At 39.3% G+C, this 576716-nt stretch overlaps 2 protein-coding genes and 2 pseudogenes across 8 annotated transcripts; 1 reads left to right on the top strand and 3 right to left on the bottom strand.

The window, feature by feature from the left end:
- Window positions 1–298206: 298206 nt before the first annotated feature.
- LOC133772339 (farnesyl pyrophosphate synthase-like) lies at window positions 298207–365199 on the bottom strand (annotated as a pseudogene).
- Window positions 365162–436289, top strand: FANCL (FA complementation group L). Of its 5 annotated transcripts, none has more exons than XM_062209479.1 (15): window positions 365162–365293; window positions 375363–375421; window positions 377314–377374; window positions 379971–380027; window positions 383002–383142; window positions 388546–388646; window positions 401949–402045; window positions 407583–407651; window positions 426883–427033; window positions 430513–430596; window positions 431207–431252; window positions 431343–431424; window positions 432138–432254; window positions 434801–434872; window positions 435650–436289. In XM_062209479.1, the coding sequence occupies exons 1-15, from the start codon at window positions 365198–365200 to the stop codon at window positions 435683–435685; spliced, it is 1269 nt and encodes a 422-aa protein (XP_062065463.1). In that variant the 5' UTR covers window positions 365162–365197; the 3' UTR covers window positions 435686–436289. The 5 variants fall into 5 exon arrangements, with proteins under 5 accessions (XP_062065463.1, XP_062065467.1, XP_062065464.1 ...); XM_062209484.1 differs by lacking the exon at window positions 365162–365293 and adding an exon at window positions 369964–370090; XM_062209483.1 differs by lacking the exon at window positions 383002–383142.
- VRK2 (VRK serine/threonine kinase 2) lies at window positions 435753–534760 on the bottom strand. Of its 3 annotated transcripts, XM_062209478.1 has the most exons (14): window positions 534672–534753; window positions 531501–531641; window positions 502289–502338; window positions 501531–501600; window positions 499550–499637; window positions 497563–497668; window positions 495958–496050; window positions 477848–477980; window positions 466244–466364; window positions 463712–463770; window positions 458434–458600; window positions 452340–452501; window positions 439038–439131; window positions 436002–436094 (listed from the first exon to the last, which is right to left on the bottom strand). In XM_062209478.1, the coding sequence occupies exons 2-13, from the start codon at window positions 531634–531636 to the stop codon at window positions 439114–439116; spliced, it is 1203 nt and encodes a 400-aa protein (XP_062065462.1). In that variant the 5' UTR covers window positions 531637–531641; window positions 534672–534753; the 3' UTR covers window positions 436002–436094; window positions 439038–439113. The 3 variants fall into 3 exon arrangements, with proteins under 3 accessions (XP_062065461.1, XP_062065460.1, XP_062065462.1); XM_062209477.1 differs by lacking the exon at window positions 439038–439131 and having other exon boundaries at window positions 435753–436094; window positions 534677–534760; XM_062209476.1 differs by lacking the exon at window positions 439038–439131 and having other exon boundaries at window positions 435753–436094.
- On the bottom strand, window positions 448360–449571 carry LOC133772685 (heterogeneous nuclear ribonucleoproteins C1/C2-like; annotated as a pseudogene).
- Window positions 534761–576716: the final 41956 nt, after the last annotated feature.

The raw sequence follows: 576716 nt of genomic DNA, 5'->3' as shown, positions 1-576716 counted from the left end.
GCCAATAGAATGCAACAACACATCAGAAAGATCATCCACCCAGACCAAGTGGGATTTATCCCTGGTATGCAGGGATGGTTCAACGTTCGCAAAACAATCAACGTAATACACTACATTAACAGACTGCAGAAGAAAAACCATATGATTCTCGCAATAGACACAGAGAAAGCATTTGATAAAATACAACACCCTTTCATGATGAAAACTCTAAGCAAACTGGGTATGGAAGGAACATTTCTCAATACAATCAAAGCAATATATGAAAAGTCCACGGCCAACATCCTATTGAATGGGGAAAAGTTGGAAGCATTTCCACTGAGATCTGGTACCAGACAGGGATGCCCACTCTCACCACTGCTATTCAATATAGTTCTGGAAGTTTTAGCCAGAGCTATTAGGCAAGAAAAAGAAATTAAAGGGATATAAATAAGAAGGAAAAACTCAAACTATCCCTCTTTGCAGATGATATGATTCTTTATTTAGGGGACCCAAAGAATTCAACTAAGAGACTACTGGAACTCATCGAAGAGTTTGGCAAAGTAGCAGGATATAAAATCAATGCACAAAAATCAACAGCCTTTGTATACACAGGCAATGCCATGGCTGAGGAAGAACTTCTAAGATCAATCCCATTCACAATAGCTACAAAAATAATCAAATGCCTTGGAATAAACTTAACCAAGGACGTTAAAGATCTCTACGATGAAAACTACAAAACCTTACAGAAAGAAATAGAAGAGGATACCAAAAAATGGAAAAATCTTCCATGCTCATGGATTGGAAGAATCAATATCATCAAAATGTCTATTCTCCCAAAAGCAATTTATACATTCAATGCAATACCAATCAAGATACCGAAGACCTTCTTCTCAGATCTGGAAAAAATGATGCTGAAATTCATATGGAGACACAGAAGACCTCGAATAGCCAAAGCAATCTTGTACAACAAAAACAACGCCGGAGGCATCACAATACCAGATTTCAGGTCATACTACAGGGCAGTTGCTATCAAAACAGCATGGTACTGGTACAGAAACAGATGGATAGACCAATGGAACAGAATAGAAACACCAGAAATCAATCCAAACATCTACAGCCAACTCATATTTGATCAAGGATCCAAAACTAATCCCTGGAATAAGGACAGCCTGTTCAATAAATGGTGCTGGGAAAATTGGATTTCCACGTGCAGAAGCTTGAAGCAAGACCCATACCTTTCACCTTACACAAAAACTCACTCAACATGGATTAAAGATTTAAATCTATGACCCGAAACCATCAAATTATTAGAGAGCATTGGAGAAACCCTGCAAGATATAGGTACAGGCAAAGACTTCTTGGAAAAGACCCCAGGAGCACAGGCAGTCAAAGCCAAAATTAACATTTGGGATTGCATCAAATTGAGAAGTTTCTGTACTTCAAAAGAAACAGTCAGGAAAGTGAAGAGGCAACCGACAGAATGGGAAAAAATATTTGCAAACTATACTACAGATAAAGGGTTGATAACCAGAATCTACAAAGAAATCAAGAAAATCCACAACAACAAAACAAACAACCCACTGAAGAGATGGGCCAAGGACCTCAATAGACATTTTTCGAAAGAAGAAATCCAAATGGCCAACAGACACATGAAAAAATGCTCAAGATCACTAGCAATCAGAGAAATGCAAATCAAAACCACAATGAGGTTTCACCTCACCCCGGTGAGAATGGCTCACATTCAGAAATCTACCAACAATAAATGCTAGAGAAGATGTGGGGAAAAAGGGACACTAACCCACTGTTGGTGGGAATGCAAACTGGTTAAGCCACTATGGAAGTCTGTCTGGAGATTCCTCAGAAACCTGAACATAACCCTACCATACAACCCAGCCATCCCACTCCTTGGAATCTACCCAAAGGAAATTAATTTGGCTAATAAAAAATCCATCTGCACATTAATGTTTATTGCAGCTCAATTCACAATAGCTAAGACCTGGAACCAACCCAAATGCCCATCAACAGTAGACTGGATAAAGAAATTATGGGATATGTACTCCATAGAATACTATACAGCAGTAAGGAACAATGAAACCCAGTCATTTGCAACAAGATGGAGAAATCTGGAAAACATCATGCTGAGTGAATTAAGCCAGTCCCAAAGAGACAAATATCATTTGTTTTCCCTGATCAGCGACAACTGAGCACCAAAGGGGAAACCTGTTGAAGTGAAATGGACACTATAAGAAACAATGAACTGATCAGCTCTTGTCCTGAATCTAGATGTACAATGTAATACTTTATCCTTTTTAGTATTTGTTGTTGTTTTTGTTGTTGTTCTAGTACTAGTGGTTGAACTCTGTAATTAACACACAATTATTCTTAGGTGTTTAAATTTTAACTGAAAGGTGATCCCTGTTAAATTTAAGAGTGGAAAAAGAGAGGGAGGAGATGTACAATTTGGGACATGCACAATCAGACTTGCCCCAAATGGTGGAGTTAGAAATGTGCCAGGGGATTCCAATACAATCCCATCATGGTGGCATGTACCAATGCCATCTCACTAGTCCAAGTGATCAATTTCAGTTCACATTCGATGGCTCTGATAGGTCTAAGAATCAAAGGGATCACACAAACAAGACAAGTGTCTGCTAATACTAACTGATAGAATCAAAAAGGGAGAGAAAGATCCAACATGGGAAGTGGGATACACAGCAGACTCATAGAATGGCAGACGTCCTAAACAACACTCTGGCCTCAGAATCAGCCCTTAAGGCATTTGGATCTGGCTGAAGAGCCCATGAGAGTATTGTAGGCATGGAAAGCCAAGATACCATGGAAAAGAAAAAAAGAAGAAGACCTAAATGAAAGATCTCTGTGAGTGAGATCCCAGTGGAAAGAACAGGGCCATCAAAGAAGGAGGTACCTTTCTCTGAAGGGAGGAGAGAACTTCCACTTTGACTATGACCCTATCGGAATAAGATCAATGTCAGCGAACTCTAAAGGCTTCCATAGCCCTGACAACTCATGACTAGAGCCTAGGGAGATTACTGACGCCATGAACAGGAGTGTCAAATTGTTAAGTCAGCAACAGGAGTCACTGTGTACTTACATTCCATGTGGGATCTGTCCTTAATGTGTTGTCTAATGTGCAGTGATGCTATAACTAGTACTGAAACAGTATTTTTATACTTTGTGTTTCTGCGTGGGTACAAACTGATGAGATCTTTACTAATTATATACTGAATCGATCTTCTGTATATAAAGAGAATTGGAAATGAAAAAAAAAAACCTGGTGTTAAATTGGAAATGGCATAGAAAATTAATTCATTTTTTTAAAAAAATATTATGTAGGATCTCTGTCTTTATTGTGCTGTACACTCTTATTTAATGCTATAACTAGTACTCCAACAGTATTTTTTTTCACTTTGTGTTGCTATATGGGGGCAAACTGTTGAAATCGTTACCTAATATATACTAAACTGATCTTCTGTATATAAAGAGAATAGAAAATGAATCATGATGTGATTGGAAGGGGAGAGGGAGCGGGAAAGGGGAGGGTTGTGGGTGGGAGGGAAGTTTTGGGAGGGGGAAGCCATTGTAACCCATAAGCTGTACTTTGGAAATTTATATTCATTAAATAAAAGTTTAATTAAAAAAATAAATAAATAAAAAAGAAGACAATGGTGTCATGGACATCCAGGCATCCAAGGACAGAACACAGCAGGAGCTGTACTGGTACCTGAGACCACACCCTATAGGCTGTCATCTATCCTTCTCTCTGCACATTTGATCCACACCCTCCACGCATCTGCTTCTTCCATCTTCACCGCACAGTCCTCATGACTTCAGTGCACAGGAGGTATTAGGAAGACAGACCTAGCACTAATTCCATACAACCTTGACCTTTCAACTCAAGCGTCCATCACAGATTCCAAATTTCCTGTTACTACTTCCAATTCTTTTGGGGAACAAATCTGATGAACCTAGCCATGCTGGGTCACAGGCACTGGGCTGCAAGTTCAGGAAGCCACCTGTGTCCCAATCAGCTATGGCAGAGAGTGAACCCTTCGAAGTGGTGTGTGGCGTGAGGTAGTCAAGGAATCCTGCCCAGTTCTAACCAGAACAGGATCATGGCTCTCACAGTGTGTCAAAAGATCCACTGGGCCAACCAGGTATCTCTTTAAAAGGTAGGAAGTAGGAAGTTTATGCTGTCAATCACCTGTTATAGTCTAAAGAGGTACAGATTTCCTGAAAGGGATTTTGAGGGACAGATTTTTGGGCTCTGAAGGACTTCTACAGAGAAGTTAAAAAAAAAATCTCAGAACTAAAAAGTTCTCTTCCCAGAGTTTAAACCAAATTTCTTCTATCCAGATGGTTTCCAAGGCCAAGAGGGAGGGAAGTCCTGCTGCCTTTTTATGTTGGTCTTGATTGTTGTTAATGATCCCCAGCTGTAAGACTCCCACATGTCTTTAACCTCTCTCTGGTTGGCCTCACATCCCCGCATCTCTTGCAGGGAAAATGGAACACTAAACCCAGCACCCATTCCCAGCAGAGCATGTATTGCACTACACAAAGAGGTCAGCCTCCTAATGGACCCCAAGGCTTGCTCAGTTAGCACTGCCAGGGCCCTTCTTTCATTCAGGAAGAAGCATCCTCAGCATTCTCATTCCTGGAGACAACCGGGAGCTATGCCAGCTCCCAGCAGGAGAACCAGGTCATGCGGTCACCTGCAGCCAGTGCTAAGAGGAGTTTCCTCTTCTGGGTATGTAGGAATCACTGCTGGGCAAGGACGTAATTTTCAGGGATGAGATATGCAATAGGGAATCTTATTCTGAAATGGAACTCCTTGCCACACAAATTTTCTTCCCAGAATGTATGTAGCTATCAGCAATGAGATACAACAGTTTTCTGGTATTCTCTTATTCCCTCATTTGAGAAACTTTTCTTGAGTATGCTATGACTGCCAGCCCTGGAGATGCAGCAGGCACAGAGCTAAATGGAGTCACTCTGCTGCAGGAACTCAGAGTCTGGTCAGGCACACAGCGTTTGCCCTCATTATACTATGTGTAAGGTATGCATAGGGGCTAAGGTGACATGGAGAAAAAGCACCCTGCTCAGTCTAAGGGCAGTTCGAGGGAAAGGGGCTCAGCTCTCTGGGAAGCTTTATTCTGGAGGAGGAGGAGGAGGAAGAGACACTTAAAATGAGTTTTGAAAAATAAGTAGGATTCACCCAAGTTACGTCTGCATGAATAATCAATGGAACCAGTAAGAATATCGAGGAGTCTTCCAGGCAGGGGTAGTACATATGCAATGAGTCAGAGGCATGAGCTGACCACAGCACATGAGTTGTTATTCTTCCTTCAAGCATATTGGGTATATGAGGATGAGTCAAGAAGTGGAGACAGGCCGTTCACTTTTCATGACCTCCTAGGGTGTCTCTTCAGAAACCTACTTTCAAAAATCTCTCTCTGCCTGCTCTAATCAGCACTGGTCATTGACTTCCTGACTACCCATATACCACAGAGTATTTACTGAAATTTAGGCCAGTTAATGATGGCCAATTGAGTGCTATGTTTCTGTTGCTTTAATCGTTACCTGAGTAAGTTGGCTCTGCGAAACATAACACCAGACCCAGGATAACAAGGCAAGGAACACTTTGCTCTGGTCCAACAAAGAGTAGACAAATGGCAAACTCTTGTTGAAATGGATTGAAAATGTCTCTTAGTAGATATTTTTGCCTCACTACCGATGACTAGCAGTCGTTTTAACCCTCCTGATTGAAAGTACTTCCTTAATTCTCCCAGCCCACACACACTCTTTATGAAACATCCAGCTGGTCCATACAGCAGCATTCCAGTTGCCTTCCCCAGGGTCTTAAGCCAAGTCCAAATGAAATGCCCCCAAGTCCAGGTGAATCTCCTACTCCAGGACTTTAAAAATGGACCCAATAAAGAAAATTCAATTTCCAGGCATAGAATTAAGTTTCCGTTGTTCTTTCATCTTATTCTGGGCCAGAGGGAGCAAGACCTACCTGGGGCCTTTATTATAGTTCTAAAAAGAAAAAGAGAGACTTGACTCTTAACCCTGAAAATCCCAGCCAAGACAGCAGCCACAGTGACATGGAGACCATGGAGAAGGCCAGTGTGTGAGCAGGCAGTGGCATTTCTTTCCACCCAGTATAACAAACATGGCACACTACTGGCCAGACCTACAGCCCTCTGACTGCCTTACTCTTCTCTTTCCTGCTCAGCTCAATGGTCCTTCTTCCCTCTCTCCCAGTGCCTCCCCAAAATCCTATTGAACACGGCTCTTATGTTCATCTTTCGTTAAGAGTCACAAATTAGCTGTAAGAACACAACAGAAAACGATTGCAGATACAGAGATGGTTATGGTTAACGACCATATCTTAGAGCAGTGCTTATGTAAAGGCCCTCCACATAGCAGAGTGCCCAATAAAAAAAAAAGGGTTTTATTTCTGTCAGATTCCAATGCCCTTATTTTTCCTTCTTTATTGCAGAGAAAATTCAAAAGAAAGATTGTAAGATTCTCCTAAAAGTTGTTTTGAGTTAGCATTATATTTCTTGCACAATTATTTATACCAAAAAGAAGAAGCAAACAAGAGAGGAAAGGAAATTAACTTATATCAAGAGTTTTACTAGGTGCATTTTGCACATACGCTGATTTTTAACTGTTTTCTAACATCTCTTGGAAGAAGGTTTCCTTATACAGTACAGATGAGGACACTGAGATTACTCATTTAAGTGACATTTGCAGATTGAGATGCGGACTCCCCAGCCCTGCTCCTTGTCTTCTGTCACACTGAAAATAAAAGGCAGCTCCCACTCCCATAGAGACACTTTTAGGAGGGCATTTATTACACACCTATTGTGCCAGCCATGGTGCTAGAGGCCACAGATGCAAAGGGAATAAAACATGGGAGAAGGGAGGAAGAGCCCACATTGCCAGAGCTCAAGGAAACAAGACCATTTGCACAGAAAAGCCAGAGCCTATAAAATACAGTATTATTCCAAGACACATCAGTCCTGCCAAGTGGACAGTTATGAAAATTCTGTCCAGAGAGTTGTTGAGATTTTCCTCAAATGCCAAAAGTCAGTCTGTTAAAAAATCACCCCCCTGGGATGGATCTACAATCTCTGCCTGACTCCATGTCATGTTCCCTCAGTTTACTTCCAGTCAAAAATGCATATTTCTCCCACTGCTCCCAGGGCTGGGGTCAGCCTTGCTAATGAAAATCAAGCTGTCTTTTTTTCCCCTGCCATCAACAATGGTCAGATAACAAAATGTAGGTTCTGATCCTGGCATGTTTATTGTTGGTGATGATGTATAAACTGATGGCCGACAGCTTCATTTTCTCTAAGCTGAGAAGGCCCTGCTGGGAGAATTGGGGAGGAAAAAAACTTTTGATTTTGACTAGTAGTAGAACAGTTGGATAAACATGACATGACATAGATGTCAGAGTGCATAATACAACTGCATGAACCCAGATGGGACTAGAAAAATATACAGACAGGGATAGAATATCTGTAACTGAGATGCAGGCCTGGATTTATATGCCCACAATATTGCAAAATACCAGAATGCAGTTCTGACTACAAGGCAAAAGTGGGAAAGGCCTTGAAAATGGAGAATAATCTTTTTAACTTTACTATTGTAAAATGATACAAGAAAAAAAAAACACCTTAAAAATCACTAAGTCATTTTGGGCCTAAGAGTATATGGCAAGGACACGTATGGTCATTTGTGGAAGATGGGGAGTTGAGAGAGAAACAGGGGCTGGTGCACATTTTAGATAGAATGACTGCTGAATTAGAACATTAGGTGATGTGCAAAGGGGCACTAGATTAAGAGTAAGGTGACCCAGCTTTTCATTCCAACTCTGCAGGGCACAATGGGTGAGTTAGTTCAACTGTTTCCCTGAGATGTAACTGCTCCCTCCTCACCTTCAACTTGTGAATTCTCCTTCACACAGATGGTGCATTCCATGCCAGCAAACCAGTGTCAGCCCGAGTTTTTGCTACTGGAAAAATTGGGTGCCATCCTCTCTTTAATTGTTACAAAGCATTTTCAGATCAATTTTGGAGTACAGAATAATGCAGTAGACATGACAGGGTATAAACACCATTTTTTATGGCTCTTTAGAACACTGTTGCTGTTTAACTTTTACATGTTGCAAACAACTTTGATATTCTGATATAAGAAAGAGGACTTATCCCTCCTACAACCAAAATGGCAATGCTCATATATGTAAAATGCCAGACATAGTTTCAGGAGGTTCAAGGATTCCATGTACCTAGGAGACATCTTGAATCCCAGACCTGGAAGCAGAAACACAGGGTCAAGTATCTAAACTGTTCACTGGGCTCATGGGTATGACCATCAAATCATTTCTTTTGAGCCACGCATTCCAGTTACCGAATCCATTCTCATGTTCACATAACCCCTTCTTCAAAACAGGATTCCAAGGCTTCAGTTGCTGTTTTATAACCTCTAATAATCATGGAGAAAGAGAAAGGCTCCTTTCCCCCTCCAGCTTTGAAGCACTTGTGTTCCTGTTGTCTACAGCCTTTCTACTCTCTAGGAAAAGTGTACACACCTTATGTGAGATCTCCAATATTCTCAAACCCAGAGCAAGCTATTTTCCTGTGTGCTGTCACTCTGTGCTTTCTACCAGTCCTCAGTCTTCATTCTCTGGCCCACATTTTGGTCCCTGCTGCCTTAATCTAAGATCCATCTGCTTTCACCAATGCCATTCTTATCCACCCCCTCTCTTGTGCAGTGGTCCAGGGAAGATGGAGAGGGGAGAAGTGGAAAGGGGGCTGTACCAGCCCAGTGTGGCAGGCAGTATCCCTCAGGAGCCTGTGAAATTGGGGCCAGTAGGACTGTCTGAGACCCATTAAATCAATGTTGCCTTGACTCTCTGACAGCATTAATTGCTGGGAGGAACTGTTGGCTTAATTTGTGGATGAGATCAGCTGGCTCAGAGCCAGAATTACTAGCTTCCCCTAGTGGAGGGTCAATATGGAAAGGGATGAAATGAATCCCCTAGCTGGGTTGTTTTCTTGCTTTTGCGGCTCAGAGTTCAGGATGTTCATTGGGAGATGAAGCCTGATCCTTCAAGGCTGCTCAGATCAATAATGAGGTTCAGTGTTTGTTAATGGAAATACACAGGACACATGCTACAGCAGACAGGTTTCTAACTGGAACCTGAATAGCCTTACTCTCGTCACCATCTGCAACCCAAAGCCAGTGTAGGCTTTCTTCAGGCATATGCTTCAAGGGTTCTTTGTAGGACCTTTTTCTTTAGAGTGAGGCCAGGGATGTGCAGCTTATTAGAAATGCAGAACCCTGGGCTCCACCCCTAGCTACTGAATCTGAATCTGCATTTTGAAAAAGGTAGCAGGTAATTTGTCTGTACACTGACAGTTAAGAAGCATTGGCTAGAACCCTAAGGAGATGAGACTGTGTTTTCTAAGAACTCTTGAACAACTCAGACTAAGCCATCGTGTCTCCTGATGGATGAAAGCAAATGTAACTGGCTTGCTCCCATGGTTTTCAGAACACATGGGGCACCTTGATGCTTCTTCTAAGCACGAGAGAAGGACTTGTGGGAAATAAACTTGGATGCACTCACACAGGAAGGTACAGAATGAAGTCTGTCTCAGCCACACAGGGAAGGAGACTAAAGCTACAACAGACCCCTCTGCCACCAAGCAGTTTTTGGACTAAAGCTTGTTGGGAGATTGCAGTTCAGTTACTTGTGATTTTCATTGCACTTTAGGCCTTCAGAAAACTCTCCTCTAATTAGCGTCTCTGCAGTGTTCCCAGGTGATAGACAGTGATGGAGCTTTGTGATAGCGCACCCTCTCTCCATTCATCACAAGGCCCATAGATTACAGCAGATCTAATAGAGAGTCAAACATGATATGTTGTCCATGGAACTGTCACCTGTGATAGATGAATTACATAAGTCGCAGTGTTTTAGGGACTCCTGTGAAGTGTCAGATCAAACAAAGCCATCAAAAACTTAGAGAAAGGGGCAAAAAGAAATACATTAAGCACTGGCCAGTCACTGATACAATGCCAATAAAATAAAGGGAAAAATATCCCAATTGTTGAGTTACCACATTTATATTAGGATAACAATGTAAAAAATTGAATTCCAATTATAAAAATTCTTCAAAAATGTCCTTGGAGTCTTTAACCTACCACATAATACCAGCTGTAAGAACTGGTGGAATTTCAAGTCAAAACTATGGCACAGCACATTAAGCTACTACCTGCAAAGCCATCATCCCATATGAGCACCAAGTTTGAATTTCAGCTGCTCCACTTCCAATCCAGCTCTCTGCTAATGTGCCTGGGAAAGCAGGGGAGGATGACTTAAGTGCTTAGGTCCCTGCCACCCATGTGGGAGACCCAGATGGAGTTCCTGGCTCCTGGCTTCAGCAAGGACCAGCCCTGGCCCTTGCACCCATTTGGGGAGTTAACCAGTGGATGGAAGAGTTTTCTTTCTGTGTCTCTCTCTCTTTCCCCCTCCTCCCCATGTGTGTTTAATTCTGCTTTTCAAATAAATATTTTTTAAAGTACACTTAGAATAGTCAAAGTAAAAAAAAATCAATAAAATTGTCTATTAAAAAAATTGATGATTGATGAAATCTTGGTCTTCTAAGTGGTCCTGTATACTGTTCCAAATTCTCATACTGTTTCTAGCCTAGTACTTACAGGAGCATCTCTGAACTAATTCCTATTCAGTCATTCAGGTTAGACCTATCTTCATTTATAGCTATAGGCCAAAGATAGGTCGGCAAAAATAAACAAAGAGCAAAAAAATTATTCATCACACACTTGTTTTCTTTAAAAAATTTTTTTTAATTCTATTTATTTGAAAGACAGCATTAGAGAGAGTGGCAAAGGGGGGGGAATCTTCCATCCACCAGTTTACTCCCCAAATGGCCACAATGGCCAGGGCTGGGCCAGGCTGAAGCCAGGAGCCAGGAACTTCTTCGTTTCCCACGTGGGTGCAGGGGTCCAAGCACTTGAGCCATCTTCCGTTGACTTCTGAGGTGCATTAGTAGGGAGCTGGACAGAAGTGGAGCAGCTGGGATTCAAACTGGAACCAATATGGGGTGCCATCGCTGCAGAAGGCGGCTTAACCCACTAGGCCACAGCACTGGCCCCTAGTTTTCAAAGTCACTGATGTTCTTAAGGAGAGTAACTTCAGACATAGAATAGATTTATGGTATAACAAGTATGAACCTCAAATAAGAGAAAGGCACTGGGATAAATACAGCTCCAGATTCATTACTGGACACCACAGAAAAGAGTGCAGTTGGTCAAATATTAACTTCTCAAACCACTCATGGTTCCTTTACATCACACCTTTTTGAAGGGCCAGTGGTCTCTCCTGCAGACCTGTTCAGAGAATTGTAATCATGAACAGAAATAAAATGTAAAGTTTCTTCTGTGGTGCTTTTTACTTCAGGCATTCTGGAGTCTAAACCTAATTCTTTTCTAAATGAATAATGCACCAGAATGCTAAGATTGATTTAAATGTATCAGGGGCCAGCAGTCTAATATGAGACTAAAACTAGGGCTCTTCCTTAATTTTCATGCATATCAGTGGGGAATTTTCCCTTCACTCTCTTTATTCTGCTTACATTGCATTATACTAGTCAATGTATGAGGTTCATTCATAAGAGCCTTTGTCTTAATAAAAGTCCATTTGATGCCACTCGGGATGTCTACATCCCACATCAGAGTGCCTGTGTTCAAGTACACCTGATTTCAGCTTCTAGCTAATGTGCATTCAAGGTGGCAGTAGTTGGGTCCCTGCCACCCATGTGGGAGATCCAAATGAATTCTCAAGTCCTGGCTTTGGCCTGGTCCAGTCTCACCTGTTGCAGGGGAGACTGCTCTCCCTCTCTTCTTCTCTGCCTCTTAAATAATTTTTTAAAGATCTATTTTGAAGATTTATTCATCTCTTATCTGCTTGGTAATAAACTTCCATAAGAGACAATATTAGGATACAGTTTTTAAAACAAGTTGGTAACCGACACTTGTATAGCCACTTAACACAGCTCTTAACCAGAAAATTGTCTTTAAAATGGATATAATGAAATATTGCCAGTCTTCCAGATTTCTTAGGTTTGCATTGCTTCTCTTCAAGCAAACGGAGTGGAATTCTAAAGAAAAGCAAAATATTCTCCTGATGCTTGACTGAATGAAAGACGTGATGTGATAAGGCATCACCAGCATGTTTCCAACCAGTCCTTCACCCAATAGTATTAAGATACTTGGGAAGCTTGAAGAATTATTAAAGAAGTATTTAAGCACCCCTTATTCTATGGAGTATCCAAGGAATGGCTACAGGAATTCAATACACTACACCACTGCTAATACAGATGTCCAGTGGTAAGAAAAGCCACTGTGCAGACCACTGGAATTCTAGAAACAAAGGATTTTATGAAACACTCAGATCCAATATTTGAATTTGCTTGCTCTCTTGCTATTCTTGCCAGGAAGGTAACAGCAAAATCTGGCCTTTTCCTGGATATTCAAATGCTCTTGACTGGTGGTAGACACTAACACATACTTGGTCAACACTCATTGAGAGACATACTGAATTAATCCCTTCAGGTTAGGATTTCAGGTGTCTGTTCTCAATGAATGAGACATGGAACTTGTGCTACCCTGGAATGTCTGGGTGGTATTCTATCATGACATTGTCTTAAATATGATACCTATGGACTATTGGAAAAACCTTTAAAAATTTTGTGTCATGATAAGTATAAAAAGTAAAAGACAAACATGCACTTTAGGCCCTGTAACTACCACACCAGAGTTGTTAGTAAAGGCCCAATTCAGGATAAGATGGAAATTCATCAGTCAATGTCCTTCAAATCCACAGCAAGGAATTCCAGGATAATTTACTGCACTGTTCTTCCACAAAGCCACCAATCCTAAAAATATTTCACTGGCTTCTAGAAAAAAGTGTGTTTGGAAAATCTGGAATCATTAGAATCCTCCTGGATTCTTAGTTATTTATTAAACTTTTACTAATCATCTATAATGTGTTGCACTGTTCTAAGAAGTGGAGTAGTTATAAAATAGTAGCTTCAAAAAAACATAAAATTTAGCAAGGGAATGAGTAAGTGATGAGCATCATTTAAAAGTAATCAATTTAGAAGTACATGAGTTTTACCAGTGACAAAGAAAAAGGAAGACCATTCTTAAAAGACCACTTCTTAAAAGAAGGAGCACAGCATAAAAGAGCCAAAATATAGGAAATACTCAGTCAATGCCAAACTTTTCAGCTGGTTCAGAGATCATAGTGTGTTGGAGAGGCAAGCAGAGGGAAGCCAAGGTTTTAGGTGAAGGTAGGGACCAGTTTGATGAGAGGAGTAGAAGAGCAACATGATACAATTGATGTGAAATATACAGAATATGTGTGTTCCATTTTTCTCTCCTTTTGAATTCCAATCAGTGACTTGTTTTGGTTGTTACATGCTGCCTCAATTTAAAGTAGTGGAGTACAAAGGAAGTTTTATTTAACAAGATCTATTACTTTTAAAGGAAAATAAACAGCAAAAAAAAACAACCCTCCATTAAAATTTTGAACAGTGTATGACTAGCTAAAAACAAATGATGAAATGATGATCATTTCAGATGACATCTCTGTATTTTCCCAAATGAACACACTGAAGACTAAAGAGGCTAGGTAACTTGCAGAAAGGAGATGACAACCTGGGTCTTCAAATGACAGCCAGCCCTATAACATTTCTACTGTGCCAAGTAGGCTTCACCTCTTCAATATTTCCCCTGTGTAACTCTTGTTCTTTACAAAGCTAACCCCTCAATGACCTATCTAAAGTTGACGGGCTTGAAAGAATTATTTTTAAAAGGTGAAAATTATTTAAGGCATATTCATTTATATTTTAAAAACCCACAGATGGAAATTTGTTATTCAGGGGTTCTATTTATCCATGCCATGAAATCAACTATAGGTGATAAAACTTAGACAAAAGCACAGATGCATCAAACAAGTGCAAAACCTTTACATTAAGAAAAAGAAGGGAAGATGTGATAAGTTATTTCCTATATTCCCAGAACAGAGAGTAGGCACTGCTCATATTTCTAACTCCTTACTCCAGCACACTAATAGAGCAATATTGCCTCCACTTTCCATCAAAACTTTCACAAATCTTTGGTTTGCATTATATCTTGCCTTTAAAGATCACTGGTAGATAGATATTTTTGGTTGGAGTCAGCATTGTGGTACAGTAGGTGAAGCTGCTCCTGTTTTGTCCTGGACCAGCCCTGGCTATTGTGGTCATTTGGGGACTGAACCAGTAGATGGAAGATCTCGCTCAGCTGTCACTCTCCATCTCTCTATGTAACTCTGCCTTTCAAATAAACATTTTTTTTAAAGAAAAAGATTTTTGGTAATGTTCACCAGGACTGTGTGCATAAATATCTTCCTTGGATTATTCTGTAAGAACTACCCAGTGAACTCTACCTGGAAAAACTACCTGGTTGTACTCTAATGAACAGTTTTTTTGAGAAAACCAGAAGTGGAATATACATACTGGTTACACAGTGGTCGGTCTAGTCAGCCTGGCATCCTGCTTCTGGAACCAGGTTGGCAAGGTTCAAAAAAGCATTTTAAGCTCCATACACTCTCTTGTTTTCACCCTCATGACCACATGCTCCATCCCACAGAATATCCTTCCATTTAAAATGACCTCAACCTTGGCCGGTGCTGTGGCTCACTAGGCTAATCCTCCACCTGCGGCACCAGCACCCTGGGTTCTAGTCCCAGTTGAGGCACCGAATTCTGTCCCAGTTGCTCCTCTTCCATTCCAGCTCTCTACTGTGGCCTGGGAAGGCAGTGGAGGAGGTCCAAGTCCTTGGGCCCTGCACCTGCATGGGAGACCAGGAGGAAGCACCTGGCTCCTGGCTTCGTATGGGCGGAGCTCCGGCTGTAGCGGCCATTTAGGGGGTAAACCAATGGAAGGAAAACCTTTCTCTCTCTCTCTCTCCCTCTCTCTCTCTCTCTCTCTCTCTCTCTCACTGTCTATAACTCTCTCTCTCTGGCTCTCTCTGTCTAACTCTGCCTGGCCAAAAAATAAATAAATAAATAAAAATGACCCCAACCTACTGAGAGTCACTTGCTAACTTCATTTGTATCTAAAAATCATTCAAAATATCAAATGCACTGTCTTTTAGCATAACATAACTCAATTTCAGTAGGTTCTTACAATGTATACCTTAAATACTCTTCCTCTAAATTTCTGTTTTCAAGCTTTAAGAACTCTCTGCATGTTAAATTCAGGAGTTAGTGGAAAACTTCACATTCTTTTATCTCATTATGAAGCCCCTTTACTCCTTTTGTCATTCTACCTGCTTCCACTATACCTGCCCTGCTGCAGAATTTCATGATATGTAATATGAACAGAAACCAACAATGCAGCAAAGATTTTTTGCCTTCCCTGATTTCATAGTTAACAATCATGGTAGTTTCAAACCTGAGATTTGACTTTCTCAAAGTAAGTTAACTGTTTCTTTTTAAACATCAATAATATAAAAACAAGAGAAAATGCATCAACTAAATAATGCAAATTGGTAGGTTCTAAAATGTACACAGGGTAATGAGGACCCAACCACTTCTTGATCTTAGCCAAAAGGCCAAGAAGGGATCTCACCACTTCCTGAATATTTACAATGTCCCAGGCAATATGCTAAACACCTACTATCTGTTATTCTACAAGAAGTTTACAGTAGCCCTTTGAGCAAGCTCTTCCTCATTTCTCAGAGAAGGAACCAAAGCTCAGTACTGTTAAGTCAATGACTCAAATCACACAGCAGGTAAGTAGCAAGTGAAGCACAGGACTGTCTGATTTCAGTCTGTGCTTATCTTCACGCCACACCAAGACCAGGCACTTTCTCAACCTTGGCTTCTGACACCCTAACATCTCTCCTCCACTGTGAGAGCAGAAGCCAGGACTCCAGACGCCGTAAATTCTGCAGGTGCTATTGTTTCTGACAAAGAATGTTCATCATCATCTAGCCTTGCAGGTACACTCTGGGATCCTAGAAAGACCAGTTAATAACCATTTATAACAAAACATGACAACAGCAGTGCGGCAGATCAGTAGCTCAGGGAAAAAGTACTTCGCACCTATACCCCTCTACTCTTTTCAAAGTAGAAAAAGTTTTGATACTAAGCGAGAGAGCTCTGTGGAGCGAAAGCTAACCTCTCCAGTTGGGAAACAACTTCATTGCACCTAGATTCTTTGTTGTAATGCGCATTAACCCTTTTGGTTAAGAATAAATCATTAAAAAAATGTTGTCTTCTTAGAGGTTTCTACCATGGATCATCCAAAAGAATCACAGATTCTTCTGAGACAGATCCTGAATGCTAAGAATCAAACCTAAGCTTGTAAACCTCAACAAAGATGCCAAGGGTTCACACCTAGGTGAGACGTGGGGAGTCTGTACCAAACAGTCCCTTTGAACATTGAGGAGCTCACATGATCTTTCTCCATAGCTGTAGTACACTGCATTGCAGTCTAGCTGTTCTGTCTGTAGGCTTAATATATCAGGTATTAGTTATCATCCCTGCCCTAACATATCTCCCCCCTGCCCAGAACAACATTATCTACCTATTCATCTGTTCTAGTACAGCACTATCTGTCTGCCTCAATCATCCCATCCATAAAATGGGGTTAATATTGGCCTTCGTTTACCTTGAACAAATACTACTGGGGAAAATGAGAATATAAATTAAATTGCTTGCTGCTCTTTGGAAGAAAGTTGCCTTAGAAACATGGGCTTATTATTTCTCCATAGAAAAGGCTAAATATATTAGGGTTTCTACAATGTTGCTAGCTGTGATTTTGCTCTCTTTTAACCCTAGGCAGAAGGACTACATTAATTCCAGTCCCTAGGTGAACCTTTTATTCCATTTTCCACTGGAGAAAAAAAAAGTTACTCTGCAAAGAAAAAGAAAGAAAAAAATGTAGTATTCCCAAACCTCATTTACGGAACATTCTGTTCTCCAAATTACAGCACAGCAAGCAGGCAAGTGGGAACTTTTAGAATCCTGCATCCAAGCCGGTTCCACACAGCACCCACTAATACAAAATGGCTTTAATTACTTTAATATAAATCCTGGAAATGTGCAGATGGATTGTAATAATTATGCAAAACTGCGATGGTCCTTTATAGAAACACAGATCTTGCTAGCTTAAAAGAGAATGAAAGGAACACAAGTTCAACACAATATGTCAGGAAGCATATCTCCTAAGAAGTCCTGTATTTCAAATGCCAAGCTGTATGTTTCATCTGATGTGGCAGTTGTTATGGAAACTATGCTTTTTGATTGAATAGCAGAATAAATACCTACCTAAAATCAGCATGATGGGCTAGTGCATAAATTAAGATCTCCCCAAGACAACAATTACTCAGAGTTCTTCCTTGAGATAAATTTGAAAAAAATACATATATATGCAACTTAATATGACTTTAAATTTTTCTTCCTTACCTAGAACAGTCAAATTGCTATCACACTGTAGGGGTGTGACAGGGTTTTCATCTCCCAATCACACTTATTCACACTCTTACACACTTAAGTCTTAGTGAAAAAACAGATCTGATGCTTTGCCAAAAAAGACTATTTTTTACATAAAAATAACATATCTTCACTTTTCTTCTAAACTAATACAGAAACAGGCTTTGGAAATGAATAGTGTGGTATGATCATTGTGATTTTTAAATCAAGTGGGTCATATATAAAAGTGGAAAATCCCCAGGCATGAGAGAAAGGCCAGTGAAACATGGTTTTCATATTTTCATGAGTCTGATATTACACTGTTGCTGATTCCCATTGATATTAACAACCTTTCATAAATCATAATGCAAATAGTTCTATCTTTCCATGTAGATATAATTCACCCATTGCTGACTTAATTAAAGACTCACTGTATAAAATAGGAAATAAAACATACTGAGGTTTGTTTACTTCATTCAGATTTTACATGGAATGATATGCCAAGGAAAAAGTGTGAGTGCAACAGGCACCCGTATCACAAACTTCTCCATAATGGGCATGCATTCGCCCATTGGATCAACATCTTTCAATTTATTAGCATGACAAAGGACACAATTATTTTGGATATGCCTGAATGCAATTTTCATTAACTTTGCAATGATTTATTAACAAAAGTGTCAGGAATGTAATAAAAGCAGCAGGACTCCTCAAAATGCCAAAATAAAAAAAAATGAAGAATACAGCAGAATTTCCCAACACGCCTTACGGCATCAGGTCAATAAGGTTGCCTGATTCCATCAAAAGCATCACCATGGTGAGTGAACTCTGCAATTAACAAAGAGTAAGCACAAAAAATGCTAATATCTCATTTGAATGTAATTATGCACAGATTACTGTTCACTGGAACAAGAAAAGGGATTTTAATTGTCATCCAAAGTTACACGCAAACCCTGAATTCTAGTTAACTTTTTTTTTTTTTGGTTGGGGTGTTCATATGAGAATAAAGCATGCAGTTCACAAATTCCTGTGTTCAGGGACATTGTAAATGGCATTGCCTTTGTTTAAGGGATATAACTTGCAAAGTTTTAAAATATCACTCCATGTATGTTGGCAAGGTTAGTTTGTAATAAGTTTCACCATCGTTTGCATTTTAATACTGTTTGATCTCATTTACATGTTTAAATTTGTTCCTGTAATAAAATTCATTAGTATGTTTATCATAACCACATAATGAATATAGCCCTTATGTAAAATAAAAAATTGAAAGTACATTAGAGACATTACAAGCTGTTTGAAATTACTGTGCTTTGCATATTATACCTTATTAATTAAATTATAAATTATTTATTTATGTATTTCTTTAATCAGGGGCAAGCACTAGAACAATATTATATTAGTATAAGAAACACAATACAACTCAAAGCTAAATCACACGTGGACCAATTTTACATACAGAGGCACACAGATCCATTTTGCCATGGGGTGGCAAATGCCACTCCCCCTGCTGTGCATCAAGGGAAGGGAAATTGCTGTTTAAAGGAGAGTGGAGGGCACAGGGAATAAATGTTTCTTCTGCAAGTTAAAAACTTCACTTGTGAGTATAATATCTCCCTTTGCCTTCTCCTTTCATTACTATAATGAGATCAGATATGCAGATGGAAGCAAAGAGCAAATCATTATAGGAGGTAATACATGTCCATTTTATTTGGAGTCCATGGGAAAGGAAAAAAGTAATCTTTTCTATTCTTTTCTCTTTTGTTTCCTTTGTCAGCAGTGATAGAGAATATGAATTAGAGAGACAGAAAAGGGGAAGAGGAAAAATGCTGGAAAAAGAACCTAATATTAGAAGAAAACAGCACTAAATCATTTTTCTTATTCCTCTTCTTAAATAATTATTTTTAAACACACAGAATATCTGTGATCTCTCTCTATGTTTATATGATTTCCAGATCTCTTTTTAAGTTATTCTTCTAATCCCTGAGTTGTGGACACTGGTTTAACTACAGGCCCTGCCACTATCTAAAATCATAATAGATTCAATTAATTTGATTAGCAATGACTTCAGAATACAAAATCAAATGCACAGAGCTTTGGATAGGGCCTTCAGCCAGGGAAGAAATTTGGGCATGGAGGGTGTGGAAGCAAGGATCATTGACCTACCTGCTGTGGGGAGTGTGTGGGTTTTGAATGAAAGAGGCCTGGATTTAATCAAAGCAATCTCATCGCCTTCCAAATAGAGATAATCTCAACTCACAAAGTTGTAGAGTTGTTTTGAAAGCTAGATGAAATTAATATTTGTGAGGTTATAGCAGGCTATCTACCTAGTAGCTGTTCAGTAAGTGTTCATTCTAGAAAAATTTTTGCTCCAGAACACAGTAGAACATTACAGCAGACTCTTCTTGTCAGGACTGCACGAACCTGCTAGCCACACTGGAACGCACTTTTATCAGATGTCAGCTTCAGATGCAGAAAAACACAAGCTGAAGACGAAAGAAGTTCCTTTTCAAAGAAATAACAAGACACTAATACACATTCATTATGTAAACATTTGCCTAAATAATAAAAGTAAGTTTGTCAACTTTAGGTTAGTATGTAATTCTCTCACATCTCACAGTTTACACAAGTTGGTGAACCTCAGAAGAGAAAAGAAAGGGAGAGAAGTAGTATCTCTATGAGGACTAGAAGAGGACCTGGCACTGGGGCACAATGAGTAAAGCCACTGCCTGCAGTGCCGGCATCCCATGTGGGTGCCAGTTTGAGTCCTGACTAATTCCACATCTGATCCAGCTCTCTGCTGTGGCCTAGGAAAGCAATGGAGGATGGCCCAAGTCCTTGGGCCCCTGCACCCTCATGGGAGACCTGGAGGAAGCTCTTGGCTCCTGGCTTCGGATCGGCCCAGCTGCAGCCATTTTGGAAGAGAACCAGCAGATAGAAAACTGACTCACTCTCTCTCTCTCTCCCCCCTCCACTCTGTAATTCTACCTTTCAAATAAATAAGTAAATCTTTCAAAGAAAACAAAAGAGAACAGTAAGGTGAGGAGACGTCTACTATTATGAATGTTTGGAGTTTTTAATTTCCCAAGATTTAAGGCACACTGCTAAATTCAAAACTGTACTCACCTACTCCTGCCACCCAAATAAACTACTTTTCTGAGCTATGCCTATAGTCAAGTAGAGCCGTGTAACCGCATTCGTGCCAGCAAGCTTGATATCTGAAGAGATGGAATGGCAGACATTCTGCTGCAGAAAGTTGAGCTGCTGCTTTCAATGCCAGCATCCCATATCAGAATGCCCATTAGTGTCCCAGCTGCTCCACTTCCAATCCAGCTCCCTGCTAGGCACCTGGGAAAGCAGTGGAACATGGCCCAAACACTTGAGTCCTTGCTACCCACACAGGAGACCTGGATGGAGTTCCAGTCTCCTGGCCTGGGCCTGGTGCAGCCCTGGCCATTGTGACCATTTGGGAAGTGATCCTGTGAATGGAAGCTCTCGCTCTCCTTCTCTGCTTTTCTCTCCATTGCTCTGTCTTTCAAATAAATAATCTTTCTTTAAAAGTGATAGATATTGGCCGGCGCCGTGGCTTAACAGGCTAATCCTCCGTCTTGCGGTGCCAGCACATCGGGTTCTAGTCCCGGTCGGGGCGCCAGATTCTATCCCGGTTGCCCCTCTTCCAGGCCAGCTCTCTGCTATGGCCCGGGAAGGCAGTGGAGGATGGCCCAAGTGCTTGGGCCCTGCACCCGCCTGGGAGACCAGGAGAAGCACCTGGCTCCTGGCTTCAGATCAGCGAGATGCACCAGCCGCAGCGCCCATTGGAGGGTGAACCAATGGCACAAAGGAAGACCTTTCTCTCTGTCTCTCTCTCTCACTATCCACTCTGCCTGTCAAAAAAGAAAAAGTGATAGATACTATTTCTATATATGGTCTAAAAATGTTTACCAACACTCGACACGATTTCCTAGCTCTCGTTCTCCCTGTTTTTTAGATAGGGAAGATCCCACCAAGCATGTGGAATCCCTAGGAGATGGGGGAGAGGCCACCGGATGGAAAGAAGCTGCATCCTTTAAAGACTGTGTCAAGTGAAGCATGCCCCCACTAGTAGTTAGACCATGTCAACAAAGAGAAAACTTTGCTGAGTTGTGTAACGCCCCTGAAATTTTACTTTTTGTTATAATCATTGGCCTATTTTGACTAGAACAAGGTCATAATGAAAGGTAGGCAGTCTATGATTTTCTGAGAAACTTCCTTTCATTAGAAATAAAACTCTAGATAGCATTAACTTGATTTGTGCAAGAAAACACACCTTAATATTACTACCTAACTTTTAAATGAAATATGATGAAGATAATACAATCCTGCAAGATTCTTTCAACAAGGGAGTCTCCTCTGGCATGAGGGTTGTTTTCTAAAATAATAAATGATAACTAAAGACATATGCCATATATTGTGCTTTCAAGCAGTTCTCTGTATATAACTGCATGGCAGGAAAATCAACACTTGTGGAAGAAATAAACCAATACATATAGATGTTCATTATGGCAAAATTGGATTCACTCAACAAACGATTTCATCAAAAACACGTTTCCAATCAGTGTGCTCTGTTTTCCTGAGGGCAAATTTCCAGGCAAAAGGCTTCATTAGCAAACAATCAGAAGCCCCCCAAGTGGGAGCGGTGAATGGGCCACATGTAAAGGATGGATAAGGGGCCATGCTGAACATGAAAGCTCTGAGATCCATAAATAAGACAGACACATCAGTGCATTATGGACCCATTCTGTCATGGAGCAACATGGGTGCCAAATGGGAAAATGCTGTCAATAGAGAAGAGAAACAAAACTGAATTTTACTACATTTCTAATAATTCAATAGGTAAAGAGTCTCCAGATGGCCTAATATTCTATCAGTTGCTATTTTGATCAGTAGTTTAAAACAATCTTAAAATATCAGTTTCACCTGTCAATATTGAACACAATATAAAGCATCTTCAGTAATCTGTGTGTATTTTCTCAGTGTTGATTTCATCATCGAAATAAGCTTCACTGGTCACTAGCCTATTGGCCTGAGGTTTAATGTTCTTCAGGGCTAAAGGCCTGAAAATGCACTCAAAAGTTTGTTCAACTTATATGATGATCTATTAATAAATACCTGTGAATGTAAGTCAAGAGTATAATCACTAGAAGGAGGGAAAGTACAAAGGTATGACTTAGTTCAAGTGAAGGTATGATTTTAAACTATTTTTTAACCAAGAAGCAAAACCTATAGTAATTTCTCTGGGAGAAATGAACACACATATGCATTTAACCAATATACCACCCAGGCCATATTTACATCATACACACACACACACACACACACACATATATATATATATATATATATAAAGTAGCATAGAAGATAGTGAAAGAAAAATAAAAAGAAGACAATGGTAAGTTATGTCTATTGACACCTGCTTTGTCACAAGTGCTCTCATTCCCCTAGCCCCATGAAACATATCCTTTCAAGGGTGCTAGTGACTTCTCATGATTGTCCACACCCCAGCTGGGACCTCTGCCCTGAGCCCCAGACCAATGCATGTGCTAAACTCCCAATTTAGGGTCTTCACTGATTCAGGTATCCCAAATTTCCCCGACACCTACTCCTGCCACAGTTTGCCCCATTTTAGCAAAAAACAACTCCCGCTTTCTAGGAAGGAAAATGTCAAAAATTATGAGTGCTTCTCAACTCACTTCTTTCCTCACATTTCAGGCCCAATCCAACAGCAAATCCTTTCAGCGTCACCTACAAGTATGCACAGAATCCAACTACTTCTCCTGGCTCCACTGACACTAAACTATAGAAGAGTTCTTTTAAACACAGGTATTAGGAATGGATGATTGGCCCAGTGGTTGAGATGCCTGCATCCCACATGGGAGTGGGAGTTCGAGAGCCTATGTTCAAGTCCCGGCTCTGCTCCCAATTCCAGCTCCTTGCTACTGCACACCCTGGAAAGCAGCAGGTGATGGCGCAAGTAATTTGGGTACCGGCCTCCAAGTAGAGGACTGGATTGAGTTCTCAGCTTTGGCTCCTGGCTTGATCTGCCTTGATCATTCTCCTTTTTCCTCCTCCTTCTCCCTGTCTCCCTGTCTCCTTAACTCCCTCTCTCCATCTTAGTAAAATATAAATAAAACAAATGTGCTCCAAAGCTCTAGCAGGTTCCCATCAGCTGTCACAGTAACCCATACGGCACTGTGTGATCTGGCCTCACAGTTATGTCTGTGACTTAATCTTCCTCCATTTCTCTCCTCACTTCTCTCCAGCCTCACTGGCCTATTTGCAATGTCCTCCTGTATGCCAGACACAGTCTTCTCTCAGGGCGCTTGCCCCAGCATTTCCTCTCCTCTTCTTTTTTTGCCTTACTTTTCCATCATAGCACATATTGCATTTGATTGTTTGTTGCCTTTCTCCCACTAGAATGTAAGCTAACTTCTGTTAACTTCTAAATAGTAAGTTTATATGTTTAAGTCAGAAGGGTGAGTTTGAAGCCACACACATATTCCTCCTATAAGAATTTTTTCTCACTTTTTTTCTGCTATAATTTAAAAGCCCAGAAACCCAAAAATATCTAATATGCATGCTTAGAAGGACTATACAAGGAGTTTCCAAAAACTTCATAGAGATGCATATTATGATAAAACTATGCATTCATTTCCAAATTTTTGTACCAAATTTTGAAATTTCATTTTTCCATAAACTTTTAGAAGTACCTTATTATTTTATTTGATTCAAATGGACACTCTGAGCTACATATTACCAGCATTCTTACTGAATAGTTAAAAGAAAAAAACCTGAGTGGTAGGTATTGTGATACAGTTGGTTAATCTGCCTCTTAGGACACCCACATCTCATATGGGAGTGCTGGTTGACTCCCAGCTACTCTGCTTCCAATCCAGCTTCCTGCTAATACACTTGGGAAGCAGTGGATGATGGTACAAGTACTTGAGTTCCTGCCACCCATATGGGAGACCCAGATGGAGTTCCTGGCTCTTGGCTTTATTCTGGTCCAGCCTGAGCTACTGTGGCCATCTAGGGAATGAACCAGCAGTTATAACAGTAGGAAGACTTTTGTCTCTTTCTTTCTCTGCCTTTCAAATAAGTAAATAAAAGAAAGGAAGAAAGAAAAGAAAAGAAAAGAGAAAAGAAAAGAAAAGAAAGAAAGGAAGGAAGGGAGGAGAAAGGAAGAGAGAGAGAAAGAAAGAGAGAGGAAAGGAAAGGAAAGGAAAGGAAAGGAAAGGAAAGGAAAGGAAAGGAAAGGAAAGGAAAGGAAAGGAAAGGAAAGGAGGGAGGAAGGAAGGAAGGAAGACTGAGACCCAGAAAGGATAACAAAGGTAACAAAGGTAGGAAATGACGAATGGATGGATGAAATCTCAGTCTATCTTCTGGGACACTTTGATGCTTCCATCACATCACTTGCCTTTGAATGAAAGATACCACATTTTATTAACTTAAAGTCTTCTCGGGCTCTAAAATCTGAGATGATTTAATTATTTTGCTATATTTCTGCTTCTTTCCTCTTTCCCTAAGCTGTTTTATTGAATTTCTTGATCTTATCTGAGTTTTAAAAACCAGTGATCCTAAAAAATGACATTACTCACATTAAATTAAAATATTTCCTTCAAGGTTTATACATTATCTACTTAGGAATAGAACTACTACTGATATAAACCAACTTTCTAGGCTGCATCTGAAATTTACAAAGCATTTCCTTTAGTTTCACAGTATAAGGGAGAAAAAGTTTAAAAATAAGTTTCATGGACTTAGCACAATTTGGATTTTGTCTTATCTCCCTGTACTAACATAATTCATTATTCATTCAACAGACACATAAAAAGAGTGAATAAGAAGGGAAAGGAAAGGAGGAGACAGGAAGAAAGGAGTGGAGGGGGTAGAAGGAAGAACTGAAAGGAGGCACAGAAGAGGGGCAGGGGAAGAGAAGGTGAAGGTCAAGACTGTGCTGCTTCACAATCGGGAAATAATTATTATTCAAATCTGCCTCCCAAAATTTAGAAGAAATTTAAAGAGTTCTTCAAATAGATCTGGAAACCTTTACAGACTATAAATCAATTCAGAGAGAGATGTGCAGTTGAGACTACACATAGAAGAGATACCCAAAGCCAAGAATCTCAGACTCTATGCCCACAGAAATGAAATAAACCATGTTCCATTGGTCTAATTTAGTTTCCAAATAACACACACGTTCTGTGGGTATTTATATTAAGCCACCTTGAATATCTGGGGATTTCCACAGTTTCTTATGATCCCAAAATCAGCACTCCCTGTCATTAACTGACTGGATAGCATTCTATGGAAAAATTCACCCTAATAAATTTAGTTTTTGTTGTTGTTGACAGAGTTGACAGAGAGAGAGGGAGAAGCAGAGAGAGATCTTCCATCCACTGGTTCACTCTCCAGTTGGCCGCAATGTCCAGCACTGGGCCAGGCCAAAGCCAGTAGCCAGGAGCTTCTTCCAGGTCTCCCACATCAATTCAGGGGCCCAAACACTCGGACCATTTTCCACACTTTCCCAGGTGCATTAGCAGGGAGCTGGATTGCAAGTGGAATAGCCAGAACAGGAACAGGTGCCCATCTGGGATGCTGATGTCTCAGGTGGCCACCATGCCACAATGCCAATTCCCTTACCCTAAATTTAAAGAAAAATTGATTCCTTAAGCTTACATGTTTAAAAAAAAAGTAATTTTAATATAAAAAAGATGAGGAAGTAATATGTCTCTGGCAAACTTCCAAATATTGATACATGGAAAAGTATGCTGCAATGGCCATGTTTAAGTCAAGAGTGTAAGGTTGAAACCACACATATTCCCCTTACAAAAGACAGTTGATGGGGTGGGCGCTATGGCCCACCAGATTAGCTGTTGCTTCAGATTCCCTCATCCATGCATATCCTGGGAGGCAGCAGGTGATGGCTCAGGTGCTTGAGTCTCTGCCAACTGCAAGGTGCAGATGGAGTTCCTGGCTCCTCACTTTGTTGTGGCCTGGCCCCAACTTTGCAGACATTTGAGGAGTGAATCAGTGAATGGAAGATATCTTTCTCATTCTCTCTCAATTCCTTCCTCCCCCAACCCCCAACTCTGTCATTCTTTCAAACAAATCCTTTTTATTTTTTTAAGACAATTGTTTTTAAAGGAATCAAAACTAGATGTTAAAGCCTTAAAAATAATAAACTCAGAACAGGAATTTAGCCTAGTAATTAAGATGCTGACATCCTATATTGGAGCACCTGGGTTCGATTCTCAGTTTTGGCTCCTGCCAATGAAGACCTGAGAGGTAATGGTTGATAACTCAAGTAATTGAGTTCTTACCCTCACATAAGATACCTGGATTGAATTTCCAGCTCCCAGCTTCAGTTTGGCCCAGTCCTGGCATTGCAGGAAGTTAGGGAAATAACCAGGGTATGAAGGCACTCTCTCTCTCTCTCACAAATAAATAAATGTTTAAATAACATTAAGAGCATATTAGCAAAGTTTCAAATAAAATAACAACTGAGATTATTCTAAAATCTGCTAATGCTTTTTTCAATTCTCAAAAAGGGGTAGATGAAAAGATTTCAATTCTGATTCATCCAATTTGTGTCCTAATCAATTAGCGCTCTTGCTACACAACGTGTGAAGGCTGGAGCAGCCACAGCAGCTCCATCTGGGAGCTTGTGAGGAATGTAGACTCTTGAGGCCACCCAGCCCTATCCAGCTCCCCAAGAGCTTCATTTGCACTTTAAAGTCTGAGGAGCATGGATGTACACTATTGTGCAAAATATATTTTGGACAAGTTAAAAGAATTAAAGTACCTTTGGACCAGCCAAACAAACAAGGTATAGAAATAGGCTCCTGCCTATTTTGTTCAGAAAGGTTTGTTCAGGCTCCTGGGCTTGGGACCCCTACTTCTCTTCTCATTTCAAATAGAGAGGAATTGAAATTCGGGTCTATACCAAACAACTCTGGTTCCTGGAACACAGACTCCCCTACTAGTCTGAAAGCAGTGTTTGAGCTCTGCCAAGAGGATTGTCATTATCACCTGAATAAAAATAATTTCATTCTCAAGTCTAACATTTAAATGATATAAGATTCCAATTTAATTAGGACAACAATGTGAAGCCAGCTCAAGTAAAAAGCAGGAACAATTTTCTAATGGATTTAAATTACGAGCTTGTGACAGACTATGACAGATGACATATTTACTTTTATAGGAGCTAAACGAATACTTTGATGAAATGTGAGCTAAAAACACAGCAAATTTGGGATTAATTAATCCACTGACAATATATTTTTTTTCAAAATACTTTCTCTCATAAAGGAAAATAGATCTGTAAAGCTAAACAGTTAGTTAAAGACGGCAAAATTCAATACATCACTGGAGCTTAGTAACAAGTTGAGAATGTGACCTTTCTTCAGAAATTGAAGATGCTCTAATCAGAATTAGGCAGGTGCGCACAGGGGTCAAGCACCATCCTGAAGTTTCACTAAATAGCTTCTCTCTTGCTTCTGATCACAAATGCTTCCGATCCCAGCTTTGACATCTCAGTGACTTCAGCGCTGTGCTTAGGTAGCTGCCATTTATTTAATTTTCAATGCATCAAGTTTTTTGCATGCCTTGAGTGGGAGCCTTTTGGCAAAATGCTTAATCTAATAAATTCATGATCTAGTATTTTGTCTCCCTTATCGTTGCCTTTAAGAAATAGAAAATTCAAATATGACTGCAGAAACTGAGTGGAAAATGAGAATCTAAGTGTACACATGCTTGAAGACATCACGGTGAACTAATGACTAATTACTGTGCAATTGAATACTAATGGAGAGACTCATGAAATCAACATGAACAGGAAATGAACTCAATATGACCAATGGTTCTACAATTAAAATCAAATAAATGCCTCATAATAGAAAGACTTAAAGATATTATTATAACCAACCAATTATTCTTCAGGTTATACTTTAATAAAAAAATAAGCACAATGCTAAGGTAGAAGTGTCTAGCTTGATATCTTTTGAAAAGTTAATGTGCATCTGAAATATGAATGATAGTGCTGTAATTATCTTCAAATTAAAGGATGTAAAACTAGTTCAATAAGAAGTCACTTATTAAAGAAAATCAGATAAACATGAATTTCAGGAAGGAAACTTGAGAGGTTAACTTTCTAGGACTGCTTAATTAATTAATTGTCATTATGAATATTTAACTCTTTAAGTCTTGGTAGTCCAGTCAGAAAACTGTCAATAGAAGGCCAGCTTAGGGGTTGGGGAAAAATAATCAACAGCAAAATAAAGAAACAGATTTTAAAATACCTTAACCTTTAACGCCTAAAGAGTTAACAATATTATAAGATTAATAAATTTTACTATTTTTAAATTGCATGCACATGCATATTTCCTTTAGTTCAGTTTCATTTACTTCCCTTTACACAATCCAATGGCTGAGTGAAGCAGATTGAAATAAACTGCAATATTTTCTCTTGAAAAAGTCTACTCACTTATCAGCTGTGGATCTAATCAAGGATCTAATAAGTCCATAATGGTACATTTGCTTCCCAGGAGAAACCACTGTTTCTCATCATTCCAGAAAATATCCCCTTACAAGGTGCAACCAAGAGCCACAGACTCACTGCAACAGTCTAATAATTTGATTGGGTGCCCTTAGGCAGGGATAACTTAAATTACAATTAGAGAGCCCTCACACTGGTGCTAACATCTGTGTACTGAACCACTGTATACTGATTAAAGGTTTTTAAAAGAGAACTAAGTACTTCCCAGATTAGAGACGAGTCTAATTCTAATGGCTCTCATCCTTGGTATGTAATACTTCAACATTTCCCTGCTGAGCTTCCTGACTGTGAGTCCAAAGAACGTACACCCTGGATAATCACTGTCTTAGAAACGTCCGATAAATTGCTCAGGTGTAAATAGGCAGGAGGGCAGAGCCCGGGGAAGGGAAAGCAAGCACTGTTCATCATTCTTCCTGTATCTATTTCCACCCCCTGTCTCTAGTTTGTAGGTAGCTATATAGTTGAGGTTTTTGGGGTTTTGTTTTCCTGTTAAAAGAGTGATTCTAAGGAGAGGGTCAGAACCCAAAGAAATTACCATGGAGCCACCAATTGATGAAAGGTGAAATGAGTGAGGATACACACACCCTCCCTCAGTGTCCTTGCCTGTTATTAAACCAACTGTGCTTGCAAGGAGAACAGAGTCAGGAGCAAGCAAAACCCTGGAGCTCTCCCCCTACACCGATCCACTCCTCTCCTCCCCCTCCATTCATTAGGGCCCTTTTCAATCGCGTGGCAGCAGCAGATGTACCCGAGAGAACATTTTGTTTCCCCCCTGTATCCTGGCTCAAACACCTGGGCTCAGACATGACGTCCAGTGGAGGCCATTTTCTTTTTCCTTTTTTAAACTTTCCTTTTATTTGGTTTGCATACAAGGCTAATAATGAGGTTTTAAAAACTATACACAATCAGTATACAATTACACTCATCGGGAGCCTGACATGTAATTTCTGATAAACCCATATAACTGTGAACAGCCACAGGAACCACGGAGTGCACACAATGTGTGGGGTCATCAGAACACAATAGCAGCCCAATCTCTGCGTCCTGTCTTGTTGCATAGTATTAATCAGTGCAAACATTGTTTGAGAAATGAGAGGGGAGAGAAAGCAGTTTCCCAGCTGCTAGTGCTTTGCCATCAAATCTGATAGTTCCATCATAATACAACAAACTTCGGTATTAAAGCGCAGGACCGACTAATGACTCGTGAGGAGTCTGCTTAAACTTCAAAAGGAAATCAACTAAGAGATCTTATATAATCCCAACTCTCCTGATCATTTCACATCAGACGCTTCTGCAGCAATTTGTATGTTTTCATAAATTTAGGAAACGTATTTGCATCTGTAACAGCTGCAATAGGTGGGTATTGAGTATCTGTGTTATGTAAATGATCAGTGTTATTAGCTTGTTAATCACCACAATTTTGATTTATTTCAAATTTTCGATTCCTGCATGCTAAAACATAATTATTTTTGCGTGTATTATTATAGGTAAAGAAGACAATAAGGTTTCATTAAGAAAGAATTATCCAGGCCCACAAGACGACAGCCCTGGTCACTGGGGAACACAATACAATACTATGGTCAATAGTATTGATACGTCTTAGGAAAAGTGAGTCTAGGAAATGCAGAAATGTCACAAGCTTTGTTTTACCTTCATTTTAATAGAGCACAGCATGACCTGTATGGGAGGGGTTGACTACTTCAATTAGGTTTATGCTATTTTCAGTAGAACTTCCAATCAGTGCATTTAGCTGGAAAGCAATTCCTGGCTTTATTATTACTGTTGTCATCCTTAAAATGCATTCTATTTATTTTTTTAATTCACCAGGAGGGGCGAAGGGAAGACAGGAGCAATAAAGAAAAAGAGCCAGCAACATGCCCTTAGGGACCAATAGCAAAGGGAGAAGAATCACAGGGGAAGAGAAATAGGAGATGAAAATGAAAGACATATCTTATTAAACCGTCATAATTAAGAAGTAATAAGTATTCATAAAGAGGCCCAGGCCCAAAGACCTGGAGAAGTCTCCAAGAGCAAGGGAAAATGTTTGCTAATAAGTAACAATCAACAAATAATGAGTGTACCTTAAAGAAACAAACCGGACCTCCCGAAGAACCACAAGGCAGAGATCTGCCTTCTCACAACTTCCCCTTCTCTCAGAGTTCGTGTGGCTGCACTAGACCTAAACTGAAACACACTAAAGGAAAGAAAAGGCAATGACATCCCTGTAATGATAGGTAAATGTGGGCAAACAGGTAGAAAGCCTTTGGTAACAGTACACACTGCCTCCCATCACCTGTGGCTTCTGTTGGGGGACAGTCCTGGCGCTGAAGCCACCAATCACAATTCCTGCAGACATCTAAGAGAATCTGGGCAAGATGATGAAACTGTCCCCCACATTATTCATTTCAGCACAGGGCAGGAATTAATCGGATGGATTTTACCTTCGCTCCTGCACTTGAAGTCAGCTGGACCTGCAAGTACTAAGACCAGTCTGAAGGGAAGGAGGAACACATTTGGTCCTTGGACACCCCCTAGTGTCTGTGTGAGCATGAAAACACCTCGCAGGTATCTCCCTCCCTTTCCAGTTTTGCTGAACAGAGAGGGTCAAGATTGGCTGCTCCAGGAGCCAGTCCCAGGACTCAGCCAGGTGGGAGATTCACTCTCCTCTCTGGGCAGGAATCCAGGAGTCAGATCCACAATCCCTTTTGCGTACTTCCTGGAATTCCTGTTTGCCAGCAACTTTGTCTCAACATCTCCGTTTTTCTAAAGAAAATGTGGAAAATCACAGGTAGAGCCAGGAGTGGACTATCATTTGTTTTAAAATTAAAAACATGAATTTCACAGTTAACATACTGGATGCAAAATGAAAAAGGGAAATGGAGGGAAAAATCTATTTCAGAGAATATACGGTAGTTTGTCTTGATATAGATAACTTGTGAGTGTTTGAATAAGCGCTGTGATGTATTTATGTTTACCCGTGTGATTGGATGTGAATACTGAATAAAGTCTGGGAAGACTGCTTGCCACTTCTCTCAGTCAGCGGTTCTCTGAGCAATATTTCATTTGTGTGATGAAGATATAATTTAAAAGTGGCTTGGGAAAGCTTTAGTGTAAGCGTCTTTGAAAGTTCCCATACAAATTGTGTGTGACTCTCTTCCCATCTAGGTAAATTCATTTGTGTGTGTGTCCCAGGATTATCGACAGATTGGGCTCTCTCTGTTAAAACACTGTTAAAATTATGAGGCATTACCATGAGTTCCAGCCACAGTCAAAAGTGTAAATGTGCCGTGCCAGGGTGTCATTGTGTTTGGCTGTTGTACACACCCAGATCCGCCCCCAGAACTCTGCACAGTTCTAAGGAAAGCATCCCTAATATAGAACTTCACAGAACCGCAAGAAACATTCTAGATTTTCCTGGTGTCTCTAGCATCACTCGTTGCCCCAACTGCTTTGGAGATGCAGTTCATCACTCTGTTAAACTTGGAAGCATATATCATTACACCACAGACCACCTTTCTTGCTGTGTTTGAAGGGACTGCATTTGCAAACAATGCAATATCTGGTTGTTTACAGAGTCGTGCAATTTTAGAAGGCAGAGGTACTCAGAGCCCACCTGATTCCCACCTTTAGTTATGGAATGTGGAGTTCAGGCTGATTTCATGACTTGTTCAGAAACACCAGGCAAGGATGTCCAGAGGCTTCAGCAGGAACCCCCAGGAGTCCCGTACTCAGCCCATTTTCTGCTCACTGACATTTCTAAGTGTAAAACAGCATAGAAGGAGCTCAGATGTCTGCGGCCCTTAGCGCCAGTGTTTGTACCCTCCACGTTAGGGACACATTTTAGGAAAGGGCGAGGTACCCACGAGGCAAGAGTGTGGCAAGGGCGCTTCTGCCTTTGATTTTTCATTCATGATGCACACGTGTGGCTTACAGCATTGACCGAGAGGAAAGAATTCGGAGGAGGAAGCTCAGAAACATCTCGGCTCCCCCCACCACCACCCGCACCCCAAGTGTGTGAATGAAACTGTTGTGTGCCTTCGCCACAGGAAATGCTTCTGTCTTAAATACCAAACAAAGACAGTGCTTGCTTCTGGCTACAGCTCACACAAAATAAACTTACTTTTAAAAAAGAATCTTGGCATATGGTAACAAAACCTATATAATTCTCTTGATCTTTAATCTCTATGCCAATGTCTGCTTTACAGATTAGGGCCTCAGCCCCTGACAAATCTGCTTAGTGAATTTTTGGCTGACAAATCTGGCAACACTCACGCTGCCTGAAATACATTCAAAAGGCTAAACATTTTCATAATAGCTACTTTACATAGCCTAGTAGGTTTCCCTTTAGGACACCAATTAGATTTTTTTTTTAAAGTGACAGTGTTAATTTTTATGATTACACACAGAACTGAGATTTTTATTTAATACACTGGGCTTCTTTATAATGCTTTTCAAGGGGATCAAGCACTTTGCCAACAGACGGGTGTTACAGCAGGGGTGATTATAGTCATTTTTTGTGTAATTGGTTGGGAGTCACCATTTGGTTGCTATCTTTCACATGCTTGTTGACTCATCATATAATCCTTTATAATGGGGGTTTGTTGTGTGTCACAGGAGCGTGCCAAGCAGCCGGGAAATAAACAGAGGAAGCCCCCTGGATAGTGGGGACCAAGAGGGTTTGTAACATCTGCACAGTTCTTTAGACTGCAATAAATTTTTATTTCATACCAGTGACCACAAACTGAGAGGATCTGGGGCAGAAACTGTGTTTTCTCTTAGGAGATGTCTCAAAAGACAGACTATTACAGAGAAGTTTTTAAAAGATAAAAAGGTGTTACGTTCTCATTAGAAATAGCAAAGCCTTTTTGTCCGTGTACACTGAGTCAAGAAGTTAAGCCCAAAGCAAATGCAGCATGTTGTGCCTCAGTCCACTTATATTACTTTTCATCAACTATTTTGAATTCTCATAGTTAGCAAACTTCTTTCACAGAACAAACACAGAGCAGAGTTACATGTGATTTCACATGTGCATAGAGTAATGGCTAGGGGCCAGGGCTGAGATACCTGAGTTCTTGGCTCAGATCTGTCATCTTTTGAGTGGTGTGAACACAGCTAGACTTCAGATTCCCTTCGCATTATAGGGGGACAGAGAGGAGCACCACTAGGATTCCTGAGCTTCCCTAAGAAGGAATTAAAAATCAATAACCAAGCAAGGCTGAAAATATTTCATGAGTTAAATACTAAATACTAGGCCTTACAGTTTGACTTGAAATGTTGGTTTTTGCTAACACTTTGCCATCTGTGAACCAGTAAGGTTGGCACAGCCATCTACAATGTACATTCTATCTGATTCTGTGCATATATTTCCTCAGAAATTTTCCAAGAGTATAAGAACTAGGCTGCTCATTTTATGAAAAGTATCTGATGAAAAAGTCTCCCATTATTCGCTTAGGACAAGTTCAAAGCAACAACTTGTTTTAACTTATCAGTAACTGCTTTTTTTTCCATCAGTAGCCATGTTGTCCAAAGATAACAGCTGGGGTTGGGTCAGCTGTTAATTCGATGAAGAACCTGGATTGGCTTTTAAATTAAATTGTCTGAATACAATTTTATATTTAATATGCCCAATTTTACTTAGCTCCAAGATCTAAGATGAAGGTAGTTTGCTCTACTAGCCATAACACAGGTTAGTCCTGGGTTAGGTATCTTAAAAAAAATCCTATGTAAATCTATATTATACTTCTAAATAAGTAAACTCTGAATACAATTATACACAAAAGCCTCAAATACACATAAACAGACTACCACTAAGTTTAACTCTTATGACACCAAAAATAAAGCAAGATTATCCTGTCATATACTTAAAATGAGTATGTGTCACATATGCACTGCAGTTTAAGCATAATTATTTCCAGCACTTAATTTTGCATTCTTACCACTTTCAAAAGGCCACCACTGATACACATTCCCAATGAAAGCTAGTCAAACAGACCATCAGAGAAGATGATAAAATTCAAACTTATTTTTACCTAGTAATTATTTCAGATAACTAAAAAGGCAGAATCCATGAGACAATTTCCTCTATGGTAACCAAAAACTGTAAATAATCAAACAATAACTTTATACTTTCTAGGGACCTGTAACCATTGAGACCTATAACCATTTCAATTGCTGAGTAATTGTATCCGTCTAGTGACACAGGAATTAATAAGTAAATTACTGATCCATAAATAAACTTTCAGAATCAGAATTAGAAGTTCACTTCATAAATTATAATCTGCTCTTCAGTTCTACAAAAGGGACATCCCTTTATTAAGTTTAATTCTACCATTTCAGGCATGAGGATGTCCCATTGATAATAATAATAATAAAAAAACTTTTATCCATCTTCTAACGTTGATGGCTACATGACCTAAAATATATATGAAACTACCTTACAGTTATTATGTCACTCTTTTCCCCAACAGAGGAAAATAGTTTCTGAACTGAATCTTATTTGAAATATTAAATATGCAAGAATCCTTTTCCTTTCACAGCTTCGCCCTGTTGGGTTCACACATTTCCTTATGATAAACTACTTGTACACAGCCAAATGACACTGATCAAATTATGGAGCAAAAAAATACAATGCACTCTTTGTCATATTCTTTTATTAAAGTGCTAACAACTTATTTAATTCCATTAATAAATTTGGTTTGGCAATGGTTTCATCATTTTCCTCTATGTTTTTTAAACTCAGAAAAAGAGGGAGGAACAATGAGACAAGGATGAATTAGGATTGATGTTTCCTCTAGTTTTCTTCTTGAGTTTAAAATCATAAACTATTCACTAATATGAATTCTTGGGAGCAGCCTGTCAGATCCATTGTGATAATTAATATAATGGCATACTGTAAATGTCACTGTTGTTAAGGCTCTTATCTTGGTGATAGCTGTTGTTTCTGACAATGCTATTAATAACATTACTATGTTGATAATGATACTAACAATGTTAAACACAAACAAAACCATGTGCTTCATACTATCCATACTGGACAAAGTACATTTCCTGGCCAGAAACAGATAATTGAAAGCATAAGCAACACCCAGAGTACGTGTCTTCAGAGTATCACAAATTGAACTTGAGTGGATGTGACTGCAAAAATGTTGGAAGATCAGTTTTACAGGTACAAATCAGAAGTTGAAAAATTGTGTGACAATATAAAGAATAATAATTTAGATGAGACGGAACCATGTGTGTTAGAAATTAGTGCAGAGCAAAGATGAGGACTGTTGGAATATGAAAGAGTTACATATCATAACATCAATGAACCAATAACCAGGAAGTAACTTTATTTCTTTAATCTTGTTTTGATTACAAATATAAGAAACTTAATTTTAAAAATAAAAGTAGACAATACAGAATAGTACAAATAAGAAAATAAAAAACATGGATAATGCTATCAACAGGTTAAGAATTTAAATTTTGAATATTTTATTTTGTAACAGAGAATAATCCTAATTAGATCAACAGTGTATCTAAGTGCCTTTCAAATATTCCATCACAACCTGTTAATAGAAGATACAATCAATATAGAATGCTTATGATTGACATCCTTTTTTACAACAGAATTGGAGTTTTTACCATACAATTAAAGTTTTTTGTGAAACTTCTTTTTTTTTTTTTTGACAGGCAGAGTAGACAGTGAGAGAGAGAGAGAGACAGAGATAAAGGTCTTCCTTTGCCGTTGGTTTACCCTCCAATGGCTGCCGCGGACGGCGCACCGCGCTGATCCAATGGCAGGAGCCAGGTGATTCTCCTGGTCTCCCATGGGGTGCAGGGCCCAAGCACTTGGACCATCCTCCACTGCACTCCTGGGCCACAGCAGAGAGCTGGCCTGGAAGAGGGGCAACCGGGACAGAATCCGGTGCCCCAACCGGGACTAGAACCCAGTATGCCAGCGCCACAGGCGGAAGATTAGCCTATTAAGCCGCGGCGCCAGCCAACATGATCTTTCATGTATACTTTCTTTTCTGTTATTTATTTACTTTTAATTATGTTGATATTCACTTGTGGGTGAAGAAGCTAAAAAGGCCTAAGATGTCAATGGATATTTCTTATCTTTGTATGCAAATATCCATACATACACCCCAGGTGGTAATTTCTTCATAAAGCACTAATATGTCCTTCATCATAACAATAACTCATTAATGTCTCTGTTTAAGAAGACTAGAATACTTTAAAAAGCATCTTTTATGTACTGGCAGACATACAAATGCAGATCCATCAAATGTAACTCTGAATTCTAAAAACTGTGGAGTACAGCCACATTTGAGCTCTTGGTTTCTTCTACTTTAAAATCAGTGGTCAAACTGTTAAATACTTAGTATTAGAAACTGCTAATTTAAAGAAAGTCATGGTATCAAAATAAGAAAGAAACTTAATTTGAGCAGATATGAGTATTTCTGAAGTGTTCAACTGCTTGGAATATTAATGTGCAATAAAGGCAGAATAAAAGAATAAATAGAAAAACTTATCTAATGCTCTTGTTTGTTTTAAATTCTTAATTTTGTTAATTTATGTATTTGTGAAGCAGAGAGACAGAGAGGGCTCCATCCACTGATTCATTCCTCAAATGCCTACAACATTTGAGGCTGATCCAGGCCAAACCCAAAAACTAGGAACTCAATCCAGGTCTTCCAGGTGGGTGTCAGAGACTTACCTGCTGCCTCCTAGGGTCTGCATTTGCAGGAAGTTTGAGTGGCAAAACCAGAGCTAGTAACCAAAACTAGAAACTCCAGCATGGTACATGGGCATCGTAACCACTAGGCTAAATGCTTGCCCTGGCTAGGTAAGTTTTATTTTGTCTTTAGAACCATATTGTAAAACCTTCTCAGAGCCATTTTTGTAGATTCTCCTTCTCATGTTGGCTACCAAAAATTACCACATTCCATCTAAAAATTCACTTATCCATTCATTCATTTAGCTAACACTAATTAGGTACACATAACTGTGATTAACAGTAGTTATTTAACAATCTAAATATAAAAGAAACACTTCCAGTCTATTCCCTACAGAGCAACAGGTATGATTTTGTTCATCTTAAATCTATTTATGACATTGTCCTGCTTCAAAGATATACCTCTGTGTTTTGGATAAAAATATAAGTTCAAATGATATCTTACAAAGCTCTACAAAAATCCTCTCCTTGCCAGATCTCACCAGCCCATACTTTTTATGCTCTGATCACCCTAGCCAGGTTCTAGCCCCCTCTTGGAGCTTTAACATAGGTCATTTTCTCCTAGAGAACACAATTTCTACCATTTTTTGCCCATAATTTCCTTATTCTTCAGGTACCTACTTACATGTTTCCACACTCCAAAGGAATTACATACCACTATTAGAACACCCAAAAAGGATGGGCATTCGGCCTAGCAGTTAAGATGCAGGCTGGTGCATCTCACGTGTAGGTTAGGCACACAAGGTAGTGCTTGAGTTTAATTCATGGGTCTTATTCCTGACTCCAGCTTCCAGTCAATACAGACCCTAGGAGGCAGCAGTGATGGCACAAGTAGTTTGGTTCCTGCCATGCATGTGAGAGTCCTGGATGGTGTACCTGCTTCAGGCTGGCCTGTCTGGCATTTTCTAAGTGAACCAGTGGATGAGAGCTCTCTCTTCCTCTTTCCAACTCACTATCTCTCTCTATCTCTCTCTAAGCCTCTCAAAATAATAAGTAATATTCTTTCAAAAAAAGAAAAAGAAAAACAGGGACCAATGCTGTGGCATTGCAGGTCAAGCTGCCGCTGTCAATGCCAGCGCCCTATATGGGCACTGGCTGTGTCCCAGCTTTTCAATTTCCCATCCAGCTCCCTGCTAATGGCCTCGGAAAAGCAGCAAAAGATGGCCCTGCCACCCACATGGGAGACCCAGATGAAGCTTGTGGCTTAGGCCTGGCCCAACCATGGCTGTTGTGGCCATTTGGGCAATAAACCATAAATGAAAAATTTCTCTCTCTCTCTCTCCTTCTCTCTCTCTATAAACTCTTTCAAATAAATAAATAAATCTTTTAAAAAGGAATAAAAATTGAATAGAAATCATCCTGTACTTTTTCTTCAAAAAGCTTCATAATTTATAGTAATGCATATTTTATATGAATATTTTTTAATATTGGTATCTTCCACTAGGCTGTAAATCACAGAAGGGCAAAGATGATGTCTGGTTCCTTTACTATACATATCCAGAACTTAATAAATATCTGTAGAATGCTTTAGTTTCAATCCTAGAGCAATAATTGATTTTTTTTTTTTTTTTTTTGACAGGCAGAGTGGACAATGAGAGAGAGAGACAGAGAGAAAGGTCTTCCTTTTCCGTTGGTTCACCCTCCAACAGCCGCTGCGGCCAGCGCATCTCGCTGATCTGAAGCCAGGAGCCAGGTGCTTCTCCTGGTCTCCCATGGGGGTGCAGGGGCCCAAGGATTGGGCCATCCTCCACTGCACTCCCGGGCCATAGCAGAGAGCTGGCCTGGAAGAGGGGCAACCGGGATAGAATCCAGCACCCCGACTGGGACTAGAACCCGGTGTGCCAGCGCTGTAGGCGGAGGATTAGCCAAGTGAGCCGCGGCGCTGGCCAGTAATTGATTATTTAGGCTGGCACAATCACTTAAATTTTCTGAAATCAATTTTATCATCCAAAACAACCATAATACTATCTCCCTTATGTATTATACTTGGGTTTTTAAAATATTACATATGTATATTGCCCAGAAGAGAATAAGGCTTAATAAATGAATACATTTCATTCCCCACCCCACTCTCCTTCACCTCCATGAACATCTAAAAATGTTTCAATCCCCTGTCCACAATAAAGAAATCATTCACAAATCTGGCATTTGCCAGCCACTAGTTTACTTTCTGTTTCTACTCCCCAATTAAGTGAAAGCTCATTTTGAGGTTTAATGGAGAGTGTCGCAGGTTCATCAGAGTTCAATTCAGCAGTCTGGAGTGAATCTGTAATAATCCATGACCACAGACCAGTTTGTATTTTTCCACTAATAAAACTCAAGAATGGCTATGTTTAAATGGAATTTTGCAGGTCATTAATCCATTCTAAAGACTGACTCTTTTGGCTATTTAATTGGGAAATAGTAGTGGTAGCAGCAGATTAAGAATCGACTTATCTAAGAGGTAAGGTGATAGACTATATTTTATTAACTTATGCTTCAAAAGGATTTCTGAATGACTTAAGCCAGAAAATTCTAAAATCCACTGTCACCTTTTTGCACTAAACAAGATTTAGACGTAAAATTTGCAATGACTCTACACATGCCAATCTCTGGTAGACTTGAAAATTTTCTTATATTTGTAAGTGAGGGGAAAAGCTTTGGAAGACTGTCCTATCTTGTTCCTAAGTGCCCACTCTTCTCTATTTTGCTGTCTCAGAAAACGACATATCCCTCTTGCAAGTGACTGGTTAAAACACAGGCAGTTGCCACAGTTCTGACCCATGAAACACAAGGGGACATCTACAAGAGAGAGCTTTTCACCTCTGGAGGTTGCAAACTGGCAACTACTTATTTGGGAATATCAGTTTGGAATATGGAGATAAGAAACATTTGCATTTAACAGAAAAAAATCTGAAGTATACAAATGTGTAACTCTGTTCATGATACAGATTGGCTCAGTTGCTGTGAATTATCTGGTAATTCTCTATTCTCTCCTCAACCTGCCTCACCTATTCCCATATTCCTAACAGTGTTGGAAGTTTTAATCCTGGTAAATACCCACACCAATGCCTCATCACTCTCAAAAACTATCATTTTGGGGGCTGCACTCTGGTACACTAGGTTAAGCCACCATATGCAGCACTGGTATCCCAACTGGATACCTAATTCAAGTCCTATCTGCCCCACTTCTGATCCAGCTCCCTGCTAATCTGCCTGGAAAGGCAGGAGAGGATGGCTTGGGTCCTTGGGCTCTGCGCCCAAATGGGAGACCTGGATAAGTATCTTGGCTCCTAGCTTCAGTCTGGCCCAACCCTGGCCATTGCAACCATTTGGGGAGTGAACTAGCAGGTGGAAGACTTTCTCTGCCTCTGCCTCTCCCTTTCTGTAATTCAGCCTTTCAAATAAATAAATAAATCTTTTTAAAAACTCCTTTTTTTTTTAGTTCCAATACACCAGCTCAAAGAAAAATAGCCATTTTTTAATCTCATACTGCAAGGAGACTTACAGATAGATGGAAGGATGGTCAGACAGATGACAGATGGCTGAGTATAAGATATAGATAGATAGACAGATAGATAAACACATTTAATATGTATATGTTAAATAATGTACAACAGTACCCTTTTATTTGGGGAGGGGCTACATAATAAGACCTCTAGTGAATGCCTGAAACTGGATAGTACTGAACATTTTATATAATGTTTTACATTATATAACTCTCATTATATAAACTCTCAATATGTGATATTCTTTTCCATAAGTAATCCAGTATTACAGTTTATAAACAAGACTGACAATAGGAGGGCCTCCTTTCCTGACCTGGTCTTGCAAGAAGATAAGCAGTAGGATACAGAAGACAAAGAATTCTACATGGAAGTAGAATTTTAAAAAAATATGGGGGGAGGGGCCCGGAGCTGTGGCTCACGGGGTTAATCCTCCGCCTGCAGTGCCGGCATCCCATATGGGTGACAGGTTCTAGTCCCAGTTGCTCCTCTTCCAGTCCAGCTCTCTGCTGTGGCCCAGGAAGGCAGTGGAGAATGGCCCAAGTGCCTGGGCCCTGCACCTGCATGCTCTGGCCATAGCGGCCATTTGGGGGGTGAACCAACGGAAGGAAGACCTTTCTCTCTGTCTCTCTCTCTCTCACTGACTAACTCTGTTAAATAAATTAAAAATAATAATTTTAAAAAATGAGTACAGGCACTTCATTTATTCATAAAAAATGCACGCATCCTCCCGTCTTTAAACCACTAAACCACAACCAACAAACCATCTAATCACTAAAAATAAAGTAACTTTTCTTCTTTTTCTGCTAATGTATTCCTTCAAGACTTTTTCTTCACTTTTTGTTTTTTCCCTACACTGACCAATGAGCCAAGAAGTGTATGATAAGTTCTAGTGTTCAACAAACATCATGGCACATTGCAAATTATAAATGACAGCAGTAGCATTTCAGAATTAACAGCAAGAATACAGATAATTTGTTTTCCAATAATATCATATTTTTAATTCAGCATAACTGATTTAAATAGACAGCCTTTTATGGATTTGAACAAATGAGCAATAAGAAATATGTATTGCCTATTTATAGGAAATACATTAAAATACAATGCTCTGACATGTAAGGTTATAATATTACCAAAATATGTCACTAAAACCAAGATCATATACATGTAATATGCTGCTTCTAGAAAAATATGGATTTTAAAATTATACCTTATGACATTCCATTTTAAAATGACATAGTAGAGGAAATATTAGTCAATGTTTCTTATAAATGAATCAGCCCATTGCACAATTACAATCATATTTAATCATTATAGCAAAGCACATGTAGTAACATAATCTCTTTCTATTTTGGACAATTCATTCCAGACTAAAATTAGCTTGAAAGTAAATTTATTGAGGGTTGGTTGTTTGGTTATATTTGACTATTAAATCTAAGTTAAAATTTTGTAAAATTCTGAGTAGAAACATGCCTTTCTAAAACAAATGTTTCTTTTTAATGCAATTACCCAGTGTTTGTTTAATGTTTGATTCACTCAATAGCAATTCCCCCCTTAAACATTTGTGAAGTAGTTTGTGGACATGCTTGCAGTAGTATACTTGTGTGCAAAAATCAAACATAAAAACTGATCACATGCTCACAGCTGGAAACCGTGTCAGGCTTTATTCAGTAAGGTATCAGGCATTATCATTTAGCGCTCCCACAGCAGGAGGAAAAATGGTGGCACAGAGGAGAACGATCACATCAGACACACTCCAGGGGTTTCCTTTCCCTACATTGTTCCTCTCCCAAATGTAACTCTTTAAATTTTAAATAGGAAAAGAACACACAGAATCATTGCTCAGAACAAAAAAAAAAAATGGCAGGGAGAAGGAGTGGATATGTAAGGAGAAGCTGACAGGAAAACATTTCTCATTAAATAAAGTGAATATTAGAAAGTTCAACATATACTTTAATGTGTCCTTAAGACCAAAGAAGCACACACATCAAAGGGGTTTTAAGATCTACTTTAGTTCAGATGGAGCAGTGTTTTACTGGACTCTCTTCACAATTGTTGATCATGAATAAGTTCCTCCTTAGTAACCAAATGCAAATTCACTCAAGAATAGTTAATAGATGGGATTTTGTCTTATAAACCTGTACTTATCAGATACTCTACATATTAACACACATTAGGATAATTGAAAGAGTTGAACTAGAGCACATTTTATTTTTCCTTTTCCAGAGAAGAAATTGCCTTCAAATCCTGCTATCTCATTCTATGTCTTCAAAGAAAATTATAATATGGGAATTAATTTTAACCTCCAGAAATCTCAATTGTCATGGTAGTTCCTATTTAATACTATAAAACCATCATTATTTGGGAGAGAAGGAGCCATTATATTGCTAGATTTATTTTACCAGAAAAGCAAAATTCATAGCAAAAATGTAGTTTCAGAAAGTAGAGAAATTTGTAAAGAAATAATAATTTTTATTTTATGTCAATGGTAGTCCATCCAATACTTTCAATAGCTGTATAACCAACTCAGGATGAGCTGCAGATGGATGGTGTTGTCTCTGTCTTCTTCAATGTATTTGCAGCAACTACTGCTCACCTTGCTGACACTGAAGACATTATTTGTATCCTTTACAATATAAACTCAAGAGTGACCCTCGCTTGCTATCGTGCATTTGGAATGGGTTGAGAAAAAAATACCTATCAGCATGCAACAGCTAAGTAAAGATGGGAAGTAGATTTCAGGCACCTAGCTAGCCTGTTGGAAACTTCCAGGATTAGAGCTGTATCATCCCCATCCCTAATTTTCACTCTGAAATATTATGGTACAATTCTAATATGTTTCTCTTATGACTTTGTTACAAGTACAGAAATTAAGCCATAAGCAGAGGAATTAGATGCTTAAAGTAAATGTTAAATAAAATGTGGATGTGACCTCTAGCCTCTTGAATCCAGAGCTGTGCAGCTCCTATCCTGAGTCATGTGTTTGTGTGTATGAAGACCTATGAATATACAAGATCTCTATGCATGTGAAAGTATGTACACCCATTTATACACATACCTGCATTCAACTACAGAAATCCTTTTTAAATTTTTCATTTTTTTCCTAAAAGCAAATATATATATATATATTTGTGTGTATATATATATATATATATATAAATAGATAAATCTCTAGTTCAAAATAGGAAGGAACAAACTGAGTATGTGCATTTTCTTTTTAAACAGGGAATCAGATCAGCCTAACAAGATGTTTCCCTGAAATATTGGCCTCAAATGAGTCCATTCAGCCATGGCAAGAAGAGGTTTCCAGCCAAAACATTTAATTAGTGCCCAATTAAGACAGCCAGAATGATGTGAAGTCCGGGCTCTGGCCGTGTGCTTGCCTCAGGATGGGTAAGCAGCTTAAGTGAGTCTAGTCTGACTAAAAGCTGTCAACTGTCAAACTGTCAGTGGGCCATATGGGTCAGGCAGCATCTCTCTGAAGAATTCAGCTTGTCCACTCATCAGGGGAAAAACATCCCCAACACCATTGGGTTGACAAATACTCAGCAGTTCCTCAAAGTGGGAAGGAATTGAAATTATGGTCCGATGAAAGAATAATCGTGGCATGTCCCCTTTTAAACTTTACTGGCACCCCATCAGCTATGGGAAAAAGTCCAAACGCCTTACCATGGAAGATAACACCCTTGCCTAATTATCTGGCCTCATTTTCCTCCTCTCCCTTTCTCTGCTTTATCCTTAAGCAACGTTAAACTGCTTGATGTTCCCTCCATATCCGTGTTGCTCTTTCTAGACTCCAAAGCCTTGCTAATACTGTGCCCTCTGTCAATAACACCATTCTCTCTTCTCCCTCCACCCCAACTCATTCACGTATTTCCCCTAAACGCATCCTTGGATAAACACACATGTTAGCTGCTACAGAAGTCCTCCCCTGACCCATCCTCTCCACCATCAACCTCAGGCAGAGCTGGAGGCCTCTGTCCCATTCTCTTAAAACTCCTGAGTGTCTAGGATTGCTCTTAATGCATATGATTACCATCAGCTCTTATGAGATCATTTTTCTCTCAACCACATATGACCTGATGGCAAGGGGTTGCCTTTTTTATCTTCATAATTCCAGCACCAGGCACAAAGAACCTTCCTAATACTTGTTACAAAGAATCACCAAATTAATCATGAAGTAATCAAGTTAAAAGCACTCTCATCCTATGTTTATTTTCTTTTGGTTTTAAAATGTTCCTTTGGGGCAGACATTTGATCTTATGTTAAGAGTGATGTTGGGATACCCACTTCCCACATGGGGTGCCTGGGTTTAGTTCCTGGCTCTAGCTCCTTATTCCAGCTTCCTGCTGATGCCAACACTGGGAAAGAGCAGTGATGATTAAAGTACTTATGTCCTTGCCTTTCATGAGGGAGAATGGGATCAAGAGTTCCCAATTCCTCCTAATTTTGCTGAGAACATAAGCCAAGTCTAAAAAATTTAATTTTAAAATAATTTAGTTAACTTTGGTATTTTATCAGAACCCAGAATTAAACAGGATGTGAGAAAAGCTGGAGCAGTGGGAAAAATCTTGATCTAGGGAAACAACCTTGTCTTACTCTAGCATCTTCCTAGCTAGAAATGTTTTTATGTGAAATATTAAAAAGAAGAAACCATCAGGACATGGGTTGTGGCACAGTATTGGTTAAGTTACTTCTTGAGATGCCCAAATCCCACACCAGAGTACCTGGGATAAAGTCCTGCCTCCATTTCCACCCAGCTTCTTTTTTTTTTTTTTTTTTTTGACAGGCAGAGTGGATAGTGAGAGATGAGAGAGAGAGAGAGACAAAGGTCTTCCTTTTTGCCGTTGGTTCACCCTCCAATGGCCGCTGCGGCCGGTGCATCTCGCTGATTCGAAGCCAGGAGCCAGATGCTTCTCCTGGTCTCCCATGCGTCCACCCAGCTTCTTGCTAATGTACCTTGGAGGCAGCAGCTGATGGCCCAAGTACATGGGTTCCTACCACCCATGTGCAAGACTTGAATAAAATGCCTGGATCTTTACAGTGGCCTGGCCCAGCCTCAGATGTTGTAGGTATTTGGGGAATGAAACAGTGGATGGAAGATCGATCTCTCTCTCTGTGTGTCACTCTGCCTTTCAAATGAATACATCCAAAAAAAGAAGAAACTCTCAAAGACAATCTTGAAAAGGAGAGAAGGTGAGAGGAGATGCTACCAGAATTCAGCTAAACCTTGACCTGTGTGTGTGTGCATGTGTTTGTGTGTATTGCTCATCAAGGTATGAATTCCTCAGAACCTAGGCAAAAAATGTTGTTGACAAGGGCCTTTTCATGCATCTGTCCACTACTTTCTTGAGTAAATGTGCAGCATAAACTCTCTCCAATGCAAGCCCAGCTCTACCCCCCAACAACTTCTGAAACAAAAGGGTTAACTAGCAGTCCTATAAGAAAATGTAAATATTGTCTTTTTTGTTTGAGACAGAGAACTAGCCGTACCTTAAGAATAACTATCTTAAAATGAGACCAAAGGTTAGAAATACTAATTAGCTCCAAATGTTACATCATAGTTAAATTTAATCAAAAATGATTTTTTCAAGTTTTCAATAATGAATATGCATTAAAGGGCCAACATTGTAGCATACTGGGTAAAGTCACCACCTGCAATGCCAGCATCCGATATGGGTTCTGGTTTGTATCTCAGCTGCTACACTTCAAATCCAGCTCCTGATAATGGTCTGAGAAAAGCAGCAGAAGATGCTACCCATGTGGAAGACCTGGATGAAGATCCTGACTCCTGCTTGGCACAGCTCTGGCCATTGTAGCCATCTGGGAGTGATCCAACAGATAGAAGACCTATTTCTCTGTCTATTTCTCTCTGTAAATCTTTCAAGTAAATAAGTAAATGTTTTAAAAAACAGACTATGCATTAGAAAACAGTAAGCATTGTCAAATTTAATACTTCCTAAGCTCAAACAAAAGTAGAACCTATGAACTAAAAATTTGAAAAAGTATCTTGAAAAAATTTATTTCAGAAGTATCTTGGAAAAAAAAATGTAACTGACATCATCCTGCAAATACCAACTCTTGGTCATACTTAGTACAACTATATCAAGCTGTCCCGATTACAATAGTTAAAACATGAATTCTGTTGATACATTGTTGAACCACCTATGCACAAACCTGGAAAATTGCTTTTGCTGGCTCTAAGGAGAAGGTCCCAAAGCACAGAGCTATGGTGACAGTCACATGCTTCTCCTATGGGTGAGGTCTGTTACTTGGATAAGAAATCGGTGGGAAGCTTCCCATTCTAGGGTAGTACTGTGGATAATAAAGAGAAGAAGGGGCCTGCACTGGGGATAGTGGGCTAAGCCTCCACCTGCAGCACTGGCATCCCAAATAGGCACTGGTTCTAGTCCTGGCTGCTCCACTTCCGATCCAGCTCTCTGCTATGGCTTGGGAAAGCAGTAAAAGATGGCTCAAATGCTTGGGCCCCTTTACCTGTGTGGGAAACCCGGAAGAAGCTCCCAGCTCCTGGCTTTGGATTGGCACAGCTCTGACTGTTGCAGCCATTTGGGGAGTGAACCAACGGAAGGAAGACCTTTCTCTGTCTCTTCCTCTCTCTGTAATTCTACCCCTCAAATAAATAAATAAGTAATCTTTTAAAAAAAAGAAAGAGAGAGAGGAAAACAAGTCAGAATATGACTTTCTACATAAAGCAGCAAATGTCTTACCCCCAAAAATGTCATCTTTCCTCCATTCCCAAAGGATCATGGAGAGAAAAGCCTGTTCCTTTGATCTTCACAAACACAAATGTCCATCAAGAGGACAGAAAATCATCAAGTGTGTGAAAGTCTCTCCAGGGTATGCGCAGTTCTGTAGGAGGGAACTCTGCCCAAGACACAGTGCAGCCACAGCCAGCACCTGCTTTTCCTCTACACTACAGCCAAAACCCATCAGCTGACAGCATCCACTCCACTTGCCCTGAAAGAGCAGAAACAACTAGAAGTACTAATGTCTTCTCCTGTCCTCTCTATCACCTACAGAAGTTCCTGAGCCTTTTCAAAGAGCTAATATAGAAGGTGGGAGCTTTTTTATCCCTTGTCACCTGCCTCTTCTCTCCTCCCTTTGCAATGTCCCCTTCTTGGGAGAAGGGTATTTGGTAACATCTAAAAGAACTAGCTAGAGAATCTGTTACTATGATATAATATAGTAGGTCAGACAACAGTTAGTAAGAATTTGAGAGAAAGAGAGAGAGAGAATGATAGAGTGCACACAGGTGCAGGATGGAGCTATTTGCTGGCTTACCTGCAAGGATGCAGATAACATGCAAAACCTAAAGACCCAGGGGCCTGCTAGTGCCACTCAGCTGTATCTTGAAGGAAAACCAAATGGAACATATTGACTAAGAAACAGAACTCTGGAGAAAAACAGAAATATAAACAAAAGCAAGACAGTAGGAAATAAAGGGGAAGGGAGACAGACCCTTGATGCCGATATTATGTGTATAATGTGGAGACTGATTCTTCAGAAAAACACAGTGTGATTCAATGAACTCTGGATTTGCCTATACTCATATTCTTAAACATCAGATGGTAACACTTTTTCCCTCATAATGGACTATATACACTTGGTAAGTGAAACTTGAGTATGTCACACAGAAATCCCTTGCTTCCCTCGGGAAAAATGTGGATGAGAGTGCAGAAAGGAGCTTCCTCCCTCCCTTTTCAGGGAACATTCCTTCCTTAACTCAGAAAGGAAAGGTAGATAATGTTGCAAGGGGGACTTACTTTGAGTAGATATATCTTGCAAGGCACAACACAGGTCCGAAAGGAATCACGGTAGGGCTGCTGGCATAGGTAAAATAAAGTTCTAGAAAGGGATATCATAGCAAGAAATTACCAGATCCCAAAACATGACAGTAGTAAATCACAAGAAGATGCTAATGTTCATAGGTGGCGAAGCCACCTCATATTCAAAGGAAACATAGTGGTCATGGCCTGGCAAAGAATCTGGAGGGAAATACACACAGCAGAAAGGAAATTATGTCAGACACCTAAAACAGGTTGGTACTGGCATAAACACCAATATACAGATCAATGGAACAGAAAAGAGAACCCAGAATAATCCATGAACATATAGTCAACAGTTGTTCAACAAAAGTGCTCAGACCACACAGTATAGTTAGGATAATCTCTTCAATAAATGGTACTGGAAAAACTGGATCTACTGAAAAAATGTTCAGAATCACTAGCTTTCGGAAAAATGCACATCAAAATCACAATGAGGAGGCCATTGTGGTGTAGCAGGTTAAGCCACCATCTGCAATGCTGGCATCCCATATGAGGCCAGTTCAAGTCCTGGCTGCTCCACATTATCTCCCTGCTAATGCACCTGGGAAAGCAGAGGAGGATGGCCCAAGTGCTTGGGTCCCTGTGCCCACGTGGGAGACCCAGATGAAACTCAGGGCTCCTGGCTTTGGCCTGGCCCAGCCCTAGAGGTTGCAGCCATTGGGGGAATGAACCAGTAGATGGAAGATCTCTCTCTCTCTCTCTCTCTCTCTCTCTCTTTCTTTCATTCTCTGCCTTTCAAATAAATAAAATAAATCTTAAAAAAAATAAAACCACCATGAGGTTTCACTTCACCTCAATTAGAATGGCTTTCATACAGAAATCAATAAACAACAAATGCTGGCAAGGATATAAAGAAAAAGGTATCCTAATCCACCATTGGTGGGAATGTAAACTAGTATAGCCAATGTGGAAGACAGTATGAAGATACCTCAGAAAGCTGAAAATAGATCACATGACCCAGCAATCCCATTCCTGGGAATTTACCAAAAATGAAATGAAGTCAGCATATGAAAGAATTATCTGTACCCCCGTGTTTATTGCAGCTCAATTAACAATAACTAAGACATAGAATCAACCCAGATGTCCATCAAGTGATGCCTGGATAAAAAAAAATTATGGTATAGATATAGTATGAATACTACTCAGCCATAAAAAAGAATGAAATCCTGTCTTGTGCAACAAAATGGATGCAACTGGAAAACATTATACCTAGTGAAATAATCCAGTCCCAAATAGACAGATACCATATATTTTCCTTGATCTGTGGTAACTAACAGAGTGCCAGAAAAATATAATATGTATGGTTGAAACTGACATTTGGAGATTCCATGATTGGAAAGGGTTAGGGTTAGGGCTAGCATTAGGGTTAGAACTAGAGTTAGTATTAGGGTTAGGGTTAGGGTTAGGGCTAGGGTTAGGTTTAGTGTTAGAGTTAGGGCTAGGGCTAGAACTAGGGCTAGTGTTAGGATTAGGGATGTGGCTAGGGTTAGGTTTAGGGTTAGGATTAAAGCTAGGGCTAGGGTTAGGGTTACGGTTATGGTTAGGGTTTGGGCTCAGGCTACAGCTAATGTTAGAGTTAGGGCTAAGGTTAGAGTTAGGGTTAGGATTAAAGCTAGGATAGAGTTAGGGTTATGGTTAGGTTTAGGGTTAGGGATCAGGCTAGGGTTAGGACTAGGGCTAACATTAGGGCTAAGTCTAGGGTTAAGGGTAGGGTTAGGGCTAGTACTGAGGCTAGGATGATGGCTAGGGCTACATCTATATTAGTTCTATGGTTAGCATTAACATTAGGTTTAGGGCTAGGGTTAGTTTTAAGGCTAAGGTGTAGGTCTAGGTCTAGGGACTTAATCCCAAATCAGTGAATAGAAGATCTCTCTCTCCCTCTCTATCACTCTGCCTGCCAAATAAACAAATAAATCTTTTTAAAAAAAAAGTAATAAAAAGCTCTTAGGTAGTAGTAATAAGGGATTATAATTAAAAATTAATTTAAACATACTAAATAAGGGAAATCAAATATTGAGCTTGCTATTGACATATAAGTGTTAAATATAATTACATTCTTAGAATCGTTTCTAGGAACTACATCGAATCTGTTAAAAACTAATCAAAATTAAAAAAACTTTTTTTTTTTTTGACAGGCAGAGTGGATAGTGAGAGAGAGAGACAGAGAGAAAGGCCTACCTTTTTGCCATTGGTTCACCCTCCAATGGCCGCTGTGGCCAGCGCATCTCGCTGATCCGAAGCCAGGAGCCAGATGCTTCTCCTGGTCTCCCATGTGGGTGCAGGGCCCAAGGACTTGAGCCATCCTCCACTGCCTTCCTGGGCCATAGCAGAGAGCTGGCCTGGAAGAGGGGCAACCGGGATAGAATCCGGCGCCCCAACTGGGACTAGAACCCGGTGTGCCAGCGCCGCAAGGCGGAGGATTAGCCTGTTAAGCCACGGTGCCGGCTAAAAACATTTTTAAAAGATGTAGAAATGTTAAATTTGGGGGGAGGGGAATATATAGCCAATTCCCCTGACTTAGATTAACACAGATGACAAGTCTAGTAAAGCAAACTGAAAGAGAATCACTAGATAATTAACTATCATAAAACCTATAGACTGTATCTAGAATGAAAAGAAAAAAATGCCAAAAATGTCTAAGATGATGAAATTCTGAAAATCATACCGTAGTTGTTAAAGTATTAAAACAATGGAAAATTGAAATTTAGCTGTCTCAAAATTGTTCCAGGATACCTAAGAATGACAGTTTTCGTTATATTAAAATGGAGGCTTTAGGCCGGCGCCACAGCTCACTAGGCTAATCCTCTGCCTTGTGGTGCCAGCACACCAGGTTCTAGTCCCGGTCGGGGTGCCGGATTCTGTCCCGGTTGCTCCTCTTCCAGGCCAGCTCTCTGCTGTGGCCCGGGAGTGCAGTGGAGGATGGCCCAAGTGCTTGGGCCCTGCACCCCATGGGAGACCAGGAGAAGCACCTGGCTCCTGCCATCGGATCAGTGCGGTGCGCCGGCCATTGGAGGGTGAACCAATAGCAAAGGAAGACCTTTCTCTCTGTCTCTCTCTCACTATCCACTCTGCCTGTCAAAAAAAAAAAAAAAAAAAAATTGGAGGCTTTAGTCATTAAGTATATATATATAATACATATATATATATATATGGCTAATATAGGGGCAGCAAGCTCTAATACTAAAGAGAATTAAAGATTTTTACTCTTTTTTTTTTTTTTTTTTTTTTTTTTTTTTTATTAAACTTTTATTTAATGAATATAAATTTCCAAAGTATAGTTTATGGGTTACAATAGCTTCCCCCCTCGCATAACTTCCCTCCCGCCCGCAACCCTCCCCCCTCCCGCTCCCCCTCTCCCTCCATTCGTGTAAGGATTCATTTTCAATTCTCTTTATATACAGAAGATCAGTTTAGTATACATTAGGTAAAGATTTCAACATTTTGCCCACATAGCAACATCAAGTGAAAAAACTACCATTGGATTACTAATTATAGCATTAAATCGCAATGTACAGCACATTAAAGACAGAGATCCTACAGAAATTTTTTTCAAATTAATTAATTTTCTATGCCATTTCCATTTTAACACCAGGTTGGTTTTTTTTTTTTTTTTTTTTTTTTTTTCCTTCCTTTTTTTTTTTTTTTTTCGTTTCCAATTCTCTTTATATGCAGCAGTAAGAAACAACGAAACCCAGTCATTTGCAACAAGATGGAGCAATCTGGAAAACATCATGCTGAGTGAATTAAGCCAGTCCCAAAGAGAAAAATATCATTTGTTTTCCCTGATCGGTGACAACTGAGCGCCAAAGGGGAAACCTATTAAATGAACACTATAAGCAACAATGAACTGATCAGCTCCTGTCCTGACTTTAGATGTACAATGTAATATTTTATCCTTTTTGGTATTTGCTGTTATTGTTGTTGTTCTAGTACTGTTGGTTGAACTCAGTAATTAACACACAATTATTCTTAGGTGTTTAAATTTAACTGAAAAGAGATCCCTGTTAAATCTAAGAGTGGAAAAAGAGAGGGAGGAGAGGAACAATTTGGAACATGCTCAATCGGACTGGCCGCAAATGGTGGAGTTGGAAATGTGCCAGGGGATTCCAACACAATCCCATCAGGATGGCATGTACCAATGCCATCGCACTAGTCCAAGTGATCAATTTCAGCTCACAATTGATAGCTCTGATAGCCCTAAGAGTCAAAGAGATCACACAAACAAGACAAGTATCTGCTAATACTAACTGATAGAATCAAAAAGGGAGAGAAAGATCCAACATGGGAAGTGGGATACACAGCAGACTCATAGGATGGCAGATGTCCTAAACAACACTCTGGCCTCAGAATCAGCCCTCAAGGCATTCAGATCTGGCTGAAGAGCCCATGAGAGTATAGCAGGCATGGAAAGCCAAGATACCATGGAAAAAAAAAAAAAAGACCTAAATGAATGATCTCTGTGAGTGAGATCCCAGTGGAAAGAACGGGGCCATCAAAGAAGGAGGTACCCTTCTCCGAAGGGAGGAGAGAACCTCCACTTTGACTATAACCCTATCGGAATAAGATCAAAGTCAGCGAACTCTAAAGGCTTCCATAGCCCTGGCAACTCATGACTAGAGCCTAGGGAGATTACTGATGCCATGAACAGGAGTGTCAAATTGTTAAGTCAGCAACAGGAGTCACTGTGTACTTACACCCCATGTGGGATCTGTCCCTAATGTGTCGTTTAAAGCCAAGTGATGCTATGACTGGTACTGAAACAGTATTTTTATACTTTGCGTTTCTGTGTGGGCGCAGACTGATGAGGTCTTTGCTAATTATAGACTGAAGTGATCTTCTGTATATAAAGAGAATTGGAAACGAAAAAAAAAAAAAAAAAAAGATTTTTACTCTTTACAAAGTATTAAGATAGTTATACAAAATATGAAAATAGTAGAATTTTTTTAAATTAATTTTTATTTATTTGTATGTATCTTATAAATACAACATTTGGAACATAGTAATTCTTCCTACCATACCTGCCCTCTCACCCACTCTCCCACCCCTCTAAATGGTTTTTAATGTGTGTTCCATTCCTATATAGGTGAAAGTATATAGATCTACTATATAAATGAAGAAAAAAATCTTTGTAAGTTGTTGGGTCACCTGGGAAGAGGGTATCTAGGATACCCCTTATGTTGAGTTTCTCAATCCGAGCATATTCAACTTGTGAAAACCCACTGACTTGTGCATTATTGTGAATGAATGTTAAGCTTCAATAAAAAGTTTCCAAAAGAAAAAATTTATCAGTGACAGTCAATGTTTTTAAAATTTTGAGTTTTTTCTTTGCTAAGGTACTTACTAATGAGGCTCAGCTTAAAAACCAGTAACACCCTAGGTTGTAAAGAATGTAGTTCTCTTAAAGAACTGAAAAAACTCACACTTGGTCAATATGCTTAACATAAGGTCTTTTTAAAAGATCTGCTTGAATACTATGCTATGAGCAGGGAACCATACTCTCAGATGTGTGTGGCTAGGTCTGCTTAACCAGACTTAACTTATTTCAGTAGTAAAATGTACATGTTTAAGTTCCTTGAGATCAATTTAATGACCTAAGTAGTGTTTCTTCTAATCCATAGCAACAGTGCAAGCTCCAGTTATGCAGTCTTCTGTCTGTAGACTCAAATTTTTGGCAATCAGGTCTCCATCTTGCCAGTCATTCTTATCACTTACAATCTCCCCTTTAGACTTCAGTGCTATTGGCTTCTAAACCATATTGTGGGGCCAGCGCTGTGGCCGTAGCAGGTAAAGCCGCCACCTACAGTGCTGGCATACTAAATGGGCACTGGTCCCAGTCCTGGCTGCTCCACTTTTTTTTTTTTTTTTTTAAATTATTTGACAGAGAATGAGAGAGAGAGAAAGAGAGAAAAGTCTTCCTATTGTTGGTTCACCCCCCAAATGGCCACTGTGGCTAGAGCTATGCCAATCCAAAGCCAGGAGCCAGGTGCTTCTCCTGGTCTCCCATGTGGGTACAGATGCCCAAGCACTTGGGCCATCCTCCATTGCCTTCCCAGGTCACAGCAGAGATCTGGACTGGAAAAGGAGCAACCGGGGCTAGAACCCGGCACCCATATGGGATGCTGGCACTGCAGGTGGAGGATTAACCAAGTGAGCCATGGCACCAGCCCCATTTGTGTTTTTTTTATAAATATTTATTTTATTTATTTGAAAGACAGAGTTACAGAGAGGCAGAGAGAGAGAGAGAGAGAGAGAGAGAGAGAGAGAGCTCTTCCTTCCACTGGTTCACTCCCCAATTGGCCACAATGGCCAGAGATGCACCAATCCAAAGCCAGGAGCCAGGAGCTTCTTCCAGGTCACCCACATGGGTGCTGGGACCCAAAGACTTTGGGCCATCTTGTACTACTTTCCCAGGCCATGGTAGAGAGCTGGATTGAAGAGGTACAGCCAGGACTCGAACTGGTGCCTATGTGGGATGCAGGCGCTTCAGGCCAGAGCTTCAACCCACTGCGCCACAGTGCCAGCACCTGCTCCACTTCTGATCCAGCTCTCTGCTATGGCCTGGGAAAGCAGTACATGATGGCCCAAGTCCTTGCGCCCCTGTACCCTCGTGGGAGACCCAGAAGAAGCTCCTGGCTCCTGACTTCAGATCGGCCCAGCTCCAGCTGTTGCAGCCAATTAGGAAGTGAACCAGCAGACAGAAGACCTCTCTCTCTCTCTCTCTTTCTCTCTCTCTCTCTCTCCCTCTCGCCTCTCCTTCTCTCTGTGTACCTCTGACTTTCAAATAAATAATCTTTAAAAATAAAATAAACCATATCATATCCCTATCTACCTCTATAAATTTGCTCCTGCTGTATCTTTCCCTTGCTGTGCCCTTTCTACTCATGTTCTTTTCTAATTCAAGCCATACTTTAAGTTTCTATTCATGTCCTTCGTTTTCAATGAAGCTCTCTCCATTAAATCTACTAAATTGTGCTTGGCTTAAGGAAAGGGATATGTTCTGAGGACTACATTAGCAATTTTGTCACCGTGGAAACATCAAAGACTGTTCTTACACAAACCTAAATGGTACAGCCGCCTATGCACATAGAGCCTCTTACTCCAAGGGTCATGATACACCCAAAAACATGAGATTAAATTCAGCACAAGAAAAAATGATGTAATCAAGAGATGTGATATAAATGCCATGTATGAGGCAGCTTCTGGCTTAACCAGTACACAGTCTCATATGTAAACATTTTCTAAGTCAAAGAAGTACACTCTAAAATAACAAGGGACAACCATTTGGCTTAGTGCTAAAAGCTCATTAAGAAATTCGTGGAGGAGGCATTTGGCCTAGTGCTTAAGATGCCACCTGAGATGGCCACATTCCATATCAGAGTTATCTGGGTTCAAGCCTTGGCTCAACTCCAAATTCCAGCTTCCTGTCAATGCATACCCTAGGAGGTGGCAGCTGATAACTTACAAGCCTTACATACCATCTTACATACCATCTGCATGTGAGACCCAGATTAAGTTCCAATCACCTGGCTTCAGCCTTTCCCAGCCCCAGCTGTTGCTGACATTTGAGAGTGAACCAGCAGAGAGGAGATCTTTGTCTGTCTAACTTTCAAATAGATAAATAAATAAATGTGTTCATAAAAGAAGTTAATGAACCACATTAGAGCACCTGAGTTCCATACCCAGCTCCAGCCAATGCAGATCCTGTGAAGCAGTGGCGATGACTCAAGGAATTGGGTTCCTGCCAACCATGTGGAAGACCTGGATTGAGTTCCTGGCTCCCAGCTTCAGCCCAACCCATTCTGGCTGCTGCAGGCATTGGGGGGTGGGGGGTAGTGAACAAGCAGTTAGAAGTTCCATGTACGTGTGTGTATCCCTGTCTTTCTTTCTCTGTTTCTCTGGCTCTCAAATACATAAATAAAAATATCAGAAATTATAGTTGAGTAAATACGTAAACAAGTAACATAGTCACTCATCATATATTATGATATATAATATACAATTATACTCACTATATTTTTATATGAATGGTAGAACAGTAGCTTTGTTTACATCAGTATCATTACAAATATATGAGTAATTATCATAGGGAATTATGCCAGCTATGACACAACTAAATGATATAAATTTTTCAGCTCTATTTTATTCCTATGGGATCATGGTCATACATGTGGTCTGCCATTGACAAAAATGAAGTTGTGCAATATGTGACTTAACACTGACCTATTTATTATCCCTGAATTTATGTGGAAATTATCTTCTCCCTCTGAATTTACAACTTGGCTATATATTTCTTTAAATATCTATGTATTAAGACTCTTCAACAAACTGTAAAATCCCTTTCAAAGAGGGATCATCTCCTTTTCTTTCCCTTTTTCCTAGTAACTGGCTCAGTACTGGGAAAATGGTAACAATATAAGTTCATTAATATTGGGGTTCTCAATAAATATTATATTAGTTAACTTTAGCTTTAGTTATAGTGAAATATCTAAGACAATCTACTTGTGAAGGAGAGGGATTTATTATGTTAGCTCATGGTTTTAGAGGTTCACAATCCAAGACTGGACATTGCTATTGGTTCTGGCAACCGCACTGGTTCAGACACCTGTGAGGATGGCAGATGGCAATGGTGTAATGCCTGTGTGGAAGCAAGACCACATGGTGGGTGAGAAAGCAGAGAGCAAGGCTAGGCCCAACCTGACCTTTACAACCAACCCTCTTCTGAGAAAACTACCTCCTGAAGGCACGCCACTAGGAATCTAAGGATCGCTTGCTAGGCCTACCTCATAGACACAATAAATTAATTAAGTTTCTACTCTCTTAATATCATTAACTTATGACTTTAGGGATAAAATACATGAATTTGGGAGCCATATCCCAGTCAAATGATAGCACTGAATGGAAGTGAATTAGTTAATAACTCCTAAAGGAGCATCTGACAGTTTCATTGATATCTGTCTATATTTTTCTGCTCTACATTTCAAAAATTAGGAGACTTCAAAAAGTTCATGGAAAATGTGTATTATAAGAAAACTATATGTAAATTTCAAAATGTTTTTGCTCCAAAATAAACATATTTTAATTCCATTTTTTCCACAATTTTTTTAAGATTTATTTATTTGAAAGGCAGAAATACAGAGAGGGAAAAATAAAGGGGGAAAGGGAGAGAGAGATGTCCCATCTGCTGATTCATTTCCTAAATGCCCACAAAGGCCAGGTCTGGGCCACGCTGAAGCCAGGAGCCAGAAGCTTCCTCCAGGTCTCCCACATGGGTGCTAGGGCCCAAGGACTTAAGCCATCTTCTGCTGCTTTCCCAGGTACATTATCAGAAAGCTGAATCAGAAGTGGGGCATCCGGGACTCAAAAAAACTGGCACCCATATGGGATGCTGGCACTACAGGCAGATGCTTAACCTTCTACACCACAGCACCGGCCCCTCCACAATGTTTTGAAGCACGCTTGCATGCCTTCTGAGAAGAGCTTTGAGAAGAAACAGATAAATGCTACCTGCCATGAGAAGGAGCAGAGAACAAAACCATGTCACTGTCCCTGATCTACTCAGGGACTCAGACTAACACAGAAAATTAATCCACACACAGGATTCAGACAAATGTTAAATCAACCCAAAAACAAAATATACAAATGATTAATAAACTAAGACATAACTTGCATAATAAATGCTGAAGGAGTGGTTGTATTTTCTATGAAGACTACATTAAAAAACCATGTTACTAAGGTTTGGGGAGGAAAATGGATAAGAAAAATACAGCAGCCTTTTAGATTTAGTTATGAAATACATCCAATTAGACTCCTGAAAGAGGTCTACAGCAGGTAAGTGATGACACTGAGATAAGCAGGCTACACAGTATGGAAAGGGATGAAAGTTGGGAGAGGAAGATAGTAGGAGATAGAGGGAAAGAGCTAAATTTTGTGGTTCCACTTTCGGACTTCCTTTGTTTCTTTTATACATGTTTTCCTCAATTTTGTAAACATGCCCAGATTCAAAGCGATGGCTTCATAATAATAAATAAATAATTAAGGAACCCAAGAAAAGATCCAAAAGATATGCCAAGAAGGGTTATAAGCTTGGCTCCAAATCTCTTTTTAGTGAGAGATAGAAAATCCGTTTGAATTTGCCTGCCTGGATGGCTGGAAGGCAGTGACACACATCCAATTACAAGGCTCAGGGGGCATTTTCTCTTGCCGCCGAGAAGCCAAGCTGCCTGGCATTCATATTTTAAAACTTCTTTTTTTTTTTTCCTAATTTCCAGACTTTAAGAGACAGTCACGTTGTTTTCCAGCTTCCCATACACCTTTCTTTAGCCTCAGGAATGAGCTGGGACTGGGGAAACATCCAGATTCCTTTAGCTCCAACTCCCTGGAGAAGCAGGGCTCTGACTTCCCAGCTGCAAAGATTACCCATGCCTTGCAGCCCTTGTCTCTGATCTTCCAGAGATGGTCAGTGAACCACAAAGCAGAGGGAAGAGAAGGTGCTACAGAGAGACCATGGGTTACAGGGACCAGGTAACGTAAATTCATGACCTATGTTTACAGCTTAGAGAACGTTTTCACAACTAGGAGCTCATTTGATCTTCACATAGCCCTGTAAAGCCAGCAAAGCAAAAATTGTCACCTTCTTTGTATTAACAAGACAGAAGCTCAGACGTATGATCTGCCTCATCCTTGCTCATATATCTGGTGTACTGCATCACTGGGACAGGGACCCAGGCACCTCAAGTGCACCCAGGCATTTAGAGGCTTCAGAAACAGGAAGCAGCTCCATAAACAGTAAGGAGCTCAAGGACTTTAGAAGACAGATGAGAAAGGAGGTATAAATCGCTAAACAAAGGAGGGGCTTAGAAAATACCAAAGTCCATCTCCTTGATCTAGTTTCACTGAATAATGGTCTAAATTTGTCCATCCATCTCAGCTCTCCTAGTCCCATTCCACTGGTCTTTTTTCTTTCTCTTTCTTTCTTTCTTTCTTTCTTTCTTTTGTTTTTGTTTTTGTTTTCTTTTCCAAAATATATTTGCAATTGGAGAAAGCAGGTGTGGAGGAAGGACACCCTCCCCCAACCGCAGCAATCCCCTCCTCCACACAACTCACACTGCCCCCTGGGTCCTTATTTCACCTTTAAAACAAACAAACAAAAAAAAAAAAAAACAAGAAAAGCATTCTGTACAATGATCGGATCTGGACGCTGGTGCCGGCCCCCTTCTCCTAGGGGCAGCACCCTGTTTAAGGCACAGTCTGAATGGGTGGCTCTTATTCTGCCCCGTACTCCACTGGTCTTTTTTCACCAACCATGATGGCATCCTTCCATTTAGTCCAGTCTGAACAAAACTCAAAGGCATTCTGGACAGGAAGACACTGAGACAGCTAAGGAACCATTTATCTTAACCAAGTAAATTGAAGGTTTGATCAAATACCCTATGAAACTAGGATCTGAAAATGGATTAATTAGAGTTAAAAGACATCCCTCTACAAAACACGAAAGGCTGAGAAGAAGGCTGGGCTGTAAGTAAAAGCACTGGATCCAGAATGGGTAGGTCCACATCGGCCTGGAAGTACATCCTCTTCCTCAGAATGATTCTGGAAGCTTGGCAGGGGGTCAGTTTCTTTGTCTGTGACATTTCATGTGAACAATGCCTACTTTAGCAGGTTCTTAAGAGAAGGTACTGAGTGGGTGGCAATGAGTGTGAAAGTTCATTGTAAACGATGATCCAGTATTTTCCTTCCTATAGTGCTGTGGCTTGCTTCCCAGAATTACCTGGCTAATTGTCATTCCTTTCACTTAATTTTTTTGTTTACGTGGCCCACACTCGCTGTCTAGTGTGAAGATGAAAGGCTATTTTGATCATGCTCTCCTTACACTGTAAAAGGATCCAGACTGTCCTTTCCACACAGACAGTGGAAACAGATAGCAAGGGTATATGGGTACTCCAGAACTGCGAACTAAGATTACCTCTGAAAGGTTAAGATAAAATACATAGTGAACAACCTTCACTGTCTAGGAATAAAAGTCAAATAACTGATTGTTTAGTCATGTGTAACTAAGACAATTTGGGAATACCCAAGTTTTAAAGGAATGTGGATATTGCTAATTGAGATGAAACCAAAGAGGCAAGAAGAATAAATGAACTCCCAAATGAAGAGTTCATCAAAGTGTCTTCAGCCCTATCCATGGTAGAAGATACTTAAACATCTGGGCTACAAGAATGGGCACAAGGCCGGCGCCGTGGCTCAACAGGCTAATCCTCCGCCTTGCGGCGCCGGCACACCGGGTTCTAGTCCCGGTCGGGGCACCGATCCTGTCCCGGTTGCCCCTCTTCCAGGCCAGCTCTCTGCTGTGGCCAGGGAGTGCAGTGGAGGATGGCCCAGGTGCTTGGGTGCTGCACCCCATGGGAGACCAGGAGAAGCACCTGGCTCCTGCCATCGGATCAGCGCGGTGCGCCGGCCGCAGCGCGCTACCGCGGCGGCCATTAAGGAAGACCTTTCTCTCTGTCTCTCTCTCTCTCTCACTGTCCACTCTGCCTGTCAAAAATAAAAATAAAAAAAAAAAAAAAAAAAAAAAAAAAAAAAGAATGGGCACAAATCCATATGGCCGTCAGAACTTGAGGACACCAACAAAAACCTGGTCTTAAATTTGAGCTTTGCAACAAGACTTACCTGCAGGGAACACACTGACCAGCTGACACAATGCCCAATATCACCTAGCATTGCTTATTGCACAAATGTCCTGTGAGCTGGGGTCACAAATGAACAGAAAGGAAAGGATAGCAGATCTCAAACATCATGTTCACTTCACTCCAGCTTCTCTCAAATCTACACCTTTGATCTTTAGCATTGGCACCACAAACACCTGTCGACAGGCCAGGCTACCAATGAGAACATCAACTGAGAATAAATAAACTGTGTCTGATGGGGTACAGGACACTTTAGCCCCCAAATTGCTATGCTACCCTGACATGCTAAAGCAGAGCAGAAGCAGGAAGGGCTCTCATTCCCACTCCCCTCTTTATCTTCTCTGGCAGGTCATAAGACCAAGGAAGGACTGTCTGATGTTACTTGAAGCAGTTCATAAAATCCTCATATGATGTCCATCCTATGCTCCAAAGAAAGGAACATTCTTACCTCTAAAAATGAAGCATCGCAGTGAGGAATCTGCACGTCACTCAGGTTTTTTTTTTTTCTCAGTTTTTAAAATATTACCCTTTGTCCTATTACACGAACCCACAAGTATCCAATTTTCATCAAATCTAGCATAAAAACATACATGTTTAATTGTTACTTTGGGTCTTCATTTCCTTAGGAAGTCTCCCATGTCATGTAAAACTTACACTAAATAAATGTACATGTTTTTCTGTTACTCTCTCACTGTAGAAGCCTCAGCCATGAACCTACATGACTCAAGTGGGCTCCACCTTTTCTGTGCTACGATCAACATCAACTCAATCCAAACCTAAACTAACTTGATTTTCCTTTCAAAAAATATCTTTGGAAAAAGAAAAAAAGGTAAGTTGACACTTCTAACCATTTTAAAAAATTATGTTGGGGAGGCTGGCGCTGTGGAATAGTGGGTAAAGCTGCCGCCTGCTGTGCCAGCATCCCATATGGGTGCTGGTTCGAGTCTTGGCTGCTCCACTTCCAATCCAGCTCTCTGCTATGGCCTGGGAAAACAATAGAAGATGGCCCAAGTCCTTGGGCCCCTGTACCCCCATGGGAGACCCGGAAGAAGCTCCTGGCTCCTGACATCGGATCAGCACAGTTCTGGCTGTTGCGGCTAACTGGGGAGTGATCCAGCGGATGGAAGACAGCCAGAGCTGTGCCTCTCCTTCTCTCTGTGTAACTCTTTCAAGTAAATAAATAAATCTTTAAAAAAAAATTATGTTGGGGTGGTTACTGTGAGGCAGCTGGTTAAGCCACTGCTTGGGACAGTCCCTTCCAACAATGTGGGAGAGTTAAATGGAATTCTGGGCTCCTGGCTTCAGCCAGGCCTAGGACTGGCTATTTGTGGGCTTTTGGAGAGTGAACCAGCAGATGAAAGATCCATCTCTCTCTCTCTCTCTGTGTGTGCGTGTGTGTGTACACGTGCGCGCATGAGCACACACGTGTCTCTGTCACTCTGCCTTTCAAGTAGATAAAAATATATAACAACAATTTTAAGAAAATAAAAATTTTAGATTATGCTGTGCTCTATTTTAGGCACAAGTTTAGCCCAACTTTTCGTATATTCTAAGGCCTTGCTGAAAATGCATGAGATAAAAGCACATTTTTAACAATTATCTATATGTTCCCTTGCTGAAGTTAAGAGGTGAATGAATATATTCAAGAAAAAAAAATTTCCGTTAAAGTGGTTGGAATTAAAGGAATTATATTACCTTTTGATTAACCAGAAAACTGAATTAACCAAGATCACTATTCACTATATTTTCCAGTTAATGAAGAGATTGGAAAATTTGATAGTAAGTATATACCCAAGTTCGTCATGAAGATAATATCCAATTGTTGTAGTACACATTGTGCACGGAATTTCTCTCAGATGTTATTGTACTGAATGTTGTTTATTTCTGAAATAGATGTCTAAAGAGAGGTGACATTCTAGTGATATTAAACCCTTTCAGGATGGAAACAGAGCCGTGGGCTAGGAGAATGGAAAAGATGCACTTGTACTGAAATAAAACATCAGCAATTCCTTCCTCAACTTCCTAATCCAAATGGCCAATTGCTAGTTGTCATTGCATTAATCTAATTATAACCCTTTCCTATTGAATTTTAAAATACATGAAATGACTGGGAAAAAAATAGCAACTTGTAAAAATCAAAGGGTTCCACAGTTAATGTTACATTCAAAGGTAATTACTTAACACAGGCAAAGCTGAATTGCACAACCTACAATTCTGCAACTTTCTATAGGCCCTTTTGCTTCTACTTTAAATAAAAGAAATTCCTTTCATTTTGTCAAGAAAACTTTTCTCTACCTCACTACTGCCTGACAAGGGAACAGATGGCAATTTAAGGGGAGAATTTATGAGAGCCACAATCTTAATGTTGCATAAAGGAAAGAAAAAGACTCGCATCAAAACCACTGACAAATGTACTTGCTAATATTAATGCACTCCCCATTCATCCAATATGCTTCCTAATTGCTTTTCTGTACATAATAATGTGGCACCTGCTGCTCAACATTGCAAACGCATCAGGATTTCTCCAAAGTCAAACAGCTCTGCAACTGGCCCTCTCCCAGTGATAAATGCAGAGCACTGTATCACGCACAGTTCCTGTCAGTGGCATAATTAAAATTTTATACTTACAGAAAAAGATAGTAAACAATCAGTTCTTAAATGGATTCACAAGAGGAACTCTTGTTACAGCCAACTTTATAATTAGTATGCATCATGTACTGCTAATATATCCATGACAAGAAAATAGGAAAAAATTAGAAACTTGAGTTGTTCCCTTTGATGCAATGTTAAACTGCTGAAAAGAAGATGAAGAGAAGAAAAAATAATCTACTGTTACTGTACTATTGCATTAAGAGCCTTCTCTCACGGTAGCATAACTGCTTCTCACACACAACTTGTTTGTGCTTCCTCAAGTGACAATGAGAATGAGACTGCAGTAGGATGGAGAAAACTTGTGTATGCACACACACCCACTCATATTACGTAGTGCAGGGGTCAGATCCAAGCTGTCTGCCCACAGACAGTTTCCATTATGCCTGGCAATTGAGGATGGGTTTACAGTTACATTTTAAATAATGAAAGTCTAAAGAATTTTGTGGCATGTGAAAATTATATGAAAATCAAATTTCAGTGTCCACAAATAAAGTGTTTTTGGAAGGTAGCCAGACTCATTCATGTATCACCAATAGCTGCTTTCTTGCTACAAGGGCAGAACTGAGTAGTGGACCAGAAACCAACTGCAAGGTCTGCTAAGCCTAAAATATGTCCTATCTGATTCTGCACAGCAAGAGTTTGCTGACCCTTGATCCAAGGCATTTGTACTCCACAAACCCATGCAATCTCTGTGTGTGATTATTTATATGTGTGTGCACATAAGCGATTAGTGATCAATGAGATAAAAGTAGGGTTGGAGCAAGCTTCTATCTGTGTGTGCGCACATGTGTGTGTGAAAGGTTAAAAATTATAATTCTAAGTGTAATTAAAAATTAATGTCTGAGTTGTGATAAAAATCTAATTACATTAATTAGCTATCTGGGCTTTTACCTTGGTTATAATTATATCCAGCAAATTTAGTGCTTCACTTTTGCATCTAAACATTTTATGTTCCTTCTGTCTGTGAAGAGTCCATTCTATTAAACAACCAGATCAACAACAACAAAACAAAGAAATAAAGATTTACTTTTAGCTATCATTCAATGCTGAAATAATGAGACATTTAGTGAGATATCACCACTGTCTGGGCTGCTTGTTTTTTTCTACAAAACTATGACTAAAAATATTATCTCATAAAATTGCTTAGAATTATACACACAGGGTAGACACTGTGGCATGAGGGTTAAGCCACCATTTGGACCACCTGCATCCCATATATTAGTCCTGGTAGCTCGGCTTCTGATCCAGTTTCCTGATGATACAGTCTGGGAGGCAGCAGATAATGGCTCAAGTGCTTGGGTCCCTGCTACCCATGTGGGACACCTGGACAGAGTTCTTAGTTTCTGGGTTTAACCTGGCCCAGACTCAGCTCTTGCCAGCATTTGAGGGGTGAACCAATGGATGGAAGATTCTCTCTGTCTCTCTTTCTCTCTCTCTTTCTCTCTCTGTCTCTCTTATTCCTCCTTTCAAGTAGATGAAAATAAATTTTAAAAGGGAAGGTTAGAAAAAAAACAACTATGTGCACTAATATGCAAGTGAATCCAAGTCAAACTAATCGAATCTGAATAGGTTCCATGGATAGTGTCATAGTGTCAATCTCAGTTTCCTGGGTGATGTTTCCAAGGACTGTGTCAGATGTCACCAATGGGCAAACCAGGTGAAGCGTACATGAGACCTCTTTGGACTGTTTCTTGCAACTTCCCATGTATCAATAATGATTTCAAAGCAGGTTTTTTTAAGTGACTGGAGAAGAGGAGCTTTCTTTGGACAATGTGGTGAGTGCCTCTATCTGAAAGTAGATGGTACAGGAATTTTGTAAAAGTCAACAAGGAGAAAGAAAAGAAACACACAGATCTCAAGATTTCCACACTCTGCTTATATGAAATGAGGCTGAAATAAATCAGTCAGCTGTATTTTTCCCTAATCAATATAACGAGGAGCGAGAGAGGAAAACCAGACGAACGACTATTTGGTTTGGTGGACCAAATGTCCCGTGGGGCTGGCTGACCACCCTGCTTCAGTGAGTCCAGCTGGAGGGGCCTGATGACTGTTTCCTGGCCCCTGGTGCCCCCTCCTCCTGGCCTCCAAACACATTCGTATTGTCCAGAACTTCTCCTTTAGGGTACAATGCCCATCTTTTACATCTAGATCAAATCCTTCTCTTCACAGCTGAAAGCAGAAAGACAAGGGAATTTGAATCTTGAAGATTCTAACTTGCTTTGCTTCACTAGGAGAGCATGTCCCCACATGATATAGTGCCTTTAAAACTCACTGTTCCTTTGAGCAAATAGTATTAATTCCAACACTTTTTAAAAGAGGAGGAGAACTACCTGTGAATATAAATACAGTGACAAATTCCACAACTAAAGATTAAGGTCTAAATCAGAGGCACAGAGGCAGATAAAATAATTTGTATCATGAATGAAAATGTTACACATTAAACTCCTAAGAAAAACAAAAACCTTTTTGAAGATAAAACTGCATAAAACTGCTGATGTGAATGAGGAAATAAAGTATGCTTTTCCTTGTAATGCCAGGAAAGAGATGAGATTCATTTTTATACCAGCTCCACAAAGGCTTGCTAGCAACCTGCTTAGAATACAATGGACAGGATTTAAATTTTCTTTTCTTACGCGGTTTGCTCATTTACATGCTAGGCCCCAGTATGGTCTCTCTTTCTCCTTCTGTGTGTGTGTGCGTGTGTGTGTGTCTTTCTCTCTCTCTCTCTCTCTCTCTCTCTCTCTCTCTCTGCCATTTCACAGAAACACTGGGATCTGAGCGCTGGGAGCAAGCGGAAAGGTTCAAGGGTGCCTGTGAGTTCAGCCGAGAGCTCTTTTATCAGTGTATTTGCAAGGGAAAAATGTAGTCCTTTCCCCACTCCATTGGACAACTTTTCCCTTTGAGGGACGGCTTCAAAAATCTCCCCAGAAACACCTTTCAGCCCAGAAACTGCTCGCTCTGGATTCCTCCAAAAACACAGAAGCAAACTTGCCATGGGGACTGCTAATGAACACAGACAAAATTAGGGCTGGTTTAGAAGGATTTTAGAAAAAGAATCACTCTACCCATCTGCACCCTGTGTCAATTTCTCGAATTTCTTCATTTAAAATATTAGACATGGCTTTTATTCAAGCTCACCAAAAAGTCCAAGGGAGCCGCGACAGGGAAGGAAAAGGATATTATGACTTTCGTTTCAAATCCATTTTAGGATGATTAAAGCATACACAAATGCCCCAGCCATCCAACCCAGTGACTAATAATTTAAAAGAAGAGATGAGAATAAACACAAGACATTTGGTCGCTCAAATAGGAAATATCAATCCAATCCAATGATGGTAGTGTTGTTAAAAGCTAGACAGCACATTCGCATCATAAAAAGACACGCGGTATATAAAGATCTCAGATGTGACTCCCGACAAAATAACAAAAGAACTATATCCATCAACAGACTTAAAACTGCACGTTCTTCTGTCACTGACAGACTACTGTTCATAGGAACGGGAAGAGGTTGGGCAGGCATTCCTATGTAAATAAGAGGGAGTGGTGCTGGAGTGTTGCTTTTTTCCAGCATTGCAAGAACCCTCACAGCAGGAAATGTTTTATTGTAATGCAAATGCATTTGATTTCCTCCAAAATCCCCTTTCACTGTCTTTCCTGTCTGAATGTATCATCACACTATTTGCAATTCTATTAAGCACCATTTTATATTAGCCTAATTTACGTAACCTGTCTAATAGGAATCGGAAATGTTACAGTTATTTTACTGGATCCAATTAGTATTTCATTGTTTTAGCCTGAGCACAATATTGTAGAATAGTCCTCAATACTCAACTAAATGGGATAGGATGTACTCCACGTAATACGATAAATGGAAGCATATGTTTTAAGCTAATTAAAACGCAGTTAAAACCTGCCTGAACTGAAACCAATTGCATCCTTTAATATCTGGTGAATGACTATTTAAAAAAAATCTAATAATGAAATGTCATATCTTGGTGAACTTAAGAAAAAAATACAAAAGTTAAGTACTGAAAATAGCTGGACTCAATTACTAGCAAATTATTTCCTGGAAACGTATTTTTCCTTTTTTACCTGTCACACAGTGAAGGTACAGTGAATTTCTCCTAAGTTAAACACACACAAATGCACAAACTGTATAAATATTATCAATCCAAATCCATCAGTTAAGGAGAGGATGGAGAATAGTTGAAGTATTCCAATAATTAAATATAAAGTTTCTGGTTTACCTTCTGATTTTAACATCTGTTCAATAGTAAGAAACAATATCAAGTGTTGCATTTTGTGTATATCAAAAATAATATATGTATTTAGATAACAGAAGTCACATAGATAAACCAAGAAAATTTTGCATTTTTGATCAATTTTACAAATGTACCAAAGGCAACACAAATGTATCAGTGGATTTACACTGAGACTACACAGAGTATTAAGAAAGCTGATATATTACATCAAAATTTTGAAAATAATAATGACTATTGTAGCTATTAACATATAAAAACTGTATATGTAAAATGTATTTAAATATACTTTTTTTATAATGCAGGCAAATTATTTTTCTTTCAGAATTTTGTTATTGAATTCATTTTAGGTTGCTATGCTGTTTTTATCTTGGTATTGTTCCCCTAAGAACCACACACTCTATTAGAACATAAGTAGGAGAAATTCAGTTAGATCCAGGAGGGGAAAATACTGAGCGACACATAACCCAATTAAAAGAGTATTAACTTCTTATTTTTAATACAGACACCTCTCAAACCCCATTTCAATGAAAAGAAAACAGGTTTAGAAATTGTAGCTTTGCCAAAAATAACTTTGAGAAAGGAAAATACATGTGAGAGGTTTTTAATCATTAAGGGAGACACAAAAGTTTAACATTTAGCAAAATAGAAAAGAAGTGTTATTTTCTCACTTCTGACAATGGAAAGAAGCAATACTAAAGCGAACTCCCTGGCCAACTGGAGATCTTTAGCAGTAATATTATGATGGCTGCACTAAACATAAGAGTGTGCTTTATGTCATTTCTTTCGACTTTGCCATTAACTCCATAACAGCTGGCATCAAATACACTAAATTGTGATATAATGAGCTTGTATATTGCTAGCAATTACAGTGTTAAGTTGAATAAATCCTTAGAGTACAAAATAAGTGTGCTTTCCACCTGACAATAAATTAAAGATGACACCTGCCTTAATTTAAAATTGCCTAAGATCATGTATTAAAACCAACAAAAAATACTGTGATTGAAACCACATCTCAAAATTTGCTAGGTCTGACTATATCCATTTCATATATGTTTATGACATCTGTCATCCAAATTTATTATTTAAACACCTTTTATGTATTGTTGAGTTATGAAGTATGTTTGTGATAACTTCTGAATTTGAAAGCTCAAACTATGAATGCTATATATCTTGGATTCCTTGTCAGTATATATACTTGAACAGAAACTAGGTAACCAGACCATAATATTCTTTTCATATAGATGTATGACACTAGAGGGGCTGTGCATTTAGAAAAACGATACAGGGAGCTGCATTTGCCTAGTAGTTAAGATGCCAGTTAACATGTCCAAGTCCCTCATGGGAATGCCTGAGTTTGGTGCCCGGCTCCAGCTCCTGAGTCCAGCTTCCTGCTAATGCAGACCCTGGGAGACATGACAGGTCGCTCAGCTAGTTGGGTTTCTGCCACAGAAGACCTGGATTGAGTTTCAGACTAGGCTGTGGCTGTTCCAGTAGCAGCCTTTGCAGGCATCTGGGGAGCAAACCAAAGGACATGAGCTCTGCATGTCTGTCTCTGTCTCTCTGCCTTTAAAAACAAAACAAAAATATAGGGGTCAGGGTTGTGGTATAGTGAGTTAAGCTGGGTTAGGCTGCCTATGAGGCAGGCATCCCATATGAGTACTGGTTGCTCCACTTTGATCCAGCTCCCTGAAAATGCACCCAGGAATGCAGTGGATGATGTCCAAGTGTTGGGAATCCCTGCAGCCACGTGGAAGACCCAGATGGAGTTCTGGAGTCCTGTCTTCGGCTTGGCCTAGCTCTGGTCTTTGCAGCCATTTGGGAGTGAACCGGTGGATCAAAGATCTCTCTTTTCTGTCTCTCTCTCCCTCCTCTCCTCCCTCCCTCTCTCTCTTTCTCTCTTTTTCTCTCTGTAAGTCTGCCTTTCAAATAAACAAATAATCTTAAAAAAAAAATACAGGTAAATGTCTGAGAACCAAATTTTGTTTATATACCCTTGTAACCACATAAACATCATTTCTTCAGTGAAACACACACATATCATCAAATGACTATTCCTTTAATTTTTGAAAAATATCTTCTTTATAAAATAATTTGAACCATCCATTAATGGGCCCAGTCAAAAGGGAGTGTGGATGCAGCTGCAGTTAGACTCCAACAGCCAGAGGCATGGGTTTGATCTGTCTGCATAAAAATATGCATCACACACTAGATAGACAGGATGGTATCAGTTCAGGACCTTTCTCTCTCCACACACACAAAGCAAATATTAAAAGATAATAAGAGCCACAGAGCCTTATGGCTCACCATGGTGATCAGAAGCAGCCTTTTGGCTTCCAGGAGGTGAATGACACTGTCCTAGTTGATAGTTATGTTTTCCTTTTTGAATATTTTTGTGACTAAAACAACATATTTTAAAGAGGTAGCTCCTTGTTTTCTGAAAAAGTGGCATCTCCTTCTCTTGAACACTCCAAATCTCAAATGAATCTGTTAAATGTACCCTAAAATCTTATAGTGATCTGGAAAATAAACACTTATAAAGACAATACAAGTCTTAATATTTCCATGCCAACAAAGCAGGCTACATGTTTTGGGACACTGACCAATCTTATCATTGCATTTGCATCATTACCTATAGAAGTAATTTATGTTATTGGACTTAAAGATATAAATTGACATAGATTCAAAGTATAAAATCAGACCAGCTCTTCAAAAAATATTGGTAGAGTAGAATTGTCAACTAAAGCCAAATGATAAAATATAGCAATTATCCATTACTCTCTTAATTATTTATGGAGTTCAGGCCATGTTAATCCAAAATATAAAACTGTGAATACTGAATATTTTAAACTGAAGAAATTTGAGAAACAGCATATGCATGAAGGTCTCCCGGCTTTCCCCTGCCCTCCTCCCTGAAGCATGATATGAAACCTTGTAGGATTTTCTGATTTCCCCCCCAAAGCCAGTCAAAAGGACTTCATGTAAGAGGTACGCATCCTCACATATGCAGAGGAAATGAACATCTTTGCTCTAAAGATGCAAGGTCACAGACAGGAATCTGAACAAACAGGTGTTGCTAAATTCTCCCTAGTTTATTACTTCTGAATCATATTCCCTTTTTCTAAGTATATTCTTTCCAAGACTACAACTCTTTATCAAATCTATAAGTTATATTTAAATTTGTATTCATTTACCTATTTGAAAGGCAGAGTAACAAAGAGAGTCACGGTGGCGACAGAGGAACAGAGAGAGAGGGGGGAAAGAGGGATACAGAGAGATTGATCCCATCTACTGGTTCACTCCCCAAATGTCTGTCATAGCAGGGACTACCAGGTTGAAGCCTGAAACCCAAAACTCCATCCAGGTCTCTCATGAAGGTGCCAGAGGCCCGATACTTGGACCATCATTTGTTTCCTCCTGTTCATTACCAGGATGCTGGCCCAGAAGTGAAGTAGCCTGGAGTTAAACCAGCACTGTGATAGGGAATGCACAACACCACCTGCCCTGAGTCTTCCCTTTCTTGTGAAGGACCATTTGTCATGTAAAGCCTATCTAAAATAAATTTGAAAGTTTTTCTCATGTTAAACTGTCTTCTTTTATCAGGGACCCAGCCAATGAATCTAAGATGGGAAGATGGAAAAGATACCTCTACCCCTCAAATTGTCTAACTCTCAAAACTTGAGTGGGTGGAAGGCAAGGTGAAAAACTGAGATCTAAAATAATTTTTTCTTGTCAGAAAAGTTTTATTCCTTTTAAAGTCACATCCAAGGCCTTAACCAACAGACACAAGCCAAAGTGGTCATTTAAAGAATAAGGTAATAAGGTCTAAAATATTCACCTACAATAGAGGGACTACCTCACCATCTGTAGTTTACACCGAAGGCTGCTGCATGGACAGCTGAGCTCTGTTGGAGCTTGAGTGTAGTTTAGGGTAAGATTATGTTTGCAGAACTAAAATAAATTTTCTCGGCTATTTCTACATGCAGGGACAAAATTAAATTCAAGACACTCCATTCCAAATTCTTAACCCTTTTTCAATTAGCTGTGCATTGATCCAAAGGATTAGGTGATGTGGGAACCTAAATTGATGGCTCTGACAGATCTGGGGTTATTTATCTGCAAAGTTTTTCCTTATGCACATGTACGTGGATAGACACGTTTTGTATCACCCAATGATCGAGTTTGGATCTATGGACAAAAGAGGAGGGAGAGGGTGATGAAAATTGCTTCTTTATTGAATGCTCTTCACTTCTTCAAGTGAATTCTGCTTGCCTAGAACAGAATTACTCAAATTACTTCTCAGAACATCCTCTTTTTATTATTATGCAACATTGTAATGCTATCTTATTAGTAATCATCATCATCATTACCATCAAAGACAAGAATCTAGAACAAAAAGAAAAGATTGCCTCCAATTGATCTGGAAGCAAGAGGTGAGTTTTGGAATCTGAATTGATAGAACTTACATCAGAACTTAAACCATGCTGTCTTACCTGATTAAATGACTTGTGGACCAACATGTCTATTAATCTCTTAAGTCTAAATAATATATGAATTGCTCTTTTACTCCTAACTCATAAAAATCAGGAACCCCTTGGGCTGACATTCCTTCTTTCAATGGTCAGAGTTTCAAAGGGGACAGGCCACTTTACTTTTGTTCTGGGATGCGGATTTGTGGGCAGATGACAAGGTGCTAATGAGGAGCTAATGTCCCTACGGCTGGCAACCTGCCAACCTCTGGATGGGAGGATTAGAGCATTTGTCTGCATTAGGCCTGTACAAAGGAGGGAGGGGCTGAGGGAAAGCCAACTCCAGGTTTAATAACTTGACTCACATTGGGTTTTGCGTCCCATTCCTAAGGGAAGAGGCCCTTTCAGAACAATTATGCACTTTTTCTAGGTGGCATGGCTAGTTCTCCTGTGGATACACTTGACTTGGTTCTCATGGTGGAATAAATCAGTGAGAACAGGCAAGTTCAGAACCTGTCCCATCTCATCACCAACTCAGGATATAATCATATTAATGAGGAACCAGGTGAAACTTCTTATCTATGTTATACTCATTCATCATGAATGTAGAGTTGGTATATACAAGTGCCTAGCCAGATCACTTCCTGAATTCAAGATTTATTTTTAAAGAGAATAGCACTTTGTTTTCTAATTTGGCCATCAAAAATCCACATCATGAGTTTCTAAGCCAGTCAGTTGATTGGAAATAAACCCCAGAGAGACCTGAAATTTCAACAAACTCAGACTGCCTGAGCAGAACATGGCTGAGGTGTTCCCATCAGGCCATTCCAACCAGGTCTCTCCAACACTCATTTCAAAAACAATTATCCCCATCACATTTTGAAATCTCACAGATATGCTTATTAACATAGATTTTTCCTTTTCATAAACAAAACAAGAAATGGTTACTCCAATATCAGATACAGGTATCTTAACAGCTGTGCTACAAGCCTGCTCCTTTCCAGGAGTTTTTCCAAGTACTCTCCTAAGTCACTTATAGTGGCAATTTGGACTCCCTGTATAATTTGATCACAAAAAATCATAAGAAATATATTCTAAGCACCCCCCCCCAACACACACACAATGGACTTCCAACTGTAATTCTTGCACTATCATTCTTCATGCAGCAACCCCTCAAACTATCCTATAAAATTACCCAGAACCAGATTTATCCCAGTCTTACAAGATCTGTCCCTGGCCTTCTTTCCACCATCATCTTCTTTCCCAGCCTCTGTCTTCTTCAAAACAAGACAAACGGTTTCCCCCTCAGGATTTTCAGGAGCTCTGTTCAGTGCACTTGGAATGCTCTCCTTTCCAAAGGAAACCTATGTGGATTTTTTACATCCCTCAGGTCTGAACTTGACTATTCTCATCAAGTTCCCCTGCCTGCTCCTATCACTCTGTTAAAATCAGACATCTTGTAGTTATCTTGTTCAGTACTGTGAGTTGTCCACTCACAACAGTGCACCACAATATCTACTTCTTTCACAGCTATTTTAGTTGGTTTTCTTGGCCTGTTTTCATTCCTAAAAGAACCACATGGGCCTTCCTCTCTGATGTCATTCCCAGGACCTACAGAGTACCTAGATTCAGTAGCTGTTCAGTAACCATTTGTTCAATGAATGAATGAATGTAAGATGTCGAGTAAGACTTGAGAAGATTTTTTTTAAGATATTGAAGAGTAATTGAGTTTTAGGCAAATAAATGTTATGTGGAGTTACCTTATATACTATTGATTCCATTTTATTTCTCTACTGACATCCAGTACTCTCTTGGAAACATTTCCACTTCTGAGAGATAATGGTAAAACACTTATTTTTAATGGAACACCTTTCAAAGCACATGTTTGGACTCATTTAATCCCCACCTTGTAGATAAAGAAATGGAAACACTGAGATGATGCCTAGCTTGCCCCAGCCAGAAAGTAGCAGTGCTGGATTTGAATGTGGGTTCTCCAACTGCTAAGACCATACTAGTAACCCCACAACACACCATAGCCCATGTAGCTGAGTGCACCATGGCCACCTCTGACAAACTGCCCAAAGGCCACAGGCTCTCATTCCGTATTCATATTGGAACAAATGAGGAAAAACATAAAAGAAGGACTTACAGAATCACGGCATAGTTCCAATCTGGGATGGCTGATTCATCCATTCCTCTCCTTCAGACGATGTGAATTGTAAGTTCCTTCTCAAGCTATTACCACAATGCAGTAAAGAACTGCTTTGATCATAGCTCTGAATAGTGCAGATTCTAGCACCTCATAGTCGATGTCCTTCTCTGACTACACTTGAGCACTCTTTCCTTACTTTTCAAAGATTCTCATTTGCAAAATGACAACTGATATTGGTTAGGTCCCTACAATTGATCATGTCCAGGAAGCTGTATGTGTGACCAGATCAAGGAGACATAATATGGAAAGTTGCCAACAGAGTTACATGGAGGTTTCAGAGTGTGTAAGGGGTGACTTTCAGATGTGGCTGATACCAGTTGAGGAAATGGCCTTAATAAGCACAGATAATTAACTGAAAAACTTGGAACAGATACTTGAAGGTCAAAGTCAACACTTCACCACTTGAAGACAAAGGCAAGTGTGATCCCACATGTAGACCACAAAACATTATCCAGAGTTCCAGCTAGCAACCTAAGGGCAGGAACTGAGTCAGTAGGAATTCTGTGATGGTGGAAATGGATTGGCTCCAAAATGATGCTGAAAACTGGTGGATGAAAAAATGAGGGAAAGTGAGCAATACCCCAAAGAAAATATTTTTTCAATGTAGTGCTAGCTCTAGTGCTTTTGCTTTCATTAATCACATATAGGATATGATGAACAATGAATGCATGCTCCAAAAATAAATACCCAGGCGAGTGTGGGTAACACTTGAGTTAGCTAATATCATTGGGTGCCTAGTTTCATATATCATTTAAATTGTAAGAATATTAACCTACCCGAGGCCCTAAGGTTGACCCTCTTACCAGGAATCAGTAAATGTTTTCTTAAAAGACCAAGTAGTAAATATTTCAGGCCTGCCACTGTGGTATAAAAGCAGTCGTAATGCAGAAAAGCAGAATTTCCATCCCAGCCCCACCCACAAAAGTAGACAATACAGAAATGAATGGATGTAGCTATATTCCAGTAAAACTTTATTTTTTGACACTGAAAGTTGAATACCATATCATTTTCATGTATCATGAAATGCTACTTTCTCTGATTTTCTTTCAGCTATTTAAAAATATGAAAACCACTCTTAACTCACAGGCTACCCAAAAATAGACAAAGGAAAGGATTTGGCCCAGAGTACATAGTCTTGCTAAACTTTTGCCTTTTACTATGAGAGAAAAAACAAAAACAAAACAAAATGAAAACAAACCCCCAGAAGTACTTTTAAAAGGAATAAATATCTTAGAGTCTCAGATTGTTTTAAATGAAGAAACCATATTCCTTATATTTGCATGTCACTTTTCTGTCATTAAATTTTATATTCAAGTATAATACGCATGCAGGAAAATGTACAACTCAATAAATTTTCACAAAACAAACAAAATCATGAAGCCAGTGCCCAGATCAAGAAACAGAACATAATCAGCACCCAGAATCATCCCTCACTCTCCTCACCACTTAGCTAGCACCATCCCTACTCCAGGAATAGCCAAAAGTAGTCACCACCCTGAACTGTAAGTACACTGGCTACTATGGTGGTGTTGCTGGTGTTATTTTTTTTTGTATTATCATACAGCAGTTTACTTTAAAAAAATAAAGGTGTTGTAGGTGTTGTTATATAATAAAAAGAAATATACTGTAACTGAAATGACATATGTAAAATGACATGAATGGGGCTGGCATTTGTAACAGTTAAGACACCACTGGTGACATTTGCATCCCATACCAGAACACTCAGCTTTGAATTCCAGCTTTGATCCAGATTCCAGCTTCCTGATAATGTGCACTCTTGGAGCTAGTAGGTGATGGCTCAAGTAATTGGGTCCCTGCCATCCAGGACTGAGTTCCTGGCTGTGGGCTTCAGCCTTATCCAGTCCCAGCTGTTGGGCATTTGAGGAGTGAACCAGCCAGTAGCTGAGAGACCTCTCTGCTTCTCTCTCTCTCTCTCTCTCTCTCTCTCTCTCTCTCTCTCTCTCCATTTCAAATAAATTAAATTTTAAAAATTTATTTTAGGGGGCCGGCGAGGTGGCTCAACAGGCAAATCCTCCGCCTAGCGGCGCTGGCACACCAGGTTCTAGTCCCGGTTGGGGTGCCGGATTCTGTCCCGGTTGCCCCTCTTCCAGGTCAGCTCTCTGCTATGGCCCGGGAGTGCAGTGGAGGATGGCCCAAGTGCTTGGGCCCTGCACCCCATGGGAGACCAGGAGAAGCACCTGGCTCCTGCCTTTGGATCAGCGTGGTGCGCCGGCCGCAGTGCGCCGGCCGCAGTGCGCCGGCCGCAGTGCGCCGGCCACGGCGGCCATTGGAGGGTGAACCAATGGCAAGGGAAGACCTTTCTCTGTCTCTCTCTCTCTCACTCACTGTCCACTCTGCCTGTCAAAAATAATAAAAAAAAATTTTTTTAAAAATTTATTTTAGGGGTAGACTTTGTGGCATAGTAGGTTAAGCTGCCATTTGCAGTGCTGGCATCCCATATGAACACCAGCTCCAGTCCTGGCTACTCTACTTCCAATCCAGTTCCTACTAATGTGCCTGGGAGAGCAGCAGAAGATGAGTCAAGTGCTTGGTCCCCTGCACCTACATGGGAGACCTGGAGGAAGCTCTTGGTTCCTGGCTTTGACCTGGCCCAACCCTGACCGTTTCAGCCATTTGGAGACAGAATCAGCAGCTAGAAGACATCTCTCTCTATCTTTCCCTCTCTCTGTAACTGAGTCTTTCAAATAAACAAAAATAAATCTTTAAAAATAAAATTTCAAAACCTACATAATCATAGACTCTAGAAACTGAAGAGATTTTAGAGAACATTCATATTTACACCCTCATGTTACACCAGATTCCCCCAGAGTAATATAACTAATACATTTATAATTCAATTACCTATCCAAATATTAGTTAGATATGCATTCTGCACATGTGGATGTAGTCGAATTCTATATAACAGTAATATTTGCATTAATAATATTGACAAAGAATACAATGATAAATTAAATTTCTTTTTATGCTATTATTGTAAAAGCTAACATGTCCCTCATTTTCACTACATAATTGACAAATCTCTGAACTGTTTCACACTGAACATCTAGGACTGGCCAATATTTTCCACTATGACACTGCTAATAAAGATGAAGGTCTTTACTTCAACTCACAAGTGATCAGACTTCATGACAAGGTGCAAACTGAACTTTACTTGATTTTATTAACTACTTTCTTTTTCTCTACATACCCAAGTTTTAGCTACAATATCAACCAAATATAAAATTACACTTGGCTAATTTCATTGAACTTTACACCAAGATTGGACATTTTAACTGTCTAATAACAGAGCAGATATTTCAAAAACTCTGTTATTCTTCTAAATTCTCACACAAATAAAATATAGGAGTAAAGCTATATCAAAGGTTGGTGGCAGATCTGCTAAGGTGGCAGATCTAGAATTTTCTCACACATTCTGAACAGCCTCCTAGGCAATATCTTCTTTCTTCCTGCCCCATGAATGTTTTACATACACACACACACTGATTTCAGACATATGATTTATATATCTACTTCTTTATTTATTCACTCACACATTCATTTTTACTTGAAACACAGAAAAATAGAGACAGACAGAGATCTTCCATCCACTGGTTCGCTCTCCAAACAGCCACAACAACAGCCAGGGCTGGGCCAAGCCAAATTCAGGCGTCTGGAATTCAATCACATATGTGGCCGGGACAGATTACTTCCATCACCACCTGCTGCTCCCAAGGTAAACTAGCTGGAAGCTGAAATCAGATATGGAGCCGGAACCTGAACCCAGACACTCTGACATGGGACGGGGGCGTCCCAAGTGGTGGCTTAACCACTGCACCAAATACCTGTCCCTGCTGCTATGCCAGTGAATGTTTTGACCAGAAAAGCATTTTATACTAGCAGGATCTTAAATTGTTTGTTTTATGAGAAGAATCCAAATGTGTTATTATATAAGTGTAAATAGCAATGTGTAATTTACCCTGAAATAACTCATTAGTATTTCTAAGTGTAAAAATAGACTAATTCTAAAGATTAAAGTGCAACTGGAAAATTCTGCACTGTGCTGTTCTGGTCTCTGCTTTACAATTAGCCTTCTCTGTGACCTTGACCATGTCAAATTTACTTAAACCTCAGCTTCCTCATCTAAACTGTGGTACTGTGAAGTTTCTTTCCAGCTATATAAATAGTCATTATTCTAAGAACATGAAAATAATTAATGTCCAAGCAAAAGAATTTGCCTTCCTGAAATGCCTGAATATAGAATAGTTAAGAAGAGGATTCATGTTTAAAAAACAATTTGCCTGAAATATTGTGAATTTCTCTAGTACTTTAGAGGCTAAATATGAAAACATTTCAACATTATGAAATAGATGTTTTAAATGGTTAGAATACACTTTTGGGCCATGCATTTGGCACGGTGGTGAAGGTATCTCGTGGGACACCAGCATCCTATATTGGAGTGCCTGGGTTTTAGTCCTGTTTCTACTCCTATTTCCACCCTCCTGCATACCATGAGAAGCAGCAGATGATGGCTCAAGTGGTTAGGTCCCTGCCACCTACATGGGAGACCTATATTGAGTTGATACTTTCTGCTTTTACCTGGGGCCCAGTCCCAGGCACTTGGGGAGTCAACTAGCAGATGGGGGATTTCTCTGTCTCTAAGTCTCTCTGTCTCTCTGCCTTTCAAATAATAATAAAAAAAAAAAACTTTAATTAATTTAAAGAAAATTTTAATTGTTTAAAATTTAATGTGCTTTAAGTATTTTTTTTAAAAAATACATTCTTCAAGTAGGCACATAAACTTTTCGACTGCTGGCCAAAAGAACTTTATCAGCTTCACATTTTTAAAAATGAGACTTTTGCAGCTGGCTCATACCGATCAGTATAAATTCAATCCAATTGAAGGCACCGTAACAATGTGGGCAGTCTCAGACTATTACTTTCAATGGGATTGAGTCCCCAAGGATGGCAAAGACTGAGTCCCATTGAAAGTAATGGAGTAAGCAATCACATGCCATTACTCTCAAGGAGACAGTCTCTACCACCCATAATAACACAGTGATATAAATCTGCTCTGACTCATTAGCATGAAGAAGGAAAATGTACATGAATTTCAAAGCTGCAAATGTGCGCCGGAGACCAAAAACAAAAAGAAAAAAAAATGAAAACACAACACCCTCTTGCTCTCTTGCACCCATAACTGATCACAGTTGAAACATATTTTAGGGGAGGTGGAAGGGTCCAAGAACCCAGGTTTGGGCAATGTGAGGCCTAGAAACAGGTTCCTGTCTTTCTCCCATTTCTTTCCAGCAGTTCTTGACATACTGTGAATTCTTATCTGCAATCACAGGCCTGTCTATGTGCCTTTTTTATTCCCACTTCTGTTTTCAAGAATTGGTTACTTAAAGAAGAACAGTTATTTGCCCTAAGAGTTGCAGTTGGTCAAATTCATTACAAATGAACTTTTTCCTGTTTCATACGTGTATGTGGGTCTCCCTAACTGGTGGAAAAATCCAGTCTTGATTTCTTTCCATAGACACATGGGTAAAAATCCAAGAAACCCGTGTGCTAGACATGAGAGTCTGCCAAATTGTCTTCATTTCCTCTCACTGGAAACTAGTTTTGAATAAGATGATGTTTGCTTACTTGAATTTTGAAACTTGCCCTCAATCCTAATAGTTTTAACTACTGGGAACAGTATGAACATGAGATTGGAGCTGCTGTGGATGAAAGCTAGCTGAGGTTCCCTAAAGGAACAATCAAGAGAATCACAAATACTTGTAATGGTGTATTTAGATGTGCACTAGCAAAGATTTAACAGCTAGCTCTCCGAAGTAGCAGAAAAAGTCTTCACTGTAACATCTGTGGGTTTTTGGTATAAATACTGCCACAGTGCCTGATTTAAGTTACCAACATAATGAGAAACATAGAGAAAATGATGAGCAATAGCATAAAGACAAATAGATGAAAATGACCTCAAGACTACAGATAATGGTAAAAGTTCATAAATTAAAACATTATGAATTTTTATTACCAATTATACATATTTACTTAAGATTTATTTAATTATTTGAAATGCAAAGAGAGAAAGGGAGAGACAGTAATGAAAACAGAGAGACAGAGATCTTCCATCTACTGCATCACTGCACAATAGCACAAAAAACTATGTCTGGGCCTGGCTGATGCCTGAGGGCCAGGACAGAGAACTAAGCACCTGGGCAATCATCAACTGCCTTCCCAGGCACATTAGCAGGGAGCTGGATTGAAAGGAGAGTAGCCAGGACTTAAGCAGGTGTTCAGATACAATGTGCCAGCATCACAGGCAGTAGCTTAAAACACCTACCATACCTGTACCACAACTTTTTTTTTTTTTTTAATTTTTGACAGGCAGAGTGGATAGTGAGAGAGAGAGAGACAGAGAGAAAGGTCTTCCTTTGCCGTTGGTTCACCCTCCAATGGCCACTGCGGCCGGTGCATCATGCTGATCCGAAGCCAGGAGCCAGGTGCTTCTCCTGGTCTCCCATGCGGGTGCAGGGCCCAAGCACTTGGGCCATCCTCCACTGCCTTCCCGGGCCATAGCAGAAAGCTGGCCTGGAAGAGGAGCAACCGGGACAGAATCCGGCACCCCAACTGGGACTAGAACCCGGTGTGCCGGCGCAGCAAGGTGGAGGATTAGCCTGTTAAGCCACGGCGCCAGCCAATACCACAACTTTTTTTAATTACTTTATTTGAAAGGCAGAGAGAGACAGAAAGACAGAAAGATCTTCCATCTTCTGGTTCACTCCTCAAATACCTGCAACAACCAAGGCTGGGCCAGGCAGAAGCCAGGGGCTCAAAACTCAATCCAGGACTCCCGTGGTGGGCAGGGACCAAAGTAATTGAGCCATCACTTGCAGCCTCTGAGGGTATGCATCAGCAGAGAGACAGGATTCAAATCCAGGCACTCTGATATGGAAAGCAGGTATCTCAGTGCCAAGGCTGTGGTGTAGCAGGTAAAGCCGCAACCTGCAATGCCAGCATCCTATATGGGTGCCGGTTCAAGTCCCAGCTGCTCCACTTCCAATCCAGTTCTCTGTGATAGCCTGGGAAAGCTGTACAAGATAGCCCAAGTCCTTGGGCTCTGCACCTGCATGGGAGACCCGGAGGAAGCTCCTGGCTCCTGGCTCCTGGCTTCAGATGGGCACAGCTCTGGCCGCTGCGGCCAATTGGGGAGTGAACCAAAAGATGGAAGACCTCTCTCTCTCTCTCTCTGCCTCTCCTTCTCTCTCTGTGTAACTCTGACTTTCAAATAAATAAATAAATCTTTAAAAGAATAAAAGGAAGTGTCTCAAGCAACATCAAAACGACTGCATAAAAAAAAAAAGACTTAAATGAAAGATCTCTGTGAGTGAGATCCCAGCGGAAAGAACGGGCCATCAAAGAAGGAGGTACCTTTCTCTGAAGGGAGGAGAGAACTTCCTCTCTGACTATAGCCTTGTTTAAATAAGGTCGGAGTTTGTGAACTCAAAAGGCTTCCATAGCCTTGGCAGCTCAAGACAAGAGCCTCTGGTGATTACTGATGTCATAAATAAGAGGGCCAATTGTTAAATCAACGAGAGTCACTGTGCACTTACTCCCCACGTAGGATCTCTGTCCTTAATGTGTTGTACTGTGGTGTAATGAGAAGGTGAGAAGGTCATGCCAAGATAGCCACTGACAACAGAAACTGCCTGGCAACAGGCCGTGATTGGATGGCTTCGGAAACCACATGACAACAGAGCCTGACTGACAACAGGCTGTGATTGGATGGCTTTGGAAACTTCCTGGCAACAGGCTGTGATTGGTTAGGGCAAAGACCGCCCCTACGGATTGGCTGCCTTGGCTATATAAGCAGCTGTAGCAACTGAAATAAATGAATCTGTGGGCTACTCGCCTCAGGCCTGCTTTCACCCGACTCCTGGCGTCTGTGTGGTGACTCCATGCCTCTTGCCCCCACCACGCTCCTCCTCTCAGAAATGAATCCACTGCAACATTGTACTATGCGAATTAACGGTAAAACTAGTATTCAAACAGTACTTTACACTTTGTGTATCTGTGTGGGTGCAAACTGTTGAAATCTTTACTTTGTATATACTAAGTTGATCTTCTATATATAAAGATAATTGAAAATGAATCTTAATGAAGAATGGGATGGGAGAGGGAGCGGGAGATGGGATGGTTTGTTAGTGGGAGGGTGGTTATGGGAGGAAAATCACTATAATCCAAAAGTTTTACTTTCTTTCTTTCTTTCTTTTTTTTTTTTTTTTTTTTTTTTTTTTTTTTTTTTTTTGACAGGCAGAGTAGACAGTGAGAGAGAGAGAGAAAGGTCTTCCTTTACCATTGGTTCACCCTGCAATGGCTGCTGCGGCTGGCGCGCTGTGGCCAGCGCACCACGCTGATCCGAAGCCAGGAGCCAGGTGCTTCTCCTGGTCTCCTATGCAGGTGCAGGGCCCAAGCACTTGGGCCATCCTCCACTGCACTCCCATGCCACAGCAGAAAGCTGGACTGGAAGAGGGGCAACCGGGACAGAATCTGGCACCCCAACCAGGACTAGAACCTGGGGTGCTGGCGCTGCAGGGGGAGGATTAGTCAAGTGAGCCACGGCATCGGCCCAAGTTGTACTTTCAAAATTTATATTTGTTAAATAAAAGTTTTAAAAAAGCGACTACACCAAATGCATGCCCCTATTATATTTTTTAAAAACATAATTAATTTAATAGTATGTAAGTTTTATTTTTTAAATAATGGCTATGTTTAACAATGGTTTACAAAAGTCACAAGAATATAACAATTGATTCTAATAGGCCAATACTATTTGGCTCCAGTTTTTACTAAGTTTTTATGGGGGTGGGGTGTAATTTTTGTTATTGAAGAGGCAGAAAGAGACAGCTTGAGTGCTTCCATCTGCTGGTTCAGTTGCCAAAACAGTCAAGTCTGTTCCAGGGCTAGAGCCAGTGGTCAGGAAAATCCAGATCTCCCAAATGAATGGCAGGGACCCAACTACTCGAGCCATCCTGTGTTGCTGCTCAAGTATTAGCAGGAAGCTAGACCTGGGAGCAGAGCTAGGAAATGAATTCATTTACTTTGGTATGGGATACAGGCATCTTCACTGCTAGGTCAGAAGCCTACCCTACCACTGGCTCTTTTTAACTTAGAGCAGTCAAGTTCATAATATGTCAAGGATAAGAAGGCACTTGCAAAGAAATGAAGAGTTTCCCAGACTGTCATTAAGATGTTTGGAATCTGTTCAAAACCAATGATACAAGTAGACTTGAAATTCTGAAAACGCAGATGCCATCTACTTATAAGATTCAACCTCGCTGATGCAAATGAAGTAAGATTATACTTTTAAAGATTTTTTTCCTAAAAATTTTAAAGCAGCAGAGGCAGGTTTAGTCCAGTTCCCCTTGGCTACCTGGGTGCTCCTGATTTACTGTTTTAACTTTTCGTGCCTTTGTTACCTCATTTATAAAATGAGGGCAATAATAGCATACACCATTGTCAATACAAGGGCTATAACTCATACCCTCAAATTCTTAAATTTCCAAATACCACTATAATATATAATATCCCTCATGAAATGCAATAATGTAAGTTTTAAAAAAAAACTAAGCAACTTCCTCAGACCCCTGAAGGTCTGATAAATATAGGTCTATGTAATTTATGATGTCTATTAAATAAATTTCATTATCTGTAATTTTCACTGAAGTTTCCTCTTTTATTTGAAGACTAACTTTTGACTCCTCAAAATAGCTTCATGACTCACATTTTCTTTCACTTGACTTCTTTCAGAGAATGCTGTTTTTTACACTCAAAAAGGGAAACCAATTAAAAAAATTAAAATTTAAGGACAAAAAGATATTTAAGACACAAAAAATCTCTATTGAGAAGAGACACTGAAGTCATGTGAAGGTGTGGATGTTTCTAGATTAGCCTGGTGCACTCACTAAGTTCCTGCTCCCACACAGTAGCTGCATGGAACAGTCCAGCATCATTTTCCAGCATAATTAAAACTCCTACATGCCATGATACATTAGAGAGTGACTCCTGAGGAGTCTTAACTGTGGATGACAAATGCCAGGAGTCCACTGACTGGACTACCTGGACTGATTCTGAGAGTATTAAATAAGGTGGATTATGCAAAGCACTGAAATAATGCTTGGGACTTAAATTCATCAAGTCCCTCTACATTAGTTCCTCCTCTGACAGAGTACTGATTAAAACAACCCCAGCCAGCGCCGCGGCTCAACAGGCTAATCCTCCACCTTGCGGCGTCGGCACACCAGGTTCTAGTCCCGATCGGGGTGCCGGATTCTATCCCGGTTGCCCCTCTTCCAGGCCAGCTCTCTGCTGTGGCCCGGGAGTGCAGTGGAGGATGGCCCAAGTGCTTGGGCCCTGCACCCGCATAGGAGACCAGGAGAAGCACCTGGCTCCTGCCTTCGGATCAGCGCGGTGCGCCGGCCGCGGTGGCCATTGGAGGGTGAACCAACGGCAAAGGAAGACCTTTCTCTCTGTCTCTCTCTCTCACTGTCCATTCTGCCTGTCAATAAAAAATAAATAAATAAATAAATAAAAAACAACCCCAGAGGGGCCAGTGCAGTGGCGTAGCAGCAGGTAAAGCTGCCACCTACAATGCCAGCATCCCATATGGGTGCCAGTTCGCATCCTGGCTGCGCCACTTCTGATCCAACTCTCTGCTATGGCCTGGGAAAGCAGTAGAAGATGCCCCCATGTGGGAGACTTGGAAGAACCTCCTGGCTCCTGGCTTTGGATCAGCCCAGGTCTGGCTGTTGGAACTATCGGGAGTGAACCGATGGATAGAAGATCTCTCTCTCTGCCTCTGCCTCTCTGTAATTCTATCTTTATAAATAAATAAATTTTTATAATTTTTTAATTTTTTAAATTTTTTGACAGGCAGAGTGGATAGTGAGAGAGAGAGAAAGAGAGAAAGGTCTTCCTTTGCCGTTGGTTCACCCTCCAATGGCCGCCATGCTGCCGCCAGCGCACTGTGCTGATCCGAAGGCAGGAGCCAGGTGCTTCTCCTGGTCTCCTATGCAGGTGCAGGGCCCAAGCACTTGGGCCATCCTCCACTGCAATCCCGGGCCATAGCAGAGAGCTGGCCTGGAAGAGGGGTAACTGGGACAGAATCCGGCGCCCCGACCGGGACTAGAACCTGGTGTGCTGGCGCCACAGGTGGAGGGTTAGCCTAGTGAACCGTGGCGCTGGCCATTTTGTCATTTTCTTTCCCTTTAATGAATTAGGAAGATCATATAGTTTTCTTTTTTGTTCTATTAATATACATTTCATTGATTTATTTTCAGTATGACTAGCCATAGCAGAGGGCTGGCCTGGAAGAGGAGCAACCAGGACAGAATCTGGCGCCCCGACCGGGACTAGAACCCAGTGTGCCAGTGCCGCAAGGCGGAGGATTAGACTGTTAAGCCACGATGGGGTGCAGGGCCCAAGCACTTGGGCCATCCTCCACTGCACTCCCGGGCCATAGCAGAGGGCTGGCCTGGAAGAGGAGCAACCAGGACAGAATCCGGTGCCCCGACCGGGACTAGAACCTGGTGTGCCGGCGTCACTAGGCGGAGGATTAGCCTAGTGAGCCACGGCACCGGCCAAATAAATAAATTTTTTAAAAATCTTAAAAAAAAAAAAAACCCATAGGCCACTGCTGTGGCACAGCAGGTTAAGCCACAACCTGCAGTGCTGGCATACCATATGGGTACCAGTTCAAGACCCAGCTGCTCCACTTCTGATCCAGCTTCCTGCCAATGAGCCTGGGAAAGCAGGGGAGGATGGCCCAAGTCTTTAGGTCCCTGCACCCATGGGAGAGACCTGGAAAAAGCTCCTGGCCCCTGCCTTTGGCCTGGCGCAGGCCAGGTCATTGTGGTCATTTGGGGAAATAACCAGTGGACAGAACACCTTTCTATCTCTCCTTCTCTCTGTGTAACTTTCAAAAAAAAATAAATCTTAAAAAACAAAACCAAAAATGAAGAAAACAAAAGCAAGAAGAAAAGCTCTAGATTGCTTTTTATGCTTATTTGAGGCTCTTCACATTCCAGGACGCCAGCAAATCTGTCACTCTTTAACATTAAGTGACAGCTCTAAGAAAGGAGAAGCAACATTCCCTCCTCAAGTACTGCCTGTACTCACCTCCATTCACATATTTCTGTCTCTTTGGAACTTTTTCTTTGCCTTTGCTAAATGGTCCCTATTCGCCCATTCCCCAAATTGGCTGGGGGATGGGAGTGGGGTACTTCCCTATTAGCAACAATTATTGACACATCTCTTGCTTCTACCTCTCCCCCTCCTTCATGGTGTCCTTCGGTGGCTCAGCTAAAAACGCCAATCTGTGTTTTAGTCCCCATCTTCTAACTCCATTCCTCGGATCCTTTGAGATCTGCAGTCCTGGGATGGGTATTTGGCACAGACCTTAAGATGCCACATCCCATGTCGGAACTTTGGGTTTGTGTCCTGGCTCCTCTGATTCCCATCAGCTTCCTGCTAATGCACACTCTGTGAGACAGCAAGGGATGGGTCAAGTACTAGGGTTCCTGCCACCCAGGCTCCAGGCTTCAACTTGAGCCAGCCCAGGCTGTTACAGGTATTTGGAGAGTGAACCAGTGGATGGAACATCTCTGTGTCTGTCTGTCTGTGTCTCTCCCTGCCTTTCAAATAATTATTTTTATTTTTTTTTATTTGACAGGTAGAGTTACAGACAGTGAGAGGGAGAGACAGAGAGAAAGGTCTCCCATCCACTGGTTCACTCCCTAAACAGTGGCAACGGCCAGAGCTGGGCTGATCTGAAGCCAGAAGCCAGGAGCCAGGAGCCAGGAGCCTCCTCCAGGTATCCCACATGGGTGCAATGGCCCAATGAGTTGGGCCATCTTCCACTGCTTTCCCAGGCCATCAGCAGAGAGCTGGATAGAAAAAGAGCTGCCAGGACTAGAACTGGCACCCATATGGGATGCCGGCACTTCAGGGTTTTAAGATTTTTTTTTTAACTTTTATTTAATGAATATAAATTTCCAGTATACAGCTTATGGATTACAATGGCTTCCCCTTCCCATAATTTCCCTCCCACCCACAACCCTCCCCTCTCCCGCTCCCTCTCCCTTTCCATTCACATCAAGATTCATTTTCAATTCTATTTATATACAGAAGATCAATTTAGTATAAATACTTCAACAGTTTGCACCCACATAGAAACACAAAGTGAAACATACTGTTTGAGTACTAGTTATAGCATTAAATCAAAATGTACAGTACATTAAGGACAGAGATCCCACATCAGGAGCAAGCGCACAGTGGCTCCTGTTGTTGACCCAACAAATTGACACTCTAGTTTATGGCGCCAGTAACCACCCTAGGCTGTCGTCATGAGTTGCCAAGGCTATGGAAGCCTTCCAAGTTCCCCGACTCTGATCATATTTAGACAAGGTCATAAAAGACAGGTTGAGGATAGTAACCAATGATCCTAAGAGTGGCCTTAACCAGGTCTGAACAATTATACAGCATTAAGTGAAGATTTTAATTTTTTTTTTTTTTACCATTTCAATCACTTTAATCAAGAAATGGATTAAGTACAAAAGTATTTAATAACTTGAGGAATCAACTCTAAGAACTCAGCTGTGTGTTTTTATATGTAAAGAATGAATATATAAATCTTTATTCTTTCCTAAATTCACTAATTTTATGACAATTTTATGGTGTGTTTTTATATGTAAAGAATGAATATATAAATCTTTATTCTTTCCTAAATTCACTAATTTTATGACAATTTTATGGTTTTATAAAAAAAAATATGTAGAGGCACCGGCGCTGTGGCACAGGGGGTTAATCCTCTGCCTGCGGCGCTGGCATCCCATATAGGTGCCAATTCTAGTCCCGCTGTTCCTCTTCCAATCCAGCTCTCTGCTGTGGCCTGGGAAAGCAGTGGAAGATGGCCCAAATCCTTGGGCCCCTGCATCTGCAGGGGAGACCGGGAAGAAGCACCTGGCTCCTGGCTTCGGATCAGCACAGCTCCAGCTGTTGTAGCCATTTTGGGAGTGAACCAATGGAACCAATGGAAGGAAGACCTTTCTTTCTATCTCTCCTTCTCACTGTCTGTAACTCTGCCTCTGAAATAAATAAATAAATCTTTAAATATATATATTTATATATATTAGAGAGAGAGAGAGAGAGAGAGAGAGAAACTTCCAATCTTTAGAGAACAAAATACCTTACGTTTCCCTTAAGTGTGCCTTGCACTGACCTTGGGGGCAATCGAATTCTGGCTCTCTCTGGCAAGATCAAATAGCTCAACCCCTAAAAAGAAACTAAAAGTGAGCACCCTATGCAAAAAAAAAAATTAAAAAGAAATATTTTATTAGGGAATTAATTTAAAGTCTGTGAAGTGGGAAGAGTATCAGTTTTCCACTTTAGCACAGAAATGCTTTGTTGTTTTCCATGGGCGAATGCTGTTCTACAAAATAGATAATTTAATGTCAAAAGCAGCCTGCAAGGCTCTCAAGGCCAGCATCTCCAGGACACAATCTCTACAAATGAAAAGTATGAAATCAAAGTACAATATTCAAAGTATTCCTTGGAATATGTCTAGAGTTGCTTAATAAGTGCTTATTGATTTATGTAGTTAAAATTACTTTGCAACATATAGAATGTTCTGAAACAGAGGGCTTTATCTGAATACAGACAGTGAAAGGTAAAAGTTAAAAAGTTCACAGAAATGTGAAAGTTAAAAATCTCACTTATATCAGTCAACAAGGCATAAAAATAAAAATAAAATCTTTTAGAAGTTAACACAATCTTGTCAATAGAGGCAATTCGGTTACTAGTTTAGAAAAAAGATCCCCTCTTTTTCCACTTAACTGTTTCTCAATCTTTTCTCTAACTACCACAAATAATTCTCATTTGGTCATGTTATTCTTGCCAATAGTATTTTGGACATGTTCCCTGTCATTAATCTGTCCTTAATATTTATGTGTTTCAAAGAAGCCCAAAGAATACAGTGGAATAATGGGGAATAATTTAAACTGTACGTCCAAGTTGTCATGAAGAAATGAAGAGGAAATTGTGTCAAAACACAATGTTCGCATTATCATAAGAAAAGGGACTTCACTACACACTGACTTCTCCAAAAATATTTCAATCCCACTATACTGAACTTTGAATATGCCAACATGGCTTGTGAAAACTCTGAAGATAGAGAAACTATTCCACCCAGGACCTGAAAACAGATAAATATATTGTTTTAAATATTTCTTAGGAATTGTTTTGGCTATGTCCACTATAAGCAAAGGCACTGTCATGAGGAATGTGGTGTTGACTTCTGTATCATAGTGAAACCCTAGAATCTCATTCAGTTGTCGTCTTTATTTGAAACACTCGATACTATAAAAAAATCTTCAAAATGAAAATAATAACTAAATGATAATATCAAGTAAGCATTGACTGGTTTAAGCAATTACATTTCTAGACAGACAAGTCTTCCTTTTTTTTTTATTCATTATTTACTTCCATACTCAACCACCTCAATTTTTTTCTATTCCATATAAGAATTGATCAGTGAGATTTAGTCATTTCCTACAATGTTGTGAGCAGCTAAAACCCAATAATAATAAATTTAAATAGTTGAAATTCTTACACATCCTTTTAAAAGTTGCTTCATCTGATTAATACCAGTCATAAAATGAAGACCTGTTTGGTTTAGTAAGCACTCATGGTTTTAAGGGTTTTTTTCTTATTGTTACATCCATTTAACATCAATGAATTTGAGTAAGGACAGCAAAGGAATTAGGATGAAACAAGACAGAGAGTAAGAGAGAGATTGCAAGTTTGGTTACAATGACATTTTAATTGAGTTCTTCCTAACTATAAGGAAAACAAAAAGGAAGGAAATTGACATAGAATTTTTTGTTAGTATGGTTAATAGATTGCGTTGTGACTCATGGGCCAATTTAGTGCATCTAAAACATAATACTCACATATTGCAGTTTAGTTTCTCTCTCGGATTAATGGTAATCTTATACCAAACCACAATCGTATTTAGTAGAGAAGCAACAGAGTTTTGTGAAATGATGTGAGGAAGCTGATTTAAATATGGAAAGCTAGCACACTGAACTCAAACTCTATTTGACTTTTCAGAAAACTTAAGAGCTTAAAATAGCGATTTAGCTGTAGGTGAGATTTTCTATTCTTTTCTTTTTGTAAGATTTATTTATTTATTTGAAAGTCAGAGACAAAAGGAAAGAGGAAGAGACAGAGATCTTGCATCCGCTGGTTCACTCCCCAGAGAGCCACAATGGCCAGGGCTGTGCCAGGCCAAAGTCAGGAGCCAGAAGCTTCTTCCAAGTCTCCCACATGGGAGCAGAGGCCCAAGGACTTGGGCTATCTTCCTCCGCTTTCCCAGGCACATTAGCAGGGAGCTGGCTTGAAGTGGAGCAGCTGGGTCTCAAACCAGTGCCCATATGGGATGCTGGTGTCATAGGTGGTGGCTTTACCCAATATGCCATAGTACCAGTCCCAGTAGGTAAGATTTTCAAGGTAGGGATAAGCAGGGAGAAAATTATTTAAATTCTGTGTTCTTTTCTGATGAACTTTTGTTTTGCTTTGTTTTATGGTACACTTTGGTTGTATCTCATTTTTCATCTTCTCTGACGGGCACCAAGTTTTCCTCCAGAAGTTCACAGTGAGTTTTCAGTGTGTGAAACTTTATTCTACTTTATTAGTGCTCACCTATGTAAAGTCCCACTTTCTCTTAAAGGATTCTGGAATGACAGAGCTTCAAGAAGTCATAAGGTAGATTGCCACAAGACATCCTAGAGCACTTCAAAAAGTTGTGGGAAAATGGAATAAACGGTAAATTTATTTTGGTGCCAAAAATGTGAAATCCATGTATTATGAGAAGTCTTCAAAAAATGCACTATGAAAAAAATAATGCATGGACGTAACCCAGCCAACATTGCTGTTGTTACAACAGGCTGAACACTCTGTTCTACTGAAGTGGAAACTACGTTCTTTGAGAAATGATATAATTCTATTATGAGCTCAGTTCCACAAATTACACAGACATATTTAACATTCCCCAAATGCACACAAGGTGCTGAAGTTACAAAATGGTTTTCCACATGATACATGTAAAGAACCCAACTCTAACATGTCCTTGAGTCTTCTTTCTACACACTATCTTTCCCTGGAAAATTCAAAATTCTTTCACTGGGTACTTCTGAAAACCAAAATAGTCATAAAGTTTTTTTATGGTTTGCATATTTTAAGACAAAAAATGGTAAGTAAATCATTCACACACTAAGAATGATTACCAGCGTGTAAAGAGGAATGCAGAATTACGTTAGATATATTACCCACAATGCTTTTCAGGGTGGCAGCTAATTACCAGCAGAAAGGTCATGCAAAAAATAATGTGATTAGAAGAGGTTGAAGAAAAAAAATAGCCACATATTTGGACATAGACCAAATTTCCTTTTTGCCACTGTAACTGAAAACCATTGCTTCAATATTTAATGAAACGCTTATGCTGCAGCACCTGGTCACATTGTCAGCACTGCCTAACCACTACCTCCCCCGTGGGTCATTACTGCAGCCATCTGAAAGGGGGCAAACTGTTCATCGATGACAATAATGCCAGTCTTTAAGAATCTACAGCTACAAAACAGCAGGAGACAGAGTTACTTTGGCTTTGATCTTGGGAAAAATGGCTGGGGGCAAAATGCAGTTTCCTACCATCAGAGACTATACTGTTAGCAATAATTCTGTAAGTCAAAGCCATTCACAGGACTCAACTTGGCTGCCCTGCTTTGCTTTCTCTCTCCCCTTGCAGAAAGCTAGCAGCTCCTGGTGAGAGATCCTTGTCAACAGGAAAACACTAGTTCACGCTACCCTGCTAATGATCCAATGCATCAATACCTCAAACAATCACAACAAGCAGATGTCCTAAGTTAATATAGACTTCCCTGGGATTTTCCTGGTGAAACATGGCTTTAAAAGGCATTAGTCTTTTGTCCTCGCTAGAGAACGACTAAATCCTGGCACCAATTCCTTGGGTATGTGAACCTCAGCCTAATGGAATTTAATTACTTTAGTGGTATTAATCATCTGTACAGTAGAGCAAAGAGTATTTTATTACCACTTTTAAGGGTTATCGGCACATTTATTTCAAATGAACTGTCAAACTGCATTACGTGGAAGGCATGCCAGGTTTGAATTCTGCAGCTCAGGTGAAAATAAATTTACAGTTTAAAACTCTTCCCCCATCATCAACATCCTACCCATTAAGAATGCAGCACATATGTAAGACTTTCAAAATTAAAAGAAATTAAGTGTTGAATTAGCTGTTCATTTTTTACTCTCTGGTTTTATTCCTTATTCCAACCATTTTGACTACTCATTTGCAAAGGTTGCTTTATACACGGACCCCAGGAACACCAATTGGCATCAAATAGGCTGTGACACCATTACAGGCTTAGTTACAGAAAAGTGAGGCTAATCTTGTCCATTATCAGGCAACAAGCACCAGCTCCATAATGTAAGATTCCTCCAATTCACACCATGCAGCAAATGCTTTTGTTTTTGTTCATATTCAGAAAAAATGAACGTGTGCCTCTCTCTCTCCTCTTGGTTGTTTTTAGCCCTATCTGAATTGTTCTATAAAGAACTACAAGAAACTCTTGCATCTTTTATAAAGCTCTCCTCCTGTGCCAAGTAGATGTAACAGTGGATTGCAAGATGCCAACCTCAGGTTAATTTTCTAGACTTCAGTAAACTTTCTGTTTGTCATAAAGCATGCTACAGCACTCAGGGATAGCAAACCGGAGGAGCAGGAGGAAAACAAATGTAGGACAAGGATTCTGATACCAGTGTGGTAGCAGAGTTCTCGCTAGGGCTCTGAAATCCAACTGCCTGCACTATAATTCCCCAAGTACTAGTCATTTTCAGTTTCCTCATCTATAAAATGGGAATATAATCACAATTTTATTTTAAAATTCAGACAGTAATCCATGTGCAAGTAAAATAATCTTGGCATAAAACATGGTATATAGTGGGTTCTGCTATGCTGTTGCTGTGATTATAAGGAGGATCTGTGATATTTGAAAAGCAATATATATCACTTTTGTCACAGGGTTCAATGTCAGTGTTGAATAGAGTCTTTATGAATTCCAGTGACTTCAAGATACCTTCCATTTTTTGCTTTCCTCCACCCACTCCTCCTCCACCAAAGGACTTACAGACTCTGACCTGTTCCACATCCACCTGTTTAAGGCATTTTCCACTTCTCTCATTTCAGAGACATTCTGCAGTGAGACGCAAATGAGAGCCATTTGTGACATGAGATACCGCATGTGCAAAAGACACATAATTAGTGTCAAAATAGATGCATTTGCTTTTTAAAGTCTATTTGTCCTGTGATTTCAAATGAATCAAGCTGCTGCTATCTCTCTCTCAACAGCTTCATACTACTCCATAATGAATTAAATGGCTCCTTTAGAAAAAAAAGTGTAAGCTTTATGAATAAAATGCTTTTTCAGATGTTGGGATAAGAAGAACTTTAAAAGACTCTTATGTCTAGTACCCCTCAGTTTAAAGATCTTCTCAAAACTCACAATCTTTGAAAGAAAAGCATTCTTGAAAGCAAAAAGAAAGCAACTTTTTTTTTCATCTCTCCAAATGTAATAATTATCAGCAGGGTTATAGAAAAGTGTTACAGTATTCAGCAAAGGCAGAATAGGACCATGAATTTCTCTACCCCTTCTTAGTACTCTGATATCCTAAATATGCAATCAGGGCCCCAAATCCTTTGCAGAGACATTTCTTAAGAGACGAAAGAACATTTCACGTACAGCTCTAAAATGTTTGGATTCTACTATTCAATTCCTCTATTGCTACTCTGTTTCTAACTTTTTTCCTTCTCTGAGTATCTCTATTTGGTGCCTTTCAAATAAACTTGTTAACATCCATTACTCCAAAACCATGGTCTTTACTCATCAACTTTTGGAAAAAGAAACCAAAAATCTTTGAACCTGAAGAGTTTAATGGACTAGGAACAAAATCATGTGAACTTTTATAAGGCCAGAGAAACAGATGATTAAAAGGCAGAATGAGTAACTTAATTAAAAGCAGTTAGACAAGCCAGTATTGTGGTGAAATGGGCTAAGCCTCCACCTGCAATGCTGGTATTTTATATGGGAGCCAATTAGAGCCCTGGCTGCTCCACTTCTGATCCAGCTCTCTGCTAAAGTACCTGGGAAAGCAGCAGAAGATGGCCCCTGCACCCATGTGGTAGACCCTGATGAAACTTTTGGCTTCTGGCTTCAGCCTTGGCCCAGCCCCAGCAGTTGTGGCTATTTGGCAAGTGAACCAGCAGATGGAAGATTCTCTTCCTCTCTCCCTCTCTCTCCCTCTCTCTCCCTCTCTCTCTCTCTCTCTCCCTCTCTCCCTCTCTCTTCCTCTCTCCTTCTCCCTCTCTCTCTCTAACTGCCTTTCAAATGCATAAAAATAAATCTTAGAAGAAATACAAGTAGCTAGAAATTCAAGAAAAAAATCTAGATGTACACAAATTGAGGTTATATATAAAGTCCAATTTCTAGTAATGGTGCATGCTTCCTATTTCAGAAGGAAGTTAAAATTGAGGCTAGTCTTATAAGGTAAGACTCTTCATATTTGAACAAGCAGAAAATAAGAAAAGGGAAAGAAGTCTCAGATTCCAAGCAACGGTCCATCAAGTTGATCTTATCATTCTCACCTATATGAAATAGGTAACATCATTGTGTAGACTATAAACTAGGCTCATAGTGAAAGGTCTAGGATTGAATCCTACTTCCCTTTAAGTCTTCCATCCATAAACTCTATTTCTTCATTTGTGAAAAGAAGATAATGTTAATCATTTTAAGAAGTGCATGAAGATAAATGAGATAAAATTGATAGGCCAAATTAATCTATATAAATCCAACAGATTATAAAATGACACCTATATTAAAGAAAAAATAAAACAATTTCATTTTTTAGAGGAAGTCCCAGACTTCACAATAGTAATCAACTAGTCATTATTTCTAGGTAATAGGCACAAAGTATGCTTGGTAGTGAAAACGTCTTTCATATAATCTACATTCTTCAAAACTAAAATTCCTTTGGAAGAATAAGTATGTTCTTTTCCACTAAGAAAATATAATGCAATCTGTTTCGTTGATTAGGAAAACAAGGTATTTTATCTTTATGCTCTGTGCCACCAAGGAAGGGCACAGACTTCAATAAATGTTCTATGCTGACTGGGGACAAGAAGCCAAGGCTAAGCACAAAACTTGGTAAAGAATGAGGCCATTAGCCTGGAAGTTGTGCTTCCCTCACTGTTGCTCTTATTCTCTTCCTTTTAACCTGCAACCTTTTTCTGACTACTTCAGGTTATTGTTTTTAATTGTTTTGTTCCATTTCTCAGCTAATTCATTAGGTTACTATTTTAAATTAACAGTATCTACCACTCAATTACCAAAGTGTCCTTTGTTGTGATTTTTTTTTAAGTGGGGGTGTGGAGAAAAGTGACTTGTCAATTGTCCAAATTTATTTTGGGGGAATAAATTATCTTTCTATGAATTCTTGCCGAATTTACTCATTTTTCCTCTTTTCCCTGATATTTCATTCTCTGTTTGACATGTCTTAAGGTGTATCAACTGAAATTAGATTTGGTACTCTAGGCGAAAGTGTATCATTATTTGATATAACATCAACTTAATGTTTCCACATTATTCTCTCCCTTTTTTAATGCACCCTGAGTCTTATTTGCCTTCCTAACAGCCTCTGTACAATGGGGAGACTTTCTTGAGCTCTCCGTGATGACTCCTAATTCATGTGAACAGCACCCACTGTTTTAATCATATCTGTTTTCAGAGACATCACATCTTTTTATGAACTGTACTTTTGCTAACTTAGCTTTTCTTTTAGGTGAAATGTTTTAGGTCAGATAAGTAATACAATATTTAAAGAAACAATGATAAAATGTAATGTTAGCTCACTGGAAAAAATTGTTTCAAACATAATGTTAATAATTTCTATAAATGTATGAGAATTACATTAAAAGAGTTTCATATGAGTGAATATTGAAATATTTAATAATTATGAAAGAGATTTATGTGCCTATCTTGTTTTTCATAAATGTCTTTGCCATTTTACTAATTAACCAAAGATATCTGTGTTATATCACAGTCTATGTTCTTTCTACATTACTTTTTCCTGCAGTAAAATTAAAGTACTCAGTTCTACACACTAATCATTCTCTAGGTAACAGGACTGTAATATTCTGAATACAAACATAGAAAACAGGACTTGGAGGATCCCTTCCCAGGTGTTCTGCTTGATGTGTGCTATGTTCTTGAATACATACTGCTTTCTCTCTTTGCCTCAGTGAACTTGTTCAGAGAAAAGAAGCAGAAATTTTAAAGATCTTGTACAATATTGCAATTTTTATAGTCTAAAAAATTTGATTTCTGATCTTTTCCATTGATCATATTTGAGTGTTTCTAATCACATCTTGCACAGTTACCTAAAATTATGAAGAGTGAGAATGTACCCCCATACCAAAGACCCAGACTTAAGTCTTGTGGTTGAACTTTAACGCTAAAGCATTTCAGATTCTTTCTGACCAGTCTCAGTTCTCAAAGCATATTCTTTTTTTTTTTTTTTTTTTTTTTTGGACAGGCAGAGTGGATAGTGAGAGAGAGAGACAGAGAGAAAGGTCTTCCTTTTGCCATTGGTTCACCCTCCAATGGCCGCTGCGGCCGGCGCATCACGCTGATCTGAAGCTAGGAGCCAGGTGCTTCTCCTGGTCTCCCATGCGGGTGCAGGGCCCAAGCACTTGGGCCATCCTCCACTGCACTCCTGGGCCACAGCAGAGAGCTGGACTGGAAGAGGGGCAACCAGGACAGAATCCGGCGCCCTGACCGGGACTAGAACCTGGTGTGCCGGCGCCGCAAGGTGGAGGATTAGCCTATTAAGCCACAGCACCGGCCTCAAAGCATATTCTTAACTGCAAAACTAAAAGAAGATATTTTGTTTCCAATACTAAAACATATTATGGCTCTAAATTTGTCCTTCAAAATTTAGTTGACGGGCTGGCATGATGGCACAAGTTAAGTGGCCACCTGAGATGCTGGCATCCCACAAGCACTAGCTTGAATCCCAGCTACTCAGTTTCAATCCAGCTCTCTGCTAATGTATCTGGAAAAGCAGCAGGAGATGGTCCAATTGCTTAGTCCTCTGCCATCCCCGTGGGAGACCCCCATGGAGTCCCAGGGTCCTAGCTTCTGCATGGACCAGCTCCAGCTGTTGTGGCCATTCAAGGAGTAAATCAGCAGACAGACGATGTCTCTGTCTCTGTCTCTGTCTCTCCCTCTCTCTCTCGGTAAGTCTGCCTTTCAAATAAATAAATCTTAAAAAAAAAGAAAAGCCACACCATCAACAAATCTGCTAGCTGGAAACTGTCTCCAGTTTTCACTGCTTTAAACAAAAAATTAGTTGATTTATTTGAAAATGCCACCTTATCAATTATTTAAGGCAAAAAGTTAATGCCATCCTAGTTTTGCCCTGCCAGCATGTCTACGACCTACTTTGAGATGAAAGGTGCTAAGGATATATAAAAACAAAATTTATTATTAGTAAAATAAACATTATAGTGCAAATGTTTACATACAAGTATACTTCAAAAGGCTCATGACAAAATGGATTTAAAAGATAAGCATATTTTGGGGCTGGTGTTGTGGTGTAGCAGGTAAATCTGCCACATGTGGCGCCAGCATCCCATCAAGTCCCTGCTACTTATCTTCAGATTCAGCTCTCTACTATGGCCTGGGAAAGCAGTGGAAGATGGCTCAAGTGCTCGGGCCCCTGCATCCACGTGGGAGACCCGGAAGAAGCTCCTGGCTCCTGGCGTTGGACATTGTAACCATGTAGAGAGTGAACCAGCAGATTAAAGACCTTTCTCTGTCTCTCCCTTTCTCTCTAACTCTACCTCTGAAATAAATAAACTTTTTTAAAAAAGATAAGCATATTTTGGAGCCAAAGAATTTTGAAATCCACACAGAATTATTTCATAACACTCATTTTTCATGAACTTTTTGAAGATCTCTTGCTTGCATGGATTTCAAAAATATTTTGCACCAAAATAAATTTATCTTTTAATTCCATTTTTCATGAGCTTAGATATGATTTTATATTTATCTTCTATCTAGTGCTCCCCTTGAATCACCCCATGGTTCTGAATTTAAAAAGATAAGAGTCTCGTTTTTGCATACAGAGAAAAAAGCATAAAAGAGATCAGAAAAATGTTTTGAAACATGAGTAACATTCTGTTAGATGGTTATTAAACATCACTGATTCATTTAAATCATGCTGTAGATATCTATTGGATATTATGTACCAAGCACTGTTCTCTGAACTGGGGCTATAGAGTGAATAAAATGAGTAAGCCTCTCTCACAGAGCTTACAAATAAACAAGAAATATGAATTAAATTGAACTCTATACACTGGCAATTTTTGTGGGACAAAAATGGTCATTATCTATAATTTCATGTGTTTCAGCCAAAATAATATGTCAGATGGTGATAAGTGACATCAGGAACAATAAAGCTGGGGTAACAGAAAAAAAATACATGTAGGATATTAGGGCCATTAAATGAGTGAGAGAGCAAGACGATGTGGAAATCTCCAGGACGTGCATTCAAAATCCCAAAGCTGTAATGGATGTGCTTACTGAGAATCCACCTAGGCCCTAGGGTAGCTGCAGCAGAGTGGGCAAGAGGGGAGAGTGGAAGACAGCAGGGTCAGTGGTCCAGGTGCAGCAAGATGATGGAGGACCAGCAAGCCACAGTAAGAATGTGATTTTACTCCAATACTTGGAGGTTTTAGAGGACTTTGAAGAGAAAGGTAACGTGATGCGCTTTACTTTCTAAAGGGAACGTCCTGATTGCTGAATTAAGTATAGCATGAAGTAGGCAGACAAAGAATGTGGCAGGGAGACAAATTGGGAAAGTCGTAAAACAGTCCAGGCAAGAGAGAAGAATGCCACAGAACAGTGGGTAGAAGTAAGTTGGTGAAAAGTAGCAATATTCAAGAATGTAAACTGGAGGGAGAGAACAGGGCTTGCTATAGTCTGGGGTACAGGCTGAGAGAGAACAAGTGGTATAAGTCAAGATGACTCCATTGTTTGGCCTAAGTAAATGGAAGAATAGAACTACTCATTACTAAAGTGTTAAAGATTGCAGGTTGAGGCCGGCGCCGTGGCTCAACAGGCTAATCCTCCGCCTTGCGGCGCCGGCACACCGGGTTCTAGTCCCGGTTGGGGCACCGATCCTGTCCCGGTTGCCCCTCTTCCAGGCCAGCTCTCTGCTGTGGCTAGGGAGTGCAGTGGAGGATGGCCCAAGTCCTTGGGTCCTGCACCCCATGGGAGACCAGGAGAAGCACCTGGCTCCTGCCATCGGAACAGCGCGGTGCGCCGGCCGCAGTGCGCTACCGCGGCGGCCATTGGAGGGTGAACCAACGGCAAAAGGAAGACCTTTCTCTCTGTCTTTCTCTCTCACTGTCCACTCTGCCTGTCAAAAAAAAAAAAAAAAAAAAAAAAAAAAAAGATTGCAGGTTGAGTAGGCAAGGTAGAAAAATCTGAATTTAAGTTTGGAACATGATCAATTAATGAGACTTACCAGGTGTTCAAGTAGAGGCATGATGTAAGCAGATATACAAATCTGGAGTTCGGAGGTGGAGACACAGGTTTTAGAGTTAGCAGCTTTAAGTAGTATACAAGCCCATGAATGACACCGCATGGGATCACTTAGGGAGTGACTGCAGATAAAGAAGTGATGAAGGCTAAGGACTGAACCTGGAATGGTCCTGTATGTAGAGGGCAGGAAGAAGAATAGGAACTGGTAAATGCCCTGTGAGACTTGTCCCGGAAGCCCAGTGCAGGAAGTATTTCAAGAAGGAGGGAGCTAATTAACTGCATCAGATATTGTAGACAGGCCAGATCAGAAGCCTGAGAATTAGCCACCAGGCTGAGAACATGAAGTTCACTAGTGTCATTGACAAAAATTGTTTTGGTGAAAAATTGGAAATGAGCATCTGCTTGGAGCAGGTCAGAAAGAAAATACCTAGAGATAACCCCACCCCACCTCCAGGAGGATTTCTGGCACAACAGGTGGCAGGGCATCTGCAGGTGAATGTTTTTAATGATACATGATATGACATCTTGCATATTGTGCTGATGGACTGATTCCACATGGTCAGAACAAATGACGGTGCAGAGAAAAGAGAATTGCTGGGGGTTGGGGGGGTGGAATCTCCTTGAATTGGAGAGAAGAGAGGGAACCCAATGCAGAAGATAGGGGTTGACCTGAAGGGCAGAGACAGCTCACCCACAGGACCAGGAGGAAAGGCAGAACGTGAAGGTCTTCGTGTTGACAGCAGAACTGCCTTATTGAGTCCCCTGCCCCACCCGCACTTTGTGCTCTTCCTTTCTCAGAAAGCACACTGACTGCCTGCCAACCTAACTGGCCACTCTAGCCATGAAGTTTACGTGTATCACAAGCCTTTCTGACAAGGTGGACAGCTCAGTTGGCCACCTGAGGGGTTTAGGCCTACAGAACAGGAAAGGAATACTGAAACACATTTCAACCTCCAGTCCCCCATTAATTTATAAAAAAACTTTGCCTCTTCTATCTTCGTGCATGGAAAAGGTCTTGCTGCAGCTATGCCCAAACCAATTGCAGCCCCAGTTTGGAATCCTGTCTATATGTTGCTCTAATAAACCTTTTTGTTCTTTTTTCTTAAAGATTTATTTATTTATTTGAAAGTCAGAGTTACAGAGAGGCAGAGGCAGAGGCAGAGAGAGAGAGAGAGAGAGAGAGAGATATCTTCCATCTGCTGATTCATATATATTGAAAAATCCAAATTTCTAAAAGTACAGATTGGGTGATAGTGTTCACTTTATGAAATTATTATTTTTATTTATGAACTACTACACATTTAACATACTTACTGTATGTATCACTTTTCAGAAATGCATGCCCTTTTCTTTGGACAAAATACAAAATATAACAATATTTTGCCATGGAATAATCTAGCCTATAAATATGATGTATCTATCTATCTATCTATCTAAGGACAAGCATGATGTTTTTTTTCTTTTTGAAAGGGAGAGGGAGATGGAGTAAGAGAGGGAGAGGGAGAGGCTCATTATCAGGGAGCTGGATTGCAGATGGCTGCAACGGCCGGAGCTGCGCCAATCCGAAGCCAGGAAACAGGAGCTTCCTCTGGGTCTCCCACATGGGTGTGGGGGCCCAAGGGACTTGGTACATCTTCTACTGCTTTCCCAGGCCACAGCAGAGAGTGGGATTGAGGTGGAGCAGCGGGACTCGTACTGGCACCTATATAGTATGCCAGCACTGCAGGCAGCGACTTTACCAGCTATGCCACAGTGCCAGCACCCCCCACCCCCTTTTGTTCTTACACGGACGGGTCTTCTTTTTCATGTTTTGGTTCCAGTATTCCTGCACAGTTCCAGGGGCAGTACACGTTCAGACAACTCCTCTAAATGAATATAAGTGACTGAAACAGGGAAATGAACCAAGCTTTCTAAGTAGCACTAAGGGTCCATTGGAGTTAATGTTAAAAGTGGGATTACTAGCATGGTTGTGAGTTTTTCTGTAGATACACTCAGCTATGAGGATACAGGAGTGGATGGTTGATTTACCCAAGGTGGGAGGGGGTAGACATGTGGCACAGCAAAGTGGAAATTAGTCCAGGTTAGATGAAGAGAGAAGCAGTAAGCTTGAAATTGAGATGATAGAATGGGTCAAATTAGTGTTATTAGCAGGGTCTAGGATAGCAGCTTCCAGAATCACCTGGAAAGCTTACTGAACGGACTGCTGGGCTTCAGATTTGGACATGAGCCCCAGTTTGCATTTCTAATTTCCTGGTGATGCTGTGATTGTTGCTCTGCAGACAGCACTTTGAAGAGGCACTGGTCTAGATAAGATCTGGGTACAGTAAGGTGGAAAACGAGATTTCTGTAGGAGAGAAAAGTCAAGGATCCTGGCAGATGACTCTTCCACACAATAAATACATGAAGAGAACTATTTACATAGGAGTTTTATTCAGCCACCCAGTGTGAATCCAGAGCTGAGTCGGATATGAAGACTCATACAGAATTAAAGCCCAAAATCAAGAAACACCTTCACTTCTGGGAGGGTCACAGTTTAAGATCATATCTGGGGCTAGTGTTGTGGCATAGCAAGGTTAAACCTCTGCTTGCAAGGCCAGCATCCCATATGGCATCCCAGTTCGAGTCCCAGCTGCTCCACTTGCAATCCAGCTCCCTGATAATGAGCCTCTCCCTCTCCCTCTCTTACTCCATCTCCCTCTCCCTTTCAAAAAGAAAAAAAACATCATGCTTGTCCTTAGATAGATAGATAGATACATCATATTTATAGGCTAGATTATTCCATGGCAAAATATTGTTATATTTTGTATTTTGTCCAAAGAAAAGGGCATGCATTTCTGAAAAGTGATACATACAGTAAGTATGTTAAATGTGTAGTAGTTCATAAATAAAAACAATAATTTCATAAAGTGAAGACTATCACCCAATCTGTACTTTTAGAAATTTGGATTTTTCAATATATATGAAAGTTCTAGGATGAAGTAGGGTGGAAAGGAATACACAGAACACATCCTTGCAGTAGAGCTATCAGCATCCAGACAGGGGCCAGCATTGCAGCATGGGCTAAGCTGCCCCTTGAGATGCTGGCATCCCATCTAGAGTGCCAGTTTGAGTCTCAGCTGCTTGGCTTCCAATCCAGCTCCTACTAATGGTCCTGGGAAGACAGCAGATGATAGCCCCTGTCACCCAGGATGGAGTTCTCCTGGCTCCCGGCTTCGGGCCAGCCCAGACATGGCTATTGTGACCATTGGAGAAGTGAGCTAGCAGATGAACTGTCTCTTCCACTCTGTCCATCCCTCATTTTGTTACTTACCTTTCAAATAACTAACTAACTAAATCTTACCTTGGATCTCAGCTTTGCTAATGAGTATTTTACTCCACACATCATTAGTACTAAACCCAGCTGTAGCAGTGCCATCTAGCCCAATAGGGCCCAATGATCTTTGACTCTCTTAAAACTTTTGAGGATCTGACAAAAACATTCTGGGCTTTTTCCCTGTAGAGCTGCTATGCTTTCAGTCCCCCAAAAGGTCATGGATTGGAAATGCAGTCCTCAGATGTCTATGTTGTTACTTGCAGGTGGGGCCTTTGGGAGCTAACCAGGGTTAGGCGAGGCCATGGGAGCAGGGCCCCAGGATGGCATCAGCAGCTCTATGAGAAGAAGACCTGAGCTTCATGCCCCTGCCCTCTCTCATGTGATGCCTCCCGCATTTATGATGCAGTCAGAAAGCAACTTCTTGATCTTGGACTTTCTAGCCTCCAGAGGTATGAGAAATACATTTCATTTCTTTATAAATTACCCTATGATACAAGAAAAATTCTGGAAGTCCTCAATTTTATTTTATTTTATTTTTAAACATTTATTTTATTTATTTGAATGAGTTCAGAAAGAGAGGGAGAGAGAGAGAGAGAGAGAGAGAGAGAGAGAGAGGTCATTCATCCAGTAGTTCACTCCCCAAATGGCCAAAACAGCCAGAGCCGGGCCAGTCCAAAGCCAGGAGCCAGAAGCTTCATCTGGGTCTCCTACATAGGTGCAGGGGCCCTAGCACCTGGGCTGTCCTCTACTGCATTCCCAGGTGCATTAACAGGGAGCTGGATCAGAAGTGGAGCAGCCGGTACTTGAACAGTTACCCATATTTGATGCTGGCACTGCAGGAAACAGCTTAACCCACTATGCCACAATGCCGGCACCCTAAATTTTATTACAAGGGTCAGAGGATTGGGTGGAGGGTAATAGGTGAGGGAAGTTGATCAGTTAAAAGCTTCCAAAGAAAGCAACGAAACACTGCTTCACATTCCCGAACTTAAACCCCACCACAGCTGACCACCATGCCCTGTTTATAGGAAAACGTTCTGAACTGTTAACCCCAACCAACTCAGAAACAATCATTAATCTCAGTATGAACTTCCCTTCTATCCCAAAGCTTTCCCTACTTACTGGAATCCCACCTCTTTTATCTGTGGCCAACGTAGGTTCAGTGTAAGCAACTTAGGCTTTCCCTCCCCAAATTTTCATTATAAAAATAATCTTAGCTCTAAGTCTAATAGACACTTTTCTAACTGTTCTCTAGCCTTGCTGCTGGTAGTTGCAAAAACATGTCCCAGGACCTGGTCCTTCATCCGGACAGCATGCATAACAAGATCAATAAACACTTTTATTTCAGAGATTCCTTGGTCTCAGGAGTTTTGGTTTAACACGTCTCAGATACTTTGTATAGCAACACAAAACAAAGACAAATGGGGGAAAAATCTTCAAACAAAATATTTCTTATAACTTTAGGGACTATATGAAGCACAGGCATGGTAAGCATCCTTGATCTAATGGGGAAATGACTATATATAGATTTTCAGAAAACATCTTCAGTATCTTGTCTCTGCACATAGCACATACCATTCCTTTTATTAACAGTAAACTTCCTGGGGTTGGCATTGTGGTGCAGCAGGTTAAGCCACTGCCTGGGATACTGATATCCCATATGAGTACCAGTCTGAGTCCTGGCTGCTCCACTTCTCATCCAGCGCCCTGCTATGGATGAGAAGGCAGTGGAAAATGGACCAAGTACTTGCACCCTATACCCACATGGGAGATGGGAATGAAGCTCCTGGCTCCTGGCTTTGGCCCTACCCAGCTCTGGCTGTTGAGGCCATTTGGGGAATGAAACAGCAAATGGAAGATCTTCCTGTCTCTCCCTGTCTCTCCCTTTCTGCAATGCTTTCAAATAAATAAATAAATCTTTTTTTAAAAAGTAAACTTTGGTTTAAAAAATCCCAAGAACAAAAAAAATTGCATGAATATTTTTTGATGATGAAAATTAAATCAACCAAAAAAAATGAACTGAGCATATATTTTCACGGATCCACGGTTATGTGAAACCTCCAACAAGATCTGAGGTAATGGTTTGAGACATCAAATGTTTTATATGAAAGGAAATATAAGGCAATACATATGGAACTTACCTGAAAACATAGAAGAGATTGATAATAAATCTATTGTGAAAATAAGAGCTCAAGTATTAAGAACAACCAAAGCAATAGCCCTTCATGTCAGAATATTGAAAAAGAGGCTTTCTGAAACAAGTCTCGCAGAAGTTGAACCGAGAAATCAACTTGTAGAAAGGCTATCTCAGAGACAAGGCTGGCAGGCTACCTGTTGGTCTGAAATTTGACATGTCTGGCAAGTTCTCCATCAGAAAGCACCAGAGCTGTCATTAGAGAGGGAAATGGGCCATTCAACATGGAAGATCTCAGCAGAGCAGGAGAGCAGATTCAAACTAATGCACAGGCTAGAGAAAGTCTCCAGGAAAGTTGCTTCCCCAGTTCTCTGTCAGTACTCGGGAAATACTCAGCCAACAGCCTTGTTCAAAACACCCACTGTTGGCCGGCGCCGCGGCTCACTAGGCTAATCCTCTGCCTTGCGGCGCCGGCACACCAGGTTAGCCCCGATCGGGGCACCAATCCTGTCCCGGTTGCCCCTCTTCCAGGCCAGCTCTCTGCTGTGGCCAGGGAGTGCAGTGGAGGATGGCCCAAGTCCTTGGGCCCTGCACCCCATCGTGGCTTAACAGGCTAATCCTCCGCCTTGCGGCACCGGCACACCGGGTTCTAGTCCCGGTTGGGGCGCCGGACTCTATCCCAGTTGCCCCTCTTCCAGGCCAGCTCTCTGCTATGGCCCGGGAGTGCAGTGGAGGATGGCCCAAGTGCTTGGGCCCTGCACCCGCATGGGAGACCAGGAGAAGCACCTGGCTCCTGGCTTCGGATCAGCGAGATGCGCCGGCCACGGCGGCCATTGGAGGGTGAACCAACGGCAAAAGGAAGACCTTTTGCTCTGTCTCTCTCTCACTGTCCACTCTGCCTGTCAAAAATTAAAAAAAAAAAAAAAAAAAAAGACTTCTCTCTTTAAAAAAAAAAATTAAAAAAACCACTGTTATCATTCTCTCATTATTGTGCACCCAAAAGGCCCTTTACAACCTCCAAAGATGTTTTACACACGTGGCCATGTTTCCTGCTGTTACGCAACTTTTGGGAGAGAAATAGAATAAAGAAAATAGATCCAACTATTTGACCTATGTAAAATCTTGCACTAAGAAAATCATTATGAAGTCACACAGATTGACAGTTTACAACCAAAGAATAATAGAGTAAGCACCTTTTCTATGTCCTTTGCAATACCTCTGATAGGTCCAGTTTTATAAGTCAAAGAGAAAAGGAATATAATTTGCCTCTGAATAATTAAAAAGGAAAAAGTATCATAACCTTATGAATTTCCTAAGTTGCTGACACAAATGCATATTGCTCTTGGCTTTCTTTGGTAAAATTTTCCAAATTAAGTAATGCTATCACAGTTAGAAATAACTAAGGTATTTAATTAGTAAGCTTTCTAGTTAATAAAGGTATAGTTCATAGAACAATTTAAGCATTTTCATAACTTCAATTTGAAGGTTTTCTTATCGTCAGTGATCAGAGCAGCATGAAGGCTGAGCTGAGGATACAAAAATACTGTCAGAAGGTATAAACTCTAGTGCTCTAAGCACAATGGAGGGACTACTGTTCTCAATGACCTACGATACACTCAGTGACGGACAGGAAGGGAGGAGCTCAAAGGTTCTGACCAGGGCAGTGATGGGAGTTGGAAATGTTGACTGCCCAAATTGAGCGATACACGTGGTTGTGTGGTTGTGTGTTATACCATGTACTGTGGTATCACTGTACCCCAGAGGCATGTGCCACTATGGTGTGCTAATCAAAAATGTAAAAGTAAATGACTAAATAAAATAAATGTCAAAGAAGCAAAAAAGACCAAATTGAACCTAAACATTGAACCCAGCACTAAGGTGGGAAATGTCACTGCTAAAGAACAAGTTCACTGATCAATGGTCTGGCTAGGTAGAATCCAAATTATTGAACTTCTAAGAAAAATAAACTTTTTTTTTTTTTTTGACAGGCAGAGTGGACAGTGAGAGAGAGAGACAAAGAGAGAGAGAAAGGTCTTCCTTTGCCGTTGGTTCACTCCACAATGGCTGCTGCGGTCGGCGCACCGTGCTGATCCGAAGCCAGGAGCCAGGTGCCTCCTCCTGGTCTCCCATGTGGGTGCAGGGCCCAAGCACTTGGGCCATCCTCCACTGCCCTCCTGGGCCACAGCAGAGAGCTGGACTGGAAGAAGAGCAACCGGGACAGAATCCGGCGCCCCAACCGGGACTAGAACCTGGGGTACCGGTGCTGCAGGCGGAGGATTAGCCTATTGAGCCGCGGCACCAGCAAAAATAAGTTTTTAAACATAGCATTTGAATTATTTTAACTGCCAATTTCACCTCCTAGACCTGGCCTTGCAAGACTTAAAGCTTTATTTTACACATTCAGAATGTGCTTTTATTGAAACACCTGAGAAGTTCACCTTGTATTGGACATACATAATGGAGATGTGACATATGGAACAAAAACTTTTTTCCAAATACTCAAAGTGTTCTATCGCTCAGAACATTTGCAACTTTACCAAGGGGGCATATGGAGCCTGGAATGACTGCCTGCTCCCCACAAAATGCCCCAAATCAGGTCTTGGAAGATCCTCAGGCACTTTCTGACTCCTCAAAAGACAGAGCACAATTAAATTTAGTTTCAAGGAAAGTTAATTTGGCCTGGATTATTAGAAAGCTAGTCATTTGGGGCCGGCGCCCTGGCTCACTTGGTTAATCCTCCGCCTGCAGCACTGGCATCCCATATGGACGCTGGGTTCTAGTCCCAGTTGCTCCTCTTCCAGTTCAGCTCTCTGCTGTGGCCCAGGAGTGTAGTGGAGGATGGCCCAAGTGCTTGGGCCCTGCACCCGCATGGGAGACCAGGAGGAAGCACCTGACTCCTGGCTTCGGATCGGCACAGTGCTGGCCGTGGCAGCCATTTGGGGGGTGAACCAACGGAAGGAAGACCTTTCTCTCTCTCACTCTCTCTCTCTCACTGTCTACAACTCTACCTGTCAAATAAAAAAAAAATTTTAATTTAAAAAAAGAAAGCTAGTCATTTATAAGTTATATATGGAATAAACACACATAGGTGAACATTTAGGTTTTTAAAAAGCTCATTTTAAAAATCATTCCACATAACAGTTTGTTGTAATTCTATTAAAAATGTTAGCCATTAACACAGAACTCACCTTTCTGCAACTAACTAGTTGAAACAAAAGTAACTGGGGGTGAGCAGGCATTGAGGCAATGGTTAACATGCCACTTGGGATGTTTGCATCTTATATCAGGGTGCCTGAATTCAAGTCCTGGTCCTTACTATTCCAGCCTCCTGCTAATGCACACTCTGGGAGGAGGGGACAGTATTTGGGTCAAGTATTTGGGTCCCTGTCACCCACAAGGGAAACCTAGATTGAATTCTAAGCACTGGCTTCAATCTGGCCCAGCTCCACCTATTCCAGGAATTTGGGGAGTGAGCCAGCAGATCAAAGATCTTTGTCTATTTATCTTTGTCTATATCCCTAACTTTCAAATAAATGAATATAAATAATAAAATTAAAATTGTCCGAGCTGCTAATGTACTCTGCATTTTTTTAGAAAGGAAAAAATAAGTGAATTATTCAGAAAAATGGACAAATTTCCCCTTTCCCATGGAAAACTGTATGCTCTAGCCTGGAAGTAAAAGATCTAGGAAGAGAAACCCAAATAAATCCAGGAGCAGGAAAAAAGCACTAAGTACCCAGTTTCACCAAATAGCAGTTATAGTATCCAAACTATATGTAAACTCTTGCTGATTAGATTGAGTCAGAAGAGAAATAAAGCAAGCAAAAGTTTTTTTTAGACATTGAAAAAAAATATGGATAATCATAAGCTCTGCTCTACCAGAAAAAAATAACAAGATTTAAAATTGTTGTAATAAGGCAGTGGTTAAGAATACAACTACATTATGCTAATTATCATAGTTATACCATTATCCAATGTAAATTACTACATTTATTAAAGGGACAAAAATGATTCTGGCATAGCAGATATAGATAAGTTATAGTAAGGTTTATGGGCTGGGACCAAAATTATGTCTATTTTGTAATAAAAATAATGGTTTAAATAGAAAACAATAAATAACATAAGTGAATATGCAAGTGTATAATAATTAGTTTAACTTTTATGGAGGGCAGGACCTCAGTTTTATTATCAATAGTGTATCATATTCACTTTAGCTCTGTACAACTGCTGGCTTCTTTAGTTAAAGTAAATGACTGGTGTGTCATTATGGCTTTAATTCCTGCAAGAGTGCATTCCCCCTTTTTTTTTCCCTTGCCTTTTGCACATGGAAGAAAGAACCAGCATAATTTTCAGGACCCTTAGACCCAACTGTTATTTTAAAAAATTTTTCTCCCACAGAGCCTAGATCAAAAGCTTGGGAGGCACCCTTGACATTTCCTAAATGTTTCTCAAACCTGCTCATTTGTCTCCAACCCTACCAATGATAGTCTAGTCCAAGTCATCCTCACTCCTCACCTCAATTCTATCCCTAGGCTTCTAACTGATCTCTCTGCTTATGTCCTGCTTTGAGCCAGTCACAACACTCAGATGCAATCATGGCTCTCCTAAACTTCTCATCGCTCCAAGGATAGCTCCCAATACCCTCCCCTGGGCCTAAAAGACCTGCATAATTAGGCCAGGACTCTCTATGGCTTTATTTCAGCACAACTTTGCTATTCAAATTCTTGCCTTTCTCACTGTGCACCAGGGTGCCCCATCTTTAATCCTTCAATTTTTATTCTCCTTCCTGGCTTAAATATTTTCCTGTTCCTTTCCTGTGACCTTCCCTCAAGTGAGAGCACATTCAGTTTAACAAACACCTGTTAGAAAAGTATAATATTGACCCAGGTCAGGTCAATAATTATGTGAATTATGTGTACCTGGGGTGTGCGTTGTGGCACAGCAGGATAATCACCCACCACTTGGGATGCTAAATCACATATGGGGGTACCTGGTACAAGTCCCAGCTACTCTGTGTGTGCTGATCCAGCTCCCTGCTAATGTGCCTGGGAGGCAGCAGATGATGGCCCAAGTGCTTAGGTTTCTGTCACTTGTGTAGGATACCAGTATGGAGTTCCTGGCTCCTGGATTCAGCCTAACTTAACCCTAGCTGTTGTGGACTCTTGGGAAGTGAACCAGGGAATGAAAGATCTTTCTCTCTCCCCCTGTCAATCTACCTTTAAAATACATAAATTTTTTTAAATCATGCATCCTTTATATCAGCCTGCTGTACAATGATCACAATTATAAGAGTTGCTTTATATGTCTATTATCCCTGCCTCCCCTATCTGCATGCTGCTTCCACAGAAACTCACACTTAAATTAAGTAGGGACCACATCCACCTTGTTCTCTTCTGGATCTCTAGCCTGAAGAATAAGTCAGACAACAAAGTATAAATGCTCACCAAACTGTTGGACGGCCCCTCTTCTGGGGGAAAAGGATGCTCAACAGACAGACCATGAAGGCTGCACAGAAAAATAAAGTTGATGGTTTAGCAGGCTTAGCATCTTCTTTGAAAGCATCTTGACCTTGTTTACCCTAAATATCTTAAGAGTCGGTAGATTTAGGGTACAAATAGTTGCTAGACATTTTTACTGAGTTGTAGGGACACTTAATAATACAGTTGTGCTGAAAATACTTTGTAATCTATAAGAGCTATGAGCTTTGTAGAGCAATGCTTTACAAATTATTACTGCAATATGTATGTATAAGTGTGTACAAATATTGATTTGAAGATGCATTTAGATAAAATTATAAATATTTCTGTTTTTCAAGTATGCTGTCATTTTTTTCAAAGGTACATATTCTGTCTTCTTTCTGGGAAGTCAAAATTATCTTTGTTTTTAAAAGTTAGAAAGCTCTTTCTGAACCTATCCAATAATGAGTATATAATGGTTCCCTAAAAAAATGCTTCAAGAATTAACAATTCAATGGTCTTTAGTAACCAATGAACAAAAAGCCATACATAATGACAAGCTCTGCAAGAAGCATCTAATAAGCAGATGACACTTGCGTTTACCCAGGAAAGTTTGTGCCTCACCTGTGCTCAACATTCAAACACACACACAGATTAATGAAGTGATGCTGGGTATAAATAGGAAACCCTCATCACTTACATAAGACTTGAGAGGAAGGAGCTTATCTCTGTATTTTTCCTATGAAGGAGCTCACTCAAGTAGCAATCAGCGATCTTTTCTTGCTAATGAGGATTACAATTTACAGATTTAGAGGCCTGCACTGTGGCATAGCCGGTAAAGCCCCCACCTGCAGTGCCAGCACCCCATATGGGTGCTGGTTCTGGTTCCGGCTGCTCCACTTTCCATCCAGCTCCCTGCTAATGTGCCTGGGAAAGCAGTAGAATATGCCCAAGTCCTTGGGCCCCTGCACCCGCACAGGAGACCTGGAAGAAGCTCCTGGCTCCTAGCTTTGGATCGGCGCAGCTCCGTCCATTGTGGCCAATTGGAGAGTGAACCATCGGATAGAAGACTTTCTCTCTCTCTCTCTCTCTCTCTCTCTCTCTCTCTGCCTCCCCTTCTCTCTCTGTGAAACCTTTAAATAATAAATCTTTTTTTAAAAAATTGCAGATTTAGTAACAGATACCTGAGAAAATTATCTAACTACTTAATTCAGAATGAGTTCTTAAATTAATTATTTTTGGGCCAGGCACTGTGGCTTTATAGGCTAAGCTTCTGCCTGCAGCTCCACATTCCCATATGGGTTCCAGTTTGAGTCCCGGCTGCTCCTCTTCCTATCCAGCCCTCTACTTACAGTCTGGGAAAGCAATGGAAGATGGCCCAAATATCTAGGTCCCCACAACAAAGTGCAAGACCCAGATGAAGCTCCTGACTCCTGGCTTTGCAATGGCTCAGCTCTGGCCATTGCAGCTGTTTAGGGAGTGAACCAGTGGATGGAAGACCTTTCTTTCTGCCTCTCCCTCTCTCTGTCTGTAACTCTACCTGTCAAATATATAAATCTAAAAAAAATATTTTCAAGTGCCAAAACATCTTAAGGAATTTTTCTTGCCTATAATTAAAAAAAAAAAAAAAAACAAACTAAACTCAGAAAAAAATGTAATAGGGAAAAAATTAGAAACAATGCAAATCTATTGTAATCAAAACAGCATAACACTGGCATAAGAATAATCAGAGAGATCACAGGAACACACTAGAGAAACCAGAGGAAATAGCAGGAATTGAACATGGAGAAAGGTGTAATTACAACTGAGTGAAGAAGAGGTTCATTTATTTAAAAATAGCCATGATGGTAGCAGAGATCCTTCTGAGAGAAAAGAAATATCATACACAAAACTTCCAATTTGCTTAAAAATTAAATGTAAGCCTAAATCATTAAAATAGTAAAAGAAACTTTAAAAGAATGAGTGTCGAGTCCAGTTGTTAAAAAAAAATATAGCTGAACATGTAAATAGTATAATTTTTATATGACAAACAATTCTATGAACAAAATTCACTGGAGGAAAATATATTAGGAAAAACTTTATAATACAGATGTACCAAAGTATTAAAATAAAGAATTCACAAGTGATTTTTCAAATTAATAACAAAATGGTAAACAACCCGTATCAAAGAACTCTGGAAATATTATTCCAAGTGAAAGAAGTTAGACACCATAGGTCACTTATTGTATGATTCTATCTATATGAAATACTCAGAACAGAAAAATCCACAGTGGTGGCACTAGGGGAAGAAGGAATGGGGAGTTTAATATATTTAAGTTTTCTTTTTGGGGTGAAGAAAATATATTGGAACCAGATATAGATTTGGTTGTATGACATTTTGAATTTACTCATGGCCACTGAATTGTTCAATTTAAGATGATTTGACCACATCCGAACCCTGAGTACTGATTTGAGTCCACACTGCTCTGTTCCTATCCAGCTTCCTGCCAATGTGCTCCCTGAGAGGCAACAGATGACATCTCAATTATCTGGGTCCCTGCCACCCATGTGGAAGGCCCAGATGGAGTTCTGGCCTCCTGGCTTTTGCTATGTCCAACCACAGCTGTTGGGAGCAACTGGGAAATGAATCAGCAGATGGAAGATCTCTCTCTTTCTCATCCTCTTCCTATCTCTCTATCTGCCTTTTAAGTAGATGAAAATAATAAAATAAAATTTAAAAAATAAAAAGGAGATATACTACCTAATAAATGCATAAAAAGTTTGCATAGACATCTTTTTTTTAAAAGATTTATTTATTTTACTTGAAAGTCAGAGTTACACAGAGAGAGGAGAGGCAGAGAGAGAGACGCCTTCCATTTGATGGTTCACTCCCCAATGGCCAGAGCTGCCCCGATCCGAAGCCAGGAGCTTCTTCTGGGTCTCCCATGAGGGTGCAGGGGCCCAAGGACTTGGGCCATCTTCTACTGCTTTCCCAGGCCATAGCAGAGAACTGGACAGGAAGTAGAGTAGCCGGGTCTCGAACCAGTGCCCATATGGGATGCCGGCGCTTCAAGCCAGGGCATTAACCTGCTGCGCCACAGTGCCGGCCCCAACATAGATATCTTATAAACTAACCCTGATGACGAATAAACTTATAAAAAGATGTTAAATCTCCTTAGCAGATAGGAAAATTCAAAATTAGCATACCAGGAGATACTATGTCCATCAGATCAGAAAAAATTTCAGAGAAGTAACACTTTAGTAAGGATTCAGGTAAATGATTAAATTCAACAACCACCACTGCAAACATAAATAGTTACAGAACTTTCTGAAAGTAATAGAGAGAAAGTTATAAAATTAAAAAATGCATATACCCAGTTCTAGCAATCCTTTTCCTGCAATCAATATAAAAAATAATGCACCAATAGGTAAGATTATAAATTCAAGTATATTTACTGAAACATATGAAATCACAGGAAGGAAAGAAAATGCCTTTAATAGGAAGATGACTGTAGTTATGGATTTAATAGAGTCTGGATTTCCAAACTCATACAGACGTTTAAACTCCACAGCCAGTAACTGATGGAGCTAAGAGTTGAAACTTGATCTAATTATTGCACCAAGAGTGGGCATGGTAGGAGGTCTGTATGCCATTGGGGGTGCAGCCTCAGTAGGTAGCTCTTGCAAGAGAAGTGTGCTTCCTGTGTCTCTCTGTGCTTACTAATTCAACATGTGATAGTTCCTGCACACAGACCCTAGACTAATGGGGCTGCCCAATCTTGAACTCAGAATCTCCACACTACAAGCCATAATAAGCCTCTTCCTTTCCAAGAAGCTCCTCTTAGGTATTTTAGTTAAGTTCATGAAAAGCTGACAAATACAGTCTATCAGCTGGGTTGCAGAGGTTTTTCCTAATGTCAAATGACAACATTCAGAGAAGTCTACATAATGGTATTTTTGTAAGCAAAGTAAATATGTGTGTTTATATGTGAATATGGGAAAGTCATGGAAGAATACTTAAAGGCTACTGCCATTACTGGCAGAAAAGGCAAGGGAAAGAGGCAGATGGCCTGAGAAGGAGCTGGCTTTTAATATTTGTATTGTCCCACTTCAAGCTCATACAAAGTAAAAATCTAAGCACTTAGCAATAAAGCCCCTAAAGCCATAACATCCTCCAGCTCCATCTGGGTAAGAGAAATCCAGTAGGGACAAATGGACAGGCTCCTGAATTCTATCAGAACTTCTGCTATAGCCACAGTGACTATGGGATTAGGTGCTTTTTTTTTAAGATTTATTTTATTTATTTGAAAGAGTTACAGAGAGAGGTAAAGAGAGAGAGAGGTCTTCCATCTGCAGGTTCACTCTCCAAATGGCTACAAAGGCCAGAGCATAGCCAACTTGAAGCCAGGAACTTCTTCTAGATCTCCCACATGGGTACAGGGGTCCAAGGACCTGAGCCATCCACTTCTGCTTTCCCAGGCACATTATCAGGGAACTAGATAGGAAGTGGAGTAGCTGGAACTCAAATCTGCATCCATACGAGATGCTGGCGCTGCAGGCCGGGGCTTTAACCTACTGCACCACAGCACCAGCCCTGGGATTAGGCTTTTAACCTTTTAGATGGAAGAAGGTGAGATTGATATAAGTAGCTAATGCATCTCTTGGTTGCTTAAATAAAGTTTCCTCCACCTTGCTAACAGGACTTCTGGAAAAGTTTTTAAGTACTTAACCTGCAGTTTTTTTTCAATACACCCATATCTTTGGAATGATCATACCTATTGGGATGTTATGAGAATTAATTTCCTATAATTAAAAGGCAATCCACATAAAGTTCTTATTAAATGTGTGATACTTTATGAGATATTGGTAAACAGGAGCCAGTAGAAGAGGAGCTAGAACCCAAAACTACAGAAAATTCCAAATTCAGTACTTTCTTCAATACCTATGCTATTTTTAAAGATTTTTTTCTATTTATTATTTATTTATCTATTTATTTGAAAGGCAGTGGCAGAGAGAGAGAGAGAGAGAGAGAGAGAGAGAGGTCTTCCCTCCACTGGTTCACTCTCCAGATGGCTGCAATGGCCAGAGCTGCGCTGGATTGGATGTGGAGCACCTGGGACTTGAACTGGCATGCATATGGGATGCTGGCACTGCAGGTGGTGGCTTTTACCCACTATGCTACAGCGCCAGCCCCTATGCTGGTCTTTTATTATTGGAATTTGAATTTTTTCCTAATCAAAAATTCACCAAATTAACTGGTATCCCAATGATCTTCTAATGGATTATAAAGTAACTCCTTTTATATTATGCATCAATAAGTATTAAATCATATCTCCCATAAAAATACAATAGGATTGTATTAAACTTCAATATGAGAATGATCAAGGCACTTTGATTTTTCTTTTTTCAAATAAGATTTCCCTACAGTCTCCCCATCTGCAAAATGGGTATAATACTAATTGTCACTTAATACTGATATTAACCTGATAGTGGCTTCCCTCTCACTCAAGTCCTGATGGCAGCCTTCAAGACTGGATCCCTACAGGATCAAGCTCCCACTGCTTCTCTAATTTTACCTGTGAATAGGCTGTCCTCCCATCACATCTCTCTAGCTGAGCCACCATCTTAAGCTTCCTAAACTTATCTGGTTCAGGACCTTTGCACTTGCCACTCCCTATGCCTGAAATGCTCTTCCCGAGAAATTCATGTAGTTCTTTCTGCCACTTCTTTTATGACTTTATAGAAACTTCATCCTCTGATTCTCTCACCTCTCTATCTAAAATTTCTCCCAAACTAAAACAAAAACTATATTTCATATCTTTAACTTTCCTTATTTCTCTTCCCTTATTAAATGTAAGTTATTTTCTGTGTCCCCTACTACAGCATAAGGTATGATCATATTCTCTTCTGCATTTCTAGTACCTAGCTAAACAACATATTGTAGGTACATTAAAAATCCTTGTTTAATGAGCAAGAAGCATTCTTTAAAAATCTTATTGTAAAAGAAATATGACATGCATACATCTAGATACAAACATTGCACTTGTACCCAAACAGACACATATAACATGACCATGAGTAAAAACTAATGTAAAATGTGGAGAATGACAAGTGAGAAAGCCTGTCTCCTTGACCCAATTTTATTATTTTTTGGCAGAATGCAAGGGAGAAAGAGAGAGACAGAGAGATCTTCCACGTGCTGCTTCACTCCCCAAATAGCTGCAAATGCCAGGGCTCGGCCCAGCTGCAGCCAAGAGCCCAGAACTCCTTTGGGTCTCCCAGATGGGTGGCGGGAAACTTACCACTTGGACCATCATCCACTGTCATTAAGGCACATCAGCAGGAAGCTGTATTGGAAGCACTGAGCAGCCAGGACTCCAATGAGATATACAATATGGGATGTCGACATTACAATCTTAACTCTTTGTGCCACAACACCCACTCCCAAACGTACCATTTTTAAAATCACAATAATCTACGTTGCGATATTGTCCAATGACATATGTTGTACCTGGTCATTTGATAGAATCCATCCCATTCTTCCCCTTGTACCCAAGAAGGTGCTCACAGATGTGAAGAGGAACCAGGCTCTCTAAGGTACCCTTTTATTCTCCATAACCTATTCTTCTCTAAAAGCCGAATTATTTCCAGTGCTGTGTAAAATTTTTTTAATCTCACCTTGACATTAATCAGACATGTTCTTCAATAAAGCTAGAGAGAGAAACGCTGCATTTACTTTTACCAGATGACCATTTCCTGTCCTGGTCTTCTACAGGGAGCACTCAAACACAACCACTTTTGTGACCACCATCTCCACCTACTCTGACCCCCATTCACCTTGCCTCAGCACAAAACTTCCTAATTTTTATTGAAGGAGGAGGGAACTTGCATATTAATCAATCATCAATATTGGGTTTTATAAATCTGGTGATTCTTACTTCCTTTAAGGCAGAACAGGTTCACCCAATTACTCAGCAACCAGAGGCAGTGTTAGTTGCTCTACATATTAAGTATTCTCCCTGCTTTCTACGGTCCTTAATGTTCTTTAAAGGGGAGAAGGTAGATTAAAGCAAAAGGATAGTTTACAGTGATACCATAGCCAACCTCATTCATCATTTGATAAATATTTCACAAGCCATCTACTCGGTGCCAGGAACTCTCTATTTGTTATTACTCTACTTAACTATTATATTGCAGTGGAGAGAAAACTGGATTCAACCTCAGTCCTGAAAGACACTGATCTATTAATTAAATCAAACTATGATTCAAACTATAGTGCAAAGTATTGTATGAAACCATAAAAGAGCATGATGGCGGAGGAACAAAGAGGACTCTCCAGGGGACGTGAGGATGACCTGCTGATTAAGGTTAAGTAACAGGTGACCAGGTTAAAGGCAGAAGGATTACGGAAGTAGAGGCTTCACAGCACAGGGGGAAAAAAGACATTTTTCAATGGTTATGTAGTAGAAAGGAGAAAGGAAGTGAGTAGGGGAACCACGAAGTGCTATATAAGGGACAGGTTACACAAAACCCCATGGGGCTGGGAAAGGCTTCTGGTGTTTATTCTTAGAGAATTGGCAACAGTATATTGACAGGTAAGTGAGAGTTTAAGAAATAAAAAAGGCCTATCCAATTTATAAGAGTAATTAGAAATAGTTTTAAGATATCTAAAAACAAATGCAGGTTAACCATTGTTGGAAAACTTTTCCTTATTACCTAACTTATCATCATGCTTCACAGCTCAGTGTCAACAGCCATGATCTCCTGAAGGTAAAGAGATGATAGAAAAACAACAGAAAAAAGTCTGAATGTAAGTATGTAAGTTGCATTAAATAAACTGAGGAGTATATACATGCAATAAATTATGAATGTGTGTTTTATATTACCATGATTGAAAGCCTTTCATTTAACAAGAAATCTTTACTCCACTTAAAAACACAACAGAAGCATAAGAAACCAAAAACTTCATATACATTTATAAACTAATGTCTGCTACACAGAACAGGATAGCATCTCAAGGTTTAAATTTATGACGTTTAAGTTTTTGATGTGATCACATATCCTTATCTAGATCAGAACTATTTATAGTAACATAGACTTATTTGTTGAGCGAGTTAATGAATTTTCTCAAATATTTAATATGCAATAAAGCAACCTTTGTAACTTAAAGATATTGTGCTTGTCTATAATAGCTGCCATTAATAACAAGCTGGACAAGAAAGGCAGATACACACATGTTTGCCTTTTCTGTGCCTCTAAGCATTTCGGGAATCCACATTTGAGGAGGGAAGGAGGGAAGCTCAGTTTCATTCCACTATTGATCTATCAGACAAGAACTTAATCAATCTTCTTTATAAGCTATTAAAGCTGAGCTCGAGAAATGAACTCACCTGATGCATTCAACATTGATTGTCTCTTTCTAAGAACCGAATATGTCGGTCTTATCTACTACTACAGCTGTGATTCAATTTTTAGGGACAAGATTTTCCCCCCATTAGTTTCTTCAAAATGCTCCAATTAAGAAAAAGCATTTTTGATAGTGGCCCACAGTAAATGACTAAAACAAAACGAAGACCATAACCCTCAATTTTAGTCACAGACTCCAGAGAAAAGGAAAGACCAAAAGCATATGTTCATCAAAGAAAATTCAGTACTAGTCCCAAGATCCTGCTCTTGCATGAATTCTGAAAAATGCTCTGGCAGCATGAAACTAATGTTGAGACCTTAAGCACAGATAAATCTTGGAAATTCAAAGGGAAACACAAGGCAGCAGTAAATCTGTCTTTACTGCATATACATTTCAGCCAGGGGCTTCTATACATAGTATTAGGTTATATGACATCCCATTCAACATCCAACTGCCTCATAAATATAGGCAGCGAGGTCATTTTATATTTACAGGGCAACCCCAGAAGTGCTAGATGCTATACACCAGGGGTGGGAAGAACGGGAAGGCTTTACATTCTCAGTTTATTAGGAAAGGTTAATAGCACAAATCCTCAATGACCAAAGAGAGTTCCCTTTGGCTCAGTTCTTTGGTTTCCATTTCCTCCTTCTAGGTCCCTTAACAGGCAAAAATTAAATACTGGGAGAGGCAGCAAAGAAGCATTCTCTCTATAGTGTTCCAAGGCTCTCCAAGGTAATTGCCAGCTTCAATATGGAAATATTCCCAGCCCCCTGACATAATACAAAGCACAGTACCCCAGGATGTGTTGTTAGGTTATTTTCCTATGGTAAATAAAAGGGGAGAAATACCTATTTCCCACTCACACCACTGTCTTCTCCTTTACTTCTCTGTACTCTCAACAAATACAATATAGCTCTATGATAGGCTGAGTTTTTTTTTTTTTTCACAAGGTCTGATTTTCATAGGCTCCTGAGACATACTCATCCTGAATCCTGTCACATCATTCCTAATGGATTCATCCACAGAAGATACTACAGCAAAGTACAGTCCTTTCTCCACATGGTTCAAGGACCACCCGTGGATACCAAACTTTTTAGAGGCTCAGGTGCTCATAGTATTTGCATATAACCTTCACACATCCTCTGGTCTGGCTTTAAAGCATCCATCTCTAGATTAGTTATAATAGCTAACACAGTGTAAGTACTATGTCAACTGTTACATTGTGTTGTTTAGGGGATAATGAGCAGAAAAAAGGCCTACATGATTGTTCTTTTTTTCAAATATTTTGAATTTGTGGTTGGTTGACTCTGTGGAAGCCAAACTCCAGAATAGGGAGGGCCAACTTTATGGAGAGAAGCAAAGGGCCTAGGGCAGCATCCGGTATCAGAACTGTCTTCTTTTCTTTGCAGCCCAATTATCTCTGGAAGCTTCTCAACAGCAGATTAGGAAGCCACATGAGGAACCAACAGCACTGGCTTTAGTCTTCACTCAGCCCACAGCCCTTCAGCCTCACATTCCAAGAGAAGCAATCTCTCTGCTATAAAAGGTGTTATTATGTGTGTGGATTTTCCTAGAAATTCAGGGACTTCAAGGCCTCCATATTTCTAGAATTCATAACATATTCAGGAAGATGGGCTGCAGTATGGGGTCTGCTGTTTATTTACTGCAAAAGTCAAGAATAGCTGGAAGTCCATTAAGAGGATGTTTCAGCAGATTATATTAATTTGTAATTAATTTTCAGTGGTATTTATGAGAGAACCCTTTAATCAGCATAATTCAGACTTGGAAAATTATAATATTAACTAATATTAATTAAATAATAATTTATAAATTTCAATAGTTTTAATTATCTTTTGATTAAATTACCTGTTAGTCAATTCCATGCTGCTTTTGATATTAATTAGCTAACTTAAACATGATCTACTGAAACTACTCCCCTGTGGATTAAGGCATATTGTCTAAACAGGTCAACACTGAGACACTTAAGTGTGACAATTTAGATTGCATGATTAGCAAAATTAATTGTTTAAGGCACTAGGTTTTTCATTCTCAATTTGCCAGTGGGTAAGGTCTTTAAGATATGCCCCGGGTTTCCCTAGGCCCAAATTCTGAGACATCCCACATACTGTTATTCCCTGTCTCCTCCTCCCCCCCTGCCTTCTCTATTCTGTTATGGAACATTCTAGTCTTCTGAGACCTAAATTAGTGTCAGCCTATTAATCAGCCAACAAAATATGTCAGAGGAAAATGAAGTTGCAACCCACCTCCCTCTATAAGCAGATCGCCTCACCCCCTCTTTCTGCCAGTGGATCTGGGGGCCTCAGTGCTACAGCCCAATTTAGGTCTCCTCTGTGCAGTGACAACCAGCCCAGACCTCATTTTTTTATGTTAATATTTAATCTAAAGCCACTTCCTCTCAAGTTCTCAAAGACAAGTGTGTCACTGGCACCATGTCCCTCTTCCATATCTGCTGGAGCCGCACTGCTCCCTGTCCCCTCCTCGCCCACAGTGTCCCACCTCAGAAATTAACATCTACTTAAGTGGGTCTTTTAAAATCAGTCATCAAAGTGACAGCTTGTATTAATCATTCCCATCATCAAGGAAAGCACAGGGATATACTCTACACAAATAGACTAAGAGAGGGACTTTCCTTTTGCAGTTATGAAAGCATACGGTTTCCAGAAGCTCCAACTGTCTGTCTTCTAAAAACGTCACAGGACTACAGACTCCACACCTGCTGCCTGGACCTAACTTCATCCAGTCATCCTGATGTAGGGGCAGAATCCTGTCCTGGAAGGTATCCCGGGCAGTTGTTGCAAGTGGTCTTCTTGAGTTATTCAGATTACAAGGCATTCTACTTGCAATAGCCTAATTTCATCTTTGAACTCCCCATTTACAGGGATTAATGAAGGTAAGTTACATTTCAGAGTCCTTGACCTTCTCCAGGATAGTAAGTGTAGTAAGATAGGAGTAAGATACTAAGATAGGAGTGTCTTGCTCTGAAGCTGGGAAGAGTACAAGTACTTGAACATGAAAAGCAACAGCTGTTCATGAAGTAAAACGAACATTTGTTACATCAAGAAATTTCACAAACAAATAGGAAAAAAAGGAACTTGTAATGCTCAAGTGTTGGTTGTTATTTTTGTCTTACTTTACATAATTTTGCCATTTATGTAAACTGAGCCTTTGAAGTTAGGTATGACACAGGAAAGGGGAATATTACATAGTTCTGAATTACTTTTATCTCCATTATGCTTTCCTTGAACTCAAGGTTTACTGATTTTTTTTTTTAGTTTTACTTTTCACCCCTTAGAATATTCTTAAAAAAAAAAAAAAAGAAGTGAGGGGCAGATATTTTGCCTACTGATTAAGATGCCTACACACTATGTTGAAGTACTTGGGTTCAATTCCCAGTTCTGCCTCCTAATTCCAGTTTTCTGCTAACACAGACCCTGAGAGATAGCAGCAAAGGTTCATGTAACTGGAGTCTTGACACCCACATGGAAGATCACATTGCATTCCCAGGCCCTGGATCCAGTCCCGGCTGTTGCAGGCATGTGGGGAATGTGGATGGGAACTGTGTGTGTGTTTGTATCTGTCTATCTCTGTGTCTCTGTGTCTCTCTGCTTCTCAAATAAATAAACAATGAAGTAAACAATGAATAAGCTGTATCCTTGCCAAACACAATCTGGAAAATTGTTTTCTATTTATATTCTCGGAAAAGAAATGAATCCTTCTCTTTTTTCAAAAGTTGATTTTAAGTGACTTGTAATTATTGAACAGTGATAGACTTGCTTTCATGGTATTTTTCTGAGTGGATGGTTGATAAAATATTCAACTGACAAGCAATGTTTATATAAACACAAATGACAAATTCTCTGTTATTTTGACAGAGAGGCTAGAGAGTAACAAGGATAGGGAAAAATGACCATAATGTCAAAATTTTAGAGGTATATAATTTTGTATTTATTAAATCCAAAAATAGCAGAATCATGAAAAAAGGAAATGGTTTGAAAATAATTTACTGAAAATGAATTCAAATCTTCAGTTGCACGGCTCAGAGAGAACTCAGGTGAGACTCATTGGAAAAATAGCTCTTAAAATAAAACCAAATGGATATCACTTATATTAAATCAAGAAATGTATAGTTGCTGAGAATAATCCTAATAAGTGTAAAAAAATTAAGACAATAACAAAGCTTTAAGTCACAAAAAATTGAAAAAGAGACATATTTCTCGAGTTGAAAGACACAGCATTACTGTACAAAAAATGAAAAATATTCCCAAACTAATTTATAATTGTACACAATTCTAGTTAAAATCTTTTAAAATTTGTTCATTTCTATAGTCATTTTGCAAAGCTAAATAGAATGGGAAAGACTAGATAAGAACTTGGAAAGAGTGTTGGGGAGCAAACTACACTGCCAGTTATCAAACGCATCACAAAATTACAACGGATAAAGCAATGTGATGCTGCTTCTAAAATACCAATTGAGATAAAGGAATTGAATAGAAATTCCCAATGTCAGATGCAAATGCATGTGGGTACTATTATAATGGTGGCATTTCCATCATTGTAATAGAAAGGAGCAAGGTAATGGGATCACTGGGAAAAAAAAAGCTGGTGACAGTTGTATTACATTCTATTAAAGAGAAATTATTATTACTCAAATAATCTTTCATTTTTATCAAGTGCCTCTATAGTCTAAGCACTAGTTCTATTCCCAGATATAGAATGGTCTAAAAAAGGAAGAAGCAGAAACAAAAGTCCTTGATTTAAATGAGCTTACTTCCTGGAACAGCCAGACAACTAACCAATCAGTCAATTAACACTGTCATTTTAGAAAGCAATGAGTGCTGTGAAGAAAACCTGGACTCAGAGGGGAGAGTAGCAGGGAGAGTTGGACCTCCTTGAGATAAGATGGTCAGAGAGGGCTTTACCAAGCTGTTGCTTGAAAAGAAACTTAGATAAAGTGAAGGCGCAAACCATGTTTATTTGGAGCCTGAGACTTTCTGGTGCAGGTGAGCACAGAGCATAGGCCCAAAGAGAACTTGTTTGTGTGTTCAACAGCTGTAAGGGAACAAGTATAGGTGAAACCCAGGGAGTGGTGGGCAACCAGGGTAGGCCGGAAGCCTGGAGACAGATCATGCACAGCCTCTTGGGCCATGGTGGGTACTTAGCATTTTGTTTTAAGTGTGATGAGGAAGCCATCAGACATAATCTAATATAAATCTGGGGGAAAAAAATCAATCTTTCATGAAAAGTAGAGTATTGGGGGCCAGAAGAAAGCAAGGAGGGGTTGTTAGGAACTCCTGCTGTTGACCAGATGAGAGGAATAATGACTTGGAACATACTGGTAGAGATAAATATGTATTGATAAATGACTGGAATTAGGATGCACTTGGAAGGGGAAACCGACAGGAATTACTTCTATATTAAATGTGGGATATAAAATAAACTAAATGACACACAAAAAATAACCAAAACACTATCATCGATATATTGATATGGTAAAAATTTAGCTAACATAAAAATGCTTAGAATACAACATTTAAAAAAAAGCTTTTAATTTATTTATTTATCTGAAAGGCAGACAGGGACAGATCTACCATCCACTCACTGGAACTCAATCCAGGTCTTCCAAGCTGGTGGCAAGGACTCAAGTACATTTTTGTAAAAAAGATTTCATTTATTTATTTGAGAAGTAGATTTACAGTCAGAGAGAGGGACAGTGAGGAAGGTTTTCCATCCACTGGTTCACTCTACAAATGGCCACAATGGCTGGAGTAGGTGCCAGAAGCTTCTTCCAGGTTTCCCACAAGGGTGCAGGGGTCCAAGCACTTGGACCATTCTACTGCTTTCCCAGGCCATAGCAGAGAGCTGGATCAGAAGAGGAGCAGCCAGGACACGAACCAGCATACATATGGGATGCCGGTACTGCAACTGGAAGCTTAGTCTACTAGGCCACATCACCAGCACCAATCCAACCTGCTACCTCCCAGCGTACAAGAAGCCTGAACAGGGAGCAGAGCCAGAATTCAAACCCAGGCATTTCCATATGGGATGCTGGCATTCCAAGCAGCATCTTAATCTGTGCACCAAACACTCACTCCAAAGAAAGTCTTTTAGATAAACAGAAGTAATTCTTGGTGAAAGAATGGTGGATAATTCTGTAAATCCTGTATTTGTGAGCTGAATACCACAGACAACCACTTTAAAGTTCTGTGGGAGGCACCATTATCTATTTAACTTCAGTTTCCTTTTCTGATCTCTGTTCCACCAGATGCTACTTGATATATATGAATGGAATGCATAGTAGGAAAAAAATGAAATCTCAGCCCCAACCTTCACTCCAACAAGTCTTTCAATCTCAACAACCAACAGCTGCTTTGCTGGTGCTGCTGACTAGGTGACACCAGGTGACTTGAATGCCACTGTTTTCTCTGCTTTTCTGTTTTCTGAAAGACTTATTTATTTGAAATTCAGAATTATATCTATATAGAGAGAGACAGACAGACAGAGAGGATCTCCACTGGTTTACTCTCCAAACGGCTGCAATGGCCAGGGCTAAGCCAGGCCAAAGCCAGGAGCCAGGAGCCAGGAGCCAGGAGTTTATCCAAGTCTCCCACATAGGTGGCAGAAGCCTAAGCACTTGGGCCATCTTCTGGTACTTTTCTCGGGCCATTAGTAGGGAGCTAGATCAGAAGTAGAGCAGCCAGGGCACAAACCAGGGCCCATATGGTATGTGTGTGAGAGACAGACAAATCTTTGGTCTGCTGGTTTACTTCCCAAATGCTCACAATAGTGGGCTGAGGCTGGGCCAGGCCAAACCCAGGAGCCTGGAACTCAATCTGGGTCTCTCACATGGGATACAGTGATCTCAGTACTTCAGCCATCACCTCTGCCAGCAGAAAGCTGGAACAGAAGCACAGCTGAGACTCAAACCCAGGACACTGGTATGGGATGGGGATGCTTCAAACAGTGTCTTATCCACTGTGTCAAATACCCTGACCTGCTGTCTTCTAGAGAGGGGCTCTATGCTGTCACCAGGCCCAAAATTAAGCATTCAAAAACATAAAGATGAGATGCTCATACATATTTATGTAATAAAATATTATTCTTAGTTATCTCATATCAAACTTTTAAATATAATATTAAAAGTTTTGTCACATGATTCCTAGAAATTCTTCAAGAAATTATAATATATAACTAATGACAAGAGTATGGACACTGGTCCTTTAAGTTTATGGACATTATTAGTTTTACTTGATTGAATTAAATTATATATATATATATATGTGTGTGTGTGTATAAATCACAGTCTGACTTAACAAATGTTCAGAAGATAAAAAATAAAAATTGTTTTGAAAACCAAACTCAAAATATTGAATTTCAAATACTGTTCTTTACTTTCACATATATGCTGCTATATTTTTTTTACATACTGCAACTTTTCCCACAATATCTAATTATTACATGTGAGGTATATAGATTGATTTCATTTTATCTTTTATCTAAGGTTTTACATAGCTCATAATATTGTCAACACAACTGGTGATTGTACCTTAACTTGTAAAATAAAACTCATTTTAAGAGTATCATAAATCTAACAGAGAATGTATTGTGCTCTGATTGGTAGAAAATTGGATGTTAAACACTAGGGACAAACCTATCTTTTAATTCTAGTACTTGAGTAAGTACCAAAAGAAAAAAGAACAAGTAAGAAAAAAATCGTTACCTAGAGTTGATAGTTTAACTGATCATGATCAATTTGAAGTGCTTATTGCTTAAGTAAATGACCTTTGGGGTGATTTCATTAGCTCTACATACTGCAAAAGGTTATATCTGAATTCAATTTTATGATTGAGTCTAGGCATATAAAATCTCAAAATAGTTTGAATGGGTGTAAAAAAAAAAAGGCACAGGTTCTCTCTGAGACAAAGACTGAGTTGAAAATTCTACATGGCTTTGCTGCTCTAATTGTTGGCTTTGTGTGACAGTAAATATTTGAGAGGGATAGCAGTACACTGATATCATCATCACTTTGATGTTTGTGGTTAGAATATGACTTGAAAATTTTCCACCAGCTCTAACTTTTTATTACTTAAAACTATCATAAGTAAAATTTGGTCCCCCTGAATCCATTTTGTTTCTTTGATGAAATCTCCTTGCCTTGATAAAACTGCACTAACCTATAATGGTTTGGTCTTGATTCTACCTTCCTTTCTAAAAGTGCTACAAGGTATGTGTTGACAATTTTATTAAATTAAGATATGCCTTAAATGTTTGTAAAAATCTCACATGCCTCCTTGTGACATACCAGGCAGAAAAGCAAGAAACAGTGTTTGAAACCAGATTAGACACACATACTTCCAGTCTTCCCATGTACTGATAGATGAAATAGAGCCAAGAGTTATCATTATAGACCCCAAAATTAGAAATAATGGGGTTACAGAAAAGAAATGATTGAAATAAATGAAACTATATTTTTATCCAGCTGATCTTCAAATCAACATAAGAATTTAATTTCTTGATGTTTCCTTTTTTGTTCACCACTCATATTCTGGATACTTCAAAAATTAAAGCAGCCATTGAATTAATATTAGCTTGTTTAATACATTAGTCTCTTACTTAAAAATTCATGATCACCAGTTCTATTCGTTTCCATCCTCTTCCATCTGCCCAACATAGGCCTTTTCACTGTGGGACCGCTTCCCCAGATCTCAGTCTCTACCTCTTCCAGAGTCAGCACTGGTGCTCAAGGACAGGAGCTGTGCAGCAGTGAGCCACGGGGAGGAAGGGAGAAGTGATGGAGATTGCAGTGCTCCATCTTTCTTGTCTTCCACAATCCCACTCTGAAATGCATGCAAAAGGACTTCACACACGACTCGAGGTGTGTGACTTAATATAATCACGCTGCCTATTTGAATCCCAGTTGTGTTTTGCTTTGCTTTGCTTTTTGCTAAATGAGGCTAAAAATGCCTGCTCTACCTGCCTGACAGAACTGCTAAGAAGTTTTTTGAATGGAAAGCATCTATTTGTGACTTTAAGAAGTTAAATGATGGCCATGAAGCATTTTATTTTGAAGAAAACAGGATGCTCAAGTGCGAAGCATAGAGAGTGGACTCTCAACAGTGCAACTTCAAGGCCGTGTGCTCCTTGGGCACTTCACCTGTCTTCTTTGCACCCCAACTTCCTCATCTGTAAAAAGGATACATTAGCTCAACTAGTCCCTGTAAAGGATGGTAATAATACTTACCTAGATTCTCATACAAAGATTGAGAAAATTATTTCAAAAGTCCTTTGTGAAACAGAAAGGTTGGAATATATTTCACAGAATATGTATAATAAATAATAGTGGTAACAATGGGAATTCTTTTGAGACCCCATAGAAACTCTGTAATAGGTGTTATCCTAGCTCTTGTTATGCTGAGCATTGGATATTCTTCCTCAGTGAAGAGCCATGTTCCTGAGATGAAAAAAGCATCAACTTTCCTGAAAATCAGTAACTTCTTTCATGAATTTCATTTGTGAACTTAGTACCACTCAGTATGATTTTGTGATTATTAAATCAGCAATTCTGTGTATTGCTAGTAGAGAGTAAGACAATGTTTAGGCTTGACCAAGATTCTCTCCTCCATCAAACTCTACTCAGGCTCTTTTGAACTCCCTTCTCATCTAAGACTTCGGACTTTTGCACTATCTCTGCACTGTCTAATTTTAGCAAAAATCCTGCCACGTCAGCTTAGCCATCATTCTTTGTATCTGATCACCCCTGCCTGATAGCTGTCCTTATCCTCCACCATCATGATGTTCACTCACCCTTGCCTGCCTTCAGGAAGAATCTTGTCAGGTCAGGTTGCCCACAATCCAACCTAATTTAATCTTGATGTTTCTTCTTAGTAATTTTCTATCTACTCATACTGCCTCCTCACCCCTGCTTCTTGGCTATAAATTCCCACTTTTCCTTGTATTTGGAGTTGGGCTCAATCTTCCCTCCCACTCTGCAAAGTGCCATTGCAGTGGTCCCTGCCCCGTCTTGATGGCCCTGAATAGCTTGCCTTGCATAAAGCCTGCCTTACTGATCTTTGCTATGAGTCAAGTATAGTGATTTCTTCAACAGGCTTCTGTGATTTGATGGATACTTGATGACTGCAAAATGAATTAAAAATACAACTGACATGAAGATTGCAGTCCTTAAGGGGAAAGGAATGGGTTGTGACTGGGGTGCTAACAGGATGAAAGGGAGCTTCTGGCTTGTTGGTAATGCCCTTTTTCTTGACCAGAATGAAAGCTGCATGTATGTTCACCAGAAATTATTCGTTAAAGCTGCATCATATGTTTTATATGCTCTTTCTGATTGTATGACCTAGTTTAAAATATAAAAGCCTTAAACACTGAAAAATAAAAATGTAGCTGACAATTTTGATAACTTTCTAAGTTGACAATGCTCCATGAAAAATGTGGGTTATATTCTTTCATACTCTTTCAATTCTTCAGTTGTAAAAAAGTTCACACACAATTCTCTCATGTATTGAAGGCTATAGGAATGTGAAGAAACATGGACCATGAATGTCAATGATGCTATGATGCACAAGAGGTTATTTGTATTTGCACATAGTATCTATGCCAAACCATTCCTCTGAGCTGATGTTTCAATATGACTGAACCTAGGGGGAATAGGATAATTAATTTCCATACATCTTGAAAATTTCGGAAGATAAATAGCTCTTTTGGCTATGCTCAAGAACTATAGAAATTCTACCCCCAACATCACCACTTTTCTAAAAACATGTCCTCTGTAGCTTCACCTCCTCCCCAGGAAAGCCCTCCAACTAAAATGTTAAAATTATATGGAGGGGGCTGGCACTACGGCGCAGTGGGTTAAAGCCCTGGCCTGAAGTGCTGGCATCCCATATGGGCACCGATTCTAGTACTGGCTGCTCCACTTCCGATCCAGCTCTCTGCTATGGTCTGTGAAAGCGGTTGTGGATGGCCCAGATCCTTGGGCCCCTGCATCCATGTGGGAGACAGGAAAGGAGCTCCTGGCTCCTGGCTTCGGATTGGTGCACCTCCTACTGTTGTGGCCATTTTGGGGGAGTGAACCAGTGGATGGGAGACCTCTCTCTCTGTCTCTACCTCTCTCTGTAACTCTGTCTTTCAAATAAATAAATAAATCTCCTAAAAAATATATGGAAAAAATCTCATCATAAAGCAAGATTCAGATTCTGTTAGACCTGCTGAACTCAAATCTCACATGCTCTTTTTATTAGGTAAGTGACTTGGTACAGTTATACCTCAATTCCTCAACCTGATAAATGGGTATAATAACTACCTATTTCTCATGTTGTTGTGATTTAATACACACAAAATTCTTATTACAACATTTCACACATAGTAAATGTTTAATCAGTAATTGAAAAATAACAGCATCCTTTTAGGGCTAAACTTGCTGTTCTGAAACCCAGGAATTCTTTCATTTATTTTTTTATTTTTTTATTTTTTGACAGGTAGAGTAATAGACAGGGAGAGAAAGAGACAGAGAAAGGTATTCCTTCCTTTGGTTCACCCCCCAAATGGCTGCTACGGCCGGCGCTGTGCCGATCTGAAGCCAGGAGCCAGGTGCTTCTTCCTGGTCTCCCACGCGGGTGCAGGGGCCCAAGCACTTGGGCCATCCTCCGCTGCCCTCCCAGGCCACAGCAGAGAGCTAGACTGGAAGAGGAGCAACCAAGACTAGAACCCAGTGCCCATATGGGATGCCGGCACCGCAGGCGGAGGATTAACCAAGTGAGCCACAGCGCCAGCCAATTCCTTCATATTTAATCGTGTTTCTCGTGTCCTTCTTTGAGTCGTTACTCTGCTAAATACTATTTATTTTGTTTGGTCACCTGGCATATTTTTCCTACTTTATAATGTGTACTCTTTTCATGATAATAAACCCTAAAACATTTTGGGGTAGATGACTCCATTAAAATATCACTTTTCTGGCTTTGAAAGACCAATGGCTTCTCATTCATCACCATTCCTGTTCCATCCCACCTCGCCCACTCCTTGGGAGAACCTAAGTTCTCCAATTCTCTGTCACCAGTCAGCCTCATGGCTGACAAAGAGTGAGTGTTAAACCACCTAGGAAATATTCCAAACTGTGTCAAATAAATCACTTTGTAGCCAGATTGTTTGTTCTTTTGATAGAAATGGGGACAAGGAAACACGGGCTGATTGTACTTAAGATATCTAAGGATTTATTTTTTTATTAAGCTAGGAGCTTCTCACAGGTATTCCACACGGGTAGCAGGGGCCTAAGCTGTTGAGTCATCTTCTACTGCTTTCCCAGGCCATTAGCAGGGAGCTGGATGGGAAGTGGAGCAAGCAGAGCATGAACTGGAGACTGTATGGGATGCCAGCATTACAGGTGGAGGCTTTACCTGCTATGCCACAATGCCAGCTCCGGGTACATAAGGGTTTAATCATCAATACAGAATTCATTCAGATAATACAAGTCATAGATGAGGATTGCTGAAAGGAACCTAAAAAATTATAACAGTCCTAGGTTACAAACAAGGACTGGGTTTGCAGTGGGTTAAACCACTGTCTGCAATGCAGCCATCCCATGTAAGCACCAATTGCAGTCCTGGCTGTTGTACTTCTGTTCTAGCACTCTGCTAATGTGCCTGGGAAAGAGTAGAAGATGGCGCAAGTACTTGGGCCCCTGCCACCCACGTGGCAGACATGGTCTGGAATTCCACACTCCTGGTTTTGTGGCCATTTGGGGAATGAACCAGCGAATGGAAGATCTCTCTCTCTCTCTCTCTCTCTCTCTCTCTGCGTGTGTGTGTTTGTGTGTCCCTCTCGCTAACTCTGCCCTCAAAATAAATGAAACGTTTACCCAAAGCAGTCAGGAATAATGCAGTCTAGAACCTGGTTTTAGGCCTTCTGGTGCAGCTTTCTTTCTCTCCTCTATCTAATGGTCCTCTGAGCTGAAGTGTCTACGCTGTGATATCTCAGAGGAAAAGTAATTAAGAATCACTTCTTGGAGGATGGCCCAAGTACTTGGGGCCCTGCACCCGCACAGGAGACCAGGAAGAGGCACTTGGCTCTTGGCTTTGGATCGGCGCAGTGCCAGCTGTAGCGGCCATTTGGGGAGTGAACCGACGGAGGGAAGACCTTAAAAATAAAATAAAATTTATAAAAACAAAAAGGAATCACTGCTACAGCTGAACAACAAAGTGAAATGGCTCCTATATGGTAAGGTAAAATCTGGTGGAAGTGCTACTGCCATGATCAGGTGCTCAGATAATTAAATTTTTAAAGTGCTTAAACCACAACCACATACATTTATTACTTCCAACCACCCTATGAGAAAACTCACTTTCCCTCATCCAAGGTCACAAAGCAAGCAAGTAGTTAATTCCCAAGTCTGAGCTCAAGTATTTTCTTTAAACACCGACTTACATTCTTAAACAAACCACTTAATAATTACTGACAGTATCAGGGACTTGGTACCAGGGCAGACAGGCATAAAAGAGCTCAAACCAGGCACACAGCACAAAATACAGCTGAGCACAATGTTTAGAGGGACGAGTGGGATGTAGTGGGAGCCCGGAGAGTGAGTGCGGGAACATTTTTGGAATACAGGAGGCAAGGTGAGTTTTAAAGTGTAGATGTTTGACTGCAGGGCCATGGAAAGGGTAAGGACAGGTAAAAGCAAGAACAGCTGCTTGATCCTGAGCATCTGAGTTCCCTGTGTTTCACTCATTTCAACTCTCCTATATAGTAGAGTAAGATTCTCATTTTACAGTGCAGACACATGTGTTACAGAGAGGGGAGGTCCTGGGTTTTGACTTAGGATGCCTGGCATTAAGAGTCCACACACTTAGTAACTGTCCTGAATTCTATCACTGATGACCACACCAGGGAACAAGAACAGTGTACATTTAAGTGAAACGTGATTCCTTAGAAAAAAGCATAGTACAGGGTACATCTAAAGGAAACATTATTCCTTGGAAAGAAGTATAGTATAAAAAGACTATGGCATGGGCAGGAATGAGTTTTCCATCTGCATTCTCTGCCATGCCACAGCATGTGGTGCTTGGCTCTGTCCTGGCAGTGATGGGATGCGGGCCACTGGAGAACACTGACCAAAGGAGGGGCTTCCTCACACCTAAACTCTCCAGAAAGGTCCATCCTGGACAGCACACAGGATGAATCACAGGGAGTGAGAGACAGAGACAAGGAGAGCATGTAGGGGTCTATTACAGCAAAGTAAGCAAGAAATGCTAAGAAACAAAGCCAAATAATGGTACTGGGCATGGAAAAGAGAATGTGAACTAAATGGATATTTAGGATGTGATATTTACACGATGTGTTGCTTGACTAAGAGAAAAATCTTGACTTATAACCACTTTTGTTTTTAAAAGTTTTAAAGATTTTATATATTTATTTGAGAGGTGGAGCCACAGAGAGAGACAGAGAGACAGACAGAAAGGTCTTCTATCTGCTGGTTCACTCCCTGAATGGCCACAAAGGCTGGAGTTGGGCCAATCAGGAGCCAGGCGCTTCTCCCAGGTCTCCCATGTGGGTGCAGGGGTCCAAGCACTTGGGCCATCTTCTACTGATTTCCTAGGTCATAGCAGAGAGCTGGATTGGAAATGAAGCAGCCAGGATTGGAACCAGCGCCATACGGGATGCTGGCGCTGCAGGCAGAGGGTTAGCCCACTAAACCACGACCCAGACCCATATATTCACTTTATAAATTCACTTTAGCAAAGGTGAATGGTAGCATCATTCACTGAGATATTCTCATACATAATGGGGAGCTAATTTGGGGCATGGTGTCAAAATTAGTTCAGCTTCGGATGTGAGGATTGTGCGGGCTGATGAGAGACACAGGAGAATGACTTGGCAGTCAGTTGAGTACATAGCTTTGGTGTTCAAAAGGGCACAGGTTTGAAGTTCAAGGAACAATATACAGGATATTGTAGAGAGGGTCAAAGACATGAATGACAGTGGCCAGGCAACAGCTCCGAAGGAGAAACAGACCAAAGAGGGAGCCCTGGAAAATGGCAACTTAACAGCTAGTGGAAAGAGAAAGCCCCCAAAGCTGCTTGAGAGTGAGGAGGAAACCCCAGAGACTAAGGTGTCACTGAAGGGAAAGTAGTAGCTGCAAGGAAAAGCAGCAGCCAACAGTATCAGTTGCTGCAAACAGGATAAATAAGACCAAGGCAACCGTCAGGAAACCATGGGCCTTCCACCTGCTACATTTCTGTAAACCATCAGAGAGCCAAACTCTACCAAGTACAAATGCAAATGGCTCTTTTGATTTTCCAATTTTGTTCATATGATTTTCTCTGTTGTGCACATCATTGTTTACTGTTCCTTGAAGTGGGGAGAAAGAAAGGAGGAATGTGAAAAAAATCCAACTTAAAAATTATTTGGCCATGCTATATACAATTAGAAAGCAATCTCTGGGGCCAGCACTGTGGCATACTAAGCTAAGCTTCTGCCTGCAGCCCTGGCATCCCATATGGGCTCCAGTTCATGTCCCTGCTCCTCTTCCAATCCAGTTCTCTGCTTGTGGCCTGGGAAAGCAATAGAGATGGCCCAAATGATTGGGCCCCTGACCCATGTAGGAGACCCAAAAGAAGCTCCTGGCTTTGGATTGGCCCAGCTCTGGCCATTGTGGCCATTTGGGGAGTGAACCAGCAGATGGAAGACTTTCTCCCTGTCTCTCCCTCTCTTTGTCTATAACTCTACCTCTTAACTAAATAAGTAAAGTCTTAAAAAGAAACAATCTCCAAAAATAAGTTGAATATAATAGGGTTAATAAAAATTATGCTAAGGAGAAAGGAAAAACAGATATGCTAAAGACAGCTTCTGAAAGACAAACATTCTATAACATTCCAATTGTCAGATGGAAGTTTAAGAACCATTCAGTTATATTACAAAATGGGATGAACTAACAAATTAATCCATCAATGCACCTTCATTATGCATACCCTAAGCTCCACATAGCCAGATTCATTTCAGACACTGTAGATAGTATCCCAAGGTATAAGGTGGGGTCTTGAATAGGGAAACAGGCAATATCGATACACTGGCAACAGCAGAGATAAACAAACACGTGGGTAAGAACAAAACCTTTTGTGTCAGACAGAACAGGCATAGCGTTCCCTGAGCCCCCCTTACTAGGCTTCCAACATATTGAGTAAGCTTTTAAATTTCAATTTGTAATTGGTTCTATATAATGTAGTTTACTGTTTCCTGATAGTATCATAAGGAAAGAATAATTAACACATATTATATAATTAACGCAATATAATATGTACTTATCTATCTCATTTAACCTTAATATCTATCCTAATTGACATGATACTATCATTATCCCCTTTCAATTTTTTTTTTTTTTTGTGTGTGTGTGATAGAGGGAGAGAGCTCCCATCCACTGATTCATTCCCCAAAAGCCAAAATAACCCTGGCTGACAGATGAAGCTGGAACCCCCAGGAACTCAACTCAGACCTCCAATATAGGTGGCAGAAATCCATTACTTGAGCCATTACCCTGCCTCCAGGGTTCTGCATTTGCAAGAAGATAGAGTCAGAAGCCAGGGCAGAATATTGAACCCAAGAACTCCAACATGGGATGTGGGCTTTTTTTTTAAGATTTATTTATTTATTTGAAATTCAGATGTGTGTGTGTGTGTGTATACAGAGAGCGAGAGAGAGAAATATCTTCCATTTGCTGGTTCATTCCCCAAATGGCTGCAACCACCAGGGATGGACCAGGTCAAAGCCAGGAGCTTCTTTCAGGTTTCCCAAGTGGGTGCAGGGGCCCAAGTACTTGGGCCATCTTCTACTGCTTTCCAAGACGCATTAGCAGGGAGTTGGATCAGAAGTGGAACATCAGGGATTTGAACTAGCACCCATATGGGATGCTGGCATTGCAAACGGAGGCTTACCCTTCTACACCACAGTGCTGGCCCCAGATGTAGGCTTCTTAACCATTATACTAAACTGCTACCTCCCTCCATACTCCTTTGATAGATGAAGAAACTGAACCACAGAAGGGTTTAGACACTTGTTCAGGAACATGCAGACAGTAACAGGCAGCAATGGGATTTTGTCCTTGACCATCTCAGCCTGAGAGACATGCTTCTATTGACCAATAAGCATCGAGGTTCTTCCATTGAACACAGATGTCTGTTTCACAGACGCAGAGAGACGAGACTGTGGAACAATAGGATTTGGATAGGCAGAGCGTGTTCCTAACAAGGCTCCTATCCACCAAATCCTTCCCAAACTCAGGCATATTAAAATTCCTACATATGTGTGTGTCCATACATATGTGTGTGTGCATACATACCACATAAGTAGTCTATTTTTACATATGCATGTGTGTGTGTAAAACAGAGAGAGCAGGTTTTTCAGAGCACATACACCCAAGTGAATACAATGATGATTTTTTTACTTGCTAAAGAGAAAGCTGTGTTGGTGGTATCGAAGTTTAAACTCAGCCTGTTCCCCTTCTCAGAGGCGGACAACCTGTCAATCAGCAGGGAGGTACCTTACCCAGGAGTGGCAAGGCAGCCACCTAACTGCTGCCTACCAATTTAGTTAGGGATTCATTCTAACTATTATTTGAAGTGCCTAGAAATTAATGTAATATTTCCTGTACTCATTTGCATTGCCTGCGGGCTGGAAGCACCCCCTGTGAGGGCCAGGGAGTTAGGTTGGGAGCTGTATCCAGGGCAACTCAGTGCCATGCTAAAGCAGGAGCAGCCCTTGTAGAGTGGTGCTGACACTGGGATTAGGATCTGTTCTATGAGACCGTGCCTGGCTGATAAATTGAAGTGGTAATTTGGGATTTAACCAGATAGAGTAGTAAATGTATTAGAATGAGAAAAATCCAAGGGGAGAAAAGACTGGAAGAACCAGACAAGTTGGTGAGTGAGGTTTGGTTTGGTTTGGTTTGGTTTGCTTTGGTTTTGATTTTAAATTCAAGTCTCTCCTTTTGCCTTTACATTCCTGAATTTGAGCATCTCTTCTGCCACTGCAAATACATTAGTAAAGTGGATTGCCTTTGTTAGTCTAAATTGCTGTCTGTTTGCAAATACATTTCAAGAGAATGCCACTCAAGAGAAAGCTTCTCTGGGACCCAAATCACAGTGTCTATAAGTAACTCTTGACCTTGATGCATCTGTGCCCTGCGTGTAATGAAAGTAGGTGCAGAAGCAGTTGAAATCTTCCCAAACTATTCATCTCTTATTGATTCACTTGTTCTATTGTGAGCAGAGACACCTACACACTATTTTAAAATTAGGAGCTCCCAAGACTGTGATGAATGAAAGAGACATGATTTTCCCTATGGGATTTAAAAGTACAGAATTTTCTCAGCCAGGAATTGCTGGAAACCTTATTGTCCTAGCACATCCTAAATGCATTTATTAATTTATTTCTTTAGTCCATATATTTCTCAACACTTCTCAGATTGCTATTTTTTTTAAAGCTCAATTGCTTGGCAATGCTTCAAAGGGCTATGTAATTTTTAAATGAACAAAAATAATCTTTGAGCAATTAATTGGGGAATATTGTGAAGTGTTGCAGCAGGAAGGGAAAAGGTTTAGAATTCCTTTCATTAAATTTGAATCTAGTAGCCCACAAATGATGTTGCTGCATACACACCAGGGAAAAACCAACCCATTCAAATGAACAGTTTATGAAAGAAACACGGACTGAATTAAATGCATAGATTATTCTCTATTTCCACTAAAAATATTTCTAGCACTTTTATTTTAAAAATTTGGTAAAATAAACACAGTCATTACCATGTTCACAGGAAATCTGTCACCTCACTTTCAGAGCCAGGATTTATTTTTAAACTGTTCTCCTCCACCTGGAAGCTAGTAACATTTGGAAAAAGCCAAAGCATTCAGCAGTTCCTAAACCCTAGGAATGACCCCTATGACAGGGAAAAGGTTGTTGGGACAGGATGAAGCATGTGGCCCTGCATTCTGATGTTCATCGCAGTGGTGATGGGAAGCCTGATTTTCTGGGTTCCATACCTTGCTTACCTATAGATAATTCCTCTGCCTGGAACAGGGACAGCGCGTTAGACAAAATTGTTTTTGGTCTTCTGTATGGATAGTGCTGTATCCACCAATTCATTTTGATTCTTACACTTTGTAAGCACCATGCCATCCATTCAGAATACCTTCAGGAAGCATTTCCATGAGCCTCTTATAAGACTCGGTATCTAATTTTAAAAATTAACGAATTAATTGATTAGAGAGGAAAGGGGAGAGTTCATGGCCATCTGCTAATGTATTCCCCAAATGCTTATAACAGCCAGGGCTGAGACAGGCTAAAGCCTAGAGCCAGGAACTCAATCTGGGTCTCCCACAAGGGTGGCAGGAACCCAGTTACTTCAGCTATCTTCTGTTGCTTCCTAGAGTCAGGAACTGAAGCTGGTATTGAACTCAGGTACATTATATGGGTTATAGGCATCCTACCTGGCTCCTTAACTGCTAGGCCAAATCTATGGCCCTCCTAGCACAATGTTTGCCTTAAAGAAAACTAAACAGTGTATATACTTCAAGATCCACAAAACCAGTATCTTCCCCATGTCTGATGTACCTTTTCTCCACTTAATCAAATCCAATTCATCTGCCAAGACAATAGCCAAGTCCTGCTTCCCTCACCTCATGACGTGTAGCAAGTCTTGTTACAAATCAAGGAAATAATAAAATCTGGACCACAGAAATATCAGAATGCCATCCCATTATCTTAGACTCCTCTGAATAAAGCAAAACATACCCATATAACAAAGAACTACATTATTGACTTCATGTTGCTTTCATTTATTTCTAAAATTTTAGATAAAAACTGATTCTCACCCTATAATCTCAAAATCTGAGATTGAACCAAAGAGAGTAAGCTTCCAATAAATATAAACAAAAAAGTGAAAATCCCCACATTCTATTCAAAAGAGGATCCTTGGCATCATGAAAAATGAATCTGTAATATATCTGTCATCGGGGCCAGTGCTGTGGTGTAGCAGGTTAAGCCACTGCCTGCAGCTCTGGTATTCCATATTGGTGCCTGTTCGAGTCCCGGCTGCTTCGCTTCCCATCCAGCTCCCTGCTAAAGTGCCTGGCAAAGCAGTGGAAGATGGCCCAAGTCCTTGGGGCCCTGCACCCATGTGAGAGACCCAGAAGAAGCTCCTGGCTCCTGGCTTCGGATCGGTCCAGCTCCAGGCATCATGGCCATTTGGGAAGTGAACCAGCGGATGGAAGATCTCTCTCTTACTCTTTGCCTCTACTTCTCGCTCTGTAACTCCATCTTTCAAGTAAATAAATAAATCGTTAATATATATATATATATCAGTCATATATCAAAAATATATATTTTAAATAAACATACTGTACACAGTCCATTTAAGAAGATAATGTAAAGGACTGTAAAGTTTCATAGTATAATTTGTACAAGCTAGGCACCCACTTGCACTTTTCCAGAAAGCCCAATCAAGACAACTTGTTAAATAAAGATATCTTTGTATTAGAGAAAAGAACTGATGGAAGATGAGTAAATTTTAAAAATTCACTCTCCTTATTCTCAACTTTAATGTGCACACAAATCGCATAGGCATCTTGCAGATTCTCACTGGCCTGGGCTGCTACAGCTAGAAATCCTGCCTTTCTCACAAGCTGCTGGTGATGTGTCTACTGCTAGATTCTGCATTTTATGTAGCAAGGGCCTAGACTGCATTTCCACTTCTTTCACACACTCTACACCATCTACTTTTTTTTTTTGAAACACAAATCAGAATTCCTATAGCCATTCCCACAGCTTGATAGAGCTAGAAATTTCTTTGCGAAGAGCTACAATTTTTCAATCATTTGGGAAATTATTAATGTGTGAATGGGAACAATTGACTCCTAAGCTGGAAGGAAGCCTGAATTGTTATTAATAAACCTAAGGCTAGTAACAGCACGATTCTGGACTAGTCATTGGACCTTTCCAAGCAGTCATCTCTTCATGTTTAGAAATCAGGCTGCTGGGGGTGAACATTGGACATAACAGTTAAGATGCTGTTTGGGATGTTCAGTGTCTGGGTTCCAATCCTGGCTCCTCTGCTTCTGATCCAGTTTCCTACTGATGTGCACTCTTGGGGGACAGAGTAATTGGGTCCCTGCTACCCATGTGGGAGACCTGAATGGAATTCCTGGCTCTTGACTTTACCGTGGCTCAGCCCACAGCTGTTGCAGGCACTTGGGGAATGAATCAAAGGATCGTAGTTGCCTCTGTCTCTCCATCTGTCTCCACCACCTTTCATATAAACTAATTAAATAAAAATAAAACAGGTAGCCAGGCAAGATCTTCTGAGGCTCCCTCTGACTTCTGTATTCTATAATGTTGACCATATATTTTCATGTGTCATGAAAGATAACACACAATTAATCTGTTTATTTAGGCCATTTTAATAATCTGTGCAGACTGCCAATCAACATATCTGTGCAAATGCTATTGGGACTTGATATCAATTAGGAAGACTGTTGAAAGGATCACTTTATTTCTTTGTTCAATTATCACCAGTTATCAACTCTGCTTTTGTGTTATACTCACAGTAGAGGAAAATTCCCATGAAGAAGATTAGGAGATGTGACCAGGACTTGCCTGTACCACAATCAGTTATGCTGTTTTATATATATATATATATATATATATATATATATATATATATATAAAATTTATATTTATATATAATGGACTGGGCCCTGTGCTAACACCCTGACTTGTGCTATCTCATTTAATCCCCACACCAGCCCTGAAAGGATGGTTTTATTTTATTTATTTAGTATTTGTTTTATTTGAAAGGCAGAGAGAGAGAGAGATATCTCCCGTTCAGTGGTTCACTCCCTAAACATGCAACAGCCAGGGCTGGGTCATGCTGAAGCCAGAAATCGGGAACTCCATATAGTTTTCTCACATGAGTTGCAGGCACCCAACTCCTTGAGCCATCATCTGCTGTCTCCCAAGGCAAAGCCAGGGACTTGAACCCATATGGTATGTTAGCATCCCAGGAGGCATCTTTTTAATGTGTATTTATTTATTTTCATCTTACTTGAAAGGCAGTCTGACAGAGAGAGAGAGATCATCCATCTGCTGATTCACTCCCAAATGTCTACAACAGCCAGGGCTAGGCCAGGCCAAAATCAGGAACCAATATCTCCATCCAGATTGCACATGTGAGTGGCAGGGATCCAACCACTGGAGCAGTACTATGCTGCCTTCCAGGATGCATTAGCCAGAAGCTGTGTCAGAAGTGGAGGTGCCAGGAATAGAACCATCACTTGGATATGGCATGTGGCCATCCCAAGCAGTGGCTTAACCCACTGTGCCAAAAGGCTGGTCTCTAAGCAGCATCTTACCTGCTGTGCCAAATACCTGTCTCAGCAATGGGGTTTTCAATGATTCACTTATACTCTCAGCAAAAGCCATGCCAATCCCTTCCTAAAGTACTACCTGGATCACAGGATCATTCAGAAGCCAGAACGGGACCCTGGATACATGTGCTGCTTTAGAAAGTTTTTTAAAGTGCCTTACAAATGCAGGTTATATTTTTTATCATTCCCCACTTCTTTCCTAAATAATTTATCAACTAGCAAACAAAAATACACTTTGCATTTTGTTATGCAGGCATTTTCTTTTCATCTATTTATTGACTGAAATAAACACAAAGAGGCAGGGAAAAAACAAAGATGAGCAAAAGAAAGAAAACATTCCCCCAACAACACACAGAAATCTATGGAAATAGATTTTCTCTGAACAAAAAAATATAAATTAGAACATTCTTAATTATCTAATAAAAGAAAGGAAAAATACTCAAAAGTTTCATACATCATTTTGCACTTGTTATTAGAAGAAAAGGGAACTGTATGGCAATACACAAATTATGAACAGAAAATTTTATAAAGTCCACATCTGCAAAGGGGAAATAAATGCATAACTCCAGCAGGAGTATAGTTAATAACTATACCCACACCATTTTACATTGTGATAGAATAACTACAGAACTATTATGGAAACCAAAAAATCTCCTTGACAAAGTTCCATTTTTAATAGACCCATATGTAGGATTAGTCTATTTTTCCTCCTGCTGGATGAGTACAATAATAATCATACTAAATGTGATCTGGCTCCATTTCTCCTCGCTGTTTTTCTATTGTTCACAATCTATGTAACAGAATAAAACATGAAGAATCTGCTAACACCATCAAGGAAATAGGAAATTGTTTTAAGCATAATACAAACAAAAACGCAAACCACTACTGAAAATACTAACCAAGTTCACCTAATCTAACTTTGCTTGCTCTACCTTAAACACAATTCTTAATTCTCTTAAATATAAGACTTAGTCACATAACTGATAAAAGGTAGAATGGTCATCAATCTTGTTTCCTGACTTAAAACAAACAAAATAGATGTCAGTACCCTGGATTCTTACAGTCTAGTTAGTTCAAGTTTCTGTGCAACTAGAAAACAGCATTGTTTTAAAACCTTATTCTTTAGCTTAGTTTAAAAACAGTCTTTATTTATATTTTAGAAAATGCAGCCTGAAGCGCTGGCATTATGGCATAGTGGGTTAAACAGATGCCTGCTATATCAGCATCTCATATGAGCTACGGTTCAACTCTGGGTTGCTCCACTTTTGATCCAGCTCCCTGCTAATGTGCCTGGGAAAGCAACAGAAGATGATCAAAGTGTCTGGGCCCTGCCACTCAGGAGGGAGACCTTGATGGAGCTCCTGGTTCCTGGCTTTGGCTTGGCCCAACCCTAGCTATTGCAAGTATTTAGGGAATGAACCAATGGATGGAAGATCTCTTTCTCTTTGTCTCTCCCTCTCTCTCTCTCTCTCTCTCAGCCTTTCAAATAAATAAAGTAAATCTCTAAAAAGAAAATACAGTCTGTCTTGCATAACGAATTCATATTTTGATAATTAAGGATTTTGCACCACATCATGATCATGACTTTAAACATCATCTCTCATCGTACAGGATGGTACACATAAAGGTTTGTTGCCTCCTTGTCTGCCTGTTGTGGGAGTCCTGAGTGTGTTCCTGTTCCATAGCCACACCTCCATCAGAAGAACCTGACCAACATGGCACCCTGGTACCTTACATGCTACATCCATCTGCAGGGGAGAACACAGTTGCAGAGGAAACATACATCCAAGATCACTACCGGGGATATCACCACATGAGCAAAAAGGACCAAGAAGAACCTGCAGAACTTATAAGATAATGAAAAAAAGATATTGTTCAGCAAGTAAAAAAAAAAAAAACTTTGAAAATGTTAACTAACATCTTCAAAGAGACTTGAAAGAATATGATATCCATTAACAAGAGCAGGCTGTTTATGAAAAAAAAAAAAGAAGACAAAATTCCTTGAAATTAAGAAAAAGACTACTGGAATTTAAGTATAGATACTCATTAGTACTTAAGGCTTGGGATCCTCTTTTTCCAAAGGTGGAACTTTAGTGAAATAGGAGGAGGAGAGGAAGAAGACTTAATTATGGCTATAGAATAGAATGTATATGTTATACAATTTGACAAAAATGAGAATGCAGAGAAGTTGAAAGATGTGGAAGGCAATGATGGTGTGAAATGTGCCTTTCACTGTAGACCATCATGTGAGTACACTAAGACTGGTGACTTAGAAAATGAGAAAATAACTTTATCACTTGACAATAAAATCAAATGCAAGAACAAAAAGGAAGAAGGAAAAGGAGAGAGATGACAAAATAGAAACAGGGAGGGAAGGAAGAAAAGAACTAAAGAACTAAAGGGATTCCCAGTGGAGTGGAGATGTATCGGTCAACAGAAACTCCCACTTTTCATTTTTGTCCTTTCTGTACAGTTTACATTTTTAAAATTAAGAATAGATATGATTGTTATTTGTGCAAATGAATTAAGAGTGCCAATTGTCAGTAACTTGAAATTTCAGTGCCTACAATTTCCCCTGGCAAAATGTCACAAAGACATAAGATGTTTTCCCTCACTAGCTGTAGAAACATTTTTCTTGTGGAGTTTACTGCATGACAAGCCTAAAAGGCACTACAAAAATATGAATTCCACATAACATTGTAATCTTTTATTCTTAAATTTCAAAAGGGTACATTTTAGAGATTTTCCCTTTAAAATGTTTGTATTACTTAGATATTAGAAAGAAAAACTTAAGGGAAAGGAATAACAAAAATCACACATATTCAATGTAAATATTTTTAAAGTACGCATTACTCTAAAATCCATAGCCTTTGTGTTTGTGTTGGTTTTGTTCTTAATTCATGACATATACCCATTTAGAACACCTTCTGAACTATACTGATCACTCAGAAGACTTTGAATGGACTCTTCAGCCAGTTGTGCAGTTTGTCACATACACAGAACTCTGTTTCATGTTTTATGCTACTCTATTGATAGATACATGTATGTGTAAATGTAGTGTGTTCACATTCACATGTCTATGAAAAAACCATACTCAAACCCTGGCTTCCTTGTATGAAATTAAATATGGTTTACACCTCTATTATTTATGTAAGTTATAACCTTTAAGGAGTCTATCGTTAAGACATGTATTTCCCCAAAACATACCGCTATGATCTACAAAGTTGTTACAAATAACTGCCCAAGACGATATCCTATAGTCCTGGAAGGTCCTGAGCCCTGAGAGGAAGTGCTGCCATCAGATCTTGGGAAAGGACTGCTTTGAAAACATCTTCATTCCAAGACCCCAAAATTCTGAGAGGTTTCTGAGGACCTTCACCTCTACCCCCCAATCAGACAGACAACACTGAGGCTAGGTCCCAGGTAGCGCAGTAGGTAATCTACTTTGAAATTCAGCATACTTACTCCAGGACTTGAAATCAAATCACATTTCATTATGAGAAAAGCAGAGTGGAGGATACTGCCTGACTTGAACTGAAAGATATCATTTAAGTCTTCAGAGTCTCAGAGCATTTTTCTCTCTCACCTGCAATGCACACATCTCAAACTAGCTGTCATTCTTCTAGGCTATGAGAACCTCTGAGTCCCCAGTAAGTATCTCCTCCTTTTTTCTTTTAAGAAAAAAAAGGCTAATTAAAAGAAACCTCTAAAACCAATAATTCAACAAATGCCTCCTGATACAGTCAAATGGTAATGTATAAAACCAGGCACTCCAGTAATAGGATGCTGGTGTCCCAAGCATCGTGTTAACAGCTGCACCAAACACCTACTCCCAATGAAGACTTTTGTGCAGAGGGGAAGTTCCAAACGGAGGCAATGATATAAGATGCTTCTGAGAAGAATGCAGAATGTATTGGGGTGGAAAAGCAATGAGTGAAGAAGTGCTATGAAGAGGTCTGGGGTACGCTGTAGAACTGCAAGTGTCACAGGGACTGAGAACCTCAAGAATTACTGACACCAGATCCAATTTGTCACATACACACTCTATCTATTGAAATCTGGTTCCATTTTCGTTTACCTTTCTGCTTTTACTGAAAGAAAAACAAAAATTCAAAACAGAGCCCCAGTTCTAACCAGCACACTTCAGATCACTGATGTTAATGGGTCAAGTCCCCAGAGGGCTCCACATTTACAACCGGCTGCTTGCACCTGTGAACAGGGCTCATACATTTTGCCCATGCCCCTGAAACAATTGATATACTCCAGTATATGGTGTATGTTTTTTATAATTACACCAGAAGAAAGCATTCTTTATGGAAATAAATGTGCTTTTTAAAAACACATTTCTGAAAAGCAGCAGGCAAGGCATTAATAACAAAGTGAAATGATAAACTGAATGGGAGTCTGAGAAAAATTCTATATTTGTATTATACAGGCATTGTTTTCATTCCTGGCACCTTATTTTTCATGTACATAAAGAGAACGCAAGCTACAGCAGGGTGAGACAAAGATCAATGCTGAATGTATTACTTGGCACTGGTCAGATGCAGTTTAATAAGAAAAAAATTGATCCATTAAGCTAAACCTAATTTTTGGCCGAAAAATGGTTGCAATCTCTTCTTTATATTGCTAGTTTCATAAAGACCTATAATATTTGGAAGAAACAACTCAAGGCTGAGTTTAATAAGATTAAATGTATTGCAAATATACTTAACAAGAATCTATCAAGTTGTTAATGATTGCTATTAATATCAAACAATTTTTGTATAGAATTTTTTATTAGAACAATTGTAAAATACAGCCATAAGAAATACAATATAAAAAGGTTTTCAGGTAATTTGTAACAGCTACAATTGCAGAACTCAAATCTTAACTTATAAGATATAGTAATTTATTTTATCAATCCAGTTTCTAACACAAGTGCAATTCAATTTGTAAGTATTTAGGTGCTGGACTTAGGCCTGGGTAGCTAAGTTTGGCAAGACAACATCTACAGTAGGAAAATCCACTGGCACTATCAGGAAGTAATGATATAAAGGATTTGGTGTGATAATACTTCAGAATTATTTTCTGAATTCTGTCTTCATTCAAAGAAACCATTTTAATTCACCTTCATTCTCAGATCATTAAAAGGCAGAAAGGGTTTTAGTTTCAAATTTTTTAGAATCATGGAACTTTAAACACAAGGAAATTCAGTGACTGGTTCAATTTGCCCATCTATAGAATCAGAAACTATAACTACACACTGAGTCTGCCAAGTGTGCACACGCCATAAGAATACAGAATTTCTTAATTTATTCACAAGATGAAAAAAACACAACTAAGGAAATCTCAGACTGCAGAAAAGTGAATTAAAAACTTGTAGCCCTAACTACCATGTATCAACTTGAAAAACATATTGACAACAAATAGCTTTCTGCCAAACAATAAAGACTCGGCTTGAATGCTCTAATTCTTTATTCCCTTTATTTATATGAATGTTTCTTAACTATTATATTGTAATGCATGCAAAATTACACATTCACACATCTTTTGCTAAGAACTTAATATTTAAAATGGATCCATGAAAATTAGAATATTTAAAGTTTGTGGTTTTTACTAGTAATTATACTAATGAAATGTTTTTTACATGACTGTATTCCCAAAAATTGAAAAATAAAAATCACATTCTTGTACTATTTAAAAGAAATAAAAACTTCCTGTAGCCTGGGCACTGGGTGATGAGCTATGCCCTTCTTACCTCCAGGGTACCAATTTAAGTCTCTACATCAGGAGGGAAAACATATTGTTTCCATTTTAATGGCTGTCCAGTGTTCTATGCAAAATGGATAGGAGGTCTCAGTTCACTTCATAGTAGATAGATGCTTACATTATAGACTTGTCTCCCAGGAGAAAGGACAAGAACTGAGAGATTACAGGGTTGGGAGTACACACTCTCACCCTAAATAGAGTGCATCCCGTGTGTAGGAAGAACACTCAGTGCCTTTCAGCTTACAGGAGGCTAACTAAGTATGCCTCATAATTACTGGATTTATTATTGTTCGCAAAATCTGAGCATTTTACTTGCAGAATGCCACCTTGTAGGACCAATACTGAGTGGTCAAATACCATGATCTTCAGGGAACAGGAAGCTTAAAGTATCTTTCTTTCTGAATTATAACTCCTGAATATTTTAACTGCATAAAATTATATAAGAACTCCACTGGTGATTAATTTGTATTTAAAAAAATATAAATCACTACTTGGTTGTCATGCTAATACTGATTTAGAAAAATACACACTTCAGCTGATATTGATCTGTTTTTCTAATTCTTCATCAGAAAAGTCTAATAAGGCCATTTTAGCAATTTACTTTCAAAGTTATCCTTTTAGGAGATGAAGTAACCAAAAGATATTGGAAATCCAAAGTAAATTACATTGTATCAGTTAGTCTTCCCTGAAGAAATGGATACACCCCTGTAATCCACTCAGCTCTCAACTAATAGGCAGGGGATTCCGCTCTGTCTTAATCTTTGCTAAACTGTGACTCTCTTTTTAGCACACAACATTTGTCTTCAGGACATCTATCAAATATTTAGTATATCTTCTACCGAAATTAAATTTCCTTTTAAATTACAATCTACATTATGAATCAGAGCTTTAAAATGTATATACAATCCAGTATTAGATTGTGGTACTTATCAAGGCACAGAAAAAAAGGGATAGCTTGGAAATTATTATGCTTTGTTTTTTAAGCTTTAAATACATAATTTTTAAAAAAATTAAATTCCTTCAGTTTCTTGGAACTTGTTTGTTTACAGACCTGAGTTTCTCTATAATTCATCAGTAGGGAAGGTGCCTAAACATTCACCACAGAGAGCAACGACAAAGGATCTAACTCTCTAAATGAAACTAGAACTTGACTACTGACACCAGAGACCACAACTCCACAACCAGAGACCGAAACAAAGAGAGTGAAACTGAATCATGTCTATTGATCCATACATCTATGCAGACTATACACATGTATATATAAACGTATGCATTTACACTCACGTGAGGACAGATGAATAAGATGTACATATGTTTAACATCTTTAACATTGTGATAAATATTTTCTAAAGAAAGCCAAAGAACATAGATGATAGACTATTACAAATGATGAAATTAACTATAAATGTGATAGTAATTTCTAAAGCAACTATAATGCAAGAATATGAAAAACTTACAGGATCATTTGTCCCTCAATGTCATCTAGAGACAGACAGAAAAAAAAAGCAGCCTGCAAAATTGTAGAGCAGTGGACAAACCAAAAGTATCAGTGTTTCAGAATTAAAAGAACTGTGGAAAGGAAATTAGTATACAAAAGCTCAGCACTAACATAAATATGACCACAGGAGAAGAGATCTCAAGGAATCACAAATGATGAAGGAATTTTAAGGAAAGTAAGGCTGGGAAATTGCTGTAGAGTTACAAAATAAACCAGCATTTAATGACATGTAGTTTAGTACATTGCCCAGCAAGAGAGAAAAAGTAAAGGCAAAAAACAAAAATGAAAATTACTATCCTTCTCATAAGAAAACTTCATTCCCTTCCATGAAAAATGTTTTCCTGGTTTAAATTGATGATCACTCTAGTTGGGGGTTTGATACTATTTCCTAGAAATGTTTGGTTGGAATTGTTGCCAACCAACATGTCTCTGTATTCCTTTAAACATTTATAATAGGGCCGGCACTGTGGCAAAGCAGGGAAAACTGCCGCCTGCAGTGCCAGCATCCCATATGGGTGTCTGTTCGAGTCCCGGCTGCTCCACTTCTGATCCAGCTCTCTGCTATGGCCTGGGAAAGCAGTGGAAGATGGCCCCAGTCCTTGGGTCCCTGCACCCACGTGGGAAGATCCAGAGGAGGCTCCTGGCTTCTGGCTCCTGGCTCCTGGTTCTTAGCTCCTGGCTTCAGATCAGCGCAGCTCTGGACGTTGCAGTCATCTAGGGAGTGAACCAGCGGATGGAAGACTCTCTCTCTCTCTTTGTCTCTCTCTCTTCCTCTCTCTCTCTCTCTGCCTCTCTTCTGTGTAAATCTGATTTTCAAATAAATAAATAAATAAATCTTTAAAAAAAATTTATAATAAACTTACAGAACAAATCCATCACCACCTATCATCTGCCATATGTTTACCCACCCTTAGTATAAATTTCTCTTTTTATTAATTAATTCACACAGTATCTAAATCCTGAAGTGAGAAAATAGAATTTAGGTCTTTTGATTTTTAGTTCACCTTAAAAGTTATATTAATCATATTAATACATTAATATGTTATATTAATTATATTAATTAAAAGCATATTAAGGGCCAGCACTGAGGCATGGGTTAAAGCACTGGCCTGCAGGGCCAACATCCCATATTGGTGCCAGTTCAAGTCCTGGCTGCTCCACTCCAATCCAGCTCTCTGCTATGGCCTGGGAAAGTAGTAGAAAATAACCTAAGCCCTTAGGCCCCTGCACCTGCATTGGAGACCTAGAAGAAGCTCCTGACTTCTGGCTTTGGATTAGCATAGCTTTAGCCATTGTGGTCATTTGAGGAGTGAACCAGTAGATGGAAAACCCTTCTCTCTCTCTCTGGCTCTCCTCTCTCTATAACTCTTTCAAATGAGTAAAATAAATCTTTAAAAAAATAAGTTAATATTAAATTCTGCTTTCTATGAAATTTCCTAATATACACTCAGTTTTTCATTAATCAGGGTAATAGAGAGATGAAGGTCATAGATTACCAAAATCATGATTTTAAAAAAGCTAATAAAAACAAATTTTTAATGGAGTCAATGTAAATTTACTTAGTTAAAATTACATTCAGTTGGCTAATTTAATTATGATACATCTAGACAATGGAATACATACAGCTATTTTTTAAAAGATTCAGCTAAGTTATATGGACACATATTTCAAAAAGTTCATGAAAAATGTAATTAAAAGATGATGCACATTTCCATGAACTTTTTGAATCCTCTCATCCATATTATTATACATACACCAAATTCTCAAAATATTGTAAAGAGCTACACACCCTTCCTTCTTTTCTCTACCTGCAATCAGGATTACAGAATTTTCCAGACTTGGAAATAGGGAATACTATATTCTCACAGGCATCAAACATATCAAAGCCATGCCTCAAGTATTCAATCTGTAGAGAAATCATTTGTCAGAATATTTTGTTTTAAAGATGCTTAAAAACACAAATATGAATAACTTCTTACCAAGACCATTACCTATTGTTCTTTATAGGAAGGTAAGAGAATGAATCAGTCAACTCTATTTGACAATCAAAGACTGTAAGAAAAAGGGTACTTTAGAAAAACAGTCTCAATCCATTTTTTTTTTTTTTTTTTGACAGGCAGAGTTAGAGAGTGAGAGCGCACGCAGAGAGCTGGACTGGAAGAGGAGCAACCTGGACAAAATCCAGCGCCCCAACCAGGACTAGAATCTGGGGTACCGGCGCCACAGGTGGAGGATTTACCAAGTGAGCCGTGGTGCCAGCCTGTCCCAATCCATTTTAAAAGCTCATCAGTGGGGCCAGTGCTGTGGCATAGCAGGTAAAACTGCTGCCTGTGACACCAGCATTCCACATGGGTACTGGTTGAAGACCGGGCTACTCCCTGCCAAGGTACCTGGGGAAACAGCATAAGGTGGTGCAAGTACTTGGGTGCCTGCACCCACATGGGAGACCCAGAAGAAGCTCCTGTCTCCTGGCTTCAGATCAGTTCAGCTCCAGCTGTTGCAGCCATTTGGGGAGTGAATCAGCAGTTGGAAGCTCTGTCTTTCTCTCTCTATATATATAACTCTTCCTTTCAAATAAATTAATATTTTTAAAAAAATATTCAGATCAAAAAGTATGAATTGCAAAATGTTCTGAGTTCATGAAAACATTACAATTTAAAAATTTATAAATAAATTGATATTTTCTTTTTTTATCCCATTAAGCGGGGTGGTAAAAATGCCATCTTAAGTGAAGTGATCACATTAAGTGTTATAGTGAACATATAGATAGGATTAAGTATCTGGTAGTAATAATAGATGGAATTAAAAAGGAGCGAATGCTCCAACATGGGAAGCAGTTCACACAGCAGACTCATAATGACAATCACTTTATGCAGCTCAGTATCAGGCCTTAAGGTTTCCTGGTCTGGCAGAAAAGCCCATGAGAGCATTTCAGGCATGGAAAGCCAAGACAGTGTGGCAAAAATGTTCTAAATGACGGCTCTCTGTGAATGAGACCCCAGTGGAAAGAAGTGGCCATGAGGAAGGATGTACTTTTCTCTGAGTGGAGGAGAGAACTTCCACTTTGCTTATGGCCTTGTCTAGATACTGACAGAGTTTGTGGACTCAAAAGGCTTCCATAGCCTAGGCAGCTCATGAACAAGAGCCTCGGGTGGTCATTGGCATCATACATAAGAGTGTTAATTGTTAAATCAACAACAGAAGTCACTGTGCACTAACTCCCCATGCAGAACCTCTGTCCTCAATGAGTAGTACTATGAGAGTTAACTAAAACTTGTTCTCAAACAGTTTTGTGTGTGTATGTGTGTGCATGTGCAAATTGTTGAAATCTTTACTTAGTATAGAGTTGGTCTTCTGTGTACAAAATTAACTGAAAATGAATCTTAATGGAGAATGGGACTGGGAAGGGGAGAGGGTGGAGAAGGAGGAGTGGGAATATAGGTGGGAGGGGCAGGTATAGTGGGAAGAACAACTATATTTCTAAAGTTGTACTTATAAAATTTGTATTCCATAAATAATAGGTTTCTTTTGGAAAATGGAAATTTTTTTAAAAAAAATTAGTTATTTGCATTACTGCAGAAAGCACAGTATTTCAGAGTGACACTTCCCTTACCAACAGGCACCACTGGTTTGCAAAAGCCTGTTGAAAGAATTTTTTAATTCATGCAAAAAGAATATAATTATATATCATTAAGAGGCAAAAACATTTAGAAGAGAGTGGAATCCAGTACAATGTATGTGTGGGACTTTGAATCTCACCTGTGCCATTTGTTAGCTACATGACTGAGGGCAAGTCACATAACTCCTCTGAAACACAACTCAGTAAAATGGGATTATTATAAGAAAAAAATGCAGTCACCTAGAGTCTCCATCTCAGATCTGTTCATTCAGGGGAGAAAGTAAGTCCTTGGGATTCAAGTTATTTCTTATCCTTGCCATAAATATTCTTAAAGTAGAAATATATGCAGGGAATTTCAAAGAACAAACATCAAGTGCTTTTCATGCATAAGATAAGACCATGTCTATGTGTGTATGAATATGTTAAATATACATTAAAAATTTCCCAAAGTCTACATAAGAAATCGTTGGTAGTATTTCTGTCTGCAAAGTGAGACTAGGAGTTTTAAGGGGGAAGAGCTCACAGAGGAAGATTTTAACTTTCATTTTATTCTCTCCTGGAATGTACATATATTATTGCATGATTCAAAAAATAATTTGGAAGACAAATGAATTATTGCGAATAACAGCATGAGGTAATACAATACACTTACAATATGAAAGTAATCCATGACCCTTTTCTCAAAGACTAATCTATGAAACTAAGTATAAAAATTATCAAAAATATTAAAGTAGTAATAAATGATTTTTAACAATGCCTTATAGACACATGATACCTTTGAGCTAATGACTCTGACATTTGTACAGAAAAGAGTACAGAGGCTGGCATTGTGACACAATGGGTGAAACTGCCACCTCTATGTCAGCATCCCACATTGAAGTTTCAGTTTGAGTCCCAGCTGTTCCACTGCCGACCTAGCTCCCTCTAATGTGCTTGGGAAAGCAGCATAAGATGGCAAAAGGACTTGGGCTCCTGCTACCAATGTGGGAGACCCAAGCAGAGTCATGGGCTCCTGGCTTCAGCCTGTCCCATCCCGGGTCCTGTGCTAATTTAGGGAGTAAATCAGCAGATGAATGATTCTCTCTCTCTCTTTCTCTTCCTCTCTCCCTCTTTAACTCTGCCTTTCAAACAAATCTTTAAATAAAAAATAAAAACCCAGACAATGGTCTACTGCCCGCTCACGAGTCCATCTTCTATCCTGATTTCATCTCCTAGCACTTTCCCTCTCCCTCATGACTTCGAGTGTCTGCATCTCAAATACGGTGGATTTGTTCCTACCTTTGGGCCTATGCTCTGGCTGTTCACCTTGCCTGAAATCTACCCAGGAACCTGGCTGACTCCCTGATTGCTTTTCAGCCTCTACGCAATCATCTCTCTAGGAACACCTGCCTTTCCTCACCGATTTCCCTATTTTCATAGATCCCAGCTTACTCACCAACTTCCTGATCTCCTGACACCACTTACCCAGTTCTTTCTTTCTTTATTTTTTTGTTCTCATTGCACCTAAAATCTCCTAACCTTCTCTGTAGTCTACTTATTTGTTATGCTTACTCTCTGTCTAAGCCTCACTAGAATGTAAGCTTCTGCAGGGCAAGGATTAGTGTCTGGTTTGCTTATGACTCAAGTATCCAAGGCTGTCTGGCATCTAGTAAATTCTCCATGAATACTGGTTGAAAAGACTTAATAAATAGCCAAAAATGACCAATAAATGTCAAAGACTGTTCAGAACTTACAGCATAGAAAAAAATTGGTTATGCAATAAACTAGAAGTTTTTGCATTGTTTTTCTTAATGAAATTTCAGCTTCCACAGCTTTCTGGTTGAAATTTAAAATTTACAGAAGAAATGCAGCCGTATTCCCACAACTGTACCTAAACCTCTTTCATATCTAGGATTCAAATCCTGGGCTCTTCTAAGAGCTCACAGCTCCTGGAGGAGTTGTGCATTTATCAGTGCTGACACAAATGGGCCCACATAGTATTTTGTACATATGGTGTTAACTTTTATGCTTTAATATATATGTGCAATATGGCTGAGTTATACTTACTCCAGGAACCATCACTTTCATTTTACTGACTTTTGTGTATTTAAAAACCTCAGGCATAATACAGTGTTGAATTAACAAAGTTTTTTGATGTTTAATTTCCAAAGAAGTATGAAAAAGAAAAGAATCATTGTTTTAACACAACTTTCTTCATGGCTTCTATAAGGTAAAATTCTCCCAACTTTAGGAAGAGCATGAAAATTATAAAATGGACATGAAGTCCCCAAATTACTTTCCATCAACTTCAAGTATGTTTCTAACATATACATTTTTGTGACTATTTTGTTTAAAATATGTGACATGAAAAACGTGTGGCACTTATAAAAAACTATTGACAAAATATATTCAAACATTAATTAAAAATTTACTGTGGCCATAGATGGCAGTCATTTCAAACTGAATCTTAGTTTTGCTTTTCAATTTAATCTTATAGTTATCACAACACAACAAAATGACAGAAGAGGAGCATTTAATTAATTTTAAGTAGCATAGGCTCATTTGAAAAACAAAGATGAAAAAGAATGAACACAAATATAATGGGGGATAAAGCTGAGTTTGAAACATAAAAATAACCAATAAAAAATAAAAATTAAGGCAATATAAATGAATTAGATTGGCATTAACTGAATTAATTAAGTAGATAGTATATATTCAAAAACTTATATAACTGCTATGTAAGTGTTGCATAAATCCAGAGATATAAATAAGGACAACAAAGAAGTTTGTAAATGTATCATAGTGAAATATAATTCTAAAAAATAGGAAAATCAGTTGAATACAAAATCTTCTAACATGGTTTTGAATGGACTGTAGTCAAGCTTACTTTCATCTATATATATATATATATATATTAGAAATTTTTATTCTAATTGAACTATATTATGTTCTTGAACTTGATTTCTATGCCTGATAGATAACAGAATTGGGCCTTGGCTAAACCAATGATTTACCTTATATTTGGGGCAGTTATATGGCTCAGATTTCCTAAAATACCTTCAATTTCAAATATTTTCCTGTCCTTATCAGTTTTTGTTTCCCAATGCTTTGTTCCAACAGGTAGTTAAAAACAGTCTTTGGGGGTACGGACATTTGATACAGTGGTTAAGATATCACCTGAGATGCCCATATCCCATGTCATGATGGTTCAGTTCAAGTATGATTCCACTTCTGATTCAGCTTCCTACTAATGCACACCCTGGAAGACAGCAGATGATGGCTCAAGTACTTGGGTCCCTGCCACCATATCTAAGACCTGCATTGAATTATGGGCCCCTGGCTTCAGCCTGGCCCAACGCTTGCTTTTATGGGCATTTGCAGAGGGACCCAGAGGATAGAATTATCAGTCTTGGTCTCTGTCTCTCTTTCAAATAGAAATAAATATTTTTAAATTGAATTTAAAAATTCTTTTTATAGCAGACATTTCGTGTAGTAGTTGGGATGACATTTGGAATGCTTGTATCCAACATTAGAGTGCCTAGGTTTGAGTCCTGGCTCCACCCCTAATTCTAGCTTCAAGATGGAGTGCACAGGCTGGCGCCGTGGCTCACTAGGCTAATCCTCCGCCTCTGGCGCTGGCACCCCAGGTTCTAGTCCCAGTCAGGGTGCCGGATTCTGTCCCGGTTGCTCCTCTTCCAGGCCAGCTCTCTGCTGTGGCCCGGGAAGGCAGTGGAGGATGGCTCAAGCACTTGGGCCCTGCACCAGCATGGGAGACCAGGAGAAGCACCTGGCTCCTGGCTTCGGATCGGTGCAGTGCCGGCAGTAGCAGCCATTTGGGGAGTGAATCAACGGAAGGAAGACCTTTCTCTCTGTCTCTCTCTCACTGACTCTGCCCTGTCAAAACAAAAACAAACAAACAAAAAAAGATGGAGTGCACCTTGAGCAGATAATGGCTCAAGTAAATAGGTCCTTGCATCCCACACTGGGGAACTGGACTGGTTCCTGGCTTCAAACTGACCAAGTCCTGGATGTTGTAAGCATTTAGTGAGTAAACCAGCAGATGGGAGATCTCTCCCTATCTTTCTTTCTTGTTGTCTCTAACTCTCCATCTCTCTGCCTTTTAAACAGCAAAATAAATAAAGAAAAACAAACATTATCTTTCTCTATTATAATTCTAAATTTCTAAAATTTTAGAAATATGTGGGATTGATTTAACTCAATTCAAAAAATAATATTTCAGGAGAACCTATGTGTTAATCTCCTTAATGCAATGCATTGTTTAGTCCCTTGGCATAACATTTGTATATAAACAATGTACTATAATAAAAAAATTTTATCTTTTTGATCTGGCAGGATCTCTCCTGACAAAATGTTATTAGCTGCTAGTTTTTGAAAGCTAAAATATATGGTATTTAAAAAAATTTCACAATTCATTATGTATACTAACTCAGACTGGTTTCTCCACCAGCCCATCAGGTTAGTTTAAATTAAATAAATTTAGCATTAAAAATCTAGACAGCTACTTAATCAAATAACAAATACCTGAGCAGACTACATGAATCATGTACACTGATGTACTCACACTCAGGCCCAATGACCACAGAAATACCTGTCCTTTACCTTTGTCACAGGTAAAGGACTCCCCAAGGGAAAAGCAATATTTCTGAGGGAACTTTCTACATAAGTACACAACCATCTTACTTACAACTCTCCTTTGAGGATTTCCTATTAGCAAATATACACATTGAACAACCAAAAAATCAGAGAAATACTGACTTTAAACAAATGACTGGTTATTCAGGCTTATTTGATCCTCAGGAGGTAAGAAAAAACAGTGAGCTATGAGTATTTGTCCATCAATGCAGACCCCATCAGGACGAAGGGGAGCAGACCCAAGGAATGATGAATGGGGAGCTGATGAACCAAACAGATCCTGCTCTCATCTTATGGTTCTTCATGCAATGATACCTGGGCACCGCACCCCTGATCTGCCACTTTGCTTTCATGACTCACTTGACTTTTTGCTGTCATGAATTTCTGTTAATTGCCCACTAACTTCCATTAGAAAACTTCATACCATTTCTGACCACACTAGGCTCTATGGGTTGAACTGCATCATGGCAAATAGGAAATAACTGATCTCCTCTCCACAAAGTTTTCATGGACTGAATAGATACTATATGGAAAGTACTCAATATGCATATCCTGGGGCCAGCACTGTGATGTAGCTACTGCCTGTGATGTTGGCATCCCATATGGGTGCCAATTCATGCCTCAGCTCCTCCACTTCCAATCCAGCTCCCTGCTAATGGCCTGGAAAAGCAGAAAAAGATAGCCCAAGTGTTTGGGTCCCTGATACCCAAGTGGGAGAATTTGGTGAAGCTCCTGGTGCCTGGCTCATCCTTGGCCATTATAGCCACTTTGGGAGTGAATCAGCGCATTTATCTCTCTCTCTTGCTCTCTCCCTCTCTCTCTCTTGCTCCGCCTTTCAAATATATAAAAAATCTTTAAAAAATAATGAAAATATTCATATTTTCTTTCCATCTGTATCTCTCTCTCTCCCCTTCATATTCTTTTATAACATATTCTTACAACATATTCTTCGTATTTGGTATTGATGGGAACCAGTATCTCTTCTTTTTCTTCTTCTTCTTTTTTTTTTTTTTTTTTTTGACAGGCAGAGTGGACAGTGAGATAGAGAGAGACAGAGAGAAAGGTCTGCCATTTTCTGTTGGTTCACTCCCCAGTGGTCACTGTGGCCAGCACGCTGCGGCCGGCACACTGCACTGATCCAAAGCCAGGAGCCAGGAGCTTCTCCTGGTCTCCCATGTGGGTGCAGGGCCCAAGCACTTGGGCCATCCTCCACTGCACTCCCGGGCCACAGCAGAGAACTGGACTGGAAGAGGGGCAAGCAGGACTGAATCCAGCGCCCCGACCAGGACTAGAACCCGGGGTGCCGGCGCCGCAGGTGGAGGATTAGCCTATTGAGCCGCAGCACCGGCCAAGGGAAACAGTATCTCTAAGGAAACTTTTTTTTTTTTAACTGTAGCCAGTACCTGAATTATCCCAAGCTAATATAATATGCTGGACAGATAGCATGAATGGATTGAGATTTATAATTTCCAATGAGTATTTTCAAAGTTCTCATGAACATTTATACTGCTCTCTGTTTAACATATATATTTTTAATTATCCTCAGTAGGACATATATAACATGTTTCTGGTGAAGAAAGCAGAAACAGGGAAAGTAAGAGAGACAAAAATAAACAAATAAAATTAGACTTAATGAATAATTCATATTTATTCAGCAGCTATTCATTTGCTCAAAAAATTATTGAGTATGCCAGGGAGTAGGTAAACAGATCAGTCCCTGCCTTCAGATTCCAGTGGTGAGACAGACGCCATACTACAAAATCAATTAATAGCAGTAACTGCTGGAGAAAAACAAAGCTGGCAAAAACTCACAGGGAGATGCTGGTTTGGATAGGGTGGGAGAGGACATTGTCTCTGAGGTGGTGATTTAAGGATACAGCAGGGAATGATGGCAAGAAGTAAGTCATGAGCCTGACTGGGACAAATGCATTGCAGGAAGACAGCGTAGCAAGTGCGGATGCTGGAAGGAGCGTGAGGGGAGCCAGTGGGATGGAGCACTGGGACCTGGGGGTAGAGTCATGGCCTATGGGATCGGAGAAGTAATCAGGGGCCAGATCACATGGAGCCTTGTTAGGTCTTGGATTTTATTCTGAATATGGTAGAAATTCATTGGATGGCATGCCATTATTTAATTTAGCCTTTTAAATTTTCACTGATTTGTTGGGTTGAGAATGCACTGTGAGTAGAAAAGAGTGGAAAAGCAGGTAAACCCATAGTGGGGGCTGGAAGGGGCATGGGGGAGTAAGGGAATCTAATGCCGTAGAGCTTAAAAATGATGGTTCTGGGACTGGGGCTGGTGCTGTGGCGCAGTGGGTTAATGCCCTGGCTTGAAGCGTTGGCATCCCATATGGGCGCCAGTTCTAGTCCCAGCTGCTCCTCTTCCCATCCAGCTCTCTGCTATGGCCTGGGATAGCAGTAGAAGATGGCTCAAGTCCTTGGGCCCCTGCACCCATATGGGAGACCTAAAGAAGCTCCTGGCTCCTGGCTTCAGATTGGCACAACTCCTGCCATTGGGGCCATCTGGGGAGTGAACAAGCAGATGGAAGACCTCTCTCTCTGTCTCTACCTCTCTCTGTAACTCTGTCTTTCCAATAAATAAAATAAATCTTTAAAAAAAAAAGAAATAATGGTGCCTTGATGAGGTGGGTGCAGAAACTAGGAAAAAGGGTCAACATTTGGATCTACTTTGAAGATAAAGTTGGGGGAAAAATCTAATGGGTTGCATGTGTGTCAAAGAGAAGACTCAAGGGTTTTTGCCATCAGCAATTGGACAAGTGGTGTTGGGGTTGCTAGCATTTACTGAGATACAGAAGCCTTGGGGGAGAGGTTGGCAGTGAGCAGTTAAGTGGAAACCAAGTGTTCTGTGTTAAACACATTAATCTCAGAGGCCTACTAGATGATGGTAATCACCTGGAGTTTAGGAGACAGGCAGGTGCTACAGATAAACACTTGGGGTGCTCAGCACATAAGTGAAATCTAAGCTACGGGAGTCAGTGCCGTCAGCTCAAGAGTGAGTACAGATCCAAAGAATGAGGCCTGTGACGACCTGACCCTGGAACACACCAACTACAGTGAGGTGGCAATGGAAAGAAGGATCCAATAGAGAGATCTCAGATGGGACCAGTGAGGTAGGTGGGCAACTGTGGGCCTGATGCCCAGGAACACGAGCCAGGACAGTGTTTTAAGTGCATCAAATGCTGTTGAGAAGTCAAAGATGAGTAGTGGAAATTTCCACAGATTGACAAGTATAAAAGCCTGTCTGGAGTGTGGTCAAGGAGGAATAAGAGGTGAGCATGCAGAGAAAACCAGTGCCTTAGCAACAGCCTCTTGCCAAATTAGCAAAGCATCACCTGGAATCGCATTTCATGTTGTTCCTTAGTTCTTTCCTGCTTAATTTTCAGCGTGGCCTCCAGCCATTTTAGTATTGAACTTCTGCATTTAGTGCATGGTGTTTACGTAAAGCTTCACTTTGAGAAGTTTAAGTACAAAATAAAAGAAGACAGAGCCGGCGCCGTGGCTCAACAGGCTACTCCACCTTGCGGCGCCGACACACCGGGTTCTAGTCCCGGTCGGGGCGCCGGATTCTGACCTGGTTGCTCCTCTTCCAGGCCAGCCCTCTGCTATGGCCCGGGAGTGCAGTGGAGGATGGCCCAAGTGCTTGGGCCCTGCACCCCATGGGAGACCAGGAGAAGCACCTGGCTCCTGCCTTCAGATCAGCGCAGTGCACTGGCCACAGCACGCCGGCCATGGCAGCCATTGGAGGGTGAACCAACGGCAAAAAGGAAGACCTTTCTCTCTGTCTCTCTCTCACTGTCCACTCTGCCTGTCAAAAATAAAAAAAAAAAAAAATTAAAAAAAAAAGACAAATCAGGTAGACACTGCAATTCGGGATTCTCCTTTAAAAAAAACTATTTATTTGAAAAGAAGAGTTACAAAGAGAGAATCAGAGATCTTCCAGCCACAGGTTCACTGCCCAGATGGCCATGACAGCCAGGGCTGAGCCAGATCAAAACAAGAAGCTTCTTCCAGGTCTCCCATGTGGGTGCAGGCACCCAAGTAATTGGGCCATTCTCCACTTCTTTCCAGGCACATTAGCAGGGAGCTGGATTGGATGTGGAATAGCAGGGACTACAACCAGTTCCCATGTGGGATGCCAGAGCTACAGGTGGCAGTTTAACCTCCTATCCCGGCTGGCTGCCGGGATCCTTCTGTAAGCTTAACTATGTTGTTAGCATTTCCCTATATTACTTCATTATCTGATGCTAATACTTATGTAGGGCTTTTTCTCTCTGAATATGTCAAAGAGAAGACATAAAGAGCTGCAAAACATCAAATGACAGAATTTTTTAAAGCCTGTTCTGGATTTAAAGAATATTTGGTTAAACGGAAGTGGGCTTTGAGGACATCTGGTCTTTGAGATTATTTTGAAAGGGCAGGAGAAGGTGACAGACTTTATGTGATTGGTCCATTGACTTCTCTTTATTTAGTTTTCCTTTGCTTTTGATCTGGGAAGAGTAGATTACAAAACAAAATGAACCACTGCACAGACTTGGGTGCAGTGTTAACTACAGTAAGGGTTAGCATTATAGAGTGTCATTCTGCTGGCTCTTACCAAAAAATTTCACAGCTGTTTTTCTATTTCCTTATGCACTTAATCCTTTGTTCAATGTGTCTCTGACTGACTTAAAGTATTATGAATAAGGATTACAAGACAATATTAAAGGAAAAAAATCCTAAAATGATGAATAAAAGTCTCTCTGAAATGTATTTGCATGAGTCCACTCCTTACTCATCTACTAAGATCCAACTCAGATGAACCTCTATAGAGACCTCCCCAGTCCCTTTGTCTTAGAATGCATGTCTTTCACCTGCAAATTCGAGTAATCTTCTAACTGGAACTCTCATCTTTTCATTCAACCAACATTCACTAAAAATGTACTATGGGCTGGCCCTTTTCTAAAGGCTTTACACAAAAATCCCTGCTCTGTGAATCAGAGTCTAACAGAGAAACAGGCCACAGACAACTGAAATAACAGAAAAAATCATGCAGTATTTAAGAGACAATAAATTATTTTGAATATGAATTGGGAAGGGAGTGGGGAGTATTAAATCTTTAACATAGTGATCAAGGTAGACTGTACTAAGAAGGCGAAATCTGCACAGACTTGAGGAAGGGTGTTAGCAGTGTGGATCTGTGGGGAAGATCCAATGTAAAGAGCTCGAAATATGCCTGATATTTGAAGGAATGGCAGATAGACCAGAATCACTTGTAGGCATGAGAGAGGGGAAAGTGAGTAGGAAATAGGGTCTTAACGAGAGGATTAGAAGGGACAGGTTATGATGGTGAAACGGAGGCCTTGTACCTTTGAGCTGAGGAGTGACATGATCTGACTGAGTTTGGAAGGCACATCCTGCTTCTGTGTTAACAGTTGAGGCACGTGAGAAGACCAGACCAGTTAGGAGGTCCCTGCAACTCTATAAACAACAGATGAGAGTCACCCAACATAGGGGATAGCAGCAGAGCCCCAGAGTGGTTAATCTTATACCACTTTTGTCACGTACATATCTTCCCACCATTTCTAGACTCTATACTCCTTGAAGTGAGAGTCTGTGTCCCTTTTTACATTTCCGATTAGGGGTACTCAGTGATATTTTAGTGAATAACTGAATGAATAAATGAAGGAATGGTTAGTAGACAAAGAATCTAGTTTGTCAATATCTCTAGCACACACCCTGTATTTCAAGGCATATTTATAAATGGACAATAGCACCACCAAGAGTATCAACTTTGAATACGAAGGGCAAAAAGAAAAGAAAAGAAATAAGATCTACATATTGCATAACTGGTGACAGAACAATATAAAAGGAAAGATGTTCTTTATATACATGAGTTTTATTTAATTTCTGACAAGTTTTTAAAAGTAATCTACTATATTTTCTCTGCTTTCTCCTTGAGGTAAAACAGCAGCCCAGGGAAAAAGAAATTTCCAGAGCATGCAGACAGGTTCACAGTAGGTTTTGTCATGGAAATATTTATCATTATAAGAGCCAGCAGAATGACACTCTATAATGCTAACCCTTACTGTAGTTAACACTGCAGGGAAGAAATCTATCTCTGTCTTTAAATTCCATTACAATAATAAAACAACAAATGAATATAAAATAAATAACTTCTCCAACATGAACACACTTGGCAGTACAACAAGCATGTGACATAATCATTGACAATTAAATCACAAACTTCCAAAACTTCAATATTGCAATAGGGAAATTCCATCAGAATAAACTCCCCATAGTGATGTCCATCCATGGTTACAGAATGTAAATAAAGAAGTTTTATTTTAAAATAAGTGGTCCACATTTTACAGCATCAATAGCCAATTTGGATACAGAGTTTGACAAAAGACAGCTACTTTCCTCTTTGTGCAGAGGGAAAAAACAGGAATAAGGCAGATTTCAATCTGTCTTAAATATATGTCTTTGAAAAAAAATTCTTAAAGTATCAATGAATCTTTGTGATGAAAGTGGTAATTTAGATCTGGATTCTTAACTCATATAATTCCTGATTGCAGTTTGGAAAGAAATTTTCAACTCTCTCCAAGAAGTATCTCCTATTTCTATGTCCCATATTTCTACTTTCTTTTGGAACCATTGAGAAGATTAAGTTCAAATTATGACACATCTAAAAAATATCAGCCTTAATCTGAAGTTAATATTTTGAGATAGTGGTTCCTCCAGCTAGTCAAGCCACAAATATTTATTGAGCACTTATTATTTCCTGCTAAAAAGATACAATCACTACCTTTGCAAAATGTTGTTAAAATTTTATGAGGAAGTGAGACCAACGTGTAGTAAAACAGTTTGACAGTTCTCTGATAGAGCTATGTTCAAGGTGCCATGGTCACTCAGAGTGCCACAGAGGAAGCTTACTGGAGCAGGTGCAGCTGCCTCCTCCACATCTTGATGGATGAGCAAAGCTGGTCAGAGAAAGCAAACCACAAGGAAATCATCAGCAGAAGGCATGCGAGATTATGATCTGACTTTTAGAAATCCTGCCACAACTGCAGAGTGGAAGATGCAGTCATAGACCACAGGCAGGAAGGTCACTGCAGAAGCTTAAAGGAGCTCAAGCAAGAAATCATGGCAGCCTGAACACAGCAAATGACAGTGGGGATGAAAGATGGGACAAATTCAAGATATATTTAAGAAATAGACTATAATAAATATGTCTTGAGGCTAGCATTGTGGTATGGTGGGGTAAGCCGAGTCTCAAGATACCTATATCCCATATTGGATACTGGTTAGAATCCCAGCTCCTCTACTTCCAATCCAGCTTCCTGCTAATTCACACCCCAGGAGGTAGAAGATGATAGCTCAACTACTTGGAATCCTAGCACTCACTGTGAGAGACTTGGCTGGACTTCTGAGCTCCTGGCCCAGCCCCAATTTTTTTGTTGTGGGCATTTGGGGCACAAACCAGCAGATGGAAGATCTCTCTCTATCTCAGTCTCTCTCTGTGGGTGAATATTTGTGTGTGTATATGTGTTGCTCTGCCCTTCAAATAAATAAACTAAATTTTAAAAAAGTCATTACTAATGGAGGACAAGAAAGGTGAGGAAGGGACTTAAGGGCTTTAGAGCCTGAGTGGATGGAGGGCTGTACATTTTTTTTTTTTATTACGTATTTGAAAGGCAGAGCAAGAGAGAGAGAGAGAGAGAGAGAGAGAGAGAGATCTTCCATCCACTGGTTCACTCCCCAAATGGCTGCAACAGTGAGGCCTGAGTCAGGCCAAAGCCAGGAGCTGAACTCCATGCTGGTCTCCCACATGGATGGGAAAGGCCCAAGCACCTGAGCCATCTTCTGCTGCTTTCCCGGGTACATTTGCAAAAAGCTGGATCTGAAGCAGTACAGCCAGGACTCAAACCAGCACCCCAATAAGGGATGCTTGCGTTGCAAGCAGTGGCTTAACCTGCTGTGCCGCAACACTAGCCCCAGCTATATGCTTACAGAGAGCAATATAGAAGAAAAAGTGAAAAGAAACAAGGACAAAGACAATGTTCTTAGAAAATCAAAATGAAAACTTTGCCAAAACATGTATTTGAGATTATGACTCAGCTGACAAATAAAAATTGGATGTGGGCCGAAGGCATTCTACTCAATGAGCTTATCCAAAGTCACAAACGTTGCAGAGATCACTGGGGGATATTTACACATGTTTCACTTATTCTCTCTGGTCACCAAATGTAAAATATTGTCAAGACAAACTAGCAGCCAGTCTAGACTTTAGATATTCATATCTACTAAATATTTACCAACTTTGACCTTCCATTATAAAATCAGAAGCCTGGTTTCCTCAACACTTGTTTCTACTCCATATCTCACAAGGGATATTAGCATATATTATCTTAATATCTTAGAAAAGATTAACATTTTTAGTGGAAAATAAAGCAATTTTCTAAACATTTGATTTTACTTACAAATTAATATGGTGACTTTTTCATTTGTTACAGTACTAGCAAATGCATTAACTCATTCAATTTCATATAAATTTCAATACTCTGTGCAATTTCATTATTCAAGGACTTTCTTACCATAAAAGGAAGATGAAATAATCTTACTGGGAGTAAGGATTTTGCCTAACAGTTAACATGACAACTAAGATGCTCCTATCCCATATTGGAGCACCTGGGATCAAGACCCAGCTACAGCTCCCAAATCTAGCATGCGGATCCTAAGAAGCAGCAGGTAATGACTCAAGTAGTTGGTTCCCTGCCATTCCCATGGGAGACCTGGATTGGGTTCCCAGCTCCCAGCTTTGGCCTGGCTTAGTTTCAGTCATTAAGGGACATCTGGTGAGCAAATTAGCAGATGTGAGTGTTCTCTATTTCCTTCTCTTCTCTCATTCTCCCTCTCCCACTCTTTTCTCTCTACCCCCTGAATAATAACAAAATAATCTTTCTTATCAGTTATCATTTTTGGGTATTTCCCCATTTTTTTCTCTTCCTGCATCCAAGAACATTAAGAACATCAACAATTCCCATAAAATTCCCTTTGCAAGCAGGACATTCTGAGTCTCTCAAGTATTAACCTGCACAGGTCTCATTAAATAATTTCTAGTTTCAATAATAACCACAACTCTTGAGTAATATACACTAGGTTGTTCTAAGATCTTTAATACTAGAAATGTAGATGAGAAAACATTAAATCTTTATATTTCAGGACTCACAACCAATGAATCAACCATTGACAGACTACACAAATGTGATCTACCAATAGTAGACTTCCATTTCAAATCCAATGAGATTTTATCTATTTATCATAAAGTAAGGAAACCTTGTGATCCCTTGAAATAAAAAGCATTGTCTAAATTCATGTTTTTTAAATTGCAGGTTGTGACCCATTTGTGAATCATGAATTCAATCTGGTGAGTTACAATCAACAATTTTCATTTTGCAAAATGAAATAGAATAGTTATCCAAGTACATGGTACTTTGTAATAGTCTATGTATGGTTTTGTGAAAGTTTTGTGTTATATGTAAATACTGGGTCACAACAGAAAACATTTCTTATCAAGAGCTGCATTCAAAGATATTCAAAAGTCACTGACTGGCTTAAATAACCTCATCCATGGATATTGCTGACCAGTGCCAAAGAGTAAATAGCTCAAATATGAAGTAAAAATAAATTTATGAAATGTGAAGTTTTATTGTGGTTTAATAGCTCTCTGAAAACCAAGCAGTCACTTATTTCAAACTGTCAGTTACGTTACAAAAACAATACCCAACAAACAGTGTCAAAGGCTTCTCCCAAACTATCTTTCATTACTAAGAATATACAGTCCAACATCATTAAATGACATATTCTCACCTGCTTAATTTAGCCTTGCAATGTAGTAGAAATGATGAACAGAAGTCTCACTTAGTTGCATTGATCTTATATTTAACACTACAATAAATGTAGATGCTGTTTGAGTCCTTAAACCATAAGGACTCTTAAAAGGTCATGAAAACAACCACAATCCTCATGAAAAACATACAAATGTATATTTTGTCATTACAGACAATCTATGCCCAAATGCCCAAACATATTATCATTTATGTACAAATTATGATATTCTACTGTGCTTAAAAAATGAAGAAAACAAATAGAATTACAATGTTTGTGCCATACTGCAATTTCATGGAAAGCCAAAGAAATACAAGAGTTATACATAATGATTCCTCTCACCAAAAATAAGTTTCATATAGAAATTGTGAAAAATTTAGCCTAATAATACCACCCAGTTATTCTTCACCCTGTGATGACTTATAGTTTTGTAAGTAGATCGGACATGAGAAATTAGCAGGAAAATATCAGTCATGAGTTTTGCCTGAACTCAAAATAGTTCTCTTTTGAGACAGCTATTGTAAGTATGAAGTTTATATTTTATTTCATTTCTATCACTCCATTCCTTAGGTTCTTTATGGTGTTTTTAAAAATCCATAATATAATTCTATGAGAGTTAACATAATAGACTGTAACAGCTGTTATGGTCTATTGTGTAAATAAGTAATTACAGAATTTACAGACTATCATGTAAATATGTAATTATGGACTTTTTAAAATGTGCATTATTTACTCGATAGTCTATCGTTTACATATGTAATTATGGACTTTAAAACATGTATTATTTACTCAGTCTGTAACAGCTCCTTGGGACAGAGTCGTTCTGGCCTATCGGGTAAACATGTAATTACAGAAAATTTTTAAATATGTATTATTTATCTGATAGTGCTGTTACAGATTATCACATCCATATGTAATCACAGATTTTTTAAAAAATGGATACCATTACTTTGTGCAATGCTTCTGCAAGTCAACTCAGAGACTTTCAGTTCATGGATCAGTTATCCAAAACTATGCAGTAATGCCACCGTATAGAATATTTGCAAACAATAATGGTTTTCTGCAAATCCCCTAAGTATATTTTCAAGTTTCCCAAAGAAATTAAAGGACTTACCCCTCAAATAACAAGTCATGTCAAGAGGAAGAATGGTTTTTGAAATGGTCTGAAGTATAAGGTTCTATATTTCGTGTTCTATATTTTCAGTGTTATCCACCTCATCGTGATTTTAAAAAGCCAGAGCCACTTATCGTACTGGGTTTCTTTAAGAAAGAATATCTGGAATGCATTCCACCTGTTAACTCCTATAATATCCAATTATGCACATTTCCCTCTGCAGTGGTGTGCTGGTAAATGTTTAGTAATTGGCTGAAAAAAACACAGGATTTAAATCACTTGCCAATTTCTGCAGTGAAAATACTCTGACCATGGCACTTGTCAAGCTACAGAAGGGTCATCACTTCACCCAGAAGGCCACCTTACAGGTGAGCCATTAAGAGCAGGGAGAGCTCCTTTGAGTAATACAACACTGCCTATTCCACCATTGCAAAACTTAATTATTGACTTGAGTAATCCTCACTTGAAATAGACACAGATCAGTAAGAGATCCTGTAGTCACCTCTTTCCTGGTAAAAGATGTCTACACTGCCTCCTAATCAAGTGTGTAGGCAGTACCCTGTGAGTTGTGGGGAGGGTACTATTTGCCTGTTGAATAGGAGACAATCTAAGGTGACTTAGTACTATTGAGATACACCTACAAACAAAGGTTTGGTAATGGTGTTATAGAGAGATGTTCAGATGCATGGCACGCTGGAAAAGTTTAATTTCTATTCTAATCCTATGATACTGGTTTTTTTTTGTGATTTGCTAAATGAAATGACTCACATTTCAAGAAGATATCTATCATCATTTAGCTGTGCATTAACAGAGTTAATTACCGTTTTAAAAAATAAATGTATTATGGCTATTTGAGACTTAACTGCCATTTTTAAACAAATTATACATTGTAAGCTCAACTAGAAGACAAACCTTCACAAGAAGGACCATTAAAATGGACTTCAGATAATGTTATCCAAACTATGAACATTAAAATTCTATCTTTCATTTCAGTAACAACTTAAATATGGTTCTGAAGAAAAAAAACCTTTGCCCTGCTTGTTTATTCTAGTGTTTTGAAATCTGTGATTGACTATTCATTGGTCATAAACAATAGATTATACAATGGTTGTTATCAATTTCAAATTTAAAGGAAATACAGTGATTCTCCAGCAGAGTACAAACAAGGGATCAGTGTATGTAAATATGATTAATTCTGTATACACTAGATAGTATTATATACATCATAGTGTGAGGTCAGTACAATAGACTGCCAGGGCAGTCTAAGGTAATTTCTAACCAAAGGCAATTAGAATTTATGTACTTTTGTCCAAGATGCTTGTAAGGTTTTATTTCATTCCACCACTAAAAATGCTGTGTGGAACTCAGAACATTCCATACACATTAAATTTTAGTCATGTGAAAACTTTCTCAAGACCTGACATCACGGATTGCATACCTTCAGGGAGAGACTGTATTCCCCAATGTTTAAGTCCCCATGTAGAGCAAAACACAAAATATACATTGCATTAGTATCACATGGCCAACAACTGACTAGAGCATGCCAGGAAGAGGGCAGGTGCCGCCTGCCAGAGGCTGAAATTTAATATCCTGCTATAAAAGCAACAGGAGGCTCCTGTTCATCTGAAACCTAGAACCTATAATAAAAACACTGAACAATTCAGAATTGGCACATTACTCCTACTAGCTGTTTATGTGCCAGGATTTCTTACCATGCCAGAGTCACAAACTGTGTACAGTCCCCTGAAACAATTGAGCCCTTCTTATTTGTAAGGTGGAATTGTGGGTAATGAGGGATTTCCTACATAGGAAATTCTGTTTTCTTTGTTTTAAGGAAATGAGTATATTATACATCCCAGTGGTTATTTTGGGAACTCATTTATTCTGAGTTTATTAAATGGCTGAAGTATACGGTTTTAGATAAAATAAGACTTTGACAGTTAACAACCTGAAGCACAGAAATGAGAAAGGTAAGCCAAAATTTAGAAACATTCATTTCATCCAGGTGCACCTCACTTTAAACAATACATGCATCCTAGGAGTGAAGTGAGAATAAAATCCTTATAAACTGAAGCATGTTTTAAATTAACTAGGGATATGGTTACTTAAAGGAAGCTCATTCTTTGGTAATGCAGATGAGTGATTTGTAATTTATTTATAGAATATGAATTTTCAGATGTCAACTTTTAAAGCAGAGTATATACACATATTTATATTAGAGTATATGCTTACAAGTATATGTACTTATAATATTCTGAAAGTCATTCTGTTAAGATCAAAATTCAGTAATGGCATTAATGTTTAGCTAGATCCCCATGGAATTTCTGCATTTAAAAGAACATATGAAATATTTGCTTGAATAAGGATGTGTTAGAAAATGGAAAACAAAGGTTTCCATGATTGCAGTTAGTTATCTGTGAAGCAGAAGCGCTAAGCAGTAAAACTCCGTGTCCACTTGGCTGCCACAATTAATATGGAGCTATTTTCAAGGTGGGATTATGGGCACTGGAACCTCTAGGGATGGAATGTTTTGCCCATGCGTTAAATCCTCATTTTGTGTGAACTTAATGAAAAGATTGCAATATGTTCTGTCAATGGTTCCCAGAGCATGGAGATGTCTTTTTTTCCCCCCGAGTAAATGTAGTGAGATTTGGGATGTATTTTATGGACAGAAATGTAAGGAAAATACATGCTTTTCACTTTGTTTAGAAGTCCTGATGCTGGAGAGACTTAAAATTATTTAAGGAAATGCAGTTGGTCTAAGGTTATAGTACTGGCTGGATACACAATCAGTGTATTTGCAAACTCTGTTGTGCATGGAGGAAACCTCTAACATTATAAAATACCACAAAGAAAGAGCTGAGTTTTTCTATAGCATTTTAAATTAGGCAGTAGCTATTTTCAACAGAAACTTTTTGGTCTGCTATAAAAATGTTTTTTAAAATTTATTATTCTAACTAATTTGAATTCACAAGTGTGCTCCAGACAGAATAAAAATTTGCTTTGCACAGAAATGTTTGGGGGTTGTAATATAGATAAAGTATATGCCTACCTCTTTTTGAGAGAGACAGAGACACAGAGAGAGAGGCTATTTGAGGATAGCAAATAAATGTGCAAAACTGTTAAGTAACAAAAAAGCTCCAGGTAGAATAGATAGGGGCAGAAACCAATCCAACAGGTCACTCATAGTAAACATTCCAGTAGGTGCTCCATCAGTCTTGGGTAGCTCTAGCCTACTGCTGAAGAGGTTCTCCTTGGAGATGAAGGGACGCTTAGACATCTTCTTACAGCCAAACGCCACCCAGAGATAACAACATAATCAGGTGCTTCCCTCCTCCACTTGTCCTCAAACCAGTTTAGTTGGGGTCAGGATTGTTGAAGAGCTCATCACCTTGGGATTCCTGGGAGCACAAAATATTCAAGGGCCCAAGTAATCAACTCAGAAAGGCCCCTCATAATTAGCAAAAGTAATCTAATTACCTTAATTCCTAACTTCTATACTAAGTTATGTATAAGGTGCTATACATAGGTTACCTCACTGAAATCTTGATAAATTCCCTAAGAGGTGTTCATCTTTATCATCCCAATGCATTAAACGAATGATTATAAACTCACAACTCAGAGACTTTTAGGTCAATTTGCTGAAAATCCATTCATCGAATGGCAATTCACCAAATGTTGCCTTTGAAGAATGATCAACTTGCTAAATTCACCAAGAATTTATTTCTTTAAACTATCTGTAGAGGCTGGCACTGTGGCAAGGCTGGTTGGGCCACTACCTGAGTGCCAGCATCCCGTGAGGGCACTGATTTGAGTTCTGGCTACTCCATTTCCCATCAAGCTCCCTGCTAATGCACCTGGGAAGACACCAGAGGATGGCCCAGGTGCTTGGGACCATGCATCCACGTGGGAGACCAGGAAGAAATTCCTGGCTCCTGGCTCCGGCCTAGCTCAGCCCTGGCCTTGGCAGCCATTTGGGAAGTGAACCAGCAAATGGAAGACCTCTCTCTCTCTTTCAAATAAATAAAATAAATCTTAAAAAAAAAAAAAAAAAAAAAAAAAAACTATGTAACATTGACAACAATTAATATTATCTGTAGTCATTAAAGTTTTGAAGATTATTTTTAGTTTTAGTTAATTGGTTTTCATTTTATCTCCATGGCAATGATCTTTTGGAATTCAAATTCACTTGTATTGGTAATTAGTATATATCAAAGTTGAGGTCCCAATTATATGTAAAAGTCCTTTCTGGCATTCTAAGTTCTTTTCTACCACATAATAATGCTATTGCCTTTCATCTGAAATCTTGCTGCAAAGTAGGACCAAGTCAATATAAACAAAGAGCAATAAGCCATAAACTGTTTGTATCTTATAAAATATCTAGCAAATTGAGTTGCATTGAATGGCTAAATATGTCTTAATAACATTTTGAATATTTCATTTAATTTTGCCTTAGTTTTGAATTATTTTTTTTTTATTTTGCTGTAGCCATTTCAGCCCAGAAAGTCTGCAGCACATTTGTCAGTCCCAATCAGCCTAAATGTCATTTCCTATGTTTCACATTTCAGGCAGTTTTAAAATGTTTAAAATATATTGCAAGCAATCCATTTGATTCATCCAGTTAGCAAATCTATGAATCAAAAATGTACAAAAGGCAACAGGCCAGATTAAAAATGAGTTAATGACAGAAACTCATCTTATCCTTATGATTTAAGAAGTCCTAGATTTTAAGACAAGCAAAACACTGTGATTTGAAATACATAACTTATAACCCCCAGAAGTCAAAGACCAACACTCTGAGAAAACCTGCAGTGCAATGAATTTTAGCCATAGCCTATCAACTAGTTAATGTAAAATTACTGCAGCAAAAATAAAAACTAAGAGGAATTAAAAGTTTAAAACATTCTCCAAAATTGCTATTATTAATGTATACAACAGAACTTACTACAAATATTAGGAAACCTAAAAAAAAAGGAAAGTGTTGGTGAATCAGTGATTTGGCAAGTTGATTATTCCATGACTTTATTGATAGGAGATTAAAAGTAGGTGAATTGACTAAGAAGTAATTTTATCTTTTAGAAATGGCAATCTCAGGAACTGGTCCTTCAGGAAGCTGTTTTTTTGTGAACTGACCTCCTTCTGACCACCAGGTTTTAAGGCATAAAAATGTTTCTGCTGATTTCAAAACCCACAATCTAGCCTTCATCATCTTTCCAATCAACCAGTCACCACTGCCTGTGAAGTGTAGAAAAAGTTTTGAAGTCCCCCAGAAATGTACACTGAAAGTTTCAGGCCACTGAATAAGTTCCCTTTAAATATCATAAAATAATTGATTGAATAAAATCTCCTAGGTGAGTTCAATGCATATCCTGCATTCTATGTCCCGGTGGAAGAATGAGATACAGTGGTTTTGACTTGCATGGCAAGAGAGCACTTTCCCTGATACCAAGAACCTTAATTTGAACAAGACTCAAACATTTATATTCATATCATGTGGATCTGTCTGGCCACAGTTAATTTGAGCATGTCACTTTATTCCCTGTACAGAATATCTAAAGCTTTAAGGCAGATTCAGGGAGCCTTTTCTTCCCGAAACACAAACACTTACACAACGCTCTCATTAACTGGAACTTTCACATCTGCACTGAAGTGAAAATAGAACCTAAAGCTCTGTCCTACCTAGTGTATGTCAAATAACACATGTTAGAGAGGGGATATTTGACAGTGGCTTTTTTTTTTTTTCAGGCTTTAGATGGAAAGAGTTGGATAAGTCATAAATCTGCATTACCATGAAATAAAAATAACTGTAAGGAAGTTTAAGGGATATACTAAAATGAAAAAAAAAAAAAACTGTACCTACTTGACTGAGGCAAATTTTTACTTGTTACTCATTTGACTTCACCCCAGTTTAACACAACTGTTAAAAAAGTCATCCCTCTGTAATTTAAAAGCTAAAACTACTTTCAAGTCATTTGGAACCACAGATGAAACTGGGAGGGCTTCCAGGGGAGGAGAGAAAGGTAATTATTTGGTAGAATTTTCATATTTAAATAGTCCCGTTTTGCCAGCAGAAGTATAATTTAAGTCTTATATAGCATCTTAAATTTTCTAGTAGCTACAGTAAATAAGTGAAAAGAAATAGGTGAAACTAATTTTAATATACATTTTATGTAATCCTCCATGTATCTAAAATATTACTATTTTGATAAGTAATCAACATAAAATGAGATATTTCACTTTTTGTCATAATAAGTCTTTGAAATCTGGCATGCATTTTACACTTAGAGTACAACTCAATTTGGACTAACCACATTTCAAGCACTCAACACCTACATGTAGCTAGTAGTTACCATATTAAACAACACATTTCTACATGCACAGTCCATGCGTCATTCCACATGGATTATACTAGACTGTTGTGAGGATACAGACCAAAACAGCACAACTACAAGATCTCCAAATTCTGGACTATAATGCATATCCTAGTTTACAAGCAACTAATATTTCCAAGTTGTAAAATGGGTTGTCCCCTGGTTTTTCAAATGTTTTTTTACCTCTAATGCCAGCGACCTTTTATTCTCTGTGTCCCACCATCAGCCATCCTTCCATTAGATTATCAAGAGTAGCCACTCTTAGATGCAGTTTTCCTTTTATTTTGACACACAAGGTGCAGTAACTCTATGATGAGCCTTTGCATAGGCTGCTCTCTGTTTCTACAATGCCCTTTGAAAAGTGCTGCCTGTATCTCCCACTCTATCACCCAGCTGACTCCTGATTATTTCCAGGGTCAACTTTGCTTTCATTTGCCCTTAAAACTCCAAGACCACTCTAAGCACTCCGGTCCAGTGTTCTTTCTCCATATGCCCATAGCTAACATTGTAGGTTTTCCTCTACAATATTATTGAATCTGTTGATCATTTTGTTTTTTCCCACTAGATAAGGAGCTTCTAAAAAGTATAAAATAAGTATTTAATTAAGGCTCATAAAGGTGAAATGATGAAATGTTTATCAAGGAATGAATGCTTAAGAGAGTATGTCTAACACTTTATAGCAAAGATGCACTTAAAATGCAACAAAGAGTTAGCTAACATGTCACAGACATTGTGCTGGATACTGGAAATACACAAGCTTCAAAATTCCAGAGATGGCATTTCAGCAAAGTCAAGAGGAGTACTTCTCAAAATAATGTGAATACAAATTATCTGGGGAAACTGTTGCAAACAGATTCTGATTCAGGTGTTCAGGGGTACGGCCTTAGATTCTGCATTTCTAATAAGTACCCAGGTAAGTCATGTGATCCAAGGACCCTACTTTAAGTAGGAAAGGACAACAGCCTACCAGTTGGCAGATTTAAAATTTAGCTTAGACTCTGGTTGTATGGGTGTGAGTCATTTCTCTTAATACTACCATCTCTGTTTGCTCAGTTCTTAAATTGCCGGAGAGAGGAGATGATTTCTGTATTGTGTATGATCTCGGCAATCCATGATATCTATTTTCTATAAGCCTGCAAAGGACAATGGGGACCACAGCAAAGGGTTTTAGTTTTGGCTGCTGCCCATTAGAATCACCTGGAGCTAATTTCAAACTCCTAATACTCCAAAACACAAGCCAGACCTATTCACTTGAATCTCTGCAGGTGCGGCCCAGGCATCAGTATTTTTAAATTCCCAAGGTTGAGAACTAAGACAAAGTATTAGCAGCAGCATGTGTAGATTATTACCTCAATTGATTAGCGTTAATGAGGCCAGAGATAAACAAATGATGTTGCCCCTGCCAGATAAATTTTTTCTATTCTGTGGGTAGCACCACGAGAGCTATTGGTCCTAAGAGCCAGACTAAAACCACTGTGAAGTACTGTTCCCAACACTAAGAAAGTATCCCAAAGTACAGGCTCTGCTATGTGTTGCTATGCATGGGAGCAAAGCTATGTTTGTGCCATAACAAATCAGTAGCGAGGCTTCCCAACCTTTTGCAGGCCACCCCCTTGACTCATGAGATCACGATGAAAACTTTTCCTTTCCAATGGAGAACAGAAAAACCAGCACTCAAAAAGCCACCAGATATTTCTGCCTTTCAAGTGAAGTCATAGCCTAGGTTCTTTTTAAATTAGTTTTGGAAATTTGAAGATTGTAAAGGAGAAAGCCCCAAACACTGTTCAACTACATCAGTTTTCAAAAAGGAAAAGGCCTTTGTAATTATCGTCACATCTCTTTGGGCTAGGTTAAGAACAGAGAGAAACATCCAAACTTAAGTCTACACTTTTAAGATATCTTAGTTATAAACATGTTGGTGTCTTTAATTTTTTTAAATTTTCTTGATTGAAATAAGGAAAAAAGAATCAGATTCTTTTATCCTTCAACTCAAGTAATGCCTTGTAGCACAGTAGTAGCACATGTCATTAAAATACTAATTTGTTTTACTTTGGCTAAAATATATTGTGCATACTTTTCCCAAGCAGATTATGTAAGTTTTTTAAAACATATCAACAAATAACTACAGTATAAATACTATAACAAAAATATTCTGGGATTTGAAAGGTAAAAGTATACGATATTGTGTTATCTTCAAAGGCTTTAGAACCTGTCTGAAAATATTAAACTTATGTCCAAAAAAAGATAGCTAAAATAATGAACAAAAATAAGATCTTAAATAGTAGTTTTAAAGAGTTCAGAGGAGATGCTTCACTTCCAGCTGGGATGGGTTAATGGAAGGCTAAATAAAGAAGGGAAAGCTCTCACCTGAACCTTCAAGAACGGTAGCAATTAGATCACCAGTACAGAAAAAGAAACTCTAATCAGAATTATGAAGAAAGAAAAGCATAAGATGGGTTCAAAAATAGTAGTAAGATAAGTAATGAGTAATGACAAAAGGGTGCATGACCTGGGCCAGGCGAAAAGTTCCTCTCATCCAGGCTCAGATCCAAAGGTTTAAGAATTCTGAGCAAAGCAAAAACATAGTTAGGCAGATCTGGTTAGTGTGGTTGCTCTCAAGGTCCATGTTAAAGTTGATATACATAGGAGAGTATAAGCACAAGAGTTGACAAAGATAAGGTATTATGAGGCCAGAATCCAAGTACCTAAGGGCTAGTCTGAGTACTTTTCTTTAAATTTTAGTACAGCTAATGGGAAATCAATGAAGACTTTTGTTTGCTTGCTTGTCTGTTTTCAGTAACACTAAAAAACCTATATTTTTCATGAAGACAAATTTCAAAGCCATACATTGCACAAATTAAAGTGGAATAGAATAGATCAGTAGAGGCACACCTGGATTGTAGCACTACAAAGACAGGAGTGCCAGAGAAATAAAGGAAGAAGAAAAAGGGATGTGGTGAAGAATGGAAATTGGGAGGTGGGATAGCGTAATCTCTCGGTGCCCCACACAGAAGCCTCTGGCACTCTCCTCTTCACAGTAAGGCTTCTTGCTATGAACACCCATCATCTTTGCTTGAGGTCTTCAGTTTTGCTATGGGAACATGGCTGGCTCCTGTGCAGGACAAGTCAGAAGTGACAGAGGGATAATCCCTCAGAGGCAGCATGAATCAATAAGAACAAGATTGGAAGAATAAATACCACAGACTCCTCACCCCTCCATAGAATAACTCTTGATCCTATAAGATTTCTCTGAACACCTGATTGGAATCAAGCCTCAGTTTTCCAGTGGCAACCTGCTTTCTAATACACACTTTCTTATTTTTTATTCTCTATATTCTTTCCTCACTCTTTTCTCAGTATTTCTTGATGTCACTTCTAATAGACTTACGGTACTAGGATCCTTACCTTAACCTCTGCTTCAAAGGATACCTAAACTAACATAGGAAAAGAGCAAAACAAACATTAGGCAGAATAATGGTGCCCCAAAGGTGTCCACATCCTAATCCTTGGAACCTGTGAATATAATACCTTCTATGGCAAAAGAGACCTTGAAAAGATGATTAAAATTAAGGACTATGGGATGGAGAGACTACACTGGATTACCTAAATGTGTCCAATCACATCACAAGAACCCTCAGTAACAGAGAACCTTTCTCCGCTTTGGACAGAGGGAAGTGAGTATAGAAAATGTTTATAAAGATGCCACATTGTGGGTGATTTCTAGAAGATGGAAAAAACATGGAAATCGAATTTTTTCCCTAGAATCCCCAAAAAGAATGCAACCCTATTGACATCTTGATTGATTTTAACCAAATGAGATGTATAGCAAAGTTCTGACCTACAGAATTGCAAGGTAATAAATTTGTGTTGTCTTTAGCCACAAAGTCTATGGTAGTTTTTTACAACAGCAATAGAAACATAATATATTACCTTTAAGTTGACTACTGAAAATTTGAGGCAGTCATAAGAGTAAAATAAAACAGAAATGAGATTAGTTTTTCAGATATTGGTCAGAATGTTAAATAAGTTCAGTTCTGTGTTTTTTTTTAACTTTTATTTAATAAATATAAATTTCCAAAGTACAGCTTTTGGATTACAGTGGCTCCCCCCCCCCATAATTTCCCTCCCACCCACAATCCTCCCATCTCCCGCTCCCTCTCCCAATCCATTCACATCAAGATTCATTTTCAATTATCTTTAAACACAGCAGTTCTGTGTTCTTGATTGTATGATATTCTGAAGCTTCTTAAATATATATAATATCATTCTTCAATTAATTATGAAGATGTTTGATATTTGCTGGTTCTGTTTTATCCTGGAAGTTAGTGTCATTTACAATTCTACTAAAACATGCATGATGCCCTTAAGAAGATATAAGTAAAGAAATGTGTTGGTCTAAGAAAACAATGCCAGTTAACACAACATCATCATCAAACTCTCTTTCCAGCGCTCAGTTTCACTCAGGTTATATTTAGAAGCTTGCATTTCAAGAGGATGGCTCTGTGACAAATGTGTTGTATGAATATATTCTTGATTTTTAACTTTCATTGATTTATGACAACATACATCAGGACTTGATAGAGGAATTCTGACATGTTAATTCAGAGCAAGTTAAATTCAGTGCAGTGTTAGAACTATATCTTGGATACATGATTTTATTTGCACATACGGCAGTTGCTTTCAAACGTTGTATTTCTAAAATATTATATTGTGAATCTTTTACTATGTTTTAATTGTGGCTTAGGTATGGGTCAAATGTGTCCCACAAGAATTCACGTGTTGGAAGGGTGGTCCTCACTGTGGCAATGGAGGAGGTTAGGGAATTTTTAAGAGGTGGGGTGTGATTTGGTCACCTGGGGCACTGCCCTCAGAGGGAATTCCTGCAGTTCCTGTGGGACCCTGGTTAGTTGTTAAGAGAGCAAGACTGGCCTTTGCCCAGTCTCTGGATTCCTGTCTTGCCATGTGATCCCTCCCTCTGGTCCTGCCATATAGCGATCTGCCATGATGTGCTGCAGCCAAGAGGGCCTCACCAGAAGCCAAATAAGGCTGCCCAATCTTGGACTTTAAGCCTCTCAAACTGTGAGCTACATAAACCTCTTTTCTTATAAGTGACCTACCTTCAGGTATTCTATTATAGCAATGAAAACTGGATCAATATATGTAGTCTCACTCGATTACTCCATTTTTATCAACTATATTTTCCTACTCTCTCCTTCCAATTTTTGTACCCACCCTCCATCTTTGCCTCTCTCCACAAAACTTGCACAACAGGAACACAATAGAATATGAAAGTTCTAATTGGTGGTGCTGAATTGGGCAAGAGGGTTGGGTCTGCTGCCTCTATACAAAGGGTTTTGGAATAAGAACAAAGCCTATATATTCATACCTACACCCAACTCCCTCCCCATGAAATCCACTTATCTTTGGGATTCATCTTCTGTCTCACCCCCAGCAGTAATGGAGCCCAGTTGTGACCAATGCTAGGGGCTTGGCCTCTCTGCAAAGTTTTCCCAGGTTCTTACCCCACTAATAGATACAGAACTCCCTGATGCATGCATCTGGAAACCCAGTGATGATCAGAGTTGCTACTCCCTTGAAAGTTTTGTCTTCCCTTGATGCAGACTCCACTGATTTGTTTTGGCTTTGCTTTGTGGCCCAGATTGTTTCTGCTTGCTGCTTCTCCTGAGGTAGGCAGAAGTGAGGATGGGTAGAGAGAGGGCTTTTGCTGCCCTTCTTTGTTTTACATAGCCTCTGACTGATAACAGTGCTTGCTGGTTCCCCAGTCCAGCTTCAAGTACCACAAAGCAACCCTAATTAAACTAAATTCTTGGTTTTTTAACTATCTTCAGAATGCCATCTAATAAGGCCAAATATTTTGCTTTTACTTTTCCCTTTCTCCCAATTTATGCATACAAAATAGAATAAACTCTTGCCAAACTTAAGTAACTCACTTTATATTTACACGTGGCAAGTTTAAAACCTACAGTTTTTATGTATTATAGGTTCAGTTCAATACCTGACGTAGGAGGACAGGAGAATAAACGTTGCTGGTCTCTCTCTGGTAGGCTGTGTAGCCAGCTGTTTCATAGTGTGGGGGGGGGGGCGCTCTCCCTACAACACATCCTCTAAATCTGCAAATATGGCACTATGAGTACCCCTACCCCCAAAAGGAAAAAAATCCCCAAATACCAAGATAATTTGTAGAAAGGCTATATGGTTACAAAACCACTTTGGCAGGGCTTAAGAAAATGAAACAAGGGGAAAGCAAGTGCAAAGGACACTGAATTTTGAGTAAGAATGAGCTCAAATACTTTAAAACCCAAAATAATCTGTGTACCCTAGAGCTTGGCGACTTCTGCCTTGGCAAATCACAATTACGTAGCCAAGTGTCCCTGACGACTAAAGAAGATGATTCAAGAGGATTACATGTTGGTATTGGCTGTAAATGCTGAAAACGTGGATAGTTTTGAGGGCAGGTGCCTTCCAGAGCTTTTATTTGCTATATGGCTTTTAATGTACTTAATGCTATTTTAATTCCATTTCTACTAAGACCCTATTTTCTCTGAGACTTGGTCTCATGAACTGAAGATTTGCCAACCACAGTACCTTCCAAGAACATCATTCTGAAATATTCTTATTGAAAATCACCTACTCCTGCTTTCTCATCAGGCTCTTTGGCCCTCCCACAGTCTTGCCCTCCATCTTAACCCCTCAGTCAGGGCTACCTAAGCACAGGTCATCGATCATTTCCTGTTAACAAATTCAGGGCCTCTCTTCATATGGAAGACCATTCCTTTGCTTTTGATTTTATCCACCTCCCTTGACACCCTACTTAGTTTTGGTTTTACAAACAGAAATAGCCTAATCCTTCACATATTTTTCGGTAGATTAATTCTTAGGTTTTATTGTTTTTGTGTTGTCTTGATTTTAATAAGCATTTACCAGTAATCAATTAAAAAAAAAACTTCCAGAAATTATTAGTTTTTGTGGCCTGACAGAGGAAGCGACTAAGGTGGGAATGAAGTTCCTTCCAAAAGCAAACAATGTATATAACCATTAGCCTATCACAATTAGGAAAATGCATTTTGCAAGTTTATTAAGAGTGTGCCCAGCATTATTGATAAAATGATCACCAAGAGCAATCACTGATGATACCCAAACCACCAGAACTCCAATTACCTTGGAAAGCTCTAGAAACCTAAGGAAAAAAAAAAATTCTCCATGGATTTGACAATGCAGTGCAGAGTTGGACTTCTAACCCATGTTGATCACAAATCTGTGCCTCACTGGGGCCTATGACTCATACTTCCTGGCAGGCAAAGTCTAGGACTTAACTATTGCTACCTGGCAAGTTACACAAACCATCAATTCAGGTCTAAATATTGTACATGACATCTGTCATTCAAATGTACAAGGAAGAATAAGAGGGTCAGGGTGCTAGCTACCAATGAGAAGGACATTGAATTTAAATCCTTATTACGTGTAAATTATATGTATGTATTTTTTCCATTTGGAGATGGTGTTTTTAATTGTGTATTTTTGTGTATGCTACAAAATCATCAACAACGTATTTTGCATCCCAAGTTCAGATAGTACTATATTTCCTTTTCTCAATAGAGGGTTTATTTAACTAAATCCTTCAGTTAAGAAAATTTTAAGGATGTGATGAATATTGATTAACCTTGGGAACCTAAAAGTAAACATAAAAACAATTTCTTACTCTAAGATCAGGTTTAACAACGTGCTAATAGCCCATAATGAAGATAGAGCATCCATAAGTTAATCAACCCATTAAGTTGGGATCAGAAGTGTCAACTCAAGTGCAGTCTACTAATTTACTGACCCTTAATGGGTCAGCAAGATCTATAACCCAAAAGCTGATCTTTCTGCTTCTGTTAAAGCCACTTTGGAAGCCAATTCACTTCCTTCCATGATTATGATCTCTGACCTGGCATGTGCAGGAGTCAACATAAAATCCATTTATGAGAATGTGCTTGCGGTTACTGAACAATGCATTCTCAAGCTAACTGGTGAGTTAAGTGTCTGGGTAGAAGCTCTTTGCGGAAACACCAGCTTTGTTCTTGCGTCCACACAACTGTGAAAATATTCATGCACCACCATCATTGGCAGCGTGTGATCCAGCCCTGGGTGCTGGAGTTGACTAAGGCTCCCACCAACTCCCATTCCTATCCTCCACAGTGAAGAGCAATCAGTTCTTTTTGTCCCAGTGGCATTTCAATAACCTGAGAAGCGGATGGTCAGATGAAGGGCCATTCCTGCCAAATAACATGGTGCAAAAAGGTTTTTTTTTTTTTTTTTAGTAAGGATGAAGTGAATTGGATTAAACAGGGAAAAGTAGAAAAAATTCGGTTTAATCAAGTAAGTACCAGTCAGCTAATGTTTGTCGCTTTTAAAGGGAAGGAGAAAAAAGGAAGTATATGCCTTACTCCAGAGGGTTCTCTCAGAGGGCATAACAAAAGTCCAGAACCAAGAACCCATTCATTTGAAAGGTATGTGCACAGAGAAGATATAATAATAATTGCTATGAAAATACACAAGATTGTTTTTTAGTATCAGCATTTTCTTCTCAAGAGAAAAAGCAACTCACTCTGCTAGGAGGCACAGGAGTTACATGCCCATTAGCAACCTCTCAGACACTCAAAGGGCTGAACACACTTCTGTATGTAGAAGTGCAAGTGGGCCTGGTTCTGTTGCCCTGCTCCCGGCTTAAACGCACCAAGCCAGTCTTGCTCTGGCCAACAGGAAGTCCTGCGCTGTGATTTTCCCCTAAATACGATGCAGACGGTTGTTAAGTAAGGTTCTGGAAAGGGGAAGCCCGAGAAAGAGCAAACCACTGAATGCACTAACGTTAATAACCACCAAGAAGTTTTATTGGAAGGAAAACTGAGGTGAACTTGAAGGACCTAAGGATTTGTTTCCCCTCGCTACAAAAGAAATATGGCAGTTGCAAGCCAACGATGCTTGAAGGATTCTGCAGGGGAAACCATCTTTTCTGGGAACCCAGGGAGGCCCCTGGGCTGCTGGTGCACAGTCCTCTATTATTTTTTCCCCTGCGTTGCCTTTGTTTTCCTTTCCGCATTAGACGCCCGGTACCAACCTTAGCACAAAGGCACGCGCTTAAAAACCCCTGCAGAAGTGAGTTCCGCCCTAAGGAAAAAGAGTGACCCTCGGGGCCACAAAGCTGGGGAAAGTCAAACGTGGGCTGCTCTGACAAGGTCAGCCTTTGGCAGGTGACCCCTAGCGCGAGTTCTCCACCGGAAGGCCGGGTCTGAGAGATCCACGAGGGTAGCAGACCAGGGAAGGGGGAAGAGAAAGGAGGGCAGGTGGCTGGGGACGGCGGGTGGGAGATGGAGGGGACCGATGCTGCGGATGGAAGGCCGTGGCTCCCCGCGGGGCCACCCCGTCCGGCACACCCGCACTTCTCCGGGGTCACTGGCCGGCCCCATCTCAGGGACTGGCAGCGCGCTCAGGGGTGCGGTGGCGCAGGGCGAGCGCGCACACAGGGTGCCGCCCGCGGGGCTGGCGCAGCCGGTGAGGACCTGACCCCCCCCCACCCCCCCAGAGGCGACAGACAAGCGCCGGGCCTCCCCCACCCCGGCTCCCCCCACCGCTTCCCCACGGCTGGCGGCGGCAACAGCAGCAGAGCCACAGCGTCACTGAAACCCAAACGGAGCCCAGCTGCGCCGGGGGCAGGAGGAGGGGGCGGGGGGCGCGGGGCCGACGGGGGCGGGGAGGCGGCGGCGGCGGCGGGGAGGCGGCGGGGGCGGCGCGCGCGGCCGCCGCGCCCAGGGCCCGCGGCCGGCGTCACTTACCCGGGCAGGGCGCGGGGGCAGCTCGGCCGACTCCTCAGGGCCCGCGGCGGCCGGGGCCGGCGGGCGGCGCGGCCCGGGCGCTGCCAAATGTAAACAATCCGCCATGATTGCTTTGTTTAGCTAATTGAACCTGCCGCCGTCGCCCGTGCCCGGCGCTCCTCGCGCCCGGCGCTCCCCTTCCCCCTCGCGCCCGCGCCCATTTATTTATTTGTCTCCCCCCACCTCAGTCTTTTCCCTCTTTTCTGTAGTCTGAGGAGCTGATTTTGGTGGAAGGCGAGGCCGTTGGGTGGGTGGTGCGGGAGTGCGGTGGTGGTTTTTATAAATACAGGTGAAACAACACCCACATCGCAGGCTGAGGTGCAGTTGCTCAATGAGGAGGCGGCTGTTGCTCGCTTTCCCGCCTGCTCCCCCCACCCCACCCCGCCCCGCCCGAGTACTAGAGAATTCTGTGTGGAAAATGCCAGAAAAATATGTGCACCTCAGAGTCACCCTTCCCGCCGAACTCGCTGGCACCCGAGTTCGTGGCCGGCCGAGACTCAGCAAAGGAGCGGGCTCCGTCGTTTACTTTGAAAACCTGAGCTCGACGGCACGTCCGACTGCGGACCGGCGCACAGCGTAGCCGTAGCCACGCCGGGGCCGGGTATAGGGGCGCACTCCGTAGGGGGCGCTGAGCTGGGGCCTCGTTTGGCTCTTTTGAGGAAACGCCGGGGTGTGACCCACGCGCGGGATCCAAACCAGCGCCAACACAGCGGAAAGCTCCCACAGGAGCTGCACGGTGCAGCCTCAGGTTTGCATTTATTATTGGTCCTGATAAACCTTGCACAGGGACTGGCGTCTGCCGAGCCAGGCTTGGGCTCAAGGCCGGGCTGCCCCACTTCAGATCCAGTTCCCTGCTAATGCGCCTGGGAAAGCAGCAGCAGATGACCCAAGAGCTAGGATCCCTGCAGCCGTGTGGGACACCCAGAGGAAACTCCTGACTTCCGGCTTCAGCCTGGCACAGCCCTGGCTGTTGGAACCATTTAGGGAGTGAAGCAGCGGAGGGAAGATCTCTAACTTTTCCTCTCAAATAAATATCAAATTTAAAATGTTGCACTAAATAGCGGGGAAAGGATAGATTCTAAAAGTATGAATTAAGCTTAAAAGTTGAAGAACTATTTAAATCCTGGTGGGAGCATCCCTTGATATGTGTCTGTGGTTATAAACACATTTGACTACTGGTTTCGACTATGGTTAATGAAAGTGTGAGTTCAGGCAGACAGGATAAGAGGGTGATCCACAGCAGAAAAAATTTAGGATTATGGCATCATTTATTTTTAAAAAGTACTATTCCTAGCTCAGTTCTGTTTATAGTCACCATATAAATGATGGCTAAAAGTGATACTATGTCTTAATTCAGAAGTTATCTACATCTTCAAGTAAAACTGTGCCTCTTAAATCATCATCAGTATTAATCTCATTGAAACAAGTGATTGCCTTGTGCTTGTTTCTGTGTGGGGAAAACACTATTGAGTAATGTCACCCTCAGAAGTTAACATCAGCCATTTATAGGTCACACAAGATATTGCTTATGTGAGTGAAGGGGCCATCTGGTCCAATCCAGAGATCTGAAATAATGAGTATTTACCACTATAAATGTGACAATGTCTTAACCATTTGGTTGATGACTGGATAGATGTTCAAGCATTCCGAGTACATACAGAGAGAAAGGAGTGGCATTGCCATGCGATGAAAATGACCCCAGTCAAATCTCTTATTTACACATGGCTTTAGTCTGTTGCCTCAGGAAAGTTCAATAGAAGTTACCATTGTAGGGTGTTTTCCCTGAACACTTGTGTTCTTCTCAATGCCAACTTTTACAAATTTTCCCAAATTGTATTTTAAACTTGACCTTATGAAATCCACCTTGATATTTACCTTTTCCCAGTGATTGTGCTGCGTTTCTCTTGGCACCAGATATGAAACTTTTGAGCCTCAGAACTGGTGACCAAGGCCCTCAAGTAGGGGACTGATAAACTTGTACCAAGTTTGTGGAGTAACTATTCTGTTGTACAGAAATTAGACTTCAGGAGGCACAGTTTTGACTTAAAAATTAGGGGGAAAACAAATATGCATTTTATTAATTTATAAACATATGGCCTGCTTGTGTAGAACTGCTGATGATGGTGCCATTAACTTTTTCTAACACATATAATTTTTTATGTTTGCACTAATTCCCTCCCCATCCTTAGGTTCATTTCATGTGTCACTTGCAGTGAACTGAGATTTCATTTGGAAGTTGGAAGAGGAGGGGCAGGTGGAGCTGCTCTTGAGTTCATTCCATATTCTTTCTCTCATGAGCCAGGCAAGATCGCATTATAGATTTGCTTGTGTTATTTTTCCTTCTAAGTTAATTGTGTTCTCTGTATCCTTCTAGCTCACAAAATGTTACATACCAGAAACTCATTGAAAATATTAGAAGTTGGAACAGGTAGATTCTCTCTTTAGGCTCTGAGAGTAGATTGTTACCTCTCATATAGGCAAGGGCCTGGCCGTGTGGATTGCTTGGCTCACTAGGCGATATAATAAGCAGATATAATACGGGTTGTCCTTTTGGACTGTTCCTTTTGGATTCAGCTGTCAGTCTCCAAAGAAGGCAAGTCTATACTATCCTGCTAGGGAGAGGGGCCCTTCTACCAGCAGAGTGCAAATGCATGAGTGACTCCAGTCAACACCACACGGAGCAGAATAACTATCCACTCACTTCCTTGCAACTTGATAATAAATCATTGTTTAAAACCACTAACTTACAGGGTAATCATAGACAACTGATATAGCTTTCAAAGATTAAACTCATATTCACGGATACAAAATTTTCAAGGAGACATGTGGTGGAAGAAAGAAACTAAAAAACTGGCCTGGTAGAGCTTCACAGAACTAGAACTTCATTTGTCACCTTTCCGAGCTCAATGACATGGTCACTTCAATGATGTGAGAGCTGTGCTGGAGATATCACTTTGGAATTTACGATCTCTGAGGCTGTGAAAGGTCAGACACAGGCTCTGAAGTTGAGCTGTCTTGTATTCAAATCCCAGCTCTGCCTCTGGTAACAGGGCCAAGTAAAGGAACATGATTTCTCCCCAGTCACTGGGACTTCCAGAAATTAGGAATATTTAAAATATACAGTTGCCCCAGGAAATTACTCAAGTAAGACTGAGAAGAATTGAGTGACATAGAAACGTTGGATTCAGACACAAACTCATTACATGAAAGTAGTTATCTGGTTCCCTATATGTGAAGTTACCTCCATTTGTCCAGTAATCCTTGTTTGTGAATTAGGCACCTAGGGGCCTGGATCCTGTGAAATGTTGTTTGTTTCTCTGTATTTGTAGCAGATATAAACACAAACACACACGCATGCCAGTTATCCAGACTACAAATGGGGGGGTTGAGGAAAGGCAAGAAAGTAGACGTATCAGCATGGAAAAGGACAGAGTTTGCTAAACCTGAGAATTTGAATGCTGCTTTGTCTTCAAAAGATGAATTCTCTCAGACCCCTAAATATGCAAAGGTGTTACACAACCATGAAACAGCATCCACACATTTACAAATTAAACTTAATCAAATCTATAATGCTAGTAAGGTCTAAATTAAGCACATTAATTGAATAAGATGTCATTTTATCAAAACTTAGTTGCATCTTGCCTCTTGAATATTGGTCATAACTGACATTCCCACAATAGTGTGTGCCATGAGGTTACACAATGAGCTCACCATTTTTGCTGTTCAGAGATCTGTGAAAATTTCCTTTGCACAATGCTCCCCTGCCTCATTTGGCCATTGCTTGAAATGCATTAAGTTCTTATCCATTTTAGCCCAAGATAATTAACATTTAGCTAGTTGGCACCAACTCTAGATACAAGCATGAACATTGGAATGGTCAGTAATACACTCATTTTTAAGATCAGAAAATTTCATTCTGGAAAGATTACGATAAGGTAAATGGTGAGGAGTGACAGTCCGGAAAAGTGGGGTCAAATTGTGTCTTTTATCCTAATTACAACATGACTTCACTGAAGTTCTTAGATATTGAGGAAAGATCTGTGAATTACAAAAGAATTTTTTGTAGAAATCATAAAATAAGGGCTTTCTAATGATAGAATCTCAACAATGTGGCAGTGATGCAGGGGCTGTGGCAGGTGGCTTTCTAGTTTGTTTCCCGCAGTGTCTAACACCAAACTCTGCTATGATTAAGGCCTTTCTTCATTTCTCATTCTTTGATTTAATTTTCCCTCCCTCAGTTTTAATCCTATTGATTACTTTTTCCTAAACATGTAAGCATATAGAACAATTCCTTCCATGGTTTCCCTCAGTGATGTTGTCTGCATCCAAAATATGCCCATTGGTGATGCATAAACCAACTTTCCTATTACGGTTCCCCCTTGTTCATTAAATTTCCTGGAAACAGATTTCTTTCGGTCTTAGAAAATATTTTGGCTTAAGAACAAAGGCTACTTTTCAAACCCTAAAGAATAAAAACTGGAGGAAACCATGCATTCTGTAGATTATTTGAAATGAATATAAGGTTCTAATAGGCAGCAGAGTTATGAAATGATCAAATTCTCCTAACTCAGTTTCATTATCCTTTGTTTTTTGGGAAATTGTACCTACAGCATTCATGGCAAACCCAAAGAGAAGAATTGCATGGCCTTGACAATGCTTCTCCCTGCATTTGGCACAGGTAGTTGGGAAAAAGGAATTTCCTACTTCCAGCCAGGCATGTCTTGGAATAGACACAGGATCATCTACAGGCGCAGCTGCTGCTGAACTTGAGGGGTCCCAGAACCTCTCTTTGAGCAGCCAAATGAGTATCTTCCCAACCACTACCACCGTCATCACTTTTTTTCAGCCTGAAATATTAAAATAAGCCCAAAGTGTCTTTAAAATTTAAAATTTAACTATGCCCCTCGGAATCTATGCTTTGGAAACTGGTTATTTTTCCTTTAAATAAACCAATATCTGGAACACATACATACATACACACATATGTATGTATATATTAAAATATGCTTGAAAACACACCTCACTGTGGCATGCAGCTTAGTAGAAAAATAGGGAAATCCATAGTTCATTCTTTGATGTGCTTTAAGAGATTTTCAGAATGTACCTAACAAGCTGTTGTTGGTTCAGTGATGCATACACTTGTTTGTGAAGCAAGTCTTATTTCTTCTCTTAGTAACCGATGGGAGAAGGTAGAAATGACAGATATTTCCCCTTTTATGCTACCCTGTGTTGCATGCTCTTTGAAGATGCTTCTTGTACTGCTCTCTTTTCTGTACAGAAGTAATAAATACTATCTTTAGGAGACGGTGATTATAATAATGGGTGCTCCCTTGCCAAAAAAGTAACAAAGGTATTGTAAATTGTGTTTTTATCGTGATAGGGAGATTTGAAATAATTTAGCTAATTTTAACTAATAACTACCGAGAATTAACATTGTTATTTAATGTAATCAGTGATTGGAGAGAACATAAATCCAAGAACTCAACACTAGGGAAGATGTGTAACAGATAATGCTAAGAGATTTGTAATTCTCAAGGATAGAAAAGAAAGAACCCAAAGGAAATTAAGCAGTGGTTTTCTCAAATAAGATTAGATTTTCTTATTTCTTAAAATTACCCTGCATAGCATATATTTTATTACACATATATTCTTGCAATCTTCCAAAATCTACAAAGTAGAATATATGACTTCTATATCAAGATTTTTTTTATTTCTACTTCGTTTCTTTTCCCAAAGTAAACTGTTACTTTCTGTTGTTCTCATAGATTATTTGAAAAATATAAGATATATTTTAAATGTGTATATATTGTAAATCTTCTATCAACATGTTTGTTCTAATAAAGGCACTTAGCATTGTAGTTGCCTTTGAGAAATATATAAGCACAATAAAAACTCACTTAATATGCTCTAGCATTTTTTCAATAAACAGTGTGAAGTCAAATTCCTATGTAATTTAACAGTTGCTAGTTGCAGCACTCTGTGATGCTAGTTGAAAATAGCTACTCTGAAACATGAAGCACAACACAGAGAAATTATTCTATAGGTTTGCTCATTTCCCAGGGTTCTGTCCAGATTGAACCAACTGGTGCAGAAGCATGAACTTGAGAAAGAGCAGTAGGAGCAAGCTCAGGTGTTGAGCTATTTTAGGTGTTTCTCTCTCCCCCTCCTTCTGTTCTTCCCCTCGGGTCACTTGAAAACACAAATAAAAGTGACTAGCATTTTAAAATGCCAAATAAAGTGGAAAATTACATAAAACAGTAGTCTCTAAAGTCGAGTGCAGGAAAAAAGATTGGAACTTTTACCTATAGGCGCTCTTTGCCATTTTCATCTAAAAGCAAAAATAAATTATGCTCAACCTTCAACGGATGGACATCCATTGTTCTCAATGATCTGTGTGGCCGATGGCCACTTGTCAGGTATGGTGCCATGAATCCTGATGGAAGAAATCTATATACACACAGACATCGTTTCAATGGCATTGCAGCTATCCTGTCTCTAATACCTAAGATTCCGTCTTATTCTTTTGTTGAACCCCAGAGTCAGAAAAAAGGATCGAGGAGGCTGAACCAATTCAGGAGGAGTTACATATCCTCTGTATGCTCCAATCATCCAAAAGGAAGGGTTTCTGGACCACTAAGAATCTTGCACTATGGGGACAGTGTTCAGAATTTGGGAAGCTCAGTCTTTGGGGCCACTGTTAGGTTTTCATTTCTGTCCAAGAACTATTGAATAGATGTATGCCCTTCCTCCCTTTTTCCCTCCCCCCTTCCTTTTTCTTTATCCCTCTTTCCTCTCCTTCCATCTTTCTTTTTTATTTAGAGTGCTCAATTTAAGCAAGCCATGTGTAGGGGGGAATAAAGCAATTTATAGAAGTCATGGTAGTCATTTGGCTGACCAAAGTCACATAATCATTCTGTGATGCTGTTTAACATGATTGATCCAGAGCCCTCACACAAGTCCCGGTCACAAAGAGGATATGTTGACATGTACGAATTTTGTTGACATCAAATTGATATTGATTAAATCTATTTTTATATTAGAGACTGAAAGTTTTCAAATGAATGGTCCATTTTAATTCTCCTTAGAGTGTTTGAGAATGAAAATCTTAAATATGATTACAAATATTAACATAATACACATTTATGTTTATAATATTAGAATTTATATATGTCATATGACATATAGATATGTATGATTTTTATGTTATATAAAACATAAATTTGTCATTTTAATTTATTTTTTAGATTTCTTTATTTAATTTGTTTGAAAGGCAGAGCTACAAAAGAGAGGGAGGGACAGAGAGAAAGAGAGAGAGAGAGAGATCTTCCATCCACTGGTTCACTCTCCAAATGTCTGCAATGGCTAGAGCTGGACTGGTCTGAAGCCAGGAGCCAAGGACTTCTTCCAGGTCTCCTTTGTGGGTGCAGGCACCCAAGTACTTGGGCCACCCTCCACTGCTTTCCCAGGCATATTAGCTAGGAGCTGGATTGGATGTGGAGCAGCCAGGACTCGAACCGGTGCCCATGTGGGATATGGACATTGCAGGCATCTTCTTTCCCCACTACACCACAATGCTGGCCCCAAATATTTTATTTTTGAATAATGTATTTGAAATACATTAAAGAAATTTAAATTATGCATTATATTTAATACCTAATACATTATTTACTTATGTGTAACTGTACTAATAAATTATGCATTATACAAAACAGTAAATTTTTTAACTGTAACATAGAGTAAATATAGACTATTATTAAAATGCTTATTCGATTTATCTATGGTAAATTCATTTCCTCTCATATATGGTAAATGTACTCTGTTTCTAATATTTTGAATATATCAGTGAAACAGAAGGCTAAGATTTTTTTGTAAAGAGACCATAGTACTGAGGTTGCTTACACAGGAAATAAAAGAGCTCAGAAACAAAATGGGATGATAGGGGCCAGTGCTGTGGCATAGCAGGTTAAGATGCCATCTGCAGCACCAGCATCCCATATGGACACCATCAAGCTCCCTGCTAATGCACCTGGGAAAGCAGTGGAAGATGGCCCAAGTGCTTGGGCTCTTGCACCCATATGGGAGACCTGGAAGAATCTCCTGGCTCCTGGCTTTGGCCTAGCCCAGCTCTGGCTTTTGTGGTTATTTGAGGAATGAACCATCAGATGGAAAATTATCTCTCTCCCTCTCTCTCCCTTTCTCTCCCTCTTCTCTGTAATTCTGACTAATAAATAAATCTTTTTTTTTTTTTTTTTTAACAGGCGCCCCAACCGGGACTAGAACCTGGAGTGCCAGCACCGCAGGTGGAGGATTAGCCTAGTGACCTGCAGCGCCAGCACAAATAAATAAAAAATTTTTTTTTAAAAGTGGAATAGTGAAGTAGCTCAGAGATTTGTAACTCCAGGACACTAATACACCTAGGTTAGAGAATTCAAAGAAGAGAGGGCCCACAGACCATGGTCACCTGGGAGAAACTGACCAGGATTCATACCACTGTCAGAGACACTGCCACAGAATAATAAGAGTCTGGGAGAAATGCTCTGGCCACTATCTGCCTTCTGGTTTTAGTGTTTGGTCAGGGCCTCAATGGGGTATCTAGACAGCACCACCTGTGGGGTAGCTCTGCTGAGAGAGACAGTAGCTCAGGGCAAAGGGTGAGAGGTGGAAATGGGGCAAACAGGCCCAGGACCTGCCAATGGAACTTCCCACAGTGCTCTAAATATTGCCTGCCTTTCATATCTCTACATCTTAATACATTTCTATTCACTAGACAGAATGTCCTTACTTTGCCTAGCAAACTCCTTTATATTTTTCAAGATCCAAGTCATTTATTCTACAAACATTCATGAAATTCCTACCAAGTGTAATGTGCTGCTTGGTTGTCATTAGAACTATCTTTTTTCGGAGATAGGGGAGGGGATAAGTCTATTTCCAAAACTTTTCCAATCATTGCATATAGAGTTAGTACAGTTTAGATCTGAACAATAATTCAGGACCCAGACTGCATGGCTCAGATCCTGGCTCTGCTTCCTAGGAACTATGTGAGGTTGGGGATAATAATAATATGCATCTTATAGAGTTGTTAGATAGATAATATCAGCTACTGTTTATTTATCATCCAAAACAATCCTTCCTAATAGTTGTTTACTTAAGTAAGTTTCTTAAACATAGGAAACCCAGGTCATTCCCTTTTCTGTGCTTCCCCAGCCCTCCATCTATATTTATATTACAGAGGGCATTAATTGCTCTGTAACCTGTGCCTCTGTCATTTCTCATAGAATAGGAGCTGTGACGAGGGAAAGTCTGTGATTAATCATTTTTGTATTCTCCATGCAAAGAGCATCATGGATGCTCAATAATTGTTTGTTTAATGAATCATTTTATCTAACTCATGTCACAAATTGTGAAATCAAATAATGAGGATTACCAAAGTTAGATAATTTTACGAGTTCAGAGGAAAGAGGGATTAGTCTGTGGACTTCATGTTTATGGAGGAAGTGGCATTTAAACTTTTAAAATCTATTTCCACATATTTTAAGTTGTACTTACTTATTTCCAAGACAGAGTGACAGCAGGAAAATATTTTATTTATTTATTTACAAAAGGAATAGACAGAGAGGGGGAGTCTTCCATCCACTGGTTCATTTCCCAAATGTCCACGACATCTGGGACTGGGCACATTAAAACAAGAGCCAGGAACTTCATCCTGGTATTTCATGTGGGTAGCAGGGACCCAAGTACTTGCACCATCATTTGTTGCCTCCCACACTGTCTTGGAAGTGGAGTAGCCAGGATTTGAACCTGGCACTCTAATATAGCATGTGGAGGTCTCAAATGGTGGCTTAACTCACTGTATCACAAAGTCTGCTTCAGCTTTTAAAGATTAGTTAGAATTTAGACACATGAACCTAATCATAAGAGCTGGGGGGTGGAATATGAGCAAAGGTCTAGGGGCTCCAGTAGATAGGGTGCAGAAAAGTAGGCAAAAAGGGTCAGCACCATGGCATAACATATAAAGCAACCCCCGGCACTGGCGTCCCATAGGGGCTCCAGTTCAAGTCCCAGCTGCTTCACTTCAGATCCAGCTCCTTGCTAATACTCCTAGGAAAGCAGTAGAGGATGGCTCAAGTCCTTCGGCCCCCATACCCACATAGAAACCTGGACAAAGCTCCTGGCTCCCAGATTTAGATTGGCCCAGCTCCGGCCTTTTACTCATTTGGAGAGTGAACCAGTGGATGGAAGATTGATCTCTCTCTCTCTCTCTCTCTGCCTTTCAAATAAATAAATCTTTTTTAAAAATGTAGGCAAAAAGCAAATTATGGGAGCCATGTAAGATGTTCTTATCATGCTGTCAAGGATGCTCAATCTCTTTCTCACTGTGATACACTTAATAAGATCTATCAGTCACCTAAGCTTAGTCATGATTAAGTGTATCTCCTTTCATACCACTTAAGAAAGCTCTATCTCTCTTTTGTAACCTATCTCTTTTTTTCATTCAAAAGAGAAAGATGGAAAGAGTTCCCAACCTATGGTTTTCTCCCTAAATCCCTGCAATAGCCAAAGCTGGGCCCAGTGCCTAGTACCCAGTCCTGGATTCCCCTGTGCACGACAGAGACCCAACTACTCGAAACATTACCTGTTCTCTCCAGGGTCTGCACTGACAGGAAGTAGGAGTCAGATGCCAGAGCTAGGACTGGAGCCCATGTACTTGAATGTGGGACATGGGCATCTTAACCACCAGGCCACACTTCTGCCCCAACTTAACTGATTTTAGTATCATATGTGTAGATTCTCTAAATAATTCAGTGGTAAAAATTGTTGCAGCAGATAATGGGACACATTTTTAAAAAGTCAGGTAAATCTTCAAAGAGATTATTGAGACAAAAATTTTTAAGACACTTGCAACTAACAGTGTCTTGGGTGGTACCATTCACCCAGGTTCTCAAAAAAATAAATGAATGAAAAAAGAAAAGAAAGCTGAAGGTAAAATGCATGATTAAAATTCTTAATCATTCAATAAGTGCAAAAGGATTATTCCATACTTCATCCCAGCTACAGAATTCATTCTAAAATCTGAGAATTGAGACTCTGTTGTAAGCGGCTTTGTTTAACTTTCTTCACATGCACAATGTGCCACAAAGCTCCTGAGAGCTATCATTTGGCTTTGACCTACTTTGAAGCGTGCTTCATTTTTGGCTGAGAGCTGTTGGAATGTACACCTTCCCATGACAGTATGAAATGCCCATCTTTGGGATTAAATCAAGCTTCCCACTGAGGCCTCAGTGGTGAATTGGTCTCAAATGGTGTAAATCTCTTGCCTTGTGTGATGAGGTTGTTATTGTTTGGTTGGGTGGTGAGCAGCTTTAGGTATCTCTGGGTGAGATACAGTCTACCTTTTGGTCTAGATTACTTTCTGCCTTTTTGTTAACAAAATTCCTGTGTCTCTCTGTCCCTTTGCCTGCTTCATGGAACATCTTTTTGCTACCTAGCAAATGAAACCTTGTGACCTCCCCTAGCTGTGTTATCAGCATCTCTCTGAGAATTAGTCAGCAGCAGGATGAAGATATTTTTCAGAACAATTCAGCCAGCATATTAGTCCCTTCTGAGTACCAATTACTTCAACTTTACATTTTGTATAAGTCCCTGATACTCGGAGAAAGTATTTTGCTGCATTTTGTGTGTCTTTATTATGTTTGAGTTCTGTTTGAACCTAAGTTGACAGATTTTAATAGCTTTTTTGCCTTAAAAATATAAACAAATGAAAGTTTTCTTCTGTAGAACTTCATCATGGTGTAATTTATCAACCAGTAGCACTTTTCCTGTGCTCTGGTACCAATGTCTACATTCTTTCCTGAAAGAGTGCATGGTTCTGGGCCAGGCTCCATTCTGGTAGCCAGGCCCCAGTATGGCTGCCAATGTGTCTTGTGTCTTGGTGTGTATGCCTTTGTGTAGCTCCTTTCCACACTGACTAACATCCAGCATTGCCAAAATGATGGAGAGTGTCTTCTGGAGTTTCGTGACAAAAGATGTTGTGGTTCTTGCCTTACTGCCTTGGAAATAACTCACTTTTGGGCATGCTAGCCATGCTGTAAAGACACATGGGGAAAAACTCAGGTTTGCTGTTAACTGCCAGCACCATGGATGTGAGTAACCCATCTTGGAGGTCCATTACTCAGCTCTAGTCAGATCTTCAGCTGCAGCCCCATGTGACATCCTCACTACAAACCAATGAGAAGACCTGAACCAAAATCACACAGATGAACCACTTCTACCACTACTACCTTTCTGGCCCCCAATAACTGTAGGAGATAAGAAATGTTTCTCGTCCACAGAAACCCTGGAATTTTTGATTCTTGTTTTAAGTCTTTAAATTCTAGGTAATTTCCTATACAACAATAGGTACTTATGCATGTGAGTTTCTACTTGGTGGCTATTTTACCCTTTTAAGAGAGAAATCTGTTCTAGAAGAATGAATTTTCTCCCTAAACCCTTTCTGTTCTGAGAAAATATTATTCTTATTACAATGCTTTCGAGCATGAACAAAGGGTTTAACATTTTAAATGATCCTTATTTTATGCATTCATCCACTCATTCATTCATTTGATACACAGAAAGACAAGATAGACAGATGGAGGCAGACAGGCAGAGATCGCCCATTGGTTGTTTCACTCTCCAGATGCTTACAGTTGGAAACTCAATCTGAGTCTCCTATGTGGATGGCAGGTACCTAAGTACTTGAGCCACACCTGCTACCTTCCAGGATACACAATAACAAAAATTTGCATTCAGAAGTGAGTAATGCAAATCTGAGCCCAGGTACTCTGATACAGGATGCTGGCATCTTAACTGCTAGGCTAAACACCCATTCCATTAACTGACAGTAGTTAATGCCATATCCCACACTGTTCTTAGTTACTAAACTCTACTCTAACCTCTGTGAGGGCTGGGGAAGTGATGGATGCAGAAGAAATTTAATCTCAACCTGCTACAAAGAGAAAGGAATGCATATGATATGTTACTGAAGAGTTGACATGTTTTGCCTTTTTTAATTTAGATCATCATTGGTCTTATCCCCTATGTCATTAACCAATGGATGTTATATATCATCCTCACAAATTTCACTGATATTAATGAATTAAAGCTAGGAATTCTGGGCTTATGTTTTCATTGTATTACTTTATGGCCTGTGAGCTTAACAAAGTAAGTTCTCTAGTTCTTGGTTTTCCCATCTGTAGATTGCAGTGATTAAAGCCCACATATGTCCAATTCAACCATCACCATATATTTACTTAGTATCTTCCATATGCCAGTCCCTGTACAAAAGGTGAGCAAGATATCCTGACTTCTGCCTTCTTAAATGTTGAGAGTTTATTTAATACCATGTGGCTTTATTTTTGAAATAAATTCAATCTCTAGAAGGGTCAGTGAAAACAATTCGATACATATTTTTAGATGTCTATGAGAGTAACTATGAGTGTGGTGTAGATGTTCTAATCTAAAACCTTAATCAAATTCTCCAAATGAATAATGCAGAGTATTTGTAGTTCTTTATACTTTGCAATCCACTTTCTTATAATCAGTAAACCTCACAAAAGCTGGACCATCCACCCACCCACCTTCCACTCTGCCTCTGATTATATAAGATTCCTCTGCTGTATAATCTCAGTGTATTTCTCTAGAGCACTCATCTCCCCTGCAATCAAATAGTGACCCATAGAATTTCGTAAAGTCTGCCTCCCTTTCTGAGCTAAATCATATTGTAGCACATTGTTCTGTCCCCAACAGTTAAAACTAGTAGGTCTCCACTCTATATTTATGGTATAAATGAATTATTTTCAATTTGACATATTTGTAAATGAAGGCTAAATGACTCAAGTCACACCTTTATTCCTCAAGTATCAGGTCTAGGCCAATACCCATGCAGCAGATGTCAGTGCTACTTGGATGAACTGGGGTGTGAGTTGAAATCATTCACATCCTAAACCTTGAGTCTTTCTTATTTTTTTCAGTTGCAGCCAAAGCAGGGCTAACAGTAAACATAGACAAAGTATGAAAGGAGAAAAAACAGATGACCAGGTATATAATTCCTATTTTTCAGGAATTTCATTCCCTATGGTAAATGTTGCTCCCTCAAATGAAAGAATTTCTGCTAGTGATAAGAATAGAAAACTGGACCAAAGATTTTAAATTTTCAGATAGAAGTATTATTTTAATATTAGATATTAAAAATTAACCAAGCAGATAATTCCTTTGAAAATGAGCTGTATTAAACTTTCTTTTTAAAACTATGAGAAAATTTGGAAAATGAGACAATTTTGTCTTAATACCTCTTATTATTTTCCCTTTCCCAATTATAGAATCCTAAATGAGCAGATTTGTATAAATGGAAAATATGTCCACATAATAATAAAATTGTATTTTTCTTCCTCCTTCAAAAGCTTGCTCCTTTGCTTAGAAAACTGTATTTACTCATATTTTGTGTTTTTGCTTGAGTGTCAATTTCCCCATAAAGTCTAACTCTATTAAAATACATTTGCCTCTGGCCATGCCATCTTTAAATTTTCCTTAATTTGCATACACTTCTTATTTCAATGGAAAGCCTAAAATGTCTGACACAAAGTCTATACCTAACAATACTTTTGATTGACAGGAAGGTTTATTATGCATTGATATGACATCATATTTATGTATAACAATGACTTTGACTGACAACTAAGCAATGATAGAAATCTGGGTACCTTCTATATACTATTTTTTATAAGACAAATCTAAAATATCCAGGTAATTGACTCAATTTTTCAGGTTTCTTGCCAATTGCTTAGTCTTAAGTATGAGGAGACACAATAAGCTAGTGTTTCTTTCTTTACCTTTTCTGCTAGTGAAAGATGATCTTTTATTTGTCTTTGTAGAACATCATATAGTTTCACTTCCTGATTTTTTCTTTTAATGATTTTGTGTGTTAAAAGTTAGCCATTACAGGGACTGGCACTGTGGTGTAGCGGGTAGGGCTGCTGCCTACAGTGGCAGCATCCCATATGGGTGCCAGTTTGAGTCCTGGATGCTCCATTTCTAATCCAGCTCTCTGCTATGGCCTGGGAAAGCAGTAGAAGATGGCCCAAGTAGTTGAGCCCCTGCACCCACATGGGAGACCTGTAAGAAGCTCCTGGCTCCTGGCTTCAGATCAGCCCAGCTCTCCAAATGCTGATGCCGTTTGGGGAGTGAACCAGCAAGTGGAAAACCTTTCTCTCTCTCTCTCTGCCTCTGCCTCTCTCTAACTCTGCCTTTCAAATAGATAAGTAAATCTTAAAAAAAAAAAAAAAAGCCTTTCCAATATTAAATTAATTGACTTTTAAAAACTAAGCATGTAGGCCGGCGCCGCGGCTCACTAGGCTAATCCTCCACCTTGCGGCGCCGGCACATCGGGTTCTAGTCCCGGTCGGGGCACCGGATTCTGTCCCGGTTGCCCATCTTCCAGGCCAGCTCTCTGCTGTGGCCCGGGAGTGCAGTGGAGGATGGCCCAAGTGCTTGGGCCCTGCACCCCATGGGAGACCAGGAGAAGCACCTGGCTCCTGCCATCGGATCAGCGCAGTGCGCTGGCCGCAGCGCGCCAACCGCGGCGGCAATTGGAGGGTGAACCAACGGCAAAGGAAGACCTTTCTCTCTGACTCTCTCTCTCTCTCACTATCCACTCTGCCTGTCAAAAAAATAAATAAATAAAAATACATAAATAAAAACTAAGCATGTTTACTACTGGCTGGTGGCATATTTTCAAGATTCCGATGGTGACAGTAGAATTTATTTATTTATTTATTTATTTATTGAACAGAATTACGGAGAGAGGCAGAGACAGATCTGCTGGCTCACTCCCCAAATGGACTCAATGGCCAGGACTGGGCCAGGCCAAAGACAGGAGCCAGGAGCATCATCTGGGTCTCCTACATGGATGGCAGGGCCCCAAGCACTTGAGCCCTCTTCTGACAGCTTTCCAAGGCAAATTAGCAGGGAGCTGGATTGAAAATGAAGCAACTGAGACCTAAACTGGTGCCCATAGGGGATGCTGGCAGCCCCAAGAGTAGGAAATCTTAATGGGATTCTGCATTCTGGTCTCATGCTTAGGCTTCTTTGGGAGGCTTGATCCACACTGGTACATACCAATGTCAACCCAATACCAAGTGTTAATAGGACACTGTTAATGGAATTGGCTTTCAACAAATATAAGACAAGATCCAGATGCAAAAAGTGCTTAGGAAATGTCACCAGGCAATACATACTTGTGAAATAGTGTAGTAGATAAGGAAGAGTATAGATGGAGGAAAAGTCAGTAGCCTACTAAGTGCAGTGCAGACTTGTATGCTAGCCAGATGCTAGACCTTCGGCAAGATGCTTCACAACTTCCTGTCTCAGTTTCCTCAGCTGTAGCAGGAGCTAGGATGATTTCCCAGTTTCGTTGTTCTATGAATGTATGTAAGAGGGCCTTCTCAGAGAATGTGGTGTCTGTACCAAGCCTGGAAAGTGGTGGTCGTTATTGCATGAGTGAGGCCACCTATGTCAGAAAGAAAGGCTGCACAAATCTGACTCTCATTACATAATCAGCCATAAAAATGACCCTGCTCTTTATCAAATCAGCATCTAATTTACCTCAAGAAAAAAGGCAAAGAATAATGTTCATTTTTCAAAATATACAATTAATAAAGAGAAAACATCTAATTTTAAGCAGTGGTTTCTACTGTGGCAGTTGGCATGGTGAAATGTTTGGAGCTTTTGTTTTTTTTAATTTTTTTTTTTATAAATTTTTTTTTTTTTTACAGGCAGAGTGGATAGTGAGAGAGATACAGAGAGAAAGGTCTTCCTTTTTGCCGTTGGTTCACCCTCCAATGGCCGCTGCGGCCAGCGCATCGTGCTGATCTGAAGCCAGGAGCCAGGGGCTTCTCCTGGTCTCCCATGTGGGTGCAGGGCCCAAGGACTTGGGCCATCCTCCACTGCCTTCCCGGGCCATAGCAGAGAGCTGGCCTGGAAGAGGGGCAACCGGGACAGAATCCGGCGCCCCAACCGGGACTAGAACTCGGTGTGGCGGCGCTGCAAGGCGGAGGATTAACCTGTTAAGCCACGGCGCCGGCCTATTTGGAGCTTTTGTATCGCTCTAGCCCTGGGTGTCAACCACCAGACTGGGGAATACCATTCAACCACTCCTCCAGAAGACGGCTATAATAGAAGATGATGTCATCTAGTGACACTGTAGCTGTCTTAGTTTGTATAAGTACACTCTATGGTATTGACAAAACAACAAAATTGCCTGACAACACATTTGTCAGAATGCATCCCCTGTTATTAAGTGACACATGACTAACATTGGAATCATGCCATATGTAATCTTTTAATACTTGTTTCTTTTAATTAGTAACATGAAGTTCAATTTCTTTCTTTTTTCATGTCTTAGGAATTCATTTCATTTTAGCTATAAATAATATTCCATTGTCTGTACACTAGTTCATTTATCCATTCACATACCTGAAGGACATCTTGCTTGTTTTCAGACTTGGGCAATAATGAGTTATGTGAATGCACACGACTTCCACAAAGGAAGGATGACAGAGCATACGAGTAGGCAGCAACTGAATAGCCAATGCTCAAGACCCCAGATTCTCTACACATGTCACAGCTGTAAATTGCCCATTGTGTTGGGTGGCAAGTAGGACAGGATGTTTGGATGGGAATTCAGACCAAGTCTTCAGATCAAGGAAACCAGAGACCCTGGAGGAACAGTGGCACGTCCTGCCATCCTCACATTTTGTACAATGTCTGCATTTCACAGACCTGGGTGTGTGGCCTAGCAGTTAAGATGCTAGTTACCCATGTGAGAGACTTGGATTAGTTCCCTGTTCCTGGCTTTGTCCCTTGTCAGGGACCAGTTATGGTTATTTTGGGGAGTGAACCAGCAGATGGGAGCTCAATCTATCTAGCTTTCTGTCTTGTAAACAAATAAATGCACTTTAAAGAAAATTAAGAACTAATTGAGGTTCCCATTTACAAAGAGAGACTTGGTACCTGTTTATGGACCCAGAGAAAATTAATGATTCTGTTTATTCTCTTTTCTCACAATCCTAAACTTTCAGTGCAATAATCTCTACCACATTGTTGTTCCCCACAATTCGCCAATATTTTTCAATTAAAGGTATATAAGTAAGACTGTGTACTATTCTCTGCCTGATTTTACTGATATTCCCTCCCACCACCACACACTTTCATTAAATTTAAATTAAAATGTCACTCTGGGTAAATGCCCTTGTCTTACAGTCTTTCATTTCTGTGTATCTGTTCTTTCTTAATAGCTCATTAGTTTTTCATTCTCTGTGTTAATAACTTGGTTATTTTATGCTCACATATGTGCACATGCACATATATGGAAATCATTCTTTTTCTCAACCAGATAAATTATAATCACATCAAATTTAAACTCAAAAATATTTCTATAAAAATTTTAAAATGAATCAGTCATTCTGAATTCCAAAAAAAAAAAATGAAGAAAGTGGTTTAAATTATGGAAAACAGTCTAGCTCCCTAGAGACTGGAATATTTTGGTAATCATTTTCATAATCCAAATGAATACATAATTACTAGACAGCAATAGGGAAGATTTACCATTCACTAAACTAAACCAAAAAAATCAGTAGCAATCAGTATAGGAAAATGTAGCCTCTTTTATCAGAGGTAAATTAATTTTGTTACTGAGATGTCATTATGTTGTCATATTTTCCATTCTTACCACTTATTCAAATGTATCCATTTTTCCTTCCTAATGTTTCATTGCTAAGATAATTGAACTTTGCAGTTTTTATCTCGAGCTTCTATTACTTAAAAATCTCTGTGTGCATTATTACAAGGAAAGGGCAAAAGCAGACATGGGACTTATTTAGCTCTCGTGGTTTATGATTGCATTGAAGCTCACAATTGATTATAGCTTCCTAACCTCTCTTTTCCTACTCATTGCCCTCTTCATTTTACACCAGTATTTCCAGCCATTAGACTATCTTTATTTAGGAGGCACGAAAGGAAAAGACCAAGAAGAATTTGAAAAGTAATTTTTTTGTTTTGATGTTTCAATTTAATACAGGTATGAAAATGCTAAACTGTCTAAGGTATACTAAATATTCATTAGGCAGTTTAGGTTTTACTAAGTTCTAAATGAAAATGACCCAGAGAAATCAAACTGAAATTTCATAGAGTACTTTTCAAGTGTGGTTCTAAAACATACATTAAACAAAATGCATTCATTTGAATGCAAGTCTCTCTCTTTCTCTAGAATACATACACACCCTAGGGTCTATTCTGCTTTCAGTTCAATGCCTCCAAAATGTGTGTGGTGTGGATCAAATAAATAGTTCAACAGCTTTCATAAGCAAACAATCGTATGGTCTGGTATATCTGCAAACCTCTTGTGCTATTTCTTTCTGCTTCCCTACTTAAAAGGTCAATGCAAATTTCATTTGAATTCAAGCAAAATATTCTGCATTATTTTCTACATAGACAAATCAGTTTAGAAAGAGCCCATCAGAATTTATCCACGTGAATCCAATAGCCATTTATGGACTTATACAAGCAGAACAGAATTTGCTCACTTTTACAAATCAGACTTGCTACTGGCCAACCATAGAATTATACTACTTAGAAACAGGAAAGACTTCAGAAATCATGTGGCCTAATCCTCCCATTAAAACAAAATGTGGGGGTCAGCACTGTGATGTAACAGGTTAAAGCCCTGGCCTACAGTGCCAACATCCCATATGGGCACTTGTTTGAGTCCCGGCTGCTCCACTTCTGATCAAGCTGCCTGCTAATGTGCCTGTGAAAGTATGGCCCAGTATAGCAGTAGAAAATAGCACAAGTGCTTGGGCTCCTGTACACATGTTGGAGACCTCTAAGAAGCTCTTAGCTCCTGGCTTTGGATTTTGTGGCCATTTGGGGATTAAACTAAGACCTCTCTCTTTCTCTACCTCCCTCTGTGACTCTGTCTTTCAAATAAGTAAAATAAATCTTTATAAAAAATATAAAACAAAATGTGGAATGCAGCATATATTCTAAATGGACTATATTATTTCAAACTGTTCTCTACCTTTGGTGATATTCCTTGTCTTGATGCCTGTTTTATTTGATATTAATATAAACAATTTAGTTTTCTTAGCTTATTGTTTTCATGCTATAATTCTTTCCATCTTTTTACTTTTGATCTTGTGTGTTTGTATTTAAAATGCATCAATATTAGATAATTTATATGTAAGTCCTAGTTTTCAATCCAGTCTGAAAATTTCTACCTTTTAATTGGAATGTTAATCCATATAAATATAATTATTTTGGTTTTGTTGTCAATAGGTCCATTTTTCTCTTTTTGTTCAAATCTTCTGTCCCTAGGGGTAGGCATTTGGTGTGACAGTTGACATTCCTTGGGACACTGGTGTCTTGTTTCTGAATGCCTAGATTCAAGTCCTAGCTCTGCCCCCAACTTCTACTCCTATGAAAGCAAACCCTGGGAAGCAACCAGTGATGATTTAAGTATTTGAGTCCCCACCATCCACACAGAAAACCCAGACTTCATTCCCAGCTCCTAGTTTCAGTCTGTCCCAAAGCTGGGGGCACTTGGGGGGTGAATCAACACATGGGAGACCTCTCTCTCTCTCCCTGCCTTTCAAATAAATAAAAAAACAAAATTTTTAAAAATCTTCTGCTCTTCCTTCCACCTTCTATTGACTTACTGTAAGATTGTTTTAAATATACATTTTATTTCAGTAGCTTTAGGTTTAGAAAACAATTGTGAAGATAATCCAGAGAGTTCTCATATACCCCATTTCTAGTTTCCCCGTCTATTAACATTTAACCCTACTATGATGCATTTATTTATTTATTTTATTTGAAAGGTAGAGTTATAGACAGTGAGAGAGAGAGACAGAGAGAAAGGTCTTCTTTCCATTGGTTCACCCCCCAATGGCTGCTACAGCCAGCACACTGCGCCAATCCGAAGCCAGGAGCCAGGTGCTTCCTCCTGGTCTCCCATGAAGGTGCAGGGCCCAAGCACTTGGGCCATCCTCCACTGCCCTCCTGGGCCACAGCAGAAAGCTGGACTGGAAGAGGAGCAACCAGGACTAGAACCCGGTACCCATATGGGATGCCGGCACCGCAGGCAGAGGATTACTCAAGTGAGCCACGGCACCAGCCTGGTGCATTTATTATTAATGATCCAATATTGATATATGATTGTTAAAGTCCATATTTCACTGGTTTTTACATAATCATTTTTTTCTGTTCCAGGATACCACTTTGCAATTTATTATCAGGTCTCTAAACTCCTCTTGTCTGAGACAGTTTCTCAGACTTTCCTTATCTAGTATGACCTTGACAAATTTGAGGTACCCTAGAATCAGGTATTCGACAGAATGTCCTTCACTTAGGACTTTTCTGATATTTTACTCATTATTGGCCTGGAGTTATGTATTTTAGATAGACACCTACAGAGGTAAAGGTGTATCCTCATCACATCAGATCAAGGGTATATACTAGACATGTATGCACATATAAACCATGCACATGTATGCACATGTAAAGCCAGGAGCCTGGGGCTTCTTCCAGGTCTCCCACATGGGTGCAGGGGACCAAGGACTTGAGCCATCTTCTACTGCTTTCCCAGGCCACAGCAGAGAGCTGCATCGGAAGAGGAGCAGTCAGGACCTGAACTAGTGCCCATATGGGATGTCAGCACTGCAGGAGGCAGCCTCACCTGCTACACCACAGCACCAGCCCTTGGCTCCACTTCTGATGCAGCTCACTACTAATGGCCTGGGAAAGTGGCGAACGATGGCCCAAGCCATTGGGCCCCTGCACACATGTGGGACACCTGGGTAGAGTTCCAGTCTCCTGGTTTCAACTTGGCCCAGCCCTAGCTGTTGAGGCCATCTGGAGAGTAAACGAGGGGATTGAAAAATCCCTCTTTCTCTTTCTCTGTCTCTCCCTTCCCTATCCGCTCCTCCCATCTTCTCCTTCTCTCTCTCTGTAACCCTGTCTTTCAAATAATAAATCTTTAAAAATAAACAAGGGCTGGTGTTGTGGCTCATCAGGTAAAGCCACCACCTGTGGTGCAGGTGTCCCATATGGACACTGGTTTAAGTCCCAGCTTCTCCATTTCTGATCCAGCTACCAGCTAATGTATCTGGGGAAGCAGCAGTAGATGACTCAATTCCTTGGGCCCCTGAACCCACATAGGAGACCAGGAAGAAGCTCCTGGCTCCTGGCTTTGGGTCAGCCCAGCTCTGGTCATTGCAGCCATTTGGGGAATGAACCAGCAGATGAAAGATCTCTCTCACTGACTCTTTCTGTAACTCTGCCTTTCAAATAAATAAATAAATCTTAAAAAAAAAAAAACACCAAAACTCTACAGACAGAACATTCTAACCGTGTCCCCTTGCTATGTGTATGCTTCTATTCTAACAGTGAGAAACCTGGCTCTCATGCTCCAATATCCATTTACCTAAATGTTCAACTCCAATATGCTTGTGTAGCAGTGTCCAAATCGTTTCATCATGTATCCATTGGAAACAACTCTGTCAGCTACAGAATAGTGGCTATGTGCAGATTCTTTTGCCTTTGACAAAAAGGCTCCTCTCCTTCCCAAAGCTACTGAGTTTGGCAACTTTGGAAATTCCCACCAGTGAAATTTTTTTAAATGTTGCAATAAAAATATGTTGCTTTATCCCATTCTGCATTCTATTTTGGAGTCTCGTGACTCTATGAATGATGTAGGTCTACAGCTTTTGACAATGACTTAGTGTCATGCATGTACCTATACAATAGTATTCAGAATAGTTTCACTGGCCTGTGCTTTGCTTATGCAGCCCTCTTTCAACCTTCCCAAACTCTTCACAAGCAATGATAATTTAAATGTCTCTATAGTTTTGTCTTTTCTAGGCTGCATTTCCCTGGATTCATACAGTGTATATCTTTTTCACGTTAGCATCGTGTATTTAAGATTCATCCATGTCTTTGTGACTTGATGGTTCATTTCCTTTTATTATAGAATCTATAGGCCTGGATCACCACAGTTGGTATATCATTTCAAGTATTGAAGGACATCTAGCTTACTTTATTTAAGTTTTTGGTGATTATAAATAAAACTGCTAGAATCATTCATGCACGGGTTTATCTGGTGCACACATTTTCAAATTAGTTCATTAAATAAATAGAAGTAGGATTGCCTAATTATCTGGTAAGACTATTTAGCTTTGTAAGAAGCTGCCAGACTCTCTCCCAAAGCATTTACTCCACTTTGCTTTTCCACCAGCAAAGAATGAAAGTTCCTATTACTCATCCCCGACAGCAATTGGTATTGTCTGGTTTAGAGTTTTTGTTTCTCTACTGTTTTAGTAGGTAGGAGAATCTCACCTTTTAGTTTTAATTTGTAATTCATTCATGACTGATAATGTTGAACGTGTTTTATTTGCCATCTATAAATCTGGTTTTGAGAGGTGTTTGCTCCTATCTTTTGTCCATTTTTCTTTGCATTGTTCTCTTATTATTGAGTTTATAAGACTTCTTAGTCTATTTCAGATAAAAGTTTATCAGACAGATGTTTTGAAAATATTTTCCCTCATACAATAGCTTGTCTTTTCATTCTCTTGACAATATCTTTTGCAGAGCAGAAGTTTTAAATTTTAACAAGTTACAATTTATCAGTGTTTTCTTTCATGGTTCATGCTTTTGTTACTGTATTAAAAGAAATTCATCACCAAACCCAAGGCCACCTATATTTTCTCTTCTGTTTTCTTCATGAAGTTTTGTTGTTTCGCATTTTACATTTATGTATATGATTCAATTCTGGTTTATTTTTGTGAAAGATAATTTTTGTTAGATTTACTTTTTTTTTAAAAGATTTTTATTTATTTATTTGAGAGGTAGAGTTACAGTCAGTGAAAGGAAGAAACAGAGAAAAATCTTCCTTCCATTGGTTCACCCCCAAAATGGCTGCAATGGCCGGTCCAAAGCCAGGAGCCAGGAACTTCTTCTGGGTCTCCCACAGGGGTACAGGGGTACAGGGGCCCAAGGACTTGGGCCTTCTTCTACTGCTTTCCCAGACCACAACAGAGAGCTGGACTGGAAGAGGAGCAACCGGGACTAGAACTGGCGCCCATATGGGATGCTGGTGCCATAGGCGGAGGTTTAACCTTTTGTGCCATGGCGCCGGCTCCGTTAGATTTACTTTTTAACAAATGAATATTTAGTTTTCTAGCATCATATTTTAAAAAAGATTATCCTGTTCCCTGAATTGCTGTCATGGATAGAACTATGGTTCTCAAACATGTTTACATCCTAACTCTCAGGACTTGTGAATATATTAGTTTCCTAGCAAAGGGGGAATTAAAGTTGCAGATAGAATTAACATTACTAACCATCTAATCTTGAGATGGGGAAATTACTCTGGATTATCCAAGCATGCCCACTGTAATAACAAGACTCTTTAAAGTAGAACAAGAAGGCAGAAGAGTCAACAAGGTCAGAGTGATGTGATATGAGGAGGACTGGACTGTCTGTCCATTGCCAGATTTGAACATAGAAATGAATCATTAGCCAAGGAACGTGGTTTCTGTAAAAGGTAAAACAAGGAAATAGATTATCACCTCCCAAAAGGAAGACAGCCCTGCAAGACAACTTGATTTCTGTCCACTGAGACTCATGTTAGACGTCTGAACTCTGAAACTGTAAGATAATAAATTTGTGTTATAAGCCACTGAGTTTATGAGAATTTGTTACAACAGTATTAATAAAGTAATACAATTGTCTTTTTTTTTCGAAGATCAGGTGACAATATTTCTGTAGGCCTATTTCTAAGCACCCTAGCCTGTTTAATCGCCCTACATGCCTATAATTTCACCAGTAGCATGTCATCTTGATAACACTAGTTTTAGTGTCTTGAAATTGGAGAGAGAGTGTGCTTTGCTCTTCGTGTTGATTATTGTAGATCTTTTGACTTTCCATATAAATTCTGAATAAATTTGTTAATACCCATGAAATAACTTGCTGAAATTCTGATTAGAAGTGTGTTTAAGCTATGAATCAAGTAGACTAACACTACCGAGTCTTTCATTCCAAGAACATGGAATGTCTCTCTATTTATTGAAATCTTTAATTTCTTTCATTAGAGTTTTATAGCTTTCCACATATACATCTTGTGCACACTTTGCTGGATTTACACATAAATATTTCATTTTTTTTCTTCTTTGGTGCTATTATAAGTACTTTTTAAATTTCAAATAGCTACTGTTAATTCCTGAATATAGGAAATCATTTATATTTATAATTTTTGCATGTTGTTCTTGATCCTGCAATCTTGCTATGGTCATCCACAAGTACGTTTTTGTTTCTGGGTTTGTTTTTTCAAATTTTTGCGATTTTCTACTTAGACAATAATATCATCTGCAAATAAAGACATTGTAGTATCTCTTCAGTCTTTTTATCTTTTATTTCCATTGCACTAGTAAGGTCTCCTAGTATAAAATTGAATGAAAGTGGTGAGAGAAATTATGCCCTGGGCTTGTTTCCAGTCTTAGCAGTATAGCAACTAGTTTATCACTGTTAAGTATGATATTCCTTATCAGCTTGTGAAAGTTGTCCTCTATAGTTTGTTGAGAAATGTTATCATGCATGGATATTGAGTTATGTTAAATGCCTTATCTGCATTAGTGGATATGATCATGTGATTTTGTATACATGTGTATCTTTAGCCTGTTGATTCGGTGAAATACAAAGGGTCCTCAAAAACTTCTTGAAAAGCATGTAACATGAAAAATCAATGCATGGATTTCAAAAAAATTATGTCAAAATAAATTTATCTTTTAATTCCATTTTTCCTCACAACCTTTTTGAAATCCACCTTAGTTGATGGATTATTGAATTATTGGAATAAACCACACTGAATAATGGCATATAATTCTTTCATACATTGTTGGAACTGATTTTCTAACACTTTGTTGAGGATTTTTTCATCAATGTGCATGAGAGACATTGTTTTATAGTTTTCCTTGTAATATTTTTGTCTGACTTTGGTATTAAGTTAATCCTGTCCTTATACAATAAATTTAGAAGTATTCCCTCTATATCTGGAAATGATATATATTTTTTAAAAAGATTTACTTATGTATTTGAAAGTGAGAGTTACACAGAGAAGGAGAGGGGGGAGAGAGAGAGAGAAAGAGAGAGAGAGAGAGAGAGAGAGAGAGAGAGAGAGAGAGAGAGAGGTCTTCCATCTGCTGGTTCATTCCCCAGCTGGCCACAATGGTAGGAGCTATGCTGATCCTAAGCCATGAGTCAGGAGCTTCTTCTGGATCTCCCACAGGGGCCCAAGGACTTGGGATATCTTCTACTGCTTTCCCAGGAACATTAGCAGGGAGCTGGGTCAGAAGTGGAGTAGCCAAAACTCAAACTGGAGCCCATATGGGATGTAGCACTGTAGGTGGTGGCTTTACCCGCTACACCATAGGCTGGCCACATATAATTTCATTCTTAAGTATTTGGTGGAATTCTCCAAACTTTTGGAGGCCTGATACTATTGGAGGATAGGTTATAATTATGAATTACTGATTATATTGATTCATTTTTTAAAAATAAATCCAGGCTTTTTCAGATTATCTATTTATCTTTGTGTGAATTTTGGTATTTTTGTGCCTTTTGAAGAAGTGATCCATTTCATTTAAATTATAAAATTTGAAAGATAAAGCAGACATTTAGCACAGTGACTATATCACTTGGAATGCCCACATCCCATATTGGAATGACTGGGTTGGAGTTCCAGCTGTGGTTATAATTCCAGATTCCTGCTAATAGGCATTATGAGAGGTTATACATCAAATGTCTGGGTCCCAGTAGCCTACAGGGATACCTGGATTGGGTTCTAGGCTCCTGATTTTAGTCTAGTCCAGCCCCACAGATCTTGCAGGCATTTGGAGAGTAAATCAGCAGGTAAGAGATCTTTTTCTTTCTCTGCCTTTCAAATAAATAAAATGAATAAAATTTTTAAAAGAACAAAATTTGGGGCACGAGGTTGTTAATAGTATTCCTTTATTATCCCCTTAAGATCCATGAGATTAATAGTGATGACCCTTCTTCCATGCAGTATTTTATTTATTTATTTGAAAGGCAGAGTTAGAGAGTAAGAGACAGAGATCTTCCATCTGCTGGTTTACTCCTCCAAATAGCCACAGCAGCCAGGTCTGTGCCAGGCAAAAGCCAGGAACAAAGGTCTACGTCCTGATTTTCCCACATGGGTGGCAAGGGTCCAGGTACTTGGGCCATCATCCACTGCCTCCAGGTACATTAGCAGGAAGCTGGATCAGAAGCAGAGTAGCAGGGACTGGAACCCACTCTGATATGGGATGCTGGCATAGCAAGCATTGACTTTAACTACTGTGCCACAACACTGGTTCCAATTGTTGTTCTTTCTTACAGTTGTAGACAAAGGCTTCTTATAAGCCCTGTGTTAACATTTTTATATCTTATTGGAGCATTCAGTATATTGATATTAATTGTACTTTTTTATACGTGTAGACTTATTTCTGTCATCTTCTTTTGTCCTTTCTGTATGTCTCTTATTATGGTTAATTTTTTTCTTTTTTCCTAGCTTTCTTTGCTATTTTTTTCTCATTTCACTTTTCCCATACTAGCTATGATTTCTGTTTTCCATTTCCATTTCTTAGTGCTTACTTTTAGAATATATATATTTACAGAAATTTAATTTATATAGATATGGTATTATTATCTAAAATTAATATTTCTGTTATCTTCCTGAATAAATCAAGAACCTAAAGCACTGGGGCTTTTTTTAAAGATTTATTTATTTATTTGAAGGCAGAGTTACAGAGAAAGAGGGAGCGAGATCTTCCAGCAGCTTGTTCATGCCCCAAATGGCTGTAATGGCCAGAGCTGGGCCAATCTCAAGCCAGGATCCAGGGGCTTCATCCAGGTCTCCCACATGGGTGCAGGGGCCCAAGTACTTGGGCCTTCTTCTTCTGCCTTCCCAGGTACCTTGGCAGGGAGCTGGATCAGAAGTAGAGTAGCCTGGTCTTGAACCAGCACCCATATAGAATGCTGTACCACAGGCAGCAGTTTCACCTGCTATGTCACAGTGCCATTCCCTAAGGCACTCTTTTAATGTGCTTTGTGCTGCCATAAAGAATCCTCCAGAATGAGTAACTTATAGACAACAGAAGCTTATTTAGCTCACAATTCTGCAGAATTGTGAGATCAAGATCAAGAGGGTGTATCTGGTAAAGGCAGCAGCACATGGGAGAAGGGCAAGAGATGGTGCATGAAAACAGTCAGGAGGCCAGAGGAGCCTGACCTGTTAACAAACCCACTCTTGCCTTGACTAACCCACCCCTGATGAGTGCACAAATCCTTGTATGAGAACAGAGTTTTCATTAATCACCTCTTAAAGTCCCCACCCTTAATACAGCAACTAAAATTTCAACATGAATTTTGGAGGCAACCTCACACTGGAGCAAACTCCATTGCAATCATACCTCTCAGACCAAATGCCATTGTTATTGGGAATTTTAGATCTACCTTGTATTTTTTTTTGTACTTTTATTTATTTTTATAGTTGGTGTTGATTTGAGTTTACTCACACATTTACCACTTTCATTCCTGTTTGTTTCTTTATTTGAGGTCACTGTTTTTTCCCTGCTTGAAGGAACATATTTTAAAATTTTAGAAGTCATGTTGGTGGTAAAATCTATCAGCTTTTTTTTCCTAGGCAGTGTCTTTTTAATTCATTCTTGAATGATATTTTGATGGCTATGGAATTGTACATTAGTTGTCTTATTTCATACATTAAAAATATTCTGCTGCCTTCCCATTTTTGCTGTGGAGTAGTTAGAGATTATTCTGATTCAGGGGTCACCAGCTATGGCCTGCCTGCCAGATCTCACTACAACTTTTTTTTGTAAATAAAGTTTTATTGGAACATTTAATCATTTACATATTTTCTTATGCCTGCTTTTACTACAATGACAGAGTATCAGTGACAGAGATTATATAGTCCTCAAAACCTTAATTACTTATCATCTGACCCTTGCAGTAGATTTCACTGATCCCTCATTGGTTATTGCTTCTATTAGTATAATTCATCTTTTAAGATAATATTTCTGCAATTTAAGGCTCTGAAATTTCAGTATGCTTTGTCTCAGTACTGACTTGTTATGCTTGTAATTTGTTGGACTTCTTGAAATATGTATTACTGTTTGTCATTGGTTCTAGAATACTTTTTCTCTCCCCTCTGCTATGTCCATTCTTTTTTCCCTTTTAAAAGGGAAATTTCCTCGTTCTATGATCCTTAATTCTAGTACCACTTTCATGTACTTCCCACCTCTTTATCTGTTCATTCTACATTTGAACTAATTTCTTAGAACTACTTTCTAATTCACATGTTACTCCTCTAATTTAGTCTACTGTCCTATTAGAAAAATCCACTGAATTTTCAATGTAACTACTGAAACTTTTATTTCTCATTCTATTTTTTTCAAAAATGATTATTCTTTTCTTGTGTTTTTCTTATTATCTCCTTATATTTTCAACCTATTCCTTATTGCTTAAACATTTTAGGCATGATTGTTTTCTTATCCTGTAATTGATAACTGTGTCTGGGCTGTCTGTCTCTGCTATTTGATATCTCATTGAGAACATGATCTTTCAAAATTCCTTGGGACCTGGGAGAGAGATAAAGTCACCCAGTGGATACTTACATTGCTTCTTCCAGGTGTTTGGATGACAGATCAGGACCAACTGAAATCATAGTACCATCCATTTTAGGACTTCTGGAGAATTCAGTTAATGTAAATTGACCTATAGAACCTGAGGGTTGAGACTTGTTTTGGGATAATTTTTTTCTCTATTTTGTCCAATACCATTGTTGAAGGCAAACAATTTTCCTGGCCTTCTGGGTGGCATAGGGTGGGATGTAGGGTACAGGAAAGGAGGAACATGGCTTGTTTCTAGCTCATGTGTTCCTCTCTTACCCAGAAATACTCCTGGGATCCTAACTGCACTTACCTTTATTTGCTTTGCAATAATCTTATTAGGGCTCTTAAGGGGATGATGAAAAATTGTTTAGCATTCTTAGTTGTTTGCATCAGAAGATTACCTTATGATACCTGGTCTGCCGTATTGATGGACAACACAGGCTAAATCCCTATTTAGCATGAGCATACTCATGTCACAAGAAAACAAGTGACTTGGCTGAGGCTGCACAGCTCCGTAAGTCCAGTATAAAAATTGACTGTTGAACCTGCACTTGAGCAGCACATTCTTTTTTTTTAAAGATTTATTTTACTTTTAAAGACAGAATTAGAGAGAGGTAGAGACAGCAAGAAAGAGAGGTCTTCCATTCACTGGTTCACTCCCCAAATGGCTACAATAGTCAGAGCTGAGCCGAACTGAAGCCAGGAGCCAGTAGCCTCTTCCAGGTCTCCCACGTGGGTGCAGGGTCCCAAGCACTTGGGCCATCCTCCACTGCTTTTCTAGGCATATTAGCAGGGAGCTGGATTGAAAGTGGAGCAACTGGGAGTTGAACCAGTACCCATATTGGGTGCCAGTGCTGCAGGCTGAGGCTTTAACCTGCTACACTGCAGTACTGGGTCCTTAGCAAATTCTTTTTAACATTCTCTAAAAGAAAAAAAAACTTAAGAAAAATTTTTAAGGAATTTAGAATTCTAACTATCATAATGACTCAGACGTAAATGTTCATTAATATTTGATACAGCAGATTAGTTATTAAATAGTAGTCAAATAAGCTACGCTTCAAACCACAGCAGACTGTCATTTGATTAAAGATTTTAATCATCTTTGAGGTCATTTCCTCCTCAAATCACTGTGCTTCAGACAAATGTCTTTGTTTCATTTAAAATTTTCCCAACTGTCCTACTTCCTAAACACCAAGGGAATCTCAGCTGCTATCCTGGTATTTAAGCCCAAATCTTTGGCATTATCTTTACTTTCGAATCTTTCTTCCTCCACATATACTCATTTATCAACTCTAGCAGTTTCCTTTTCTCTGTCAGTCCTTCCTTGGTGCCTGGTTCCTTCCTGATTACAATATTGTCAGTTTCACTCTGCCTTTCTAGTCTCCAGGATCTACCTGTTTCCACCTTTGTGTCAAGCACACACATACAAGCTATATGTAGCCTATATATGTAATTAGTCTATGTCAGGACATCTTTTTATGTAAATATGTGGAAGACGTTTCCATAGTGATTCCTCCAGGATAACATGTTCTAAAATTGGGAGAGGAATAGTAAAGTGGCTATAGCTTTATAGTTGATGTGCTGAGTTTCCACACAGGAATGTAGTCTGTCGGTACTACTAAGACCACACAAATCACAACATAAAGCAAGTAGCATGCTTACCCTTGCTGAAGTCTGGGTTCAGCAACTCTTTGTTGTGACTCCTGTAGCCCCATGTGCTTTGCGCTTGCTCGTAGTTCCCTCCTTAACATTTAGCTCTGAATTTTGTGGCCTCATTCATAAACGTTATTATCAGCTAAAAAGACTTTCCCTCTATTTTGCTGTTTATGCCTTCTATTGTCTGGCACAAAGCAGAGAAAAATTCAAGCAAGGTACGCTCTCTTTAGTTACTTGTCATGTGGTAGATTGAATATAGCTTTTTAATAGTTATATTTTTCTCTTTTTAGAAATATTTCAAGACCTACTCTTCTTGCTTACCTTCCTGCTCTCTATACTTAGTTACCAATTCCCACATTTCCTCTTCTCTCCCTCAGGTGGAGTCCTAAAATTTTCAATTCTTAATCTTTGCTTTATAGTCCCCTCAACATGAAATTCTGACTAGTCTGGTGGTTTTAACTGTATCCATGTTCAAACAATAATCAGAATAAATGAATTATCCAGAATAAAACTCAGAAGCATGGATAAATTGAAAAAATCACAACCAGGTCGAGATGTAGAAGATACAGATATGGAAGTTACAAAAGAAATTGATAGGGACCACTGGAACACTAGACACTGGTAAGACAGTGAATGAGAAAGATGTGGATTTTCATACTTGGGAACCACAACAAACTCCCAAAAGGTTAGCTAAAAAGGTATTCCCTTAGATATACTACAGTGAAACTGAAAAAAACCATGGATAATGAGAAAGTTTAAAAGTAAAAAGAAAATGAAGGATAATCATTTAGATAGCTGACCTTTAAACGAGAGACAGTGAAGTATCTTCAAAGTGCTGAGAGAAACTGCCAACCTTGAATTGTACACCCTGTGACGCTTTTTCAAAAAACAAGGCAAACAAAAATCTAACAGTTGGGAATCGATATTGTGGCACAGTAGGTAAAGCCACTACCTGTGGTGCCCTCATCCCATATGGGCACTGATTTCTGACCTGGAGTCTCGGCTGTTCCACTTCCGATCCAGCTCTCTGCTATGGCCTAGGAAAGCAGTAGACGATGGTCTGATTGCTTGGGCCACTGTACCCACATGGGACACCCGGAAGAAACTCCCAGCTCCTGGCTTCAGATCAGCCCATTGTGGCCATTTTAGAAGTAAACCAACAGATGGAAGATCTCTCTGTTTCTTCCTCTCTTTCTGTAACTCTGCCTTTCAAATAAATAAGTAAGTCCTAAAAAACAAAAAACATCTAAGAGTTCCAATCACAGATGCTCAGTAAACTACTTTTTGAAATTATCTTAGAAATAAGGAAGATAATTTCAGAATGAAAGTCTGTAATTCAAGAATAATCACCAGAGGTGGGCATTTGACATAGCAGTTAAGATATAGCTAGTTAGGAAGTCCATATTCCAAACTGGAATACCTGGGTCCACACCCAGCTCTGGCTCTTGATTCAAGGTTCCTGATAATACAGACCTTGGTAGGCAGCAGTGATGGCTCATGTACTTGGATCCTGCTACCACATGGGAAATGTGGATTGAGTTCCTGGTTCCAGGCTTTGACCTGGCCCAGCCCTAGCCATTGTGGGCATTCAGGGAGTGAAGTTGCTGGTGGGAGCTGTCTCTCCTTGTCCCTGTCCCTGTCCCTCTTCCTCTCCTCTTCTCAAATAGATAAATAAGAAGAATCATCAATAATAAGATGAATGAATGTACAGGTACATTTGAAGACACTTTGATAGCATAAACCATAATACTATTCTATTAGTTTCCTATTGCTGCCATAACAAATTGCCCAAATCCAGTGGCTTAATAGAACATAAATACATTATCTTATAGTCGGTCAGTTAGAAGTCTAACCCAGGGCTCATAGGGATAAATCTTCATGTCAGCAGGACTGCATGGTTCTCTGGGTGCTCTCAGAGGTTTCTCCTTGTCCTTGCTGTTAGCAGTTTTCAGAAACCATCTACATTCTTTGGGTCATGCCCATCTTCCTGCGGCTTCACAGCATCTTTCTGACCATTCTCTGAAGTCGTGTCTTCCTCTGACCACAGCCAAGAAAGGTCCTTGGTTTTTGAGGATTCACATGATTTGATTTGGATCATTTGGATAAAATAGGATAATCTTGTCCTCACAAGGTCTTTAACTCCGTCTAAAAACTGCCTTTATCACATGAGGCAATATATTCATAAGTTCTGAGAATGAAGACATGGACATTTTGAGGGAGAACATCACAGATAGTCCCTAACACATGACAGTTTGACTTCAAGTTTTTCAACTTCACAATGGTATAAAAGCAATACACAGTCAACAGAAACCACACTTTCAGTTTGGAATTTTGATATTTTTTTTGGGATACTGATGTGGTACAATATTCTTCCTTAATATTGATCAGTGGCAGCAAACCACAGCTCCCAATCAGCTGCATGATCACAAGGGCTAACAAATGGGACTCCATGGTGTACTGTGTTGCTAAGCTATCATGTTCAGTAGGTTAGGTGCAGTATAGGCATTTTTGACTTAACAATGTTTTCTTTCAACCATTGATGATCAGTGTCATCTACATTCTGCCTACCACAAATATTACCTGTATTGGTGTACATGCTTTTCTGGATAAAATTATCAAACCATATTGAAAAACATTAAGTACAAACAAGTGGATAAGAACCTTAAAACAATGGCCGGTGCTGTGGCTCACTTGTAATCCTCCGCCTGCAGCGCTGGCATCCCATATGGGCCTGGTTCTAGTCCTGGCTGCTCCTCTTCCAGTCCAGCTCTCTGCTGTGGCCTGGGAGTACAGTGGAGGATGGCCCAAGTGCTTGGGCCCTGCACCCACATGGGAGACCAGGAGGAAGCACCTGGCTCCTGGCTTCAGATCGGCACAGTGCACTGGCCATAGCGGCCATTTGGGGGATGAACCAATGGAAGGAAGACCTTTCTCTTTATCTGTCTCTCTCTCACTGTCTAAATCTGTCAAAAAAAGAACTATAAACGCTCTGCATTATTCATTTGGCTGTCTAACTCTGTCCAAAAAAAAAGAAGAACCTTAAAACGATGTCAGTTATCTGGTTAATCAAATTGTTTCAAAGCAACTCCAATAAAAATCTCATGGATTGGGGGATTGTTTTGTGTAGTGGCTAAAACTACAGGTTGGGATGCCTGCATCCTATATTAGAGTGCTTGGGTTCAACTCCCAGCTCTGCTTCAAATTCTTCCTCTCTGCTACTGTGCACCCTGGGAGGTAGCAGATCATGGCTCAAGTACTTGTGTCCCTGCCATCTACATGGAAGACCTGGACTGAGTTTCAGGCTCCTGGCTTAGGCCTGAGCAGCCTTGCCTGTTGTAGGCATTTGGGAAGTGCACCAGTGGCTGGGAGATCTCTGTCTGACATCTCTGTCTCTCTGTCTTTCAAATAAATAAATAATTTTGAAAATACACATAAGTTTATTAAATAAAATTTATAACTCTCATTTTGAACCCTACATGGAACAGTGAAGATCTAGGAAAGCCAAGAAGTTCTTGACAAAGTAGAAATTTTTGTCTTACTACATGACAAAATTTATGCTAATGCTGTAGTAATTAAAAGCATGTGGTAGCAACATCTAGATAGATGTAAAAATTACCAGTATATTCCCACATGTATTTGGAAACGATATATGACAGATGTAGCAATGAAGGTTAATAAAGAGAAGCTGGATTTATTCAACACATGGAGCTTGGTCTACTGTTTATTCATATGGAGGCAATGAATTGCATCTTTTCTTCTTATGATAAGAAAAATGTATTTCTAGATTCTAATAACTAGGCATGCTGTCTTCCTTAACTCCCCAGATTATAATGGATTAATATGAACAGGGTGTATTTCTTATCTGTGTGAAATTCCAATGCAGATTTTTCAGGGAGAGGCATGTCAATACTTGTCATTCATGGGTCCATCTCTTTCCAACCACTGGCTCTGTGATCCCTTTGGCTGAGTCCTCCTATTTTTTTTTTTTTTTGCTTTGTTTTGTTTTGTTCCATTTTTGTTTGTTTTGGGGAGAATGCAAATGACCACTGAGAATCATGAACGAGATTTTAGGACCCATAATACTTTCCCGTGCCTCCATCAAACTACAAGCCTGGTTGTGAATGTAGTCTTTTTTTTTATTTAAATAAAATACAAAACTGAAACATTAAATTCATAAGTGAATTAAGTAACTAAATGTGAAAGACAATGATAAATCTTAAAAATATAAAATATACATTTTTAAAGATTTATTTTATTTATTTGAAAGAGTTACAGAGAGAGGTACAGACCGAGAGAGAGGTCTTCTATTTGCTGGTTCACTCCCCAGATGGCCACAATAGCAGGAGCTGGGCTGATCTGGAACCACAAGCTTCCTCCAGGTCTCCCATGTGGGTGCAGAGGCCCAGGCACTTTGGCCATCCTCTGCTGCTTTCCCAGGCCATAGCAGGGAGCTAGATGGGAAGTGGAGCAGCTGGGACTTGAACCAGTACTCATATGGGATGCCGATGCTGCAGGCTGGGGCTTTAACCTGCTGTGCCACAGCACCAGCCCAAAAATAGAAACTATTTTAAGAGCTCAAAGGATAGTATGTTTTTAAGTAAGTCAGATCAATAAAGCCATAAAAACTGATACATTCAAGCATATTAATATCAAGAAGCTTAGTTAATTAATAGAGTCCATAAAGAAATCTAAAAAATAAACCATATAATAAGGGAAGTTATTTGCTGCAGAAAATGAATAAAGTCATAGTTTCCAGAATACATAAACAAATGCTAAAAATCCAAGAAACACTCATGGGCAAAAGAAAATCACTTGCAACATTGGCCAGAGGAGCCATACAAAAAGGTTCATAATAGCATTAATTGTGGAGGTAGAAAAAAAACAGAATAGTAAATAAGACAACTATCTGTGGATAGATGAATTTATAAAGAAAATGGAATACAGCCATAGCATTCACATCAGTGGAAATGAATTATTATAAATATATACACAGGCATGTACTCATTTCATAAACTTTGAGTTGAATAAAAAAAAGAAATCACTGAAAAATATGCAATTTCATCCATTTATATGTTATACAAATATAAGCAAAACTGGGGTGGATGTTTGGCACAGTGGTTAGATGCCAACTGAAACACCCGCATCACATATCTGAGTACTTGGGGTTCAAGTCTCAGCTCTGCTCCCAATTCCAGTTTCCTACTCATGGACATCCTGGGAGGCAGCAGGTGATGATTCAAGTATCTGGGCCCCTGCCACCCTGTGGGAGACCGGGATTGAGCCCTGAATACCATGATGGGAGTGCACTGTCTCACTCCTTCTCTTCACTTCTCTCTCGCTGCCTCTCAAAAATTTCAATAAATAAACAAACATTGAACAATAAAGCAAAACTGAATATATGGCTTCAGGATACATGCAGATGAGACCCACTGATGAAGAAAAGCTGGAAAATAAAAAACACGAAATTCAGATATGTATCTATATTTGGGTATGGTAGAGATCAGGATTAAGAAGGGGAGATGGAGGACTTTAAAGAGGTTGATAATGTTCAGTTCCTTAAACGTGGTTTTCATTTCATGTTTCTTTAAAATTTAGTTATATTGTATAGAATACTTCATTATAAAAGAGGAAAATATTCAATACATATTTTCTGAGAAGTACAGGATTTTTGAAAAGCATAGTATAGTAAGTATATTGTATAGCATAGAATGAATGTAAACATATGGTAGCAATTTATTGTTATTACTATCATCTCTTCCTTAGGTCTTCATTTTTGTCTGATTTATGCCACATTCCTGCTGCTTCCCCATTTGTTACCTCCCCCTTGGCTATGTTCTCCTCACCCATGGTTGTTATTTGTATACTTTTCCAGAATTTCTGAGATGAAAGCAATTTTGAACTAGGAGAGATTTCGGCAGGTAAGTTGCACAGGAATAGGTAGCACAAGTGAAACTGCAAGTCTATCATCCAAGAGTAATGGGCTTTGCACTGTAGTAAGCTGACTATAGCATTCAAAGTATGCTGGATAGAAACTGTTTAGTAAATGTAAGGGATTACGAGTATGGGAACACATAAAAAAGAGTCAAATAAGATGACAAAGCACATAAAATTGTTAGTATTAAGTAAATTTGTATTTCGGCTATGTTAATAAAATAGTATATAGAAATCTATGCATTCTCTAATTGGGATCTTTCTGATGGTGAGAAAGATAATAAGGAGGTAATTTGGTACAATGGACTATCTGCAAAATGTGTATCCTAGAAACTTTTTATTGATCTCCAAACAATAGAATTTCCTTAAGAATAGACACATTTTTTTTTAATTGAGCAATCACAGTAAGGAAAACATAGCAGGCTCAGAATTCTAATCTACAAAGGCTCACTGCTTCTTCATTCTAGTTGGAGATGGTGAGGTACAACAGCTCCCAAAGATAGGATTCATTCAGGATACTGAAGTCGAATAACAGGGTATATAGTCAGAGAAGCAAAGCCACTAGGAGGTTATATACACACACACATAGGCACATTCTAAGGCACACAGTTTTAAAAGGCATTTGGTACAGTGATTTGACATTACACAACCACGGAAGCTGATTCTTTTCTGTAAGGCTTTTGTTTTTCCTTGGGACTAATGCTGGAACTTGAACTCTCTAGTGAAGACAGTGCCAAGAATGGAAGATGTGAAGTAGGGGTGTGCCAGAACTAGCATGGACTGGTGGTTCTTGTTGCTCTGATGTTGATGGTATGGAAGTCTACAGGAGGATTTGATACCATCACCTGGCTAAACAGTTGGAGAGGCTAACGGAGGCTGGGGGGAAGGTGGAGCAGTTGCAGGCTTGACTGTTGCTCCATGCCAAGGACAACCTGTGTGAGCCTTCAGAACAATGGCGGCAGCCTCATTTCTTCCCTCCAAATCTTACAAGAACTTCTCTTGTGTCCCATTCTAATGGGCAGCATACTGGGAATAGAATTCTGGGAAATATGGTTCAGTCCAGCCGTGTGGACACATTACAAAGCTACCATACTTTACCACTTGTTACCTTGGTACCTAAACATAATACCTTCTTCCTATTTTTTTTTATTAATCATGGTCATCAATTATTTTTTGTTTCTTTGTAGGCACCCCAATATGGGATGTAGTCATCCTAAGCAGCAACTTAACTGCTGCAACAAGCATGCACCCGGACATACCTTCCCACACTACACTTCATCTCCAAACAAAAATAATTGTTATGCTGTACATAATATGCTTATCGCATGCATAACCAAAGCATGCTTGCCCTTTTCCCACAAGACACTGTGAAATTCCTGTTTTTGTCTGTGTTTATTTTCATTCTTTTTCTGGTCTATGGGTTGGAAAATAATATACTGTGAATTAAATTTCTCTCTCAACCTTCTTTGGTGCAGTACATGAGCTAAGAGTTGTGCTTTAAGATCTTTTATATAATAATTTAAAGACATTTATTTTATAGCAATTTTCTATAAAGGAATGTCAAAATATATGCAGTACAGACAATATATGGCCCATAAGGCCTAAATAAGTCTAAATCATTTGCTGTCTGGCTCTTTACTGAAAAATTTATAAAATCCTATTCTAAAAACTCATACCCTTCATTATACTAAAGTTTTAATATTGAGATACAAAATTATCTACTATTAACACATGTTGGAGGCCAGTGTTGTGGTACATCAGGTTAAGCAGCCACCTGTGATGCTAGCATCCCATATATGCATACAATGGAGCCCTGGGTGCTCCACTTCGGTCCACCTCCCTGTTAATGGGCCTGGGAAATTACTGGAAGATGGCCCAAGTACTTGGGCTCCTGCCACCCATGTGGGAAACCCAGATGGAGTTCCAGGCTCCTGGCTTTGGCGTGGCCTAGGCTCCGGTCTGGACATTGTGGACATTTGGGGAGTGAACCAGTGGATGGAATATCTCTTTGTCTCTCTCTCTCTCTCTCTCTCTCTCTCTCTCTCTCTCTCTGTAACTCTGCCTTTCAAGAAAATAAATCTTAAACAACAGCAATAGCAACAACAAAACACATGTTAGATAGTAAATAAAAATATTTCATGTATATATTAAGCATAGTCATTAAAATATGCAAAAGTGTATAATTGTTATACCTCTGATTTCTGCAACTTGTCACTTGGTCATAGGTAGTGTTTATAACCACCTTCTAACACTAGCATGAGCTAACCTGTATTCCTGAATGTTCTGGGCTGTTAACAATCCTGCCTCAATTTGGTTGTTGTAAGTTTCCATTTAATTTAACCCCAGAACATAGAAATTCCTGCAAAGTATATCCTGAATTCCAGACATATTCTTCCTTATTCCCACTATGGAATAAGCTGTTTTTCAATGGTATTCAGAATCAAAGATCCCACTTGTTGCATCTTTGTCGATTCAGGATACAAGTCCTAACTGGGAGGTGGCCATTTCAACTTCCCGTTCAGTGAAGTCTACTATGTCTAAAGCATCCACTTTTTGAAAAGAAGACTTCTAAACCAGACAAGCCCAAGACTGCAAAAATTTTGCTGTAGGATCAGTAGGGGATATAGAATAGCCACTCTCATTTCTGCCTCTGGATTCTGGACCTGCAACTTTTGTGTATCACAGATATAGGACCTGTATCACAGACCAGACCTTTAGCATGTCATAATGGAAATTGTCTCAACTTTACAGTGTTGCCACTCAGCTGACACCATAACTGAAGCTTGCAAAGGGCATTCCAGCCTTCCATCAAACTAGTTGCCTCAGGATGATGGGAATATGGTAAGACCAATAAATTCCATGAGCACAATTGCATTGCTGCATTTCATTTATTATGCAATTGATCCCTGTGTCAGAAGAGATGCTATGTGAAATCCCATCACAGTAGATAAGGTGGTCCTGTGGTTTTGCCTAAAGAATTGCTGTCAGGGAAAGTAAGTTCAAATCTAAACTATTCCATACAAAACAAGTTATATACTCTCCACTTCTGATACACACACTCATCATGGAAATGGTTTGATGTGTTCAACTTTACAACAATTAGCTGACCAATGTCCCCAGGAGGTTTCCATTTTGGTCTCTGCTATTGGTAGACTAGTCACTCAGGAGTGGCTGTTGCCAAACCTGTCTTGGTGGATTATAGTCCATGTTGTTGAGCTTATGTCAGACCTTCAGGTTTGCTGATTTGTTCATGAACTCACTGGAAGTTGATAGGAGTGACTGGGGAAGCAGTCAAACATGTTTTATGGTCATCATATTTACCTGGTTATGAAAATCCTATTCTTCACTTTTGATGAGCAAAAGGCATAAATATGTTCAAACTCTTTGCCTATTTGGAGGGAGTCTAGTCACAGACCTCTTCCCCAGATCTCCTTCTCACCACTTTTTCAATCATGTTCCATCCAAATCCTTGTCCACCCAGCCAAACTACTGGCTATGGCACATGAATTCTGTACATCCATACCTCTGGCCCCCTCCATCTCCAGGCAAAAGGAACAACCAGATACACTCTTCAGAGACAATTTCCTTCACCATTATCCTCCAGGGCCATGTTGCAATACACCAGAGGTACTGCAGTCATTCACTTCTGAGTTTTATCCACATATCCTTCAGAGCCATCTGCAAATCAAGCCCATGTTTTATTCCTTGCTCTGTCAACCAGTCATTGAGAACTCCATGTGTAATTCTAAGTGTGAGTAGAGAAGAGGACCCAAGACAGAAGCTACAGCCTTAGTACCTAATCTTGGAAATGGCATAGCATCTGGCATATTCTACTGACCACACAGACCAATACAGGAATACTGTTGGAGGGAATTACACAAGAATGTCAGCAGCAAAAGTCAGGGATCTTTAAAGGTCATGGTGGCTGGCTACCACACATGGGAAAAATAGTTAGGTTATATGGCCTAGGGTCATTTACCAGAATATCAGGTGTCAACTATGGGAAACTGAGACAGAGTGTGTTGAAAAGACAGAGACTGTGGTAACAAGTTGAGTGAAACCATTTGGAATAAATGACTTTCTTGGCTTGAGTTCAGGTACTGCATAGTCCAGAGTGATTTTTCAATAGGAAGTTTGTTCAGTTTCTCAGCCCTTTTTTTGACAATGATTGCTGGCTCCTGGAGATAAGCCTCCTCAAGAAGCTTTAAGAATTGGGGTTGAGGGGCTAGTGTTGTAGCATAGTAGATAAAGCCACCGCCTGCAACCTAAGCATCCCATATGGGTGCTCGTCCATGTTCCAGCTGTTCCACTTCCCATGCAGCTCCTTTTAAAGGCCTGGGAAAACAGTAGAAGATGGCCCAAGTATTTGGGCCGGCGCCATGGCTTAACAGGCTAATCCTCCGCCTTGCGGTGCCGGCACACCGGGTTCTAGTTCCGGTCGGGGCGCCGGATTCTATCCTGGTTGCCCCTCTTCCAGGCCAGCTCTCTGCTATGGCCCGGGAAGGCAGTGGAGGATGGCCCAAGTGCTTGGGCCCTGCACCCCATGGGAGACCAGGAGAAGCACCTGGCTCCTGCCTTCGGATCAGCACGATGCACCTGCCGCAGCGGCCATTGGAAGGTGAACCAACGGCACAACAGGAAGACCTTTCTCTCTGTCTCTCTCTCTCACTGTTCACTCTGCCTGTCAAAAAAAAAAGTATTTGGGCACCTACCACCCCCATGAGAGACCCAGAGCAGGCTGTTGGCTTCTGGCTTTGGCCTGGTCAAGCCTGTGTTTTTGCAACCACCTGAGAAGTGAACCCAAAGGATGGAAGATCTCACTCTCTCTCTGTCTCTCCCTTTCTCTCTGTCATTCTGCCTTTAAATAAATTAATTTAAAAAAACATTGTACTTTCTACTCTCCTACCTCTTTTTGAAAACACACACACACACACAGACACACATAAATTTAGTATGGACCCAAGAGTCCAATAAGGATTTGATCTACATTGTCAATATAGAGAGGGGTGTGAATTTTTAGTAATTGAGTTTTAACACAATATGTCCTTCAAAAATTTTGTTAGAAATCATTTATTCAAGAGCAATTAGGCTTTTTTGTTTCTGTCAAGAGCTTTGTTTTGATAAGTTTTAGATGATAGACTTGTCACAAAAGTAATGAAACAAACACTCTTGTGGATGTAACATGAGTTTCTCTTATTCTACCAATGGATATCTTACTGGTACTACCTAAGACAATTTTTAGGTAATTTACATTGTTTGCTTCTATTAACTAATTTAGCAAGTGAAACAAAATATTTCCCATTTGTGCTTCTTGTCTTTTCTCTTTTACTCAGTTACTCCAGTAATTTCTACCCAGATGCACAGAAATGAGTCAGGCTCTTTTATTTTGAAATAGATCATTTTTATAGCTACAGGAATTATCAAAGTTTTATAAAAGTTTGGCTCATAGCCTATCATATCTATAATGAGCATTTTCTTTTTAAATCCCAAAAAGCAACATTTAAATTTTTATATGATGAAGTAAATCTTTCCCATTATAATGCCTTTCTTATTTCCTTAAGAAAAGTTGGAAATAAACTTTCATGATGGTAAATTCGAAAAAGTCTTTAAAAATAGTATAATATAGATTTGCCTCTGATGCATATAGATAACAAGTGATGAAAGGAAGCCTGTATAAACTGAGTGTTACAAAGTGAGTGATTGTGTACTTTAAAGTCTCCATCTTGGCCTTAATTTGGAGAACTCACTTTCAATAGATGGTCCTGCTTTTATTTCTCTAAGACAATAGAAGCAATTTATATCTTTCTGCTGTCAAAACAGCAAACTTACCTGCATCTAAGTCCACGTTGAAATCCTGGCTTCCCTGGCACTACTAGAGATGAACTGCAAATAGGAGTCACAGCTTCAAACTAAGGTCAATGCCTCGCTACAGCCCATCTCCCCATAGCTACTCAATTGCATCAAGTGTTGTTCCCTCTGTCTTCTGTATCTCTTCCTTTTGAGGAGACAGACAGGACTTTGGTTATCCAAAAAGTCCCAACCTTTACTCCAGCTAACTCAGTTTCTCTGCTTACTTTCTTTCATGCAATACATCTACGCTCAGTGGGTCCATTTCTTCTCTTTCCATTCCCTTGTGAACTTGCTGTAGTCAAGTTTTTGTCCCACCACTCTTGTCAAGGTCACATTGCCATATCAAGTAGTTCCTTCCCATCTTCATTTTATTTGGCCTATTGGTATTAACTGTTCCTGAAATTCTTAGTCATTGAAACTCACAGACCAGTATTTTCCAGTTGCCTGAGCTAATGCCTCTTATTTTTCCAATCTCCAAACTTTGGTGCTACTCAGAGCCAAGTCACTATCCATACTTAGTCTGTGTGATCTCACAGTCTCATGGCTTTTGGTATCATCTATCACTGATGACTCCCAAATTTATGTTTCTAGTACAAGCCCTTACTCTAGAGTCTGTGTTTGTACATCCAACTCCTTACTCACCACATCCATTTGGTGTTCAACAGGCATCTTAAAATTAACCAAATGACAAATCTTGATTACTCCCTCAAAATTTCTGTTTCTGTAATCTTGCCTCAGCAAGTGGTACCTTTATGTTTCCATTCACTTTGACCAAGAAACTTTGAATAATCTGATGAAACATCCTATCTATCCATGATTTCTGAACAATGTACCTTTTCTAATCACCTCTTGCCTTCCTCCAATACTGACACTGTATCATCTCCATCACCTTTGCTGTGCTTTTGTTTCCTTTGTAAGCTACACCAACACCTAGTATTATGGATTGAAAATATATATTGACATCCAAACCCTCAGTACCTCAGAATATGACCTTATTGGGAAATGATGACACTGCAGATGCAATTAGTTAAGAAGACATCATCCTGGAGTCATGTGATCTCCTAATTCAATACCACTGAAGTCCTTCTAAAAAGCTCATTGTGTGAGACACAGACACACACAGGGAAATGCCGTAAGAAGATGAACGCAGAGAAACCATGGCCTGGCTGTCACCTTGGGTTCAGACTTCTAGCCTCCAAAACTCTAAGAACATAAATGTATGTTGTTTTTATTCAACTGGTTTGTGGCACTTTGGCACAGGACCTCTAAGCAACTGATACAAGTGACTTATTACACATTTATTTTATGTACGTGCTTGTTCATTGTCTTTGTACACTAACTAAAATATAAGCTCTCTAATTACTAAAATTTTGCTAGTTTTTTTCCATTATTGTATTCCTCCTCCTAAAAGAATGACTTATTCTAACATGTAAAACCTCAGAGGATAGATCTTGGATTCCATTTTATTCATTGTAAACAGCTTGCTTTCACTGTCCCTCTCCATACACACACACACACACACACATTGTATTCTTAGCTAACTACACAAATTGCTATATTTTTTCACTAACCCCCAATGTGACTCAGTTTTTATTTGGACATAGGGTCTTGAAGGAGGTAATTAATGTTATAAGAAACCTAAATTCCTAGGATTACTGTCTTTATAGGAAGAAGAAAAGACAGCAGAGCCCTCTCTCGGTGACACACATGACACCCATGTGAGCACTCATGAAGAAGCTGGTCACCTGCAAGCAGGGAGAGAGGTCTGTTTAGAAACTAACTGTGTGGAACTTTTGTCTTGGACTTGCAGCTTCCAGAGCTGTGAGGAAACTAATTTCTGTTGGTGAAGCTACACAATTGAATGTAAATGTTTCCAGCAATTAGCTAAATCAATCACATTTGGTTGGTTTCTGTGACTCTCACAGTGACCAATCCAGTAAACACAGCCAGGACCAATGTGCTACTTATTAACACCACTGAGGAGACCAGGGTTTCACAGAAAAAAGCCTAATGCTGCATCAGAACCAGGAATTTTAAACTAGAAGCCTGAGATATCTTGATGGTTTGGAAACCAAGGTCTCCACTAAGGAACTCAGCAGCTAACCAAGGACCTCCTTTGGCCACAGATGAGATCATCTGAACATCAGAAAGAATAACGGATATAGTTGGATTAAGTATTGTCTTAGGACTTCGAAATGATCCTTTAAAATAGACAGGTGGACAAAGAAAGGGAACTTCAAAGTGAGAGGGCTAAGACAGTGTCTCGCTGGACACCACTGAAAATAACTGAACACCTAAGCTTTCTCTGAAGAGTGGCAATTAAAAGAAGTGAAGTAAGCATTTATTCTGACTTTCTTGCATAAATTACATTGCAAACTAAATATTGATGAGAGGAGATGTTCATCTTTAATAGGTAAATCCCAAAAATTTTCAATGGATGATAAAACTAGAAAATCACTCTTTCAAACTCTCTAAAAGTGATTTAGTGGGCCGGTGCTGTGGCAAATGGGTTAAAGCCCCGGCCTGCAGCGCCAGCATCACATATGGGGGCCGGTTTGAGTCCCAGCTGCTCCTCTTCCAATCCAGCTCTCTGCTATGGTCTGGGAAAGCAGTAGAAGATGGCCCAACTCCTTGGGCCCCCACACCCACATGGGAGACCTGGAAGAAGCTTCTGGCTCCTGGCTTCGGATCAGTTCAGTTCTGGCCATTGCATTCATTTGGGGAGTGAGCCAGCAGAATGGAAGACCTCTCTCTCTCTCTCTCTCTGGCTCTACCTTTCTTTGTAACTCTGTCTTTCAAATAAATAAATCTTTTTTTTTAAAGAAAGTGATTAGGCAAAATAAATGGGTGAACTATTAGGTGAACAGTTTATTGAGGGTGGCCCTTTGGTTGCTTTGGAAGCCTGCATCCCATACTGGAGTGCCTGATTTTGATCCCCACCCCTAGCTCCTGACTCCAGCTTCCTGCTAATGTACATGCTGGGAGGCATCAATGATGGCTCAGTTGTGTTCCTGCAACCCACATGGGAGACCTGGGCTGTGTTCCTGGCTCCCAGCTTTGACCCAGCCAAGCCCCAGTTGTTGTCAACAATCAGAGATGTGAGAGTACTCTCTCTCTCTCTCTTTCTCTCTGCCTTTCAAAACATATTTAAAAAATAAATAACAGGGCTGTGGCATTGAAGGTTAGGCCTCTCTGCATGCAGTGCTGGCATCCCATCCATATGGGTGCCAGTTCATGTTCCTGCTGCTCCACTTCCAATTCAGCTCCCTACTGATGCACCTGGGAAAAGCAATGAAGATGGCCCAAGTCCTTGGGCCCCTGCGCCCACAGGGGAGACCCAGAAGAGACTCCTGGCTCCTGGCTTCAGCCTGGCCCAGCCCCAGCCATTGTGACCATTGGGAGTGAGCCAGTGGATGGAAGATTCTCTCTCTCTGTCTCTATATCTCTATGTCTCTCTCTCTCTATCTATCTATCTATCTCTGACTTTCAAATAAGTAAATAAATCTTTAAAAAAATAAAAATAAATAAACAACACTAGCATGCATGCGCCCTTCACACACACACACACACACACACAAAATGTTGCAGAGAGCAGGTTATCAACTGGAGATAACCCAGTGATCAATCTTAGCAGCTCTGAAAGTAGGACTTATGACATGATATGCCTCCAGATATGATGGAGCTTGAAGCGCATGGCACCATATATACATTGTTGTTACTATAAAATGCTGAACTTGAGTCTGTGCAAACACCTAGAAGTAAGCTTTATGAACAGCAGATACAACAGGTAAACAAACAAACTAAATGACACCACAAGTCAGCGAACAGACAAATCCAGATCATGGGAGTTCTCCAAATCAACTGACCCAGTTTTGTGTGTGTGTGTAACAAGTCAAAGGCAAAAGAAGGAACAGGAGAGGAGAAAAGGCTTTTGGTTATGAGAGGCTTTGGTGTTTTATCAAGAAATGTCATGTGTACATCTTGTCTGGATCTTGATTTAGACAAAATAATTATAAAAAGGCCTTTTTGAGATAATTGGGAAATTTGATTATACTACTGGTATTAGATTATATTAAAGAGTAATTGTTAATTTCGTTAGTTGTGATAATGATGTTATAAGTGTAGAAGAAACTGTCAATATTTATTTAGAAAAATGTACTGAAATGTGCAGCAGTGAGGCAACATGATGTGTGGGATTATTTTCAAATAATTCACTAAAGAAAAATAGAGTAAAAGGATAAATGAAGCAAATGTGGCAAAATCTTGATAGTTACTGAGTATAAGTGACATATAGAACTCATCAGGTTGTTATTTGCTTGGATGTTAGAAATTTTTCATCATGAAAGTTTTAGGCTACTGCATTAGAAAATTAGGAATTGATTCTTCTACCAAAATTCCAAGCAAGTGGTGGAGCTAAATATGTTTTTTTTTTTTTTAAGTTTTTTTTTTTTAATTTTTGACAGGCAGAGTGGACAGTGAGAGAGAGAGACAGAGAGAAAGGTCTTCCTTTGCCGTTGGTTCACCCTCCAATGGCCGCCGCGGTAGCGTGCTGCGGCCGGCGCACCGCGCTGTTCCGATGGCAGGAGCCAGGTGCTTCTCCTGGTCTCCCATGGGGTGCAGAGCCCAAACACTTGGGCTATCCTCCACTGCACTCCCTGGCCACAGCAGAGAGCTGGCCTGGAAGAGGGGCAACCGGGACAGGATCAGTGCCCCGACCGGGACTAGAACCCGGTGTGCCGGCGCCGCAAGGCGGAGGATTAGCCTGTTGAGCCACGGCGCCGGCTAAATATGTTTAAGGAGCAGGTTGGCAGTGCAGAGGGGCAGGCCATGAGTTTGATTCTTCTATACACAGAGCAGCTGTAGAAGGAGAGAAGTAGAATGGCAAAGCAAGTAAAAAGCAAGCATGAGAAATATACACTGTGCCTGTGTTTGCATATGTATCTGAATCAAGTATCAGCCACTTTGGCAGGTTTCAAAAAGCTAGGAAAAGTAAAATACCATCATTTGATATCATATAAAAGTCTTGAGATGTTAGTTTGTGCAAGGAGTCTAATCATTCTTCCCCCCTGTTCCCAGAAATCAAGCAAACGTCATTAACTTAACTCAAAGGTAGAAACATTTGTGTTGCACCAAATTCAGATTTTTATTTTCTGAACATATCTACAAATCTTCTTCTCCCTGTTCTTCCATGTCTACATTAGTGACCACAGGCTTGTAAGAGAGGCTGATTGGCTCTCTGCCTCTGACTTCTTCCTGCTTCTGTCAGCCTGCCTGCTGTTTACATATCATTCTTCACCCAGGAAAATCTGTCAGGGACTCTCACTGCCTTTGGAAGAGTGGACAGATCATTAGCTCTTTTTAAATCTCTCAACTGCCTAGCTCCAATTGTGGTTATTCTTGTGTTTATTTTCTTATAATCCCCTAACAAACCTGTGCCAGTTTTCCTGCCCATTCTTTAACTGTGAAATTTATTCATCCCACCTTCCTACAGTTTACTCCAAGTTGTGGCAGACCCAGCTTAAAGACCAGCTCCCAAAAGAAGCATTCTAGAACAAGTTCTAGTGATTTCCAGATTTTTTTCTTTTTGTTGAATTTCAATTAGATGTATTAAGTAAAACACTAAGGTGACATGCCTTAACTTATTTTTGTAATCCAGAGGATTATTTGAATGAAGCAGAATAATATACAATAATATGAATAGAAAAGTTAAAATCAGATTTTAGAAATGACACAGAGAAAACCACATTTGAATGGAGATCCAAAGGTGGCAGCAACTCCTTAGTCATTCTATGACCTTAGGTGATTGTAAGTGGTTTATGTACCTGTTTATTTGCTGCCTTTAGTAGAATATGTGCTCCACAGGGATCAGAATGATTAAGCATTACAGTGAGATGCAAATTAAGCAGTTTGGCATGTCCTTAAAATCTTGAAAACAAGACAAAAAAGAACCATCTGCCCTACATGATAGAGATTCATCTCTTAAAGGTGTACTTCAAAGCACTTTCTAGATATATCTTTGGAAAATAGAATTATCTTTGTTAACAAAATTTGATGAAGTAGAGAGCACTCCCTGGTTAAGTGTGGTCCCTGGACCAGAAGAAATGGCATCACCTGAGAACTTGTTAGAAATTCAGAATTTTCAGCTCATGTACTCAATGGAAATCTGCATTTTGTGAGATTTCCCTGAATTCATGTGCACATTAAATTTTGAAAGGCAGAATAGTGGAGCTACTGCTTATAAAGTGTGTATGTAAGACGTTTCCTCATTTCAACATTGTTCAGGAAAATGTCCTTTTGAGTTAAGAACATTAATGATTATAGTTTACCAAAGTGTAAACTACTTAATTTGCACTTTTGTAAAAATTGAATGGATCTTATATAAATATTTAGAATTTTCACTGGCACTTGAAAACTGTAGCTAAATATGTAACAGATATCTTTTTTTTTAATTTTTATTTTTTTGACAGGCAGAGTGGATAGTGAGAGAGAGAGACAGAGAGAAAGGTCTTCCTTTTTGCCCTTGGTTCACCCTCCAATGGCCGCTGCAGCGGCGCATCTCGCTGATCCAAAGGCAGGAGCCAGGTGCTTCTCCCGGTCTCCCTTGAGGGTGCTGGGCCCAAGGACTTGGGCCATCCTCCACTGCACTCCCGGGCCATAGCAGAGAGCTGGCCTGGAAGAGGGGCAACCGGGACAGAATCCGGCGCCCCAACCGGGACTAGAACCCGGTGTGCCAGCACCGCAAGGCGGAGGATTAGCCTGTTAAGCCACGGCGCCGGCCAACAGATATCTTTTAACATGTTCATTGCTGTAATCAGATTTTAAACATATATTACAGGTTTTTTAAATTAACAAAATCCCAACATATCACTCTATTTCTTAAAACATTCCTAATTTTACTCTTGGCAATAAAAAATGAAAGCATGGCTCATTATTTATTTTCTTGCCTTATTTACCTATTGCTAATTTTTAAATCCTAGCAGCTGTGTTCAGACTGCTTCACTATGGTTTTAACACTTAGAAGTATAGGAGTGGGCATTTGGCCTAGTGGTTAAGATGCTTCTTTCCCATGTCAGAATGCCTAGTCTAGTTCCCAGCTCTAGCTCTTGATTGCAGATTCCTGCCAGTGCAGACCCTGGTGGGAAGCAGGAGATGGCTGGGTCCCTGTCACCCATGTTGGAGACCTGGATTGAGTTTTTGACCCCTGGCTCTGGTCCTGGCCCAGCCCCATCACTGTAGGCATTTGTGGAGTGAATCAGTGGGTTGGATTGCTCTCTAATTCATTCTCTCTCTCTCTCTCTATGTGTGTATACACATACACACACACACACACACACATATATATAACCCCTTCTGCCTATAGGATAAATTTTTAAAATTACAAGTTTAAGCATATACTTTTAAATTTTGAATGTTTAAATGATCATAATTTAACCACTATGAATTTATTACTTATCCTCCATAATTATTAAAGTTCTACCATTTTTCTTTTTATCTGTACTCACCATTCCCTACCTTCATTCAATTATTACATTATACCTCTTATATAAAATTTATATTTTCTAAATTTACAGATCAAACATGTTACCTACAATATATAGGATATCCTCATCAACCAACAAGTCCCTAATAACTTTATTGAGATATTATTTACAAAGTACACAGTTCATAAAACATGAAATACCAGTTTGATAGTATTTGATATATCATCATTTTATAATTATCGTCACTAACTAATCTAAAAATACTTTCATCTCTCCAAAAAAGAATCCCTATGTTCACTGGGATCACTCATTAACATTTTCCTCCCCAATTCCAATGCCAGTCCTAAACAACTACTAATTTATTTCCCATCTCTGTTGATTTGCCTATTCTAGACAGTTCATATAAATAAAATCACCCATATGTGGTCTCCTATGACCATCTTTTTTGTATAGCATACTGCTTTCAAGATTTATCCATGATGTAACATGTATCAGCATTGCAATTCTTTTTATTATCAATCTGTTGTATGGATATATCACATTTTATGTACTTATTCATTGGTTAGTCGACTTTTATATATATTATATGTATGTATCTCATAAATACAACATTAGGAACGTGGTAATTCTTCCCACTCACTCTCCTGCCCCTTCCTCCTCCCTCTCCTGTTTGGCCTGAGAAAAAGAAAGAAAGACAAAGAAAAAGAAAATAAGAAAAACATCCCTCAACAGTCTAGACAAGGGCTGTTCAATGGTATTGCTTCTTGAAGGTGATTTCACTCCTCCCCCTTTCTTTTTTCCATTCCTTCCTCCCCCTTCTTTCCTTTTAGAAACTTAATTATCTTTAAAGAAGAACCCAAGAATGATGCATCTTTTGCAAGCTATTAGATATAACTATAGCTTATGAGACATAATAATATCCTCCATTTAATACACTAAAAGGAAATGATTCTTGAGAACAAATTTTACTATTAAGTCTCATGATACAACTCTTTGAAGACAAAGGTACCACATGGGAAATTAGTGCACAGTAACTCTTGTTGTTTATTTAACATATATGGGTTAGTCAACTTTTGAGTTATGCCTACATTTTAAGCTATTATGAATAATACTACTATGAACTTACAAGTACATATTTTTATGTAAATATTTATTTTCACTTCTATTGGATGTATACAGCAGAGTTAAATTGCTGAGTTATGTGGTAATTCTATGTTTAGCTTTTTAAGGAAACTGTCAACTATTTTCTAAAATAGCTGGAGCCTTTTTCGTTCCCACCAGCTCTATGTGAAGGTCTCAATTTCTTATTATGCTCTTTCTCAAAACCTCTTATTGTCTTTTTTTATTAGTCATCCTGGTGAATATTAAGTAGTATTTCATTGTAATTTTGATTTGTATTTTCTTAATAATGAAGAATGTTGCCATCTTTTCATGTGCTTGTCACCCCTTCATACATCTTTGGATAAAGGTCTGTTCAAGTCTTTTGTCCATTTTTTAATTTGGTTATTTTTTCACAATTGAGTTATAAGAAGCTTTATATATTCTAGATACAAATCTCTTGTCAGATATATGATTTATAATTTTTTTCCATTCTATGGGTTATCTTTTCACTTTATTGATGGAATTACTTATACAAAAGCATGAAATTTTAACGAAGAACAATTTATCTGTTTCCTCTTTTGTCATTTGTAAGTTTTGTTGTCTTATTTTAGAGACTATTGCCTACTTCAATGTCCTAGGTCTTTATTCCTGTATTTTCAGTTTTTAAAATAATATTTACTTATTTATTTATTTTGAAAGACAGAGTGACAGAGAGGGAGAGATAGAGAAAGAGATGTACAAATCTTCCATCTGCTGTTCCTCAAATAGGCAAGACCAAGGCCAGGATCCAGGAGTTCCATCCAGTTCTCTTACTTGGGTTGCGGGGGCCTAAGCCCTGGGGCCATCTTGAAGGAGGCCAAGAGCAAAAGTAACGATAACCATTCATAGTGATGGAAAAGTTCTTCTGGAGAAATCACGGTGACTTGTATTAGTGTTGTTGTAGCAGGGAAAGGCAGATAGTTGTATCTGGAAGAAGGGTCTTGGAGCAGGCATGCAGATGAGAAACAGGAAGATAACAGTCTTGCTTAATCAAATAGGTGCATTGTAGAGCCATTTACTGAGGTAGGAAAAGTCAGGAAAACACATTTCTGGGAATTGATCTAGAATGCATTATAAGGTTACATTTATGAGATGAATGTCTTTGATGTAGCCAACTAGAGATGTTAATTATAGCCTTGACTATAAAATTATTTGTTTGTTAAAAATAACCAAGCCCAGGGTTGTGGTACCAGGACAACTGTTGCCCTGTACTTTAGCTTGTTCCTTCTTGTAATTCAGGCCGGGGGTTCAGACAGTCATCCCTCTACAAGGACCGCCTGAGTGCGGCCTCTCGTGCCTTTTAAAGTCCTGACCCCATCCTAGTTGTTCTCTGTCCCAAGAGTCTGCTTACTTTCCTCATAGCGTGTTTTACTCTCTGGAATTATTTATTTTGGTTCATTGATTTACTGTTTGCCTTGCTGAACTAGAGGGTAAGCTCTATAAGAAAAGATTCTTTGTCAGTTTTGTTCACTGCTGTAAACACGGAGTTGTTATCTGGTGTTATGGACTAAATTGTATGCCCCTAAAACTCAAACATAGAAGCCCTAATCCCCAATACAGTAGCATTTACAAATGGGTCCTTTGGGACGCAATTAGGTTTAAGTGAGGTCAGGAGGGGAAGGACCTCATGATGGGATTCATACCCTTATAGGAAGAGGTAACAGAGAGTTTACTTCCTCTGTGTCTCTCTCGTCACCATGTGAAGAAATACCAGGAAGGGTGGCCATCTCCAAGCCAGGAAGAGAACTTTTTTGAAGAAATCAAATTGCTTGTCATGTTGACTTTAAACTTCTCAACCTCCAAAACTGTGAAAAATAATTTTCTGTTGTTTAAGCCACACTGCATATAGTATTTTGTTATGACACTTGGAATGGAGAGGACATATGATATATCTCTCGAATGAATGGTTGAGAAGACCTCAGACAGATTTTTAAAGGGGTCTGAAAAGCAATAGCTGAAGGATAAGAGAAAAATAAACCAAGATTACAGTTTGTTATAAGAAGGGCAGAATGTCAATAGTGCCGATCGCTACTGAGAAGACAAGTAAATTAGTGTCACCCGAGTCATTAATTCATTAGCAGTTTACTAAACACTTACTAAGCAGGGAGCTGGGTTCCCAATGTGTGGAAAAATGTACCTATGGGATATGCTGATTTGTGATCCAAGTTGTAGCACTCAGGGTGAGCTCTGTAAAAAGACACTGGGTTCTGGGATAGAGGAGAATGTAAAGCAACATTCATTCTTTTTTTTTTCTTTTTTTTTTTTTGACAGTCAGAGTTAGACAGTGAGAGAGAGAGACAGAGAGAAAGGTCTTCCTTTACCGTTGGTTCACCCCCCAAATGGCCGCTACAGTCGGCGCGCTGCGCCGATCTGAAGCCAGGAGCCAGGTGCTTCCTCCTGGTCTCCCATGCGGGCACAGGGCCCAAGCACTTGGGCCATCCTCCACTGCACTCTCAGGCCACAGCAGAGAGCTGGACTGGAAGAGGAGCAGCTGGGACAGAATGGGCGCCCCAACCAGGACTAGAACCCGGGGTGCCGGCGCCATAGGCGGAAGATTAGCCTAGTGAGCCACGGCGCCGGCCCACAGCATTCATTCTTTCACTCATACACTAAGCAGTTTTGAGTACTATTCTAAGAAAAAAGGATTTTTTTCACATTAACACAGGTTCATATCTTTGGAATAGTCTAGGCTTTTTATTAAAACTAAGCATAGCATACTGGTTCCTGAATTGATTTGTAGATACAGTTATCCCTCAATATGCATGAGGGACTGGTTCCAGGAACTTGACAGGTAACAAACTCCATGATGCTCAATTTCCTTATATAAAATGGCCTAGTATCTGCCTATCACCTACACACTGTACACTATAAATCATCTCTCAGTTACTTGCTATACCTAATTACGATGATACTTTTAGGAGCCCATGAGTGCAGTGCCTTTGCACAAAATCTTCAAGAAAACTAAATTCATTCAAGCATTTTTGAAGTACGTAATAAATATTTTGCTTTAAACATAACCTTATAATGATACAAAGGAGTCATGGAAACTGCCATACTAAGCTTATAATTAGAGAAATATTGAGTGCCAAACCGTGGCATATTGACCAGAAATATAATGCAATGAGCACGAATAAATTTAAGCTCAAAATATGGTTACTCTAAAACTAAATCAAGGTACTGTCCAGTAATATATTCTGAATCATTAGCGCCTTCTATTCTCACCTTAGTTAACCTTTGCTGAAGAAATAGTGATTTCTGAGCCATAATATGGCAAGAGAAAGATATGTGGCAGATATGCCATAAGTTCACTGTATTTTTCAATAAGGTTTGAAAAAAATCTTCCACCTTGAAAAGGCTATAATAGAATATCTGAGGATAGAAGAGTTTTAACATTTACATTGAAAATGACCCCATTTTCCCTCCAAGGACAAAATCTGGCTATAAAAGGCCTCTTTTCTGAGCTTTGCCCAGGCCATGATCATGGGACTATCAGCTATAATGAGGACTGTGTGGCTAAATCCCTATGCCTTGTACTGAATACTTATCCCGACAAAGTGTCTGTAGATACACCGAATGTAGCAGCCACTTAGAATTATAGGCTGTAAAAATATATTGCAGTATGAATTATTTGTCAAGAAATAAAAGATGCATTGTAATTTGCCAAGGAATAACTATCTAATATGTTTCCATTTTTTTTTTCAAAAAGTGCTTGCTTGCAAAATATTTGGAAAGTAAATTATCTATTACTATTGCTTGCTTGCTAATTGTCAGTAATAATCCCTTTCAATTACTATGGTGAAGTAGGTCAGCCAATTTTTAGTGCTTATGAAACTTGCAATTTAGAGCAAGGCAGCACATCAGCAAGTTAGATTTTTAATATGATTGAGGAAATAAGCTTCCTTTCAGTCTCCTTAACCCTAAACATGGATCCAGACCAGCTATAATACCTAGTTAATTATGCTTAATTTTACTTATATTGTAACTACTTGTAAAGATGGCAAGTCATTCTCAATCAATTTTATTTTATTTTTTAATTGATAGATTTCTTTTTCATAGATGTTATGTTTATAGAAAAGTTGAGCAAATAGTTCAAATTTTCCAGGCAAAAACCATTTTGGTTTACCTAAACTCTTCTTTGAATATTTAACATTCTTGGGCAGCTTAGAAATATGAAACTATCTCTGCATATTTTTGTTAAGGCAACTACCTTTTTACCCTATTTACTCCTACAATTCTCTCTGATGTTTCCAGCATCTACTAATATTTCTTACATAGTACAGCTTTCACAGCCATTCAAGAGCTTTAGACTGGCTATTTGGATGATGCTTTTGGCACTGTAGGGCATGGGTTGAAGCAATGAAGAGTGTAGGGCAAGGAAACCCAACAGTTGAGGCAGAGGTGATGAAGGACTGAACTAAAGCAGCAGTAACTGGGGGCGGGGGGTGTGTGTGTGAAATTTGAGAATTTGGAGGTTAATGTAATGTGACCTAGCAATGAATTGGATGCTTCTGTGAATACAGGAGTAGAAAGAAAGCCTGGGTTTCTGACTTGGACTATTGTTGTGGCCATTAATAGAGAAATTCAAGAGGATGAACAGATATAGGGATAGAGGGAGGAAACACTGGCTTGCCGTATTTAAGGGCTCTCCAAATGAAGATGCCTACTTTGCAACTGAAATAGGGGCACATAACTTAAGAAAACCCTGACAACTAGTTAAAGCTGTGTGAGCCATCAGATATGGTAGAAGAGACATGGCTCCTGTAGAAAGGCCTGTTTTAGAGACGCCAAATCCTTGAGTTTTGTTAGTTCCTATACTAGCAGGCAGCAAAGGAGTGCAGGAGTCTGGGGCACTAAAGTTGGGCAATCTCTTCTAGTCCACGCCTTTCCACCAAACTGCATGGCCTTATGTCAGTCATTTCATATTCCTGTATGTGTCTCTTTGTTGTCACTTATTGAAAAGACATGATGAAGTTTGCCTAATTTATCTTACAGATCAGTTTATAACAAATTCTGTGAAAAATGCTCTTAGAATTTGAATATAAGACTTTATCCAGCTCTAGAGTTTGAAAATGTTTTGAAAATCCTGAAGGGGAAGAAGGAGAAAGATTGAGGATAAGAACAGAGCAGACCCACAGGAGTCAAGTTTAGTCATCTCTCAGTTTCTCTGGGGCGTTGGTTCCAGAACACCCCCTTCCCCCGTGGATACCCAAATCTGCAGCCATTCAAGTCCTTTTACATAAAAGGACATAGTGTTTGCATATAACGTATGCACGTGTCCTCATATTCTTTAGATTTCTAGATTACTCATGGAAGTTAACACAATGTAAATGCATATAAATAGATTTACAGTGTATTATTCAGGGAAGAATAAGAAAAAAATTCTGCACATGTTCAAAACATAGTTTTTCCCTGAATATTTCCCATCTGCTCTTGGTTAAATACCAAAAATGATGTTGAAATTCCAACCCAAACTACCTCAGCATGTGACCTTCTTTGGGAATTGCATTGTTACAGATATGAGTGTACTTCAAAAAGTGTCAAAAGTGGAATTAAAAGATAAGTTTGGGGTGAGTGTATAGAGCCTCAGCTAAGGCACCACTTGAAACAACCACATCCCATTTAGAGTGTCTGAGTTTGAGTCCAGCTCTGCTTCCAATTCCAGCTTCCTGTTAATCTGCATTTTGTCAGGCAGCAGGTGATACCTTAAGTACTTGAGTTCCTGACACCCAGCTAAGAGACCCATACTGAGTCCTGGGCTCCTGGATTGCTCCTGGCCCAGCTCTAAATTTTACATGCATTTGGAGAGTGAACCAGCAAATGGAAGATCTCTGTCTTTCGACATTTCTAGTGAATAAAAATAAAAATATAATATTCTTTCATGAAAAATCAATTAAAATCAATATATAGTTCTTTTCTCTAATTCACCTTTTCCATGAACTTTTCGAAGACCTCTCAGATTCTTGGTTAAAAAGAGGTCGTGGCTCAACAGGCTAACCCTCCGCCTAAGCGGCGCCAGCACACCGGGTTCTAGTCCCAGTCGGGGTGCCGGATTCTGTCCCAGTTGCTCCTCTTCCAGGCCAGCTCTCTGCTGTGGCCTGGGAGTGCAGTGGAGGATGGCCCAAAGTGCTTGGGCCCTGCACCCCATGGGAGACCAGGATAAGTACCTGGCTCCTGCCTTCGGATCAGCGCGGTTTGCCAGCTGCATCGCGCGGGCCACGGCGGCCATTGGAGGGTGAACCAACGGCAAGGGAAGACCTTTCTCTTTGTCTCTCTCTCTCTCACTGTCCACTCTGCCTGTCAAAAAAAAAAAAAAAAAAAAGAGGTCATATACATTCTGGAGAAAGGTGGGCCCCTAATCTAAAATGACTGTTGTCTTTCTAAGAAGGTGGCTTTGTGAAGACACAAAGACATTAGGAGAGTGGCAACTGAAGACATAAGCAGGGACTGCAGTTACACACCTGCAAGCCAAGGGATGCCAAAGTTTGCAGGCATACCACCAGAAGCTAGGAAGAAGCAAGGCAGGATAGCTCCCCTCCAGGTTTCCGAGGAAACGAAACCTTGATTTCAGACTTTAACCTCCAGAATTGTGAGACAAGAAGTCGATGTTGTTCTAAGCCTCCCGATCTGTGATGTTTTGTTGCAGAAGCCCTGGGGAAATAGTACAGAATGAATTACTCTTTATTTAGAGACATCGTCAGTAGAGCCCATGGTTTCTGTTTCAAAGCAGATGAATAAAACTGACATTGCAGTGGGGTAAGATATTTGAAAAGTAGTAATAAATGTTCTGGCTTTTTCCCAACTTCATAGGGGGACTACATACAGCATTAAATTTGGTCACTTTTTACCAGCCCAAGAAGGCATTTATTGCAGGCATTAAGACACAGAGCCAACTTGCTGGGCAATCTAATCAACCTCAGTCTGTTGGATCATTAGAGATTAGACACATCACCCAAATGTGTTTCCAAAATCTAGAGATGGGAGATGAATACATTCTACTCATAATTTTTGCCTATGCAGAGCTTGGAATTGGCATTGGTTATTAGGTATTCATGCTTTCTCCACTGTTGATACAAGGCAGCAAGAACATCACTATTTCATACAAGGAATATCAGGGAATACTGGAAAAGACTTAAGAAATGTATTTCAACCCTAGGTCTGCCACTTTTATAGGATTTTAGGGAAACACATGCGTGGGCACCTTGTATGTGTCAACTGTGCATCTTTTGTTTTCAGGGACTGCTGCTCTTTCTCCTTGTTGACATAAAAAAATGCCTCACCTCTCCTATCCCAGAGCTAGGCAAGTGACTCTTGCAAGTTCTTGTCTCCAGCTCAGTCAGTATAAATGTTTTTACAAACTGACACAGACAATAATGTAGAATGTTTGTCTTCTGAATTGTTAATGCTTGCTGCCACATGGAGCAAATTTGCTTGAGAATCAACCCAATTCAGAGGAAAGCAGGAAAAATGATGGACACAGACACACAGAACATCACTTGGACTAATAAATTCAGTGGTGCCCTGAAGCCGTACTATCTACCTGAATTTTCTAGTTTTATAAACCAAAGATCATCCCACTGCTTTTCATTCCTCTTCCTTTAGTTTGAGATGGATTTTATTATCATTTCTCTGGATTTTAAGTTTTCCCAACTGTAAATTAAAGGGATTACCCTTGAGCTTCTCCCACGAGAAGAACATCTATGGCATGAAAAGGAGAAGGGACATGAAGTAGCATCACTGTAACACATCCATCCACACACCAGTGGTCTAAAGCTGAGATATCAACTAATGCCAGCCTGGATCAACCAAATCCCAGTCAACCTGCCAACACGTGGGCAATAATGAAAAGAATTTTTAAAAAATGATAATCATAAATGCAAGAAATTAGAGAATGTTTAAGACAATGATCTTTACATATGTTCACATCTAAGAATGGAACTTGAGTAGGTAGATGTTTTCCATCATACCTCCACAAACTCAACTTTCTTGTCTGAATCTCTCAACTTAAATTCAATTTCCAATTTCTCTCATTCCATATAGGAAAAAAAAAAGGTGCATCAATAAATAATAAGTAGGTCCAGAATTTTAGAGCTAGAATACAACTCAGAGATAATTTGTTTCAATTTCTTCCTTTTACAGTTGAGAAATCTGAGGGCCAGAGAGCTTTCATAACCTATCAAAGATTCTTAGTTGGTTCTTATTTCTTGTCAGCTATAATAAGAATCCCAGGTTTTTAAAAATTCCTTCTTCATCATTCCTTCTACTGTGAAAAATCTATTCTGGTGTTTATCAAGTCTGGAAATATTCAAATACTTTCTTCTGATTTCACTTTTCTATCTTTTTTTTTTTCTAAGTATATGTGGGACTTTTGAAAGCTGTGAGCTTGAATGGCAAAGTTTTTTCTTGTCCAAAAAAATGAAGAACAAATGGAAGCATCTGATGCTTCGTGATTTGCCCAATTTATATTTTGTAAGTTTCCCATTCCCTAAGAGTAGAACGTTTCTGCCATAAAAAAAAAAAAAAACAAATTTAAGTTACCACTCCATCTCTGTCTTTTATGACAGCAATTTTTTAAAGGTTGCACAGAGTTACCCTCACACCTGTTTCTTTTAAACTGAAAGGGACCCAGCTGCACTCTGTAGGGAAATCACAAAGACAACTGAAGATCTTGTCAATTTTCAGGCAAGCTGGGCTGGAGGAAAGTGGATAGCTGATTTGAGAAGATAGGGAATAAGTACATTTACCTGAAGATGAGCATGGCCTAGCTGAAGAGACCAAGATAATGAGGAAGGCTTCCTTTGGTTTGGGTGGGGGGCGGGGAATCCATGATTCCATAACATCAATCAAGACAGTTTTATCTGATTGCTAAGTTTCAAGAAGACCAGTGAACATTTAAAATAGCTGTACAGAAAGAGAAAAAAAGAGATACAGGAAGTTACAATCATGTAAAGTTGGAAACTAGAGCTCTAAAAGTATGGCATTAATAGCACATTTTAATGCTGTCACATTGAAATATTACATTTAGGTAAATTTGGAAAGAACAAACCATTTCTTCTTAATTCAGTCAATACAAATATAAGAGAAACAGTGCATCGCTAGAAGGGACTGGGATAGCAAAATGAAGTTCTTTAAAACTGAGGTTTTAAAAGTCTCATTGAGAATAATCACACCTCATATAGTCTTCTGGCTGTTCAATAAATGTGGATTCAAATCATTTGCATCACCCTTATTAGCTTCTGTCATCTTATCTCCTCACTTACCTGTAGACTTTAGCTGTAAGCCGATCATCCATGCAAATAAGCAGCAGCCAAGGAACGTGATCTGAGAATGCTGTCAGAACTACCTCATCCCTTCCTGCCTCGCTCCCTCCCTCCCTCTCTGTCTCTCTCTCCTTTACACACACACACATGCGTGCGTGTGCATATACACACCCCCCTAATATGCTCAAAAAGTCCATATTCACTTGTCTATGACAATCTGACTCAGCCTTGGGGTATTAATCTATCTAATTAACCCATTAGTTGTTCATTGGGAACTGCACTTTTAGAAATTATGGGAGAAAACTGAGATCTAGAACCAGTTAGGATCATGGTACAGCTAGTAAGATGCTTGGAATTGGGAAGGAGGTTGACACAGAAAGGGGTGAAAGCCTGGATGTCAAAGTTTATAAGCAACAAAGGGGAACCACATCCTTCTCAGTTAATTTCACTTAAATATTTCTCAAACACCAATCATGGTAAATGATTTGCTGAACTACTTGTCATCCATATATTTAACATCCTTACTTTACAATTGAGAGTATAGTTTTATACACAACTAAAACCTTACAATGTACAATGAACAGCAATGACAAATGACTCGTCCTAGCACCAATGACCACCAATGTTTGGAGATTAATGATATCATTTCAAGATGGGCATGAAAAGTTCACTTCAAACAAGGATTCAGTAAGAGGTGAGTCTGGAGCGGAGCTTCAGGGATGACAGGAGGCAGACAGGAAGCAACGGGAGGAAATTAAAGTGAGGGAAAAGATACGAGCAAAGTGTGAAGATGAGGAAAGTCTGGAAGCAGAAGAGAGGCAGAGCGGAGACCACTGACCTCAGAGGAAGATTCCTGAAAGCTTAACATTGGAGAAAGAGAAGGGAAAGAGGGACTTTCTCCCTTGTAGAATATGAGGAGCCACTTTTAAAGGGAAATATCTGATTCATTTTAGCCTGATTGATAGGCTTCGACTGCCAAGGCAAAGGCCCTTTTCTGGAGAAGGAGCCCCATAAACTGCTCATGCTCTGAGAATCTTTCTGATAGCATTTACAGGATCACTCACCGGGTATCCATATGGACACTGAGAGAACCACAGAGTCAGATGTATTTTTTATTGATTATTTTTAAAAGTGTAAGGTGTGCGGCGCGTAACAGATCTTCCCAGGCAGATGAATCAATTAATTCACAGGCTTTTATTTGGGTTCCGCTCCTGGACGAGGTTCCCCGGTCCCAGTAGAGCAACAGAGTGGGGGCCGGGGAAGTCGAGCGTCAGAGATTGGGAGAGCTCCTTTTATAGATTCAGGGCATGGGAGTTAAAGGTTGAGGCAGGTCTGATCCTCATTGGTTGACCTTTAGGCACCTGCAGGGACCTTGACAAGGACTTTCTTCCCTGGAAGTAGGCCTCTCCATTCCCGGAAGTGTAGGCGTTCCTGCCTTGCGGATCCCAAAGCTACCAAAAAGAAGGTGTTTTGTTGAATAGCTCCTTTTTTGTTTTAAAGATTCATTTATTTATTTGAAAGTCAGAGTTACACAGAGAGAAGGAGAGACACACACAGAGAGACCTTCCAGGATCAGAAGTAGAGCAGCAGGGACACGAACTTGCACCCATATGGAATGCAGGTGATGCAGGTGGCAGCTTTACCCACTATGCCACAGTACCAGCTGGCCCAGGGTCAGAATTAGAGTTTGGGGAACACATAGCCACCTGCAAATAACACGTTTTTATTTAATTTCGCATAACCCAATGTCTTGTTTCAAATGAGTCCTGCATATCTCTAAATGCAGAGAGAAGCCTGGCCTATGCCTTTCCCAGGGTCACTGGCAATGAGTGCTTCCCCTCCTGTTTTGCATCAGCAAAGGGCACTCCCTGCTCTGGCTGCTTTTGCCTATTTTGCAATGCGGTTAAAGAAGCAGTAGACCAGTTCAAGATCCTCTTGGAGAGGCTGGGAACTGTGCTCTTCAGGGGCCCTCATTCTGTCAGCACTTCCTGCTTGAGTGCTTTTTCTTGTCCAAGTTCCATTCCCTATTGAATCTTCCATGGGAACAACAGGGTACTGTCCCTCAGTCCTTGAGTTCCAATTTTCCACCTACCTTCCTTCCCATTCACCAAGGGAAAGAACAATTCTTTTTCTTCCCTACAGTCACTCCCTATGAGCTAAAATTTTATGGAATTGATATTATTTTGAATGTTCTAAATACTGCAGTTTCCCTTGAAAATGCTAAGCTGACCGGAAATTCTCCTAGCAGATGCTTGGTGAAGGGATGGTGGTATCTTAAGCAAATAATCTGCTAAATTAATAAACCTCATAAATTACAAAATCCCTGAATACCAACTGCTGAAATACAATCACTCTCTGACCTGAACCTATTAAATGAAGAAGTCTGCTGTGCATAATTTACAACAGTGCTATGAATGAAAAATAGCTCCTTAAATAGGAGATAAAATACAAAAATGGTCTTGCTGTAGAAACAGAATTACTGGCTATAACAGTTCTTATTTATTTTAATATTGGTTTATGGGTCATCCAATAATTTTTATCTTTATCTTTGTTTTGCTCTCACTCAGTAATCCACCATAGAGATGATGCTACATTTTGTTGATTGGACAATGTAAAAAAAGGCTTTATTCATTATGTTTATATTGTGCACACGCTTAATGTTTCCTTAAAGTTAGAAAATATATTTCCCATAGCTATCTATTGGTAATATTGTAACTAGTCTAACTAGTCATCTTGTTGAAAATACCAAATTTATTTTATTTTAAAGATTTATTTATTTATTTATGTATTTGAAAAGCAGAGTGACAAAGAGAGGGTGAGAGATGGAGATCTTTCATTCACTGGTGCACTCCCCAGATGCCTGCAAATCCAGGGCTGGGTCAGGCTGAAGCTAGGAGCTGGGAACTCCATCCAGGTCTCCCACAGGAGTGGCAGGAGCCCAAGTACTTGGACCATCATCCACTGTTCCCCAGGCACATCAGTGAGGAGCCAGATCAGTGCCCTGGCACTCCAATGTAGGATGTGAGCACAGCAAGCATCAGCTTAACTCATTCGGCCACAACATCCATCCCTTAAAGTATTTTAGAAGTATTAAATCACTTGTTCTCAAGTAGAGGAAAGGAGAGTAATCATGTAAAAGGCAGGACTATGCATGGGTTTTAAAACCTTTTGCACTAAAAAAAATGAACAGCTTTTAATTCTGTTTTTTTCAACAAATGTTTTGAAGGACCCATGCATATTCAAATTCAGCAAATTTTATGCATGAAATAAATGCAATTACTTGCATATAATTTATACCCTAGTAAGACTGTTAAAAACTAAAACTTAAAATAAATGAATCAATGGTTCTCAGTGGAGAGCGATTTTACCCACCATGGGGCAATTGGCAAGGCCTGGAAATGCTTTTGATTGTCAAAACTGGGGCAAAGGGTGTTAGTGGTCTATAGAGCCAGGAATACTGCCAGGAACCCCATGATGCACACCCACCTGTATGAACAATTATTCAGTCCCAAATGTCAACTGGGCTCTGCTGAGAAACACTGTATTAAACTGATAAAAATCAACACAAATTTTGGGCTACTTGGAAAGAAAGAGATCTCCCAAGAACAATCTCTTGCTACATTCTTTTGCAGAATTTTTGCTGCCAAACAAAATGTTCTGGGTCAGTTGGAACTCACCTTCCAAAGTCTCCTCTGGAATTTCAAGAGAAAGGATGAGTAGCTACCTTGTGTTCAAAGATTGCACTAGGGACTTGAACAGAGAGAACCCTTCCAGCAAGAATGTTCATTGCAGGATACCTACTATAAGGAACACTTTGGACCCAGATGGGCTGAAAGAAATACAGAGAAGGAAAAATCCTGTCCTGCCTGTCATGCTGATTCCATTAATGAAATCATATTTAAACTCCAATCTGGATCTATTATTTGGGGACTTTGAGGGTGAACCCTTGCTGAGATTGAGTGATTAAAAGAAAAAAAATGGAAAAAGAACATGTAATTAGGACAGTCAGATATTTGTATTGCTAGGTCAAATTGTATAAATTGTGACCAAAATGTGCAGCATTTTCTTCATTTTTTTTCCTGCATCTGAGGTCAGTTTAGCTTTGGAAGCTCTCAAGCTCATGTATCCCATTTTCTCACACACATGCGTTTCTCCTGATGGTGGAAAATATTCACTCTTTCCTCTTCATGATCATTCTGTCTTTCTAATCAGAAAAACATACGTGCCCTTGGTCAAATTCAAATTTAGTTCTTTCAAGACTTTTCTCACTCTCCTTTCTCCTGTTCTTCTCTAGGGATAATGTAAAATTTGGGTTCTGATATATTTATAAGAGCAAAAGGTTGAAAAAATTGTAAACGTATTTTCCACTCAGACTTGGGTTCTGGGACAACTGAGGCCCGGTGAGGACACATGAGGGTCAATGTCTTGATGTCTCTTCACTAAACCTTCTTTTCTTGTTGTCACTTCTGTTTCAGTGGAAGACCTCACTCCCTTTTGTAACCAATGTAGATTCATTTCCACAATTCCCACTTGACTTCTGACTTTCTCTCTGATACCCCGTTACATGTTGTCCATCTCAGTTCTATGGACACCTAAGAATTGGCTCTTGCTCTGTAGTGTTTTTTTCCCCCAAAGGACCTTAGTCCTGCATCTGAACTCCACACTGACTTGAAGCCTGTTGCCTGCAGTTAAACATCTGATGTAACTGAACAGATGTTGGGGGAGGAGGGGAGATACCAAATATGACTGACCACTTCTAACAGCCACCTTTCCCTGATGCTGCATGGATTTTCCTTGGTTTCTCAGTTCAAATTCTCTTAGCATTCAAAAGACTATTTCATTAATTTGTATTTTATTTGAAAAGGAGGGAGAAAGAGAAAGAGAGAGATATATCTGTTGATTCACTCCCCAAATGCGCAGAACACCCAGAACTGGACCAAACCAAGCCAGAAGCCAGAACTCCATCTGGGTCTTCCACATGGTTCACAGGTACTCAAGTACTTGAGACATCACTTGCTGTATATTAGCAGGAAGATGGAATCAAAGGCAGAGCCAGGACTCAAACCAGACACACCAATATGGGATGTGGGGCATCCCAAGGGGTGACTTAACCACTGAACCAAATGTCTATCCTGCTCTCTGAAGTTTAAAATCATGTCCTTGACAATGAATTTTCCATACTTAACCTTGAAAACCAAAATTGAATTTGTGGCAATAAGCACAGCCCTGATAAATACATTGGAAGCCTGAAATGGAAATAGCTTAAATGGCTTATTTGTTTATGAAATCACCAAATGTACAGGTCACTAAGTTTAAGATAAACATGGAGTCCAAAAATCGCTTTTTCCATCTTACATTAAACATTGTAGTCCCTGTATTTTTTTTAAAGATTTTTTTTATTTGAATAGTGAGAGTTACTGAGAGAGGGGAGAGAGGGAAAGAAAGAGAGATCTTCCATCTGCTGATTCACTCCCCACGTGGCTGCAATGGCTGGGGCTGGACCAGGCTGAAGCCAGAAGCCAAGAGCCAGGGGATTCTTCTGGATCTCCCATGTGAGTGCAGAGGCCAAAGCACTTGGCCATCTTCTGCTGCTTTCCCAGGCACATTAACAACAGGGATCCAGGGCTCAAACCAGCACTCATATGGGATGCCAGCACTGCAGCAGGTGGCTTAACTCACTGTGTCACAATGTTGGCCCCTATACTTCCTGTCTTACTCTCAATAGCCACTTGTTATATTGTATAGTCTACTATCAAATTTAATGGGTATATTTGATTATTTTAATCTTTAACTTTTTACAACTTAAAAATAAAATTGCTGTGAAGACATTTTTCCCCAGAAATCTTTTACTTAAGTATACAAACTTCACTCATTTCACATACACAAATTTAGGAACATAGTGATTCTTCCCTCCCTACCCTTCATCCCACTGCAGCTTTGAAGATTTTTTAAAATTTCATTGCGTCATTTGTCCAATCCTGATGAATAATCGATAATCCATGTTTTAGGTGATATGTAGGTAGATTACAGTGTACGTCCAAAAAATTAGGAACTTCAACAAAATAAACTGCATTAGCCAAGATATTTTTGTTGTGTCATCTAGCTTGCAAAGATACTTAACTGACAAATTGTTATAATTCACCGATTGTTACAATATAGGGTTTTTTGAGAATTCCGAATTTGTGGCTGTTGAAAGTTAGGAAAGGCCCCAGGCTGATCAATCCTGAGCTCACCCTACTTCTTTCCCTGGGACTGGGGTACCCTGTGACTCACAAGTTCAGAATGTGGAGCTCGGACTATTAACTTCTATCATGGCCAAAACCTGCAGATCACTTCCTCCCACAGTCTTGTAAATGACAACACACATATGAAGGGCATTTTGTGCTTAGTGAGTGATTCCTGGCAAGTAGCCATCTCTGGATATCAGGATTGATGTTTTCAGCACTTTTGCCTTCGCTTCTCCCTGTACCCTACTGTCCAGGCAAGGGTTTCTTTCACTACTTGATGCTCTTGTCTCTGGCTCCTTCATGCCACTTTACGTTTTCGTCCTTAGTCAGTGTCAATGAACCTTGCTGATTTCCTTTTTCCACACAAGTGCCAGTATATTCCCCTTGAATGTTTTTAACCTTGCTGTTCTCTTTGTCCTTGTATTAACCTTTCTAGAAACTGCCTAAGTTATTTCCATGGGCTCAAAGGGTTGGGTTCTTCTCTGAGCTCAATTTCTTAATTCTTCAGTTTCTATTTAATTGAAGTATAAAACACAACCTCAAGGCAATTTAAAAGAAAAGACAACCAATCTAAGCACCAATCTATCCTGTGAGTTCCTGATTCCCCTGATATCCATACCATGATTCTGCTGCTTCCATGAAAAAGAGAGGCACAGTCCCATATACCAAGCAAGGATGCTAACAGAAATGCATTCACATAACCGCCAGTGAGACTCAGTTACAGAAGGGACTTTCTGAGTTGTGTTCCAATCAGGAAAAGTAGCATCTACCCTCTGGTTGTAGACAAACACTAAAAACATTTCTTTTGTTGTTTAGATTTCCTTTTTCACTCAGTCCCTGCCAATGGTTGACTGAGGAAGCAAAGGCCAAGCAGACATTCACTCCTCACTCCTAATGAGAGTCAGCATGGGCTTGCTTTCCTCCTCTTTCACTATGAGTGGGGAGCAGTAGATTGGATAATAAAGAAGATGGGTGGTCTGTGTCTGGCACCCTTAGAACTCATGCAGGGGGACTTGAGCTTTCTCACAGGTGGGGTTTGTTCTGTTGCTTCCATGGTACAGGAGACCATGGAACTATTATCCAAATATAGCATTCCACAGACCAATTAGCTATTAAAACCCCAGATTATGACATATCTATTCTCTTCAATTATTAAAGAATTGCTCACTGAAAAAGTACCCCTGGTGGAAGATCACATTTAGCTTGGTGTCTTTTTACACCTTAATGTAAACTGTTTACTCTGTGGGCAAATATTAGGCAAATATTAATTGTGGGGCAGTAATCAGAGGAAGGAACTCAGGTTATTATGTAGATTTTTACATATATAATATAGATGAGGGAATACAAATGTATTGAATGCATGCTGATGCATTTTTAGATGAGGAAGCTGAGACTCAGAGAAGGCTGGCAAAATCCCAAACCAGGGCTGGAGACCAAGGTATCTGAATCCCAGAGCAAGTCCAGGGCTGTTGGTCCATAGTGGGATGGAGCAAGTCCTCAGACGTGCGATGGAGATGGGAATGCCTGAGAATATGTCCACACGCTAGTGAAAATATTTAATGTTTTTCTTGTGCACACTGAGGAGTAGCATTCTATTCAGAGATGAGACAGAGTCCAATATAGTGTTCTTGGGTTGAAAATAGTTGAAGGATCAACTATTAACTATTTCTAATCCCAATCCCTCAATTTAAACATATGGTTACTGATACTTGGGTAAATCAATGGACACTCTGGAACTAAAATCCAAGTCATCCAACTCCCTATCCAGTTCTCTCTTCATTTTATCCTGCTTCTCTGAGGATCAGACAATAAAGGCGGCTGCCTGACTTTAATGGGGAGAAAGAGAACAATGCAAATTTAGGAGAGAGGGCCAGCGCCGCCGCTCACTTGGCTAATGCTCCGCCTGCGGCGCTGGCACCCGGTTCTAGTCCTGGTCGGGGCGACGGATTCTGTCCCGGTTGCTCTTCTTCCAGTCCAGCTCTCTGCTGTGGCCTGGGAGTGCAGTGGAGGATGGCCCAAGTGTTTGGGCCCTGCACCCCATGGGACACCAGGAGGAAGCACCTGGCTTCTGGCAGTGCACCGGCTGCAGCGAGCCGTCTGTAGCAGCCACTTGGGGGGTGAACCAATGGAAAAAGGAAGACCTCTCTCTCTCTCTCTCTTTTTCCCTCTCTCTCTCTCACTGTCTAACTCTGCCTGTCAAAAAAAAAAAAAAAATAGGAGAGGCAGCTTCTACAAAGAGCATATCCCATGTAGGAGTTCTGTGCTGGAGAAGGAGGATACAGAAAGCGATGTGTGAGAACTGGACATAGGAGCGGTGTCGTTGCAGTTGTTAGTTCTCAAAATGGAATCCCTGGGGGCTGGCGCTGTGGCGCAGCAGGTAAAACCACCACCTGCAGTGCCAGCATCCCATATAGGCACCAGTTCAAGACCCGGCTGCTCCACTTCCAATCCAGCTCTCCACTATGACCTGGGAAAGCAGTAGAAGATGGCCCAAGTGCTTGGGCCACTGCACCTGCATGGGAGACCTGGAAGAAGCTCCTGGCTCCTGGCTTCAGATCAGCCCAGCTCTCTGGCCATTGCTGCCGTTTGGGGAGTGAACCAGCAGATGGAAGACTTTCTCTCTCTCTGTCTCTCTGTAACTCTGCCTTTCAAATAATAAATAAATAAATCTCAAAAAAAAAAAAAAAAAATGTGTTCCCTGGGCTAGTAGCATCTGCATTACTTGAGAACTTGTTAAAAATGCAAATTCTAGGTCTGACCATGACCTTGTGAATGAGAAATTCCAGGTAGGGAAGTCCACAAATCTATGTCTTAACAAGTCTATCAGATAATGCTCACACACCCTAAACTGAAAAACAAGGCAGAAGAGAAGTCTTAATGGAATCCTGTAGGCCCAATTCTCAGGACACAAGAAGCTTCTGAACAGAAAGAAAGTTTCCTATATGGGACACTGTTTCTTCTATCTGATTTTTTCTAATTCAGTAGATTTACCCAATTACTTTTATAAAATAGTCACAAAATCTCAACATGGGCAAAATGTTCATTTAATTCTCTCTCATTTTTTTCAAGCTCTCCTACTGTTTTATTTTTATTTTTAAAAAAGGATTATTTATTTGAAAGGCAGAGTTACAGAAAGGCAGAGGCAGAGACAGAGGTCTCCCATCTGCTGGTTCACTCCTCAGATGGCTGCCATGGCCGGAGCTGTGCCAATCCAAAGCCAGGAGCCAGGAGCTTCTTCTGGGTCTCCCACCCGGGTCAGGGGTCCAAGGAGTTGGGCCATCTTCTACTGCTTTTCCAGGCCATAGCAGAGAGCTGGATCAGAAATGGAGCAGCCAGGACTTGAACTGGCGCCCATATGGGATGCCAGCACTGCAGGCGGTGTATTAACCTGCTATGCCACAGTACTGGCCCCTGTTACTCCTTTTCTAATGACTGCTCACAATGACTGAAAATTGAAAAATATATTTAAAGGCAAAATCAGAATTGTTCTTTCAGGTCAACTCCACATTTGTAAACTTTACTGTTTCATTGAGTCTTTTTTTCTTAAAGATGTATTCATTTATTTTGAAGGTCAGAGTTACAGACGGAGAGGGAGAAACAGAGACAGAGAGAGAGAGAGAGAGAGAGAGAGAGAGAGAGATCTTCCATTCACTGGTCCACTCCCCAGAGAGCCACAACAGCAGGGGCCAGGTCAGGCTGAAGCCAGGAGCCAGGAACTTCATCTGGGTCTCCCATGTGGGTGGTCAGGGCCCAAACATTTGGGTCATCTTCAGCTGCTTTTCCCAGGTCATTAGCAGGGAGTTGGACTGGAAGTGGAGCCGCCAGTGTCATTGAGTCTTGAAGTTGGTATTGTCAGATTCTAGTACAGAGAATGAGAAGAACATCAGGAAATTTGTGGGAAAATGAAATTGAAAGATGAAAATTAAAAATATAAACTTAATTTCTCAACGTGATCTCTGTCAAAGTCAAGACACTTTTGTAAGTAACAATAGCAGCCATCTAGTGCATCCCCAAAGAAATGAGGTTCCTCGGAATGTAACCATATCCATACAGCCTTTTTCTTTATTAACCAAAGAAAAACAAATGACTTTTAAAGATTTTTTTTTAATTATAAAACAAACAAACAAAAAAATCCAGAAGGCCTGTCACACGAATGCCTAATGGTTTCCCACTTAAACTCTCACACTTGACCTTGTTTCATGAGAGGAATGAGCAGGAGCATGTGGTCGAGACGACCTTCTGGTAAACCTTTCCTGGGCATTTTTCTGCTAAAGCTTTGGCTAAGTTTCTCCAAATGCTCTCCTAATGTGTACATGTTAGTGTTCTTTCGTCCTCTCAGAAGCCAACAAACAAAACACCTTGAGCATCCCCCCACACTGTGTCCATGACCTTTGCTCGACACTTGCCAGCTTTTGCTTTGACCAGACCCCTTCTACCTCTTGGTAGCCGTTGCTTTGGTTGTGATCTGTCTTCAGGATCGTACATACACAGCCATATTTTTCTGTTACATTTCTTCGAAGAAATGCTTTGGGATCTTCAGGATCTCACTTGTTTAATTTTTCCATTGAAAGTTCTGCTCTTGTCTGCGGCTGATCTATGCACAGCAGTTTTGGCACTCAGGAAGCATACAATTTGTTCCACTTTAATTTTTCACTCAGAAATTGTGTAGGGTGAAATAGTGGAGGTGTCTATGGTCTGGCTATTGTTTCTGCTGTTAACTGTCCATCCTTCACAATTAGGGCCTGGACAACATGACTTTTTTCTTTACAAATTGATGGGCCACGGCTCACTTGGCTAATCCTCCACCTGTGGCGCCGGCACCCTGGGTTCTAGTCCTGGTTGGGACACCGGATTCTGTCCCAGTTGTTCCTCTTCCAGGCCAGCTCTCTGCTGTGGTCCGGGAAGGCAGTGGAGGATGGCCCAAGTGCTTGGGCCCTGCACCTGCATGGGAGACCAGGAGAAAGCACCTGGCTCCTGGCTTTGGATCGGCGCAATGCACTGGCCATAGTGGCTGTTTGGGGGGTGAACCAACGGAAATGAAAACCTTTCTCTCTGTCTCTCTCTCTCTCTCTCTCTCACTGTCTAACTCTGCCTGTCCAAAAAAAAAAAAAAAAAAAAAAAATTGATGTGGCTGGTCTGCTGCTGCAGGCTTCAGCTTCAATGTCATCTCACCCATGTTAAAATGAATTATCCAATTATGAGTGGCTAATTTTGGGGGGCTTTGTCCCCAGAAACTTTTCATAAGTCTTCAATGATTTCACCTTCTTTAACGCAAACTTCACCACAAATTGGATATTTATTCTAGCTTCAACTTTTGCAGAATTGGTATTGCTACTAAAGGGGTTCTTTTCAAATTGAAGTTGTATTGTTCTTAGTGCTTCAAACCAGACACTGTTGAGACATGTTATAACAAGTTAGTACAAGTTTATTGCTGCAATGAAATCTTGTCTTTTGGAGCAAAAATAATTTAAAATATATGTATATTTTTATAATACACATTTGTGTGACCTCTTTGAAAACCCCTTGTATATTTAGCTAGCATGCTGATTTTCGAACATTTTTATTTACTAAATAAAAACAAGTGATGAAAGCTTGCTTTTAGAGTACCTTTTATAAAATAGGTAAATAATGAGACTAAGGGAAGAGAAACAGTTCAAGAAAAATGGATGCAAGAGGCCACCTGTGGCCAATGAGGAAATAGCATTATGCTGTGCGTTAAATAGTCCTTGCTCTGCTACCTGATAGAGGTACTCATCTTAACTGTATTGTGTATCCTCTAGGTCTTTGTTTCTCGCCTAGAATGCAACTATTAATACCTACTTCATGGCATTTTTGGAAGAAATTAAATAATTTATGTAAACTAGTATTAATGATATTTATTTCCCCTTCTTGTTTTCTGTTCTACTAATGTTGCCTTTTCAAAAAGTTGTGTTGTTTTGTTAAGTGGCTCTCAGTTATCTTTTGAATTCATTGAGGACAGAGTAGGTATTTGAGAATTATTTATAACTAGTTCAGCCCTTTCTCCAATGCTCTAATCACTTAAACAGAGTAGATGTCTGATTATTGAGAGATATGCTATGTGCAATGGCAATGGAAGAGAAAAATGCCACCAACATTCGTCCATGGACCACTTAATGTCATTCTGGTTTTAAAAAAAAAAAAAAAACACAGACTTGTGCTTTGTCTGTAGCTTCTTCTCTCTGGCTTTCTGAAACGGTCAGCAGCCATAAGCTTCAGCCACATCAAAAGCCCAAGAGAGGTTTTTTCCTCTAAATGAAAACTTCAACTTGGTCTTATGTTCTTATGCTCTACAGTGGTTCTCTCAGCATACCTGGGAACCAGTTAGAAAAAATAATTCTCAGGCACAACCTCGCTGACCTACCAAATTCAGATCTGTTTCACAAGCCTTTCAGGCAACACTGATGCATTCTCAGTTTTGAGACCACTAGCTTAGACCGTGCTATTGCTTGTCCTTCCAGTTGATCAGGGTCCTGGCTAGCATCCGTGATGCTGAAGGGGATATTTTGTCAATGGTAGTTAAGTGGGGTTACAATGCCCATATTCCATCAAGCAGTAATTATTACATATGAAAATAAAACGTAGATTTTCCTCAAAGTGTTAATTTCCATGAGATTAATTTCTTAAATTAATGGAACAGCAATTCATAGGTTACTAATGAGTACTATGTTTAAGAAATAAAAAGGATTACTTAAGCAAATAAGTTTAACTAGTTTAGATAGAATTTCTACGCTGAGAAGTTCTCAGTTTTTTTAATATACTCAAAAGCATTGTGAAGAATAGGCGTTGCGGCACAGCAGGTTAAGCTGCTTCCTGGAACAACCACATCGCGTATCAGAGTGCCAGTTCAGATCCCAGCTACACTGCTTCTGATTCAGCTCCCTGCTATTGCATCCTGGGAGGCAGCAGATGATGGCTCAAGTGCCCTTCCCCACACCCTGTCATCACCCACATGGATTCTTGGATGGAGTTCTAGGCTCTTGGCTTAAGCCTGGTCCAGCCCTAGCTGTTGTAGGCATTTGGAGAGTGAACCAGTGATGGAAGTTTCTTTCTCTCTCACTGGCTCTGTTGCTCTGCCTTTCAGATAGATGAAAGGAAATAAGTACATTAAAAAATTGTAAATCTCCACAATTTCCTCAAATTTCTTTGAAGCCATTTTTCTTTTCAAAAAAAAATTTTATTTTTGCTGATACACAGACTTCTCTTTGTGGTTGAATTTCCCACATTCTGAATTGTATCATTATTAAGAAGTGTTGGAAATGATACAAATTTTCACTTGGAATCATTCAAAATTCATAGTCCAGTGGTTCTCAACTAGAGCAATGTCATCCCCCAGGGAATGCTTGGTAGAGGCAGAAGACATTTTTACTTGTCAGAACTTGGTGAGGAGGTGATAATTGCTAATGATATATAAGGAGTAGAGGTGCTGCTACATCCTACAGTGCTCAGAAGAGCTCTCCACAGCAAGGAATTATCCAAATATTGATAGTATTGAGGATGAGAAGCTGTTTGTCAATTAATCAAGTATTAAGTGAGCACCTTCTGTGTACTGAGTCACACACTGAAGTCCGGTACAGACTTGACTTCCTCATGGTCATAATTCTAATACCTACTACATTACTTGACATGAAAGAAGTAACCCCCAAAAAAAGCATATTGGATGAATTCTTCATAAAAGAAATGATGACTGGAGAAATACAACTATCATGAATGAAATAACAGGAAACCCTGCAAGCCATCATAAAATCCATATTATTTAACATCTGTGAATTCCACATGCAGGAGGGTTTTGAGGAACAGGAAAGGTTGCAACTGTTTTGGTGACAAGAGCAGAGAAGGGAGAGTAAATAGCAGACCAGGCAAGGGAAAGCTCAGACCACACACAGAACTGGGTGAGCCAGGTGCCTTCATGCGCCTCGATGGAAACTCCCCACCTTTGATACTATCCATGTCTTATCGTGGCCAGGCAACAAGTTGTAGAAATTACCATCTAGGAGTCTAAAAGCCAAAGGTTTTTCTAATCAATCCTGGATTTTGTTTGATTGTTTTAGGAGTATTGCTTTCTTTTTTACTATTTTTAATCACCTAAGTAACCATCTGTGTATTTTTAGCAAATAATTCAAATAAAGCTCAGAATTCCTCTTGATCCCACCCCAACCCACTATCCAAAGTTTGATACCATTTTTTTGTTTGTTTGTTTGTTTTTAGTGGGAGGTAAAATAGCAAGGTTTATTAGGGAAGGAACATCTGTAAGGACGGATGGGCACCTCTCCAGACAGAGCCTGAGAGACTGGGGAGGAGGAAGGAGGGAGGTTACATGTTCAGTGGAGCGATTACACCTGACCAGGCCAGGTGGGCGGCTCAGCAAAGATGCAGAGAGCTGAGTGCGCAGTCCAGTTGAGGCTGGGGGTTTTTAAGGAGATGGGTCTTGCTTCCCCACCTCTGCTCCTCTTGGAACAAAGGGCTTTTTGGATGTAAATAGAAAAACTTCTCTTGAAGGTCTGAAACAAAGGACTTTATGGATGCAAATGTTATCAGACAGGAGGAAGGGAGCAGGGTGTTTGAGATGCAGATACTAGGCTGCACCTGGGAGATTGTGGAAGATTGTCAGGCAGAAGGGGTGGGAACCTCCACCTGGCAGGTTATCAGGTAGAAGGGGGCAGGGCAGGATGCCAACTCTGGGCTGCCCCTGAAACATTGTCAGGATGACTTTGAGATGCAGATGCATATGCTGGACATAGATGTCTTCTCTTTAGGCCTGTTACACACACATAAGCTCATAACTGACTTCCTACCTAACATTCCCCCCTCAAGAGGTAATACCCCAAATTCTTCTTTGGGATTATGGATAGAGTTCTGTTTTTTGTAACTTCTTCAAAGCTGGCATGTGGGCGTCGAGGAGGATTTGGGTATTTTCCTCTTGCTATCTGTCTTATGGTGTGCAACAGTGGCCTTGGAAAGACTGTCCTGGTCGGTCCAGAGGGCTGCTCAGATCGTCCAATGGAATGGGCTGGAAGCCTTGTCTGACAACCATTTGGAGTTTGACAGCCTTTAGTCTGTTAGAGACAAAAGGAACAAGGGCATTAAAAACATAAGGTCCGAAGAGAAGCAGCAAGATTACAGAAGTTATTGGGCCAAGGAGAGGAAATAGGCATGACAGATGTCAGGCCAGAAATCCCAGCCCTGCTTGGCCTGGTCCTGGAGCTGTTTGGAATTGTCCAGGAAAAGTACAAATTTGGGTTTGTACCTGTCCATTCTGATTGACCCAGAGACAACATTCTTCCTGGAGCATGGCACAGATACCTCTCGGAGCAGCAGTTAGCATGTCCAATATTTCTTTCTTTTATAACCTTTTGTGACTTCCACACACCCTCTTCAACTTACTTTAAACATTTCACCATTTCCATTTCAGTCTAGAGTAAACTAGCCATCAGGATAAAGTCATTCTTACAAACCATGTCCTTTCCTTATTTAAAAAGCTCTTTCCTTTTTAACCCTTCTTACCAACAACACTCTTTCCTTCTAAACCTTTCTTACCAAGCACATATTTCTATACTTGATGTTTTCCATAGAGCCTGGTTGGCTCTTCCTACCTTACCAGAAGACTGAGGTCTCCATGCAGAGTGAAGATGCCTTACAAATCCCTTGTGTGATCTAGAGCTCTGGTTAAGGCAATCAGTTGTGCTAGCTGAGCAAAAGTTCCTGGGGGCAGAGCACGCTTCAATAGCGTGCCATGCTGTAACTGTTGCATACCCTGAGAAGCAGGTCCTGTCTGACAAAACTGTTTCTGTCTGTGAACCAAACCTCATCTGCGTTAGTCAGGGGGCTGTCTTTTAGGTCCCTTCTGCTGGCATAGATCAAGACTATAGACTTGATCTATAGTCTCAGTACAGGAGTGGAGGGGACCACTTTCCCCTGGAACTGGCATTAAAGTAACTGGGTTTAGAGTAGAGCAATGCCTTATTTTTACCTGAGGGTTTTCTAGAAGGAGGACCTGATATTTTAGTATTCTACTATCTGTGAGCCAGTGAGAGCCCTTTTGCTCTAATAGAGAATTCATTTGATGTGAGGTATAAAGGGCGATATCTTGCCCCAGTGTAATTCTAGATACCTCCTCTGTAAGCAAGGCAGCTGCTGCCATTGTCTTTAGGCAGTGAGGCCATCCTTGTGCAACCATGTCTAAGGTTTTAGAAAAGTAGCCTACAGGTTGCTTAACAGGTCCCAGATCCTGAGTTAACCCTCCTAAGGCAACCCCCTGCCTCCCAGTGATGTACAGCTGGGAGGGTTTCTCTGGGCTTGGCAGTCCTAGCACAGGGGCTTTAGTCATAGCATCCTTTAGCTGAGCAAAGGCTGTGGTTTGCTCTTTCCCCCAAAGGAGGGGGCTCTGCTTTGGCTGCCTGTCAAGAGCCTGGTTTAGGAACTGAGCTATTTCCCTGTATCTAGGAACCTGTAACCTGATAGAGAAAAGCTGGGACTGCCTGAAGTTTGCAGAAGTAGGAATTTGTTGCATGGCCCATATCCTCTCTGGGGCTGGTTTTCTCTCCCCAGGGGAGAGGATAAGGGTTAAATAATTAACACTCTAATGGACTAGCATTGCTTTGTTTTCCTCCAGATACCTAGTAGCTAGTTTTGCTAGGAAGTTAAGCCAATGTACAAGACTAGAGTCTCAGGCTGGGAAAGGAGACAGACTAGCAAATCATTTACATTTAATCATCTACATTATGGATTATTGTGCACCCCCCTCAAGAGATAGGCCCTTTAAGTCCTCAGTGAGGACCTGTCCAAATAGGTGCAGGAGTATCTGAGCTAGCTGTTACTGAAAGCCCTGTTTTTAGGAACAGGCAGGGAGGGCTTTCTCTAAGCTTAATACTATTGGATAGACGTTTAAGGCCTGGCTGGGTGTGTGAGGCCCAGACCTATCCAGGGGGTGCTGGGAGAGAATTGCAAGAGATGTGAATCTCCTTTAAGGGAGGCACCCTGTTGACTTGCATTACCTGGCTGGACTAGGAGGAGAGCTTTAATAGGAGGCTGGTAGAAATAGGCAATTTGCGTTTCACTGACCCTAGGCCATCCCCTCAATAGCAGTGGCTGGAGCTAGAAGCTGGGCAGAGGCTGGGCAGAGCCAAAGGCTTTTTAGCTTGGGGCCACAAGGTCTGCGGTTCTGAACCAGGAGTCCTTCGACACCCAGGGCAGTTCCGTGTCCACTGACCATGCTCTTGGCAGAGCTGACAGAAGGCAGTTTCTGTCACGACAGCTGCTTCTTAAAAGATTAAACTTGAACACCTTTGGAGTCCACCATAGAGTGCACCTCCTGTTTCACCCTGAACCCCTAATATCGTTTGTGTCAGAAACCTGGCCTCTGAGCTCAGTTGCCATTACGGAAAACACACTGGCCTTGGATTCATAGGATCAGCCTTATCAGAATGAACCTAGGCTAACCACTAGGCACACTGAGTTTTGCTTTTCTCTTCTCTGGGTGTGTGCTTCCTGCACAAACGTCGCTTTGAGAAACAAAGCAAATAAAGTCAATATATATTTGACATATGCCTTCTGCAGAATCTCTCCCATGTTCATGATTTATCTGTGAAATCTTATTATCTGTGAATCTTATTATACATGGTACATTCCAATACAAGTAATGATATACAGGTAAAGCACTTAGACACCGAAAAGACAAAAGTGGGTCACAATTTCAGTTATTGTTAGTAATGGTTTAAATAATAATTCTGACAGCCAATCATGCTTATTTTTACACAAAATGTTTTAAGGTACTTTCTATTAAGCACAATAAATACTTCAGGTGGCAAGTCATGTTTGTCCTGGAATTTCACATACTTCCTCATACCCTACAAAGCATTAAGGAGCTGTGAGATGTTGTTACTAGCCATCCTTCAAGACTCAGTCTCATGAAACCTTCTGTAGTCATCCTAACCTTAAACTACCCCCTCTGAATTCCAGCAATTGTTATTTCTTTCCAGTTTTCTTGGTCATCATGCGTATACATGGCCTTGTGTTGCTTCTACTGTTGCCACACTGTTATTTAAATAATTGTGGAATTGAGATTCTAGTCTTTAATTGTTCTCATGTTTATCTCAACTCTCCTGAATTGGATTATAGGCTTCTTTATGTCAGAGGCCATGTTCTCTTACATACTTTGCAACACACTACATTCATAGCAGGCACACGCTAAGTGTCTTTGATTTCATTTGAAGAGAGTATTAGATCCTAGAAGTGCTACAGGAATGTGTCTCTTAAAACTCCTCATCTATAACCTTGTCCCTTCTGGAATGCAACCGGAGAGTACTTTGAAGTGAGGTTATGGTGTGCTTCTTTCTTACTTGTTCCAGGAACAAAAGCCCTTATTTTCTACACTGGCAAAGTAAGATGATTTGAATCTCTCTAATGCAAATTCCAGTATATGCTTTCCTTTGTATTGAAGGTCATCTGCTAGAATTTAAAAGTATTTACTGGTAAAAATTATTTAACTTGTAGATTTCTAATCCCTAGAAAAGATAACTTTGTGTTAAAATTAATTTTCTTATTTGTCAATGGTTGCAACTTAAGATACTTTCCTTATATGCTCTATAAAATGTTAATAGCTACATATAGAATGACTTTACGACTGTAGTGTCAGTTTTCTCAGCTTGATCAGCTCTTTTGAATGGCATCATTACGATCAAAGTTGTTTACAGTAATAAAATATGAATAGTTTCGATAAAAAAGTAGGCATCATTACAATTAAACAGTATCTGGTATTTTAGAATGTGATAACCACTCATAATGCTATTGTTGGATAAGCAAGTCTACAATATGATCATAAGAATGACCTAAACATATCTTTGAAGCCCAAAAAAGAATATAAACAGAGGGAGGTATTGTATTGCAGCATTGGCAAAGGTGAAAGGGAGGAGATGCAGAATGTTTAACATGCCTAAATACTCTAAAAGAAATTGTGAGCAGTTTATTAGCATTTTAGTTCTCAGTGTACCCTTCATCTGCAAGGAGCAAGCAAACTAAAACTAAGACAACATGCCCAATGTCTCCATAAAACTGGGGTCTTAATACTTTTATAAGATATACTGCAAAATTCGCATATTTCCTACCTATTGGGTATTTATTCAATTATATTATGGAGCTATTGAAAAACATTGCAGCCAAGAGATACAAAATAACTCTAGAAATCTTTGAACCAAGAACTAACACCTCCCCAAATACAACACAATTTTCTTGATCGAGGCGCTGATTTTCAGGTTTCTGTTCCTTTCCTTTTTCCTGAAGATTGACTTTGGGTCACATATACACTCATTATCTCTGCCATTAGAGGATTGGGGGGTAAAAGAAATTTGATAAAATTCTAGTCAATCAACGTTGCTACTGGTCTGAGCTTCTAAAACAAGGTTTGAAGGAGGTAGGAGATTGTAGGTTATTTCTTTGCAGGACAAAAAGGACCACTTTTCAGCAGTTTTGTAAAGGTGATTGTCTTCATAATGTTTAAAGGAAGTAAAGCTCTGAGGGCCAACACAGAAGCAGCTGAATATTGTGACTATGTGCCTCCTCTGTTGAAGATGGGAAATAAGTGGTTAGTGACATGGTTCTTTTCTTTTATTTATTTTACTTATTTGAAACGCAGAGAGATAAAGACAAGACAAATGCCCACAACTGCTAGGCTGAGCCAGGTTGAAGCCAGGAGCCTGGAACTCTACTTGGCTCTCCCCAATGAGCAGCAGGGACACATGTACTTGAGGTGCACCTAGGGTGCACCTTAGCAGAAAGATGAACCTGAGAGTGGAGCTACCTTGTACCCAGGTACTCTGAAATGGAATATTCATATCCCAAGCAGCATTAGAACTGCTGCGCCAAACCCCTGCCCCAACATGACTCTTGATACAGAGAATAATTAGAAACCCATGTACAAATAAAGAACGGCCAAAAATTTACTTAAATATATATATATATATACACATATATATATAAAATTCCTCTACTCAGTCATTATGTTTTGTGAATGATGGAAGGATTTTCTCATGCCACACTATTGAAATAGACATAGTCCAGACCTCTGGGGCCAGTGCCAGAGCACAGTGGGTTAAGCCAACATATGTATTGCCTGCAACCCATATTAGAGTGCCAGTTCTAGTCCTGACTACTCCACTTCCAATCTAGCTCCTCACTAATATGCCTGGAAAAGCAGCAGGAGATGGCCCAAGTACTTGGGCTCCTGCCACCCACGTGGGAGATCCGCATAGAGTTCCAGGCTCCTGACTTCAACCTGGTCCCAGCCCTGGTTTTTGCAGACATTTGGGGAATAAACTAGCAGTTGGAAAATCTCTCTCTCTCTCTCTCTCTCTCTCTCTCTCTCTCCCTCTCTCTGGTGTCATTATGCCTTTAAAATAAATAAAATATATAGAAATATATATATATTTATATTTTTTAAAGTCTATACTTCTTAGTCCTTTACAGGGCATTCCACAATCTGACCTTAACATAGTTGAAAAATGTATGGTTCCCTCGGCCTGGATATGAACCTTCCAGTCTATTCCCAGCTTCTTGAAAAATTGTTGATTACTGGGGCTGGTGCTGTGGCTTGGTGGGTAAAACTACCGCCTGGAACGTCAGCATCCCATATGGGCACTGATTTGAGTCCTGGCTGCTCCACTTTCAATCCAGCTTCCTGCTAATGGCCTGGGAAAGCAGCAGAAGATGGCCCAAGTGTTTGGGCCCCTGCCACCCACAGGGGAGACTAGGATGGAGCACCTGGCTCCTGATTTCAGCCTGACCCAGTGCTGGCTGTTGTGGCCATCTAAGGAGTGAACCAGCAGAAGGATGATCTCTCTCTCTCTCTCTCTCTCTCTCTCTCTCTCTCTCTGTAACTCTGACTTTCAAAATGGATGAATAAATATTTCTAAAAATTGTTGAATATCTGTATCCCCCATAGAACTGTATTCACACACACACACACACACATCTACAAGGCCCTCCACCACCAACCTCAACTTCATCTTTACATATTTAAATTGAATGTTTCTTAAAAGGCTATTCAGTATTCTCACCTGTTCTATGACCAGCCTCTCTGAAGCGCCTTATCATTGTTGTTGTTGTTATTACAGAGAAAGAGAGAAACAGAAAGGCTGAGATAGCTGTTATCCACTGGATCATTTGTCAAAGACCTATTACAGGCCAGGTCAAAGCCAGGAGCCGAGATCTCAGTCTAGTCACCCACATAGGTGACAAAGACCTACCTACTTGAGCCCTTACCTGCAGCCTCTCGGGCTCTGCCTTAACAGGAAACTGGAATCCGGAGCTGAATCTGGGACTTACACCCAGTCATCCCTATGGAGGATGCCGGCATCTTCACCACTAAGCCAAACTCTTACCCCTAAAGCACTTTTCTTTTGTTGAATCTTCTTCCATTGTCTGTAGCATCCACTCTGTAGCACTTATATAGAGCTATTTTGTATCTGATTAGCTACTTTTGGTTTCCTTTCACATACTATTTCCTCTAAAATATTTAGTGGGGAGTTTTAATATCCATGAGATATTATATTATAATTTATATACATATTATATGCAGATTATAATACAGAGTTAGCCAAGTGATAAATCAATAAACTAAGTATTTAGTCTACCTTCTTGGGAAGGATTTCTCATAGAGCTGGCTTTTCTACCTTCCTTTAGATTTCAGAGTGTTCATTCTTTCTTGTCTATACTCTCTGCAGGGGATATCTAAATTAAAAATATAACGAAATTCAAAAGAAAATAATCATTGGAATAGAATGTCACCTGAAATATCTAAAAAACAATCTTCATTTGTATAAGCAAAAAAAAAAAACAACCACCCACCGAGACCATTCCTGTCTGTGACAATGGCAGCAATCCAAAGCATAATGTTTTTAATGTTTTTGATTCTCACTTATCCTAGAGGCAGTACTATGTATGCTTGTAAGCTAACCAAGTACTTTCTAGAGAGGAAAATTACAGTGCACATGTTCCCTTTACCAGACTCAATTAACATTGCTTTTAAGTAAAATGAGAGTATTAAATTATCAGTTATTAGTTTAAAAGAACATCCAATCCATTAACTAAAGAACAAATTTGTAAACCAAGTGATGGCTGCAGATTCAAGGACTATCTTTGGACAAGCATAAGCCAGGTGAAACTGCTCATGGTATGTATTTTGTCTGGGACCTGTACTCAGAGCAATGGTATGGGAAAAGAGAACGTGTAGGAGTTCAGTATTAGAAACATTGATTATGAAATGCCTCCAAATTATGGGAAAAAGAAAAGCAGGAGGTGGTGTATATGGGCACTGACTTATAAACATGGCACATGCTTTGTGGGTCAGCTTGTCACAGTGCTCAAAACGGCACGTGAGTCAGCCACCAAATTTACACACGGGTCACCATTGCCACAGTCGGTATGATTTGCTCCAGCAACCTCACATCAAGAGACCCATCTTGCAAAATTATTTTGGCAAGTACACAACGAGCAACCTAACACAGGTAGCATATCAACTGCCCTGTCTTGTGAGGTTTTGACCCACTGGAAGTGTGTCCTGCATTCTTTCCAATAACCCTGGGAACTTTGATGGCATAAGAAGGCATAGCCGTATCCTGGTTTGCTCTGGTTCCAAGCTCTTGCTGCTATGAAATTAGTTCTATTACATGCAAAGCATCCCTATTCCATTCATCACCTTGTGTAGGAATCGCACCCTATTTCTGGAATTCTTAGGAGAATATCATTCATAAAGCCAACTTCACAAAAAATTAGAAGGAAATACAAAAGCGATTTTACCTCATGTTTCTCAACCATCTCTTAAAGATGTTCTGCTTCTTTCTCCTGTGGTTTGTGATACACAATGAGAGCATTTTCTTCTCCTAACCCCAATATATATCTCCACCTCCCTTTTGGAACATCACACCTTTTTTTCATAAGGGTAGGCGTTTCCCTTTTCTCCAGGAACATTCAGCACTGCCTTTTCTCCAGACAGAGTAAATAAATGTAGAAAGGGAGTTCTGACATTGTATCAAATAAGTATATTATTATCTTCTGTAGCTACATAAGGACCTGGACTAAACTCGGAAATTGCTTCTTGCAAGTCATTAAGTTTTCAGAAAAATTAAATGTCTACCAAAAGGGAAAAACTAAATCACAGTAGAACTATGTAGTAAAACATTATATTGCTGTTAAAAGAGTGAAGTAATTCTCCATGAATTGATAATAAAATATGTTCTTGTCATTATGAAGTAAAATATTTTAAGCTAAACAAACTTAGGCACAAAAGCTGTGGTACAGCTGGTTAAGCCACCACTTGGGACATCTGTATCCCATATTGGAGGGCCAGTTTGAGTCCCTACCACTCCACTTCAGATTCAGCCTCCTGCTAATGCATGCTTGGAGGCAGCAGATAATGGTTCAAATTTGGGCCCTGCCATCCATGTGGGTGACCTGGATGGAGTTTCAGGATCATGGCTTTAGTCTGACCCAGTCCTGGCCATTGTGAGCATTTGGAGAGTGAACCAGTGAGTGAAAGATTGATTTCTCTCCCTCTCTCTCTCCTGCCCCCACCATATATATCTTTCCAGTAGATAAAAATAAATAAATGAACTTTTTAAAAAGAAAATTATAGAGGGCCGGCGCTGCGGCTCACTAGGCTAATCCTCCGCCTGCGGCACTGGCACCCTGGGTTCTAGTCCCGGTTGGGGCGCCAGATTCTGTCCCGGTTGCTCCTCTTCCAGTCCAGCTCTGTGCTGTGGCCCGGGAGTGCAGTGGAGGATGGCCCAGGTCTTGGGCCCCTACACCTGTGTAGGAGGCCAGGAAGAAGCACCTGGCTCCTGGCTTCGGATCAGCACAGTGCTGGCCATGGTGGCCATTTGGGGGGTGAACCAATGGAAGGAAGACCTTTCTCTGTGTCTTTCTCTCACTGTCTATAGCTCTGTCAAATAAATAAAAAAAAAAAAAAAGGGAAAGTGTGACTCCTCCAATTAAAAAAAAAAAAAAGAAAAGAAAACTATACAAGTAAAATAAGCCAGAACAAAACAAAGACAAATATGACATATTTTCTCTTATTTTGGAAGTTATTCTGTAGAGAATAAAAAATTACATAGCATATATAAGATATGGTATTTTTGGAAAAATATGTGCATTTGCTTATTCTTAGAAAAAAACTGTTTGTGTTATTTTAATGACCACAGTGAGTATTTTAAAAACTGTTTTAAAAGTACAAAGACTGGAGAATCTTAGAAAATTTTTATCAAACTCCAAGGAAAACATTGCTTTTTTTTTTTTACTATTGGCTTATTTATAAACAAAAATAATAGAAAAATCTTTAGTTCATTAAAAGGAATTTCTGCTTCTATGTTTGCTATTTTGTTTTATTTCCTCATTTGGAATTGTCCTTTCATATTCTTTGATTATTTATCTGAATATTAAAAATTAATAGGATAGGGGCAGGCACCATGGCACAGTAGGTTAATCCTCTGCCTGTGGTGCTGGCGTCCCATGTAGCCACCAGTTCTAGTACTGGCTTCCCCTCATCTGATCCAGCTCTCTGCTGTGGCCTGGGAAAGCAGTGGAGGATGGTCCAAGTGTTTGGGTCCCTGCACCTGCGTGGGAGACCCGGAAGAAGCTCCTGGCTCCTGGCTTCGGATCAGTTGCGGCCATTTCAGGAGTAAACCAACAGAAGAAAGACCTTTCTCTCTGTCTCTCGCTCTTACTGTAACTCTACCTCTCAAATAAATAAATTTTAAAAAAGTTAATAGGATAAAACCTACCCTGGCTTTGATATTCCAAGCTGAGCTAATGATCAGTGTGTTCTAGCAATGTGTGTGGCCTTGGCATTGTCAGGGTGGCTGAGCCATTGTAGCCTCTCGTTTAACACTCTCCCATTGGATAAGGTTGGGAAGTCACAGTTTGATTGCTGCTGGCAGCTATCTACCACCCCCAGGAACTAGTCTTCAGAGAAAGTAGACGCTGAGGATGCAGGAAATGTCAGAGAGAAACTGGGTGTTTGCTGACAGCACTGAGCAGGTGGATAGAACAATTCTGAAACTATTCCGTATTCCCAGTTATGGGAGTCAATCAATAAATTCCCCATATATTTTAGTACAGTTTTTACTTGGTTTTTCTGTTAGTGGCAATGAAAGGTATCCTGTTAATTTGTTTTTCTTAAGTTAATAGGACTGCAAACAATGATTTATACATCATTACTAACACAACTATTTCGTAATAGTCAAAAATATAAATGATTTAAATGCTAAATGTTAGGGTAATAGGTACAAATGTGGTGCTTCACTGATGTGAAAGAATACTATGTAGCCATTAAAATGGATGTCTTCAAGTAGTTTCTAATTAGCAAAGCTCTTCAAAATCTAGCTCAGATCTCTGAACTCTGTTTAGTTGACACTTGAGTGTTCTCTGTCCATAGTACATTGTCTGTTTGATTTTTTTGCCTTGTGGGTTTCTTCTGTTTTATCTGCCTCTTAATTCTCCCAGCTTGTTGCTCCATCCAATTCACCGTTTAAAATCCAGCGTTTGCACATGTTTCCAGGAAACTTTCCCCAACCCATTTTTTTCATATGCCTTAATGTCAAGCCCCTCCATGATGCACCCACAATAACCAGGTTATAGTTTCTCTAACTGACAATGCTTTAACTTTATATGTCTTGGGTCACCTTGAGACCGCGAGTTGTTTGAGACAAATTGCTTAAATTGCTTATTTCCCTGTGCATTTAATTTATTTTTTAAAAGGTTTTTTAAAAAAATATTTATTTATTTTTTTGAAAGGCAGAGTTACAGAGAAGCAGAGACACAGAGAGAGACAGAGAGAAAGGTTTTTCATCCACTGGTTCACTCCCCAAATGGCTCCAACAGCCAGAGCTGGGCCAGTCCAGAGCCAGAGCCAGGAGCTTCTTCCAGGTCTCCCACGCAGGTGCAGTGGCCCAACACTTGGGCCATCTTCTACTGCTTTCCCAGACCATAGCAGAGAGCTATATAGGAAGTGGAGCAGCCTGGTATCAAACTGGTGCCCATACGAGATGCCAGTACTGCAAGTAGCAATTTTACCTGCTACACCACAGCACTGGCCCCTCCCTGTGCATTTTTGATCCCAGCCAAAGACTTGGCAGAGAATAGATGCCCTATAAATGTTCAAGCTGCATCAATGGATGGTTAGATGAATAAAGAAATGAATATTTGCAATGGATATATCAGGAATATAGGATGTGTAGCTTCTAATTTTAAAAATGGTTTCTGCATTTTGCATAGAACTAGGAAAACATGTGATGAATAAGTTCTGGAGATGTACCACACAGCATAGTGCCTATAGCTAAGAATACTGAAATTTACTAAGGGGAAAGATCTTGAGTATTCTTTTTTTTTTTTTTTTTTTTTGACAGGCAGAGTGGACAGTGAGAGAGAGAGACAAAGAGAAAGGTCTTCCATTGCCGTTGGTTCACCCTCCAATGGCCGCCGCGGCCAGCGCGCTGCGGCTGGCGCACCGCGCTGATCCGATGGCAGGAGCCAGGTGCTTCTCCTGGTCTCCCATGGGGTGCAGGGCCCGAGCACTTGGGCCATCCTCCACTGCACTCCCTGGCCACAGCAGAGAGCTGGCCTGGAAGAGGGGCAACTGCGACAGAATCCGGTGCCCCGACCGGGACTATAACCCGGTGTGCCGGAGCCGCAAGGCGGAGGATTAGCCTAGTGAGCTGTGGCGCGGGCAGATCTTGAGTATTCTTACAAAAATAATAATAATAAACAGGGCAGGATGAAATGTTGATGACCCTGTTGGTAATGATACTTATCCCCAAATTCATCAAAATGCATACAGCAAATATATACAGCTTTTTATATGTGATTCTACATATACCTCAATAAAGTGGTTTTCACAAATAAATGAAAAAGGAAATGAAAATGTCTCTTCTGCTACATAATTCCTAAATTTACAAGACATTACCAATGAACTTCTATTGGCTGACTAAATGGTGAGCCTATTTTTTTTTTTTATTCTTCCTGAGAGATTATACATTTATTTCCTACTTCCCATTTTTCTCTGGTTTACATGATAATCACTGGTCTGGGCAGCTCTTCTGTCTGACTCCCTTAAATGCAAATATTTATTCATTTATCAAATAATTATTGAACATCTATTATTGTATCAGACATTGGGCTGAGGGTTGAGCATAAGCTGTTAACAGTACAGATCTGGACTCACCCCATGGGGTTAGCAGATTAGGTAGCAAGATAGCCTTTAAATAAATAAAATAACAAGTGATTTTTTTGTGACTGAACACACCCTGATTTTCCTTTGGAGGGAGATGTGTTTCCTTTTATCCTCAAGGGTAAAAATATTGGCTATTTATGGCATAAATTAAGAAGAGACTTTTAAAAAATCATCTGTCTTTTAAATTCCCTTTTTACAATGTTGTTAACCAGAATTCATTAATAAACGTTTGTAATTGAGATAGTTGAAGACAAACCCCATACTGTTATTCTCTCATGAAAAATTAAATTGAGTTATTCATTTGATTAATTCTGAAAGCTCTGGTTTAAGGTTACAGGAGTCTGACAGAAAAATTGAAGTCATGATTGATTTACATGACATGCTTTTAATGGAAAATACTGTAAAACATTGCAAAAGCACTCTGACATCTTTAAAGATGACTCCAATGAGAAATGCCAGGTTGGTGGGACAGGGAAAAGGTCTCTGAGCAACCTTCACCTTGCACCCACCCTCTGAGAGGCGGCCTGGTTGGGCAGCTTTCTCTTTGCTAACTGGTACCTCTTGAAATCACAGAGGGTCCATAGCTATCAAACAACCAGCATCAACACTACGCTTTAAGAGAGGACTCATAACCCAGCAGGGAGAATGTAAAATAAGATTTGAATCTGCACATTATATATTCCGTTACCACAAGAAAATGCCAGAGGTAAAGGCAGGCATTGCAGCACAGCAGGTTAAGCCACTACTTGGAGCCTACCCACAGCCCATACCCAAATGCCAGGTTTGAGTTCTGCTTCCACTTCCAATCCAGCTCCTTCTAATGCAGAACCTGGGAGGCTAGCAGAAGATGGCTCAAGTACTTGGGATCTTGCCACCCATGTGGGAGACTTGAATGCAATTCCTGGCTCCTGGCTTGGTCCAGCCCCAAATGATGTGGGCATGTTGGGGATGAACCACCAGTCCCCCCCCTCCCCCCCGCCCTATCATTCTGCCTTTCAAACAAGCAAAAATAAATAAACATTAAAAACAAAAACAAAACAAAACAAAAAGCCTTGTGTTAGTTGCTTTATGAATAGGGGTTATTTTGTTTCACGGATCTGGAGGCATAAGATCTAGGGCCTCATCTGGGACTGGCCTCCTCAATGGCAGAGTCCCAAGGCAGCACAGAACATTGTGTCAAGAGGTAGGGAGTATGCATGTCTGGCTGTGGCTGTGGCTGTGCCTCTCTGCCTTTTCTTAAAAAGCCATGAGGACATGGGCTGGCACTGTGACTCAGTAGGTTAATCCTCTGCCTAGCCCAAAGAGATGTGACAATAATTAAAAAGACCTTTCCCTTTTGAAAACTGATGAGGTATAGTTTAAAAGTGTTTGGAGTTGGGCCGGTGCCGCAGCTCACTAGGCTAATCCTCCCCCTGCGGCACTTGCACCCTGGGTTCTAGTCTCGGTTGGGGAGCCGGATTCTGTCCCGGTTGCTCTTCTTCCAGTCCAGCTCTCTGCTGTGGCCCGGGAGTGCAGTGGAGGATGGCCCAGGTCCTTGGGCCCTGCACCCACATGAGAGACCAGGAGAAAGCACCTGGCTCCTGGCTTCGGATCAGCGCAGCGCGCCAGCCACAGCACACCGGCCGTAGCGGCCACTTGCAGGGTGAACCAACGGAAAAAGGAAGACCTTTCTCTCTGTCTCTCTCTCTCTCACTGTCTCTAACTCTGCCTGTCAAAAAAAAAAAAAAAAGTGTTTGGGGCTTTCTCCTTTACAATTTTCAAATTTCCAAAACTAATTTAGAAAGAACCTAGGCTGGGGCCGGCGCTGTGGCTTAGCAGGTAAAGCTGCCACCTGCAGGGCCGGCATCCCATATGAGTGCCGGTTGGAGTCCTAGCTGCTCCTCTTCTGATCCAGCTCTCTGCCATGGCCTGGGAAAGCAGTAGAAGGTGGTCCCTGCACCCATGTGGGAGACCCGGAAGAAGCTCCTGCTCCTGGCTTCGGATCAGACCAGCTCCAGCTGTTGTGGCCATCTGAGGAGTGAACCAGGGGATGGAAGACCTCTCCCCACCCCCCGCCTCTGCCCCTCTGTAACTATACCTCTCAAATAAATAAATAAAATCTTAAAAAAAAAAAAGCCATGAGGATTCAATCCACCCAAAAACACCATAATCAGATGAAGTTTCTACCCCCTTAATACTGTTAACCTATGATTTGGGGGATTAATCTTTTGCACAAGTTCAGGAGGAATATCATATTCCAATCACAGCAACATATTAAAGATATAAGCCTAGCAAAATCCCTTTTCTCCATCCCTCCTTGAGGACAGATACTATGTGTTAATCATTTTGTATCCACACAGTCAGCAGAGGAGATGGCATATGGTAGATATCCCTAGAAATGCCGCATGTATGAAATGTTAATGTTGATTGCAGTGAGATTACTGGTGAGTGCTGTTTCTCTCTTTGCATTCTTCAGTCTTTTTACAATTTTCTACAGTTATGATGTCCTTGTGCTCTTATTTTCATAAACCGAGTCACTAAAGAAGAAAGGAGGAAGAAATAAGATCCTCTTAGATGAGAAACTTCTTCGTCTTCTTCTTGTATTTCAATGTTCCCTTAATAACTGGTTTTAAAATGTGACACATGGCCAGCCAAATGGAAATAGGTCTTCTTTGGACACTCATCTGTAAGATGTGTAGTTTATCTGATTTTTTTCCACCATGTATCATAATTTTTACTGTAATATCTACCTATGTAAAATCTGAACTCAAGGCAGGTTTAAAATGAAAGAAAGTAGAGAATTTGATGCTTAGGTTGCACCCAAAACATCTTCCTGCCTCTTATGCTGGTGCCAGCGAGGGGCTTGAGTATGGGGGTCATATTTAACTTTTCTGTAATTTTCACTTTAAACATATTGGAGTAAAATCCACCTGTTTATTCTGAAAATGCAGCGTCAAAACAAATCCCTCCACCCTTTACTAGCAAGTAGTCAGCCCTGTGGATATTATTATCCTCATTTTACAGATAAGAATAGATTAAATCAGTCACTCAAGGGCACATTGAGTAAGAGCTTGAGCTTAAAGGAAACACCTGCCTTTCTTACTGCAAAGTCTGTTCTTTTCCTGTTGTACCCTATTGGCAGACCTTCATAAAACCCCAAAATAAGATACAGAGGACAGGGTTATAATTTATACAATGACTCCTTTATATAGTTTATTAATGAGACAAGCAAAATGATAAACACTTCTGGTATAATTTGTTAAATTTTCTTTATTATGGAACATAAAGGGATTCCCTCAGCTAACTGTAGCTAAAGGAAATATGTCTGTGTATCCCTAGTTTGAGATCTCTTTCGAGTTGATCATTCTATTTTGTTTGTTTTTTACATTAGCTTATCTTCTGTAGCCCATGTTGTTCCTATCCTAATCATCTCTCTGTTGTTGGCTATTGTCTTATTTTAGGGCTTAAATATTAATTACGGGAAAGAGTTGTTCATTTGTTTGTTTGGGGGGATGTATTAATGGTTCTCAACTTAGATTTAATATTAATCAGCCATATTCTCTTTCTTTAGTTTTGCTATTACTAGCTGCTACATAGATCCATGTAATTCTTGAACAGAGAAATATATGTACTACTTCAAATTGGTATCTTAAAATGAGTGGTTGCTTATCTTAAAACTTGAATATCTTTATTTAAGCCATTTTGTGATCTTCTGAAAAATGTGTATGATTCATGGCATTTGGAAGGGATGAGAGTAGTCATCATAATCTGATAGAGGCAGATAGGAGCTGAATTCATTCTTTGTTACTTCCACTATGGTGACCTCAAACCTGAAACTTCCTGCCCTGACCTCAGCTGATCATTGTTACTAGCTCAGCCTCACTAAACAATCAGGGTTCCTAGATAGGAAACTCCATTTCTCCCCCATGCCACTGTTCATTGTATATTTCCTAACACATCGCTCCCATTAATTTCCTCCTTAGTACCATCTTTTTCATTTTGTTTTATTTGAAAGGCATGTATGTGCATGGGTGTGCAGGGGAGAGAGAGAGGGAGGGTGGGAGGAGGAGAGAGAAAGAGAGAGAGAGAGGGAGATTGATCTTTCATCCACTGGCTCATTCCTCAAATGGCTGCAAGAGCTAGGGCTGGGCCAGGCCAAAACCAAGAGCCAGGAACTCTCTCTCCAACTTCCCCTCACCCTTTCCCCTTCTCCCTCCGTCTCCCTCTCCCACATGTCGGTGGTTCAAGTACCTGAGTGATCATCTGCTGCTTCTCAGGCACATTAGCAGGGAGCTGGATGGAACTGGCACTACAAAATGCGTTGTAGGCATCCCAAGCATCAGCTTAACCTGTGTGTCACACACCCATCCCACAGTCATCTTCTTAGAGAAGCAATGAAGAAACTTCAGAAGCTTCAATGTATTTTTGGTCAGAAAAAGAACCAGGTATTTCATTTTGAAGACTCTTCTTTATTGGAACACTATCAGGGCTCAAAGATTGATACCCCAAAGTATGACAGTTTGATATTCTGGACTAAGGAAGCAGCCTGAAGACACTAAAGGTGTCTTTGGCCTTCCTCCACCCCTCTGCATTGCCATTCTCTTTCTCTTCCAAAGCACAAAAAGGGGCTATCTCAACTTCCTCTATCAATGTAAGACTCAGTCTTCCAGAGGAGTAACTTGCAGGAAGAAATACAAGAGTTGACACCTTACCTGAGGCTTAGGCAAACTTTATCCCACGCCATTGTCTGTGCTTTGGGCCCATTACTCTTTTCTAAAAATCATTGATTTCAGTGCTTTCAAGAGCCACCAAGCTACTACCTCACTCTGTAGCTAGTTAAGCTCCAATCATTTAGCCCTTCCTTAAGTTTCACACTCTAACTTCTATGCACATATAGGTTAATAAATTTGTATGCCTTTTCTCATGTTTATCTGTTGACAGTCTATTCTCATATTCAAATATTGGAGCTCTAAAGGGGAAAGAGAAGTTTTTTCACGTCTCCAACTCATACCTGTAAATGTATGAGTAATAACCATATAGTGGGACATATGTGGGCTTCAGATCCACTCTCCTGTGTTTGAACCCTGGCTCTGAAACCAACTAAGCATATTTTAACCAAATAGTATTTTTATGTTTTTGTAACTATAGGAATAGAGAAGAAAACTTTTTTAATTGCCCCTAAATCTGATTTAGAGTGTTAGGAAAGAAGGATTTTGTTTCATTTTATTTTGTTTATTCTGCATTTTATCCCTTTTCCTAGTTAATGGAAGAAGTGGTGTTTCCTGTTACATGGAAAATTAAAAACTAGATAAAGAAAATGGGAAGCTACATTTTACTTGGATTAATGATTATTTTGAAGATCAAGTTTTTGCTTTTCTTTTCTCCTTACTGGAATCTTGTAGAATATTATCAAGGTGAAAAAGGGATGTCGACCAGTGAATTTGAAACACTGACCATTTAATATTGAATATTTATTAAAATGGGTTTTCTTCTCCTATTTAGTTTTAATTATGTTCTTCCTAAAAACAGACTAATATGGCTATTATATAAGAAACCATGCTATAAATCATCTCTGCAGAAGCAATTTTATTTTTTGCTTTGTGTGAGGTCATTTATTATTTTATTTATGGGTAGGTGAATGTTTTTAATAGCTTTAATGAAGTATAATTTATGTACCCATAAAATTAACCTAGTTTAAGTGCACAATTTAATGATTTTTAGTAAATTTACAGAATTGTGCAACCATCAACAAATTGCAATTTTAAAACATTTTCATTGTCTAAGACCTTTTGTACCTATTTTCAGCCACTTCTTGTTCCCATTCTCAGTCCCAGTAGCAATTTTAAGGGAAAAAAATTCTTAAGTTTATAATCAAACTGCTGTTATCTATTCTTCATTCTATATTAGATCAGCAGACTCTGGGACTAAAATAAACAAATCAAAACCAAAATTCACCTCAAACCAAGGTAGGTTATAAAGTTCAAAACCTCCTAGATTTTTTTGTTTGTCCAGTTTCCATAACACTGGCACTATTTGGGGCTAAAATATATCAAAAGAAAGATCTAAAAAAGGTTGGGGGACTGGCGCTGTGGTGTAGCAGGTAAAGCCCCCGCCTGCAGTGCTGGCATCCTATATGGGCGCCAGTTTGAGACCTGGATGCTCCACTTCCAATCCAGCTCTCTGTTATGACCTGGGAAACCAGTGGGAGATGGCCCAAGTCCTTGGGCGCCTGCACCTGCATGGGAGACCTGGAAGAAGCTCCTGGCTCCTAACTTCAGATGAGCACAGCTCTGGCCATTGCAGCTATCTGGAGAGTGAACCATCAGATGGAAGACCTCTCTCTCTCTCTGCCTCTGCCTCTCTGTAACTTTGCCTTTTGAATAAATAAATAAATCTTTAAAGAAAGAAAGAGAGAGAGAGAGAGAGAAAGCAAGCAAGAAAGAAAAGGTGGGGTCATGAGGTTACCTCAGGCTGCTTCTGTTTATCCCTGATTTAAATTCAATGAAAATGGATTTAAAATACGTTTCAGCACAATTGAAGTGTACATGGTTTCATTTTATCTGTTTGAAATACTGTGTGTGTGTGTGAGAAAGAGACAGAGAGACACACACAGAGAGAGAATGGATCTTCCATTCCCAGGTTTACTCCTCAAATGGCCACAAAGCCAGATCTGGGCCACGCCAAAGACAGAAGCCAGGAGCTCCATCCTGGTCTTCTACATGGTTGGCAGGGGCCCAGATACTTAGGACATATTCTGCCTTCCCAGGTGCATTAGCAGGGAGCTGGCTCAGAAGCAGAGTGTCTAGGACTCAAACAGATGCTCTGACATGGGAAGACTGTGTCACGAGTGGTGGCTTAACCAACTGCATCATGATGCCAGCCTCATTTATAGTGTTTTAAAAAGACTTAAATTCATTTTTTTAAAAAGGTTTATTTATTAGAAAGCTAGAGTGATAAAGGGAGAGGGAGGGACAGAGAAGAGACAGAGCTTTCATCTGCTGATTCATTCCCTAATTGTTCACAACAGAAGCCAGGAGCCAGGAGCTCCATTCAGGTTTTCCACATAGGGAGCAGAAACCTAAGTCCTTGGGGTATCATCACCTGTTGCCTTCCAAGTGCATTAGCAGGAAGCTGGATTGGAAGTGGAATCGCTGGGACTTGAACTGTCACTCAGATATGGGATGCAGGCATTGCAAGCAGTAGCTTAACTTGTTGTATCACAATATCTGTGCAAATTCACTTAAATATTTTTAAAGCTCATTAATAATTGATAACTATTTATAGATTTATATTCTCAATAGGTATTTTTTCTCTATATCTTTTGAATTTTCACAAATAATATACATTTGTTTCAGGTAAGATTTTATATTTTGAAGCAAAATGATCTCAATCTAAAGTCATTGAGGGCATAGATTTTTTTTTACATAATTATGCACACCACAGGTATTTAAAATCAGAAAAAAAGTAGGATATACTTGTATTCAGTGAAGATACTTACTTTATCAGCTTTGTTGGTCACAAACAAGGGGTTACTCCTTAGTAGCCACGGATACTTCTAAATTATTAATTAACTCACTTGGAAGAAGTAATGAAAACATAAAGAATGGGTTATAGGCCTTGTACCAGGAACTATCTCACGTAGCCTCCACCTGTGCACAGGTGCTCTGAATGACTCCATCACATAGTAAAATTGTTCTTTCTTGGAAATAAGTATTATCATTTCACTCTGTATATTGATACACTAATATATAATGTACAATGAAGTGTCCGTATTACAGAGACAACCCTGCCATGACAGAATTAAAGGCATTTTTTAGTGGGAAGAGATTTGGATTGTAGGATGTATAGCATTAGCAAAAGTACTTAATCCTTCTGTAATTGATTAGAATGTAAACATTCCAGAAGACAGATTTCAAAAGTTTGTTTTAGGTTCATGATGTATTGAAATATCGTAGAATTGGGTCATGAGATGACAACAGAAACTGGATATCTAAAGGATGGAGGTTTATGCCAATTTAGTGGTGGAAGGCCTCAAAAACGATGAGCATTTCAATTCAGTTTCTTTCCATTCAAATATACAAGTATTTACTGCATGGAAACCACTGTGCCAGAACCATAGACAACATGTTAGGTCATATAAGTAACAGTAGTAATGGGCAGCAAAATATCATTGTCGTGTGTAGAATAGTCACAGTATTGTCTGCATATTATAGGGGCCCAAACTGAAAACTGTACCTGTTTTCTCACTAGACAGAACAACCAAATCTTCAGTTGTTGAGGCTCCAAGGCAATGCTAAAAATAAACACAAATAGCTCTAAATTTCCCTATGTGACCTTGAAGCTCTGCAAGGTAATATTTTTACAGTTTTTCAAATTGTGCCAAGTATGATCAAGTGAGTCACTAAGTACTAATGCAACTTTGGAATGATCCATACCTAGAGGAATTTCTAGATTGGTGATGGCTCCTCTCTCATATGAGTAAAGTTGCCAGACAACAATTGATGTTGTGTAGAAGCTCTGAGTTCAGAACCACAGGGAGGAGAGAAGCTGGTGAGGAGTAATTAAGCTGATTCTGAAGTGGAGTTCAGAGGCAACTGGAAGGTATGTTTTCACCTGGCTTCTGATCATTTCTGCCACCTCGCCAATGGTTTCTAAGTCACTCAGCTTTATCCTAGAAGATCTACCTACTAGTGAAAAGCATGTTTATTAAGCATCCTTTTTAAAAGATATTATTTATTATAATCTACTTGAAAGGCAGAAAGAGAGAGAGAGAGATCTTCCATCTGCTGATTCACGCCCCCAGAAGGCCTCAAAAGCCGGATCTGGGCCAAGCAGAAGGCAGGAGCCAGGAACTCCATACGCATGAGTGGCAGGGCCTTAGTACTTTGGCCATCATTTGAAGCATTTTCTTTCTTCCTTCCTTCCTTTCTTTCTTGACAGGTAGAGTTAGACAGTGAGAGAGAGAGACAGAGAGAAAGGTCTTCCTTCTGTTGGTTCACTCCCCAAATGGCTGCCACAGCCAACGCTGCACCAATCCAAAGCCAGGAGCCAGGTGCCTCCTGGTCTCCCATGTGGGTGCAGGGGCCCAACTTGGGCTATCCTCCACTGCACTCCCGGGCCACAGCAGAGAGCTGGACTAGAAGAGGAGCAATGGAGACTAGAATCTGGCGCCCAATGGGATGCCGGCACGGCAGGCGGAGGATTGGCCAAGTGAGCCAGGGCGCTGGCCCTTTTTTTTTTTTTTTTTTTTTTTTAAGGGGAAGGGTTATTGGGGGAAACCCAACAGACTGGAGGGAAGGGGTGAAGAAGGAAAAGAGGGAGAAGGAGAGTGTAAGAGAGATACAGAGAGAGAGATCAAGAGACAGAGAGAAAGATCAGGAAATGGAGAAAAAAGAGAAAAACATTATCTTTAAACAAGTACAAGTAACTGGATGACTGCTATGGTGCCATTAAGTTGAGCTGCAGCTTGGGATGTCCACATCCCATATCAGCCTGCCTGGAGTCAGTTCCTACTTCCACTTCTGATCTAGCTTCCTGCTAATGAACCCTGGAGGCAGCAGACAATGACTCAAGTACTTGAGTTCCTGCCACCCATGTGGGAAACCCAGAAGGTTCCTGGTTCCTAGCTTCAGCCTGGCATAGCCCTAGCTGTTGTAGGCTACTGGGGAGTGAAACTGTGGATTGAAGATCTCTTTTTCTCTCTCTCTTTTTCTTCCTTTCAAGTAAATAATAATAAATAAATGAAACTTGGAAATATACAAATAACTTTCTAGAGACAAAGAAGTCTAATAGCTGTTCACAATTTAGAAAGCATGAATTTTTAAAGATTTAATGTAATTGCTCTCCTCCTATTAGCAAAGTGACTGTACTATAAGAATGTTAGTTTTACTTATAATAGTAGTTATTTAAAAAATGAGTGTGTGTGTGTATATATATATATATATATATATATCTGTAAGATTTAAAAAGATTTGTTGCACACATGATCTAGTTTTACACTCCTAAATGGCATTTGATACTAAGGACATTATTGGTTGTCTACAAAGCATTCCCTAGCTTCTTTCTTGTATATAAAACCCTCATTTGGAGACATTCCCCTCACTTCCATATGAATTAAGGTTAGAACAAGATAAATCTAAACCCATCACAGCTTATCATTTTCCTCACTAATGATTAGTTTGGGACATCTATTGAAGGACTTCCAGAGAAGGTTACTTTAAGGAAAAAAAATGCACAGGAAGAAATAAGTTGTTATTCTTCCATCAGATGTTGTTATACAAGGTGTCTTCAAAAAGTTCATGGGGGTGGGAAGGCAGAGGCATTTGGCACACCAGTTAAGACACCACTTGGGACACTCACATCCTGTATCAGAATGCCTGGACTTGGGTTCCTGCCCCGCTCCCACTCCTAGCTTCCTGCTAACATGCACCTTGCGAGGCAGCAGGTGATGGCTCAAGTAGTTGGTCTCTGCCATCCGCAGGGGAAACCTCAACTGAATTCCTGACTCAGTCTTCAGTATAAGCCAACCTAGCTGTCATGGACATTTGGGAAGCAAACTAGTAGATGGGAGATTTCTTTCTCTCTGTCTCTCTGCTTTTCAAATAAGTAATAAAAATGAAAGTTCATGGAAATATGTTATGGAAAAACTATAAATAGATTTCAAGCATTTTTTGTGCCAAAGTAAACCCCTGCTAACTTGTAATATCATGTCTGAATAGTACCTACTTAGAGGCATTAAGAATATCAGATTGAAAAGAGCAATTAGCAGAGCTAAGTGAATTCTGCTAAAATTGAAGCCACAATAAACATCGAATTATAGTGAAGCCTGAGGGGAAGTGGGATGAAATCATTGATGCCTTATGGGAAGTATCTGGGCATAATGTCTCAAAGAAATCACTGATTTACACATGGCCAACTCATTTTAAGAAGGGAAGAGACAATGTTGAAGATAAAGCTGCAATGCAGACGATCTAAGTTAATTTACAAGGGAAACATTATATTGTTTTTTCCCTTTTTGAAGAGGATTGGTGGTTAACAGCGCAAACAATAGCCCAACCATGGACATCTCCATTAGATAAGCTTGCACAATTCTGACTGAAAAATTAAAATGAGACAAACTTTTGGCTTGATGGCGCCAAAAGTGGTGTGCCCAGATCAGCTACAACCAGAGCAGAGCTTCTCATGAAAATTTTCAACAGGTAGGATCAGCATCCTAAAGTGTTTCATTGAAGAATTTGAGCAGGAGTTGAAACATGGCTTTACCAATATACCTCTGAAGACAAAACACAATCAAAACAATGGCTTCCAAGAAGTGGAAGTGGTCCACTAGAAGTACAGGCAGCTAGATCATGAGCAAAGGTCATGGCAACAGTTTTGGGGATGTCACAGCATTTTGCTCCTAAATATCTGGAAGGCTAACCAATGATAACTTCTGCTTATTATGGGAGTGTTTGGAGAAAGCCAAAGCTCTAGCAGAAAATTACCCAGGAAAACTCCACCAGAGTCCTTCTCAATCACAGCAATGCTTCTGCTCATTGCTCTCATCAAACAAAGGCAAGTTTGCAAGAATTTTGATGGGAGATCATTGGGCATCTACTTTACTGTACTGATTTGATTCCTTCTGACTGATTTTTGATTTTTAATCTGAAAAAAGTCTTTAAAAACCACTCATTTTTCTTCAATTAATCATGTAAAAAAGACTATATCACTCAAGTTAAAGTCCCAGGATGAATATTTCCTTAGGGGTCTACAAAATGGCTAGTATTATTGCTTTCAAAATATCGTAAGCTTGATAGAGTTTGTGTTGAGCAATAAAGTTGGTATTTTTAATTTTAACTCCATTTTTCCATGGGAAGTTTGAAATCTCTTTTCACCAAAAGTTTGCACTTGAAGCCATATTTCAGCAGGGAATAAAGCCAGAACTGTGGAAGTCACCTAAAATCCAGGAAGTTGGAAAGTAATCATGCTGAAAACGGCTGACAGAAATACTGAAGCTAGTCAGACAATTAGTCATATTATTTAGCCACTAACTTAACATTTTACAAGCTGTCCACCTTCTTGTTATATAAATGAACACATCTGCCTTATTGCCTATGAAAGCTAGGTCAGAGTTTAGGTGACTGCTAACTGAAATCATGACTCACGTGAAATGGTTAGATCCCTTATTTAGAACTATTGAGATTGTGGCTTTAGGGTTAAGGAACTTGAACAAACCACATGATAAACTTACCATGGTAAGATATGTGATGTAATTGCATGGGCTATATGTCTTCCACTTACTATCAGTTTTGTTGACCAGAAGTAATCACTTGAGAGTTTGGACATTTTGGGAAACCAAAATGTTGTAGTGAAAGGCTTAGAGCACAAGAAAACATACCAGGAGACTGAAGCACAGAAGAGTAGCAAAGTGCTACACTCACAGCTGGCTTATTTGGGAATTCTGCCTGAGGCTGACCTGACACTCAGGAGCAAACTGAAACTCTCTCCTCTTTTTCCCCATCTCACATGCACTTCTATTCCCAGAACCATAAACACTGGTGAATAGTGTCAATAATTCAGCTATAATCTGTTTCTTTTTTTAAAAAAAGATTTATTTATTTGAAAAGCAGAGTTACGGAAAGGCAGAGGCAGAGGGAGATAGAGAAAGGTCTTCCGTCTGCTGGTTCACTCCTGGCATGGCTGCAACTGCCAGAGCTGGGCCGATCTGAAGCCAAAGGCTTCTGCCGGGTCTTCTACATGGGTTCAGGGGCCCAAGGACTTGGGCCATCTTCTACTGCTTTCCCAGGCCACAGCAGATTGTAAGAGGAACAGCTGGGATGTGAACAGGTACCCATTTGGGATGCCAGCACTGCAGACCTGGGCTTTAACTCACTGCGCCACAGCGCTGGCCCCTATAATCTGTTTACTGGAGCCATGTTCAGCCAGTCGAATTAGATGAAATCCCTTGGTGATAGTGAAAATAACCCAATTAAAATAAAGGAAAAAGATAAATTTATGGAAGAGTGCATGGAGAATCTCACAGAATGAAAGTACAGAAAGCACCAACTGACTGTACAATAGTTTAGAGTCAGCATTTAGACATCTGGCAAGAACTTACTTGTGCCATCACACAGGAGTCTCTGGGACACCATCAGCTCTCTTCTGTAACTGCTCTGATTGTCTGTGCAAGCCAGCTTTTCTCTGCTTCTCATGCAGTGGTCAAAATGTCCATTGTCCTTTGTCCCACCAATTTAACAAAACGTTTCATAAATAGACTCTCTTGTCATGGACCCATTCTCATATTTCAATCTTTAATCTTGAATTCCTAAGAGAGAGAGAATAGATTGGACCAAAATGAGCCTTTAGATTGGTTCCAGTCTAACCAGCTATCCCTACCTCTGTTCACTTAACTGTTACCATAGGATGATGGCCATTTTGAAATATCATGGCCTCTCTATGATAAAGGAAAGTTCTCAAAGAAGATACTGTGACTAGCAAGTTAGCCATAAATGAAGTCTGACCAATGCCTAGTGTATTTTGTTTCTTAATGAATTTAAAGTTTCTAATAGCCAACTTTTAAATAAAACTTCAAATGTAATTGGGCCATAAGTAGAAAATTTCTTTGTAGTATGAAGGAGAGAAAAGTAACCAATCCTTCCTGATGACAATGATTACTTACTATAGATAGCAAAAACAAGTGACAAAGATATCAGTCATGTCACTATTTTTCAATGTGCACTTTGCAGTGTAATTTATAATTATCTATTTACTTAGATATACATTTTTACATGGGAAGTACATTAAAAACAAAGTTTTCTTACAGAGATTATTTTATTTCATTCAAGTAACAGCAATATGATGTCAGAACATTACAGGTAGTGCTAAATGTTTTCAGATAAGTAAGTGATAAACAATACTATAAAGGCTTTAGAAGGCTTTAGAAAATACCACATATATTTTGATGTGGTGAAAATGAGTAACACAAAAACTAGATCATACTATAAATGACACCAAATACACAAGATGTATAATTTAAGTCAGTTTAAGAAATGCATATATGTAAAATAAATTGAAATAAAGTGTTAATGAAGATTACAGAAGCACAGGTATAAAAACTGTTAAGAATTGTATAGGTCATAAATTTTAACAATTAGATTTTTGCAAGCTGAAAATCGTGTTCTATATATGTCAACACTGGTATGAATTTTGTTCATCAAAAAATGTTTTTCAAGCATCACAAATTTTAGTTGCACAATGACTAGAATAATAAATTCACATGATATGTGACTCCTTTGCAAATATATATTATAGATGTAGCTATATATTTGAAAATATGTAGCCAGGATAGACCTAGCTAACATGAAATTCATTTTGTAAATAAAAGTAGGCAATAATAGAGATCTTTATGAGACTTCCAGGGAATTTAAAAAGAAATGCTCTGTTGAGTAGATATTTGCAAAAAGTAAAACTTAAGAATTCAGAGTCAGATGACAGGAAATGTCATAATTAAATCATGTGCTATATATAGAGGGCTTATCTAGTATGTGAGCCATTTCAGCACAAAAATGAGAGTAAAAATTATACCACCATTTAGAAAAATTGGAACTTCACAAACATTTACCCAGTGCTGCAAAAACAAAATTTCCTACTTCTTTCCAGAAGATAGGATAATTTCATCCTTTAGATAGTTTCCATTTTCTCTAATCTCTGTTCTACCTGTGCTGAGGGAATATGCCAAAATACTATGCAAAAATTCTTTTTGTTTCAGCCTAATTGGGAACCAGAAATAGTGAATATCTCTAGGGATTTCTAACTCAACATTGCAGGCATGAAATTTGTGGAGTATTCTGATCAGGGCTTGAATAAGAATATGAATTCTGTTTATTCCAACGCCCTTAAATTGCTAAAACCTTCCAGGTCAAATCTTCCATGCATCTAAACAGTGACATTTTAAGCCTTAACTGAAGCTGAGTCAGTTGTAGCCATACCAGCTCAAGTCCTATGGAAGCCTGAGCCTACCTGACGCCTCCATCCAGGAGCCAGGCCAGAAAGGCCACCTCAGAGTAACCCTGTTACACGTTCAGCCAGCCTCTGTCATTTTGCTTATTGTCATTTGGACACTAAAGGCAAGTCAGCAGGGACCCCATCCACTCCACTCCAAAACCAGGATGCAGGAATCCTTAACTCTTTATGGCACCCTAGGGACTAGTTAATCCCATCTTGTCTCATAATCTTAGGACAATGAACAGTATAGAAAATCCTTAAGTCACCATACACCTTCAGTATTTGCTCCCCTGTTTTGTCTTGCTTTCCTACTCCAACTTGCTCACTTTTTCTTCTACTAATTCCTTGGTTTTGTCCTTGGAAACTTCAAATCCAGCTGCAAACCGTTTGCCTGAGTTATCTCGACCTCTCACATTCACTTCACATTGGTGTCTCTTCCCTTTGTGTGTTTGTTTACGATAATCTTATTGAGGCAACATTTAAATTTTACAGATGGCCCAGATATTCAATGTGATGTTGCATGAGCTATATCTTGATCACCTCTCCAGTCAAAAGATAGTACATTTCCATCATTCCAGAAACTTGCCCCAAGGACCTTTTCTGTTAATTGCCTGGTCCTTCCTCAAAAGATCAGATTACTGATCCTTCAACCTGCCACCATCCATGACTGCCATTTAATACAATAAATTTTTTTTCATCATCTGGCAAATCAGTCCTTGATACTGTGCTCTGAATTCTCAACTGGATTATGAAAGACAAATCTGCTTGTAGCTGCATTTTTGACTAGAATGTAAGCCACATGGTCACAGGGATTACTTCAGTTCCCGGTACTGAAACTGTAGAAGCTTCTGAGTACATATTTCTTGTGGATACCTAACATCTTTAAGAAAGAGATTTAAATGAAACAAATATGAGAGAGCCCAGGGAATCGGCAGTGGTAGGGTAAATGATTGGGTCCCCAGCCCCCATGTGGGAGACACAGATTGTGTTCTGGCTGCTGCTCCATCTGGACTGGTGCAGGCATGTGGGAAGTAAACCAGTGGATGAGAGAGTTCCTTCTGCATTTCATTCTCTCCCTCCCTCTCCTTCTCCCTGTCCCTCTCCTCTCCTCCTCCCATTTGATCTCCATCCCCTCTCCGTCTGCCCTTTTCACTGCCCTCCTCACCCCTCTCCCTCTCACACAGGAATTTCAATGACAAGAGAGAAAAGACAGATCTCCCAACCCAAGTAGGCATTTATGATTATCTTACTTTTTCTCCCCAAGTACAGCTAGGAAGCAGTCCCACAGATAAGTAAATTTCTGGCAACTAGTGCTTTTCAGAGATTTGTCAAGAACTCCTGAGGATATTTGAATAAATCATTGGTGGGGTGGGGTGGAAGCACTTTTAAAAGCAACAATTTTAAAGTTTCTGTCACCATGGATAAGTTTTGCTTAATCTAGTACTTCAAGTAAATGCAACTGTAGTGTGAGTTGTTTGCTGACTTCTTTAGCCCAGTGAAATGTTTGGAGATTGTTGAGAGTGTCCACAGTGTTGCATGCTTTTTATTGTTAAATACTATTCTGTTGTATGGTTATATCACCTGTATCCTATAGTTAGAGTGCCTTGAGGATTTTTTATTTGTTTCTGGGTTTTTTGTTTTGTTTTGTTTTGTTTTGCTTTGAGGAATAAATCTATTATGGTTGTGGGCTTATTTTTCCTGCTTGTTTTATTCCAGAGTCTCACTACTGTGTGAGATAATTCAAAGTAGGAACGTAAGTAAAGTGCAGAAAAATGGGAACAGGATTTATTTGAAGTGAGAGCATGAGTATACATTCAGGCATGAGTGCTGGCAACCCCCTGAGGAGAGGGCCAGAGAGAGAGAGTTCCAGAAAGTTCCTCCCCATCCAGTGGTCCTCTGCCTCTCTGGATCATGTGTCTTCTTCATTAAAGCTCTGTATCTCTTCACTGTTGTGCCTGCCCCATGATGCTCTTCTAGCTGCAGTCTGCTATTCACCATGCCTCTAGGTCCAGTGTTTCTGGGCCTGCCAATTAGCTGACAGTTGACAGATTAGGGGGATAAATAATAAGGTTTACTTACCATCATTTATGAGTGCTCAGTAAAGACTAACTAACTGAGTAGCTAGAGATAAGAGTTCATACGCCACATTTCATAAAGGGGATGGGGTGTTTAGGACTTCAGTGGCAAAGTATGGAATGTTCCACTGAACCTTTTGATGCTAAGCGAAGTAGGCAGTCTGTCTCCCTGGTAGCTAAACTGGTAAAATACTCCCTCACAGGAGTAGTAATGGCTGCTGTATTTTCTGGAGACTCTGTTATAGTCAGATAAAAGCAACTGAGATGAAATTTCTTCTGCATCTTCTTTACTCAAATATTTTCCATTTAAAAATGGTTTTTATACCAAGGATCCAAGTGGGTCACCACATTTCCAATGTGTAAAATCTCCCTAAGATGGGGTTGTTTGATATAATGGGTAGGACCACTGCATCTCATATCCGGTGTTCAAGTCCCAGCTCTGCTCTTGATTCTAGCATCCTGCTAATACAAAACTTGGGGGTAACAGGCTCAAGGACTGGGGTTCCTGCCACCCATTTAGGAGGCTTGGATTGAGTTCCCAGTTTCTGGAGTCCACCTGGCCCATCTCTTTCTTTTACGGGTATTTAGGGAGTCATCAGTGGATTGGAGCTCTCTGCATATCTGTCTTCCATCCATCTCTCAAAAAAAAAATTACAACTTCCCTAAGAAGCTTCCCACAAAAACAAGCTAAGCTGACTGCTGTGGAAAGAGATTCAGGTTAGAATTTGTAAGGTATAAGATTTGTGAAAGGAAAAAAATAATTAATGGTAGGAGCAAACTATGAACTAGTTTTTTAGCCCAGAGGGCAGCCAGCGAAAAAGATTTCTAGATGTTGAGCTTGAAATGTCTTCAAGTAAGGGTCATAATGACAGTATCACAACCGTGGTTTTTTGCTGGTCAGTGCTTGGAATACGTGTGTGTTCTGGTGAACTGCCTGAATGGCCTACACTGTCAGGGTGACCATTCTATCAAGTCATCCAACTGCACATTGCAGGGCTTTAGCTACGAGCAGTTTTAGTTTTCAGAATGGAGAGTGGAAAAAAGTCAAATTACTGACAAAATGTGTCAGATGCAGGATGTATTTTGCAAAGAGATGGGAAACTTTAAAAAGCTCAAAGACAATGAATGAGGCTAAAATCACAAGAGTGGGATATAGCTTGCCAGTTCAACATAAAACTTCTACAAGCACCTCCATTTTGACCAAAAACAAAGACTTGGCTTGATCATTTATATAAGTGCGTCAAGAGTAATTGGCAACATCGGCCTTTCGAATTTTGTTTTCTGCAACTTTTATATGTAATTCCAGATTAAACTTTTAAAAGCCTCTCAAGGTTAGGAAGCCAGGCCAAGAATTCATCATCATACCTCACCTGCATTACCAATGGATTTGGATAATTCCTGTATCCTTGAAAACCCCCAAATGTCTTAAGCTTCCTGGGCTTGCTAGGAAGTGACCTTACTTCCCCATCTGTTTTGCTGGGAACACTGTAAATACAGAATTAAATCACTTTTTCAAGAGGGCTTTGTAAGTATCGATGCCAAAAAATCAACCTTAGTTCCTTTCATTTTTCTTGTCATATCTGCTTCTACACACATCATTCTCAAATATGACATTGCAGTGAAAGCCTCAGTAGTATAGCCAATCTTCCCAATTTTGTACTATTAGATAATGAAAATTATGCATGTAATTATATTGCCATTAACCTTATAATACTCAACAAGAGTATTTGAATACTAGAGGGATCAAGTAGGTAGAAAAAAGATAAACATTTCATTTTTTTAACAAAGCTATAATCTACTATTGTTGTGAATTACAGATACTTAAGAGAACAAATTAAAGGGATTCCTAAAATCCAGCAAATAGAATATTAAAGAATCATTAATGCTCCAAACAAAAGTTAAAAATTATAATCATTCTTAATCAGTTAATTAGTACAATGTAATTCATCCTTGTGCTGGATTAGCAGTTTTATGAAACCATCAGCTTCTTCACCAGAGTTCTAGAAATCCTTAGCCAGTCTAGTGATATCTCAATGAGAAACTTAAGACCCAAAGTACCTGTCAAAGTCCTTTCCATAGGTCTCTAAGAGAGTCCTTTGAGATAAAGATGAAACATATGAACTTGCAGCCAATTATGAGCAAAAGTCTGTAAATATTTGAAAAAAGTTCATCATTAAAATACTGATAAGTGTAATTTATAAGGAAATTTTGATTGTTTCTGTGACATGCATTTTAAGATAGTAACTGGAGCAATGATTGATAAAATTATATCAGAACATGTCATGAACAACTAAGAAATTGAAAAATTTCTAGGAATTTTGATAAAAAAAAATTAAGCTGGAAATAACCTCCCTGCTTACTGGAAGCTGAGATGAGCTCTCTAAGACTAAAGGAATCAAAGTCATCCCTGGCTGAAGCCAAAAGTTTGACTGATGTGACAGCCCTGAATTTCCTGAAAGGCCCTGACCCCAGGAAAAGCCACAGGGTACCTAGCTAAAACAGTTCCTGACCACCCGCCTGGCCTAAACCTATCCAGACATCCCCTGTTTGCATGTGAACCATTCAAGTTTGTATGCTTCATTTACATAAGCAGAGCCCAATGAGAACCTGGGTGGGAACTTTTTCTATAAAATCCTACCTCTTCTTTGTCATTAGGGATCAGAATTTCTCTTCCTTCACTACAATCTGTAGATTGTTTCTTCTAAGAAAGTTATCCCTTTTGTTATTTAGTTTAACATTTTTTTAAATGCTAGATTTTCAGCACCTTCAGTGCCGCTATCCCACAGAAGAGTCCTGGCTGCTCGCCTTCTGGTCCAGTTTCCTGCTAATGTGCCTGGGAAACAGCAGATAACAGCTCAAATAATTGAATTCCTGCCACCCATGAGGGAAACCAGGATGAAGTTCCTGGTTCTTGTCTTCAGCCTGGCTGTTACAGCCATCTGGGAAGTTAACCAGCAGCTGGAAGATTTCTCTAAAAAAGAAACTCAAAAAAAAAAAAAAAAAACAACCATTAAACTCTCTTTCAAAAAGGATGGTTCTTTCCATAAAACACAGAATCTTTGTTCCCTAGATGAAATACTCAAAAGTAGACAAAATCCTTTATAATCTCTTATTGAGAGCAGATCAATAATATAAGAAGCTATTCTTTTAAGGGAGAGAAAAACCAGTTTTTCATTGATATTTTATATTGATATTAAATTCAATTTTAGGTGTCTTAATAAGACTGTTTAATCTTAGCCAACTTGGCTAAGTGAAATTCTTTCTGAGAAAGACAGCTGAAGAGAGAGAGAAAGAGTGAGATCTTTCCTGTGTGTTCTTCACAGCTATCTATGCTTTTACATTTTTGACCTTCACTTTCTCATTCTGAAAGAAACTTGAAACAACCCCTAAACAGCAACAATATTATTTTTTCCCTGTAACAAAAAGCCATCTTACATTCCTGGAGCACAGAAAACAAGGGAGTAGATAATTGTGAATTGCCTTTCATATACAAGCATTTTGTATAAGTTTACAGATTTTGTGAATATACCATTTCACATCTTCTAGAAGTATATATGTCTTCCTAGTACAATTTTTCAATGTGGAAAAATACTTATTAAAAGACACAGATATCTTTAGTATCTCTGTAAACACAAAATCCAAAAGTATATAAGTAAATGTAAATACTTCAGAAATTTATCTTACATGGAAAAGATTAAACACAGTTACTTGAATTAATTTAGTACAACTGTAAGATTCAAGTTACCAAAAATATTTTTTAAATTACTTCTTTTTTTAAAAAAATTTGCTTTATTTATTTAAAAGACAGGGTTACAGAGAGAGGTAGAGACAGAGAGAAAGAGAGATCTTTCATCCACTGGTTCACTCCCCAAATGGTTGCAGTGGCCAGAGCTGAGCCTATCTGAAGCTAGGAGCCAGGAGCTTCTTCTGGGTCTCCCATGTGGGTGCAGGGGCCAAAGAATTGGACCAGGGCCATCCTCCAATGCTTTCCCAGAACATTAGCAGGGAGCTAGATAGGAAGGGAGCAGCCAAGACTTGAACTGGCGGCCATATGGGATGTTTTAACGTGCTGCACCACAGTGCCAACCCCTAAAAATTACTTCTAGGAAGAAATTATAAACACAATCCTTGGTGAAGTAACGTTTGTCACAATCACTTTTTTAAAAAAAGATTTATTTATTTATTTGAAAAGCAAAATTACAGAGAGAGAAAGAGGAATCTTCCATCCTCTGGTTCACTCCCCTAGATGGCTACACAGCCAAGGCTGGGCCAGACCAAAGCCAGGAGCCAGGGGCTTCATCCAGGTCTGCCACGTGGGTGCTTGGAGCCCAAAGACTTGGGCCATCTTCTACTACTTTCCCAAGGATATTAGCAGGGAGCTGGATCAGAAGTCGAGCATCCAGGACACAAACAACTGTCCAAAACAGGACTCCGGCATTGCAGGCAGCAGCTTAACCCACTACACTGTGATGCCGGCCTCAGAGTGCTATTGTTTTGTGGGTGTGTGTGGGGGGAGGGGTCAGTAAAATATGTAAAACGTGCATAGCATGTGCTGTTAACTTCTGGGCACCACACTTCCAGCTCTGTTACTAGCTCTGTGACCCATCTAGCTCTCTGACCCTGAACCTATTTCCTATTGATCAAATATGAAATGGAAAGGATATGAGTTCTGTCTTTGTCGCTGGTTATTGTAAGGTTCACAATAAAAATGGAGGGACCTATAGGAAAACATTGTACTTGAAAGCATTATCATAGATGAGTTCTCCATTTACTGCACCTACTGTGTTCCCTGTTTTTCTCAAAGTGCTCATAAACTTCATTTATTCACTCATTCATTCCACTACTGCTTCTTGGGCACTCACTGTCTGTAAGACAAAAAAAAAGTAATGAGAATACTTGCAAGCAAACTTATTTATTTCCTGCCATAAGACAAATATCATCAGTACCAACTCATTTAATCTGAACAGTTGGTCTCCTTGTCACTCATGTTACTTCTCCAGAGTTACAGACAGGCACCCTTTTGTCTCACAGAAGTCTTAGGAGGAAATAAAATGCAGTTCTCAAGACTGCAAATTGCTTGCAGTGTGGCACTTTTCTACCTTCCCTTTGGATTTCAAAGCCAGAAATCTTCTTTCCCATCCCCATTCTCCCATCAAGGTATGGTTGGAGAAGACCCATGCTTGGCTGATTTTTATGGCTCTACGCTGGGCCTCCACCCCCCACCTCCCTCACCCCAAATGAGCTGTAAGAAATAACCCTGTTACTTGAGGAAATGACAGGCAAACCTGTCGCTCATGCCTTCAGCATCTTAGGAGCCTGGCAAGTGAGTGGGAACGCACATATCAACCAGCCTCTGGCGTTCATGTCCAGGTGACCTATTTCAGAGCAGGGACAGTGTGAGCCACCTTCCAGCTCCATCAGTCCTTTAGCCATACTGCCTCTGGGCTCAAATACTTTCGAGAAATTATTCCAAAATAGCGATGTTGCGAGAGTGACCAATTTTTGTTGACACCATTGTTTTACATATGATTTTGCTTGGGGTGTGTATTTGGCCTAGCTGTTAAGATGCTGAAGTCCCATATTAGAGTACCCTGGGTTTAATTCCTGAGTCCAGCTTCTTTGCTAATGCAAACCCTGGGAAGCAGCAGTGATGGTTTAGGTAGTTGGGTTCTTGCCATGAATATGCCACCTTACCCACTGTTACAGCATCAGCCTACATACTGAGTGCAGTGGCCAGAGTAAATATGTGAACCCAGCATAAATCGTGAGTGGATGCTGGGAAAGAGAGAAAGAGAGAGAGAAGGGAAAGGAAAGGAAAGGAAAGGAAAGGAAAGGAAAGGAAAGGAAAGGAAAGGAAAGGAAAGGAAAGGAAAGGAAAGGAAAGGAAAGGAGAAGGAAGGAAAAGGAGAAGAAGAAAGGAAGGAAGGAAAGGAAGAAAGGGAGGGAGGGAGGAAGGAAGGAAGGAAAGAAGGAAGGAAGGGAGGGAGGGGAAGGAAAAGAGAGAGAGAAAGGAAAAAAAGAGAGAAAGAAAGACTTAAAAGGTTGGCGCCGTGGCTCAACAGGCTAATCCTCTGCCTTGCAGTGCCGGCACACCAGGTTCTAGTCCTGGTCGGGGCGCCGGATTCTGTCCTGGTTGCCCCTCTTCCAGGCCAGCTCTCTGCTATGGCCCGGGAAGGCAGTGGAGGATGGCCCAAGTGCTTGGACCCTGCACCCCATGGGAGACCAGGATAAATACCTGGCTCCTGGCTTTGGATCAGCGCGGTGCGCCGGCCGCGGCAGCCATTGGAGGGTGAACCAATGGCAAAGGAAGACCTTTCTCTCTGTCTCTCTCTCTCTCACTGTCCACTCTGCCTGTCAAAAAAAAAAAAAAAAAAAAAGACCTAAAATTATAGCTTGGAAGGATGAATGTATATTCCTGAAAAAGACAACCCAAAATACAAAGGCAACATCATTTCATTACCATTCATGACTAAATTATAAGTATCAAGAGTTACTACTTGTTAATCAGCAAAAACGTGTTTTGCTTTGTTGCTTTATTTCTGCTCTTCAAGTTCCTGTAACTGTAACAATGTTCTTACCAAACAGTTTGCTGTAACTTTATCACACATATATTCCTTGGTTTTTATGGGCACATAAGCTCTCTCAACACAGAGACAGGAACAATTTATAGCAGAATTTGAAAATGAAACAAGGCTGCTTGTCATACATGCTTACTGAATACTTAGTCAATAATTTAAAAATTTGTTGCATGGAATTTAAATACATCATTTTTTATTTGAAAATCTGGGTCTGATTATTTGTGAGTTTTAGGAATTACCAAAAGCTTCTTTTGCTTCCTATGTGAGAAAATTACTATTCTAGATTTTCTTAAGGTTATACAGTAATTTATTAAGAGCCTTCACTCCCCACCCTCACATTCTCTGGGTCACTTTCTGTGTTTGTAGATTTTTCCATGCTAGTCCAAGAAGATGGACTGGGGCAGGGGCAAGGTGTACTGCTCAGTGAGACTCAGGAAGTGGCTGTAGCTGCCTTTCTTGTCCTGCAAACACACCAACTACAGATCCAGCTCCTATATGGTGCCTTCACCTGGGCCGCCATCTTGGCCTCTTTCTGGACATAATTCTCCTACAGGATATGACTCTGTTTCAAGAGCATCCCAGGGCAAACACTGAGCCACCAGCCAGCTCCATTTGCAGTCGTTGATGTCAGTGTGTCTTGCCCATCACATTGGGGGTCCCAAAGATGCGAGGTAATCATCCAGAATGTGGGGGAACTGCCTCATCTCCAGCAAGATCTTCTTGGCATTAGCAAGTTGCTTCTCCCCCTCTTTGCAACCAATACACATGCCATAGGAATGGAAAGGCAGAAAGGGTAGCAGGCTGTCTTGTATTTGACAATAGATTTGTACACCTTTTCAGTGTTCCTGGCAAGATTCACATTTTTCTGGGGGTCTGTGAAGAGGTCTGGGGACTGCTCAATCTCAGTCTGATAGGAACTTTGCAGGAAGAGCCCAGTTAGGTCCAGGTAATAGGGCTGCTCCCTGCGATAGAACTTCAGCAGGCAGTAGATTCATACTTTCAGAAGCAACACATCATTAACAGCTACCAAACACAATGCTGGCTTCTGATACCAGCAAATCTGCCCCTGATGGGTGAGGGATGAATCTGTGATGTCGTCTGACACCAGGAAGAGGGTTCGCCACAGTTACACACACCAGCCCACAGGCGGTGCCTGATGAGACTATCGGCAGTCTGCCCCCTTGGTTTCAGTAGTATTGTACTCCAGGAGCTTCCTCCGCTGGGCAGCAGCAGCTCCTGCCTCAGGTGCCCAGTCTCATCATTGGTCAGCACCTTACCAATCTAGGAGAAGTAGTGGATGAGATCCTGCTTTTCTTGGGCATAAATATCTGATCTCTGGTCTCCATTCGTTCTGAGAGAGGAGCAAATTTCTCTATTCCTTGATACCAGTTCTTGCTTGGTCTTATTCTAGATTTTCTGAAACAGAAGCATCTCCGTTGGTAAGAATTGTAAAGAGAAAGAACAGGAACAAAATAGAGCCATGTGGTAGACAATTTTATCATCTGAGAGAAGCCTAATTATTTATTATAGACTGCAATCATATTAATTCTTAATTCAAATACCTCTACATCATTTTTTATGTAAGTTTAATGTGAAGAGAATGGTTCTTGTGACATAACTTATCAAAGTTAATGAAAGCAATAAAAACTGGATTTGTCTTTTGGACTAAAAAAAAAACCCCACCAAATTTACACACAGAAGGTGATATACAGCAATGACACAAGCTATAGTCCTGTTATCAGAAAATAGCACTATTGAATTTCACTGGACCAGCTCGAGTTGTCATATCATGTTGCTTCTATTGTTTTTTATAAAATAAATAGCCTTGTTTATCATGGTCCAATGTGACAGAACAGTGTAAGGCCCTATTCTAAGCTGTGGCAGCAGGGAAGAGTATGTATCACCACTCAACAAAATGTGCAAAATTCTTTGGATTTCCTATTTTTTAAAGTCCACATTCTTTACACCTTGCTCACTGGCTACTCTACATCTTCTGCAGCAAAATTCACAAACATATTTACTGATAACCCAATAGGAGTGCCCACTCAGAAAAATTAGGGTCTTTCTTAAGAAATGCTGGAAAATAAATTGGTTTCACCAGGGGCAACATAACTGCACTGTGTCATGTACCCTCACTTATAACCAATTAAACTGCACTTTCACCACAGTTAAAATGTACCTTTGAAAAATAGCTCTGTTCCTTTATATATAAAGGTATACTATGGAAATCTTGCAATGCACCAGTCATGATAGTAATTTCGTTTACCTGTCTCTCTACCTCCCCTTGATTTTTCTCATTTTCTCCCCAGCATCTTATGGCTTTTCTTTTGTAAGTAGCATTACAGAACCTTACAGTGAGGGCACAATAATGAAGAAAAACAAAACTAATGGGAAAAATTATAATCAAGCAGTCCATACCACATTTCTGCATGAAGCAGAGGAGGCAATTAACAATATTGGTCATACCTGTAGGAAAAGCTTTTGCTGTTGTTCCAAGGCTCATTTTTATACTGATAAACTATTGATTCTGCAATGGTTTCTCCATAATATAACTATATTCTATGTCCTGAGGTGAAGCTGAAAGTAAGAAAATAAAAGAAAGAAAAAAAAATTTTAAAAATCAAAGAAAATTGATAATGGGGATCCCGTTTTCTCACTAGAACCTGGAAAATTCATTTACTCCTTATGGACTCTAAATAAACTGTCATTTTACTTCATTATTGTGTATATATGTGTGTACTATTTGTGTGTGGATGTATTATATCTTGGGGAGAAGGGACTATAAGACACAATGCCTTAAGTACTGGGTTCATATTCAGAGTATTTTGTGCTTTCCTTACATAAATCTCATAGGACTTTTTAAAAAGGCTAATTTTCAAAACACACCAACTGATCCCTTTTTACCTTCATTGTTTGAAAGCTTTGTGACTTATGTTGGAGGAGGGAAGTGTAACTTGCACGTATTAACATAGTAAATAGAAGAGCCAGGCTGGCACAGTGTCCATTTCCTCTTGCTAATAGCATCCCAGTTGTTCACCACACTCCCACGGAGCCAACGTGTAGGCCTATGGACCAAGTTAAATCAGGTAAAATCAGACCTGCTATGAAATTAGGATCTGGGCAGAATGGCATCAGAATGGAAAACAACTAAAACTGACTCCTCTTGATCGCAGGAAAATTGTTCACTCTTTCTTGTAAAGGAGAGTCCCATGTATGCCATGGGAGTTTCCAAGGTTTGATAGTCATGCTTTTCCTCCAGTTCCGTGAGACACTGTATACATGCCAATAAATTCTTTTGTTTTTCTTTTTGCTTACATTAGCCCTGTTTCTAGTTTATGTTCCCAAATAGCTCTAACTGAAGTAGTTAGCAACATATTCTACCCTGTGTGCAAGCCACTAGGCTGCTCAAGAAAATTGTCCATTTCCAATGTGTAGAATAGGCTTTTCAAAAGTATAGCTGTGATATAATAAATAAACCCTTAGTCCAAATTTATAAACACCCACACTGATTTCGATCTAGTTAATTCTGAATCTTCTCCAAAGCAGCATCAGTTTTGTCATTTTGTCAAATGAGGGCATATTTTTGTTTTAATTAGTTTGAGGATTAATGGAAATACAAATTATTTGCAAATCCTTTATAAGTTGTAAAGAATCATCCAACTATTATTAATTTATTCAAGTACCTATTTTTGAAAAGGATTCCAAGATCATTCGATGGGGGGAGGGGGATTAACATATTTTTAACATATTTTTCTTTTTATTTCTTCTTTCAAGATTTGTTTTAATTATTTTTTAAAGATTTATTTATTTATTTGAAAGTTCGAGTTACACAGAGAGAGAAGAGGCAGAGAGAGAGAGAGAGGTCTTCCATCTGATGGTTCACTCCCTAATTGGCCACAATGGCCGGAGCTACGCCGATCCGAAGCCAGGAGCCAGGAGCTTCTTCTGGGTCTCCCTTGTAGGTGCAGGGGCCCAAGGACTTGGGCCATCTTCTACTGCTTTCCCAGGCCATAGCAGAGAGCTGGATTGGAAGTGGAGCAGCCAGGTCTTGAACCAGAGCCCATATGGCCAGGGCGTTAACCCACTGTGCCACAGCTCCAGCCCCTGTTTTAATTATTTGAAAGGGAGAATTACAGAGAGAGAGAGAGAGAGAGAGGGAGAGACAGAAGGAGAGTGATCTTCCATCTGCTGGTTCATTTCTCAAATGGCCGCAATGACCAGGGCTGAACCAGGCCAAACCCAGGAACTAGGAGCTTCTTCTGGGGCTCCCATGTGAGTTCTGGGGCCCAAAGACTTGGGCCATTTTCTGCTTCTTTTCCAGGTACATTAGCAGGGAGCTGGATCTGAAGTGGAGCAACTCAAACCAGTACCCATATGGGATTCTGCACTGGCTTAACCTGCTACACAATGCTAGCCCCATTTTTTTTGAAGATGTGTTTATTTTATTTGAAAGGCTGAATTACAGAGAGAAAGTGAAAGAGAGAGAGAGAGAGAGAGAAAGAGAGATAAAAAGAGAGAGAGAAAGAGAGAGATCTTCTATCCACTGTTTCATTCCCTAGATGGCCACAATGGCCAGGGCTAGGCCAGGCTGAAGCCAGAAACCCAGAACATCATTCAGGTCTTCCATGTTGGTGGCAGGGGCCCAAATACTTGGACCATCTTCCACTTTTTTCTCAGCATGTTAGCAGTGGGCTTGATTGGAGACGAAGTAGCTGAGTCTTGAACTGACACTCATATGGGATGCTGGCATCATAGAGAGTAGCTTGATCCACTGTGCCAAAATACTTACTCCAAGAATAGGCTTTTCAACAAATGGTGCTGGGACAACTGGTTAGCCACATGCAAAAGAATAAAGTTGAACCCTCACCTCATTCTATATACAAACTTTAACAAAAATGGATCAAAAAGCTAAATGTAATAATGGGGTCATCAACACCCCACTTTCATCAATGAACAGATCAACTGGAGAAAAAATAACAGAACTAATTTACACAATAGACCAAATGGACCTAATAGAAAGCTACAGAACATTTCATCCCACAGCTTCAGTATACACATTCTTTTCATTACTGCATAGAACATTCTCTGGGGTAGACCATATACTAGACCATAACAAATTCAGAAAAATTGAAACCATATCATGTATATTTTCTTTTTTTAAAAAAAAAGATTTATTTATTTATTTGAAAGTCAGCATTACACAGAGAGAGAAGGAGAGGCAGAGAGAAAGAGAGTCTTCCATCCGCTGGTTCACTCCCCAATTAGCCGCAGCAGCTGGAGCTGCTCCGATCCGAAGCCAGGAGCCAGGACTTCTTCCAGGTCTCCCACACAGATACAGAGGCCCAAGGGCTTGGGCCATCTTCTACTGCTTTCCCAGGCCATAGCAGAGAGCTAGATCAGAAGTGGATCAACCAGGACTTGAACCAGCACCTATATGGGATGCTGGCACTGCAAGAGGCCTGCTTTGCCACAGAACTGGCCCCATCATGTATATTTTCTGATCACAAATGTGGAGAGAATGGTTCATAAAATACTGTTAGTGGGAATGTAAACTGGTACAACCATTGTGGAACACAGTATGAAAATTCCTCAGAAAACTAAAAATGGATCTACTATATAACTCAACTATCCCACTACTGGGAAATGAGAGGAGCATGTGAAAGAGTAGGCTGCACTCCCATGTTTATAACAGCTCAATTCACAACAATTAAGATATCGAATCAACCTAGATGTCCATCAATGGAAGATTGAACAAACAAAATGTGGTATATAGATATGATGGAATATTATTCAATCATAAAAAATAAATAGCATTTACAACAAAAGGGAAGGAGCTAGAGATCATTATGCTAAGAGAAATAAGCCATATCCAAAAAGAATAATATCACGTTTTCTCTTATTTGCAGTAGTTAATATACAGCGGGTAAAAAAAATGTGTGGATTTCAGATCATTTGGTATATCATTGTAACTCTTGCTTTACTGGATCATACCACATAAATGACATTGTTCTCTTGTTTCACATGTCAAAAAAAAAAATGAGTGGGGGGGAATTGTGAGGACTCTGGGGGTAGTAGCAATGCTTGGTTCTTAATTTGGCTGTTGGTTATGAGAGTGATCAGATGAGAAAAGGAAAAAAACCTCATTGATCCATTAAAAAAAATGTAAACAGAATCATATTGTTCCCCACCTCATTTAAACACTGTCGCACTTGGAAAATAGAGAACAAATGCACCACGCCCTGGAAGACGCCCCCTGACCTGGCCCTCCTCTCATCTTGTACCATCTGACCCTCTATTGCTGTGCACCCGCCTCATTGGTCCTCACGTTCAGAACCTATGGTTGCCTCTGCCTATAACTCTCTTCCCTGAAATTTTCCCAGACCAGCCTCCATCTGTCCTTTCAGACGTCCGTTCAAACATGGCCTCCTAATATATACAACGCTAAGTATTGTTGTCTCAGCCCCATCTCTCTCTCACATCTTGTTTTCCTTTTTTTCATGGCATGCTTACATAAATAAAATGTGGTATATCCATACAATAGAACAGTATTTGACCATAAAAAGGAACAATGTTTTGATCCATGCTACTACATAGGCAAACTTTGAAAACATTAGTGATTGTTTAGGAGTGAGGAAAATGGGAGGATGGGACATCACAGCTAATGATAGTGGAGTGTGAGGTGAGAAGGACATTCTAAAGTTAAATTTGGTAACAGTTATACATAACTGTGAATATACTAAAAAGCATTGAATTACGCAGTTTAAGTAGGTGAATGGTAAAGTATGTGAATTGCATTCAATAATGCAGTTTCTTAAGCCACCATAGGCAAATAGAAATTGCACACCTCCAGGCAGATGTTCAATAACAATAGATGAAATAGTTTTGGTGCAAAAATTATATAATCATGTTAGGATCTACTTAATTTTATTTATATATTTAGAAATCATTTTATGCCCGAAATGAATAGATACATCGAGTAGCTTGTGCCTGGGACCCCATAGCAGAGCGTATGCTCCAAATCTCTCTCCTCCATATTGGGTTTAGAGCTCAACACAGGACGGATGCAGAACCATGCTTTCCCAATCTCCTATGAGCATTTCTCAATGTGAGTAGAGGTTCCTTTGTTGGGGAGAGATTGGAAGGTTAAATGTGCCCTTTGCATTGGGTTATCGCGCCTTCTCACTTTTCGTTCATATCTCCATAAACACAAAAGCAGGAGGAACTCACTCTGGGACTCTGTTAAGGTTTTCTACTTCTCCCTTATTGCTTCCTACTTCAGGATTGACTATCATCATGTTTTCTCAGAGACCTTGGCAGGCAACCACATTATAGTATTTATTGTACCCTGAGTCATTTTTTTTAAGATTTTATTTATTTATTTGGGGCTGGTGCTATGGCGCAGCAGGTTAATGCCCCGACCTGAAGCGCTAGCATCCCATATGGGTGCTGGTTCAATACCCGGCTGCTCCATTTCCAATCCAGCTCTCTGCTATGGCCTGGGAAAGCAGTTGAAGATGGCCCACATCCTTGAGCCCCTGCACCCATGTGGGAGACTCGGAAGAAGCTCCTGGCTCCAGCCGTTGTGGCCAATTTGGTAGTGAACCATCAGATGGAAGACCTCTCTCTCTCTGCCTCTCCTTTCTCTGTGTAACTCTGACTTTCAAATAAATAAAAAATATTTTATTTATTTGAAAATAAAATCTTTTTTAAAAATATTTTATTTATTTATTTATTTATTTGAAAGTCAGAGTTACAGAGAGAATGAGTGATTTCTTATCTCCAGTAGGTGATAATAAGTACCTAGAGATCAGACACTATGTCTTATTTATTCTAATTCTTCCACAGTGATAAACCTTCACTAACTTTGCACAGAAGGGATGAAAATGTTACATTTGTGTATACTAAGAGATGGGCTTTTTGAAAATTAATTATAACATGAAATCATAAAAATGTAGAGTTACAAGAGACTTTAGAAATTATTTGGTCTAATACCTCAATCAATGTAAGAAATCATTCCACAACACTCCAGAAAAATGCTTTATTCTGCCACTACCTGGATATTCTTCATGCCATAGAATACAATATCTTATAAAAGGGGCTCATTACATTTTCAACTAGCTTTTCTGTTGAGAGGTTCATCATTAATGTTAAACCTAAACTTGTAACTTCTGCCCTTTGATTGGTCTAAGATTTGTCATGTATGGCTATACAACATTATCTAATTCATCTTCCTTGACAGCCTATTAATTATTTAAGGACACTGTCATAATCTCCCTTGTCTTCTCTGTGCCAAGCTTCCTACTTTTTAAAGTGCATCCTGGAGACGTGGTTTCTGGACCTTTCACCACACGTATTCAACTAGTCTGGACACCATCAGATTTTCAATGTCTATCAAGTTGTACATGGAGCCCAACCCATGTGACTAGCTTCAAAAACACAGATGCCTTTTCCTTCCTTAAACTCCACCTTAGGCTTTTGTTAATGGTTCTAAAACCACTTGAGTTATTTTGATAGTCACGTCATACCACAATCTTTCACTGAGCTTGCCATAAACTAAACTCTTCAGACAATTTTTTTTTGCTTGCAAGAATACTGTGAAGTCAAATTTCCTAAGTTCTTAAATTTGCAATTAATCTTCAACCTTCAAACAACATTCGACATTGATTTTTGTAATAAACAAAATGCCCTGCTCAAATCAGGTGCTTAGCAAAGGTCTGTCCCTCTCTTTCATAGCTTTTATCACAGAAGTAATATTGTGTTTATTGCATCATTATTTGAGAGGAGGACACAGTTTTTTTTTTGTCATAACTACACTCTCATCACTTTTAAAGTGAAGTATATAATAGTTGCTCAAGAACACCATTTCTTTCCATATTTCTTTAACTGCATTGCCATAATGCTAAAAACGATAGTAAATTTTGAGAATTTGTTTGCTTGCATCATCAAGTGATTCAGCTAAAACAGTTTATCAACTGTTCTCATGGTCTGAAACAATCTTCCTAATAAAAGGCCAGGAACATAAACCTAAAGTAGTGCCAGATCTCTAAAATATAACCCCCATTACCGAAGAATCTAAGCTCAGTGTTAAATGACTGACAATATGATAACCTGAAAAATCATTTTTGGTGAGTAGGTGGCTATTCACAGATCTGGTCTCCGAACACTGGCTTTTAATTATTAGATTCACAATGCTGATGGCCATGATAACCATGTAAAGATTCAAAAGGGAAAGAGTGATGCTTTGCTTTTCTAGTTTTGTTAACTCATGAAAATTTCAAGTTGAGTGTATACAGTTTGTAAGCTACATAATCCATTGTTGTTCCCTTGAATAAGTACAAGTTAATTCAAAGACAGCTCAAGAGACATCATGTTTTAAGAGTATAAAAGTGACTTATAAATAGATCATAGGTACAAAGGGAAGAGAGAAACTTCCCTGCAACCTAAGATTTCTGATTAGCATTGAGCCATCCCCATCATGTAGCCTGCAGAGGCTAAGGGTTACCTTTTGTAACACACACCAGTATTTCCTAAATTAAGCTTGAAATTCCAGATAGTTTTAGAATTCGGAAAGCTTTTTATCACTTTTGATAGCCTCTTATTTATGGAAGAACAGGCAGACAAACCTCCTGTTCTTTAATAACGTAACACTAGGTACTTCTTGGAAACAGGACACAATAGAGAGAAGCACTGTTTATGAGTCAGAGGAGCATGTGCTACTGTCAACTTGAATAAGAGGCATCAGCTATTTCTGGTGATGAAAACCTTTCAGTGAGGTGAAACAGGCCACGTTCCGTTCCTTTTATTTTCAGAGATGAGATGGATTTGAAAACCATAACCTGGCTTCTTGATGCAAGGACTCGCCACATGAGATAATCTCCAGCACATTACTATTGGCAAGCAGATCTTTCACCCTTTTGTCTCCATGCATTATAGAAACGTTAAATCAGTTTGGTGTCCACATAAACTTTTGATCCTAGGAATAGCCTAGGGTACCATCATTATCTTCCCGAGGACCATGTGTAGGCCTTCAGTAGGTAGTACTAATTTAATCTCTTTGCTAGAGGAAAAAGTAGCTGATTTTCTAGATCAATATTTGATTGAATATGTTTGAAATGTTGGCAGATAAAGGCCCCTTTTCTGGTCCAAAGACTTTTTGAACCACAGAGGTATAGCGTTCTAGCTCCCCTGGGATTTGAGTGGAAGGAGGTCTCAAAGATCTGTAAGAAGCCTTCCTGCCTTTCCTTGTGTTCTTCCAGCAAGACTCTCTAAAGGTTGAGATGAGAAAAAGATAAGATCAAGAACTGGAATGTCTTTATATCCATTTTTTTAATCTTTCCTGGGGCTTCTCTTAACTAAAAATAATCGTTTATACCACTAGTTTACAAAAACCTTCTATAATAGGATGGAAGAAAGAAAACCCATCTGATCAGCTTTAAGGAGATAACCCAGTGACTTCGACAAATAATTTGAGACTTCAGATTCTACCACTTGGACCACTAATTAAACAAGAACATAAATAAATTTCCAAAAAGGAGGGGAATAGAAATTGAAGTAGTGAGGTGTTAAGACAGTTTAGAACTTTAGTTGTCTCCTTAGACTGCTAAGTAAAGGAGTATTTCACACATTTTACAGTTTTCTAAAGACATTTATAAAGAAAAGATGAAGATGGAAACAGTTTAGAAATCTGTGCTACTGTAATCATTATTTTCCTTTTTAAAATTTTACTTTTAATAAATTTTACTTAAATTCGTAGCCCTTCCCCAAAACAAAACATATAAAGAGACAGGTTACCCCAGACTGAGAATGCTATGGAAAATAATATTGTTTTCTAAGTGGCTACAAAAAATGTAAAGAAAGCCTTTTGAGGAGAATATTCTCCTGTAATTTCCTCCTTAGCTGCAGAAATGTACACACATTCCCTAAGCACAAAGAGGACACACTATCACAGATGCCTTCTACTTTCTGCTCTACCATTGATCTTTAGCCTGGCAGAGGGAGACTCTTGCCTTTCCCTGGCTCCTGATTTTGCACACAGAACAACATTTTATAAAATGCAACCACTACATGCTAACCCAACTGCAACTTCTTGGAAATACAGACTGGAAAGGTTTATTTTCAACAGGATATGCAGAATCAATGCTCTTATTTTGAGAGGGGAGGGTGACAGTGATTTAATTGTTTGATGGTTAATTTTTTAATGATAATTCCTCACAGCTTTAATCTACTTTGATAAAATCATCTAATCAAAGAAATGGTATTCCCAAAATAAACTGGACAACTGCTCAGAGCATCACATCGTATTTTACCTAAAATGAGAAATAAGTAGCCGTGAAGAAAGGGACTTAATTCTGTTTATGTTTTATTCTGTGACAACTTGCTCACTGGGTATGGAATAGATGTGAAATAAATAATTATGTAGATGAAACAAATTTTCAAGCTCTGCTTCTGAGAGTCATAGTTTCAGTTAAATAGACCAACTTTCGATCTACCATTATGTTGTGAAGCACACAATTGCTAATGCCATCAGAGGTTGTAAAAGAATATTTCTTCGTAGTGTTTATATGTCAGTTGGCCATAACATATAAGCAACTGCTACAGGCAGAAGGATCTGAAACACAAACTCCTATTGCCCCTGAGTCTTTGATTTAGAATGCTTGCTTCAGGCTCTTCTTGGAACCAAAATGTTCCGCATCGCCCAGGCAGCTCTGATTGTTAGTCTTTGACAGAATTTCCAGTTTCTATCATGGCCTAAAAAGAAGAAAACAAGACAAATTCATCAAGAAAGGTTATTAGGGATAAAAATTTAAAATGACACCTGCAAGAAATAGAAAGTAGCTCAGATACTTTTCCCCAATATGATTGTTAATAAAAATTTAACTCAGCATATCCCCCAAAACTCATGTTTTATAAGGTCCAGTTTACATACCTCCTGTTATTGCCATAACAGAAGTCCTTTAATAGGCCAGGATTAAAACTTTTGGGCTCTTTGATGATAACTAAAACGGTGGGCCAAGAGCCACCATATTTCACTGGTACCTGCCAAATCCAACCTGAAAATCCTGTCTCGTTCTGTAATACACAAATATTAGTTACCTCCTCAGATTCTCCATTCTTGCAGAAACTTCAATTTGAGTTCATGGGTAGGGAGGGGCTACATTTCTTCTTTGTGTAATTTGTATTTTTACGGAAAATTGACCCTACTCTCAGTTCTAGGAGAGTTCCATTGACTTGTTTGGCAACTCTTTATCCCATGAATTAAAGAGGCTTCCCCACTGAAGCCGGAACCTTATCACCCCATCGCAGGGGAAGCAGTCGTGGAGTGAGGCCTTTACTAGAACTCACAGAGAACTGCCTTGAGAGAGAGAAAAATGCTCATTCCTTCAGGCATGTTGAAGTCTCTGGATCAGTTGCCCTGAAGTTTGCCCTAGCAGTTAATCCCCTTCATCAATTTAGATATTCTTGACTTAGATTTTCTATTATTTGCAACATTACAGGTGCTGATACTATAACATTTCATTTTTTAATACGCTATTTTCCTATTTGATCATTGTCTCAGGGACATAGATCATTTGTGACAAAGTATACGGTTTCCTCATGATAACATAACCAGGCCTAAAATTTCATTTTTTGAATATTTAAATTCCAAGCTCCTTTTCTCAATTGCATTTTCATCATTTCTACCATCATAGGCAATGTAAGTATCAAAAACTTAAAGTCCCTATTTTAGGCCTCTCCCCCGCAAGTGACTCAGCCTGGGGATGTAGTGTTCATGAAACATACAGCCTTGCTAAGAGAATCCCACGAATGAGAGAAGCAGCTTCCATCCACACTAAGCATACTTCGTGAAGCCCCTTAGATCCTTTTACTCAAGTTTAGAGTGTGTGCAAAATGACGTTCTTTGAAAATTATCCTGAAACAGTGATGTTAATATAAATCCAATAAAATTTAAAAATGTACATATGTGACCTGAACACAGTAGCATAATGACAAATAGCCTTGATCAAGTCATCCCACAAATCACATCATTTAAACAATTTTTGTATTGATATAAATCAGAGGAAAGAAACTAAGTATCTATTACATGTATTTTTTAATTTCTCAACCTACTAATTATTTAGTTTGTTTACTTTTGCTGATATTTGCAAGCGACTTTAAAAGATCTGAATTTTACCAATAAAATTAACAGATGTCTGGAGGCACTGTGATGCATTCAGTATACTTACCATTTGTTTTGATTATTCGGTTAACCTGTTCTCACTTAGACTCACTGTAGGAACATAGAATATGACTTCAATTAATATAAGACTACACAACCAAAATCTGCTTTTTCCTTTACTTGCTACTGTTACCTATAACATCTCTGTTTTTCTATTATAAGAATTGGATGCTCTTAGAAGGGAACATAGCAGTGGGTAGTATGACTTGACTCCTAATAGTCTTGGTAAAAGAAATAAATAAAACACTTACTGGAAAAATTGAGCAAACTGTGCTATATGACAGTATTCTGTGTTTATACATAGAAAGTAGAAAATGTTCTGAAGAATTTTAAGTGGATTGAAATCAGTCATCCTTCTTGAGATTCATATTCCAGAGTGACTATATCAGTCTTTCAACTAGCTAGATAAATAATCCTGAGGAAAAACAAGATATTTAAAGCCACAATTAAGCATTCTGCATATAAGAAGGTTCTCCAGAAAATTCATGGAAAATGCATATTATGAGAAACCATGAATGAATTTCCAACTTTTTTGCACCAGAATAAACATCTTTTAATTCTGTTTCCCATGAACTTTTTGAAGTACTCTCATATGTCAAAGCCTGTAACTAAGTCAGCATGATTCTTCTTTTAGTGAAGCAAGAGCTGCTCAAGAGCACAGGGAATAAATGTATGGTTTAAGGGGAGCAGAAGACAAAGGCATGGCCCCCTGCAGCCAGCCAGAGTTCCCTTGGAGATTCTGTTCAGTGGGTTAAGCCCTGTGCCCTGGGTATCCTTCATTTCTTCAGAAAACACCACAGCCAAAGAAGCCAGCCATGTAGACAGAGCACAAGTGCCAGGAATTCAGGAAGCAGCCATTTTGCTGCAAACAATAAGGGCTGGTCATCAGAGACGTCTTCCTGTATCATGGTGGTGAGGCTTCTGGAAACCATCAAGGCAGGGTGGGGCCAATCTCCTTCAGAAGATGGGTATAGAGGGCAATAGCAACATGGAACCTGAAATTAGGGGATACAAGGAAAGAGATGATGTCTGTTGTCCCAGGAAATCAACTAGAAATGTAGAACACTTTATACCTGGAAGTTAACACTCTCACTCCTAGCATGATGCTGAAATTTTCTCCTCAAGCTACAAATTGGGAAATATTTTAGATAATATCTTGTTATAACTTTATACATAGAAGGTATTATGTGAGCTTAAAGAAGCAGGTGATGTGAATGATGTAGTTCTTCGTAGTTATCTGCAAATCACATGTAGTAGACTCAACAGAGTATATTGAAGAGAGCAGGAGTCATAGGTCCTGCTTTGTAGTCTTAGCTGTTACCAATAATTGCATTGCTTTGGGAAAGTCAGAACCAGTGTGAGCCACAATCTCTCATTTATGAAATGAAAATGAGGAATTCAGTCAGGATGATCCCTAAGATTTCTCAAAAAATCCCATGCATTACACATTTCTGGTCGATTTCCTGAAACAATAGGTATCATCTCTGTTTTTTCTTATCCCAGTAAACTTCAGTGGTCATGTTACTACCCATTATTGTATATATAAGCTGATTTTCCTAAATCACTTGTCTTTGAAAGATTAGCAGCTCTCCCACTATTTCCACAACATCCTTAAGGAAGTTGATCATATCAAACAGTGATGAGTCACCACAGCGACTCTAAACAAGGAGAAACGAAGCACCCAGCAGCGATGTTGGATATGCGGTAGTCTTCAGAAGGATAAAAGTAAGCCTGACAAAATCTTTGTTTTGTACCTGCCTCCAATACATTTGCGAAGGAGTGTTAATGAAAAATGAGAGTGATGTTCCCATCACACATTTTTGGATTACTGTGCAGCAACATCAATTGGAAACCTAATGAAACAGAGACCACCTATGGAGGAGGGATATTGTGTTCCTCTGTCTGCCTGCATCCAATTTACCAACTGACTGTATGGAACAAGCCACCTGCTTGTTTGAGACCGTAGTACTGATTGATCATACGTTTAACATTGATAATTGGCAGTACCAATTTCCACTCTCTTTCACCAGTAGAAGAATGTTGTAGCACTTTACAATGGTGTGGTAATTGTAAACAACAAAATTCCAGCACTTCCTCTCATCTCAGAATGGTGGACTGCTGAAATCAAACTAGGTCTCAGATAAACTAATTGGTCATTCCTCTGTTTAATCCTTCCCCTTGACTAAGGGAACATGCTATTTATTGGTCAAATAGAACTCCTCCTAATCAGGGACAAAGCAATAAGACTAGTAGGTGAGTTCCCACAAAGCTTATAAGGGACTAAATAAAACGGAGAGCTGATGTTCCAAATGAAGGTGTTGTGTTCTCTGTTTTTGCACCTGTTCAAACTGGCATCTGGTATTAAGCTTGTGACTAGTCAGACATTACTACTTTCTGTCAAGCTGGCTGGGAGAAACAAAAGAAAGAGAATATTGTGCAAAATATTAGTTCATCCTTGTGTGTTACTTCGTTACTGCATTTTCCTTGTCAGGCTCCCTACCTATGCTTATCATCAACTGCAGTTCATTCCTCTTTTTTTTTTTTTTTTAATTTGACTTCTAGAAACCATCTGGCATTCTGTCTAATTCCCACATTACAGTTCTCCATAAGACAATATGCTGACTGCCTGTCAGATGATAGGATCGAGCTTAAGGTTTTCTTAATTCATTGTGAGGTTCTTCATGGATTTGGTCTATTATATCTTCCTGAACTTGTCCAGTTGGAGATTTCTGTATGTGATTTATGTCTAGCAGGTGTTAGTTTGCAAGAGCTTTCTAAATATTGGCTTCACAATGCAAGGGAAGCTTGGGAAGCCACTGGGACTCAAAACTGTATTGCTACATAACTGGAGAATGAGCTCCCTGCTGAAATTTAGTGTTGTAGAGCTATTTATTAAGCTTTAAAGATGGCGGTTTCAATATATGGAAAAGTAAAGAGGCTCCAATTCCATCATCAACTCATCACTTTAGCCTTTCCATGTATTCCGTGGGACAACTAGGTGAATTTAAAAATACAGACCTCCACTTTACCATGAATTACTGTGAATCTGAGTGATGTTTTTTTTTTTCTAACACCCTACTTTAAAACTGAATTCTTTTGTAGAATTTCTGTTTTCCTAGTATAAAGTTTAAGTGCCCCATGGAAATTAAGGCATTATTAAGAAGGGGGGGAAGAGCTTCCTTTGAAGAGTGTACACAATAAAGTTCTCCAGAATGAATAATTACATATTTGGAAGAAACATATAAGGCACTGAATAAAACACAGAATAAAGACTAAAGCTCATTTAATGAAGAATGTCCACATGAGTCCCTAATAGCTATTACAAACTTTTATTTCTTATGTCACATGCATAAAATTTCTTGATAAAATTTCTCAACTGGGAGATGGTGATTTCCATAGCATTCATAATAGTGGGACATTTTTCTTATACAAATGATGCAACACTTAATGTTTATTAAACTCATAAACTCTTTGGCCTTATATTGATCTTTTCTATGGTACATCTATACTGCTCGTTACTTTGAAGTCACTTACTATTTTAAAGTTATTCATCACCTCAAGTACAGAAAGGAAATTGTTACACTCATTTTATAGATGAATAATCCAAGATACAGGGAGATTAGGTACTATGTATGTGGTCATACTGAGAGTTATTCAAAATTAAAATGCATAGCTTTGAGTTCCCAGGCCGCTGCTCAGCCCCTGGAGCAATGCTACTTTGCACTATAAATGGCTCTTATAATTTAAAAAATTTATAATGTGCTCACCAATTTGCATATCTGAGTATGAGCTGAAAAACATTAAAATTGACTACAACTCCTCATCAGCCAGTTACTAACAAGAAGCACCTAAAAGGTCAAAGTCATGCTATACCAAAATAAACAGATATATGTGCACTTTTTGCTAAACACCTGGCATACAATCTAACATGTATTAATTACTTTTTTAACACTAGGAGATAAATAAAACTTTGGCTTATTCATAGTAGTTGTCCTTGAATTATTATTACAAAATAAAATATTTTAAAAATTATTTTCATTTGGCACCGCTGCTCACTAGGCTAACCCTCCACCTGCGGCCCCGGTACTCTGGGTTCTAGTCCCGGTTGGGGTGCCGTTTCTGTCCCGGTTGCTCCTCTTCCAGTCCAGCTCTCTGCTGTGGCCTGGGAAGGCAGTGAAGGATGGCACAAGTGCTTGGGCCCTGCACCCGCATGGGAGACCAGGAGGAAGCACCTGGCTCCTGGCTTTGGCTCAGCGCAGCGTGCTGGCTGTAGCAGCCATTTTGGGGGTGAAACAATGGAAGGAAGACCTTCCTGTCTCTCTCCCTCACTAACTCTGCCTGTCAAAAAAAATTATTTTCATTTGATTCAAATGTGATGATATCAGATACCAAGTTTTAGGGGAAAGTAATTGTATACAGTATAATCACTAACAAGCAATAGCGTAGTTTGTCACCTGGAAATTGACACCATTAAAAAAATAAAACCAGTAATATATACAAAGAATCATGAAGCATGATTACATGTATTGAGGACTGACTAAATACACTCGTTTTGATGTTTCTTGATTTCTAAGGCAATTTCTTCTACAGTAAAAAGTTTTCTTTGATTTTCTACCTTCAGTTGTTGTTCTCATTCCTTGTCCTATTATGATTCCATTGTGTGATTTCTCAGCCAGCCTCAATGGAGCAATTAACCATATAGCATTGATACAAATACTAACTCAGGAGAATTGTCAAAAGAACATAGAAAATTCAGGATCTTTTATAAAAGCTCGGCCATCTCACTGAAAACTGTAATTAACATGTGTGTGATTCTGCTTATGTGTTTGTTACACGATTCTGTGGGTCTAGAGTTAAAGAAAATGTGGGCCCTTATGCCGGATTGTAATGAGAAAGCACTTTTATTCTCTGTCATTGATAATAAAGCATAACTCCTTAGGGAGGGACTATTTCCCTACGGTATTTGCACCACCTTCCTTTTAAATGCTGCTAACTGTGAAATTAGTATTGTCCCTCAAAGTGCATAAGATTAATTGTTAGTAATTGAACACAGTTTGCAGGCTAATTGTATAAAAATTGATATTAAAAGAATACTACCAGAATGATTGAGTTTTACAGTTTGCATTTAGTTTTTAAATTACATGAATTGAAAGGCAGTAGTAAGAAACAATAAAAATCCATTCAAGACTGCTAAAGCAAATTAAGGTTTACTAGTCCTTTGAAAGACAAATGAATCAAATGCTATAATGTAGGGAAAGCAGTACAAATGATTTTGAAATTAACTATAGAATTAAAGTATCAGATATCCTAACATTTTGTGGATTGACCACAGTTTGTAGAGGTGACCTGGCTTCCCCCAGAGCACCTGACAAGTTAAAGTAGAGCCAAACCAGGAAACTAGGGCCATTCTTTGAAAACCTAAGATACTATGATTTGACTGGAGTCTGGGAAAAAGTGAATACACTCCATTGCCTCCTATTATTCCCAATTTATCTTTAAATCTTCAGCTAAATACTTTTGCTTTCTGAAATGTGGAGCGGATAGACTATTCCCTATTCTTCTAAGTACAACTAAAGTCCCTGGACATTATACTGATATATAAAACAAGCATAAGAAGACTAATGATGCAGAGAAGAAAGCAAACAGGCTAGAAACCCTGTCCCCCAAGAATGATACAGAGTGAGTTTTCTTTATGCCTCATCTATCCCAGACTGGGTGCTGGAGAAGTGTTAGGAAATGCCAATCGGTATTAACCATAAAGTCCCAATAAAAGTGTATTGTCTTTACCCAAGGGAAAGGGATATCCTAACAACACAGAAATTTTCGGACAATAACTTCTCTGCTCAGCAAACACCATAGCAGCTCCTAACCCCTCCGTATCCACAGTCAAAAGCCAAGCAGGGAGCCTAAACTTCCACCCTTGCCAGGCTGGATCACAGAGACCAACATATCCTCCTGAGATTATCAGAACAAGATAGGTAGAAAACAGAATAAGATGAAAAACACACTGAGAAAAATCTAAAGAGCTTTACTACAAACAGAAAAAAAAATAAAGCTTAAGGCTACAAAAAAGAAAATCAGTGACATAAAGGCAAAAGTTGAGAAATGTTCCCAGGTAAAGTGACATATATGAATTAGGATTTAAACAGTTAAAGAACAGAGCAAACAAATCAGAAACAATAAGCAAAGATATAACAGAAAACAACTTCAAGAACTAAAATAGACCCAAGGCTGAAAACTGACAGAGCTCAACATCTAATATTAAAAAATCAGAAACAGATATTAGGCCTTGGACATGGACAAGGCAAACTTTAAATATTTTGACTTGTGAAGGAAGTTTGTAAGCAATCAGTACAAACATGCACACACTCAGATACATACATACATACACATTTGCTTTAGGAAGTAATTAAAGTTAGATTAGCCTCTGCAAAAGTAAAAATCAGAATGCCATTGGAGAAATTGCTATAGAACTTTTAGGAGGAAAAGGCCACATTCTCATAATTTTATAATCATTTGGTTGTTGTTTATGTACAGTGATAACTGGACTACAGATACCAAAGGCACAGGAAATAGATCACCCATCTATAATTTCTGAAAGATTAAAGACACTTTTCTTCTCACTGAAAGATAAGTCAGTGGTGAATTGTGTCAGAGTGGGATGAGGCATGAGAACCAAATGAGGAAATGGTATTACAATAAATGGAGAAAATAAAAGTAATCAGGAAATGATAGCTATGGGCATTACGGTTAAAATTAGAATGAAATGTCAGAAAAAAAATGAAATTTTTTAAATGATAGTGCTTGGATCTCCAGATCAAAGTAGCAAAGGTAAAGAAATGGGGAGAATTTTGGTTCCTTATTTTCCTGAAAAAGAGTCAGCACTCTTATTATTTTAATTTTGATAAGATAAATATAGCTCTAGCTTTAGGGCAAATGGTATATTTTAAAACTTGTTATTTCACAAATGAATGAAGTATGCAACAGAATACAAATGCAGTTTATATCAAAAAGGAGCTTTGCAATAAGCAACAAATGAAAAATAAATAGCAAATAATATAAATAGAAAAAGCTAAACAATTACATAAGTTAGGATAGCACTAGCTGTGATAATAATTTCCAAGATGTTACTTTTCATAATAAAAGTCTAGGTTTTCTCATAAAACAACCCAATGCGATGTAAGTATTAGTGGCAGAGGACATGGATGTTATCATATTAGGTCATTCAGAGAATTAAGCATCTGGGGTCATTTCTCTGGAATTTCAGACATCACCCTGGGCATTGACATCCAGCCAGAACATGGGAACAGAGTAGAGTTGCAAGCACACACCCACTGCACGCCCTTCTGCTCACACTGAGGCATGAAAAGATTCAGCCCCTGGCTGAGTAGCCTCTTCCTAGCAGTGACTATACACTGGGGTGGGAGCACACATCTTCAGTACGCAGCCAGACTTCACCACACTGTCCATGTAAATGATTTCATTTGAACAAAAAAGCAAATATCCAAGTTGGATATTTTTTAGACAACAAAAATCCAAACGTAAAGTAAAAGGGATGTGGATAAACGCAAACAAATGGAAATAAAGATGGCAGTTTCAAAGAAAACAGAATTTGTAAGAAAGCTGACTTAAAAATGAAGATATTTCCCCCATTTCTTCTCATTAAAGAGAAATAATTGAGCATAGTTGGGTCTCACTTTTCCCACAAGGTTCTTAGCAGAACCAGGATACAGACTGTTTTTTCCCTTAAATTTCTCAGGTCGAAACCTAATCCCTAAGGTGTTAGTGTTAGGTGAGGAATCTTCCACTGATTAGATGACGAGGGTGGAGCCCTTGCATAGTGCTGAGGAATCCAGGGTTCTCTCATTCCACTGAAGTGAAGACCCGGCAGCAAGGTACCACCTATGAGCAAGGAAGAGGGTCCTCACCAGATAGGGACTCTGCCAGTGCCTTGTTCTTGGGCTTCCCAGTCTCTACAACTGTAAGAAATACATTGTCTTACCTCTAAGCTACCTGGTCTATGGTATTCTGTTATATCAGCCTGAATGGATTAAGACAAGCAAGCACAGTTTGTGCCTTCCTGGAATCTTGCTGCTGACTCCTTGCTACCACCCCACCCCATACTCTGGAAGCTGCTCTGACTTCCCATCCTCCAGTTTATTTTCACAACACGTACCCGACTCCTATCCCAGGCAACTTTTTTTGGCCCACTACAAATCCATGCCACTCCCTCTGTCTCCCCAGCTTCATCTTTGGCCCATCTGGCACTGAGCCCTTTATGGTTCTGACAGCTCTGGCTCCCACCAGAGCTTCTGGCAATGCCATTCTGTCCTCATCAAATAATCTTCCTTCCAGGCCTCAGCTGATGATTGTACTCTTCTGTGTACCCTGGAGACTGGCTCTGCAGATGCTGTTTGCCCTACTGCAGCCCAGTCCTCACATGGGAACTGCTATTAAGTGCCAAATTATAGAGACTACAGGACCAGATATCTAAAGAAAAAAAAAAAAAACTGTTGAAGAACCAAAAAGACACTGACAGAAATACAATTATGCTAATATATTTTTAACATAATGCTGTCAATCTAAGACATGGCAACTTGGCTAGAATGAATAAGATATTAGAGAATCAATGCTGGGTCTTAGTCCACCCGTACAAGGATGGACTGGGTCCGAGGAAAGGTAAGCGCGCTGCTTGCCCATTCCCCAGCCTCCCGGTCCCAGAGACAATCAGACTCAGCGGGGAGCCAAGTCTAGCAAGGACTCATTTACCTTTTGCATAATAGTACCTTTTATAACACAAAACTGCAGAGTCATTGGGGCAGGGCTAAGGGCCAACCAATCACTTAAAAAATCACCTTATGGGGGGATTTCTATAGGACTAGCCCTATGTCTATACACTTGTTACTAGTTTTGTTACCTCCCTTGATGTTGCGCAGCCAATTAGTTTTAGTGGTAAACAACTTTGGATTCCGCCCATCTTACTTCCTCTGGGTGCCATCTTACTTGGCTCCACGCGGCTCTGTTCCGCGCAGCTCGGGCTGGGGCACCTGGGGGCAGCTGCGCATGCGGAGCCCCCGGGCCTGGCCATGCCATGGCCGCGCTCATGCCCCACAAATCAAAACAAAAATTAATAGTCTAAAATTCCAAAATATTAAAAATCATATTCAAAGATAATATCACTTTTCCCAGGGTCCTATGGAATAAATCCAAAGGCAAAAGTATTTTTTTTTTTTAATTCTGGTTGAGGAAAATCTGTAGGAAAGGTTAGTGGCCTTATGACAAAGCAAAACATATAATTCTATATTAATTAAAATAGTATAGCAGGGGCAGGCGTTATGGTGCAACGAGTTAAACTACTGCTTGGGACACCTACATTCCATATTGGAATGTCAGTTAGAGTCCTGGCTGCTCTGTTTCCAACCCAGCTTTCCTGCTAAACCATCCTAGGAGGCAGCAGATAATTGCCCAAGTACTTGAACCACTGCCATCCAGGAGGGAGACCCAGATGGAGTTCTGGGTTCCTGGCTTTGGCTTGGTCCAGCTATGGCTGTCACAGGCATTTGTGAAGTAAACCAGGAGACGGAAGATATCTCTCTGTCTCTCTGCCTCTCTCTCTCTCTAGCAAATAAAATAAAATACATACTTTAATTCTGCTGAAAAATATTTTTAATTCATTTGCATTGCATTGAAATCAGGGATAAACAGAAGCAGCCTAAGTAAACTCCTTTCTTTCTCTCTCCCTCTGTGTCACTCTGTCTTTCAAGTAAATGAAAATAAATAAAGATTTTAAAAAATGGTATAGTAGAGTGAAATAAAAGTAGACAAATTGGTCAGTGGAATGGAAAGATATCTTCTAAAATAGAACATATAATGTATAATATATTAATACTGAAAAAGGTTTTCCAATTCAGTGCAGAGGGAAAGGGTTACCAATAACTAGTTGTTGGATAATTGGCAACTTAGGAAGAAAATCGATTTTGCCTTTCATTTTATATCATACCAGTGTTTTTTTAAATTTACTTTTCAAAAGCTAAAGACATCCTCAAATATACAACCAGAGTTGAAAGAAATCAGGAGAAAATTATGGGCTGGGTGGATTCCCCCCTCCAATACCAAGTACCATCACTTACACCATTCCTCTTCTTCATTTTTATAAATTAAACTTCCCAACCCCCCAGTGCAATGGTTGGCTCTCCTCTGATCATGCCCAAACAAAGCTAGACACTGGATAGACTCTCCTTGAGTACAATAAAGCATCCAGTCATTCGTTTTTATTGCCACATTCCTAATAGAGGTAGATTAAAAAGAAATCACTTGGCATTGAGTATGCACTTGTTCTGTGAAAGAGAAGAATCACAAAATGCAAGCAGAAATAAATGACCATCGAAGAAAGACAGTAAAAAGAATGGAAAAAAAGAATTTAATAATACTGCATGAATATTTCAGAAAATACTGTAACAGTAAAGTATAAGCAGGATTCTATTAAAAGAGGAGGGTTATTCAGAGAACAAAAACTCATGGAAATTCAAGTAGGATAACTAAAGAACTACAACTAATAAGTGAACATGTGGGAAAAGGAAAAGCATCACATGTATGCAAATTATGCAAATTAATCCAAAATGCCCTCCTTTGTTTCATTATTAAATTAACAAAAGCAAAAGAAAATGTTAATAAAAATACTCAATCTTGAGGAGGGTGCAGTGGAAGTCTGCTTGTGGCATTGTATATTTGTACAATCTTTGGAAATCATCTGGCTATGTGTATATAAACAGAGACGTGACAACAAGCTTTGGCCTGTGCAGGACAGGTCTCTGCCTGTCCTCGGACAAATGCAGTTCTCTCCCTTTTCCTGCTTGTCTTTCTCAAGAATAACCAAAGGATGTGGTAGGAATGCAACATCCAAAATAGCCTGGCTATGTTCCGGCAGCCCTCTGGAACCAGATATCCGTCAGTGGTTTAGCAGAGCATGTCACATGTGCCTGGGGTTTGAACAAACAGGCCTTCCCCTTGGTTTATTGCCAATTATTTATCCCCACCTTGTACAATCCTACATCTATGCAGCCATCTATATCTCTAAGTATAAAAGTAGCTTTTTCTATTTCTGGGGGGTCTTCATTTCCAAAGTCTCCTATGCATGTACAATTTGTATTAAGTATATTCTTATGCTTTCCCCTTGTTAATCTGTCTTATAGGTTCCTGAATCTTAAACCATGTGATGGGTTAGGAAATTATGATTCTAAGGCAGGTATTGGTTGGGTGATTAAGATGTTAGGAATATTATCAAATATCAGAGTATTTGGATTTGGCTCTGGTCCTAATTCCAGTTTCCTGCTAATGCAGACCCTGGGAGGCAGCTGTGATGGTTCATGTGGTAGGGCCCCTGCCATCTCTATGATACACAGATTGAATTCCTGTCTCACAACTTCAGTCCCTGCCTGGTTTGGGGAGTAAACCAGGTGGCAGGGGCGCTCTCTTTTTCCCTTCTTCTCTACTCTCTCATTCCATTTCCCTCTCAAATAGACAAATATATTTTACAAACAAAAATGATATTGCTTTTTCTCACTTACACCTTTGGGATCTGAGAAGAGTGGTCAAGTATGAGTGAAAATGGCTAATAAAGATAAACTGGTATAGGCAGGGATGGGGGAGGACAGAGTATAACCTGAAATCTCGACCCTTGTAGCCTTAATTCTTCCGTAGAATAGGAGGCATTTGGCTTAGGAAGTTGAAGAAAATGTAAGCTACTGAAGCATGTTAGAATCCAAATGGAAAGGGATTTCACAAGGTGCAATCTAAGAATTATGAGATGACACTGAGGTCTCAAAATTGCCAACTGGAAATGGGTGATGATGCCAACTGGTGATGGCCCTGGAGTTTCCTCTAGCTCTTCTCAGCATCCCAACTGTACAGAGAAAGTAGCTTGTCAGGTTGGCCAGGGAGAGCAAGATGCCTTAGTGGATATGCTAGAAGTCCATGATTGAGGAAGTTGGAAGAACATAGTTCAGGTGATGAGCCTTGTGTTTTAGGCCAGAGAGAGGGCTTAGAGGTTACAGAGAAATTGATATGTTGAAGGAGTTGGAGGGAAGTACGATTACCTTCTTAGAATTGTATTTATGAAATATGTGAAATCTGTTCACTTATATGAATAAATTTTTTTAAAAGAATGAGCTCTCAGTATTGGAGGGTTTGTACTACTACTATTCCAAGAAAAATTAATCTGCAGGTTTTTTAATGGTCACCATTAAAAGTGTGTAAGTGTAGAAGAACTTTGTGTCAGTAGAGTGTACAGAGACTAAAGCATGAAGCATTTTCAGGTTACAGTATAAAAGATAAACAGTATTCAATAGAGAAAAATAATTGACAATACGGAGAAAACCTTCCTGATGATCATGAAATCTGTACCACTTTATTATTTACCCCAGACCAGAAAGAATAGAAGATGCTTCCAACAAATCCATTTTAATATTCACACATTCTCACCTAGGTGTTAGAGTCATTGTAAGTTTCACAGTAAACCCAAATCATTTTTAACACTCACCAACTTGCAGATCACTTTGGGTTGTTGACTTTAAACAATTAAGTAGCTAGAAAAAAATGAGAAATACTTAAAAGGCGTATGTCAAACGTGAAAAAATAAACCCTCAAAGACCTCATTCTGGTAGGGGCGGTCTAAGTTGACTTGGGTAGATTTTTCAATTAGATTAAATGTTTTCAGATTTAAAAATTTTTTTATTGACTGAATAATTTGAAGACCGTTTGCTCATTCATTCTTTTTGAAATTTGTTCATTCAACAAGCATATTTTAAATACCTAATAGAGACCTGATACTGTCCCAGGGGCTAAGAATCAGATGTCCTTGCTCGCCTGGGACTGACTCAGCTTTAGCTCTGAAAAAGTTACACTCCAGAAAACCCTAATTTTAGCCAAATTGCCTGCAGTGGTGAGTGGAATGCAATAGAAGGCCACAGGACTTTCTCAAAACTAGCCAAACTCTGATGGGATGTGTGTAAATCCACAATTGCTAACTTAAACCCCTTGTAGCCAGAGGTGTTTCAGAATTCCTCAGATTTCAGCAAGAGAGTATTGTGTACCTACCATGTATGTCAATCATCTTGCATGATTTGGGGAAGCACTGCTATAAGCAAGAAAACACTTTACTAATTCTGCAAAGAACCTCATATGTCAACTCTTACTCTCCATAAATTTTCAGCAATCACAGAAAAGTTTGGTTCTCATTTAGGTTTTATCATTGCGCATAAAGGACTGTAGTTCTACCAACAGCTTGCTTCCCCAGATTTGACAAGGAACACCCAGGAGCCAAAAGAGAAATCAGGAAAAATTTCCCAGCTTTGATGACTCCTTAGCTGGATTTTTTAGGATAGTGAAGAGTCGGGTGAATAAGAAGGTAACAGGGTTTAAAACTACATGTTTTCTTTTTTCGTTTTTATTACTATATTGCATGGAGTGATCTTAAATCAGGTTTTCCCTGGGTTTCCTCAGAAAACAGTTAACATGAGCTTCTGCAGGGGAGCAGTTTATACTTGATGCTTTGATGTCAATATCCAGTAAGGCCAATGACCTCTGGACTCCAGAGAAAAGCTAAGCTATGTGAATATTAAAAGGAACCCTCTGTTTAGAAGTAGAATGCTGAGTGAGAAATGACAATAATCCATGCATCCAGGTCATATATGGGTATGGATTAATTAAAGCATTATTTACTCAAATATCAAAGAACCTCATTACTAGACCTTAACTGAATCAAAGGATACTTACATCACAAAAAAACTTTCATCCCTAAACAAGGAACTTTTTAGGGAGGAAAAATGCTTATCTATCATTTTGAACACATGCATTAACATTTGCTAGTTTAAATCTAATAAAGCCCTACTATGAATGCACCATTAATAAAATCTTCAAAATGGCTTCTCTCAACATTTTCTTTTTGATTTCTCATGATTTAATTAGAAACATCTTTTAAAAGGCTGGTTTTACTATGGTAGTATCACATCTGCATTTTCAGCAGTATGCTGTTTAATCAAAATGGGTTATAAAGTGAAATTCCCAGTACTTATTGTATTATCTAGTAGAACCCACACATTTTGTATTTTTAGTGCCCCTGAGTCATCATCTTATATTTGTTCATCAACATTTTAACTGCCCCTCTTAAAAAAATGTAATTTGATAGTTAATTTTCTAAACTTGTTATTCTTTTATTTCTTTTCAAAGTAATGACATTTCATATGCCTTTGATATGCTTCATCCTGCACCTGAACCCTTTTTTCTAGCAAATCAAGCTATCTCTTTTCTTTTTATGTTATTTTGGCTATTTTTGTTTAGAGACTTGATGAAACTTGATACTTTTAAGGTTTCATGATCATCAGTAAAAATGAATTAGCCGTTTTATGTCCCATCATTGGATAATTGTAGAATCCATGTCAACACTATGACAGTAGTGTTGAAATTGGTAGTATGAGATTAAAAATCTAAGAAAAATATAAATGTACATATATCAGGGCAGTGACTGTGGCACAGCAGGTTAAACCACCACTCGAGATGCCCACGTCCCAAACCAGAGTGCTAGTTGGAGTCCAGGGCACTCTGCTTCGGATCCAGCTCTCTCGAAACGTGCCTGAGAGGCTTAAGTCCCGAGTCCCTGCCACTCATCGGGGCGACCAGCCTGAGGCTGAGATAGCAGATGGAAGATCTCTCCGTCTCTGCCTCTCTTTCTGCCTTTCAAGTAAATAAAAATATTATATATATATGTATATATATATACACACACACACATGTTAAAATGAAAGATTGGTAATTTTCCACAGCAGAAAAAAATATGTTTCAAGTTATACTCAGAGAAAAACTTATTTTTCTAATAAACAATAATTATAAGAATGTTTTTATATTTCAAGAATTATGAACAAATTGTGTGGGTTAACTGCTGGTCTGGAACAGAATCTGGCAATTGGAAAATGGACCATGAACCTGCTGTTGAAGAACCAGGGCTGTTTCCCCACTTTCCACTCCTGTTCCTCTTTTCCCTTTCTTCCTCTTCTCTTGAATTGCAGAGGGAAAAGGCAGGGCAAATTATCCAGGTAGCATGTATTGTTAATTGTGATAACCTCGCTTTAAACCAGGAGCTGAGGAGAGTAGGGGAGGGAAAAAAGTTAATTAGCAGTTATATTTAGACAGGACTAAGAATTTCTGCTCTTCTATCACACAGTAGGGTGACCATAGATAACAATAATGTAGTGTTTCTATTTTTTTTAAAATTTTTTTGATGGGCCAGCACTGTGGTGTAGCTGGTAAAGCTGCTGTCTGTGGCACCAGTATCCCATGTGGGTGCTGGTTCGAGTCCCAGCTGCTCTACTTCCAATCCAGCTCTCTGCTAATGCACCTGGAAAAACAGCAGAGGATGCCCAAGTGCTTGGACCCCTGAACCCACAAGAGAGACCCAGAAGATGCTTCTGGCTCCTGGCTTTGGATCAGCCCAGCTCTGGCTGTCACGGCCATTTGGGGAGTGAACCAGTGAATGGAAGATTCTCTCTCTCTGACTCTGCCTCTCTCTCTCTACATGTAATTCTGACTTTCAAATAAAATAAATACATTTTTTAAAAAAATAAAATTTTAGTTGAGAGACAGAGAGGAAAGAGAGATGGGGGTCCCATCTGCTGTTTCACTCACCAAATGCCTACAAAGACCAAGGCTGAGCCAAGTGAAACCTGGGAGCAGGAAACTCAATACAGATCACTTGTGTGGGTGGTAGGGCCCCAACCGCTTGAGCCATCATATGCTGCTTCCCAGAGTTTGCAGTAGTGGAAAGTTGTGTGTGGGAGCTGGAGCTCCATATTGAACTCAGGTAGTGTTATGTTGGACACAGGCATCTTAACCATTAAGCTAAATACCAGCTCCTGTGTATGTGTGTATGTGCATGTGTGTGTATATACATACATATATATATGTACACTTTTTTTCAAAAACTAAAATAACTTTTGAATGCTTTTAGTTTAAACAAATGATAAATATTTATCTGAGTATGAAAGTTATACAATGTATACATGTGTTGAAACAGCAATCCTCCCTCATAAATATGTGTAATTTTTATGTATAAGCTAAAAATAAAAAGATAACATCAAAATACCAAGCAAAATAGAAATTCTGACAATGTAGTATCTATTAAATAATTTGAATCTATAATTAAAACTTTACAGATATCTTTTTTTTTTTCTTTTTGACAGGCAGAGTGGACAGAGAGAAAGGTCTTCCTTTTGCCGTTGGTTCACCCTCCAATGGCCGCCACGGTAGGCACGCTGCGGACGGCGCACCGCGCTGTTCCAATGGCAGGAGCCAGGTGCTTCTCCTGGTCTCCCATGGGGTGCAGGGCCCAAGCACTTGGGCCATCCTCCACTGCACTCCCTGGCCACAGCAGAGAGCTGGCCTGGAAGAGGGGCAACCGGGACAGGATCGGTGCCCCGACCGGGACTAGAACCCGGTGTGCCTGCGCCGCAAGGTGGAAGGTTAGCCTAGTGAGCCGCGGCGCTGGCCGAGCAAGTAACATCTTTTATAAAGCATAACACCTTATTCTAACTAAGCTGTAGTGAAGTTAAGATCTTTTTTTTTTTTTTTTTTTTTTTTTTGACAGGCAGAGTTAGAGAGAGACAGAAAGGTCTGCCTTCCGTTGGTTCACCCCCCAAATGGCCGCCATGGCTGGCATGCTGCGTTGATCCGAAGCCAGGAGCCAGGTGCTTCTCCTGGTCTCCCATGGGGTGCAGGGCCCAAGAACTTGGGCCATCCTCCACTGCCCTCCCGGGCCACAGCAGAGGGCTGGCCTGGAAGAGGGGCAACCGGGACAGAATCTGGCGCCCCGACCGGGACTAGAACCCGGGGTGCCAGTGCCGCAAGGCGGAGGATTAGCCTATTGAGCCACGGCGCCTGCCATAAAACTTTACACATATCTTACCAAGTCAAAATCAGAAAAATCAGGAGCGGATTCTTAGCATGCCCCAACACTCCTGGCACAAGGCCTTTCTCACTGTCTGCATTATATAGAGTGACAGCTTGGAGCATGGACTCAGGTGTCCAGCTGCCTGATTTCAGTCTGTCCTGTGTTATTAGATGTGGGACTTCAGGCTGGTCATTGGATCTGCCTTTATTCTGGAAAATAGTAATGGTACCCAACTTATTTGGTCATATGAATTCAATACTTCATCTAAAATTTTAGAAACAATTTCTGACACCTAGTAAGAATTTAATTATTGTTAGCTATTGATGTTATGGTTTCTCAGCTTCATTTTGCCAGCAAAATAAATTCTTTTCTTCTTTATTTGTTTTAATTTAATTATTCAATGAGCTCTCCTTTGAGTTTACTCACTGATTTATTATTATTATTATTATTCAACAAATATTGAGTATTTGCCTTGTTCCAGAAACTGTACTAAATTCTGGAGGCTTCAGAGTAAGCAAGAAATACCGTGGCTCTGTACTGACAGAGTCAAGAATGGGCTACTCAACTAAGCAAGCAAGTACAATACCATGTTTTTTTTGTTTTTGTTTTTTGGTTTTTTTGACAGGCAGAGTGGACAGTGAGAGAGAGAGAGAAACAGAGAGAAAGGTCTTCCTTTTTGCCGTTGGTTCACCCTCCAACGGCAGCCGCGGCCGGCGCAGCACGCTGATCCGAAGCCGGGAGCCAGGTGCTTCTCCTGGTCTCCCATGCAGGTGCAGGGCCCAAGCACTTGGGCCATCCTCCACTGCCCTCCCGGGCCACAGCAGAGAGCTGGCCTGGAAGAGGGGCAACCGGGACAGAATCTGGCACCCCGACCGGGACTAGAACCCGGTGTGCCGGCACTGCTAGGCGGAGGATTAGCCTGTTGAGCCACGGCGACGGCCACAATACCATGTTAATAAGCATACTGGGGCGGGGATTTGGTACAGTGGCTAGGTCAGTGCTTGGGATCCCCACATCCATATCACAGGGTATGGGTTCAAGATCTGAGACTTGACTCTGGTCTCCATCCCGGTTTCCAGCTAACAGCTACATTGGGAGGCAGCAGGCAATGATGGCTTAAGTGGTTGGATACCTGTCAGCATGCGGGAGATTTTACCTGAGTACACAGCTCATGCATTTAGCATGGCCCAGCCCCTGCTGTTGCAGGCATTTGGGGAGTGAAACAGTAGATTCTCTGTCTCTGTCTTTGTCTTCTTCTCTCTGCATTTCAAGTAAATAAACTAACTAACTAAATAATTTAAAATGCATTTTAATAGGAATGATAAAAGAGGGACCTACAGTGCCATAGGATATACACCTATTCCAGATTGGGGAATGTGCCTGGAGGAGACCTCAGCCGGTGACAGTCATATCTCCTTATTGGAGAATACCCTGCCTTTCCATTCTGGGTTTGACTTCTCAACACCTAAAACAGATCCCTGTCTTGTCTTAGTAGGCCTCTGGAGATGCACAAATTAGGATTATTTGACCCTAAAGAAAGGTAGGGCCTCAGTAACTTGTACATTTGTAAAGCACAGCAATTGATTTTGATGCAAGTTGGAGGACAGTATACAACAAGTTTTAGGCAAAATGGACAAGAATAGCAATGCAAGAAATACTGGAATAAACTCTTAGTGCTGCTATAGCATATCCAAATTGTAAACAAATTGGTACAGCATTCCAGTAGTACAGGAAATGGGAAGACCTTTCAGGTATGATGCATTTCAGGGAGAGATTTATCTGAGACAGGACAAGTAATCAATGCCATCACTTTATATACTGCACATAAACTGCTAGACAGACCCAAGTGTCTTACTTTCAAAGGCTTCCAGATAACGAAAGTCTGGAGTAGCATTTGTTAACACTTTCTGATGATTATAATGTTCAATATCATTACATTCCTGGGCAAAATCAGAAATTGGATCTCTTTTCCTCCTGAATTTCATTCCCTGCACATTTTTACCCTCAAAATCCTCCAATTTGTTCTTTCAATTTTTATTCGTTTCTTTTTCTACCTGCCCCTTTCCCAATTTTTTTCTGGAAAATATGTGAAGCTCATTCTAGTTAAAATAATACAGCAATGATAAGGTTCAAAGGATCATCCTTCTCAAAGAACATTTGTATTTTCTTTTAAGATCTATTTATTTATTGTTAAAGTCAGAGTTACAGAAAGATGGGGAGAGCAGAGATAGAGAGAGAGAATGAGAGATCAATCTTCCATTTGCTGGTTCACTCCCCAGATGGTCTCACTAGCCTTTGCTGGCCAGACCCAAGCCAGGAGCCAGGAGCTTCATCTGGGTCTCTCACATGCCACTGCTTTTCCCAGGCCATTGGCAGGGAGCTGTAATGGAAGTAGAGTAGCCTGGCCTTAAACTGGAACCCATAGGGGATTCCAGTATGGAAGGTGTAGCTTTACCCATTACATCACAAGAACAGCCCTGGAGTGTTTGCATTCTAAGAAGAGGCAAGCTTTTAAGAAACAAATATTGGGGCTGGAGCTATGGTGGAGTGCGTAAAGCCACCACCTGCAGTGCTGGCATCCCATATGGGTGCCAGTTGGAGTCCCAGCTGCTCCTCTTCCCATCAAGCCCTCTGCTATGTCCTGGGAAAGCAGTAGAAGATGGCCCAAGTGCCTGGGCCCCTGCACCCATGTGGGAGACCTGGAAAAAGCTCCAGGCTCTTTGCTTTGGATTGGCCTAGCTCTGGCGTTGCGACCATTTTGGGGAGTGAACCAGCGAATGGAAGACCTCTCTCCCTTTCTGTCTCTGCCTCTGTAATGCTGCCTTTCAAATAAATAAATCTTAAACAAACAAACAAAAAAAGAAACAAAAAATTTGGAATTTTAGATGTAAGATAACTGATGATGAATAGCTAGGTTTCCTTGCTGTCTGTTAAACCATTCCATTCTGGAAAGCCATGACTTGCAGCCCATTCTGTTTGGGGTATTTAATTTCTGGGATAATTATTTGCCTATCTTTTATTAGTTTGAGTGTATATGCTGCATATATGTTGTTGTAGTTTGAATGTATAGCTCATGCGCTGAGAATTCTGAGCTCTGATTGTTTCTGATGCGTGGGGGTGCAAAATGAAATTGTCCACAATAGTTTAAAATGCCAATTGTTACTCTTTATCCATGGCAGAATAATAACAATAATTGTCACCATTTAAATAGTGCCTTTCATCCTCAGACCTCAACGCACTTCAACATTGTGGCTTCACATTATGTGAGTGGATTTCTTTTGGAAGATGGGGCACACTGAGAGACACATAATACGTGGTTAGCTATGCTAATTTTGTTTTCTTTAACAAATGCAAAATAAATAGCCTACTAAAAAGCCAGATAATATTTTGAAGATGAGCCCTTTCTAAAGTAGGTTTTTCTAAACAGATGTGTTTTGTTTTATATCAATGCAATTTTTAAAAAAATTTATTCACATACAAACAAATCCTGGACTTGATTATCTAACACTGAATTTTCAGCTTCTATTTTATCAGACACAGAAACAAGTAACTTGCATGCACATAGAAAAAATGGTTTTAATGAACAGTAAAACTATAGCCATTTAAAGCTTTGCTGACTTCTAAATCTTATGAGTAAATTTTGTGGAAAACTGTGTAAATAGAGCATAATTATTTTAAAAATAGGAGCCTTTGTTATTAGTCATCCAACTGTCATGGGTATACAAAGCACCCTGCTGTACAGACAAAGGACTGAAAAAAGTTACCTGTAGAGAGTTTTTGCTATTGAAAGAATAAAAACTAAAGCGAGAGAGTGAACTTTTGGTTCACAGATGCAAAGACTGAATGCTAAACCTGACTGAGGGAAAATCACGTTAGGCTGATAACTGGATTACTTAGAACAAAAATAGAGAAAATTAAGAATTGAAGAGCAGAAAATTAAGGTAGAATGCAATTTAAAATGTAAGTAGATGATGTAGGCTTTCATTTTCTTCCCTCCCAGTGTCCAGCTAATTAAAATTACAATCAAAATGAAAGAGTCTAAACTTGCAAATATCTTTAGCTAATGATTTTGTCTTTTTAATCATCTTCACATTCAAAGTCTTCTTTTATTCATTTAAGGCTTTACAATAAAACGAAATTGTTTTTCCCCTGTAAAAGTCCTCCTGTTAATTTTCCTTATCCACTTCTCTTTATATTATATATTTCTACTTATTTTTCCTCTTCTCTTTATGTCACTTATTTTTTCAGCTTTCACTTTAAATGTACTTTACAAAAGTCAAAACTGTAGAAATGATGTTTGTATTTTAGTTTAAAACTTAAACACTGCTCCAGACACAAGGCAAATAGGCTCCCTCACATTCAAAAAGAATATTTACTCCTGGTAATATAGTCTATGTCCTTTTTTTAAGATTTATTTTATTTATTTGAAAGACAGAGTGAGAGAGAGGTAGAGACAAGGAGAAAAGTCTTCCATTGCTGGTTCACTTCCCAAATGGCTGTAACGATGTTAGTGCAGAGGTTTGAGCCATCTTCCGCTGCTTTGCTTGGTGCCTTAGAAGAGAGCTGGGATCAGAGGAGGAGCAGCTGGGACTCAAACCGGTGCCCACATGGGATGCTGGCACTGCAGGCAGGGCGTTAACCTGCCTCAACACAGCGTCAGCCCCTCTCCATGTCCTTTGTGAGGAGGCTTATGCTTGTACCTGGAGGCCAGATCTGGGCTTTTCGTAACATTCTCTCTCTCTTGATCTTTCTCTGCTATAGAAGAGGAAAAGCTTTCCCTACACCTTCTGAGGGTTTCATAATTGGGTCTAAGAAATAAACTGACAGCAGATTAACAAGAGAAAAGGTATACAAATTTATTACATGCATGGAGGTATTACAAGGAAGAAAAATGGATACCCCCAAATCCAGTGAGCTCTAGAAGTTTACATATCCTCTTCATCAGGGATTGGGGAAGAGGGATGAAGTCACCTTAGAGGAGAGTAAACGATGCTTGGAAAAGATGAATGGGCTCTCAGAAGTCCAGGTGACAACCTGTGATAAAATCTGTCTGGGTGTGGCATCTACCTCTAGTCTCCTTTCCTGTGATGGAGGTAATCTTTCTGAATTGGTGAGATCCCTGGCTAGGGTATTCATGACAATTGTGTTCCTTCTGGAGAAGCTATCTTTAGGCAGATATGGGAAGTTCAGAGAAAGCCCCTGACTACAATTACCATTCCCTAAATACCCTCATTTTGAAGTCCAAAGTTGTATACTTGGGAATGACAATTGTGGTACTCTCAATTGTTCTAGCTGCTTAGGTGTTTCTTTTATTTTCCTGCTTGCTAGCCTTCAAATATAATTTAAACTCTGGCTACTAAAAGAGTGATCTTTGCAGCAGATTGTTTGGGAGCTGGTTGCAAATATGGAATCCCTAATATCTCACCAAATGGGCTGAATTGCAATCTTCACCTTAAGAAAGATCCCCAGGTAATTCATGCGCACATTAAAAGTTGAGAGCACTGTTTGAGACAACCAATCATCTCTAAGCACTAGATATATTTAACACTTCTTTTGTTTGCCTCTCTGTACTCAGGTAATCCTCATCCAGGGGTGGAAAACATACAATGTCTATGGTAGGTACTGAAAGGATTAAATTTCATGCCTTGTCAACATAGGACCTGACCTATGATGTCATTTTCCATGTTTCAGGTCCCTTCTTGATAAGCTGTCTAGAATGCCTACAGCATCTTGCCACACGTAGTTGATGATGATGGTATGCCAACTAAAGCCACCTTGGCACTCATGATACTTAACTCCTGGATAAGAAAGTGGCATGGGGCCGGCGCCATGGCTCAATAGGCTAATCCTCCGCCTTGCAGCGCCGGCACACTGGGTTCTAGTCCTGGTCGGGGCGCCGGATTCTGTCCCGGTTGCCCCTCTTCCAGACCAGCTCTCTGCTATGGCCCTGGAAGGCAGTGGAGGATGGCCCAAGTCCTTGGGCCCTGCACCCGCATGGGAGACAAGGAGAAGCACCTGGATCCTGTCTTTGGATCAGCGCGGTGCGCCGGCCGCAGCAGCCATTGGAGGGTGAACCAACGGCAAAGGAAGACCTTTCTCTCTGTCTCTCTCTCTCTCACTGTCCACTCTGCCTGTCAAAAAAGAAAAAAAAAAAGAAAAAAAAAAAGAAAAAAAAAATAGAAAGTGGCATGGGCCAGCCACACCTAAGACCAAGCACCAGGACAACGAAGACATGTGTCTAGAGCTGACGATAGGGTACTTTTGTTTTATTCAGCTAAGGATGGTTGCTCCTAACAGAAGTTGATAGCCCTATTCCACCTATGATATCTCAATCCATTGCCAGAAATACTTTGTTCTATTGTTAAGAGGGGAGGCCAGCACTGTCTCCAGCAGTTTCCTTCCTTCATTCATTCCATAAACCTGTAAGCTGATGCTAGCTGCTTTTCATATCTCTGTCCAATAAATTATATTCAATATCATTTGCTAGCCCCTTTTTCTCCACTCATTCTTGAAATGTCTGAGTGTCTCAAGAGAACCTCTTCTTTTCTGACTCAGTTACTGTCTAGACTTAATTCTCTGCCAGTCTGATGACTTCAATTGCCATCTGTTCCTCTACACAAATTATTTCCATTTATGTCTCTAGCCCAGAGCTTGCTTTCATGCCCACTTTGCATATCACTCGGATGTCTCACAGGCATCTCAATCGCAACATGTTTAATAGTGAATTTATAATCTTCCATCCCAAACCAATTTTTTCCTCTGGTGTTCAGAACTTAGCAAAAAACTCAATTATGCTTCCAGTTATTCTCATCTTACTTCACAGCCAAGTAATCATCAAGCTCTCATTGGTTCTGTTCTCTGTCTTTTGAATCTTTCCGTTTCACCCATCTTCATTTCCACTAACCCAGTCCAGGCATCATCATAGCTTGCCCAGGATACTTTGATAGCTCTTTAGTTGGTCTTTCTGCAAGTGCTATAATGTATGAAAACTACAACTTCAAGCATAGCCATGGTCCCTGTCTAGTCTCAAATCTCTTAACTAATTCCTGCCTTCACCCTGGCTCTTCTACATCAACACCACAACTACTGAGAGTCTATATACCAAACAACTGTATATTGAATAGTAAGTCATTTTACCCCCTAAAAATCAAGATCTAATCATACTCACATACATAAAGTACCGCAAACTATTTCTACTACCCTTACTAAAAATTCCTTATTCTGACTCATTGGCTTTCTAAGATCTGTTTCCTGCCTTACATACTTGGGTCATTTTATTCCTCTCCAGCTCCTTTTCTTTTTACTCCTATTCTTGAAGATACCACATTGTCTTCCTACCTCAGACAGGCACTTCCAGGCACGTTATCCTCCTCTCTCTTGCCTAATTAATGCCAATATATCCTTTGGGTGCCAGATGGATCACTTCCTTTGAAACTTTAAATCTTATATCTCAGACTACATCAGGTTTAGGTTGTTGACTTCTCATCAATTTCTACTTCTCCTTTACCAGGTATCAAAATTATAATACATTACAGCTTCCTCTTCAGCTAGATGAACTCTCCATTCTGACAGCCTATGCCGGTCCTTGTTTACTCCTCTGGCTCCAGAAATGCCTTACACTAGAAGGTTCTCAGTACAAAGAAGAAAGAAACAGCTGAAAGAATGAATAAGTAGAATATGAGGATACTTCAAAAAGTTCCTGGAATGTGAGATTAAAAGATAAATTTGCTTTGGAACCAAAACTTTTTGAAATCCATGTGTATGAGAGGTTTTCAAAAAGTTCACAGTAAATTCATATCATGAATTAACTATGCATGAATTTCTAAGTTTTGTTGTACCAAAGTAAACTTTTAATTTTCCACGAAATTTTTGCTATAATCTTATATCCTAGGTGCTAGGAGTACAGAAGAATCTGACCTGATTTTGTGCTCGGTTGAGGGACCTTGACTTCTCTCATCTTACTGAACACCAAGTTTAATTTTGCTGATGTGTCCAAACATCCTTCTTACATCCCATTTCTTTATGTGTGTCCCACCTATATTATGTGAGCATCAGTGGATTCTGTTTTCTCATGTAAATAAAAGTGCAAGTGCCTAGGATCTATTTTTTTAGAAGCCTTTTATTTAATGAGTAAAAATTTCATAAGTACATCTTTTAGAATATAGTGTTTCTGCCCTCCCAACCTCATTCCCTTTCCACTTCTTCCTCCCTCTCCCCTTCCCAGTCCCATTCTCCAATAAGATTTATTTTCAATTAACTTTATACATGGAAGACTAACTCTATACTAAGTAAAGATTTCAACTATTTGCACACTTTTACAGTTAAATCTCATAGTACAACTCATTTAGGACAGAGGTCCTGCATGGGGAGTAAGTGCACAGTGACTCCTGCTGTTAATTTAATGACTAACACTCATCAGTGATCACCTGAGGCTCTTGCCATGAGCTGCCAAGGCTATGAAAGCCTTTTGAGTTCACAGTCTCTGTCAGTATTTAGGCAAGGCCATACGCAAAGTGGAAGTTCTCCCTTCAGAGAAAAGTACATCCTTCTTTGATGGCCCCTTCTTTCCACTGGGGTCTCACTCATGGAGATCCTTCATATAGGACATTTTTTGCCACAGTGACTTGACTTTCCGTGCCTGAAATGCTCTTATAGACTTTTTAGTCAGACCAGAATGCCTTTAGGGCTGATTCTGAGGTTAGAGTGCTAATTAAAGCAATTGTTATTCTGTGAGTCTGCTGTGTGGACTGCCTCCTTTGTTGGAACATTCTCCAGACCTATTTTTTTTTTTTTAAGATTTACTTGTTTATTTCAAAGGTAGAGTTACAAGATGGAGAGAGCGAGAGACAGAAACATCTTCCATCTGCTGGTTTACTCCTCAAATGACCACAACAGGCAGAGCAGGGCCAATTCGAAGCCAGGAACCAGGAGCTTCCTCCAGATCTGCCATATAGAAGCAAGCACTTGGGCCATCCTCTACTGCTTTCCCAGGCAATAGCAGAGAGCTGCATTGGAAGAAGAGCAGCTGGTACCTGAACTGGGGTCCATATGGGATGCCAGAGCCTGTGCTGCAGGCAGAGGCTTAGCCTACTATGCCACAGTGCCAGCCCCCAAGGAGCTATTGTTTAGTTCATGATGCAATGGCAACCTCTAAAGTGGTGGATGACTTATCTGAGTGCTTCAGTTTGTGCTTTATTGAATTAGTACTGTAGGCTCAGTTGCCAATATCCCCTAAGAATATTTCATGTCTAATTATATCTGACTGATGAGTGCCTTTTACTCCAACTCATCATCCTTCATTGTAGAATGATTGAAACAGGGAATGGCTAAAGCCTGCAAGTGATGAAGTCATCAATAATGGTCACCTTCATACAGATTTCTCTCCCATGAGTGAAGGCCTAGGTTGAGTTAGTAACCACTGGACCCACTTGATCTACCAAAGTAATTTAGTATTATAAAATTCACATTTGTCTGAATTTTGAGACAGTTCATCTTAAAACCAGAACAATTTTCAGTGTAACTTTAGTTTGAGGCAGCATGAGGATAGAACTGACTGTCTTATCACCATAGGGGTACAGGTTCTGCTGAGAATGGGTTCTTGATCTTCAAATATAGCCATGATCCCGATATATTATAATTCACAAGAAAATGAGATACTCAATATTGTAGAGTTCATTTACTCACCTTTTCACAAGCAATTCTATAACACTAACATTACTGAAAGATGACTAAATAAAGGCAGAGAGAGAGTGTGTGTGTATGGTAGTTCCTTCAACAAATATTTGGGTTTGTTTTATGTTCAAGGGGAAAGCTAAGTTCTATAGATATGGCAGAAAATGAAACAGAAAAAGTGTTCTCTTCCATGGAGTCCATATAAACTATTGTATGAAAAACAGAAAATAAGCAAAATAAATTGAATTTTTAGTTATTAGAAGATATTATGTCTAAGGGAAGAAGTAAAGCAGGCTAAGGAGGAGGTGGAGGTGAACTATACTGTTAAATAGATTTGCCTGAGAAGTCTTTCACAAATATAACAAACATGACATATGAACATTCCTGGCAGAGGGATAACAGTTCAGACCTCAGATAGGAGCATACCCAGTGTGTTCCAGGAGTACAGGAAATTCACTGTGTCCAGAGCAAGGAGCAAGAACAGTAGGAGATGAGATCAGAGAAGAAAAGAAATGGCAAGTGATATCTGATAAGGCCTTGTAAACTGTTATAAGGACTTACTTTGATGTATTTATTTATTTATTTGAAAGTCAGAATGCCAGAGACAGGGAAGAAGGAAGGAAGGGAGGGAGAGATGGAGAGAGAGAGCGTCTATTTACTAGTTCACTCCCAAAATGGCCACAACAGCTAAGATTGGGCCAGACCAAAGTAAGGAGCCAGGAACTCCAACCAGATCGCCTTCATGGAGACAGGCTGCACCCCCACAACTTCCTGGGCCAGTATCTACTGCTTTCTGGGCACATTACCAGGGAGCTGGGTCAGAAGCAGGGTAGCCTGGACTCACAGCAGCACTCTGGTAAGTGATGCTGGCATCACGAACGGCAGCTTACTCTATTGTGCCACAACACAGACCTAGAACTCTGGGTTTTACTTGATTGAAATGTGGGGCCATGGGGCAGTGTAGTGATAGGATATTATTTCCATTTTAAGAGAATTTTAGTAGATTCTTTGTTAGTGATACTCACAGAGGAGCAAAGGAGGAGGCAGGGATCAATTAGAGAACTATTTTTTGCTAACTCCCGATGTTATTGCATCTCCAGTGGTAATCCTTAAGATTATGATTTTAAGCCTTATTTTTCGTAAAATGATTTGGACCTGATAGAGATGCATTAAACACATTAAATAGACTCAACATTGCTCTTTGAAAGACAGAGTCAGGGAGTGCTTGCATCTGCTGATTCACTCCCCAAATGCCCGCTAGGACAGGGGCTGAAGCCAGGAGCCAGGAACTCAGTTCAGATGCCCTGTATAGGTGGCAGGGACCCAACTATTTGAGCTATTACCTGCTGCCTCCCAGGGTCTGCGTTAGCAGGAAGCTGTAGTCAGTACCTGGAGCCAGGTAACAAACCTAGGCACTCTGATATGGAATGTGGGTATCTTAACCACTAGGCTAAATGCCTACCTCGATAACTATGCTTTCTTTTGTAGAACTCGTAGAATTTCCTCATGGAACCTGAGAAATATTAGCAGTTGCTTGGCTAGCAGAAATAGGACATTGTTGGATAAAAGTACCAACTCACGTTTTGTACACTGAGAATGGCTTTTAGGTTTTCTTTACATTCCATTCAGATTACTTAGAAACCTATGATATTTGTTCAAGTCATTACAATTATTTCCTTACTTTCTACATTCCCACAACATAGTTAGGTTGAAGGAGAAAGAAACAAATGTAGGGGCCAGCGCTGTGGCATAGTAGGTAAAGCCAACACCTGCAGTGCCGGCATCCCATATGGGCACTGGTTCATGTCCCAGCTGCTCCACTTCCAATCTAGCTCTCTGCTATGGCCTGGGAAAGCAGTGGAAGATAGCTGAACTGCTTAGGCCTTGCATCTGTTTGGGAGACCTGGAGGAAGCTCCTGGCTCCTGGCTTTGGACTGGCCCAACTCTGGCCATTGCAGCCATCTGGGGAGTGAACCAGCGGATGGAAGACCTCTCTCTCTCTCTCTGCCTCTCCTTCTCTCTCTGTGTAATTCTGACTTTCAAATAAATAAGTAAACCTTAAAAAAAGAACAACAAAATGTAATACATATGCTGTCAGCTGTAAGGAATTTTATTACACTATGCTTAATTTCATAATTTATGATTATAATGGAATAATTTTTAGAGAGAATCAAACTTATATTTACCTTATGATAACCATACCACACATTATGATCCAATATAGCCTGGTTCTCTAAAGTTTAATATGTAGAAGTTATTATAATCAGATTATTGCAAAAACTAATTTCACCAGATTTCATTCTTAACCATTAAATGTGGTGACAGAAATTGACCTTCAGTGTAACTATAGATTTCTCTGCAAAAATAAAAAGACACAGTTGTTCAAAAGGTGTCTATTGCAAGTAGCCGAAATTAGGAATGTTCTTTGTGATGTTTTTCTAAAGGTTAAATGAAAAACATACACAAGGTCTACACTAACAACATAAAATAGTAACCTGAAGCAGGAGATTCTGAATTTCTAGAATTGAAAGTTGAATTCTAAAATATATTTTGTTTTTAAAGATTTTATTTATTTATTTGAGAGGAAGAGTTACAGACAGTGAGAGGCAGAAACAAAGAGAAAGGTCTTCCATCCCTTGTTCACTCCCAACAGCTGGAGCTGGGCCAATCCGAAGCAGGGAGCCAGGAGCTTCTTCCTGGCCTCCCAGTTGGGTGCAGGGGTCCAAGTGATTGGGTCATCATCTACTACTTTCCCAGGTGGTAGCAGAGAGCTGGATCAGAAGAGAAGCAGCCGGGACACAAACTGGTGCCCATATGGGATGCCGGCGCCACAGGCAGAGGATTAACCTACTGAGCAAAAGTCAAAATTTGATTGAAAAGTTAATTTTAATAGAAGTCAAATAATGAAAATGTTTCTAAACTTTGGTCAGTGATATATTTATTGCGCTATGATAATCTCATTTTAAAATTTGATAAAATAAAATAATTTCATAAAAAGGACCAAACCGCATCATAAAAATCAATGCATGTGCCACATTGTAAAGACACACACACATATAAGCATGAGGGTACTTAAAAGAATTTTTGGAAAATGGAATTAAAAGATAATACTATTTTCATGCAAAATATTTTTGAAATCCATGTGTAGTTTTTTTGTAACATGTATTTTACATGAACTTTTTGAAGATCCCCATATGCCTAGATTTTGAAAATATTTTGGCATCAAATTTACTTTTTTAAAAAATATATATTTACTTTACTTATTTGAAAGGCAGAGTTACAGAGAGAGAGAGAGAGAGAGAGAGAGAGAGATGAACCTCCCATCTGCTGGTTCACTCTCTAAATGGCTGCAACGGCCAAGGCTGGGCCAGATGGAAGCCAGGAGCTAGAAGCTTCTTCTGGGTTTCTCACCTGGGTGCAGGAGTCCAAGGACTTGGGTCATATTTTGCTTCCTTCCCATGCCATCAGCAGGGAGCAGTTCTGGTTATTACGGCGAACTGGGGAGTGAACCAGCGGATAGAAGACCTCTCTCTTTCTGCTTCTCCTTCCCTCCCTGCGTAACTCTGACTTCCAAATAAATAAATAAATCTTTTAAAAAAATAAGTAAAAAAATTTAAAAATAATTGAATTTGCCACCAACTTTTTGCAGTTCTCCCATACATATTTACATTCGTGTGGAAGATGATATTTAATTTGTTACTTTTTCCCTATTATTTATATATTCAGAGCACAAAACGATCAGATGAGTCATTTATTATGTCCCATCTTTTCCTCAATATAGAGTGTCTCTATACAACCCTACTCAAATGAGTAATCCATTCACAATCTAGAGTCAGTTATGTAAATTAGGTTAAGTAATCTTTTTAAGAAATGTTACTCTAGACCAGACTTGAATGTTTTTGTTTGGAACTGGTTAAATTGGACCAATTTCTTGAATGCTGTCTCACTTTCAGATCTGTATGTGTTGCCACTGAACAACTCTTTTAAAATGCAGTGCTCAGAATCTTTGACATATCCCATAAAACATATAAACCTAAAGCAGATAGCATGTTATTTTGTGGGTTTAAAAAATAGAGCTTATCAAGTCCTACCAAATATTTTATGAATGGAGTAAACAAAGTGTTTTTTTCAGGGAAAAGGTTTTCTGTGACATTACAAATCAGCATATTTCAAAATGAAATTTATTTGAACTCAAGAATTTGTTTCATGAGAGGGCCCCATGAAAAACACTGGTGCTGAATTAACTATTAATGACTATTAACTATTAATAACTGTAATATTATCCTTATTAAAAGAACAAAACAATTCATGGTGTAAGCATAGATCCAACAGTTTATCAGTGCAACCACTCTGAACTATCAGCCCCACAGAATAATTTATATTCTCTCTTTAATAAGTTTAAATAGTTTTCCATATAATTTTTAAGTATAGTTGTTTCCTGTTTTAAAATGATTAGTATTCCTCCTTTTTGGATTTAATCAAATTATATTTTTTATGCTTCCCCCCGAATCTCAAGTCCAAGTAAAACATTCTAAAAGTATGTTCATAAGTTCCAATGCTCTTGGGTTTTAAAGTTCACAATTTCTTCTTGGTAAAATGCTTTTTCAGTATGTTCAGTTTACATTTTCAAGAAATGGAAATATAAAATTAATATTCAAACTTTTACTTTTCATCCTCAACATAAATACAAAATTTTCATTCCTAATCTCTTCCTCTTTTTTAATCTAACATAGTTTATTTCTTATTTATTCATTTATTTACTTATTTATTTGAAATGAAGAGAGACAGAGAGAGAGAGAGAGAGAGAGGGAGAGAGAAATGATGGAGATCAGGGGGAGAAAGACAGAAAGTTCCCACCCACTGGAGCCTGCAAAGCCTGGAGAGGGCCCAGGGCTGAAGTCAGGATGCAGGAACACAAACCAGATGTCCAACCCAGGTAGCAGGAATCCAAATACTTGAGGTTTTGCCACTGCCTCTCAGGGTCCCCATTAGCAGGAAGCTCAAGTCAGAAACTGAATCCAGGTACTCCAATGTGGAACACAGGCATCTTAACCATTAGGCTAAACACTCAATGCTTAACATACATTTTGAATCAACAAGCACATTGTCAAATGCACCACTTCAGAGTATTTGTTAGTAATTCTTGAGTTTGGGTAGGAAAACAAAACAAATACACATGAAACTGGTAAAAATATAATTTCAGAGAAACATCAAGTATGAGTTACTGATGAATGTATAAATTAAGCAAAGATTTTAATTATAGTGAAATTAGGATCATTAGAAAAATAAAAATGCTTTTTATTTTATTTATTTTTAAATGTTTATTTTCTTATATTCATTTAATTTAAAAGACGTAAAATACAGAGAGCGATCTTCTATCTTCTGGTTCACTCCGCAAATGCCTACAACAGCTAGGGCTGGGCCAAGTTGAATCCAGGAGCTCCAAACTCAATCTGGGTCTCCCATGTGGGTGGCCAGGACACAAGTAATTGAGCCATTACCTGATACCTGCCAGGGTGCACATTAGCAGGAAGCTGGAATTAGAGGTGGAACCAGGACTCAAACCTGGCACATCAGATGCAGGCATTCCAAACAATGTCTTACATGCTGTGCCAAATGTCTGTCCCAAAACATACTTTATGAAGATGTTTTGAGCAAGGTCTTGAAAAAATTGTAGAGAATGAATTGACAGGTGGGGGTAGGGATTTCCAGTGAGAAGAGTAAAGAAGCAACATAGAAAGAAGCAATTACAAAATGGGACAAGAAAAAAACTAATGACCAGAGCAGGGGTGGGTTGCAATAGTATATATTATTGAGCCATGCATTCTTCTGATCTTCTATCCCCTTTCCATTTAGTCTATAATCTACTATTTCTGTACCTACTCAACGTAGACCATACAGTTAATCAGTGCAACCACTCGGAACCAGCTTATGTGGCACCTTAGGTCCCACCTTGCTCCTATCTCCAGACATCAGAAGAATGAGCTTTGTAACCACACCTGTGCAGTGGTTGCTACTATTGTGAACAAAGGTGACCAAACATGAATTATCTTTCTAATGTGAGTCACAGTCCTACTTTCCCACTGCTGTCTCATATCTTTTTGTTATAATCTAAACAGTTTTCTTTTCTGCAAAATTGTTTTGAAAAGTTGTCAATGTTGGAAACAGGGTTTTCTGAGAAAGATCAAATGGCTTCCCTGCTCATTATCCACCCCTCTCTTCAAGCTGTGATACTAGTTATAGCCACCTGTAAGCCCCAAAAGTTGGATCAATTCTGCCTTGCTGTTCATACATCCAGGATGTTAAAGGCATATACCTGCTCATGCTGCAGGTGCATATCCATCATCCCTGGCTATTCAGAACCACTTGGCAAAAATTGTGTCTCTTGTCTTTCGCAATGCTCCTTCCCATTTCCATTTTCTCTCTTCTAACTGCCTTCTTCAGATCCCCAACCCCAATACCACTCTGTTGATGAGGTCACTGATCAAACACTGAACCCAAACCTCATCCTGTTCACTTGATTGTTAAGAAGCTTGTTGTTGTCACCTGCAATGCTGGCATGTCATATGGCCTCTTCGAGACCCAACTGCTCCACTTACTATCCATCTGCTAATGTCCCTGGGAAAGCAGTAGAAGATAGCCAAGTGCTTTGCCCTCTGCACCCTCATGGGAGACCTGGAAGAAGATCCTGACTCCTGACTTTGGCCTGGCCCAGCCCAAGCCATTGCAGCCATTTGGGGAGTGAACCAGCAAATGGAAGATCTCTTGCTCACTCTCTCTCTCTCTCTCATCTCTTTTTGTCTCTTCCTCTCTCTGTGTAACTTTAACTTTGAAATAAAAATAAATAAATCTTTATTTACAAAAAAGCCTCCTTTAGGTGCCAAATATTAATTGAAGCAACTGAAGTAGTATAGAGAAGGCATAGGAATGTAGGACCTGTGTGGTTAATAAATGTCATTGGGTATCACAAACCTTATGGCTGGGTGGGTTGGTTAGCATTACTGGCAGCATGAGCCAAATGGAATCTAATGGTAAACAAATTTCCTCTAGAGATAGTGTCAAGTCAGGAACTTCCTCAAAATGTTAGCTACTGAAAAGGGCACAGCAGTCGGCCAGCACCGCGGCTGACTGGGCTAATCCTCCGCCTGCGGCGCCTGCACCCTGGGCTCTAGTCCCATTTAGGGTGCTGGTTCTGTCTCGGTTGCTCCTCTTCCAGGCCAGCTCTCTGCTGTGGCCCGGGAAGGCAGTGGAGGGTGGCCCAAGTCCTTGGGCCCTGCACCCACATGGGAGACCAGGAGAAGCACCTGGCTCCTGGCTTCGGATCGGCATAGCGCGCCGGCCGTAGTGGCCATTTGGTGGGTGAACCAATGGAGGGAAGACCTTTCTCTCTGTCTCTCTCATGGTCTAACTCTGCCTGTCAAAAAAAAAAAAAAAAAGGCACAGCCATCATCCAAACATCAGATCAGGGAAACTGTGTGGAGGTTCTGCCAGTTTTCTCAAACAATCCTTCCAACAGTTGAGAATCTGACCTTAAGACATCTGGGGATTCCTACTGGGCCTCCCGTGAAATAAACTCAGGTCAGAACTCCGTTAATCACATCTGTCCCATAAAGATTCACAATGCTGACCAGCTGACTACAGTGGGATTGTAAGTCCTTAGGAACCAGTGACGGTTTTAAGCCAATACCCAATATTTCCCAGAATTCAGTGTTTCCCTTTATCGGTGCACTAGTATTCAGGTTAATGACTGCCAGGTCCACTAGGAGAGAGAAGACCGAAGGCCCACAGCATGCCCTGTGCAGGGCCATGGCAGCATCTGGCCTCAGCGGTATTAGCCTCTCCTTCCTTGGGTGACGCGGGGTCTGTGAACCCAAGATTCTCTAGCACATTGGCTCCAGTGAGACCTCTGTTCACCAGACCTGGAATAGCTGTGGTTAAATAAATCAAGACCACCTTAATTGGCTGCCTGTCTATTTCATTCCTGGGGACCCCATGATTAATTAAGCACAGTCAGAAATTTCTGAGACTGAAGCCATTCACTGATCCCTGAGAGTAGCATCTGGCTATTAAAACAATACCCAGTTTGCTTCAGCTTGTCAGCAGTCGTCACCTGGGCCAGGCCTCAGCTGGCTGCTCACCTCCCTACTGAGATTAGGAATACGATTTTTATGATTTTTATCATAGCTTCTTCCACAAGCATTCCTAGGCCAGAAAAAAAAAATGTCCAGCAGAGCACTTTAAATATTTGAGCATTTTCCTTTTTTGCTCTATTTCTATTGGCAAAGGTAAAATCTTCTAGGCCCTGGGTGAAGTTCATGATCCATTTAATCTACTTTCTTATCTCCTAAAGTCTTTAAATTCTTTCCTCTACATTGTACCAAGGATTTTTTACACCGTTTATTTCATTGAATCAGGCCAATAATAGGTTCCTATTGTGCTTAGACTATGGCCAACTGCCTGAGCTACCACATTGAAAGCAGCAGTCTTATGAATGAACTCATCTTGATGACGATAGCTCATTTATGTTCAGAAAAAAGGAGTTTTAGATTTCCAACATTGGCTGCACATTAAAATGATATGAGGAGTTAACAAATGATGATTATCATACTCTGTGTTCCCAAATATTTAAATCAGGACCTCTGGAGTTAGACCAAACATCATCATTTTTCAAACCTGCCACGTGACTTTGTTCCACAGGGAGGTTTGAGAGCCACTGCCATGGAAGTTCTTGCTCACTCTCAAGGTTTCTGTTGCCACATGTAAGCTAATGATGTACATTTATAAATCTTTATCAGGTCTGTATGTGAACTTCCTCCCCAACATTTCTTTTTGCCTCCCTCCCCAATTATCCAAGAATTTAGAGGTTTACACAATATAAAAAAGGATTATAACATGTTTTCACCCTTACGATGTCCCAGGGTCTTTGCCAATCTCAGAATTAACAAACCAATCCTAGTCCCTATATTCTCTGTGCTTACATTTGGTTACTTATTGAGGGTTTCTTAACCTTGCTGTGGTTGACATTTTGGACTGTATTATTCTTTGTCCTGGAGGTTCTCTTGTCCATTGTACAGTGTATAGCAGCATTTCCTGCCATCTGCCCACTAGATGCTATGAGATTCTTCATTATTCTGCTGTGATAAACAAAATGAATCCAGATAGTACAAAATGTCCCCTGAGAGTCAAAATTGCTCTTAGTTGAGAATATTGGCTTATGATTATCTCTATGTAAGGGTTTGACAAGAACTGACATTTGAGATGTTACATAGTAAATAAATTTTCCCTCTACTGTTTTAAATTTTGAATTTTAAAAAAGTTTGTCTTTGTCCATTCTATTCTGTTTTTATTTTTTGAAAAGAGATACAGAGAGAGAGAGAGACAGAGAGGGAGAGAGAGATCTCCCATCTGTTGGTTCATTTCTTAAATGCCCACCATATCCAGTTTGGGCCTGGCCAAAGCCAGGAACAAGGGACTCAGTCTAGATCTCCCACATGGGAGGCAGGGACCCAAGTACTTCGTCCCTCATCTGCTGTACTCTAGGGTGCACATTAGCAGTGAGCTGATATGGGGAGTGAAGCCAGGACTTAAACTCAGGCTGTCAAATAGGGGGTGTGGGTGTGTCAAGTGGCATCTTAACTGCTAAGTCAAATACCCACCCACTTTTTCCAGATTTCTCAAAACAATGAAAATTTGCTAACATTTTGATTCATTGAAGTCATCCATTGTTACTGCCATCTAAAAGATGTTAAAAATCAGCTTAAAACATATTTTCCCCCAAAATCTTAAAACCTTTCTTGAAAAGTCTTTCACTTTTTAAAAAAAGATTCATTTATTTATTTGAAAGTCAAAGTTACAGAGAGAGAGAGAGAGAGAGAGAGAGAGAGAGAGAGAGAGAGAGGTCTTCCATTGGTCCACTCCCCAAATAGCAGCAACGGCTGGAGCTGTGCTGATCTGAAGCCAGGAGCCAGGAGCTTCTTCCAGGTCTCCCATGAGGGTACAGAGGCCCAAGGACCTGGCCATCTTCTACTGCTTTCCCAGGCCATAGCAGAGAGCTGGATCAGAGTGGAGCAGCCAGGTCTTGAACCGGTGCCCATATGGGATGCTGATGCTTCAAGCCAGGGCATTAACCTGCTGCGCCACAGTGCTGGCCTCAAGTCTTTCAGTTTTTAATGGCTTTTTCCTTCCTTGTGAGATTTCCAAATGTTCAGAATTACTGGCTTTAGAAATTGGAAATGGAAAAGTGGTAAACTTACAAGAAATAAAATGTTACCAAAATTGGTACAAATTTGTTACTAGAACTATAGCACTAAGAGTTCTCTTTTTCTAAGATTTATTTCTTTTTATTTGAAAGGCAGGGAGAGAGAGAGAGAGAGAGAGAGAGAGAGAGAGAGAGACTGAGAAAGACCTTCCATCCACTGGTTCATTTCCCAAATGGCTCCAATTGCTGAAGCCACAAGCCAGGAGTTTCTTCCAGGTCTCCCATGTGAGTGCAGGGCCCCAAGGACTTGAGCCATCCCCTGCTGCTTTTCCAGGTGCATTAGCAGGGAGCAGGATCAGAAACAGAGCAGCTGGGACTTGAACTGCTGCCCAGATGGGATACTGCTGCTACAGACCATGACTGAACCTACTGTGCCACAACACTGGTCCCCCTACTAAATGTTCTTAAAGGCATTCAATTTTATTACACCTAAAATGAGACTAATGAAGTACTTTCAAATAGTTCGCCAGAAAAAGAAAAAACTTTGATAAATAGATAAAAGAATTTACAATTAGTTGTTTTGGATTCATTGGATTGTTTGTGGATTCTTCATCTGCATAGTATCATCTCAGTTTTATCATAGAAATAAATTGATAAATAATTGTGTGCCTCAGAGCAGTGGCTTTTTTTTTTTTTTTTTTTTTTTTTGGACAGGCTGAGTTAGTGAGAGAGAAGAGACAGAGAAAGGGCTTCCTTCTGTTGGTTCAACCCACAAATGGCGGCAATGGCCGGAGCTGCGCCAATCCGAAGGCAGGAGCCAGGTGCTTCCTCCTGGTCTCCCATGCGGGTGCAGGGCCCAGGGACTTGGGCCATCCTCCACTGCCTTCCCAGGCCATAGCAGAGAGCTGGACTGGAAGAGGAGCAGCTGGGACAGAACTGGCGCCCCAACCGGGACTAGAACCCAGGGTGCCGGTGCCGCAGGCAGAGGATTTGCCTAGTGAGCCGTGGAACCGGCCAGAGCAGTGGCTTTTAAAGATTTTCATTCACATAGCCTCCAAACTAAAATTTTTAAATTGTACATATTTCTGCTGGAATCTAAAACTTTTCATAAAAGTTTAAATAGTTCCAAAGATATACTTTTGACATATTGTAAAGATTTGATTTTTTACAATAAAGCTGTTATTTCCCTCTTAAAATTTGAAATGGAGTCTACAATACTACAGCAATTTCATGCCTAATGTTTTAGAATAATGCATGCTACATGCTAGTTTAACAAATGAACCCTGTAATTTCAATGGCTTAATATAAAAAAGTTTTTTTTTTCTTTCATACCAAGTCAATTGGAGGACATTTCAAACACAGAATCTTTTTACTTTGTGCCTTTATCATGCCGTAGGGTATCTGAATCCTTAGATTCAAGCTGGTGAACAGGAAATGAGAAAGTTGTATCAAGCATAGAGGGTTGGTATGAGCCAACCGCATCCCAATGACTACAACTTGCTACTTTGCCACATCAAACTGCTAGACAGGTTGAAAACTAATTTAGCTAGGGATGGTAGGGGAAGAGGAAATGGGTTTGATAAGCATGTGACAGTCTCTACTCTAGCTTAACCTTCTCACATGCAGAGCATACTCATCATCTTCCCAAGGAGGACAACGCAGTACTTCATCACCACAGTCATCTCACATTCTGGGATTCCCCCAGTGTTGCTCATCCTCTCTATTACTATCGGGATTTAGAGCCCTCGGGTCACTGCCATTAACCTCCCTCCCCACGCCCACCCCCCACCACTACAGATGCAAAATACAATGGTGGAACAGGGTGAGGGTAAATATAGTGAACTCACCCACTTGGGAAAGGCAATAGTAGAAGACACAGAGTAGTTACTGGTTTGTTGCACTTAGGAAATTCTGAAAGGTAAAGGATTAGAAGGAGCACCTGTTTTGGTGGCAGATTTTTTTTGGTTCAATTTTGAAGTTGATTGTTGAGAAGAATAATCGTTCTCTGTGATTCTTGGGTCTATACTACTTTCTGCCCAAGATACATTGTTGTCCATTTTTTTCCACTATTATTAGTCTCATCTGAGATGGGTGTTGGTCCATTTACAAAGGCCTAGAGATTATGGGTGTTAGCTCAATACACCCTCTATAGTATTTAAACTTATATTTGAATAAAATTAGATTCGTTGAAAATTAGCTAAATAAAGCAACAGTTAATGATATTCTGGGAAAGGAATGTATTACAAGGCTTTTTATCTTTTTTGACTAAACTTGTTTTCAAACCCAATGTGGCTATTTGATTTTCATACTCTTCTGATTTATATCTGGTTTTCAGAATCTCAAAACAGTAGAAAAGAGTATAATTTAGGTTGTTCTTTCTACCAAGTCATGTACACCAAGGTAAAGTAAGGTAAGATACCCATTTTCAGAAAATTCAGTAAATTTCAAAGATAGAAAATAACTTTTACTTTATTATAATTTATATGAAATATATGCTATACTTATATTAATATGTTATTAGAGTTTATATTTGTAGAATAAATATTAATGCTCTAAAAAGTTATAAAAACTTGCATGATCTTTTTTTCTTTGGGAGTCAGGTTTTTATTATTCCCATATGACCTAATAGATGAATGTTTATTAAAACTATTATAGCAACAATGAATAGGATTGTTACAACTTATTTTTTTTTTGGGGGGGTCAGGTGTTTTACATGGTGTCTCAGCTATAAAACTGACAAATCAGCCTTGATATGTGGTATCTTTCCCTTTGTGCATTATTTTGGGGCTATAAAGGAAATTGAGATTAAAATGAATCTTCCCCAAACAGACTATTTGAAGAATATAACAGTTTAATAAAACAAACTTGTATGCTTAAGAAGATTTTTTAAAACTTGAAAGTGAGGGAGTGAAAGAGAAAGGGATAGCAAAGCAAGAGCAAGAGCTCACATCTGTTGGTTCACTTTCCAAATACCCACCATGGTCGTGGGCCAGGGAACAAAGCTTAGAGCCTGGAACTCAATCCGGGTCTCCACCTGGGTGCCAGGTTCCTGACTGTTGCCTCTTAGGGTGTGTGTTAGTAGGGAGCTAGAATCAAGAGCACAGATGGAACTTGAAATCCAGGCACTCTGATGTGGGCTGTGGACATCCTAACCCAGTATCTTCATACTGGGCCAAATGCCCACCCATTAAGATGATTTTTAATTTATTCATTTTGGAGGATGAGACACATATATAAATATAAATATAAATATAAATATATATATATATATATATATATATATAGAGAGAGAGAGAGAGAGAGAGAGACAGGAGCGAGAGAGAGAAAGCAAGAGAGTGGCAATCTGCCAGGAGCCATGAATTCAATGTAGGTGTCTTAAATAAGTGACCAGGACCCTAGTACTGGGCCTCACTGATGCCTCCAGCATTTACCTTAGTAGGAAGCCAGAGTCAGAAACCAAAGCTGGAATTGAACCTAGGTACTCTGAAGTGGAATGCTGGCATCTTAACTGGCATCTTAATTGCTAGGCTAAAAGCCTGTTCCCATAAAAATATTTTTGAGAATATTTTTTAAAAATTCTAGTTTTCAGTAGTTACATAGATGTTTTTGTCATTTTGAAATGAATATATATGTATGCATACATATAGTTGTTTTCAATTTTAAATGACAAAATACAATTGTTTCTGAATGACGTGTACCTACAGAGAGGAAGAGATAACTTATATTTGGATTTGTAAGTTAGAGTTGAGTTATAGACAGAGAGGGAAAGACAGAGAGAAAGGTCTCCCATCCTCTGGTTCACTCCCCAAATGGCCACAATGGCCAGAGCTGGGCTGATCTGAAGCCAGGAGCCAGGAGCTTCTTCCGGGTCTTCCACACAAGTTCAGGGGCCCAAGCACTCAGGCCATCTTCCACTGCTTCTTCGGCCATAGCAGGGATCTGGATTGAAAGAGGAGCAGCCGGGACACAAACCCGTGCCCATATGGGATGCTAGTGCCTTAGGTGGAGACTTAACCAACCAAACCACAGTGCCAGCCCCAATTTGTAAGGTGTTGATGTTCATAATTTGAATATCATTACTGTAAGGGTTTTTAGAATTTTCAATCCATCAAACAAAATTACAAAACCTTGTGTAAAGAAGTTTGCCTCACATTCCATTGCTGCTCATGACATACTGAACATGAAATTCAGCTTCTGCTGCAGTAATTAGTTCATAACTTGGCAACATTATTTCTTGAAAGCATTTATTGTCCAACTGAAAGCATATGATATTAATCTTATTTTTGGTTGGCAAAATAGTAAAGGTACCAATGTTGGTATTCCACTTTAGATTTAACAAATGCTGGTTAAGTAACTGACAAAATTAATTAGGATATCAAAATAAGTTTCCAGGTTTATCATTCAGATAATCAATCTTTGGCTGTAATTATTGTTTTTGTGAGCATTTGTAGACAGAAGGCCTACCCACAATTGAAAAATGAGCCAAAAAACTAAGGGTAGTTTCAGAAAAGAAATTATACATGGATCTTACACAAATGAAAGGTGACTTAGTTTCATTACCATAAGAGAAATAGACTTTGAAATGGCAATGTAGTAACACTTTCACCTAACAACTGGTAAAGTAAAAGAAGCTTGAAGACACTTCTGAATTAGGAAGACTGTAGAAGGTAGGTGCCCATCAGTTGCTGTGGGAGAGGGACCTGGTATTAAGGGGCAAGAGGGCCATTTGGCAGTATCTCTCAAAGTTACAACTGAAAGCATATGTCAGCCAAAACTTACAGGACTGTACACAAAATGGGTAAGTTTTATTTTATCTAAGTTACACTTTCATCTTTAAAGATGAACAAAATAGTATTAATTTTCTTGAGGCAAATTTCGTATTGTCTTCAGAGATCTAAACTTATTGGTATGCAATTAACTCTAAGACATATTAAGTGGAAAAAAAAGCCAAGCATTTGAATGCAAGTTTCTTCACTCTCTTTTCATGATATTGTGCTTCCTCCAACTTGATAGATGATTTTAAGTCTGTCAGCATTTACATTCTAACATTCTTTGCTAATATCTTATTTTTAAAAAATTTATGACACTGTTAAGTAACTTGCTTTATATAGAAAAATGAAAGGCACTTTACTTTTAAAATATCAGCCAGTTATATATCCTTCTCTTCATCCCGGCATTGATTCACTCTTCACACATTGGTATTTCAGATATGGTTTTGTGTGCCAATATTGTATCATACATATTTACTTGCTTTTAGCTATTCTCTCATAGTATTATGATTTACCTATTTCTAACTTACTGGCCATTTGATTCTCTCCTATTTCTTTCTTTTTTTTTAAGTTTTTATTTATTTGAAAGGCAGATTTACCGAGAGAGAGGGACAAAGAGGGACAGAAAAATAGAGACAAATCTTCCATCCACTGATTCACTTCCCAAGTGGCTCCAATAGTGGGGGCTGGGCTAGGCCAAAGCCAGGAGCCAAGAGTTTCAACTGGGTTCCCCACTTGAGTGTAGGATCCCAAGGACCTGAATCATCCTTCACTGCTTTCCCAGGCATATTAGCAGGGAGCTGGATTGGAAGTGGAACAGCCAGGACTTGAACTGGTGCTGATATGGGATGCTGACATTGCAGGCAGCAGCTTTACCTTCTATGCCATAGCACTGGCCACTGATTATCTCATATTTCTATAAACATTTTTGGATATACTAGTAAGTGATACTTGCTCAAAAGAAAGTAATTTTTATTTTTGTTTTTGTACAGAATATATTATATATTTTATTATTATTATATATTATATATATATTTATTTCAAATAAATGTACATTTATTTGAAAGCAGAGTGGCAGAGAAAGAGAAAGAAGAAAAAAGAGAGAGATTCCATCTACTGGTTCCCCCGTTCCCTCACCAAATGCCTGCAGTGCCTGAGGTTGTGCCAAGGCAAAGCCGGAAGACAGGAACTCCATCTACTTGTCCCATGTGGATGCCAGGAACTCAGGTACTTGAGCCATCACCCACTGTTTCTCAGACACAATATCAGAGACAGGAAGCAGAGTAACTGGGCCTCAAACTGGCACTCTGCTATGACATGCAGGTGTCTAAACAGTAGGCTTAGTCTGCTGCCCCTCAAATACCCACCCTAAAAATAGATTGCTTTTTAAAAGCATTTTATCAATTGCATATCAGCAATGTACGATTCTATCTGTTTCTCCACAGACCTGCTAATATAGACTTTTTATACTTATGAATTTGAAGTCTATAACATAGTTTGTAATTTTTTGTCAAGTTATCTGAAATATTTTTGTGAATTTTAGAGCAAATTTTAATTCACTTTTGTTAATTAGTTTATCAAATTTTATAAAATCAGCCATTTTCACATTATAAATTATTTGTTACTTTATTTCTCTTTTGTCTATAGATAGAAACAAGTTGCATTACTAAATCTTTACTTTAGCAAATCCTATCCTATTAACAAAAGATTCTTTTAAAGGGATAGAGCAGGCCACAACCAAATTTATTTATTTTTCAGAGCTGAAGGATATTTTAGAACGAGAAACATAATTTAATTTTTTCCATATTGTATTTGTAGTATGTTATTAAGATCATACTCAAATATCCAAAATACAAAACTGATTTTTCATTACTTCCTTTTAAAAAACATTTATTTATTTATTTATTTATTTATTTATAAGGCGTAGTTACAAAGAGAGAGGGAGAGAGACAAAGAAAGATCTTTCATCTGCTGGTTCACTCCCCAAATGGCCACAGTGGCAGGGGCTGGTCCAAGCCAAAGCCAGGAGCCAGGAGCCTCCTCTGGGTCTCCCACATGGATGCAGAGGCCCAAGGTCTTGGGTCATTCTCCACTGCTTTCCCACACGCATTAGCTGGATTGGAGGTGGAGCAACCAGAACTCAAACCAGCGCCCATAAGAGATGCCCATGCTACAGGATGTGGCTGTAAACTGCTGTGCCAGAGTGCCAGCCCACTTCATTACTTTTTATAATGGTACTCATTCATCTGATTTTTAATCCTTAGAATTTTGATAGATAATGTTCACTTCAGTTGAGTAAAATACTAGAAAGTAATTTTAGCAGCCCTGTGAAATGAAAAGTCATCTTGAAAAAATAGAAAATACAGAAAACATACCACAATATTTTTGCGGTTATAAGCATCATATTGAATCTTTAGTCTGAAAATTTGTCAGATAGAGTGTGCATTTCATTGATAATGTTATGCCAAAAATAAAGTTCAACTTCTTTGTTTTGTGCGAGGACATTTCATAGTGCTACAGATATAGAAAGAAGTCCATCTCATAACCATTCTGTCCTTTATTCATCCTTGTAGGCAATATTTTAGCTAAAAAATGTATTTCCCGAGCTCTTTGCATATGGGAATATCCAATAAATCTAAGACTTGTCCTTCCATCTAGTGATGGCTGGAACTCCAGTAACCATCTTGGGACTATGAGGGAAAGGTTAAGAAAATTCTAGCTCTCTAACATCTGATTCAAATTTGGATTGAATTTTCAGCCTTTTAAAGTAAATGTTTATCTCTTCATAATTTAAGTTACCCCTACAATAGCATGTTCTTTTTAGTAATGGTATGACATTAACAAAATGTATTTTTTCATTTAGCTCATATCTACTTAAGTAAGTGCTGAGCTTAACTCTGAGCTTAGAATTGTCAAACCTGTGTCTTAAACAGCTAATTATTTGATTCATACAATAACTTTCAACTATTGTGGAAATTTGGATTTAGTATGTCTAAGGTAGTAGTTTTCAAACTTGTAAAAATTGGATTTGTTGAACATATTCTTATCAACATAGATTGCTGAACCCTGTCTCAGAATTAAGAGATTCAGTAGTTCTGGGGTAGCATGTCCCTGGGTGATGCTGATGCTACTAGGGCAGGAACCATACTTTGAGAATCACTGGTCAAGGGAACAGACTGAGAACTTCTGCAGTAAAGTTGTATAACATTATTCTGGTTGAGAGCCAGAATCAGAGAACTTTACTGGCAATTTTTAAAAAAGATTTATTTTATTTATTTGAAACAGAGTTACAGAGAGAGGTAGAGACAGAGAGAGAGAGAGGTCTTCCATCCGCAGGTTCACTCCCCAGATGGCCGCAACAGCTGGAGCTGAGCCGATCTGAAGCCAGGAGCCAGGAGCTTCTTCCAGTCTCACATGTGAGTACAGGGGCCCAAGGACTTGGGCCATCTTCTACTGCTTTCCCAGGCCATAGCAGAGAGCTGGATTGGAAGAGGAGCAGCCAGGACTAGAACCGGCGCCCACGTGGGATGCTGGCCCTTCAGGGCTTTAATCTGCTGTGCCATAGTGCCAGCCCCATACTGAGAATTTTTAAGATTAGATATGTATTCCCTCATTTGTTTTCATTTATCAGTGTTTTCAAGAATAAAAGTGAAGGCTTTATGCCCTTCTTTTCCTGTATGTATGCACTTTTCTCAGGGATAGAATTGCTTCCCTTTTGGTATCTTTGGGCAAACAGGATTGACTAGGCTCCAGCAAAATCTCAAATAAAAGACAGCTCTTTTCCCTTTGCTTTTTTTTTCTTTCTCCTTCTTCATCCCCTTCTTGGTAATTACTCTTCCCTAATACTATGTATTTACTATCCCTTACCTCCACAGAACCTCTATTGTTGGGATCTTTACAAGCTTGCACCCCGCTGTGAATTCTGTGTATTCTGCCGCCATTCATTCCTGAGTTGTCATCTTTGTTAGGTGTTAGCAATCTGAGGACATTTCTTCCAGTTGCTCATCAAAAAATACAAAAGGCTTCAGTTTCTTTTTTTTTTTTTTTTTTTTTGACAGGCAGAGTGGACAGTGAGAGAGAGACAGAGAGAAAGGTCTTCCTTTTGCCGTTGGTTCACCCTCCAATGGCCGCCACGGTAGCGCGCTACGGCCGGCACACCGCGCTGATCCGATGGCAGGAGCCAGGTGCTTCTCCTGGTCTCCCATGGGGTGCAGAGCCCAAACACTTGGGCTATCCTCCACTGCACTCCCTGGCCACAGCAGAGAGCTGGCCTGGAAGAGGGGCAACCGGGACAGGATCGGTGCCCCGACCGGGACTAGAACCCAGTGTGCCGGCGCCGCAAGGCGGAGGATTAGCCTGTTGAGCCACGGCGCCGGCAAACCCAAGTAATGAAAGTCAACAGAGTGCCTTCCCCTAGGAGGTTCACACCTCCCTTAGGATATACCCCATGTGAAGAGATAGATAGGTCTGGACCTCTTAACTTACAAGGCCTAAAACCCAACAGATTATTATCAAGCCCCTTCTATCAGGTTCTATTTGCCTCTCAATCAGAAAACTTAATTGTAGCTTAGACAACACCTTTCTTAGCTCCTCTAATAATGACTCTGTCCTTTGTTCTAGACCCTGTCTAGTGCACTTGAGCCTCATTCCTTTGTAATCATAACCTCTACTCTACCACCAATGGCTCTACTCCCAACATGTGTGTACTGATGGTCCTCTTCCCCACTTAATGCTGTATAATTGTTCAGACCTGGTTAAGGCCACTCTTAGGATCATTGGTTACTATCCTCACCCTGTCTTTTATGACCTTGTCTAAATATGATCAGAGTCGGGGAACTTGGAAGGCTTCCATAGCCTTGGCAACTCATGACGACAGCCTAGGGTGGTTACTGGCGCCATAAACTAGAGTGTCAATTTGTTGGGTCAACAACAGGAGCTACTGTGCGCTTGCTCCTGATGTGGGATCTCTGTCCTTGATGTACTGTACATTTTGATTTAATGCTATAACTAGTACTCAAACAGTATGTTTCACTTTGTGTTTCTATGTGGGTGCAAACTGTTGAAGTATTTTATACTAAATTGATCTTCTGTATATAAATAGAATTGAAAATGAATCTTGATGTGAATGGAAGGGGAGAGGGAGCGGGAGAGGGGAGGGTTGCGGGTAGGAGGGAATTTATGGGAAGGGGAAGCCATTGTAATCTATAAGCTGTATACTGGAAATTTATATTCATTAAATAAAAGTCAAAAAAAAAATACAAAAGGCTGCTCATTTCTCTACACAGTGCCTTTCACTTCACATTGGGATGATGTTTCCTGGGAAGGGAGTCTTTTTGTGCTTTGCTAAGAAGAGGAAGGTCTAGTAACTTGGACTCTTGTATTTGACAGAAATCCAGGAGTCTTTAGAGACCTTTGCACAACTCCTTCACCTTACCATTTTTTTCAGATGAAGATACCATAAATATTCTCTTGTTTGTATCCCAACCTTTGTAATTCTTTTAGTAGACTCAATCTTTAAATATTCCTGTGTTTACCTGTAGTGGGGTTGTGGGTATCATTGCTCCTTAAGTCTACTGCCTAGAGTGAAGCACAAATTACTGTTAGGGTCTTGCTATGGATTTAGAATCAATATAGGTAAAACCTGCCCAGCAAGGAAGTTTTCTCCTGGGGTTGGGATAAAGTTGCAGGATCTAGAATATTTTCTCCATATATCATTGATCAAACTTCAGTCACAAAAGTAAACATTGATGGTTCAGTTCTCATGAACAGACTGTACTCAAAGCTTAAAAAGGTAATGGCAAAAATTATTCACTACATAATAATTTATGAGCTGCTTTTTAGTGTCTGGACAGAAAAATAGGTGAGGGTAACCTGCTCTTTGAAGATTATCAAATCCAAAGTCCTTCGCATACTTTACAGATTTTTTTCAACCTGTATATAGCATTTCACCCTGATTGTCTTGCTTGAATCTTGAATATCTACCCTCTTTTTCTATCTATAGGATGCCGTTTGTGACAGGATATGATTCTCTTGCTTTTTAAAATTTTTTTAAATTTTTATTTTCTTTTAATTTATTTGACAGGTAGAGTTACAGATAGTGAGAGAGAGACAGAGAGAAAGGTCTTCCCTCCGTTGGTTCACCTCCTAAATGGCCGACATGGCTGGCACTGCGCCAATCTGAAGCCAGAAGCCAGGTGCTTCCTCCTGGTCTCCCATACGGGTGCAGGGGCCCAAGTACCTGGGCCATCCTCCACTGCCCTCCCAGGCCACAGCAGAGAGCTGGACTGGAAGAGGAGCAGCTGGAACTAGAGCCGGCGCCCATATGGGATGCCGGCGCTGCAGGCAGAGGATTAACCAAGTGAGCCACAGCGCCGGCCCCCTCTTGCTTTTAATTTTTATTTATTTTCATTTCATTTGAAAGGTAGAAAGAGAGAGAGACAAGGAGAGATCTTCCATCCACTGGTTCACTACCCAAATACCTGCAATAGTCAGGGCTGGGCCAGGCCAAATTCAGAATCTGGGAACTTAATGCGGATATCCTATGTGGGTGGCAGGGACCCACGTATTTACTGCTTGTACGCCCATCAGCAGGAAGCTGGATTGAAAGTAGAGGAACTGGGAATTTAACACAGGCACTCCCATAAGCCATGCGGGCATCTCAAGTGGTGACTTAACTGCTGTGCCAAATGCCTGTCTCCAGTTTACATTTAAAGTCTTTTTGGGGGCCAGCGCTGTGGTGTAGCAGGTAAAGCTGCCTGCAGTGCCGGTATCCCATGTGGGTGCCAGTCGAGTCCTGGCTGCTCCACTTCTCAGATCAAGCTCTCTGCTATGGCCTGGGAAAGCAGTAAAAGATGTCCCAAGTCCATGGACCCCTGCACCTGCATGGGAGACCCTGAAGAAGCTCCTGGATCCTGGCTTCGGATCAATGCAGGTCCAGCTATTGCTGCTATCTGGGGAATGAACCAGCGGATGGAGGACCTCTTTCTCTTTCCCCGCCTCTCCTCTGTGTAACTCTGACTTTCAAATAAATAAATACATAAATAAATTTTAAAGAAAATACTTTTAAAACAGTGACAAGGGTAAAATGTAAAGCCTTAAAAACATAAAAATGTGGGGCTGGCGATATGGCACAGTGGGTTAATGCCCTAGCCTGAAGTGCTGGCCTCCCATATGGGCACTGGGTTGAGACCCGGCTGCTCCACTTTTGATCCAGCTCTCTGCTATGGCCTAGGAAAGCAGTGGAAGATGGCCCAAGTCCTTGGGCCCCTGCACCTGCGTGGGAGACCTGGAGGAAGCTCCTGGTTCGTGGATTCGGATGGGAACAGCTCTGGCTGTTGAGGCCAACTGGGGAGTGAACCAGTGGACGGAAGACCTCTCTCTTTCTGCCTCTTCTTCTTTCTATGTGTAACTCTGACTTTCAAATGAATAAATAAATCTTTTAAAAAATATAGTTTTTTTGAAGACCCTTTTAAATAATTCTTCCTCTGTCCCTAATTTTATCATTTCTCAAGCCTCATTTTCGTCTCTCTTATTAGTAGACTTCCTGTCTCCCTCTCTCTCTCTCGCTCTCTCTCTCTCTCTCTTTTTTTTTTTTGACAGGCAGAGTTAGACAGTGAGAGAGACAGAGAGAAAGGTCTTCCTTCCATTGGTTCACTCCCCAAATGGCTGCTATGGCCAGCACGCTGCGCCGATCTGAAGCCAGGAGCCAGGTGTTTCCTCCTGGTCTCCCATGCGGGTGCAGGGCCCAAGCACTTGGGCCATCCTCCACTACCTTCCCTGGCCACAGCAGAGAGCTGGACTGGAAGAGGAGCAACTGGAACAGAATCCGGCGCCCCAACCAGTACTAGAACCTAGGGTGCCATCGCCGCAGGCTGAGGATTAGCCTAGTGAGCCTCGGCACCGGCCTTCCTGTCGCAGGCATCCCATTTTCTTCCATTACTGATGAGATCTGGAAGGAAAACCTGGGACAGAGTTGAACATTTAGGCTCTATAATGGGGATCATAAATACTAATTGGAATGATATCAGTTCCTAAGTTTTAAGACAAATAAAGCTCTTTTAAAATTTAAAATATAACACATGAAAGTCTCCTCAAGCCATTATCTCCTTTCTTTGTCCCCCCCCCACTCCCCAAAAGTAATCACTGCTAATAATACTGTGATTATTTATTTTCACAAAAATGCTATATTTTGGAACTTGTGTTTCCAACTTATCAAGATGTTTCTAGGCTTTTCAATATAGTTTTTGTAGTACATACAGTTCTCCTTTAGGGTAATAACAGTTAAACTATACCAATTTTTGTGGTATAGTTCAAAGATACTTCAAAAAGTTTCTGAAAAAATGGAATTAAAAGACAAGTTTATTTTGGTACAAAAAGTTTCAAAATTCATGAAAGTGTTTCCATAATATGCATTTCCATTAAATTTTTGAAGTTCCTTCATATATATATATATATATATAAACATATATATATATAAATGTCTAGGGTGTCTTGGAGAGCTTGATAGGATCCTCATGCAGCTGTCAGCGATTCTAAGATTCTGATCATGCTGATGATGGTAGCAAGTCCTTTTTTAAATTTTTAAAAAGATTTTTAGAAATATATTCATTTGAAAGTTGGAGTTACAAAGAGAGGAAAAGGGAGAGACAGAGAAAGAAATCTTCCATCCACTGGTTCACTTCCCAAATGGCTACAACAGCCAGGGCTGGGCTAGGCCGAAGCCAGGAGCTAGGAGTTTCTTTCAGGTCTCCCACATCGGTAGAGAGGCCCAAGCATTGGGCCATCCTCCACTGTTTTCCCAAGTACATTAGGAGGGAGCTGAATCAGAAATAGAGCAGCCAGGTCTTTAACCAGCACTTATATGGGATGCTAGCAATGGCAGGTGGTGGCTTAATCTGCTATACCACAGCACCAGCTCCAGTCCTTGTTTTTTGATCTTTAAACATTTTATATGAGTATTCTGTGGATTTGGGGGTGGCTGATTTGAATGTACTATATAAGCCATGAACCCAACATGCCACATGTGAATTGATTACAGTAGTGATTACCTACCACTCAGTCTTTTTTTTTTTTTAAAGATTTATTTATTTATTTGAAAGAGTTACACAGAGAGAGAAGGAGAGGCAGAAAGAGAGAGGTCTTCCAACTGATGGTTCACTCCCCCAGTTGGCCACAATTGCTGGAGCTGCACTGATCCGAATCCAGGAGCCAGGAGCTTCTTCTGGGTCTTCATATGCGGGTGTAGGGGCCCAAGGACTTGGGCCATCTTCTACTGCTTTCCCAGGCCATAGCAGAGAGCTGGATCAGAAGTGGAGCAGCCGAGACTCAAACCGGTGCCCATATGGAATGCTGGCACTGCAGGCCACGGCTTTACCTGCTATGCCACGGCACTGAGCCCCACTCAGTCTTTTCAATAATTTTATGTGAAAGACAGAGAAACACAGATGAATAGAGATTCCCACTGGCTTGTTTTCTTCTCAAATGTCCACAATGTCCAGGGCTAAAGCTGGGAGCCAGAAACTGATGTGTCCCATGTGGGTAGTAGAGACCCATCCACTTGAGCCATCACCTGCTGCCTCCCAGGGCACACATTAACAGAAAGCTGGAACTGCAAGCATAGTCAGACCTTAAATCCATGCACTTTGATTGGGATGCAGGTGTCCCAAGTGATGGTTTAACTGCTAGGTCAAACACCTGTTCCCCCCTAATCAATCTTAAACAAGTAAGGATAATAGCTGAGTCACTGAATTAAAAAGTGTTTATATGATTTCTCATTCCCGATGGTAGAATTTCTTAGATTACAAACTTGATTGATACGGAATGCTCATTAATGATTTCAAGGACCACAGACAGTGATTTGGGTATCTTTAAGAACAAAGGTGATATTCATCATTACTTCTGGGAATCTCTCAGTCCAATAAGTTAGTAAGATTCAGGGAAGGGAGCCAAAGTATCTGGCTATTGTCTACATGTACTCAAAACTTGGGCATGAATTTTGTTTTTGGACTTTCTACTCTTCACAGGGTGAAGAGTAAATTTCTCTTGTTTTTAAGTCACCCAGTGTATGGCATTTTGTTGCAGCAACCCAAATAGACTAAAGACAGTAACCAGTTCATGAGTAACCACAATGGACCAGGGGAATAATTTTTAGGCGATAAGAAAGGTTTACAAAAAGGGATTGCATTTGAGAAAGACTTTGTAGGGAGGGTAGAAGTTCCATGGGGAAAGTATGGTGGTGGGGGAAGTCTGATACTGGAACTGTAAAGATTTTAATAACACAGATCAATTACAAAATGCTTGATAAAGTCTTATTTGTCTTTTTAATCTTTGTATTGATCCTACTGTTGTTTAACCTTCATTTTATCTCCAATAAAAATACATAGCAGGGACAGGCATTTGGCATAGTAGTTAAGATCCCTGCAGCCCTATATTGTAGTAACCGGATGTTAGTCCCAGCTCTATTCCTGATTCCAGCCTCCTGGTGATGTGTAACCTGGGAGGCAACAGGTGGTAGGTAGCTCGAGTAGTTTGGTCCTTGCTACCTACAGGGGATATCTGGATTGAATTCCAGGCTCCAGGATTTGGCCTGGCTAGCACAAGCACTTATAGAGTGAACCAATGGATGGGAGATTTCTCTCTCTCTCTCTCTCTCTCTCTCTCTCATCTTCTTTCTCTGTTTTTCTGCCAAACTCTCCCCCAATCGCTCTGCCTTTTAAATAAACACAATCATGTAGTGTGGTTATCATTGAGTTGCATAACTGAGCAGATGTTATGCTATGCCATGCTGAGTTTCTGAAACTTTAGCATGCATTAGAATCACCTGGGAGACTTGTTAAACCACAGACAGGTAGGCCCTATTCCCAGAGTTAGGGATCTCCTACATTTGAGATAGAGGAATGAGAAACATCTTTCTTTGCCATCATTAGGTTAATGGTTGAGACCCCTATGACAAAAGATAGATTACCAAGGGAACAAATGTGTATAATGTTTAACATAACACTGGAGCCTTGGAAATGAAGACCCAAAGAAAGATGGACGTCTCTGTATCTTAATAATGAAAAGCTGTGAGGAGGGATGATTGGACAAAGGTGGTATGATCTAATGGCTATGAACTGGGGAACTTAAGACCTGTGCAGATCCTTCTCTGATTCTCTGTCTTCAGAGGAGGATGTTTTTTCCTCTGGGGATAAGGGTACCTTTCATATGAGGGTCTTAGGAGCTGCTTCAGGAGAGAAGTAGGGAGAAGGTCAGCACGTGACTTTCTTAGGCTTTGCTATCTTCAAATGCCAAGGTGCCATTTAAAAAAATATTTATTTATTTATATTTGAAAGGCAGTGTTCAAGAAAGAGAGATCTTCCATCTGCTGGGGCTGGTTCATTCCTCAAATGGGCCCAGCAGCAGGGGCTGGGCCAGGCTGAAGCCAGAAGCCAGGTATCTCACATGGGTAGCAGGGGCCTAAGGCCTTGGGCCATCTCTGGGGCTTTCCCAGGTGCATTATCAGGGAGATGGATCAGATGTGGGTCAGGCAGGACTGGAACTGGCACCCCTCTAGGATACCATGTTACCCGTACTTACCCTGCTGTACCACAATCATATCCTGATGACATATTTTCAAGTAGGATGTCCTGAGCCCCAACAAGGGTGAAAATTTGCATTTCTATAAAATTCAGAAGTGATGCTGAAGCTCCTGGCTCCAGGGTCACATTTTGAGAAACACTGCTTTTATGTAACTTCTATCAAACCACTGCTCAGCCTTCTTGCTTTCCCTGACAATTCTTATAGAATTTTAAGACTCTTCAAAAACTACATTTCCACTTTGAGGGCAGTAAAGATGGAAGGGCGTATCTGATTCATCTTTGCACAACCTTTGGCATAGCACAGTAGTGGTTTGTAAATAGCTCAACAATGTGATGCATTGAATACTATTTGGAATATCAAAGAACTACATGGTAACTATTAATAAGCTTCTTATTTAACAAATCCTTAGTAAAAGCAAATGAATCCCATTTTTGAGTTAGAAAAATGTATAGCCAAAGAAAAATGTACTTAACAAGTTAACCACTGTATGGGTGTGTCTTTTATATAATATCAGATTAAACTGGTAAGGCTTAGGACTATGTCTACGCTATATGGATGTATCCCAATACAGTACTATGTAGGAAGAACATATTTTTGTGCATGGAGGGCGTATAGGAACCCCTGAGGCCAACAGTTAGGAAGGGGCGTGAATCAGGTCTGGAGAGCAGACGGGGCACAACACCCAGTCTGTAGAAACCATCTTAGGCTGGGGCGAAGTTGTAGCAATCTTTGAGTAGGCTCAGGGACAAAAACCCAAAGGCCTCTGGCATCCATCCAGGCTAGAACGATTCTGCAGGGTGACCCGTGACCCTCAGGCCACGCCCCCTCGCGCCTCCTGTCGAGGCCGCGGTTGCCGGGCCTGCTCTACTTTTGCCTTGGTGCCCCAGGAACCCTGCCGTCCCTTCCCGCCAAACCCGCGCTTCCGCCCTCGGCGTGCCTCACTGCGCATGTGCGGCGCCTGGCCCGCGGAGAGCCGCCCTGCCCGGGCCCGCTAGCCATGGCGGGGACGGAAGCAAGCCTGTTGCGCCAGTTCCCGCTACTTCTGCCTCAGAACCGGGCGAAAACCGTGTATGAGGGATTCATTTCGGCTCAGGTACCCGCCGGGTCGTCCGCTGTGGCACGGCCTCCCCCCCCTCCCCCCGTGGCAGTCTGTGACTTGCGGGGTTGGGGCGCGGATTTGGGATTGAGAGGGGCAGCTCCGGGCGGCTCTGGAGCTTTGCGGCCGCCGCAGTCGCTGAAACTCGGCCCTCGGCGTGGCCACCGCGCGGGAGCCGGGGTCGCGGCGCTTCACGGGGCGCCGGGAGGCGCGCGGCACGGAGCTCTCGCCTCTGGCCGCTGCGAGCGTCCGCCCGTGCCTTCCCGGCTTGGTGCTGCCAGTTTTGGCCTCCACGATTCCAACACCCTCCACCCTGCGTGTGTCGGCGGCAGTTCGCAGGGAATTCCAGCGAGTTACCTCCGGGTTTTGTGTGCCGAGAGCGTTTTGGAGGGAAAACCCATGTTGACACTCTTCCACGTTGTGTGTACCGGGGCACGGTCAGTTTCGATCTTCTAGGAAGTCTTGATAGCGGAATTAATGACCTTTGCCGATTCTAGTGCCCTGTCTGAAAGTTAATTGCACCTGTCACCTGTAGAGTTTTTAGGTTTACTAAGCGCTGTCTAGGTTCTGTTCTCATTTAGTACTCGGGCCCTTTGAGGCAAAAATAAAGGAAAAATTATTCTCACTGATAGTTGAGGAAATCATGGCTTGGGAAAACCGAAGAGATGAACTAGCTTGGCCTTGATCGCATGAGAGATCATAAACAGCCTACGAGTCTTAGCCTGGAAATTAGTACATGTGTTTCAGTGTTCGAGTGCATTATGAAATCCACTCGCTGAGTGAAACGTTCACCTGTTGTGGAAGAAGTCGAGTTAGTGGCAGATTACACAGCAGGCTCAGGCTTTTCACGGGTCTTCCCATTAATTGTGCCTATCCCAAACAGTAGTGATTAAAATTGATATTACATATAGAAAAAGGACTTCATTGGTCTTTCCAGGTTGTTGAATTACCTACCTAAAAATTTGATTCAGACATTTAGAAAAGTTAGTATTATTACCAAGTTACACTTTTCTCAGAAACCATGTTACACCTAATTTTAAGCACGTTAAGGAAAGTGTGTTAATGTGCCTGGACCTCCTAAACCGTCTTAGAAATGTGGGCCGGCAGCATTGAAATGAGGTGACATTTTCATATGACCCTTGCAGTACCTACAATTCCAATTTATACCTTTTATAAGAAGCTTATTTAAATCTGAACCTGAACACTTAAAATTGTCAGAAAGTGTTCTGTATGTATTTCGTGTTTATGTAGTAGCAAGATGTATGAGAATTTCAGCATATCCTTTACCTAAATTCACTGCTTCACATTGCATTAGATTGATCGTGTGTGTATTTGTGGTAGGTGTATATACACATTATTTTCCTGAACCATTGGAGATGAAATCATAGTGCCATCTAATCCCTTGATACTTCAGTGTATATTTTTATAAAAACAAGAGCATACTCATCCACAACCTCAGTGCAGTTATCAAAACCTGATAATGATAATAAAATCCATTATGTAATCTAGAATCTGTATTCTAATTTTGTTAATCCTACAGTTATCTCCTTTATTGCCTCCCCTGTCCCATAACTTCCACTGTCTGATATAGGATCCCACATTACATTTAGTTGTCATGTCTATTTAACCTGGAGTCGTTCCTCTGCTTGTCATTGCTTTTTGTGAATTTGACATTGTCCCTCAGTTTGGGTTTGACTTACATTTTCTCAACATTGAATTCAACTTACACATTTGGGCAGGGATACTACACAAAGAACTTGGTTGTGTTCTCACAGCTTCTGAGTTTAGCTGCTACCATTGTTGATGATGTTAACTTTGATCACCTGGTTAAGCATCTGCCAGATTGTTGTTTTTTAATTAATAGGAACTTTTTGGGACGTATTCTGAAGCATCAAGCTTTCATACACACAGTCCTGTTTTAACATCTCTTAACTCTTCCTCCAGTTTGTAATCTATTCTAACTTCATCATTCTGTATTTATGAATTGTCATTTTATTATGAAGAGTAGCTTTTCCTTCATTTCCATTTATTTATATCAGATCAGACAAAGGAATGAAAAAAGTTATTTATGATTTTAACCATTACTTTATGCTTTAAGTGTCCCAGATTTAGCCAATGAGAGCACATTTTTATGTTTTTTTTTAAAAGATTTATTTATTTATTTGGAAGAGTTATGCAGAGAGAGGAGAGGCAGAGAGAGCGAGAGGTCTTCCATCCGCTGGTTCACTCCCCAGTTGGCCGCAACGACCGGAGCTGTGCCAATCCTGAGCCAGGAGCCTCTTCTAGGTCTCCCACGCAGGTGCAGGGGCCCAAGGACTTGGGCCATCTTTTACTGCTTTCCTAGGCCATATCACTGTTTTAAAAGTATTTTCTTTAAGATTTATTTATTTATTTATTTGAAAATCACAGTTACACAGAGAGGAGAGGCAGAGAAAGAGAAAGAGGTCCTCCATCCGCTGGTTCACTTCCCAGATGGCAGCAACTGCCAGATCTGCATTGATCTGAAGCCAGGAACCAGGAGCTTCTTCTGGGTCTCCCACGCGGGTGGAGGGGTCCAAGGACTTGGGACATATTTTACTGGTTTCCCAGGCCATAGCAAAGAGCTGGATCAGAAGTGGAGCAGCTGGGACTAGAACCGGTGCCCATATGGGATGCTGGCACTGAAGGCGGCGGGTTGACCTGCTACGCCACAGCATGGTCCCTTTAAAAGTATTCATAGATGAGAAGGTGAGCAATTGGCACAACATCCCCTTTTGGGTTGCTGTATCCCTTGTTGGAATGCCTGGATGTGAGTCCCAGCCACATTTCTGAATCCAGTTTTCTGCTGGTGTGCACTCTGGAGGTAGCAGGTGGTGGTTCAGGTGGTTGGGTCTCACCTGTGTGGGAGACTCAGAATGAGTTTCAGGCTTCTGGATTCAGCCTGGTTTAGCCCAACCCTTGCTATTGTGGGCATGTGGGGAGTGAATTGCAGGATGGAAGATATCTTTATCTCTCTCTGCCTTTAAAAAAAAAAAAAAAAAGCTCTTAAGAACTGTCCGAAATAGACGCTGACACGTGTAATATTATCACCATTGTTTGGAAGTTATCAGATTTCAATTTGTAGTTCCGTTGCACCCAGAATCTGCTTAATAGGAAGTTTTAATGCTTTTTGGTGGATGGTTCTTTGTGGCTGTTACTTTTGTCATCTCTACTTATATTGCATTATGACTAGACAGTATTAAAAATTTATGTAACCTATTGATACTTTATTCTGTAATCTGGTATACAGTTAATTTTGTGATTAAAAAGATGTAGTCTATTTTTAGGTTATCTTTTCCTCTTCAGTGAGCTTTGATAGTTTGTGTCTTTAAAAAAATTTGCTCATTTGATCTAGGTTTTACATTTATTAGCTTAAAATTATTTATGATATTCCCTGGTTATCCTTTTATGTTCTTTATCTGTAATGAAGCTGTCTAAAATGGTTATATTTTGCCACATAACTAATTACTTTAAATGTTAGTGGCTTAACGTAGCAAATACTATCTCAGTTTCTGGGAGTGAGGAATTCAGGTGGTTCTTGGTTAAGATTTCTCATGAACTTGCAGTCAGATGTCTCCCAGGACAAGTACTAGCTTGACCAGAGTTGGAAGATTTGCATTCAGCATCTCTCACTCACAAAGCTAATGGCTAGTGGCCTTGGTTCCTCACCATATGGACCTCCATGGTGTTGCTTGGTTGCCATCACAACACAGTAGTGAGCTTCTCCTGAGTGAGTGATATAACAGAGATTAAGCAGAAAGCTGCACATTGTATTTTATCCTGTAGCCTTAAGTCACACAATTTTGTTTCTGCTTTATTCTGTTTGTGGGAAGCAAGACCCTAGGTCTAGTTCATACTCAAAAGGAGGTAAAGTTCCAATTCCTAAAGGCAGAAATGTCAAGTAATTATATATATACATATATATATACACATACTGGTATTAAAAATAACTCCTGTCTTGATTCCTGATAATCAATTCCTTTTATTTGGGGATGTTTATGCCATTTACATTTGATGGGATTATTGATGTGCTTGGCTTGAATTCTGTCTTTGTATTTGTTCATTGTGTTCCTTTTTAACCTTTTCCCCCCTATTTTCTGTGGTGTATATTGTTCTTTTTTATAGTTCTGTCTCTCTTTTCAGCTTACTAGCTGTATATTTATCTTTTTTTTTTTTTTTTTTGCTATAGTAAAATAGCACAGAGGCTAGGTAACTTAGAAGTTTATTTAGCTGGGAAGTCAAAGAGCATGGTGCTGAACTTCATTTGGCTTCTGGTGAGGCCCTCTGGTTGTTTCCTAACATGGCAGAGGGCATCTTATGGTCAGACAGATCAACTGGTGGGTGTCTCTTCCTCCTCCTATAAATCCAATAGCACCATTTGGGAGGGCCGTTTGCTTATGATCTCATCTAATCCTAATTGCCTTCCAAAGCTCACTTCAAAATACCAACAAATGGCTTTGGAGATTAAATTTTCTTTGTGTGAATTCTAGGGCTGCACCCAAACTATAGCAGTGTTTGTTTTTGTTTTTGTAAGTAGTTGCTTAAAGTTTTATAATATATGTGTGCATATTTATATATATATATATATAATTTTTTTTTAATGGCATGTCCCATTTAATCAATAGACAGAGCTCCCATCTGCTGTTTCACTCCCCAGTGGACCTGGCTGAAGCTGAGGCTGGGAACTCAGTCCAGGTCTTCCACATGGACAGCAGGGACCCAGTACTTGAGCTATCTTTATTGACTACCAAGGTCCACAGTAGCAGGAAGCCATAGGTGGGTATTGAACACAGGCACACTGATATGGGACATGGAGTTCTCAATTGAGGTCTTAATTGCTAGGTCAGACACCCACCTCTACTGTACATCTTAAGCCTATTATAGTCTACCTTTAAGTAATATGAGAATCTGTGGTAACTAATAGAGTAAAAGGTAATCTATAGGATTACAGTTTCAGATGCAGTGATTTTTAATAGCCTTTTTCTCTACTGTGGAGGAACACTGTTTTTTGTTTTTTTTCTTCATACTGTTTGTTTAACTCTTAGTGTGGAGTTAACTTATGAGAATAAAGGTAACTGAAAATAGATTTTTGTAAAAAATAAGAATGGGAGAAGGAGAGGAAGGAGGAGGAAGGGTGGGATTCCCGTGTAAGAATCTTGTAACAGTATTCTTTCATTTCTTTTCTCCTGGCCTTTCTGATATTATTGTCATGCATTCTATATTGACAGTTATCTTTTTATAAAATAGACCTTTTTAACAATAGTTTTAGATTGACAGAAAAATTGAGAGTTCTCATGTGTTCTACCTTTTCTCACATGAACAATTTGTCCCCCCCCCCCCCTTTTTTTTTTAAGGTTTATTTATTTGAAAGTTGGGACTTGAACCCATGCTCATGTGGAATGCCAGCCTTGCAGGTGGTGACTTAATCTGTTGAACCACAATGCTGGCCCCACCCTTGTTATTAACGTCTTAACATTATTTTGATATATTTGTTGAACAAATATTGGTACATTACTATTACCTAAGGTCCTTCCTTTAGTAATATTTCCTTAGGTTGACCTTGTGTCTTTTTCTGTTTTTCTGTTTTAGGCTTCTCTTAACTATGACAGTTCCTCACACTTTCCTTGTTTCTGGTACCTTATTGTTATCATTATGAAATAATCCTGTTATTAAGGAGTGCTAGTCAGGTATATTGTAGGATACTCCATTGGGATTTTATATTTTTCTCATGATTAGGTCGGGCGTATGGGCTTTTGGGAGAACTATCACCAAGTGCCTTTTCATTACATTAAGTGTACAGTTTAACAATATGACTTATGACTGTTATATTGATCACTTGGCTGAAGTTGTATTTGTTAGGCTTTTCCACTTCCCTTTCTCACTATACCCTTTGGAAGGATGTCACTATGAGTAGCGGTCACTTAGCATTGGGAGTTAGAGCCCTTTTCCCTCAGGGGAAAATCTATAGTTTATTTGAAATTTTACTGCATGGGAGATTTGTTTGTCTTCCTCCATTTACTAGTTCAGTCATTGATTTCTATTAATATGATCTCATGGATATTTTATACTCTGGGTTTTGATGCAGTACTACTATATTGTTCTGATTGCTTTGGTACATTTATCCTTTAAAAATAGTTTAAAAAATAAAGGAGGTACTTCATGTTTACCTGCAAATTTACTGTGTCTGGTACTCTTTGTTGCATATTCACATTTCTTCTTAAAGGTCTTACTTGGACATTTCCTGTACTGCATGTCTACTAGTGATGAATTCTTTCAGATGATTTATGTTTGAAAAAGTGTTTATTTGTCCTTTTGAAAGATAATTTCACTAGTTAAAAATCTAAGTTGACAGGTTTGTTTTGTTTTGGTTTTGGTTTGATTTGTTTTGGTACTTAAAAGATGTTGTTCAACTGTCTTGCTGTTTGCTCTGAGAAATCTCTACTCTTTCTTATCTTGGTCATTTTATAAATAGTATATTTTCCTGTGGCTGCTCTTAAGATTTTTCTTGTATTACTGGTTTCAGTCAGTTTGATTGTGTCATATCTTGGTGTATTTTTCTTCATTTTAAAATTTTTAAAATTTTTTTTAAATTTTTTGACAGGCAGAGTGGACAGTGAGAGAGACAGAAAGGTCTTCCTTTTCCGTTGGTTCACCCCCCAATGGCCGCTGCGGCCGGCGCACCCTGGTGATCCGAAACCAGGTGCTTCTCCTGGTCTCCCATGGGGTGCAGGGACCCAAGCACTTGGGCCATCCTCCACTGCACTCCTGGGCCACAGCACAGAGTTGGCCTGGAAGAGGGGCAACCGGGACAGAATCCAGCGCCCCGACTGGGACTAGAACCCGGTGTGCTGGCACTGCAGGTTCAGGATTAGCCTATTGAGCCGCCCAGTCGGCTCAAGAAATTAATTTTAAGTCAATTCTTTCATCTTTGCCATTTTTGTAACTTTCTCTTATTTTTCTCCTCATTATGTGTCTTGTTTTCTTTGCATGCCACATATATCACTGGATACCTGATGTGAATTCTACCTGTTGCATGCTAGATATTTTTATTTTCCAAATATTCTTGAGATTTGTTGTGAGCTGCAATTAAATTATGTAGAAGCAGTTAGATCTTTTGGTTTGCTTTTCAGCTTTTTTTAAGGCAGATTTAGAGATCACTTTAGTCTGGGTTAATTTGATTCTACCAGTAGGACAATACTCCTCAGATTATTTAATGGCTTTTGTTTGAGAGGCAGAGAGAAAGCTGAAGAAGGCTCTCCCATCTCTGGCCAATTCTCCAGGTGCCCACAATGGTCAGGACTGGGTTAGGCTTAAGCCAGCAGCTAAAAGTTCAGTTCAGGCCTCCCACATGGGTAGCAGGAACCCAAATACTTGGATCTATCACCAGTGCTTCTTTTTCTACACCACCAGGTAGTTGGAGTCAGGAGCCAAGCCAGGTACTAGTGATATAAGATGCGATTGTCCCAACCCGTATCCTAACTGCTAGACTAAATAAACTTCCTGCTTTATCTAATTGTTAAGTTACTGGAGGAGGACAGATCCTTTGTCTGGTACTCCATCATGCTTGGAAGTGGAAGTTTTTATTTTCTTGAAATTTTCATTCTCATGTGTCCAGTTTTACCGTATGTGGATTTCCAGAACGGATACTTGGGTTGTAATTGTAAATATTCTTCTCTATTATTTTTTTACTATTTTTAAAGGTCTCCAGTTGCATGTATATTGTACTTTCTTTGCTTCTTTTCCACTTCAACTGCTTTTTCTCTGATGGTCTTTCATTTTTCTTTTTCATTTTTTATTTAGTTACTTTTTTTCCTTTGCTGCTTAGGAAATTTTTGTTTAACTGTGTTTTCCTTTAGGTTCTCTTAAAAATTTATTCTTCAATTTTAGTATAGTTTTGTCTTTATCTTCATTTCCTTTCCCTTTCTTGAGCTCATTCATTTCTTCTTTTTTAAAATAATTTCAAATCTCTGTTTTTGAATTTCTGAATTTGTGTACAAATGCTCACTTAGTGATGTTTAATTCACTATTATAATTTGTCTGTGACTTAGTTTTCTTTGGGGTCTGTCATCACCTAAAGTGGTTTGTTTCTTTCTATTTTTGTATCATAGGAGCTTTGCATTGTCAAGGCAGTATCTGTGAACATTTTAGCTGTTTGCTTATAAAATTCCTAGTTCAAGAATACCCTCTTCTGTTGGTGAAGCAAAGTGCAGTTTCTTTAATATGGAAATTTTTGGAGACTGCTGGGTGGAGGAGTGTTTTCTCATTTAAGACCCTGCCTTTCTTCATAATCTTTTTCTTCTTAGCACCTAGTTTTCAAAAGGTGTTTCTACCTGCCTTTTTATCATCTTCTACTCCTAAAATAGTTCCTTTCTGAGGTTGACTGCTTGACTTTTGTGTTACATTAAATCTCCTCTAGTCGTGCTCTGATGTACCAGATTTTTTTTTTTTTTTAAGTTCAGTTCTCCCCCTCCCTGCATTCTGTCTTCCAAGCAGTTGTTTCCTGTACACCCCAGCATTCTTAAAGGACTGTCTGTGAGAACTCAGAGTGGGCTGTACTGCAAAGTGGTTTCTGTTTCCTTCAGGTAGTTTGAAGTTTTTGTATTCCATCTTTGATTGAAAACATGGGTTTTTTTTGTGGTTTTATTTATTCTTAACATTTACTTAGTTTTATGGGAGAGTATGTGAGAAGATTCAGGTTTAGGCAATGGTCAGTACTTCTCTTCCCTGCAGTTCTGGGAAATTTGCATTTTGATAACAGTTACTATTTCTTAGATGTTTTAAGTACACAAGCTAATTTTCAACATTTTCTGAAATCAGAAACTATTATGGCATATAGCATGACATTTGACCTTTTAAAATGACTAAATTTTGCAAATAAGGACCTTGGAATTTTATTTTTTGAGACAATGTGCATTTTTACAGTTGAATAGTTCTACTATTCTTCATGTAAATTGTGGATTATACATTGTTCTTATACCTATGTGTGGGATGTCTATAAAGTTAGGCTGAAGTTACTACATAATACCTCTAAGTGCTTTAATGAAATAGTGAATTATTGTTACTTGACCTTTTGAAAGGTCAGTAGTACACTTTGTTTCATTTTTTTTTAAAGGACATTTAAATGTAATGAAAGTCAGAACTGTAATATTACATTGAAAGTAAAGGTTATGGGGTACATTTAATTGTGTTCCTCTGTTTTTGAAAGTGCTTTGAGGGAGACTGAGCTAAAATTCCACATGGTAATTATTTTTTAAGAATTTTATTACTCTTTTTCATTTTATATTGTTGGAGTAAAAGATTACATTTCTGTTTGCCTTTTTCTGCTTATTTTTGCTCAAATTTCACATGTATTATCCTATTTAAGTTAGAGTTTAAACTGCTTGCCCACTTATTTTCCAAAGAAAGTAAAACAATGTATTTTTCAGAGAAAAGTTTTTTCCTTAGACTCTCAAATAAAATTCTGAATATTCAAATGTGTAGCTAATGAGTGTTTAAAACTAAGTAAATATGTTACTCATTTTATTGATTTCACAAATATGGGAGAAACAATGTCAGTATACTTATAATTGAATATATTTTCATTTTGTTCAAATTTAGAAAGTTTGATACATGAATTCTTTAATGTATTACTTGTTTTTGTTTTATATTGTGATTCCCCAACCCTCCCATATCCAAAGCAATTTGAAAGAATTTTCTTTTTTGGGAGTTTATCCTAAGAAATAATATGTAAATTTCTTCTATAGGTGTCTATTAATGATTTTTACAGTGTTTCTTGTGTTCATATGAGGAACTGTCTGTTGATAAACCTTTACGGTTCTATATTTGTGCTTTGTTTTCTCAATAATTTAAAGTTTCTGACATATTTTTATGTTATTTTTCCTCAAATGCCATATTCTACTGCTTGTATTTTAATAACTGTAAAAATTTGGATACATTTGATACTTTTTAGAAAATAAAGAAAAATACTGCCTTTTCTATGTGATTCTATATTTAACTTCTCTTAGCATTAAGATGAAAACTTGAGTGAATTTCTCAATATTTTCCTTAGGGAAGAGACTTCCACCTTAGAATATTATTGCCTGAAGATTTGCAAATGAAGAATGCAAGGTGACATGACGTTTAGTTATGTATTTTTCTTAATGGGATGGGCAGTCAGTTTGGTATAAAATGATTCTTATCACTAGAGTTTTGCCTAAATGGCTTATTAATTCACTCAACCAGAAATAGTTCTGATTTTTTATTACTAATGGTGTGTCATTTGTAAAATTTTTCATGTACTAATGTGTTTTTCAAAACTAGCATTGACTCCCTAATTTTGTTTTCACTTTGTGTCACAAATAGTAATTGTGTATACTTTCATAACAAGTACTGAACAGGGTATAAAAAATACAAAAGGATTAGAAGACTTGTTCCCTCATCTTTTTACTGTTAGCGTATATGTGTGTATATGTTCATTTTATGGGAAGACCCATGTTATCAATTTAGTCCTGGTATAAATTAAGAACCAACATTGAATGTTGGCAGAGACAACCAGTCAGGATGTGAGACTTAAAATCTAGGTCTCAAACACAACCTCACCTCTGCTCCTAAATATCTCTGGCGTTGAGTGGAAGAGAAGGAATCCAGATATTTATAAATGGAATTGATTTCATGGCTGATCAGAAGTATAGATAAGAGGGAAAGAGAAATGGCAGATGGTATCTAAGTCCCTGGCTTAGGTCACTAATTTAGAGAAGGACTTGTAGAAGAAGTAGAATGTCTTAGGACGTACTGAGTGTGAAGTACCAGGAGAAGCTAGTTGCTAGGTGGTGATGTATTGATGCGCAACTCAAGCGTGAGACTGGTGTGGGGTTGTATGGGAAAGTCATGGTAGGCATAGGATTTGAGACCATGAGTTTGATTAGACTTTCCAGTACCTCTTTTATCTGTGAAGTGAAGAGAGCATCCAGTGACAGGACCTTGAAGGCATACCAAGGTTACCAATAAAGGAGTGGTAAATATAGGGCAACTTAGAAGACTGAGGGTTACCGGAAAAGTAAGGGGAGATTTTCTACAGTAGTGACTCTAAAGCCAGATAAAGTTTCAAGGAGTGTATGGTGAGCAGTACTGGGTGTTGCAGAGAGATCCAGTCAGATCTGAATAGCTTTTGTGCAGTGGTAGAAGCTAGATTGGGTTGGGTTTTATACTGAATCATTGGGTAGAAAGGAAATGGAAACAGTATCAACAACTTTAAGGGAAAGGAGTGGCTAGAGAAGGATGTGAACTCAAGGAAGAGTTAATTTTTTTAAGGTGTTATGTAACTGCAAGTTAATTGATTAAGAAGAAGGAAAGAACAGAACATTTGTTAAAGATAGCACAGAAAATGGATGATTAATCAAAGTTGCCAGGTTGGTAGCATTAGGAGAGGGGTCACCCGTGGACAGCTAGATGTGACTACTTTGCCACTGATAGGGGTGGTAATGGAGTATTTTTGGATTAGTAGACCAAGAATGGAGAAACTTATGGTGGTTTGAGAAGGCAAGGGTCAGGAAATTTCAGACATCCCACACCTGGAATGACCTAGTGGATGGATGAACTTTGACTAATTAGTACTTACACGGGTAAAAGTTTATATCTTTTTTGAATATTGTATTGCCATATATAGTTTTTCAAATAGAAGTTTGACACATTTTGATCAATACTGTTTTAGTTAAACTACCTTGCAAAAGAATCCAGTTAAATAGAAAACTTTGCTTTGGATATATTAAAGGAAAAAAAAAAAAGATAAACTGCATGTCATTTACCAATTCTAGTAATTTATATTTGAGGGAAAATTGGTACCAATAGTTTGAAGCCAAGAGTTTAAATAGTAAACATGGTAAAAAAATTTATTAACATCAGAATTTGGTTTATGTCACTTTAGTATATATGTGTATTTGTGTAAACATGTAAATAAATTTTCCTCTTTTAATGCTGAATAATAAACCATTAAAATTAAATATAAACCATTAAAATTTTAGATTACTATGCAGTTGGCAGCTGAAAACCATACTTAATGGATACCATCAAATAGTCCAACAGGTAAGTCCTTTAAAATGTTTGTTTCAAGTGAGGATAATTAATTACTCAGTTTATGCTTCCTTGAAGACCTGCTTTGTAGGATGTTTAAACAAACATGTTTACTAGTTGATTGATTTTGTAGGGTTCAACTCTTTACTATCCAATGTTTTAAGGATCTATGTATTACAGAAAATGTTTTCTTAGAGTTCTCAGCAGATCTCTAGGTGGCATTTGTATTGAAACTGATTTACATCCTTGAGACATAGTTTTTTCAGATGCATTCACCCTAATCCATACCCATCACTTCTTGATTGATTATTCTGATGAGACTGAGTAGTTGTTACAGGAGAAAAGCATCTGCATCCATTAAGAGCTGTAGCATATCTGTGGCAAAAATGGGGTTTTAGCTCTAGATTAGCAACAGAAAAGGTATGATGGAAATCACTTAAAAATCATGCATACTTGCATAATGAGAAAAGATAAAGATAGCTCAGGTGTGGCATAGGCAGAAATAATTTAGATATTCTTAGGTTTAGGATTGTCTACTTGAAAAGTTCTCTAAAGATTAGAGAACTGAAAAAATCAGTTACTGAAGGAGCTGAAAATAATGAAATGACTTGTAGAAAAATACATACTAGCAGAATTGCATTTCATTTGCTTTATTCGTTTCTGTGTTTTATCTTTCTGTGTTTTCTCTCTTGTCAAGGCAGGGTATCTGTAACTGACAATGAAAGTCACAGTATTACTGAGCAGCAAAGACATGTCGGAGATAAACTATTTGTAGAGTGTAGGCTGTCATCCTAGCATTTTAATTACAGTTGTTGTAGGGGATGTTTAAATTATTTCTACCCCAACTCACTTCTGACTATTTAGATTGTACATCAAACTTAAGAAGTAACTCTAATGAGATATTTAAATAGCCTGAAAACATTTGTTAATAAATATTAGGTATGATAGTAAGATCTATGACTTTGCTCTCCTCTACCAATTCATCAACAGGATTCCTAGAAAAGTCTTAGTAACTTATCTCCCCCACCTTCTAGTTGGTCAAGTAGACTTGAGATTTGTTTTTTTCCAAAGGTGAATTAAATATTACTGTTTTCCCTTTAGTAAATATGGGCCAGGAGTTCAACAAACTTTTTCCTTTAAAGGACCGGGTAGTAAATTTTTTAGGCTTTGTGAACCTTAAGTCTGTTGCAACTACTGTTCTTTTAGCACCAAAGCAATTTTAGACAAATGGTAAATGAAGGTATATGGCTGCATTCTAATAAAACTTTATTTACAAAAATGAGTATTGAGTTGGATTTAGCCTCTAGGCTGTAAGTCACAGACTCTTGATACAATTTCTTATTTGTAGTGAACTGAGGGAAAAATATTTTGAAGGAACAGTCAAAACTTGTTCTACAAACATGCACCCCCTCAAGGCTATATGATGTGAATGGTATCTCTTCAGATAGTACTGAAATATCTTAGAGTCTTACTTGTTCTCATTTATTTACATACTGACCAGAACTGTATGGTGTTAATGTAATGTATTGCAAAATGTAACACAAATTTGTTATTCTAATTTTAAGCAGGGGGAATGATATAACATTCTGTCTAAAAAAGCTGTATAAAACTTGATAACTTTTTAAAAAAGTATTTACTTATTTGTTATTTGAAAGGCAGAGTTACAGAGAGGCAGAGAGAGAGAGCGCACGAGTCCGAGCTTCCATCCGCTGGTTCACTCCCCAAATGGCCGCAATGGTCAGAGCTGGACCCATCCGAAGCCAGGAGCTTCTTCTAGGTCTCATGAGGTTGCAGGGGCCCAAGGACTTGGGCCATCTTCTACTGCTTTCCCAGGCCATAGCAGAGACCTAGATAGGAGGTGGAGCAGTCGGAACTTGAACCAGCACCCATCTGAGATGCCAGTACCACAGATGGTGACTTTACCCTCTATGCCACAGTGCTGGCCCCTTGATAACTTTCTTTGCTTTTTCTTTATTCTTTAGTTATTTTAAGAAGGAAAGATTCTAGGATGTGGAACCATAAATCTTAAATATTCTTTGTACTTTAGAGGCTATTTCCTTTTTACCATTTTGTTAAAGCAGGTTTTATTTTATTGAATGATTCTCTGCTTTTGAATTAATATGGGTTAATTGTTAAAGGGCAAAAATAACAACTGTTGGTAGTCCTTAAGGTCAAGGGAAAAATCAAAATGGATGGTATTGTTGATTAATAATAATCGGTAATTTATTAATCTAAATTTATGCTTTTCCTGCACATCCTGTTGCTCCTAAACCTACCAATTTTTTGTTTTAGTAATGATGATGTTTTATAGGTCTGTTAAACTTAACAGTAAACGGTGCTGAAGGAACAGAGGAGTATGTGTAGTTCTAAGTGACATTCTTAGACAATTCAGTATATCTCACTAGAAATACTTTTGAGTGCTTTTATTCCTGCAAAAGGAAATTTGTAGGAATAGTGGAATGATGATACTTCATGTCTTATACTTTTTGGATGTAAATATTGCTTCATTGTTTTTCATATTCACTTAGGCATGTATTTTATTTTAGTATAGTGAGTGGACTATTCATTGTACTCCATGAAATTAATTGGAAATACATGTTTGATCTAGAGAATGCAGCACTCTCCCGACCTAATGAGTTTTATGATGGAGTTGAAGATGATTTTGGTAAGATTCTCTTTTCTAACAGACTTTCAAGATTCTATAAGTCATAATTGTTTTCTGTGACCTTTAATCTTTAAAAAAAATTATATAGAAGTACTCCCAAGTGATATCTTACTCAGGAATCAAATACTTGAGTCTTTCTACTACCTCCCAGAGTAGCAGGAAGCTGAACTCAGGTACCAGAGCCAGAGATTGAACCCAGGCCCTTTGATACCGGATACTGACAGTGTCTCAGCCAGTGTCTTACACTCTCTAGATAAATACTTGCCTCTCTGTAACCTTTAAAAACTAACATTATTAGAAGTTAAGACTTGTAAACTTCTAGTCATTTAATGTTTTAATGTGCATAAATGTGAGTGGGTACTTTCATGAAGAACAGAATTGTTTGTAGGAACCAGTATGAGTGTCTTGTAAACTGGGTACTCTTGACACTAGAATAGAGATAGTGAAGGAATAAAATGTACTGCTGGCCTGTCAGAATTTAAAAGAGATTGGGTGTTTATATTGGAAGATACAATAGGATGTATTCATAATTTTGTATACCGCCTCATTATTTCTGAAAAATTTGTTAGTCTCCATTTCACATGTACAATTAAAAACAGTAGTTTATTCAGATAGTCAATTTTGCATGTAACACTTGATTTACTTTATCCTATTGACATGTTATTTTCTTAAACATTGTTTATTACACAAGTTTTCCACATAAAATAACAAGGAAGACTATAGTGAATACCAGTTGGCATGACCTAATGTAAGCATTTTGCCCATCCTATGTTCCCTTTCCTACTTTGTAGAAGAGATTATAACATATTTTGTAAGATTTATTTATTTGAAAGGCAGAGCTACAGAGAGGCAGAGGCAGAGAGAGAGAAATGTATCCCATCTGCTGGTTTACTCTCCAGATGGCCACAATGGCCAGAGCTGCGCCAGTCTGAAGCCAGGAGCTTCCTCAGGGTCTCCCACACGGGTTCAGGGGCCCAGGCACTTGGACCATCTTCTTCTGCTTTCCCAGGCCATAGCAGTGTTGGACCCTCGCCAGCAAGGGTCCAACGCAGTCACAACACGGTCACTGTTTCTTGGTTCTCCAGGAACTTTCACTCTTGGAGACAGAAGGAAAGGGCAAGGGGAGAGGAGAAAAGAAGAGGAGGGGCCGCCGCTGCGGTGGTGGCGGCGGCCCGCCCAGATCCCAATGTCCCTTTATACCCCAAGTCCCGTGGAGCATGCGCTCCTCAGGCAATAGCGGTTCTCTTCACGTGCAGTTTATGCTGATATCGTCCAATCAGATGAAAGGGTGCGTATAGCCTCAGGTCGAAAGTTCACCTGTTTCACCTGTTTCCGTCTAGTTGTTTATGCAGAGTCCATCCTGTTTCATCTGTTTCACCTGGTTGTTTTCGTAGGACTTGTGGTCGACCGATTGCTGCAAGCTATGTAGATACAAAAATGAGGAGGTTCCCACAGGTGGCCAGCCTGCGGTTCCCCACATAGCAGAGAGCTGGATCGGAAGTGGAGCAGCTAGGACTCACACCAGCACTCATATGGAATGCTGGCACTGCAGGTGGCAACTTTACCTGCTTTGCCACAGCGCCAGCCCGAGACTATAATATTTTAAAGGAAATCCTAAACATTGTATCCATTCTTCCCTAAATACTTGTATGTTAGTGTATATGAATATCTCTAACAGTTATGTGCTTTTAATTTTTTTAAAAATGCTATTATAACTCTAATGAAGTTGGGGCTGGTACTTTGGCATTGCTGGCATCCCATATTGGAGTGCCAGTTCAAGTCTTGGCCACTCTGCTTCTGATCAGCTCCCTGCTAATGTGCCTGGGAAAGTAGCAAAAGATGATCCAAGTACTTAGGTCCATGCCACCCACATGGGAGACCTGATGGAATTTCTGGCTCCTGGCTTCAGCCTGGCCCAGCCCTGGCTGTTGTGGCCATTTGCAGAGTGAACCAGTAGATGGAAGGTATCTCTCTCTCTCTCCCTTTCTGTCACTCTGCCTTTCAAATAAAGAAGTAAAATTTTTTAAAGCTATACTAGTATGTAATTCTTAACAATTTTTTTAAACTAAGATCTAAAACAGAATTTGACAGAACAGTTAACAGTTTTTGCAGCAAAACTTATACACACAGGCATTTCTTTCCTTTTGTTTTATGCTTTGACAAGTAAATCTGTGGTAATTCCAGTGAATTTAACAATAATTCATTAGAGCTGATTTTTTTTGTATCCGAATCCACACAAGGTCCATACATAATATTAAATTGATATGTCTCCTAAGTCTTATGTAAGACTTACATTATAACAGCATCTCCTCTTCACCCATTTTTTTCTTTTTTTCCCATGCAATCTACATGTAGAATAAGCCTAGTTATGTATCCTGTGAAGTTTCCCACATTCTGGTTTGGGCATTCATAATATTTGGGTCAATATCATGGTACAGCGGTTAAGATGCCCCTTGGGATGCCTTCCTTTCATATCTGAGAGTCTGATTCTTTGTCCCCACTCTGCTTCTGATCCAGCTTCCTGTTAATGTGCAACCTGAGCGATAGCAGGTGATGACTCAAGTACTTGAGTTCCAGGGAGACCCAGCTGGAATTCTAGGCTTTCTGCTTCTACTGGGTATAGCCCCAGCTGTTGTGGGGATTTGAGGAGTGAACTAGTAGAATTGGTGACTGTAAGATTGATCTCTCTCTCTCTCTCTCTCTCTCTCTGCCTCTCAATGCCTGCTTTTCAAATGAGCTAAATAAACATTAAAAACATCTGAAAAAAACACATTCATGATATCTTTTTGACACATTCTTTTACACATTGAGCATCCCTAGTATAAAAGCTTGAAATCCAAAATGCTTCAAAATCCAAAACTCTTTGAACATTGCCATGACCCAACAGGTAGAAAATTCCACATTATAAAAGCTTATATTGTTGTTGTTGTTGTTTTTTTTTTTCTAAAGATCTATTTATTTATTTGAAAGTCAGCATTACACGGAGAGAAAAGGAGAGGCAGAGAGAGAGAGAGGTCTTCCATCTGCTGGTTCACTCCCCAGTTGGCCGCAACGGCCGGAGCTGTGCCGATCCAAAGCCAGGAGCCTGGCGCTTCCTCCAAGTCTTCCCATGCAGGTATAGGGGTTCGAGGACTTGGGCCATCTTCTACTGTTTTCCCAGGCTGTAGCAGAGAGCCGGATGGGAAGTGGAGTAGCCAGGACTTGAACTGGTGCTCACATGGGATGCTGGCACTGCAGGCGGCGGCCTTACCTGCTACACCACAGCGCCGGCCCCAAAAGCTTATATTGTTATATAATTATATTATATAATTGTTATACTGTTATATATATGTAATAACATAATTGTTATGTATAATTATAGATACAATTATGTATATATAATTGTATGTATAATTATGTATATACTTGCTATAATGTTAAATTTATTTTTTTAGATTTTTTTCTTATTTATTTATTTGACAGGTAGAGTTACAGTGAGAGAGAAAGAAAGAAAGGTCTTCCTTCCGTTGGTTCATCCCCCAAATGGCTGCTATGGCTGGTGTGTTTCGGCCGGCTCATTGCACTGATCCAAAGCCAGGAGACAGGTGCTTTGTCCTGGTCTACCATGCGGGTGCAGGGGCCCAAGCACTTGGGCCATTCTCCATTGCCCTCCTGGGCCTCAGCAGAGAGCTGAACTGGAAAAAGAGCAGCTGGGACTAGAACCTGATGCCCATATGGGATGCTGGCACTGCAGGTGGAAGATTAACCTACTGCGCCACGGTGCCTGCCCAAATTAAATTTATTTAAAATATTGTTTATAATTTCCTTGGGGCGTATTATGTGTATAAAAATTATATGAAAAAAATGAATTTTGAGTTTAGACTTGGGTCCCATCTTCAGGGTAATTCATTAAATATATACACACGCGAATAATCCAAAATCTGAAATTTAAAACATTCTGGTTGCAAACATTCTGGATAAGTGATACTCGACCTCTATGTTTGTTTCACCATTGGATCTAGAGGTTGCTGCTGAATTGGATTTGCTTACTCTGGTGAGAATACTTGGTGTTCTTTACTAACAATGTTAGGAGGTACGTGATGTTAATGGTTCTGCATAGTAAAGTTAAAATTAACCAATAGCTGTAGAGGCATGTAATGTAAAGTTTTTCATCAGCCTATCACCTGGTGATTTTATAAACGGTGATTTTAAAAAATTCCGTCATCTGCATTTACTATGTGGAAATCTGTAGTGTACTTTTCATTGATTTTTTTGGTTAATTTGAGATACAGCTCATACTAAAGAGATAGGATAAGTAGAGATAGGAGAAGTGCTTTTTTTTTCTTCTTTTTTTAAACATCAGTTTTTAGAATAATGAGTTGGTGCCTAGCAACTGTCACAGGGAACTAAATACTTTAGTATCATTATGAACTGATTAATCCTTTGCACTTATTTATTTATTTATTTATTGATGCTTAAATTATCTCAGTTTGGCTATATAAGCCCTTTCATGTTGGTTCCTGAGTGTTTTTTTTTTTTTTTCTTTCCTAATTATTAGTATTTGAAAGGCAGAGGTTCAGAGACAGAGATGTTGCATCTACTGGTTCACTCCCCACATGGTTGCAACAGCCAGGGCTGTGCCAGGCCAAAGCTGAGAGCCCAGAACTCGTTCTAGATCTCCTATATGAATGGGTGTTAAGGACCCCAATATTTGAGCCATTTCTTGCTGCCTCCTGAGATTAGCAGAAATGTAGGAATAGGAAGTAGAGCCAGTACTGTAACCTAGGTGGTCCCAGGTGTGATGTGGATATCTTAAGTGACATCTTAACCACTGTGCCTGTGGCCACCCCAAGTTTTTTTTTTTTTTTTTTTTTTTTTTTTTTTTTTTTTTTTGACAGTCAGAGTTAAACAGTGTGAGAGAGAGACAGAGAGAAAGGTCTTCCTTTGTTGGTTCACCCCTCAAATGGCGCGCTGCTCTGATCCGAAGTCAGGAGCCAAGTGCCTCTCCTGGTCTCCTATGCAGGTGCAGGGCCCAAGCACGTGGGCCATCCTCTACTGCTCTCCCGGGCGAGAGCAGAGAGCTGAACTGGAAGAAGAGCAACCAGGACAGAATCCAGTGCCCCGACCAAGACTAGAACCCGGGGTGCCGGCGCCACAGGCGGAGGATTAGCCAAGCGAGCCGCGGCGCCGGCCCATTACACTCATTCTAAGAAGTATTCTCTCTGGCTGGTGCCATGGCTCACTAGGCTAATTCTCTGCCTGTGGCACCAGCACCCCTGGTTCTAGTCCTGGTCAGGGCACTGGATTCTGTCCCGGTTGCCCCTCTTCCAGGCCAGCTCTCTGCTGTGACCCGGGAGTGCAGTGGAGGATGGCCCACGTCCTTGGGTCCTGCACCCGCATGGGAGACCAGGAGTAGCACCTGGCTCCTGGCTTCGGATCAGCTAAGTGTGCTGTCCGCAACGCACCCGCTGTAGCAGCCACTTGAGGGGTGAACCACCAGAAAAGGAAGACCTTTCTCTCTCTCTCACTGTCTAACTCTGCCTGTCAAAAAAAAAAAAAAAAAAAAGAGTGTAATTAATTGTCATTCATATTGATATTTACAGCTCAAATTGGGCATTATAAATATTCTGCTTTTTCTCTGAAAATGTTTATTTCCAGTGATATTATGTTTTTTGTTATTCTTTACTAGGCCTTTGCTATATCTGCATTTACACTTGTTCACATAAAAATAACTGCTGATACTGCCACTGACAACTGAAAGCAGTTTGATGTTTTTCCATGGTTATTTTTGAGCCTTTTATTCTAAATATCAGTGACTGTTTACTGAGAAACTTGTTGCTGGAAAGTTTTTTTTGTCTTTTTTAAATCCTTGTAACAACCTTCTGAGGTAGGGCTGTGATAAAATGGGATGTGAATGAAGAGTTTAAAATCAATTTCTGAAGTTTAAATATTGATCTATGACTTTATAACCCCTAATTAACAAGAGTTCTCAAAACTATTAATTTTTTCAAAGACCATGTTGCAAGAAATTTTAAAAAAGGTAAGATGAAGAAATGGAGCATATTTGGTTTAAATTCCCTTGTTATTGTAGGAAAATGTCTCATCTTTTTATTTCTAATAAGTTATATCAACTGAGGACTAAGGGAACCAGAGTAAAACTATGTATACCATGTTTTATTAAGCTCTTATTACTGAGATTAACTTTATTACATTTTAAGTTATTACTCCATTTAATTTTGAAGAAATACTAGTTGTAAACTAAAATGTTAAGATATCTGATTTATATTATTCAATACCTTTGTATTTCTGAATAATAAGATTCTATGTTTGAATTTTCATAAACTGGAGAAAGTTGATGATTTTATAGCTCATTGGATGTGGTGTACCTGAAGATGTAAGAATCGTTAATTTATTTTTTAGCCTATGTTGTTAGAAATTGGCTTCCTGTAATGTCATCACTAGAGACAGTTTTGAGGAGGATACTGTAATGAAATTTTGTAAATCTGTTTATTCCTAGTTATTACTAGGAAACTTAATAGTTCATTATCTATTTAATAAATAATTATACTTTAAAATAATCCATGAAGTAGCTTGTTTTATTTCTTAGAGCTGAGCCACTGAGAGCCCAAGAGCTTAGAAGTTGAAAATATTAAAAGCCAGGATTTGAAACTTTTCTTTGTGAAATGAACCTCTCTAGTGTGCACCGTTTCTTCCTCCTCTGTGGAAAGTGTAATCCTTGTCTTCCTTCACCCGCTTTGCTCTTAGGCATGTAGTGGGAGTTAAGATTCCCACATATCATACTGAAGTGCGAGTTCAGGCTCCAGCTGCCAATTATACAGCTTCCTGGTAATGCAGACCATAGGAAGAACCAGATGATAGTTCAAATAATTGAATCCCTGCCACCTATTTGGGATACCTGGATTGAGTTCCTTGCTGCCAGCTCTGGCCTGGCTCAGTCCCAGCTGTTGTAGGCTTCAACTATATTTCTGGGTAATTTTAAAATTTATTTATTCGAGAGGCAGAGACAGTAACAGAGAGCTTCCATTCACTGGTTGACTCTCTAAATGCTTGTAACAGCTGGAGCTGGGCCTGGATAAAGTAGGAGCTGGGAACTCAATCCAGATCTCTCATGAAAATGGCAGGAATCCATTTACTTGAGGTATTGCCATTGCTTCCCAAGATGTACATTAGGAAGAAGCTGGAGTTGAGCTAGATCTGGGTGTTGAACTTAAGTACCCCAATATGGGATGTACGTGTTTTAATTGCTAGGTAGGACAAATGCCTGCTCTTACAGAATATATTTTAGTAATTTTGTGCATGAAACAAAGTTTCACAGTGTGGAATTTTTGCACTGCTGATATCATGTTAACATTCAAAAATTTTCAGATTGTGTAGCATTTTGAATATTATATTTTTGGATTAAGGATGCCCAACTTGTAATAGTTTTTTTTTTTTTTTTTTACAGGCAGAGTGGACAGTGAGAGAGAGACAGAGAGAAAGGTCTTCCTTTGCCGTTGGTTCACCCTCCAATGGCCGCCGCGGTAGGTGCGCTGCGGGCCGGCGCACCACGCTGATCCGATGGCAGGAGCCAGGTGCTTCTCCTGGTCTCCCATGGGGTGCAGGGCCCAAGGACCTGGGCCATCCTCCACTGCACTCCCTGGCCACAGCAGAGGGCTGGCCTGGAAGAGGGGCAACCGGGACAGGATCGGTGCCCCGACCGGGACTAGAACCCGGTGTGCCGACGCCGCAAGGCGGAGGATTAGCCTAGTGAGCCGCGGCGCCGGCCCAATAGGTTTTGATAATGCAGATCATATGAACATCTAAGTAATCTGTAGAAACATTTATTTTTACTTTCCAAATAAGATACTTGTCTAGGTTAATAACTTTGAAGTTACTGGTATTTTTCAGCCTCATTAGTTCTAGTGACACTAATGTTTTTAAAAAATGTAAAATTTAGTTTTGATTGTGGGAGCCATTTTAACGACATCACAAGTGGGATTCGCAAGGACAGGGACTCTAGATGGATGGGAAAATATTGGACAACTTACAAGTCAGTGAAACAAATTAGCAGATAGATGCTTATTGTGACAACGAGTGGTTTTGTTTGCTAGGATATGGTTAATAATGGTATACAAATAGTAAGGGCAGTGTAGTTAGGCTTCAAACTTTTCTTTAAAAGCACTTTAAAAAAAATTGCATAGATATGTCAAGCATCATATCCAGAGGAGTTGAAAGTGAAGGCTTGAAGATGAGATTTCTGCCCCCCCCATCTTTAATAGGCATGATAGTCCTGGAAAATAAATATTAAAATCTTAACAATCTTTGTGTGTTATAAGAATTGACATTTTGCATGACCTTCAGTGCAGTCCTTTTACTTTTCTTGAGAAGGGGCATAAAGTCAGCTAGATTTTCTATAAAAATAATGGATACTTTAGTTAGGCAATAAGAAGATAATGAAATTGTGTTCTGTTTTTAGTACTAATAATTCATTGTGTAGCATTCCACAGCTGACTTGTTTTTTGTTTTTCCTTTTAAACAGGGGGTTGCTCTAAAGAATTCTCAGGAGATACCTGTGCTAACTTCACCTCCCCAGTTCTATTCAAGCCTTATTGAAGAGATAGGAACTCTTGGTTGGGATAAGTATGTCTGGTTAATTTCAGTTCAGTACACTTCCAGTTTATCATTTTGTTTTACATCTGTTTTTACTTAGTGATTTGTTGTTAGAATATCTGATCCTTACTATTGCTGTGAGTCAGAGAGGGATATCATAAACAGTTGACCTACAAAGTAAAATGCTAAGCGTAATTTGTAAAAACTGACATTTTTATGTACATAGTAAGATGTTACCATAATAGATATTTTCACTGATCATATAACATTATTCTAAATGTTACTAAATTATTCAGTATCTGAAAAGTGATGCCTAGAAATGTGAAAGAGAATGAAAAACATTATATTTTTGATGTATATATGTAGGTATTTTTGGTTAATATGCAATTTGGCCCACCTAAATTTAGTATATAACACCTTAAGTGCTTTTGTGATTTGAGAAGTGAATTTTAGCAACCAGTTTGAACGAATCATCTGGCTTCCTTTGGAAAAAAAGGTTGTGTAAAGAAGTTCACTAAATGGTTATGTGGTTGTTAAAATTTCATCCATAAGCCACCTGGAAAAAATTGATGATTTGGTTGATATTCAGTTGCTGAATTTAGCTCCCTTCCTAATGCAGATACTTTGAAGCACATTTTATTAGGTGTAGTACCATCTCTATTTTGACCTAAGGCAGCAGTAAAAATATGCTAGTTTAATTCCTGTAACTTCTTACCACTGTCAGTTGTATTGTAGTATTCATTTATTATTTGAGGTTAGATTGTATCTATTAGAGATAAAGGCTCATTTTTCGTTACCATGTAGGTAGAATGTGGAATTTTCTACTGGTAAGTTTTTCTGAGTGTGTTTAAAACATTTTATTATTCAACTGTTTATTTTTTATTTTAGTTATTTTATGATTTGCTTTTTGACAGCCAACCTAAGAAGAATTAGAAAAGCTACGAAAACTAGAAAAAAGCCTTATAAAAGCAAATGAACATATCTTAAATTCAGAATATATGTTCTTTAATATACTTTACATTGGTAGGTGAAGAAAAGCTAAAGACAAAACTACATTATAGAGTCCCAGCTTATACCTGTATGCTTTGTGTCTGGAGGGGACACAAATGCAGTGTGATTATCAGAGAAGAAAATGCCCATATCCCTTCTTCCCTGTTTATTCCCCATAGGCCATTGATTTACAACCATTCCTCCTTTTATCCAGAGGTCATTGTTTCCTTTTTACCATTAAATTATAGTGAGTGGGTCATACCTTTATAGGTGCATCTCTGTGAAGACATGGCTTGGCCATTCTTCTTGGCATGTACTTTGGTTAGAATTCTTAAGTTTTTTATGAGTACTTCTTCTTTTTTTTTTTGATGGACAGAGTTAGACAGAGAGAAAGGTCTTCCTTCCATTGGTTCACTCCCCAAAAATGGCCGCTACGGCTGGTGCGCTGCGCTGATCCGAAGCCAGGAGCCAGGTGCTTCTCCTGGTCTCCCATGCGGGTGCAGGGCCCAAACACTTAGGCCATCCTCCACTGCCTTCCCGGGCCACAGCAGAGAGCTAGACTGGAAGAGGAGAACCGGGACAGAATCTGGCGCCCCAACTGAGACTAGAACCCAGTGTGCCGGCGCCGCAGGTGGAGGATTAGCCTAGTGAGCCGCGGCGCCGGCCTATGAGTACTTCTTGACCTTACTGTTTTCCTGGATGATAGTCAAAGTGTGTGGAACGGTACTAAGGAGCCCTGAGTATTTATGTACTTGGTTTTTGCCACATACTACAAATTCAGTTGTCAGCTGTTAAAAGTGCACCGACCTCATGATTGCAAATAATAATGTTAAACTGTAGATGGACTGCATAAAGTCTATATAATCCAGTTATTTTTTATGTTTTCTAAATTGGATTTTAAAACTGAACTGCTTTATTTTGGTCTGTTGTATAAATTACTTGAGGATACAACTGACTTGCATTAGGGATGTAGAATGAAACAGTCCTGTGAAATGCGGTAGGGATTTTATGCTTGGAGGGCTTCCATTTTATGATACAGCACTGTCTTTCTAAAGAATCATGAAAGAAGTTTCCTCCCATTTTAGATTTTGGAAAAGTCGTACTTCTGCATGTCCAACCTTTTATTTAATGAATAATATGACTCCTGTTATTGATTATCCTTTGTTTGCCTTGGCTCTTTGGAAGCTTAGGATCAGAATTTGTACGCTTTTTAGAGCCATGCTGGATATAGACTTTACATTTCTGTATGCTGATCTTATCCTGGCTTTTGGTCTGCTATTTTGCTGTTCTTTTGTTTTTTGTAAACTGCCTTTAAACTTTTATGAAATGAGTGGTATTAAAAATAAAAAGCTCAAGTTGTCAATTTCTCAATCTCTTAGCCTGGTTTTCCTTCTGACATCCTCATTGAAATTGTGTTTATAAAGATTGCCATTTATGTCAAGTTCCATAAAAACATTTTACACTAACAAATTGATTTCATTACTACAAGCAACCAAACTCCCATAATATCCCATTCTTTCAGAAAAAAACTCAAAGAATACTGCCAAAGTTCTTTGTTTTTTAAAATTTTATTTTGGCATTATAAAGGACCTGTTTTATTTTTCATAGCAGTTTTTTTTTTGCGATAACATTTTTAATTTACATTAAAGTCAAAGGCTCCATTAATAAGAGTTCAACAAGTAAAATGTAAAAAGAACATAGTTCAGCGGGAATATGGGAAAGAGCTATAATCAGTAATTGTTCAGAGATGTCAATTTAATTCATTTACAGTAAATTTGAAAATAATCACAGATGATTAAAGCTATAGTAGTATATCATTCTTAACAATTTGAGATAGATATGAAGCATTTGACAAAACTATATTTGCCGTAATACTGTTATAGGCATTTCTTTTTCTTATTTACCTTTTTTTCTTTTTTCCCCAAATTTAACTCCCATATGTAAAGGAGAAAACGTGGTATTTGCCTTTCTGTGTCTGGCTTATTTCACTCAAAGTGATATCCTCCAATTGCAACCATTTTTATAAATGATACAATTTCATTCTTTTTTATAGCTGAGTAATAGTCCATTGTGTTTGTATATACCACATTTTCCTTATCCCTTAATCTGATGATAGACACCTTGATTGTGTATTTTAGGTATTGTGAACAGGACTGCAAACATGGTGGTGCAGATAGCTCTGTGATACAGTGTACTCATGTCTTTTGATCTGTACCCAGATCAGAGTTCTTCTATAACAGTCATGCCTTTTTTCCAGGCAGGTCTTCATTTATACAGGCTGGAACACATCTTGACTCTTGTGTTTATTTTTGTCTAATCAATTATCAAGCCCCACCTAAAATTGTTAGGATGAAAAATTCTGTTTTGCAAGTGAGTCTAATTTTGAATAGCCCTAATTATTGCATTTAAGTCAACCTGTAGTTTCTTTTACTCATTTTTTTTTTTACCTTGAAGGTTTATATATTTATTTGAAAGAGTCACAGCATGAGAAATCTTCCATCAACTGGTTGACTCCCCAGATGGCTGCAATGGCCAGGGCTGGGCCAGGCCAAAGCCAACAGTCAGGAACTTTTTCCAGGTCTCCTGCTTGGGTAGCAGGGTCTCAAACACTTGGGTGATCTGCTGCTGCTTTACTCAGGCTATTATCAGGGAACTGGGTCAGAACTGGAGTAGCCGGGACACAAACTGGTACCCATTTGGGATGCCGGCATTGTAGGCAGTGGCTTTACCCATTGTGCGACAACTTTGGACCCTAGTCTCTCTTTTTGATAAACTAGTTTATTACATTTTGATATCCATAATTGACAGTAATATAGTCATTCACCAACTAGCAAATATATTCAAAAGTTTTTATGTTGTGTATTTGAAGATCAAAACACATTCTTGTAGAAATTTCTTAAGTGGAAATCCCAATCTATACACATTCTTGTAGAAATTTCTTAAGTGGAGGCCGGCGCCGTGGCTCAACAGGCTAATCCTCCGCCTTGTGGCGCCGGCACACCGGGTTCTAGTCCCGGTTGGGGCACCGATCCTGTCCCGGTTGCCCCTCTTCCAGGCCAGCTCTCTGCTGTGGCCAGGGAGTGCAGTGGAGGATGGCCCAAGTGCTTGGGCTCTGCACCCCATGGGAGACCAGGATAAGCACCTGGCTCCTGCCATCGGAACAGCGCGGTGCGCCAGCCGCAGCGCACCTACCGCGGCGGCCATTGGAGGGTGAACCAACGCAAAAGGAAGACCTTTCTCTCTGTCTCTCTCTCTCACTGTCCACTCTGCCTGTCAAAAAAAAAAAAAAAAAAAAAAAAAAAAAAAAAAAAAAGAAATTTCTTAAGTGGAAATCCCAATTTGTAAGAATCTATTTGGTAACTGAATTTAGCCATTTGAAGCTCTTAAAAAATAGTATGAGGAACAGAAGTGATTGTCTGTTTCATGAAATAATAGGAATAAAAAAGAAAACCCCTCTTGCGCATTTTCTTGAGTAATGGACATTATAGACAGATATATGAAATGAGTTATGTTATATGTTTAACAGTTAGTTTCTTATCTGGATTCTTTAAACTTCAGAGTACCAGTGTCATCACATTCTACTGGTAGTTTATGCCTCTGTAGATTTCTGCATTATTTATTTGAACCCTAGTTTCTTCCTCTTATTAATTTTTGATTAATTTATTAGAGGGAGGGATGAAGGGAGAGAGGGAGAAAGGGAGATCCATGCATCTCCCATCTGCTTGTTCATTCCCCAAATGCTCATATAGGCCAGGCTGCACCAGGCTGAATGGGAGCTGGGAAATCAATGCAGGTTTCTCACATGAGTGACAGGAGCCAACTACTTGAGCTATCACCCCTGCCTGTCAGGGTCTGTGTTAACAGAAAGTTGGAAATGGAGCAGAGCTAGGACTGAAATTCAGGTGCTCCAGTATTATACCTGGGCATCTTCAGTAGTGTCTTAACTGCTAATCCACTGTCACACATAGTCATTATTGTTTAGTGCTGTAAAGAACTTTGTGTTCAGTGCTATTGAATTTTATGACTGGTTTTATGTTCTAATGCATCCTTTTTGCTTTTACCTAAAAATAATAGTGAAAAAATTAGAAAGTAAAAAATGCTAATAGCTAAATTAAAATAGTTCAAATGATATAAAGTGAAATGGGACTCCTACTTCATCCTGAACTCCAATCTTCTCAGTTTTTTTCCAGTGACATACTCAGTTTTTTCTGTTTTCTTACATGTAGGGAAGCTTCTTATTACATGTAATAAAAATTCTGTTATTACTTATATACAGGCAGTTGATTTTTTTGGGTGAATTTTAAAAACCTGTGTTGCATTATAACATACATACAGAATAGTGCACAAATCTTAAACGTACAGGTTAACAAATTCTCCAAGTCAACGCATTTGTGAAGCAAACATTCACATCAAGAAATAAAATTACCAGACCTTTCAATGTTTTCTCATGTCCCTTTTATTGCTATCCTTACACAAAGGTGACCATTGTACTGTTCTATGCAACAGAGATGTTGTGCTAGTTTTTGGACTTTATGTAAGTGGGATCATACAGTATACAACTTGTACCTGGCTTCTTTTGCTCAGCTTCCATATGTGAGATCCATTTGTGGTGTTGTAAATTTTTATTCATTGTGGTTGCTAAGTAGTACTCTACTGTATCATTGGCATTTATCCTTTCTACTTTTAGTACTTGAATTGCCTCAAACTTTTGGGTGATACTTCTGTTGTGATCATTCTTGTATATGTACAGTATAGATATGTATCATTTCTGTTGGCTGTATAACTAGTGTGGAATTGCTTGGTTATAGAATATATGTGTGCTCAGGTTTCAAAGATACAAAACTGGCTCCCAGAATGTTTGTACAAGTTAAATATCACTAATTGAGAAATCTGAAATATTCCAAAATATGAAACTTTCTAAACACCAACATATAATGCTAGAGTGGAAAATTCCACACCTTGGAGCTTTGTTTCATGAACAAAATTATGAAAAACATTATATAAAATATCCCTCAGGCTATGTATATAAGGTGTACATGAAACATAAATGAATTACATGCTTAGATTTGGGTCCTACCTGTATCATCTTATGTATGTGTAAATATTCCAAAATCTGAAATCCAAAACTCTGGTCCCAAGTATTTCAGATAAGGGATAATTAATATTTTGAGGTATAATTAGTTTCCTTTGTCCAATAAGGTTGAGCACCTTCTTAGGTGTGTATTTACTATCTTAGTATCCTTACTTCTGAAGTGGTGGTTGAAATCTTTGAATATATTTTTGGATGAGCTTGACTTCAGTTCTTTATGTATTCTCTTATGTATTTTGAATAGGATTCCATTGTCAGCTGTTATTGTTAGAAACATATCATCTCTGTAAATTACTATTTTAGTCTTTTAAACAAATTTTATTCATTTGAAAGGCAGAGTGACAGAGGGGGAGGATGAGAGAGAGTTTCCATCCTCTGATTTACTCTCAAAAGTGCACAATAGCCAGATCTGGGCCAGGCCAAAGTCAAGAGCCAGAAACTCCATCCTGGTCTTCTGTATGGGTGACAGGGGCCCAAGTGCTAAGACCATCTTTTGCTGCCTTCCCAGTTGCATTAGCAGGAAGCTGGATTAGAAACAGCAGCTAGAACTCAAACCAGCATTGCCATATGGGATGCTTGCATTGCAAGTGGTGGTTTAACCTATTGTGCAATTCCTGCCCCTCTGGTGTTCCATTTAGGAAGTATTTACTGACCCTGTGGTAGTCCTGTCAATTTCTATATAAACTTCATTAGATTTTTGATTGGCATGGAATTGAATAAATAGATCTATTTATGGAAAATTAACTTCTTTGTTATATTGAGACTTTAGTCCATGAACATGGGATATCCTATTTTTAGTCTTTTAATTTTCTTGACTCTTCAGTTTTCTTGTGTTCTAACCTCTCTTGTTAGATTTATTCCTAGATTTTATGTTATTAAATGATACTGTAGGGCCAGCATTGTGGCACAGCAGGTTAAATCCCTGCCTTTAACACCAGCATCCCTTATGGTTGCCAGTTCAAGCAAAGAGAGGCAAAGGCAGAGAGAGAGAGAGATCTTCCATCTGATGGTTCACTCCCCAATTGGCCACAATGGCTGGAGCTGCGCAGATTGGAAGCCAGGAGCAAGAAGCTTCTTCTGGGTCTCCCACATGGGTGCCGGGGCCCAAGGACTTGGGCCATCTTGTGCTGCTTTCCTAGGTCATAGCAGAGAGCTGGATCGGAAGTGGAACAGCCAGGTTTCGAACCGGCACCCTTATGGGATGCTGGTGCACCACAGCGCCGGCCTGTTGCTGTGGATTTGTTGAGAGAGGACGGGTGCCGTGGGGGCAAGAGGCGCAGAGTCACCACACAGACCCTGGGAGTTGGGTAAAAGCGGGCCAGAGGTGAGCAGCTGGCAGACTTGTTTATTTCAATTGTACAGCAGCTTAAATAGCTGAGGCAGCCAATCCGGTCAAGGGGCAGCTTATGTCCTAACCAATCACAGCCTGTTGCCAGATGGATTCCCAGGGGGTTTTCAAAGCCATTCCTGAGTAACTGACACTGGGTTGCCAGCGGCCATCTTGGCCTTCTCATTCCACCACACTGGCCCCCTGATCTCCCTTTCAGTCTCAGAAGTGTCATAGCTTCATTTGTAAAATACATTCATGTAATAATCACAAGCCCCTAGATAATTCAGAGATTTAATGGTTTTACCAGAAGTGAGCTGCTGCTTTCTTCTTTTTTAGACAGCACATTTACCATGTAGAATGAGTACAGTTCATCTTCTTGGCCTTTCAGTTTTGTTTTGGTAAGGGGCTGAATTTTACTACATCTGATGATCTGCTGAACATACTAAGTAAGACTTTTGATTATCTGTGTTGGACACTGATTGGTGGTGATGTTTTCTATAATTCCTAATACATTTCAAAGAATTACAATATTTGAAATGGAGATATATACTTGTTTATATTATTTCCAATGATTAGACCGGAGTTTTAATTCTGGATTATTAGCTGTGTCACCTTGAGCAAGTAACTTAACCTCTCTGATCCACATTTCTTCATCTTTCAAATGAAACTAATTATGCCTAATAAGATTAAAAAGAAACATGTTGTGAGACTCACCTAGTTCCTTGCAAAAAGTAGGTATAAGGTTGTTGAGACACTAATTCACCCAAGACTGTCAGACTATGTCTTAATTTTATAGTACTTAATTAGTATTATGATTTAATTATTGCCAATAGTGATAACACACAAGAACAGGGGTATTAATCAGTATGGTTTTCATTTTAAACCACCTTTGTCAGTAGAGTGATTTTTCTTCATATATTTCTGAGTCTATAACTATAAATTATCTAGTGAAGAAATTGCCTTAAGAGCAGGCACATAGGTAGAAATACGGAACTTTTCAGATTACTTGTAACAAAGCTTATTTGATCAGCATGCTAAAACTTGCAAGGTGAGTATGAAGGTGAAATCCTTTGTGCTATAGATAATTTAGGAAGTTTCTTAGAGGTGATGGCTGTTGGGATAAGCTTGCAAGGAATGCAGAGAGCCCTTTGGGAAGGAGTGGGAAAGGAATGGTTGCAGTGATGGAAATAGGCAGTTCATTTTTGAACCTTGTTGTAGATCAGTTGCTCACTTAAGAGAGTTAATGTATGCCTTAACATAAATTAGATCTCTATATTGTGATTGGAACTCATGGAACATTTAAGAGTTTGATATTGAAAAGATAAGACTAATCTAGAAACAGAAGGAAGGATGCATGGGTGTATGGAAGAAACAAACACATTTATTAAAGGGATTTAGTATAATCGAGATATGAAGTAGTTAATGCTTAACCTTGAGAGTGGCAGTGAAAATGAAACTTTCATGCTTTATTAAGATATGAAGTGTCTGCATTTTGATGCAATCTGCTTTTGATGTTATTACTACTTAAGTGTATCTAGATCACTAAAGAAAAACTAAATGATTTAGGCTGCTGGTCAAAATAAGTGTGTGTTTCAAGCACATTTCTTCTGCTTGTCTGTACTGATAACACTGAGCTATTAACGTGGACAATAAAAACTTCCCTGAAGCTTAAGTATTAGCATCCTTTTCAAATGTTTGAAAAGCTTTAATTCTCAAGTTTAGTGCCTTTTATTTATTGCAGGCAGGCTTATAAAAAAAATGTAGTGAATGATAATAAATAGAAACTACAGTGCCAAAAGTGTAGTGCTTTATTTCTTTAGATTTTAGATTTTATGTTTATGTTTTCTTACTCAATTTTAGTATATGCTTAGGTAAGTGATAATACCTGACCTCCTACTCAGTACATTTTAGTGTAATTTTGTGGACATTTTGGTGGCAGATGCTACCAAATGACTTTAAATAACTTTAATAATTTGAAAAATTTGCACTTTCCAGTGATGAAAGCTTTTTAAATTTATTATTTGAATGGATATTTTGTTTAAATGATTAACAGTTATATTCTGCCCAACTAAGGTAGAACATTTGAAGCAGTTTTTCTTTGAAATGCTGATCTGGTGTCACTTGTAACAGGTTATCACCTGTTTGATAAATCCAATGCCAAAATATTCTTTCCTATTGTGACTAGATAAAAACATGCTCGATTATTAGGGGGCAGCTTAAGGTGATATTAACAAAGAATTCAGATTCTTAGTCCAACCAAGACAGAATTTTATTACTCTTATTTCACATCCAGAGGTGGGCAGATGGTTGAATGCTTGGTGGCTTTACTCCACAGGTTATTCAGGATTCCATTTTTATTTTGCATCTTAGCCATCCATTGTGGTTGTGGTATTCAGTGTAGCAGCTACTTGCGACATGTGGGTATTAAAATTTTTATTTGAATTAGCTAAAATAAAAATTCATTATCCATATTAGCCACATTTTAAATCTTCTGTAGCTGCCTGTAGCTAATAGGTCCTAGTCTAGATGGTGCAAACATAGAGTACTGTAATTACAGAGAGTTTACTGATAGATACTGCCCATTGTTTCTGCTCCCATAGTCTTTGCTGACTCAGACAGACCTGTCCAACTTCCCGTGAATGAGGGAGGGAATAAGGAAGGCATGGTTTGGTTAACAGGTCACCCAAAAGATGCACATATCACTTCAGCTTACAGCCCCCTGGCCAAAGTTTAGTTATATGCTAATACCATGTTTGTACAAGGGTACTAGGAAGAATCGCTAGCTAGGTGGATATACCTTGCCAAAACCTGGTTTATTTGGAGATAGGATAGGGACAAGGATTTTTTTTTTTTTTTTTTTTTTTTTTTTTTTTTGACAGTTGGAGTCGATAGTGAGAGAGAGACAGAGAGAAAGGTCTTCCTTTGCCGTTGGATCACCCTCCAGTGGCCACTGCGGCCAGCACATCTCGCTGATCTGAAGCCAGGAGCCAGGAGCTTCTCCTGGTCTCCCATGCGGGTGCAGGGCCCAAGCACTTGGGCCATCCTCCACTGCCTTCCCCGGCCATAGCAGAGAGCTGGCCTGGAAGAGGGGCAACCGGGATAGAATCCGGCGCCCCAACCGGGACTAGAACCCGGTGTGCCGGCGCCGCAAGATGGAGGATTAGCCTGTTAAGCCACGGCGCCGGCCCGGGACAAAGATTCTATTACCAAAAAAAGGAAGGTGAGAATGAGTCCAGTAGGACAGCTGGTGGTCTAGGTCACATGTACTCAAGATGTAAATAATCACAGGAAGATTTCTCCATACCCACCAAAATAGCAGGAATCGTCAAGTGTAAAATGTTGTCCACCCTCCCTCCTTGGTTGCTTGCTGTCTCTGGGTGTATTCATCATCATTATATTTAGGGCTTATAATGAAAACAGTCTTTTCCCATACCGTTTCTTAGCCCCAGTTTTATTCTCTGGGTCATTTTGAAATGTTAAGGTATATATATTCCATGCATAAATAATATGCATTTAGTATTTCTCAATTTATTAGTGCTAGGAATTACTAATTACTATAACAAAAAACACTTAGCTCATATGCTACCTTTCTTCCTTATTTTAAAATTTATTAGCTTTAATAGTTCTTAGTCTTTTTTCACATCCATTCAGTTAAAGGTGGTACTCTAAACTCTCAAATAAGCATTACAGATTCTGTTGTTACTTATCTTCCTTCCTGATATCTTCCTCCTTTCCACTTCCCGGTTTTTGTCATCTCTTCCTTTTAAATCATAATGGTCTAATACATATATTAACATTAGCTTCAGCTTTGCCTATTGCTGAATTCTAAAAATTAAAGTTTAATTTTTTGTTATGATTTTTCACTGAACAGTTATAATTTGTAACACAGCTTTGTTATTTACAGTTTAAAGTGTTCTCGTTTTGGTTTCTTGCCTTTTAAGAAAATGCCCCATGATTTCTACCAGTGTATCAGTCAGATTCTCTCGTCTTGAGACTCCTGTTGCCAACTGCTCCCTTCTTGAGCCCTCTTTTTCTTTTTTATTCAGTGCTTTTTCTTTTTTTAAGGACTTTATTTATTTATTTATTTGAAAGGGTTACACACACAGAGAAGGTGAGGCCGGGAGGGAGATCTTCCATCTGCTGGTTGACCATCTGCTGGTTCACTCCCCAATTGGCCACAGTGACTGGAGTTGAGCTTATCCAAAGCTAGGAGCTTCTTCTGGGTCTCCCACGTGGGAGCAGGGGCCCAAGCACTTGGGCCATCTCCCACTGCTTTCCCAGGCCATAGCAGAGAGTTGGAATGGGAAGTGGAGTAGCCAGGTCTCGAACTTGTGCCCATATGGGATGCTGGCACTGCAGGTGGTGGCTTTACCTGCCATGCCACAGTGCCAACCTCATTTGGCGCTCCTTTAGCTTCTTGCCGTTTTCATAAAAGTCGTTGAGAATTGGCTTTAATTAATATTAATCCTTATTATTGTGGGTTCATGCCTTTTTTAAATTGATTTTTAAATGAGTGCTTTTGGTGAGAAGACAAATGCGTGTGTTCATCTAAATATGTGAAGTGTGGAAATTTTCAGTCAAATACTCATAGTCTGAACCTTAAAGTGATAGGATAAAACACAACAACTGATGTTTTGGTTGGTTGAGGTGGGAGGGAGGTTTATATGTTTACAGATACAGCTGACAGAAAATAAAGATTAGTTACTATTATTTTTGTGTAAATAAACATTTATGCCCAGAATAATTTGGTGTTCATTTTCTAAGGCTTTGGGCTTTTTCTAATTTTTGATAAATTTTCTATTGATGGATTTTGTTTTATTTTTTAATTTGTTACTTAACATATGTATCTTCTCCAAATTTAGATCTCTTTTTCATTTCAGTGTTCCATAACTTCATTGCTCAGCATTTGTTGAAATCGGCCCATTTTACTGTATATCTGGTCACTAAGTAAATGGTATAGTGTGATGTTAAAAAATGTTTCCTGGGTTAGGAGGCAAATGTTGGGTCTGAACTCTAAAGGGTCTTAGGGGTGTTAAGTCATGCAATACTCTTAGGCTACTTTTATCTTTACAAGGGTACAGTATTGTAAAAATGTCAAAAAAAAAAAATCCACATGCCCGACTCACTAGTAAATATACTGCTAAATTTGAACCTTTTTGGCAGTAGCTTATGCTACCCAAGGGACTATATTTTTACAGAATGATGTATTTCAGAGAGTATTGGTTTCCATTGTAGAAAATTCATGCATTTAGAGCAACTTAAAGCAAAAACAATTGTGCTTATACTGTATATTTAAATTATTAGTCATCTTGAATGCATGCCTAGGTTAAGTGTCAGAAGCTATATATTGTGCAAAAATAAAATTTATTGTTAGGAGACCAGGCTGTACCTGTGCTTATACAGCATTTTCCTTAGAGGATCAATTTGAGTATATGAACTAATATCAGTCAGACTTTTGTACAGTAACGTTATTGATAATAAAGGAGAAGTTCATCGAAGAGAAAAACAAATAAAGGAAGCATAAAAGTCTCATACTGTATGAAACTACAGAAATGGATCAAAGAGTTTGACAGGAAGTTTAATGTGTACATAAGTAGAGGCTGACAGGAACATGCTGTGTGTGCCAGAGGTTCCAGTGATGGAAAACCGAAACACAGTGCTCACTGACCACAGCATGAGCCTTGACACACATTGTAAATAATCCAGAGATCTATGGCTGCATTAAGCACTAGGCTGGTGTATTAACGGCAGTAAATCTATAGCAGCAGAAACGTTGGCATGCAGAAAGTCCTCTGATTAATTTTTGTAATGGATTAATAGAAATATAGCAAATGTTTTTATTTTGAATCTTACCATCTTCAGTTCCGCCCATGTGAAACCCTCCCCAGTGTGAATCATTTTTTTATTCTCTTTTACACACCAGACTTGTGTATGTGGATTCTTGCTTCAGTACCATCAAGTTAAAAGCAGAAGATGCTTCTGGTAGAGAGCATCTACTCACCCTCAAGTTAAAGGCAAAGGTATGTGCCTCATTACGCTGTTAACTGTGGTCAGGAAATACCTGTGAAGTGAACCCAGTGTTTTCAATTTAAAGAAGTGCTAGTTGCTTTTACAAATACATATATGATGCTTTTAAAAATTCATTTTGGAAGCCCTCAGAGAATGTATTTACCAGGTGTCTAGAAGCCTGGATACAGTTTTATGTCACTTTTTTAGCTGAAATTTGGCCAGAATATAGACTTTTATAATAAATATTACAAATAAGATTTGGCAACCTCAAAGTGCTGTTATGTTATTTTTGTAACTGACCATAGCAAGCAGAAATGAGGTGAGTGCTTCCACTATTCCAGGTAAAGTTCTTTGGGGAGAGCTTTTTGCCTTCAACTCTTACTATGATTGTGAACTAACCTTTATAGTTCTTATCTGATTGCCCCTCCCCACAACAGGCAAATGTGTGCCTACACGTGTGTACACACACACACACACTTATTTGTTCTGGCTGAAGTTTTGACTTAGGTATTTTAAGAACTTGCAAAGGTTATACAAACCTTTCTGTAAAATGCCTTTATAGAGCCCTTACAGGGTAGATCTGTAACTATTCACTAATTTTATTGGTATAAAACAGGGCTGTTTCTTCTTTGATTTTTACTTCTAGATGGTGAGTTTCAAGAAATAGAAATGAGTAAATTCAGTATATTAATCATTTACTTGGTAATCACTGGAGAAACATAAGAATTTGAAGAAAACCAAGATGTCCAACTTTTTTTTTTTATTGTTTCCAGGAGTCATCAATCAACTCTATTTCAGAAGATTGTAGTGATGAAAAGATCAATTGTGTTTGTCCTTTTTAAAAATGTGTCTGGCATTTAAGCTTTCCACAAGAGAAAATTAATATATAAAGCTGTACTGGGTGACACAGAAATGTTGATATCTTCCAGTGGCTCTATATCAGACAGGTTGAGAAATGACTCATTCTCTCACACTCTCACACACAGAATACTTAGGTATAAGTTTAAGACCCATGTGTGATAAGTATTGAAAAAAAAATTGGTGGATAGAGATCTTATGTGTAAAGCAAGTTAGATGGTGATTTTTATTAAAATAAAAAGATTTTTATTTACCTTTTAAGTTTTGGAAGGTGTACTTTTAAAAAAAATCCAGGAGAAATCTGCCTTTATCCTTCCCAAAGGTCTCATGCTGCCAGTGGCAAGGGTGCTGTCATTTCCTTCAAAGCTGTTTATATTTTATGCATTGATAAAGCTTGCTTTGCTACTTTATCAAAACCAAAATCAAAGATTTTAAATACAGTCTTCCTTCATTTTTACCAATCTTTCTACAAAGGAGATAATGCTTTAAGTCTGCCTTTAACTATGCCTATAAGATTTTAGTATTAATCTAGGCTGATGACATTTATTGCATTTATTAATAGTATTGAGAATGAGGATGTGTGGCCTCTGATATGGTCCCTTCTGTTTTTTTTTTTTTTTTTTTTTTTATGACACATTCTCAGTGTAGATAATATGATACTTTTGTTTCTCTGGAAAGTATTTCTCTGTGTCGGTTTATTAACATCTTTAGCTAGCAAGTAGTCTTATGGATGTCCTGGCAAAGAGGAAAAGAAAGCTTTAACTGAGCTCAGAAGGAGTTAAGAAAAAAAAAAGTTTTGTCTTTCTTATTTTTTTAAACAAAATTTTACTCTTATGTTGGCATGATTTATGAATATTTATATTTTTCCTTTTAGTTTAGCTGCCTTTAAGATGCAGTAATTTCTCTTTTGAGGAGTATTTGGGTCTGAGATTATGAATTTAAAAGAGTGATAGCTTAAATGTTAAGAGTATGTAATGCAAAATCTAATCCATACTGTTTTAAACTGAATTTTTTAAAGAAGACATATCTTCATAAATATATAAATCTCTATTTCTTTAACTTTTTTGATATATTTCTTTTTATTCTGGAATGTATACTCTTATAATTCTACTTACTTTTGTTTCTTAAGACCAGCTAAGAACACAATACTAATTATTAATCTTAATGATACTAATTAAGATTGAGCACATTATTAATCATAGTAGAACTGAATATATAAATGAAAAAAAGGAAATAGTTGGATTGTGTGATTTTTTTAAGTGTATTTTCACATGATACTTATTGTACATCCTCAGCCATGGGATAGAATGATCTTTTCTTTATGAAAGAAGGAGCCCAGGATTATACAGCTTTAACTAAGATACGAACTGTTTGAAAAACAATCACAGATATTGTATCAGGCTTGGTCCTCTGTTTCCACTACAATTTTTATGTGTTCACTTGGGGCCAGCCTTACTGCTTAGATGGTCCAGCATGGGACAGACTTGGTTAAAATTTTCCTTAGAATAATATATATTATAGAGTTTCTAGAGTTTACAAAATACTATGTGTTATAAAAATATATAATAATGTCATATAAAATACTGTAACAAATTTATATAATTAACATTATATAGTTACATTCTTTTATAGTTATTGAATTGATTGAGTTAATTCAAGTGAGATTTGGAAAACTACTTAAACATAATTAAATACTGTACTTATTTTTCAGTTAATAGTTTTATAAGTGGAGCTTTTGAGACTGCTAAAGTTAAACTTCAATGATTGAAGTTTATTAAAGTTGTAAACAAAATTGACTTTACATGTAAAACTAATTGGCAAATTTAATACATATCTGTTCATTTAAATCATAGATATGCAGCAAAGCCACTTATTATTATATTATTATATACATATTTGTATATTTGCACTTTTACTAGTATAAAAATATATTTTAAAGATGACATCCCCAGAAGTACATAGCGGAATTGTTTATGTGTATGGGATCGTACTGTATTTATTACAACCTATCTTTAAACTTGTTTAAGTATTTGTGGATTTCTTTCTATGTCAGTTTGCTTGTACCATTTACTATACTGGGTCCTGAATAAGATGTAGGATCTTACTGCCTTCTAGCATAATAAACTGTGCATGTACTTAATGACTTCCAAGGCCAATATTTTGCTTGGTGTATTGACTCCAAAACCAGTAAGCATTTTAGTAACGACTTACTCTATCCAGTTTGATGATTTATTTACATTAAAGGGTTGAGGCTTCTTTATTAGCATCTCTAGATGAGTAGCAGCTGTCATGGTAAAATCTGTTTTCCACCCTTGGGCGCTTCACCTGTGCATTATTAATTTTAAACAATCTTGACATTTTGGAGAAAAAATAAATTTTGTAACACTTTGGGGTTCCAACTTTTTTACATGTGAAGTAGCTAGAGAAATTAATTCAAGAGAATACAAATTAGTTAACAAAGTTAGAATCAGAGAAAACTGCATTTAATTTGAAATAGTCACATGACTTTTAAATACAAATCATTTTCCTGGTGATTTTTTATTTTAAAGATTGATTTATTCATTTGAAAGGCAGAGTTACCCAAAGAGAGGAGAGACAGAGAACTCTTCCATCTGCTGGTTCTCTCCCCAAATGGAAGCAATGGCTGAGGCTGAGCCAAATGGAAGCCAGGAACCAGGAGCTTCTTCATGACTCCCATTTGGGTGCAGGGGCCCAAACACTTGGACCATCCCAGGTGCATTAGCAGGGAGCGAGATTGGAAATGGAGCTGCTGGGACTTGAACTGGTGCACATGTGGGATGCCCGGGCTTACCCTGCTATCCCATAGTGCTGGCCCCTTTCTTAGGGACTGTAGCAATTAAACTTTGAAGTGTAACAGCTGATATTTTGAGATGCCTGAAATAGAGTATCCTCCCTTAATCTCTGCTTGACCTTTTCCTTTTTTAGATTTTTTTCAAAATTAAAATACTAGAATATGTTACATGGCTTTCCATATATATGCCTTTGTACTATCTACATAGTCAGCTGCCATTAGTCACAGTGTGTATACCATTAATTGTAAGCTTCTTTTTAAGAAATCTGTATTGTAGCAAATGTTAGTCCTTTAGAAAATATTGCCTTTAAATGTACTGATGTTTGTTAAATATTACAGCAATATTCCCCCCCCCCTTTTTTTTTTTGGACAGGCAATAGGACTATCCAATAAAGAGAGAGACTAAGATCTTCCTTTTTGCTGTTGGTTCACCCTCCAATGGCAACTGCGGCCGGCGCATTGTGCTGATCCGAAGTCAGGAGCCAGGTGCTTCTCCTGGTCTCCCATGCGGGTACAGGGCCCAAGCACTTGGGCCATCCTCCACTGCCTTCCCGTGCCATAGCAGAGAGCTGGACTGGAAGAGGGGCAACCGGGACAGAATCCGGCACCCCAATCGGGACTAGAACCTGGTGTGCCGGTGCCGTAAGGCGGAGGATTAGCCCGTTAAGCCACGGCGCCGGCCTATTTTCCCCTTTTGTTTACATAACAAAGTACTGTAAAATAAGAGGCTGAAGATTGAAAATTTAAGACTTTTGTTAGACGTTTGTCAAATGGAAGTTTTCCTAAGACAAATTTTCTTTCTGTAGAGTATTTAAAAATTATTTTTACTGTACTACATCAACAATGTGGTAGGGTACATTTTTCCTCACATCCTTGCCAGCATTTATTGTTTGTTGATTTCTGTATGAGAGCCATTCTAACTGGGGTGAGGTGAAACTTCATTTATTTACAATACATACACACACCCTGAGATCTTCCATCTACTACTTCAGTCCCCAAATGCTCAGAAGAATAGCCAGGGCTAGGCCAGGCCAAAGCTGGGAGCTGAGAACTCATTCCAAGTCTCTCCTGTATGTGGAAGGACCCAAGTAACTGAGGCATCACCTGCTACCTTCCAGGTTATGCGCTAGTAAGAAGCTAGAATCAAGAGTGGAGTTGGGACTGTAACTCAGGCACTCCAGTGTGAGATGTGTGCATTCCAACTAAGCATCTTAACTTCTAGGCCAAATGTTCACTCCAGTTTAGTTTCTTAATGGGTAAAAATGAGTACTTTTAATTATACATGACTTTCAAGAGTCCAGTATTAGGTTTTAGAGTCATCATGAAGTTGTCTTTGATAACTCAGAAACCTCATGAATATCACTTTTGTGGTCACTAATTGAAGAGTTAATTTTCTGTTTTGGCAAGGCCTTTTTTTTTATTAGCCTGAAGACATTTCATTATTTCCTTTTTTTTGGTCTTGCTTAAAGTAGATTTTACATTAATAGTTATATATACAGGGATTTTTTACATTTCTTGATTTCTTTAACAAATACTATGTATTTTAATGGTGACTGAAGCTAAATTTTAGACTGGAAGGTAATTAAATATCAGCTTGTTAGATTGCTCTTCCTGAAGATAAACTGAGTTCTTTTTGGTTCATCCCTGAGATCACAATTGTCTGCTGACCTGAACGTTCACTCCTTTTAATGCCTGACTCTTGGCACCCCCACATCATCCAGTATTCGACTTTACTATGATAGTAGAATTAAGATGTTTGTGTATGATACATTTAAAGTAATAATAATGCTTTTGTAATATATTCAGTTTTTCTAAAATGCCTCACCTGAAATTCTCACACAGAAGCAGAAATGACCTGATTTTACGCTTTTTTCATAGTACCCTGCAGAATCACCAGATTGTTTTGTGGATTTTCCTGTTCCTTTTCCTGTTTCTTGGACACCACAGGTAATTTCTTAAATTGAAGTAATTAAGAAGTATCTTCTTTTTACTCAGTGGCCATTATGGGTTATAAAGCCATCCTTTTCCAATTTTCTTTAAGCTTTTATTTTTAAACAGGTCTTGCATGATATTTCATTCATATTTCTTAATAGTTAATGTCTATTTCTCTGTCTCCCTTCCCCACTCTTTTCCACACGCTCAGATATACCATCCATCATCCATTCTCCAAAGCTTTTGTCTCACTTTAGGTAACATGCAGGAACTCTGTTGACACACATTTTCCTTTACATTTAAATCCTAAAGAACTCTTGAAAGCAATGGGCAGTAAATTGAAAATTGGACAATTTTTTTTATATTACTAGAATTCTTAACGTTGCTGACATAATATCAGATAATCTTGTTCAGAGGAGAATGAGGTACGACTGAATATGTAATTCCCCACCATTTCTATTTAGTGGTTAGTGTTTAAAGTGTTCTTGATTCATCCTTCAACCTAGATGCCCCGCGATCTTTCTGTTATGTGCTTTAGAGTATTCAGTCTTTGGATAAAGGAAATAATCCCCTTCTTCAGGTAGTTCACCTTCTCTGTACCTTGTTGATATCTAACAAGATGGTGTTTTTGAAGGAATGTTGTGAACTGTGACCTTACGTAGATATGAGGTGGTGTGATTATTACTAATATTATCATCAATACTTCATCTACATCATAGGTAAAGGTGTGGCAGATGTGGATACTAGCTTCAAAGAATGGCCAAATGACAACTAAAATAATCCTTTCGCAAAGTGAATTTTAGCATTGATAGAAAAATATAGAAAACATTACTTGTAGACAAAGAAAAAGAATTTTTAGTGACTCTTTACAAATATCTTCTACAGAGAGGCTATACATATTTTTGATATATAAAGTTCTTATTAGGTTCAAATAAAAACTTATGCTTACATTATATTGTAGCTGTAAAAGTAAAACAATTATTTCAAATTGGTTTAAAAAGGCGAAGATGACTTAGATAGTCTTAGGAAAATCCAAATGTCATTTTAATCCTACACATTTATTCAGAAATTGGTTTTCTCTTTATAGTCCCTCAAAAATAGAGAAGTTCTGCTTCCTCCAATGAAAATTGAGAAAACATAGCAGGACAAAGGGGAAGAAAAGCCTGCGATTTGCTTTTGATGTATCTTTTAAAAAATTTATTTTCATTTCATTTGAAAGGCAGGGAGACAAAATGATACAGACAGAGCAAGTTCTTCTATCCACTGATTCACTGAATGCCTGCAACAGCTGAGACTGAACCAGGCCAAACATAGGAGCGTGGAACTCAGTTTGAGTCTGCCATGGGGAGGCAGGGACCCAAGTACTTAAGCTATCACTTGCTGCCTTCCATGGTATACATTATCAGGAAACTGGCATTAGAAGCAGAGGCAGGACCCAAACCCAGGCATTCCCTTAGAAGATGCCAGTGCCCAAGGGGTATCATAACTGTCCATCTCTGCTTTTGTTATTTTGATACATGATGTATATGGTGTACTGTGCTGATTTTTTCTTTGAAAGAATTGGAATTATAGGTTGTATAACTTTCTTGTTTTCAAAATATTGACTCAAACTTTGATTTAAAAATGTGAGATTATGAGATAATACTGTGTATTCTGTTATACTTTCCAAATGATATTTTTTAAAAAATATTTATTTATTTATTTGAAAGTCAGCATTAGAAGGGGGAAAGAGGAGGGGGGTGGGAGAGAGAGAATGAATGAATGAATGAGAATGAGAGAATCTTCAATCTATTGATTCATTCCCCAAATGGCTGCAATGCCCTGAGTTGGGACAGGCTGAAACCAGGAGCCAGAAGCTTCTTCCAGGTCTCCCATTTGGGTACAGGAAACCAAGTACTTGGGCTATCCTCTGTTGCTTTCCCAGGTGCGCTGACAGGGAGCTGGATCAGAAGTGGAGCAGCTGAGACTTGAATCAGTCCCCCTGTTGGATGCCAGTGCTGCAGATGGTGGCTTAAACCACAGTGCCGCAGTGCATATCCAGATGATATTTCTAAATTATACTTCAATATTTATCACAATTCCAAGATTGAAGAACATTGTAGATCTGCTTCTTAGGTATTTTTTTTTTTAATGGAGGAAATGTACTTTGAAAAATTTTGTTTTGAAATAAAAAGATTGGTTAGCACTTCTCTTGGCATGTAACAGAATTGGTTTGTGACATTCTACTAGATGGGAAAATCTGAGCAATTTCTTTTTCAAAATTTTATTTTATGGCCCAAAGTAAGAAAAAGACAGAGCTCGCATCTGCTGTTTCAGTTCCCAGATGCTCACAAGGGCCAGGGCTGGGCTGGACATTGGCTAAAGCCAAGGAGCTGGAAACTCAAACAGGTCTCCCATGTGAGTGGCAGAAACCCAGTCACTGGAGCCATCACTGCTGCTTCTCAGGGTCTGCATTCGCAGGAATCTGGAGTGAAAACCCAGGCCTGAGAATTGAACCCAGGTACTCTGATGTGGAATGCAGTTATCTTTTTTTTTTTTTTAAGAGACTTTATTTGTTTATTTGAGAGGTAGAGTTACAGACAGTGAGAGAAGAGACACAGAGAGAGGTCCTCCTTCTGCTGGTTCACCCCCAGAAGGCCACAAAGGCCGGAGCTGGGCTGATCGGAAGCCAGGAGCCAGGGGCTTCTTCCTGATCTCCCACGTGGGTGCAGGGGCCCCAGCTCCCGGGCCATCTTCTACTGCTTTCACAGGCCACAGCAGAGAGCTGGATTGGAAGAGGAGCAGCTGGGACTAGAACCTGGCGCCCATATGGGATGCCAGCACCACAGGTGGAGGATTAACCAAGTGAGCCATGGCGCCGGCCCCAAGAATGCAGGTATCTTAACAACTGGGTAAAATGCATTTTTGGAGGCCCATTTCTTTCTTTCTTTTTTTTTTAAAGATTTTATTTATTTGGAAGTCCGAGTTACACAAAGAGAGAAGGAGAGGCAGAGAGAGATGTCTTCCATCTGCTGGTTCACTCCCCCAGATGGCCACAATGGCTGGAGCTGTGCTGATCCGAAGCCAGGAGCCAGGAGCTTCCTCCATGTCTCCCACACGAGTGCAGGGGCTCAAGGACTCCGGCCATCTTCTACTGCTTTTCCAGACCATAGCAGAGACCTGGATAGGAAGTAGAGCAGCTGGGTCTCGAAACGGCACCCATATGGGATGCCCATGCTTCAGGCCAGGACGTTCCCCAGAGGTCCATTTCTTTTAAAGTTTATATCTGTACCTAACAGTAGCTCTGTGCCTTATACAGATAAGCGTAGTATAACTCTTTAATACATTAATTCAGATTGAAGTTTTAGATTTAATTGGGTCATACAAATTTGTAATAGCTCTAAGACAGTGTTTAATTAGTAGTAACTGGAATGTCATGACTTTTTTTGTGTGTTTTAAAAAATTTATATAAGGTGAATAAATTTCATGTATTTCATATATACAGATTTAGCACCTAGTGATACTTCCCATCCTACCCTCCCTCCTACCCACACTCTTACCCTCCCTATTCCTTGCTTTCTTCTAATTATTTTTTCTTTTTTAAGATTGATTTGTTTACTTGAAAGGCAGTGTTAGAAAAAGAGAGAGATCTTTGATCTGTGGTTCATTCCCCAAATGGATGAAAAGACTGAGACTGGGCCAGGCTGAAGCCAGGAGCTTCTTCCAGATCTGTCATGTGGGTGCAAGGGCCCAAGCACTTGGGCCATCCTCACTGCTTTCTCAGGCACATTATCAGGGAACTGGATTGGAAGTGGAACAGCCAGGACTTGCACCGGTAGCCATAGGGATACTGGTGCTGCAGGCCGTGGCTTAACTGACTGCGCCGTAGTGCTAGCTGCTGCTTTTAATTATTACAATAACATACTTCCAGTTTATTTTATAATCATAAGATTGATGGTTGGCGCCTTGGCTCAATAGGCTAATCTTCCGCCTTGCGGCGCCGGCACACCGGGTTCTAGTCTCGGTCGGGGCGCCGGATTCTGTCCCGGTTGCCCCTCTTCCAGGCCAGCTCTCTGCTGTGGCCCTGGAGTGCAGTGGAGGATGGCCCAAGTTCTTGGACCCTGCACCCCATGGGAGACCAGGAGAAGCACCTGGCTCCTGCCATCGGATCAGCGTGGTGCGCTGGCTGCGGCAGCCAATGGAGGGTGAACCAACGGCAAAGGAAGACCTTTCTCTCTGTCTCTCTCTCTCTCACTGTCCACTCTGCCTGTCAAAAAAAAAAAAAAAAAAAAAAAAACAAAACAAAAAAAACAAAAAACAAAAAAAAAACAAAAAAAACAAAGATTAACCTTCCACTAAGTAGGAAGAAAAAAAGACTGTTCCTCAACAGTAGAGACAAAGGCTGTAAACAATAATCAGTGCTTAAAATGTCAATTTTGCTCATATACATTATATTTTTTGTGCTCTGTTAATTACTACAGACCAGGGAAAACATGGTATGAACTGTTTTCTTAAATTATAAAATACACTGAAGTGCTTAGCAAACTATATATAAAAATCTATAGCAAACTATAGATAAAAAAATGTTTACAGCTCAAATTTGACTAATGTTAATATTTTGTCATATTGTTCCAGGTCTCTACTTTCCAAAATTGGTTGCATAAGATTATAGTTATACTATGTAATGCATAGTAATTTGTACTTTCTTAAATCCTTTCCAAGTTTTAGTGAAGCTTAATTTCATCCTTAATTTGTATTAACTATCGATACTCATTATTATGTGTTCATACTCTTTGCCTTTTTAAAATATTTTTCCTTTTATTAAAAGCATTCCGTATGCATCCTGGGTACTCGTTCTCGGCCAGTGTAAGAGTTGTAGATCTCTTCTTCCTGTGGCGTGTCCTTTACCTTTGTGGTGCATGGTTCAGAATATCGTTGCAGATATGGTGCATGTGTACATGTTTACATTTATTAGTTGCTTTGTTGTGGTTTCTTTTTTTCATGTCTCAAAATCTTTCTGAAAAGATGTTCTGTAGTTGTAAAGTTAATAATTTTTCATATTAAATGTGAGGTACCAATCCATATTTGTACATACTTATTTCATGTATGCTTATACAGTTTTGATGTCTTGCTTTTATGTATAGGGGGTTGGAAGTTAATTTTGTAATTTTTCATTTATACATGCCACTAAAAGTTAGAAGGTTTTCCAGAAATATTGCTTATCTGTAAGGGTTTAGCTTTCCATCTTAAGGATTTTGCTGATGGTATCAGCAGTGTGAACTCTTTGAGTCTTTTAGACAAAGAATGTTGACAAGACTAGTTTATGTTGTACAAGTAAGAAACAGTATGAGACTTCCTTACTTATGTATGATCCTTTGTCATTGACTGGCTTGAAACAGTTCTGCTTGTGTAGATTCTTATGTGTGTTTAACGATTTTTAAACAATTGTGGTTCTTAAGCAACATAAATATTACTGTTGTAGTTTAATCGCAAAGTAACATTTAAGAGACAGTAAATAGATTTCAGAGAATTGATTTCCAAATTCTTTGGTTTTTGTACTTTTTGTGTTTGGGTTCCCTATTTCTGGACTTTAAACTTGGAGATCTTTATTTTCCTTTCTTTTGTAATGTAATAGATGTGGCTTTGTGGCATCCATATTAAAAATGGGTAATTTTCCTTATGGTCCCTGTCTTCCTGCTGGGTTGATAATGTTTTGATGTATTTTTCTTTTGCTCTGATGAGAGGTCTGCTGCTGCTGCTCTGACATATTCATTTGGATGAATAATTATAACGTGCACAATGTCAAGCTGAAGATGGTAGGGTTTTGTGCGTCATGACAAGCCTAGTAGCCAGTGCAGGTGTCTCACAGCATGATCAGCAACAGCCAGTGTATTCTGGCTCAGAGGAGACATTTAGAGTAGTAAGAAATCAGCACCAAGGGCAAGGCTGCTGCTACTATTGCTGCTGTGATGTGTGCCAAAGAAACACAAAGTGCTTCTCAAAGACAAGTGTCTGAATACCTCTTTTCAGATATTTACTTTATTTGATTACCCGATGAGTTTTCTTTTATAGATTTTAGCATAGAATGTAAGGACATCTTAAGGTTTTTTTTATCTTAATGTATTGTCAACATCACAAATGCTCCAAAGTAGAAACATCTTTAATATTCTGCTATCTTTGTGTTTTATATACAGGTCATATGTGTGACTATTGTTACTAATGAAGTTTTAGAATATGCTGGTGTCAGATTTTAAGTGCACTGATACAGTTATATCAAAACAAAATTCATTTTGTCCAGGTCACTGACAAAACAAAAAATAATGGTAAAATTGCAGTCCTACTGCAAATGTCCCATTAAGTACAAGCTGGGTGAAGTATCCTTGCCACAGGCAGTTGGAATTTTCAGATTTGGTATGATGTAGTAAGCAGTAGTTTATAGGTTTTATCGTGGAAACCTGATCCTCTTGGAATAATGCCATAAATGCAAGAAGAGAAAAACAAGTGATAAAGCCTCTGGCTGATAAGCTGATGGTGAATGAAGAATTTGTAATTAAAGGAAACAGTCCTATTACATAGCAGGGAGCATGATCCATTAGTTAGAGCAGCAGACTAGCAGTTGGGTATCCTAGGCTCTGTTTACAGTTCAGCCATTGACTTAATTGTATAATTTCAAACAAGTCATGTGGCTGCTTTTTGCCTCAAGTCCATATGTATATGGAAATAATGAAGTTTTTCACAGATACGTTCAAATTTTTTTAATTTTCAGTAAACACAGGCCAAAAAACCTCATTTATTCACTCTAAGGATCCTGTGGGAGTTCCTTTAACCAGCTGAATTTTTTTCTTTTCACTTTTGTGTGTTTCTGTTTTTGTTGGAGAACTCATGATACTGGATTTTTGTTTATTTGAGGATTGGTTGTGAACATACGCTTTTCCCTCCTTGGCGATCTTAACTGTTGCCACAATGGTGTGGATATAAAGACATCCAAGGGACTAGAACAGAATTCATTGTTGAGGTTATGTTATGTGGTAGAAAAAGTATCATTGAAGGAGTCAAGTAACCTATTATATTGGATTCAGTCAACGATTACCAACCTTTTTTTTCCCCTCTTTCTTTTTAGAAATATGTTTATTTAAAAAATACCCTGTGCTTATTCTAGAAATAAGAAGGAAAATACAAGCAAGGAAAATTAATAAAATAAGAAATCACAGCTAATGCATTTATTTAGAATTAGGATCTTATTAGATCTTATTAGATAATAGTTTTGAAACTGTACTTGACACTTGATGGTTTTCATTTTTAAAACATCAGATAATACTATGCCCTTATTCCAGATAATCTTTAGAATTGCTTTGATTTTAGTTATAATTGGCTTTGTCCATGAATTACGAAATGTTTATACATTTACTTATGTTCATAATCTGAGAACTTGTTATCTCTGCATTTATTTAATTCCTTCAGGAAAGTAGCACTTTTTTCTTCATTTACATGTTACATATTTCTGTTAAATTTATTTCGAAGTATTTTAAAGTTTCTGATGTGCATGCGGTGTTTTCATTGTGTTTTTTAGTTTATTATCAGAATGTAGGCCAACTGTTCAGTTAATTTTTTTTATTTTTATCAAGATTATACATGAACATAGTTTAAGACATTAGTTGTACAAGGTGTTTTATTATTAGTTTTTGAGACAAAACAGCTTTTCTTAGCTTCTTTCCTACCTAGTGTCCTTCCCCAAGGTCAGCTACTTTTAACTGTTAGGTCTCTTAGGCATTATAACTTGTTATTACATACAACTTATAACTTGTTATTACATACATATTGGTATTTGTACCACCTTTGTTTGTTTTAGGAATTATTTATTAATTTTCCACTTTAGATAATGACTAGTTTTCTGTTTTCTCTACCTGCCCTTACTGCACACACATGCTTACTTCCTAACTTCCTGTTTTTTCCAAAGAATTATAATTTTCATATGAATATTCAGTGTTTATATTTTTACAAAATCTGTACCATGTGGAGAGATAAGTGATGTAGTTAAGTATGATTTTTTCCATTCGTAGTCCTAGTTTTGTTACTTATACAGTTATTTTTTATCTTTTTCATTTCCTTTTCTAATTTGTTGTAACTCATTCAAACTCCCTGTGCCTTTGGTATATCTAAGTAAATGTGTTTAATGGGCAGTTGGACATAGAACTTTATATTTCAGGCAGTCCGTTACTTGCCACATTAAGGAAGAAGGTGGTTGTATCACTGTAGTTTCAGTGGATTTCTAATGTTATCAAAGTTGATTTAAGCTTTGTGAAAAACTTGAGATCTGTGCATTGTGAGCACATGAGATACCTCTGTGGAATGATAAACTACCATGAATTTAAAACACACCAAAAGGTGGGTTGTATGGAACAGGTTGTATTTCAGATGCCATCAGTACTACTTCAGGTCCATTAAGTGAGTTGCCTGCTGGTGTTAGGAAGTCTGACTTTATTATAAACCTTTGTGGTAGTCTGCAGTTTATTCTGCTGGACTACCACAGCATAGTAAAGAGAGTCTTAAAGTTTGGGTGAAACTTCGGCTCTGTGTTTACCCAAGCACAACCTTAAGGAAATCACTTAACTTTTTCTGTGACAAGAAGGAACTAACATTTGTGTCATAGGTTGCATGTGACAGTGAATTGTGGTAATGTGCATGAAAGTCCTCTTGAATTGTGAAGTGCTATACAAATGTGTGCAGTGATATAGGGGTTAATGTAGTTTATGAATCAATGTGCTCTTAAAATAGAATAACTCCTGTTTTTCTGTATAGCTTTACATAACATGTCTTTCTACACTTATGTAGCCACACATATGTAAAACAAATCATTGGCATCTACATATATTGAATTATATATAAAGGCTTTGAAGAAAATATTTATATACAGTGAGCAAGAAATTTTCTGGTGTTCACAAGTGAAATAGGCCTGATTAATGAAAAATGGTGATCTAGCTCACCAGTCTGTATGGCTATGACAGATGACTACATACACATATACACAACCACACACACAGTGTTATAAGTAACATATGTAAGAGGCATTGAGATTAGTATTATTTGGTTTTACAGTTTTATTGGTTAATATATTATTAACACTTGAACATACTGATATTTAAATGTTATAGTTGAATAACCCAATAAAATATATAGCAGGTATCCCAAATAAAAACATTTAAGTCTCCAAATAGCTTCTAAATGGTATTATTTATTTTTAAAATACTTTGGGCTAAAAAAGATTATTTTAGCTAATGTCAGTGAAGCAAATTTATTTCAACCCAAGTACAGTTTATTAATGTCTCAACTTCATGTTTTGTTCCTGTCAGAAATACTGTCTGGTAAATTGATACTTTATGTTTGTATTTTTTTTTTATTCAAGGGCTAATTTGGAATGTGGGAGTATTGGTGTGCTTATGCATATGGGTATTGTGAACATGTGTATTTTGCATATAAGGATCCAGTATGTTGAAGATAGAATGATAATTCAGTTAGGAAAAATGTTAATTCAAATACAGTTTTCTATTTATTTATTTGACAGGTAGAGTTAGACGGTGAAAGAGAGAGACAGAGAGAAAGGTCTTCCTTTCGTTGGTTCACCTCCCCAAATGGCCACCACAGCCAGCGCTGTGCGGATCTGAAGCCAGGAACCAGGTGCTTCTTCCTGGTCTCCCATGCGGGTGCAGGGGCCCAAGCACTTGGGTCATCCTCCACTGCCCTCCCGGGCCACAGCAGAGAGCTGGACTGGAGAGGAGCAACTGGGACCAGAACCCAGCGCCCATATGGGATGCCGGCACTGCAGGTGGAAGGTTAACCAAGTAAGCCACAGTGCTGGCCCTGGCAGCTAACTTTTTTCATGGGACTTTAGTAGCATTCTTTTTTCATGGGCACAGGAAACTAGATTATTTGTTTTTAACTGACTGGTTTGAATTTGATATTTTTTATTATTATTTATTTATTTATTTATTTTATTTTTTTTTTGACAGGCAGAGTGGACAGTGAGAGAGAGAGACAGAGAGAAAGGTCTTCCTTTTGCCGTTGGTTCACCCTCCAATGGCCGTTGCGGCCGGCTCATCGCGCTGATCCGATGGCAGGAGCCAGGTGCTTCTCCTGGTCTCCCATGGGGTGCAGGGCCCAAGCACTTGGGCCATCCTCCACTGCCTTCCTGTGCCACAGCAGAGAGCTGGCCTGGAAGAGGGGCAACCGGGACAGAATCCGGCGCCCCAACCGGGACTAGAACCCGGTGTGCCGGCGCCGCAAGGCGGAGGATTAGCATAGTGAGCCGCGGCGCCAGCCTGAATTTGATATTTTAAGTATAATTTACCATGGAGGATAACCAAGAACCAGAGTAAAATTACATACTTATTGTCCACATGAACTGGACAGACTTTCTTTTTTTTGAAAAAGAATTTGCTGCATTCATTCTGTGATGTTATGGTCTGTGCTGGCTATACATGAGGTGGCTGCCTCATTTAGCTCTGTGGATAGACACCCTCTTCACATGAACTAAAAAAATTGTACCAAATATTTTAAGTGACCAGTAGTCAGTTACTGTAAAATTAACCTACAAATTAAAGAGGAAATGTAAAAGAGATGGTTAAGTTCTTTATGGATTTCTTGACAGAGAACAGCATTTGATTAAGTAGATTCAGATATAGAATTACAAATAGAAATCACTGATAGCACTAATGAAGCATGCAAGTAATATCTCACTGAATATTTGAAGACTTTTCACCTCTTCAAAGATACCTGATTGGAAATACTGCAATTAATATTAACGTTTTCTTAAAGACCTTCATCTCTTAATATTTCCCTATTTTATTGAAGCCTTTTGAATTCTCCAAAGATAAAGATAAAAATGATTATTAGAGGATTTATCTGCAAGTATGATAGGGAAGTATAAGAAAAAACCAGAATGGAAAGCAACTGTTGGCAAGTACCAGAAAATTATGCTATTAATTTAAGTGTCATCAGAGCACAAAAGATCACATTCCGGGACTCTGTGAACATTATTAAAATACTGGCAATAATAGTACTTAAGATGGAGATATTATACTCTAAGATCTGGTTAAGTGACTGACATTATTACTTCACTTCAGGTATTATAAAAGTAACAAAATGCTTTTAAAGATAATAAGCGTTACATTTTGAGATTGGCAGTGTGCACACTTTTCTGCTTAAGTGATGTCCTAGTTTTACATAATTCAATAACGGGGAATAGCTAACATTTAGCATATCTATCTATATCTATCTATCTATCTTTCCTCCTTCCTCCTCCAATATGTACACATTTTATATAGAATCCTACTTGTGAAATGGAAGAAATTTCATTCTCCAAGTGGTAGGTGTATGAACTTTTCTGCCTCCTTTGGCCTTGCTGTATTGTAGAGAAGCTACTGCCTGTAGATCCACTACTGTCCAGAAATCAGAATGAGTGTAAAATCAGATTTATTGATGTATAATTGACATAAAATAAACTGGACATATTTAGAGTGCACAGCTTAGAGTTTTGACAGATACTTGTGAAATCACCTCGACAATCAAGGTAGTAAACATTTCCATCCTACTCAGCTTACCTCCTTCCCCTTGGCCGTCCTTCCAGCTCCTGTCTCTCAACCCTGCTGCCCCTCCTCCTGGTCCTCGGGCAGCTACTGATGTGTTTCTGTTGCTGTAGCTTTGTTTGCATTTTCTATAATCTTATTTAATCCAGCATAACTTTCTATGTCAGTCTTCTGTTCTCTGCATGATTATATTGAAGTTGGTCTACTTTGTTAGCATGTACTATAGCTTATTCTTTCTAAAAATATTAATTTGAAAGAGTGCTACAGAGAGGGAAGACAGGAAGAGACATGTTCCCTTCAATGTTTTCTTCTTTTTTAAGGAGGGAGTTTTTTTACGGAAAAGAATTTAGTGAGCATCCTGTTCTCTCCCCTCTTTTGCTTAGAAGCCTCCGCTTGATTTTCTTGGTTACTGGGATACCCTTCATCTCTCCCTAGAGTTTATTTTGGGGGACTTGACCTTATGTTATGGGTTTGCTTGCCTATATTTTTCCTGCTGCTCATATCTGTTGTCTTATTCTCTTATTTTCTTGTAGTTATCTTTTTTTTTCTTGTTAAATATTTATTTATTTACTTGAAAGACAGAGAAGGAGAGAGAGAGGGAGAGGAAGGTGGGGGGTGGGGGAAAGAGAGAGAAAAATCTTGCATCTGCTGGTTCATTCCCCAAATGGTCTCAACGTCTGGGGCTCGGGCAGGCCGAAGCCAGGAGCTTCTTACGAATCTCTCACATGTGTGCAGGGGCCAAAGTATTTGGGCTGTCTTCTGTTTTCCCACAGGTCGGGGAGCTGGATGGGAAGTGGAGCAGCTGGGACTCAAACCAGCACCCATGTGGGATGCTGGCACTGCAGGCAGAGGCTTAGCCTTCTAAGCCACAATTCCGGCCCCATATCTTTGTTCTTTTATTTCATTTCCTTTAATCATATTACTGTATCAGTGTACAAAAAAGAATGGCATTTTCCTTTGATTAGTGAATTATTAGTTACAGTGTTCTGGGTGTAATTTTGGATCCTCACTATATTTAAGCTGTGTGATTTCTTTGTTGTTCCTGTTATTTGTGTTCTAAGACCTATTCTAAAAGCTCAGAATTTTAAAGAGGTTGCAATTTCCCCTCTTATTTTAGGAAATAATTTCTATGATGCTTTTTCAGAAAGCAAGTTTTGAAGTTTATGTATTTGAAAAGCAGAGAGAGATAGAGTTCACCCATCTATTGGTTCTCTCCCCAAATGCCTGCAACAGCTAAGAGAGCCAGGCCAAAGCCTCGTACTGAACTTCATCCAGGTCTCTCTGGGTGGCAGAGACCTAACCACTTGAGCCGTCATCCAAACCCCACCACACGGTCCCACCCACCCAGGTGCACATCAGCAAAAAGCTGGAGTTAGGAACAGAGCCAGACCTGATCTTCGGCCCTCCTATGTGGGATGTGGGTTGCATCCTAACTGCACTATAAATGCCTGCTGCTTGTCTAATGTACTTTTTGTTTTAACTTCTGCCTTAAATACATGGGAATAGAAAATAGAATGCAATCCAAGTATTTTTATTCTTAAGTATGTTGTTTGATTCTGATATGAAAGTTCTTTTGATTAAAGGTGAAATTACTATATGTTAAAATATATAAATATATATTGGATATGTATATATATAATTAATGAAATCTTTATAAATAAGAATTGGAAATAAATTAGTACATTATAGTAATTAGCATCTCAGAAGGGAGCATTACCTGCTTTATGGATTTTCAAACTGTCATATTTAGAATTCTTGACTTCTAGAGCTTTAAGTCACTTTAGAAGTTACCCACTGCACAATCACATTTATAGATGCAGTGTTAAAGCTTAAAGAAGCTGAGTATGTCTTAGTTAAGATCAAATACTGCATTTCTGTAAAAATTAGAGCTATGACTTCCTTGCAAACTGGCTGCTTTTATCTTTGTATCAGAGAACCCTACATATAGTCCTGGCACTTGCTTGAAACATTAGTTTTATTAAATTAACTTTAATATATTTTTGAATGTACTATGTATATTATGACATGAAAGGATGGCTAACATTAATTTGTTTTTATATTTTTATGATTACAAAAGATTATGCATTATTACAGGAAATCTGGAAAAGTACAATGAAGAAAATAAAAATTGTCGTAGAAAGTTTTTTTTTTTGTTTTTGTTTTGTTTTAAACCATACTAGGAACCAGTGAAGGACTGGAATACAGTTTTGGGAGCAGATTCAAACAAAAACTACTCTTGGTTATTTAGGAATGGATTAAGGTCCATAGGACTTGCAAAATGCTTACCTCTTTACTGAGTTTTTAAATGTCATCAGTATCTGGAATAGAGCATAATGTTTGATATATTATTTATGTTTGCTGGACTGAATTTTATTAGGCCATAATCTGTTTACTTAGTATTTGTATATTTAATGTTGGATAATTTGGTTCAATATAATTGAGGACTTGCCTTCATTCTTCAGTGATTGATCCACTCAGTTTGTTGAATATGGTTGCAAATTGACTATTTTAAGTTGAAATAAAAATAAAAATTTTTCTTTATTAAGTCTAATACAGGAGTGGGGAACCTTTTTTTCTGCCATGGGCCATGTGGGTATTTATAACATCATTCTTAGGCAATACAAAATTATCAAATTAAAAATTAGCCTGCTATAGATTGAGTGAATTTTAAGTCCTGATTGATGTTGTCTTGGCAGGGCCTGACCAAATGATTTTGCAGGTATTATGCAGCACCCGGATCAGACTTTCCCCACCTCACTCTAATACTATAAAATGGGTTCTGTGTTTACAACCTCATTGTATCTCCCCCCAAACCCATAATATATTAGATAAATATTCTAAAATTAGCAATGAAAATACAGTAAATTAAAAGTTATGATTAAAATGTTAAGGATGTTTTTGATTCTTACAAACTGGACTTCTTGAATTTTGTAGAAGTTTGAAACATTGAACCATAACAAGCATGGGCTGTTTTTCATTTTCCCACCGGTGTTTCTCAAACTTGTCTGCACATTAGAATTGCTTGGAAAACTTGGAACAGTCCCAGAGCCAGAGGCTGCACTGAACCAAGATGAACTGAAAAGGAATGATTAGGAGTAGAACCTGAATATTAATATTTGATTTCCTTAGGTGATTCCAATATGATCTTTATAGATCACATAGATCATATATAAATGATCATATAGATCATATCTATAGAGAATGTTACAGATACTGATAGTATTTCTGAAGTTTCTTATCTTGCTCTGTAGTTGAAATAAAGGCTAAATTTTATGTAGAAGTTAGAGAATATAAAGTTTTTTATTTTTATTTTTTATTTTTTAAACTCGCTTAAGATTCTCTGGCTTTGGCCGGCGCCATGGCTTAACAGGCTAATCCTCCGCCTTGCGGCGCCGGCACACCGGGTTCTAGTCCCGGTCGGGGCACCAGATTCTGTCCCGGTTGCCCCTCTTCCAGGCCAGCTCTCTGCTATGGCACGGGAAGGCAGTGGAGGATGGTCCAAGTGCTTGGGCCCTGCACCCGCACGGGAGACCAGGAGAAGCACCTGGTTCCTGGCTTCAGATCAGCGCGGTGCGCCGGCCACAGCGGCCATTGGAGGGTGAACCAACGGCAAAAAGGAAGACCTTTCTCTCTGTCTCTCTCTCTCACTATCCATTCTGCCTGTTAAAAAAAAAAAAAAAAAAAAAGATTCTCTGGCTAAGAACGGCTTCCTAGGAGTGGACATTTGGTGCAGGCTGCTTGAGATCCCCACATCCCTGTCAGAGTACTGGCTCTTGTCCTGGCTGTTCTGCTTCTGCTTCCAGTTTCCTGCAAATGTGCATCCCGATGAGGCAGTAGGTAATGGCTCACTTGGACCCCTGCTACCCATGAGGGAGACCTAATTGAAGTTCAAGGCTCCAGGTTTCACCTTGACTCAACCCAGGCTGTTGTGGACATTGAAGGAGTGAACTCGCAGATGGAAATCTTTGTCTCTGTCTTTGTAGCTCTGCCTTTCAAATAAATTGAAAATATATAAATAAAAAATTTTAATGGGAGAATGCTTGTCAGACATTTCAGATATAACTTGCTTATCCATTGTAGTCTTTTTAAAACAGAAATGTGTATTTGTTTGTTTTAGAGAAGGTTTTAAAGATGTTATTTAATATAAAAATATTTAAATATGAATAAGTATATAGTTTAAGGCTCATATAAAAGGCTAATTATTAAACATTTGAAAAAATGAAATAGTCTAACTTAATCCATAAAAATCATTTAACTTTCTAAGTTATAGTAACTCACATGTAATTTATATAATTCATTTCATACTTTTTATTTATTCTCTGATATTATGTTTTCAAATTTAAATATATAAATATCAAATATAAAAACTTGCAAAAACTTCTGGTGAATGCCCATCTGCCTGCCACCTACAGATTCTACAGTTATTTACTAGTTTTGCTATATATTTTCTGTTTATTCAGCATTCTATCCATTTTTAGTGCTTCCTAAAATGATATGTGAGTATCAGAACACTTGCTCTAAAGCATGTAGGCATGCACACTGTAAACTAGAATTCAGTTCTTTGTAAAATTTGGAAGCAAAAAAATGCATACACTTAAGTGTACCTACTATTAGTTACTTTTTTTTTTTTTTTAATTTAAAACTGTTTGAAAGGCGGTGAGAGATATCAGTCTTCCATCCACTGGCTCATTCCCCAATTGATCACAACATTCAGGGATTGGCCAGGCCATAGCCAGGAGCCCAGAACTTAATCCAGGTCTCGCTGGTAAGTGGCAGGAACTGCATTATTGAGCCATCATGTGCTACATCCTAGGGTCCACATTTGCAGGAAGTTGGATGGATGTGGAGCCAGAACTCAACAGGATGCAATCCATACCAGAGAAAATGCAGAACGTTACCATCATCCCAGTGTCCTGCCCTTTTCCAGTAAACCTTCTTTATTTTGTTCACCATAGCTCAGCAGTGGCTGTCCCAGAACGTTTTATATCAGCAAAAGCATACACTATTTATTCTTGTGTGTCGGCTTCTTTCAGTCAGCATATTTAAAAAATCTGTCCATGCTATCTCCTGTATCGGTTGTTGGTCCCTTTTTATTCCTGAGTACATGTACATGAATCCTGAGTCTAGTACATGAATATACTGGAGCTTATTCTTTCTCTAACTGGCGGATGTTTGGACTGGTCACAGAGTTTGGCTCAGATGAATGTGGTTGCAGTGAACATGCAGGCCATTTTATGAAAATGTCTTCTCGGAGTAGAAGTGCAAGGTGATGACAATAGGAATATACTTCTAAAAGATTGCCAAATCTTTCCAAAAGCAGTTGTACCATTTTCTGAGCTTACCAATGGCATGTGGAGTTGAGGTTGCTTTCAGGGGTGGAGATCATCCAGCCTGTGGACCACATAAGGCTCGCAGAATCATCTGGTCTGGCCCTGCCAAGGCAACTGCAGGCAGGAGTAGAAATTCAACAAATCTATAGCAGGCTGATTTTTAGGTTGATAATTTTGTATGGCCTGTGAATGACATAAGTATCCAAATGGCCCTTGGCAGAAAAAAGATTTCCCACTCCTGCATTATCATCAATATTAAAAAATTTTTAATGTCATATCTTGTTAATACTAAGTGTTCTTTATTTCTGAAAATTTTCTTGGGTACACTTTTTTGCACATGATAAAGTGGTCAAAGGAAAAAAAAACATAATAGTACAGTAGATATAGAGAAATGAGATTGCTTATTTAATTTTTTTAACGATTTCAGCTTCTGGCAAAATACTGATTGAACCTTGGCTTTAATTTTGGTCATATTTCCTGGCATATATGGAGATATGAATTGAATATTTAATTGCATTGTTAGTATTTAGAATTAATGTAGTTCTTTCAGTCCAAATAGGGAAATAAAACAAGGGTAAGTGTTTTAATGGGCCAAGTAAGCAGTTGGAGAAAAATATTAATTTTTCATATAGTTTACTGATAAAATAGTTTTAATGTCTACTTCATAAGTGAAGTAGACATTAAAATTGAAATTGAAATTACTAAATGAAATGTTTCCTTGTCACACTTGTCACTTTTTTTGATGTCTGTTTTCCTAATCTGTAATATAAAAACTAGTATTTAATGTATCTAGAGAACATGGCTATTTAGTGAAATCTGATAATGGCTTTACAGTTTAAAAATCTTTTTCTGTAATTACTGAAGTTCTAGTTCCAAGGGTAGTTGGATTTTTGCAGTTATTTTTCTCATTTTATTAAAAAAATTCTGTTCAAAATATACAGTTAAGGTAATTGTGCTTAAGCGAAATGGGCCATATAATTGGAGGTACCTAATTTCAGATAAATTGAATCTTAATTCCACTGAAAAATTTCATGACTTTTTTGGGATGACTGAACTGGTTTTTGGTATACAGTGAAATAGATACTCTTAGGTATACACCTATATAGATGGAGGTGGGGAGAAAGGAAGATACAGACACTATTGTATTGATTTTTAAAGCAGCTTTTCTGGAGTTTGTTTTTCTGATTTCCAGCTTCCGTCAACTCAGTTTTAGGTGAGTATAGTGCCCTAGAAGGGAATAGATAGTCTACCTTTAGTATCCTAGAAGGTTATTTTCAGGCATTAAGCAAGCTGTAGTTCATGCACTTTTTTTTGTTTGTTTCTAGTGTAGTAGATTGAGAGCAGCTCAGTGAAGTTAAGCCATGAATTTATTCAAGTGTCAGTCCTGACTGAGGTGATAACGTGGAATGGGTTTTTCTTAAGTGAATAGGCACAAAATACATGTTTAAGGGAATGGCTACTTTATCTTACACAGGGTGTATCATATTCTTTCAAATTGTTGGCTTATGTCACTTATTTTGAATGAACATGTATTTTCAAGGATTTTTGTATGTTTTGCTTACTTGAAACAATAACTAAATCCCTTAATTCATTTTAAAATCTGTTTTAGTTTTGCTTTTTGTCAAAAGTGCAAGTAATTAAATTACATCTTTTAAGCATATCATATTTTTGAGAAACTACTAACTTGGTTTAAATCAGTGATTGTTTTAAAATCAGTGATGCCTTTACTATTTAATGAAAATGTATGTAAGCTAATTCCCATAAAGGATTAATACCTGAAAGAATAAATTCCACTTTGACTAAAAGTTCATTGTAGAAAACAAAAACTTGTCATTTGTTTGAATTCTTAAAAAATGTATAAAACTTTTTTGTACTTTTTGCTCAATTAGGTCTGCAAAGCTGTTTCCTAACTAAAAGTAATTTAATAAACTAGAAATATGGCTATGTTTAACTTGATAGCTGTAGCAAAAATGAAATTAAGGCCATTTCCATATTAAAATTTCACAGATATGCCCAATATATTAGATATATGATATATATTATTAGAGTTGTGCATTCATATCATCTTGTAATAATTTATATTCTATATAGCGTAGATCATAGTGCTAAATAAATACGGTTTTAAGCTTTTTTTACTCAAAAAAGTATACAGTCTATTGCCAATAAGAAAGAATCCTGTTAATGTTAATGGAGGTTAGGAGATGTAAAGCAGGAAGAGCTGACTCATTTTCTACAGTCTGTCTGACAGCTGAAAAGCAACAGCTTAAACTTTTTTCCTGGAGTGTATTTTGAGTGAATGATTATCTGCTACTGGGAGAGTGCCATATAACTTACTTAGCTTTCATCTTTCCACAGAGCTCTTTAGTAAGTATTCATAGTCAGTTTTTGGCAGCGTTAGAATCACTGAAGGCATTCTGGGATGTTATGGATGAAATTGATGAGAAGACCTGGGTACTTGAGCCAGAGAAACCTACACGGAGTGCAACAGCACGCAGAATTGCAATAGGTAAGCCAAAAGAGGACTAGTTGTTTCTTTGAGGTGTTTGATTTTATTTGGTATTACTCAGGGAAATGAACCTAAAGATGACAAATTCTTAGATGATATTTCTTTGTGTAAAATTAACTATTAAAACTGATGTAAGATGTAAAATGATTCTATCAGTATATATTTAAAAGTAAACATTTTTGGTGAAATGGGAAAATACTGACGTGTTTTGTCATAGAAGATAGTGATCCAAATGAAGTAACGTTGAAAAACAATGTTAAATGAGTTTTTTTTTTAAAAAGATTTATTTATTTATTTGAAAGTGTTATACAGAGAGAGGAGAGGCAGAGAGAGAGGTCTTCCATCCACTGGTTCACTCCCCAGATGATCACAGTGGCCAGAGCTGTGCCGATCCTAAGCCAGGAGCCAGGAGCTTCCTCCAGGTCTTCCTAATGGGTGCAGGGGCCTAAGCACTTGGGCCATCTTCTACTGCTTTCCCAGGCCTTGGCAGAGACCTGGATCGGAAGTGGAGCAGCCGAGTCTCGAACTGGTGCCCATTTTGGATGCCGACACTGCAGGCAGTGGCTTCACCCGCTATACCACAGCGCTGGCCCCTAAATGAGCTTTTTAAAGGAAATCATTTGAGATACAGGGAGAGGTGACAAAGAGATTTTTCATCTGCTGGTTCATTCCTCAAATGTCTGCAACACCCTGGGGACGAAAGCTGTGAGCTTGAAACTCAATCTAAGTGCCCTATGTGGATGGAATTGCTACTTGAATCAATCACCAATGCCTCCACGGGTCTGGATTAGCAGGAAAGTGGAATCTGGAACAGGAGTCAGACTCTCCAATATGGGACCTGGGCATGTCAACTCCTGAATGTCCACTCTACCCTTTAATTAGCTCCGAAATAATAGAGGTTATTCAAAAATGTGTGTAAGTTCAAACAAACAAAAATCCTTGTGTTAGAAAAAATGATCTCTTTATGTGTGGATCTTAGATAAGATTGATATAAAAAGATCCGGGAATATTTTCTGACACAATTGTAGAGGAGGAAAAAATAATGTGACGAGGACCATGTATTGAAGAATAAACAGAATAAAAAGAATAAATCAGAATTGAGTATTTAAAAATATTTTCTTTTTGATAAATCTATGAAAGTTGTAAGATATTATATACTAATAAGTATCTCTATAATGTTACCATATACTTACTATTGACTCTAAAGTGATTAAATACATTTTTATTATGAGCAAGCAAAGCCTGAGTTTAATGTTAGAGTGCAGCCTTTAAACAAATTGAACTCACATTAAATACCAAAACAGTTTTTAAGGTAACCATTTATCTCTGCTCTTTCCCCCCTATTCTAAATAGATATGTTGTTGAAAGGTATATATTGTGAAAGATATTTTGAAATTCTGATGTGATTCATTTCCAAATTAGTGAGCAATTTTTATATTTTCTACCCAGGCACAATAGATTATCTAGGGGGGAATAGTGACATGTTATTATGAGAAGAAAAAGTCTAATTATGCAGCAGTTCTACAAATAGTATTGTTACTTTCCCAGTTTGAAAAAGTTTAATAGCATTTAATTTGGAATAATTAACCAAATTATGGTATATTTGTGAATAAGTAGATATTAAAAATGAAAAATATTTTCTTTGGAGAACTCTAGTAATTTTTTATCTTTATAGCTCCATTAAAATAATTATTGTTACCAGGTTATGATTAAGTATATTTTTTTACTTCTCATTGTTCAGCGTAAACAACCTGGTTTTTATTCACTCTCTATTTGTTAGTTTGTTTTTTTTTTTCCTGCCTTCAGGAATTGATCTATCATCTTTGGGCCAAGTTTTGAATAAATTAATGCAAAGATTAGTTAATATAACTGTTGTTAAGTGAAAATACTTTCTGGAGCTGTTAGTAGATGACATTGCTAAAGGCTAATAAGTAATTCATGTTTATGGTAAAGAAAGCATTAACAAATGAGGGTATAACTTCTTGAATTTTTGTTTTCTCATTGAATGGCTATACCAATTTTCTTTGGCCATTTTTGGGGCAAATTTATACCAATTCTATATATATTGTTAACCTTTGAAAAAAGGTGTATTCCTTAGTGTATAGAACTTATCAAAATGAGATCCAAATGGATTATATATTATTAACCTTCACAAAATAATAGTAAAACCTCTCTATGATACTCTAATACAGTTACAAAAGTTTTAGAAGACTGTTGCCAAATAGAAATGACTTTTTCTTATATCCTACAAACTATTTTATTTGTTGCCTTTTTAATTAAGTGAATAATTTCAATTTAATATGAACTGGATTCTTTGTTAACTCGCAAAGGAAAGCCTCACGTAGAGTGAAGGAATTCAGCAAGAATTCAAATTTTTATAAATTTTCATAGGACTTAAGCATGTTTAGTTTTACTATTTTCTATTTTTACATTTGAAATGTAAACTTTTCCTTCTATGCCATGGAAAGTAATGTGGATCATTAATTCTGTGACTTGTGATTTTTTTTTTTAATATTTATTTATTTATTTGAAAGAGTTACAGAGAGAGAGAGAGAGAGAGAGAGAGAGAGAGAGAGAGAGAGAGAGATGATGTTTTCCATCTGCTGGTTCACTTCTCAATTGGCCGCAACCGCCGGAGCTGCGCCAATCTGAAGCCAGGAGCCAGGCGCTTCCTCCGGGTCTCCCACGCGGGTTTAGGGTCCAAGGACTTAGGCCAACTTCTGCTGCTTTCCCAGGCCATAGCAGAGAGCTGGATCGGAAGTGGAGCAGCTGGTATGGGAAATAGGATGGCGGCAGTGCAGGTGGCCTCTTTACCCCCTATGCCACAGTGCCAGTCCCAGTGATTTTTTTTAAAGATTTATTTTTTTATTTATTTGAAAGAGTTACAGAGAGAGAGATATCTTCCATCCTCTGGTTCACTCTCCAGATGGCTGCAATGGCTGGAGCTGAGCCTATCCAAATCCAGGAGTCAGGTGCTTTTTCTGGCCTTCCCACGTGGGTGCAGAGACCCAAGTACTTGGGCATCCTCTGCTACTTTCCTAGGAGCATTTGCAGGGAGTTGGATTGGAAGTAGAGCAAACAGGATTTGAACCAGCACCCATATGAGATGCCGGCGCTGGCCCCGACTTGTGATATTGTGATATTTTTGACCCTAGACCTTATATCACTTCATAAAAATTTTATTTAAACTGGAATAGCATGGAATTAACCAGAATCCCAATGTAAATTACACTAATTTATGATTCTCCTTGTTTTTTTTTTAAGATCCCAATATCATTAGTGATAATCTTAATTTCAAAAATTACTTCTTTAGATTTAAACTATGTCTTTCTCTATAAAATTACCTATAAAACATTTGGTTAATTAATCTTTTCTTTGGTATAGAATAAAAAAGGTGGCCAGACTGACCATTCTTTATTTTCTGTTGGCTTGTTTGATTAGCTGTTCTGCCTCTGAAACTTTTTATCTTTTCATTCTAGGGAATAATGTTTCCATAAATATAGAGGTAGACCCCAAACATCCTACTATGCTTCCTGAATGCTGCTTTCTTGGTGCTGACCATGGTATGGATCTCAGATTTAAATTTTTTTTTTTTAATTTATTTATCTTTCTGACAGGCAGAGTGGATAGTGAGAGAGAGAGACAGAGAGAAAGGTCTTCCTTTTTGCTGTTGGTTCACCCTCCAATGGCCACTGCGGCCAGCGCATTGCGCTGATCCGAAGGCAGGAGCCAGGTGCTTCTCCTGGTCTCCCATGCGGGTGCAGGGCCCAAGCACTTGGGCCATCCTCCACTGCCTTCCCAGGCCACAGCAGAGAGCTGGACTGGAAGAGGGGCAACTGGGATAGAATCTGGCTCCCCAACCTGGACTAGAACCCGGGGTGCCGGTGCTGCAGGCAGAGGATTAGCCTGTTGAGCCACGGCGCTGGCCAGATTTAAATATTTTTAATAGACTCATAAAATCCTGAACTAGCACTGTTAAAATACTCTAAAATCTTAATGTTAACCATAATTTTTTAAAATGAAAATGCCTTAACACTCTGTACATTTGTTTAACATACTATATATGATTGGGATTTTCTAATCAGATAAGAAACAAATTCTGTACCAAATGTGCTTCAGAAAATGTGGGCACCACATCCTAAATTAAACTTATTGTTTATTTTCTATTTGAAGTGGTAAAGCCCCTGGGAATTAAGTTGAGCAGGAACATACATTTGTGGTAGGTATTTTTGCAATATTTATTTTTTTACCTTGCTATGATTTTTCAAACTTGATAGCACAAACATGTATTTTTTTTTTCTGCCTTCAGGGATCCAGAAAACAGTCTGTTACAAAATTTGAAAGATGTTTTAGAAATTGATTTTCCAGCTCGTGCTACCCTGGAAAAATCTGTAAGTTTTATCAGTGTTTTGATATCCAGTGTTACATTAATTTCATTTAAATGCTTCTCCCAAAAAAAGTGAGAATGAAAAGGTAGGGAATTGAAGGAATGTTTATAACAATTTCTGAACTGCAAGTAATGGTGGCATCAATGAACTTGACAACCTTTGGTGCTTCCAGGTGTATTCTCTTCATGGTCTCCAGGGATTAATGACTGACAATTATTATTAAAAATAAAGGGAGAGGTTCAAAGTAGCTAATGATATGTTTGGATTTTCTATAGTACCTGCTTATGGAGGGCTGAAATACAGTTCTAATTAGCCTGATAAAAGTATTTGTGAAAAATGGCAATACAGTTTCTCACAATTGAATGTACATGATTACTACAAAGATGATAGACTTCGAGTTGACTTTTCGCAAAGTTGCTAAGGTTGTAGATTACTAAATACTGTCAGTGTTCTTTTTTTTGCTGTAGTTCCAGAATTTTGAAGTTTAGTAATCACTGGCTAATGTCAAATCCTATCTTTACATACTACTGGGACATCATGTTAATGTATTACATAGCAAAACTGCAGCAGCCCATTCATGTCAGCCAAGAAAATAATGCTTTTTAGTGATCTGGAAAACACTAGTTTTGTTAAGTGTTAAATAGTGAAGTGATGTGATTATATTTCTGTAATGTGTCAATTTTGGTACCTTTATGAAAATTTATTTCCTTTTGAAGGATTTTACTATGGATTGTGGGATTTGTTATAGCTATCAACTTGGTGGTGTCATTCCTGATCAAGTGTGTGACAATCCCCAGTGTGGACAACCTTTTCATCAAATATGTTTGTATGAGGTAAAAGTAAAATAAAATAACACTAGCAATACTTTTTTTAGCTAACACAACAGAGGAAGCATATGCATTTAAAAGTCTAAAATTCATTCAGCTAATAATGATCCCCTTTTTTGTCATTAACTCCTTTTACCAGTTTATTCTAGATGCTCTTGTGCTTCATTGCTTCTTTGTAGTCATCAGTAATGAATGAAAAAAATGTTCTGAAGTATGTAGGAAGGATGGAAAAATCTCTCCAGAACCCATTCATGGACTAGCTTATTGACACAAAACAAATTAAGAGTCTTGTTGTCACCATGCAAACTCTAGTCTCATCTACACACAGATGGTGGCAGCAGTAAAGAGAAACTAGCACTTACTAGTACATATTACTTTTCAAAATAGAATAAATTGATTAATTCTACTTTTGAGAAGAGTGTTTGGTTTTTGTCATCTAAACATCTCATAGCACACTCATGCAATTTTTTTAAGATTTTATTTATTTGAGAGGTAGAGTTACAGACAGTTGAGAGGGAGAGACGGAGAGAGAGGTCTTCCATCCGTTGGTTCACTCCCCAGATGGCCGCAACGGCTGGAGCTACGCCGATCCGAAGCCAGGAGCCAGGTGCTTCTTCCTGGTCTCCCATGCGGGTGCAAGGGCCCAAGGACTTGGGCCATCTTCTACCGCTTCCCCAGGTCGCAGCAGAGAGCTAGATTGGAAGAGGGGCAGCTGGGACTAGAACCGGCACCCATATGGGATGCTGGCACCGCAGGCGGAAGATTAACCTACTGTGCCGGCCCTGGCAATGTTGTTTTATTACTATATGTGAAGTATGCTTTCATTCCTGTCATAAGTCATTTGCTGTCTTTAGCATTCATCATGGGGCACAGTTGCTACAGGGTACTTTAAAAAAGGTCATAGACAGGTAGGATAAAGATAGGTGTATTTTGTGGCAAAAAGATGCTGAAATCAATGCATAATTTTTAAAAAAATATTTGTCTGAAAGTCAGAGTTACACAGAGAGAGGAGATGGAGAAAGAGAGAAGTCTTCCATCCGCTGGTTCACTCTCCAGTTGGCCACAACGGCTGGACCGATCCGGAGCCAGGAGCCTCCTCTGGGTCTCCCATGTGGTTGCAGGGGCCCAGGGATTTGGGCCATCTTGAACTGCTTTCCCAGGCCATAGCGAGAGCTGGATTGGAAGTGGAGCAGCCAGGACTCAAACCGGTGTCCAAATGGGATGCCAGCTTTGCAGGCAGCGGCTTTATCTGCTACACCACAACACTGGCCCCAATGCATAATTTTCATGATGCGCTTTTTTTTTTTTTTTGACAGAGAGAAAGGTCTTCCTTCCCTTGGTTCACTCCCCTATTGGCTGCCACGGCTGGTGCTGTGCCGATCTGAAGCCAGGAGCCAGGTGTCTCCTCCCGGTCTCCCATGCAGGTGCAGGTGCAGGGGCCCAAGCACTTGGGCCATCCTCCACTGCCCTCCGGGGCCACAGCAGAAAGCTGGACTGGAAGTGGAGCAACTGGGACCAGAACCCGGGGTGCCGGTGCCGCAGGTGGAGGATTAGCCTAGTGAAGCACAGTGCCGGCCCCATGATGCACATTTTCCACAAAATTTTTGAAATGCTGAAATTAACTATATACAAAACACACCTTGTAGTTGTATAGTGCTTTACTTTTGTGATTGGAGGTAGTAACCAGTGGTTTTTTAAGATTTTGAGAGGCAGAGTTACAGGGGGAGAGAGGTTTCCCATCCACTGGTTTACTCTCCAAATGGCCAGAATGGCTAGAGTTGAGCCGATCCAAAGCCAGCAAGCAGGAGCTTCTTCTGGGTCTTCCATGTGAGTGCAGGGGCCCAGGCACTTGAGCCATCTTGTACTGCTTCTCCTGGCACATTAGCAAGGAACTAGATTGGAAGTGGAGCAGCCAGAATTTGAATTAGTTCCCATATGGGAGGCCAATACTGCTGGCCCCACCAGTGCCATCTTGTACTTTACCAATGGAGAACTCAAGATGTCAGCTTACCTTATATAAAAATCATAAAATACCAGTTGTAATTACAGATATACTCTAAGGGAACATGTATGTGTTTCTCTAAAAATTAAGTGAATGTTGTTAGACTGCCTCATACTTGTATCAGTGGATTGAAAATTATCACTAACAGTGGGTTAGGACCATAATTAAGACTTAAATTTTTAAGATTTTAAGGCATCTTTTATATCAGGGGTTTTTAATTTGTGACCAGTGAAGTTGGGGAAGGTTTGTGAACCCCAGGATCTAGAATGCATTATTTTTATGTCATTTTATGGTAGAAAATTCTTAAAGGAGCCTATAGTTTGGTTACAAACCTGTGGTTTAGTGCTCAAATTTCATGTTCATTTCCCCTTGTTATTCAGCATGTTAATAACCTAGTATTGACTCAGGAAATATCCTTTCCACTGAAAAACACAGTTAAGGTGGTAGGTTTTCTGGAATAAATTGTGTATCAAAAAGAGAGGGACTAATATCTGGGTTATATGTAATTTGTGGCTATCCTACATGGTTCCTTTTCTTTTTAAATCTGCAGTGGTTGAGAGGCCTACTCACCAGTAGACAGAGTTGTAACATCATGTTTGGTGAATGCCCATATTGTAGTAAGGTGAGCAAATTGTTAATCACATTTCAAACACTGTGCTTAGCTTTTAGTAATGTGTTTTATAAGGTACGTATGAAAGTACCTTTTTATAAGGTACGTATATTTTATAAGGTACGTTTATAAGGTACGTTTTATAAGGTACGTATATTGTGAAATATTGGAAGACAAGTTCATTTCAGTGCAAATATTCTGAAATCTATGTATGTTTTTTTTAGTATGAATTTTCCATGAATTTCCCCACAGGTGTATACATTTCAGGTTTCTTGGTATGAAAATTACATTTTCTGTGAAATGTCAATTTATTTTGAAATATATTGATAGGAAATTTGCAGATTTTCTTTTTGATAAAAAATTTTGAAGATTTATTTATTTGAAAGAGTTACACAGAGAGAGGAAGGTCTTCCATCTGTTGGTTCACTCCCCAATTGGCCGTAACGGTCCAAGCCATGCCTATCCAGAGCCAGGAGCTTCTTCTGCTCTCCCACGTGGGTGCAGGGGCCCAAGGTCTTGGGCCATCTTGAACTGCTTTCCCAGGCCATGGCAGAGAGCTGGATCGGAAGTGGAGCAGCCGAGTCTCTGGGATGCTGGCGCCTCAGGCCAGGGTGTTAACTTGCTGTGCCACAGTGCTGGCCCCAAAATTAGACTTCTTAGATCATTTGAAACTTATGAAATTATCTCCCAAACTATACCATACCATGACCTGATTTGTAGTATAAAGTAACTTTGTAGTCACAAACATTCTTAAAATATATTCTTCTTCTTCTTTTTTTTTTTTTAAAGCCAATTACCTTGAAAATGTCTGGGAAGAAACCCTGAAATAAGAACGTGATGTTTTGTGAAGAGCCAGACAGTAAAATTATCAAAAAATTTTTATTTGACATCTTCAGAGAAAGTATAAAGCAAGACATACTAACACCAAAAGGACAAGTATTGTGAAGCCATAATAATACACATCTGCCTTTGCCTCTTCACTAAGAGTCAACTGAAAAATTGTGGGCCAAAGACCAGTAGAACTTTCTATATTTGTGACTTCCATACCAACTGTGGAAGGGTATGTATCCCATGCTGGAGATCTTGACTTGCTGAATTTATCTGGACTGGTAAAATCTTGATGGGATTCATAGAATGAATGTGGGAATTGTAGGTAGCTAGATTTTTGTGGGAAACTGTTTATTTCATGCAAAAGTTCTTGAGATTCATATTTTTGTCTTCTCCTTATGCTTTCCTATGGAAAAAATATATAATTTGTTAGATGGCACAAAATATTTAAATAAATCTATGAGAATGCTAAATAACTTGATGGACAACACGATTAAGTTTTAGGGTATTATATTTCCACAGAAGTGATTTTCAGGTAATGACTCTGGGTTTTAAGTTTCTAAATGGAAACAAATAAACTGTGAAAACTTCTGATCATGAATATGATAGGTCCAGCCTTTTGCATGTCAAGACAAATTGTTTAGGCTGTACAGTTTCATGTGCCTTGGAAACCTCCAGCAGACAGCAATAGAGAACAAGTAAACTAGTCACTTGCATTCAGGTATCTGGAGCTGCTTCCATGTTTTTACTATCATTTCTGTTGACCTGGGCCCCAGGAAGCGGTTTCCTGCTCACATTTAACTAGCAGAACTTTTTGGGTTCTGCTCCACTTTGGGGATCTTTGGCATGCTTTCTCTTTGTATTATTATCAGGTAACTCAGAAGAGGAGAAATTTATAAAACAAAAGAAAATGTAAATTACCTTCACCCAGAAACATCTAATCCTATATACCATCATTCTTCACAATAGCTATTGCCTTAACTTCTAAACTGTTACCCTTCAAACAGCCTTTCTTCCTCTCCCTGCAGAAAAGATCACTTTGAAAATGCAGAATTTTAGATCATCCTACATAGGATGTGTAAAACACAAGAGAAGTATTTTTAAAGTTCTTTAGCTTTTCTATTACAAAAAAATTACCTGAGAGAGAAACAGTAAAGGAATCAAGTTGAGAGCTAACAGAAGCATCCTAATGCATGCCAGCTTTATTAACTAATGGCACAATTCCAGGGAGACCCAGAAAGAATTCTCCCCCAAACGCCAGCAAATCATTTTCCTAAAGGCCTAGAGACAGCAGTAAGTAAACTGTAGCAGCACTCACATATAACTTACATTCAGAGATGGGAGATGCCTCTACTTGGGTAAAAGTAAAGCTCATAGTATGAAAATTGCAAGAATGAGCTACAATAATCTATATACAGAATCTTTACATCAAATGGAAATATAGTTTTTTGTTTTTTTTTTTACTTATTTTGAGAGATCGTCCATCTGCTGGTTCATTCCCCAGATGGCTGCAACAGTCAGCGCTGGGCCAGGCCGAAGCCAGGAGCTTCATCCGGGTCTCCCTACTGGAAACACTTGGGCTATCTTCTGCTGCTTTCCCAGGTGCATTAGCAGGGAGCTGAAGGGGAAGTAGAGCAGCTGGGACTTGAAATGGCTCTCATATGGGATTCCAGTATTGCAGGCAGCATCTTTACCTGCTGTGCCACAAAGCCGGCCTCCAGGAAAGACAGTTTATAACAGAAGTCCATAGAACTCATTGGGCCATAGCCTATTTTCTGAATAAGGTTTTAATGGAGCACATTCATGTGGTTTATATATTGTTTGTGGCTGCTTTTGAATTCCAGAAGCAGAGTTGAATAGTTTTGGCAAAAACTTTATTGACCCTAAGATTAAGTAATTTTTATCTGGACCTTTATGATGGCCGATCAAACATCAGAAAGCATAAATACCATTTTCAGATCTTGATAATCCACAGATCACATCAAGGTCTGCTATGAGACAAATCTGTTCTGATCTGAGCTCCTGAGGTGATGCCAGTACACTTGGCTTGCACACCATATACTGAGTAGCAATGGCTTAAAGCAAAGCAATCATCTTTTCTGCTAGCACACTGGTTTTCAACCTGGGGTAATTTTGTTCTACATAAGACGCTGGGCAATTTCTGAGGACGTCCTGGGTTGTCATACCTAAGAGGAGGTCCTGTTGCTAAATATCCTGTAACACATAACCCAAACTGCCAGTGGTGCTACTGTCAAGCAACTGCATCAGAGCTGTTTTTAAATTTGAATGTACATTAGAATCAAAGGGGAAGCTATGAAAAATATCAGGGCCACTTCCACTTAGGGAAGTCTGATGCCCATTACTCACTGCCCAATGAGGTTACAAATAAAACAAGGCTGTGATACTTGAGAAAAGGAAAGTAACTGAGATATGCCACAATTTGAGATTATATTTACTATAGAGAGAAGACTAAAAAAGCTTCACAGAAATCATGCCATCATCAAGGTGAACCATCAGTAAGCTCTCAGAGCAAAACTCCAAGCTCTTCATAACAGCATTTCCACTGAGATCTGGTACCAGACAGGGATGCCCACTCTCACTACTGCTAATCATTTTAGTTCTGGAAGTTTTAGAGCCATCAGGCAAGAAAAAGAAATTAAAGGGATAGAAATCGGGAAGGAAGAACTCAAACTATCCCTCTTTGCAGATGATATGATTCTTTATTTAGGGGATCAAAAGAACTCTAGTAAGAGACTACTGGAACTCATAGAAGAGTTTGGCAAAGTAGCAGGATATAAAATCAATGCACTAAAATCAACAGCTTTTGTATACACAGGCAATGCCACGGCTGAGAAAGAACTGCTAAGCTCAATACCATTCACAATAGCCACAAAAACAATCAAATACCTTGGAATAAACTTAACCAAGGACGTTAAAAATCTCTATGATGAGAATTACAAAATCTTAAAGAAAGAAATAGAAGAGGATACCAAAAAGTGGGAAAACCTTCCATGCTCATGGATTGGAAGAATCAATATCATCAAAATGTCCATTCTCCCAAAAGCAATTTATAGATTCAATGCGATACCAATCAAAATACCAAAGACATTCTTCTCAGATCTGGAAAAAATGATGCTGAAATTCATATGGAGGCAAAGGAGACCTCGAATAGCTAAAGCAACCTTGTACAACAAAAACAAAGCCGGAGGATCACAATACCAGATTTCAGGACATACTACAGGACAGTTGTAATCAAAACAGCATGGTACTGGTACAGAAACAGATGGATAGACCAATAGAACAGAATAGAAACACCAGAAATCAACCCAAACATCTACAGCCAACTTACATTCGATCAAGGATCCAAAACCAATTCCTGGAGTAAGGACAGTCTCTTCAATAGATGGTGCTGCTCTACCGCCTATCTAGCTCTCTGCTGTGGCCTGGGAAAGCAGTAGGAAAAGTTGAGCATAATTAATAAGGAAATAGAGAAAGGAAAAATGGAATGCATTTATGGAACTGAAAAATACAGCATGTAAAGTGAAAGATCCTTGGGGCTGGTGCTGTGGTGTAGTAGGCTAAGCCTCCACTTGCAGCGTTGTAATCCCATATGGGTACTGGTTCATGTTCCAGCTGCTCCTCTTCTGACCAGCTCTCTGCTAATGCACCTGGGAAAGCAGCAGCAGATGGCCCAAGTGCTTGGGCCCCTGGACCCGTGTGGGAGACCGTAAAGAAGCTCCTGGCTCCTCCTGGCTTTGGATCAGCTCAGCTCCGGCCATCTGGGGAGTGAACCAATGGATAGGAGACCTTTCTCTGTATCTCTCCCTCTGTCTGTAACTGTAACTCTAACACCTCTCAGATCAAATCTTGCCAAAAATTATAAAATTCCATTGGCGAGGTTTAACACTGTAGTCAAAAGAAGAAAAAGCCGCCACAGCTGAAGTACAGCAAGAGAAAAAGACTGACTTTTAAAAGTAAACAGTGCCTTGGGGCCGGCGCTGTGGCACAGCAGGTTAACGCCCTGGCCTGAAGTGCCGGCATCCCACATGGGTGCCGGTTTGAGACCCGGCTGCTCCACTTCCAATCCAGCTCTCTGCTATGGCCTAGGAAAGCAGTTCAAGATGGCCCAAGTCCTCAGGCCCCTGCACCCACGTGGGAGACACGGAAGACGCACCTGGCTTCGGATGGGTGCAGCTCCGGCCGTTGCGGTCAGTTGGGGAGTGTACCATTGGATGGAAGACCTCCCTCTCTACATCTCCACTCTCTGTGTAACTCTTTCAAATAAATAAATAAATAAAAAGTAAACAGTGCCTATGAAATGGTAAAGCACTATAATCTATAAGGTACTTCAAAAAGTTTGTGGAGAATGGAATGAAAATCTGCTTATTTTTTATAGATTTATTTATTTTGAAAGGGTTTAGAGAAAGCTTCCATCTGCTGGTTCACTCCCCAGGTAGCTACAACAGCTAGTGCTGGGCCAAGCCTAAGCCTAGAGCTTCATTTCAGTCTCCCATGTTGGTGGCAAGGGCCCAAACATTTGTGCCATCTTCCAGTGCTTTTCCCAGGCCATCAGCGGGGAGCTGAATCAGCACCCATATGTGATGCTGGCATTGCAGGGGGTGGCTTAACCTGCTACTCCATAATGCTGGCCTGGTAAGTTTATTTTGGTGCAAAAAGTTTTGAAATCCATATGGAGCCATCTTCATTAAAAATGCATAAAAATTAGTCATGCATTTTAAAAAATATTTTCGCACCAAAATAAATACACTTCTATTTTCTGTGAACTTCTGGAGTCTCCTCATATTAGGAACTGAGGAGAAATAGAAGAGATTAAGGCATGAAACAAATTGATGAAATCATGGCTGGATTTTTTTTTCCAATTTCATAACAAATATCAACCCATAAATAAAAGCTCAGAGAACCCCAAGTACAACAATAAGTATAATAAATACAAAAGAGGATCATCCCTAGAAATCCAAAGTCAAAAAGCAAAACTTATAAGCAGCCTGAGGGACCAGTGTTATAGTGCAGCAGGTTAAGCAGCTCCCCCAGCACCCAATATCATAATATAGGTTCATGTCCCAGCTGCTCTGTTTCTGATCCAGCTTCCTGCTAATGTGCCTGCAAAGGCAACAGAAGATGGTTCAAGTGCTTGGGCTCCTGCCACACATGCGGGAGACCAGGCTGGAATTCCTCTTAGTTTCAGCTTGGCCCAGGCCAGGCTGTAGTGGCCATCTGGGGAGTGAGCCAGTGAATGGGTGATACCTCTCTCTCTCCCTCTGTTGCTCTGCCTTTCAAATAAATCTTAAAAAAAAAAAAAGCCATAAAGAGAAGATGCATTATATATAGGACTTCTTAATCAGAAAAATTAGACTTCTAAGGAAGCAGAGAAACATCTTTAAAATTCTGAAAGAAAAAATTCTACACCCAAAGAAACTGCAGAATGGAAAGTGAGGGCTCTCAGATGGAGTCAAGAGATGGAATGTGCATTCCACATTATTCTTCCTGCTAATTACAGTGAAAGAGTTGGGACAAAAAGCAACTATTGGAGCACTGAAAATGACAGAAAAGGCGGCAAAGAATGACCTAGCTATGAATCCCTGCTCACTTTTCATTTTTGGTATCTCCAGTGTATTCCAGCGTAGGTCATAAAGCAGCCATCTGGAAACAACAATATGCAGAGACAAACAAAATTGCGAGGAAAGCCTGCTCTATTCTAGGTAAATGCCATCAAAGAAGCTGTAGTTTTCTAGGTTCCCACAATGGGCCGTGGAACCTACGTGTGTGTGTGTGTGTGTGTGTGAGAGAGAGAGAGAGAGAGAGAGAGAGAGAGAGAGAGAGCTAGTTAGTTGCTGGAGGCAGGTGGGGAATAGGGGAAGATGAGGGGGAAGCCCTGTGCACAGTCGTCATCCTGCACTAGTAAGGAAGCAGACCTCATATCCTGGATTATAAAACAAGCCTTCACAAATCAAAGTTCTACAAAGTATGTTCTCAGACTGCAAGACTTCATAATTAAACTAAAGAGTAGTAAAAATCTTGAAACAACCGCAAATTAAATAATACACATACATAATCAAGATATTAAATAAGACTTCAGGAATAGTACAAAATATTTTGAAATGAATAAAAGTACAATATATGAACATTTACAGAACATTTATAGCCTTGAATACTTAGGAAAAAAAAGTGTTCAAATCAATATCCTAAGCTTCTACCTTAAGTAGAAAAAAGAAAAATAAACCGAAATCAAATGGAAAGAGAGAAAACACAATAGGAAAATCTCTGAGCAGTTGAAATTTTTAAAGACACACTACTGAATGGGTCAAGAGACCTCTTGGAAATAACTAAACAAATTAGAAAAGAAGAAAAGTTTCAATTTAGTAATTAAATTTACACCTGAAAAAACTAGAAGAAATAAGTATATGGGTAATGGATTTGTTAATTAGCATGACCTAATCATGGCAGTGTAAACAGACTAAAACATCACATTGTACTGCATAAATATACTTACTGTCCACTAAAAATTAAAAGGCGGCCAAGGAGAGATGCAAATAAAAATGACAGCACATACCAATAAAATTGACAACAGAAAAATATAGGAGAGCCAAACAAAAGGTGGTTCTGGGAAAAGACCAAGGAAACTGATAAACCTCTAGCAAGCCTGCCAAAGAAGAGAGAAAACACAGGTGACATGTGGGAAGAAATGACTATCACTACAGACCCAGAGACATCTATGGAATCTAAGGGAATGCTGTGAACCAGCAAAAACCTGACACCTTAGATGAACTAACCAATTCATAGGAAACCACAAACTACCAAAACTAAAGATGAAATAGATTAGGGTTGGATGAACCATTGTGTGGGTGAAGTTCAGTCCATTACCTGTTTATGTAGAGTTCATCAGCTAAAATTAGTTTGTACATTTTTAATGGTAGGAAGAAAGGAGATATCTTAAGGTACCTGAACATTTATAATTTGTAATTATAAAATTCAAATTTCAGGGACCAGCATTGTGGTATAGCAGGTTAAGTAGCCACCTGTGCTGCCAGCATCCCATATGGGTGCCAGTTCATGTCCCAGCTGCTCAACTTCTGATCGAGTTCCCTGCTAATGGCCTGGGAAAGCAGTACAAGATGGTACTAGTGCCATGTACTGGGATCCTGGAAGAAGCTCCTGGCTCCTGGCTTCACCCTGGCCCAGCCTCAGCCATTGCGGCCCTCTGGGGAGTGAACCTTCAGATGGAAGATCTCTCCTGCTCTGTAACTGCCTTTCAAATAAAAAATCGATAACTACAAAATTTCAGTGCCATATAGATAGCCTTGTTGGAAATCAGCCAAACTTTGTGTTCACTTACACTGTGTATGGTTGCTTCTTTGCAAAAATTAAATAATTGTGACACAGTCCAGAAAGCCTGCAAAGCCTGACTTTTGACAGAAAAGATTCCCTACTGTTCAAATAATCTGAATAGTTTTAGTAAAGAAACTGAATTTACAGATAAATTTTGAGGCCCCATTAGTTTCAATGGAGAATTCTATAAAACATTTTAAAAAATGAAAAAAATTCTACACATTTTTTTGCAGAAATCAAAAGAAGTCTCAGATCATAAGGCCACCATTACCCTGATGTCAAAACCAACAAAGATGGCAGAATAAAAACTACAAACAGCTCTTATGAACACAGATGTAAAAATCTTCAACATACCAGCAATACATTAAAGGAAAAAAATAAGACCACTGTTATATGGGGCTCATTTGAGAAATGCAGCATCTTCAATATTCAAACACAGATCAGTGTCATCTACCACAGTAACAGTGTAAAGAAGAAAAGCAATATGATTATATTAAGCCATGTGGAAAAAGCACACAATAATATTATCCATTCAGGATTAAAAGTCCCAGTACACTAGAAATATAGGGGAACTTTCTCAACTTGTTGAAGGTGATCTTCAAAAATACCCTGCGATCTAAATTTCAAGCAGTGATCACTAGAGGCTGGGAAGGGTCAGGGAAAGGTGAAGAAGAGGACATTGGGCACCAAAACATAGGTAGAAGTAAGTTCAGTATGGGATTTGCAGCACAGCAGGGTAAGGCATTAGCTGGGACACCTGCATTCCCTGTCAGAGTGGGGGTTCTACTCTGCTTCCAATCCAGCTTCCTGATAACACACCAGAGGATGCAGCTGATGATGGCTCAAGTACTTGGATCCTTGTCATACATGTGGGAGGACTGGATTGAGTTCTGGGCTTCTGATACAGGCATGGTCTTGGCTGTTGTAATTTGGGGAATGAACGAGTGAATGGAAGGTATCTCTTTATCTCTCTGCCTTTCAAATAAAAAGTTTCATAACAAAAAAAAATTTTTTTAAAAAACCTATTGCCAACATACTACATAGTAGAAGGCCAAAATATTCTTAAACAATACAAACTTCAGAATTCTACTTAGCAATAAAACAGAAGAAACTACTACAACTCGTGTAAAACTTGGGTAGATATGAAGGGAATTAGATGAATGAAATAAAGTTATCTCAGCAAGTTAGAGACAGTATAATTTGATTTCTACAATATGCTCAAAATGACAAAATTATAGTGATGCTGAACAAAGTACGGTTTCCAGGGTTTAGGACTGGGGAGAAGATGTCACTATAAAGCAGCAGGAAGGATATCTTTGTGGTCATGGAGTAGTTCTCTATGGTGAGTGTGGTGCTTACGCTATGTTTATATGGAATTTCAGGAACACACACAAACAAGTGTGTGTAAAAACTGGTGATAGTCAGATAGGGTCTGGGTTGTAGAAGAGTAAACCATTATTCCTGGTTTTGAAAATTACAGTGCAGGGACTGGTGCTGTTGCCTAGCAAGTAAAGCCATGGCCTGCAGTGCTGGCATCTCATATGGGCGCCAGTTGGAGTCCCGGCTGCTCTACCTTCTACCTAGCTCTCTGCTGTGGCCTGGGAAAGCAGTAGAAGATGGCCCAAGTCTTTGGGTTCCTGCACCCGCGTGGGAGACCCAGAAGAAGCTCCTGGCTCCAGATCAGCGCAGCTCCGGCTGTTACTGCCAACTGGGGAGTGAACCAGTGGATAGAGGACCCCTCTCTCTGTCTCTCCTTCTCTGTATGACTCTTGTCTTTCAAATAATAAATCTTTTTAAAAAATTACAGTGCAGTTACATGAAGTGTTTTCATTGGGCAAAGATGAAAGAAAGTCTACAATTACTTGAAAATGTTAAAAATAAGTAAGAAGGGGCTGGCACTGTGGCGTAGTGGGTAAGGCCCCCGCCTGCAATGCCGGCATCCTTTATGGGCACCGATTTGAGTCCTGCTGCTCCACTTCCAATCCAGCTCTCTGCTATGGCCTGGGAAAGCAGTTCAAGATGGCCCAAGTCCTCGGGCCCCTGCACCTGCGTGGAAGACCTGGAGGAAGCTCCTGGCTTCAAATTGGTACAGCTCCGGCCGTTGGCGGCCAATTGGGGGAATGAACCATCGGATGGAAGACCTCCCTCTCTGCCTCTCCTTCTCTCTGTAACTCTTTCAAGTAAAATAAATAAATCTTTAAAAATAAATAAGAAAACATAGATTCAGCTCTCCCCGCCCCCCCCTCCCCCATAGCAGAAAAGGTAAAGGTAAAGGTGAGAAAATTAGTTTCCAGGTAATCTACACCACAGTAAATGTTAAAGGAGTTTCTTCAGGCTGAAGAGAAAGGATGTGAAACGTAAAAGGTCTATTAAAGGTATGCAGAATGCCGTGAACTATAACTTTTGGGTATTTAAGACTTTGTTCTTAATTTTTTTGAAAGAACACTGACTCTTTAAAGCAACAATAACAATACATTGTGGACTTTATTATACATATATAAGCGAGGCATATAAAACAATATTAAAAATGGGAGAGTAGATGGAAGTTATTTTTCTAAGGTACTGACATTATCTGTGAAGTGCTATATCGAGGCAAGGTACTTTGAAGAAAGGATAAATTAATGGTACATATGACAATTTTTGGAGCTGTGATGTCTAAGGTGACTTCCAATCTGGCTAATCTGAATTGAGTTTTGCTGCTTATATAAAACAGACACCAGATTTGGAGACTTCCTATGTAAAATATAGTGACAAGTCTCTCACTTCTGTGTATGATAACAATATTTAAAATGTTTGTTTAATTAGGGTGCTTTTTTAAAATAAATGTCACCTGTTCCTTTTTCTTTATAAAATGTGGCCACCTGAAGATTTAAAATTACTTGTATGACTTGCATTATATTTCCATTAGAATTGCTCCAGAGCAGGAATTCGTGAACTTTTTCTATAAAGACTTGATAGTATATTAGGCGTTTAGAGTCATAAGGTCATTGCTGCAACTACTCAGCTCTGCCATCACAGAACAAAGGTAGTCACAGACAATGCATAAGAGAGTAAGAATGGCTGTTCCAGTGAAACTATTTACAAAAACAGGCAGTTGGCTGAATTTGGTCTAGAGGCCAAAGTTCAGTAACTCTGATGGAGAACAGCCAGTTCAAAAAAAAAAAAAAATCTGAAAAGTAGTACAGTTTAAAGAAAGACTATTCAAATAATCCAAAATAAAGAAGGTAGGGGGAAGTCAAAAGTAGCAAGGCAGAAATGGGGATAAGAGAGGAAACAGCAAGATGGTAAACTAAACCCAACTATTACCAATACTGATAGTAAGTAAAAATGGAGTAATAGTAATAGCATTTCTCAGATTTCATTAAAAAAGAGAACTATCGGGGCCAGAGCTGTGGCGTAGTAGGTAAAGCCGCCACCTGCAGTGCCGGCATCCCATGGGGCGCAGGTTTGAGTCCCAGCTCTCCCACTTCTGATCCAGTTCTGCTATGGCCTGGGAAGGCATTAGAAGATAGGTCCCTGCACCCACATGGGAGACCTGGAAGAAGCTCCTGGCTCCTGGCTTTGTATTGGCACAGCTATAGCCATTGTGGCCATTTGGGGAGTGAACCAACAGATGGAAGACCTTTCTGTATCTCTGCCTCTGCCTCTCTGTAACTCTGCCTTTCAAATAAATAAATCTAAAAAAAAAAAAAAAAAAGGCATGACTACATGCTGTTTACATGAGTACACATAGGCACAAAGTAACATGGGTTGAACATGAAAGGATAGGAAATACTACATCATGTCATCAAAGGAAGGCAGGAATTACTAAAATCAGATGAAGAAGAATCCAAGGCAGAGAGTATTACATAAAAACAAAGTTGTTTTATAATGATAATTTAACAGTTCACCAAGAATGTATAAGTCCTAAACCTGTATGCACCTAATAGAAGAGCATCAGTGGATGAATTCCATTGTAGTTGGAGATTTTAACACTCTGTTGTCATTAAGTTAAACAGTGAAAATACAGAACATCTGAATTCTACCAAACAATTTAACTTTACAGTTAATGAACACCGTACACTCCAAACATAAGACATTCTTTAGAAGTACGTTAAGGACACTCAGATTCTACTCGGTGATAAAACAAGTTTCAATGGATTTTAAAGGACTACAGTAATATAGGATATGGTTCTCATGACAACCAAATTAAATTAGACATTAACAAAAAGATAACCTACAAATCAAAAACATTTAGGAATTAACATCTAAATAATACAAGGGTCAAAGAATAAGTTAAAGGAAATTAGAAAATGTATCCAACTGAACAATAATGAAAACATCAAAATGTTGAGAATATAGTTAAAGTATAGCTTAAGAATTTATAGCTTTAACAATATCTTTTTGCAAAGAAAAAAGGTTTAAAATCAGTGACTTAAACTTTTACCTTTGGAGTTTGAGGAAACAAATTAAACTCAAACTATGAAAAAAATGATAATTAGTGAAACAAGAAACATATCAACAGAAAATAAAAGTGAATCGACAAAACCAAAGGCAATTAATTAAAAGATCAATTGAAATATTAAATCCCCAGGAAGGAAGGACCTGATGACTGAATGGATTCTCCATACCAGTTCTGCCAGCTTTCTCCCAACCTACAGCACAAAGTGAAGCCAAACTCCATCCACTGTTGAGTAAGACAGGATAGGTAGCTTAGAACTTTGCCTTGGAGCTCAGAGGCAGGCCCACCATTGTAATACCCAGCACCTGATAAAGTCCAAAGGCCTCTATCCACAGACCACTTCTTACAGACAGTCAAAAGTCCCAAGTTGGATTCAGCCTAACCAAGTCTACTCCACAACATTTAACCACGCTTGCTAAGATTAAAGACAGATTCTCAAAGCTGTAACAAAAGAATCCATAAAGAGGTCCCAACTTCCATGACTAGAGTTCTTAGCGGAAACTTTATTACAGTCCAGGAGGCTGTAGAATGAAACTTCCACAGTACTGAATAAAAAGAAGTGGCCAGCCAAGAAGAATCTATCCAGCAACTACCCTTCACATACATACTCAGATAAATAAAAGCTGAGAGAAACTACCCCCTCTACACTTACTTTTCAAGAAATGGTTAAGGGGAATTCTGAAAACTCAAAAGAGACATTAATGAGTAAGAGGAAAATACTATAACGTTGAAAACTCACTGGTAAAATAATCTATAAGGATAAATTCTGAACGCTGTAAAAGTGTAAACATGATATATAAACCATTCATATCCTAAGCATGAAAAAAAAAAAAAAACTACTACATTAAAACGTTAAGAGATAGGCAGTCTATAAACAGGTAATGGAACATCAGAAATTCAAACCATGGAGAGAAATGGAGTACAACTGTAGTTTGTTGTTGTTGCTGTTGTTAAGCAATCATTGTTTTTTTACTGCTCAGTCATAAAGAGTGGAATCAGAATTCAGTAAAAAAAAAATTGCAGGGCAAGACTGAACAACTATTAGGAGCATCTACGGAAGTGAAAATGGGCTTAAGCACTGGGCAATATGAATTAATGACCATGGGAAGTACAGGATGGGGAGAACAGTAAGCCTGTGCTGAAGGTACCAGGGGAGGGGAGAGGACCTGGTAAAAAATCTTAGACAAGTGCCTAGGAAAAGACATAATGGGTAAAATCCCTAAACCCCAATATTATGTTTCAGAGTCATCGTCTCCTTCCTCAGCCTCAGCTCCAGCTCCTTGTTTGCTATGTTCCTTTTCCATTTCTCCCTGCCAGGGTTTCCAGTAGAGAATCCACTTTTTGTTTTATCTGTGTCAATACCTTCTTACTGGCCTGTAGGTCATCTCCTTTCAACTTTCCAGACTTGGAAGATCCTAGCTGACACTCTGAGCATTGAAGCCACTTTGGTGGGGTGTTTGCTGATGCATGATTAGAGGGTAGTATAGCCTGAGCAATAGGAGGAAGAACAGGGACACAAGCTAACTGTACATCCTGTCATAATCCCTGTGAAAGACAGTTCTAGTCAGAAGAGGAGCCATACATCTCTGCTGTCTATCATTTCACACTTGCCTTTTTTCAGTTCACATTTGGCTCTTCAGCCAGATTAATATCTAAAACCTGGCCAGCAATCATCCTCCCCATCTTGGCTATAGCAGCTCAGACATTTCTCTCATTAGTATCTTGAATGAAAGCAAAGCCGTGATGAACAGAGCAACCCACAATTTTGCCGCAGTTTAAGACTTTGATGTCAAGAGTGTTGAGATTCCCAATGAATACACGAGAGTTCATGGAGCAAAGATCTGTCTTGTTGGTATACACTGCTAGCCATTGCATTTGAATACCATACAGCAGTAAAAAAACAATGAAATCCAGTCATTTGTAACAAAATGGAGGAATCTGGAGAACATCATGCTGAGTGAAATAAGCCAGTCCCAAAGGGACAAATATCATATGTTCTCCCTGATCGGTGACAACTAACCAAGCACCAAAAAGGAAACCTGTTGAAGTGAAATGAACACTATGAGAAACAATGACTTATCAGCCCTTGTCCTGACTGTCGGGGAACAACTAACTACTTTATTCCTTTTAGTATGTTTTTGTTCTACTTAATACCATTGGTTGAGGCCAGCGCCACGGCTCAATAGGCTAATCCTCCGCCTTGTGGCGCTGGCACACCGGGTTCTAGTCCCAGTCGGGGCACCGGATTCTGTCCTGGTTGCCCCTCTTCCAGGCCAGCTCTCTGCTGTGGCCTGGGAAGGCAGTGGAGGATGGCCCAAGTGCTTGGGCCCTGCACCCCATGGGAGACCAGGAGAAGCACCTGGCTCCTGCCTTCGGATCAGCGTGGTGCGCTGGCCGCAGTGCGCCTACCGCAGCGGCCATTGGAGGGTGAACCAATGGCAAAAGGAAGACCTTCCTCTCTGTCTCTCTCTCACTGTCCACTCTGCCTGTCAAATTAAAAAAAAAAAAATACCATTGGTTGAACTCTTTAATTAACACACAATTATTCTTAGGTGTTTAAATGTAACTGAAAAGTGATCCCTGTTAAAAATAAGAGTGGGAACAGGAGAGGGAGGAGATGTACAGTTCGGCACATGCTCAGTCGGACTTACCCCTAATGATAGAGTTAGAAACGTGCCTGGGGATTCCACTTCAATCCCATCAAGGTGGCATGTACCAATGCTATGTCACTAGTCCAGGTGATCAATTTCAGTTCACAATTGATCATAATGATAGGTGTAAGAGTGAAAGGGATCACATAAACAAGACTAGTGTCTGCTAATACTAACTGATAGAATTAAAAAGGAGAGAATGATCCAACATGGGAATCGAGATACACAGCAGACTCATAGAAAGGCAGATGTCCTAAACAGCACTCTGGTCTCAGAATCAGCCCTTAAGGCATTCAGATCTGGCTAAAAAGACCCTGAGAGTATTTCAGGCCTGGAAAGCTAAGTCACTCTGGCAGAAAAAAATGACCTAAATGAAAGATCTCTATAAGCGAGATCCCAGGGGAAAGATCGAGCCATCAAAGAAGGAGGTACCTTTCTTTGAAGGGAGGAGAGAACTTCCACTTTGACTATGACCTTGTCTAAATAAGAGCAGAGTTGGTGAACTCAAGAGGCTTCCATAGCTTTGGCAGCTCATGATAAGAGCCTCAGGTAATTACTGACATCATAAATAAGAGTGTCAACTGTTAACAACAGGTGTCACTGTGCACTTAATCCCCATGTAGGATCTCTGTCCTTAATTTGTTGTACTATGTGAATTAACAGTATAACTAGTACTCAAACAGTACTTTCTACTTTGTGTTTCTGTGTGGGTGCAAACTGTTGAAATCTTTACTTAGTACATACTAAACTGATCTTCTGTATATAAAGATAATTGAAAATGAATCTTGATGTGAATGGGATGGGAGAGGGAGTGGGAGATGGGATGGTTGCGGGTGGGAGGGAGGTTTTGGGGGGAAAAAGCTGCTATAATCCAAAAGTTGTACTTTGGAAATTTATATTTATTAAATAAAAGTTAAAAAAAAAATGCTGTGTGAAAGAATCCAGGCAGGAAGGAAAGTATACTGTATGACTGCATGTATATGAAATTGTAGAAGAGAGAAAACCAATACGGTGATGAGAATCAGAAGGTCTAATCCATGGTTGTCTCAAGGGGAAGGGAACTGACTGGAAAAAGGAACAAAATCTATACACACAAGTCTCCCATTGACACGCCAGCCTAATGAAACCATTTCTTTGCTCAAAACTTAGATATTAGCATTTTTATAGTCTCTTGATTTTCTCTCCCAGCTCCCATGTATCAGGTGGTTCTGATGCACACCAACAGCTGAGAAACAACTGCCCTAGAAGTGAGACTTTGAACCTTTAGATTTTGTCACCAAGCAGCATCTGTCTTTAATTTTACAAATAGGAACTATAAAATAGGCCCACTTGAAGCACAGTCTTTGAATACAACTACAAAGTATATCAAGATAAATGTAAAAGATTGCTACCAGAATTAAGAAAAAGGATTTCTCTGAGTAAACTAACATGCTTGCGGGTAGCATGTAACTAGTGTGCTGCTAAGTCTGCCTCGGCTGCCAGGAAGGTCGCAGCTGAATTCAGCGCTCAGTGTGGTGACTGACATCTCAGCGGCGTGACCTCTCAGGTTGCCATGGCTGGTGGGGGAATTGTCATCTTGCATAGTGTAAACAACTTCAAATCATTTGGGGAAAGTGATGGTGTACAAATCCTAAAAATGCTGGCTACTTTGAAAGTATTATTACTTTTTACTGTACATATACATACATTGTATATTTTTCCTTCCTGTCACAAAAGGTTAGATTAGGAAAGATTTTTTACTATGGCATGAATGAATCATCTGTTAAAGGTCACTATCCACCCAAATGATTGAATGATGCAAAAAATACATCATTTTACAATACAGCCATATTGACAGGGAAAGTTTTCACTTACATTTGATTATAAGGGTTAGACTTGAAGAATCAATGTAAAAGGAAAGAATATGTTAAGACTCCCTAATGGATCATAGATAGCATAAGAAACTTAAGTGCACTTCATTATATTCTTCAGATAAAGAAAGAAAATCCGATCTGTACGCAAATGTGCTTGCTGCTATTCTGTTTCTATGATAACTGGGGTCAGATGCTTTGAATTTATCAGCTGGATAGGATATTTTCTGTCCCTCCTTATTTAACAAAAACTGTACAACCTTGGCCCTCAGGAGAAAAGAAAATGTCTTCATCCCCAAAGGGCAAATTCTAATGTAACATTAAGGGGAGGGGAAAATAAAACACACCAAAACCCCTTTCACCTGAGCTGTTTCACTGTCCGTGGATCCAATCAGCTTCTTCTCTTTTTGCACTTGTGTCCAAGACGCACAGGACTCAGCACTTCTCTCGCTGCAGATTTTTTTTTCTATTAACTTAGTTCGCATCTGATTGACTTGTTTTGTTGCAGCCCTTTGTGATTCAGCCTGTTGGTATAAAGTGATAATGTACAATGAAAACTTCTGACACTTCTTTAAAAAATACACTCATGTCCAGACTCTTGAACTAAACTTGCCAACCTTTAAAAAGAAGGGAAGAAATAAAGAGGACAGCAACAAAGAGACACAGAAAAACACGTATTAGTTGGCAAGATCTAGACCCTTTTCTCGTCAAGGGGATAAGACCAATTAAAATTAGTGTCAGTGTTATACAGCCTTTAGAAATGATCTCTACAGTTAACTTGCTTACTGAAAATGGCATTTTTTTTTATAGAAAACGGTCACATTTTAAGACTGCACATGAATTTATTATTAACCTTTGCTTGGAGTAGATCTGGTATATCTTTGTAGTTTAAACTTTTGTTAATTAAAATCTTAGTTTTCTATCATGTTAATGAGCCTAATGAATGTGGAAGTATCAAAAGATCTTATAATGTTGCTTACATTTTTGGGCAGGTGGTTTAACCTTTGAGCAAGATGAGTAACAGTTCATGTCATCTAATACTGTGCACCAGTACCAGAGGTTAAGCTCTACAACAAGTTTGCAGTCTCTAAGGTTTCTTTTTCACCCCATGGTGACATCTGGGGGATGACTGACTCTCAATAACCTTGAAGTAGACACAGAAAAAGAAGGGCAGATCCCACAATACATGGAAGATTGAGAGCTACCGTTAAGGCCCTTACGTGAAGTATTTGTTCAGCAGCTTCATGTTTACAGCAGCTCAAAGTGCCATCACCTTTTTTCACAGGTTAAATAGGGGGCAGAAGACAGGAGCAGCACAAGGGGAAATAATGGAGTAGCAGTGCCAAAATAAAGAATGAATTACATTGGCTGGGCAAGCAGAGCCTTAATTTGTAGTCTCTCAATTTTTAGCTCCTCTTGCCAAGCATGTTCATTCCTTCCCTTTAAAATATGCTGGTGTTTTATGGCTAGGTCTGAGACAGTTGTCACAACACCATTCTTCATCACCCCCCTCCCGGATCCCAGCTTACCACAGGAGGACAGCAGCAGTGCCTTTTCATAACCTACAAACTAGAGATGCTTCCTAATCACTCAGGGATTTGCTATGTCCATACTCAAATCTCTCAGACTACTGGGAAAATTGATAGATGACCATCTTCTGAGCCACTCTCTTCTGAAATCTTGGTAATAAATGCACATCATACCACTAGTGTGAGACAGTCTTCTAAGTGGCTGCACAGTTTTATCGTACTAAAACATCAGCTTACCAATCATTGTGAAAATCTGTTGTATGGCGGCTGGCGCTGCGGCTCACTAGGCTATTCCTCCATCTGCAGCGCTGGCACCCTGGGTTCTAGTCCCGGTTGGGGTGCCGGATTCTGTCCTGGTTGCCCCTCTTCCAGGCCAGCTCTCTACTGTGGCCCGGGAGTGCAGTGGAGGATGGCCCAACTGCTTGGGTCCCTGCACCCCATGGGAGACCAGGAGAAGCACCTGGCTCCTGGCTTCGGATCAGCGCGATGCGCCAGCCGCAACGCGCCAGCCGTAGCGGCCATTGGAGGGTGAACCAACAGCAAAAGGAAGACCTTTCGCTCTGTCTCTCTCTCTCACTGTCCACTCTACCTGTCCAAAAAAAAAAAAAAAAAAATCTGTTGTATGGCATAAAGCATTAGTTGGGATCTTTCCCATTTGATTGATATAATTGGCCAATAAAATTATATATTTAAGGTGTACAGTGTGGTGTTTTGATCTACATATGCATTGTGAAGTGATTACCATGATTAATGAACTCATCCATCATCTCATAGGCATTATGTCCTTGTATGTGTAAGAACACTTAAGATTTAGTTTCTCAGCAGATTTCAAGTACACATAAAGGATTACTCACTATAATTCCCATGTTGCACATTAGATCCTCAGGACTCATTCACCTTAAAATTGAGTTTGTCCCTTTGACCAACATCTCCCCATTTCTCAGCTCTTGGCAACTACCATTCCACTTTCTGCTATTTTTTTTTTAACATTCTACACACAGATGGATGATATACAACTTGTGTTTCTGTGCTTTCTTATTTCACTTAGGATAATGTCCTGCAGATTCATCCATATTATCATAAGTGGCAGGATTCCCTTATTTTTTATGGCTGAGTAACATTCCAGTATGCGTGTGCACCACATTTTCTTTATCCATTTATTCACCAACAGATACTTGGTTGTTTCCATATCACAAAATTCATTCATTCACAGAATATTATGAATAATGTTGCAATGAATGTGGGGATACAGATAACTCTTTGTTGTCCTGATTTTATTTCCTTTGGATATATACCAAGAAGTGGGACAGGTAGATCACTTGGTAGCTCTATTTTAATTAATATATTATTGAGGATTTTAGTCTCTCCTATATGACAGGCACTCTGGGTAACAGTGCTGCCCTAGGAGCCTCTGATGTGTATACAGAATTCATTAATATACATTCAGTCCACCAGGAGGCTTCCAGGAGGAGAGGCAGCCTCCCAGTCAGCTTTCTGTTGGCTGATGGTCAGGTATTGTCATGGGCACTTCTAGCTTATAAACAAAATTTTATCTTGTTTATGGAAAACTTCTGTTTCTAGGGAAGCTTTTAAAACGGTAAGAGTAAAGCTGGATGATTAAGTTTTATTCTTAATTGTGAATAGTGAAACGTTCTTTTTTCAAAGATATAAAAGGAGATATAGAAAACACTCCAGGCATCCCACATAATCAAAGAGAATGGTACTGTTTGTATGTCGTTTTCAAGCAAAGGAGCTATTCAAAATGAGGTAGCTTTTAGTTAATTTCCGATTGGAGCACTGTTCTATAAAATCAGGAATGCTTATGGAACCCTAAAATTTAATAAATCAAAAGTTTGTTTCTAACTGGGAATCTGTGTTCTGCTTTCCTCATATACAGAAAATACAGAAAAGCAAATTCACAGAATGAAAAAATAAAGCTGATGAAAGAATTTTGTGAGCTACGTTCTATATCAAGATAACTATTACCAATAATAATATATTCACCCCTCGAGTTTCCATGGGAAATTCCAGTTGAGGGTGAGCAGGTGAAAGAAGAAACAAACTTTTCCTGTTGAAACAGGATAGCTTGAACATCTAATAACTGACCTACAGCTACTCCTGTGCTTCTCTACCAAGCATGCAGGAAGGATGGGTGGCACATTAGGCTCAAGGGTCTACACTATTACAGCAGGATTCAGGCACCATAATAAACTCATCAAAGGAGCCACTGGCTTTTGAAGCAGTAGCTTATGCAAGTGCCATTTTCCAGCTGGCTTTAACATTCTCACCTGGGAATTCTAGAGCTTCAGCTCATGTCAGTAAGGATTATTACTAGAAACATGGTTTCCTTTAGTGATGTTGGACACCAAGTCCCCGTGGGTGGCATACATAGACCGTGGTGGCCATGATAGAGTCTTCTATGATTGACAGTGCCAGAGAGTGATTTCAGCTATACATCCCATCATTGTGACCCATGTAAACACTCCCAAAAGAGCGGCTTTTCAGGAAAAAATATCAGTGTCTCTATCTTGACAAAAACTGATTTCAATGTAACTTCAGTAATAACACTTGAGGACTTCAAAAGGAAATCTCCATTTACTGGGAACAATTTATGATGCCAAGTAAAATCCAGAATTGGAAAAAAAAAATCACCTTTTTCTTGTGTGTGAAATGCTGTTAAATTAGACTGAGAGAAATAGTATTTAAAACATTTAACATTTACAGCTTTTTTCCTTTGAAAATTAAAACACAGAAATTTTATTTATATCTAAATACCTTTCTGGTCCAATGTCTTCTTTAATTATCTTTGTCCAATGACATTTTAAAGTCTCAATGTCCAAAAAATTGTGTAAGTTCAGATTTTGCTCACTAGTCTAGTAAATACTAAAGTCACCTACATTTAGAGTACAATACCCGATTTTAGTGACTAATAAGGGAAATTTTTCTATGACTAAAGAGATACTCATTTAGGACTTTAAATGATTTTTCTTATAGAAGTAATCCACTCTGGAAGCCACCCAGTACTTACACTAAGACAGTTTATACAGTTATACATTTTAAATTTTTTTTTGCCACATTACAAAAATCTGTAGCCTTTAAAAATAAAAATTAAGATATGAAAACACAGCCATATATGGTAAACTTATATTTTATACAATTATTAAAATAAATTTACATGCTTAAAATGCTAGAAAAATATTTAACATGTAAATATTGATCTGTTGTGAAATATATCCCCAAGTTATCTCCCCATTTATATATCCAGGCTGATTGTACTGAACTGAACGAAGGTCTTAAGAATGTGTATTTTTTTTTTACTCATAACTGAAGCACTGCATAAAAAGTAAAACATTTCTGATAACAATTCTATATTCTATATTTTCATAAAAACATGGTTTCTCAACAAACAACCTTTGAATCTGATGAAACTGGAAATTCTGTTGTATAATAATTAGAACTTTATAACAGAGGAGATAGCTATCAGTTTTTAAAACGGTTCCTTTTATATTTCAATTAAGTTTATGAAACAGAAAACTACAAAAAAGGGAAAATGTCCACTTAAATTAGTGTAGATTAAGTGATGACCATTATTGTAAAGGAAATGTTAAGGAAATGGCTCTTTGTTTTGTTGCAAAAGTGATAAAAACACAAAAGTCAATAAAACTGTTAAAATAAGTCTCAGTAATTACCAAGATCAAAATCCAGTGGCTTTTTATTAAACATGAACTTTTGTTCTGCCTTCTGCAATACGTAAATAGTGCTGACAATTGGTTTGTGAGGCACTTGCTACAATAAAATGTAATTGTATCATGAGAGAAAGGTGACAATCAGGAGATCATGAAAAAATTACATATTCTCACTGGTAGTTAATTAGCCATGCAAAACCTCCTCAAACAGATATTCTCTTCTATTAGGAATGATTACTATGCAGGCCTACAGATGTCAATACCACAGTCATTCAAATACTTCTTTTCCTACTAATTGAAGGTTGTAAAGCTCTGGTGCCAAGGTTTTGCTTCCAAAGAGCTAATTTATGACTAGAAGGATATTTTATGTCTTCAGTTGCAGCAGCTACAAAATTCAGCAAATCAGAACCATCTGTGCACTGATACTTGACTCACCATTCATCTTGCAGCCTATCAGTCACATTAGCTTGCATCCTGCATTCTTGGCTCATGAACACTTGTGAGGATCCAAAGTTCATAAGAAATATTAAAAATGAATGGCATCCTGACCCTACTTTATTGTACAGGAATCATGAATAAAATGCCCCCCATACTTTTTTCTTTCTCTTTTCTACATATTCACAGTGTGCAGAAGAAATGGACATTGAGTTACCCGCCCCACAATGGTGCTACAGCTGCCATCCAACTCTTCAACAAGCTTCAAGTTCTAATGCTTTTGTGGCTTCTACTTCTAATCCTTTTTTTTTCTCTTTTAAGTTGCTTTGAGGAAGTCTGCTGGTGAAGGAGGAAGTTTAACTAAAAAATGATATTTTTTTTTAAAAAAAAAGCATTATTGTATCTATAAACAGAAACATCAGCATATACAAATAATCTGGTAAAATCTAAGATTATAATACCACCAAATTATGGTGAAACTGGTGGGCAAAGCCAGAAAGTGATAACTAAGGAAAACCTGAAAAGGGGCAAATAAAGGCTTTCATGAATAAAGTCAGATTTGCCTTTAACATTACTCTCATCATATCTCTGACATGAGGGACTGCCGTAGGCCACAGATCCTACCATTTTTCTCTAAGAGACAATTAGTCAAAAGAACTTTCCATAAACTTTTCTGGTGCTAAGTCAGGGGGAACAAGAATTAAGAAAACTGAGTTGTCACACTTGTTCTGAGACCTAAAATACTGTCAGCTGACAGAAAGGATCACAGAAGGCCATCACACCATCCCAGGGATTACGTTACTTACTTTTTGATCATCCGGAGTACGCACATTTTCACTCTGTCCTTTATTGGAAAATTCCAGTGGTCCTAAAGGCATTCCACCTGGGTTCAGGGTTTTCTTGAGCATGTGATAGTTTGGCTTTTCATCATATGCCAAACAATGAACACATTTCAAAAATTGGGCTATTTCACCTGTGAAATATTAAATTTTTTACATGTCATCCATGATTGAAAAGAACTGTCAAGACTCCAATAACCTCAAAATCTTTCTAGTCTCAATTGTGCACGCAAGTGTACACACAAAGACACACACAGGGCCAGTGCTGTGGCGCAACAGGTAAAGCCGCTGCCTGCAGTGCCGGCATCCCATATGGGCGCCAGTTCGAGTGCCAGCTGCTCCACTTCTGATCCAGCTCTCTGCTATGGCCTGAGAAAGCAGTAGAAGATGGCCCAAGTCCTTAGGCCCCTGCACCTCAGTGGGAGATCCAGAAGAAGCTCCTAGCTCCTGGCTTTGGATCAGTGCAGCTCTGGCTGTTGTGGCCATTTGGGGAGTGAACCAGTGGATGGAAAAATCTCTCTCTGTCTCTCCCTTTCTCTTTCTGTAGCTCTGCCTTTCAAATAAATCTTTTTTTTTTTTTAAAGAAGAAAGTTCTTTGATTTAAAAAAAAATTATACACACACACACATACACCATTAAGACAACAAGAATGAAAAATTCAATGTAAAGCCCTTTTAAAATATTTAAAAATGAAACACAGTGACCCACAGATTCAACAAGATATGGCAAAACCGATAATACTGAACGTACCTTTGTTGATATAATTCATAAACATAATCCAGCAAATCTTAATAACTATAGTTTATGATTTTAACTTAGGAGTTGAAACTACTAGGGACTACATTAATAATAATTAGACCAGACATAGTTCATATGTTTTTCTAAAGTGAAATTTTAAAAAATTTCATTTAAAACAGGTGCTATTATATATTTTCTTCAAGAAAAAAAGTCATCACAAATTTTAATTAAGGCTTCAATTTTGGGATGACAATACACTTAGAAATGACTCTGAACTCCATGTTTCCAGCCATGATTATCTTAAGAATGCACAAAACCTCCCTAAGTCCTTCACACCTAGCTAGCACGTTACTTTCACAGCATAGTTCTGACTCATTTCAGTACGATGAGAAGTTGCCATCGACTATTTTTTTCTCTACTGTAAAAAAAAATTCTATGTACAATTACATATAACAGCCCATTCCTTAAACATTATAAACTATGGGCCGGCGCTGTGGCTCACTTTGTGAGCACCTGGCTCTTGGCTTTGGATCGGTGCAGCACCGGCTGTAGCGGCCATTTGGGGGGTGAACCAAGGGAAGGAAGACCTTTCTCTCTGTCTCTCTCTCACTGCCTATAACTCTACCTGTCAAACAAACAAACAAAAAAAACTATAAACTTTTAAATAAAGAATTAGAAACCCGGCCGGCGCCGCGGCTCACCAGGCTAATCCTCTGCCTTGCGGCGCCGGCACACCGGGTTCTAGTCCTGGTTGGGGCACCGATCCTGTCCCGGTTGCCCCTCTTCCAGGCCAGCTCTCTGCTGTGGCCAGGGAGTGCAGTGGAGGATGGCCCAAGTGCTTGGGCCCTGCACCCCATGGGAGACCAGGAGAAGCACCTGGCTCCTGCCATCGGATCAGCGCGGTGCGCCGGCCGCAGCGTGCTACCGCGGCGGCCACTGGAGGGTGAACCAACGGCAAAAGGAGGACCTTTCTCTCTGTCTCTCTCTCACTGTCCACTCTGCCTGTCAAAAAAATAATAAAAAAAAAAAGAATTAGAAACCCAAAGTTGCAAATACAGCTGCATTAAAACACCTGTAGTTTTGGGGTGATTATTTAGATTATTTTTTTTTGAAGATTTATTTTTTTTTATTTTATTTTTTAATTTTTTTTAATTTTTTTTTTGAAGATTTATTTATTTATTTGAAAGTCAGAGTTACACAGAGAGAGGAGAGGCAGAGAGAGAGAGGGGCTTCCATCCATTGGTTCACTCCCCAAATGGCCGCAACGGCTGGACTGTGCCGAGCCAAAGCCAGGAGCCAGGAGCCTCTTCCCGGTCTCCCATGCAGGTGCAGAGGCCCAAGCACCTGGGCCATCTTCCACTGCTATCCCAGGCCACAGCAGAGAGCTGGACTGGAAAAGGAGCAGCCAGGACTAGAACTGGCACCCATATGGGATGCTGGTGCTGCAGGCGGAGGATTAATCTAGTGTGCCACAGTGCTGGCCCCTAGCCCAGTGTCTTAAGATGCCAGTACCTCACATCAGAATGAGTACCTGAGTTCTAGCTCCTGACTCCAGCTTCCTGCTAATGCAGACCCTGGGAGGCAGCAGTGATGGCTCAAGTAATTGGGTTCCCGCCACCAACATGGGAGACTGGAATGAGTTCCCGGCTCAGGGATTTAGACCAGCCCAGCCCAACTGCCAGGCTTCTGAGAAATGAACCAGCAGAAAGGAATGTTTGCTCTTACTCTCTGTGTCTCTCAAATAAATAATTTAAAAATGTTCTTAGTTTGCATTTTCGTTTCAGTCTAAAATTAAGACAGAAGTAGTGATAATATTATGGCATTATTTAAAAACTGGTATATCATCATTTGTTCACAAGAATATTTAGATATGCCTTTCTCCTTCAGTTTCTACTGATCCAAACTTAAGTACTTCTTACTTTCTCATTGAGTTGTTTATATCCCATGGCGTAAAGTCTGGAAAGCTTCATGGGTTGGCAGGAGTGACTTCCTAATGATCCTTCATTTCCCCTCCAGGCCTACCTCCATTCAAGAGGAGAATTGCAGAGGCACTGGGTTGCAACCCCTAGGGGAAATTTCCAAAAGGAAGAGTCATCCCCCTCTCCCTATTACAGTCAGAGTGACCGTTTTACACCACAAAGTCCAGAGCTATTCTTTAGGAACATGAAGCCCATGTAGATAAATGAGAACTCTTTGCTCTGCACTTTTCTTTTTCTGATGCTGTAGCAATTATGCAACCTACTTTTTCCTCTCTAATTTAGGAGCGATCTCAAATTCTGTTATCTAGTCCTGGGTCAACCAGATCTCTCTTAACTAGCAAGCACCTCTGCTTTATCACCATATTTATAACTGATGTTTCCTGGAGCCCCTTGGGGAGCATCCAATTCCTAAAAGGATGATCAAAAAGAAAAAAAAACAAAGAGATTATATTGCATTCCCTACAATTCCAATATAAACTGTTGTTCTCTGAAGACTGGTAAGCAAACTTTGGTATATATTACAATTCCATTAACCAAAACATCCCAAATGGAGAAGAGTTGAATATATCAGGACCAAATCACTGTTACAAGACAATGGGAAACTCCTGGCACTCCATCAACGGATAGCAGCTGTGCTGCAGAGACTTCATGGGAATGGGGTTTGGAAAAATGAGGTACCAGTGAAGTAGGAGTGGGAGAAAATGAAGAGAGCTACTGCCATTATAAATTTGTTACTATAAATCTGAAGCTTGCACTACTGTGATGTAGTTCTGGTTTAAATGTTAGCCTTGCAAGATCTGGATTTATTATATTCAGTACATCCTTTAAAATTTACTAGTATATTTCCAGAGTTTTAAAATAAAATGCTTTGAGTAGTACGAAATTATGATATTCTTGAATCATCTGCTTTTTAAGCTAATGAAATATTAAGTAACATTACTATAATTTCAAGAAACCTTTGAAACTATCACTACTGTTACACTTACATGCATGCTGCAAACTTTATGGCTGTTTTTATTTTATAAAATATCTCAGTAATAAAACCTTTTGTAAATTAGTTTTCAATCTCCTAACTTCAGGAATCTTCACTTAATAGTAAAGGTTCAACATTTTATGCTTTAGAAACAGAAGTCTGCATTTTATGGTGTAGATGGTTTGTATCAAGAGGAACCAAAAGTGCTTCCCATCTAAATTTCTTGCATGACTCAAATCTTATCTGTATAAATAGAAGTCTCATAGAATATACATGGTCCACAGGCATTTATCTTGTACAATCCATGGAATCTGCACCTTCTTTTCTGAGCCTACATTGAGCCTTCCATGCAGAAGAAACATGATAGGTAAGGGAGATATATAATTAAAAATAGAAATGACATTTCCCATCTCTCTTTTGTTCCATTGAGTAAAACAAACTGTATGGCAATAGAAATGACAAGAATATTAATCAAAAAGAATCATGTCATTTTGAGCCAGTTATTTAATATAGTTACAAAACTAAGACTTTCATCTTTCAATCGATCTCCTCAAATGAGAATCTCTCCTGTTTGGTCCCCTTCATTAGAAGTAAACTACTACAGAAAGGGTATAGCAGAAGACTCACATAGGGACAGACTAGGGGACTTAGAACTAGTTTGTTCTTTCCTACGCAAATCAAACATTTGGTTTCTTGATCAAAAAGAAGGCTTGTATGACTCGACTTTTCAACTCTCAAACAGAAACTGATGCATTCGAGCTTCACTAGAGGGTGAGTGTACCTCTCTACTTGCCAAAGTTAGCTAAAATCTAACTTTGAGATCATCCATTGTAAACACAGAAGAAGATTCACTCTGCTAATCTGTCTCTAAGAAAAATCAAGCCTGAAAGTGAAGCTAGCTGGCTCTTTTCTGTAAGACAATACAACTCACTTGTTAAATTAGTGCTAAATAATGTGTCTCGTATGCATGTACAAATGACAGAAACTTGGGTAATTCCATGTTGAACATTTTTTGCTAATATTGTCAATTAACAAATTCCAAAACATTCTATATTAACTTTAAAGACAGAAACAATTTATGATATATAACCTTCAATTCCAAGATTGCAGGCCTTCACCACTCAAAAGTTTTTGTGACCCATGTCTAAACAGCATCCTGGTGTTTAATGGTTTTTAAATTACTGATTTAAAATACTCTTTCCTCAGGTCAACTACATACAAGAACAAAACCTGAAAAGTCTTAATTCTGGAAATACCACACAAAGAGGACTATTTAATTTGTGCATGATTCTCAAAATCCATTTCTTCAAATCAAACCAAACAATGCCATCACCAGAACCCACAACTTTGCCTAGATAATTTCTTATAGGATTCCTATGTTCTAAGGTCAAAGACGATCTGAACATTTTCTTCTCTAGCAACCTATCTATAACCCTGAAGAGTCAGCTGCCATTCTGCTGTGCACAGCAGTGGATGGGTCAGGCATAAGCTACAAACAAGAGGGACACACATGTCAGCCTATAAATCAGAAAAGGCAGAAGGATCCTTTACTTACTGCAACTGCTTCCAGAAGGAGCCCACTTAAGCACTGACTCAGGGAGCTCATCCAGCAGACTGAAAAAAACAGAGTAAGGCACAATCAGCTTGTTCTCAATTTTGTGATTCACTGTTTCAGTTAGAAAACAAAGCTCTGTTTCTGTCTTGGTAGATCACCAAAACTGTGACTTTCAATGTTTTTCACCTCCTCGTCATGGATGAAAGGGCAAGTACAGGTGGGAGAGATCCCTCAATTCCCTCTGACCCATTTCATATCAATCACCTGGAAAGTGAAGAGTGTAAATGATCTACCTCAACGTTTTTACATGTACAAATTCAGCAGGAGGAATATTATGATTTTTTCTTAAAAACAAAATATTCACAAAAATTTTATCTAGATTTTTAGGATGTTTTTCTTCAGGTAATTACCACTGGACAGGGTAAATTATTTATTTACATATGTCACTCTTCATCAGGCAGTGCTTTATGACATTCCATAATTAAAAAGGTTAATATAAAATAGCAGAAGAATAAAAGCACCAGAAAAACCGACTGTCAACACTTTCCAGTATTTAAGACTGAACAAGTACAATTTAAGTTGCTTAACCAACTAGGATGAGAATATAAAAATTCAACAAAATTACTGACATGAGTGATTTACAAACTCAGGTAAAGGCAGAATAGCAACAATAAATGCACTGATCTACTACTAGGAAAATAAAGGGCATAAGGGAACTGTTGTTGAATAGTTCACTATTTAAAATAGGTAAATTGAGGTGGGAATTTGAATGGCAAAACTGTTTACATGCACTCATTACTGTGCTTTGACTTGATCCATACTTTGAAAAACAACTACATGAGTGTTAATAGGGACCTTTATCACTCACTGCAGTAAAGAACAGATTAGATAGTTCCAATAGTGACTTTTACAAATGTGTTAGTTTGTGGGACTGCAGGATGATGGAAGATTCCACATGGAGAAATATTTCTTATATATACATCAGTATTTACAAATGTAATCTGTATTATCCTAAATCTGGGGGGTAGCCTTTCTCTCTATAAAGACCCAATTCCACATTTACTCTGAAGACTGATTTCTATGGATCAGTTATACTACCCTCCCTACTTTGTACCTTCTGTTGTGACTTGTCCTACTTAAAACCGTAGCTGCCTTTTCCAACTGTGGTGTTATTTCTGTGGATAACTACTGTGGAGCATATACTGGCATATAACAAAAAACTAGCTATTCTGTGCAATATGCTATTAACTTTCCCTAGGCCTAATAAGCAACAGGACTGGAAAACAGCAAAATACTCCATTTCATGTCTGATCAGTTGTTATGCAGACAGAATCTAGGCGATACAAAGTAAAGTTGGGGGTGGGGGCCGGGCTGTGGAATAGCAGGTAAAGTTGCTGCCTGTGGTGCAGGTAACCCATATGGGTGTGGGTTTGAGTCCTGGCTGCTCCACTTCCAATCCCCCTCTCTGCTAATGTGCCTGAAAAAGCAGCGGAGGATGGCCACAATGCTTGGGTCCCTACACCCAAGTGGGAGACCCAGAAGAAGCTCCTGGCTTCGGTCTGGCCCAGCCCTGGCCGTTGCAGTCATTTGGGGGAATGAACGAGCAGATGGAAGGCTTTTCTGTGTTGCCCTCTTACTCCAACTCTGCCTTTCAAATAAATAAATCTTAAAAAAAAAAAAAAAGTGAAGTGGGGAGGGGCATTTTGTGATGCAAGTAAGATACCTCTTGGGATGCTGATATTCCATATTGGAGTGCCTAGGTTCGAGTCCCGGCTCTACTTCAAATTCTGGCTTCCTGCTACAGTGTACTCTGGGAGGCAGTGGGTGATGGCTCAGTCACTTGGGACCCTGACACCCATGAGGGAGATGCAGATGGAGTTCTGGGCTCCCAGCTTCAATCTGGTGTAGCCCTGGCTTTTGCATGCTTTTGCACAATGAACCAGCAGATGGAAGATGTCTGTTTCTGTCTCCCTGCCTTTCATATAAAAAATTAAAAATAAAAAAAACTGCAAAATATTAAAAAATGTTTGTGTCTGCAAGATAATCTCATGTAAACGCCTTGTATAAAAATTGTGCATTTCTTCTTTAAGAAACAAAACATATTCCAAGACAGAAACATTGGTACATTCCTCTTATCTGGAAATATAAGCCAATGTCCCATTTGACACAGTTGCCTCACGCAGTTGGTGTCAAGCACACCAAGTTCAATCTACTTTTAGACACCAGTACAATGCTAATTTGAAAATATTCTTCCTTGAAAACACTAGCACCTGGAATCTAAGCTTTGGAAAACACCATGGAGAGGAACACATATTTCACTTTTTATTTTTCACTATCATTCACGTACAGGTTTATCTACTAGATTTTATGTCTGCTTGTTTTTTGGATTTTTTTTAAAAAATATTTTTGAAGTAAAACAAATTTGTTTTGGTTGTCACGTTAGGGGAATGGCAGCTGTCTCCGGAATACTAGCGGCTCCCTCGCACGTATCCCTTCAGACCTGCTGCGGTGAAGAGATCTGAACGTACGCACTTTGTTTTAGCAGTCTGGACGGCCACAGGGTCCTTCAGGTGCCGCTCCCAGGGAAGGTTCCCGCACAACCACCGCAGCATGCAGTAGCCGAGGATTTCAACATCGCTTCGTCTGGATGGGGCTGCAGGAGTGAGCATTCAGAGAGAGATGAGGGAGAAGCAATTTCTTGAGAAATAGAGAAATCTTTGAGTGAACCACTACTGATGAAATATGGGCAAAGTGTGTTGTTTGTTCAGCTGGAGTAAAACTTAAACGCCCAGGCGCTTGGCCCCAGTCCGCAGACAGGCAGCGACTTGTTGCTGTTGAAAGTAAGGGTCAGTTTCCTCACCTCCTCCAACTTCATCTTTCCTTAGTCTGGCCTGTCATATGAACTTGATCCCCATGGCCTCTGACATGATCCAGACAACCCATAACCCGGCACCAACACTTTCTCAAAGAGCCAAGCAGTAAAACAAAGAAATAAATGTCTGCAGCTAAATTGCTAACATATGTTGCAGGAAGTCCATGGGGTCTGCACTGGTCATGCGGAGACCCTCTGAGTGCAGACTAAACACTGATGGCCTTTCCTGCTCCACTCACACTAGCAGCACTTGAGGCTGCAAGAGTATGACAAAACTGCCATCTAGTGTGCACTATTAGAAGACAGGGCATCTTCAGATTTTTTCAACTGCACCAAAGTGTGATTTAAGTATGTCTACTGCTTCGGGTATGCAGTTTTAGAATTCTACAAACGTGGCTTTTAGATGCAGCAACATAAGAAAAAGTTCTGGTCCCGTATCCAGAATGGGAAATGTAAAAGGGAGGCAGTAGTACAGGGGTCAAGAGAGAAGTGGCACAGACTCTAAAGCCACATAGAGGCTTTCAAATCTGAAAAGATGACTTTTTGTAAAAACACATTAAAGGGGCATTTTCAAGCCCCTGTAAATCTCATTAATATCAAGCCACTAAATGCTGCAAACTAATTTCATCATCATTTTATGTATTTTTTAAGTGCCTTATATGATGAACAATGGAACCTAAGAAACCCATCAATTACACCATATTTATTAACAAACTACTGAAATAACAATTAAAACACTAGCAAGTACACATAAGCTCCTTTTTATAATGCTTCCAAATTGTTATAAAATAATAGGCTGGTATCCACATTTTCTACCATTACTTAAATGTTCATCTGTGTGGGGACACATAGTCCCCTAAGAGCAATATGTGGCTGTTAAACCTGCTGTAAACAGGCATTCAATTTTACTATTTTTTCATTAAATAAACTCTTGAAAAGTCACTCAGTTAACTTAGTTTTTAATTTAAAAAGTCATGGACTAAGAACAATGCTGCTATCACATCATAACTGCTTTGGTAAAGTTACACAATGTATAAGTTATAAAAGCAGACGACAAGATTAGCTGTTATACCTACTCTATCTTAACTGCTATTAGAGTATTGGATTATTAAAGGCCCTTCAATCTAGCAGAATGCTATAGTCCCATGGGTGCCATTAACTTTTTGCATAAGCTTCAACAATGTCCTAATGCAAGACTTGGCTCTCATATTAAAATAAAAACACAATCTCCACCATGCTGCTCTGCAGTGATTTCTTCAGTAATAAATCTCCCATTAATAATGGAGTGCTTCCATTTGTACACGTGTTCACGTGTCCCTTTCCATCATGGCAATTCTTGATTACCAGCATAAAAAAATTCATATCCTCTCATTTTCAAAAAATGATATTCTGGCACACTCCACACACAGAGGACCTTTGAGAAAAAACAATCAGCATCAAAATGGAATGAACCTTACCAGCCACTTCTGCCCACCCCCCAACTGAGGGATTAATTGATACAAAGCTGTAAGTAACAAGTCATTTAGATTTCTGAAGCCAATCTTTCATCAGCTGGTCTTCATTTGAAATAGCCCTTTGAGAGTTAACTTTCCCTTACTCTTAGAGTTTGGTTTTAGCTAATTAAAATACATTATCACTTAAAAATTTTTTTTCTTTGTTTCAAGGCACATACACATTAATAAATATGGTTAGATAAATATTTTACCATTGTTTCCACTGAGTTCTATAGAAACACATGTCAAACACACAAAGATAGAGATAACAGTTGCCTTTTCCTACCACTGAGGAGGAAAAAAAGCATTAAAAATGTTTGACTACATAGCTTTCCCTAAAATTCTCTTCCAGAGGAACAAACAGAAAAGTTTAAATTGTTTCAGGAAAGTGAATACCTTAGATTCTACTAGACAATGATGTCTATTTTCCTTCTACTGTACACAAGAGTAATTTTAATATCAAATCATTTAAAAATGATAGATGACAATAATGGAATCTATATGTGTAAAGCTTATAAGAATTAGTCACAGTTGTAAAGTATCACCTAACTATAGAGAAACTTGAAAGTTGCTTTGTTCATTACACAGTTTTCACACTCATATTGAAACATGTTACATAATTCAATAAATGGAAAAAACCCTTGACTAGGGGTCCAGACTAGGGATCCAATTCTAGTCCTACCACGACTGCACCTTGGTACTAACATTCAAGGATGCTGGGTATCACTTTTTTTTTTTTTAAGATTTTGTTTATTTAAAAGAGTTACAGAGAGGTAGCTACAGAGAGAAAGATGTTTCATCTGCTGGTTCACTCCCCAAATGGCCACAATGGCCAGAGCTGAGCTGACCCAAAGCCAGGAGCATCTTCCAGGTCTTGGGCCATCCTCTGCTGCTTTCCCAGGTGCATTTGCAGGGAGCTGGATCGGAAGTGGAACAGCCGGGACTCAAAATGACATCCATATAGGATGCAAGCACTGCAGGCCAGGGCTTTAACCTACTGAGCCATGGTGCCAGCCCCAGGTATAATATTTTTAAAAAAATATTTTCAACCATTTGGACAGAAAATAGTTTTGTTTTTGTCTAGGTCATATATTTGCATAATTTATTGTAACATAAGGTTCTTCAGTTGCATTTGGTAATTAACATAATCATTAACAATATGCTTTCATATGTATTTCCAAAAAAAAATCTTTACTTGCTATTGTTTGGAAATCTAGAGAAATTTAATTATTAAGATTTTTCCTCTAAATTTCTCTCAATTTAGTTTACAAATATTATTTAGCATCTAACGTTAACTGAGTTTACTAATATGAAACAAAGTAAATTACTCCTTATTGAAAGCCTGTATTCTCAATTGTTCAACATTTCTAAATGATAAAATATTTCTAAGAGTAACAACAATAAAAAAAATAGGCACAGGTGGGGACTTATATTCTGTTTCACTAGAAAGCATATTCTAAAAACAGCTGACAGTAGAATGAATAATTAAAATAAAAACAACAGATGTGATTTATGGAAAGTTGCTATTGTACTAGGCACTCTACATTCTTTTTATTATCTCACTTAACCATTCAAACAGTATAAGGTAAATACAAGGTTACTTCAGAAAACTTACGGAAAAATGGAATTAAATGACAAGATTATGGTGCAAAAAAAGTCTGAAATCTATGAATAGTATTTTTTAAAAAGACTTATTTACTTGAAAGAGTTACACAGAGGTGTGTGTGGGAGAGAGAGAGAGAGAGATAGAGAGAGAGAGAGAGAGAGAGAAAGAGAGATTCTTCTATCTGATGGTTCACTCCCCAGTTAGCCGCAACGGCCAGAGCTACGCCTATTTGATGCCAGGAGCTTCTTCTGGGTCTCCCACACAGGCTGCAGGGGTCCAAGGACTTGGGCCATCTTCCACTGCTTTCCCAGGCCATAGCAGAGAGCTGGATCGGAAGTAAAGCAGCCAGACTCGAATTGGCACACACATGGGATGCTGGCAATGTAGGTGGCGAGTTTACCCGCTACGCCATAGCAATGGCCCCATGAATAGCATTTTTCTTTTTTTAATATTTATATATTTTTTTTTGACAGGCAGAGTTAGACGGTGAGAGAGACAGACAGAAAGGTCTTCCTTCCGTTGGTTCACCCCCCCAAATGGCTGCTACGGCCAGTGCACTGCGCCGATCCGAAGCCAAGAGCCAGGTGCTTCTTCTTGGTCTCCCATATGGGTGCAGGGCCCAAGCACTTGGACCATCCTCCACTGCCCTCCCAGGCCACAGCAGAGAGCTGGACTGGAAGAGGAGCAACTGGGACTAGAACCGGTGCCCATATGGGATGCCGGCGCCACAGGTGGAGGATTAACCAAGTGAGCCATGGCGCCAGCCCCGAATAGCATTTTTCATACTACATATTTTACCAAAACTCTTTGAAGACCTCTCATATCATTCACCCTAAAGGACAATTAAGAAAATAGACACAGGGCCAACACTGTGGCATAGCGGGTGAAGCTGCCGCCTGCAGCACCGGCATCCCATATGGGCGCTGGTTCGAGTCCCGGCTGCTCTACTTCCAATCCAGCTCTCTGCTATGGCCTGGGAAAGCAGAAGATGGCCCAAGTCCTTGGGCCCCTGCACCCACGTGGGTGACCAGGAAGAAGCTCCTGGCTTCGGATCGGTGCAGCTCCGGCCATTGCAGCCACTTGGGTATGAACCAGAGGATGGAAGACCTCTCTCTCTCTCTCCCTCTCTCTCTCTCTCCCTCTCTGCATCTCCTCTCTGTGTAACTCATTCAAGTACATAAATAAATCTTTTAAAAAATAGAGGTTCAGACAGGTTAAATTACTTTTTCAATACCATTAAGCAAAAACTGACAGAGCCCAGCATTGAAATCCAAATCTTTCAGATTTCAAAGCCTGTGCTCAAACTAGAAATTACTTTGTTTCCATCATTAGTTGTAATACAATTCAAACAACACTATATATACTACTTCTACAGTGGGGGAAGTATTTGAAGCAGGCATTTTAACTTGGAACACTAAAAAGCTTATTGACACAAAGGCAGTTTTTCTGGCAAGGAATAAACACGTAGCAGATAGAGACCCAAACTGCATCACTGTCAAAATGTTGCATGCAACCATCATTTCGAAAAACTTTTTTCAAGCTGCTTCACTTTGATGAAGAAGGATCTCTAGTTAAAATATTATTTATCTATTTAAGGGTCCTTACAAACTGGTACAAGAACAGCAGAAAATCACCGTAGAGAATTGATGCTTATTCTAAAGATAAATTGGAGTAAAACTAACTGGGTCTGGGGCAGGCATCTGGTGTGGTGATTAAGATGCCTCTCGGGATGCCCACACCCCACACTGACACAGCCTCAGCACCTGACTCCAGCATTCCTGCTAATGCAGTCCCTGAGAGGCAGCTGATGATGGCTCAAGTAACTGGGTTCCTGCCGCTCATGTCAGAGACCTGGACTGGGATCCCAGCTCCTGACTGGCCCTAGCCCATCCCAGCTGCTGTAGGCGTTTGTGCATTGAATCAGCAGATGCAAGGTCTCCCTCTCTCTGCTTTTGTCTGTGTCTTTGTTTCTCTCTCTGCCCTTCAAATAAAAGTTAAAAATTAACTGGGCCAAATTCACTCAGTGGAAAGAAAGAAAAATTACCAGGAAAGAAAATTCTAAGTATTAATCTAAAAATGGGTCTAATTATTTACCTCAAGTGATTTGATCATTTGTTAAAAGTCTTTTCCCTTTAGTTTTTATTTCTATTACATAGTAATGTTATGAAGTATGAAGAAAAACAAGGATTGGCAGGAAATAAAGCGAACTTGAAAAATTTTGCCTTAAGCACTGGACAGGCTTTTACATGCCCAAAATACATGTGTTACTGTATGTGCTCAGAAGTGACAATAAGCAGAAAACATCTGAGTAAGATACTCACTTGATGAAATAGATCAATGTTGACTGCGAACACTTTTAAAGTTTATTCTTAGTTTCCCTACTGATAATTTGTGTAGTTCAGTACTTTGTGAATTTGAATATATAAAGAGCTGGAAAGCTTTAGTGACCATTGTTTACCACAATTTCAATGAAGATGTTAGGAAAACAGAATGTAATACGTCATAGTTCAAATAAAATATAAAATTCAGGTCTTCCTTATTATTTCAGTATCTTTTAAATTTTAAACTCCAGGCTTTTGTTTTTGAAACACTACTCTGTGAAGCTTAGGCAAAGTTATTCAGCAGGGCAGACAAATGTACTGGCCAATGGATACACACACACACACACACACAATTTTCATTATCTGAAAAGCAGAACCTACTGGTTCACTCCCAAAGCGCTCCAACAGCAGGGGCTGGGCCAGGACAAAGTCAGGATCTGGGAACTCAACATGGGTCTTTCAAATGGGCAGTAGGAACCCAACTGCTTGGGCTGTCACCTGCTGTCTCCCAGGGTGCACTTTAGCAGGAACCTGGGATTAGGGGCAGAGTCAGGACTTCCATGCAGATATTCCTTCATGGGTTTCAAAACATCCGCCCCTCCATCTGGCCAATCTCTATGTTTAACAAGATAGCTAAATGGAAGAGCCAAGATATATATCAAAATAACTTTTAAAAGTCATGTCTAGGCTGGCGCCGTGGCTTATTAGGCTAATCCTCCGCCTGTGGCGCTGGCACACCGGGTTCTAGTCCCGGTCGGGGCGCCGGATTCTGTCCTGGTTGCCCCCTTCCAGGCCAGCTCTCTGCTGTGACCCGGGAAGGCAGTGGAGGATGGCCCAAGTGCTTGGGCCCTGCACCCCATGGGAGACCAGGAGGAAGCACCTGGCTCCTAGCTTCAGATCGGCGCAGCACCGGCCGTAGCGGCCATTTGGGGGTGAACCAACGGAAGGAAGACCTTTCTCTTTGTCTCTAATTCTGCTGTCAAAAAAATTAAAAAAAAAATTAAAAAAATAAAAAAGTCATGTCTAAATATACAATATGAGGAGTGAGCATTGTGGTGCAGTGGGTGAAGCTGCCACTTAGGACCCCCATATCCCATAATGGAATGCTGGGGATTGAGTCCCACCTTTGCCTCTGCTTCCAATTCGGCTTCCTCCTGTTAGTGTGCCTGGCAGGTAGTCAACAATGTTTCAAGTACTGAGTCCCTGCTCTGACATGGGATACCTGGATGGAGGTCCTGGCTGGTCTTGATCCAGCCCTGCCTGTTGTGGGCATCTGCGGAGTGAACAAGCACATGGGAGATTTCTTTCTGTCTCTATCCCTGTTTCTCTCTGGTGTTCTGACTTAAAAAAAAAAAAAAAAAAAAAAAAAAAAAAAAAAAAAAAAAAAAAAAAACAACAACAAAAAAAACTGTACAAGAATTGTATATCCAGGTACAAAGAATGATCCTCATTAATGTTTATATATTAACATTTGGCAGTCAATTCACCTACAAGAAGAAAGTTAGAGTACATTTTTCTCACTACTAACAGATCCAATAGAGCATATAAATAATTTGGTGATTTCCTTTAATATTTCATAATAGGAAAATGGGCTCCTTTTTTTGAAATATTCTTTGAGAAGATAAATATTATGTAAACCATGTCATTTCCCAAGTTTGGTAACATGAAAATATATTCTCAGTTTATTTCACATATATTTTGTAAGTTGGAATGCTAAAGTGAAATGAAACCACGCAAGAAAAAACATAAGACTTGGATTTACTATACTGTAGCAACTGGCAAAAAAAAAGTATGTAATGTATGTCTTTCCTTGATACTGAATATATTATATAAACAAATGGACATTCAAAATGCAATTTAGATATCATATTTTATGGCCATCAATGATGTCAAATTAAAACAGGTATTATACACTCAATGTACAGGTCTGAAGTATTTAAAAAAGCTCAATATGTTAAATGCAGTATATCTCTAGAGAAATTAGGTATTGACTGCATGCCTCAGTGAGTAGAAAATCTACAAAAATCCATATCACACATTGATCCAAATATCGCTTTTTAACATTCCTAAGAAAGTAACAACTTTTAAAATAGTATTTTTGACACAGATATAATTCTTTTTAATTATCAGGCAACAAGAAGAAAATATGTCAATGTTTATACATGCGAGTTTTCAAAGATTTAAAAAAACTGAAGAAACAAGCCCAACATATATTATTCTAATTTTATACTAAATGAAGCACTTCAGTCACTTACAAAATACCTTTAAATCACAAAAGACAACTCGGTTTAGAGGAATAACTGCAACTTTTAAAATCATATAGTTACATGTATGAGAATTCAGGAATAGTTATCTATCCATTCATCATTATACCCAACCATCTCTATGCATATTTTTGGTTTGCATAACACAAGTTAGTAGCTACAACAGTTTCATCTTTCTCAACCACTCTCCTTTTACATAAAAGTTGAATTAGAAAGTACTTAGATGAAATACCTGGCCTGTACATTGTATAAGCTTCTTCATTACAGAAGTTGATTAATGCACATGAAAATAAGATTTAGCTTTAGTTTCTGAATAAGTATGACAAAAAGTAGTAGAGACCATGTAGTGTGACCAGGTTAAATGCCTTTCTTGAGTGGCTAGGTCATAAATCAGTTTTACACTGAAGCCTGAATACTTCACTTGGCCTGACCATAGATAAAAATTTCCTTTGAAAAATTTATGGAAAATGAAATTGAAAGTATGATTTTATTATGGTGCAAAAAATTTTTGGAATCCATGCAGTCTTTTCCCATAATATACACCTTCCAATGTAATATGAAAACTTTCTGCACCAAAAAGCTTGACTTTTGCAACATATAAACTCCTGTGTTTAATTCCATCTGTCCATAAATTCTGAAGCACTTGACACATAGCAAATATTTAGGTATCTAGGAGTTATATTTCCTACTGATAACTGTTTTTGCTCTTCATGCTTTCTTTTATATTATTGTTTCTTCACTATTTGATATCGTAGCTCAATTGCTAATTGTACTGAAGGTAAACACATGAATATTTATGACTCTAATATTCTACACTTACTTATAGGATTTATGGTCCTGTTTATTACTTCCTCTGGTTTTTAGATATGACTAAATAATTATTTCATTTCCAATAAAATCCCAAAATTGAATATTTCATTTTAGAAGATTAAATGAAAAACATTAGGAATTAATAGTATTCAAACATTTGAGAATATCAAACCTTCTCCTTCATTTAGCAGATTAAAGTCACATACTAAATTTTCAGCAAACATACATCATGTATGTATGTATGCATGTGCATATCTATATCTACACATACATATATATTTGTCTAGAAATTTAGTTAGATCTGACTAGAAATGTGTTAAGGGAATCAACTATTTTAGGGGAATCCTGTAAAACCTATGATAAAAATGAATATCCATTCTAGCATATAACTTTCCAGTAAATGTAAAAATATTTAATGCAGGCCCTGGCCTGAGTGTTCATCATGAGAACATACTACCATCTTTCACTGATCACCTTAGTTCAGTCTTCTCTGCAAAACCCTAGTGTAACAAAATCTACACAATTCATCAACATGGATTATGATTTAGGGAAAAAACATTTTAACTGAAATACAGGATAAAAATTTGTTCAAATCTTTAATAAAGATAACACAATGAAAACACTACCTGAAACTATAGAATTAACTGAAGACTTTCAGAATTACCATAATGCAAACATTGACCAGACCAACACATAACATCTCTACTTCCCCTTCTGTAACCACAAAAATTTCTTAGTTATTTCAATACTTAATATTTGATATATCAGTAGTATAGCTGTCTGTTGAAATAACTGGCCCAGCTATAAGTATCATTATTAACACAACTGGAGTGTGGTTTAAGAAGCTACATAATGAGGGCCAGTGCCATGGCTCACTTGGTTAATCCTCCGCCTGTGGCACTGGCATCCCATATGGGCACTGGTTCTAGTCCCAGTTGCTCCTCTAGTCCCAGTCTAGCTCTCTGCTGTGGCCTGGGAGGGCAGTGGAGGATGGCCCAAGTGCTTGGGCCCTGCACCCACATGGGAGACCTGGAGGGAGCACCTGGCTCCTAGCTTCGGATCGGTGTGGCACCGGCCATGGCGGCCATTTGGGGAGTGAACCAATGGAAGGAAGATCTTTGTCTCTCTGTCTACAACTCTACCTGTCAAATAAAAAAAAAACAAAAAACAATCTACACAATAAATTTCTAGTTTCCCCATTATCAAAACTGTAGTTTAGGGTTTCTTAAAATTCTACTAGATAATAAATAAGAAATCTGGCAAAGATAAAATTTACTGAAAGAATTTAAACTGAAAAAAAAAAATGTATCAATAACCTTTTCATTTTTATATTTCTCAATTAATGCCACATCCAATCTTATTTGCAAATACTCATTGATTTATTTAAAAGGTAGGTTGTAAAATATTAATAAATTTCTCAATTACCATTAATTTTATAATTTTCTACTTAAATTATACTTTAAAAAAGTAGTGATTTTATTCTGATCAGGAATATAAAGCCAATTTCGATTTCAGAAAATGTAACCTATGATTCTTCTTGAAAGGAAAAAAGGTATATGATCGACCCACCTGTTTCATTTTCTCATTGGCCTACCTTAAACTAGTTTGGGTTTTAATTGCTCTGGAAAATGATCAAGACCTTCCATATTACATGGTCAATGGTCCTTTTAATAGAAAACACAATAATATACAGTTGTTTGCACCAACCAAAGCTCGTTAGAAACTATCAGTTCAGGGTAACAGCTCAACAACCATTAACAAGTGCAAAGTCTAATTGTCTTTTAGTGAAAACACTGTCCTTCTAAAGCTGCTTAAAAATTGTTTGATTTAGCACATATGAAAATACTTTTATAAACAAAGTTTAGAAAGAATATAATTTTGAAAGCCAAAGTTTTTCAATAATCACCATTTTTTTCACTAGCATAACATTAGAATTGACTTTTTGTCTTGCTGACAGAGCAACTAAGAAAGTACAGTTGCATTGACTATATTGATTGTGAACAAAGCAACCATCAGTGGGACTCTGCACCATATATTTTCAATATTGACCTCCTACTTCCTTTTCCATGGCTTTCTGGGTCAGCTATTGGATTTGGACTGCAGTGTAATAAACAGCTAAGGTTTAATTAATGGTAAATGAATACAAGACATAGGTTATGACTTTAACTAATTAGGGAATTGTTGAATTAAGTCTGCCTTGGAATGCAAGGCAGTACAATCAATATCCAATAAAAGGACTATGTATGTAATTTACCTGCAAATGTGTTTCCAATACCATCAAAGTGAGTTTAAATAAGTAAGATATATGAAAGGGGACTAGGAGAGATTTCCACAAGTTAACACTTCATAGTATCAGAAAAGATATCCTTACTGTTGCAACTGTATCTTCTAGAGCTTCAAAAAGGGCAAAATGAACAACAGAAATTGTTCACAGGTGCACCTTTGCCAACTCTGTGACATTCACTACAGTCTCAAAATTCAGCACGGACCTCCAAGTTTAACCTATTCAAATCAGTTGTTTTCTGGTCAAACTGAACATCAAGTTTTGCTTGCCTGACACCTTTTTCTCCTTCCTCACTTGTCACAGTTTGTATCTCTGTCCACTGTTGTCAGAAATACTCATAGGCTTTACAGGAATTCACTACTTTTCATTAAAATATCATCAGTGCTCTCACTCTTCAAACTGATTACTGAAAGGTCATTTCACACAGCCTTGTTACTACTGACCATAATCATTCTTCCAAAATAAAAATAACAAAAAGAAACCCACCTACTCCCTTATGAGCATCCAAGCTGGTGAACTCTATTGTCCCATTGTGGCCTTTTCTAGGATTTTCCTGATACTGTTTGTGGTTCCCATTGGGACAATATCTGTAGCAAAGTCCATAATCTGCAAGATAAACCTGGAAGACACAGAGACAAAAGAGTAATGCTTTTGTCCTCTGAAGACAAAACCTTTATAATTAAGTCTTAAGAAACTGACAGTTTACAGAACAGATCTACATTTTCTTAAATCAAATGGTACCTTTGGATAAAATACACACAGCTGGAGGGCTGTACCAACTTTCCAACTTAAATCTTTACTTCATCATAGGCAAATTTTATTTTCAGTTTTTTATTTTGTGCTTAAATTCCCTTGCCTTGAGGTGGGCATCAAAACATCATAAGCCACAATATGTCTTTTTATCTGTATTCAACAGCTTAGGAGGCTCTGCTTTTTCTTGTAACCCCCTCACTGAAATAGGAAACTATTTCAAGCAAGGAAGGAAGATGGCAACAAACATTCTAAAAATGAAAACTTAATGTTTTAAGAGTCTCCAGTAATAGGAAGAATAAAAATAGTGAATCAACTCTAAGAGGTAATGACTCAAAAACAAAAATCCACCCAGAAAACACAAAAAACCACATCATGTTATCTGGATTTAGGAGTGGAATGTCATTGCAGGATTTCTGGCCTTTTAGGCCAATCCGTATTATCAATGTTACCTTTGTTAAGTCAGTCAGAATCACAAGCAGAGTCTCCGAATGGAAATACAGATTGTTAAAAGTCAGGCAAATTTTTCTCAGAGTATATTGAGGGAGAGAGCACAGGGAGGAGGAGTTCAGTGCAGCACACCCTGACAGTGTGACTGTGTTGACCACACATGCACTGTGACATGGAAAAAGAAGCAAGCACTGTGGTTCCAACTAAATGTCACCATGTTCCCCACCCCAGCCAAAGAAAGCTGCTTAAAACTTTCAAAGTTTATTATGTTTACTTCTTTAAAATTTAGGGATTTGGGCAATGTTTCAAAATTTAACTTCAAGACAATACAATATTGCAACAGAACCGGAGTTTTAAAATATCTGTTAAAAGAAAACAGTATTTGAATTTCAGTTTAAGTTTTTGGTTCAGGATAGCCTAAGTAGGAAGTATTTTGAACTTCACAATATAAACACCACAGAATTTTCTTCATCTGTTGGAGAACATAACTGCTAGACCATTTGGAAACATGTGTTGCTGTGAGTCTCTCTCCCAGAGATGCTGTGCCGCAGTAGTCTCTGAAGTATCTGATCACTCCGTCCCAAATAACTGGACACTTCAGAATCAGATGTGTAACTAGTTGCTTGTTTTCAGTTTTTGGTCAATGACTGTCTTTAGCAATTTTGAGAGTCCAGGGGTGGCGCTGTGATGTAGTAGGCTAAGCCTCCGCTGTGGCACCTGCATCCCATCTGAGTACTGGTTTGTGTCTGGCTGCACCTCTTTGGATTCAGTTCTCTGCTATGGCCTGGGAAAGCAGAAGATGGCCCAAGTCCTTGGACTTTTGCAACCCCCGCAGGAGATCCCGAAAAACCTCCTGGCTTCTGGCTTCAGATCAGCCCAGCTCTCACTGTGGCAGCCACTTGGGCAGTGAACCAGCAGATGGAAGACCTTTCTCTCAGTCTCTATCTATAACTCTACCTCTCAACTAAATAAATAAAATCTTAGACTAGTGAGATGGCATTGGTACATGCCACCTTGATGGGATTGTATTGGAATCCCCTGGCACATTTCTAACTCCATCGTTTGGGGCAAGTCTGATTGTGCATGTCCCAAATTGTACATCTCCTCCCTCTCTTTTTCCACTCTGAAATTTAACAGGGACCACTTTTCAGTTAAAATTTAAACACCTAAGAATAATTGTGTATTAATTACAGAGTTCAACCAATAGTACTAGAACAACAACAACAACAACAACAAATACTAAAAAGGATAAAGTATTACATTGTACATCTAGAGTCAGGACAGGAGCTGATCAGTTCATTGTTGCTTATAGTGTCCATTTCACTTCAACAGGTTTCCCCTTTGGCGCTCAGTTGTCACCGATCAGGGAAAACAAATGATATTTTTCTCTTTGGGACTGGCTTAATTCACTCAGCATGATGTTTTCCAGATTCCTCTATCTTGTTGCAAATGACTGGGTTTCGTTGTTTCTTACTGCTGTATAGTATTCTATGGAGTACATGTCCCATAATTTCTTTATCCAGTCTACTGCTGATGGGCATTTGGGTTGGTTCCAGGTCTTAGCTATTGTGAATTGAGCTGCAATAAACATTAATGTGCAGATGGCTTTTTTATTAGCCAAATTAAGTTCCTTTGGGTAAATCCCAAGGAGTGGGATGGCTGGGTTGTATGGTAGGGTTATGTTCAGGTTTCTGAGGAATCTCCAGACTGACTTCCATAGTGGCTTTACCAGTTTGCATTCCCACCAACAGTGGGTTAGTGTCCCTTTTTCCCCACATCCTCTCCAGCATCTATTGTTGGTAGATTTCTGAATGTGAGCCATTCTCACCGGGGTGAGATGGAACCTCATTGTGGTTTTGATTTGCATTTCTCTAATTGCTAGTGATCTTGAACATTTTTTCGTGTGTCTGTTGGCCATTTGGATTTCCTCTTTCGAAAAATGTCTATTGAGGTCCTTGGCCCATCTCTTAAGTGGGTTGTTTGTTCTGTTGTTGATTTTCTTGATTTCTTTGTAGATTCTGGTTATCAACCCTTTATCTGTAGTATAGTTTGCAAATATTTTTTCCCATTCTGTCAGTTGCCTCTTCACTTTCCTGACTGTTTCTTTTGAAGTACAGAAACGTCTCAATTTGATGCAATCCCAAATGTTAATTTTGGTTTTGACTGCCTGTGCTCCTGGGGTCTTTTCCAAGAAGTCTTTGCCGGTACCTATATCTTGCAGGGTTTCTCCAATGCTAATAATTTGATGGTTTCGAGTGAGATCCCAGTGGAAAGAACGGGGCCATCAAAGGAGGTACCTTTCTCTGAAGGGAGGAGAGAACTTCCACTTTGACTATGACCCTATCGGAATAAGATCAAAGTCAGCGAACTCTAAAGGCTTCCATAGCCCTGGCAACTCATGACTAGAGCCTAGGGAGATTACTGACGCCATGAACAGGAGTGTCAAATTGTTAAGTCAGCAACAGGAGTCACTGTGTACTTACATCCCATGTGGGATCTGTCCTTAATGTGTTGTTCAATGTGAAGTGATGCTATAACTAGTACTGATACAGTATTTTTACACTTTGTGTTTCTGCGTGGGTACAAACTGATGAGATCTTTACTAATTATATACTGAATCGATCTTCTGTATATAAAGATAATTGGAAATGAAAAAAAAAAACCTGGTGTTAACTGGAAATGGCATAGAAAATTAATTTTTAAAAAAAATATTATGTAGGATCTGTCTTTAATGTGTTGTACACTCTTATTTAAAGCTATAACTAGTACTCCAACAGTATTTTTTTTCACTTTGTGTTGCTATATGGGGGCAAACTGTTGAAATCGTTACCTAATATATACTAAACTGATCTTCTGTATATAAAGAGAATTGAAAATGAATCATGATGTGATTGGAAGGGGAGAGGGAGCAGGGAAGGGGAGGGTTGTGGGTGGGAGGGAAGTTTTGGGAGGGGGAAGCCATTGTAACCCATAAGCTGTACTTTGGAAATTTATATTCATTAAATAAATGTTTAATAAAAAAAAATCTTAAAAAAAAAGAGTAGACTTAATTTTGCAAAATGGATATTCCAAAAAAGTACATATTAATGACTGTACAAATCTAATTATACTTTAATATATAAGGACAGTTTATTATTTAAAAAAATCAATTTTTTTGCAGTCTTAAGCACAAAAAATAAGACCTAAATTTTATGGAGTGTCCACTATGCACAAGGCAGTATGTTAAGTGCTTTATGTTCACTGACTTGTGTCCTCACAGAAATCCTCCAGCTAAGATTTGTTATTTGTATGGAAACTGCAGCTTAGTGAGATTGTATGCCATGTGTGTAAAATGAAGTCAGGATTCTATGGTAGTTCTAACTCTAGAACCTTCACACTCAATCATTGTCAAAGAGAAATTTCACCAGACAAGTTAACCTGAGAGGAAAGATTATATTCATGACTACTGTCACAGGGGAGGAGGTGGAACTCAATCCACGGAAACAAAAGGTAGGAAAGGCTTCACACACTGCGGTGAGCTATTGGAAAAGTACTCAAGGATACGGTGGAAAGGCTGGCCAATGTGTTTTACCCGGTATGTTTTCTAATGGTGTTCAGGGGCCTGCCTCCCGGAGACTCATCCCACAAATGATGACTCCCAGGTTACTGGGACAGACATGCCTGTGCTCTAGAAGTGGCAAGAGGCTTGGAAAATATGCACACCTCAAGGTGGGCAAAGAGCGTGCAATTTCAAGCTTTCTTGAAATTGCACCAGGAAAAAGCAGTCGGGGACTACACAGTAGTCAGGAAGAAACCCGTCAACTGTTCGTCAAGCAGAGGGGAATATTTAGGCTGTCTCGGTCATCACTGAGCCACAAGCCTCACGATTGTGCTAGGTTACTCAAACTTTGATGGCAGTGCATGGTTTACACTTAACATAAAGAGGCTAACCATACAGTCAAAAAGATCACATGTTAACCATTTCCTGATCATTTTAGTCTAGGAGTATTTCAGAGCTATTTAAGACATGTATGCTTGTGGCCTTGGGGAGCATGCACCACACACTCTAAAAGATCTCTAAAGCAACAACACGAGGTGTTACCCAGCCAACCAGTTGTCAAATGATTTAACCTTCATGACCCCAACAGGTTACTTTAAAATCTTCTGATAGGAAAACAGGATGAATAAGATTAGGTGCTCTTTGCAAAACTAACTTCTGTGGGGCCTGAGTTGCCCCATAGCAAGTAAAGTTGCCTGCAATGCAGGAATCTTGTATGGACACCAGTTTGTGTCCCAGCTGCTCCACTTCCAATCTAGCTCCCTGCTAATGGCCTGGGAAAAGCAGTGGAAGGTTGTCCAAGTGTCTGGGTCCCTGCTATCCACATGGGAGAACCAGGTGAAGCTCCTAGCTCCTGGCTTCTGCTGGGTTCAGCCTTGGCCACTGTAGCCATCCGGGTAGTGAACCAGTAGATGGAAGATCTCCCTTTGTCTCTGTACCTCTGAATTCCAATGAAACAATTTTTTTAAAGAGACTTTTCAATATATTGGTAAGCACTGTCAGAGGTTGCCATATCTATAAATAGCAGACACTGACAAAATATTTGCAGATGCAGTTCAATGGTCATTGCTGTATTATAAAATGGTCTACATCAAAAAGAGTCACCCAGCATTGGAAATATTCTCCTATCTATACTAACTAAAAATTCTATTAATTTCAAATACGGTACTTAAGGTTACCAGCAACAATGCTATTCTTACACGTAACCCCTTCTTCGGGTTCCATGGTTTTTAACAGCCCTTACAGACGGGAACTTCTTAATCTATCCAATTTAAATAGTTTGCTGAGTAATTACATATTCAGAAATGCCATCTTCTGATTCTGAGAAAAAAACCCTGTATATGTAACCCTGTGTGAATCAGGATGCCCCAAAGTTTTAGACAGTAACAGTCCTTTGATTATATAATCATCCAGTTTTCAGGAATAGAGAAGTATGACCAATGGGACTTAATAGTCACTCAATAATCACGTACTGATGATAAATATTCCAATATTAATTTTTCAAAAGCCTTAAGTTTCTTGCGAACTATATAACTTGGGATAGGTGGTTTGTTAAATGGACTACCCTATTTTTTCAGAGTTTATACATTAGGAAAATGTGAAAACTTTCCCCCCATGATAGAAATTAAATCTTTAAATAGAGATGTCTGCCATCAAACTATGCACCCGGAGAGAAACACACTTAATAAAGTCCACTGAAACATCCAACTAGAATATATGTCTGATTTTACTGAAGCACTCGTATTTGTGAGGCAAACTAAGAACACACTCATTTGTTGTAAGAACCATGAAAATATTATTTTCTAGTTATTAATGCTTACTTATGCTGGATATTGGTCTAAGACTTTTACATATTGATTCTTACAATACTGCTTTTAAGGAAGCACAACTGTCCTTATTTTTAGATGGTAAAACAGATGTACAAAGAGGTAAAATAACTTGGCTAGGAACACAGAGTTAAGAAGAGGCAAAGCCATAATTAAACCCACTGATTTTCATTCAGAGCTCATATCCTTAAAGATGCTATATGCAAAATATGGCTTTAGAAAATAGTTGGCCAGCGCTGCGGCTCACTTGGCTAATCCTCTGCCTGCGGCACCGGCACCCCAGGTTCTAGTCCCAGTTGGGGCGCCGGATTCTGTCCCGGTTGCTCCTCTTCCAGTCCAGCTCTCTGCTGTGGCCCAGGAAGGCAGTGGAGGATGCCCAAGTGCTTGGGCCCTGCACCTGCATGGGAGACCAGGAGGAAGCACCTGGCTCCTGGCTTCGGATTGGTGCAGTGTGCTGGCCGCAACGTGCCAGCAGTAGTGGCCACTTAGTGCGTGAACCAACGGAAAAAGAAGTCCTTCCTCTCTGTCTCTCTCTCTCACTGTTCACTCTGCCTGTCAAAAAAAAAAAAAAAGAAAAAAAAAAAAAAAGAAAAAGAAAGAAAGAAAAAGAAAATAGCCCCAAACTTCTATCAAACCTTTTGCCTGTAGTTAGAAGGTAAACACTCTTCTTTGTTTATCTTCTCTCTGAGCCTGTACAGGGACACAACTTCAGAATAAACAAGTAGGCAATATAATGAAGCGGATTCCATCATCCATGTTGAACAATTAATGGCTTGGAGGCCTATGTATGAGAATAAATCACTGTAGCAACACTGACTGACTTGACCTGACCTGCAGTGGCCAAGGGCAAAGCATAAGTAGACGCTTTCTGCCCTCTGTTTCCATTTCTCCCCGTTCCTCTTCTCTTTCCCTTCTACCAAAAGCTAATAACGTGGTTAACATACACCGGCATTCAGGAACAGAACATTATCCTGAGATTTCTACAAAAAGTATTTGGAAAAATGCACGATCTCAACCTTCACCCAAAGATTTACGTCTAAGTCCCTGTATTAGTTTTGCAGGGTTGCTAAAATGATGTAGATGGCCTGAATAACAGAAATTTCATGTCTGACAGTTACGAAGGCTAGAGAATATGTTCCATTTCTCTCTCTCCTACATTCTGGTAGCATCAGGCATTCGTTGACTTCCACATGGTATTTTTTCTGTTGTTTCACATTGTCTTCCCTCTATGCATGTCTGTCTCTGGGTCAAATTTCTCCTTTTGATAAGGACACCAATCATATTGGATTCAGGCTCTCCATAATGACTTCATCTTAACCTGTTCTGAAATAAGGTCATAATCACAGATGTTGGGGCTGGGGACTTCAGCAGGTTTTGAAGGGACAAAATTCAACCAATAGCAGTCTCCCTTTTCAGTTTCTCTTTGTGAATACACTGGAAGAGTTCTATGTGTAAGAAAACACTCGTAATGGCTGTATTAAATAGTACCTGTCTCTTCACACAACTTAAAAGAAATTTACAGCATGCACAAATGACTTCATTAACATACCTACCTTTACTACACACAGCTCTACTTGCTTGGCTTTACCTGTTCCTACAGAGCGCTGAGCCACTAATTAATAAATTCATTTATGCATTAATCCATATTATAGGCCATCAGTATGCCAGCTGCTGGAACTGTATTAGTGAATAAAATCACATTCACATGGTCCTGTTAGAGTAGATTCAAAATCAGATTTGTAGCCAACAATCATTTGTCCAGTAAGTCTGAGGCTATGAGAGAAGGGACCAATGAGATTACATGATCCAGACTGCTGGTCTTACAGGAAAGGAAGCTGTGGCACTGAGAAGTCCATTAAGTCATTAAAAAAAAAAAAAAAAAAAAAAAGAGGAAACGAGAGCTAAGGTTTAACTGGAATACGAAAATAAGAATTATCTGAATTATCTGTGTTCCTATCGTCTGATGAATTTTACGGTAAGGAAGAAAGAAAGCAGATGAGCTAAAACTATACAGTGGAAATGACATTGTGGTAATACAGTGAAATACCATTTTTTGGATATATATATATGTATGTGTACTTATGTATTTAGCTAGAATTTCATGTCTAATTTAAATAAAAATAAAATTTAAAAAGATTAACTTTTATATCTAAGTGATAGATATAAAAGTGATTTAAGTGATCATTTATAATTATATTCATAAAAATTGTACGCAATTATAATTATATATTTAACAGATTTTAACTTGTCTCAGTCTTGTTAGTGCTGGAAAATAAACTTCACAAAAGGTTAATTTCAAATATGCAGGACAAGGTATTTCTAGATTATAACCATGCTGTTTTCTTTAGTATATTCCACTCATCACTACTGTTTAATAATAATAATAATGTTCTAGTTGCCTGTGTTCAGTTAAATATCATTTGCACAATATTGGAAAATATTTTTAACATGGCTGTACCCTGATTCTGAAACAGACATCTTAACATGCTCATGTAAAGAATAAATTTTGAAAACAGAAACACCATTAAGTTAACACTGCATTTGACAAATAATTTCAAAATATCTTAATAAGTCAGTGTTTAGTAAAACAGTAGTATTAATACACTGCAGAAAATTAGATGGAAATAAAAATTGATGGCTGACTTTATCTTCATTTGACAAATGATACTAAAAGAATTACAAAAGTTTATAGATCTGATCTATGAAAAGCAGATATATATCAAGTTATCACAACTTAGAAGCAACACATTTGTATGACAAATAGTTATACTGCTGCGACTAAGAAAAAATCATTGAAAGTGTGTATTTTCGAAACAACCCTATTAATATAAAGCTCAAAACATATTAAAAGTTCAAGTAATCAAAAAACAGGAATAATTTCAAAAGTATCTTTGCTTAACTAAAACCATACAACAAAACCCCACTAGGAAGAAACAACCACATGCACATTACTGCATGCTGTAATTCTAAACAGCACCATGTTATTTAATCTATGGTATAATCCTGTCCACAGGACAGCAAAATACTTTAAAGTAGCCTCCCCAGCAGTACCATCTAAGTAACACTATAGTATCAAGCTAAGATATTTAATACCACTCTGGAGTCCTGGCAATATTTTATATTTCATGAACTCGAGACATGAGGAGAGCATCTGCCCTATTGCCATGAAAGACATAATTTCAGCTCAACTGCATCTACCTCCTTCACTAGCAGCCCCAGAAGACAGAGTCACATGGATGTTACTCAAAACCACTACTCGGTTTTCCAAATACTAGATCAGCACTCATAAGCCTAACTTTCCAGTTATCTTTTTTTTGAAGATTTATTTATTTGAGAGGCAGAGTTACAGACAGTGAGAGGGAGACCAAGAGAGAGGTCTTCCTTCTGTTGGTTCACTCCCCAAATGGCCACAACAGCCAGAGCTGCGCTGATCTGAAGCCAGGAGCTTCTTTCGGGTCACCCACATGGGTGCAGGGGCCCAAACACTTGGGCCATCTTTACTGCTTTCCCAGGCCACAGCAGAGAGCTGGTCTGGAAGAGGAGCAGCCAGGACTAGAACCGGCGCCCATATGGGTTGCTGGCACCACAGGCAGAGGATTAACCTAGTGCGCCATGGCGCCGGCCGCCCCTCCAGTTATCATTATACAAACCTACACTACAGTCCAGAATCAGTGAGCTTTCTAAAAGAAATTTAAAACTTGATTAGGTAGTCAACAGATTGCCACGTACCTACCTAACAGGGAAACACAAATTTGGAAAAATTATTTAATTGAATACAATGCAATGCCTAGTGCCTAATAAACGTTCAAAAAGTTAGTTGGAATTGATTTATACTGTCTTTTCTAAAGATACAGCTTTCCTTTATTTATTCACATAACTTAATAAACATCTTTTAATGTAATTTTTCTACTTTTTTTCTTTTTGAGAAGCAAAGAGAAAGAAAAGTAGAGAACAAGTTCTTGTCTTCTAGTTTCATTCCACAAATGCCCAAAACTGCCAGGGTCGGGCTGGGCCTAAGCCAGGAGATTAGACTCAATCCAGGTCCCTCACGTGGGTGTCAGGAATGCAGTTCATCTGGCCATCACCACTGCCCTCCGCGGTCTACACGAGCATGAAGCTGGACTCAGAAGCCAGAGATGGGAACTCAACACAAAAAATTCTCTGATGGCACAACACAAGCTTCTTAACCACCAAGCTAATCACCCACATCCAAAATTTAAATTCTGAATTTAAGTAGTTTTTTAATCAAATCAGTACTAAGTATATAGTATTTCCTCTACTAGTATACAATACTAGCATTGAAGCATTTTCTTTAGTATTTTGTCTAAAGAATTTTTTAAAGCTCTTATTAAAACAAGGCTTTTTAGGCCGGCGCCGTGGCTTAAAAGGCTAACCCTCCACCTTGCGGCGCCGGCACACCGGGTTCTAGTCCCGGTTCAGGCACCGGATTCTATCCCGGTTGCCCCTCTTCCAGGCCAGCTCTCTGCTGTGGCCCGGAAGGCAGTGGAGGATGGCCCAAGTGCTTGGGCCCTGCACCCCATGGGAGACCAGGAGAAGCACCTGGCTCCTGGCTTCAGATCGGCACGATGCACTGGCCACAGCGGCCATTGGAGGGTGAACCAACGGCAAAAAGGAAGACCTTTCTCTCTGTCTCTCTCTGTCTCACTATCCACTCTGCCTGTCAAAAAAAAAAAAAAAAAAAAGATATTGTATATTTATTTAAAAAAAAAATAGATCATTGTTTTTCCTAAGATAAACATGACTGATCATTTCCTCAGTAAAATTTAAAGCATAAGTACACTCCAAAGAGAATTGTTACAATTATGTTTAACAGATTTATGCATTAATAAAAATAATTTTTATATGCCTTTCATTTTGAAAATTTTAGAACCTCCTGTTAAACCACCTTTTGGTGAAGGAAAAATACAAATTTTCTTTAAAAACAAACATAATTAAAAAGCAATACATATCAAAATCTGTGCAATATACCAGAGTAACCAGAGAAAAATTCATAGTCTTAAATATTCATGGAAATAAAATAACTAAAAAATGAACATAAATGAATTGGATCCCTTAACTGAAGACAGAGAAATAGCAAAAGGTTAAAACAAAACAATCCAACAAAATACTTATTAAAGGCAAAATCTGAAATTACTGAGGAAAGAGAAAAGCAGGGATGGCATTGTGGCACAGCTCAGCCATTGCTTGGGAAGCCCATATCCCAGTTTCCATTGTTGGTTCAAGTCCCTGCTATTCCACTATCTCTGATCCAGCTTTCTGCTAATGTTCCTGGGAAAGCAGCAAAAGTTGGCCCAAGTACCTGGGTCCCTGCCACCCACGTGAGAAATCTGGATGGAGTTGCTGGTTCCTGGCTTCCACCTGGCCCACCCCTGGCTGTTGCAAGTATTTGTGGGAGTGAAATAGCACATGCAAATTCTTTCACTCTCAGCCATCTGCCTTCCAAATAAATACGTCCTTTTTATTAAAAAAAAAAAAAAAAGGGAAAAAGTGTGTCATCAATAAAATCCAACTTTCTTTAACAAAAGGGACTACCATCCACCTTTCTTTAGAAAAAAGAAAAATAAAATCAATAGTAACTAGAGGGAAACAATCATTGAAGTAGAAGAAATTTAAAAGAAATTTAAAATTAATTAAAAATTAATTAATTTTCAAATTTATTTGAAAAACTAGAAAAAAACAGCTATCAAAATTGGCCCAAGTAGAGAAAAAGAGCTTACACAAATTTCCATAGGAGAAAATATAGAATTACAAAGAACCACCTCACAGAAAAGCAACAGAATCAGATTACTTCACATTAAAAACCAGATGGTCCAAATGTAACAGAAATAGTTCTAGAACATAGAAAATGAAGTAAAATCTCTAAATTATTTTTATGAAGGAAGTATAATGTTGAAACTAAAATCTGATACAGCACAAAAACAGAAAGCTGCAGACCAACATCACTTATGAACACCAACGTAAACGTACAATATAAAATATTAGTGAACACACTTTAATACCATAGAAAGTAAACATTAAACTATAACAAATTGAGATTTATTGCTCGGAAGTAGAGCTGGTTGAGTATTAGAAACTCAGCAACCTATATTTTATTAATGGATTTGAGAAAAACATATGATTATTTCCATAGATGCTAAGCAAGCCAAAAATTCAATTCAATACCCATTCTAAATAAATATATAATTCAAGAACGTAGAAGTGATAACTATTTCCTTAATTTGACTTCATAATCAGATATATATTAATTCATGTAACATTTTCACACCTTTGAGGGAACTTCAAAAATGTGGGGGAAATTGGAGCTAAAAGATAATGTAGATTTTTCCTGAATTTTTTGAGTAACTCTCATATGCAGACATAACTTAGTCCTAAAGCAAGTATCACTTTCAGTGGGGTAATACTTCAGCTAATTCCTGAAGAGGCGATGATGGTCCTACTTTCAATACTACTAAATATTATACTATATGCACTAGACAATCCAATTAAGTAAGCAATCATCTAGAAATATGCAAATTGGAAAATTATCTGCATGTGATACGACTTCCTAAGAAAACCTAGAAAATCACTACTAAAACTATTAAAAAGTACAAAAGAATTCAATAAACAAGATGTAAAATTAATACAGAGAAATCAACTTTCATATACAAGTACACACACAGTAATTAGAAGATACAGCTATAGCGTAAAACCACACTGGTAGGAGCAGAGATTGTGGCACAACACGTTAAGCAGCCATTTGGGGTGCCTGCATCCTATACTGGATTGCAAGTTCTAGTCCCAGCTACTCTGCTTCTGATTCAATTCCCTGCTTATGCCCCTAGGAAACAGCAGATGGTAGCCCAAGTAGTTAAGTTCCTGTCACCTATGTGGGAAACCTGGATAAAGTTCCTGTTTCTTGGCTTCATTCAGGCCCAGCCCCTGCTGTTGCAGCCATCAGGGTAGTGAACCAGAAAATACAACAGATCTCTCTGTCTCTGTCCCTGTCCCTCTTCCTCTCCTACCTCTCCATCACTATGCCTGTGAAATAACTTTAACAAATCAATAATACTAATAAAAGTTCATAATCTCTTCAAATAATCTGAACAAGAAATATGCCTTAAAATATTCCTGCAGACAAAAATGTGAATATAAAAGCATTCTTTGTTGAATGAACATTTATATATCATAAACATATCAGGTCTCTCCTACATTAATTTTAAAATCTCACAAAATTCCAAAAATGCCAACAACTTTTTTTAAATAAAGCTATACCAAAAAAAAAAAAAAAAAGAGAGAGAGAGAGAAAGAGAGAAGGGACAGCACGCAGCAGGTAAACCCACCACCTATGACACCAGCATACCATATGGGCGCCCATTCGTGTCCTAGCTGCTCTGGCTCTCTGCTATGGCCTGGGAAAAGCAGTGGAAGATGGCCCAAGTATTTGAGCTCCTGTCACCCACATGGGAGACCCAAATGAAGTTCCTGGCTCCTGGCTCTGGCCTAGTCCGGCCCTGACTGTTGCAGTCATCTGAGTAGCAAACCAGCGGATGGAAGAGCTCTCTGTCTCTCTGTAGTTCTTTCAAATAAATAAATCTTTAAAAAAATTTAGAGAAATATGAGCAGCTAAGGTAACACTGAAAAAAGGAAAAATACAAGGAGATATTAGCCCAATGGGATACTAAAATATAAAGCTCCAGAAATTACTGTACCAGTATTTATGCAGAGTATTGATGAATAAATTCCAATAATGGGACTCAATAGAAAATATAGAAATAATCCCAAGTACATAAGTTTGTACATGATAAAAGCAGCATGCACTATATCTGAAGCAAAGATAGCTTTGTAAAAATAAGTAGTACTGGGGCCAGTGCTGTGGCATAGTGGGTAACGCCACCGTCTGCAATGCCAGCATCCCATATGGGTGCTGATTTGAGTTCTGGCTGCTCCACTTCCGATCCTTATTTACCCAGAGAACATATGCCTACACAAAAAAGCTACACTTGAATGCTTACCTGGTAACAATTATGTTCAAAACTGACAAAAAAGGAAACAACCCAAATATCCACCAATAGTAAACAGGAAGAAATTATTGCCAAGGGCTGGGGTAAAAGAAGGGGACTGACTGCAAAAGAGAAAGAGACTTCTGAGGATAAAAGAACTGTCGAGACAGTGATTGTTAGATAACAGGCATGTGCCAAAACCATCTATTTAAAAGGATGCATCTCCCTATTTATAAATTATACAGCTAACCCTAATACATCAATACACCTCACCTTAAAAAACAGACTTTTTAAGGATTCTAATATAAAGTAAATAAAACACTAATAAATTTGACTCCAATAAAAATAGAAATATGGGCCTGGTGCTGTGGTGTAGGCTAGGCCTCCACCTGTGGTGCCAGCATCCCATATGGGCACCAGTTTGTGCCCTCTTCTTATCCAGCTTTCTGCCATGGCCTGGGAAAGCAGTGGAGGATGGTCCAAATCCTTGGAGCCCTGCACCTGTGTAGGAGACCCAGAGGAAGCTCCTGGCCCTGGGCTTCGGATAGGCCTAGCTCCAGCCATATCCACAACTTGGGGAGTGAACCAGCAGATGGAAGATATTTCTCTCTACCTCTCAATAAATAAATGCTTTCTTAAATAAATAGAAATGTATCTGATAAGAGAATATGGTAGGTGCAGAAAATATCTGCAAAGTATTTTTTCCCCTGAGAATAAGGTTTCTTTCCTTTTTTTAAAGATTTATTTATTTGAAAGGCAGAGCTCCAGAAAGAGGGAAACACAGAATCTTCCATATGCTGGTTTACTCCCCAGATGGAACTGCCAAATTGCCGTTCTGTTAGTTTTCTACTTTTTTCCTTAAAAAAAAAAAAAAAAAAAAAAAAGACTTATTTATTCGAAAAGCAGAAGTTACAAAGATGGAGAGAGAGAGAAAATGAATCTTCTATCCACTGGTTCACACCCCAAATGGTCCCCAATGGCTCGGGCTGGGCAAATCTGAAGCCAGGAGCTTCATCCAGGTCTCCCATGTTGGTGCAGGGGTTCAAGTACTTGGGGCATCTTCCACTGTTTTCCTAGGCACATTAGCAGGGAGCTGGATAGGAAATGCAGCATGACCTAAACTGGCATGTAGGTGGCAGCTTACCAGATCTGCATGCGGCACCAAACCCTCCTACTGTAATTTACAGTCACAAAGGTACTCTACAAGCGCCTGCAGCCTTATCAAGCTCAGTAGTATTAGATCAGCATTTCAGACTTCTCCAATTTGGTAAGTCCTACAAAAATGGTGCCTCACTGTTCTGGTCTCTACATATTTTCATTTTTATCAAAGGCGATTTTTTTTTTTTAATTTGCTTGTAGGATGGCTGTTTGTCTTCTTTGTTCTCCATTCATTTTGATCACTGCTTTAAGAAAATATTCAGTGGTTTCCTTATTCTTCAGTGTTTGCTAGATATTCTCAGATATTTGCCATAAATACATTTTCAAGTTTCCCATTTCCCTTTAATATTTATTTTATTTATTTTAAAGTCAGAGTTACACAGAGAGAGGACAGGGAGAGGGAGGGGGAGGGGATTAGAGAGGGGGCAGAGAGAGAGAAAGGGAGGCGGAGAGAAAGGGGGAGAGAAGGGGAGAGAGAGGGGGAGAGAAGGGGAGAGAAAGGGGGAGGGGGGAGAGGGAGACAGAGTGGGAGAGAGGGGGGAGAGAAGGGGAGAGAGGGGGAGAGGAAGGGGGAGAGAAGGGGAGAGAGAGGGGGAGAGGGAGAGAGAAGGGGAAGGGGAGGGGAAGGGGAGGGGAAGGGGGAGGGGGGAGGGGGGAGGCGGAGGGGGAGAGAGAAAGAAATCTCTTTCATTCACTGGTTCACTCCCCAAATGGTTGCAATGGCCAGAACTGCACTGATCTGAAGCCAGGAGCCAGTAGCTTCCTCCAGGTCTCCCACATGGGTGCAGGGGCCCAAGGACTGGGCCATCTTCCACTGCTTTCCCAGGCCACAGCAGAGAGCTGGATTGGAAGTGGAGCAGCTGGGACTCATATGGGATGCAGGCACTGCAGGCAGCAGCTTTACCCACTATGCCATGGCACCTGCCTCCCCCATTTGCCTTTCATTTTTCAAGTTTTAAAGTATACAAACATCTTAAAATTTAAAATATACTAGTATTTGCACTGAGATTCTCTTCTCTTACATGTTTTTTAAAAGATTTATTTGAAAGGCAGAGTTAGAGGCAGGAAGAGATAGAGAGAGGTCTTCCATGACTGGTTCACTCCCCAAATGGCTGCAATGGTGCCGATCCAAAGCCAGGAGCCTGGAGCTTCTTCCGGATCTCCCATGCGGGTCCAGGGGCCCAAGGACTTGGGCCATCATATATTGCTTTCCCAGGCCATAACAGAGAGCTGGATCAGAAGTGGAGCAGCCAGGACTCAAACCGGTGCCCATATGGGATGCTGGCACTGCAGGTGGCAGCCTTACCCAAGACACCACAGTGCCAGCCACTTCAGTTAATTTTTTTAGAAAATTCTTTGCCATGCAGAGACCAGATAAATATTCAACTATATATTTTTTTCTGATTGTTATACAGACTTCATTTTTTACTTTTCAAACTTATGAGGATATGGTGGCTACTAGTACATGTAGTTATTTAAATTTAATGAAAATTAAGCTACATTTAAAATTCGGATCCTTGGTCACCTTAGCCACATTTTAAAAATAGACTTATTATTTAGAGAAGTTTTAGCTTCAATATAGGCAAACACAGAGCAATTTAGGTAAAACTGAGCACAAAGTACAATGAGTTCCCAAAAACCTCCAGTCCTTACACATGTAGCCACACAGAGTATCAACTCTGGTGAGAACCAGAGTGGTGCATTTGTTGCAATGGTTGAGCCTACATCGATACATCATTATCATCTAAAGTCCACAGTTTAAAGTTCAACCTTGGTGTATATTCTAAGGGTCTTGAAAAAGGTATCTACTACTGTAGTATCAGACAAATCAGTTTCACTGCCCTAAAAATTCTCTGTGCTCCACCTGGTCATTCTTCCCTAATTTCAGGCAACTATTGACACTTTACTGCATCCATAGTGATGCTTTTTCTAGAATGTCATATATAGTCAAAATCATAGAATATACAGCATTTTCAGACTGTCTTCTTTCATGTACACATTTAAGTGTCCTCTATGTCTTTTCATGGCTTCCTAGTTCATCATTTTAGCACTGAATAATATTCTATTGTCTGTATGTATCAGAGTTTATTTATCCAGTCCCCTACTAAAGGATACGTTGGTTGCTTCTAAGTTTTAACAAGGATGAATAACATTATTATAAGCATCCACGTTTAGATTTGTTGTGTGGAGGTTAAGTTTTCTACTCATTTGGATAAATATAAAGGAGCACAGTTACTAGATCATATGGTTAGGAATCTTTTGTTTAATACAGTGCCATCCTATCCTCCAAAGTGGCCGTACTGTTTTGGATCACCATCAGCAACGAATGAATGAGAATTCCTATTGCTGTACATACTTGCCAGTAACTGTTATTATACTAGCACAACTCAAGTACTTAACAGTCACATGTTATGATTGGCTACCATGCTGGATAATCAAACAGAGAATATTCCAGTCACCACAGAAAGCCCTACTGGAAGTCCTTCTCTGTTTAAAACTTAATTTATTATTTAGTAGGAAAATAGGAGCTATTGTGACAGCTTTTTGTGTCCCCTGTATAAATCCATTTCTCCCCCTCTATCTTGATGATTTCTTACATTTCATCAGAAATGCTGATTCCTGCTCAGCCACTTATTTACTATGTGCCCATTAACTTAATATTTAGCCCCTCTGACTCTCAGCTTCCTCATCCTAATTACTCATTAGTTTAGTGCAAGGATTAAATTAGATAAGCAAGGTAAGACAAATTACAACATTCATCATGTTAAGCCCTCATTTGTAAACTCTTCTGTGTTAGGAGTTTGTTTTCTGAACATCTCCATATGGCACTTGAAGACCCTTACTGAAAGCAAAAGCTTAGTATACTGTATTTACCCGGTCTGGATTTTTGTAACCCAAAAGTAGATTTGCTGCTTTTATATCACCATGCACATATTCTTTTTCATGTATATATTCCAGTATATCCAGCTGTGAAAAGAAATAATACAAGGTTACACTGCTGTCTATTTAGAACTCATGATCAACTTCAACATTTTGAATACTTAATCCCTGTATTTTAAAATATTCATTATTTATTATACAAATAATAATTATTTTAAAATATTGCATCTCCTGGTAGCTCATCCTTGGAAAAATCTGAATGAAATGATCTTCAAATATTGAGTGTTTTTAATTAAACCTCTGACAGAAGGAAACCAGGATTCCATGATGCTTCCTATGTCCCTGACAGCCCAGTGGTTACACTGCACAAAGAGCAAAGCACAGCATAAAATCAGAGATCTACAATGAAATAATCATGAAGCCTACTCAGCAATTCTTCACCCAACCAATAATTAAAAATCAAGTTTTGGAGGCCGGCGCCGCGGCTCACTAGGCTAATCCTCCGCCTTGCGGCGCCGGCACACCGGGTTCTAGTCCCGGTCGGGGCACCGATCCTGTCCCAGTTGCCCCTCTTCCAGGCCAGCTCTCTGCTGTGGCCAGGGAGTGCAGTGGAGGATGGCCCAAGTGCTTGGGCCCTGCACCCCATGGGAGACCAGGATAAGCACCTGGCTCCTGCCATCGGATCAGCGCGGTGCGCCGGCCGCAGCACGCTACCGCGGCGGCCATTGGAGGGTGAACCAACGGCAAAGGAAGACCTTTCTCTCTCTCTCTCTGTCCACTCTGCCTGTCAAAAATAAAAAAAAAAAAAATCAAGTTTTGGAGACTAAAGAAAATACCATGTATATGAGCATAGGAAAAGGCATTCTTTCTCTGTATAATAACAGAAAACTCTCAGCTTCACTATTCAAGCCCTTCATCCTTGCATGTTACACACACCCAATGCTCAGTAACCATTTACTGGCAGGGTGGAGGGATAAATGGGAAAATTAATGAGCTCTATTTGCCACATTCCAACCTGGCAGGAATAGTTTAATTCTACATAAAATGGAAAAAATGAGACTTAAGCAAAACCAAACACAAACAAGGTAAGACAAATATGAAGCACAAACAAATGTGTGTTTGGGTGCAATTAGGATTTCACTGCTTCTTATTTAGCAGAGTATATTTACTCATTGACACGACTAATTATTGCCACCATCCCAAACTCATAAAGAAACTTTACAGTACCCCCATACCATCACAAAATTTAGGATAGAAAATAATGTATGTTGCCATAATTTGATTATAAATATAACTGACAAAAGGGAGGTTATTCTTACAGCAATGCAAGCCTGTTCTGATATGTAAAACAAAGCTGTGAAGGGAAAAAAAAAACCAGACTGTAGAACCAATGCCTAATTGAGTTCGCAGTGCCAAACACAGCACATTCTGTCACTTACAGAGCCCACTGTTATCAATTTCACCAAAATAGCCTCTACTTTCAATAACTGACATTTCTAGGGCAATAATCCTTCATTCTCTGATCATTCCACAAAGGGTGAAGATTTGAGTAACAGGTAAATAATCCAAAAATGGAGTATGCAAATCATTCTTGCTTACCATTCGGATACCTAGCTGCAGGACAGTTGACTTTTTAAAAGTACCACTGTGGCCTGAGATCTTCTGTAAATCTATACCGAGTCTTTCTATTACCATAAACCTGTAACTAAAATAAAGAGACATCAAAAAAGAGATCTTCCTGAGACAGTAATGCTTGAGACTGTCTGTTAATTAATCCGAAACAAGGAGAAACACCCTAAGTTTCTCAAAATATGATGTAACCTGACCCATCTGAGCACGAGAGCACAGTAATCACCCTGGATTCTTTTGAAGACACCATTCAATACTTACTCTGCAGTTAGTATTCTACTAGAAGACAATGCGGTCCTGAACCATACACACTGGCTTAGATCATTAAAAGAGATGGTCATTTTAGAAAGTCTTGAATTTATTTTGATCCCATCACTTTTGCATTATGGCTTTGGAAAATTACTAATTGTCTACACAGAAATTTTTATTTGCATTTGTTTCTTGGCCTTATGAAATCATATTTATTTTCTTTATACATTTGTAAACTTTTCTTAGATACACTTCTTCCTTTTCTGTTTCATACCCTCTACTCCTTTTCCTTCCTTCACCTACATGCCCACCATAATTTCCCATTCTGTATCTGTGTGTAACAAACACAAACATACACATCTAAGGGTTTCGATTTTACAATAATGTGATCTTATCATATGTAATCTCTCCTTCCTATCACACTGAAACTTTCCAAGTCAGCTGATATAGCTCTAATTCATTTCTTTAATGAGCTGCATATTACAGGATATGAAAGAACCAGGATTGACTTGTGCACTCAGTCCCCTACTGAAAACTCTATACTTGGTTTCAAGATTACCGCTTGCTCATTTAGTTTTTATCACGGCTTTTAAAGACTATTTGAACACAGTACTCATGTCTGAGCCTATTTTCTCAGCCAGGAAATAAAAATATCACCCATCTTAAAAGAGCATTCAATGTAGAAAATGACATCATGTAAATGAAAATCCCCTACCCCCCACAAAATGGGTCCTCAGTAAATGACAAAGGTTTTTTAATTCAAGAACTATTAATGACTTATTTATACGTGATGACTAGCCATATTTGGTTATTTCCATGAATTCTCTCTTGAACCTCCTCAAAAGATGGGGTACAATTCTACTCTCGTAAGCATTAAGGGGGGACCTAGTGACTTGTTTCTATCAAAGAGGATACTGAAAATCCAATGAGACATTTGTAGAATTAGAGAGACTATGATTTTCTTCTTGGATGCACTCTATTGTGCGTACTCTTTCTCTTCCTTTCAAAAACTTTTTCTAGGAGAAGCCAGCTTTCATTTCTTTTTCACACGCAGGCAGCTTACACAGAGACCCATGTTACCAGAAAGTAAAGACCTGCCAACAATCACAGGGGTACATCTCACAGCAGATCTTCCCGGGCCTGCCAATAGCCTTGAAAGCAGATCCTCGCTGGGGAGTCCTGTGACACCGGCATCCCATGTAGGCACCAGTTTGAGACCAGACTGCTCTACTTCTGATCCAGCTACCTGTTAATGACCTAGGAAGGCAGCAGAAGATGGCTCAAGTGCTTGGGCCCCTGCACCCTATGGGAGATCCAGAAGAAGTCCTTACTCCTGGCTTCAGCCTGGCACAGCCTTGGCTGTTGCAGCCATTTGGGGAGTCAATCAGCAGGTTGAATATCTCTGTCTCTTCCCTCTCTGTAACTCTGTGTTTCAAATACATTAAAAAATAAATCTTTAAAAGAAAAGAAGAACACAAGCAGATCCTTCCCTAGTCAAGCCTTGAGAGGACTGTACCCTGGCTGATGGCTGACTACATCCTCGTGAGAGATCCTGAGCTAGAATCATCTACGCTGACCACTTGCAGATACCTGACCCACAGAAATTAAGATATTACAAGTCTGTTGCTATAAACTGCGTCTTTAATAAGTTGTTACAAAGCAATAGAATATTTATAGGGCAGTTATTATCATAATAACCCCATTTTACCTTTTTCCACTGAATTCAGTAAGACCGGATCCATAAAACAGAGGAATTCCTAAGTAATCAAGTTGTTTGTGTTCTATCCACTTTTTTACTGCAAAGAAAATTTGACAACAAAAGTTTCATTTAATTTAGAAAGGTTAATTCTTGCCTCATGGTAGCAAAAAACTTCTTCATTTTAGGTGCTAAGATAGCTTAAAAAACTGAGTAACTTGCTCATTAAGAAGTGGCTGAGAAGGAATTAAAACTAAAATCTGCCTGACATCATAGACCTCAACATACATGCTAAAATTCATTTAGCTACCTAAAAGAGTAATCAGCCCTTCCTAGAAAATAAGCAATTTAAAAATTATATTTATCAGGGCCGGCACTGTGGCGTAGAGGGTAAAGCTGCCGCCTGCAGTACCAGCATCTCATATGGGCGCCAATTCGAGTCTCAGCTTTTCCACTTCCAATCCAGCTCTCTGCTGTGGCCTGGGAAAGCAGTACAAGATGGCCCAAATCCTTGGGCCCCTTCAACCATGTGGGAGACCCAAAAGAAGCTCCTCACTCTTGGCCTCAGATTGGCACAGCTCCAGCCATTACTGCCAATTAGGGAGTAAACCAGTGGATAGAAGACACCTCTCTCTCTCTCTCTCTCTCTCTCTCCTTAAAACTCTGAATTTCAAATAAGTAAATAAATCTTTAAAAAAATAGTGAAAAGACAGAGAAATATTTAAAAATACATATTTATCTGATAGCTTTAAATTCTATTATCACTATACCACAAAAATACATATAGAAACTTTAAAATTATATCAATAACAAAAGCAGAAGTCATAATCTTATAAAATATTAGTATCATATACACAAAGGTTTCTAATCATGAAAAAAATTACCTTATATGCTAACTAAATTTCAGAGTTTAACAGGTGTTACCTAGCAATGGATCAATAAACAGAGATGGCTTTTTGACTTTTTCTTCCCTTCTGCCTGTACTTCAAAATCTAAAGCCATGGTGGTCAAAAAAAAAAAAAAAAAAGAAAAAAAAGAAAAAAGAAAGAAAAGAAAAAGAAAGAAAGAAATTGAGTAGAAAAATCATCTTACTCTGAAATTATGTGATAAAGAAACTGCTTGATTGAAGGTAGTTTACAAACAGCTCAAATCCACTAAAACAGTAAGGTAATTCAATCATGTTTTCACTTTTCTAACATATGTGTTTAATGTTTACGACAGCTCTACTGATAAACAATCAAGTTTAATGGATTCTATTTGTCACTCTGACATAGTTTAAGCGTTAGTAAAGACTACAGCCTAAATATTTAGAAATCTTTATTAAGGAAAACAAAGTTAATTATTGAGGCCCAACCTATCTTTCTTTTTCCTAAACATGACACAGAAGACACTGGCTACACTGGTTGTTACTCTGCTCAACCTTTTTGTTTTACTTAGCCCATTTCTTACCAGACAGCATTTATAAAATGCTTTTATTCTTCCTCTTCTCTTCTTAGTCATTTTACAATCAAACCCTCTATCTGGTGGTTCTTAAGTGCTATCCAGCTCCAATTAATTTCCCAACATTTAACTTTCCATCATTTTCTTAAATATATTAGTGTTTCATTTCCCTACTTCTTAATATACTTTACTATCATTTCTTTTGTTTATATATCTACTGACCATTTTAATGCCATTTCCTTACATCTTTCCTATCCAAATGTTTTTCTGTAAAAGAAAGTTTCCTCCCTCTATATTTTACACTTAGTAACCCTACATTTTATGTAAAGTAGGAGAAACAACTTTGACTTAAAATATATAACCCATTATGTATGCCATATCAAGATTTGTATACCATCTGTCTTGCTTTTCTGCATTATAACAGTTAACTGTATCACTTTACAATAAAATTTCTTATTGAAAAATTTCCAGAAGGCCAGAAAAAAGACCAAAATATCAACAGTCATTTTAGTAAACCCATATATTTTTTACTTGCTTAGCTAATTTTACTTACTACAATCTTCTTTTGCAGCTCTCTGATAAAATTTCAGTTCTGAAAACAATGGGCCATTTTCTTGATATTCCTTTGAAAGAAAAGAACAATTTTACTAGGAAAAATTCATAAGGATGGAATTTCAACTATGAAAATATGAGTTCACATATGTCACAAATAGTAGTACCCGAGTCATTTTTTTATAAGACACAAGCATCAAACTTCCACTAAAAATCTCCAGTAACCAAAAAAAAAAAAAAAAAAAACAACCTTTGAAGAATCTCATTTTTAAACAACATATTGCACTGCTGTACCTATACAGTCTTCCACTGGAAAACACTGAGAACTGTACACATAAACATACACAGACACTATATTATAACACATATATCACAGTGGATATACTGCATACCACCCTGGTGGTTCATTTACACAGGACATCTCTAATGGGTGTCTACTGTATTTCATTTATAAATTAAGGCACAGAGGATACATACACAAATGAAATACCAGGTCTGTCTTTAAGGATTTTATCTTCTGGGTGAAGATGGATTTGGTGAAGGAGGCATAGCTCAGGATGACAGACAGTAATACAGAAAAACGAAGATTCTCCAGTGCTGACATTGTAATCATGGGAAAATATGAGGTTTTTTGATAAAGAAATAATTACAAAACTGAAGTCAGAAACACTTGATGAAATTAAAATAAACAAACAAACAAAAAAAAACCAGAAAAAGAGTCAAGTACACATGAAATTCAAATTCAAGAGCAAAACTTACCACTTTTATTACATGTCTTGCATCTCTGTCTGGCTTATTTGCAGGGAAAGCTGCAAAAAAAATAAACAACACACAATTGGAAAATAGTAGTACTCTCAATTACTGAATACCTACAACGTAACAGACACTGTGCTAAGCATTTTTAGATATGAGTTTATATAACCTCTCAACAACATCTTACAGTAGTATCTCCTCCATTTTACACAAAATGCAAGTAAACTTTGAGAAGCTGAATAACCTGTTCACTAAGAAGCAACAGTTTGTGGCCTGAAACTCTAATCTTTGACACCACAATCACATTCTTTACCATACACATTCCCAAATTATTACAATATTAATCACAAAAGTCCGAAATGAGGAAAATATTTTCTAGATATACATAATTAAATCCAATATATGTTACAGAATAAAATGCATTGATTCAATTTTGTTAACCCTCAATAATTCAAAAATGAAAACTGATTCATTTAAAGTAGAAAATTTGAAACAATTTCTACTTGACAAAAATCTAGAATAAACCAGGATTAAATGAGAACATCTTTAAAAATCATTTTCTGAAACTAATTGTAAATTATACCTACATTAAAGAATATGTATCTTGGGCTGGCGCCGTGGCTCAATAGGCTAATCCTCTGCCTTGTGGCGCCGCAGGTTCTAGTCCCGGTCGGGGCACCGATCCTGTCCCGGTTGCCCCTCTTCCAGGCCAGCTCTCTGCTGTGGCCCAGGAGTGCAGTGGAGGATGGCCCAAGTGCTTGGGCCCTGCACCCCTTGGGAGCCAGGATAAGCACCTGGCTCCTGCCTTCGGATCAGCGCGGTGCGCCGGCCGCAGCGCGCTGGCCGCGGCGGCCATTGGAGGGTGAACCAACGGCAAAAAGGAAGACCTTTCTCTCTCTCTCTCTCTCACTGTCCACTCTGCCTGTCAAAAAAAAAAAAAAAAAAGAATATGTATCTCAGGGGCTAGTGCTGTGGGCCATATCATAAGGGTGCCGGTTCAAGTCCTGGCTGCTCCACTTCCAATCCAGCTCCCTGCTAATGTGCCTGGGAAAGCAGGGGAAGATTCCCCAAGTACTTGGCCCCCTGCACCCTCATGGGAGACCCGGAAGGAGCTCCTGGCCCCTATCTTCAGATCAGCCCAGCTCCAGCCATTGTGGCCATTTGGGGAGTGAACCAGCGGATGGAAGATCTCTCTCTCCTCTCTAACTCTGCCTTTCAAATGTATAAATAAATCTTTTTAAAAAAATGGAGTCCAGATTTAGAACAAATCAATCCTTCCACATTATCTACATTATTAAAATAAGAGAAGTTTAAATGTATATACTACTTTATAATCTGAATCTTCTTTTTATAGAATTTCACATGAACAGCCCTCTGAGACATACACCTGCAACATTGCCACACTTGTCATTTGATAGCTACACAATAGTCTCTATAAACTTCTAAGTCACATTATATTTCAAGGTCAATTGACTACAAAGCCCTTAGAGATGGATGTTTTATTTGACCAAATATTTGTTCTAGTTACCATGAAGGTCTCTTTATGGTAGACTCATCAATCAGCTAGTTATTGAAATGAATACATTGTTTATTTTCCAAATCCCATTCTAGTTAGTGCAATTAAATGATGACAACAAAACAGACATGGTATCTGCCTCTGCAGTCTGCTGAAGACATCAAACATTCTTCAAATACTCATACAGAAACTCAAGACTGCAATTTAGGATAAGGCTGACTGAAGACAAGGATAAAAATAATGCACAACATAGGAATAATGTGATCAGAGTTAAAGTGTTGTTGTGTTCTTGTACTGTCCAGAAAAATTGGCATTACTTAAGTTTACAGGATAAATGAAGAGTGCACTGAAAATTGATGGTAAGTTAAAATAAAAATAACTTTTACAACTTTGAAATCGTAGACAAAAAAATAAAAACCTAAATAATTTAATAGAAAGCAGGAATACTTAGAATGAATAGAAAATACAAAATATGACAATAAAATATCTTTGTAAATCAAATTTTAGCTGCATTTTTTATTTTCTTTCATTTTTTAATACCTCTGAAATCTGAACATATTCTAAAGCTGATGACACCTGCTGACTGCTCTAACCACACAGCAGTTAGGATGTGGTTGTCACTCTCTGTGCATGGTCAAACTCAATCTTAGATATCTGTCTTCAAGCTCAACTCAGACATGGACATTGCCAGTGCTATTACACATTGTCATCTACAATGATTCAGCACTGGTAAGAAAAAATATTGGGAAAAATGGCGGATTAGGGAGCAGCACACTATACAGGGCTAGGGAGGAACAATGAAGAGAAATGTAGGAGGTATACACTCAGAGGAGATTAGAAGGAAAAACCACTGAGAAGGCCCCATGGGAGGAGGGGAACCAGCTTGAACCAGCGTGGTGAGTGTTTGCACGCACCCAGAGAGCTGGGAAAACCGAAGCCGGGACAGGCAGAGCTGGCAGCATTTCTAGGACAGAGTGGGGGTGGGGGTAGAGAGGTCAGGACGGAGGGCAGCAATCCCCGGGTATGGCGGAGTCCAGGCGACGACCCGGAACCAGTGGTTGCTGACAGTCGCCTTAGGTCCAAGTGGAAGTAGAGAAAGACGGCTGATTTAAACCAATCTCTTCAAAACAAAACCGGCGAACTAGCTGAGACACTGGGAACAATTTTAAATCAGGACTACAAACAGGGGAGTCCGCAGGTGCACACATATCAGCTCACCCAGACGGGGCGCCTGAAGGCAGCATCGGGGAGCAGGCATTAAGCCAGTGACTGTTGTGTGTTTTCCAGAACTAGGAACGAAGGTAACGTGCCGCAGCCCGCACTGCCTCAGAGATCGACTGGGAAGCGGCAGAGCAAATACCACAAACTAAGGGGCACCCACACCAGCAGCGCCTGGGGGAACCTGAGGTGCTCAGACCTTGGGCCCAAGGCGGCTACATGAAAAGCTACAGGGCATAGCTGGGAACTCGCCCTGCCCTGGAGCATTGACCAGAGACCCCAGGCCACACCCACTAAACATCTCCTGGTATTCACTGAAAGGGCAGATATTGATTCCAGGAAGCCACAGAAGCATAGCCCCAAAAATATAAGTCTACAGAAGAAAAAAAATTAAAAACGCGCCCCCAAAATGACAAGATCCATAACCAAGACAGAAATTGAATCAGTAATAAAGACCCTCTCAACAAAGAAAAGCCCAGACCAGACAGCTTGACTGCTGAATTCTACCAGACATTTAAAGAACTCATTCCAATTCTTTTCAAGCTATTCAAAACAATTGAAGAGGAAGGAATTCTATCAAATTCTATGAAACCAGCATCAGCTTAATTCCTAACCTGAAAAATATGCAACAGAGAAAGAGAATTACAGACCAATTTCCCTGATGAACATAGTCACAAAAATCCGCAACAAAATACTAGCCAATAGAGTCCAACAACACATCAGAAAGATTTCGTCCGGACCAAGTGGGATTATTCCTGGTATGAAAGGATGGTTCAGTATCTGCAAATCAATTAATGTGATACATCATATTAACACATTGAAGAGCAAAAACCATATGATTATCTCAATAGATGCAGAGAAAACATAGGATAAAATAGAACACCCTTTCATGATGATAGCTCTAAGCAAATTGGGTTTAGAAGGAATACTCCTCAACACAGTCAAGGCAATTTATGATAAACCAACAGCCAGCATCCTATTGAATGGGGAAAAGTTGGAAGCATTCCCACTGAGATCCAAGACCAGACAAGGATGCCCGCTCTCACCATTGCTATTCAATACAGACCTGGAATTATTAGCCAGAGCCAACAGGCAAGAAAAAGAAATCAAAGAGATACAAATTGAGAAGGAGGAAGTCAAACTATCCCTATATGCAGATGACATAATCATATATATATATATATATATAGGGGATCCAAAAGACTCCACTAAGAGACTACTGGAACTCATAGAAGAGTTTGGTAACATAGCATGATATAAAATCAACACACAAAAATCAACAGCCCTTGTATACCCAGACAATGCCATGGCTGAGAAGAACTTCTAAGATCAATCCCATTCACAATATCTACAAAAAAAATCAAATACTTTGAAATAAATTTAACCAAGGATGTCAAAAATCTTTATGATGAGAATTATAAACCATTAAAGAAAGAAATAGAAGATACAAAAAAATGAATAAATCTTGCACATTCATGGATTAGGAAAAATCAATATCATTGAAATGTCCACACTACTGAAAGCAATCTACAGATTTGATGTGATACCAATCAAAATACCAGGACATTCTTCTCAGATATAGAAAAAATGATGCTGAAATTCATAGGAAACACAGGAGACCCCGAATAGCTAAAGCAATCCTATACAACAAAAGAAAGCTCAAGGTATCACAATACCAGATTTTACGACATCACAATACCAGATTTTAACACATACTATAGGGCAGTTGTAATCGAAACAGCCTGCTGTTGGTACAGACGGACAGGTCAATGTAACAGAACAGAAACATCAGAAATCAACCCAAGCATTTACAACCAACTTATCTTTGAAAAAGGAGCTAAAATCAATCCCCAGAGCAAGGACAGTCTCTTCACAAAATGATGCTGGAAAAATTGGATCTCCACATGCAGAAATATGAAGCAAGATCCCTACCTTACACCTTATACAAAAATCCACTCAAAATTAATTAAAGAGCTAAATTTATGGCCTAATACCATCAAATTATTAGAGAACACTGGGGAAATTCTGCAAGACATTGGCACAGGCAGAGTTCTTAGAAAAGACCCTAGAGGCACAGGCAGTCAAAGCCAAAATTCACAAATGAGATTACATCAAATTCAGAAGCTTCTGTACTTCAAGAGAAGCACTCAGTAAAGTGAAGAGGCAACTGACACAATGCGAGAAATTACTCACAAACTATACAACTGATAAAGGATTAAAACCAAAATATATAAAAAGAGTGAAACTTAACAACAAAACAAGCAACTCAATTAAGAAATGGGCAAAAGACTTAAACAGACATTGTTCAAAGAGGAAATCCAAATAGCCCACAGAGCCATGAAAAAATGCTCAGGATCACTAGCCGTCAGAGAAATGCAAATCAAAGCCACAAAAGAGTTCACCTAACCCCAGTCTGAATGGCTCTCATACAGAAATCAACAAACAACAGATTTTGGCAGGATATGGGGAAAAATGTACCCTAATCCACTGCTAGTGGGAATGTAAACTGGTAAAGCCACTATGGAAGACAGTATGGAGAAACCTTAGAAATCTGAATACAGAATGTACCATATGACCTGACCATCTCACTCCTGGGAATTTACCCAAGGGAAATGAAATCAGCATATGAAAGAATTATCTGTACCCCAATGTTCATTGCGGCTCAATTCACAATAGTTAAGACATAGAATCAACCCAAATGCCCGTCAACTGAGGACTAGGATCAAGAAATTATGGGATATGTACACCATGGAATACTACAAAGTGGTAAAAAAAAAAACAAAAACAAAAACAAAAACGAAATCTGGTCATTTGCAACAAAATGGATAGGACTGGAAAACATCATATTCAGTGAAATAAGCCAGTCCCAAAGGGACAAATACAATATGTTCTCCCTGACCTGTGTTAATAGACCAGGTAAAAAGCAATCTGTATAAGTGAAACTGACACTTGGAGAAGCAGTGACTCTGAACAGTCCTTGTCTTGACTGTTGAGGAAGAGTTTTCTGGTTTTTTTTTTTTTTCATATTATTTGTTAACTCTTTAGTTAACATAGTTAATCACATGTGTATAAGGTTAATTAAAAATAGAACTTAGTAAAAAAAATAAGAGTGGGAATAAGAGAGGGAGAAGGAAGGGGAGTGGGAACGTATGTGGGACGGTAGGCATGGTGGAGACAATCACCATGTTCCTAAAGTAGAAATTACAAAATGTATGAAGCTGTAACTGTAAAGCTGTGCAGTTCTGCATACATTCCTATGGACTTACTTCTAAGGGTGCAGTTTAAAAACTGACCATGGGACCCCAAACCCTCATAGCAGGGTGGGGAAAAAAAGGCATTTTTAAAGTGTTAAAGTGATTATAGGAATAGGATTAAGTATTAAAGTGACCATATAGTAAGGATTAAGTGTTAAAGTGGTTGCTGGCGCCGCGGCTCACTAGGCTAATCCTCCGCCTTGCGGCGCCGGCACACCGGGTTCTAGTCCCGGTCGGGGCACCGATCCTGTCCCGGTTGCCCCTATTCCAGGCCAGCTCTCTGCTGTGGCCAGGGAGTGCAGTGGAGGATGGCCCAAGTGCTTGGGCCCTGCACCCCATGGGAGACCAGGAGAAGCCCCTGGCTCCTGCCATCGGATCAGCACGGTGCGCTGGCCGCAGCGCGCCTACTGCGGCGGCCTTTGGAGGGTGAACCAACGGCAAAAGGAAGACCTTTCTCTCTGTCTCTCTCTCTCACTGTCCACTCTGCCTGTCAAAAAAAAAAAAAAAAAGTGTTAAAGTGGTCATATAGGTAGGTTTAAGTGTTTGGTAATTATAAGCGATTTAAAAAGCTATCAACTCTCCAACATGGGACGCAGTCCACAAAGCAGATTCATAGAAAGACAATATAGAGACACACCTAAAACTCAGTGAATGCAGAAAAATACAGTAAAAAGATAGAAAATCAATTAATAAAATCAAAGTGGCTGAAAACTAGTGCATTACTGAAATTAAATCTCAAGAAAGAATAATTTTTAGATAAGTTAGTCTAACTTAATCATAAAGGATGATACAATAGAAAGAGAATTATGAACTTGAAACATGTAACAACGTAGCTTCAAACAACATAAATAAAAAATGAAGCAAGTTACATGGAAAAAATGATGTAGAGAGAAAATAGTGGAAGATTTTAATGCAACATTAGAATGTATAGGTGGGGCCCAGCGCTGTGGTGTAGCGGGTAAAGCCGCCACCTACAGTGCCAGCATCCCATTTGGGTGCCAGTTCAAGTCCAACCTGTTCCACTTCTGATCTAGCGCTCTGCTTTGGCCTGTGAAAGCAATGGAGGATGACCCAAGTCTTTGGACCACCCACATGGGAGACTCAGAAGAAACTCCTGGCTCCTGATCAGCCCAGCTCCAGCCATTGCAGCCATTTGGGAAAGTGAACCAGTGGATGAAGACCTTTCTCCCTCTCCCTCTGCTGCTACCTCTCTGTAACTCTGCCTTTCAAATAAATCTCAAACAGAGGAATGCATAGGAAAAAGACAAAAATCAGATTGAAACAATGATGCAATTTATCGTTTTTCTCTCTAGGCCAAACTAAATATCTTAACAAATACAGTATATACATTCTTTTTTTTTTTTTTTTTTTTGACAGGCAGAGTGGACAGTGAGAGAGAGAGAGAGAGAAAGGTCTACCTTTTTGCCGTTGGTTCACCCTCCAATGGCCGCTGCGGCCGGCGCACCGCGCTGATCCGATGGCAGGAGCCAGGTGCTTCTCCTGGTCTCCCATGGGGTGCAGGGCCCAAGCACTTGGGCCATCCTCCACTGCACTCCCTGGCCACAGCAGAGAGCTGGCCTGGAAGAGGGGCAACCGGGACAGGATCGGTGCCCCGACCGGGACTAGAACCCAGTGTGCTGGCGCCGCAAGGCGGAGGATTAGCCTAGTGAGCCACAGCGCCGGCCTTTTTTTTTTTTTCTTGAAGATTTATTTATTTGAAAGTCAGAGTTACAGAAAGAGAGAGGTCTTCCATCCAATGGTTCACTCCCCAATTGGATATAACGGCTGGAGCTGCACTGATCCAAAGCTAGGATCCAGGAGCTTCTTCCGGATCTCCCATGTGGGTGCAGGGGCCCAAGGACTTGGGCCATCTTCCACTGATTTCTCATGCCATAGCAGAGAGCTGGATTGGAAGTAGAGCAGCTGGGTCTTGAACTGGTGCCCATATGGGATGCTGGCACTTCTGGCCAGGGCGTTAATCCACTGTGCCACTGCGCCAACCCCCATACATTCTTTTCAAATCAACATACTTTTTAAAACTATCCATATTTTTACTCAGGAAGCAAGTGTCAAAAAATATCAATGAATGACTACTACTGCTAAGGGCATGTTTTCTAATCACAATAAATGATCTCTAGGCAAAAAATTACAATAGAAATTAGAAAACATATAGGAATCATAACACACATTTAGCCCTGTGGTTAAGATGTCAGCATGTTATAGAACTCGGGTTTGATTTCTGGCTCAAGCTATTGTTTCTTCCATCTATGTGGGAGACCTGCATTGCATTTCCACTCCAGGGTTTAGCCCCAGCCTATTCTTGCCACTCTGGGAATGTGGGGAGTGAACTAGCAGATCTGACTGTTCTCCTGCTCTCTCTCTCTCTCTCTCCACCCTCATGATCCCACCCCATTGCGTATGTTTGTCTCTCAAATAAATAAGTAGAAATTTAAAAAACACAGAATGTAACAGTGAAAATGTATCAAGACTAATTAGGATGAAGTTGAAATGCGCATTTATTCCTGATTTCCCTCTGAGACTGTAAACTTCACAGAGACAAAAATCTTTGACTTCATTCAGATGTCTTTCAAGCCCTTAGAAAGGGTCCAGAAAGGAATTTATTAAACATTTGATGTATAAATTGATGAACAAAAGTGATACTCAGAAACTTAAAGCACTGAATGATTTTAAGAAAACTGAAAAATGAGAATGTTTAACTTAATAACTTACAAAACCAAAGACATTAACAGAAGTTAATGTATTTAAAAATAAAAAGCTGAAAAGGCCTAAAGGAATAATCCCCCAATAGAAATGAATATACCTAGCACCCATACTGTGGTTTCTAAATACCACTGCCAATAAAAGGAACCAGAACTGCTTGGGGAAATGACTGATTCCAGGGCTGAGTCAGAGAAAATGCAAGACTAGCAGATTAAATAATAAAATTATTAAAGACAGTAATGAATTATAACCCAAGGGAAAGTAAATATCCATTGTACACACTGAAATAAATAACCGAATAAATGAGAGAGATGAGACAGCTCATCTTTTAGTTGAAATTCAATTAGCAAGGCAGGCATTGTAGTTCAGCAGGTTAAGCCACTGCCTGTAACACCAGCATCCCATAATGGTGCCTGTTCAAGCCCCAGCTTGCCTCACTTCAGATCTAGCTCCCTGCTGACCTGCTTTGCAAAGTAGCAGAAGATGGCCCAAGTGCTTGGGCTCCTGTCACCCAAGTGGGAGACTCGGAAGAAGCTCCTGGCTTCAGCCTGGTCCAGCCCCGGCCATTGTGGCCATTTGGGGAATGAACCAGCAGATGGAAGACCTCTCCCTCTGCCTCTCTGTAGCTCTGCTTTTCAAATAAATAAATAAATCTTTTTTAAAAAGTGTTTAAAAAATGCTCAAAATGGGTGGGGAAATGGGGGAGACCATCAAAGGTGAGGCTTCTTTGTAGCACAGTCTCATTCCCTCTAAGAGACAGAAGAATAATTCACCTCCCCAGAAGTGGAGGGCAGTAAAATAATGTGGTTTGAAAGTAGACTTTGCTAGTTGTATAAATGAATGCTACAAATGTAGAAGACTGAAAGAAGTCTAATTCATATGCCAAGAGAGAAGAGAAAATGCTCAATTAAGATCAGAGAAGGCAAAGGAGGAAAAGTTAAAAAGAACAGGCATAATAAAATAGAAAAGTTACAAATATAGTAGACACTAATACAAAAATGTCAACAATCACTTTAAATGAGGATTATGTAAATGAAATAATGAAAAAAGAAATAATGAATAATAAATGAAAAACTACACTCTACTGTTTTCTATAAGAAATCTACTTTTTGACCCGGATGTAAGTAAAGGAATAGAGAAAGCCATACCAGACTAACCAAAGTCAAAAGAAAGCTGTAGTAGCAATATTAATTGCAAACAAAGTAGACTTTCTAAGTCGGAAAATAATCAGGGACAAACTTATACATATAGACTACCAACATAATATTAGCATTAAGCAAAAACTAAATTTCAAGGTGAAATATGAGAAGATAAGTCCACTCACTGTTAACAGTTGGAGACTTAAACACATTTCTATCAGTAAATTACAGATCCAACAGACATAAGATCACTAGTACAGCTGAATTGGTAGCACCATCATTCAATGAATTTAATTGACATTTAGAGAATACTTCATTGTATTACCGCAGAATACCTGTTATTCAGCTCACATAGTATTTTCACCCAGACAACATTCTGGGCCAAAGTTTATACCTCAATATATTTGAATTAACAGAAATCATACAAAGTGTATTCTTACACTATAATAAAACTTAACTAAAAATAAAAAACTGACGTCCCAGTAGAAAAAAATCCCAAAATATTTGGACATTAAGAAATACATTTCTAAATAACATGTGGATCAAAGAAAAAATTTTAAGGAAAACTTGAAAATAATTTAAATGAATATGTAATTTCTTAAAATTTGTGGGATGAAGCAAAAGCAGTGCTTATAGGGAAATTTAAGCATATACAAATGGTAACAATACACTGAATACATAGACCAGAATGGAGAAAAGATCCAAAGTCAATAATCTGTCTACCTTAGGAAATTAAAGAAGAGCAATATAAGCCTACAACAAGCAGAAAAACTCTATACACACTGGTAAAGAGGAAAACTTCCTCCGCTTGATAAAGAACATCTACAAAACAAAACAAAAATAACCAACTAAAATTCGATTTATTGGAGAGAAATTCAATGCTTGTAATTAAGAAAAAAGCAAGGATGTCCTCTCTCATCACTCCTACTTAATACAGTGAAGTCTTAGAGAATACAATGTCAAGAAAAGAATACAGATTTCAAAGGAAGAAATGAAACTCTCTTTGATGGTGTCTACAATGAAAACCCAAAGAACTGTTGAAGAACCTCCCAGATCTAATAAATCATGATTTCTTGAATTAGAAATTAAAAACACAGCATTAAGCCCCCAAACAGAAATATCTATAAATATAACAAAACATGTACTTATACATACAGACTATAGGTAGGAGAAATACTTTACAAAAGTCTATCAAAAGAAATCAAAGACCTTTATATGTAGAGAGATATTCCATGTTCATGGATACAAAGAGTCATATCTTTTTTCTTTGAGAAGTAGAGCACAAAGGGAAGAAGGGAGAGTGGTTGAAAGAGGGGGAGGGGTAAGTTGGGAAGGGAGGGGAGAGAGAGACAGAGAGAGAGAGGGAGAGAGAGAGAGAAAGAACATAAGAGACCAGACAGAGAGAAAGCTCCTATCCACTGATTGACTCTTCAATTTCCCGTAACAACTGGGGCCAGACAAAAGAAAGCTGGGAACTTGGAACACAATCTTGTACATTGAATGACAGGATCCCAAATCATTCAAGCCATCACCACTGCCTCCCAGGGTCTGTACTAGCAGGCAGATGGGGTCAGAAGCCAGAGGCAAGTAATGAACCAAGGCACTCCAATACAGGACCTAGTGTCAAACTCCTAGGCCAAACACCCACTCATATTCTTAAGATATCAATTCTTCCCACTGGATATATAAATTCAAAGCAACCCTAATCAGAATATCAATAAGCTATGGTTTGAATATCAAACTTATTCTAGTTTACACAGGAAAGCAAACACAATGCTAAGGAAGAGGAACAAGGTCAGAGAATTTACCCTACTCAACTTCAAAACTTTCCACAAAGCTACGACTAAAACAATGCAGTATTACCAATACAACAGACAAACAGATCAGTGTAACAGAGTTCAGAAATAGACCCAAACAGTCAACTCATTCTTACAAAGGGACAAAACTCATCCAATAGAGTAAAAACAATTTTTACAGCAAATGGAATTGGATATCCATATGCAAAATAAAAAGAATCTAGACAGTGACCTTACATGAAAATCAAATGAAACACAAAAATAAATGGAAAATGAAAAGTTATTAAAGCTTCTATATTACAGGTAAAAATCTAGACAACCTAGGGTAACAATTTTGTAGATACAATACTAAAAGACTAATATATATAAGAAAAAATTAGTTGGACTTCATAAAAATTAACTTTCTGCTCTGAGAAAAACACTGGTAAGAGAATAAAAAGACAAATCACAATCTGGGGAAATATTTCAAAACACACATATCTGGTAAAAGACATACCAAAAACAGACAGATTACTCTCCATTGCAACGATTAAAAAATGAACTAAAAAATGTACAAAACATTGTACTAAAAAAGATACCAAATGTTTCCACAAAGAAGATAAAGGAGATCAAATAAGAATATGCAAAGGTGTTCAAAATCCTATGTGGTTAACAAGAACAATGAGGGGCAGGAACGGTGGCACCTGGGACATCCACACCCAATATCAGAGTTCCAGTCCCAGCTGCTGTGAAGTTAGAACAATGCAGCAAAGACATACAAAGCACAAAGAAGATTAAAACATCATTTCCAGAGCTGAAAAATACACAATCAAAAAAATTTTCTAAATCCTGAGTGGGCTCAACAGAATTATGTTGAAGATAAACAACCAATGAATTTGTCTAAACTGAAAAACAGAGATAAAATATGGACAACATTAAACAGCTCTATAGGCTTTCTTTTCTGTCTCTCAGTATCTCTCATCACTTTGCCTTTTAATAGACAAAGTTTTTTTTTTTTTTAAAGATGAAATTTCCAATTTTTATGCATACATAAACATATAGACTCAAAAAGTTCAGAGAGGGGCTGGCGCTGTGGCACAGCGGGTTAAAGCCCTGGCCTGAAGTGCCAGCATTCCATATGGGCGCTGGTTCTAGTCCTGGCTGCTCCTCTTCCGATCCAGCTCTCTGCTATGGCCTGGGATAGCAGTAGAAGATGGCCCAAGTCCTTGGGCCCCTGCACCCACGTGGGAGACCTGGAAGAAGCTCCTGGCTCCTGGCTTCGGATCGGTGCAGCTCCGGCCACTGGGGCCATCTGGGGAGTGAACCTTGGATGGAAGACCTCTATCTCTACCTCTCTCTTTAACTCTTTCAAATAAATAAAATAAATATTTTTAAAAAAAAAGTTCAGAGAATTCCCAAAAGAATATTCTCAAGGATATCAATGCCTAGACGCAATACAGTATAGTCAAACTGCTAAAAGCTAAAAACAAACAAAAAACAACCACTGTAACACAAGAGATTATCTACAGGAAAACAGTAACTGCAGATTTCTTATCAGAACCTAGGAAAAGGGAAGTGAAAAAAAAACTGTCAGTGCAATATGCAGAAAAAAAAATCTTCAGAAAGAAGGCTAAATGCTCAAGGATGATATTGAGGGAAAAAAAAGGGAAAAATTACACTAGAAAATGTGAACTCTTAAGAATAAAGGAAGTAAAAATACAGCAAATATCAGAGAAAATATATTTTGTAACATCTCCTTCACTTCTTTAAAACATTTGACAACAGATGCAAAAATTGTAACAGGGACTGGTGGAATTTTCAATGAATGTAGACGTAATTCATAAGACAATTAACACATCAAAAGTTGTGGGATGCAGCCATATCCTCTTCAAAGAAGAGAAACAAAAAGAAACTAAGTGGAATTCAACAAAATTTAAAGCCAAAAAAACAGTGAGCCAATGAAATCAACAGCTATGTCTGAAATGATAGTAAAATTGATAAAATGAGGGCTATGTTGTGGTACAGGTTAAGCAACCACCTGCAATGGCGGCATCCCACATGAAAGCCGGTTCAAGACCCTGTGGCTCAGCTGCTGATCCAGATACCTGGTAATGTGCCTGGGAAAACAGATTAAGTGCTTGGACCCCTGCCACCCCTGTGGGAGACCCAGATGGAGTCACTTGCTCCTGGCTAGAGGCTGGCCCAGCTCTCACTGTTGTGGTCATTTGGGGAGTCAACTGGCAGAGGGAATTTCTCTTTTTCTGTCTCCTTTTCTGTCACTCTGCCTTGCAAATAAATAATCTTGTAAACATAAAAGATACAAGTACACAACTATAATTTTAAAAATGAAAATATTAGTGACAATGTAGAAACAAAAATGTTGCAGAAAGGAAATATACAGCTTTGGTAGAAAACGTAAAAGGAAAAACAATATAAGCTTTAAGTGGAAGGTAAATTTCAAATGAGCACAAATGACACTGGAGATGTCATGTAGATGTTAGGAGAAAAATAAAAGCAAGATCATGGTATTTATTTCTAACAATGGATTCCAAGACTATGACACATAAAAACTGTTTTTGTTTGTTTTTGTATCTGCTAAATCACTACACAAAGAATTTTTAAAATCAATGATTTTATGGGGGGGGGGGCTTACACTGTAATACTGTCAAAGTCTCTCCAAGTTAAAATTATTTCCTATGAATTGCATTTTGAACTTTGTTGTTTAGTTACTGTAGCACAATCAGTTCTTTTCAAACACTTGTAGTAGCAGAATGTTTCCTGGAAGCCTAATACACAGAAGAAATGAAAACAGAAATCCTCACACTAAATATGCATTGCATGGCCAGGGCACCTGTCCTTTTCACTTATATAACCTGTGTTTCACACACAACAGTGTGAAGACTGTCAACTGACTTATCATTTACTGAGTTGTATATAGTATCTCCAGTTATATCTGAAATAACTTATTTACTGCCAGATTTTTTTTTTTTCTTTTTAAAGAGTTAAAATAAACAATTGCATTCTGGTCATATTAAGTTCTATCACTACATTTTTACTTTGCTTTATTAAGCTTTCACCATTAAATAAAGTATTCACTTAGCACTTTTTAAAATTTTTCATTCATTTCATTTGAAAGGCAGACAGATCTTCTATCCACTGGTTCATTCCTCAAATGCCTGCTGCAACAGCTGGGGCTGGGCCAGGCAAAGCCAGGAGCCAGAAACTCCATCAGGGTCTCCCACATAGTGGCAGGAACCCAAGTGCCTGAGCTATCATCTGCTGCCTTGCATGGTGTGGAACAGCTGGGACTCAAAATGGCACTCAATAAGGGATTTGGGTACCCCAAGCGGTAACTTAACTGTTGCATCAAACACCTGCCCCACGCTCTCTTTAACAAAGAGTGTTAACAGTTATTATCTACTGTAGTCACTGACAACCGTATTATAATCCAATGCTCTTAAGTTCATATTATTTTTTGCTCTTCTCTGCCAGTTACTTACTGGTTATAACATATATCACATTTATTTTATAATAGGTTATATTTTACAATCCACTTATCTATTTCACAAATATTTTTAACTGATACATTCAAATTAAGCTGTTATTATTAACTACATATATTTTGAGCTTGCTTGAAGGACTGATGCAAAACAACATTTTTTTTTATGGCAACCCTATAATTCTTAACCACAGTCCATTAATCCACTCTAGAAATATGAGTTACATCTTAAAATTGTATATTTAAGCTTATATTTCTTAAAATTAGTGTTCTAATTTTTACTAATCTAGTTTTTTCATATCAAATGTTATATTTTAGAATTTCCTAAAATCTTTTTTTTTTCCTAATGATTTATTTATGTATTTGATAGGCAGTTACAGAGAAGAGAGAGAGAGAATCTTCCACCTGCTTGTTCACTCCCTAAAGGGCCAGTACAGGCAGGACTGGGCTAGCCTGAAGTCAGGAGCCAAGAGCTTCATTTCAGTCTCTCAACATGGTTGGCAGATATCCAAACACTTGAGCCATCTTCCATTGCTTTTCCCAGGCTGTTAGCAGGGAGCTGGATCTAAAGTGGAACAGCAGGGACACACACGAACTAGTGCCCACATGGGATGCTGGAGTCCCAGGTAGTGGCTTTATCCACTATGCCACAATGCCAGTCCCTAAGTTCCCTAAAATCTTAAATGTTGACTTCTATCTCATAAGAGACATTGAATTTTTCCCTGTCATGAAATCTATTTTCACTCTACAAAGTAAAAACTGGAGGACTTTTTCCAATTATTGTTTTCCTTAAATTTTTGATTGACCTATAAAATGGTACACTTTTGGGTATAGAGCAATATTGCAACACATACACACAATGTAAATCCACCGTACTTGGCAACTAGCCTTTCATTTACATGTCTTCTTGTGTTTGGGGCCTACCAGCCCCTGTCATCAGTTTTTTATGCAGTACATAAAACCCATGTTGCTGTGAACTGCAGTTACCCCATTGTGCTGCAGAACACCAGAACCCATTACCTCCACCCAACTGCAAGCTCTTCCACCCTCCCTCCGCTCACCCTTACCAACCTCTAATAATCACCATTTTGAGTTCAGCTCAACTATTTCTTGATAACTTCCACAGGAGAGAGAACATGTAGTATTTGTCTGTGTCTGGCTTATTTCACTTTAAAAAATGATCTCCAGTTTTATCTATTTTGGTGCCATATCAGGATTTCATTATTTTTTACAACTAAATGATACTGTAAATCTTATATTTTAGGCTTAAAAACCCACTATGTGAGAACTGTGAGCTCCATCCCCACTTTTAAAAAATATTTTCTAATATTCATGCTAAAGGTACACTTCAATAAGGGAAACCTTTATCTTTCATCATCGTGTCTATTTTGCAAGACATTATTATTTCATGTAGTATTTTTCTGTCCAAAGATAAACTACATGAACAAAAATAGAACCATTATTTTTTTCTTCTTGATGATCTCTTTATTTCATTTCTTTGTGACTCAGATTTGCTTCACATGCTTAACTAGTATAGCTAAATCTTCTCAGCTATGTTAATTCTTAACTGAAAGCCTCTACCCATGTTTCAACATGGACAAGGCATTCACAAATTTAACATCCTATTATTTCTGAATCAAAAGGAGGCCGGCGCTGTGGCTCAACAGGCTGATCCTCTGCCTTGTGGTGCCGGCACACTGGGTTCTAGTCCCGGTTGGGGCGCCGGATTCTATCCCAGTTGCCCCTCTTCCAGGCCAGCTCTCTGCTGTGGCCCGGGAAGGCAGTGGAGGATGGCCCAAGTCCTTGGGCCCTGCACCCACATGGGAGACCAGGAGAAGCTCCTGGCTTCGGATCAGCACGATGCACCTGCCGCAGCACACCGGCCGCAGCGGCCGTTGGAGGGTGAACCAACGGCAAAAAGGAAGATCTTTCTCTCTTTCTCTCTCTCTCTCTCACTATCCACTCTGCCTGTCAAAAAAAAAGAAAAAAAAGAATCAAAAGGAACTTAATTTCTTTCTCCAATTAAGAAAACAAAAACCAACCTACTTTTATGGAGATTTTATATTGTACTTAGTTTACATTACATTAGTTAATTTCAACATTTAAACTTGTTCACAAGTTTCCTGTTGGAAAAATTCTGATGATCACAGAGGACTACACATATTTTTCTTCCCCTTTTCATTATGCAACAAATGCCTATTAGATATGGAGGTTTGTTTCGTTTTCTTCTTTTCTTGAAGTGCATTGTGTGGGGACTTTGTAGTCAATTTTACTACTTTTCCAACAACTATTCTCCTAATACTTTTTAAAAAAAGGTTTACATAACTAATATTATGTTCTCAATTATAAAAATCACATTTGACCCTGGAGATCTAAGTTACAACTGTTAACACATGATCTTTAATAGAAACAATACCAAATGTAATGAATAACTTTTCTTCATATTCTGCAGAAATTGGAATAACCCAAATCACCCACAAGTGCTTAAAAACCATGTATTTTAATGTAATAGCTTATATTTTGTTATTTTCCTTATTATGTATATACTCCAAAGGAAAAAAGTATTCTAGCAGTAAAAACTAGCACTGTAATATCTAGTAAGTATCTCTTTAAGTTTGCAGGAAATCATTACTATTTTGTTAATATGTTGAAAAAACTGCATAGTATTTTTTAAAGCCTAGTCTACTATCAATAAGATACTTTGGTATATGAAACAAATCCTACAAGGAGATATTCTTTAATAAGATTCTAGGTATCCAGGTGTTTTTCCAGGTTGTACTCCTTAAAAGACCTACTTTTCTAGGCATTTTATGTTTAAATTATTATCCAGTGAATAAAGACAGAGCCAAGAATAACTCCTTTGTAAAAAAAAAAAAAATCCATTTTACATGTTTATTAAATTCATATCATATGGACTTAAAGAGGCCTTTTGATCTTATTCTTTATTAGACTCAAAAACAAATGTATAAAAGTCCCTACAAACTAGAAAATGTATTCTTCCTTGAAAAAGCATGAAAATCTACTACATCTTCTCTTCAGATTATATTCAATATTGGTTGACCTCCTTTTCTATGAAAACGTCATTTGATCTAAGGTATAGTACATTTTTCATGAATTTTTTCAGTGCTTAACATTAGGTTTACTATAAATATCAGATGTTCTTTCACAGATTGGGTGATCTTAATAATATTAAAAACATCACTGATGCTCTGTGCCTTGAGTTGTCAATCTAAATGAAAATGACACCATTATAAGCATCATCACTACCAGATTTCTTAAATTAGCTGCCAGTACTATCAATTACTTATTTTGCTGTTATTTTAGAAATGAGCTTGTCATAAGCACACCATTTGCCACTATTTTCTCTTGGCCACCAATACATTCAAAGTGTTCTTTGACAAGGGACATTAATTAGTAGAGCAAAGAGACCTGGGTTCAAATATATAGAGAGACATTGAAAACTGTGGCCTGGAAGTAAGTTGTTTAGCTTCTTTAGGCCTCAATATCTTCATTAGTAAGCTGCTGAGAGGATTAAATGGAGTAAGGTATGCAAAGTGCTTAACACTGACCTTGGCACACATTAAGTGAGAGATGCTAGTAGCTGATGATGAAAATGGCGACTTCCGAACAAAGATTTCAAAAACTCATTCCTGCAGTTCTCAGATGCCACAGCCACATTTGACACATCTGCTACTCTTCATCAGAATTTTATTCTTTTTTTACTGTTCTGTGTTCTATGTTCATGACCTCCTGCGTGAGGCTTTGCTAACATTACCTCTGAGAGGTGCATTAGGTGGCACTCAGGACACCTAAAGTGGAAGCCATGCTCCCCACGTGTGTCTTTCCCACATGTTGAGGCTTCCATTCGCTCAGGCTTGAAATAAATTTGCAGCAAGCTGCTTTTCCTCCACACTAAGCACCGAAGAGAAAAATGGCCAGTGTCTCTGAGGAATAATTAACAAAAGACAGTTTGTTTCATCTTCATGATAAAATGCAGCATCCCTATTAAAAGGCAAATTCATCATTCCCAAAAGTTAAATAGAATGACACTTTAAAAGTAATTCCAGCTGATTAAATTTAGAGTTTTGAAAAAAATTTAATTCATGAATATACTCTGAATCTTTCATTTGATTTTAAAATGTATAAATGTTCATTTAACTTTGAGCCTGTGCCTCTCAGTATTCTATTCTGAGCTAGTCAAACAAGTGGTAGCAGGCATGCTGGGCTCAATAATACAGCCTCTCATATTTAAATACTCTATTTCACTTGGATTGCAAATTAAAGACAGTCTCCTGAACGCTGACACATTTTCAATGATTGATTTTGCAAAACGTGTTGATTTTTCCTACACTGTTTTGCCTCTGTGTGTGTCAACTTTGGCCTTCTTTTCTTGCTCCTTTGCAGCTCTGCTGTCTCTTTGAAGCCATTGTCTGCCTGATATGAAAAATGTACATTAAGCCTCATGACTAATTACACAGATAGAAAATTCCTGATCTCAAATATTAAATACCTATGCCCAGAAACCATAACAAAGGCTTCTGACTATGTACAAAACCCTTAATCAAACCTTTCACACATTTGGATTAAAAGAAATTCCAATAATTTATTTTCTGTTAAAGTTGTGTTTACATTATTTGAAAAGTTGATTGCTTATGCATGTTACATGCCTACAAGTCAATCCACTTAACAGTGAACACCACACTTTTTCCCCACAAAAATTTATGCCTGATATTAAGGCTACTTCAATTAATGCTACTCATTAGAACTGTTTTATTCTATACAAAACCGCTTACTCTTAACACATCATCCATTTTTTAATCAAACCCCCCCAACTCCACCCCTACTTTATGCATTAACAGAGTGGACTTTTCCCAATAAATCCTACAGTTTATAGATTAAGTACCTGTCTTCTTGAATTTTAAAAATGTACTTGAAAACAGGTACTTCTGTTCTGCCAACTCCCCAAAATACACAAAATGTTTCTAAATCTAAAAGTACAATGCCTTCAATTGTTGACAAATGATTTTTCCACAACAGATTAGCTCTACAGTTCATCTGACAAATTGATTTTGAAAAATTATAATATGCAAGGCCGAATTTAAGAAACTGCCAGTAAGGGGCCTACAATGTAATGCTTATGAATGGGGGGGGGGGGGGGGAAGGGGGTGTTCAAAAGACTGTATACAAACAGTAGTCCTAGGAAATAATGAGATGAGCGTTTGTGAGAGAGCATGCTATAGGAACAAAGAAAGAAAAAGTTCTGGATATTTGCCGGCTTGCCTGTTTAGCCCGTTAGAATTTTCATAAATTCAGCCACCATTTGTTTCCACAATGAGTTCAAGCAACAGACTATCCTGGCTTCAGTCTACCAAGTCTAGGTACTCTGCTGTTTGGCTGTCGCTTGCCTTTGTATTAGATCTACCTTTCTCTACCTCTAGTCATTGTACACCTCACACTCACCAAGTATAGTAAATGCCTCCCATGCCACCACATGGGGAAGCTCCACTTTGGGAAGCTCATACAACGGTGACCAGTGTACTAATTAACTAGTCCAATGCTGGATGTGAAATGTAAGTAGCTTGAAGTGGATGTTTCAGAATAGGGCAGGTGACCGTGGCGACACTAGCTACTGTTCAGAAATGGCCACAATACCTAAGCAGAAAAGGTTGGATTAAGGTCTGCACAGGAGCCAAAGCTTAGAATTTCATTGCCTTTGTTGGCTCGTGTCACTTCTTTAATTAATGTCACTTTCTCTGGTTTAATATCAGAGCAAGTGACAAGAGTGCTTCTGGATGAATTGTGTTTTCCGAGGACTGCATGGCACACTCTCCTGCAGTCTGACAGAGGGACGTGCCAGTTTTAGTTGGCAGTTACAATGCACCAGCTTTAGTTTTAGTAGTTTAATTTGTGGCAGTTATATGTTTTGAATACGTTGAAGTATTCACAACGGTCTCATGGAATCTGTTCCATAGATAAAGTTTACACAGTGGAAAAGCAAAAGCAATGGCTATGGGGGCGATTAAGAAAAGCTTCTCTTGGCCACATCTGGTATTACAGGCATTCCCATAAATTTAAGAGCATTTAGGAGACATGATCACAAGGAAAGGTACCCTCTTTTCCAGGGCAAATGGGGAGAGTTCCACAGTGGGTGTGAGACAATCATAAGGAATATGATGTTTAGAACTCAACTTTATGCAAAATCCATTATTCAAGAGGCAAAGTTTATATACATGATAGACATGCATTGAAATAAATGTTAAGAATAGGAAGTTTGTTACTTATGTATTAACTTGGTTCTAACGTCTTGGTGAACTAAGCTTTTATTGATAGAAAAATTCAGAAGAATTTCTGCATTGGAGAGGAAGGACTGAACTTTTTGCTTTGACTTGTTAAACATCTTTGTTTCAGGCTAAAGTATTCTAAAATTTGTTTTTATTTGGAGTTTTCCCTTCACGTCCTTTATACATTTTTATGGCACTTCATCAGCTCATGGTGAAAAGAGTTGCCACCAAGGAGTTCTTCTAAACTTTGTCTGCCCTTTCTAAATTTAGGGTTCTTTACTGCAGCAGGTTGAAGATCTGGCTTTGATTGCACCTGACTCTGCTGGAGAACAGAAATATTCATCTCCACTGAATGCATGCTGCTTAAGCGCTGGAGGCACTTGCAGGAGAGTAACTCTCATTGGAAACTTCATTACAATACTTTCTCTTCCCTACATGAAGTAGTAATTCTCATTCACCAAAGATAGAATTTTGCCTGACACAGCCACAGGAGCTCCTGTTTGACTTTCAAAATTAATCAACCTCTAAGCTGGAGTAGAAATGGCATGTCCTTTAACCTTAAGCACAAAAAGCTCTCAACAGACTGCAGTTTTTATATCCCTGGATGGGAGTTTGGGCCCCTGATACTTAAACTTGATTCACATACTGGGTTTCTGGCATGCTTTTGCCCATACCCATCTGCTGGCCTGGCACTGTGCCCATTCAGAAGGTGTGATGCCAGTTTCAATAGGGCATAGGTGCCAATCAAAGATGGGTTTGGAGGGGCAGCATGCAGAACGCAGCAAAAATGAGTTCTTCTGCCAGAAGATCCTCCTGTTATCATATAATGCCAATGAAGGGCCACATGCTTCATTGCTTGGGATCACATTGCATCTGTAGATGTTTCTGGCCTTCAATCGATTTCTTTCTACAGAATCTTTTCCCTTGATTGGAGATGTTAAAGAAAAGAGAAGTCCACCTGGCTAACTAAAGGCCATCTTTTTAAAAGAAAATCTGAAGTCTTCAACGATTCTCTTGAAATAATTGCTGTTTTTTCCAAAAATTCTCTTTCGCATAGAACACTGTACAGTGTTCAGGAAAAAAATCAGTCCATGAAATGGAGGTCTATGGGACAAACACTGAGGTACTAATTGTTAAACCAAGTATCTAAGCAGTATGAAATCCATCAGCAGCTTTGTGTCATTAAGTGACAATGATACATTTCCATCATCCAGCTAACATCTAGTGAATTCTCTCATTTACAGCTAACAAGTTTCTTAGTTTTCTTCTAATTTATTTTATGAACATAGATACTTCTGTGTCTTACAAGAAGGAACATACCTCATACTATTTATTTCTCTTCTTCCTTATCTAAAGAAAAAAATGAGAACACTTCAGAAGCAGAAGTCTATCCATATTTCATAAGGAAGCCAGAAGCTCTCAAAAGCTGGGAATTCTTTTATTGTGTGGCAACAGAGGTGAGCTCATTTCAAGAAGAAATTTCCCTGTAGCAATAGGTTTCAAATTAAAAACACCTTGACCACTGTCAACATTACAAGGTAGTAAGAAGCACAGTGGAAGAGACGTAATACCTACAGGCACTGAGGGACGGGGTATCTTATAAACCTTTCCATGAGGCAAGAGAGGTTGACTGTAAAGATGTTGAAAATGAAGAACCATACTATAAAATCTTAAAAAGCAGGATGGACATTTAAAAAATGACAAAGACAAGCAAAAGCTAAGTCTTATAGGAATGCTCCCTTTTTATGGAAAGAACCCAAACTTTCTTAAATACTTATGAGATTTCTCAACTGACAGGTAATGAACACTGCTAAGTTAACAGTCAAAGACAACACATACAAAACTAAAACTAAAGCAGAGTTCTAGGGACTCTGCTTCTTGTCTTTAGGTCCAGCAAGTATATTAGATTCACCAAATGCATAGTGAGCCCTTCCTCTTTTGAGTTTGTATCACCTTTTATCTATATCTTCACCGGAACTCAATTTATTATATGTTGTAAGTTTTTCAAGTACCAAATGTCTTTACTTTCAGTTACTCCTTCATTCTACACACACAATATCATTTACATAATTACCTAGAAACACTTTGTATTGGCACAATAAAGTTGTATTGTGTCAAGTAAGACTGTCTCAAAGCCTATGCAACAGAACACTGTCAAAATTCTTCAACATTATACATACCTTATCAAAATCAATCCATTATAAGACTAAAAAAAAAAAACCCACACACAAATCTATTATCAATAAAACAAGTTGAGCTTTGATAATTTCTAGAAATCCTCCACTAAAAGGATGCCTTCTATGTTTCTAAAACCCAAATTGGGCTAATCTAACCACATGACCCCCCCAAAAAAATAGCTGAGTTACTGAGATGGAGCCTAAGCATTTATCCATGGATAAATGATGAGATCTTAGCTTCGGCCAGCACCACAGTTCACTTGGCTAATCCTCCGCCTGTGGCACTGGCACCCCGGGTTCTAGTCCCGGTTGGGGTGCCGGATTCTGTCCCGGTTGATCCTCTTCCAGTCCAGCTCTCTGCTGTGGCCCAGGAAGGCAGTGGAGGATGGCCCAAGTGCTTGTGCCCCTGCACCCACATGGGAGACCAGGAGGAAGCACCTGGCTCCGGATCAGCGCAGCATGCCAGCCATGGCGGCCATTTGGGGGGTGAACCAACGGAAGGCAGACCTTTCTGTCTCTAACTCTGCCTGTCAAAAAAAAAAAAAAAAAGATCTTAACTTCACTACAGCTTAGTTAGAATAAGGTGTTATGCTTTATAAAAGATGTTACTTGCTGTCAATAAAGAATATTTAACCTTTTAAATGACATAAGTCACCTTGGCTCAACTTTCCTTCAGACTAAGGGTCCTCATCTGTAAGACTGCAGGCTGGAGTTAGAGCTGACATTTACAATTAGGAAAGGGAAGAAAGAAGACTGGCTTGTATGAGTTAAGTATCCCAACAGCAATCTCAACCTGTCAGGCGAAAATCTACTGAACATCTACTCTGAGCCCTATACTCCAAAGATGCTAAATGGTCCTTAGTATGCCTCACTTCCAAATACAAAAACTTCTACAGATAAATTATATCCTACTCAGAATAAATTTAGCAGTTTATCCTATAATTCTGTTCTTGTGGATTTTGAATTATCTCTGAAATTCAATCTTTTGTTATGTGAAACAGAAACAATATTGCTTAAATAAGAACTGCTGATATCCATCATGCCAAGTTAAGTAAATTTTAGATCATAACATACAAGGGTACTTGCAAAAGTGCATGGAAAAAGGAAGTAAAAGTAAGTTTATTCTGGTGCAAAATTTTTTTCAAATCCATAGTTTAAAAAAATTTTATACAAGTTTAATATTTCATTTTTTAAAAAAGAATTATTATTTGAAAGTCACAGTTACAGAGAAAGGGAACCAAGAGCTTCACCTGGGTTTCTCACAAAGGCAACAGGTGCCCAAGCACTTGAGCCATCTTCCACTGCTTTTCCCAGGCCATTAGCAGGGAGCTAGATCGGAAATGGAGCATAATCAAGCACCCACATGGGATGCTGGCAGTCGTAGGTAGTGGCTTTATTCACTACACCACAATACAGGCCCCCATTGTGTTTTCCTAACGGGCATTTTCCATGTGCTCTTTGAAGACCAAAGACCCTTCATAGATATAGGTTAGTGCGTAAAACATCACAAGTCTTCTGTAGACTTTCTCCATGTTCTTAGTTTTGCTACATGAGTAGCTAAACTCACCACAATCCATGGCACGATAAATAGAAAATCCTTCCAATGAAGGTCTCTGTCACCATCCTAGTGCACTACGGCACCAAATGTTTAGAAGCAAAATTCCCAGTAAATTATATTTAATTGCTTACCAAGTTCCAAGTCATTTTAAAACATTATCTTGTAGGGCGAGCACTTTGGCATAGTGGGTAAAGCCACTGCCTGCAATGCCGGCATCCCATATGAGCAGCAGTTCATATCCCAGCTGCTCCACTTTCGAACCAGCTCTCTGCTATGGCCTGGCAAAGCAGGAGAAGATGGCCCAAGTCCTTGGGCCCCTGTACCCGCGTGGGAGACCAGGAGAAGCTCCTGGCTGCTGGCTTTGGATTTGTGCAGCTCTGGCCGTTGCTGCCAACTGGGGAGTGAACCAGCAAATGGAAGACCCCTCTCTCTGTCTCTCCTCCTGTGTAACACTGACTTTCAAATAAATAAATAAATAAAATTTTTTTTTTTTTTTGACAGGCAGAGTGGATAGTGAGAGAGAGAGACAGAGAGAAAGGTCTTCTTTTGTCGTTGGTTCACCCTCCAATGGCCGCCGCAGCCGGCGCACCGCGCTGATCCGAAGGCAGGAGCCAGGTGCTTCTCCTGGTCTCCCATGGGGTGCAGGGCCCAAGCACTTGAGCCATCCTCCACTGCACTCCCGGGCCACAGCAGAGAGCTGGCCTGGAAGAGGGGCAACTGGGACAGAACCCGGTGTGCCGGCACCGCTAGGCGGAGGATTAGCCTGTTGAGCCACGGCGCCGGCCATAAATTTTTTTAAAAATATTATCTATTTAATCTTCATAGTTAGCATTATCCCAATGACAAAGAACAGAAACAATGACTCCAAAGGATTAATAAGTAGGTGAAAGTAACTTGGCTCGCTAAGTAGTTTAGTCAGGACAGGCTTCGGATTAGATTTTGCCTTCTACCAAAATCCCTGCTCTTATTGATACAATTCTCCCTAACTTTAATGGTAAGTATAACATAGAGCCAAGTAAAGAACAATTCACATCCTCAGTTCTTTCTCCTTCCCTGGAGTTTTAGAAACTTCACTTATTTGACGGTAAAATGACAGCAATTTCTCCCACCCCCTCAACCAGTTGCCTTTCTTCTACTCTACCCCAACTCCCAATCCTTTTCATACACAAAGAAAGAACCTTGACTGTGTTCTTATATTCAGACTTTCCATTTTCCTCCTGTAACTGTTTCTGTGAATGCTACAGGCACATTATTTCTCCATGTCAAGAGTAAATTCCAAACTTTACTGCCCCTTCCCCTTTACTGTAAGTTGCTGATTACTGAAAGGCCTTGGCTATTGATCTCTGAGCTAGAGTTCAGTTGTACATGCACAATGAGAGCAGCTAGTTTCTTCTGAGCCTTAGGCAACAACTGCTGATAAAGTATCTGCCGAAACAGTGCATCCAGAGGATAATACCTGAAAAGAATGGAGCCGGACACAGAGGTTTTAAAGAAAACCTCAATTTAACTGCTTCTTCATTTATACACAGAAAGTGACAAGAATCATGTTGAAGTGTGAAAAGATCATGTAATTTCATGTGAATTTGGTTATACAGCTTTGAAAACAATAAATAAAAATTAACTTTAATGATATTTACCTGACCAATGATTAACAACACTTTTGATGGAACGAGATCTGGATCACACAGCACCTCTCTTCTCTAAATAGCCAAACATTTCTTTACTGTCTTTCCCAATGGAGTACACTTGCTAATTTTCACACGATATAGCTTTTCTCTAATTCTTTGAAATTACTCAAATAATTCAAATAGTAAACACAAAGAATAAGTGGTAATAGGGGCTGGCATTCCAGAGTAGCAGAGTAGCAGGAAAAGCCACTCTCGCTCAGTCTGTCTCTTTCCCTGTAACTCTTTCAAATAAATAATTTTTTTTAAATAAGTGATAATAAGCTGTGGTACCCAAGGCTACATGAGAAATAATTTATTGATTCTGTGTCTCTGACTTTGAGTCAAGACTGTATACTACAGTCTTTAACTCTTCGTTATAAAAGAGAATTCACGAATTCCAAGTCTCAAAAACACACCGCACAGGCAATTCTACCATCCATACACAGCAGATGCTTGCATGGTCTTCACACTGCCTTAAATTATGGCCACTAGCTGCTTACCTCAAGTGGCTAATGAGGCTGTGAGACTACACACATCCTGGATTTTGAAGACTTTTAGTGAAAGTAGAATACTTCATTTTAAGATTGACAACAATGTTGAAATTTCCTTGAGTATTTCAGATTTAAGGATATATTAAAATAAACTTTGCTTATCATTTTTTAATGTAGCTTGCATTATATTTCTACTGAATACTGCTATCTACGTCACTCAGTCTAGCACATCATAGCATTTTTGTAGCAAGTTCAAACCCTTTCATTGAGGAGGTTGTCTCTTAGCCCTGCTGTATGTTGACCCTGTGTTTCCAACTCTATTAGACATGGAGATAACTATTAAGAAGTTGTTTATTGACCAAATTTCATTCACTCAAAACTATAATTTTAACGTTATCATAAGGGGATTTTTATCTTTAAAAAAAATTTATTTGAAAGGCAGAGTTACAGACAGAAGGAGAGACAGAGAGGTCTTCCATCCATTGGTTAACTCCCCAGATGGCCACAACGGCCAGAGTTGGGCCAATCTGAAGCCAGAAGCTTCCTTTGGGTCTCCCATGTGGGTGCAGGGGCCCAAAAAGTTGGGCCATCCTCAACTGCTTTCCCAGGCCATTAGCAGGGAGCTGGATCAGAAGTGGAGCAGCTGGGACTCGAAACAGCACCCAAATGGGATGCTGGTGCTACAGGTGGAGGCTTAGCCTACTATGCCACAGCACTAGCCCAGGGACTTTAATCTTTCATGAATCATGAAGCATGTTTGTTTTGAAATTTATGAAGAAGAAACCCAGATTTCTCAAAGGTCTTTTATCAACTCAAACTCCTATAAAAGCAGATCTGAGTCAATACATTTGGGAGATGTTATATTTAAGAGTATTTTTTCCTTATTCAGTAATATTTACATTATTTTATTCATCAAATCAAGTCTTTTAATGTATATCTCATCTTCATCCTACCATTTATAACCCTGAATCAACTGTTTTAATTCAGCATAATTTTTAAATTTGAAATGCAATATCAAAGCATTCCCAGAGTTTCTCGCTATGCCACCAAACACAGAAAATATCATGCAAGTCCATTTTCTCAATTATCCCAAGGACAGCACATAACTAGTACACCCCTAGATGCACAGAGAAGTTTAATTCATTCCACACAATAGATGCCTTGAGTTATTGAAGCTAATTCTCCAGAGGAGCTCAGTTAAGAAATGATTAGACCCTTTTATTATCATATTAATGATTAAGATTCACAAACAGAAAGTGTTTGTATTTATATGGTTGTTGTTTCTGAGCAGTAAAAGCATGTGTCCAGGAAAACAAGCTCTCTGGAGAAAAAGGAACATTAGCATTTTGTCTGGCAGATTGTATAATTACACTCTGAGAAGGCCTCTAAGTCATTCAGAAAAACATGGACGAGGAGAGGGTCCATCATGTCTAGAACCTTGATGTTGTAAACATTACCTTCATATTAGTGAATAAAGTGCATTCATGAATTTTAATATAATTTATGAATTTATATTATGAGTTTAATTTCCTGATCGCAAAAAAATATATTTTTGTATTTTTGAGAGACAGAGACATACAGATAGAAAGAGAGCTCCAGTCCTCAGGGTCACTTTTCAAATGCCCACAAGGGCTGAGGCTTGGAGAAGCCGTGAGCCAAGAACTCAATCCAAGTCTCCCACATGGGTAGCAAGGATCCAACTACTTGAGCTGTCACTGATGAGTTCCAAGGTCTGCTTTAGCAGGAAGCCAGAATCAGGAACTGAGACAGAATCAAATCCAGGTTCTTCAATAGGAGATGCAGGTGCCTTAACTGCTAGGCTAACTGCCTGCCTCTGGAGTTTTCATGTTTAAATCTTAACAAGGAGTCGCAGTTATAATCAAACAAATGAGACTATCTGGGAGTGCTTATTTATACGTTACCCAAATATATCAATCCAAATCCTCCAGAGCCGATCATCTTGCCCAGCACCCACTGTTTTCCTTCCGTATCATCCAGAACCTTTCCTTCTGGAAGTGGTACTGGAAGTTTATATTTCCCATTTCTCCTTGGTGGCATCACTTCTGTTGGCAGAAGAGGTGAGATAAAATGATTAAAAATAAAAACAAAAACTCTTTAAAGTTTAAAACACATTTGCTAAAATGTTTTCTATGGGGAACAGCCCCAAGTTCCTAGAAATAAAGATTCTGAAATCAATTCCATTTGGGAAATCCCACACAAAATTCAAATAAGAAATTACATCCAGCACAAGATTGAAGTCTACGAGGTACTGATCTTAAAAAAACAAAAACAAACGTGTTGAATTTAATTCAACAATTCAAAAATTCATTTAGGGGACCTAGGTGCCGTAGCGCAGCAGGTTAAGCCACCACTTGCAGCACTGGCAGCCCCATATGGGCGCTGGTTCAAGTCCCAACTGCTCTACTTCCAATCTGGCTCCCTGCTAATGTGCCTGGGAAAGCAAAAACGGAGGATGAAGAACCAAGTCCTGGGGCCCCTGCACCCAGATGAAGCTCTTGGCTCCTGGCTTCGGCCTGGTCCAGCTCTGGCTGTTGCAGCTATTTGGGGACTAATGGGAACCAACAGATGGAAGATCATTCTTTGCCTCCCCCCCTCCCCCAACCAAAAAAAAAAAAAAAAACACTTTCAAATAAATATTCTTAATGAAAAAAGGGTGCTTTTAAAATTGCATTTAGGAAAGTCTATAATGCATATCAACAATGCAGAACATACCTTAAGAAACAGTTAATTTCAAATGACAAGAATAAAATGAATGCAATATCCATGCAAACAACTCCTTTCCCTGAGAATGCTGTTGGAGAAGGTGTGCACTCACCAGAGAGGAATACAGCAGTGGTATACAGAGTCAGGTATTCAGGTTTAATTCAAGGAGCAAGGGATTTTCATGGATATACCATTTAGCAGATCAAGCCCCTGGGTGGTTTCAGGATCACCTGCTCTTCCTCCCCACCCTCATTAAGGTGAAAACAGCTCCACTTCAGAGTCAGTGCTGCACTGCCAGCAGCAAAAGCATCATCTTCAGAGTCCAGCCCTACAACTTCAGTCACGTAATTCTAATCACACACAGGTTAGTGAATTTTACAAGGGGATACTTAGAGCTAAAAGACTAATTTCTTAGGAAAAAAAATTTAATCTGTTGGACCAAGATAAAACTCAACCTCACTGGGGGCACAGCAGGTTAATCCATCACCTGTGATGCCAGCATCCCTTATGAGTACAGATTCGCATCCTAGTTGCTTCACTTTTAATCCACCACTCTGTTAATGCACCTGAGAGAGTAGCAGAAGACAGCCCAAATACTTGAGCCCCTGCCACCCACAAGGGGAACCCGGATGGACTTCCAGGCTCCTGGCACTGTGGCCATTTGGGGAGTGAACCAGAGTGTCTCTGCCTCTAACTCTTCCATTCAACTAAACAAATCTTTTTTAAAAAATTAACCTCATTGAGGATAAAGTACATTTATTTGGGATCTATTAGAATTGCAATCTGGGAAGCACAAAATTCAAGCAACCTTGACAATGTGCCCCAAGCAAGCCGGTAAAGCTGCTGCCTGCAACGCTGGCATCCTACATGGACACGGGTTCAAGTCCTGGCTGCTCTATTTCCAAGCAGCTCCCTGCTAACAGCCTGGGCAAAGCATTGGAGGCTGGTGGGTACTTTCCCCCCTGCCACCCACTTGGAAGACCAGTATGAAATTCCTGGCTTGGTCCTGGCCAATACGGCCACTTGAGGACTGAACCAGGGGATGGAACGCCTCTCCCTCTCTACCTGCATTTCAAATAAAGAAATCTTTTTAAAAGTAAAAGAAAATGTGCTCCAAAGTTTTCAAAATGGCGGTGACTTAATAGCCCAGACAGCAAGGAGAGTTACTTACAGGTCCTGCTTGTCAGAACTGTTACCGTTACAAGTCAAACAATCTCCCAAGGAGGAGACTGGATAAAACTTCAGGAAGCAATGGGGGATGTTTCCACTTCAGCTGCAGATGCGGAGCACTGTTTTCGCCACAGCCCCAGCCCCCCACCCCCAGCTTCCCTCCGAGTGCCTAGAATCCAGCCGCTCCACGGCTCCACATACCCTCTTGACACCTGAAGCTGATTTAAATGTGAGGGTAACTGCGATCTTTAAGCATTCCTAAACAAGTTTAACTGTTGAGAGTATTTGATACGAAAGTTCATTATAAATATATACGAGTACACATAACAAAGTTTTCTCCACACAATCTTCCCACTTTCGATATGACCAAGGATCTGTTCCCTTTTAAGGGCTGCACCCCTTCACTGCCGAAGTCAGCGCCCGCCGTCCTCACCGGGCAGCAGGATCAGGCGGGAGAGAGCGGGAACACCTGGCTGCCCCAGATTCCGGACCCAAGGGAGGCCTGCGCGCCAAGATCACGGAGGGCCCCGCACCTCCAGTCCGTCACGAGGGGTTCCCCCTTAGAGCCAGTATAGACGCGGATGCTGGCTGAACACCCTTCGAAGAGCAACTACTGAGCAGGGCACAAATTCTCAACAACGTTTTGGGTCAAGGCGGTGGCCTGCGGGCTTGAGACCTGAGACCCCGACCACGACAGGCAGGCCCCGGGGGAGAGCGGGGCCTGCTCTCTCGGAGCGGTGTCCGTGATGCGCCCCACGCGGGCTTCCGGGACAAGCCGGTACCCTGGGCCTAACCACGAGTCAGGGCGGAGCTCCGGGCGGGCCGAGGCCGCCGGGGCAGCCTGCTCCTCCGAGACCCCAGGCGCGGAGGCCGGGGGCCCGCCGACCGCTGCCCCATTTCCAAGAAACTTTCTTTCGCCGGACTCCACCGACCCCACTTTCAGCAACCACGAGTGGACGGGGGAGCTGGTTCTCACTTAGAACTAGGAAAAAAGTCAGGAACCAACCCGCGATGGCAGCGACCCCGCCCGGCCCGGGCCTGGGACGCCGCCCGCAGGCCCCGGCGTTCCGCTCCGACGGCGGCCGCGCACCCCACCCCAGGCCTCGGGCGCGGCGCCGGCCCCCGAAGACGGAGCGCGGGGCGCGCACGTGCCGGACTCCACCCCCGACCTCCGGCCCAGCGAGCGAGACAACACTGACCCGACCTCCGTCTCTCAGCCGCCCGGCCGCGCACGACGCCTCCCGCCGGTCTCCGGGGGGCTAGGCGGGGCCCACGGGCCTCCAATCCCGCGGGGAGGCGGGCCTTGCTCCGGAGCCGGCCCTCGGAAGGGGCGAGCGCGCTGGTCTCCGGGCGGGCCGGCGGCTACGGCGCCGCCTGTTTCTGGGTCGAGACGCCCCCTGCAGCCCACGGGGCTTCGGACTTGGCTGCAGCTGGCGGTTTCCTCCCAGTGCCAGGTGCACGCCCTGGAGACGCCCAGGGAGCGGCGAGGCTGAATCCCGAACGCAGACTGTGTTGTCGCCACGCAGCTGGGCCGGGAGTCTGGAGGATGAGCCTCAGATTGGTCTGGGGTGGATGTTCCACGACGCGCATTTGTGGAGTTGGGGTTTTCAGATCTCTTGGACCATGACGGGAGTACCGAGTAGCAGCTAGTCTGGTTCAGTGAGGCCTCAGGAGTGGCCCAGGTCCTACTCCTGCCATTTACCCTCTGAGTAAGCTTAACTAGCCCTAACTACTGAAGTTCACGTTTTTGTCCAAAGGGAAATAACCCTAGGATGAGGTTGTAAGGTTATTAAGACAATGAAGTGACAGAAAGTAGTTTCGAACACATCACACATGGTGAACTTACAATTTTCTAGAGTAGATAAAACAAATGCTCAGAAAACAATTATTGACACATCGACATTCTCCATAGGAACAATGATTGCTCAGAATGCAAATTTGGCGAGGAAGAAGGGAGCCCTTTAACAATCTTGATGGAAAGAATTGATGGGACTGGGAATGGAAGAGGGAGAAGGAGGAGGTGGAGTGGGAGGGTGGGTGTGTTCCTAAAGTTGTGCTTGTGAAATGCATGAAATTTGTATTCTTTAAATAAAGAGTTTCTTTGGGAAAAAATAATTAATAAAGAAGAATTGAGACTTCCTGTATCTATCAATCTGTCACCAGAATGAAAGCTGGCATGAGAAAACGTTTTTGTAAAAAATACCCAGCACTGGCCAGTACCCTGGAGTAGCAGATAAAGCCACTGCCTGCAGCACACAGGCATCCCATAAGGGTGCCAGTTGGAGTCCTGGCTGCACCTCTTTGGATCAAGCTCCATGCCAATGTACCTGGGAAAGCAGTGGAAGTTGGCACAAGTGCTTAGGCCCCTGAATCCACGTGGGAGCCCAGAAGGAAGGTCCTGGCTCATAGCTTTTGGCTTTGGATGGGCCCAGGTCCAGCGTTGCAGCCATTTGGGGAGCGAACCAACAGATGGAAGATATTCTCTCTCTCTCTCTCTCTCTCTCTCTCTCTCTTTCTCTCTGCCTCTGCCTCCTTCTGTGTAACTCTGACTTTCAAATAAATAAATCTTTAAAAAAAAATCCAGTATGGTGGCTGTGAAAGTACTTTCAAAGAAATTTAAATCAGAATTGAGTAATTGTGGCCTGTGTAGTAGTCATTCACTAATCCAACATTTCCTTATTTCCCTAAATTATAAATGTAACAGGTGTCTGGTTGCCTACTCTGATATCCATATGGGGTAATCTTGGTCCCATCCCAAATTTGCTCAGATTCCCATCTCTTCCCCAAGTCACTCTCTTGGGTAGGATGTGGCTCCAGTCCCTGCCACAACATACTGCTGCTGCTTGGCTCCCCTCTGTCACAGTGCACTTACCCAGTGTGGCAATAAATCCTTTTAGTTCATCCTTGAAAATACATCCAGAATCCACCACCTGCCACCTGTATTGGAATCATTCTGTTCCAAACCACATTCTCTTTCTGGATAGTTGTGCACCCTCCTAAATGGTACTCCTACTTTCTACTCTTCTACCCTTTGGGTCTATTCCTAACAAACAGCCAAGTGATCCTTTTAAAGCTTGCATTCAATAATTCCCAAGCTCAGGACACTTTGGTGTCATTCTCATTTACTCAGCAATAGTAAGTCTTTATATTGACTTGCAGAAGCATTTCTCCATTGACATTCAGGCCAGGAAATTCCTTGCTGGGGTAGGGGGAGCAGGAAGAGGAAGGTCAAGCGGTAGGCTGTTCTGTGCACTATAGGATAGTAATGAACAAACTCCTTGGCCTCCCCAATATGCCTAACACTTCTTTCCATCCCCCCCCCCGCCCTCCACCACGTTATTACAACTGAAATATCCCCAGAACTTAGAAAAGTTTGCCAGAATTGCCCCTGGTTAAGAACAACTTACTTATAATACTCTACCTGTTCTAAATGTTTCCTAGTATTACTACATCTAACCAAGTGGCCTCCCTGCTCTTCTCAGTTCTTTTCCACCTTTCCACCTTTCCTTTTGCCTGGGCCACTCTTCAACCTAGGGAAAAATTTTGCTCTTCAAAAAAAAATTGTTAAGTTACCAAGCATTGATGAGGTTGTAGAGCAACTGGAACTCTCATGGCACATGATGGTACAGCCACTTGGAAAACAGGCAGTTTCTTATCATATTAAGTGTATAATAACCCACCATGGACATATGAATGACTCACCATGAGTGTTCATGGGTATTTACCCAAGATAAATGTAAAGTGTATCTGCACAAAGACCTGTATGTAAATGTTTATAGCAGCCTCCTACATAATAGCCAAAAACTGGAAACAAATTCCCATCAGCTGGTGAATGGATAAACAAATTATAACATGCCTCTTACATAATGGAATATTACCAATGAAAAGAGCAAACTACAGATATAAGAAAGAACCTCATTGAATCGCCAAAGCATGACACTAAGTGAAAGAAGGAAGATAGAAGAGTACATCTTATACAATTCCATTTTATTTGAAATTGTCAGGGATTGGGTTGAGATGGGAGTGACTGAAAAGGGACTAATGAAACTTTTTGGAATGTTGGAAATTTTCAGTTTCTTGATTATAGTAATGATTACATGATTATACATTTGTCAAAACCCCTCTAATTGTACACTTAAAATTAATGAATTTTATTATACAAAAATTATGTTTCAAAACAGATTTAAAAGAATGACAGATGAGAAATGTGGGAAGAACCTAAATCCTTGACATCATTATTAATATACTAATTTAACTAATCCTTTGACCGTCATACTTTTCATATTCATCCATGAGGTGTTATATGTGCTTATATTGTAAGCCATTTAGCATCAGTTTTTAGTTTTCTTGCAGCCAAAATCTTCCTAAAATAAAAATTCAAATTTTAAAAACTTCAATGGACTTTAAATGTTAGTACATCAATATTAAATAAAAATGAGAACAGAAGTGCAGGTAAACCTATATTGAGAATATGTGTTGGTTTTCTTTAAGTGTTGGAATTTAATGCAGAATTTTATGATTCAGAGCATATTGCTGTGTGTATGTTTCAAGATGAAAACTGACAGAATATAGAAATACAAATTTTGGAACTAGTGAAAGAACATCTTCTGAATGAACACGATGAGAAACAAGAAAGCAAAGAGAATTTAGACATGAAAGCACTGAAGTCTGAGTCATCAGAAAAAAATAGGGAAAACAAGGTTTTCAAACAAAGCTATTTTGATAGATCTTACAGGCAATGAATGATTCACCACAAACACACACTCCACAAAGGACTTTCCTGGCTGTGTGCCAACTTGTAGGTACATGGGTTCTCTGCTTTTCAAAGAACCAGGTGCTGTAAAATGCTTACACTGGTTCAAAAGAAAAAGAAAAACCTAACCACTGAGTGAGCATACTTTACAAGGCCAAGATCATTTCGAATCAATTAAAATGTTAAAGATGTTGCATAGACAAAACATTTAGAAAAATCTAATCTTTTGATTTAATGTGGGAAAAGGAGATCACTTCAATGGAAATGTTTTGTCTGCCAAGGAGGAGCTAGTTTTTTGTTTTATAAAATCCAGGAGGCCATTTACACTCATAATCTCACAATCCCTGGAGAGCTAAGCAGTTATTGACATAGAAAATATGAAAATAACAGAAATTCAGGTAAATGGAATCCAAGCCTATCAGACGTGGGATCAGAATAAATAGGTGTCTGTTGCATTCTTTACATTGAGACCACAACATTCATTTAATCATCTAATCGAGAGTTAATTCTTGATTGTCCATATACATGAAGGACAAGGATATAAAAGCCAACTTAAATGTCATCTGTCAGGATGTCAAGAAACTCAATAAAATCTTTTTCAGGTGCATTAATTCAGAAAACCCAACCATTTAGTGCCAAACAATTTGGATATACATTTGGATCAAGTTAACCCTCTCACATCTGAATATGGTAAAGCCCAATATTTGACTTGGCAAAAGTAGTGTGACTCTTATCCTGTCGATTTTTCAAATATAAGCACCAAAAAAAGTTCATCATGAGATGATATTTGATTTAGATCATCTTTCTCCCCACCTAACATGCCTGCAATACTCAAAAGAAGGAGCTGGAAAAGGAGGAAGAGGTAGGAGCTCTCCTGAATAATTTTAAAGCAGAAGCTGGACGTTCATTAAGGATAGGGTCAATGATGTATTCAGAGGGTAGGGAAGAAAACAGCTTTCCCATGTCACATTCGCCTTGCTTTTAGGCTTTCCTTTGCAGCACTTGCAAAACCTTCCTCTAAGCACCCTAAAAAGGACCTTCTATTTCCCAATTATTCCTAGCCCTTCCCAACAACTTTGTTTGATGTACTCTGCTGTTTTCTCTCTACTGCTATGGAACTGTTACCCAATAAGGCTGGATCAGAGGTCCTTGTCTTCACGCAAGAAAAGAATTTCCTATATGGGACAGAGAGCAGCAATAAGCAAGGTGGCAAAGTCTAACGAAGAGAATATACTTGTCAGACCAGGCGCACCTCTTAGGAGAGAACTGAGAGCCCAATCTGCTTTAGAATGGAGATTTACCAGGTATGGGTGTGGGTCTACCATTTATCCTCCCTGCTCCCTCTTTCCGGATGTTGCTGCACAGAGACGCTTCCCTGGTGCAGAATCCAGGAAATTCCTTCCAGGACTTTATCAGCACAGAATGACTGGACCTAATAGCTCCCCTGATGTACAGCGGGGAAGATTCCCCTAAGCTGCCTCATACCCAACAAGGTTACTGGACGTGGGCAAGACTTCCGAGGTGCAACAGCTGCTTTGCTTCCCAGGCTTCTTGCTACATTTCTTACCTAATTCAGATGAACAAAGTTCTCATTTTTGTTCTTCAGCCCCTCTCACACCCATACTGTGGGTATGTGATATCTTTATTCTGCATTTTTCGACTAACAGTATCCTAAGAGTATTTTCCCTCTTCTGTAGTGTTCCCTCCTACCCCGAAACAATTAGTCATCAAATCATGAGCCTTTAATATGTATCTAGAAGTAATAAGTTAGGGAAAGAAGAGGAAGAATCTCTGGGGGTCAGGGAATTTATGTTGAAATAGAAGGAAACAACTAGACAGAGAAAATAATAAATCAAGAAGGCCAAAGGAGAAGTGAAAAACACAAGAGTTCAACCCTTTTGGCTTTAGGAGAGACTTGTAGCTGTTCTGAGACTGAAAGGCATTTAAAAAGAGCATTTTTAAGAGTTGAGTGCATTTCCCCTTTTGGCAATGTTCCAGGGAAGTGCAATAACGATGCATATTGCTTTCAATTATCTTTGGCTGCAGGAGAGTTATTTCTTGGAATATGATTCTATGCTAAGGCTCTTTTCAGAATGAGGGTGCAAACTTGCTGGGACTACAAAGGTTATGTAGTAGCTTTAAAAATTTGTTTTACTTTTATAAAAATGTGATACTTTTCTTACTGTTATGTGGCTTGATTTTCATCAATTATCAATAGTTTGGCTTCCCCAACTACACCAAGACATAATTTTTTAAACCAGTTTTAAAAAAGGTATTCTAGTATTCTGTGGTATAGATATATGATAATGTGACCATTTTTGTTTATATGAATGTTTCATTATTTTCTTTCTTTTTTTTTTGACAGGCAGAGTGGACAGTGAGAGAGAGACAGAGAGAAAGGTCTTCCTTTGCCGTTGGTTCACCTCCAATGGTTCACCCTCCAAAGGCCGCCACGGCCAGCGTGCTGTGGCCTGTGCACCGCGCTGATCTGACGGCAGGAGCCAGGTATTTATCCTGGTCTCCCATGGGGTGCAGGGCCCAAGCACTTGGGCCATCCTCCACTGCACTCCCTGGCCACAGCAGAGAACTGGCCTGGAAGAGGGGCAACCGGGACAGAATCCAGCGCCCTGACCGGGACTAGAACCCGGTGTGCTGGCACCGCAAGGCGGAGGATTAGACTGTTGAGCCACGGCGCCGGCTCTCATTATTTTCAATTGCATTCTAAATAACTAAGAAAGCAGGAATTTTTATGTTGTATTTCATTCAGCAGGACCAAAGGTGCTGAGACTGAGGCCTTAAATTAAACTGACAAAAAACAAGGTGTGTGTCTCTTTATTGAAGTAAGTCACTTTTTTGTGTGTACAGGGTTTCACAGAGAAGAAGTGAAAATCCAAAGAATCAGCTAGATTTGGGTACTTATATACCATTTTAACAAAGATTGAAAAATTATGGTGAAGGTGCTAGACAAAAGAAAAGGGTGAGGGTTGGGATTCCTAGGGACAGCAAATTGTGAAAAGTGAATAGGAAATGTGTGGTAGGTAAGAGTTGTTTTCTAAGGTTTGAGACACAGGTAAGAGTCATTCTCAAATTAGAATAAGATTCCTTCAGTAGAGAGGAAAACAACTTTACTAATGGAAATTTATACTACCTTTACACGGAGAAATCCATGTTTTGCTTTTAGGCAGAAAGAGGGAGGTCAAAGAGTTTGTTTTGTTTCTGCCATTTCACACTTGTTTTCAGTTCAAAATAACCCTTATGCAAAAATTGCACATGTTGAGGTGTCATATTCTAATTCTCCCCTTTGGCATGTAACAGGCAATCACACACTTTTTGGTCAGTCTTCTACATTTTACAAATAATATAGAAATGATTGTGCTAATTTAATCTTCATTTTCCTGATTACAAGGGATATTCAGCAATTTGTCATTTGTCCATTCGGTATTTGTACTTATAAAAATCGGGTTTTTACTCATAGTATTGTCCCTCTTTAGATATTTTATTCCTTTCTGAAGATAGTTTCTTCATTAGCAAAAGACACGAGTACATTTTACAAGAATATTATAAGGTTTACATGAGGAGACAATGGTAAAGACACTCACATGGTGGACAGTCCCTCAAATATGCGTTGGGAGGTATTGGCCAACACACTTTACAATACACTTACAAAAATGGGGAAATTTGTCTGTCTTCTGTAAATAACTTTTTAAAGTTTTCTTTTGTACATGTGCAAATGTTTATAGAACAAGAGTCAAAAACTATTTCAGCCCCCTCCTAAGCCAACTGCCACAAACACAGAGAACATAAACAGATTCTAACAAGGTCTTTCAGATTATATTCTTAGGTGCTATAGGTGGTGTGAGCTAAAATTTCAAAAGATGATATGTTCTTGATAAAGAGTTTGGCTTTGACATTGTAGACATTTGCTGTCTAGTACAGTAGTCACTAACCACCTGTAACCTAGTACATTGAAATTAATTAAAATTAAGCAAATGAAAAATTAAGTACCCCAGTCTCATGAGTCATATGTCAAGTGCTCAGTCAGTAGTCAGCTGCAGGTAGATTGCAGGCTGTTTTCATCATTATAGGAAGTCCTGTTGGTCACTACTACTATAGACAATGGAGAGTCACTGGAAACTGCAGCAGGAGGCTAACACTAATTGCTTTTGTAGAATAGCCATACATAGAATGGTATATATGTGAAAGTTCTATTTAGCTCCTACTATTGTTTTTTAATTATTGTAATTATATCATATTTAATTCTTTTTTGGTACTGTCATGGATAGTTTCACATACTCTTTCTATAGATATATATTTATGTTAACTTAATTTGTATGAACAGAGAAAACATCATGGAAAGTATAAACCATGCTGATCACATTGGGTTATCTCAAATGTAGAATAAAAAGGGTAGAAGTAGATTAATATTTTATTTTAGGTCTCTGAAGTGCTTTACTTACTACTGTAGAGAAAAATTCATTCATTTCTCTGTAAAATGAACTTAATGATATGACTACATCCTCTTCACCACATTTTTTTAAGATTCTAACAGAATATAATTTAATACCACATAGCATATAGATATTTATAGTTGCTGGTGTGGGGAACCTTTATTCTACCACGGGTCATTTGGATATTTATAGCATCACTTGCAGGCCATGCAAAGTTATCAGCTTAAAAGTTAGCCTGCTATAAATTTATTGACTTTCTTTTTTTTTTTAAGATTTATTTATTTATTTGAAAGTCAGAGTTACACAGAGAGAAGAGGCAGAGAGAGAGAGAGAGGTCTTCTATCCATTGATTCACTCCCCAATTGGCCGCAACAGCTGGAGCTGTGCCAATCTGAAGCCACAAGCCAGGAACTTCTTCCGGGTCTTCCACGTGGGCCATCTTCCACTGCTTTCCCAGGCCATAGCAGAGAGCTGAACTGGAAGAGGAGCAGCCAGGACTAGAACTGGTGCCCATAAGGGATGCCGGAGCTTCAGGCCAGGGCGTTAATCCACTGAGCCACAGCGCCGGCCCCAATTTATTGACTTTCAAGTCTCATCTGCATCTGCTTTGGCAGGACCAGACAAAATGATTTTGTGAGCTCCATGAAGCCTGTAGGCTAGAAGTTCCCTACCCCTGGTAAAGGATTATATAAGTATATATTTTTTCACCATTGGTATAACAAATATTTTCCCTTGGTAGAAAAGGAAATATAATATTTTTCATATTCTACTTCTTGTTTACCAACTATATTAAATTATTTTAGAAAAAAATTAATATAATTAGGACCCCTTCAAGAAGCAATGGATAAAAGTAGTGATATATTGTATAGCTCACATTTTTGGAAACACCATGCATTATTTAACTGCCTCAGACATATAAGAATTAAAAATTACTCTTATTTAAGGGTGTTTAACAGGATGTTTATCAGCCACTCTTTCTGACGTCCCTGATGGGTATCAACCATACCCATTCATGGCAGTTCTTCCATGTAAGAGCATTCTCCAGTGATTGAATTCAAAAAAATAACTCAATCTTGAGGACAATGTCTTTTACACAGTAACCTCGTTTTATACCTGGATATCACCCCCTATTTAGCCTTTAATATTTTCACACATATGGATGAGTTTCATCTGATACCACTTGAATTATCTTGTAAAACTGAAGAATTATTCTAGTGCTCTTTCACACTCAGTGGAGCTTTTTCTCTTCTCTTCCTTCTTCCAAGTGATGGAGAAGAAAGCTACAAAAATCCCATTGCCTAGAAGTGAAGTTGGCAATGCTGAATTGATTTTATAAGAGTGATGAACATTCTAATGCCAATATATCGGAGTGAGTCAACAGTGTGAAATATTCATGACAGTGCTGATTCATTTCACAAGGGTACCCAATCAGCTATGAAATGGAAATGTTACCAGAGAGGCTATCTGTACAATCTATTTCAGGATACTCTTGAGTTTGTAATACACCTAATTTCCTGGGATATAGTTCCTACACATAACAAAAATAAACTGATAATCAGAAAACGGACAAAGTATAAAATAAAAATCATATAATCTGGTGAAGAAATCAGTGAAAACATCAGAATAATATATTGATAAGAGAAATTTTTACATTTCTGCTCTCCAATTCCCATTAAAGTGTCCAATATAATATGCTTAAGGGAGCTGAAGAAAAAAACCTCTACCTCAGCAACAAAAAGGAAAGATGAATATTGGCCATATGCAAGAAACCTTGAGGCATATCCATTAAAAGTGGGACAGGCAGAATAGTGTTGAAGTAGGAAGGGAGTACCAATGTCAAATATCTTTTAGAAGAGCAATATACCCATATTGCAGTATTTAAAATAATGACCAATTAGTACCACCACCCTTGAAATTGTACTCATTAGGGCTAACTGTAAAACTAAGCTATGGCATCTTCTGGAGTACAATCATACTGACCAAAATATTTGAACCATACAATGCACACTGCAGTGAGCAATGAGCTGGACCCACTGAAGCTTGCTCCCCATGCTGAGAAAACTACCAAGCATTTGTAGCAGTAACTAGTGTATGTAATTAGTAACTAGTGTGTTCAATGCACACTTTGAATGAATAAGTGAAGTTCCAGGAAGCACCTGCAACCTGGTGTCAGCCTTCCTTTAGTACTGCCCTGAGGTGAGAGGCAAAGATGAGACAAGGCACTCCTGCGCTAAGGCCAAGATAAATCAAAGTAATGGAACGAGTGAGATGAAATGGACAGAAATAAGCACAGAGTATCTGCAACAGTTTCTATTTGAAGGCAAGGTCATGGGAAATCTTTGAGGGAATAATATTTAAAATGATTCCTGAAGGATTAACAGTTGTTAGGAGGCAGAAAGTAGAAAAGAAAAAGACAAACGGTTCATGGAGGAAATGACCTATGCAACAGTCCTGAGATGGAAGGAATGAAGTCTACTTAAGGCCCACACAAATACCAATGGTGAGAAAAGGCAGCAGTAGATGGCCGGGAAAGGTCAACAGAGGGCTGATGATGCCGAAATTTGTGAGTTTAAAAATTTTTGTCTTTTTACTAAGTGAAATGAATAGCCATTCTTGGTTAAATATGGAAATGATGTGATACTACCCATCTACATTTTAAGATTACTTTAACTACTGCATAGAGAATGAGTTATAGTGAGAAGTAGTGAGTAGTTATTAAAATTTATAATCACTTACCTAACATTCTCAGAAATTACTTGGTAAGCAACTAGATTATCTGCACCCACATCAAATGGAAGCTTAAATTATATCACTTCTATGCTAGGGGAAAGTGTTATTTCAGAAACCTTGAGATTTGGGAAGACATCAGAGTTACATTACTCTGTTATCACTTTACTCACTCATCACCCGATTGACAAGATAGATTCTAGTAGGAAATCATATCAGATTAACAGAAACCATGTCCACTTCCATTGGCCATAAAACATAGCCCACCCTCTGTGGATGACCAAACCGACAAAAAGCATCACATTTAAGGAAAGATTTCATAAAGTAGACTGCATTTTTGAAAAAATCAAAACTGTCTTTTTTTAAAAATAAATTTAATAAAATAAAGATAAAATAATTTCAGAAATTTTATAAAAAATTACATGGCTATTTTTATCTAAGACACTAAAGGTAATATAAGGTAATTTCCTTTTGTTCTTTAACAAATTACCACAAACTCAGTGGGTTAAGCAGTATAAATCAAGTCTCTTACAGTTCTGGAGAACAGAAATTCTAAAATCAAGATGTCAGTAGGGCTGGGTTCCTTCTAGAGCATCTAGGGAAGAATCCACCTCTTGCTTTATCTCACCTTCTAGGAGCTGGCTGTATTCTTTGACTTATGGCCTAATCCTCTATCTTCTGGTCCTCCTACCTCCTTCTTCTATGCCACTTGGGATGTCTGTGTCACATATTGCAGCACCCGGATTGCAGTCCCAGCTCCACTTCGGATTCATGCTTTCTGCTAATGCACACCTTGGGAGGCACAAGATGGTAGCCAAAGTACTTATGTCCCTTCCACTCACGGGGGAGGCCCAGATAGAGCGCCTGACTTTGACTTGTCCTACCCCTCGCTGTTGGTGAGCATCTGGGGAGTGAACCAGTGGATGGAAGACTTTTCCCTCAGTCTGTATGCCTCTGTTTCTGTCTCTCTGCCTTTTAATTAATAAATTAGTTAAAACACACATATTGATTATATTGAGCCTAACCAGAGAAATCCAGGATAGTCTTTCCATTTCAAAATCCTTAACATAATCACATCTGTAAAATCCTTCCTGCTATGTAAGGTAACAAATCCACAGGTTCCAGGTATTAGAACATGAACATTTTGGGGGACCATTATTCTGATTACCAAAGTCTTCCAGGACAAAAAAAAAATTCAAAACAAACAAGAAGAGTTCAATAACATCATTCTAAATTATAAATCAGATACAAGTAATCTAATTTTTTATATCTGAAAAATTCATTAGAAGATACATTTACAGAATTGTAAAGAAAGGATAGATACTAAACTTCATAGACAGGAAAGTCATCCATAAAATATCAGGGCAAAACTCTGCTTACCAGCAAAATTAGATATGCCCCAAAGATTCTTCTCTGTGATACGAAATAAGGAAGTCAGTATCAAGCCCAGAGTTGTAAACAAAATGATGGTACTAAGAATTCTAAATAGAGTCAAGTAATCCTTGTGCATGAAAGCAAAAACAGAAATATTTTCAAATATGTAAATGTCAGAACACATATGCTATAGATTAAATGTTTGTGTCCCCTTCAAATTCATGTAAATACTCAGTGTGATGGTATCTGTGAAGCAGATTTCCTGTTTACTGGTTATCAGCTTATCTGTGTTTGGTAAGACAGAACACCCACACACATAAGTCTCATGAAGCAGATTTCTTACTTACACATAGGCAGCAAGGGACCACAGAAGATGAGGCTTCACTGTGAACCAGTCCCCCAAGGCCCAGGAAACCTGGCTGCAGTATATGGAGCCGAAACTGCACATACTCTGCTCTCACTGCAGCTGAGAGACTCCAGGAAGCATCTAGTCTTGGTTTTTATAGTCCCGGGTAAGAAGATGTGCTGGGAAAAAGCACGAAAGGACATCTTGTTTTTGGAGGGAGGAGATTAGAACAGAGCCTAGGCTATGCAACCAGCTCCTCCTCATCTCCAGACACTGCCATCTCAGCACATTCTACAGTAATTCTTGGCAACTACAGTTGAGAAAGGTGGGGTAGGAGGAGCTGGGTCAACCCAAGGCCACCTGGAGAACTGTCCTGCAGGATTTGGAGGTGGGGCCTTGGGATACAAGTTCAGGAGTGTGAAGCCTTCATGAATGGGATTAGTACCCCTAGAAAAGAGACTCCAGACAGCTCTCTCCTCTCTTCTGCCATATGAGGACACAATGAAAAGTCAGCCTTCTACTAACCAAAAAGGGATTTCTCATCAGACACCGAGTCTCTTGGTGCCTTGGTCCTAGATTTCCCAACCTCCAGAACTGAATTAATTTGAGAAATATATTTTTGCTGCTTATAAAGCCACCCATTCTATAGTATTTTGTTATAGCAGTTGAAGTGGATTAGGACAACGTTTGAAGAAATTCTTTAGAATGGAACAACTAAATACCTAGGGAAAAAACCATTACATATGAATCAAAAGAGCCTAGTTTCTTTTCTACCTGTTCCTCACCACAACTCCAGTGGGAGGGAATTTTATTTGTTAAACAAATTTTTGAAAGGAAAATTGCTCTGTAGAATTAAGAAACAAGTTGAATTTCCTTGAGTTTTCCAAGAGAGAGGGAGCTGCAAGACAGAAAGTGGGGAACAGGATCAAGTAGAGGGGTGGTGGGAAGCTCGACACTGCAGAGGGCAAAGGGCATTTGGGATACAGGTTGTGGATGGAATTTAAGCAGGATGGGGTCTATTATTCCACTCTGAGTTGTGTGGTTTCATGCCATTTCAAATCCTCTTCTACCCTCCTTGCATTGTCCCAGTTTGCATGAGTGAATGTGGAAACTCAAGAGTTCATGTTCCACAACTGGGCAGATACGACTAAGCCAGAGAGAACACATGAAGAAACAGCAATCCGGAGGCAGCCATGAGAATGCAGGCCCCTGAGAATCTTGGAGAAATTTTAGGAAGATGTTTTGAGTCAATTTTACTCCATCTTAAGAAACTGGGAAGCATCAGCCATCATTTGGATTGCACATGAATTAGGGCCATTATAGTTGATAGAAAATAGTGGCCAGTGACGACAGTCTGAGTCTACATCATTATGTTAAACTTCATTTTAAAATGTACTTGAATGTTTATTATTCCTCTCAATTTCAATGATTTTTTTCTCTGCTGCTCTTGAAGCCAATCATCCTGAGGGGAGGGAAGAAGTTGGAATTATACTCTCAGACTTTCTATCACAAAATTGCATCACTTCCAGTCTCAACTCTCCTCTTCTGATTTCCACAATACGACATCTCCTGGTCCTCCTTTTGGTCCACAGGCTATTTCTTATGAATATAATTGGCTTGTTCTGCTTCTGCTTAGTCTATGCATACAGTACATGCATAAACTCTTGGAAAATACACTAAAACCCTGCCCAAACCTAATACTATGCCAGGCATACTATTATCTTTTGGTCTAGAAAGTACTTAACTTTTCATTTAAATTTTTAAATTGTGGTTTGTTTGTTTGTTTTGGTTTTTGGTTTTGGTTTTGGTTTTACAAAAGTCAGACTTTGTTTCCATCTGGTCAATGCAATGTAAGTTGATCTGATCTAAGCAACATTAGAGAAGAAAATTGGAATACTTGGGAGTAAGGCCCAGAGATAGATGTGAGAAGATCAGTTTAAGACAGAGAAGAGTGATGGAAGTGGGCCAAATAAGTAAAAGATTTTGAAGGTGGAAGAAAATTGAAGATGCACAATGTTTTCATCTTTTCATGCCTGGAGATTATTATTTTTCACTACCATTTCATTTGTAGTAGAAATAGAAAGTAGCTAATAAGTTTCTATAGAGCTCTTTAGGATTTTAAAGGAATTTCTCACATAGATGTCTCAGCTGGCCTTTTTAGAATTATGAGATGACCGAACTGCAATTAGATCTCTCACTTTCCAGAATGTCTAAGGGTATTTTTCTAGACAGATCAAATTGCTAAGTGTTTTAATATAACTATCAGGAGTTTCAAGAACCCAAAAACTATCCTAGTGGCTTACTCTTCAGAAGAAACTGCTTCTCTTCTTAATATTCCTAACCCTTGCTGTAGAGCCGCAGTAAATAGGAACCACGGATAACACCCAGAAATTATGTTACTTCTTGTAACTCTTAAGTGGCACCACTTTCTGGGAGCCCTGGAGTACAAAGCACTAAATCAAGATCAATAGAAGTCCCAAGATAAAAACAATTTCCCCTGCTCTGTATCCTAAAAATAGCTGGTGAATCCAGGTGCAGTATTCAGACATTTTCTATCTAGATTAAAGACCTAGATTATAGGATTGTTCGAGTCCTATTTAATAACAGCTCACTTTCTTACTAAGTAGTTCTGCACTTGAAAGTCTCAGCTGTGGCGTTTCTTCTGTACTGGATAGATGAATATTACTGTGTTGGTCACATTTTGCAAAAAGTATATAATTTAGTCACAACTAATTCCTCTTCTTTAGACTCCCCTTTAAAAATACTGGCCATTTTCAGGAAAATACGAATCCATTTATAGTGAGTACAAACTCCCCCACCCTTTATTAATGTCACCATTCCTATTATACTCTCTTTGGTCACCCTCCCATGTTGGGAATTTATACTTCTATAAATCTTATAGAAGGAGCCAGCATTATTTTTCTAGTATGAAACACATGTAAACAAGTTCTGTCAATGCTTTTATCTATACTGGGGCCAATATTTAAATACATTGATTCAGATTACAAGAAGGTAATTTAAATTTACATAATTGACTAACTTTATAGTTGGCTATTTTCTTTAACTCTGAAGTTTCCATTTCCACAGATGGCTAACAAATCCAACAAGTTCCTTTCAACCATTTTTACCACCTTCTCTCCATGGCTACCACCATGTGACCCTAACAAAATCATACAATTGTCAAGGATGAAAAACCCAGTCTCTTGTTGTTTAAAAGACTCCTTAGATATATATGCATTCATGTAGAAGGTATGCTTATCACTAGGACTCACCCTTGGTACCTTTTCCCAGATAGAATCTGAATGCCTGTGGGAACTTGCATGAGATTGGCTGAAAAGGTACTTGGTCTTTGTGTTATACTTGGGGTCTCTTGGGAATCCAGTGAAATTTTTATCATCCTGCAGTCACTGGGCATCCAAGATTAGGAATGCCTTTAATTTTTGAAGTATGATGGGTTGGAGATGGTAGAACATTAGAAAGGAAAAGGTTAAAGAGAGACCATGGCCAGCGTTGTGGCAGCAGGTTAAACTGTTGCCTGTGATGCTGACATTCCATCTGAGCACTGGTTCAGTCCCAGCTGCTACACTTCCGATCCTGCTCAATGATAAAATGCCTGTGAAAGAAGCAGACAGGGGCCCAAGTCATCAGGCCTATGTCATCCATGTGGGAGACCCATTTGCAGGTCCAGGCTCCTGGCTTTGGCCTGGCCCAGGCCCACGCTGTCATAGCTATTTGGGAAATAAACCAGTGGATGGAAGATTTTCTTTCTCTCTCTCTCAGTCTCTCTCTCTCTCTCTCCTTCTCTCTTTCCATCTTTCCCTCTCTCTGTAACTCTGCCTTCTAAATAAACAAATAAATCCTTTTTTATAAAAAGAAGAGTACCTTTAATTTGCACAAAATAATACTTCTATCACTTTATAAGTGAAAGCTTAAAGTTATTAACTTTAGGTTAGCTAAAACCCACTAAAATTTGCAAATTCATATTCCTTCAGTAGTTAATAGACAAAGTTGCCTTTTGATATCAACCTATAAGAAAAGTGAGAAATTAAACTATTATCCCACTAATGTCAGAACAGTCTATAAGTGAAATAGAACCATACTCATTCTTCTGAGATACAACACATGCCAATACTAACAAGCTTCATATATGAGGTCTACATGATTTGGGAGCCTGCTTATTTTCATGGTTGTGTATTTTTAGGAAGAGTTGTTGTGGATCTGTAAACATCAGGAATCATATAAACTTTCCATAGCTAAATATATAGGATATTTTCATGCTAAGGAAATTAACTGCATAAACCAGGCATTGCATTACCTCCCCCCATGCCCCACCACGACCACTGGCAACATTTGCTCCTAGGCAAAAGACATTCCAATAAGCTTGGCAGTTCAAAGATTTTCCATTATTCGCTTAGAAGGGAAAATGTGCTAAGTAATTTTCAGTCTGTACATCTCCATGACATAATGGAATGAGTGACACAGAGTATATTGAAAGAGGGAAGATCTGCAGTAGTTGAAGTATTAAAATCCCCACAGTAGACTCACATTTTATTTCATTTACACAGTTTTATAGAACACTAATGCATGAGGAGTGGTCATCTATACTGAAATCATAGGAACCATTTAAAACTGATGAATGATTGATACACCATATAAATTAGATGAAAAAGATATGAGAATATGGAGCAAAAGTTAGATAAAGGAGGCACAACTTGGGAAGGCTATACAGGAGCCAGTGATTGGCAAAGATCAGGCAAAAGGTTTTGAGTGACTCCGGCAGAAGCTTATCTTTTCTTCTTTTTCTTTTTAAAAAGATATATTTATTTATTCGAAAGGCAGAGTTATAGAGAGGCAGAGGCAGAGAGAGAGAGAGAAAGAGGTCTTCCATCTGCTGGTTCATTCCCCAAATGGCTGCAATGGTTAGAGCTGCACCAGTCTGAAGCCAGGAGCCAAGAGCTTCCTCTGGGTCTCCCTCGTGAGTACAGGGGCCCAAGAAGTTGGGCCAAGTTCTTGGGCCATCTTCTACTGCCTTCCCAGGCCATAGCAGAGAGCTGGATCAGAAGTGGAGCAGCCAGGTCTCGAACCGGTGCCCATATGGGATGCCGACACTGCAGGCAGTGGCTTTACTGGCTATGCCACAGCACCGGCCCAGGAAGCTTACCTTTCCTGTAAAAGCCACCCAACTGGCATTTTTTCTCTGTTAAACTGAGTCAGCCTTGATACCTAAGATCAGCGTTCTAAAGAAAAGGGCATCTTTTATCCAGGAGAAGATTTGTTATGTCTTAAAAATTAGGTTCAGGCCACAGTTCTCGGCTGGCTATCAGCTCTGAGTTAGACAATAAGATAAACCATGGCTTTTGAATGAAACAAAATGCATGGTATATCCCTGAGCCACAAATATAAGAATAGATAAAAGATTTAACTTAAAAATGGTTGAAATATAGAAAAAAATATTAATAAGAAGAAAGCTAGCCTGTGATTCTCAGATCCTTTGGTGGGGTGTTGTTCAATTTGGATAAAATTGATTTCTTTTTAGAAAGACAAATGGAAGAAGGAAACCACAGTTTTTTTTTTTATATAAAGATTTATTTATTTATTTGAAAGTCAGAATTATACAGAGAGAGGAGAGGCAGAGAGAGGTTGGTCTTCCGTCAGATAGTTCACTCCCCAGATGGCCGCAACAGCCAGAGCTGCGCGGATCCGAAGCCAGGAGCTTCTTCCAGGTCTCCCATGTGAGTGCAGGGGCCCAAGGACTTGGGCCATCTTCTACTGCTTTGCCAGGCCATAGCAGAGAGCTGGATTGGAAGAGGAGCAGCTGGGACTAGAACCAGCACTCATAAGGGATGTCGGCACTTCAGGCCATGGCGTTAACCCTCTGCACCACAGCCGGCCCCAGAAACCATAGTTTCAATGATAGCCACAACAACAGCTTATCATGTAATGAGCTGTTAACATATGCCTGCCCCTCTTCTAATCGCTTTAAAGATGTCAACTCATTTGATAGCTACAAAATATTGAAAAAAATGTGACTTACCCCATTTCCCCTTGTTTTCTCTGTTTCACTGTGGATTAAGTTGAGGCTCTAAAGAACTTAGTTACTTGCCTGAGGCCTACACTTTGGAAGCAGCAGAAGCAGAATTTGAAATCAGTAAGTGTTAGCCGCAGAAGCTGTACTCTTCACCACTCTGTGGACTCGCTTACAATGTTCAGTGTAACACAGAATCAAGACAAGTCATGGCCGGCGCCGTGGCTTAACAGGCTAATCCTCCACCTTGCGGCTCTAGCACACCGGGTTCTAGTCCCGGTCTGGGCGCCGGATTCTGTCCTGGTTGCCCCTCTTCCAGGCCAGCTCTCTGCTGTGGCCCGGGAGTGCAGTGGAGGATGGCCCAAGTCCTTGGGCCCTGCACCCCATGGGAGACCAGGAGAAGCACCTGGCTCCTGGCTTCGGATCAGCACGATGCGCCGGCTGTGGCGGCCATTGGAGGGTGAACCAACGGCAAAAAGGAAGACCTTTCTCTCTGTCTCCTTTTCTCACTATCCACTCTGCCTGTCAAAAAAAAAAAAAAAAAAAAAAAAAAAAAAAAAAAAAAAAAGACAAAATCATCTGAGGTGCCTTCTGCCTACCTAGTCTTTCTCCACACTAGTCCCTATTTGGGAGAACAATGCTGCCCATGTCCCTCATTTATTTTCCATTTCTTGTGTATTTGGATCTTAGCTTCAAAACGATTGATCTATCTCATAAAACTGCTGTCACATTAACCAATTAAATTCAGCATCCACAGCAGGCAACATTACTTAAATAACGTTTGACTTGTTGAGAGCTTAATATGTGTAGGAGTCGGGACTTTACGACAGCATGAAAACCCTAACAGTAAACGTCTTTAGGGTATTCGGCTCTCACATGGATGATTTACTTCAAACAAGTCTGGACAGGCTGGTTACGAACAACGTTGCACTGGCCCAATTTTAAAGACACCAAATTCCAAAATAAAATCAGGAAGACTGTGGTTCTCGTTCTCACCAAAAATAAACTTGAAGATGTTAAGGCCAATGAGAGTTTCTTCTTAATTGATTACTTGTGGAGTAGTAGGAAGCTACTTCATTGAGGTTCCTATGGCCAGATTGCACTCTATCAAGTGCTTTAGCTTAATTATTCTAAATAAATGACAACCAAATTGTTTCATTTAAAAAAATTTTTAAAAACTTCTATTAATTCTTCACATCCTATTTTCTAAGACATCATTTTGGCCTCCAAATTGGAAATATTTGTCACTGAAACCCCAAGCTATTCACAGGTGTGAACAGTGTGTCACAAACCTAGGACTCACTCCTGCCAACTGCAGTTCCATCCTAAATATAGGTTTATTGCACAAGTATCTCTTCTGTCTCCTATCTTTAGACTTTGCCTGAGAGTCACAAATATTTCTTACCTGGTAGTTGTCATTCATCACTAGTTCAGTTGTGAGATTACAAACTTCTTTCCTCTTTCAGGTAAACTTCCATATTATGGTAGCTTGCTTGTTTGTATCAACCCAGGCATGACTGTGCCTTTCGATGCTTCCATACTGATTCTGAAATGGTGTTCAGGTGCTGCCCTAGCTGATCCACCTTGGCAACTCCTATGGTGGTAGTTCTTTTGTAGATACTTTAGAGGCCCAGAAACAGACATCTCTGACTTTTAGTGTTTATCATTGGCTGATGGCCAAAGAGTTAGCCAGAAATATTTCCTCTCATTTCTAACTAATGACAGTTTTAATCACTGAACTTATTTTAATTTGCAGTTAGCAACTTCTGGGCAGATGCAAGACTTTGAAAATGCAGACTTACTATTTTATAGCTTGAAAATAACTTTTCAGAATTCAAAGCAGGGGCCTGGACAGATATTTGCACAGCCATGTTCATAGCAGGTTAATTCGTGTGCCAAGAAGTAACCCAAGTGTTCTTCTCTAGTTAAAAGGGTAAAGAAAATTTGATATCTGTGAGTGAGTTTATGCAGTTTACACATACGTGCACAATGCTATTCAGTCTTAAAAATGAAAAGAATGTCGACACAGACTACAACATGGATGACCCCTGAGCACATGAGGATAAGTGACAATCAGAAAAGTTCAAATAGCTCATGGTTCAGTTTTGTATGAAGTACCTAGCATAGTCAAATTCACAGAAAGAGAAATGGTGGTTTCCAGGGTCTGGGAAGAGGGAAAATGAAGTTAGTGGTTAAAAATACAGAGTTTCAGTTTAGGAAGTTAAAAAATTCTGAAGCTGGATGGTGATGACATCGTAGCAACAGAGGGAATGGGCCTAACACCATAACTGTACACTTCCCACTGGGTCAGAGTAGTGACTTTTATGTTGCATATGTTTTCCTACAGTAAAAACTTCGGTCATTAAAAAACGTCCCCTGCTGTGCCTACTTCCCTCTGGCATGTGAACTTCTAATCTCTTGTGCTTGTTTTGTATATTGTCACAGAATTTCTTTCTTTTGAACAACCATTTATTTGTTTGAAAGAGTTACAGAAAGGGGAAGAGTGCGCACACGTGTGTGTATGTGTGTGTGTGTGTGTGTGAGAGAGAGAGAGAGAGCGAGAGAGAGAGAAGCCTACAGAGAGAGAGAGAGAGAAAGATTTTCCATTTGCTGATTCACTCCCCAGATGGCCACAAAAGGCAGGGCTGGGACAGGAGCTTCATCCAGGTCTCCCACGTGGGTAGCAGAGGCTCAAGCACTTGGGCCATCTTCTACTGCTTTTTCCAGGCCATTAGTGGGCAGCTGGATGAGAGGTGAAGCAGCCGGGACATAAATGGCACCCATCTGGGATGCCAGCATTGTAGGCAGTGGTTTACCTGTTATGCCACAACACCGGCCCCATCTTCACAGAATTTCTTATGGACAAAATGATTTGTCACATGCTTTTTTTTTTTTTTTTTGACAGGCAGAGTGGATAGTGAGAGAGAGAGACAGAGAGAGAGGTCTTCTTTTTTGCTGTTGGTTCACCCTCCAACGGCCGCTGAGGCCGGCGCATCTCGCTGATCCAAAGCCAGGAGCCAGGTGCTTCTCCTGGTCTCCCATGCGGGTGCAGGGCCCAAGCACTTGGGCCATCCTCCACTGCCTTCCCAGGCCATAGCAGAGAGCTGGCCTGGAAGAGGGGCAACCGGGATAGAATCCGGCGCCCCAACCGGGACTAGAACCCGGTGTGCTGGCGCTGCAAGGCGGAGGATTAGCCTGTTAAGCCACGGCGCCGCCACACATGCTCTTTTCTTATTTTATACTCCCCCTCGCACCGTCTTTAAAAAATATACCTGCCTTGTTCCTTAAACAGCTATACAAAATGTACGTTAGAAACATAATGTCTACATAGCATCAACCCTGAGTCCTGTTAGTTTTCCCACTTTTCACTCAATTCTCAACAGTTCAGCGTCATAGCATGCCATGCTTACTCAACTCTCAGAGTGTTTTTTCATTTCTCAGAACTTTTCAAGTAATTACTTTTGGGGTGTCAAGGGACTTATAACAACCAAAGAGCATGTTGCTCATCTCAGTCATTGTCGGGGTGCACTGACACCCATTCCAAAGGCACTGACACTATTTTGTGAGCCTGGCCTCAGGATTGAGATCACGTAATTGCAATAATTAGGAAACTTACCTCAGGATATTATCAAAATGACCCACCCAAACCCGAGTCCATATGGTTTGAAATAGCTAATGAGTCAGTTAATGTGCTATGTCCAGGAGTAATGGGTACTCAATATGGATAGCATGAAAGTATAATTTACCAACGTTCTGACTGATTAAGGTTTCAAGTGGACATTTTGCAACTTAAAGAGGGTTCAAAGTATTAATGGTTTTGATAGTTGAGACAGAAGGAAGAAGCCATGATTGTTTAAAAATCAGAGGCATTGAAACTTGTGCAATTTCTTCCAATCGCATATGCCAGGATTTAAGACAGTGTTATAGAAAATCAAATAAAGTATAGATTTCAGTAGCCATTTGTGATAATGTGGAGAAGGTATGGGGGATGCTATTGGCTGAGGCCTATGCAGAAAGGAAAAAAATGCTAGAGATGTAATCTATTGATTTAAGGGTGGAATAAAGAAATTTTTTTAAAAGGCTAGAATCAATTTTAACCTGATGTCTACATGCATAGCTGTGGATATATGTCTTAGTTCACATTTGTATAAACTCAAACTACATAGTCATAATATTTCTGACTACCTGTCATCTGTGGTATCTTACAGGAAAGAAATATTCCAAGCATAGTTATAAATTGGAATTAAGAAAAATTCTAAAGTAATATTTTAGCTTCTTACCTGCAAGCCCTATGGCATAGATCTCCATTCAGTTTTTAAATTTTGAATATGAAGGAATTTAAGCCCAGGGGATTCTAATGAAGAAAAGATTTTTAGTTTGGAATCTACAGATAATCAGTGGGCTCCTGGAGAGGAATAGTCTGTAAGCCTGAAAGGGAGAAAAAAAACCCCATCTTAATTTCCCCTAATTTTACTTGTAATTTAACATTTTCTGTAGTTTATACAATAAGCCACATAGTATTAGCACTACTTGTGATTCTTCTATGCAAAGAAATTGAAGATGTTTTCCTATCACAACAGAGCTATTGTAGATATCAAAATATCATCTATGTCATCACTATTACAGAAGTCTTCTTGGGGCCAGTGCTGTAGCATAGCGGGTAAAGCCATTGCTTGCAATGCCAGCAATCCATGTGGGCACCGGTTCAGGTCCCAGTTGCTCCACTTCTGATCCAGCTCTCTGCTATGGCCTGGGAAAGCAGTGGAAGATGGCCCAAGTCCCACCTGCGTGGAAGACCTGGAGGAAGTTCCTGGCTCCTGGCTTCGGATCAGTGCAGCTACTGCCTTTGCGGCCATTTGGGGAATGAACCAGTAGGTGGAAGACCTCTCTCTCTCTCTCTCTGCCTCTCCTTCTCTGTGTAACTTTCAAATAAATAAATCAATCTTAAAAAAAAAAAAAGTCTGCTCATAGATCCACTTCCAGGTGTGATATCTTAAGCTAATTAAAATAGATTTTGTTTCCTTTCTGACCATGTGTATATTAACAATTTTAAAACATCAGAACCTTATGGAGAATGGGTGAAAAGGTGCCCCTAGACTATCACAGGTGTCCAAGGCACAAAAATGGGCTAATCTGCTGCTGTCCAGTGGCTTTATGAAGGTCCGACTATTTTATATGAGACAAATATCTGTCGATTCTGGATATCAGAATTATTTTAGAGATTCACTTTATTACTTAAAAATTACTTAGATGATAACACATACACATTAACAATGCTTATCTGTACAAAAGTTATACAACAGAAGTCAGTCTCACCCTAAACCTTACAGCCTAGAAGGGGTCACTGTTTCTTGTAAGTCTCTCCAGAGACAATCTACACATATTTAAACCTATAATAGATGCATATATATATATATATATATATACATGTATCCATACAGAAGATATTTATTTTCTGCCTTTACACAAGTAGCAACTTATTTTTCACAATAATATATCCTTTGCTGATGTCATTTGGTATATCTTGGCAATTATACTGTATCAGCACAAATTCATTTTGCTTTTATTAATAAAACAGGCAGTGCTTGATTGTATGAAGACACTATGCTTTATTTGTCCAGTCCTTTGTTGATTGCTACTTAGTTAGCATTCACTTTTTTACTGTTTTAAACAATGTCACTAGGAGTCTTTTAATATTTTTCCATGTAGGTCTTCTACATGTTTTAATATTTTCTCATCTTATATCACCTTGTTTTTTTGTTTTTTTTTTTTTTTTTTGACAGAGTTAGACAGTGAGAGAGACAGACAGAGAGAAAGGTCTTCCTTCCGTTGGTTCACCCCTGAAATGGCCGCTATGGCCGGAGCTATGCCGATTCGAAGCCAGGAGCCAGGTACTTCTGCCTGGTCTTCGATGCGGGTGCAGGCACCCAAGCACTTGGGCCATCCTCCACTGCCTTCCTGGGCCACACCAGAGAGCTGGACTGGAAGAGGAGCAACCAGGACTAGAACCTGGCACCCATACGGGATGCCAGCACCACAGGCGGAGAATTAACCAAGTGAGCCATGGTGCTCACCTTGTTATATACTTATTTTTATTTATTTTGAATGCCCATTTTGAATCCAAGCTTAAAGATCCAGTGTTTTTGTGTGTGTTTATTTTTTTTTCACCTTCTAAAAAGCATCAATCATTTGAGAAGTTGAAAGTTTTTCTACTTCTTTTAGTTATTCCCTTATAACTAGAATTTATATAATACAATCAATTTTCTACTTATTGAAATCATATTCATTTATACTTCTGAGCAATAAGCAAATTGGTATACATCTGAGGAGTAGTTAGATGCCCCGATCTTACTCAGAAATTCAGCTTTGCAAACAAATTCACACAAGTGATTTTTGATATGTTGCCAAGATTGAAAGGCACTTGTTTAAAGGGAGGGTCTATGCTACAACTAGGTGGTCACGAAGGCTAAATTATTCTGAAATAACAGGAATGCTAGTTCTCTTTCTGTAGTACTTGAAAATGAAAGCGGGATTAAATTAGATTAAATTATATATGTGCTGTCACTGAGGTCAAAACTTTCTCTTCCTAGCACACACCCAGTTTCCTGGATAATTATCTCATTGCTCAATATCTCATTTGCTATGAAAACCTGGTTTGACTATAAGTCACTGCTAAATGTTATCTAATGTTGATATTACATAAAATTTACATTTGTGATTATTTATAAATGTATTAAAATGCAAACACAGAGATACTTAATGATTAGTCTTAAAGCAGGCAGTACCCTGACACTTAGTATACCAGTAGTTATTGATATTCTTGATGTTTCCAACCTTGTGATAGCAGTATTAAAACTCTTTATTGTTCAAATGTTCAACATAGTCACACTATTTAGTACTTAATTTCACAAATAATTTTTAAGAGCTGACAGAATAATTGGTATTATAGTTACAAATCTGAGGGAGACCTAGTTCTTGCCTGTTGTGAGTTTAATTTTTTGAGAAAGAACTTTAAAGATAGAAGTTTAAAAATACCATAAGGTTGGGCGAGGGGGTGAATAGGATGCTGCTTGGATGCCTACATGCCATATCACAGCACCTGGGGTTGGGTCCAGCTCTGCTCCTGATTCCAGCTTGCTGCTGGTCCCTGCTCTGGGAGGCGGCAGATGATGATTCACGGGCTTGAGTTCCTGCCACCCACGTAGGATGCACAGGTTGAGTTCCTGGCTCCTATCTCTGGCGCATACTCAGATGGTGCAAGTATCTGAGGAGTGAACCAAAGGATGAGAGATATTCTCTCATTCTCTCTCCCCCCACCCTTCTTTTCCCTTTACCTTTCGCTTTCTCCTCTCTCTTTGCTTTTGAAAGAAGGATAAATAAATAAAAAAATTAAAAATATTCTAGGAAAAATACAGTAATAGGGATGAACATATGCAGGGAAAACAAGCCTAGCTTGGTGGTTTAGGAAATTTTCCTTAGAAGGGGATACATAAGCAATGCATGCAAAGAGGTTTTTTGGAGGAAGTGACTGTGGGAACTGGGAAGTGCTGGGAAGTGGGCAGATGAACTCAAGGTGAATGGCACAAAAGCTGCAGAATGTAGAGAACCTGCATGTAACCTGTCTAACTGGGAGTAGTCATGTGTGCCTAGACCGTAGATCGTGCAGTCACAAGGAAACCAGAGTTTGGTTTTCAGCCAGTCCTTATTTCTATTATAAAAGTAACTAAACAACACGAAGGTTTAGATCCCTATGGATCAGTATTCTACTTCAGAGGAATTAGAGGTGTCAGATATATACCTATGCAAGATAATCAACTTCTTTTTTAAAGTAGATTTGTTACATATTTAATCACACACTTTAAATTTGGGGTTATTATATACTAATATCAGTTCTTTGGCTAAGTAAGGATCTTTCAAAAATAGAAAAATAGAAGCTAACTATTTCAGGATCATATTGTGAGCATGTATAGTCAACATTGTGCTAAGTATCAAGAAATCGAAGAAATGCAAATAGTGGGAAAAATGAAAAAAAAAAAAAAGGAATCTTTAACAGTTTTGAACAACAGGAAAGAAGACCATAATAAACTCAGCCTAAAGTATTTCCTCACAAAAATCCAGTGTAGAAGGGATCAAATTCGAGCTCTAACAACTCGTGTATGCTTGGTTCCTTTTGATGAATACAGCTTACCTGTGAAATAAGAATAAAATTGGAGCCTCCTCTCTAGAACACAGCCTCTAAACAGAAGCTGAGAAGTTAGTCTCCTGAGGTAGGCAAGAGAGGGCAATTTAAATGACTGTGGTTGGTGCAATAGTGTCTACCAGTAGTACCACTGATTGAGGTACACACATAACTGCTGGCTGATTCCATATTCTCTGCCTCACTGAACAAAATGCTGGACTCTGCAGAGTTAAATACACTGAAAGATTAACAGGCAAATGGAAACATGTAGTCATTCCAGAGGGGAAAACTACTATGAGGAGATGGCCCAAATGTCCTCTGGGGTCGGGGTGGGGATAAAAATAGATTTATTTCAAGAAACACAAGCAAATTTTCATAAACCTCTACTTCATATTCTCCATGAGTATCTAGAAAAAATATTCAGCAATTTAGAAATTGAAAAAAAGGTGTATATAGATGCAAATAGCTATTTAACTCAAAATGTACAATGGAGAATTTGTAAATTAGTTCTACAAAATTCTGATCATTTCAATATCATTAATAAGGACCAGTACTGTGGCATAGTGGACTAAGCCTCTGCCTGGGGTGCCAGTTCCTATCCCTGCTGCTCCTCAATTGAGTCAGCTCCCTGCTATGGCCTGGGCAAGAAGTAGAAGATGGCCCAAATGTTTGGGTCCCTGAAAATGTGTGGGAGACCGGGAAGAAGCTCCTGGCTTCTGGCTCTAGATCTGCCCAGCTCTGGCTGTTGTAGCCATTTGGGGAGTAAACCAGCAGATGGAAGACCTCTCTCTCTCTCTCTCTCTGCTTCTCTGTAACTCTGTCTTCCAAATAAATAAATCTTCTAAAAAGTCATCAATAATAATGTTTGCTGAACATGTAATTGCTGAGCAGAGTTTTAATTCTTTACATGTAACGATTTTATTGTCACGACATCGCTACAAGGTACGCTCTAGTATGCTTTCCACTGCACAAATGAGGTAACTGAGGCACAGAAAGTTTAGGCAATAAGCAACTTGCCCAACATAAAAGACTTCTAAGGAGTAGAACCATGCAATATAACCCAGGAAACCACTGAATTAATTTTAGAAAAAGAATAGGGAGTAGAGAATCAGCCATCAAAACAAAACAAAACAAAACATTGAAAGAAATGTACCTGAGTGAATAAATGTCTTCGTTTAATTTTTTAAAAGGCAAGCTATAAGGAAAAAGAAATTATTTAACTCAGAAATGATCTTTTCAAACACCAAATGCCTCAAGGCAGAGACAGGAAGCTTCAAACATACAAAGGGATTTGAAAAATTCATGGAACATGGAATTAAAAGATACATTTATTTTAGTGTAAAAATTTTTTGAAACTGATAATGCATGTGAGGGGTCTTCAAAAAGGTCATGGAAATGCATATTATGCAAAAACTATGCATGTATTTTAACATTTTTTGAACCAAAAATATTTTTATCTCATTTTCCACAAACTTTTTAGAAAAAGATTTATTTTGTTTGTCTGAAAGGGAGGCTTACAGAGAGAGAGGGAAGGATAAAGGTCATCCATCCGCTGGTTCACTTCCCAAATGGCTGCCACGTCTATGGCTGTGCCAGGCCAAAGCCAGGAACTTCTTCTGGGTCCCCCATGTGGGTGTAGTGTACAAAGGATTTGGGTAATCTGCTGCTTTCTCAGGCACATTAGCAGGGAGCTGGATGGGAAGTGGAGCAGCTAGGTCTGAATAAGCACCCATATGGGTTGCTAATGTTGCAGCTGGCAGCTTTTTCGTTTATGCCACAATGCTGGCCCCTTCCACAAACTTTTTAAATTACCCTTGGAATAGATTACAAGATTCTATACCCAGCCCAGCTAACTCTTAGATCTGCAGGCTACATAATGCTTTCCCATGCTATGCACAAAATATATCACATATTCTTTCTCAAAATGTTATCGAAAAGAATATTCCTGTCAGACAAAACACGGATTGTAATAAAGTTGTTGAAGTCACCATTAAAACTTGCTTACAAAATTTAAAATATGTACGGTAACTTAGTGTAAAGGCCAAAAAGAATTCTTGAAAGGAAAAGTCATGATATTCCATGCTTGTTGAGTGATTACTAAGTGCCAGATGCTTCCATACATCATTTAATTTAATATAAAATAATAATGAGGTAGGTATTTGAAATCTCAACCATTTTTACACATAAGGACAATAGGCTCAGGAAGACCATCTGTGTATAATTTGCTTACAGTTACACAGCCAGGCAACAGGAAAACGTGGATTCACAGCTAAGTATGTCTAACAAACATTACAGTCTTATCATTCAAAAAAGATTAATTCATAACAGGTTGAATTAAAAAAAAACTGAATATTTCACAAACACACCAACAGGTAAAGATGCACAGAAATAAGCTAGAGTTTGGAAAATAATGGTGGAAGCTAAGTGCATGCTAAGTATTTTCTATTACCCAAGAGGACTCAGCCCTGGATGTTATAGGCATTTGGAGAGAGAATCAGCAGATGGAAGATCTTTCTCTTTCTGTCACTCTACCTTTCAAATAAATAAATAGACAAGAAAAAAGAAAAAGAGAGAGAGAAAATAACTGTTATTAATTCCAACTGTGAGAAAGGACAAAGTAGAAACATTGTAATATCATTATTGTTTAGGTGATATTTCTATTTTCTTCTAAAAATATTATAAAAGTACTAACCTATAATATACGAAAAATCTGAGTAAATTGAGAAAATTTTGCATCAAATATAAAATGAATATGAATATTTAATCAGTTTATTTGGAGCAAGGTATCGTATCTGTTTTTATGGAACATTTTGCCAAGTATTAATTATCATCTTAAAAATATAGGAAGGGAATTAAATAATCAAACATTTCTGGTAATTAAAAAATTAAGTTATTTCAAGGTTACCATGAAGAGCAATTTGATTTATTTCTTCCTACTTTATTTTATTTTATTTTATTTTTTGACAGGCAGAGTGGACAGTGAGAGAGACAGAGAAAGGACTTCCTTTGCCGTTGGTTCACCCTCCAATGGCCGCCGCGGTAGGCGCGCTGCGGCCGGCGCACCACGCTGATCCGATGGCAGGAGCCAGGTGCTTCTCCTGGTCTCCCATGGGGTGCAGGGCCCAAACACTTGGGCTATCCTCCACTGCACTCCCTGGCCACAGCAGAGAGCTGGCCTGGAAGAGGGGCAACCGGGACAGGATCGGTGCCCCGACCGGGACTAGAACCTGGTGTGCCGGTGCCGCAAGGCGGAGGATTAGCCTAGTGAGCCGCGGCACCGGCCGTTTCTTCCTACTTTAGATAGTATGCTAGCAACTAGAATATGCAAATATGTTATTGAGAGCTGGGTATTATGCTATTGCTGCTTTGTTAAGCATTTTTTTTTTTTTTTTTGACAGGCAGAGTGGATAGTGAGAGAGAGAGACAGAGAGAAAGGTCTTCCTTTACCGTTGGTTCACCCTCCAATGGCTGCTGCGGCCGGCACACCGCGCTGATCCGAAGCCAGGAGCCAGGTGCATCTCCTGGTCTCCCATGCGGGTGCAGGGCCCAAGCACTTGGACCATCCTCCACTGCCTTCCCGGGCCATAGCAGAGAGCTGGCCTGGAAGAGGGGCAACCGGGATAGAATCCGGCGCCCCAACCGGGACTAGAACCCTGTGTGCTGGCACCGAAAGGCGGAGGATTAGCCTGTTAAGCCACAGCGCTGGCTTTTGTTAAGCATTTTTGACAGCCTCAAATGTGTAAACAATAGCCACAGGTAAGGGTGGACTGAATTACATACAGATGTCTGCAAATGTATACAAGCCATCAATTGGCGATGATCAAACTTTGGCTATTAAAATTCTTTTTATACTGTGTCTTTTGTTCATGTTTCACTATTAAAATGTTTTGGCATTTAAAGAATAGGGATTTCAATAGACCTTTGGTTTCATTTTATTCAGATAAAACGAATTAAAATTATGTATAAGAAAAATAGAAAATACAGTACATCTAAAATTTAAATTTTTCTCTTGTTTGAAAGATTATTCTTCTTTACGAGTCTAATTATTCCTAGTTTTGACTTACAAATCTTAGCATATTTTGAATTTTATGTTTTTCACTGAAAAATCCTAAAGGTAACTGAAATATATAGTATTATTTATATATAACATTCAAAATGTCTTCAACCAGTAACTCTGGTTTACCCAGCATAGTATAATAAGAAATCTATTTTTAGGGCTGGCGCTGTGGCTCACTGGTTAATCCTTTGCCTGCGGCGCCGGCATACCATATGGGTGCCGGGTTCTAGTCCCGGTTGCTCCTTTTCCAGTCCAGCTCTCTGCAGTGGCCCGGGAGTGCAGTGGAGGATGGCCCAGGTGCTTGGGCTCCTGCACCTGTATGGGAGACCAAGAAGAAGCACCTGGCTTCTGACTTTGGATTTCACAGCGCTGGCTGTGGCGGCCATTTTGGGGGTGAACCAACGGAAGGAATACCTTTCTCTCTCTCTCTCTCTCTCTCTCTCTCTCTCTCTCTCTCTCTGTCTAACTGTATCTGTCAAATAAATACATAAAAAAAGGAAAGAAAGAAATCTATTTTCTCTAAATGCATTTGGCACAATGGTTAAGATGCCACTTGGGATGTCCATAGTGGAATGCCTGAGTTTGAGTTCCAGCTCCACTCCCAATTCCAGCTTCCTGTTATGGAGCATGCTGAGAGTCATCAGGTATTTGAGTCCTTGCCACCCACATTGGAGACCCAGATGGAGCTCTCTGATCCTGGTTTCAGGATGACCGAGCTCTGGTTACTACAGGCATTTGGAGAGTAAACCAATGAATGGAATTTTTCTGTCTATCCTTTTGCCTCTCTTTCTTTCTGTTTTTCAAGTAAAATGAATAAGAATAAACATAAATTTTAAAGTGATCTGTTTGGTCTCCTAGAATTTTGAATGACTGGAGTCTCTTCTGATATTTATAACCAGCCTCTTACCACCTGCATTTAGACCAGTGATTTGACTCTAGATGGGGCACTTAGATTGCTACAAGGTAAGAGAGCTGTGATTTCAGGGTTGGAACTCTCAGTCCTAATCCCCATCTCCCTCAAAATTTGGAAAGGAGAATTAGGCTGGAGACAGAGGTGAATTGCCAATGGCCAATGAAGACAGCCTTTAAAGCCACTGAACAACAAGGTGGGAATGGGGGTTACAGGAGAATCAGTTTTTCCCTGGCACAGACATGCTGGGAGGGCACTGCTTCCAGGGGGGCAGGATGGTATGCCTCTCCCTTCCATACCTTACTCTATGCATCCCATCCATTTGGCCATTCCTCAGTTGTATGCTTTACAATAAACTGATAACTATAAGTATAGCACTTTCCTGTGTTCTATGAGTTGTCTTGATGAACTATGGATTCTAGGAAGAGGGAGCATGGAGGTTGTGGCAAATTCTGATTTTTAGCCAAGTTGAAAAAAAAGTGTGTGTGTAGCTTGTGGACCAGGCTGTTGCAACTGGTGTATAAAATGAATGCAGCCTTCTCATCTGTGGATCTAACACTGACTCCAGGCAATTAGTGTTAGGCTAGGATTGAATTATAGGCTACCTAATTGATACGAGTACATGAGAGAATTACTGGAAAATGACAGACCCAGATGATATTCTCCATGGAGTAGGTGATATTCAGGTCACATAATAGCATTTGCATAACAGCAAGTGACACCATTAAATATATGGCAAAACAATGAGAACCCCTCAATTTTAACCGTTACAATTTGATCTTACAGAGCTGGTTTTAATCTGTCTTATATACTGACAAAGCCCCAAAAATGAAATTTCAAGAGGAATAAATGCCATGAACACATATCATCACCTTAACAATTTAAGTGCTATTAACAGGAAGAAAAAAAACACTTCATCAAGAGCAAACACATGTCAGGCATCACTTGTGTATCATGGAATCATTACTTCATACTCCTTCTTAATAAAAATCCCAGTTCAAATAACTTCTAGCAGCTTTGGCTAGGATATTTTTGACTAGCAATTGCAACAATCTTAAGTGGAGGCAGAACTTCAGAATTGAAGTAAGCAACAATGAAAACCCATAAAAGGGATGTTATTAATATTACGAACTAAAACTGATTTCATTGGGTGATATATGCACAGCAGGGTCTGAAACCAATCAAATGTTTCATCCCTGTCTAGCCAATATTGCTGAAGTTTTGCCCTTGCCCTAGGGTAGCTGTTATTTGAAGGAAATTTTCTGCTCTTAATGCAAATGCAGTGACTCCAGTTGTCTTCTGTGACATTACCAAAAAAGATGCCTTGGGCTGTTACATATATTTAGATTGATATACATTGGGAAAAGTTCAGAGATTGGCTCTAAAAACAGTGCAGCTGACCTCCAAGGTGTGATGACCAGCAAGTTTCACCTGATGGAGCTCACCCGGATAGCTCTGAGAACACAGGAATGCCTGTACAGTCATAATTGTACTGAGAACATTACCAGTTTACTAACAATATTTATTAGAGGTCCTTTTCTGGCCCAGGTACCCTTTCACATGAACTCACAGAGAAAATTTCCTGCCCAGGTAGAGATATTATTCTAGTTGGGGTGGATTTGGGAGAAGACAATAAACAATTAGCACAATTTGTTAGAAAGTAAGGAGTTCTGTATGGCGTGGGAGGGAGATATGGAGTAGCCACTCATGACTGTGCCCTGAGGCTGCTGCATGGACAGGCAAGTAGGAGGCAGGAGAGAGCCCATGTATACCTCTGTTCTCCATCCCTGGATCAGAAATGCAAAGCTGTGTTTCAACCAAAAAGAGTGGCAATTATCCCCCGGGTGGAGCAAGCAAAATTGACTGGTAGACTAAATTGTCCTTATCCACTGAGAGGCTAAAATCACAGTGTGTAAACTAACCAAGGGTGAAAGAGGACAAATGCGACAAATTCATCTCTGGATAGTAAACCAGCAGTAAACAAGAAAAAGAAAAAAACATAATTGGTACGCTATAGAGATTTTTAATTTCACCTAGTATTTTTAGTGAAAAGTAGATCCAAACATAAATTAATAAGAGCTCACACCCATTTATCATGGATTTACAACAACCCTGTAGTGATGATTGTCATATCCATTTTAAGGCTGTACTAACTAAGGCAGTGACAAATTAAGCATTTTATTTAAGGTTACACCTTTAACAGGTGGTGGAGTTCGGATTTAAACCCAAGCTATCTGATCTGAGATTCCAAATTCTTCAAATTAGTACACTAAACTGCATCATTGTTGTAAACGAAGTAGATAGTGGAGATGAGTAAAAACAATCCTTCCCCAGCCCCAGCACCAAATGAGTGCTGGATGCAAAAATTTGGGGGACATTCTGTATATACCTGAGATAGTCCAGCTTCAGGTATGAGAGCAGAATTTTGGCTGCATAGAAGTGGATATTAAGTAGGAGGAAACTTGGACTACACATTCACACTGGCAATTCACAATCTGTGCCTCTGGACATATTAATCCTCATTAAAATATGAGTACTCAGGGGCTGGTGCTATAGTGTAGAAGGTTAAGCCTCCACCTGCAGTGCCCGTTGCTCCACCTCCGACCCAGCTCCCTGCTAATGAGCCTGGTAAAGCAGTGGACGATGGCTCAAGTCCTTGGGCCCCTGCACCTGCATGGGAAACCTGGAAGAAGCTCCTGGCTCCTGGCTTTGGCCTGGCCCAGCCCCAGTCATTGCGGCCATTTGAGGAGTTAACCAGCAGATGGAAGATAGAGCGTTCTCTCTCTCTCTCGCTCTCTCTCTCTCTCTCTCTCTCTCTTTCACTCCTTCTCTCTTTGTATCTCTGTTTTTCAAACAAATAAATAAACATATAAATAATTCTTTAAAAAGTAATCTAGAGAAAAGTATACACAAGAAATAAATGAAAATATTCTTTCACATAACACAGACCTAAAGATAGCAGGCCAAACATATATAAACACTACTTTAGGAAACAAAGATTTTAATAAACATCTATGTTGTACTTTGTACAATTTCAACAAAGTTTGAATTCTGTGAATGAAATGAAAGGTATTGGTCTGAAATGTTGGATGATGTAAGACTGATAATGACAGAATTAATGCTGGAAGGAATCAAATTAGTTGAATTAAATAAAATGTATATACAATGCAAGGTGTGAACATCATGAGTGAAAGTCCAATGATCAAATGAGATGTTAAAAGACATTCTGTATCCATTAGTTATATTACTTTAAAATTGGAATAAGAAATAAATTGATCTTTAGTAATATTTACTACATAGATTACACCACTGGCTTCCCTTTGTTAATGGACCAGATGTCACGGATGATACTCAATGTAAGTGCTGCACAAGAAGAGTAGACCAAGCTTGGAGGCACAGTAAGTGGTGGTGACCCTCTCAGACATTCATTTATCTGCATATAGTAGCAATGTATGCATGTACTAAAGAGTGCATTGTGTACTCCGTTAAACAAATCCAAAGATTAAATTGTCCTAAATCATATTTTTCTCAGTACATGGCATCAAAACTGACTTATGAAAATCTTTTACACTGGTTACCTCATGACATAGTACAGTACCTAAGAGAGTTGTTGAACTTGAATATGGCCTATAGATTTTTCCCTTGTGAAGAGACAAATATTCCAAATTTTCTTTAGAGATAAATGGCTGTCAGAGGATTGCAAGTTGGTATATTTTCTAAAGAAAATAAGCACCATAATCTGGCCTTTCATAATAAAGTGAATTATTATCAATAAGTAAGAAAGCAATAGCTTTTCAAAAGAAACATATGATAAGGAGAAAATACTTTGAAAATGAATGTTTGCAAATAGGTATATCCATCATACAGAATTCCATCATGATGTGTTTTTGTGTTATTGATAAAAATCCACACATCTGTATACTTTAAACACATGGAAACATTTTCTAAACTGATTAACAATCTCCCAAATGAGGAATTTCAATGAATTTGAAACCACTTGTTAAAGATCTAAAATTACTTCATTTATTTATTTAAAGATTTATTTATTTATTTGAAAGGAAGAGTTACAAAGAGGCAGGGCAGAGAGAGAGAGAGAGAAAGAGAGAGAGAAAGAAGGAGCGGCAGAGAGAGAGAGAGAGAGAGAGAGGACTACCATCCTCTGGTTCACTACCCAAATGGCCTCAATAGCCTGAGCTGCACCAATCCAAAGCCAGGAGCCAGGAGCTTCTTCCAGGTCTCCCATGTGAGTGCAGAGGCCCAAAGACTTGGGCCATCTTCCACTGCTTTCCCAGGTCATAAAAGAGAGCTGGATTGGAAGTGGAGCAGCCAGGACTTGAACTGGTGTGCTATATGGGATGCTGGCACTGCAGATGGTGGCTTTACCCGCTACGCCACAGCTTTGGCTTCAAGATGTAAAATTACAACATTCTGATTATCTTCAACACTGACTGACAAGGAATATAGGAATTTACTAGCCATATTTTCACAAAAATGTATAATTAGTTGATAGGAATTTGAAGTATCACTATACTCCTAAACTGTATATATGAAATACATAAAATTTGTTTGCCTTAAAAATTTTTTTAAAAAGAGTGATTAAAAAAATGAAAAAAGAGTGATAAAAAAACAAACAAAAAAGAAAAAAGGAAAGCAAATGCCATAATTAAATAAGCAAAGCTGAACCAGCATTTCTTCCTTGGATCTGTGTACCTTTGGATGTTATTATTTTCAGTTATAGTTGCCAATACCAGCAAACATCCAAAACCTAGAATCACATCTTAAAACATTGTATTAGAAAGTATTAAACCAAGCTTTTCAAAATCCTTGGGCATATTAAAATAAATTGCTACACCAAAAGTAATTGTTATTACTGTAGTTTTATAAATAATATTTATAGAAGGCTTTTACTTTTAATATACAAACCAAAATTATATTTTAAAATATGTATTATCTATTAACCTTTAAATTGTGCCTTCTGTTTTTGTGTGCTTTATGATGTAGTACATATATATGATTTTTAATAAATAAATGAACATTTATTTATAATAGGACAAGTCAACTGTGACTTTTTTTTTTTTTTAAAGAAAGCAGGAGGTGGTGGCACCTGGGGGTCAGCCATCAGGGTATCTTTTTTTAAAGATGTTTTTATCTATTTGAAAGGCAGAGCAACAGAGGGAGAGTTTGAGGGAGGGATCTTCCATCTGATGGTTCACTCCCCCAAATGGCCACATCAGTCAGGGCTGGGTCAGACTAAATTCAGGAACCAGAAACTCCATTCAGGTCTCCCACATGGTTAGAGGGACTCTAGGACTTGGGCCATCTTTTGCTGCCTTCCCAGGTGCATTAGCAGGGAGTTGGGTGAGAAGTAGTGCAGCTGAGACTCGAACTGGCCACTGCTGTACGGGATGACAGCATCACAAGCAGTGGCTTAACAGGCTGCACTACAACACCTGCCCCACCTGACTTCTTACCTACTCAGGGACATTGACCACCTTGGCCACACTTTCTTACAAATTATGCTGATGATATTTATTAGGGGAAAGATGCTGTGGCATGCCTTTCAAAAATGCTTTTTAGCAGAATATACATAGCTGTCTAGATTGCTTATTATAAATCAACTTTAATTTTTGGATTTATGGGGCATGGCTTGCCGAAGAATAGGATATGGTAACACAGACATTTCCTATCTGTGTAACTGAGGTATCACAGGACTGAAATGACTTTTTTAAGAAAGATGTTTCCACAGCCATTATTCACTTCTTGTCTGCTATCTCAACCCAAACTGTCCTCATGCAGTAGAGTTGTTTCTGAAAGCCGTGGCTGAAGGATTTGGGCTTTCTAGAAAGAAATAATACATCTGTGTTGGTTCTTCTTGTATGTTTTGAATCATTAGTAAGTTTTTGTGTTGTATCTTGGGTAATATCCATATATCGTCAGTGTACTTTGATAATGCAAACCTCAGAGAAAGCTGTAAGTTCCATTCATTTCACTGATGGAGTCCAGCACAAGGCTAGGATAGTGTTAGTTTAGAGGACAATGTAAAGCAAAGATGATATATTTGACTCTATAAACATTCAAAAGAAAAAGCTGAAATAATTGCATAGGAATATTAACAAGGAACATGAACAGGTGTCTTAGTCCCTATTTTGTAAGTAGAAAGTTCAGACTGGCATAAAACAATAGGAGAATTTTTAAGTTCATGTGAAATCTAGAGTTAATTAATAATTAAGAATGAATGTCATCCGTGTACTGCAACTTAAGGAGCTGGACATTACTCAGAGCTTTGAACCTACGCAGCGAGCAACTCTTTGATGGTATCCTCTGCTCCTCTGCTGTGGGTTAAATGTGTGCTTCCCAAAAATCAGCATTGCCAATGTGATAGTTCTAAGAGGTGGGACCTTTAAGTGGGAATTGGGCTATATTCACTCCTCTTCTGCAAAAGGATTAGGTACCCTTAGAAAAGGGCCTGAGGGGCGGGCACTGTGGCATAGTGGGTAATGCCGCTGCCTGCAGTACCGGCATCCCATGTGGGCACCGGTTCAAGTCCCGGCTGCTCCACCTCCAATCCAGCTCTCTGCTATGGCCTGGGAAAGCAGTGGAAGATGGCCCGAGCCCTTGGGCCCCCTGCATTTGCATGGGAGTCCAGGAAGAAGCACCTCTCTCCTAGCTTCAGAATGACGCAGCTCCGGCTGTTGAGGCCAATTGGGTGGTGAATCAGAGGATGGAAGACCTCTCTCTCTCTCTCTCTCTCTCTCTCTCTCTCTCTAACTGTGACTTTTAAGTAAAATAAGTAAATCTTTTTTTTTTTTTTTTTTTTTAAAAAGGGGGCTTTAGGAAGGGAACTTCCCTCTTCTGTGTTATAAGGACACAGTTTCCACTGTTCTGGGAATCGCATCCTCCCTCCTCCCTTCCCACCCTTTCCTGCCTCCCTCCCTTTCTTCTTTCCTTCCTTCCTTCCATTTTTTCTATTATATGCCCTTAAATTTTGATATGCTGTGTTTTCATCTGTCGAAAATATTTTCATCTTTGACCCGTGTGTTACTTAGACCTTACTTGGTGCTAGTATAATTTCCATTTTAAAAAAAATCTCCAAAGTGAGTTTTTGGTTTGTGTTTTTTCTTCTTTTTTTGTTTTGTTTTTGTAATTGATTTTTACCTTAGTTGCACTATGATTAGATAATATATTATGCATAATTTTAGTTATTTGAAATTTGTTACAACTTGTAATCATTTAAAAACGTCCATTTGAAGGTATATTCTGTGGTTAAATTCAGAATACTAAAACCAAAGTTTGTCAGTGGTGTTGTTAAAATCACCTGTATTCTTTCTTTTAAAATTCCTGATCTGTCACTTACAGAGCTGTGCTTGTTAAAGTCACCATGTGGTTGTGGATTTGCCTTTCTTTCTTTGAATTTTAAGCATATTGTTTCATGAGTTATGAGATTATTATTAGATGCATACAAATTTAGAAATGCTGTATGTTATTGGAAGTTTTGTTATCATGAGCTGTCTATCTCTGGTACTCATGTAAGATGATTTCCTAATAAAACAGTTTTTGCATCTAAATCCCTATAGACCAACCTGGCTATTATCAGCCATGTCAAGCAGTATATAACATATTGAATAGTTCTTAATTAATATTTTCTAGACAATAACTAAGATTACAAGCCTTTCCTTTGTTGCATTAATATGACCACCTGAATATTTATCTTTTTAATATTTGCCTTTCAAGTGAGAAATAAGAAAAAATAGCCAATTAAGTGGTCTCTGGAATATGAATAATAATAACCAGCTAACTGGTCTTTAAGTCTTCAAATTAAATGTGACTTCTGAGAACTTTATAGGATGTTATTTAATACAGTTATAAGACAGTCTTCCACTAGACTGGAAGAACTAGGATGTTTCAGTAATGCCTGATAAGCTTTAGAATTTTCATTTCACTTTATTTATTTATTTCTTTGAGAGGGAGAGAAAAGTAGAAATTCCATCTGATGATTAAACTCTTCCAAATACTCGCAAGTGACTGGGCTAGTCTGAGACTTGGAACCAGGAACTTAATCCAGATCTTCCATGTGGGTGACAGGGACCCCATTCACTAAGCCATCACTCCCAGCACCTGCATTAGCAAGAAATTAGTCTGGAGGGGCAGGTGTTGTGGTGTATTGGGTAAAGCCATCACCTGCAATGCCAGCATCCCATATGGGTGCTGGTTTGAGCCCTGGCTGCCCCACTTCTAATCCAGCTTCCTGCTAATGTGCCTGGAAAAAGCAGCGGCAGATGGCCCAAGTCCTTGAGCCTCTGCAACCCATGTGGGACACCCAGAAGAACCTTCTGGGTCTTTGACTCCTGGCTCCTGGCTTTGGACTGGACCAGCTACAGCTGTTGCAGCCATTTGGGGAGGGATCCAGTGGATGGAAGAGCTCTCTCTCTTTCTTTTTGTAAAGTCTCTCCTTCTGCTTCTCTGTAACTCTGGCTTTCAAACAAATAAATAAATCTTAAAAAAAAAAAGAAATTAGAGTCACGAACTAGAGCCAGTATTGAACCCAGGCACACTGGAAATGGGACAAAGGGCCTCTTAGCTGCTAAGCTAAATACTTGTCCCAGAATTTTTGATACTTCACCAAGCAACATTTGTCCTGAGTATCTGATTCAATGACAAAACCTACATAAAATGTTTACATAGAGGAAATTTTATGTAAGCATTCTTTTAAATTTATCCTAGTATAACCATCTTTATAAAAGAGTTAGAGAAATCTATATATATAGTTTTTTATTTGACAGGTAGAGTTATAGACAGTGAGAGAGAGAGACAGAGAGAAAGGTCTTCCTTCCATTGGTTCACTCCCCAAATGGCTGCTACAGCCGGTGCTGCACCTATCCGAAGCCAGGAGCCAGATGCTTCTTCCTGGTCTTCCATGCGGGTGCAGGGCCCAAACACTTGGGCCATTCTCCACTGGAGAAAACTATATTTGAGTATTACTTTTCTTTGGTGGAAGACAAAAATTGAAGAAAATCAACAATTATTGAGGAATATTAAAGGACTAGAACAATCATTTGGTGACAAAATCTAAAACAAATGATACATAGCCATCCAAATATACAATTATTTTGTTGTTTTTGAAATTCAAGTTCAAATTTCTTTATTTCAAATATTACTCACTATTTTAGAATAATGCTTGCATTTGTGTCACAGGCAGTATAGTTGCAGATTAGAAATAGCCAATGGCAGATTAGAAATAACTAATTGCCATTCTAATAAAAAGCTTTTGACAAGTGGCTCATTTATAAGTTCTGAAATAAATAGTCACTTTTTTAAAAAGTCACAGAAGTCATAAAAATTTTATTACTTCTTCAGATAATGCACAGTTATTCAATTCTTTTAGGCTTCAACAACTAGTTTGGTTAGAACTGGAATATGGTCATTTTTAAAAGATTTATTTATTTTTTGGAAAGGCAGAATAAAAGAGAGAGAGTGAGAGTGAGAGAGAATTTTCTATCAGCTGATTTTCTCCCCAAATGGCTACAACATCTGGAGCTGGAACTTCATCTGAGTTTCTCATGATGGTGCAGGGGCCCAATACTTGGGTCAATCCTGCTGCTTTCTCAGATATGTTACCAGGAAGTTGGACTGGATATGGAGCAGCTGTGACACAAACTGGCACACATATGGGATGCCAACTTTGAAGATGGTGGCTTAACCCACTGCACCACAACCCTGGCCCCAGAACTAGAACAAATTTACTGCAATCTCACAGCTGTATGTGGTGTGTGTGTGTGTGTGTGTGTAAGAAAGGAAAGACAGAGAGACAGATTGAGGATGAGTGGAAAGAAATGAGGGCATTTTACTATTAAACATAGGATTCTGGGTGAGGACCAATAGATATTCATCCTTGGAGTAATGTAAGAGAGAATGCTTTTTCATATGTATGCCAGACAGCAGTCTGGAATCAGTAATGCTATGTATCTTTTCTAAAATGTACAAATATAAGTAACACCAATACTCCAATCTATAAGAGGGTATCAATAATAAGACCTAACCACAGTAACCAATTCACTTTATAACACAAATTTGTGCAATGAATATATTTAAACCCAATTGCTTTGAGTCATCCTGGATTAGAATTATAGCTGAAATCCTAGGGCACAAACATGATGGCAATGGCTTTTAATGAGAAGAAAAGAAGGTTGCTGAAACAGCTGATTTTGAGAATGTAATGCACTATTTCAGACTGGAATTGACAGAAAAAATAGAGGCCATCCAGTTAAATTTGAATTTCAGCTAATTAATAGTGTCATATTATAAACATGTACCAAATATTACATGGGATATACTTATGCTAAAAGTTATTTTTTATTCATTTGAAATTCAAATTTCACTGGTAATTCTATGCTTTTATTGCTAAATCTGAAAAGTTTATTTATTACA

The sequence above is a fragment of the Lepus europaeus genome, chromosome 13 (genome assembly GCF_033115175.1).
Source record: "Lepus europaeus isolate LE1 chromosome 13, mLepTim1.pri, whole genome shotgun sequence".
In the NCBI taxonomy this organism is placed as follows: domain Eukaryota; kingdom Metazoa; phylum Chordata; class Mammalia; order Lagomorpha; family Leporidae; genus Lepus; species Lepus europaeus.
The sequence above is the reverse complement of the archived record's forward strand: the minus strand, read 5'-3'. Positions and strand labels throughout refer to the sequence as shown.

Bases quoted from the DNA above. Each gene is read 5' to 3' on its own strand.
- FANCL (XM_062209479.1), top strand. From the start codon at position 365,198: ATGGCGGGGACGGAAGCAAGCCTGTTGCGCCAGTTCCCGCTACTTCTG. The intron at 380,028-383,001 runs GTAAGATTCTCT...TTTGAAAGTCAG, and splicing joins TGGAGTTGAAGATGATTTTG to CATTACACGGAGAGAAAAGG. The intron at 431,253-431,342 runs GTAGGTATTTTT...TTCTGCCTTCAG, and splicing joins AGCAGGAACATACATTTGTG to GGATCCAGAAAACAGTCTGT.
- VRK2 (XM_062209477.1), bottom strand. From the start codon at position 531,636: ATGCCACCAAGGAGAAATGGGAAATATAAACTTCCAGTACCACTTCCA. The intron at 499,638-501,530 runs GTAAGTAAAATT...TTTTCTTTGCAG, and splicing joins AGCTGCAAAAGAAGATTGTA to TAAAAAAGTGGATAGAACAC. The intron at 466,365-477,847 runs GTGGGTTTCTTT...TCACTCCTGCAG, and splicing joins GGATGCTCATAAGGGAGTAG to CCCCATCCAGACGAAGCGAT.